Here is a 555,257-nt window from a genome sequence, read left to right as displayed (position 1 = left end):
CACTCCAGTATGCTAGTTGGTGCATTCAGTGGTCGTCCTTGGTCATCATTTAGCAAAGAAAACTAGCTTTGGGAAATGTTCCTTACCTCTAATTTTGCCTTCTAAGCCAGTTCCTATCTAAGCAGATTCTTGGTGTCAAATTAAAAGCTAAATCTATTGTGCAGGTTTTACTTGCTGGCTATAGTGGCGCTCTTATTAGCAGGTTTTGAAAGCTGGTTCAGGCCTGTGGCTTATACACAGCTACAGCACCTTAAAATCAATTGATTGCGATTTCCTACTTAGCTCCCACATGTTCCTTGCTCCTGTCTTCCTTGTGTCTTTAAGCTGATTCTGTATCTGGCACCAGCCAAGAAGATGATTTTCCTGTTGGAGCTCAACGCTGGTCAGATGACTTCAAAACGGCCTGCACTCCTATCATGTCACCCACAAGGGGCCAAAGGACTACTTCATTGTAAAACTGATGGGAAGGGGAGCATTGTCTCTCCCTATCTTCAAGAGTTATGAGGCCTCAGTCCAGGGCCTGCAATAGTATGGAGAAAAGGGCTCCCTGCGGCTGAGTGCACTAGCATTGTTCGCCCATCAGAGACTCCAAACCCCTATCTGCTCAGCCCAGTGGAATATAAGAAGAGATTCCTGTGCACCAGCCATCACAATGTTTGAGCTAAGGATGAGCTCTTCTCAGGCAGCCCCCTGATTGTATAGCAGGGTCCTAGGAACTGGCCCCTTCTTTCACAGGTGTTAATCTCCTCCCACCCAGTTAATCTGCTTTCCTAACTGAATTTCAGTGTCTGCTTCCCTGAGACCTCAGCACCTTATCCAGGTTAGAGCTGTGGGCTCCACTCTGGTCATTTTCTTAGACACACACCAGCTCCTGTCTGGCACTTTGCTGGCAAAAGCCCAACCCTGGTTGAACATAGCCTCTGCCTACTTAGTATTGACACCCAAGCAGCCGATAGCAGCTGTTGAAGAAGTCACAGTTGTACTAACTGGTTTTATCACATATAACCTCCAGTTTTTATTTTCCTTAATTTAAACTTTACTTTGAATTAATTTTAGGCTTTTAGAAAAATTGCAAAAATCATACAGAATTTTCCATTCTTTACCCAGCTTTCCCTAATGTTAACATTTTACATAACCATCATACACATATCAAAACCAAGAAATTAACATTGGTACAGTGCTATTAGCTAAAGACCTTATTTGAATTTCACCGATTTTCCCTCAAATCCAGGGATTCTTAACCTTTTGTTCCATGGACCCCTTATCAAGTCCACGCTATACTGTGTATTATTTAATAAATATATCACATGGGCACCAACACATCCCCACAAGAATTTTTTTTAAATTTCAATTAAAGTTCACAGACCCCTTGTTAAGAACCCTTGCTCTAATGTTTGTTTCTGCTCTAGGATCCTATCCAATCCATAACTAATTGCAGTTATTTCTTTGTAATAGTTACTCAGTCTTTTTTGTTTATGACCTTTGACACTTTTGAAGAATACTTGTGATTTGAAACTGTATGTACCCCAGAGAAAACATGTTCTTTACTTAATCCAGTCCAGGGGATATGAGCCAATAGGACCTTTTGATGAGGGTGCTTCAGTTAAGGTGTGACCTGGAGTCTTTCATAAACAGAATAAAATTCAGAGAGAAAGTACAGGATGCAACAAGCTGTACATCAACAGAACATGGAAGAGAAGGGAGAGACCAGGAGATGCTGCCTTGTGCCTTGCCATGTGACAAGCTAAGGACCAAGAATCACTGGCAGCCAGCCCCAGAACACCAGTCTTTAGGAAGAAAGCATCACCTTGGTGACGCCCTAATTTGGGCTTTATTTTAGCCTCAAAACCGTGAGCAAATACATTCCCATTGTTTAATCTCAGCTGTTCATGGCATTTGCTTGAACTGGAAGTCCAGAAACTAAAGCAGTACTGATTGTTTATTTTGTCTACTACCTCTCAATGAGAATTTGATGTTTTTTCATGATTGGAATAAAGCTGTGCATTTTTGTCAAAAATACCACCATAATGTTGATAGGATTTATGAGTTCCCCCTGATCACTTGGTGAAGGGATTCTACCAGGTTTCTCCCCTGTAAAATTACTATCTTTTCCTTTGTAGTTGTAAAAATCTTGGGGAAGCTACTTTGTGACGATACAGGTTTCTTCTCAAACTTCCACTAATTTCAGCATCTTGTCTGCAGCATTTATTGCTGTGGTATTTGCCTATTTTCATCTATGTTTATTAATTGGAATTCTGTGAAGATCTGAACCTTCTCCATTTATTTAACTGAATATCATGGACTCATGGATATTTGCTTTATCCGATTGGTTATAACCTAATACTATCAATATTTTGTTTCGTATTGTTCCTTTGGCCATTGGGAGCTCTTTCAAGTGGACTCCTGTGTTTCTTTGACAAACACTACCACCATCACCCCTTTTTTAAGCACTTCCCTACTTTCTGGCACAAGATGTTCCACATCATCTTGTATTTTCCCTGTCCCATTTATCCAAGGACGACTGGTTCCTTTTATTGGAGGATGGTATTTAGAAGCCAACAGCTGGTCCCTAGGTGTGCTATGCTCATTGTTAATACATTGACACTGTTTTTTGGTCCCTCTGTGGAGAGAGCTAGGAAAAATATAGGGAGTAGATGCAGGTATGCTAACTCACGCACATGCACACATCCATATTCGGTAATTAGTTATCTAAGGATGTACACCAAAAACATTACTTTTCTACTAATACTTTGGATTTCAGTTTGACACAACAGGGTTCAATTTGGCCTTTCCTCTCCTTAGTGTTAACTTCGTTCTCCTATGGTGAGAAACTTGGCTCTCATTATCTTCAGTCTTATTACTTACTTCTTTAAGTCTAGTACAACAGTAACATTTCAGCACTGCTAACAGGAAACTCCAGTTTCCCCACAACCTCACCTGCAGAATGTGTTGTCATTTTTAATTTTTGTAGGTCTAACAGGTGAGTAATAGTATCAATGTTTTGTTGTTGTTGTTTTGGTTTTTTATCTTTTATTATTTTTTAAAAAGATACATAGATCACACAAAATGCCACATTAAAAAATATAAGAGGTTCCCATATACTACACTCCCCACACCCCCAATGTTGTTTTAATTTGCCTTTTAAGAGTGAATTTGAACTATTTTCATACGTTTTGATGGCCATTTTAATCTCTATATGTAAATTATCTGTTCATTTCTTTTTCCCATTTGTCTATCAGATTTTTTGGTTCAATTTTTAGTTCTTTGTATATTAGGAATTTCTAGCCCTTTGTCATATGTTACAAATATTTTTCTCCCAGTTTTCTGTTGTCTTTTGACTTTATTTTTGTCATGCAATATTTATTATTTTTGTATAGTCATATTTATCAATCTTTTAGTGCCTATGGATATAGAAAGGCTATTCCTACACCAAGGACTAAGGTGAGAGAGGAATGCACCCATGTTTTCTTCTAGTACTAGTATGATTTCATCTTTTACATGGACCTAATTTTATATTTTTCCAAATTGCCATCTTATTGTCCCATTACCATTTCTTAAAATTCCATGTTTACCTCAGTAATTTTACATGCCACCTTTGTCACAAAGTTTCCAAATATATTTGGGTCTCATTCTGGATTTTCTACTTCTGTTCCACTCTGAGCACAGATCTTAAGCAGACTTTTTTTATCTTCTTCTTGGATTTGAAATGAAAAAATATATTTTTTAAATTAGAGAAGTTGTTGGTTCACAGAAAAATCCTACATGAAATACAAAGTTCCCATACAATACCCTATTATAAACACCTTGCGTTGGTGTGGTACATTTGTTACAATAATGAAAGAAAATTTTTATAATTGTACTATTAAATATAGTTCATCATTTACAATAGGGTTGGTGTTGTAAAGTTCTATAGTTTGTTTTTAATTTTTGTTCTAGTAAAATAAAATCCCCTTTTGACCACATGTAAATATATAAATCAATGCTCTAATTATGTTCACAATGTTATGCTACCATCCCCACCATCTATTATCAATACTACGATCAACCTAAATAGAAACTCTGTACATTTTAACCCCTAACTCCCTATTCCCTACCCCCACTGCATCCCCTGGTAACCTATATGCTAGATTCTGACTCTGGACTTCTTATGCTAATTATCTCATGTCAGTGAGATCATGCAATATTTGTCTTTTTGTGTCTGGCCTATTGGACTCAACATGATGTCTTCAAGGTCATTCCATGTTGTCACATGTATCAGAACTTCATTCCTTTTTATGGCTGAATAATATTCCATTGTATGTATATACCACATTTTGTTTATCCATTCATCATTTGATGGTCATAGGTGGCTTCTGTCTTAGGGCAGTTGTAAATAGTACCACTGTGAATATTAGTGTGCCAATAACTGTTCGAGTCCCATGCTTTTGTGTACATACTTAGAAATGGGATTGCCAGATCATATGAGAATTCTATATTTATCTTTCTGAGGAACCACCAAACTGTCTTCCAAAATGGCTGCACCATTTTACATTCTCACCAGTAATAAATGAGTGTTCCTAATTCTCCACATCCTCTCCAACACTTGTAACTTTCCATTTTTTAAAATAGTAGCCATTCTCATGGTTTTGATTTTCATTTCCCTAATAGCTAGTGATGTTGAGCATCTTTTCATGTGCTTTTTGGCAATTTGTAGGTCTTTGAAGAAATGTCTATTTAAGTCTTTCGGTCATTTTTAAAATGAGTTGTCATTATTGTTGAGTTGTAGGATTTTTTCTATATTCTGGATATTAAACCCTTATCAGATAAGTGATTTACAAATATTTTCTCCCATTCTGTAGGTTGTCTTTCTACTTTTTTAATAAAGTCCTTTGATGCCCCCAAATTTTTTATTTTGATGAGATTCCATTTATCTATGCTTATATTGCTTGTGCTTTGGATGTAAGGTCTAAAATCCAATTGCCCAACACAAGATCCAAAAGATGCTTCCCTACATTTTCTCCTAGGAGTTAGATAATTCTGATTCTTATATTTAGGTCTATAATCCATTTTGAGTTGATTTTTGTATATGGTGTGAGGTAGGGGTTCGCCTTTCATTCTTCTGCACAGACGTTCCATTTTCCCAGCACCATTTGTTGAAGAGACTTTTCTTTTCCCATTGAGTAGCCCTGGCACCCTTGTCAAAAATCATTTACCCATAGATGTGAAGATTGCTTTCTGAACATTCAGTTTGATCCTGTTTGTCTACATGTTTGTTCTTTTGCCAGTACTATGCTTATTATTATTATTATTTTTTATAATGGAATATTATTCCATTTTTTTTTTTTTAAAGATTTATTTATTTAATTCCCCCCCCCCTCCCCTGGTTGTCTGTTCTTGGTGTCTATTTGCTGCGTCTTGTTTCTTTGTCCGCTTCTGTTGTCGTCAGCGGCACGGGAAGTGTGGGCGGCGCCATTCCTGGGCAGGCTGCTCTTTCTTTTCACGCTGGGCGGCTTTCCTCACGGGCGCACTCCTTGCACGTGGGGCTCCCCCACGCGGGGGACACCCCTGCGTGGCACGGCACTCCTTGCGCGCATCAGCACTGCGCATGGCCAGCTCCACACGGGTCAAGGAGGCCCGGGGTTTGAACCGCAGACCTCCCATATGGTAGATGGACGCCCTAACCACTGGGCCAAAGTCCGTTTCCTATGCTTATTATTATTATTATGGCTTTATAATAAATTTTAAGATCAAGAAGTATGATACTCTAACTTCATTTTTCTTATTTATTTCTCTCCCCTTCCCCACCCCCAGTTGTCTGCTCTCTTTGTCCATAAGCTGTGTGTTCTTCTGTGTCCGCTTGTATTCTTGTCAGTGGCACCCAGAATCTGTGTCTCATTTTTGTAGTGTCATCTTGCTGCATCAGCTCTCCATGTGTGCAGCACCATTCCTGGCCAGGCTGCAATTTTTTTCGCACTGGGAGGCTCTCCTTACGGCGCACTCCTTGCGTGTGGGGCTCCCCTATGTGGGGGACACCCCTGCATGGCATGGCACTCCTTGCACACATCAGCACTGCACATGGGTCAGCTCATCACATGGGTCAGGAGGCCCTGGGTTTGAACCTTGGACCTCCCATGTGGTAGGCGGATGGCCTATCTGTTGGGCCAAATCTGCTTCCCTCATTTTTCTTTTTCAAGATCCGTTTGGCTATTTGGGGCGCCTTACCCTTCCATATAAACTTTACAATTAGCTTTTCCATTTTTGCAAAGAAGTCTGGTGGCATTTTGACTGGGATTGCATTGAATTTGAAAATCTATTTGGGTAGAATTGACACCTTACTAATAGTCTTCCAATCCATGAACATCGAATTTCTTGCCATTTATTTAAGTCTTCTTTGGTCTCTTTTTATGTCTTGCAGTTTTCTGTGTACAGGTCCTTTCTATCCTTGGTTAGATTTATTCCTATATACGTCACTCTTTTAGTTGCTATTGTAAATGGAATTTTTTCATAATTTATTCTTCAGGTTGTTCATTACTAGCACACAGAAATACTACTGGTATTTGGGAGATAATCTTGTGCTGTGCCACTTTGCTGAATTCGTGTATTAGTTCTAGTATCTTTGTTGTGGATTTTTCAGGATTTTCTGTATATAGGGTCATGTTATCTGCAAATAGCGTTTTACTTCTTCCTTTCCAATTGGATGCCTTTTATTTCTTTCTCTTGCCTAATTGCTCTAGCTAGAGCTTCCAGTACAATGTTTAATAACAGTGGTGACACTGGGCATCCTTGTCTTCCTTATCTAGCAGGGAAAGCTGTCAGTCTTTCACCATTGAATATGATGGTAGCTGTGGCTTTTTCATAGATGCCTTTTATCACGTTGAGGAAGTTTCCTTCTATTCCTAGTTTTTAAAGTATTTTTTATCAAGAAGTGGTTCTGGATTTTGTCAAATACCTTTTATGCATCAATTGAAATGATCGTATGTTTTTTCCTTTGTTCTGTGTTGTATTGCACTTTTAAATTTTCTCATGTTGAACCACTCTTGCATGGCTGAGTCCCACTTGATCATGATGTATAATTCATTTGATTGCAGTTGGATTTGGTTTGCTAATAGTTTAAGGATTTTTATATATAGATTAATTTTTTCATAATGAATATTGACTGTAGTTTCCTTGTATCTATATCTGCCTTTGGTATGAAGTTGATGTTGGCCTCATAAAATGAGTTAGGATCTTGTTAGTTTATTGTTCAAATCTTCTATTTCCTTATTGATATTTTGTTTAGATGTTCTATCCATTATTGAGAGTGGTGTACTGAAATCTGTTAATGTAGAACTGTCTATTTCTCCTTTCCAATCTGTCAATATTTACTTCATTTGTTTTGGGGATCTGCTTTTAGGTGCATATTTATTTATAATTATGTCCTCTTGTTGAATTGACCCGTTTATCAGTATGTATTACCCTCTTTTTTCCACCTCACAGTTTTTTACTTAAAGGTTGACTTAAAGACTATTTTATCTTATGTTCATGTAACCTGGTCTTTGGTTACTACTTGCATGGGATATTTCTTTCCCATCCTTTCACTTTCAGCCTACTCATGTCTTTGAATTTAAGGTGAGTCTTAAAAACAGCATCTAGTTGGTCATGCTTTTTTACCCATCCTGCTAATCTCTGCCTTTTGAATGGGGATTCAATCCATTTACATTTAAAGTCACTACTGATAATGCAGTACTTTCTTCTGCCATTTTGCTTTGTATGTCTTCTACCTTTTTTTGTTCCTTAATTCTTCCATTAATGCGAATTTCCATATTGTTTTGTTTTGTTTTGTTTGTATTGTATCATTTTGAGACCCCTCTCTGGTCTTTCTGAATATATTTTTCATGTATTTTTCTTCCATGGGTTAAAACTTAATACCCTAAGTCTATAACAATCCTTTTTTTGTTTTGTTTTTTTAAATTTTTGTCTTTTTTTAATGTTACATTCAAAAAATATGAGGTCCCCATATACCCCCCCTCACCCCACTCCTCCCACAACAACCACCTCCTCCAACATCATGGGACATTCATTGAATTTTTTATTTGATTCCAACTTAGTTTCTATACCCCTTCATCCCCTCCACTTTTTGTACTTGTTCCAAATTTCATCTTTGTACATTGTAGGTCCAAAACCATCAATTTATCATTTTTATGCATTTTCATTTTAGCACCTGTGTGAAACAAGAAGTGGAGTTACATAGCAAATACCAATACTAGTACTTGTAATTACCCATATGATTGCCTTTACCAGAGGTCTTTATTTTCTTTTATGCTGCTTTGATCACTTTCTAGTATCCTTTTGACTCTGAAGAACCTTACTTTAGCATTGCTTCTAGGGCAGGTCTAGTGGTGACAAATTCCATCAGCTTTTGTTTATCTGGGAAGTCTTAATCTCTCCCTCATTTTTGAAAGAAAGTCTTGCCAGATATAAAATTCTTGGTTGAAGTTGTTTTCTTTTCAACACTAAATCTTATTGGCTTCCCTTGTACATATCTCATTGCTTTTCTCTTGCAGTTCTCTTGCAGAAGTCTCTCCTTGTCCTTGGCTTTGGGTAATTTAATTATGTATCTAGGCCTGGTGGTTCTCTTTGAATTTATCCTGTTTGGGGTTCGTTGGGCTTCTTGAATATGCATATTCATGTCTTTGGTTGAATTTGAGAAGTTTTCTGCCATTATTTCTTGGAATATCCTTTCTGTCCCTTTCTCTTTTTACTCTCCTTCTGGGTCTCCCATAATGTGTATATTGGTATGCATGATGATGTCCCACCGTTTTCTTATGCTCTTTTTGTTCTTTTTTATTCTTTAATTTTCTGCTCCTCAGCCTGAATCATTTCAAGCTGTCTTATCTTCAAGTTCACTGATTCTTCTGCTACCTCCAAGCTGCTGTTGAAACTATCTAGGCAATTTTTCATTTCAATTATTATGTTCTTCAACTCCATTATTTCTTTAGAGAAAGTCCCATATTGTTCATATCCTTTAGTTCTTTTTCCATGTGTACCTTTATCTCCTTGAGCATATTGAGGATCATAATTTTGCTACCTCTGTCGGTAAGATGAAAGTCTGGTCCTATCTTTTTTCTTTGGATGGACCCTCATTTCTTATTTCTTCTTGTCTTGTCATTTTTGTTGCACACTGTACATTTTAATATTTTAAAGTGTTAATTCTGGGATTTAGTTCCTATACTGTCCCTTAATTTTGTATCCAGCTAGTAATATGACAGATTTTCTTGAATAGCCAGTAGCCAGTCAAAACAAATAAGGCAAAAAGCACTTTTCATGCTCTTTGCAAATTGGATCTGCTTTGGCTAGTGGTCTCCTTCAGAGCATTGTCCTCCTATCAAGCACATCAACCCAAAACTGATTTGGGAAGTACAGGGTTCTTTCTGTCTTATTTGAGCCTGTGTGGAGCCAAAGAAGGGGAACCTGCTTCTTCTGGGACTGTGCTTGCTACAGGCACTAGGACCCCCATTTACAGTCCACAGGAGTTTGAGGGAGTACCTGCTTTATCCTTTGGAACAGAACTCCCGCTCCTGGGTGCTCTTTCAAGTGACTTAATGCAGGTAGTCCTTTGCTCCAGGCTGTTTCAACTTAATTGTTTCTTACACAGTCCCAGCTGTCTGCAAGTGACTTCTCAGCCCTCAAGACATTCACCTGATAGATTAGCACTGATATGCACCTCGGTTGCACACAGGGGCCACTGTGCTCCCTCTGGAACAGGGTCAGGGACCCACAGTGGAACCACAAGCTGGTTCCAGCCTGCATTGTGGAGGGGTGGGGGAAGAGCTAGCAAGGGCACCAGGAGCTTCTATGGATTTTTTTTTCTATCCAGATTCATTTTCAGGGATGACATTAGAAATAAGTGACATGCCAATTACCATGATAACAGCAGTAAGGACATGTAGTACCTATTGATTTTGAAGCTGTGTTTTTCTTAATTCAGCACCTGCCCAGATATTGCAACCCTTTAACTGTTTTCTGTAGTTTTGAGGAAGGTTATTTTAAGATTCCTCTGCCGCCTTTGCCCAGAGGGATTGGAATGATGGCCCCACTCAGTGACCCCCTGCAATATGAAGTAGCTCATCACAGATCTGGTATCAGACCACACATCCTCACAGTGGAGAGGGCTAGTTCTTTATGTCCCACCCTGGCACCAGCAAGCTAAGCTGGAGCTCCATTTCCCACTGTTGCTGGCCACAAGCCTAGGGGAATGGGCATGGTAGCCCTGCAGGGAAGGTGAAACTCACTGATCTTTATTGCCGTTTACCAGCCTCTTCCTCCCACTCCTCCCCAGATGCTGCACTGTGTTTCCCTAGACACTGGAGTTTCAAAGTGATTGTATCAGATAATTCCTGCCAGTTCAAAAGCTGTTTTGGTGGAGGAACTGATTCCTGGAGCTTCCTATTCTGCCATCTTCCCACAGTCCTTAATATGTTACCTTCCATGCTTTCCAGCATAACTATTTTACATTTTCTCCTTTCTAGTCAAACCTCCAAGACCATTTCCCCTTACTCCCAGCTGATTACTTTCTCTCACAATTTTCATTGAGAAAATGAAACAATCAAATGAGAACTACACAATCTTTCCACCATGAAACCCAGAAACCTGCCTCCATTTGTACCCACATGCTCAGCTATCCCTCCAGTGGCTTTGGCAACTGTCTAAGCTCCTATCTAAGGCTGAGCCCTCTATGTTGTACATTACCTCTTTCGTTCTCAGGGTCTTCACTCCTGCAAGTGTTCCCTTTCTCTGACAATATCAATATCTCCCTCTCTTCTAGAGCATTCCCATCAGCACAAAAGCAGGTCTTTCTATCACCCATTTTAAAAACAAAAAGCAACAAAACCCTTCAGCTACTCCCTGCCCCCTTTGTCTTCAATTCTAAAGCCCATATAGAGATTGTCAAGTCTTTTCTATTTTACTTATAGTGCTGCACACATCTTATTTTCTGTGTGTTATGACCTGGAAAATATGGGGACGCACTAATCTGTGCAGATACCAAGAGCACAGGCACCAAACTCATCAGTGAAGAGAGTGGCCAGAAGATCTGTAGATGATAGAACAAGAAAGTGTAGCAGGTATTATGTTCTCATGGCATGGGCTTCAGAGGAACAAGAGGATTTAGGGAGAGAAGCTATGATTCCAATGGTAATAAGCAACAAGGATAATACCTCTTCCACTTACTGGACTATTTGTACAGGGGTTGTCCTTCCTTGCCAACTGCTTGGCCGCAATAACACACTCAACAACTAGGAGCCCAGCATTGGACACATAGGAAAAATGCAGTAATGTTTATTAAACCCAAAAGAACTGCACCTCCAAGTGCATGGAACTCAGTGAACTCATTCCCAAGGCCCCCAAGAAAATCTGCTCCTCTGACATCCTGTCCTATGAACAGTCCAGACTCACAAATTCAGAGTATACCAATAGTTTTGCTCCCTTGGAGCCTCTGAACCAATCTTGCCCCCTTATGCCACCATTTTGGCTTCTCCTACACACTGTGGTCTGTAGACTTCCCACTTTGGGCCATAATGGAACAGGGACCAGATGTATCTTCCCACATCAAACAACAGAAAAAAAGGACAAAAATACATGAGACATTAGACAACAGGTAGTACAGGACAGTGATTGCAGAGAGAAGAGAAATAAATTAGGTAAAACTGATGAGTGCCCCAGCGCCCTGCCAGACGAGTCTCCAGACCATAGCACAGCCCAGTCAATCTTGTTGAGTCAAAGAGAAAGAGTTCAAGGAGGCCAGCAGCTAGAATTTGTGGGACAGAGTACTGGGGGAAGGAGCTGAACAGAAATCCCCTCGAGTCTTCAGCTGAGCCCTGATCTGCACATGCATCTGAGGAAATCACTGAGACCAGGAAAAAAAAACAATAGAAAAAGGTAGATGGGACACTCCTCAGAACTCACTGAGGGCCAGGAATAACCCGCCTCTCACCAGCCACAGTGGAAAGAGCTCCTAATACATGAAGTATTGTGTTGAACCTTCAGCAGGACATCACCGTATGGTATCAAATTAGCCCTAGACTAGTGGCTACACTGGATCTTCCCTCACAAAGCTTCAAAAGGATCAAATTAATTCCAAGTAACTGTGTCCCAGAACAAAGCCTAAAAATATTTAAACGAATTCAACAAATTCCAGCACCCAACACCATAAAATTCACCATGTCTAGCATCCAATCAAAACTACCAGACTGAGGAGCAGATGTGGCTCAAGAAGTTGGATGCCTGCCTACCACATGGGAGGTCCTGAGTTTGGTTATTTACCATTGCCTCCAAGGAAGCACTAACACAGTGAGCTGACACCACAAGGTGACACAATGAAGAGACAAAACAAACACATGAGCAACACAACAAGCAGGAGTAGAGGTCACTCAAGCCATTGGACATCTCCCTCCCACGATTGGGTTCCCCATGCCTCCTAAAAGAAGATGAGCAGACACAGCACACAATGAACAGACACAGAGAGCAGACACAGCAGACAGTGAGTGCAAACAAAAGGGAGTAAGGGGAAAATAAATCTTAAAAAAAAAAAAAATTACCAGGCATACAAAGAAACAAAGTGCAACCTATAACCAAGAAAAAAATCAGCAAATAGAAACAGACTCAGAATGACACAAATGATAAGAATGAGCAGATAAGCTATTATAAAGTTACTCCATATGTTCAAGAGTATATGAGCACAATGATGAAAGAAATGGAAAATATTAAAGAGAGCCAAGTATAACTTGTAAATATGAAAAATACTTGTAATGAAAGATGCACTGAATAGGATTAATGGCAGACTAGACACAGCAGGAGAAAACAATAGCAACTATCAAAAGTTAAAGAGAAAATTGAATAAAAAATGAACAAAGCATCAGTGAGCTGTGGAACATCACATAACCTAATATATAGGTAATCGGAGAGGGGAAATCAGAGAAAGTTATTGAAGAAATAAGGGTTGAAAATTTTCCAAATTTGATGAAACTATATAAGCCCAGAGATCCAAGAAGCTTGAGTTCCAAACAGAAGAAATGAGAAAAACTGTACCAAGGATCCTCATAATCAAATAGCTAATTCATTCCTTCTTAAGATCTTTCCCCCAACCAAATCAGTGCTCTAGAATATTAAAGAAAGAAGAAGGAAAAGAAATAAAGAAAGGAGGGAAAGATAAAGAAAGGAAGGGAGAGAGATGGAAAGAAGAGGAAGGGGGAAAAGAAAGAGCCAGAAAGAAAGAAAGGAAAGGAAAGAGGAAAGGAGAAAAGTAGCACATGTTCTGTATTCAGAGTAGTGAACAGTGATTAAAAATAACCTAGTGTGGAAAGCAGACATGGCTCAACTGATAGTGTCTGCCTACGATATAGGAGGCCCTGGGTTTGAACCTCCTGGCCCATTGGTGAGCTGACCTATGCGCAGCACTACCATGCAAGGAGTGCTGTGCTATGCAGGGGTAGGGGAGCCCCATGTGCAAGGAGTGCGCCCCACATTGAGCCATCCCGAGAGAAAAGTACAGCCGACCCAGAAGTGGCGCCGCACACACAGAGAGCTAAGACAGCAGGATGACACAACCAAAAAAAAGACAGATTCCCGGTGCTACTGAGAATACAAGTGGACATAGAAGAGCAAATGAACACAGAGAGCAAACAACGGGTATGGAGGCAGGGGATGGGAGAGAAATAAATAAAATAAATCTTAAAAAAAAATAACCTAGTGTGATGGTAGCACGGCATTGTGAATGTAAATACCACTGAATTGTAAACTTGAAAGTGGTTAAAATTGAAACTTTTGAGTTGCATATGTGTTACCACAGTATAAAGTTTAAATCATATATATATATAAAATAAAATCCAGTGTTGGCTGAAGATCCAAGAAAGATATCCTCCAAAAAGGGAAGGATGGTGGTATCAGTCTCCCTGGGACGTGAAAAGGAAGCTTCCCATTAGCATGGTCTGCAATAGTCTCTCAGGGCAGGGAGGGGAGGGGACACAGGCTGCAGGTTGGAGCTGCACATCTCCACCCCAGGGGAAGTGGGGCCTGATGGCTGTGCCAGGAGGGCTGGCAGACAGACTGGACTCATCTTTTCTCAGTAGCTCTACTGTACCGAGATGGCCCTTGAAGCACAGGCAAAAATGGATGCTTTCCATACTCTCTCACCCCCATCACCCTGCTCGGCCTGGTGAAGACAGCTGTTGGGGACTGAATTATATTTCCACAAAAGACATGTTCAAGTCTTAATCTTCATCCCTGTGGGAGTGTACCCATTTGTAAACAGGACCTTTTGAAGACGTTACTGTTGTAAGATGTGGCCAAATTGAGTCGGGTGGGCCTCAATCCGTAGGACTGGAAGCCTTATATAAAGAGGAAATTCCACAGCAGTCAGAGAAAACCACAGGAAGAAGCCAGACATTAGAAGAAACCAGAAAAAGTAGACACAAGGAGAGATTGCCATGTGACGGAGGACTGCCCTCATCAGAACATGACACACTGAAGAAAGTGTATCCTTGCCAACATCTCGATTCTGGACTTCAAGGTTTCAAAATCATGGGACAATAAATGCTTGTTGATTAAGCAATCCATTTTGTGGTATTTGTCATAGCAGCTTTGGCAAACTAAGAGGCCAATCATCGTTCCTCTCAGGAAAGAAGCTTGGAGGAAACGTGTCCAAAGTATGAAGTACTAGAAGGGAAGAAGCTTTAGGGAGTCTCCTTTACTAACATATCAGGTTTACTTCTCACAATCAAGGAACCTGGCTTAGCATTTAAATCCAGTTCATTTTTGCACCACCAAGAAAACCAGGAGATAAATGCTGTTTCTACAGTTCTCTGTAGGGTTCAGGCAATGGATCTGACATTTCTTATCTCTACAAGTGCAGTGACCCAGATGGACCAATAGAAATTTCCTTAGTTTTTCTCTCTGCTGCCCCTTCCTGGAACTCTGCCTTAAAAGGCCAGAAGGTCCAGCCTAGGGCTAAGGCCCAAGCAGCCACCCTGTTTTGTGAGCCTGGATCATGCCCTTCAGTGTCTCTACCAAGCTAGAGTGGACCATTGGGCAAGTGGAATGAGCAGCAAGGCTTGTGGCAAAGTGGTTGAGAGTCCCAAGATTCCCAGCCTCCCCATTTACTAGCTATGCGGTCTTGGACAGCTTGGTTTTCCCTTTTGTAAAATGGGGATAATTGCAGTCCCTGCCTCATGAGCTTATTGTGAGGATAACATGCGTTACTGAACAATGTTCTTAGAGCACTGTGTGGCATCTTGTGGGCACTATGGGCTATGTTATGGTTGTTTTTGCTGTTAGCCTGCATCCCAGTCTTTTCCCGGAGAGAAATCTTCATGACTCTTTGGGTCCTTCCTACAGCCAAGTTCAGTCTCCTATCCCTGCCAGTAGTCTCTCAATTCAGTAATTTTAGGCTGTCTCTTCTGACCCCTGCCCTGCCCACTCCAACCTACTTCAGTCCAGAGCCCTTGTGCGGAGCCCTGCTGGGCCCCCTAGCCTGCACATTCCCAAGCCAGGTGCAAGGTACACCTTCCCCTCTGCGTCCCATACCCAACCGGAACCCCGGTAGAGCAGGCCGTGCTCCCTATGTTACCTGAACAAATGGATGAACTAGCCACTGCAAGAGCATGCCACTGCCTTCCCTGACACTACCTACAGGGCACTAAAGTCCTGCAACGCCACAGGGTCAGAGATCCCCAGGCTGTGTCACACACTACCAGTTATACTCTAAGACATTCAAGGAGCTTCTACCTTATCACAAGGAAACTTCCAAGGAATGATGGAAAATGGGCCAAAAGAGGGATGTGGAAGATTCTCTGTTCTTTGCTAAAAATGACACCAAAGTAACCATTATAGCTGTAGAAAATCAAACCCACAGGGAACACCAGCTCTACCCCCTGAACAGTGACTACAAGTAAACTGCAAAGCCTTTGGGGAGAAAAGCTTCACAATGATGGCCTCAGGCATAATCCTAACCTGCAACAGGGTTCCAATTCCAGTCCATCGGGAAACTAAAGTTCAACTGTGTCACTTTATACAGAATCTACTCCTCATAATTTGCTCCTTTAAAAACTGTACTCAGTTTTATTTGCTCAAAGTGTCCCCTGGGGCCTGGACCAAGTGATCCCAGGCCTCCAAACAGCCTAAGGCAGGCAGCCAAAAGGGGCTCCTGGCCCTCACTCTGATAATTCTGGACCAAGCCCCTTTGCATTGGGAAATGGTTTTAGGCAATAACACTGGAATTTTTCTACCATTTTCTTTCCTTAGGTAATTATGGACAATGTTTACCTAACTGGCCTTTCCCCATCTTGTGTCCTTTTTCTTTTTGTGTGTGTGTGGTCTCAGGACCAGGGATTGAACCTGGACCTCATATGTGGGAAGCTGGCACTCAACCACTAAGCCACATCAGCTCCCCTGAGTTGTTTAGTTTGTTTGTTTGTTTTTAGGAGGCGCCGTAACCGAACCCACTACCTCCCATGTGGGAAGTAGGGGCTCAACTGCTTGAGTCGCATCTGCTCCCCACATCTTGTGCCTTAAGTATTTCCTGAGCATAGATTTTTATGTCTATTGAAATACTGGAATTAATTTTTCCACCCAAAGTCTTCATAGTACAAACTGAAATGGAATAAGGACTGTTTGGTGGGCTCTTTCAGGACTGTGCCTATGGATGCAGAACCAACTATCACCATCACAGAAATCCAAAGCACACCCCACTAGTTCCCCACAGGCAAGCTGTACCATAGCCCCCAGATGGCATCTTCATAGCTCTTCACCTGCCTGAAATTATTGTGTTTGTTGTCTACTGTTGCCTGTCTATTGGGAAGGTAAACCCACCTGGGAGGAGATACTGCCCTGTCTTCCCCAGCAGGGCCAGACATATAGTCAGCATAGTCTACTGAATGAATGAATGGAAACTTTAGTAAAAGGGAAGAGAAGAAAACAGGTGGTAACTGTCAGCAATTAAAAATATTCTCTGCCAAAATTAATAGTCAAATATAAGATTTCTGGCTCTCCAGTCAAGGCAGAGGAAATACTGTAAACCTATTGGATGGATTCCTTAAAACTGTGTTGGGATAACCCAAAAGTAAACTAAGCAGTTAGAACTGATGAAAATGTTAAATCCCCTCTATGAAGTCTTTTCAGTGATTAAATCACGCTTCCTCAACCCGAGGCCATTCGTACAACTCAACACAGAGCAAAGGCAATCTGGGAAATACATTCTCCAGGAGTGGGGCTGTGGTGTGTATGGAGGCTGTCCAGTTACTGCACCAGGTGACCCCAAGGCCTTCGCTGGGTCCCTGCAGCTTTGTCTCCTGGTGAAATGGGGGCAGCGTTTGCCTGAAAGTGGAGATTCCTTAGGCTTCAACTTTAAGCACTATAGCTCAACCAGAAAGATTGGAGATTATCATCAATCTAACCAATCTAATTACATCTATAAAACATTAATTCCCCAAAGATACTGAAAATGGTTAAAGTATGTAGAAAATAAGGTTCATGGTATCTCTTATGTGTACCTAATCAAACCACTTTAAAACATGGTCCACAGACCAGTCTGGCTGAGTTTGTATCTTCCTCTTCCTGTCCTGCACCTGTTATGTGAACTTGGAACCCTGGGCTGCCACAGAACATAGGCGCCCGCTCTTGCTCCAGCACCATCCCACATCTTTTAATTCTGACTTATTAACCCCCAATTTAAAAAGGGGGTATCAGCTTTCCTTCACAGAAGAAATTATTTTATTCCATTTGAGAAAACTGAAGTATACAGGTATTTGTTCTTTGCCTGGTGTTTTAGTTTCCTGGGCTACTCAAGCAAATACCATGCAATGGGTCAGTGCAGACAACAGGAATTTGTTTGTTTATGGTTTTGAGGTTAAAAGAAAGCACAAATCAAGGCAGCATTAAGGTAATGCTTTCTTCCCAAAGACTGGCATTCTGGGACTAGCTGCCGGCATTTCTTGGTACTTAGCTTGTCACCTGGCAAAGCACATTGCTGTGTCTCCTGGGCTCTCCCTTCTCTTCCAGGTTTTGTTAAATTTCAGCCTCTTGCTTCCTGTGGCTTTCTTTCCCTCTGTCTGAATTTCATTCCACTTATAAAGGACTCTAGTAATAGGATTAAAACCCATCCTGACTGAATCGGACCATACTTTAAACGAAGTAACCTTATCGAAAGTTCCTCCATACAATGCGTTCGCACCCACAGGAATGGATTAGATTTAAGAACATGTTTTTCTGGAGTACATATAGCTTCAAACAACCACACCTGACAAAAGTGATTTTCCCATGTGACTCTGAGCCCTGCCTGCTGAAATGAAAGGTGAAAAAAGGAGAAACCTATGCCCCTCAGTGGCACAGCAGCACAAACATTTGTCCAGAAAAGCATTTATATGATCAAAACATTTCCCATAGCAAAGTTCCACAAGCTCATTTTATCCTGTTTATGGTTTTGACATCTATGAAGATAATTTAAGTTTGCTAATTGAATCTGGGTACGTGGATGCTTCTGTACATGAATTGAAAGAAACTGGATACCATCTCAAGCACTCTTCTGCCTTACTTCCCTCCTCTTACATGATGAGACCTTTTAAATTTATCTCCAGGCCAAATGTGTCAAGAACTGATACTGAGCAAAAGTGGATTCTTTTCTCTTGATGCATCTTTAAAGCCAATTCCTGAGATACGGTTTTGAAGAGAAAAAGTTTACTTGGTTGTGCGAGCAAAGGAGCAAGGTAGGCGCCACAGCCCCAAACTGCCTCCCTGAACTGCAGAAATTCTAATATTTTATAACTTTGGGGTGCTAATGAATAATTAGGGTGGAGTGGGACACAGGTTCCTTCATTAATAAACATTAAGGGGCTGAACAGGAATGACAGGGGTGGGCCCCAAACCCGGGGGCCTTACAAAGTTAGTCTTTATCAGAGATCAAGTAGAGGTCAGATACAAGGTTTTCCATGTGGATATTAAACAGAGGAGGGCGGAGTGGTTACCATCCCAATGCTCAGTAAGCATACATAAAGTGAGCTTAAGCCATAATCTAGATTAACATTACAAAGGTAAACATACACAAGGGTGAGGTTTAATCTAGAGTAACCATAAACAGAGGTGAGACTATTTTAGCTAGCTTCATTACTTTCAAATAACCTTTTGCTATTTTCTAATATAAAATTATCTATATGATTTTATAATCATAATTATTTGTTAACCCTCGGTTATATTACCAAGGCAAGCCTGTTCCAATAGTCCATCCAAGATGCCATAATCCAATGCCAAGGCTCAGCATATTCTGTGTTCTCCTTCCTGTGAACCTCACCAAGGTTGAGCCATGAATCACAAGGCCCACTAGCCCGTTCCCACTTCTGTGGGGCCAAAGTAGCATTCTGAGCATCAGCAGACTCTTCCCTAACCCCTTCCACTCCTGCCCACTTGCAGGGCCAAGTCTGCTGGCCCTCCCCGTTCCCTTCCCCTGTTCTCTGGCCCTGCCTACTCTCCTACCTTTGTACAGAACTTTTACAGAGGGTATCAGATCCCCACTTTACATGGTCACCTCCAGACCTTCTATGAAGTATCTTGTCTTTTCACATTATAAGCTACACTGCATGTAGTGTTATTCTAGGGCCATCCCCCAAAGGAAGATGATGCAGTTCCATTTTGCTCTGGCTCTCTAGTCATAAAAACTGGGTCAGAGAAGCAGCACCAACTGTAACCAGTTCTCTCTGCTCTGCCCTTCCAGCACACGCAGGGCGACACTGCACAGCAGACTATTCATCCTTAAAGTGAGGCAGACAGTAACATTAGAACCTCATCAAAGATATGCATTCATCCTTCTCTCCATACCTATTTTTGTGTAGATACTGGGTCAGCAAGAGGTCTTTCAAAGAAAGCTAACTTGGGTAACCCCATGAAGATCACTGTGGAAACATTCCTCACATGAAACTGGGCAATGGGCCCCATGCCTTCCGGCCAGGAACGGCTGGCCGAGCATGTTTGTGTTTCAGACTAAGAACCGTAGATGTTCGTTATTCTGGACAACTGTGTATTCTGTAAAGTTGCCTCAAACACTGAATTAGTAATACTGAGCCACTGCTCCTAGGGGAAATACAGAGTTCAGTTCCTGTGAGTCTCTGGTCACACCACCTTTGTCGACCAATCAACACAAAACCTTGTTTTATGTGTGTTTTTGTTTACAGACACCTGATTTTATATATATATATGTTTGATTCACAAACATTGGCCAATGGCACTGTAACTCAGGCCCAAACAAAGCTCCTCCAATACATGTATTTTCTCCATAAGGCACGTCACAGCCTTATTGTGCTTAGGGTCTCAGCACTACACTTGGAAGCCATTTTAAAGAGTGAAATCACCAACAGAAAGAGAAATGTGGCATTAAATAAACCACAAAAAGGACACTTGTTTACAGTAAGAGCAGAGACAAGGCACAGCATCATTTTGTTCAACCTGAGTGGGGAATTTCCGTGATAGGCAGCTCAGATTTTATGCTGCTCTGCTCATGTCCACAAATAACCACAAAAGCACAAGTATTGATTTTGGGGTTACAAATACATTTTAGCAAGTGGGTGAATTTGCAAATACAGCATCCATGAATGAGGAGCAACTGTTATCTCTGAAAGTATGAAGAACTAGTTTTCCCAACTAGTTTGGATTTGGGGCTTTTTCAGTTCTAGAAATGACACTGCCTCTGTTTTTGTCTGCTAGACTGCTGAAATACAATGTATCAAAAATGGGCTGGCTTTTACAATGGGGATTTTTATTTGCTAGCAAGCTTACAGTTCCAAGGCTGTGAAAATGTCCAAATCAAGGCATCATCAGGCGATTCTCTCTCCCTGAGGACTGCTGCTGGTGATCCTGGACTCCCGTCACATGGAAAGGCACATGGCGGTATCTGCTAGTCTCTCCCTTCTCTTCCAGGTCTTGCTGCTTTCACCTTCCTACTTCCTTGGCTTTCTCTTTCTTCCTCTATATTTCATTCTTTTATAAAGGACTCCAGTTTGAGGATTAAGACCCACCCTGGGCCATGCCTTACTAAAGTAACCTAATCAAAAGGTCCCACCTACAATAGGTCCACACTCATGGGAATGGATTAACCTGAAGAACATAATCTTCTGGGGTCCACCCAGCTTCAAAGTGTCACAGCCTCAAAAAAGGCTAATGGTTGAAGCAAATATGATGCAGGGCTTGTTATAATTTTCATTTGTTACTCTCTTAAAGAGGGTGATGATCAATACTATTCCATAGGCACCTTTGCTGTAGAGTCCCAGACCCACCACCTCTCAGAGCCAACCTCCCCTCCACAACAGATGGGCACTGCCAACAGCCAGGCAACAGAATTGTGAAGCCCCTGGAGCTCCCACCCCAAAGGTCCCTTTGTGGAGGCCATTCCTCCCCCTATAGCCACATCCAACTTGGGTATCCACACACTGCTGTTACTGTGAAAACACTCAGTCAATCCCCCATGTCCCTTTAAGAAATGGCAACCTGTCACATGTAAACGTCTCTTGCTGCATGTCTCTGGATATACGACATGGAGGGCACTGGTATTCTAGCTCATGTAGCCTTGTTCCCAGGGTCAGCAAGTTGAGAACACAAGAGACCCCTGAAAACTCTCCATAAGACAGAAATGAAAATGCAGCACCCCTAGAATATGGCCAATATCAGATGATGCCCATTAGAAGCCCAATTACTAATGTTTAGTTACCTACCTGGGGGGTCTGACTGAAATGGCTGCCTGAAGAGGTGATGGTTGGCACAGGAATCACTAATCTGGGGGCTTTCCCTGGCACTGCACTCAGTGCTATTGACATATTGGGGACAGCAGTTGTGTTCAAGCTATTAGGGGTCTCAACAGTGGCTTGTATTTTAAAATAGACCAAATAAAACACTGGCAAAGCAATAATTAGAAGCATGATAAAAACAGCATTCCACCACTGAATTCCACAGTCTGCACCATTTGCCAGTGTCTTCTGAGTAGCTGGGAGCAGTGGCTGATTGCAGGTGTCTGTGCAGTAACTTTCACTTAAGAAGACTTCTGATTGCACAGCCCTCTCAATATTCTGGTCAATCCCCTTAAAGAAATCTGCCAGTTCGCTGGATTGGACCCCAGTGCCTCCAGCTGTTCTGTCTGGCTCTGGAAGGTCCACGAAGGTCACTCTGGTCTCTGAAGATGGGTTTGGGAGGGGTTTTAGCTCTTTGTGGGTCTCTGTTAGGATCCCATGGTTTTTCACTGGAATCTTAATAGATTTTAAAGCATATATGTCTTGTTCTCTGATGAAGTTGTTCACTTTCTTGATATCTGCGACCTAGAGAAGCCATGAAAAAAAATCATGAAACATGGAAAGCTCCTTAAAACTAATATCCAAAAAGTGACTCTTAACCTTTCTGGGTGATGGGCCTACCCACACCACCCAAGAATCTGATGAAGACTTGAAAATGGCACCTACACACAAAATTAGGCTGAATAACTAATTTTGGTTCTCAGCCTAAACATGCATCTTAATATTCAAGTTTTTCTATAGATGGAAAAGTCTGAACAACTTAAGATCGGATTTGGAAAACAACTTTTTCAAGAGTGTGACTGTAACAAAATGTTTATAGACACAAACACAATCATGGTACTAAAATGAAAGGTACAGCCCGTAATACTTCCAACTTTCAAGGCAACAGTGCCTGGCCCAGAGGTCCCTCTTGCATCAGGACCCAATCTAGTAGGGGCCATGGATAAAGTTGTTTATTCAGCCACCTACACACACACGCACACACACACAACACACACATACACACTCAGAACCTAGTTTACCAGCAGTGATGTTTTTGAGAGGTGTGCTCTCACCATTTTATCACATTTTCTTTCTATAAACATTTAAAAAATAGTGACCTATAGTTAATTCCCTTTGGGAATTCCACAACACTTCTCACAATGATTAGAAATATGTAGGGAATCACAAATCAGATTGAAAGCTTTGGACTGAGCTCTTCTATTCTAATTTCAGGACCCGAGAAGGAAGGAACACACACCACTGTGAGCGTTATCAAGTAAAGTTCATTACAAGCTCTTCTTTTAATTGAGCATGCTGACCTCTGACTTCAAGATTTACGTTGGGGGGAAAGTAAGCCAAAAGGTAAATCTTCCTAGAACTCAACTTCAAAAACTTATCTAAACCATCAGAGGTGGATTCTAATGTTTGAACTCATAAGTCCACTTAAACCAGAGTGTAAATAGAGCCGTAGTCAAAGAACTGCTTTTATCATATCATTAAACTGAAGTGAGGGACATTTTATCTAAAACTAATTAATGCATGAGATGCTTGAGCTCTTTTTGTCTTTGTCCCTGATAAACTAACAGCCAATTATTTACTTCAAATAGGAAACTGATCACTTAAAGAAGGCATAATATTTTCTTCACTGATTTATTAGACAAGAATCCAAGAAGTCTATTGCATCTATCCAGGTCTTTGGAGGTTGGTTTCATTTTTCAACCCATGCCCTATAAAGAATACATTATGCCCACAAAAGCTGATCATGGGAGTCAAGAGTATAATGGGAAGTCTGCTCTGTATCATAGGAGACTGACCCGGTTATTTCCCTGGGAAAGAATACAGCACAACCACACAATGTGTTTAGTCATTTGGACTTTGTTAGATAAATGACAGGCAGACGCTTTAAGGAGGAAAAGAATTTTTTAATAAGTAGCTTATACAGCCTTAGAGAAGGCCAAAGAAATTTGTAACACAGAGTTAGCAAAATGAAATAGTTTCAATCTAGAAGAAAATGCAGGAATTCTGTAAACATTTTCCTACTTACTTTGCCATTGTTAATCACTCTGAATGCTAAAAACATAATTAAAAAAAGAAAAAGAGTTATGTAGGTAACATACAAAGACAAGATTATCAGTTCTAAAAGAGCAAAGGTAAAACTTTACCAGTCAAATAAGCTCAGAAAAATAAATGTAGCAAGAAAAAGACGCACACCAAAGAAATCTTGGATAAATGCTGCCTGGCATCTCCAGCCCCCTTAGGTCTTAAATAAAATGTGTTCAAAAGAAGAAAAATGGTTTCAGAATTTCAATTTGAAGGGGTAGAATGGGAAAACTGCCCCATTTCCCAAGCCTCCTGACTGACCCTCACTCTTCAAGACCCCAGGGTTCAGAGCTAATGGTACTTCCACCTGCTCCTCTAAGCCAGGGGTCTCCCAACCACCTGCTAGGTATAAGGAAGGGAGGGCCCCCCACCCTTCAGTGAGGTCCCCGGTGCCTCTATAAACTCCTTCACCTGAGAGACTTCTTACTTTGCAGCCGTACTGAAGCGCCAGCTTGTTGAGGCTATCCTCCTGGGCCAGCTCCCGCTGCAACAGCACCACGTCCCCAGCTCGTGCCTGGTGAGGGCTCTGGCGCTCCTTGCCCCGAGTCCGAAGAACCACATTGGGTGACTCATCTTCAGAGGAGTCCCCCGAGTCCCTGTCCCCACTGCCATCCTCGAACACGAAAACATGGCTGGTGGGAGTCCTACAGACAACAGCTGGGCCTTGGAAGGTCTTGGTTAACAATTTCTGCCTCATTTTCTTAACTAGAAACCAAACAGGAGGGTTAATTCCACCTAAAGTATGTTCCACACGAGGCATATTCATTCTTCTGTGGCAATAGTAGATGATTATTCCTTCCCCTCATTATTCTGAATACTCAACAAAATCCATCAGGACAAAAAAGTGTGCTATGCTAGCAGCAGGTATTAAAAGACAATAAAAACACCTATTTTTTTCCTAATTGCAGTTTTTGCACAGAAAAGAGGTATCCCCTATCTTCACTCCTCATTCCTCATCCATCAGTTGTGTCTCCCCAACACCCACATATGTAAGGAAACAAATTCTATTTTTGGTCTCGGAACAGTAAAAAAAAAAAAAAAAAAAAAATCATGGGAGCCTAATAGTGAGAGGTAAGTACTGTGTTCCCTGCTTCCTCGCCACTGAGAATCTTAAACTCAGAACCTCTTCACACAAAAAAAATCTTATTCGACAATATCATCCTAAGAAGGTCAAATACAAAGGACACTTGCCACGTAGCATTAGAAGACTAAAATACTCGTAGTAGAATTCAAACACATATATCTAAGAAATTCGCCCAGTTTCTCACAGGTCACTCTGCATTCATGACACCCGCATGTCTAGTGTTTATTTTCTCTGTTAGCCACAGTGTAAAAGCCACACCAACCCTTTCCCCTCTCCCCATTATTAAAATGGGATTCCAGAAATGAAATCTCAAACACGGGGATTAACAGCCTTAAAATGTACTTGACAAAGGGGCTCTTGGGAGCCGCATGGGAGCGGCCGTTCGGAGATTCCCACCCCCGACCTTCTCTCAAGGAGGCTGAGACCTGGGAGGCCCCCCACCCGGACTCGGGGAGGCTGGACCTCGGAAGCCGCACCGATCTCACTGGGTCTCAGTGACCCGAGCCCCGCCGGCCCGAAGGAGCAGCGAGTAGGCGTCCGGCTCTTCCCGGGGGCCGAGGGTCGCGAGCGCGCCCTTCTCTCGTGCGGCGGCCCGAGGTCGGGGACGGACCTTCCCGTGCGGGTCTGGGCTTGCAGGGGGCCCCGGCTGGCCCGCCTCAGTTTCTCTGAGTCCCTTCCGTGAAAGGAGGGGGCCCCCACGCACGGGCCGACAAAGAAACCCGGGCCTGCCCGCCCCTGCGCTTGGACCCGCAGGGCCCCAACCTGCCAGAGGAGCGAACTCCGAACTCTGACCTTCAACCCCACCGAGTCCAACGGCCCTCGACGGTCGCGGTCGCCGCCCCTCCACCCGGGGCAGGGTTGCCGCCAGGCCGGGGCTGGCCGGGGCACTGCACTGGGCCCGCGAGGAACTGCAGACGGACCCCTACTCCCTCACCACTGGCCCGGGTGCCCCGGCATCCAGGTTCCGCCGCGCCCGCCGCCGTCGCGCCTGCTGGTTGGCTCGGAAAATCAGCAGGCCCCCTCGAGGGGCGGGGCAGGCAAGGCAGCCAATGAAATCAGGGTGGGCGGGTACTGGACCGGGTCAAGCGACGCTGACAGGTCAGCACGGATCGGCAGGGTCCGGGGCGCGGCCTGGGGCGTGGCCAGGGGCGGGCCCGGAGGCGGGGTCCAGCGCGCTGGCCTGACCTGGGCCGGACGGGCCTGGTGGAGAGCGCGGCACGGGTAGCCCTGCCTCCAGTTTCCGCTCCAGCTCAGGCTGAACAGGCTTTGACACCTCCCTCCCATCGCAACATAAGTAAAGTTTATCAAATAGCAAGTACTGGAAATAAGAATTAATTAGTTAATTTAAAAATATATCAAGTCGTGGAAGATTTCTTAAGCTTCAAAGTGACGGATGAACTCTGACATTGAGACGCAAACGTTTAAAACATTCTACACCCAAAAAAGGAACTAAAATTAAAAAGCCAACAATAATCTGAGGGAAATGGATATGACTGAAAGTGACAAAGGATTAAAATCTTTAATCTAGAGAGACCTCATCAAATGAGTTAGACACTTATACTCCAGGCGGTAAATGGCGGAAGAATGTGAGCAAATAATCCACAAAAGAACACAAATGGTTAACGGAGAAAAACTTAAATCTCACTAGCAAGTGAATAAACACAAATGCAAACTCGATTTCCTGGCTCTCCTTCCTGCTTGAAAGAAAAGTCAAATGCCTGCTTTCCTGAGGCCTCCAAAGGCACGCCCTGCCCAGCCCATCTCCCCACTCCTTTTCGTTCGCGTTGCACTTCCTTCTGGCCTGTAAACGTCATAACCTCTCCCCTCTGACCCTTTGCATTGGCTGTGCCCTTTGCCAGGAATGTCCTCCCAGCTGTTGGCACAGTTGAATCTTCTGAACTTCAAGCCTCAAACAAAAGTCCCCTTCTTAGCGAGGCCGTCCCTGAACACCCTGTGTACATAGGAGCTCCCTCTGGGCTCTGTCAGAACGTTGTTTCTTCAGAGCATTACCCAGTTGGAATTGAATCAATTGTTTTATGGTCTGAATCCCTGTCCACAGTTAACATCTCTGAGTCTGTCTCTCTCACCAGGATACCAGGGTTCCGCACCTGGACTTAGAAGGTGCTTATTAAGCGTGGGTTGCACAAGTGAACGTTAAGTGATATGAGCCAGGAGGCACTGAATCCAAACCCTGGAATGTCTGACTCCAGAGTCCAAGCTGCCAGCCCCCAGCTGCCCAGGTGTTGTCTGGTCCAAGGCATCAGGCAGGTTTGATAATTCTGGGCGTCAGAATTTAAAAGTGTGATGAATGGTGAGAGGAGTCAGAACAGAATGTCCACACCTGCTTTAATAGAGCCACTCTTTTATCAATTATGGTTGTTTCGTTTGTTCAACTTATGTTTATGGAGTTTCTTCAGGGAGCCAGTCACTGGAGGTGGGGTCAACACTGGCAGGTCCACCTGGAGGGAAAATGGGCAAAAACAGATAAAAAAGAGACTCAGAAAAGATCATGATAGTGTAGGCTAATTCTAGGAAAGAGACAAATGTCTGTTAATAAAAATTATCCAAACTGTGTGAAGGCCAAAGGATGACCATGGGCCCTTTCCATGTCACAGTGGAGCTCTGTGTCAGGTGTGCCCAAGAATGATATGATTCTCTAAAGCAGAGGTTCTCGAAGGGCAGACTAGGAACCCTGGGGATCCTTGAGAGTCTATCTGGGAGTCTGTAAGGTCAAAACTACTTTCGTAGTAATGCTAACATTATTGGTCTTTTTCACGTCATTTTGTCTTGAATGTACAATGATTTAGCTATCATTTATTGAGTTCTTACTGTATGCTAGGCCTACATGTATGAGGTAGCTGCTGCTATAATCCCCATTATATGGATAGAAAAACTGAGTATGGGAAAAATGCTAGTTGCCTACCCAATATCAGGTCTTATTTTTTTCCTTAGAAACAGGACCTCAATATTATTTGGGGCAGCAATGTGCCAAGCTGAGACTACATTTCCCAGCCTTCCTCTCAATGGCGTGTACCCATTGCCAGTGAATAAGTTCCTGACAATGAGATGTCAGAGGAAAATGTTGGGTGGGGCTTCTGGAGAAGCTCTTAAAAAGGGGGACATCTGGAAAAGCTCTTTAAAATGTGTATACTCCTTTTACCCTTTCTCCTGCTGCCTGGAATTAAGATGTGATGATTGGAGCACCAGTAGGCATCTTGTCAACATTGAGATAGAATCCATGTGCTAAGGATGGCAAGCAGAAAGATGGAAGATGTGTGAGGCTGACATAATAAACATCCTCATTGTTTAAGCTGCTAAGATCTCTATTAGCAGCTGAACTGTCTGGGTAAAATAGTGTTCCCCCAAAATTTATGTCCACCTGGAACCAGTGAATGTGACCTTATTTGGATTAACGGGGTCTTTGAAGATGTAATCAAATTAATGTGAGTTCATACTGGATTGGGGTGGGCCCTAAATCCAATTACAGGTGTTCTTGTACGAAGAGGGTAATTTGGACCCAGAGGCACAGGGAAAGAGATAGAAGCAGAGATTGGGGTTATGCTACCATAACCCAAGAATTGCCTGCGGCCACCAGAAGCTGAAAAGAGGCAAGGAAGACTTTTTCCCTAGAGCCTCAAAGGGAGCATGGCCCTGCTGACACCCTGATTTCCGAATTCTGGCTTCCAGAACTGAGAGAATAAATTTGTTATTTTTAAGTCACCCAGTTTGTGATCATTTGTACAGCAGCCCTAGGAAACTAAGACATGAACCAATTCCTAATGTACAGACTTAGGCACAGCAAGGTAAGTTACTTGCTCAGATGTCTTTGCTAGTAAGTGTAAGAGGCAGGATATAACCACGGAGTTCAAGGGCTCGTTCAAAAGCCCATGGTCTTATGAAAGCTGAACACCATTCACTTTTACTGTCCCTGTTATCCCAGCCCGACTCAGGAGCCTCCTTAGGTGGCGAAAGTTTCCCTCAGAAGCATACCCTATTTTACTCCCCAGACGTTCAGCTAGGCTAGCTGAGACACAGCTCCAGGACTCAGGTAGGGCGGAGGCGGGTGTCAGAGCAATATGGCTCACCAGCTGAGCGGCGCCAAGGTCACTCCCACTGAGGGGAAGTCCACTGCACTGGCCCAAGAAAGTTGATGAGCAGGAACAGATGCTAAGTGGCTGACTTTTACTAGACTCTTCAACACTCCAGTGTGCAGAGAATTTTATGACCAAAATCATTAGAATTTCTTCTCATTTTCTACAGAGACATTTAAGACTCAGAGCCATGAGGAAACTTGCCCAAGGTTGCACAGCAGTTAGCGGTAGCCGTGAGGCACCATGGAAGAAGCACAGAGCTGGAGTCCAAAGCCAGCTCTGCATGTTCCTGCTGTGCTAACTGGATGGAGTCCCATTAGCTTTGGTCCCCCTCTACTGCATGGTTCCCTGTTCCAGGAATGGCCATGCATCCCTTTTGCCAGTTTATGCCCAGATAGCACAATGATCAGTAACATCTCTTCTAAGTGTCTGGGCACACCCGTGCCTCTCTCTGTGGCAGTCTGCCCACATGGCCCACACATTACATGCACTGCACATGCCCCGCCCATTCACCCCCCAGCAGACTTTACCAGTTCATCACAAGGCCAAAAAGCCAGGCCTGTACCAAGTGTCCAAGACAGCCATGACCAAGGAACCAGCATTGCCAGGGGAGGTGAAAATGATTTGCCACCACAACTTATGATATCTGGTATTTGTATACTTTTGTCTTGGGTTTTCTAGTGACTGAAGAAAATCCATTGGTTATTGGGGCTCAGTCTTCCATCCATAAAATGGGAAGAACAAAACATTCTGGCCCCCTCCTACTTATTGTAAAGTCACTGTTGGAAATGAGGCCCTTGGAGTGTGAGTGTGAAAGCTGATAGCTCCAAAGAGATTGCCGACTTCAGGAGTTGATAAGAGAGTTCATGGAAGAGGGAAACAATTTTAAGAAATATATTGCAGTACAGCAAAAAAAGCATCATTAAAAAGTTAAAGATGGCATATGACAAATTGGGTAAAAGTATCTGCCACCTTTGACACTATATGTATTACTAGCCTTAACATATAAAGGGCCATGAGATTACAATAAGTAAAAACAAATGCTCCGGTGAAAAATTGCCAAAAGATGCAAACAATTCACTAAAGATATACTAATGACCCAATAAACATAGAAAAAAAAAGTGTCAGCTTTGCAGAAAAGTAGAAACTCAAATAACTGTAAGATACTTTTCATTGCCTACAAAACTGGGAAAAGTCAAATCTAAAAGGATTATATTGAATGTAGTTCTGTGTGTTGGGAAAGGAAAACTCTTATGCCCAACTCAGGGGAGTATAAGTTGGTCATTTGCACCATAAGCTAACAAAAACTTTCAAAATGAGCATATTCTGTGATTCTGATATCTTACATTTAGGAGCTTGCCAAGGAGGTAATTATGATAAATAAAAAGATTTAGCTAAAAGATGATTCTTAAAAGTGAAAAATGAGAGGAGAAAGGTTCAGCAGTAGGGAATTAGGTTGAATTAATTTAGCTCATTTATGAAATGGAATAAAATACACTCACTTAAAACAATCTTGTAGAAGTAGTTATTGGCATGGAAAGATATTTATGAATAAAAAGTATTGCTTTAATGATCACTAGAAAATGAAGTAAGGAACACCACATGACACCCCACATTATCACCCCACAGATGTCTGCTGTGTAGTAAAGCAGAATGCTCTTAACAGTTATTCCTGAGTGATTTTTATTGCCTTATTTCTATTCATCTGTATTTTTAAACTGTCTCTACTGCACATATTTACTTGTTATAAGGAGAGAGCATACATGCTGCCAAGCAGCTTAAACAACAGGTTCTGAAGCCAGACATCCAACTTAAATTCAGTATGATTCCTTAGTACCTATAGGAAAATTCCATGACCTCCACGACCCTGTTTCTTCATCTACAAAATGGGATCTGAGGTGGACCGTGCTGCCGTCAGGATTAAATGTCAAGTACTGGGCAAGTCCCAGCAGACCGTAAACATGCAGAGAACATTTGCTATGGTTATTACTGAGTGGGAAACAGTGAAAACATGAAAGTTGTTTTTTCATGAAAACCCTAAATTTGCTACCCTAACTTAAATAGCTGGAAGTGATTTGTGGGGCCCTTTGCGGGTCCAGATCTGCTCTAACCTGGGGACAGGTTTGTCAGGTGAGTTTTAAGCCATTTGTCTGCAGCTTTCTTTGTGTTGGACTCCAAGATCTCTGGGGCCCAGGTGTGCGACGAGTAGCAAATAGGATCTGATGTAGTCACAGCCAGGTCTCCAGCTGGAGAGCTGTGGAGAGCCAGATCAAGTTGGGATGCTGCCTGTCGGACTGGGCTGAGAACCCCCAGGGCGCCCTGCCTTGCTGGAGCTCCGGGGACTCCCCACAAGGCTGCCTCCCTGGATCCTCCCACGCCTGTCTCCACCTGCCGGGTCCCGCCCAGCCTGGCGCCAGGGCCTGTTCTGTCAACGCCACCGAGATGGGAAACTCTGCTTCCTTTTTTGGTTTCCCCAAAGAACCACACCCTCAGGAACTTGGTGCGATGTGTGCAGCAGGGTGGTTTTTTGTTGTTGTTTTTTATGGACACCTCTTAAAACGTCCTCATGGTCCCCCTCAGGAGCAAAACCTCAATCCCTGCCCACCCCAGTCCCACTCCTACCCCCAATCTTCCAGTCTGCTTGGTTTTCTCCTATGCCAACATTTAAAGTCAATCTGGCTTCCCTGGAAATTATGCCCAGGTTCTCAGGACCTAATTCAATACCTCCACGGTCCTCATCTCCCTACCCCCATCCTGAGGTTCATTCATTCATGCAATTCCTTGTAGGGGAATCTACGAGAGACTCAAGTTTTCAAGGGCAGCATAACTCCATATAAAAGTCCATTTAAAAAGGGTGAGAGCTTTTTCATAAAGTCAAACATACCAGCAAGCCCAGGACTAGAGACAGAAATGAAAACATATGTTCACACGAAAGCCTGTGTGGAAATGCTTATAGACACTTTCTTCATGATTGTCCAAATCAACTGGTGAGTGGATAAACAAATTGTGGCACATTCATACAATGGAATACTACTTAGGAATAAAGAGGAACTGCTGACACATGCAATACCATGAAGAAATCTCAAAAGCATGATGCTAGGTGAGTTTGTAGCAAAAGGCTACAACCGTCAAATAAAAAACAAATCTGGACTTGGTAAGGAAAGACTTTATTGGAAAGGATTATTGCCAAGGGGGAAAGGGGCTACCTTGATCAAGGGGGGCAACTATCGCAAGAGGGAGACTGTTCTGACCCTAAGGTCTGCAGGTGTCTCAAGAATTAGACAAAAAGAGCCTTTCCTTTATAGAGACGAAAGAACCAGATATGGGGAAATGGAAGGAAAGGGTGGCATGATCCAGATAGTAGATCAGAGAAAGTTTTATGCTGGAGTGGCCTAGTTTTTGATAGGTGCCCTTCAAGTTCTCAGGTCTCAAGGAAGGAAAGAATCTTAACCACAATTGGGGAAACAAGCATTTTGTTCCATTGATCAGTGGGGACAAGCAGTTTAGTAGCTAATTATTGATGAGACAAAGAATGGGAATGTGGAGAGTCTGTGCCGGCCTTGTCAAGAGGACATCACAGAGTCTCATCTAAGTCACATGGGAAAAGTTTTTTGTTTGTTTTTGTTTGTTTGTTTCAGTCAGACTTTTCCCGAAACAAAGGGCAGGGGAATTTCTTAAAATTCACTGTTTTTGAGGCTCATGGGGCTCAGGTAAAATTTAACCTTGTCATACTGTCTGATTCCATTTATCTGACCTTCTGGAATGCGTACAACTATAGGAACAGAAATCAGATCAGTGGGTGCCAGGGACTTGGGGGGTGGGGGTGGTTGACTGCAAGTGATGGAATTGTGGTAGTGAAAAAGACTCATCCAACAGCACACTCGGAAAAGGTGAATTTTTACTGGGTGGAAATTATACCTCAGGAACCTTGAGTTAAAGAGCAGGTGGGGGGCAGGTGGAGGTGTTTAAAACAGCATTCCCAGTCAAGTATGAGTAAGGGAGACACGATGCTGACCACATGGGGGAGAGTTGCATGGACTGACAAGGCAGCGGCTCCCTACGTGTGGTGACTGAGTGCTTGAAACGTGGTCCAAATTGAGGATTATACACACAAGCCACACACCAGAATTCGAAGACTTAGTAAGGAAAAGACTGTAAAAAAATCTCAATAATTTTCACATGAATTACATGTTAAAGTGATAATAGTTAGGATATATTAGGCTACAGAAAGTATTATTAAAATGAATTTCACCCTCTTCTTTTTCTTTTCTTTCCTTCCATTCTTTCTTTCATTCTTTCTCATTCTTTCTCTTTACCTTCCTCCCTCCCTCTTTTTTCTTTCTCTTTCCCTCCCTCCCTCCCTCCTTCCCTTCCTTCCTTCTCTTTCTGTCTCTGATTATTTTTCTCTCTGTCTTTCTTTTTTTTGCAAATGTAAGTACTAGAAAATTTAAAATTACATCTAGGGGCTTGCACTATTGGACAGCACTACTCCAAGATGCCCCATTGCCTGGAGGGGCCTGAGACCCCACTGTTCAGAGCCTGGCTTTGTCTATAGGTTTCCTTGTTTTCTAATGAGCCCCTGTTCAAATGCAAATACCTGGATCATTCTCATCAGGTCCAAGCTTGGTCAGCAGGTTGACAGTTTGGCAGGGACCTGGACTGGGACACCTGGGAGGCAGGGATGATGCCAAAGAGAACCTTTTGGCACAGGGCTGGCCGGGACAGGTGTAAAGGCTCTCAGCTGAAGACTCAGGGGCCATAGGTACCAGGGGAAAGTCAAGCAGCCAGCCGCACCCAGTAATACTTCAGAGAGCAGAGCGTGTGAATATGTCACCCAGAAACAGGAGCCAGGGGCCAGAGTGGGAAGCAGCGCATAGATCCCAAATCTGGGCAGTGATGGAGAGGAGAGGCCAGAAGTAGCAAAGGTCTGTGAAGACGGGGTCCCTTACAGGTTCCAGGGGCTGCCATGCTCCTCAGGACCGCCAGGGTTTGCTGTCTGGAGAGACTGTTGGGTTAAAATTCTGTGTTATTGCAGATCAGAGCATGAAGCTGTGGGGCTGCTGGTACCTCTGGTAATGCAATGCCACTGGGACCTCCCCCCCGCTCCCCCCCCACCGCCCCAGGCTGTGGAAGCTTTGATTGCACACACAACTATATCCAGAATCCTCAGCTAGAAGGTTCTCACCTTAAAACAGGCTTCAAGAAAAGCTGAATAATTAGGGGGGGAAAAAAAAAAAAAAAGAAAAAGATAGGATGTGGAATTTTTTCAAGTCAACATTCTTTATCTAAGTTCTTTATCTAACTTTATCCAAGTTCTTTATCTATCCTTTAAACCCATCTCTATATGCCATTCCCTAGTAAGGGACCATGACATTATATTGGGCTTCAAATTTCGGGGAGTTCTGGATCACAGAGTGTTTCAACAATGGCAATGGAGGGATACTGGTATGGGATACCAATGACAGGTGATATATGGCTGACAGGGAGCTGTACAGAACATATGTCCAGGGTGCAGGGTAATGTTTGGATATACTCATAGTGGCAACAATTAAAAACCACAGCAGGGGGGGTACTGGGTTCCTGGCCAGTGGTGCTCTGTCGTGGTCCCTAGGGGAGCAGCGACAGTCTCCCAGGTACAGTGGCGGGGACCGGGAGGGAGTGAGGGTTCAACAGTGAGCCCCTGATGCTAATGACTATGCTTGTGAGCTGATAAACCTAAAATAAGAACAAGGCCTAGAGCAACATTGTGCCTGGGAATTTCCTCCTATCAGCCTTCATGTTACTCAAATGTGGCCAGTCTCGAAGCCAAACTCATCATGTAAATGCAATGCCTTCCCCCCAGCGTGGGACATGACACTCGGGGATGAGCCTCCCTGGCAACGAGGGACCACTATCAACTACCAACTGATGATGCAACTGGAAAATGACCTTATACGGAAGGTTCAATGCGGATCAGCAGAATATCCACGTCTACATAAAATACCATGACTTTAAAATGCTGTTTGACCTAAAGTAAGGGGGAAATGAAAAGGAGAAATGAGTTTATATGGCTACGAGTTTCTAAAAAAGAGTCTGGAGGCTGGCAGAAGGATTGCCCTCATGCACAACTGAGCAGAGTCAGAGAGACAGATAAAGCAGATACAACCCCCAGATATTGGTTCCTTTGAGGGCTAAAGAGACCCATGGGAGTTATGGTCATGGCCGATGGGGTTAACTACCAAGGCAGATGGCCCCTCTTTGGAAATGGTGTTTATGTGTGATGAAGCTGGACTCAGATGGGATCTCCCTTCATAAGACTTTCATGCTAATGTGCTGGAGGTGCAGTTAATGTTGGGGTTTAAGATATATTTAGGGGATTTGAATCTCTGGACTGACAATGTGATAGCCAGGTCCTGAGCCTCAACAGACTCCAGCACCTACAATCTGATCTGTTGGACTTACCACACTCAGCTAAGATGGAGTTGAAGAAGGACAACCACCACACCATGGAGCCTAGAGTGATTACAACTGAAAATGGGAGGATTGCATCCAGCATCCATGTGGAATCTGAGCCTCCTCTTGACGTAGAGGTGCAATGGACACAACCAATCCAATGTCCACATAGAAGAGGTGGTATTGGATTGGGAAAAGTGGACATGGTGGACGATGGGTATGGGGAAAGGCAGGAAGAGATGAGAGGTGGAGGCGTCTTTGGGACATGGAGCTGCCCTGGATGGTGCTTCAGAGGTAATCACCGGACATTGTAAATCCTCACAGGGCCCACTGGATGGAATGGAGGAGAGTATGGGCCATGATGTGAACCATTGTCTATGAGGTGCAGAGGTGCCCAAAGATGTACTTACCAAATCCAATGTATGTGTCATGATGATGGGAACGAGTGTTGTAGGGGGGGGGGGAGAGGGGGGGTGGGGGGGTGAGGTTGAATGGGACCTCACATATATATTTTTAATGTAATATTATTACAAGTCAATTAAAAAAAAAAAGGATAAGGCACCACAAAAAAAAAAAAAAAACAAAAAAAAATGTTACTTGGAGGACCAGCTGAAAGATAATATAGGGAATGTAGAATGGTGACTTTGGCGGTAGATGAAGATTGTGGTTACTAATATAAATACAGGAATGTTCTTCTCCCACAAAGTGTAAGAAAGTGGTGATACATGGCAAAATTATAAATAGTGTAACTTATGGAATATAGTTAACAACAATATTGTGATATTTTGGTAGCAAAAGCAAAGATGCTACTCTATTAATGCTAAAGGTAAAAAAAACAATATGAGGTTTGGTTTTGTGAGATATGGATATGATTATGTATTTTCTTTTCTCTTTTTCATTTTCTTCATTAATAAGGAGACCTTGCCTATGTCATTTAACTAATCTGCGTTCTTCTGTGTATTTTTCTGAACACTGGAGGAACAATGGAGTTTGTTGTTGGGATTAGATGAGATAAAAGTGCCTGGACAATACTTTTTCGGAGTAACACTTCCAAAAAAAAAAAAAAAAAACAGGCTTCAAGCTGATGTGTCCTCTACACCCATAGTACACACTCAATACCATATTGTAAATGCTGTGTTATACTCAGTGCTTGGAATCCAGAAGGCGCTCAACAAAAGGTTTATTTAAGTGATCCGAGTGGGTATTTGGCTCATGAATGACATAAGAGCATAGGGTTGCTGCGGAAGAGTGATTGGGGCGTCATTTTCGGTCTCAAATCATTGCGGGAACAGCGAGCCTCTCTCTCATTTCTGGCTTTACCAAGAAACCACTCGGGGTATTCAAAACGGAGGCGCTGAAGGCAGGGGTTGGTTTCACAGAGGGCAGGGAATTGGGAGAACGCAGAGGTTAGTGACTGCTGGAGGGTACCACCACCGGGGGTGGGGGCGCAGAGGGAGGAGGTGGGGCTACTGGACGCCAGAGAACTGCCCGCAGCCCGCGGAGTGGGAGTGGGAGCCCCACAGCGGAGAACAAATTCTGCGGGGCTCCCACGGGAGGCGGGAGGAAGGGAGGAGGAAAAACGCTCAGCCTTCCCCTCCTGGGGCGCTCCAGGCTGCAGGCGCTGGCGCCCCCTGTTGGCTGAACCCAGCAGGAAGCCGGCTGACCCGGGAGGTGCTCTGCAAATCAAAGCCACGCCGCGCAGGGAAGGGCGCGGGCTGAGCTCAGGGCATGCAGGCCTGGGCCCAGTACCAGTGGTCGCAGGGACTTTGAAAGGGCATCACCATCGGAGGACCTGAACAGCCTGCCCAAGACCCAGCTTTGCTGATGGAGTCTGAATTCAGCACAAATCCATCCCTGTAAGTGCGGGGAACCCCTTGCTGAGCTTTCCCAGCACAAAAATGCCTTCCCAGACTCCCAAAGGCCGCCGCTAACTCCAGAATAGAGGTGGTAGCAAGAAGGCGGTGTCTCCGCCTCGTTCCCACGTGCTGCTCGGTGAAAGGAACCTGGAAGTCTCCAAGTCAAACGAACTCCTTTCAGACTTTAGGAGACTTGCCACAGTTGTCGAGCCATCTATTTACTGGCTTCATCAAGACTTTTAGGCTAGGCAGTAAGCACCTAAATCACCCGATGGTACTCAGTTCAGATGCTCCCACACCTGTCGGGACCCAACTCTGTCTCCAGGTGTTCCTGGAACTAGCATGAGGGCCCTTTCCAACCCCTGAACTTGGCTTGGGGCCCTGGATTTACAGTCAGGGGCTATGGCCTTCTTTGAAATTGGAGATTCTCTCTCAGCCAGTCTGTGTGAAAACAATTGTTGTAATCCCTAAATCACATTCACATTTTTAATAGTGCTATTGGATATAGTTCACATATCATAAACTTCATTACTCACGGCCACCTTTTGAGCTGAACTGCATGTTGCAATAAATAATGATGGGGCTGGTCCCAGTATGCCAGGCGAATTAATAATGGGAAGAACCAAGGGAGGTGAGCAGGGAAGACTTTCAGAGCCAAAACACAACCTGTGGGTTTAAATGCATCAAGCATCATCCTATAGGGAAGAATATGGGAGGACACTGATTGATGATTTTTTGGCTGTACTCTCATTAAGGGAAACTTTGGAACACAGGCTGAAGTTTTCTAAATTTCGTTTTGATTTGATGTGTTGAGTAGACACAGCTTTTACTTGCTTTGTATGTGAAGGTCTTAGGGATATTGGGTAGCCAGTAGCTACAGTGGTTTAAAAACAAGGGTTTCCATTTGAATGCAGGGGTACAAAGAAACAAGCCCCCTTTATTTTTCCTTTTTCAGGGCTTGTGACTGACAGGAACCTCCCAATATAGTCAGCATTTTAACATCTTAAAATGAGAAATAAAGGACTCACTCCCCAAAGTCTTGAGCAATCTTAAGAACAAATATGCATGCTCATTATTATTTTCTAGCTACTCTCAGCCAAGATATTTAAAGGGTTTGGTTTTGGCTTCTCACTTTGTTGCCATTATCACCCTAGGATCAGAATCTGAGCCAAAATAGGTTATGTCTTAATGGATGCCCTGGAAGTGATCCACATTCTGTCAGGGGAAGGAGGGTGGGTCCTGACATCTCAGATTACTAATTCTTATGAAAGCAGAGGAGCAGGGAAATAGCCTTTACTCATGAAGGAAAGAGAATCTATACTAAAGAGGGAAGAAAAAGAGGAAGAGGGAGGGGAGGGAGGAAGAGATGGGGGGGGGAAGGAGGAACTAACATTCCAAGGGAAAGACCTGAAGATACTGACATCTGGGATTCCCTAATGAATGGCCTAGCCAGATCATTCTACAGCAGCAGTTCTCAACTGGGGGTGATTTTGCACCCCAGGGGACATTTGGCAATGTCTGGAAATATTTTTGGTTGTCACAGCTGTGTGGGTGTGTATCCTACTGGTATCTAGGTATGCTTCTAAGCATCCTACGTTGCATAGGACAGCCCCCCATAAAAAAAGGATTATCCAGCTCAAAATGTTAATCATGCTGAGGCTGAGAAGACTGATCTATAGTGAAGCTCAGTGTCAACAAACCCGCCATGTGCTTAAAACAAACAAGTAGCGTTTTAATCTTTTACCCTTAAACCTGAGCAGTCATTGATTAGAAGACATTTGAAGAAAGCCTGCAACATGAACAATAGTGATCAGAACACAGAAACAGAGAAAAAGAGATTTTAGTGAAACAGTATAAAAACAGAAAATGAAATGAAAAAAGAAGGGAGGGAAGGAGGGAGGAAGGGAGAAAGGGAAGAGAAGAAGAAAGAAGGAGAGGAAGAAAAGAAGAAAGAAAAGAAGAAACCAGATCCATGAAACAAGAACAGGATGCTATTAAACAGGGATATTCCAAAGATGATAAGAACTCTTGAGAATTAAAAATGTGATAGCAGAAATAATAAATACTAAGTTGGTTAGAATATAATATTGACAAAATCTTCCAGTAGGGCAAAAACCAGAGATGGAAGCTAGGAGAGAAAATGTAAGAATAGTAGAGGGCCAGTCTAGGAAGTCCAATGTCAAAATAATAGGAATTTTATAAAGAGAGGATAGAGAAAATAAAGGGAAAGAAATCATCAAAAAATATTTCAAGAGGAGTTCCTACAACTAAAAAACATGAGACTTCAGTTTGAAAGGATGAAATAGATCCATACCCAGGTACATCAGGAAGGAATTTTCAAATACTGGTGTGATAGCTTCTTGACATTATGTACCCCAGAAAAAACATGTTTTCAATCTTAATAGATTTCTGTGGGTGTGAACATATTATCTCTTATAACATTTTTGCATTTAAAGTCTACTTTGTCCAATATTAGTATAGCTGCCCCTGCTCCTTTGTGGTTATTGTTCACATGGAGTATGTTTTTCCAACCTTTCACTTTCAGCCAATTTGTATCTCTGGGTCTCAGGTGAGTCCCTTGTAGGCAGTATATGGATGGCTCATGTTTTTTTAATCCATTCTGTCCCCCTATATCTTTTGATTGGGGAGCTCAAGCCATTCACATTCAATGATATTACTGTAAACACATTACTTCCATCATTTTATTCTTTGGCTTTCATATGTCACATCTTATTTTTGTCTGTCTTTTTACTCTTTTGGTTATCCTTTCTGCTATTATTGCCTTTTATACTCTCCTCCAAGCCTCTCTCTCCTTTCTTTTTCTTTTGGGCTATGAGGCTCCCTTTAAGGTTTCCTGCAAAGGTGGATTGTTTTTTGCAAACTCTCTTAGTTTCTGTTTATTTGTGAATATTTTAAACTCACCATTTTTGTTTTGATTTTATTTCTCTCCCCTTCCCCCCCACCCCCCAGGTGTCTGCTCTCTGTGTCCATTCGCTGCATGTTCTTCTGTGACTGCTTCTATCCTTATCAGTGGCACCGGAAATCTGTGTTTCTTTTTGTTGCATCATCTTGTTGTGTCAACTTTCCATGTGTGTGGCGCCATTCTTGGGCAGGCTGCACTTTCTTTTGCACTGGGTGGCTCTCCTTACGGGGCACACTCCTTGTGCATGGGGCTCCCTTATGCAGGGGACACCCCTGTGTGGCACAGCACTCCTTGCGCGCATCAGCACTGCACATGGGCCAGCTCCACACAGGTCAAGGAGGCCTGGGGTTTGAACCACAGACCTCCCATGTGGTAGGTGGATGCCCCATCCATTGGGCCAAGTCCGCTTCCCTCACCTTCATATTTGAAGTAAAATTTTGCTGGATAAAGAATTCTCAGTCAAGAATTTTTTTCTTTTAGTATCTTGATTATATCATACTACTGTCTTCTCGCCTCCATAGTTTCTGATGAGAAATCCATACTCAGTTTTATTGGGTGTCCCTTGTATGTGATGACTTACTTCTCCCTTACTGCTCTAAGAATTTTCTCTTTATCTTTGGCATTTGACTTTCTGAGTAGTATGTGTATTGGGGTAGGTCTATTCAGATTTATTCTCATTGGGGTACTCTGCACTTCTTGGACATGTAAATTCATTTCTTTCAAGAGAGTTGGGACATTTTCAGCCATTATTTCCTTTTTGTGTCCTTCTGGAACTCCTATGGTATGTACATTGTTGTGCTTCGTGTTATCATTTCAACTCCCTGAGCCCCTGTTCAATTTTTCCCCCATACTTTTCTCTCCTTGTTCTTCTCTCTCTTCAGTTTCAGCTGTTCTGTCTTCTACATCACTTATTCTTTCTTCTGTCATTTCGAGTCTGTTGTTGTATGCCTCAAATGTGTTTTTTAAATCTCACTTATTATGTCTTTCATTCCCTTAAGCTCTGTTATATTTTATTCTGGTTTTCAAATTCTTCTTTACCTTTTTGATGTCCTTTATCCCTTTAGTTATATTGTCTTTCAACTCATTGATTTGATTTTTGAGATTTGTATGAACTTCATTGATCAGCTGTCTCAAATCCTGTGTCTCATCCGGGGCTTTGATAATATTCCTTTGCTTGGGCCATTTCTTCCAGTTTCTTAGTATGGCTTGTAATTTTCTTTGCTGATGTCTAGGTATCTGATTATGATGGTGCTTTTACTCTGATGCTCAATTTCTCTCTCTTTCGTAGGGATTCTTTGTTCAGCTTGCTTTAGGTCTTTAAGATTGTTCCTATTAGTTGCTCAAATTTGGGCTATTGACCCAATAATGGGTTGCAGATCTGCTTCCAAGGACCTTGGGGAGGAAGACTGTAAAGGCCGGAAAAAAGACTCTTATTTACTTTAATTTTTCTGACTTGCGCTTCCCTGGTCTGCCAACAGATGGCTCTCTTTGACAGCCCTCTCAGTTCAAAGCCTGGGTGGCAAGTGTTCGCTACAACACTAACAGCAACAATGTGATGGAGGAACCAGGCCTCCAGGCTATTCAGAGCCTTGCAATTCAAACTTAGAGGCTGTTTTCCAACTTTTGCTGGCGGACCCCTCCCTGTTTCCAGGTAGGAAATAATTCCACTCCCCTCTGTGTCCTTAACAACAAGTGCTGGTCAGTAAGGAGGATGATTGAAAGGGTCGGCTCTCTTTAGTCCATGCCAGCTCCCAGGAAACAATGGCATGGCCCCATCTGGTCTGACGGGCTCGTGGGACACAGCCGACCAAATTTGCTGGCCCAAAACTGAATCAGCCTTAGGCTGCATCCCTTTCTCTCCCATTTCCTGGGGAAAGTGAGTCCCTGGGGTCTACTCTGTCTGTAGCCACCAGCCAGAGGCTGGAGAATTAAAAGTTGTCTGCTTGGAGTTTGGGGGCAGAGCACTGGTGGCTGCAGCTGCAGCTTCCACTCGCAGTCTTTCCATCAGGACTCTTGTCCTGCACCCCTCTCTCTTCAGTGTGGTGTCCACCTTTCCCCTGGTGTCCTGAACCCTAGAACATGTGTTTCCCCGGGCCATTGCTGCCTGTCCTCTAGCAGTTTTTCTGGGAGAGAAGTGAGTCCTGTGTCTCTCTAATCTGCCAACTTCCCAGAAGTCCTGAACCCATTACAAATAGGATCTTGTGATGAGGTTACTTCCGTTATGGTGTGGCCCAGCTGAATCAGGATGGGTCTTAGCCCTATTCTTGGAGGCCTTTTAGAGAGGGCCACAGAGAGAAGCCATGGGGAGCAGGCAGAGGCTGGAAGTCAGTGGAACCCAGGAGGGAAAGGAGATGCTGCCGTGAGTGAAAAGCCAAGTGACGGAAAAGCCAAGGAACGCAGGAAAGGGAGGCATGATTTGGATTTCTCCAACTTCTCGCTGTAACCCGCATATGGCACACGTCCTAAGTTAGTGAACCTTGCCCACAGGCATTGTGAAATAGCAACAACTGGGACGGTGTATGACTTAGAAACAATCCTTTCATTCAGGCAGTTCTTTTCTTAAAAGTTTTCCTACTTGATCTTCACAATGACTTGGTGAGGCCTGCAGGACAGGTTTTCTTATCCCCATTTTCTGCATAAGGAGAGCAGGCAGGAGTGTCATATAAATAGAATGAGCTTCGGAATCAGGCTGAGGTTACTGGCTGCCACTAGCTTCCTGTGTGACCTTGAACAAATTGCTTGGCTTTTCTGAGCATCAGTTTTCTCATAGATAAAGTAACTTTTCCTTCATTGACTGGTTGCCAGGATGGCATGAAACAAGATATGAAACCTCATAAGCATGAAGCAAATGTGGGTTTTCCCTCTCCTGTTCTCTTCAAGTGAAAATCTTTCCCGAAAGAGTCTTATTTGAAAAATCTGTGCTTCATATCTTATTGCTTAAATGTCTTTTAAATTGTCTATAACCAAAAATTTAATAAATCCACCCCCAATTATTTTCTTCCACCCCCTCCCCCACCATGCTGTTTTTGTTATTTGTGTGTGTCCATTCACTGTATGATCTTCTTTATCTATTTCTCTTTTTGTCTTCTCTTCTTGTCTTTCTCCTCTAGGATTCACAAGGATTCAATCTTAGGGAACTCTGATGTGGAGAAAGGTTCCCTGTCAATTTCCCCATCTCTGTTCCTAGTCTCTGCTACACTTCACCTTGACACTCCCCTTCGTCTCTCTTTTGTTGTGTCATTATCTTGCTGCATGACTCACTTGCACAGGCACTCGGCTCACTGTGTGGGCACTGGCTCACCACCACGCAGGTGCTTGCATGGGCACTCAGCTCACTGCATGGGCACTGGCTCACCACATGGGCACTGGCTCACTGTGCAAGCACTTACGTAGGCACTTGGCTCGCCACACAGGCACTTGGCTCACTGCACAGGCACTCGTGAGGAACTTTGGCTCACCACTTGGGCACTCGGCTCACCGTGGGTACTGACTCACCGCACAGGCATGCTTTCTCTTCTTTTTCACCAGAAGGCCCCAAGGATCAAACCCAGGTCTTCCCACACGGTAGATAGAGCCCTTATCACTTGAGCCACATCCGCTTCCCCCCAAATTTTTATCTGTACTTATCTTGTAGTTTTACTTATAGCCACACACTGGAGCCACCAGGGTCTTAGCTCCAAGCAGTAAAAAACCCCTACTCCTCAACTTAAGCTAAAAAACAATTTAATGTAAGAAGCCCACAGAATTGCTGGGAAATTCAAGGCCAGCATCAGGGCAAAACCGTAACCAAGAACCAGCCATTCATATCTCCATTTGATGAATATTTATTGAGTACCTACTACCTACTTGTCCTCAGTGACTGTTCTAGGCCCTGGGATGAAGCTGTCATCAAAATAAGCAAAAAACTTTGCCGTTATGTGATTTAAGTTCCGGTGTAAGGGAAAGAGAGTAAAAAAAAATAGGCAAAATGTACAACATTCTAGATGGCAATAAGTGTTTCAGAACAATAAAGTAGGGAGAGAAAGAATGCACATTTCTTAGGGGGGGTGATTGCAATTTAAAATAGGGAAGTGAGAGAAGGAGTTGTGGAGATGGCATTTGAATAAAATGTCAATATATGGTTTATAAATGTGATTATGGCATAAAGGTAGTTTAAGGATGTGAATGTCAATTGAATGAAAGCTAGAGAATAATCTAGGACCGTATAACAGTGAACCTGGTAGTGGATGAGGATTGTGGTTAATAGAACAAATACAAGAATGTTCTTCTATGAACTAGAACAAACATACATTACTATTACAATGTGGTAAGAATATGGAGCTGCATGGGAAAAATACAGTTGATGTAACTTGCGGACTATAGTTAACAGCAATATTGTAATGTTCTTGCATCGATGTCAAAGAGGTCAATGCTAAGGATCAATAATAGAGAGTATGGGATGTTTTCTTTTGGACTAAGGAGAACGTTCAAAAATTTACTGAGGTGATGACTGCACAACTGTGATGAAACTGAGAGCCACTGAATGTACACTTCGGATAGACTGTATAAGGCATGGGACTGTATGACACTGAACCCTGTGGTAGAAGATGGACTGTGTGGTTAACAGTACAAATATGAGAGTGTTCTTTCATGAACTATAGCAAATGCACAACACTGATACATAGTGTTAATAATAGGGAGGTGTATGGAAAAATATACCAAGTGTATGCTAAGGACCATTTTGATGCTGTTCTTTCATACACTGTACCAAATGTTCTACAACAATGCAAGGTTTTGGTGAAGGGGTGATATATGGGAATTCTGCACATTTTGCATGATTATTTTGTAAGCTCACAACTTCTCTAATTAAAAATAATTTACTAAAAATCCTATCAGTCATGAGGCCAAGCAGTTGGCATGCTGTTGTAACCTATTCTTTAATTAATTATTCAACATTAAGGTTTAACTGTTAAGCAAAAAGAATATAGAAATGTTTTGAATAATGCCAAAAAGTCAATATATTATGTCCATGGTGATAAATGCTATGGAGGAAAATAAATCTGGCTAGGGGGATTGGGAATGTGGAGGTAGGAAGGATACTGCCATTTATAGAGAGTGGTTAGGGACCATCTTACTAGTTATGTGATAGTTGAACAAAGACCCAAGGAATCGATGGAATGGGTAAATAGATTTCTTATGGAAGAGTATCCAGGCAGAGGCAAAAAAAAGAGGCAAGGCTGTGAGGCAGGGAAGGCCTGGCCCATAGGAGGGGCAGAGGGAGTGTAGGAGAGAGGAGATGCTGAAGAGGTCAGGAAGGTGGTCAGGCTCATAGACCACGGTGAGAACTTTGGCTTTTATGGTGAGGGAGACAAAAACCATGGAGCGCAAATATGTTCCCATGCACATATACATGGGAAATTCTGTCACTCTTTCCTACAGTGGGATGTTATACACTTTTTGTTCTTGCTTTCTCTCTATGACTCAACAATACCTTATGTCAATTCCTCCCTGGGGCAAGTGGAATTAGGCATCTCCACAAGCACATGTTCTTCATCTCTATCTGCATCCCCACAGGTATTGTCAATTTGACCTCTTGAAGAAGCTATTTTTCGGTTAAGGTGTGACCCAACTGAGTTAGGGTGGATCTTAATCCATATGACTGGAAGCCTTATAAAGAGAACCCGGAAGTCAGAGAAGTGGGAGAGGAGAAAACATTGCAATGTGACTGGAGGCAGAAGGGCAAGTCAAGGAACCCCAAGTATTGCTGCAGCCAGTATTGGAATGCTCCAGATTTTCAAAGAAAGTAAGTCTTGCCTGTATCTTGATTTGGGACTTCTTTTAGCCTTAAAATCATGAGGCAATAAATTCCTCTCGTTTTACATCAACCCATTGTGTGGTAATTTGTCATAGCAGCCTGGCAAACTAAGACACTCCCTCTCATTCTTTCTACAGCCACTTAATTGTAGTGGATGCTACACAGACTCCACTTCAGAGCTGGACTCATGAATGAGTCAGAGAATGACTCAGCACACCAGGTCCCTCCTTGGGCATTTCCCTCCCTGCCTCACCCAAGGCTGGCTCTCTTCCCTGGGGCAGTCGGCGTCCAATGAGTCCCCGAGCCTCAGTTAGGGACAACACTGGGGGTTTTTCCAGCTCCAAATCTTCCTGGGAGCTGAATCCTTTGTGGCAAGAACCCAGTCCTGTCACACCCTCACTCTCCCATATGTTCCCAAGAGCCTTAGTAAACTTCCTCCATTCAAATCTGTTTCCTGTGAACCTGATCTCTATGACAGCCTGTGTCAAGAGTTGTCTAAGGAAGCAGCCCCTAGTATGGGGTTTAGCTCACCTGCCACCAGCTGCCTCTGGTGGGGGGCATGGAGCACTCATGGGCTCTTGTGTGCCCAGTAGTAGAATGGTTAACTTTCACGGGTGGGGAACTGGGATGGGATATTGCTGGAAGGAAATGTCATGGTGGGTGTAATATTTCAGAATCTGGAGAGTTGTGGAAAAAGTAATAATTACAAGAAGTCTCTGGAATCTAGTGGCTGTTGCTGAGAGGTATTAATGCATTGAAGGAAAACAGTAAAACAGGGTGGTTCATTATCCAATTTAAAGCTATTAATAAATTGAAAACCTTGACTGTCAACATAAAAAGGGACTCTCATTTCCTGCAACTGATGGGAAGGAAAAACCTGAGGATGAGGCCAAAGACTGTCACAAAGGAAGCTGAGCTCCAGAGATGGTTGGATTCTCTATCCTACTAGCTTTCACCAAGGTCATGACCTTGATTGGGAAAAGATAGCAGCCTGAGTCATGACTGGGGAGTCCTAGATTGATACCCTGAGAAATCTTGGAACCTCAGATTCACTCGTGTCTTCCAGGCCAGCAGAAGGCTAGCTCTGTCCCCTTGCTTGAAGATGAGGCAGAAGCTCCTGTCTTGAGATTCAATAAGTACCTCGTTCACGCACTAGACTAGAACCCAGTCTCAATATAACTCAGATGAGGAAGTGCTACCACAATTATTTGACTCTGGTCATCAGGAGGAGGTAGGGCTGCTGTTACATGATGGAGCAAGGAAAAAAATGCATCTGGTTCCCAAGGGCTGCACGGACATGTCTCTCGGTACTTCCACATCCAATACTGGTTAATGGACAGATGCAGTGGCCATGGCCTGGGAGGGCATTGTGACCAGGGGCTCAGAGCCCTTAGGGTTGATGGTTAAACCACTTACATCAGCAGAGTTGTTAGCTGAGCTTGAGGGGGATGGAGAATGGTTTGCAGAGAAGGGAAATGGTAGCATCTGTCGGGGCCTCTGACCAGCTGCGGCAGTGGACATTAAAGTGGTTTGGCCCATTAGCCTTTTTCTTGTGAGTTTCCCCAGGAAATGACACCAACCTGAATCTTAAAGGAGCTGTTCCCAGACAAAGAAACTGAACACATAAATCAGAAGGGCCCAAGCGGGGCCAGGGCTGGACAGTAGTGAAGTAGTGAGGGCTACGATGTCCCTCTCAGATCCAGCCATCAGCACAGAGACATCATTTTCCAGCCCCTAGGACTGTTGGCTGCCCAGGGAACTAAGCCTCGTCTCTCTCTGGAAATTGCCCTCTGCTTCACTAGAAGTTAATTCCCATCCCTGGGGGCAGTTCCACCCATGACTGGTTGATGTGGAGGTACAAAAACCCTGACCCTTGGGCTCAAATTAGGGCAGCTCTGAAAGGCCTGTCCAGCTCCAGCTCTCCATGGGCCTGGCAGAGGCCTCCCTTATAGGGGTGGTTCCCCTTAAACCTTCTGCTGGTTGATCTCAGGCTCAGCGTCTGTTCCCATGGGAATTTATCTTAAGACAATATTATTTCAAGATATGAATGAACCATAAAGCATCCAACCATTTCCCTGTCAATGACACTCACTTTGTTTTCCTATTTTGCCAATAAAAACATTGCTTCAATTAACATTCATATATAGCCTTATATACATATGGGTTCTTTTATTACTCTGAGAGTCTAGGAATGGGATTGCTGATTATAGTTTTAAACTGAGTAGATATGCTAGATTGCTTTCCAAAATGCTGTAACAATTTGCATGTATTAGAGAACCCCTTTCCTTACATCTTTGCCACGATACATATTAATACTTATTTTAATCAGTCTGATGGGTATAAAGTGGTATGCTGTTTCTCTAATTTGCATTTCCCTAACCACTAACCAATTTGAACACCTTTTTATATTGGTCATTTGGATTTGCTCCTCTGTGAATTGCTGTGTTAATTGGGTTAGGTTCAGTTGCATACAGTGGGAAATCCAAAAATAACAGAGACTTAAACTGGATAGAGGTTTATTTCTGGCTGTTGTAAAAGGATCCTGGAGATAGGCAGCACTGGATTGGTATAATAGCTTTGTAAACTCATCAGTGACCCAGACATCTTCCAGTGCTCAATTTTGCTCTCCCTAGGGAACAGCCATTGTCGTTACCCTCAAGTTCCAAGATGGCTGCTAGAGTTCCAGGTATCATGTCCTCATTCCAAACAGCAGGAGAGAGGCAGGCACAATGGAGAGCATACTCCTTCCCTTTTCTTTTGTAGTTCCTGGATTGTCTATTTGGGCAGAGCAGTTTTTGTGTTGATGCAATATCTTATATTTTCTTCTAAGATTTGAATGTGTTACTTTAAAAAATTTCAAATCTTTAATTGTTCTGGGACTTATTTTTGTATATGGTATAAAATAGTCTGTTTCTTGATAGTCTCCCAGTTGAATGGGGCCAACTGTGCCAGAACCATTTATTAAGTAGTTCATCCTTTTCCTGCTGAGTTGAAATACTATCTTTGGTGATGGTTAAATTCACAAGCACAGTGTGATCTATTTGGGGGATTTTTTTTTTTTTATAATATGAACTTTTAAAATTTTTACTTATTTGAAACTATTGAGTTTCCCATCCTTCCTCTGGGCCTCCCTCTCGGCTGGGTTTGTGACTGGTGACGGTGGAGGGAAGGCCATATGTTTGGAAGGTGCAATCTTCCGAAGTCATCCATGCTTTCCTTTCTGCATAACCTACTTCAAGTCCTCGGCCTGTGTTTTAATTTCCTTGGCTGCTCAAGCTAATACCAGGCAATGGGTCAGCTTAAACAATGGAAATACATTAGCTCACAGTCTCGAGGCTAAGGGAGAATGTAAATCAAGGCATCATCAAGGTGATGCTTTCTTCCTGAAGACTGGCATTCTGGGGCTGGCTGCCTGTGGTCCTTGGTGCTTGGTCCTTGGTTCTGCTGAATTTCAGCTTCTTGCTGCCTGTGGCTTTTTCTCTCTGTCTGAATTTCATCCCACTGGGAAAGGATTCCAGTAATATAATTAAGAAGGTCAAATCTACAATGGGTTCACACCCACAAGAATGGATTAAGTTTAAGAATATGTTTTTCTGGGGGTACATAAAGTTCCAAACGACCACAGCCTGTGTCACAGACAATCTTGCAGGGGGCTCAATGTCATATGGGGACACCTTCAACAGGCAAATCACACATTCAAGTGCTTCCTTTCAATGTATCCCATCAGCCACCCCAACTCACATGGCTCCCTACTGGGTCCCAAATATAAGGGGTAGATTTTAGGCCTTGTCCATACCCTACCCAACCCCAGAGCACTGTCTTATTCTGCAGTCATAGAAATGAAAATAATCTGCACTTCACCTGTATTAACTCTTTGACCCTTATCACAAGCCTGAGACAGGCACTCTTGTTAACTCCATCTTACAGATGAGGAAGCTGAAGAAACCCACCCAAGATCACTCAGAGGTAGAGCTGGATGTTGGGACCAAGCAATCTAACTCCAGAGTCCATGCAGGTAACATCCAGGCTGTGCTCGCCCAGTTCCCTGCCATGTGAGGGCAGGCCAGCCTGCAGTGTACCCTCCAGGGTGAAAGATAAAATGGATGGCACAAGTTGTTTATCTGGTATGTCCAACCAGGCCCAGACCTCTCATCTGAGCTTGGGTCAGGCTGCCACATGGGAAAAGAAAGGGCAGAAGGGTGGTAAGGCCCTGAAGAGATGCTGACTTGGCTTACTGAGTCTGCTAGATGGAGGAGAAATGGAAGAGAAAAACTAGGTTGACTAGTGTGGTAGGTTGACTTATGTACACCCCAAAACACAAGCTCTGGGTCTTGGTCTGAATTCTTAGGAGTAAATGAGATCTCTTGAAGAAGTGGTTTTAGTTAGGATTTGGTCCAACTAATTCAGGGTGGACCTTAATCTGATGACTGGTGTCCTTTAAAAGCAGAAGAAATTCAGGCAGAGAAACAGAAAGTCCCAGGGAGGAGTTGGAAGCCAGAGTCAGTGGGAACCCAGAAGAGAAAAGAGAGGACATGGCTGTGTGCTGGGAAAACCAAGGAACCCAAGGATTGCTGGCCAGCAGAACAGTACTGATCCCAGGAGGAAGCACGTCTTCCAGCCTCTGAAACCATGAGACAATTAATTCCCACTGTTTAACCCATCGTGTGGTATTTGTCGTAGCAGCCTGGAAACTAAGACAACTAGCTGGCTTCAAGAGCTAAACTGAGCATGGGCATGCATCCAGTGTGGTGGGAAACTGTGGCCCCTGAACATCTTGGGTTCAGAAACATCATACTAGCTTCTCTTCTGTCTTGGAGTGGGCATCACTATCCCTGAATCCTTAGGATTGGGGAATGAATGATGGACTAGAGTAAACTTACTATTATTCTACTATGGACTTACTGTTTTTTTTAGCAATGGAAGAACTTAAATCATTGATGTGGAGGCAATGGCCACTGGAAGTTCTGAGGGGAGGGAGGGGGAAAAACAGGTATAACATGGGGGCATTTTCGGTACATTGGAATTGTCCTGAATGACATTGCAATGATGGATAAAGGCCATTATATATTTTGTCATAACTTACAAAATTGTGCGGGACAGAGTATAAGCTATGTGAACTATAATCCGTGCTTAGTGACAATGCTCCAAAATGTGTTCATCAATTTTAACAAATGTACTACACTAATGAAGGATGTTGTTAATGGGGGAAAGTATGGAAGGGGTAGGGAATGGGGCATATGGGAATCCCTTATATTTTTTATGTAACATTTATGTAATCTAAAGTATTTTAAAAATAAAAATAAAGCATTAAAAAAATACCATGTGAGAAAAAGTGAATGTATTTGGTCCCAGCTCCTGTTGGTCAGATTAATTAGAGAAGCCAATTGGGTGGTTTACTTAGGGAAAAACTCACCAGATGCCAAAATGGTGGAGAAACAAAAGGTGGCTATTGCTGGGAGACAATACCCAGTGGGTCTTTCATGTTTCTGCATGTCTTATGAGCAGAGACACTGGCAGCCTTTTGCCCTGAACAAAAGGTTTGTATAGTGAACAGCCTTGGAAGATATCATGTCTCCATCTGGAGCACAAAGCAGGTTTGTTTGCCATACAGTATAATATAGAAAACATCTCTCCCTGCCCCAAGTGAAGGAATGAGGTTACCTAAGCTCAGGGTTCTTCGCTGTGACCCAAATCCACTGCCTATACAACAGTCATCTCTGGGTGGGAAGCAAGGAGAACAAACAACATGAAACTCATGCTGCCTGCTGTGCGGTGAGTAATAGAGTCCTTTTGCTCTGACCCAGGAGTTTTGTGGCTTTTCCCAGCATCCATGAAGCCGGAATAGGTAGGCTAAATTGTTAGCTTGTAAGCAAAGTAATACTGGAGACCCTTCACAGTTCTTGGCATATCCATTCTGTGCTTTCATTGCCTAGAAGAGTTTTAATTTGTTCCTAGTTAATAGCTGATAGTATTCTGTTGAATGAATTCTGCAGATGAAATGCTCCCAACTGTCTCCCTATAAAGCTTCTAAATGCCCATGGTTTATGACCATTTAAATTTCATTTGGGTGTGAATGAAGAGGCGATGATAGGGCATTCTGCAAGTTCAAGGTGGCTGGAGAGGAGCTTAATTTTAGTCTAATAACCATCAACTTCTAAGGACATTTATTTCTCTTGCACCATTGAGATCAACACGGGGCACAGCTGTGTGCCCAGCATGACTCTAAGTGATCATATATATCTTCCCATTGAACTTACACTAAGTCCTTGAGGCCAGGACCCCAAGTCTACAAGCAATTTTCCAAAACTCTTGGAGATGGCTGTGAAATTCCAAATTTGTCTGGATTTTAGAAAAGATTTTAGGAACCTTTTATTGGACAATGCTCCCAGCAGGATGCAGACAAGCATCCTGCTATTGAGCTCACTTCTATTTTTTGCAGTAAAACGTAAGAACAGTCCTACCCAGTGGGGTTAAATAAAGGATATAAGTGAGCTGGGATCAATGCAGGTTGGGCTTTCCCTCCAATTAGTTGCAATTTTTTTTTTTTTTTTACTTCATCAGAGCTTTTCTGGATTTTGGAAATGTGGAATAAGGAATTGTGGATCTGTACTATCGTCTCCCCCCCCCCCCCCCCCCCCCATTTTACAGATGAGGAAATGGAGATACAAAGAGGTGAGGTAATCTGCCCAAGGTCACACAGCTACAGTGAGAGTCAGAATTCAAAGCAGAATTCGAAGTACCTCTCAGAGTCCCAGAGACGTACCTTAACAATACTCGGCTTCTTGCAAGGGTGCAGTTGGTGACAAACCCATTCTCTGGAGGAAATACGGACTTCTGGCTCCATCTAGCTGTGGTGGGCCCTCCGTTCACTAGCCGTACATCCCTAGCTCTGGGGTGCAGACCCCCTGATTGGCTGCTGGGGATTGAATTTTGTCCCCCACCAAAGACAGGTTCAAGTCTTAGCCCACATTCCTATGGGTTGAACAGGACCTTTGAACATGCTATTATCAGTTCAGGAGTGGCCAAACTGAAATAAGGCAGGCTTTAGTCCAACATGACTATCACAGCTATGCCTATTTCTTATAAGCAAAGGAACCTGGACAAGGAAGCAGAAGCCAGAACTCAGTGGGAGGCAGAGAAGCAGACAAAGGGAGAAAAATGGCCATGTGATGGAGGAAAGTGAACCCTCCACACATTGGGAGACAGCATGGCCTGCAGAGACCCTGGTGTTGGACTGACTTGCAGCCTCCAAACCTGTGAGACAATAAATTCCTGTTGTTTAAGCCAGCACTCATGTGGTATTTGTCATAGCAGCCCTGGCAAACTAAGACAGTGGCTGAGTCCTGGGAAGCTCTGTTCTTCAGGGTAGAGCCAGGAAGCCAGAGGGTGCAGGGCTCTCAGATCCATGCCAATCAGTGCTGGAATCTACTGTGTAAATTGGTCACAGGCAACCCTTCTCCAGATGCTTTGCTCTTTGAGATGTGCCCCCAGGAACCCAGGACCCTCCCTTGGAATAGGTACCAGTGGCTGTTTTTGTGCCAGGCTTGGGCTGTGTGCTCTGCACTGAAGCCTGGCATCATTTACTTCTAAGAGGCTACTTGGACTTATAAAGACCTGAAACCGTCCCGCACCCCACAGCTCTTTTCCTTTCCAGTTCTACTGGGGAAAATGGCAGTGGAAAAGGGCGAGTTGACCCTTCAAACCTGTGCCAACTTTGGGCTCCAGCTCCTCTAACGAGACCCTGTTTCTTCCCATCTCCCTCACAGTGGCAGGATGGAGTGTGAGTCTGGGGTGTTTCTGGCCCCATTCCTCCCCTATCCCTGTGACACTTCTGCTCTCATTTGGGCCATCCTCTGAGCTCTCTACATTTTCACTCCCCAGACAGTGGAAATGATTTTTTCCAGAGAACTGGATGCCAGAGTTGACCAGGATAAGACGTGGGAACTGGGAAGAGTGTTTTTCACTCCCTGGCTGGGGTCTACTTCTCTAAGGGTAGCTGTGGGAATTAAGAGGAAAAATCCTGAGGAAACTGCTTTGGAACCCTAACCTAGTGCTGTCAAATGGAAACTTGAGGAAGCCCTGCAAGGAGGGGCACCCAGGCAGACCGCGGGCTCCCCCTTCTGGCCCCTCAACCTCATGTCTGCAGGAACGCAGCCGGTGTCTCCACTGTTTCTCACACTTTTTCTGGCCGTGGCCTCCAGTGAGAAAGACATTCCTTACTGCATCCCAGGACTCAGGGCCATTCCTACAGTTGGCAGCAGTTTTAAAAAAATAATCCTTCCCTTCATAGGGGCAGAAAGTAGATTAGAGGTTACCAGGGGACTGGGGGGAATGGGGAGTTACTGAGTTATGGGTTTTCCCATGGGGCTGATGGAAAAGTTTCAGTAATGGATGGTGGTGATAGCACGATACTGTGAATGTAATCAGTGCCACTGAATTGTGCACTTTAAAATGCTAAGAATGGGATAATTTGTTTTATATATAAGTCTCCAAGATAAGCAATTTTTAAAATAAAAATAAAATTGATCCTTACCCTTGCCACATGGGATGCTTTTCTATATTTTCTATTGGATCTTGCTTCCTTTGGTAAAATGCTGGCTGTGATCTGCTCCACTGATTTCATGCCCACAAAAGGACTGCCCATAATAGTTTAGAAAACACTGCACTTGGCTGTGAGTCCTTTGTGGATGAGCCCTCTGTCATTTGCCCTGTCTGGGCACCCAGTGAAGGCCACTGAATGGGGGAGGATGTTATCTGGGGGTGAAAAAGCAGGCTGGGGGCGGGGGCGGGTGTCATCAGGTGTTATGATTGTGAGAATTATGAAACATAGGATGTGTCACATTTGCTCTGGCTACCTGGAAGGTCAGAGAAAATTTAAAGCTTAATCCAGTGAGTAATTGAACACCGATAGTTTTAAAATTTGATTCTTCTAGTCCATGTCTAATTTTGTTAAGATGCCTATAGTGGCTTGGTGTTAGGTACCCCAGAAAAACATGTTCTTAATCCCGTTCCTGTGGATGTGAGCCCATTTATAAATGGGACCTTTTTTTTTCTTTGTGACAATGCTCTTAATCATTAGTTAAAAATATTTAACAACAATGTAAGGTATTGGTGGTAGTCCTGTATGATGTTATATATGTTTGTTTTGTAAGTTTACAACCATTACTACTTTTTTTGAATTGTACTTTTTTGAAGATACATAGAACAAAAAAATGTTACATTAAAAAATATAAGAAAATGGGACCTTTTAATGAAGTGACTTCAGTTAAGGTGTAACCCAGCTCAGTCAGGATGAGTCTTAGTTCTATGCAGGGAAAGCTTTTAGAGAAGGCCACAGAGAGAGAAGCCACGGGGAGCAGCCAAAAACTGGAAGGCAGTGCGACCCATGTGAGCATTGCCATGTGACAGAAAAGCCAAGGAACCTGAAGATTGCCAGCCAGCCAGAAGGTCCCAACCCTGGGAGGAGGTAAGACTTCTACCTCTAAGACCTTGAGCCAATACATTCCTGTTGTTCAAGCCAATTCCTTGTGAGGTGTTTAGTTTCTCAGCTGCTGAAAGAATGCCTCATATTCTTTCTGAAAGAACTGGGTATGTATAAACACACACCCACCCACCCCAATAAGCAAATAGACATATTACAGATTTGGATGCATGGTGATAGACTGGTATTTCCCAAAGTCCAGATGCACAGGTTTCTTGCAAAAAAAGGCTTCTTACCTGAAGTTCTCTATGTTAAAAAGGCAAAGTAAATCTCTATGGAACTTGACTCCAATTTTCAAGACCCCCTCCTCCCCGCCCCAGGCTCCTGCCCTGACAATTAAATTCAGAAGCAAGTTGCTTTGGCTATTTGTGTTTCTTCAAACTGTCCCCACTGTGGTGCACAGTTAAACTTGGTGTAACAAACCCCAAGGCTGATTCCCACACCCCTTGCCTGGGTAAACCATTCCTTTCGTTCCACTTTCCTAGACTAGCTGAGAAGGGATAAACCTGACAAGGTTAGAAGCAGGTCTGTGTGATGGGTCCACAGTGCGTATATTTTAAGAGGGGACATTCGGCAATATGATCCCAAGGGATATGTCACTCAGGGTGACATTTCAGGACCTAGTGACAAACTTAGTACCCTTGCCAGTTAAGCCCTGGAGGTGGCTACCTACTTAATGAAGTTTTAAACTTACCCCTAAGTGAAGATGGGTAAGAGATGAGTGGCATTGTTGGAAATGTATGCACATTAGGATACCAAATGAGCATATTTAGATGACAATCTCTAGTATTATGGCCAAATTCCATTCTTCATGGGTTGCACTTGAATGAAAACACTACTTTTGCAGAGGGAAGATACTGTTACCCTGCCTGGGTGTCACCTCCTTCTCCTGCCACCCTCGTCCAGCTGTCCACCAGGTCTCATCAATTCTGCCTGAGACTTCTCTAGAAGCCAGGCCTCTTCCCTGATGCTCAGCCTCTGTCTTGCTTTGGCCTCCCCCAGGCACCTGCTATAGCATCTCAGGTCTCCATCCTGCTGACTTTTTAGTTTTTCCATCTGGAGCTCCCTTTCCCTCTTGTCTCCTGGAGGAGTGTCTGTTTCTTCCTCAAGACCCAATTCAAATATGATATTCTCTGCAAATAACGCTGACCACTCCAAGAAGATCTAAAGTCCCTATCCTGGTCTCCCTTATATTAGAGGGGTAAGCCACAGAGCACGGGGCATGAGAGGCAACCCGGAAATGCTGCTGCCTGGTGTGGCCGCAGGCCCTCCGGGGACCAGGACACAGGCACAGCACACTCAGGAGCAACTGGTCAGACAGTGGCCTGCAGGGCACTCGGCTAAGCCATTAGCCAGCATCGCATGCCACCCCCCTACCCCTGTGCAGCTCAGGTCTTGGAAGGAAACAAAGCCTGCCACACAGCTAGCCAGATAACTAAGAGCAGGTTTTTCTTGGCATTCTCCACACCCACTTTGTCCTTTGTCCACAAAGCCCAAGTTAAAGATGTTAGGTGTCATAGAGATGACATCTGGGCTAGACCGACACTCCCTGTTGAGTGTATGGGGCAAAGGGGAAAAAGCAGGTAAGTGACTCCTCTCAGAGTTCTGTGCTATCCCTTAGTCACAGCAGCAGCCACCACACAGACGTGCAGCCATCTATTTTCATGTCAGGGCACAATAATCTTTTCCCTCCAGGTCCCAGCTTGGTGTCTAAAACAAGCACACCAAAAGTCTGTTAATTGACTGAATGACTGGAAGAAAAAAAAAGGGGGATAAGATAAGGAAAGAAGGAAAGAAGAAAGGAAAGGGAAGGAAAGAAGAAAGGAAAGGGAAGGAAAGGGAAGAAAAGGGAAGGAAAGGAAAGGGAAGGAAAGGAAAGGGAAGGGAAGGGAAGGGAAGGGAAGGGAAGGGAAGGGAAGGGAAGGGAAGGGAAGGGAAGGGAAGGGAAGGGAAGGGAAGGGAAGGGAAGGGAAGGGAAGGGAAGGGAAGGGAAGGGAAGGGAAGGGAAGGGAAGGGAAGGGAAGGGAAGGGAAGGGAAGGGAGGAAAGAAGGGAGGGAAGGAGGGGGGGAGGGAAGAAGGAAGAAAGAAGGAAAGCAAGTTTCAAAACTTCCTGTTGCCTTAGGAAACTCCCACCTGGAAAAGAAGCTTTCACACATCATCTTTCCTGTACACCAGCTGCACTTTCTACTTAATCATCTCAGATGCATTCTGCTCTGCCCTGCTCTCCAGATGGGCTGGGGCTAAGAAGCCAGCAGAGAGTCCTCAGGGAGCGCCGACCCTCCTGCTGGACATGGGTCCTTCTGTAGCAAGTTCTTCCCTGGTCCGTCCCTCCAGCTACAGTAACACCTTCCCTAACTCTGCCTGAGGCAGAGGTGGTGGAATGTATGTCCACAAACGCCACCTGCCCTGGGTCCCCTCTCTCCTGTGGAGGGGCCATCCTGGTCCCTGCCCTCACACCCCACACTCTGTGGCTACGGGAGATGCCTTGTTACCTGTATGGGAGACAAGGCCCCCCAAGCTGCCATGTTTGCTCTCTTTGCTCTGGCTCACTTTCCCCCTTTCTCTTTTTCCCCTAATGAACCTGAGCCCTCTCAGGAATCTGTTCACAGACTAACTCAGCCTATAAATGCTATGATAGCTGTTAAGAGTGCTGCCTCTTTTACCTTGAAGTCCTTCTGTCAAATTAATCCTCCTGAGAAAATGTCCAGATCCTCTTTTTCCAAATTACTCTTCTGGCAGCCTCGACATGTATCAGGTATCCTCCAACAGCCAAAGGGGTCGAATGCGGAACAGATGGAATCTTGTGGAACATTGCATGTTTCAGCAGATGCTATCACAGATGTCACGACTGCTGAAAGTTATTCTGATTTAGCAAAATTTTAATCATAAGATTCCCTGGCTTTAAGGTAGACCCATAGTATTTATCCCATGGGCACATGTGGGCAATGATACATGCATAGCTATCGTCATTTTTTTTTCTTATTTTCTTTAAATGTTACATTAAAAAAATATGAGGTCCCCATATACCCCCCACCCCCCTCACCCCACTCCTCCCACATCAACAACCTCTTCCATCATCATGGCACATTCACTGCACCTGGTGAATACATTTTGGAGCACTGCTGCACCACATGGACAGTGGTCTACATTGTAGCCTACACTCTCCCCCAGTCTACCCAGTGGGCTATGGCAGGACCCACAATGCAGATATGACCTTTCTACACATGTCTCTTCTGTTACTTTTACCAGACCTATGGTTGGCGTTGGGGTTAGTGTATACTCAGGGGACCTGAATCTCTGGAATGTCCATGTGACAGCCAGGCCCTGAGCCTCAGCAGGCTTGCAATTCCTACCCTCTGGTTTATTGGACTTACTAACCCGGCCAGCTAACAGGGAGGTGAAGAAGGTCAACCACCACACCAGGGAGCCAAGAGCACCTACAACTGCAAGCAGGAGAACTGCATCCATCATCCATGTGGAATCTAAGCCCCCTCTTGATGTAGAGGGGGACTGGACATAGAGTATGGATTTGAGTGGACTTGCTGGCATTCTGCTAGAGATGTGATTAGCAATGGAAGAAATTGTAGTATTGATGTGGAGAAAGTGGCCATGGTAGATGCTGTTGGTAGGGAGGGGGGAGAAGAGATATGATATATGGGCATTTTCAGGATTTGGGGTTGTCCTGGGTGGTACTGCAGGGACAGACGCTATTGTCATTTAATGCCCTCCGGTGGGGCTGCTTGAACAGTCTGCAAATGTGCATGATGGAAAACAATGCATCTGATACACTGAGTGTTTTAGTTTACTAAAAGCTGCTGAAAGCAATATACCAGAAATGGGTAGGCTAATGGTTCTGAGACCATGAAAGTGTCCAATCACAGTATTATAAAGTGATGCTTTCTCCCCGAAGACTGACACATGGCAGCATCTGCTGGTCTCTCCCTTCTCTTCCGGGCTTCATTGCTTCAGTTTCTGGCTTCTCTCCTGGGTTCCGTTGATTTTAGCTCTTTGCTCTCCTGACTTTCTCTTTCTGCTCCTGTGGCTTTATCTATGTTTCTGGGGGTTTCTCTCTATCAGCTTCTCTTTGTATTTTCTGGGGTATACATAGTCTCAAACTACCACATTGAAGAAGCACTTTCTGAGTAGCTATAGACACACATGATTAAGTAAAAAAAAAAATACAAGGTGCAAAACGGTGTGTAGAGTATGCTACATTTTGGGTAAGAAAGATGGGGAGGCTTAAGTCCAAATGTGCATTTCCTTGCATTTTGCTTTAAGAAGTACTGAAAGACCATGCCAAAAATTTAATAAAAGGGGTTTAACTCTTGGGGTCAAGGTGGAAAGCAGGAGTGGAATGGGGGAGGACAGGACGGGGGGCAAGATTGCCCAATGTGTATCTTTATAGAATAAGTTTTTGAACCATGTGCAGGTACAATCTATTAAAATTTAAATTTAAAATTGATGGACACATAGGTTTGCTGATGCAGTGTGGTGCTGGGATGTGTCAGGAGATGGGTGACTTTCCTGCTTCACAGCAAGCTAGTGTGAATGGTGGTGAGCAGTCAGCTGGCTTTTAATTCAGTTTCATCAAAGCAGGCACCATCCAGGCCAGGCTTGACAGAAACCATAAACCACCATGTGTGAGGCTTCAGCTATTTGAAGAGTCACAAAGGATCTTTGTCACCCACTTAGAAAAAGCAAGACACAGCATCCAAAACAGATGCCCATTGTGGTTGATTGAATCTTGCACCCCAATAAAGACATGCTCTTAATCTTAATCTGCACTTCTGTGGGTGCGAATCCATTCGTAAATTAGACCCTTTGAAGTTGCATTATCACTTAAGGTATGGACTCGCTTGTGCGTAGGATCTTCTAAGATCCTATTTAGATGAGCCAAACTGAATGGGGGAAGCAGAGGGTCTTATTCATATAACTGGAAGTCCTATTAAAAGAGGAAATATCAGATACAGAGAGAGGAGTCAGAAGTCCGGAGACAGTAGAAGAGAAGACAGAAGGAGAGAGAGATGGCCATGTGATGGAGGCAGAGATGCAAGCCAAGGAATCCCAGAGATTGGGGCAAGCCAGCACCAGAGTTCCACACACTTTGGGAAGAAAGTGTTTCGTTGCCAGAGCCTTAATTCCCAAACTGTGAGATGATAATACCCTATTCTTTCAGTCACCCAATATGTGGCATTTGTCCTACCAGCCTTAGCAAACTCAGACACCGGTCTTGACTGTTTTGAGAGGCAAAGCCTGACCTTCATCACTCACTCTGCATTAGAGCCCTTCAGTCATGTGTCAGTGTCTCCTGAGAATCTGCCAGGGGCCAGGTGCAGTGCTAAATCCAGTTATGCAATGGCCACAAGATAGATGGGGTTATCCTCTAGAAGCTCATGGTCTAAAGGAAGAGGACAGGAAATCAACCTAAACATTACAGGTTGTGGACTTTTTTAGGGGGATGGCAACAGGGTGTGAATAAAAAGGGGCTCTTTTATGGTTAGGGAGGTGAAGAGCGGCTTATCTGGGTAGATAGTGTTTGATGCTCAGACACAGAGGATGAGAAGGAGCCAGCCTGGCAAATAATCCAAGGAGGAGGCTCCCAGGCAGAGAGAACAACCAGGACAAAGGCCTTGAGAATGAACTCTGAGACCTCTCCCCATGGAGCCAACCTTCCCCAGCTTCTTCTGGGTCCTTCCCTGGCACACCCCTCTGCTTCACTTTGGAATTGTCTTCATTTATGCCCTAATTCATTACTCTTTGCCGAGCACCCTTCCCCTCTGCAAAGACATAAGAGTTGGTGACTGAAGAGGGAGGGGTCTTGGCCTGAGACCCATTTTCTCCTCTCCTGGTGACAAGGGTAGGTGGGCATGGTCTCTGTCTCCCCACAGACATGGAGAGTTGTGCCTTCTTTGGTCTAGGATATCTGGAAGGAAGCCCATGAGAGCAGTCCCTGAGAAGGGATGGGGGCAGAGCGTGTTTGGGAAGGAAGCCCTCTGCATGAAGGAATAAGACTTTGGCAGAAGGACTGAGACAGGGGTCCATAGAGGGTGGAAGTTAGATTGGGTTGCCCACTGGGGAGGGGTGAGGGTTCTATCTCTCTGGACATGCTGAAGGGAGGCTTGAAAGGGGTGGTCCTTAGCCATGTAAGAGTTGGAATAAAGCTGAATTCTGCCCCCAGAAAAGTCCCAATCCCATCTAAGGGAGACGTCAGCAGAGACCACCAGCTGACTAGCATGCTAGAAGCGGCCTGCCCCACAGGCAAGCAGCTAGCTGTAGGCCTTCTGTTTCCCATCCCCTCTGCTTGGACTCCAGAAGGTGGGAACCCAGGAGAGGGGTAAGGGCAGCTCAGAGCTAACCCTCAGCCTCCTTCCCAGCTTCCAGCAGCTAGGGTCATAGCTCTGCATGGTGTTGGGAAGGGGAGAAGAGTTTTGAATGGAGTTTGAAAGTGAAGATTTAACAAAGGGACAGGATTGTCTCATAAATCTAAGAATAAGTAATATCTGAACAGTTACAGCTCTACAACCGCATCGGCTCATCAGCCCTGCCAACCAGACCTCTTAAATTCCTGTCATACCCATTCCTTCTCTCCCATCCTCATCGACACTGCAAATGGTCCAGCATCACTCCCTGTCTCCCTTCTTGCCTCTTCCCACTCATTCCTACACATACGCTGGAATGGTCTTCCTAAAATAAAATCCAGCTGGTAGCCTCCTCCCTCTCACCCCACATTGGTTCTACACTGTCTACTGGATAAGAATCCAGACTTTTCCTTGGAATAGCCTACAAAGCTTTTCCCAAACCACCTTTCTAGCTCTGTAAACCTCCTTTTTTCTTCACAAATTCTGGGAGCAATTACACAGACCTACCCACTTTCTCTGAAAACGCTATGCCCATTCTCACCTCCTTGCCTTTTCTCATGCCATACCCCCAGCTCAGAATGTCCTTTCCCCCCTTTTCTGATGGATTCAAGACCCGGGCACATAGTTAGGCCCAGCTTAAAGGGCAACTATTTCATCAAGTTCTTCATCCACAGCCAAGTTTGCCATCAAGAAGATGATAGGCTGTCAAAGATAGGGGCTTTCTGGGCCCTTTGTCCCTCAGCTGTCTACGTAGGACCTGGCATGCATCAGGCATTCTTAAAGTTTACTGGACAGATGCTGCCTAGAAATAAAATATCCAAAGGAAGGACCCAGAAATCACAGAATGTCCCAGGACTCAGCCCCCAAGCAGCACAAACAGGGCCAATAGGAGTTAATTACTTCCAGGCAGCAAATAACCACAATTATCAACCAAGAATTCTATTTTCAACCAAATAACCTTTTAAAAATCAAGATAAAACAAAGACATTCACAGATAAAGTAAATGAGAGAATTTGTTGCTAGCAGACCTGGCAGTACTAGTTATCTTTTTCTATATTATGAATGACCACAAAAACCAGTGGCTTAAAACAATACATATTCATTATCTGACAGTTTCTGTGCATCAGGAATCTGGTCATGACTTAGCTGGGTCTTCTGCTCACTGTCTCTCAGATGCCGCAGTCAAGGAATTGAGTAGGTTGTAGTCATCTCCCAGCTTGAATGGGGAAAGATGGCCAAACTCACATGGTTGTCAGCAGAACTCAGTTTCTCATGGGTTGTTGGACTCAGGACTTGTCAGTTCCTTGCTGGCTGTTGGCTGGAGGACACTCTTAGTTCCTAGCCCCATGGGTCTTGCCATCATGTCAATTTGTTTCATTAAAGTTTGTAAACCAAGGAGGCAATAGAAAGAGACTGCTAGCAAAACTGAATTATCAATCTTTTGTGACCTAATCACAGATGTATTGGTTAGAAGCAAGTGCCTAGGTCCAGTCTTTACTCAAGGAATTACACAAAAGCATGAATACCAGGAAGTGGGGACTATGCAGGCCATATTAGAAGTTTGCCTACCACACCTGCCTACAAGAAAGGCTAAAAGAATTCCTTCAGGGACAAAGGAAAAGACACCAGATGGTAACTTGGACTGCATGGAAAAAAATGAAAAGCACCAACAAAAAAAGAAAATATGTTCCTAATCCTGGAATAGGCAAAGATTTTAAAACAGAATACAAAGGTCACTAGCCATCAAGGAAAATATTTATAAATTAGACTACATTAAAATTAAGAGCTACTTTTTTCTAAACAAAACACACTGAAAGTGAAAAGTAATTCAGAAAGTAGAAGATATTTGAAAAACATGTATCTGACAAAGAATTCCTATCTGAAATTTAAATATCCCACTAAACAATAAGAAAAAGACAAAACAATTTTGTAAATGTTTGACAGACTCGAAGAGGCACTTTACTAAATACTATATCCAAATGGCCAATAATTACAAAAATATATACTGTTCATTAGTAGACAGGGAATTACATATTAATACCACAATGAAGCACTACTATATGCCCACCAGAATGGCTAAAATTGAAAAGACAAAGAATAACATGTATTGACAACAATATGGAACAAATGAAATTTTCTTACATTTCTGGTGGTACAATAACTTTAGAAAGCCCTATGGAAATATCTTCTAAAGTTGAACATATACATACCCTATGACCAAGACTCCTTGATTTTAAAAAAATGGGGAAAATTGTCTGGCTGAATGTTGAAGGCATGTCCTAATACTCACACAGAGCCCCTCAGTATTCAAGGATATCTCTGTCCAGTCATTTCTGACCACTAAGATAACTGAGTAGAGATTTAAGTGTCCACATAGGACAAAAAATGCAGACATTACAGAATAAGTACAGAAAAGCTGCTAATCAAACAAGCAGCAACAACAATAAGCTCTGAGAAGAGGGAAGAATCTGATTTACAGAGTTGCTGCATCATATTATTTTAAGTATTTCAATAAAATATTAAGAGGCATATAAAGAAACAAGAATATATAGCCCATATACAGGGAAAATAGTAGTCCCTGAGAAGGCCCAGATTTTGGACTAAAATTTAAGACTTTAAAGCAGCTATTCAAAATATATTAAGACAGCTAAAGGACACCACGTTTAAGAACTAATAGAGGGAAGTGGACTTGGCCCAGTGGTTAGGGCGTCCATCTACCACATGGGAGGTCCGTGGTTCAAACTCTGGGTCTCCTTGACCCGTGTGGAGCTGGCCCATGCACAGTGCTGATGCATGCAAAGAGTGCTGTGCCATGCAGGGGTGTTCCCGTGTGGGGGATCCCCACGTGCAGGGAGTGCGCCCTGTAAGGAGAGTTGCCCAGCACGAAAGAAAGTGCAGCCTGCCCAGGAATGGCACCTCACACACGGAGAGCTGACACAACCAGATGATGCAACAAATAGAAACACAGATTCCCATGCCTCTGACAACAACAGAAGCAGACAAAGAAGAACATGTGGCAAATAGACACAGAGAATAGACAACTGGGGTGGGGATGGGGGGAAGGGGAGAGAAATTAAATAATAATAATAATAATAATAATAATAAAAGAACTAATAGAAAGTATGAAAATGTCACCTCACCAGATAGACACTATCAATAAAGAGAAAGTATAAAAAGGAACCAAAAATAAATTCCAGAGTTAAAAAATGTAAAAACTGAAATGAAACATTCACTCAAGGGACTCAACAGAAGATTTATCTGGCAAATGAAAAAAGTCACTGAACATTAGGATAGGTTAATTGAGATTATCCAGTCAGAGGGATAGAAAAAAAAGAATGAAGAAAAATGAACACAGCCTCAGACCTGTGGCTCACCATTAAGAATGAAAACATATACATGATGGGAAATAGAGAAAAAGAAGAGAAAGAGAAAGCAGGGAATTATATTTGAAGAAACAGTGGCTGAAAATACCCCAAATTTGATGGAAAACATTGATCTATACAAACAAGATGCTGAAAAACTCCAAGTAGTATAAACTCATATCCACACCTAGACACATTAAAATCAAACAGTCAAAAGACAAAAACAGGGAAGCAGACTTGGCTCAATGGGTAGAGGGTCTGCCTACCACATGGGAGGTCCTCTGTTCAAACCCAGGACCTCCTTGGCCTATGCACAGTGCTGATGCGTGCAAGGAGTGCTGTGCCACACAGGGGTGTCCCCCGCATAGGAGAGCTCCAAGTGCAAGGACTGTGCCCTGTAAAGAGAGCCACCCAGCATGAAATAAAGTGCAGCCCGCCCAGGAGTGGCACCACACACACGGAGAGCTGATGCAGCAAGATGATGCAACAAAAAGAGACTCAGATTTCTGTGCTGCTAACAAGAATAGAAGCAGACACAGAAGAACACACAGTGAATGGACACAGAGAGCAGACAACTGGGGGTAGGGGAAGGGGAGAGAAATAACTAAAAAAATTAATCTTTTTTTAAAAAAAAGACAAAGTGAATCTTAAAAGCAGCAAGAAAGAAGTGACTCATCACATACAAAGGATCCTCAGTATAAGATCAACAATTAATTTCTCAATAGAAACAATGGAGGCCAGAAGGTAGTGGGATTATATAATCAAAATGTTGAAAGCTAAACACTGTAAACCAAGAATTCTGTATATGACAAACTATCCTCAAAAAAAAAAGTAGTGAAATTAGCACATTACTAGATAAATGAAAATAGAGAGTATTTTTTGCTAGCACCTGTCATACAGGATATACTTCAGGCTGAAATGAAATAACACTAGACAGTAACTCAAATCCATATGAAAAAATAAAGAGCACCAAAAAAGGTAAATACAAATTCCTCCAAATGTGCGGTTAGTTCTTCAATTTTTGCTCTTTCTTCTTTTTTGATGTGTGAATTTATTGCTATAAATTTCCCTCTCAGTACTGCTTTTGCTGCATCCCATAAATTTTGGTATGTTGTGTTATCATTTTCATTAGTTTCAAGATAGTTATTAATTTCTTTTGAGATTTCCTCTTTGACCCACTGTTTTTCTAAGAGTGTGCTGTTTAATTTCCATATCTTGGTGTGAAATCTGGGCCTCTGGCCCTTGCAGATTTCCAGCTTCACTCCACTGTGGTCAGAGATATTATTTTGTACGATTCTGATCTTTCTGAATTCATTGAGCCTTTCTTTGTGGCCTAGCATGTGGTCTATCTTGGAGAATGATCCATGCACACTTGAGAAAAATGTATATCCTGCTGTATTCGGTGTAATGATCTGTATATGTTTATTAGATCCAGCTCCTCTAATATAGTATTCAAAGTTTTTGTTTCTTTATTGATTCTCTTTTGAGATGTTCTGTCCAAAGTTGTTAGTGGTGTATTAAAGTCTCCCACTATAATTGTAGAGGCATCTATTCTTTCACTTAGTTTTTCCAGTGTTTGCCTCACATATTTGGAGGCACCCTTGTTAGGAGCATAAATATTTATGATTGTTCATTCTTAACAGATTATCCCTTTCACTGATATGTAGTATCCATCTTTGTCTCTCACAACTGTTTTGCATTTAAAGTCTATTTTGTCTGATATTAATATAGATACTCCTGCCTTTTTTTTGGTTATTGTTTGCTTGTAAGATTGTTTTTCAGCCATTCACTTTCAACCTCTTTGAATTCCTGGGTCTAAGATGTGTTTCTTGTAGACAGCATATAGATGGGTCATATTTCCTTATCCAATCTTCCCATCTGAATCTCTTGGTAGGTGAGTTTAATCCATTCACATTCAGTGTTAGTACTTTCAAGGAATTGTTTATGTTAGCTATGTTTTGTTTGGACTTGTGTTTGTCATATTTTGTTTGTTTTTTCCTTCTCTTTTTGTCTTTTTTGTTGCTCTTACACTCTCCTCCAACTCTGCCTCTCCTGTTTTTTTCTTTCTTCCTGCAGAACTTCCTTTAGTATTTCTTGAAGGGCAGGGTTTTTGTTGGCATACTCTTTTAATTTCTGTTTATCTGTGAATATTTTGAACTCTCCATCATTTTTGAATGCTAGTTTAGCTGGGTAGAGTATTCTTGGTTGGAATTTTTTTTCTTTTAGTACTATCATACCACTGCCTTCTTGCCTCCATGGTTTCAGATGAGAAATCAGCACTTAATCATATGGATCCTCATTTGTATGTGATGGTTCTCTTTTCTCTTGCTGCTTTTAGAATTTTCTCTTTGTCTTGAGCATTAGATAATTTGACAAGTATATGTCTTGGGGTAGGCCTGTTGGGATTTATGCTGTTTGGGGTGCATTGTGCTTCCTGGACATGTACATCCATCTCCCTCAATAGGTTTGGGAAATTTTCAGCCATTATTTCCTCCAACGCCCCTTCTGTCCCCTTTCCCTTCTCTTCTCCTTCTGGGGTGTCTATAATACATATGTTTGTGCAGTTTGCATTGTTATTCAGGTCCCTAAGTCCTAGCTGGATTTTTTCTATCTTTTTATCGATCAGTTCTATCTGTTTGATTTCGGATGTACTATCTTCCATGTCACTAGTTCTCTCCTCTGCATCTTTTACACTGTTGCTATTTGCTGAGAGTGCATTTTTTATTTCCTGAACTGTGGTGTTCATCAGCATCATATTTGTTACCTTTTTTTGTATGTCTGCAATTTCCTCTCCAAGTGTTTTCTTCATATTGTTAATCTCTTCCTTTACTTCATTAAGTTGGTCTCTAATATATGTTTTGAGATCTTTAATTACTTGTCTGATGTTCTGCTCCCCTTCCTAGTTTTTAGTTTGTTCATTGGATTTGGCCATGTTTTCCTGATTATTGGTTTGGTTTGTAGTTTTTTGTTGCTGTCTGGTCATCATTTTATCTTGACAGGTTTAATCAGTTCCTTAGCTTCTTTGTCTAGTCTTGGGGATTAATTAGCTGTTGTGCATGCATAAGTGTGAGGTCTTCTCTTTGCCACTTTGTTCTTCTTACTCTATTTTCTTGTTGCTGGCTAAGTTCACTTTGAAGGAAAATATTAGGGCTGGGGAAAGCAAAATGAGTAAGAAAAGAAAATGTATAAAGTAGTATTGGTAATAAATGTTAACAGAGCAACAATGTGAGATCTGGGAGAATGGATATTAGACTCATGTAAGTTGTGTAGAGTTATAGCAGTAAGTAGAGTACCTATAATGAGATAGTCAACTGAATATGGGGAGGAATATAGTATGAATTAAAAAGCCAATGTTTTCATGAGAGAGGGAAAGAGAACAGAAAGACAATAATATCAAGAGTGGATAAAAGACAGAAAACAGAACAAAGGCATTAGAAATAAAAAGTCAGACAATTTGGGGGCCAAAGAAAGGGAGGTAGAATGTAAGAGAAACAGCAGATGATGGAGGATAGAAAGATGTGGGGGAAAGGGGATAGTGTAGGTGGCCAAAATCAATACACACAGAAAAGAGGAAATGGAGGTTGAGGAAACACAGCAAGTGTGAAGCGCTCCCTGCAGCACCTATTATATAAAGAAAATAAAATTTTAAAAAAGAAGAAAAAGAGAGAAAAGAAAAAAAAAGAGAAGAGAGGGTGGCAAAGAAAAGGGGGGAAACAAGCAAGAAAAAAAAAAAGAGAAAAAAACTAAATAAATGAAAAAGGACCTTGGGGAATAAAATGGGAGAAAAGACCAGGAGACAATGCAATATTAGCAATCACGCCTAAACAAAACAAAACAAAATAAAGAAAACCCAATGTTTCAAGCTAGGAATCCTCTTTGCAGTTAAATAATACACTTAGGGATCTTACCTTCCCCCTTTCTCCTTTCCTCACTTCTTTATCTCCCAGGGCAGCAGTAAAGCTGCCTGAGAGGTCAGGTAGGAGATTCAAGTAGGTCCTTGTTGAACAAACTCAACACAGAAGACTATGACTCTTTATTTCCAGGTGAGAGCACCTACACCTCACCAGAAACCCCAAATATGTTACTGGAAGCTTGGATAGCATCTCCTACAGTCCCTCCCCCTTAAGTGTGCTAGGAGAGGGCTAATTGATTTTCTGACTCCACTTTCTCCCAGACCAAGTTTCCTATCCCAGGACGTTTAGGTAAATTGGGCTTTCTCAGCAGATTAGCCTCTCCTTTCTTCCCAGACTCTCCCCAAGTCAGCTGGTACTCTGCTCCAAGTTCAAGGAGAGAGAGAGAAAAAAACAAAAAACAAAAAAACAACACAAAACGCTGAGGGCTAGGGTAATCAAGGACCTCAGACGGACCTCAGGGCACAGTGGATTCAGGGATGGGAAGTTCATGATATTGCAGACTCAGGGTGTGTGAGTCTCTGGAATGTGGCCATGAGGGTTTAGGGGAACAGACCTGGGAACCATGCATCTGGTTAACACGGGGCTTGGGAATGCCGCAGCACAACAAAACCTTCAGGGATCACAGCAGCCAGGCCGCCAGCCCTAGGGGGGAGGGATTCCACCTATAACTTCTGACCTCCATGTCAGAAAACCAAAGTTCCACATCTTGCAAGAATCTCTTCTGTCACTGTCTCACCGAATCAACATCCTGACACCTCCTGCCCTGCAAGCCCCCGAAACAGCCCACTCAGGGTTTGGGAACACCCCAGCACAACAAAGATCCCAGAGATTGCCGTGGCCAGGCCACCAGCCCTAGGGGTAGGGGCTCCACCCACGACCTCTGTCCTCCGTGTCCAAAACCCAAAATTCCACCTCTTGCAAGAATCTCCTCCATCACTGTCTCACCAAATTGACATCCAGACACCTCCTGCCCTGCAAGCCCCTGAAACAGCCCTCTCAGGGCTTGGGAGAACCCCAGCACAACAAAGCCTTCAGAAATCACTGCAGTCAGATCACCAGCCCCAGAGGGAAGGGTCCTGCCCACAACCTCCGACCTCCATGCAAGAGACCCAAAATTCTACCTCTTGCAAGAATCTCCTCTGTCACCGTCCCACCAAATTGATGTCCAGACACCTCCTGCCCTGCAAACACCTGAAACAGCCTGGTCCAGCAGGACTCTGACCCTACTCAGCTGCTTCTTTGCAGGAGATATTATGAGGTACACTCACTCAGACACCATCTTGCCCTGCCTCCTATTGATTCTTTTTTGAGATGTTCTGTCCAAAGTTGATAGTGGTGTGTTAGAGTCCCCCAGTATAATTGTAGAGGCATCTATTCCTTCACTTAGTTTTTCCAGTGTTTGCCTCATGTATTTGGGGCACCCTTGGAAAGGGGTATAAATGTTTATGATTGTTCTTTCTTCTTTAAAGATTATCCCTTTCACTAATATGTAGTGTCCATCTTTGTCTCTCACAACTGTTTTGCATTTAAAGTCTATTTTATCTGATATTAATATAGCTATCCTGCCCTTTTTTGGTTATTGTTTGCTTATAAGATTGTTTTCCAGTCATTCACTTTCAACCTCTTTGAATCCCTGGGTCTAAGATGTGTTTCTTGTAGACAGCATATAGATGGGTCATATTTCCTTATCCAATCTTCCCATCTGAGTCTCTTGGTAGGTGAAAGTTTAATCCATTCACATTCAGTGTTAGTACTTTCAAGGAATTGCTTATATTAGGCATATTTTCTTTGGATTTGTGTTTGTCATATTTTGTTTGATTTTCTTTTTCTGTTTTTGTCTTTTTAGTTGCTCTTACACTCTCCTCCATCTCTAGTTTTTTTCTTTCTTCCTGCAGAACTCCCTTTACTATTTCTTGAAGGGCAGGGTTTTTGTTGGCATACTCTCTTAGTTTCTGTTTATTTGTGAATATTTTGAACTCGCCATCATTTTTGAATGCTAGCTTAGCTGGATAGGGTATTCTTGGTTGGAATTTTTTTTCTTTTAGTACCTTGACTATGTCATACCACTGCCTTCTTGCCTCCATAGTTTCAGAAGGGAAATCAGCACTTAATCATATGGAGCCTCGTTTGTTCATGGTTCTCTTTTCTCTTGCTGCTTTTAGAATTTTCTCTTTGTCTTGAGCATTGGATAATTTGACAAGTATATGTCTTGGGGTGGGCCTGTTGGGATTTATGCTGTTTGGGGTGTACCGTGCTTCCTGGACATGTACATCCATCTCCTTCAATAGGTTTGGGAAGTTTTCAGCCATTATTTCCTCCAACACCCCTTCTGTCCCCTTTCCCTTCTATTGTCCTTCTGGGATGCCTATACTGTGTATGTGTGTGCAGTTTGCATTGTTATTCAGGTCCCTAAGTCCTAGCTGGATTTTTTCTATCTTTTTATCAATCAGTTCTACTATCTGTTTTATTTCGGATGTACTATCTTCCACGTCGTTAGTTCTCTCCTCTGCCTTGTCTAATATGCTGTTATTTGCTGAGAGTGTATTTTTGATTTCTTGAATTGTGCTGTTCATCACCATCATATACATTATCTTTTTGCATATGATTGCAATGTCTGTATTCTCTCCAAGTGTTTTCTTCATATTGTTAATCTCTTCCTTCACTTCATCAAATTGGTCGTTAATGTATGTTGTGAGAACTTCAATTACTTGTTCGATGTTCTGGTCCTCTTCCTGGTTTTTAAGTTTTTCATTGGATTGTGCCATGTTCTCCTGATTATCGGTTTGGTTTGTTGTTTTTTCTTGCTGTCTGGTCATCATTTTATCTTGACAGGTTTAATCAGTTCCTTAGCTTCTTAGTCTAGTCTTGGAATTTAATTAGTTGTTGTTTTTGCATACGTGTTATGTCTTCTCTTTGTCACTTTGTTCTCTTACTCTATTTTCCTGTTGCTGGCTAAGTTCACTTTGAAGGAAAATATTAGGGCCAAAGAAGCAAAATGAGTAAGAAAAGAAAAAGTGTGATAGTAGTATTGATAATAAATGTTAACAGAGGAGAATGGATATTAGACTCATGTAAGCTGTGTAGAGTTATAACAGTAAGTAGAGTACCTATAATGAGACAGTCAACTGAATACAGGGAGGAGTATAGTATGAATTAAAAGTCTGGTGTTTTCATGAGAGAGGGAAAGAGAAAAGAAAGACAATAGTATAAAGAGTGAATAAAAGGCAAAAAACAGAAAAAAAAGGTATTAGAAATGAAAAGCCAGACAATTTGGGGACCAAACAAAGGGAGGTGGAATGTAAGAGAAACAATAGATGATGGAGGATAGAAAGATGTAGAGGAAAGGGGATAGTGTTGGTGGCCAAAGTCAATACACACAGAAAAAGAAATGGAGGATAAGGAAACACAGCAAGTGTGAAGCGCTCCCTGCAGCACCTAATATATAAAAAATAAAATAAAATAAAAAAGAAGAGAAAGGAAGAAAAAGAGAAATAAAGGGAGGAGACAATAATGGGGGCAAAAGAAAAATAGAAAAGAAGAAAAGAAAAGAAAAAGGGCCTCAGGGGAATAAAGAGGAAGAAAAAACCAGAAGACAATGCAGCAATAACAACAACAACAAAAGCAAAAACAAAAAAACCCAAAGTTTCAAGCTAGGAATTCTCTTTGCAGTTAAATACAATGCTTAGGGAGCTGATGTTACCCCTGTCTCCCTCACTCACTTCCCTCTCTTCCAGGGCAGCAGGAAAGCTGCATGAGGGGTCCAGTAGGAGATTCAAGTGGGTCTCGGTGAACCAACTGAACACAGAAGGCAATGACTCTTTATTTCCAGTGAGAGAGCACCTACCCCTCACCAGAAACCCCAAGTATGCTATTGGAATCTTGGAAAGCATGTCCTACAGTCCCTCCCCCTTAGGTGTGCTAGGAGAGGGCTAATTGATTTTCTGACTCCACTTTCTCCCAGACCAAGTTTCCTATTCCAGGCGTTTAGCTAAATTGGGCTTTCTCAGTAGATTCACCTCTCCTTTCTTCCCAGCCTCTTCCCAAGCCAGCTGGTAAGCTCCTCCAAGGTTAAAAAAAAAAAAAAAAGCAGAGGTCTAGGGTAATCAAGGACCTCAGATGGACCTCAGGACATGGTGGATTCGGGAATGGGAATGGGAAGTCCGGGATATTGCGGACTCAAGGTATGTGAGTCTGTGGAGTGTGGGCTATGGGGGTTTAGGTGACACAGACCTGGGAACCATGCATCTGGGAAACATGGGGTTTGGGAATGCCACCATACAACCAACAGTTCTCAGGAATCCCCGTGGCCGCCAGCCCTGGGGGAAGGGTCCTGCCCACAACTTCTGACCTCCATGTCAGAAACCCAAAATTCTACCTCTTGCAAGAACCTCTTCTGTCACTGTCTCACTGAATTGACATCCAGACACCTCCTGCCCTGCAAGCCCCCAAAGCAGCCTGCTCCGTCAGGACTCTGACCCTACTCAGCTGCTTCTTTGCAGGAGGGATTATAAGGTGCACTCACTCAGACACCATCTTGCCCCGCCTCTCCCCCTGCCCCAGTGCCTCTTAAAGAAGACAGTGAGCTGGCATGATGGGCAGGTGCAGTAAGCTGATACAACAAGATGATGCAACAAGAGACACAAGAAGCAAAACATAATAAGAGACACAACAAAGCAGGGAATGGAGGTGACTCAAGTAATTAGGCACCTTCCTCCCACATCGGAGATCCCAGGTTCAGTTACTGGTGCCTCCTAAAGACACAGCACACAGCAAGAGAAAACAACAAGGGGTTGGAGATAAATAAATAAATAAATAAATAAATAAATAAATAAGTAAATAAGTAAATAAGTAAATAAAATATATATTAAGAAAAAGATATAGGCTGACAGAATGGATAAAATCATGAGTCATCCATATGCTGTCTACAAGAGATTCACCTCAGACCCAGGGTACACATCAGCTGGAGGTGAAAGGTTGGAAAAAGATATTTCACATAAACAGTAACCAAAAAAGAGCAGGGGTAGCTATACTAGTATTGGACAAAACCGACTTTAAATACAAAAAATTGTAAGAGATGAAGAAGGTCATTATATATTAATAAAAGGGACAATCCACCAGGAAAGACTAACAGCCATAAATATCTATGCACCTATCCAAGATGTCCCAAAATACATAAGGAAAACAGGCAAAACTGAGAGAAGAAACAAACATCCCTACAAAATAGTTACTCACATCAATAGATAGAACAACTAGATAGAAGATCAACAAGGAAACAGAACTTGAACAATATGATAAACAAGCTAGACCTCACAGACATATAAGGAAAATTGCACCCTAAATCAGCAGGTTATACATTCTTCTCAAGTGCTCATGAATCTTTCTCTAGGATAGACCACATGTTAGGTCACAAATCAGGTCTGAATAGACATAAAAAGATTGAAATTATACAAAGCACCTTCTCAGATCACAATGGAATGAAGCTGGAAATCAATAATAGGAAGGAAAGGGGGAAATTTGCAAACACGTGGAGCTAAACAACCCACTCCTAAAAAATCAGTGGGTCAAAGAAGAAATTGTAAGAGAAATTATTAAATATCTCAAGGCAAATTAAAATGAGAACACAACTTATCAAAACTTATGGAATATAGTGAAGGCAATGCTGAGAGGGAGATCTATAGCACTAAGTAAGTGCCTATATTAAAAAAGAAGAGAGAACTAAAATAAAAAACTTAACTGAACACCTGGAGGAGCTAGAAAAAGAATAGCAAACCAATCCTAAAGCAAGTAGAAAGAAGAAAATCAGAAAGATTAGAGCAGAACTAGATGAAATTGAAAATAAGAAAGCACTAGAAAAAATTAACATAACAAAAAGCTGGTTCTTTGAGAAGAATAATAAAATTGACAAGCCCTTACCTAGACTAACAGAGAAAAAAAGAGAGAGGATGCAAATACATAAAATAAGAAACAAGGAAGGGGATATCACCACTGATTCCACAGAAATACCTAGATGAAATGGGCAAGTTCTTAGAAATGCCCAAACAACCTACATTGATTCTACAAGAAATACAAGAACTCAACAAAGCAATTATATTTAAGGAGATTGAACCAGTCATCAAAAATGTCCAAACAAAGAAAAGTCCAGGACCAGATGGCTTCACAAGTGAATTCTACCAAGCATTTCAGAAATAATTAACAGCAATCCTGTTTAAACTCTTCCAGAAAATTGAAGGGGAGTGAAAATTACCCAATACATTTTATGAAGCCAACATCACCTTAATAACAAAGCCAGATAAAGATACAAGGAAAGAAAATTATAGACAAATATCTCTAGTGAACATAGATGCAAAAAATTCTTGCAAATTGAATGCAACATTATAATAAAAGAGTTGTACACCATGATCAAGTGTATTTTATTACTGGTATGCAAGTGTGGTTCAACACAAGAAGATAAATTATTGTAATACACCACATGAACAATTTGAATGAAATAACCCACATGATCATCTCAATTGATGCAGAAAAGACATTTGACAAAATCCAGCATTCTTTCTAGATAAAAACACTTCAAAAGATATGAATAGAAGGAAAGTTCTTCAACAAGATAAAAAGTATATATGGAAAAACCACAGCTAACATTATACTCAATGGGGAAAGGTTGAAAGCTTTCCTCTAAGACCAGAAACAAGATAAGGATGCTCAATATTACCACTGTTATTCAACACTGTGCTAGAAGTTCTTGCTAGAGCAACTAGACAAGAAAAAGTAATAAAAGGCGACCAAATTGGAAAAAAGAAGTAAAACTTCACTGTTCACAGATGACATGATCCTATATTTAGAAAATTCCAAGACATATATTTTGGAATATAATAATAAACAAGTTCAGCAAAATGGTGAGTTACAAGTTCAATGAGCAAAAATCAGTAATGCTTCTATACACTAGCAATGAGCAATCTAAGGAGGAAACCAAGAAAAAAATTCCGTTTACAATAACAACAAAAGGACTCAAATATCTAGGTATTAATTTAACCAGAGATGTAAAGGACCTGTGCTCAGAAAACTATAAAACACTGTTAAAAGAAGTCAAAGAAGACCTAAACAAATGGAAAGAAATTCCATGTTCATGGATTGGAAGGCTAAATTTCATGAAGATGCCAAGCCTACCCAAACTGATTTACAGAGCCAATGCAATCCAAATCAAAATTCCCAAAACCTACTTTACAGAAATAGAAAAGTCAATTACCAAATTTATTTGGAAGGGAACAGGGACCCAAATAGCTAAAAACATCCTAAAAAAGAAGAGCGAAGTAGGAGGACTCAAACTCCCTGATCTTGAAATGAATTACAAAGCTACAGTAGTCTAAACAGCACTGTATTGGCATAAAGATAGGCACAATGATCAATGGAATAGAATTGAGAGTTCAGAAATAGACCTCCACCTCTATAGACAACTGATTTTTGACAAGGTTACCAAACCTACTTTACTGGGACAATACAGTCTCTTCAACAAATGGTGCTCGTAGAACTGGATATCCATATCCAAAAGAATGGGAGAGTACTGCTATCTCACATCCTATACAAGAATTACCTCAAAATGGATCCAAGACCTAAATAAAATAGCCAGGACCATAAAACTCCTAGAAGATAATGTAGGAAAGCACCTTCAAGATCTCGTGGTAGGTGGGGGTTTCTTAAACCTTCCACCCAAAGCGCAAGCAATGAAAGAAAAAAATAGATAAATGGGACCTCCTTAAAGTTTAAATGCTTTCACATCTCAAAGGACTTTTTTTTTATTTTTATTTTTTGACTTTGTAATAATATTATATTAAAAATATATATGTGAGGTCCCATTCAACCCCACTCCCCCACCCCCCCTCTCCCCCCCCCAACAACACTCGTTCCCATCATCATGACACATCCATTGGATTTGGTAAGTACATCTTTGGGCGCCTCTGCACCTCATAGACAATGGTTAACATCATGGCCCATACTCTCCTCCATTCCATCCAGTGGGCCCTGTGAGGATTTACAATGTCCGGTGATTACCTCTGAAGCACCATCCAGGGCAGCTCCATGTCCCAAAGACGCCTCCACCTCTCATCTCTTCCTGCCTTTCCCCATACCCATCGTCCACCATGTCCACTTTTCCCAATCCAATGCCACCTCTTCTATGTGGACATTGGATTGGTTGTGTCCATTGCACCTCTATGTCAAGAGGAGGCTCAGATTCCACATGGATGCTGGATGCAATCCTCCCATTTTCAGTTGTAATCACTCTAGGCTCCATGGTGTGGTGGTTGTCCTTCTTCAACTCCATCTTAGCTGAGTGTGGTAAGTCCAACAGATCAGATTGTAGGTGCTGGAGTCTGTTGAGGCTCAGGACCTGGCTATCACATTGTCAGTCCAGAGATTCAAATGCCCTAAATATATCTTAAACCCCAACATTAACTGCACCTCCAGCACATTAGCATGAAAGTCTTATGAAGGGAGATCCCATCTGAGTCCAGATTCATCACACATAAACACCATTTCCAAAGAGGGGCCATCTGCCCTGGTAGTTAACCCCATCGGCCATGACCATAACTCCCATGGGTCTCTTTAGCCCTCAAAGGAACCAATATCTGGGGGTTGTATCTGCTTTATCTGTCTCTCTGACTCTGCTCAGTTGTGCATGAGGGCAATCCTTCTGCCAGCCTCCAGACTCATTTTAAGAAACTCGTAGCCATATAAACTCATTTCTCCTTTCCATTTCCCCCTTACTTTAGGTCAAACAGCATTTTAAAGTCATGGTATTTTATGTAGACATGGATATTCTGCTGATCCGCATTGAACCTTCCATATAAGGTCATTTTCCAGTTGCATCATCAGTTGGTAGTTGATAGTGGTCCCTCGTTGCCAGGAAGGCTCATCCCCGGGTGTCATGTCCCACGCTGGGGGGAAGGCATTGCATTTACATGCTGAGTTTGGCTTCGAGACTGGCCACATTTGAGTAACATGAAGGCTGATAGGAGGAAATTCCCAGGCACAATGTTGCTCTAGGCCTTGTTCTTATTTTAGGTTTATCAGCTCACAAGCATAGTCATTAGCATCAGGGGCTCACTGTTGAACCCTCACTCCCTCCCGGTCCCCGCCACTGTACTTGGGAGACTGTCGTTGCTCCCCTAGGGACCACGACAGAGCACCACTGGCCAGGAACCCAGTACCCCCCCTGCTGTGGTTTTTAATTGTTGCCACTATGAGTATATCCAAACATTACCATGCACCCTGGACATATGTTCTGTACAGCTCCCTGTCAGCCATATATCACCTGTCATTGGTATCCCATACCAGTATCCCTCCATTGCCATTGTTGAAACACTCTGTGATCCAGAACTCTCCGAAATTTGAAGCCCAATGTAATGTCATGGTCCCTTACTAGGGAATGGCATATAGCTATGGGTTTAAAGGATAGATAAAGAACTTGGATAAAGTTAGATAAAGAGCTTAGATAAAGAATGTTGACTTGAAAAAATTCCACATCCTATCTTTTTCTTCCCCCCCTCCCTAATTATTCAGCTTTTCTTCACAGGAGTCCTAGACCACAGCAATGTATATATATAATATACAGCACTCCCACACATCCACCAGACAACCTTTTCCCTTCCACAGTGATACTCTTACGCCCTATTCATATCATATTTACTTAAAGTGATGTACAGAGTCTGAGACATTAGCTTTCTAACAAGGTGACATCTGTGCTTACATTATGGTGCATACTTTAGGATACACAGTTCTTTACATTTTTAGTTATCCTATGTTTTACATTATGGTTTACATCATCAGTCTGTCATCTCCTATATGTTATGGTGTAATATTGCATGTTTTATATCCATCCTTGTGTACTCTCAAGAAACTCCTCTCTTACCCCCCATTTACTTTGGTTCCACACATTTAACGTCCATTTTCCCTTCCACCTTGGTGCCCACAGTGACAGCCAACCTCCGTTTCCTGAGGAGCCACTTCCAGAGATAGATGGAATAGTGTTCAGGGCCTAACTTGCTCAACTGCCCCAATGCCCTGGGAGCCACCCTTTCTCTCGAGGGATACAGTTCCCTCTATTTGATGGCATTAGTCCTCCCCAGGATGTGGGTCCACCCCCACTCTCACTACTTGGGTTTCTACCCCATGGTGTCACCCACTCTGGCAGAATGAGCATTAAGACATTCCCCAGGAGCCCGTCCTGCATCAGACCCTCCCCTCCGAGCATTCTAAACAGGTAACCCTCTTTATTATATTTTGATATGATTTTCTCGGCATTTTACTCTCCACCAACACCTGACCCTCTCCTGTGTTCGTATGCTACCCCTCCCTCCCCCCACTTTTGGGCAACGTTACCCATCCGTCCCTCCCCAGCCACCCTCAAACCCACAAAGCCCCAACCAAAGGCACCCCCTTGCCCCCCTTTTATCTCTTCTTTGTGTTCATACTTACCACCATCTCGTCTTAAATTCCACCCCTGCAGACATCGGCTCATATCCTTCCTCCACCCTCTGATTTCCTGTAAGCCTATCGTTCAGTCTCTTGCTATCTAGGGCAGCTTGTTTATTTCATATCATTGAGGTCATGTAGTATTTGTCCTTCAATGTCTGGGTTGCTTCACTCAACATAAGGTTCTCAAGATTCATCCATGTTATCACATGTGTTTGTAGTGTGTTTGTTCTTACAGCCGAGTAGTATTCCATTGTGTGTATATACCACATTTTATTGATCCACTCATCTGTTGATGGGCATTTGGGTTGATTCCAACTTTTGGCAATAGTGAACAATGCTGCTATGAACATTGGTGTACATATATCGGTTTGTGTCCTTGTTTTCAGTTCTGCTGGGTATATACCCAGCAGTGGTATTGCTGGGTCATATGGCAAATCTATGGCTAGTTTTTTGAGAAACCGCCATACTGTCCTCCAGAATGGTTGGATCCTTCTGCATTCCCACCAGCAGTGGATGAGTGTTCCCCTTCCTTCACATCCTCTCCAGCACTTGTATTCTTCTGTTTTTTTCATAGCTGCCAATCTTATGGGTGAAAGATGGTATCTCATTGTAGTTTTGATTTGCATTTCCCTGATAGCTAGAGATTTGGAGCATTTTTTCATGTGCTTTCTTGCCATTTGTATTTCTTCTTCAGAGAAGTGTCTGTTTAAGTCTTTTTCCCATTTTTTAAATGGGTTGTTTATCTTTTTATTTTCAAGATATAGGAGTTCTTTATATATGCAAGTTATAAGTTTCTTATCAGATATATGATTGCCAAATATTTTCTCCCACTGTGTGGGCTCCCTTTTTACTTTCTTGACAAACTCCTTTGAGGTGCAGAAGGCTTTAATTTTGAGGAAGTCCCATTTATCTATTAGTTCTTTTGCTGCTGGTGCTTTTGGTGAGATATTCATAAATCCATTTCCTATTGCAAGGTCCTGTAGATGTTTCCCTACACTGCTTTTTAAGGTTTTTATGGTCTTGGCTCTTATATTTAGGTCTTTGATCCATCTTGAGTTGATCTTTGTATAAGGTGTGAGATGGTAATCCTCTTTCATTCTTCTACATATGGCTATCCAGTTCTCCAGACACCATTTGTTGAATAGGCCACTCTCTCCCAGTTGAGAGGGTTTGGTGGCTTTATCGAATATTATGTGGTTGTATATGTGAGGTTCTATATCAGAGCTTTCAATTCGATTCCATTGGTCTATGTGTCTCTCCTTATGCCAATACCATGCTGTTTTCACCACCGTAGCTTTATAGTATGTTTTGAAGTCAGGTAGTGTGATTCCTCCAATTTTGTTTTTCTTTTTCAGTATGTCTTTGGCTATTCGGGGTCTCTTTCCTTTCCAAATAAATTTCATAGTTAGTTTTTCTAGTTCCTTAAAGAAGGCTGCGTTGATTTTTATTGGGATTGCATTGAATGTGTAGATCAGTTTTGGTAGGATAGACATCTTAATAATGTTCAGTCTTCCTATCCATGAACAAGGAATAGTGTTCCATTTATTTAGGTCTTCTTTGATTTCCTTGAACAATCTTGTATAGTTCTCGGTGTATAAGTTCTTTACCTCTTTAGTTAAATTTATTCCTAAGTATTTGATTTTTTAATTTACTATTGTGAATGGTATTTGTTTCTTGATTTCCTCCTGATCTTGCTCATTATTGGTGTACAGAAATGCTACTGATTTTTGCGCATTGATCTTATAACCTGCGACTTTACTAAACTCATTTATGAGTTCTAGAATCTTCGTTGTAGATCTCTCAGGGTTTTCTATGTATAGGATCATGTCATCTGCAAATAATGAAATTTTGACTTCTTCCTTTCCAATTTGAATGCCTTTTATTTCTGGTTCTTGCCTCAGTGCTCGAGCAAGTACTTCTAAGACAATGTTAAATAGGAGCGGAGACAGTGGGCATCCTTGTCTTGTTCCTGAGTTTAGAGGGAAGGAGTCTAGGATTTCTCCATTGTAAACAATATTGGCTTTAGGTTTTTCATATATACTCTTTATCATGTTCAGAAAATTCCCTTGTATTCCAATCTTTTGGAGTGTTTTTATCAAGAAAGGGTGCTGTATTTTGTCAAATGCTTTTTCTGCATCAATAGATATAATCATGTGATTTTTTTCCTTCAATCTGTTTATATGGTGTATTACGTTGATTGATTTTCTTATGTTGAACCATCCTTGCATACCTGGGATGAATCCCACTTGGTCGTGGTGTATAATACGTTTAATGTGTTGTTGAATACGATTAGCAAGTATTTTGTTAAGTATTTTTGCGTCTAGGTTCATTAGAGAAATTGGTCTGTAATTTTCCTTTCTTGTGATGTCTTTGTTTGGCTTTGGTACTAGGGTAATGTTGGCATCATAGAAGGAGTTGGGTAATGTTCTTTCTGTTTCGATGTTTTGGAATAGTTTCAGCAGGATTGGTGTCAGTTCTTTCCGGAATGTTTTGTAGAATTCACCTGTGAAGCCATCTGGCCCTGGGCTCTTCTTAGTTGGGAGATTTTTAATAACTGATTCTATCTCTCTGCTTGTGATTGGTTTGTTAAGATCATCAATTTCTTCTTTTGTCAATATGGGCTGCTTATGTGTTTCTAGGAATTTGTCCATTTCCTCTAGATTGTCATTTTTGTTGGAATATAGTTTTTCAAAATATCCTCTTATGATAGTCTTTATTTCTGTGGGGTCAGTGGTGATATCGCCTTTCTCATTTCTTATTTTGTGTATTTGCATCTTCTCTCTTTTTTTCTTTGTTAGTGTTGCTAAAGGTTTGTCAATTTTGTTAATCTTCTCAAAAAACCAGCTCTTGGTCTTGTTTATCTGTTCAAGTGCTTTCTTATTTTCTATTTCATTTAGTTCTGCTCTTATCTTTGTTATTTCCTTCCTTCTTCTTTCTGTTGGGTTACTTTGTTGTTGTTTTTCTAATTCCTTCAAATGTGAAGTTAGTTCTTCAATTTTTGCTCTTTCTTCTTTTTTGATATATGAATTTATGGCTATAAACTTCCCTCTCAGTACTGCTTTTGCTGCATCCCATAAATTTTGGTATGTTGTGTTATCATTATCATTTGTTTCAAGATAGTCATTGATTTCTTTTGAGATTTCCTCTTTGACCCACTGTTTTTCTAAGAGTGTGCTGTTTAATTTCCAAATCGTGGTGTGAAATCTGGGCTTCTGTCCCTTGCAAATCTCCAGCTTGACTCCACTGTGGTCAGAGATAATGTTTTTTTTTTTTTTTTTTTTTAATATTTATTTTTTTATTGACTTTGTAATAATATTACATTAAAAATATATATGTGAGGTCCCATTCAACCCCACCCCCCCCACCTCTCCCCCCCCCCCCCCCAGCAACACTCGTTCCCATCATCATGACACATCCATTGGATTTGGTAAGTACATCTTTGGGCACCTCTGCACCTCATAGTCAATGGTCCACATCATGGCCCATACTCTCCTCCATTCCATCCAGTGGGCCCTGTGAGGATTTCCAATGTCCGGTGATTGCCTCTGAAGCACCATCCAGGGCAGCTCCATGTCCCAAAGCCTCCACCTCTCATCTCTTCCTGCCTTTCCCCATACCCATCAGCCACCATGTCCACTTTTCCCAATCCAATGCCTCCTCTTCTATGTGGACATTGGATTGGTTGTGTCCATTGCACCTCTATGTCAAGAGGAGGCTCAGATTCCACATGGATGTTGGATGCAATCCTCCCACTTTCAGTTGTAATCACTCTAGGCTCCATGGTGTGGTGGTTGTCCTTAGAGATAATGTTTTGTATGATTTCAATCTTTCTGAATTCGTTCAGCCTTTCTTTGTGGCCTAGCATATGATCTATCTTGGAGAATGATCCATGTGCGCTTGAGAAAAATGTATATCCTGCTGTGTTTGGGTGTAGCGATCTATATATGTCTATTAGATTGAGCTCCTCTAATATACTATTCAGATGTTTTGTTTCTTTAGTGATTCTCTTTTGAGATGTTCTGTCCAGAGTTGATAGTGGTGTATTAAAATCCCCCACTATAATTGTAGATGTATCTATTCTTTCACTTAGTTTTTCCAGCATTTGCCTGACGTATTTAGAGGCACCCTTGTTAGGGGCACAGATATTTATGATTGTTCGATCTTCTTGACAGATTTTCCCTTTGACTAAAATGTAGTATCCTTCTTTGTCTCTCACAATTGTTTCACATTTAAAGTCTATTTTGTCTGATATTAATATAGCTACTCCTGCCTTTTTTTGGTTATTGTTAGCTTGTATGATTGTTTTCCAGCCATTCACTTTCAATCTCCATGCGTCTCTGGGTCTAAGATGTGTCTCTTGTAGACAGCATATGGATGGGTCATATTTCCTTATCCAATGTCCCAGTCTGAATCTTTTGATAGGTGAGTTTAATCCGTTGACATTCAGTGTTATTACTATCACGGAATTATTTGTGTTAGCCATATTTTGATTGGATTTGTGTTTGTCATATTTTGTTTGTATATTTTTTTGGTCTTTTTTGTTGTTGTTGTTGGTCTTATACTCTCCTCCAACTTTGCCTTTCCTGTTTTTTCCTTTCTTCCAGCAGAACTCCCTTTAGAATTTCTTGAAGGGGAGGTTTCTTGTTGGTATACTCTTTCAGTTTCTGTTTGTCTGCGAATATTTTGAACTCTCCATCATGTTTGAATGCTAGTTTAGCTGGATAGAGTATTCTTGGTTGGAAATTTTTTTCCTTTAGTACCTTGACTATATCATACCACTGTCTTCTTGCCTCCATGGTTTCAGAAGAGAAATCAGCACTTAATCTAATTGAGCTTCCCTTGTATGTGATGGTTTTCTTTTCTCTTGCTGCTTTTAGGATTTTCTCTTTGTCTTGAGCATTGGATAATTTGACAAGTATATGTCTTGGGGTGGGCCTGTTGGGGTTTATGACTTGTGGAGTGCGCTGTGCTTCTTGGATATGTACATCTGTCTCTTTCAGTAGATTTGGGAAGTTTTCAGCCATTATTTCCTGCAACACTCCTTCTGACCCCTTTCCCTTCTCTTCACCTTCTGGAATGCCTATAATACGTATGTTTGAGCGTTTTGCATTGTCATTCAGGTCCCTAAATCCTAATTGGATTTTTTCTATCTTCTTATTAACCCCTTCTACTATCTGTTTGATTTCTGATGTACTGTCTTCCACATCACTAATTCTCTGCTCTGTGTCTTCTAGTCTGCTGATATTTGCTGCAAGTGTATTTTTGATTTCTTGAACTGTGGTGTTCATTCCCATCATATCTGTTATGTTTTTGCGTATGTCTGCAATTTCCCCTCCAAGTGATGTCTTCATGTTGTTAACCTCTTTCATTACTGCATCAAATTTGTCGGTGATAAATGTTCTGAGATCTTTCATTGCTTGTGCCAAGTTTTGCTCCCCTTCATGGTTATTGGTTTGTTGATTGGATTCAGCCATGTTTTCCTGATTATTGGTTTGGTTTGTAGATTTTTGTTGCTTTCTGGTCATCTCTTTATTTTGACGAATTTAATCAGTTCCTTAGCTTCTTTGTCTGCTCTTGGAGGTTAATTAGTTGTTATTTTTGCATAGGTGTTATATCTTCTCTTTGTCACTTTTTTCTTCTTATTCTAGTTACTTGTTGTTGGTTAAGCTCACTTTAGAGGAAAGTATTAGTGTTGGGGAAAGGCAATTGTGTAAGCAAGGGAAAAGTATAAAGTAGTATTGGTGATGTATGTTAACAAAGCAAGAATATGAGATCTGGGAGGATGGAGGTTAGATTCGTGTAGATTGTATAGAGTTATAGCTGTAGGTAGAGTACCTTTTATGAAGTAGATGACTGAATATGGGAGGAATATGGTATGAACTACAAAGCTATTGTTTTCATGAGAGAGGGAAAAAGAAAAGAATGGTAATAGTTTCAAGAGTGGATAACAGACAGAAAACAGAACAAAGGTATTAGAAATTAAGAGTTAGACACTTTGTGGATCAAAGAACGGGAGGTGGGGGGTGGAATATAGGAGAGACAGTAGATGATAGTGGATATCAAGATGCAGGGGAAGGGGGATAGTGTAGGTAGCCTAAATCAGTTCACACAGAAATGAGACAGTGGAGGATGGGAAAACCCCAGCAAATGTGAGGTGTTCCCTGTAGCACCTATTGTATACTTGAATTAAAATAAAATAAGTGGAAGATGAGGGACAAGAGGGAAAGAGAAAACAGAAAAACAAAAAAACTAATTATAATAAAGAAAAAAAGAAAGACAAGAAGAAAGGAAGAAAGAAAAAGAGGATGGGCAAACGGTGGGGAACGGATAGGGGGAAGAGAGATACAGGTATATACGTGTCACAATTGCAACACTATCTAAAACAACAACTTCCCCCCGCTTTGCCCTAAAACCCCCCGTCTGTCTGCCCAAATGGGTCTGCAAGCACCTCCCTTCCCACAAACCCCCAATAGGCCGCCCAGGGCCCACGAACTCCCCAGTACTGCAGATGCTCCAAAAAAAAAACAAAAACAAAGAACAGAAACCCCTCCGCAGGCCCGGCTCCGCCTGCCGCTGCCCGCAGCGGAGGCCTGGACCGGCTCTGCCCGGCTCCTTACGCCGCCGCGGCCTGACCCGGCTCCGCCTGGCTCCGCTCGCTACAGCGGACCGGCCCGGCTCCGGCGTCCGCCGCCCGGCTCCGCACGCCACCACGGCCCGGCTCGGCTCGGCTCAGCTCGGCCCCGCCCGGCCCCGCTCGCCGCCGGCACAGCCCGGCCCGCCTCCGGCGTCCGCCGCTGTGGCCCGGCCTGGCTCAGCCCCACAGAGCGGGGCTAGATGCCTCGTCTCCGCCTACCCAAGGAGGGAATCCTCTACAGGTAGCTGGGATCTCCGTGTATATTTCACAGACGGATCCTCTCTGTTACCTTCCCTCCAAATCGATGTCCAGACACCTCCGGACCAGCAAAAATCCCGAAACAATCCGGTCCCAAAGAGTCTCCAACGCCGCCCAGCCGATTCCCTGCAGAAGACCCTAACAGGGATGTTCACTCAGCCGCCATCTTGCCCCCTCTCCCCTCAAAGGACTTTGTGAAGAGCGTGAAAAGGCAGCTGACTCAATGAGAGAAAATATTTGAAATCACATATATGATAAGGATTTAATATCCATGATATATCAAGAGATTCTACTATTCAACAATAAAAATACAAACAACCTGATTTTTAAAATGGGCAAAAAACTTGAGTAGACATTTTTACAAAGAAGGAATACAAATGGCAAAGAAAACACTTGAAAAAATGCTCAACACCATTAGCTAGTAAGGAAATGCAAATCAAAGCTACAATGAGATTATTTCACACCTATTAGTATGTTCATATTAAAATGACAGAAAACTACAAATGTTGGAGAGGATGTGGAGAGAGAGGTATACTTATTCCCTGTTGGTGGGAAAGTAGAATAGTACTGTGGAAGACTGATGGTTCCTAAGGAAGTTAAATATAGATCTACTATGGGACCTGGAAATACCACTAGTACGTATCTATACAGAAGAACTGAGAGCAGTGACATGAACAGATATCTGCACACCATTATTTGGCATTATTCACAATTGCCAAAAGATGGAGGCAACCGATGTATCCATCAACTGATGGAATATTAGGCAGCTGTAAGAAGAAATGAATCGTGAAGCATATGACAACATGAATGAACCTGGAGGACATTATGTTGAGTGAATCAAGTCAGACAGAAAAGGACAAATATTATATGATTTTGCTATATGAACTAAATATAACGAGCAAACTCATGGAGTTAATATCTAGAATATAGATCACAAGATAAGAGAATAACATTAGAGAATGGAAAGCTAAGGTTTAATCTGGGCAGAATTGGTAAAAAGTTTGTTTATAAATTTTTGGAAAAGAATAGAAATGGTGAAAACACATCACAGTGTTTGTAATCAGCAGTGCTAATAATAATAATAATATGTGTATAAATTCTTATATATGCATTATTATTATTTTTTAAAGATATATTTTTATTTATTTCTCTCCCCTTCCCCACCCCAGTTGTCTGTTCTCTGTGTTCATTCGCTGCGTGTTCTTTTGTCGGCTTCTGTTGTCCTCAGCGGCAGGGGAATCTGTGTCTCTTTCCGTTGTGTCATCTTGCTGCATCTGCTCTCAATGTGTGCGGCACCATTCTTGGGCAGGCTGCACTTTCTTTTGCCCTGGGCGGCTCTCCTTACGAGGCACACTCCTTGCGCGTGGGGCTCCCCTATGCGGGGGACACCCCTGAATGGCATGGCACTCCTTGCATGCATCAGCACTGCGCGTGGGCCAGCTCCACACGGGTCAAGGAGGCCCGGGGTTTGAACCGTGGACCTCCCATGTGGTAGATGGACGCCCTATGCATTGGACCAAGTCCGCTTCCCCATATATGCATTATTAATCATACTCATTTTTCACATGAGGGTTCACTATGATTAATAATGCATTTATAAGAAAGTTTTTTTTCTGAAACAGAACAAATGTATGTTAATATTACAAGATGTCAATATCAGGGTGATATTTGGGCAAAATACAATCAAAGCAAACTACTATGGATAGTACTGTATAGTAGTACTAATAATCCTCTATTAATGGTAAAAATGGAAACATGCTAAGTGAAAGGAACTGGACAAAAGGTCCTATATATTGCTTGACTCCAACTACACAAAATATAAATACAAATAAATTAGAGAGACAGAAAGAGTTAGTGGTTTGTATGGAAGGAGAAGGATAGAGAGATTGAGAGTTGACTACTAATGGGTAGAATTTTGTTATTTGTTTTTTGCTTATTATTATTTCTTTTTGGAGTAATGAAATGTTCTCATATTGATTGAAGTGATGAATGAACAACTCTGATTTTACTAAATGCCACTGATTGTACACTTTGGATGGATTGTGTGCTTTATGAATATGTTTCAATAAAATTGATTAAAAATTAATTGAGGAAGCAACCTAAGTGTCCCTCAAGTGATGAATTGATAAATAAAATGTAGTATACACAGATAATGTAATATCATTCAGTCATAATAAGGAATGAAGTCCTGATACATGCAACAACATGGATGAACCTTGAAGAAATCATGTTGAGTAAAACAAGCCAGTCACAAATGGAGAAATATTGCATGTTCTCACTGTTTTGAAACAATTAGAATGGGCAAACTCATAGAGTCAGAATTAAGAATAGAGGTTACTAGGGGTCAGGTGGGTATAGGGAATAGGGAATTTTGGCTTAAAATGTCCAGAGTTCCTATTTGGAATGATGGAAATATTTTGGTAATGATGGCAGTGATAGTAACACAACATTGTGAATGTAATGAACAGCAGTGAAATATATATCTGAATGTGGTTAAAAGGGGAAATGTTATGCTGCATAAAGAGTAATTTTAAAAAAAAATTCATGGACCTGCACTAGACGAACAGTGAACCTAAGGTAAACCATGAACTGCAGTTAATAGTACAATTATAAAGATGTGCTTTCAGCAATTGTAACAAATATACCACACCAATGCAAGGTATTAATAATAGGGTGGTATATGGGAATACTATATTTTATTCATAACTGTTCTAATAATAATTAGTTATGGGTTCTGTAAACCCACAACTTTGCTAATAAAAGTATATATATATACTGCTAACATTATTACATGTTTTTAGAGCTATTTTTATTATTACTATTTTTTAAAGATTTATTTATTTATTTCTCTCCCCTTCCCGCCCCCCGCCCCAGTTGTCTGTTCTCTGTGTCTATTTGCTGCGTCTTCTTTGTCTGCTTCTGTTGTCAGTGGCACAGGAATCTGTGTTTCTTTTTGTTGTGTCATCTTGTATGTCAGCTCTCTGTGTGTGCGGCGCCATTCCTGGGCAGGCTGCACTTTCTTTCGCGCTAGGCGGCTCTCCTTACGGGGCGCACTCCTTGCGCGTGGGGCTCCCCTACGTGGGGGACACCCCTGTGTGGCACGGAACTCCTTGCGTGCATCAGCACTGTGCGTGGGCCAGCTCACCACGTGGTAGGTGGACGCTTTATACATTGAGCCAAATCCACTTCCCAGCTAACATTATTTTATTTGTCTTTTTTTTGGTATCTATGTAGTCTGGCTTTTTACTGTGCGACTTTCACGACATTAACTCATTTCTTAAAATTAATAACATTAAATTTACATCAAGGCTGCTAATAGGTAAGGGAGGAAGGGGAGAGAAATAAAAAAATAAAATCTAAAAAAAAAAAAGGCTGGTAATAGTGGTTTCCCTTACTTCCCTCTGCTTTCTCCAGTAATTGGCTCTTGTGTGGGGGGCACTCAGAGCACAGACCTGGGTTTGCCTCCCAATTCCACCACTACCAGTTTAATGACTGTACAAGCCACATAAGCTCCTGATCCTCAGCTTTACATCTGTAAAAAGGAGAATATAACCCCCAAACTTCAGGGGATTTTGAGGAATACTGTGACTAAATTGTGAGCTCCTAGAGTCAATAAATATTAATTGAACATCTACTATGTGTAGGACACTGTTCCAAGTGCTAGAGATGCAACAGTGACCAAAACAGACAAAAAGTCCTTTGTGTATGTGTGTGTGTGTGTGTGTGTGTGTGTATACATGTGTGTGGGAACAAATAAATAAATAAAAGTAAAGTAAAACACACAGTATTGGTGATGGTGATAAAGGCTATGGAGGAAAAGAGGATAGAAATATTTGAGGCAGGGTTGAGCTATGTCTCCCTAGCATATGACTAGCACCAAGCACAGAGGAGAATCTCTATAAACGTTTGATAGATGAATGAAAGGGTCATAAAAACTATATTAAAGCATCTGCCAAACAACGGTAGCTTTTGCTTTTTGGTTACTACTGGTCTCCCCTTCATGCCCAATTAAAGGTGACAGGTTCAGGGGTCCTCTGGTGCTTGTAAAACTGTCTAAGGCTCAGCAATTGTCCAGATGAACATTCGGATAGAAACCCAGCTCCCTTCCTGCCCCTACCCCCACCCCGGCTAGTCTGTGGAAGAGCCTCACGAGTGGGCACCTCTTTCCTCTCGGGGGTGGGGGCGTGGGGGTGGTGGTCCCGGTCTCCCCCCCCCCCATCCCCGGCCACCTGGGTAGGGCGCACGGCTCAGACCTTCCAGTCCCAGCTCGCTCTCCCCTCCTAGGCGACGAGGGAGACTCCGGTGGGGAGTGAGCGTACACGTCCCGGTGCGCGTTCACGCGCGGGCTCACGTGGGCGCTCAGGGGCGGGCTAGGGCTCACCTAGGCGCTGGCCGGAGCGCGCCCAGGTGTGCAGTCGCCTCTGGTGGGGGGGTGGGGGGAGCGGGAGCGCGCCGAGCCCTGACCCGGACCCCAGAGCTGGGAGCGCGGGCGCCCGGCCCGCAGGGGGCACTGTGGCGTCGCCCTGGCTCTGGCTTGGCGAACCCGCTTCTCCTTCAGCTGTTGCCCAAGAATACTCCGCTGGGGGAGTGTCAGACCTTAGATTTCAACTCGCGTGTCTTTGACACTGGTGACCATGTTTTGCCCACGGTCCATGGTTCAGTTTCCCCAGAACTCAGGCTACCGTTCTACCGGAGGCCTTGGTTCTTTTCCCAGGCCTCCCTTGTGACAGAAGAAAGACAGCCCAAAGAAACCTTTTCCCTGGTTCGAGGCTTAGCCTGGGAACTGTAAAGAGATGTCACTCCGGGAGCAAGCCCCTGACCACTGGAGCCTGGTGGCCAGTGTTGAAAAGGTCTTGGTTGAACAGAAGAGGGATTTAAGGGGGCCAGCCCCAAACATCTCCCCCCACACACAACTGAAGTTCCCCACGGGATAATTCCCTCCCTCTCCCAAAGACCTCCCCATCCTTCTCCTCAGAACCTGGGAATACCTTATGTTACACGGCAAAGAGAAAATTAAGGTTGGAGATGGAATTAAGGTTGCTAATCAGCTCGGGATAAAGAGAGATACCTGGATTATCTGGGTGGGCCCAATGTAATCACTGGGGCCCTTATAATCAGAAGAGCAAGGAACCAGGGAATTGACAACTCAAAAGAGATTTGGCCCCAGGCCAGCATTACTGTTTTGAAAATGGAGAAGAGGGTCACAGACCAAGGAATGCCAGTGGTCTCTGACAGCTGGAAAATGCAAGGGAATGGATTCTCTGCCAAGGCCTCCAGAAAGGACGGCAGCCCAGCCAATGCCTTGATTTTAGCCCAGTGCAAGCCCATTTCAGACTTCTGACCTCCAGAACAGAAAGATAATAAATTTGTGCAGTTTGGAGCCACTAAGTTTGTAGTAATTTGTTGTAACAGCCAGAGGAAACTATTACAACCACCTTGTGTCCAGAGGCCTCCGCTAAAATGCCTTGGGGCAGGTAGGTGGCCTCTGAGGTCCTCAGATGTTGATGTGGTGGAGGCTGGGTGGTGAGAAAGGGACGTGGGTGAGGTTGGGCATGGTGGGGTGGGGTGGAACAGCTGTCCTTCTCCTGTGGCTGACATGCGTTTTGGTGCTGCCCAGAAACCTCCCAGTCGTTGTCTCCCCCACCTGTGTCCACCTGGGTAAGGGACCTTCGGAGATGGATGGCGGGAGCAGGTAGGCCCAGGGGCAATGTGCCGGCAAGGGCCTTGGAGGTCCTGCTCACTGGAGCTGGGAAGAGGCCTGGGAAGTGGGGGTGTGTGGGTGATGGGGGCTGGGGATAAGCAGGGCAGGGCCACGGGCAGAGAAAAGAGCCGCAGCAAGACCATGAGCCAAGACTTCCGCCGGGCCGACTGGTGGAGGCAGCACCTGCCTCAGAGGGGGGCCCGGCCGGCCCAGCCAATGGCGCAGGCTCCATGTCCCAACAGACTCGGCCACTTGCTGGCTGCGTGACTGTGGACAAGGATGCCGGAGATAAATAAGTGAAACATTCTTATGAAAATGTTTTTGATTTTTCTCTTTCTCTCCATTACTGGTTTCAGCCATATCCTGAATAAGAGCTCTAGGCAAAATCCCCCAGCCTGATTCAGTAACTTTTCAGCTACTTTGGGTTAGTTAGAAATTTCCTCATTGGCTAGACCTGATTTGCTTAATCCAGTTCTCAAACTGTGGTCCCTAGACCAGAACCAGCAGCTGGGAACGTATTAGAAAGGCAGCTCCTTGGCCCCACCAGGACCTATGTACAGCATCAGAAACTGCCTTAATGGCTGGTTCTTGCCACCTGAGTTTAGCAGGCCCTCCAGGGGATTTTGTTGTATGCTAAACATTGAGAACCACTGGTGATCCATGCATGGGAATATTATTATTATTATTTTATTAACTATATTTTTCAAATTTTTATTTCTAGAAATGGTTCTTTTTCAAATCTGCCAAGAATTTTTTCATGTATCTTGAACTTGTCTGGTTTTTTTTACTCCTTCTTTTATGTTGTTAATAATTTTAAACCAAATTATAGATGCTACTTGATTGTTCTACTATCTTTCCACTCCTGATGTCCATCAGCTTGCTGTCACCTATGCTTTGAAATTTCAGATTGTCTTAAGAGCCGGTTTTCATAGGGACTTCTTCGATGGGACTCCCAGGCACCTCAGATGAGGGTGGCTTCCTCTAGAATGCTTTTGGGTTTGCTTCTGCCAGGTGCCAGAGGATGGCAGGCCCACCCATCATATCAGGGCTTTGGCTTCAGGGTTTCTGGCCATGTGGATAGTCTACAACCTAAATTTACACCTGTGTGAATATAGACCTGGGATGACAAATTCTCAGGAGTTATTTTCCCTTTGAAGTCCAGGCTAAATCCAACTTCCCTGATGTAAGTGCCAATGGATGAATTCTTTCTAGTAGACTCTTGTAGGGCCCCTGATTTATGTGTGTGTATGGGGGTGGGGAGCAGATGCAAGACCTCCTGTCCCAGCTTGCTGGAGCATTAAAACCAGAGCCCCTGGGTTGCTTGGAGCACCAGTGCTTGGTGACGGGAGCTCAGGCACCTGCACCTCCAGTTGTGGTTCCCTTTTGTACCTTCTGGCCCATCCCTTCCGACAAGGTCAGCTGTACATTTAAAGGAATGTCTGTATACTTGGTCCTAGCAAATCTGTAGCCCAAGGCCTCCACTCCCCTCCATGGCCTTCAACTCTGGGGTCTGGACACACCTGCCGCATCCATCTTCTCCACCTTCTGGGCGCTGAGGACTCTAAGGGAGGGTCCTGTCTCTGTCTCCACCTGGCTCTGGGGACACCTGAAGATGCCTCTTTTCCAGCAAACCAACCAACTGCTTCAAAGCCCTCCAAACTCAGTTTTGCTCCTCTGGGGTGTATAGTGAGAAAACTTCTCTCCATGGTGGGAGAGACTTGCTCTTGGCCCTGGCACAGTTGGAGATTCTGGGTGTCCAACTGGGGAAGGGAAAGCTGCCTACCCCAAACCTAGGGTGCCTTGTCTTGGCTGAGGTCTAGAGAAGGGCATCCTGCTTCTGGGGGGCCTCTTGCTCCATCCCTCCCTCCTCCAGCTCTGCTCTCTCAATGCCAGTGGCAGCAGGGCGGGGGAGGCCAAGGACAGTAGGCTCAGGCCAGAGTCCTCAGTGTGTCGCTGGTGGGAGGGAGTTGAGAGATGCTGAGCCCAGCCTGAGAGTAGTGTGGTGGTCTCATGGACTGTCCACAGACCCCAGAGAAGGAAGCAGAAAAACTGTCCCAACCCCCCAATACAATAACAAATCTGTGCAGTGGCTTCTTAATCCCAGGCAAAGCTATATGACCACCAAAAACCTCTTTGCCTCTGCCGATGGCCATGACAGCTTCGTTTCCAGGAGGTTATGAGGCACCCCTTCGTGTCCCTGGACTGGTTGGCTGGGGGAGGGGGGTTTAGTTCTCCAGACCTTGGAGCAATTCCCACAAATTTGTGCACTCAAAGCTGACTGGTCTCCTCTCCCTGGAACCAGCCTTCCTCCAGCCAAGAGCTGGACCCCAAGAGGAATTCTCCGTCAGGACTCAGACGAGTCTGTTCTGAGCCAGAGAGAGCAGACTCCGGACTCGAGACGCCCTGTAAGGGAAAGTGGGAGCTGCCGTGGGGAGTGAGCCAGGCTGTGCTGGAGGTCGAGTTTAGATGCTACCTGTGGTTCTGGCTTCCAGTGCTCTGGGGCCAAGCCCTGGGGCTGCCTTTCTTTTTCTGCAATTGCTGGCCTGGCTCTCTTTTTCTCTTCTTCTTTCTCTCTCTCCCTCCTTCTTCCTTTCTGAGGAGCAAGGTCTCCCACCCTCACCCCACTGGGTCTTGAATGTTAGAGAGACTGTGGTGGATTGAATTATGTACCCCGATTTAGGCATGTTCTTAATCTTAATCCACATTCCCCTGGGTGTGAACCCCTTGTAGACAGGATCTTTCAAGAGCTGGTATTTTAAGTTAAGGTGTGATGCCCCTGAAGGAGGGTCACCTTATTCCCGATTACTGGAGTCCTTGATAAGTGGGAGAAATTCACGCAGAGTCAGAAAAGCCACGGGGAGGACCCAGAAGCTGGAAGTTGGCTGGACCCCAGAGGACAAAGGAGGGGACATGGCCATTGACGGGGCCGCCAAGGAACCCAGGGATTGCTGGCCAGTCAAACGGGCCTTCTAGCTTCCGAAACCATCAGGCAATAAATTGCCATTGGTGAAGCCAACCCCTTGTGTGGTATTTGTCACAGCAGCCTGACAAAACGGAGCTACCACTCAACCACTCACCCAAGGAAAACCCTCTCCCTTTTAGAAGTGAGGTTACTCATCTTTTCAGATGGGCAGGTCACACATGCCCACCCAATCTCGGCCTCCATCGTCACTTGGCCTACTTCCCTGTGTATCTGTCCCTGGGTCCAGATTTCCCTTTTCTTCTAAGGACACCAGTAATAATGGCTTAGGGCTCACCGATTCCAGTTTAGCCTTATCCTAATTAACGAATCCCATATGCCACAAACCTATTCCGAATCAGGTATGTCCTGACGTACTTGGGGCTAGGATTTCAACTTCTCTTTTTAGGAGGGGACAGTTCAACCCATAACCCTGCTGCTCAGGAGATGGTCTGGAGCCACACACCCCAGACCGTCCTCGGAGATGGCGGCGTCTTCTTGCTATAGTGACCTCCCTCTGAGCCCACGTCAGCCACGGAATGAGAAGGCAGAGGCTCCTGGGCACTGCTGCTGGCTGTGGGGCCAGGCACAGCCCTTCTGGGAGGCAGAGGATTGGCATGCTTAGTTGCATTCAATATCTGTATGTCTCAAGTTCTAACATTTTGTTCCCGGGCATCCATCCCAAAGATTTACACACAAGGGAAGAGAAGAGATGGTTATCAGAGCATTGTTTGGGGCAGTGGAGTGTCAGAGGCCCTGGGAAATGAACAGGTAAAAGTTGACAAGAGGCCCCCTGGTTACTGTGCAGTCACACACAGGAGAGACCCTAGCAGCATGGCTACAGCAGTAAAAATAGTGCCGAGTGAGAAAAGCAAGAATCGGGACAAAATCTATAATACGTATTATTTACAGTCATTGAAAATGCATGCACATCAAGCACTCTTTCAGGCTTCTCAAGTTCACACAGAAACAGAGGAAAAACTTCACACACGTGAAGTTTGAATATGCAGGGGTGAAAGTGGGAATGGGGAATTAAGAGGAAAAAAGAAATACATATGAATATGATAGGAGAAGGAGCTGGCACAGAGGAATCAAGATGGTGGACTAGGAGCAGAGGGAGCTGGTTAGCTCTCTGCACCAGAAGTAAAATAAACTACAAGCCTCAATAAGAAGATGTCAGCTATAAAGAAGATATTAAAGCCTAGACAAAAACATGATGGCAAGGTCAACCCCTCCCCCTGTCCCCACCCTCTCCAATAGTACCAAATATTGGCTAGATCTACAGCAGAATCCTTCCCTAATTTAGAACATCATCAGCGGCACTGAAATATATATATATATTTCTGAATGTGGTTAAAAGGGGAAGAAATGTTAGGTTGCATTTATAGTTCATAGCACAATGATAAGATTGTGCTTCCATCAATTGTAACAAATGTACCACACCAATGCAAGGTGTTAATAATAGGGTGGTATCTGAAATCCTGTATTTTATGCACAGTTGTTTTGTAAACCCACAACTTCTCTAACAACTAAAAACATTATAGCTATAATAAAAAAAAAAACATAAAAACAAGTGTGGTTGAGAATGTAGAGGAACTGGAGTCCTCATATATTGCTAGTGGGGACTTAAAATGGTGCAGCCACTATGGAAACAGTTTGGCAGTTTTTCAAAAAATGTTAAGCATAGTGTTTACCATAGGACTCACCAATTCCTCTCCTAGGTGTATGCCCAAGAAAAAATTTAAAATCTACATCCACACAAAATCTTAAGTGTTCATAGCAGCATCATTCTTAATAGCAAAAAAAAAAAAAAGAAAAAGAAAAAAGCAAACAACCCAAATGCCCATCAATTGATGAATGGATAAACAAAGTGTGGTATGGATATACAATGGAATATTATTTAGCCATCAGAAGAAATGAAGTGCTGATACATGAGACAACAAGGGTGAATCTTGAAGACATGCAAGTAAGGAATCCAGTCACAAAAGACCACGTATTAAATGAATCCATTTTTATATGAAATGTCCAAAGTAGACAAATCCATAGAGACGGAAAGTAGATTAGTAGTTATCAGGGTCAGGAGTACGGGAGAGACAGGGAGTGGGTACTAATAGGTACAGGGTTTCTTTTGGGGGTGTTGAAAATGTTCTGGAATTAGTGATGATTGATGGTTGTACAACCTTGTGAGTATACTAAAAACCACTGAATTGTGCACTTTAAATTGGTGGCTTTTATGGGGTATGAATTTCATCTCCAATTAAAGAAAATCACATATGGCTCTGGTGCAAACTTAAATTGTAAAATTCAGATTTAAGTTAAAGAAATTTATTCAAAATGATTTTCTTACTTTGCCAGGGCTGTTATAACAAACACCATGACTGGTCGACTTAAACAACAGAAATTTATTGTCTCACGGTTTTTGGAGGCTGGAAGTCCAAAATCAAGATGTTGGCAAAGTCGTGCTTTCTCCCAGAGTCTGTAGAGCTCTGCTGCAGGCTTGTTGCAGTCCTTGAGATTCCTTCGCTTGTGTCTTGGCCCTGTCACATGGCCATCTCTTTGTCCTTGGCACCTACTCCTCTCATTTCCTCTGACTTCTGGCTTCTAGTAACTAACTATGTCTGAATTTCCTCTGCCTTCTTAGGACTCCAATCATATGGAGTTAAGCCCACTCTGATTCAATTAGACCTTATCTAAATAATAGGATCTTTGAAGATCCTATTTGCAAATAAGTCCATCCCTTAACTAATAATAGTACATTCAAAGATCCTATTTACAGATGGGTTCACGCCAAAAGGAACGTGGATTAAGACTTGAATGTGTCTTTTGTGAGTGCCTTCATTCACTCCCCCAACAGGAATTGTTCTTTGCGTTAAAAAATGTGACAAAGGAAGGGAGGAGTTGGGGTGATTTGGTGGAAGTAGGAGTAATCGGGAGTACCAATTGTCTTAAAAAAAATTTTTTTTAAAGAAAAGTTATAGGTTTACAGAAAACCCATGCATAAAATACAGAGTTCCCACACACCACCCTATTAGCAACACCTTGCATTAGTGTGGTTCATTTGTTATAATTCATGAAAGGACATTTTCATAAAGAACATGGTTTATCTTTGCATGAAATTCTGAAATAGGCACATTAAAATCTCCCATTTTGATTGTTGACTTATTTCCTCTTTCTACAGCTATAGTTTTTATTTGATAGAACAAGGAGGCATGACTGCAGTACACAAAAGGTTTATTAACATCACGTCACCTTTGGGAATTGCACCTTTGATCAAGTATATAATTTCCTTCCTGTTCAATGCTTTGGACTTTAAATTTAATTTTGCCTGATATTGGTATTGTTGTTCCTGTCTGTTTTAGGCTTGTATTTACTTGTAGAATTTTTTTACTTAGTCCTTTATTTTGAACTTTCCCCCGTTGCTTTGATTTGTGTTCCTTGCTAATGACAGAGAGCTGGATTTTACTTTTTAACCCAATCTGATAAATTCTACCTTTTGGTGGAGGAAGTTGGCCGATCACATTACATATCATCATCAACCAACCTCTAGCAGTTTGATATGGTTTTGAATTCCAAAAGTAGATATTGGATTGTGTTTGTAATCTGATCTGTGCCTGGGCATGATTAAGTTATGATTAGGGCTTTGATTGGGCCACATTATTAGGGATAAAAGGCATGGCAAAGGACAGAGTTGAGGGTTTTTGATGTTGGAGTTTTAATATTGGAGTTTGATGCTGAAGCCTTAAGCTGGAGCTCTGGGAAGTAAGTTCACAGAGGAAACAGAAGTAAGCCCCAGGGAGAGAGGAACCCAGGAAGCCTGAACCCTGGCAGATGTTAGCAGCCATCTTGTTACAACATGTGAAAATGGACTTTGGTGAGGGAAGTAACTTATGCTTATGGCCTGGTATCTGTAAGCTCCCACCCCAAATACATAGCCTTTATGAAAACCAACCAATTTCTGGTATTTTGCATCAGCACCCCTTTGGCTGACTAATACACAACCTGACTTTTTTCTTTACTCTCATTGTGTTCTGTTTTTACCTTTTCTTATTTTTGCTGACATGGTCAAGTTTCTACTCATTTCCATCCCTACCTATCTATCCCATGCCCCCTTATTATTTTAGAATTTCTGTGAATTTTTATTCTTCTAGGAGTACCTTACCACCCATTCCTATCACAGAAATATATAGTTCCATATATGTTGTAGTAGTTTAAGACTTTTATGGACCCCAGAAAAGGTCATGCCCTTAGAGCTCATCCATTACTGTGGGTGTGAGCCTATTGTAGGTGGGAGCTTTTGATTAGATCACTTCAACTAAGGGTCTTTGATTACATCATTTCAGGAGGGCTTGACCCAGGGTAGGTCTTAATCCTTTTATTGGAGTCCTTTTTATAAATGGGATGAATACAGGGAGAAGTAGCTGCAGAGACAAAGAGAAACCCCCAGAAGCTGAGAGAGAAAGCCCCGGAACCTAGGAGAGAGAGAGCTACAGGAGCAGAGAGAAAGCTGGAGGAAGCCAGAAGCTGAAAGCAATGGAACCTGGAGGAGAAGGGAGAGATAGCAGATGCTGCCATTGTGATAGCAGCCAGTCTTCAGGGGGAAAAGCATCACCTGATGAAGCCTTGCTCTGGACATTTTCATGGCCTCAGAACTGTAAGTTTCTAAGTTAATAAATCCCCATTGTAAAAGCCAACACATTTCTGGGTATTGCCTTGGTAGCCTTTAGCAAACTAAAACACATGTCAAAACAAGATAATAACTATGGCCCTCAGTCTTAGTTTGCCAAAGGCTGCCAATGCAAAGCACTAGTAATGGGTTGGCTTTTCTAATGGGAAATTCATTAGGGGTAAAACTTATAGTTCCTAGTCTGCAAAAATATCCAAATCTAGGCACCATCACAGATGCTTTCTCACCTAAGTGGCAAGGTAAGATGGCAGCTGGTCTCTGCTGAGGTCCCTTTCTCCCCCTCAAGGCTTACCATCTCCAGGAACTTAGCTGTGGGTGATCAAGCATGTGACTCATTTCTTTTTTTTTTTTTAAAGATTTATTTATTTATTTCTCTCCCCTCCCACCCCACCCCGGTTGTCTATTCTCTGTGTCTATTTTGCTGCATGTTCTTTGTCTGCTTCTGTTGTTGTCAGCGGCTTGGGAATCTGTGTTTCTTTTTGTTGCGTCATCTTGTTGTGTCAGCTCTCCATGTGTGCAGTGCCACTCCTGGGCAGGCTGTACTTTCTTTCGTGCTGGGTGGCTCTCCTTACGGGGCGCACTCCTTGCTCGTGGGGCTCCCCTACACAGGGGACACCCCAGCGTGGCTCCACACTCCTTGCGCACATCAGCACTGCACATGGGCCAGCTCCACAAGGGTCAAGGAGGCCCCGGGTTTGAACCGCAGACCTCCCATGTGGTAGACGGACGCCCTAACCACTGGGCCAAGTCCGCCACCAATGGCTCATTTCTTTAGACTTGAGTTGCTCCATGGGCCCAACCTCTTGGAGGTTCATGTCACAGCTTTGGCAGCTATAGATCCTTGAGTCCTCTCTCTCATATGGCCAGGTCAAAATGGCAGAGTTCCCTTTTCTGTGTGTCTTCTCTCTCTCCTGTCTCCATTTATATAAGGCTCCAGTAAGAGGGCGGAGACCCACCATGAGTCACATTTCACTGGTGTGGTCTGCTAAAAAATGATCTGATCAAGTGATTTAATCAATCCCTTAACTGCATCTAAAGCAATCAAAGGGTCTCACACCCAAAGGAATGGATTAATTAAAAAACAATCCATTTTGGGATTCACAAAGAACTTCAAGCTCTCACATGCTCCTAAAAAGCTTTATAAGCAACCCGACAAGATGGAAACTTCCAAGGCTTTTACTTCTGAGGGAGGTGATTTCACATTGATAGTAAACAGATTGAAAACAAAGGGGACATTCCAGCTCTGCCAGGGGTAAATCTTGGGAAAACATGTTCTTCCAGGGAAACTGATATAGTGATACAACAAAACCAAATGGCCTGAACAATTTGTAACCTTAGAGCTATAGTGCAGCTGGGCTCTTTGAGTGTTTATACACAATTTTAGGACTTTTTTTTTCTATTAAAGAAAAGAAACTTTATTTTATAATTTCCTAACAAGAATTCTAAGCCTATTTCTTTTGTGATCCAAGAATTTTCATCGCTAAACCAATTAGCTTAATAGGACGAGGTGCTGCTACCATTAAAATGTTCCCAGCTATATCAAGGAACTTTAGAACATGTGAGGGATCATTTTTTTTCAGTTTCAATCTCTCTTTTCAGTCGATTTATCTCTTCACCTAACTCTGCTGCTTTCTTTTTAAATCCTTCCTTAAGTAGTTCTTCTTGGACCTATACAAGAGAAATAATATTAATTTTAGGACTTTTTGAAAGGAATAGTAAAAAAGAATAAAAATTCATGAGTCTCCTGATAAAAGCTTGAAAATATACAACTCTGTAATTAACTGTTTCTATCTCTAACTAGTGGGGTTGCAAATTACTTTAACTTTCTAAACTGTCTACATTAAGTATATATGGATTATGTCATAAAAGCAGAAAGAAACAAAAAAAAAAAGAAAGGAAAACAGAAAAAATAAAGGAAAACTGTTAGTTATGTAGTGTTGGATAACAAGTGATCTTTTGTGGGTTGCCTATAACATTTTGCTTTAGTTCTTTAAATTTTATTAAGGACACATTTTTTTCCTTAAAGTTCCTATGCATGTCAGCAGCTAATATTTAACCAATGGTTATGCACTATTTTAGTAAGAAGTTTGTTTTAATACAGTCAGATCTTGCTTTTTCACCTGGGATAAATCAGGGCTTCCATTATTCTAACAGATACCATGTGGAACCATGCTTACATATACTGGGGAATGAGCGCCCTTATATAGAAAGTGATTGCAAATTCAATGCTATTTAGCAATGACACTGTCTACCATTGTGTGAAGCCTGATCATATGCTGCTACTTGTTGCAAAAGGTCACTGTCCCTTGTAGCCCCAGAAAAGAAACCCAGACAACACCAGACAGTCTCTTGGGCAGCCAGCCTGTGCCTGCATGATTATACGCCAACTGTTTGGTGCTGTTTTACAACAAAACCAAAATTTCACAAAGCCTTACCGATCCTTATTGGGAGGGTCCCCTGACAGCCATTTCATGGGGCCCCCCAATTTCAGTATCATTTAGGGCCTTATGATTTCTCTAAAGAATCTTCCAATATCTTGCCTGGGAGTTAGGGTAAGGCTGCCAGTAAGACAAAAGAGGGGATCTGGGATCTAAAGGATAGGTCGGTCACTTACTACACATCTCTTAGCCTTAGTCTCTGCACTGTCACTTGGGGATAAGAATATTTCATACATGGGCACACAGCAACTAGTGGGATGACAACCTCCTTCCATCTACCTTGCCCCCCGATGGCTGATTGGTTGATGATGTGGCTTGTGACATAGGACCCCCAGGTGGGGCAGCAGCACCTCACAATCTGCTCCAGGTAGAGGGTGAAGAGGGGGCTCATTTATTGTACCAGGGGCCAGTCATCCTACAGAGGATTGGGAGGTAGATGGAAATGTCATTCTCTATTGCCCTAATGTTCCAAGTCCTTGTCCCAGAAGTCAGAAGAGGAGCAGGAGAAATACTTGAAATGTTTGAGGTTTCCAGTGATGAACCCTGACATCTAGAGCACGCCATCATCTAATGATGCCCTTCCATGTTCCACTTCTCACCAGCATTGAGGGGTTGGTCCCGAAAGTTTTACTTCTTAAAATTTCTCCCTGAAGGGAATGACCTTGTGGGTTTGAGGAACTCTGCCTTCTCAGCCTTGGGAGGAGCTGGTAAAGAGAAGAGTCTTTGACTACATCTGCCCTACGTAAGTGGGGAAAACTCCCTGTGTGTGCTTTGTTTTTTGTTCCAGGCAAGCCCTCAGGGATGGAGCTGCACCACTCTCCCAGGGTAAATCATACCACACACTCCATGCCTACCTACCTACCTCATTGGCAAATCATCTGGAAGGAGAGGAAAAGTTTGTGAGGAAAAGCAATGTCTTTTGGTTAGCAAGAGAAATACTAGGTCACAGCTCAGCTGGCCCTGCTGAGTCAGTTGGTCTCTGTGAAGTAGCATCTGAAATCATTTCCCAAGATGGATTACTTCTCAGGCTTGACAATCCGGACCCAGATTGTTGTGCAAACAGATGAGGATAGAGGCAGCAGTGAAGGCTTCTCCCACCCTACAGAGCCAACCTTCCAGCATATTCCATGACTCTTCTATCTGCTGGTTCCCTACGTCCCTTCACATTTCTTTGCCACCAGTCCCTTCTGCCTTCCCGTTGGTTCCTCCTCACTGTCTAATTAATCTTTTTTTTTTTTTCCCTCACGGCTTTAGGCATTCTTTGTATCCCATGGGCCTGTTAGAGTTTTACTTCCTCTCTATGCAACCACTGACCTCTGCCTCCTTCTAATGTCGCTACACCCAAGCTACCATCTCCTCTTCCCTTCATCCTGATTGAAATGTGAGGACATCTGTCTCAGTGAGGGTTCTTCAGAGAAACAGAACCAATAGGAGATTAAATATACATACAATTAAGGAGATTTATTTCAAGGAATTGGCTCACACAATTGTGGGGACTGGCAAGGCTGAAATCTGTAGGACTGGCTGACTGGAAACTCCAGCTGCAGTCCTGAGGCAGAATTTCTTCTTTTCTGGGAAACTTGAGGTTTTGTTCCTCAGGCCTTGAACTGATTGGAGAAGGACCACCCACATTTTGGAGGGTCATCTCCTTTACTTAAAGTTGACTGATTGTAGACACTAACTACCTCGACAAAATACTTTCACAGCAACACCTAGATTAGTGTTTGAATAACCTAGTTGGCACATGAAGCCGACCATTGCAGCATCTACTTCTCAAGCTATAGGAACTCTCCTCATATTCCACTTGCTGGCAAACTGACTTTCAAAAATTAACATCTTTTCCATCTTGCCTTCTGGCCGGGGCAGTAAACCCTACACTGTCTGTTCTACTCTAGCCAACTCTTTGTAATAGTTAGCAAACATTAAATAAAGCAGATATTGGGCGCCAGTAGGGATGCTGTAAAACAAAGTAGACCTAGTAATGGGTTTCCGGAAGAAGACCACCGTGGCTGGCCATTAACACTACATTATTCGGGGCCATTGCTAAAGCACCAATCAATTGTGAATGAGAGTTGTGAGCCATGTATAACTTATTTGTGGCCTGTTGTCACTGTTAATCATGTTCTGAAGTGCTGGAAAATGACTGAGCTAAAGGTTGAAGGTTTAGGGTTTCCTGAAACAAAGCTCATTTAATGACATTCATGGCCAGATGACGTATTGCGGTAACCAGTCCTTGGAATGAGTCCAATTTTGATGGTGATCTCAGGGGCTAGATAGCTGCCCAGATGCTGAGCTTTCTGGAAAACAGTGATTCGTATTCAGCATATGTCTGGGGAGAAACCATAGGCAGCACATCTTGTATTTTTCAAAGCTCCAAAAGGAGACCAAATGAGAAGGAGAGGTTTAAGATTTCTCCATAAAATCCCAAAGTTGTATTAGGCTGGGAAGAAGGGCCAGATTTCCTTGCAGTTGGGAACTTCCTCAGAGTCTCCCCAGGAGACTAGAAACTGACTTAAAGATGAGAGTCAACTTTGGAGGGACAAGACAAATAAGCTTAGAGCTGCAGAAACTTCTAAGTTGCTTTTTAATGCTTTTTGGCACAGTTGCTATTATCACCATGAACCGTAATCTGTCCACCATCTCTTTTGACCTACTTTGTGCCTACCTCTATCCTACGTGTTTTGTAGACATTGACACATGCAGTTTAATCTTTTGAGCAATTTTTCACAGTAGGGCCTATTATCCCTATTTTAAAATGAGGAAAACATGTATCATGTGTAGCTAGGAATTTGAGTGAACACACACAAATTCCAGGGTTGGGGGTCGGGGAGGGGCAAGGCTCATAATGCAACATTCTGCTGCTTCTTCACTGTCCCTGTAAATCCACTCTATAGGGCTAATTCTTCCCTTGGCCTTGGATGAAAACTTTGGTCCTCCCATGAACATTTTTGGTCTCTCCTAGGTAATAAAAACAGCTTTCCAGTCACTTTCTCAAGTCAACTTAAGTTGCAAAATACTGTCTCAATTCAGTAATAAAAATATCCAGTTTCATGTAATAATCAAAGCTCTGCACTTCATTTTTCCTTTTTTTAAATTAGAGAAATGGTAAGTTTACCAATCAATTACAAATAAAATACAGGATTCCCATACAGCCCCCCACCCTTCCCAACCAGCACCTTGCATTGGTGTGAAACATTTGTTACTATTTATGATAGTACTTTTCAAAAATAATTGTCCTTTTTTTTAAACAGTAGTTTAAGAAACAAAGATTAGTTTAGTTTTCACATAAAGGAAGAAAATAATGATTAATGTAACCTGGCAGCCTACTGCCTCAGTTTCCACTCCTGGGTTAAACAGCAACAAAGGAAACCAGCTTAAGCCAGTCCTATAGGCAATAAAAAAGATGCCCAAGAAAGAGCTAAGTCAATACCAATTCGGCACTAAATTCCATTCCTTATTTGACAAAGGGGAGCAGGTAAAAACTAAAATGGTTGGAATGTGATGGGGGAAGCAGTTAATCACAAACTTTTGCACAAGAAAGATCTTCTTGGATAGGCTGTAACTTCTGAAGTATCCAATCTATGGAGAAACAGAGGAAGGGCTTGCGAGCTAGGCTTAGGGGTATAAATTGTGTCATTTTTCTTTGTTCGGCACACCAGCCATGTTTTCTGGTTGTGTGCCCCTTCTTGCAAGATTGAGAATAAATTCTTTTCTTCTCCACAATCAGGTGAGCCTTTTTTTCTTCCAGAAGATTTCTTTCTAACCGTAGTTACCTTTGTTACAATTGGTGAAAGATCATTAAAATAGTTCTATTTACTGTCCATTAATTACACTAGGTGTATTTTTTCCACATACCACCCTATTATCGCCACCTTGTATTACTATTGCACATTTGTTGTAATTCATGAAAGCACATTCTTATACTTGTAATATTAACTGTAGTCCATTGTCTACAATAGGGTTCACTATGTTGTACAGTGCTATATTTTCTCTTTTAATTTTTATTCTAGTAACATAGAAATCCTAAAGTTTTCCCTTTTAAGCACATTCACCTACACATTTCAGTGCTGTTGATTACATTCATAATAGTGTGCTACCATCACCACCATCCATTTCCAATCCTTTACCATCAGCCAAAACAGAAAATCTGTACAAGTTAAGTATCAACTCCCCATTCTCTAACACCAATCTGTTTCCTGGTAACCTATAATCTAGATTCTAACTCCATGAACTAATTATAATTAGCCCATAATAAGAAAAAAATACAATATTTGTCCTTTTGTGTCTGGCTTATTTCACTCAATGTAATGTCCTCAAGTTTCATCCATGTTATTGCATGCATCAGGACTTCATTCCTTTTTACAGCTGAATAATATTCCATCATATGTGTATACTACATTTTGTTTATCCATTCATAGGTTGATGAACACTTGGGTTGCTTCCATCTTTTGACAGTTGTGAATAATGCTGCTATGAACATCGGTATGCAACTGTCTGAACTTCATTTAAAGTTGAGTTTACTTCTCTACCTTGGGCATGTCCCTCATCCAACATCCCTCATTCAACAATTCTCTGTTGGGGATCTTTCACCTGTAGGGCTTGACATGGGAAATATGCTATCCTTCATGTGTGGCCAATGCTCCTTCCTCAGCAACTAGGATGCTGATGGATCACCCTTGATGTGTTCCTCTCCCTTCCCCATGTGGTCCTCTTGGACAAGCCCCAAGTTCCCTCTCACTGGCTTTCTCTCATACATGGCCAGGCATTCTTTGCCTTGTCCCACTCTACAAGTTCAAGGCTGATTCTGGTGCCATTAAGGTAGCTAAGCAGTCCATTTCTCCTTTTGATTTTTCAGGTATGAGCCAGGCACCAGTCCACTGTGCTGCTTAAACCTCCAGGCATGCATTTTAAGAAGCCCCTAAGTAGCTCCTTTTCCTAAGCAGCATCAATCTTTCCCCCTTAGTAGGGCTGGGGTGAGGCTTCTGGCTCACCAACAGATGCCTCCAAAGAAATCCTTTTATCACCAGCACCCACTTCTCTTAGACCCATAAAGTAGGCAAGGGCTTTAAGAGATATGCAACTGATTTTGATACTTGGTTTCACAAACTTTGTCAGGCACTGACTTTGGAATGTCTTGGTATCAGCCCAAACTTCCATTTTAACATTTAATACATAGTAGGTAAGAAGCTAGACCCATGTCTTGAATCCAGCTCCCTCTGACTCCAAGGTTTGTGGTTTTTCTACAACTCTATTGCAAGGACCCTCTAAAATGGAAAGGTCTGTGTCTGTAAACTCATGAGGGCAGGCCAGTGTTTGCCATATTTATCACTGTCCCCCTTGTCTTCTTTTTTTTTAAAGATCTATTTATTTATTTCTCTCCCCTCCTCCTCGCCCCCCCCCACCATTGTCTGCTCTCTGTGTCCATTTGCTGTGTGTTCTTCTGTGTCCACTTGCATTCTTATCAGTGGCACCAGGAATCTGTGTCTCTTTTTGTTGTGTCATCTTGCTGCGTCAGCTCTCTGTGTGTGCAGCGCCACTCCTGGGCAGGCAGTGCTTTTTTCACACAGGATGGCTCTCCTTGCAGGGTGCACTCCTTGTACGTGGGGTTCCCCTACATAGGGAACACCCCTGTGTGGCATGGTACTCCTTGTGCACATCAGCACTGCCCATGGGCCAACTCACCACATGGGTCAGGAGGCCCTGGGTATAGAACTCTGGACCCTCCAAATGGTAGGCGGATGAACTATCAGTTGAGCCACATCCACGTCTCCCCCTTGCCTTCTAATGCACTTAGCACTGAGCCCACATTGTGTACGTGGTCGTTTCCACATGGACAGCAATTAGAGAGACTGGCACATAACAAGGGCTCAGTAAATCTTAACAATGTTAAGTGTTGTTCAGTGGAAATGAGAGGGCAAATTTCCAGCGGAAGAATGAGGGACTGGGAATCACACAAATACTGGGGCTTTCTGGAGGGGCAGAAGAGGTCTGTTCTGGGAAGGGAGCCTCCATGGCACACAGCTAGGAAATCTTGCCACCTGAACATTTCCCATGGGGTGGGTTCAGGCTCATTTCCATTGACTCCAGCTTCCTCCTCTCCCCTGCTTCCTTCCAGGCATACAGGAGCTATCTCCTTTTCCACTGAAGGGCTCTAATCCCACATGCACCCCCACAAAAGGGCTGCTCACCAGCCTAGGACAGAGCTACATTGCTGTAAGCAGGCTGCAGGCAGCCCAAGTGAGCCCATACTGGAGCGGAGCCCACTGGAGAGGAGGGACCCTGGCCTGGGCCTGGGTGTCAGGTCCCAGTTAAGTATATGGTTTGGTAGATCAGTCTTGGTCCTTGGCCAAAGCAGGAGGTAAATCAGAGAGAAGCACAGTTCAAGGTACAGAGGATCATGGCTGCTTTTACCGGGTGGACCTTTATTCCCTCTGGGTCTGGTTTGTTCCATCTAAACAAGCTGGAGTGGGGGGAGTCTGCTGGTTAATAGTTTGCACATGTTTCTTGCATGGAATGATGAGACAGGCTCCATGAAGCATATTTTGTCCTGGGGGGACAAACAGTCCAAGCTGTTTATTTTAGGAGTTTGGCTTAACAAGCTCATCCAGTTTAACCCAGACACACGCCCCTGGCTACCCTGGCATGGTCTCTACAGAAGCAACAAAGTCTAATTGCGTGTTCCTTTGTGCCTGGAGCCTGGCTATCCCACTCAGAGCAGAGGGCAAAATGCCGTTGGCCTGGCGTTCACAGGCCCGCGGGTCTGTCCATCTGCTGTCCTTGTTTGTTTGTTCCAGAATCTTTACAGAGTCCTTTGTTTGCACCAGGCCCAGTCCTGGGCCCTGGACAGGGGGGTGGGGGTGGAGTGCGCAAAACCTAAAACATAATGGTCTTTGCATCTCCAGCTTCAGCTTCTATCACTCCCACTGAGCCACATCCCTGTCCCAATAATCCTCCCCATTTCTAGTGTCTTCTCTGTGAGTCATCTGTGGACTCCACGCACAAAGCAGATTACTTCCTGCTCTTGTCACTAGGAGGTGAGGACAGGACCAGAGCTTGCAGGCCTTCAGCTTCAGGGGTCCTCGTGCCAAACAGGACTGCATCCACTCTCTTTGCAGTGTGACAGACGGACACACTTACCTAGTCAAACCCAAACAAGGCCTCATTTTGAGGTGGCTCCATTCATAAACCTGCCTGAGCACCTAGGCCCTGCAGCTGGCATTCCCTCAGGCCTCTGAGGTAAGGGCAGTTTCTTTGTGATGGTAATGCTTATTGTAGCCTTACAGATGGCTGGGGTCTAGGGTGGGGAGATAAAAGGAGGGTGGGTGGCTGAGCATGGCCATCCAGGGACAACCACCTGCTTAGACATAACCCTCTGACCCCACCTGGTCTCCCATGGAACCCACCTGTTTCCATTTGCTAGGCTGCTGAAAGCAGATAACATAACATGGGGCAGCCTTTAACAATGGGAATTTATTAGTTCACAAGCTTAAAGTCTCAAGGATGAGAAAAATGTCCAAAGCAAGGCATCATCAGGGGACACTTTCTCTCTGAAGATCGGCTGCTGGCTATCCAGGACTCCTCTGTCACATGGCAAGGCACATAGCAGTGTCTGCTGGGCTCTCCATTCTCTTATGGGTTTTGTTGCTTCCAGCTTCTTGCTTCCATGGTTTTCTCTTGCTCCCTCTCCATATTCATCTGGTTTATGAAGGACTCTGGTAAGAGGATTAAGACCCATCCTAGGCCATGGCTTAACTGAAGTAACTTCATCAAAAGGCAAAAGGCCCTACTTACAATGTAGGTTCACACCCACAGGGATGGATTCACTTTAAGAACATGATTTTCTGGGGTTCATACAGTTTCAAATCACCACCCTACTTGTCCAGACAGACAGGCCCCAGAGCATCCACCTATAGGCCCTTTCTCAAATTAGCCCGAAGATCCCTACGGCTTACCCCAATACCTCTTCACATGGGGACACATGGTCCCCTGCCTCCTCTGCCTCTCATCTCAGCTCTGGCTTCTTGTCTCTGGTGGACCTGGGGATCCTGCATGGATAAACACGATCCTCATAGCACTTTCCATTAGTGCTAGGGTGCCTTGAGGGTGTGGCATGTGGGAGACTGAAAGTGGAAGGGAGGGTTGTGGTGCCTGCAGTGCTATCCCAGTGGGGAGAGCCCTGTGCAGGGCTGTGTTGATGTGTGGCATAGAGGACAGCGGATGATGAAGAACTCTATGAAGGATTCCTTGGTAGGGCAGCATTCAAGGGCACAGGTAGGAAGCTTTGCCTTTTCCTGGAATTATTGTGCCTTGTGAAAAGATCAACTTATGCAGAGGTAAAAATAGACAGTGTGAGATTCTCTGGGTCCAGAGTAGCCACAGGGTTGAGATGGGTGAAGGAGACGGAGAGTGTCGCACCTGGAGGCTTTTGCTGAAAGCAGTGGATGTGGCAAGGCTGAGAATGATCCCTGTTTTAGCTTGCCACAGGCTACCAATGCAAAAATACCAGAAATCGGTTGGCTTTCACATTAGGAATTTATTAGGTTAAAAGCTTACAGTTCTGAGGCTGTGGAAGTGTCCAAATCAAGATATTATCAGAAGTGCTGACTCACCAAAGGTTGGCTGCTGCTGATTCTGGACTCCTACTGTGTGGCAAGACAAAATGGAGGCTGGTCTCTGCCTTCTCCTCCAGGCTCACTTTCTCCCCAAGCTCAGCTGTGAGTGATCAGGCATATGGCCCATCTTTCCTGTCTCTTCTGGGCTTTGTTGCTTCAGCTTTGCTGCTTCACTGATTCCAGCCTCTAGCCTCTCTCTCAACCTTTCGGTGTTTTTCTTTCTGTGGGTGCAGGTGATCCTGGAGTCCTCTCTCTCATGGCAGGGTAAAATGGTGGCCGTTCCTCTCCCATCTCCTCCATTTATATAGAACTCCAGTAAAGGATTAAGACCCACCCTGGGCCCTGCAATCTAATCAAAGGACCTTAACTGTAGCAATCTAATCAAAAGATCCTTTACTAATCACAATCGTTCATGATTGGTGTGGAAAAAGTGGCCATGGTGGCTGCTGGGGGTAGGGAGTGGGAGGAAGAGAGGTGATGTGGGGACATTTTCGGGGGTTGGAGTTGTCCTGGGTGGTGCTGCAGGGACAGTTACCAGACATTGTATGTCCTCCCATGGCCCACTGGGTGGGACTGTGGGAGAGTGTGGGCTATGGTGTGGACCATTGACCATGAGGTGCAGCGGTGCTCAGAGATGTATTCACCAAGAACAATGAATGTCTCATGATGATGGAGGAGGTTGTTGTTATAGGAGGAGGAGTGGGGTGAGAAGAGTGGGGGGTATATGGGGACCTCATATTTTTTGAATGTTTGAATGTTACATTAAAAAAATAAAGACAACAACAAAAAAAATGTCCTTTAACTGACTTTAACCAAAAGGCCCTACATATAATAGGTTTACACATACAGGAATGGGTTAGCTAAAGAACATAATTTTCTGGGGTCCACAAATGACTCAAACCAGCACAATCCCCAACCAGGAGCTGGCGGAGGCTGTATCCACACAGCCCAGAAGAGGAGGAACTAAGAGACAAGAGACCACCGGCTGCCTCAGGACGGAGGTTTGCTTTCTTTAGTATGCTTTAATCCTACAACATTTCAGTTAAAGATCAGCAGGAAGCTGCACCCTCTGGAGTAAGCAAGGATGAGGTGTTATTGAAGTGAAATATATCATTTAAGGATCCAATTAGGCCCACCATTCATGGCCCTCAAAGTTCTGGCTCAGATGCGCTTTGTGGGGTGTCGCTGGGGAGCTGTTGCATGGTTGTCCCCATGACATCAAGGAGGCACCATCATTGAATTGGGAAGGCCTCTGGGTCCCAGTGACAGCCATCTGCAGCAGTGACCAGCATGCGGCCTGCGGCCACTGAGACCAAGCTCTGCAACTCCCTGAGTAATGAGCTCACATGGCCATGGGAAACAGATGCCAGGCAGCCAGTCCCTGCAAGCTCTGTCCTCTCAGCTCTTTACCAGGGCAGGCTGAACGTCTGCCAGGTGTTGGTGCCATGCCAGGAATAGAACCAGGAATGCCCTGCACCTGCCTGTTAGGAGCTCACGGTTTAATGGGGAGATAGCTCCCATCGCAGAAAACTGCGGTGCTGTGTGAGCTGTGTCTGTGCAGGGTGTGTGCAGATGGCAGAGGGATGCCAAAGAAAAGGCATGAGAAATGGCCAGGCTGGCTGAGGGAGAAGCATGTGGAAAGCCTGGGATTCCAGAGAGCCTGGAGCAGCGGTCGGCAAGCCCTGTCCATAGAGAACCAATACAGCGTCCACTGGGGTGGAGAGAGCGACAGCCTAGAAAGAACTGAGAATTCAGAAAGTGACTGGGCAGAGGGGGTGGGGTCCTCTCTATGGGCTGGGGCCATACAGGGCTGATTTTCAGGTTTCTGGTTTTTGTAAAAATGAACCACGCCCCTTGTAGATGGTGGGAGATTTGGGGGAAGTATGAAGTTAAGGCCCCCAGAGCCTCTGAGAGGTAATCTAAACAAAAGCAGGTGTGGCTTCTCAGCGTGTTCAAGAGAAGACTCTGGCTCCTTCTGGCATCTGCTGCCAGATTAGGTATTATTCCTTTGGGGGACATCTGTCTTTTCTCTTTGGTTACTTCTAAGACTTTCTCCTCATCCTTGATATTCTGCAGCTTCACTAGGACGTGTGAGGTGTGGATTTATTTCCATTTGTTCTGTTCACTATTTGCAGTGCTTTGTGATCCAAGGCTCACGTGTGTCTTTGATTCTTGGACATTCTCAGCAATTCTCTCTTCAAATGTGGCTCCCCCTCTATTTCTTTTATTCTGGTCTTCTGGAGGCTCCTTTAGACAAAAGTTACACCTTTTAAACTCTCTTCCCTCTTTCAACTGCACTTTCCATTTTTAAAATTTTTATTCCTATGACTTTGTATATTGCCTTCTGGGTAAACTCTTCAATGCTACTTTTCAATTCCTTAAACCTCTAGAGATTATTTGGTGTTTTGGGTGTTTCATTTTAATGACTTTGCATTTCAATCCAAGCCTTCTACATTGGTTCTTTTTCCTATCTAGTTTCTTTTATTTCATGGTTTCCTGTTCTTTTAAAATGCATGCTACTCCTTGATTTATTTCTTCAAGCATCCTAAGTTGTCATGTAAGAGTCCAGCTCACATCTGGAAATTGTCTGTGGGCAGCCAGACATGGCCTATCTGCCATGGCCAGCCTGCGTTGTCTGAGAAGAGAAAAACACAAAGGACTCTTCAGTATGGACTGACCCGTCAGTGTGCTTGGAAAGCTCCGGCAGCGTAATGGTGAAATCGCCTTTGTGGTCACTGTGGTGTGAGGGAATGGAGTTCGTTTGCGGGTACTCATGACTGAGGCCCTCGAACCTTGAGGAATTGGCTTTGCTGAGTTAGAGCAGATCTGATTTCTCCTTGGGCAGAGGCTTGTTTATCCTGAATTCGGAGCCTACAGCCCTATTCATTTAGAGCTGACTTAAATATTTTTCCACATTTGGGCTGAGTGCCTCATTTGCCAAGAGAAGGGTACAAAAACATATTATTATTCGCTGAGGATAGGGGCCTGCGTGCTAGTCATCTTTTAGTCCTCCACCCTCCATCTACCACACTGTTCAATAAAAATTTATTGACTTACATTATAAAATGACTTTAATATATGAGTCATTATATAAATGCATTTTATACACCGTAACTTATACATTCAGATGGGTGTTGCAGCTGCCTTGGGAACTTCTGCCCTAATTGAGCCATGTGGTCATTGCTCCAAAGGACGAAGGGACCCTGTTGAAATTACTCTTAAGGATAATTCCAATCAACCCTGTAGTCAGACATGTATGTGAACATGTATGCATTGTATGTGTGTCTATGTGCATGTCGGTATATATACATACAAAATAAAACTGCCATATATTCCAAAATATACGAAAATATGATACAATTATTTTGTTACTTAAAAGAAAAATTTGGCAAAAACTATCAATATGTCAAACCAACACCATTACCATATTTGCAACACTCTTCCCTTTACTATATCCTGATTTAATAAAATGTTATTTGGCTTCCACTGAGGTTGCAAAACCTTTCAGCATTTAATAGGTCAACAATTATAGTCATATGTTGACTTTGCAATAGACTATTTTAATGATGTGTTAATACACAGCAATCTTTGGATAGGACTTCCAAAATTGCTGTTTTATAACTATCAACTGGCATGCTATAACTAACCTTAGAGGCGAGAAAACCAATTGCTGGAGATACATCATTAGCCAAGGAATTGTTGAATGCTGGATTGGCATACACAGAATTAAGCTGTGAATGAGCACCCAGAGACCTCACAAACTTCTAAGGAACTGTTTGCAAGGATCTTGGGTGAGCAGTTTGAGAGTGAATTTTTAAGGGGAACATGGTCATAGAAAAGCTCAGTGGAGACACTGTCTCTAGAGACGGTAGGGACTTAGGAATGGGGTCTCAGTAGAAGTTCCTACATCCACAAAGGGTCAAAGTCAGAAGTGGACAACCACCCTAAATTGGAGACAGTGGGAAAAAAAGTAGAAAATGGAAAATGAGGGTAGGAGAGATGGATGTACAGAAGGAGAGACTGAATAGTGACATAAGAAACAGATGGAAAAGAGGGACAGAAAGTGAGAAGGCAAGACAGAAAGCATAAAGAAGATGTGAAGAATTCTGAAGAGAGGGAGAGAGGGAAAGATGGAAAGGGGAGGAAATGGGAAGAAGCCTGTTGGAAAGTTTAGCGCCCCCACCATTTTCTCTGAGCCTCATTTAAGCCCAACTGCACGTCTGTAAGAGTAACTTATGTGCCTCATTCAGAAGCATCAGACTGTTATATAAATACCAAGTGACTGGGCCTGTTGTAAGGGAGTCCTGTTAGTGTGGATGGTTGCCTCCTGCCAGAAAGAGGTTTTGTTTTAGCTTGACTGGGTTCTGTCCACTGAGGGAACTCTTCCATTCCCTGGGTCAGTTACATTTTTCCTATACTGGGATGGATTCCCCTAGATGTGGATATTTCGTCTTTTCCAAGAGAAACTCCAGTGGACCCCTGAGAAATTCCAGGAGGAAAACCTCCTAATTTCTTGGTCATTTTTGAATGAAATTCCCCAAAATGCTGAAGCAACTCGGGATCTGAAAGGAGTTCTTTTTTCCTGAGATGGGTTTCAAAGCCAAGGGGATGACAAGTTTTTAATGCAAAGGGAGGAAATAACGAGTTTGGTCCCTGGCCAAGGAGATCCCACAGTTAGCACTATGTCTCGATCTCCTGGAAATCAGGAATCAAATTTTTCTTGGTCCCAGCCAGGCATGCAAGGCTTGTCTTGAAAACTCCATGAGCTCCATTCTAGAAATACCAGATGGTGGCGCCACATCAACCCTTAAAAAGATCTCCACCAAACCACAAGCCTTCTCTGCCCCCTAAGACTGCCACTTTCCTGTACAACACATGAAATGTAAAGGAGAGAAAACAGCCTCCAGATTCCTGTAGTAAGCACCTGGAAATATTTGTTTCTGCTCACAAAGGGTGGTTGGCAAGGGGTAGAATTTGGGAAAAACTGCAGCATAGTTTTTTCATTGACTTAAAAGCTAGTTGTCCAAATATTTGTATCATTTAAGGGCTAAGCAAAAAATAAAATAAAATAAAATCACTGAATTTAGAATGCACTTACATTTCTCAGTATAAAAATCTTCTGGCACAATCTTCAATTGATCTGAAAATCATTTATGCAATATAAACACAAAGGGTAAGCAAATTCACTGAGGTCACAGGTATGCTGGGTCTCTACCTCTATTTCTGCATTGCCTTCCCTTTGAGCCAACCTATTGTGAGCTGAACGCAGCAGCATACAATTTCTCCAAGGTATATAATCAATGGTATATGCTATAATCACATAATTGTGCATTTATCACTTCAATCATTATTAGAGCGTTTTCATTATAATAATAAACAAAAAAACAAAGAAACAAATAAGAAAATCCCTCACCCCTCAATCTTTCTATGCTTCCCCCACTGTACATAGCTGCTGTTTCTGGCTATTCTTTCCAAAGTACATAATCAATGGCTTTTATTTTTATTTTTAAAATTTCTTTGTCTTTATTTATTTTTTTAATGTTACATTAAAAAAATATGAGGTCCCCATATACCCCCCCACCTCTCTTACCCCATTCCTCCCATAACAACAACCTCCTCCATCATCATGGGACATTCATTGCACTTGGTGAATACATCTCTGAGCACTGCTGCACCACATGGTCAATGGTCCACATTATAGTTTACACTCTCCCCCAGACCGCCTAGTGGACCATGGGAGGACATACAATGTCCAGCAACTGTCCCTGCAGTACCACCCAGGACAACTCCAAGTCCTGAAAAAGCCCCCACATCACATCTCTTCTTCCCAACCCCACCCTCAGCAGCTATCATGGCCACTTTCTCCATCTCAATGCTATATTTACTTCCTTTACTAATCACAATAGCTCCAGAATAGAATATCAGTAAGTCCACTCTAATTCATACTCTATTCCTCCATTCTGTGGACCCTGGGATGGTTATGTCCACTCCACCTGTATATCGAGAGGGGTTTTAGTTTCCACGTGGATGATGGATGCAATTCTCCTGTTTGCAGTTGTAGGCACTCTTGGCTCCCTGGTGTGGTGGTTAACCTTCTTCACCTCCCTGTTAGCTGGCTGGGGTAAATCCAATAAACCAGAGGGTAGGAGCTGCAAGCCTGTTGAGGCTCAGGGCCTGGCTATCACATGGACAGTCCAGAGATTCAGGTCCCCTGAGTATACATTAAACCCCAGTGCCAACCACAGGTCCGGTAAAAGTAACAGGAGAGGCTTGTGAACAAAGATCACATATGAGTACAACTCCATCACACTCAGGAACACAAATTCCAAAGTAGGACAAACTGACATGGCACTGAAGTCCATCTGTCATGACCATAGAAACTGTGGGTCTCTGTAGCCCTCAGAAGAACCAATACCTGGGGTTGTATCTACTTGAGCTATCTCTGGGACTCTGCTGAGATGAGCGTAAGGGTGACCCCTCTGATGACCTCCGGGCTCTTTTTTGGAGACTCATAGCCATATAAATTCATTTGTCCTTTCCATTTCCCCCTGGTATTCAAGGTCAAAAAGCATTTTAACTCCTGATATTACATGCAGTCTGAGATATTCTGCTGGTCTGAGTTGACCCTTTCATTCCAGGTAGTTCTCCAGCCACATCATCAGCTGGTACTTGGTAGTAATCCCTCAGTGGCAGGGAGGCTCATCCCTGGGAGTCAAGTCCCACGCTGGGGGGAAGGCAGTAAATATAGTATGTACGTATTACACAAAAGATTTAGACCACAGTAATTCATACATACAACAAATGGTACTCCCACATATTCACATCAGACACTTTGTCCCTTCCCCAGAAACAATCTTTTTACATATTCATACTATATTTACTGCAATATTTTCTGCCTTTAATTACTCAGCATATACAAGCTGAGTTTGGCTTCGAGACTGGCCACATTTGAGCAACATGGAGGCTCTCAGGAGGTAACTCTTAGGCTCCCTGCAGCTCTAGGCCTAGTTCTTATTTCAGGCACACAGGCTCACAAGCATAGTCATTAGTATCAAGGGCCCATTGTTGGACCATTCTTCCTTATTGTTCTTAGCCATCGCCCTTGGGGGATTGTTGCTGTTCCATTAGAGAATGCGACAGAGCTCCCCCGGCCAGGAACTCAGCACTCCCCCAGCCATCATTCCCAACTGTAACCATTATGAAAATATCCAAACATTTTTATGCACCCCGCACATATACCCTGGAAAACTCCCTCCCAACTATGCACCCCTCATCAATAACACCGCACACCAGTATTCCTCCCCTGCCACCATCGAACACCTCTGTGGTCCAAAACCTCCCTGAAAATGAAGCCCAATATATTGCCAGGTTCCATTAATGGTAAAATGGAATAAAATGATGGGTTTAAAGGTTAGATGTAGAATACATACTAATTTAGAAAAATTAAAGTAAAAATAAATTAGGGTATCAAAAAATTAATGAAATAAATGAATGAAAAAAAATAAATGAAAAAGCTTTGTTTTTGATGTTTTGCCTTCCATCACTGCAATAAGTGTTGCCCTGTATGCACATTGGCAAGGCAACTTCTTCCATCTCTTCCTCAATGTCTACGTCCTTTCTTTTTTTCTTTTTTCTCTAATTATTAAGCTTGTCTTCACAAAAGTTTTAGACCACAGTAATTCATATATACAATATATGATACTCTCACATATTCAACATCAGACACTTTGTCCCTCCCCAGCAATAATCTTTTTACATATTCATACTATATTTACTGCAACTGATGTACAGATATTGAGACAATAGCTTTCAAACAAGGTTACACTTGGGTTTACATTGTGGTTTATATTTTAGACTATATATAATTTTCTAAATATTTAGTTATCTTACGTTTTACATTATGATTTACATTTTAGCCTATAGGCCCCTATACATTTTTGGTGTAATTTAACATGTCTATATCCATCCTTGCATAATCTTGTGGAACACTTCCATTGTCCCACAGTTACACTGATTCCACCTATTCAATACCTCTTTCTCCCTCCCCTCAGGGCCCACAGTGACAACCACTCTTCATTGCTTGAAGGGCCATGTTCAGAGATACTTGCAGCAATGTTGAGGGCTTGACATGCTCGACTGCCCTAGTGCATTCAGAGCCACCTTTTCTCTCGAGAGATACAATTCCCTCTATTTGAGAACATCAGTCCTCCAGAGGATGTGGGTATACCTTCACTCTCATTGTATGTGTCTCCATCGAATGATATAATGCACTATGACAAAATGAGCACTCATACACTCCCTAGGAGCTTGTCCTGTGTCAGATTCTCCCCTTTCAGCATCTTAAACAGTAACCTTCCTTATTACATTTTTAAAAAAGTTTTCTCGACATTATACTCTTAACCACATACCTGACAATCTCCTATGTTCCCCACCCTCCCCCCAATTTCTTTGCCATAGTACCATTCATAGCCCCCCGCAATCCTGCAAAGCCCCACCCAAAGGTATCCTTATGCCCCCGTTTTATCCCTTTCCTGTACAAATACTTACCTCCAGCTTATCATAGATTTCACCCAGATAGGTGTCAGCTCACAACTTTCCTCTACCCCCCAATTTCCTTTTAGCCTATCATCCAGTTTCTAGCTCTCTGAGGCAGCTCGGTTCACTTATTTCATATCAGTGAGGTCATGTAGTATTTGTCCTTCAATGCCTGGGTTGCTTCACTCAACATAAGGTTCTCAAGGTTCATCCATGTTATCACATGTGTTTGTAGTGTATTCATTCTTAAAGCTGAGAATACATTCCATTGTATGTATATACCACATTTTATTTATCCATTCATCTGTTGATGAGCATTTGGGTTGATTCCAACTTTTGGCAATAGTGAACAATGCTGCTATGAACATTGGTTTGCATATATCGGTTTCTGTCCTTGTTTTCAGCTCTACTGGGTATATACCCAGCAGTGGAATTGCTGAGACATATGGCAAATCTATAGCTAGTTTTTTGAGAAACCACGAAACTGTCCACCAGAATGACTGGATCCTTCTGCATTGCCACCAGCAGTGGATGAGTGTTCCCATTCTTCTGCATACTCTCCAGCACTTGTAGTCTTCTGTTTTTTTCATAGCTGCCCATCTTATGGGAGTAAGATGGTATCTCACTGTAGTTTTGATTTGTATTTCCCCAATAGCTAGAGATTTGGAGCATTTTTTCATGTGGCTTTTAGCCATTTGTATTTCTTCTGTGGAGAAGCGTCTGTTTAAATCTTTTACCCATTTTTTAAATGTGTTGTTTGTCTTTTTATTTTCAAGATATAGGAGTTCTTTATATATGCAGGATATAAGTCTCCTATAGATATATGGTTACCAAATATTTTCTCCCATTGTGTAGGCTCTCTTTTCACTTTTGTGACAAACTCCTTTGAGATGCAGAGGGCTTTAATTTTGAGCAAGTCCCATTTATCTATTTGTTCTTTTGCTTCTCATGCTTTGGGTGTGAAGTTCATGAAGACAAAATCCTGTAAATGGCTCCCTACATTGCTTTCCAAAGTCTTTATGGTCTTGGCTCTTATATTTAGGTCTTTGATCCATCTTGAGTTGATTTTTGTATAAGGTGTGAGTTGGTAATCCTCTTTCATTCTTTTACATATGGATATCCAGTTCTCCAGGCACCATTTGTTGAAGAGGCTATTCTCTCCCAGTTGAGAGGGTTTGGTGGCCTTATTGAATATTATATGACTGTATATATGAGGATCTATACGAGAACTCTCAATTCAGTTCCATTGGTTAGTGTGTCTATCCTTGTGCCAACACCATGTTGTTTTCACTACTGTAGCTTTGTAGTATGTTTTGAAGTCTGGAAGTGTGATTTCTCCAATTTCATTTTTCTTTATCAATATGTCTTTGGCTATTTGGGGCCTCTTTCCTGTCCAAATAAATTTCATAGCTAGTTTTTCTAGTTCATTAAAGAATTCTGTGTTGATTTTTATTGGGATTGCATTGAATGTATAGATCAGTTTTGGTAGGATAGACATCTTAATAATGTTCAGTCTTCCTATCCATGAACAGGGAATATTCTTCCATTTATTTAGGTTTTTTAAAATTTCCTTGGACAGTGTTGTGCAGTTCTCTGTGTATAAGTTTTTTACATCTTTAGTTAAATTTATTCCTAGGTATTTGATTTTTTTATTTACTATTGTAAATGGTATTTGTTTCTTGATTTCCTCCTGAGATTGCTCATTATTGGTGTAGAAATGCTACTGATTTTTACGCATTGATCTTATAACCTGTGACTGTACTGAACTCATTTATGAGTTCTAGAAGCTTTCTTGTAGACTTCTCAGGGTTTTCTATGTACAGGATCATGTCATCTGCAAATAATGAAATTTTGACTTCTTCCTTTCCAATTTGGATGCCTTTTATGTCTGGTTCTTCCCTCAATGCTTGAGCAAGTACTTCTAAGACAATGTTAAATAGAAGGGGAGAGAGTGGGCATCCTTGTCTTGTTCCTGAATTTAGAGGGAAGGATTTTAGGATTTCTCCATTGTAAACGATGTTGACTGTGGGTTTTTCATATATATTCTTTATCATGTTCAAAAAATTTCCTTGTATTCCAATCTTTTGGAGTGTTTTTATCAAGAAAGGGTGCTGTATTTTGTCAAATGCTTTTTCTGCATCTATAGATATGATCATGTGATTTTTTTCCTTCAATCTATTTATATGGTGTATTACATTAATCAATTTTCTTATGTTGAACCATACTTGCATATCAGGAATGAATCCCCTTGGTCATGGCATATAATTCGTTTAATATGTTGTTGAATACGATTAGCAAGTATTTTGTTGATGATTTTCACGTCTAAGTTCATTAGAGAGATTGGTCTCTAATTTTCCTTTCTTGTGGTGTCTTTGTTTGGCTTTGGTACTAAGGTAATGTTGGCATCACAGAATGAGTTAGGCAATATTTCTTCTATTTTGATTTTTTGGAAGAGTTTCAGCAAGATTGGTGTTAGTTCTTTCCAGAATATTTTGTAGAATTCACCTGTGAAGACAACTGGCCCAGGGCACTTCTTAGTTGGGAGGTTTTTAATGACTGATTCTATCTCTTTATTTGTGATTGTTTTGTTAAGATCATCGATTTCTTCTTTTGTCAATGTAGGCTGCTTATGTGTTTCTAGAAATTTGTACATTTCCTCTAAACTGTCTTTCTTGTTGATATACAGCTTTTCAAAGTATCCTCTTATGATAGTCTTTATTTCAGTGGGATCAGTGTTGATATCACCCTTCTCACTTCTTATTTTGTGTATTTGCATCTTCTCTTTTTTTCTTTGTTAGTGTAGCTAAGGGTTTGTCAATTTTATTGATCTTCTCAAAGAACCAGCTCTTTGTTTTGTTTATTTTTTTGAGTGCATGCCTATTTTCTATTTTGTTTAGTTCTGCTCTGACTTTGTTATTTTTTTCTTCTTTCTTTGGGGTTAGTTTGTTGTTATTTTTTCACCAATTCCTCCACTTTTTCCGTTAGTTCTTCAATTTTAGCTCTTATTTTTTGATGTAGGAATTTATGGCTATGAATTTCCCTCTCAGTACAGCTTTTGCTGCATCCCATACATTTTAATATGTTGTGTTATCATTTTCATTAGTTTCATGGTAATTATTGATTTCTGTTTAGGTTTCCTCCTTGACCCACTGTTTTTCTAAGAGTGCGTTGTTTAACTTCCATATCTTGGTTGTTAATCTGGGCCTCTGGCCCTTGCAGATTTCCAGCTTCACTCCACTGTGGTCAGAGAAATTATTTTGCATGATTTCAATCTTTCTGAATTCATTGAGACTTTCTTTGTGGCCTAGCATGTGGTCTATCTTGGAGAATGATCCATGTGCACTTGAGAAAAATGTATATCCTACTGTATTTGGGTGTAATGTTCTGTACATGTCTATTAGGTCCAGATCCTCTAATATATTGTTCAAAGTCTTTGTTTCTTTATTGATTCTTTTTTGAGATGTTCTGTCCATTGGTGATAGTGGTGTGTTAAAGTCCCCATTAAAATTGTAGAGGCATCTATTCCTTCACTTAGTTTCTCCAGTGTTTGCCTCATTTATTTTGAGGCACCCTTGTTAGGGGCACAAATGTTTATGATTGTTCTTTCTACTTGAAAGTTTATCCCTTTAACTAATATGTAGTGTCCATCTTTGTCTATCACAACAGTTTTGCATTTAAAATCTATTTTGCCTGATATTAATATAGCTATACCTGCCCTTTTTTGGTTATTGTTTGCCTGTAAGATTGTTTTCCAGCCATTCACTTTCAATCTCCTTGAATCCCTGGATCTAAGATGAGTTTTCTGTAGACAACATATAGATGGGTCATATTTCCTTATCCAATCTTCCAATCTGTGTCTCTTAACAGGTGAGTTTAATCCATTGACATTTAGTGTTATTACTTTCAAGGAATTACTTATATTAGCCATATTTTCTTTGGATTTGTGTTTGTCTTATGTTGTTTGATTTTTTTTCTCTTTTTGTAGTTTTAGTTTTTCTTGCACTCTCCTCCAACTCTTTCTCTCCTATTTTTATCTTTCCTCCTGCAGAACTCCCTTTATTATTTCTTGAAGGGCAGGTTTCTTGTTGGCATACTCTCTTAGTTTCTGTTTATCTGTGAATATTTTGAACTCTTCATTATTTTTGAATGCTAACTTTGCTGGATAGAGTATTCTTGGTTGGAAATTCTTTTCTTTTAGTACCTTGACTATGTCATACCACTGCCTTCTTGCCTTCATGGTTTCAGATGAGAGATCGGCATTTAATATTATGGAGCCTCCCTTTTATGTAATGGTTCTCTTTTCTCTTGCTGCTTTTAGTATTTTCTCTTTGTCTTGTGCATTGGACAATTTGACAAGTATATGTCCTGGGATAGGCCTGTTGGGATTTATGCTGTTTGGGGTGCCTTGTGCTTTCTGGACATGTACATCCATCTCCCTCAATAGGTTTGGGAAGTTTTCAGCCATTATTTCCTCCAACACCCTTTCTGTCCCCTTTCCCTTCTCTTCTCCTTCTGGGATGCCTATACTGTGTATGTTTGTGGATGTTGCATTGTCATTCAGGTCCCTAAGTCCCTGCTGGATTTTTTCTATCTTTTTATTGATTAATTCTACTATCTGTTTGATTTCCGATCTACTAACTTCCACATCACTAATTCTTTCCTCTTCCTCTTCAAATCTGCTGTTATTTGCTGAGAGTGTATTTCTGATTTCTTGGATTGGGCTATTGATCCTCATCATCTCTGTGATCTTTCTGTGCATGATCACAATTTCTTATGTATACTCTGTCCATGTTTTCTTAATATGCTTAATCTCTTCCTTCCCTTCATTGAATTGGTCCATGATACATGTTTTGAGAGCTTTAATTACTTGTTCAACGTTCCACTTCTCTTCCTGGTTTTTAGTTTGTTCACTGTATTGGGCCATGTTTTCCTGATTATTGGTATGGTCTGTAGTTTTTTGTTGCTGTCTGGTCATCATTTTATCTTGTTGGGTTTATTCTGTAAATTATCTTCTTCATCTAGTCTTGGGGTTTAATTAGTTGTTGTTTTTGTGTGAATGTTAAGTCTTCTCTTTGTCACTTTTTTTTCTTATTCTATTTCCTTGTATTTGGCTAAGTTCCCTTGAAGGAAAATATTAGGTCCCGAGAAAGCAAAAGGGGTAAGAAAAGAAAAACATAATAGTAGCCTTGATAGTGAATGTTAGCAGAAGAACCATGTGAGATCTAGGAGAATGGATATAGAACTCATGGAAGCTGTATATAGTTATAATGGTAAAAAAGTGGAGTATCTATAATGAGATATTAAACAGAATATGGGGAGGGATATACTATGAATTAAAAGGCCAGTGTAGTCAGAAGAGAGGGAAAACGAAAAAAGAGGACAGTAACATAAAGAGTGAATAAATGACAGAAAACAGATTAGAGGTATTAGAGATAAAAAGTCAGAAATATTGGGGGCTAAACAGAGAGAGATGGAATGTAAGAGAAACAATAAATGATGGAGGAGAGAATGATGTAAAGGAAAGGGGATAGTGTTGGTAGCCAAAATCAGTACACACAGAAAAGAGAAAACTGAGGATGAGGAAGCACAGCAAATAAGAAATGTTGCCTGCAGCAGGAAAAAAAAAAGAGATGAAAGAGAGAAGAAAAAAAAAAGCAGAGAGAGGGGAGGAAAAAGGAAAAGGGAAAAAAAGTGCAGTGAGGGGGCGGGGGGGGGGGGGGGGAATAAAGAGGAAGAAAAACAAGAAAACAGACCAACAGAAAAAAGACCAGACAAGGCCTCAGGCAAAGAATCCTCTTTGCAATTGAATAAACTGCTTAGGAGTCTGACCTTCCCCCTTTCTCCTTTCCTCAATTCCTTCTCTCCCAAGGTAGCAGGAAGGCTGAGTGAGGGTTACTATAGGAAATTAAATGGGTCCCTGATGAACCAACTCACCTGAGAAACTAATTTCTTGAGAGAGTACCCACCCCTTGCCAGGAACCCTAAATATGCTATTGGAAGCCTGTAAAGCATGTCCTACTGTCCCTCTCCCTTAGGTGTGCTACAAGGGGGCTGGTTAATTTTCTGACTCCACTTTTCCCCCCAGACCAAGTTTCCTATCCCAGGGTGTTTAGGTAAATTGGGCTCTCTCATCAGATTTGCTTCTTCTCTATTCCTAGGCTCTCCCCAAGTCAGCTAATATCTCCTCCAAACTCAATAAAAGGGGGAGACCAGAAAATTGCACCTGCACTCCTTGGCCCCTCTGCACCTCCCACCTAGACTCTCCCACTTCTGGAGTTAGTCCGCCTCCAGAGGGTAGGGCAATGCTGAATTTCCAGGAGTGCTGGGCTTGGGAAAGAGGCCCGGGAGAATGTGGACTCAGGGTATTTAGTGTGGGCCGTGGGTACACAGGCTTGGGGTTCATGCCTTTGGGGAACACGGGGCTTGGAAACTCCGCCCCACGACCGGCAGTTCTCAGTGAACGCTGGGCTCTTAGCCCTAGGTGGGGAAGGATTTACCTTCCCACGGCTTCCGAGTTCAGTGTTAGAAACCCACAGTTCTACCTTGAGCAAACACCAATTCTGCTGCAGTCTTTCCAGCTTGATGTCCAGACACCTCCTGCCCTGCATGTTCCCGAAACAGCCTGCTCCAGTAGGACTCCGTCATCACACAGCTGGTCTTTTGTAAGAGCATCAGTGGCTTTTAGTATAATCACAATGTTGAAAATCATCATCTTAAAAAATTGTAGAACAATTTCATTACTCCAAACCCCTTAGCATTCCTTCCTCAGACCTATAGAACAACTAATATTTCATCTTTATGAGTTGATTTATTATTATTTATTTATTATTATTTTTTAAAAAGCCTGCCTTCCCCAAGCCCACCTCCAGCTCCATCTTGTGGGAGACCAGGCTGGACTGTGGTATGGCTGCCTGGGAGTCAGAATGTCATACCCAGGCTATCCTCCCACTGGCTACCCACCTTTCCTTGGATATCCTCCTGCAGGTCAGGAGTCATCTTTTCCCCCACCGGGTCAATATCCCTCCTTATCCTAGTGGCTTCCCTCCAATGGGAGGAGGTGCCTATCCACCAGCACCAAGTAGTGGCTACCCAGGAGCTGGAGGCTACTTTGTGCCTGGAGGCTAACCAGCCCCTGGAGGCTATCCTGGTGCTCCACAGCTAGGAGGAGCCCCATCTATCCTGGAGTTACTCCAGGCCAAGGATTTGGAGCTGCACCAGATGGAATAGCCTTTTCTGACTATCCACAGCCACCATTACAGTCCTATGGTGGTGGCCCAGCACAGGTTCCAATACCAGGTGGCTTTCCTGGAGGGCACATACCTTCTCAGTATCCTGGAGGACAGGCTCCTTACCCTCATCAGTCTGCTGCAATGACTCAGGGCACTCAAGGAATAATCCAACCTACTGCTAACTTTGATGCCTTGAAAAATGCAGAAATTCTCTGAAAAGCAATGAAGGGTTTTGGGACAGATGAACAGGCAATTATAGATGTTGTAGCCAACTGTTCCTACGATCAAAGGCAGAAAATTAAAGCAGCTTTTAAGACCATGTATGGCAAGGATTTAATCAAAGATCTCAAATCAGAGTTAAGTGGAAATATGGAAGAACTAATCCTTGCTCTGTTTATGCCGTCTACATATTATGATGCCTGGAGTTTACGGAATGCAATGAAGGGAGCAGGAACTCAGGAACGTGTCTTGATCGAAATTTTGTGCTCAAGAACAAATCAGGTAATCCAAGAAATTGTCAGATGTTATCAATCAGAATTTGGACAAGACCTTAAAAAAGACATTAGGTCAGATACCTCAGGGCATTTTGAATGTTTACTTGTATCCATGTGCCAGGGAAATTGTGATGAGAACCAGAATGTAAACCATCAAATGGCTCAGGAGGATGTTCAGCATCTCTATCAAGCTGGTGAAGGGAGACTGGGGACAGGTGAATCTTCCTTTAATATGATTCTTGCCACAAGAAGCTTTCCTCAGCTGAAAGCTACCATGGAGGCTTATTCCAGGATGGCTAATCGAGATTCGTTCAGCAGTGTTAGCTGTGAGTTTTCCGGATACACTGAAAGTGGTTTGAAGGCTATCTTGCAGTGTGCCCTGAACTGCCCTGCCTTCTTTGCTGAGAGACTGTACTATTCCATGAAAGGTGCTGGCACAGATGACTCTACCCTGGTCAGGATTATGGTCACTCGCAGTGAGATTGATCTTGTACAAATAAAACAGATGTTCCATCAGATGTATCAGAAGACCCTGGGCACAATGATTGCAAGTGACATGAGTGGAGATTACTGCAGGCTTCTAATGGCCATTGTGGGCCAGTAGAAGGGATTGTTTTTAAATAAATGGAGCTATTCATAGTTTATTCTTCAAAGCAGTGACTGATCAGCATGCAGCAATATCAACCATCATCTAATCAAAAAAGCTTCTTACTAAGGACTGTGTCAAGGTAGTGTACGCAGTTTGCACATGCTGTTATTGCCTTAATTCTAACGTTAATTTTTTTCTCTACATGCGATCAATGTAAAGCCATATCACAATGATGTAGTAATAATGTAATGTTTGTAAAGCACAATTCTCACTGCTCTTATACTAATCAGGATGTCAAATTGAATAAAAATCACACCAATCTCTTTAATTTTGTGTGATAATATTGAATTTGAAAAAAAAGAGGCTGCTGAAAGTTTTGCCTTTTATATTCCTACTCAGTCTATGGGACAGTTATAGTTGGTATGTGCCAAAACTGTATTAATTTTTTAAAATATGCAACTAAGAGAATAATTTTCATCTTACTTTGTATAAATTGGTATTAAATACTTAAATACTTAAAGAAAGTTCATCATGAAAAAAAAAATACTTAAAAAAAAGACTGGCTATCCAGTCAGTCACAAGAGGAACCTGTCCTCTGTCCTCAGGGAACTTTCCTTACAGATGGGAAAATAAGCAATAAGTAAGTATAAAATTAACAAAATAATTATAGTTGTGACAAGTGGATAAAGGGTGGTCATGATTGGGAACTACTTCAACTAGAGTGTTCAGGGAATGTGTCTCTGGACATGCACATTTCAGCAGAGGCGTAAATGGTGTAGATAAATCAGTCATGGGAAGAATTGCAGGGGTGGGTAGAAGCATCCTAAACAGAAAAAATAACACCTGAAAAAATCCAAAGGTGGGGAAGAGGGTGGAGGGATCAGAGGACAAAAGGCAATGGTGCGGCTGATGCCTTGTATGTGGGGAGAGAAATGGGAGAGAAGGGAAGCAGGGCTTGGAATACACAGGTCATGAGAAACTGACAGCATTTTAAGGGGAAGGAGGATGTCATGATCTCATTTAAGTTCTTCCAATAATATTTGGTGAGGGTGAGGAGGATATATTGGAGGGAGCCAGAGAAGAGAGAGGGGGACATAGTCTTAGTTTGCTAGGGCTGCTATAACAAACACTGCAGACTAGTTGGCTTGAACAACAGGAACATATTTTCTCATGGTTTTGGAGGCTAGAAGTCGCAAAGCAAGATGTCAGCAGGGCCATTGTTTTAGTTTGCTATAGGCAAACTGCTAAGGCAATATACCAGAAATGGGTTGGCTTTTACAATGGGGATTTATTAATTTACAAGCTTATAGTTCTGAGGCTGTGAAAATGTCCAAATCAAGGCATCAGGTGAAGCTTTCTCCCCAAACACATGGCTGCTGGTGATCCTGGACTCCTGTCACATAGCAGGGCACAATGGCAGCATCTGCTGGTCTTTCTCTTCTCCTCTGGACTCTGGTGTTCTCAGCTTCTGGGCCCCCCTTCTGTGGCTTTCTCTCTCTTGGGTTCCATTGATTTCAGCTTCTTGTTCTCATGGCTTTCCCTCTCGGCTTCTGTGGGTTCCTCTCTGAGCTCTGCGGTCTTTTCTCTCTGTTCTGCCTCTCCATATCCATCCTGTTTAGAAAGGACTCCAGTAAGAGGACTAAGACCCCTCTGGGGCACACTTTAATGAAGTAATCTGATCAAAGGCCCTTGACTGAAGTAATTTAATCAAAAGGACCCACCTACAACAGGGTCTCACCCACCAGAATGGATTAGCTCCAAGTACATGATCTTCTGGGGTCCACCCAACTTCCAACTGTCATAGCCACGCTTCCTCTGAAGTCTGTAGCATTCTGGCGGTAGCTGGCCAGCAATCCATAACTCAATCTCTGCCTCCATCACGTGGGCCTTTCTCTCTGTCTCTCTTCCCGCCTGTCTCCTACAGACTGTGTCCAAATTTCTTCTGCTTTTAAGGACCCTAGTCATGTTGGATTAAGGGCCTACCCTTATCAAGTTTGGTCTCATCTTAACTACTAACACCTTTGAAGATCCTTGTTACAAATGAGTTCATATCTACAGGACTCAGGGTTAGGGCTTGAACATGACATTGTGGGGAACTTGATTCAATCCCTAAAAGTCAGGAAGCCATCACGGGTCCCAGGGAGAGGTCTGTGACTTGGTGCCCAGCAGAGGAAGTGGAGATAAGGAGTTGACAGATTAGAGACATATTTTGCAGGCAAACCAATGGTATTTTCTGCTGAATTTGATTGGAGATAGATGAGGAACAGAGGAAACGAGGATGATGTTGAGGTTTTGTTTTTTTAAGAAATTAATCCTTTAAAATTTTTTTTTAAAAAGATTTATTTCTTTCTCCCCACCTCCCTTGTTGTTTGCACTTGCTGTGTATGTTCATCTTCCTTGTTTTCTTTTTAGGAGGCACCTCCTTGAGCAGCCACCTCCATTCTCTGCTTTGTTGTGTCTCTCATTGTTTTTCTTCCCTGCATCTCTTGTTGTATCATCTTGTCATGTCAGCTCACTGCACCTGCCTATCACATAAGCTCACTGTCTTCTTTAGAAGGCACTGGGAACCTTTGCTCCCTGCTTTGTTTTGTCTCTCTTTATGTTCCTGCTTCTTGTGCTCTGGTTGTATCAGCTCACTGTGCCTGCCCATCACACCAGCCTGCTCTCTTCTTTAGGAGGCACCAGGATCTGAACCAGCAACGTCCCATGTGATAGGCAGGAGCCTAGTTGCCTGAGCCATATCTGTTACCTGATGTTGAGGTTTTGATGTCATTAACTGGATAGTGGGGCCATTTACTGAGAGGAGGAATCCTTAGGAAGGGAAGGATTTAAAGGAGGAAACCAGTAATTTAATTTTGTAAAAGTCTTAAGTTTGACAGAGGCAGAAAGATTAAAGTTTATCAGGGGATACAGGGAAAAAGGGGAGTTTTTACTGGGAGAGTACAGAATGTGTGCAAATAAAAATTAATAGCGAAAACAAAATCTAAGTTTGAGCCACATAGTGGCTGCCGTGGTGCACTGCACAGACCCCACTTCAAGACTGAGGTGCTCAATTCCCACCTGTCAGAAATGGTGGCTGCTGATGACTCAGAGTTGAGTATGTCCCCAGGAATTGCCCTCAGCAGAAGGGAGCTGCTGCTCAAGATTATGCCCCATTCCTCTTGGGCAGTTCACAGCCAATGCTGTACAATGACCTGTCTCTTCGCTTTAATTTGAGACAACTTTGAGGGGTCATTCCAGTTCCAAAGCTCCCCACGTGATCAGCTGAGACTCTGTTGTGACTGCATCAGAGTTCAGTATTTTGCTAAGCCCCATATCTCCCATATCCGCCATGCCCCATATCCTGCTATGCCCCATATCTTCTTATGCCCAAGATCTCCCTATGCCCAATCCTGCTTCTCTCATTCCATCAAAGGCATTGGTCCCAAGAGCACCTCCCAAGAAACTTCCTGCTCAGAGACTGGTTCCTGAGAACCCAAACTAAGCCATTTGGTGCCAGGAGTGGTCCTAGAGAGCGATCCTAAAATAGGATTTTGGAGCTGGATCACATGTCTGCTGGATATGAAGACTCCATTATGAAGGAACACCCCTGGCTACTGGACAGGATAATGGTTCACACTTTCACTAGTGGTGTGTTATCATGAACAGTTGAAAGATTTAGGGGAATAGTAATTATAAGGCAAAGGAATAAAATGGCCATTAGTGAATGTTGGTGACACATTGGAGAAAGACAGTAAAATGCTGAGGATGATTCATTGCCAATTTAAGGTAAAGTGTGAGAGTCAGGTTGCCTTTCTGGAAGCATAAAATGAGACATCTCCTACAGCTGGAGGGTGGAGAAAGTTGAAGCTCAAGCATGGGGTTAGTGATAATGATGATGGGGTTTAGTAATAATGATGATGGAAGCTGTAAAGAAGGTTGAATTTGTAGCCCCAGCAGGCCTGCTACACCAAGTCAGGGTCTCAATTAGAAGTAGTGGGAATGTGATATTGGAGTGGGACTATCTGGGCCAATATCCTCTAAAACCTTGAAAACTTCAGATTTTCCTGAACCTCCCCCACCTGCAGAAGTGATCCTTTCTTCTCTGTTAGTCTATCACCCTTTGCTTGAAGACAGTGTAAAACCTTCTGCCCTACAAGATAACACAACCCCCCTACCCCCTCAGGATCTACCCCTACTCCCTTCCTGGTCACCAGATAAATAGCTAAATCATAGTAGAACCCAGCTGGGGAAGGTATGGGCATACCCTAGAAGGCAGGGAATATGCCCTAAAAAAGCTGAAGGTCCTAGTGCACATATAGATGAAGAAGCTGGGAGAGTGTATGGGACCAGATCTGAGGGCACTAGAACAAGAACAATGGAACATAAAAGTGGATGGGGAATATTTATTGGCATGCAGCACCCTCCCATGGTACAGGATTTGATGCTCTGGCAAGGACCCTGGGATGTAAATAGCTCATGGGATTTTGGGGAAAGTGATTTGGAAATGCTATGGCAGGTGGTGGGAAAGGGATCAAAGGGCTAACAGAATGGGCCTGCTAGGGAGGACTTTCTTTGGAAAGTCTGAAAAACCCACTTTCAGACAATGTTCCTCAGGAGGACCCACTGGATATGCCACCTCCCAAAGCAACAAGGGAGTCCTGGTGAGAAGGCAGTGGTGCTGTTGAGAGATTTTGTCTGAGTGGGCCTCTGTAGGAGATGTTATTGCAGAACTGGGCTCCCTGATAGCAATACGTTAATAGGATCTCAAAATAATAGAGACCAGATGGCAGCTTCTAAACATGAGAAACAAGGTGGATGCAATTATCATGATGAGAGACAAGGTCAGAGTAGCAGCAGGGGGTCCTGACCTCCAGAAAACTATGGAGATAGTTAATAAAACTGCCTACTGGGCAAAATAGATGGACAGCCCTCAAGGGTGTTATTCAATCTATATTTTAAAAACCCAAGGATGAATGGTCTTGAGAGCAACCATCCCCTCAAAAGTCATGATACCTTGCCCAATTTCCAGGCTTGATTCAGTTATCAGACATAGAATCCACTGACTGAAGGAGAGATTGGGTCACAGGAGAATGGGTTTGAAATAATCATCCTCAATCTTTCCCCAAAGGGACCTACAACCATTTACTTGGTGGAAGGAGAAATAAACAGACAATAAGAGGCCTATTGCACATAGGATCCTTGATATTGACATTGATACACAGGGGAGGGGGCAAAGTATCACCATGGTCCCTATTTTAAAGTGAAGTGGAATAGGGTCTAAATAATAGAGTCTTGCTCCACATTTGATTCACAGCGGGTGCAGTGGGTCCCTGAATGTCCCTGCCCCTGAATATATAATTAGAATGGATGAACTTGATTGTTGGCCTGTGAGCTAAGAACTACTGAAGTGGGAAAGGCCAAGTGGAAGTTTGTGAAACTGCCTCTCTCTCCCTGGGCAAAAAAAAAAAGCTGTAACCCAGTGTCATACTTTGGGTTCTAAAGACTTCAGGGATGGCTGTCCTCATCATATGTCCATGTAACTCATCATTCCGGCCCCTACAAAATTTAGAATGATTCCTGTGAGATGACAGTGGACAGCTACCATCTTAACCAAGAATTATCCATAACTGCCATATCAATTCCCAACTGAATTGCTATGCTGATATCTTTGCTAGAGTACATTAACAGGGCTTGGTACAAGGTACATGTCCATGATTCTGGTAAATGCACTCTTTTCCATGCCAATTGTTAAGGAAGACCAGAGCAGTCCACATTCATGCATGACAGACAACAGTATCCATTTACAGTCTTCCCCAGGACTGTGGGAACTCTCCCACCTGCTGTTATAATATAGCATGAAAGGGCCTGAACCGTATTGACCCACCACAGTATATCACCAAATAAAACATTGATTCATTGTATCCATGATGTATAATCATCAGATGAGATATACAGGCAGTGGCAAGTGAATTGGAGCACTGTAGAGAGTGGGATTTGAACCCTCTGAAGATCCCAGCACCATTTTATCAGTGATGTTTTCAGGAGTCTAGTGATCTGGGAGCATGTCAGGATATTCTCTCCTAAGGAAAGGACACTTTATTGCATCTTTCTTTCCCACCATTAAGAATGAATTACAACATGTGGTTCTTGGGGTATCCCAAGGAAAATCTTCCCCAGGCAGTGAGAATGAGCCCTAGTAAAGGAACTGGCAATAATGCCTGGCTGGACTTGAACACTGATATGGACAGACTGCCGTATTCTTCCCCTTTCCATGCTATTTAAATAGGGAGTGTCTATAGCAGTTATCTTACCATTTCTGTCTAATATGTACCTGGACCTGATTTTGATAATGCCATCATGGACTTTGAGTCTGAGCCTGGTGCTGAAATGAGATGAGACTTTGGTGGTTGTGGTTGGGATGGGGATGGATGAGTACATTTTGCATGTGTAGGATGTGACTCTTCCAAAAATGTCTGCAACAATATTTCCCATCCCACCTGCTCTTCCAGAACCTCCTGAGCAAGATGTGGACTTTATGCTCCCTCCTGTTGAAATTGGGTGGGCCTGTGTGACTGTCTTGATTGTTAAGAGTATGGTAGAAATAACACTGTATAACTTCTGAGTTATCATATGAGCTGACACAGCTTCCCTGTGCTGTCTCTAGGGTGTTTGCCACTGAAACCTCACCACCATGCTGCAAGGGAGCCAAGCAGCCCCTTGGAGAGGCACCGCTAGGTATTCTGGCTGACAGTCTTACCAAGGGTCTGATGATGGCATCAGCTGCCAGACATGTGAGTGAGAAAGCCTTCCAATAATCCCAGCCCTATCTGTCCCTGGAGCCACCCCAGCTGATGTTATATGGACTACTGTTCCCACTGAACCCCCTGCCCAAATTGTAGATTTGGGACAAATCTCAAAATCCCCAAACATTCCATGGGATTGACAAAGACCTTTATCGTAACTTCCTTTGCCCAATCCTCTCCCTCCTCCCCCACAAAGGTGTTCCCATTAGTACCTCCCCATGAACTTTTGCACATAAGCCCTCATTTGCCATGGAATCCAACCTAGCATGAGGTGTCTGTCAGATACACAGGTGCAGATGTCACATGTGAGCATGGAGGTCAAGGGAGAGGTCAGGGAGAAAGATACTCACTTGGGAGCTGTCAGAATGAACATGATTTTAAAAGTCTCCGGTCTGGGTGATATCACCCAGGGAGAAAGTAGGGAAAGAGAGAGAGAGATGAAGATGAAGGACTGAGCTTTCCATCACTTGAGTGGCAGAGAAGGGGGAGCGTGCAAAATAAGGAGGATAAGAAAAATTGGGAGGAGCATGGCATTCCAGAAGCTGGGAGAAGAGGATGCCCCAAAGGAGAAGCTCGAGTAAGAAAAGGACCCTAAGGCGTCTATGGGATTTGATGCTGCGAAGGTCATGGCTGACATGGCAAGAACAGTGTTCGTGCAAATGCAGATGGTGAAAGCCAGTGGAGTGGCCTGGGGAGTAAATGAAAGGAAGTGGAGACAGTGTAGACAACAGAAGGGGATGAGGGACAGGACACAGCAAGTCAGGCAGGGCAGGTGGGCACAGTTCCAGGAACATTTGTGTCTGGAAGAAGGAAAAAAATGCTTTCACAGAGGCACTTTAGAGAGGGAGAACTCCACTGTAAAGTATTCTGACCCAACCCTTCTTAGCCCAAGGACAGGAATGTCAATCAACAAACCCACGTAGGAAGTCCCTGACCTTCCTCTTCTCGGAGTTCCTGCTGTCCTCACTATCTTTGGGTTACTGGGGTTATCTGCCCACCTGGGCCACTGGCTCCTGAGCCTGTCTTTTGTATTCTGGCAGTTCCAGAAGTGCTGGGTTCCTAATAGAAGCTCCCTCAACTCTTGTTGATGGAGAGTTTGTCAATTCCATCTACCCAACCCGAGTTGCTGAGGGTCGCCCAGGTATTGGAGCTGCTTGTAAAGAAATGTTACACATACAGGGCAGTTAAAACTGTAAATCACTGGGCAGATCAGAACACTGATGGAGAGGAGAAGGTAGTAAAGGTCCCTGGGGCAAGTGGGTGGCTGTTTCAGAGAATTAACACCAGCTACAGGTTTCCTGGCAACAAAGGGGTTGTTCCAGGGAAGTTTGTTGTCAGTTAAACACATGGTTTTCATTAAGTTCGATTTCTGTGTGCCGCTCCAATGTTACAAGGAGGCCCTCTCTAACCGGGCTGCAAGCTCTTGTGTGGGAGCTCTTTCTCCTGGATTCCAGGAGGAGATGAAACCTCCCCAGGATCGGTGACACCCCTGCTTCAGGCTAGGCCCAGATTAGGTCCAAATCGGCAGCACCTGTCCCAGGGAGGATGGTGTGGTACCCTCACAGGGTCCCTCTTACTGCTGGAAGGTTGGCAGGCCAGGACTCCTGGTCACACCTGCTGGAGGAGGGCAGCCATTTGGGCTATCAGCAGGATGGGGGGCGGGGGTCAAGGTTGGAGAGCTGAGGTTGTGGGGCGCAGGAGCCCATTCTGGCACACCCTGAGCCTGAGCTCTGGCCAAGGGGATGTCCTGCTTGCAGCAGGGTCACCACATGGAGACAGGCATCAGACACACAGACTTTGCACAGCAGTGAGACTTTCACGTCCCTGCCTGAGAATCTGCAAGCACGGAGGGATGAGCCACAGAGCTGGAGGGTTTGCTCGCTCTCTCTCGGGGAGAGGCCACCACTCGCCAGAATTGTACTTACTGGTGGCCTATGACACGGGCCACGGTTTTGGCCAGCAGACTGCATCCAAACCCCAGGCTAGCTGTCCGAGCCCTGTGAGGAGGGGAGGGCACGCCTCCCTCTGTCAGCCCAGGAGGGCTGGGTTTTGTCTTTTACTTCACAGACTGTTTTAAGATTGTTCCAGAAAAAAATTTATTAAACATATTCAACTTGCTTCCAATGAAATGAGTCATTTTTTTTTCATTAACAATGATTTCCAATGTTTGTCTTCTGTTCTTTTTTCTTTCTTGCTTTCAAAACCAGCACCAAAATGTAGAATAAAAATACTGTGGGTACAGTACATAGTGTAAGTTAACTAATGAAAATATATACATTTGACTCTGAAATGACAAAGAAAAGCAATGACATTATTGTCCTTGAGGATCTATCCCTGTATTCTGAGAACATCAAGCCAAGATCAGTTGAGAGGGTTTCTCTTGCACCAATAAACATAGCACCATAAGGTCGCGAGACTCTGGGATCAGAACACATTTGTGCAACCAAAAGGGTACAGTACTTGAGTAACAGTACAGGTTATTGTTAGCAGTACAGAAGCATCACTGTTGTAGTCCCAGAGTTTCAACATCTCCTCTACAGAGTGGAATAAGACTGTTACGATCGCTTCATTGCTGGTGGCATAAATAGAGGGTGAGCCAGTGGCTTTCAGAGCAACAACGTTAGGAAAGGTTAAGAGAGTTCAGCAAGACAAGCACTTCTGGAGCAATGGTCTTGGAAGCAATCACTGGCATTTGGGGGCCCTTGCCAAGGGGAGTCCAGCTGACACTGTCAGGGTGGCCAGGGCAGAGCCCAGAGATACCGGTGCGAGTGCTCACCTCTGCCTTGGCTCAGGGAAGTGAGGGTGCAGGTGGACGCATGTGCACCATTGCCTGGCTGGGGTGGGCCCGTCCAGCCCATGCAGAGGAGCAAGCAAGGTGGCCGTGGGCTTCCTTAGCCGACTGGCCCAGCTCTACTCCACAGCCCCGAGAGGCTGGGATCTTTCTGTCCTGCAGTGAAGAGCCGATTTGGGGCTGGGTCAAAAATGGAAACACCACTCCCCAGGACTCTGCAGGCTTTGTGGAAATGGGGGCCGGGGAAGTCAGTGGATGACCAGACCTGAGCGGCAGGGAGGGCTAGTATGTTTGCAGAGGCCCTGGGCGAATGCTGGTCCTTCAGGCAGGGCCCTTGGCATCCAGATAAAGCTTTCAGCTCTTTCCATGGGGCTCCTAAAGGATTTCTCAATAGCTTCTTGTTGCTTCAAGAGGAACTGAATACATTCCCTGACATCCTCACCAACTCTCTGCCTCTGGGGTATTAAAAATCAAAAGCAATTATATAACCCAGAGATAAGGGAGAAGGTAGTGAGGTTTCTTTTTTACTTTCTGATTTAAACTAACACTAAACATCAGAAAATAAAAAGAACAAAAGCATAAACACAGCACCAATAAATCAAGAAGCACATGGCAATGATTCCCAGGAAATAAGCCTAAGTGAGATCCTCTGCCTGAAAGAAGGGAGGAGGTGGGTTTCTCACTTAAAGTCCTCAAACATAAGCACCCATGAAACACCCACCTCTCTGGTGCCAGAACAGGACTTCTGACTCCAGCGATGCTGCAGGCTGGGACCTACCATCTGTCATGCTCTCAAAGAGGCCACCCTGGTCATCTGCCTGTGCTTTAGGAGAGAGATGAGGGAAAGACCTTCTTTGGGTCTTTCTGAGCATCATTCTTGCCCCTCCAATAACAGCAACCATGACGATGCTGGAAAAAGGGGGTCTGAGCTGTGAAGGCTTGGGGGGTGGGACACAGCTGGCCGGGGTGGGGGGGGGGGGGCTCTCCTCTTTGATCCTGGCTGAACGCCCTGGAAGATAGCTCATGGATGCCAGGATGAAGAGGTCAGGCCTTCCTCTGCAGACTCCAGGACTGAGACTTGAGTCCTTAATCAACTTCCAATAAATGGCTGAGGTCAATGGGAAGCCGTCGGGAAGTGCTGTGACATCTGTGATGTGCAAAGGTTTATGAAGTACTGGCGAGACCAGAGGCCCTGGAGGAAAGAGTGGGGAGATCCATATGCCCTGATGAGGCTGTCCGAGCTCACCTTTATGCCCTCAAGAATCCCACTTCCAAAATTAGCTTGTGTCACAGTGCTTACCTTGAAGGAAGGCGCCCTTTATGGGGGAAAGCAGAGATTAGAAAACCATGGTTTTCCCCAAACCCCAACCTATCCTGAATATTCTCCCCTGCAGGTGGTAATGAGAACTCCGTGGTGATGGTGTCCTTATTGGTTTACAAAAACTTAGACACTTGGAGACGAGCTTCCAAGACAAGGACAGGATTGAAAGAAGACCATGTTTTCAGAGAAAGGTAGAGAAGCCAAGTCCTGATGCATTGTCAAGAAGGCAGAATAAAAGGAATGTGTTCTTCAGCAGCCCAGCCTTCTCCAGAGAAGCCATGAGCAGTGGCTCGTTGACAGCTGTCCTTCCACCTGGGGGTGTCTGGCTTTCAGAATAAAGCCTTTTTAACAGGGAATGTTTCATTTATGGGATTGTCCCCCAGTGGTGCACCAAACACTGGGAATTCAAACATCAAAGGGCAGCCAATGCGGAAGCACTAAATAACGTCGTCTTCTCTCTCTTCCCCAGGGGTTTGCAAGAAGTGTTTCCCCTTCAGGAACACAGAACCTTAAAAACTAATAATTTTGTGACTCTGGCCTATTTCGTTTCTTACTGTAGAAAGCCATCCAGTGGCTGTTAATAACGTATTAAGTAAAAAGCATGGATGGCCACAATCAAGTGCACTCTCCAGTGCTATGCAGTTGGATTGGGGAGACAGCCTGTGGGTGGGCAGTGAGTGTTCTGGAAGGTCCGGGTCGCAGGACGGTGTGCTCTTGGTTGGGGGGCCGGGCTGTGGAGTGGAGGACTCGCTCAGCACTGTGCTCCAGGCCTGGCGTCTGGGCATTGTGGCCGGCAGGGGGGTGTCAGGAGCTTGGTGGCAGTGGTGGGCGCATCTTGCTGGCATAGAAGTCCCTGCAAGTCTGGCAGCAGCGCTGGTACCACCTCATGTCCTGGCAGAGGTTCTTTTCTCGAATGACCCGGCAATATACCGTCCACTGGTCTCGCGTGCATTTGTAGGTCAGAGCAGCTAAGGGGATAGAGAGAGAAAGCCGTGGGTTATGGATGGCAGGGGAATGGCATGAAACACGGCCCCCCCTGAAGGTGCGGACTGAGAGACAGCTTTGGTCTGACACTCTCTGAGCTCCCTCTCACCCACTGCTTGCACGGACTGATGGAATCAGGCCTCCCCGCCAGGGCAACCATGGACACCGCTTGCTTGTGACAGCAGCCTGGTTCACAATGTACCTGCATTTGGTGGTCTCGCTGCCTCTTCTGGGGAGAGCACACCAGCCACCCTGTTTCTGAGCTGGGGCAGAGGACACCCTTAACTACTTGAATGGCATCGATAAAAGCAGCAGGGAAGGGTCACCAAGCAAGAGGCATAAGTGTGTACAAGTGACCCGAATCTCCTCCAGTTCTGGTATCTGGAGCAAAGGCCTTGCTAGAAGTTCTGGAGGAGGCCAAGGAGGCTTGTGCTTGCCAAATTCTGTGTGTGAATCTGCAGGCTCAAAGTACCCCCATCCCCACGAACCTGCCTTTGTTTTCGTGGGGTCCTGACCTTAGGAAAAGGGGCTTTGGGTGGGAAAACATTCTCTAGGGATTTCTATTTGGAAAAGAAATGCTGTTCATCAGATCAGTATTGAAAGTCCCTCTCCTCCTTCTCAGGCCCCACCCCACCCCCCCCAGCCTGAGGCATGGACTTGAAACGGGACAAGTCTGGAATACCCAGGGCCAAAGTTGCTCACACACTCTGCTATATGTCTGTCTTCTCCGCCAGCATCAGCCCACAAGGGTCCATCCCCTGCATGTATCCCCTCAAGGCCTCAGTGAAGGGCGGACACCTCCAGAGCTTTCTTTGTCAGAAAGGAGCACTTCCTCTGGCCCCTCATTCCCAGCAACCCTAAAACATTGGAGGGACATTCTCATGTATTCCCTACTTGTGGGCAGAAGGGGTCAGTGGGATGCTCAGCCCATTGTGTCCGGGACTGCCGTTCCATCTCTGGAACCTCTTTTCTCCTCCGGAGCTCACGAGTGTGGGCCTTGAAGAAGACCAAGAAGGGACTTTCAGGTCATAAAGCTTGGCCACCCTGGAGCCTTGTGGACCACTGCGGTGGGGGTGGGGAGGCACAGACATGCTCACCGAGGCGGGGGGAGGTGATGGTGTTGACGTTGATCTTGTCGTTGCAAACCTCCTGGTGGCACTGTCTGTAGGCAGCTGGCTTCGCGAGGGCGGGGCACTCGTTGCCGTGGCGCCCGGTGACCTTGTGCATGCACTGGACAACGCGGGACTGCAGGCCCTTCCCACAGGTCGACGAGCACTGTGGGGACAGGGACAGCTTGAGCTGGAGGCCTCCCAAAAGTGCCAGCCCAGGGGTGTCATCTCTGGAAAGCTTGGGATGAGCACAGGGCAAAGCTGACCGGCCGCCTGAGCGAGTGGAGTGCGTTTAAAGAATACGGTTGAAAGATGAATTTATTTTGTCTGCCGCCCAGCCTCTCAGCTCTGCTCCAAGCAGAGAGCCGGGCTTTGGAATTCTGGAGATAATGGGCAGGATGGCCAAAGGCGCACGGGAGGGACGGAGGGCCCATTACCACAGGGGTCTCTGGGGGATCCGAGCCATGGAAGTCTTGGGCCTGCGCCAGGTCTTGGTGCGGAGGGGAGCCCAAGAGTGGCTAGAGCTCAGTGTCGCATGAACCTGGACAGTAGGGACTCAGAACTGAGTTAAAGAAAATAAAGAGGGCAACCTTTCTTGTATAACAGAACCATGGTCTCATATTTGTGGCTAGCAGTTTTTTTTTTTTTAATTGTCATAACATAAAACACACAAAATTTCCTGTTTTAGCCATTTTTTAAGTATACACTTCAGTGGTGTTAAATACATTCACGCTGTTGTGCCAGCATCACCACAATCCATACCAAACTTTTCCATCACCTCAAACAGAAACTCTGTACCTATTAAGCAGTAACTCCCTATTCTCATTCCCAACTCCCAATAGCCTGTCATCTACTCACTGTGGCTACAAATTTGCTTATTTTAGATATTTCATATAAGTGGAATCACTTTTGTGTTATGTTGTGCATGTTGATGTCTTCAAGGTTCACCCATGTTGTCACATTTATCACGATTTCATTCCTTTGTACGACTGTGTAGTATTTCATTGTTGGGACACACCACATTGTGTTCCTCCATTCATCTGTTGAGGGACACTTGGGGTGCTTCTGCCTTTTGGAGAAGGTGAATAATTTTGTGATGAATACTGGTGTACATATCTGTTTGAGCCCATTTTTAATTCTTTGGAGTGGAACATGGCTAGCAGTTCTAACTTAAGATACCAAAGCACGAATGGTGGCATCTCAAGCACCTGCCAGAGGAGGCAGGGCTCGTTAAAACCATGAATCAACACAGTTCAGTGGATGGTGCCAAACCCCCAAGTAGTGAACCTGACTTTACTACAGAGTTCTGTTCTCCCTGCGGTTCCCCTTCTCCCTCTTTTGAAGTATTTCACAAAGAGGAGCCTGCCAGGTACCCTACGCCTTGTCCTCCCCAGGTCTCTCAGCCCCTTGGGCCCTTTTCCCCTCAGCTCTCCTGGAAACTGTCTTTCCATGAAGCTCGTCTTTTCCCAGCCAGAGGCCAGCTTCCCTCGTGCACCTCCTGTGTCTGGTGTCCCCTAAACGCCCATAGGCCGTGATTGATAGGGTTCTGAGAACACTGCAGAGCATTCATAAAGAAAGGCGGGAGGCTGTGGGCCCCAGCTGGGATTCAGAAAGCAGCCCGCAGAGCACTGAGACCTGGAAGGTGGGGGCAGGAAACATGGCCTCCCTAAGGCCACAGGTGCCAAGGATACCAGGTGCCATCGAGATGCTGTGCATTGCCCCGTTTCCTCCTCTTGGGCCTGAGCACAGGCTGACCTGGTGGAAGGGCCTCCTTCAGACTGCAGGGGTCACCCAGCACAGACTCAGGGGAAGCGCATGGCGTTACCACACCTGGCATGGCCGCTCTCCAAGGGCTCGTGTGCACTAGGTGAGCATCTCTGCTTTCTGATGCTTTTTCACCGTAGAAGCCTAAAGGTGGGCAAGAAGGAATGTGCTCTGAAGAGGCAGGCCCTAATCTTTTCAAGTCATACCAGGGGAGGCAAGACCCCAAGAGGCTTCTGTGGGCTCTGGGCCTGAGATGCTCACCAGGAATTAAAAAAAAAAAAAGGGCAACAAAGAAATGTAATGGAGGCAGGACTTCACAGTGACCAATGAGGGAGGGAGGAAGCCATGACACGATTTTGAGGATCACTTTTGGAAGCCATCTGGTGGCTGGTTTTACCCAGGGCCTGTGAGGGCACAGCCACGGGGGCGGGGAGGCGGGTGGGAGAGAGATTATCCAGCATCCTCAATGCAGTGCAAAGGAAAACTGGTGCAAGTAGCATCCTCAGACTCAAAAGGGGCTGCGTCTCCATGACTGCTGCTGGAAATGACCACCCAAATGGGTGTGGTGACTCAAAAAGTGGAGCTTGCGGTGACAGAACCCACTGCAAAACTTTATAAATCACTTACAACACTGCATCCAGTTCAATTTTATAAAATGCTGGAGAAAATAATATTCCTCAATTAAAACATCTTTATAACATATAACTTTCAACAGGAATGCCTAATAGTAAGTGACATATTTTAAGTAGGTATCTGACTAGTCCACCCACACCATTAAAGGGGCTTCTGTATCTAAATTGACCCTATCATTTAAAACCCTGGTCCCTAAGGAAAATAGGGGATTGATCTATAATTCAGGTCTTAATTCTATGACCATTTGGCATGTGCATTGCTCACTTCAGAAAATGAGTGTGCAAGCTGATCTACAGGCAGCACCCCATCATCTCTTCTGTCCTTAGAGTTCAACTTGGATCACCTATCATTGGCCATTGGACCGCCTGCTGCAGGATGCACCGCTAGTCCTTGGAGACAGCAGGAAAAGCTAGCCATGTCCTTGTTCCTTTTGGGAGAGGAAGAGCATACAGGGCAGGGCAGGTGGAAACTGCACAAGCTTCCACCACTTTTGCTGTCTGGCTTCCTCTGTATTGGGTGACCATGAGGCAGCCTGGCTCTGTCCACCAGGAGCCAGCCTGAGAGACCCACTTCCATTATGGGCTCAGTCCTGCATAAGCACCAGGAAGCTTTCTGATTTCTTTTGCAGGCATTGTTGTGTATGTAATAATCAGGGCAAGTGCTCAGCCCTGTGAGCCCATTCCAGTAGGTGTAAAATTGACAAGGTCTTTGCCTGGAGAATACCAGTGACCATTGTAAAATGTGGAGTATGGGGTGACCTCAAAGACAAATCTCCTTCTGAAAGTTCTTAGCCTTGATTAATGTGATCTGGGTGAGAGGGGACCTTCTACTTTGTACCAGTTCCTCCTGTGGGCTCCTAAGAGGCCACATGCCTCCTCTGAGGCTGGCACTGGCTGCTGAGCTCAGAGCTGTCATGTTTCATCCATGGTTACAGAGTTGGGGACAGGATCCCACCTACTCTGTCCCAAGGACAGAATCCTCTTGTATGTGGCACTTTATGGGGCACCAGGAATCAAAGACTGGGATGGTTGCCTAGGTCCACCATTTGTCTATTATCTTTCCTAGCATGGGTCACTTGCTTTTTAAAATTTTTTATTTTTTATTTCTCTCCCCTTCCCCGGGCCCCAATTGTCTGCTCTCTGCGTGTTCCATTTGCTGTGTGTTCCTCTGTGTCTGCTTGCATTCTTGTCAGTAGCACTGGGAATCTGTGCCTACTTTTGTTGCATCATCTTGCTATGTCAGCTCTCCATGTGTGTGGCGCCACTCCTGGGCAGGCTATGCTTTTATTGCGCAAGGCGGCTCTCCTTATGGGGCATATTCCTTGCGCGTGGGGCTTCTCTACGTCAGGGACATCCCTGCATGGCATGGCACTCCTTGCGCGCATCAGCACTGTGTGTGGGCCAGCTCTCCATGTGGGTCAGGAGGTCCAGAGTTTGAACCCTGGAGCTCCCATGTGGTAGGTGGATGCCCTATCAGTTGAGCTAAATCCGCTTCCTGTGGGTCACTTGCTTTTAATTTTCCATTCTATTAAAAAAACTGCTCCATGTGATCAGGGAAGGCTGTTTCCATAAGGCAGGATAGCACCATGGGTGTAGGCTGGGTCACTGTGAACTTTGGAACTCACTGCCATGCCACCTTCCCAGCTGGTGGTACCCCAGACGCTGCCCCTCTGTGAAGCGTTTGGCAGATCCCAGAGAATATCATGTTCTTGGAGTTAACCCATTCTTGTAGGTGTAGGACCCTTTGATTGGACTGAGGCGTGACCCAGGGTGGATCTTGGTTCCCTTGCTGGAGTCCTTTATAAACAGAGAACTGAAAGCAGAGACACACAGAGATGAAGCAGCAGAGACAGAGAAATCCTGAAAGGCTGAAAGAAAGAGGTCCCAGAGGTTGGAATTAGCACAGCACAGAGGCACAGAAAAGGCCCTCCAAGAGGCTGGAAGGGACGAGGTCCAGAGGAGAAGGGAGAGATGAGCCATCTGCCTGATCACCCACAGCTGAGCTTGGGAAGAAAGTAAGCCTGAAGTGGAAGCCTGGAGGAAAGAACCAAACCAGAGAGCCACCATTGTGTCCTGCCATGTGGCATGAGGCCAGAATTATCCTAATGAATATTTATCCTAATGAATTCCCATTTCTGGTATATTTATTGCTCCTAGCAGCTTTTAGCAAACAAAAACACCCTCCTATGGATTTTACCCTCTAGATTAGGTTTATGATAAATTCTAGGGATGGGGGGGGGCAGTTCCCATAGCTGTGGGCTGTGAATGGGAGAGCCTTCCAGAATGTGGGGGTGCTTGTTTATCTGCCTGGGAGCTGTGTCTGAGCCCCCCACAGTGGATACTTCAATGTGTAATGTAGAAAAAAAGAAAGGTTACAAAATAGTCTCTACAGAAATCATTCCATTTTTGTTTAGTGTATGTGTAGGTGTGTACCTATATAAAAGTTTGGAAGACAGTCCACCACAAAGTGAACCTTGGAGGAACTGTGGGAAGATGGCATTGAACTAACAGGCAGAGCTCAATGCTCTCATGAAAACAATGGAGAAAAAGCCAAAAGCAATCTGGGGGACCTGATTTGGGATCAGCAGACCAGGACAGTGCTACACAACTTGCAGGAGGGTGAGGGACAGAGAGATGAAGAAGCTGAAACAAAGAAAGTGAGTTACCAAGCCCCCATGGTCCTCTCCCCCACCGCCCCCCAAGATACTATGCTGGGGTTAAAACCTTGGCTTACTGCAGCAAACAGACATCTTCCTCCCTGTCAGCTGTTTCAAGGGAAAAAGAGGTTGGAGTCGGGGTGCTTTTCTTCAGTGAATTTGGCAAGCAGAGCCTGCATTAAATATCTGCTCTGGAGATTCAACACAAGAACACAGGAAAGCCCAGACTGAAATACCTCCAGGGCAAGATGTGCTGATGAGTGCCACCTGCTGGCTGGTCTGGAAATTGTATGGACAAAAACTTGGTTTTCTCTGTATCCTACCGCTGGGAGAAAATCTGCCCCACTAGTGAGTCCCTGCCCCAATTTTGATAACTTAAGTTGGGCAATTTTAAAGACCTAGAATAAGTTGAACCAAATACCAAAGAAGAACTGTGAAAAAAACACAAAACAGGGAAACGGACTTGGCCCAGTGGTTAGGGCATCCGTCTACCACATGGGAGGTCTGTGGTTCAAACCCCAGGCCTCCTTGACCCGTGTGGAGCTGGCCCATGTGCAGTGCTGATGCGCTCAAGGAGTGCCCTGCCACACAGGGTTGTCCCCCATGTAGGAGAGCACCACGCGCAAGGAGTACGCCCATAAGGAGAGCCGCCCAGCGTGAAAGAAAGTGCAGCCTGCCCAGCAATGGCGCTGCCCACACTTCCCGTGCCGCTGACGACAACAGAAGCGGACAAAGAAACAAGACGCAGCAAACAGACACAGAGAACAGACAACCGGGGGAGGGGGGAGGGGGGAATTAAATAAATAAATAAATCTTTAAAAAAAAACCCACACAAAACAATAGGCAATAGAGAATTTGGCCATCAAAGTAAATTCACCAACATATTCCAGATGCCTAGACATCAACAAAAAGCTGCAAGCCATACTAGGAAACAGGAAGAGATGGCCCAGCCAAAAGAACTAACCAAATATCCTGAAGAGATACAGGATTTAATACAATTAATCAGTGGTAATCACACTACTCTTTTAAACCACTTTAAATAATTTAAAGAAAATATGACTAAAGAAATAAAGGATATTAAGAAGACACTGGGAGAACAAAAAGAACAATTTGAAAGTCTGCAAAGAAAAGTAACAGACCTTATGGGAATGAAAGACATCATGGATGAGATTAAAAATACATTAGAGGCACATGAGGACAGATTTAAATTGCTTGAAGATAGAACTGGTGATTTTGAAGACAGAACATCTGAACTGGAAAAGACAGGAGAAGAGAAAGAGAAGAAATTGGAAGAAATGGAATAGAATCTCAGGGAATTGAATGATAATGCAGAACACACAAACAGTTCTATTATTGGTGTTCTAGAAGAAGAGAATGGAAAAGGGGTAGAAAGAATATTTGAGGAGATAATGACTGAAAACTTCCCAACCTTTATAAAGGACATAAATATCAATATCCAAGAAGGACAATGCACCCCAAACTGAATAAATCCAAATAGATCTACTCTGAGACACCTACTATTCAGAATGACAAATATCAGAGATAGAGGATTCTGAAAGCAGCAAGAGAAAAGCAAAACATCACGTAAAAGGGAAACTCGATAAGATTAAGTGCCAACCTTTCATCAGAACACATGGAGGTGAGAAAAAATGATTTCACCATTAAGAACTAAATTTAATGAGAAAACTCATGGAGTTAACAGTTAGAATATAAGTCACCAGAAAATAGAATGTGGTTGGAGAATGGAAAGCTGAGGTTTAACCTGTGCAGAATTGGTAAAAAGTTGTTTGTGAATGTTTGGAAATGGTGAAAGCATATCATAGGACGTGTAACTAGTAGAGATAACATATGGGTATGATAGTGCTTTTTTTTTCTTTTTTGGAGTAATGAAAATACTCTATTATTGACTGATATAATATATAATGCACAATTCTGTGATTACACCAGATGCCACTGAGTGTACATTTTAGATAAATTGTATATTTATGAACAAAAAAATATAATAGGGAGGTTTGTGGGAAAATACAGCAAATGTAAGATATGGACTATCATAAGTAGTAATACTTTGATGATGCTCTTTCATAATTTGTTACAAATTTTTCAAAACAATGAAAGTTATTGGTGGTGGGATGAGGTATGTGGAAGCCCTGTATGATGTTATGCATGCTCATTTTGCAAGTTCAAAACTTTTACGATACACTTATTGTTTATGTATGTTCATGTATGAATGATATATTTTAATAAAATTTTTAAATTAAAAAAAGAAAAGAAAATGTACCTGTTATCAAATGGTTTGTGCGACTAGTTTTCCTTTTTTGACTTTTTCTATAGTGAGACAGAATTACCTATGTAAGTAAAACAAAAAAGTGGAGAATTCAGCCCATAGACCCTTTGCTGCAAACTGCCGCCTGCCCTTCTTCCACACCAGCTGCTATTTCATTCAAGTCAAAATGAGTGCCAAACCTGTCCTTGGCCTGAAATCCATGTGCTTTGGGTGGGCCAATACCACTCAGGGGCACGATCACACTCCTTGACAGGACTTTCACCAGGGAGGCCAGGTGATGTGATGGATGGTGCACTGGCCAGAAGGTTGGGCCTGGTGGTCACTTACTAGCCATGTGACCTCAGGCATATCCTTAGGTATCTCTGGCTCAATGTCCCCATTTGCAGCAGGAGGATAAGAAAACCCTTCATGTAGACTGGTTTCTACGATTTGAGACATGTATAGCAGTGTATAGTAGGGAGTCTGGAAGAAGGAAGATGCTCAATAAGGCTGCACCATTATTGTTATTATTTTAATTAACATCAGCATGAGCAAAGAAAGCTGAGCCAGGAGACTCTGGAGCTCAGGAAGGATGCTCTGTTGCCCATTCTATTTACTTAGCTCTGCCTGGTTACCATACCTGGCAAGAGGCAGGTGCAAAATTCCGCCTTCTCCTGGCTCCCAGAGGGGAGCCAGACGCCTGGAGCACAATTAGAGCCTGCTTTTCGCACTTGGATCTGCAGACAAACACGATTCCAGACAGGTCTGAAGGGGTTTGAGCAGCCTTCTCCTGTCATCTGAGCTGCAGTGTTGATGATAACACAGGTGCTCATCATGAACTTCATCTGTCAGCTCCCACCAGGCGCCTCCATCTCTAATTAAACATGCGACTGACTGCCTTAGCCTCGAGCAGGGCTGCAAAGCCATTTCTCAGGCTCTTAAAATCCAAGTAAACAGAGCTATTAAAAATGCATCTGGTCCTGTTTGAAGCATGCTTCCACTGACGGGCATTTTTTCAAGGTGCTCAGTACTTTAAAATTTAATGTGTCTCCATGAGACTCAGTTAGCTGAGACAAAAAATGGGGGCAGCAAGAAATTACCCAGAAAAGCATCTGGCCAGACAACCTGGCATAAACCTAGTGCCCTTCCTATACCACCCCAGCAAGTGCTGGCAGCTATGCTTCAGAAACAGTGCCTGGGTGGCCCCACGAGCCAGGGCTGGAGGTTGGGGCCCCCCCCGTTTCTCCCTTCAGGTTGGACCTGATCTGGGTGGGGAGGAGCTGGTTTTTTCGTTTGTTTGTTTGTTGCTTGTCTTTGTCTTTGTTTTCAGGAAGCATCGGGGACTGAACCCGGGACCTCCCTTTTGGGAAGCAGGTAGTCAACCACTTAAGCCACATCCCTTCCCCTTTATATGCTTTTGATGCAAATTACAAAGTGGTTGTGAGGAAAACCTTTCCCTCTAGGCAGATAAGAACTTCCTGCACAAAAGGGATAACCTTCTGTTCCTCAGACCCATGACAGCAAGGCACCATGAAGGTGTTACTGTTTGGCTTCTGTGGTATAATAATAATAATATTAATCATAATAGTACTAGCAGCAGGGCCCCCTGTCTGCATAGGCCCAGCTGTGTTCCCATGAATCCTCATGCTGACTTTCGGGGTACCCTTACAGTGCTGTGGCCAGGGCAATGCTTGAACACAGTAGGCACTCAATAAATAAGTGCTGAATGCATGGATGAGCTCTGCAGGGACAGGAACTGCCATTCAAAGAGGCAGAACGTGGGAAACGGACTTTGGCCCAGTGGTTAGGGCGTCCGTCTACCACATGGGAGGTCCACGGTTCAAGCCCCGGGCCTCCTTGACCCATGTGCAGCTGGCCCATGCGCAGTGCTGATGTGCGCAAGGAGTGCCGTGCTACACAGGAGTGTCCCCCGCGTAGGGGAGCCCCACGCGCAAGGAGTGCACCCATAAGGAGAGCCGCCCAGTGCGAAGGAGGGAGCAGCCTGCCGAGGAATGGCACCGCCCACACTTCCCGTGCCGCTGACGACAACAGAAGCGGACAAAGAAACAAGACGCAGCAAAAAGACACAGAAAACAGACAACCGGGGGAGGGGAGGGGAATTAAATAAATAAAAATAAATCTTTAAAAAAAAAACAAAAACAAAACAAAGAGGCAGAACGTGACGCTCAGAGCATCTTGGGTAGTTTTCCCCAAGTCACATAGCATGGGCCCCCCCGCCCTGACCTGCTCATCCTGAGAACTGCACACTTTCTTCTTGGCCATACCATCCCCTAGTAGGGAGACCCCAGCTCTCTGCCTCCCTCACCTGGGCGGACATCCTCCACTGAGGCGGTGACCTAGCTATAAAATCAGGAAGATCAATAACACTGGATGCTTTGAGAATTAGCTAAAGGAGGCCATAGAAATCTCCAGAAGATGAAAATGCTACATGGATATTCGATAAATACATGAAGTCTGGATCCTACAGAGTGGACACACTGGGGGTGAGGGTCTTGGCTAGAATGAAATAGAGGAAGGAGGAACCCTCCACTCTCTTCCTCAATGATTTCACCAGGTTATTTTCTGAGGGGCAGGTTTTGGATAGCAAACAGTGAGAGGGGGTGGGGGGAAGAACCCTTACAATAACTCCACTTTCTCTGTGTGGCTGAAAGGCTTGGCTGGTGAAAGGTCAAAAGCTCTTCAAAAGAATTTTTGACAGATTGCCCCACTCCCCATGCTTGGCATGAGCAACGAGCTCTGAAGCTGCTGAAACCTGAAAATAGCAGGGTGAAGAAATAATGAAAATTCCCACTCAGCTTGTGTGTGTGCATGTACACACACGCACACACACACACACACACACACACACACACACACACACCCTCCCCCACTTCAGCTCAGGCTTCTTTTCAAGCTAATTACTGTCTTCTTCCTTCAGGCTCGGCTGCGGGTTTCCTGCATTCCTCTGAGTGTGCAGCCTGCCAATCTGCAGATTTTGGTTGGGTCTCTGTGCCCAGGGGACCAAAAGGTTAAGGCGAACCCAGTGTCCTGAAAGGGGCTGCAACCCATCTCCCCAGTACTCTCGATTCTGGTTGTTGAGGCTGGAGCCTGTCCCCGTGGAGAAGAGTGGAGCTCCCCAACAGTTTGTTAACGTCAGCGTCCTCTCAGTGACATCTGAAAGTGACCCCTTGGGGAGAGGAGGCCCAGGTGCCCAGCAGGGCTGTGGAACTATGACCACCCAGCCCTGCTTGTCCCACACGGGCACGAGGCTGGGGCAGGTACCATTTTACGGGGCCTGGACCACATCCAAAGAATTGTTCTTTTAAGACACAAATAGTTTACAAGCCCAGATAAGAAATGGGATTCTGATGAGAGACAAGAGGGCTGTGAGCGTTTCAGGTGCTGACGGTGAAACTGATGATGAAGATGATGATAATGATGGAGATAAACTTTTGCTTCTGCTGGCCATTTCCCATGTGCAGGCATTGGGGGAAGTGTGTTCCACGGCTCTTCTCTGTTCCCCGGTCAGCCCTGTGAGGTGCGCACCTCTGGACCCACGGACAGAGGGCGACGCTGAGACAAGGTTCCACAAAGTCATGTGCCTCGGTCACAGCAGAGCCAGGAGTTGAACCTGTGCAGTCGTGACCACAGGACCCCACTCTGGGGCTACAGACACGGCACGTGGTGAAACCAAGGCCCGCTCAGGGACAGCGGCTCCTCTGATTGATCGGCCTGTTCCAGGCACTGTTAGAACCCACCGTGTGGCTGAGAGGTGGCCCAGGGAACAAGCAGTGTTCCTGCTCTTACCTCTTGCCATGCCAAGGTGGCTGGCTTGACAAGGAGTCTGGAGAGTTGGGGGGCAGCGGGGGGATGGATGAAGGAGACCCACAGATTACCGAGCTCAGCACCGATAACCCATCGTCACTTCCTATGCAGGTGCCTCCTGGAAATTTCCAGGGACTCTGTTACTCCTTAGCAAACTCATTTCTTCCAGCTGGACTGGGCCTGGGCCCTGGGCTTTTCTCTGTAGCCCTGTGGCCGGGGGGCAGGCTCTGTTCACCCACATTAAGTGTTCCACCCAAAGTTCTGCCCAGAGCAGCTCTAAATTTTGATGACTCTCCTTGCACTGCTGGCTCTCAGGAGGAATCCTGAATGGGGGCTCCGTTTTATGTTCATGCAGAGTGCTGCTTGCCTCCACCGTGTGATATCACACATCCCAGGAAAGGGTCCCAAGTGTCCCTGAAACCTCTCACACTTGCTTTTCGATGTTCAAGTTTCCTCTAATTAGGACTCAGCTTTGTATCTCATAATTAAGGTAGGACTCAAAATGCAGGATGAGGCAACAGATTTATACTAAAGTGCATGTATACAAAGCCCTATTTAGGGAAGCAGGTTTTAATGGGGGATTTGGGGCTGTAGGGAGACCAGGCAGATACTTGGTTTTAGAACAAGGATATGTCTATGATGATTAGAGCTGAGGGCATCTTAGACTCAACTCCTTTGCTTTTCACATTAGGAATGTAAGCCTTTGATATCACTATACACTTGAAGGGTAGATTGAGTCAGGGGATGGGAACCAGATTCCTAGCCCTGACATTTTCTAGTTGTGTGACTGTGGGAAAAAAGCCATGCCACCTCTCTGAACCTCAGTTTTCTCATCCATAAAAATGAGGATAGAAGTGATTGTGAGGGTCAAATGAGACGATGTGAGTGAAAGTGCTTTGTAAATTATCAGTGGATGTCAGGGGCCAGGGCCACTGATCCCTGTAACGGTAGTATTACCCTATGCCAGCACCCCCACCCATGGCTCCCCCAGGCAGGGGCTGGGTCCCACAGCACTGGCTTCATTTCTACATGGTGGGACTTAGCATAACCTCCGTAGTTGGCTATCTGTCTGTATTGAGGCTGTGTCATTATCCACTCTCAAAACCCCAGCGCCCAGAGTAGGGTCCAGCACCAAACAGGAGCTCAGGAAATGCTGGGTGAATCGCAGTGACCTGGCTACATGGTCAGACCCCATCGGAGCCAGGGCTGGCTTCGCAAGCAGTGTTGGGGAGGCGCAGCTTTCTGGAAGTCCCCCTTCTCAGGACACACTGTCTATTGCTAAGGTCGTGGAACTTGAGCCCTCACTTCCTGCCCAGAACACAGGATGATGTCCAGCAGCTACCTTGGGGAATGCATGGATGAAGCAGTTTGTGTGAACTTGACCAGAAATGGGCTTTCCTTGACTTCTGTCTGGGGCTTTGCAGCTCACAGGCCCTTCGATGCACATAGTTTCTCATCTGATCTTCATGCCTGTGGAAGGAGCTGTTATCCTCACATTCTAGAGAAGACTGAGGCTTAGAGAAATCTTGGGATGGTGACAGGTGCCCTGGGACTTTACCTTAACCCTGGTACCTATAGATCAGGCTCCTTCCCTGGGACCCCCACACACATCAGGAAGTCAATGGCAATTTTGGTCTTCTCAGTAAAAGGGAGTATTATACTTTTAACACGGACAGCCAAGGTTTTCTTTAAAAACACCATCCATTGTAATCCCTCCAGAACAATTTGTTCCTAGTTAGAAACATCCCATTATTTCCCTAGCAATGGAAGCTTCTAGTCTTGAACCTGATCAGAAATCAGGCTATTCTGAAAAGGAATGAGATTTCCCTCTCTCCCATTTTAAGCCTGGGACCCAGCATTTCATGGGTATAGATGAGGATTTGCAGGGATCTAGAAATAGTTAAACTTCTGGGAGGACAAGCAGCTGCAGGCCATTTTTCAAACACACAGGGGGGCAGGAGGGGAGTGACCCTAGCCAGGGTTTTCCTTCTGAGCTTGTGCTCCCCACCAGGGTTCAAGGGTGCTGGGGCTAGCCCTTCTCAGGCATCCTCACCCCTCCACAGGGAGGGATGAGGTCAGCACCTCCTGTTTCAGCAAGCACAGAGAGCACCTAAGGCATGCCTTTGAACTGGCACTCCCACACCTCCCTGCAAATAGGGTCGTCCTTCTCAACAGCACCTTGGGGTTAAGTGATGAGAGACTGCACGACCTGCATGACGATGTCAAGCCATCCCCCTGCTGGAAGGTATTTCTGAAGGTATACCTTCTGGGGTCCCTCAACCCTGACACAAACGTTTCCTGCATCTGCTCGGGGCAGCGTTTTCACCCTGGCAACTGGGATTTGAATAAATTCCTCTGGATATGACACTCCTCTGCCAGTGCTCAGCCTGCTCTCTGCTTTCCTTTTGGGCAACTTGCCTACCTGCTTCAGAGCCTGCCATGCGTGGAGATTTTGAGGCTGGCTACAGGAAAGCAACGAACAGTTATTGCTTTTTGGGTCCACGGGAGCCCAAGCGGCACCCCCACCAGCTCGTCAGCAAAACAGACAACTGGGACAAATGAAAGACAGAGGAAACATCCATCCAGTAGGACGCACTTAGGGGGCTAGAGGACAGGGGTGCCCACAGGGAACTGTACTCAGGAGGCAGAAAGGGGAACACAACCGACAGCTTTATAGAACTACATGGGGCGGGGGGCACTTGCCTGGTCCACCCCCATGAGTGGGAGGGAGTGGCAGTGAGGCAGACAGTGTGATGGGGTCTCCTGGCTGAGTCTCTGCATCCCCTCGCATCCCTGCAGTTCTCGACTTGCTAGAACAAGCCTGCCCTGATCCCCAGCTGCATGGCGCTACTTCTCACCAGCACTGCCTTGCCCGCTGCTGCCTGGGGTAGGGCCGTCTGGCTCATGTTCAGGCTGGGTGCTCTCCAGAAGGCTCGGCTCCCACCTACATGGGTGCTGGCAGGCCATCGGAGGCCATTCCAGTAGTTCTTTTTGCCTGGGAGCACCGATCAAGATGGCTATGGCAAAAATGGTCACCATGGCACCATCGTGCTCCTCTCTTCTGAAAACCTGGGAGGCATCATCCCCCAGGGCAGGGCTAGTGATAAGAGGAAGTCCAGAAAGGCCTGGCCTTGGTGGGGAGGAGGGAAGGCCCAGGGCCTGGGGCACACAACTCATGAGCTGCCAGAGCTGGGGCAGAGCCATGCTGAACTTTTCCTATAGTACTGACCACCAGCCTTTGGCCTGGTGCTGCTCCTAGTAGCAGGAAGTTTAAAGTATTTACAAAAATGAAAGTTGTCTACTTAATTCTCAAAGCCAGAATGGGTAGGCTGGAGGCACTGGGCCCTGGCTGGTCTGCAGGGTGAACCTGCAGCTCCAAGTCACCCTCATTGTGACTTCTGGGAGCCCTCCTTGCTCCATTTCCACCACAGTAGACCAGGTATGGAAATGGGGCTCAGGAGCTTGGACTGTTCCAAATGAGTATGGGCAAGTCTGCTAACCTCTCTGAACCTCTACCTTCTCTTCTGTAAAACAGGGATAATGACCGTGGCTGGAGAGGACTGATGAAATGAGGCAAAGGAAAGGGTCTTGTAACTTGTCAGGAGGCAACCAAGTACAGGGGCTCCCCAAGGCCCCATGTGGCCCTGGGAGGGGCGTGTGCCACCCAGGCCTGAGCCTGAGAGCTCCTCACAGTGGCTGTCTGCCTAGGAGTCCAGAGAGCAGCAGGGATACCTGTGATCACAGTGTCAACTTCCAATAGCACCAGCTGCCTTTTAGGTGTGGCCACAGGACCCTTCTAATGCCCAGGCTATCGTGATACCTGTATTCCAATCTACACCTGGACACCTAGAGTCCAAAAAATGTTATTTCGCCTAGCATATCATCAGGTCATTTCCCCTTCCGCATCTTCTGGTTAGTTAGGAAGAATGTCACCGTCAAGTCTTTAGACATAGGGCATTTACAACTGTTTTGCTCCTTAATCAGAATCTAAACTGTTGATAGCTATTATGGTTAGGCTAATTTGTCAGCTTGGCCAGGTAATGGTGCCCAGTTGTTTGGTCAAGCAAGCACTGGGCTAACTGTAACACAAGGGCATTTCATGGACTTTAATCATCAGTGAGTTGATTGCATAGATGGCTAATTACATCTACAATCAACTAAGGAGATTGCTGTCAGCAATGAGTGACATCTCATCCAATCAGTTGAAGGCCTTAAATGGGAAGTGAATTCAGCATTCAGAGAGAGAAAATACCCATCTCTACTTCAGAAAGCCAGTGTCTCCAGGGAACTCATCAAGGCCCTTATTGGAGCCCCTGGTTTGCAGCCTGCCCTGTGGAATTTGGACTTGTGCATATCCCTGGTCACGTGAGAGAATTTTATAAAATCTCATACTATTTACAGATATCTCCTATTGGTTCTATTTCCCTAAAGAACTCTGACTAATAGAACAGCGCATCTTCATTTCCCCGGGCTGTGGTTAGTGACCTTTCCCCCAGTCAGATCTGGGTGGGAGGGTCTGGACATACAGGCTGGACATACTGGTAGATGAGACATTTCTCAGAGTCATTTTATAAAAGGCTAGGCAGCTCTCCTGACAAGATAAAATTAAATCAAATCAGTGCAGGTTAGACCGAGGGGACGGCTGTCTCACAACAGTAGGAGCAGGAGGTTGGTTGGTTTTAGGCAGTGAAATGTGTTTAGTTATCACCTTGAAACATCAGAACATCTCTGAGAAACTGGCAGGACCAGTGCTAATGACTGTCATTTCAGAGAAGAAGAGACTGAAGTCCATAGAGGTTAAGATGTATTAGTAGTGAATTGGGGCCAACGCTTGGCTCTAGTTTTCAATAGTGCAGAGTGCCCATTTCTTTTGTGAAAGCCTCGAAGTGATATTTGTCCTCCAGTGTAAGATTCATCCTGGCAGTTCTGTACTAAGATTTATTAAATTTTGTGTTTGCTTTTTTGAGAAACTGGGCTGTTGTTCTTGGTTCTTCTGCTTTGGTCAGAATTTTTGATCATGGAGTAAATGGGAAGGAGGCAGTATTGATCTTCCCAAAGTTTGCATTATCCAGACACTGCATTTTAGCACAGTCGGGCAAACTGGGACCTGAGGAAACAGCCTTTTATGTACTCTATCCACTCTATGGAGGGGTACAGGTTTTGGCTGGGGACTAGCAGCATTTCTCTGGGACCACATTCAGATAAGTTTTGCTTTCCAGTGGACAAATCATTCTGCCTTCCATAAAGCAGAAGCACAAACTGAATTACTTGCCTGGGCCAGGTGGGTAAATTAACCGCCAAGTGGCCGGAAGGAGGAACTTGGCAGTCAGGGGAGGGGGCTGGCCCCGCTCAGGTCCGGGGTTATGGTGACCACATGGGGGTAGAAGTCCTTGTTGCTAAATCCTCTGATTTTCATAGAGAAGCCAAATTCCAAATTTTCAGGTGAAATTTTCCCATTGTTAAATATTAGCATCCAATTCCATCATGTTTAAAATATTGTAGAGGCCAAACAAAAACGTAAGGGCTCTCAGGTCGCTGGTTTGCAGCCCTCCAGTGAAGAGAAACCAAGAAATGCAAACGGGGAGTTCTTCAGTTGTTAAGAGCATAAGGAAACACACACACACACACACGCTCTATACGTGTTCCTTTGGAATTTTACCGTTTTTGGTGAAAGTCTGTCTAGGAAACCTATTGGGTAGTTCTCACAGGAGTCAGTTGTGTTTACTGAGTCCTAGTCGGTAGAAATCATTAAAAAATAAGTCAAAGACGCTCATACCCCACCCCCACTCCTTTCAAACACATTCCAAAATAGTTGTTTCAAGTCAAATCATTTTGGCATTTAACACTTCTTGCCTCCAGAGGGCGCTGTCTCGGCAGCTCCTCAGGAAGTCTCCCTCCTTTTCCCTGTCCCCAGGATCTCTGCAAGGTCCTGGCAATGAGTGGAAGTGGTCCCCTCTGTGCCTGCTTCCGCAAAGGTTCGCCCACCCTTCCCAGGCTCTCGTGTGGGGCCCACAGTGCCATGTCGGGGTGCACCGGGTACCCTGGCCCGGTAGGTCGCCCTTGTCCCCAGCTCCCCACCTCAGGCTTTGATGCTCCTCGAGGCGCATGAAGGCGCGGAGGCTAGAGGGTGGGGGGCGGGGACAGGGCGCTGCAGCCTGGCGGGAAGATGCTGGAATAAAGCCGTGGCGCCACCAGCAGGTGCGGAGTTTGGAAAGGAAATTGCTTTCTTGGCTACGCTGGGCCCCTGCCTCTCTGGTTCCCTGTACCGCTGTGGCCTGGTGGAAATGCTTACCTTAGACCAGTCCCCCGTTTTCCACTCGTAGCAGCCCGAGTAGTCCTCGCAGGCCGCCTCGGCTTTCGGCCTCCTGGACGCGTCACAGTTTCCTTGTGGGTTGGTGCAGGTCACGGTTCGTTTCTGCGTCCCTGTGCCGCAATCGGCAGAACACTGCAAGACAGCACTCGGCTATTTAATCCAGCCCCTTTCCGTTCAAGTCCCTCAACACCTCGGTGGTTCCTAACCGTGTGCCAGAGCTGGGGATGCAGAGATGAGGATGATGTCGTTTCCGGCCTTAGAAAGGCTGTTGTCTTCCTAGCATCTGATTCAGTCACGGGGCCACTGATGGTGGAATTGAGTCAGGGGACTCATCAGAGACAGGAGTGGGTGGAGCCTGGGGCACCCAGGAGGTCAAACTAGGGAGTGGGACTTAATGGTGGTGGCCATGGCCAGATCCCAAGGATCCCTGCAGTGGGCAAGGTCAAAGGGCAAATGTGGTGGATCCCCGAGTGCAGCAGGAAACAGGGATCAGGTGGTAGAGGTGAGGAAGCTGAAGCAACGAGCCCCCGGCTCCCCCTGACTGGCCTCCAGGTACATGCACTCTGCAAATCGGAGACCAAAGCCACAGGAGACATCCACAGCAGGCAGTCGGTAAGCCTTGGGGACAGCGTCCAGGAATGTTTACATATGGATGCCAAACACAGTTCCAGAGGAAGGTTCCCTCTGGGAGATGTGGTCTGTCACAGTGTGGGGAAGGGACCCAGTGTGTGTGTGTGGCGAATGATGTGAAAGAGATCAAGAGCCCCTTGGGGTCGAGCAGGAGGGAGTAAAAGTTAGCAGCAGGCTGTGAACACGGAGGATGCTCTGGAATGCGTTTGAGCCTGTCCTGGCATGCCCCACCCTGGCTCACGGGAGGCTGGTGACCCGGCTGGAGCAGATGCTTACCCACTGCCAAGGAAAGCCCAGGCAGAGCCGAACACAACCTATGGAAGGACATGACCGACAAGGGCTTATGGGCTGGCAAGCAAACAGAAGGGATGTGGTCTGGTGGCTCTGGGAAGCCCTTGCTCTGGTTTGCCGTGCAGGAGGCCCTTTCCAGGATGAACAAAGAACTTGTGAAGACAGTGGGTAGAAGGCTGCATTCCACCCGGCTGGACAGGCATAGGGAAGCCCAGACTGCCCAGAGGATTCTGGGTTCCACTTCCTCCTGACATCTGGGTTCCAGAACTACCAGGGGGCAAGCTCATGGGCTACAATAGCATAAAATTGAGCCTCCACATCTTTAATTTTAGTTTATTGCTGGCTCAATTAATCAAAATAATGTGAGACAACAGCAATTTTCTTGAGCTACAACCAACCCGACTTTTTAAAAGTTCCACTATGTTTACTTAAAAAAGAGCAGAAGTGACAAACATTAGTGTTTATCTTTCTGTTATAAAATGTCATCTAGGTGGCGGACTTGGCCCAATGGATAGGGCGTCCGTCTACCACATGGGAGGTCCATGGTTCAAACCCCGGGCCTCCTTGACCCGTGTGGAGTTGGCCCATATGCAGTGCTGATGCGCACAAGGAGTGCCCTGCCATGCAGGGGTGTCCCCCATGTAGGGGAGCCCCACGCGCAAGGAGTGCGCCCCATAAGGAGAGCCACCCAGCGCAAAAGAAAGTGCAGCCTGCCCAGGAATGGCACCGCACACACGGAGAGCTGATACAACAAGATGACGCAACAAAAAGAAACACAGATTCCCGTGCTGCTGACAACAACAGAAGCAGACAAAGAAGATGCAGCAAATAGACACAGAGAACAGACAACTGGGGGGGGGGGCAGGGCAGGGAAGGGGAGATAAATAAATAAATAAATAAATCTAAAAAAAAAGAAGAATCTAAAAAATATGTCATCTAGTTTTATTTTTCCTTTGAATTCAATTTAGCTGTCTGCCTAAAAGTGCTACTGGATTTTCTTTCTAGATGACTATAAAATGGCTTGTTTTAGAAGAAATGCACTGGCTTCAGAAACTGGTTATGACATAAGCTGGAGGAAGTCTGGGGTGCTACTGCACTGATCCTGGGCGAGGGGCTGGAGGTCAGCGCCCAGCAGACGGAGCACACGGGCCTCCTTGTGGGGGCTGAGAGGCCTGGGTTAGTGCCCTGAACTATGCCAGCTCCCCTCCTCTTTGTGGGAGGTTTTCCTGACCATTTCAGCAGCTTTGTCCTACCCACTTGACTTGGGGGTTTGGCCGACTCCTTTTGAACGAAGAGCCAACTCAACATTTGGCCTGAGTTCCTGCTTTGTCTACTTCTGTTCCACTTCCTTTACCCCTTTCCTTTGAATTCCAGCACTCAATTCCAGCTTATTTCTTGACTGGCTCAGCCTGCTGGGACCAGCAGCCCATCTCCAGAAATCTCTGGCCTTGGGCCAGGGCAAAACTGCAGGCTGATGCCGCCTGGATGGGATCCTTTGGCTTCCCTCAGGAGGCTCGTTCCTTATTCACCCCCAAAGAGGAAGAAGCTGGGGAGGCAGGCAGGGAGAGGGATTGATACTTCTGAATAAAAACAACCATGTCAAAAAACTCTCCCATGAGGAAAACTCACTCACTCATTTCCAGAAAAGACAGGCTAGAGGAATTTCACCACCTGGTAGCTTGGAAATACCAGCTTGGCAAGCACCTCCTGGGAATGGATTTGATTCTAAATTAAATGTTTAGAAAGAAGCATTTTGTTTAAGGCCAGGATGAATTAGAGTTTAAACTGCTAGACACATATAGATATAGATAATTCTTTAAATTGTGGTCCAATTGTCTCATATTTTCCAAATATGGTGTTATTTGATGCTTCAATGATGTTTGGGATTAGCTATTTTGGTAAGGAGGCATTTTTTCCCCCATAAGGGAGTGGAAAATTTACTGTTTTGATCAGATTAAAGCACACATTTGGTTTGAATCCAGGGCAGGCTACCCAGGCCCTCAAGCTCACCTGGGATGGGGGAGGGGACTGCATCCCTGCCCCCCTCCTCTAGCAAGTATCAAGAAAAAAGTCTCTTGATTCTTAAACTTGTGAATCCAAGTAAATATATGTTAACGAAAATCAAACAACATACTTAATAATTCCTCTCCTTTTCCTAAAATATAGAGAGTAGGTTAAAGACCTACTTTTAATGGGTACATGTCAAGATCTGTCTGAAAACCAAACTCAGTTGTACAGCAGCCAAGAGCAGCCTTTTTGTTCATTTATGTTCTTATTCAAAATAATTCCAACTGTTTGGCAATAAAAAGGAACTTTAAAATATTTTCCACACTAAAGAGTGTCTTGGATTTAGCCTTTTGAGTTCTCTGAAACACTTCTGGTGGAGGACATGGGGGAAGCTATTTTTATTTGTTTTAGAGCCAAAATATCAAAACCATTCATGTAAAGTGGGCCTTTAAGGGTGATATCACCACAGATAAAAGGATGTTTCCCTGGTCAGTCTTCCAAGTTAAAACTTAAGGCTTAACTGACCTCTTCCCATGTATTATAGCCTGAGATTTGTAGCGCTGACTTGAACACTAAAAGCTGACCCTCTGCACCAGCCTCCTGCCATATAAAAGATGGCCAAGGAGTTCAAGGAAAGCCCCTGAAACTAGCTTCTGGAATTGATGACACTACAGTTCAAATATGCCCAGAAGAAAATCAAAAGGCATATATATGCACACACATATCTACATATATATGTACATGCATACGCACATACCTATCCACCCATAAAGAGACATATATTTACATGTGAATTTTCACAGGAAATGGGGACTGTTGCCTCTCCCAAATGGTATTTTTTCCCTGTGGTGTTAGCATATTCTTTTGTGAGCAATGAGGGGGTAGCCTGTTGTCACCTCAGAGAGAATGTGAGAATACACAGGTTAGAAAGAACTTTGGGAATGGCTGTGGCAGCTCAGGGACACCACGAGCCAAAGGTACCACATGGGGTCCCCGTGGAGGCCAGAGGTAGAAAGCCCAGGCACCCACCTCTGACCACTCAGACGCCTCCCAGATGGACAGGCAGCCCTGGCCTTCGCAGCTCTGCACAGGTGCCGGCCTGGGGCCTGGGCAGTAGAGGGGCCGGGTGCTGATGTGGGTGCCGTTCTGTAGCTGGAACACGCAGGTCACCTCCCGGTGCTGGATGCCCTTCTCACAGGTTGCTGAGCAGGGGCTCCATGGCCCTGCCACCCACCTGCCCAGAGGGGAGGAGACAGTGAGGGAAGAGCTGGATGGAGAGGGCAGTTGACTCCAAGGGCCTTCTAGGTGTATCAGGGAATCAGGGGTCAGTGGTGGGAGGGAAACAGACAGACTTGGGAATTTGCAATCTATTCTGGCAATAATTCTAGAGTATCAGAGCCAAGTGAGTGACCCAAATGGTCATCTGGTCACACAACACCCCAATGGTAAATTGACATTACTTTTCCCACTTGGTCACTCCCTCCCTGCAGTGGGGTTGCACAGCCTGCTCATTGTCATGTGGCTTGATGCTTAGTCATCTGACATGCCTTGTTCCAGAGGGTGTGGGCAGAGACAATGCTTGCCATGTCCAAGCAGATGCTTGAAATATGACTATGTCATTTACTCAGATTTTGTTTCCTGCCCTCAGCTATGCGAACAGCATATCCCAATGAAGGGTATGCACCTCCAGTCTGGATTCTGGAATCAGGTAACACATGTTGCCCAGCTAAGCCTGCCAATCCAAAGCTACCTATAATCCTCATTAGTTGTGAGCAAGAAGTGCTTTTATCTTGCAAGATGCTGAGCTTGTTTGTTACTGCAACCAAAGCTAACAAGTACAACCTCTGACAAAGGATCCCCCAAGCCCAGTTTGAGTACTCTGCTTTCCAAAGAGGATAGACTCTGCTGAATGGTAACTGGAGCTCTTCTTGAGTATTGTCTGGAATTGCTCTTCTAAACCCTTGTCTCCCTGCCTCATATTCTGAGGAAACCAGTTCTGACAGTGTCTCTGTTGGCCTCAAGGTGTTGGAAGGAAGCCCAGAACTTTGGGAATCATGCTTTCTCAGGACACCAATGAAGCCTTGGGTTACCTTGTGGGGACACAAAAGGCCCCTTTTCTGCTTCAGTCCCTGATGAACCCAGATGACTCCCTCTTTCTTGTCCTTGCTCAAATACTCCTCCCTCCCAGGAGTTTGCCACTCAACAAAGCAGCTTAACATGTGGATGGAGAGCTCTCATCACCCTTCAGTTCTTCCTTATTAATCAAAATATGCCTACATTCCAAATGAAACAAATCTGATCATGCCATCCCACTCTTGAGAAATGCCTGTGAGGAGGAGGGGAGGGTCTTTCTGAAGATGAGGACCTTTGGGTGGGCAGTGGGTAGGTGCTTCTGCTCTTCTCCTGTTCCAGCTCATTTCTGTCCACTCGCATTGTTATTGAGAATCTACTATGTGCTAGGCCCCATTCTAGGTTCTGATAGTGAGGCAGGGAATAAAACAAAGTACCCTGCCCTCTGACAATAGTTAACAGTAATATTGTAATATTTTTGCAGCAATGGCAAAGAAGATACTATATCAATTCTAATGGACAACAATGGGGGGGTAGATAAAGGGGTATGGGATTTTCCCTTTTGAAGTAATGAAAACTTTCTAAAATCAACTGAGGTGATGTTAACACGACTCTGTGATGAAAATGCGAGCCACTGAGTATAAACTTTGAATGGATTGTACAAAGCATGGGACTGTAAAACACAGTGAATCCTGTGGTGGAAGATGGACTGATGTTAACACAAAATATATGAGAACATTCTCTCACGAATATAACAAATATACAGTACTAATTATTAATAATCAGGTGCACTGGGGGAATATACACCAAATGTAAGATATGGGCTATAGTTAGTAGTAATACTTTGACAATACTCGTTTACAGTTTGTTACAAATGTTTCACAACATGGCAAAGTATTGTTGGTGGGGTGATGTATAGGAGCCCTGTATGATGATATGCATGTCTGTTTTGTAAGTCCACAACTTTTACTATACACTTATTGTTTATGTATGTTCAGGTAGGGATGATATACTATAATAATTTTATTAATGGGAAAAAAAAAAAAGCAAAGCAAAAAAAGTCCCTGCCCTCTGGAGCTGACATTCTAACAGGGACACAGACAGGAGAGGCCAATGAATGAGTAAATAGGGAATATGCCGCAGGATAAAAATGTGCTTTACCCGTGCCGCTGATGACAACAGAAGCGGACAAAGAAACAAGACGCAGCAAATAGACACCAAGAACAGACAACCAGGGGAGGGGGGGAAATAAAATAAATAAATAAATCTTAAAAAAAAAAAAAATGTGCTTTAGAGAAAAGGAAAGTAGAGTAAGACAGAGCAGGGAGTAGGTGAGCCCTAGTTTATACAGGGTGGCAGGGGAGGCCTCATTGATAAGCTGATATGGGAGCAGGGCCTGGAAGGAAGGAAGCTCTGTGAATCTTGGGGAAAGGGTTCCAGGAAGAGGGCAGAAGTTTGAGGAGCAGCATGAAGGCCAGTGTGGCTGGGGGTACTGAGTGAGCAGGAAAGCGGTGGTGGGTGGGTGTAAAGGGAGTGGCACCAGAGAGAAAGGGGAGTGCACTGAGACCACGTTGGGCCTGGGGGCTCTTACTTTGAAGATGATAGGAGTCCTGGAGGGTTTAGATGGAGGTGTGATGTGCTCCTCCAGTCTTGGCAAGAGTCACCTGACTTCCAGGTAGACCAGGGAGGAGGTAAGAGGTGATGGTGGCATCAACCAGCCAGTGGGGGTGGAGGTGGTTGGATTCTAAATGCTGAGTAGGCAGAGCTAGCTCAGACCCACCCCTCTACATCCACCCTCGTCTCTTAGGCCAAGCTCAAGGAACTTCACCTGAAACAAATTTCTAGTTCCCTTGGGGTGGAGGCTCAAGGACAAGTGACATTTTGCCTTTAAGTCACTTAGACAGTAGTGATCAGCATCTGTAAGCATGTATAGCTTTTAGCTATTATTGTTATTCTTTTGATCCTTGGAAGGATTTGGTGAATTTCCCAGAGGGCAGCCTGCGAGTCTTGTTCTCATCTTAACACCTGGCAAATGCTTACTTAATGCTTATATTAGGTTGGTTTTGCATCATTGAAATTTGCTGTTTGATATTGGAATACATTCTTAAATAAATGTGGTTATGTTATACATCAATTTAGTGTGCATTTCTCGCTTTATGTTTTTTGCTAAAGACTTATTACTTGCTGTTTATTTTATGTTTATTTTAGACTATGGAAATGATGTTAGACAAAAAGCAAATTTGAGTGATTTTCTTATTTGAGTTCAAAATGGGTCCTAAAGCAGTGGAGACAACTCACAACATCAACAACACATTTGGCCCAGGAACTGCTAACAAATGTACAGTGCAGTGGTGTTTCAAGAAATTTTGCAAAGGAGATGAGATCCTTGAAGATGAGGAGCATGGTGGCAGGCCATTGGAAGTTGACAACGACCAATTGAGAGCAATCACCAAAGCTGATCTTAAACTACATGAGAAATTGCTGAAGAACTCAGCATCGACCATTCTATGGCCATTCAGCATTTGAAACAAATTGTAAAGGTGAAAAAGCTCGGTAAGTGGGTGCCTCATGAGCTGACCACAAATTTAAAAATCTTCATTTTGAAGTCTTATTCTCTGCAACAACAATGAACCCTTTCTTGATCAGATGGGGAAGTGTGATGAAAAGTGGATTTTATATGACAACCAGTGATGACCAGTTTAGCGGTTGGACCTAGAAGAGGCTCCAAAGCACTTTCCAAAGCCAAACTTGCATTAAAAAAGGTCAGGGTCACTGTTTGGTGGTCTGCTGCCAGTCTGACCCACTACAGCGTTCTGAATCCTGGCAAAACCATTACATCTGAGAAGTATGCTCAGCAAATCGATGAGATGCACCAAAACCTGTAATGCCTGCAGGCGGCATTGGTCAACAGAAAGGGCCCAACTCTTCTCCACAGCCACGCCTGACTGTACGTTGCACAAACAGCGCTTTGCGGGTTTGAGGGGGGATGGGGATGGGTGGATGGGTAATATTGCCCACAAAATTGGGGGGAGGGAGGGGCAACATACGAACATAGGAGAGTGTCAGGTGTTGGTTGAGAGTAAAATGCTGAGAAAATCGTATCAAAATATAATTAGGAGGGTTACCTGTTTAGGATGCTCGGAGGGGATGGTCTGATGCAGGACGGACTCCTGGGGAATGTCTGAATGCTCATTTTGCCAGGGTGGGTTGTACCATTGGGTAGAGAACCCAAGAAGTGAGAGTTGGGGTGGACCCACATCCTGGGGAGGACTAATGCCATCAAATAGAGAGAACTGTATCTCTCGAGAGAAAGGGTGGCTCCCAGGGCATTAGGGCAGTTGAGAAAGTCAGGCCCTGAACACTGTTGCAAGTATCTCTGGACGTGGCTCCTCAGGAAATGGAGATTGGCTGTCACTGTGTGCCCCAAGGGGAGGGGAAAATGGATGTTGAATGGATGGAACCAATGTAAATGTGGGGGCAAGAGAGGAGTTTCGTGAGAGTACACGAGGATGAATATAAAACATGTAATATTACACCAAAAACATATAGGGGATGACAGACTAATAATGTAAACCATAATGTAAAACATAGGATAACTAAAAAATTTAGAAAACTGTATATCCTAAAGTATAGACCACATTGTAAGCACAGATGTCACCTTGTTTGAAAGCTATTGTTTCGGAGTCTGTACATCAGTTTCAGTAAATATGATATGAATAAGTTAAAAGATTATCGCTGTGGAAGGGAAAAGGTTTTATGGTGGATGTGTGGGAGTACTGTATATTGTATATATGAATTACTGTGCTCTAAGACTCTTGTGAAGAGAAGCTCAATAATTAGGAAAAAAGAAAAGAAAAAGATAGGATGTAGAAATTTTTCCAGGTCAATATGTACTCTAGATCTAACCTTTGAACTCATCACTATATTCCATTTTACTAGTAAGGGAACCTGACATTATATTGGGATTCACTTTACAGGAAGTTTTGGATCACAGAGTGGCTCAACAATGGCTGTGGAGGAATACTGGTATGGGATGTTATTGACAGGCTATATATGGTTGACAGGGAGTTATACAGGGCATATGTCCAGGGTGCATGGTAATGTTTAGATATACTCATAGTGGAAACAATTAAAAACAACAGCTGGGGGGATACTGGGTTCCTGGCCGGGGGTGGGGGGCTCTGTCGTGGTCCCTAGGGGAGCAGTGGCAGTCCCCCAGGTGCAACGGTAAGAACCAGGAAGGAATGAGGGTCCAACAGTGGGCTCCTGATACTAATGACTATGCTTGTGAGCCTATACACCTGCAATAAGAACAAGGCCTAGAGCAGCATTGTGCCTGGGAGTTTCCTCCTGACAGCCTTCATGTTACTCAAATGTGGCCAGTCTCGAAGCCAAACTCAGCATGTAGATGCAGTGCATTCCCCCCAGCGTGGGACATGACACCCGGGGATGAGCCTCCCTGGCACCGAGGGATCACTACCAAATACCAGCTGAAGATGCAACTAGAAAATGACCTTGAATTAAAGGTTCAATGCGGATCAGCAGAATATCCCTGTCTACATATAATAACATGACTTTAAAATGCTGTTTGACCTAATGTAAGGGGGAAATGGAAAGGAGGAATGAGTTTATATGGCTACGAGTCTCTAAAAAAGAGTCTGGAGGTTGTCAGAAGGATTGCCCTTATGCACACCTGAGCAGAGTCTCAGAGACAGATAAAGTAGATACAACTCCAGGTATTGGTTCTTTTGAGGGATAAAGAGACCCATGGGTTCTATGGTCATGGCAGATGGGATTCACTGCCATGTCAGTTGGCCCTTCTTTGGAGCTGGTGTTTCTGTGTGATGGAACTGGACTCAGATGGGATCTCTTTTCACAAGACTTTCATGCTACTTTACTGGAATTGTAGTTGGTGTTGGGGTTTAAGATATATTTAGGGGATTTGAATCTCTGGACTGATAATATGATAGCCAGGCCCTGAGCCTCAACAGACTTCAGCTCCTACACTCTGGTTTATTGGACTTACCCCACTCAGCTAACATGGAGTTGAAGAAGGTCAACCACCACACCATGGAGCCTAGAGTGCCTACAACTGAAAGCAGGAGGATTGCATCCAGTATCCACGTGGAATCTAAGCCCCCACTTGACATAGATGTGCAATGGACACAACCAATCCAATGTCCACAGAGAAAATGTGGCATTGATGTGGGAAGGGTGGCCATGGTGGCTACTGGGTGCAGGGAATGGGAGGAAGAGATGAGATGGAGAGGCGTTTTTGGGACTTGGAGTTGTCCTGGGTGGTGCTTCATGGACAACTACGGGACATTGTAGATCCCCCCAGGGCCCACTGGATGGAATGTGGGAGAGCGTGGGCTGTGATGTGGACCATTGACTATGGGGTGCAGCGATGCCCAGAGATGTACTTACCAGGTGCAATGGATGTGTCATGATGATGGAAGAGAGTGTTGCTGTGGGGGGAGTGGGGGGTGGGGGCGGTGGGGTTGAATGGGACTTCATATTTTTTGAATGTAATATTTTTTAAAAAAATGAATAAAAAATGAATAAAAAATTAAAAAAAAGAAAAAAAATAAAAAAATAAAATAAAAAAGTTGAATGAATTGGGCTACGACGTTTTGCCTCATCGGTCATATTCACTTGACCTCTTGCCTACCAAATACCATGTCTTCAAGCATCTCAACACCTTTTTTGTAGGGAAAACGCTTCCACAACCAGCAGAATGTGCTTTGCAAGAGTTTGTCGAATCCCAAAGCATGAATTTTTTATGCTACAGGAATAAGCAAACTTACTTCTCCTGGGCAAAAATGTGTTGATTGTAATGGTTGCTATGTTAATTAGTAAAGATGTGTTTGAGCCTAGGTATAATGATTGAAAATTCATGGTCCAAAACTGCAATTCCTTTTGTACCAAACTAATAGAACAAAATTCGGCCCATTTTACTTAGTTTTGGTATTTGGAGTAATATGGATGCCTTTTTTTTTTTATATATTTGAAGAAAGTTCTTTTTGTGCCCTGCCCTTAAATTTTCTTTTCTCTTTTCTCTTGACTGAAGTACTTCTCATATGGCAGATTCTCAATTCTCACCATTGTATTTCTAATTCTCTAATAAGTCATGACTGTTCTTAAAATGAATTGCAGCCATGATCCAGGTGTGGTCTGAAAGAAGCAGGAGAACAGTGATGATTTTATGTCTCTTTACATGGATATGCTGTCTTCATTACTGATGCCCAACTATTTTTTCTTTAGGAGGCACCAGGAACCAAACCCGGGACCTCTCATGTGGGAAGCAGGCGCTCAACTGCTTGAGCCACATTGGCTCCTCTGATGCCCAATTTATTGTCACTTTTATTTTATTTTTTATTTAAATTTATTATTTTTTAAAAATTTATTGAAGTGTATCACTCATACATAAACATACAGGAATAGTAAGTGTATAGTAATAGTTGTGAACTTTTAAAACAAACATATATATAACATCACACAGGACTCTCATAACTCACCCTACCACCAATACCTTGCATTGTTGTTAAAAAGTTTTTAACTAATAAAGAGCATTGTCAAAATATTACTACTAGCCAAAGTATTTAACCCCCAACCCATCCTATTATTATTATCTTTATATCTTTATATCTTGTGACCTTACAAAGCAAATGTGCATGACATTATACAGGGGTCCCAATCATTAACCCTCCACCAACACCTTGCATTGTTGTGAGACATTTGTTACAAATTATGAAAGAATATTGTCATAATCTTACTACTAATCATAGTCCTTATCTTACATTTGGTATATTTTTCTCCAACCTACCCTATTATTTTTTAAATATATTTTTTATGACAGAAGTTGTAAACTTATAAAACAATCATGCACATACGCAGAATTCCAAAACAACACCCCTCTATCAACACACCACACTGCGATGGAACATTTGTTACAGACAAGGTAATATCATCTGATTGTTACCATATCCGAGGTGTACATTTGGCTCACATTTTCCATACTTTCCCATTATCAACACAGTACATCTTTAGCATAGATGCAAGAATTTTATATTCTTACTGCTAACCACAGTCCATAGGGCACTCCAGTTGTATTTTTTCCATGCTTCTCCACATTCCCACCACCCTGCAGTAGTGATGTACATTTGCTCTACCTCACAAAGGACACTCTTGCATCTGTACTATCAACCACAATTTTCATCCACCTCTTGGTTTACTGTGCTATTCAGTTTCTAGATTATTCTCTAGCATTCTGTCAAGTTGCCATTTGCATACCTAGACTACCATTTTCGGCCACATCTCCATTAAAAAAAATAGCTGTTAATCAATATTTCAAACTTCTACATACCTTAAACATCAAGTAGTACATCTCAGTCCTCCTATCTCCTTTAAGAATCCACCACCTACCACCAGGTCTTGAAGATACTTTCCTACAATTTCTTCTAGAAGTTTTATGGTCTTGCTTTTATCTTTATGTTTTTTATCCATTTTGAGTTAATTTTTGGAAAAGGTGTGAAATAGGGGTCCTCTTTTCTTCTTTTGGCTATGGATATCTAGTTCTTTCAGCACCATTTGTTGAATGGACTCTTCTGCCCAAGCTTTGTGGGTTTGATGGGTTAGTCAAAATTCACTTGACCATACCTGTGAGGATTTGTTTCTGAACAATCAATTTGGTTCCATTGGCCTATGAGTCTGTCTTTAGGCCAGTACCATGCTGTTTTTACCATTATAGCTAGGTAATATGATTTAAAGTCTGGAGATGAGGGTTTGCCTTTCCTTTTTATGATGCTTCTGGCTATTCGGACCCCTTACCCTTCCAAATAAATTTGATAATCATGTTTTCCTTTCTTTTTTTAAATGCTGGTATAATTTTTATCAGGACTGCATTGAATCTATATATCAATTTGAGAAGCATTGCCATCTTAATGATATTTAGTCTTCCAATCCATGAGCATAGAATGTTCTTCCAGTTATTTAGGTCTTTTTTGATTTCTTTTAACATTGAGTTGCAGTTTTCTGAATACAAGTGCTTTACATCATTGGTTAAGTTTATTCGTAGCCCTTTGAGTTTTATTTGTCATATTTTATTTTCATCACTCTTTTAGCACTGTTACTTTTATTGATAAAATCCTCATTTCTAGACTCTCTTCCAGGTCTCTCTCTCATGTCTTTTCTTTTCAGGCTCTAGCACAACCTTTAGTATTTCCTGAAAATCTGGTCTCTTGGTAAGAAATTCTCTCAGTTTCTGTTTATCTATGAATATTCTAAACTTACTCTTATTTTTGAAAGACAGTCTTGCTGGATATAAGATTATTGGCTGGAAGTTTTTCTCTTGTAGTATCTTAAATATATCAGACCACTGTCTTCTTGCCTCCATGGTTTCTAGTGAGTAATCTGCACTTAATCTTATTGGGTATCCCTTATATGTTATGCGTTGCTTTTCTCTTGCTGTTCTCAGAATTCTCTCTTTGTATTTGGCATTTGACATTCTGATGAGTATGTGTCTCAGAGTTGTTCTATTAGGATTTTTTCAGATGGGAGTACATTGTGCTTCTTGGACATGGATATCTATGTCCTTCAATAGGGTTGGGAAATGTCATACCATTTTTTCTTCAAATATTCCTTCTGCCCCTTTTCCCTTCTCTTCTCCTTCTGGGACACCCATGACATGTATGTTTGCATATCTCTGGCTGTTGTTTAGTTCCTGAGACCTTGTTCAATTTTTTCCATTCTTTTCTTCATTTGTTCTTTTGTATGTTCACTTTCAGAGGCCATTCCTTCAAGCTCACAATCCTTTCTTCCGCCTTCTCAAATATGCTATTATATGATTCCAATGTTTTTAAAATTTCATTTATTGCACCTTTCATTCCCATAAGGTCTGCTATTTTTCTATGTATGTTTCCAAATTCTTCTTTGTGCTCCTTCAGTGTCTTCTTAATATCCTTAATCTCTTTAGCCACCTCATTGAATTTATTAAGGAGACTTGTTTGAACATCTATGATAAGTTGTTCCAACTCCTTTATGTCATCTGGAGGCTTATCTTTTTCCTTTACCTGGGCCATATCTTCCTGTTTCTTAGTGGGGATTGTAATTTTTTGTTGGTGCCTTGGCATCTAATTTACTAGAGTATTTATTCTGGGTGCAGTTTTTCTCTTTAATTTAGGGCTTCCTGCCCTTTCTCCTTTGCTGGTTCTGCAGTAGGAGCCAAGGATGTTTTTGGTGCTATAAACTCTGGAGGCTCAAGCTGCTCTCATTGCCCCAGGGACTGATGAAGCTTCTCCCAACTTTTTCCTTTGGCAGGGATAGGGACAGAGTCACAGCTGTGTGGAATAATCCAAGTTGTGCAGGCCTAGATTGTAGTTGTCCAGAGAGAATGATGAAGTTTCATGTCCCTTTCTCCCCTGCCTGGGGCAGGGCTGGAGCTGCAGGTGTGGACAGCAATCTATGCAGTGCAGTTCCAAGATGCCCACAATTGCCCCGGTAGACTTCCGATTATTCAGCCTGTGCCATCCAAAGGTACTTACAGTTACCCAGATACCTGCAGAGCCCGCCAGCCTCCTCCCTGCCAGAGGCGGGGCTGAAGCCTAGGCTAGGGCTGCAGGCTGATCTGGGTGGAAGAAACTGGTACCTACTGTCACTGTGACTTTAGGTCAGCCCGGCTTCCCCTCCTGCTGGAGGCAGAGTCAAAATGGTAGCTACCGGTCTCTTTACAACTTGGGCAGATTCACACCCCGCTGTTCCCAGGGTTATATCTTAGCCAGCTGAGTATACCAATCAGTAGCTGAAATCGGTGGCCAACTGTCCCCTCCTTCTGTTTTTGGGAAATGGAGCTTCCAATTGTAGCCACAGAATAGCGCCTGGGGTGGCTTGCACTAACAAAGCAGAATAATCACTGGCCTCCGAGGCTTGGCCGGTAATTTCCCAGAGAGGCTGGTGCAAGTCCCCGCGGCTTCCTCCCTGCTGGAGGTGGCACTGGAGCTTAGGCTAGAGCTGCAATCTGACCTGGATGGAAAGCAGCCGGTCCTCACCAGCACTGGGATTTTCAGTTCACCCCACTTCCCCTCATGCCAGGCGCGGAGTTAAGATGACGGCTCCTGGTATCTTTCTGGCTTGGACAGGCTCAAACTTAAGCTGTTCTCAGGATTATACTTTAGCCCACTGAATTTACTCATCAGTAGCTGAAATTGGTGCCCAACTGTCTCTTCCTCCCCCATTTTGGGGAAGTGGAGCTTTTGATTCCAGTCGTAGAACAACTCCTGAGGTGGCTTGTGCCTCCAGAGGAGGATGGGCACCGGCCTCCGGGTATGGAGCACTCTACTTCTGAGTCTTCTCTGCAGATGGGCAGTCTCCTCTTTCTACTCCGTTAAGGAAGTGGCAGGATGCTCTTCTGGTCTCCTGGAGCCCCCAAGCAGGTGCTTCAGCTAGCTCCAGAGAGCTCTGGGTATTTACTAAATGCCTTGAAGCAGGAGCTGACTCTAGGAGCCTCACTCTGCTGTCATCTTGTTGGTTGTCCCGTCACTTTTATTTTTTAAGTTCCCAGATTACACCTCAGATTAAAGACTTTTTTCCCCTATCAGCTAACTCCTAGCCAGGTCTCCTTGGTCCTGTCCTTTTGCAAATGACTCTGAACATCAGCGTCAGGCTTTATGTTGAAACCTGTTCTGTGTTAATGCACCGATTCCCAACTGTGAAAATGGCCTGATTTGCACTCCGGTCATTCGTATCTGGACCCAAGATGCTAGACTGTCTATTTTATACTCACTGTTTGACAGGGAGGGCACCTGCGCTGTATCTGAATGTCCTTGCAGCCAATGTCATAGCATGTGACTCTCCCCCCTTCTGAGGGTGCAACCCAGAGCCCATCTTCTCATGGGGTGGGTGTGACTCTGGGTCTTGCAGAGGTCACATCCATCCACAGAGGTGGGGAAGGAGAACCCCAACATGCAATGGGGCAATCCCTGACCTTGCTGTCTGTCACCCATGTCCCCCCACTCTATCACTGACCTGGGGATCAGATCTGTGGGGGCGAAGGGTCAAGAATCGGGTTTCCATTTGACAGGTTTTGTCTGCTTAAGAGGCTTTCCCCAAAAGCTATTTCTTCATTTGAGAAATTTGGAGACCCTGAACTGGGAAGTGCACTTTCCATTTCCTTGCCTCTTCCAGCTTCTGGTGTTTGCCAGCAATCCTTGGTGTTCCTTAGCTGGTAGATGCACCACTCCATATAATGGATCCCTGCAGAGGCAGGAGGACCTGTCAGCCTTCCAGGGCTTTGTTTCCTTGGTCTCTGGTGTTTTTCCTGCACCTTTAGATGCTTTTCAAAAGTACAGCAGAATGGGAAACAGCCCACACCTCCCCACTTCCTACCAGCTAACCATTCCAGAAGAGTGCTTTGGCTCCTCTAGATTCTGCATGGAGAAGAAGACTGCATAGCCCCACGTGCATGCAGGTGTGTATTAAACCTACCTATGGCCTGCCTTGCACCCTAAGTGGGCACTCTGCTAATCTCCTGCTCATACCACCCCTAGGAACTGCCATGCTCCCTTCTCTGAGTGCTAGTCATTGTCAGATGTATGTTCTGGTACATCCAGGGACCAGGGAAAGAGCAGTTCACTTAATCCTAATAATTACCCCAACAAAGAGTGTTACCATCTCATGTTAGTTAATAAGAACACAGAAGTCCAGAGAAGCTAAGCAATTTGCTGAGATTTGAAACCAGCTCTGTCTGAGGCCCAAACTCCCTCCCGACCCTCACACCTCCTGTCTTGGTTTCCTAGGCCTGCCTTAATAAAATTCTACCCACTAGGATGACAATTTCTCTCTCTCAGTTTTGCAGGGCACATCCGGGTGTCAGCAGGCTGTGCGCTCTCTGAGACCTGTAGGGGAGACTCCTTCCCTGCCGTTCTCAGCTTCCAGTGTTTGCTGGAAATTCTTGGCATTCCTTGACTGGCAGATGTGTCACTCTAGTGCCTGCCTCCGTCTCTGTGTATGTTTATGTGTCCTCTCCTCTTCTCATAAATCACTGGATTTAGGGCCCACCCTAATCCAATATGTTCTCATCTTAACTTGATTACATCTGCAAAAATTCCCCTATTTCCAAATAAGTTCGCATTCAAGGCGCTGGGGGCTTAGACCTTCAACAGATCTTTTTGGAGATTTATTTAATCCTTTTCCACCACTTGGGACTTGGGTTCTCAAAGATGAAGCAGTAGGGGGGTGGAGCGGTTGAGAGGGGACCATGGATGAACAGGATCGAAAAGTCACCTACGGGGCAGCTCATGGCATACTCCCAGCTCCCTTGACAAACTTCCCTTTCCCCAGTCCCTTCTTCCTGCTTCCCAACTCTGTGCTGGGTTCTGGGCCTACAGACAGGAAGCAGCATGGCAGACAGATGGACCACCGACACTGAGTACAAGAGGCTCACTGCCGAGGCAGGGGAGAGAACTGGGCCGTGGGAGTGGACAGAAGGCCCTCACTACCCCCTGCAGCCAGGGAGGCAGGAGGAGGTTATGTCTGAACTGAGTCTTTATGTGCCAGCAGTGCTTGGCCAGGAATTAGCCAGGCTGCTGTGTGCTGTTTTATTCCCTGGCTATTTGTCATCCAAACCTTTGATAGTTTAAAAAAAGGGGATGGTAATGGTGGTTAGAAGCAGGTAGGAAAGAGGTGAACAATGGTTAAAGAAGTGAAGTGATTCCCAAGTCCCAGGCAGCCAAAGGTGAGACCCAAGAAAGGAGCTGGACTTCAGTATGGGTCGACGCCTGGGTATGTGAGAATGCATGTGCTCAGGCCTGAAAATATGCAAGAGAGTTCCTATGCCACACACACAGACACTTGGCAGTGCATTTTAGCTCTTTTTCAGGTGGACCTTTTGCTCCTAATCTTGACCATCACATCATGGTGTGATAGGAAGAAAATTCCAGAAAAGTCTTGAAACTTTTTTTTTTGGTGGCTGAAAGAATCATTTCACCCAACTGCGATGGCCGCAGGAGGCCCACTTCCAACACTGTAGCACTGACTAGTAGAGTAAAATTCCATTAATTCCAAATCCAGTAATTTGGGAAAGGAACTACATTTCCATAAAACAATTTACAGTACAATGACAACTTAAGCCTCATTATGTTTTTGTGTTCCCTGAAAACCTTAAGGGCAACACTGACTAGCCAAGTTTGAGTTAGCAGCTTTTCTTAAAAGCAATAAAACTGTAATTCTTTTGAAGGCCACTATTAACACTTTCCTAATCTGGGCCCACCTCTCCCTAGTTTTTCCAAAGGAGTCAGGATGGACTTGTTATTTTCTTTTCTGTCAAGCATAGCAAACTCAACTCCCCTGCATGTACTTCATGTTAAATCATTTGAATGAGATATTCTGGGCAGCTCAGCCACTACACAAGACCTTGTGTGACATCCCTATTGTCCTTGTAACACATTATGAAAACTACACATATTTATTATCTTGCAGCTGTGCAGATCAGGCCAGAAGTCTGATGTGGGTCTCACTGGGCTAAGGCCAAGGTGTCAGCTTGGCTGGTTCCTTCTGGAGGCCCTAGTGGAGAACCCGTTCCCTTGAAATCTCCACCTTCCAGAGGCCACCCACATTCCTTGGCTGGTGGCACTAACCTCTATCTTCAAAGCCAGCCAAGGCAGGGCAAATCTTTCTCACATTGCATCACTCCAACCTCTTCTGCCCCTCTCTTCCACTTTTTAAGGACCTTTGTGATTACATTAGGACTCCTACCTAGTCCAGCAAAATTTCCCAATTTTAAGGTCAGCTGATTAGCAAACTTAATTCCATCTACAACCTAAATTCCCCTTTGCCATATAATGTAATATATTCATAGCTTCCGGGGAGTATATAATGGACATTGTTAGAGATCATTATTCTGCCTACCATAGACCCCATCACATTTAGAGTTCTGAAAAATTTCAGCTTCTATTCAAAGTTCAGTTTCTATTCAAATCTTGACTTGATAGAGTTTAAGCCAGGTAAAGAGCTTGTGAGATCTGCTGAAATGTGACTTAGTTCTTGCAAGGAAACAATGACACCTTCAGTGTGATATTCTTCTGATACAGTTAGTTTATATTGAGTAGAAAGTGAATTTCAAATATAGATAATGAAATAGAGAACTGGTAAGTCATTTATTTTCAACAACTTCCCATAGTTAAGAAGTGGTATGAGATGTATGTCAACACAATCTGGTCTATCAAGTGATCTGTCCATAGGGTCAAGTGTCAACTTCATCCATTCCCACAATGAGTGAACATGAAGGATCTGGCATTGACTGAGCACCTACTCTGTGCCAGAGAATGGCAAATTCCAGGCATGGCATCAAATAGGTCACATATTAGAATCATTCACAGCATAAAATGAATAATGGAAAATAGCCTCCAAAATCTCAGAAAGCCATAGGACAAGTTAAAGAGAGAAGAGCTGTGCTGAACAGTGGTTTTTCCCCAGACACATGAATGTCAATTCCACACCAATTCCTGAACCAAGGGCTTGGCACTTGACTCAGTGTCCCTGCCTTCATGGGGCTCAGTCAAGTGTGTGGCCCATAGGGGTGAGAGAAACATATAAACAATTCCTTTACCATGTGAGCATTGTTGTGCAGTTGGGTCCTGAAGGTCAAAGTGAAGGCCAACTAAAGAAGCAGGACCCAGGGCTTGAATGGAGGGAGTCTGCTCATCAAAAGTTGTGGTGGGGTGCGGGTGTGGGATATGTGGGAACCTCTTATATTTTTTAATGTAACATTTTTGTGATGTATCTCTTTAAAAAAGACAATTTAATTTAAAAAAAATTGAAAAACAAACAAAAGCTCTAAAAAAAAAACACTCCAAAACCCAAACCAAAAAAAAGTCAAGGAGAGTGTTGGGTACAACTGCTGAGTTTAGGATGGCCTGTCCTTGGAGGGTATTTAGAGGTGGGTGAGAAGAGAGCTTATCAAGGCGAGTTCAGGAGTACTTTAGTTGCTCTGGGGGCACCTCTAGTTGTCTTGTGCATTAAGATAAGACCTGGACTTTCACCAGGGCAGTAGTGGTGGAGATGGAAAACAGGAACTGATTTAAGAGCTATTAAAGAGTTGAGTTGATGGGGATGATTTAGGTATGTGGGGTCAAGGAGAGAAAGGAGGCAAAAGTCATTCTCAGGATTCTGCTGGGTGCTAAGAACATTGGTGATACCTTTGCTGAGATGGAAAATCAAGCAGATGAGCTGGCCTGAGGCGGAATGGTGGGAGAGGCAAGGTGAGGTGACCACTGGGCTGCTGGGTGGAGGTGTCAGGAAGGTCTGGGTGTGTAGTTCTGGAGCTCAGGGGTGAGTAAAGTCTGGATTGGAGATACGGGGTTGGTAGTCATCAGCAAGAAGGTCATAGTAGAAACCAAGGGTAAGAAGGACTCACCCAGGGAGCTTGCAGAGGGTGAGGAGAAAAGAGGATGGAGATGTTTAGAAACAAGCCTATGTTGCTGACCTAGGAGAGGACTTAGTCACAGCAGCTGGGTGGATGGAAAGGGGTTGATGGTACTATGAGTTCAGGGTTGAATTGGAGAAGAAGAGAGACTTAAGTGTGGACACCCCTTGAGTGAATTTGGTTTTGTGCTTGTAGAACAAGTTCTGTAGACTCTCAATCTTGGAGTGATGCCCACCCTTGGGAAACCAGGCCTAACCTTATGGTTGAAGTAAAGAAGGTGTCTCAGAAGGGTTTGAACAATTATTCAAACTGGAGTTACCCTGACCATCTGGTAAGGGTATGCCGAGGGTTGGGAGCCTCTGTCCAGGTGGACTCTGTGGGGAAAAAAGCATGAGCAGAAGGGATAGCTGTGTGCAAAGGAAACCATCACAAGCAGTTGAGGGCAGATAACCAGTTGGAGAACCTGTAGACACAGCTGTTTAGGAGGGCCACACCTGCCCACACAGTCATCATGGGCCAAGCAGAGGAGCAGGCAGCTGTCAGAGGCCTGTGTGACATCTAGAATGACCCACAGGGGGCTGGTTGGAAGGTTGGCCCAAGACTTGGTAAGAGGAGAGTGTGTGGGAGGGCAGGCTGGGGTAGTCCTGGCCAGGGTTTGGCTGCTGTCTCTCCCTGGGACTTGGTGACAGGGGCCCAGGCTGGCTGGTCAAGTCATTTTGAAAAAGAGTTAAAGCCTTAAGGGTGGTCTTGTCCATTCCTGGCTTGGGGAAACTTGGGCCACCTGATTTGGAGAGTCAGACACGTTGAAGTCCCACTTCTCATTTATTCTCTGCCCTGAGAATGTCTGAAAGAAAAGGCTCACCTGTTCTTCCCTGTTGCTTGTCAGCACTTTGACTGATGCTGTGGTAATAACCCTCACATTTGTACAGTTCCCATGTCCTTTCCCACCTAAAATTTTGTTTTCATGCCTCCATAACTCTGAGAAGAAGGTAGTGCAAGGACTGCCAGTCTCCCTTCAGGGCTGCAAATGGACTTGCCTGGGGCCTACCATGTTACTAAGTGGTGGCCCTTCTGAGCTCCACTGTGATAGTTCGAAGCTGTATGAACCCCAGAAAATCATGTTCTAGAAGCTAGTCCATTCCTGTGAATGTAAACCTATTGTGAGTAGGGCCTTTTGATTAGATTACTTCAGTTAGGGTATGGCCTCTTACTGGAGTCCTCTATAAATGGGATGATATCAAAGAAAGAGAAAACCACAGAAACTGAGAGAGAAGGCCATGGAACCAAGAAGCTGAAAGCGACAAAACCTAGAAGAGAAGGAAGAGACCAGCAGATGCTGCCATGTGTCTTGCCATGTGACAGAGGGATCCAGGATCGCTGGCAGCTGGTTTTCAGGAAGAAGATATCTTGATGATGACATGACTTGGACATTTTCACAGCCTGAGAACTGTAAGCTTGTCAACTAATAAATTTCCATTGTTAAAAGCCAGCCCATTCCTGGTATATTGCTTCGTCAGCCTAGCAGACTAGAATACCCATCTAGGGTTGGTATGTACGTACGTACGTATGTACATATGTATGTACGTACGTATGTACATATATATGTATGTATGTATTTTTGTATTTATTTTTATGTGACCATGCTCCACTGGGGTGCCCCTGGCCAATCTCATTACAAGGGCCCGAAAGTCAGAGGGGTTCACTTATTGAAATAGGACTTTTTCACACTCTCAGAAGCCCACATTCCATGACTCAGGGGCTGGACAGGGCCAGATATGAGCCTCAGTTTCCTCATCTGTAAAATGTGGTTAGGGGATTGACCCACATGATTTCTACTGAGTGCTTAGCCCAGGGAAGTATCTGATATTTCTCTTTTAACCTAATCATCTGTTCTTTTAAAAGAAGCAGGTAGGGAAGTGGATTTGGCCCAATGGATAGAGCATCTGCCTACCACATGGTCCAAGGTTCAAACCCAGGGCCTCCTGACCCATGCGATGAGCTGGCCCATGTGCATTGCTGATGCCTGCAAGGAGTGCCGTGCCATGCAGGGGTGTCCCCCATGTACAGGAGCCCCACGCGCAAGGAGTGTGCCCTGTAAGGAGAGCCACCCAATGCGAAAAAAGTGCAGCCTGCCCAGGAATGGCACTGCACACACGGAGAGCTGACCCAGCAAGATGATGCAACAAAAAGAGACACAGATTCCTGGTGCCACTGACAAGAATATAAGCAGACACAGAACACTCAGCGAATGGACAGAGAGAGCAGACAACTGGCGGGGGGGGAGGGGGTGGGAAGTGGGGGTGAGGAAGGGGAGAGAAATTTTTAAAAAATTTAAAAATCTTAAAAAATAAAAGAGAGAGAGAAGCAGGTATTCCCCAAAGCCCTCTCGAATGGGCAGTATATATGGGCATTCTGAATCAAAACAGAAATAGAAAAACTCAAACTCGGATGAATTTTTCTAAGTTTTAAGAAAAATGGATGATTTACGTGGGATATATGAAAATAGCAAAAGGTCTCTGAGCATCTTGGCCCAAAGAATTTGCCTTCTCTGAGCTTAGATTTTCTTATCGGTAAAACAGGGGTAAGAAGAGTGCACATGGCTGGGAGAATTGGATGGTAAGTCTATGAGAGGTGAAGCCGCTGTTTCCAGGGCAGTGGAGAGACTCCTGGGAATGGAGGCCCTTTCCTTTTTCTGTGGAACAGGGCTGCTGTTCATGGGCTGTGAATGCCGACCAATGGAAAGCAAATGTTCTGCTCTGCTCCACCTGATGTCAGGGCCTTTCACAGGTGCCTGTAGTTGCACTGACTATGGGATCTGTGAGCCTGGGGTGAGATAGCACAGCAGAGACAGGACAGCTCAGAATCCATTCTCCTAATTCTCATGCTATTTCCTGCAAAATAACATGGAGGGCACCCTTTGGACAGGGTCAGACCAGCGTATCTACCAGAGACTGGGTCTGTCTCCCAGCTCTTCCAAGATTGGATCCAACAGTTCTATGATGGGAACAATCAAAACATAACTTTAACATGTGCCATTTACAGCCTGAAGATACGTTGCTGCTTTTATTGAACAGATGTCAGAAAAGAAGGATGAGGGAGAGGCAATATGACTGTGCCTTAATGCGCCAGGCTATGGTGTTCTCCTGGGGGAATGAGTATGATGCTTTATAGCTGTATGTTAAGGTCTCACTCATCATTTCTCCACTAAAACTCCAGGACTTATGAGTTCTCATATACATTTCCCCTAAAACTAATAACACACATATATTTGTTTTTTAAAGGTGGAAATGAAAATCTGCTATGCATCATGAGGACAGAACATGCCAGTATGTTAATATGAGCTTTTCTGAAAGCAGACATTCCTGCTCTAAGGACCAGCAATGTATAACTTCTATTTCTGTTTTGTAGGGTGAAAAATTAGGACTCTTGAAAGAAATGACATACAGGCATGAATCCTGACAAAAATCACTTATTTCTGCACTTGACTATATTAGTCCAGCCCTAAAAACAGAGATAGGTGATGGGCCAGGATCTGAGAACCTTCCACACCTCCCTGAAAAGGTCACAGGCCATGTGGTTAGACCTCATTTTCTGGGGAAAGAAAAACAGAGAAAGGAAGGAAGCAAAGACTTTAATACTTTTTGCTAAAATATGATTTTCAGGGGAAATGCTTCTAAAATATTTTATCTAAATAATATATGAGGAATAAAATATGGACTAGAGTGGACTTACTGGTATTCTACTATAGAACTATAGTGACTAGTAATGGAAGAAATTGTAGCACTGATGTGGAGAAAGTGGCCATGGTAGTTGCTGAGGGCAGGGAGAAGGAAGAAAAGATGTGATATGGGGGCATTTTTGGGACTTGGATTTGTCCTAAATGATATTGCATGGATAGATGCTCAACATTATATATCCTGCCATTACCAACTGAATGTACTGGGGGAGAGTGTAAACTACAATGTAAACTATTATCCATGTGGTGCAGCGTGCTCCAAAATGTATTCACCAAATGTAATGAATGTGCCACAACGATGAAAGAGGTTGTTGATGTGGGAGGAGTGGGGTGGGGTGAGGTGTGGCATATATGGGAACCTCTTATATTTTTTAATGTAACATTTTTTGTGATCTATGTATCTTCAAAAAAATACAATAAAAAAAAAATATATGAGCTAACCCTTTTTTGAGAACTTCCTATGTGTCAGGCAATATCCTAAGACTTTCATGATTTAACTAACTTGACTGTCTGTGAACTTCCCCATTACATGGAGAAAGACATCCAGGCATAGAGAGGGCAAGTAATTTACTCCAGGTCACACATTAGCAGAACCATTTTTCAGCAGATTTATCAGGATATAATTCGCTGATCATACAATTCACACCTTAAAAGTTTACAGTTCAATGATTTTTGGTTATTCAAAGAAATGTGCAGCCATCGCCACAATTTTAGAACATTTTCATCACCTCAGAAAGAAACCCAGTACCCCTGAGCTTCAGTCCTCCAAGTGACCCCTCCCTCAGCCCCAGGCAATCACTAATCTACTTCCTGTCTCTAAAGATTTGCCTATTCTGGACATTGCATGTAAAAATATTCATGTAATATACCATCTTTTGTGTCTGGCTTCTTTTACTTAGCACAATGCTTTCAAGGTTCATCCATGTTATAGCATGTATCCAGTATTTCATTCCTTTTTATTACCAAATAATGATCCATTGCATGGATATACCACATTTTATTTATTCACTCATCAACGGATGGGCATTTGAGTTATTTCCATCTTTTGGGCAATTATGAATAATGTTGCTATGATTCATTCAGGTACAAGTTCTTATGCAGACATCTGTTTTCATTTCTCCTGGGAATAAATGTAGGAATAGAAATTGCTGGATCTTATGGTAACACCCTGTTTAACCATATGAGGAACTGCTGGACTTGCATACCTGGGATTGTTTCCAAATGACCATGGTGTATGTTCCTTTTTAATACATTGCTGCTTCAATTTGCTTTAATTTGGTAAAGATTTCTGCATCTATATTCATAAGAGGTATTGGTCTATCATTTTCTTTTCTTGTGACGTCTTTGGTTTTAGGTATCAAGGTAATACTGGCCTCATAGAGTGAGTTGAAAAATAACTCCACTCCCTTCTTATTTATTTTTTTAAACCTATTTATTCATTTTTATTTTTCCCCAACCCCTTGTTGCTTTTCACTTTTGTCTGTTCATCTTCCTTGTTTCTTTAGTAGGCACCAGGAGCCGAACTCAGGATCTCTGATGTGGGAAGGAGGAGCCTAATTGCCTGAGACACCTCCACTCCCTATTTTGTTGTGTCTCTCATTCTGTTTTTCCTCCCTATGGCTCTTTTGCGTCAGCTTGCTGTGCGTGCCCATCATGTCAGCTCACTGTCTTCTTTAGGAGGCACTGGGAACCTCTGCTCCTTGCTTTGTTGTGTATCTCATTAAGTTTTTTCTTCTTGTGTCACTTCTTCTGTTGGCTTGCCGCATCTGCCCATAGAGCCAGCTCGCTATCTTCTTTAGGTGGCACTGGGTTTTGAATCAGTGACCTCTCATGTGGTAGGTGGGAGCCCAGTTGCCTGAGCCACATTTGCTTCCCCCCTTATTATTTTTTGAAAGAATCTGTGAAGAAATGGTATTAATTCTCCTTTAAATGTTTGGTGAAATTCACCAGTGATCTGGTTATTGCCTTTTTGTTGCTCATTATTGGAAGTTTTTTATTTTTTAAGATTTATTTTTTATTTATTTCTATCCCCTTCCCCCCCAGTTGTCTGTGTTCTGTGTCCATTCACTGTGTGTTCTTCTGTGACTGCTTCTATCCTTATTAGCGGCACCAGGAATCTGTGTTTCCTTTTGTTGCGTCATCTTGTTGTATCAGCTCTCCATCTGTGCAGCGCCATTCTTGGGCAGGCTGTACTTCCTTTCGTGCTGGGCAGCTCTCCTTAAGGGGTACACTCCTTGTGCATGGGGCTCCCTTATGTGGGGGACACCCCTGCGTGGCACGGCACTCCTTGTCTGCATCAGCACTGGGCATGGGCCAGCTCAACACGGGTCAAGGCGTCCTGGGGTTTGAAGTGCGGACCTCCCATGTGGTAGGCGGATACCCTATCCATAGGGCCAAGTCCTCTTCCCTGGAAGTTTTTTTAAATTACTAATTCAGTTTCTTTATTTATAATAGGCCTGTTAGGATTTTCTATTTCTTGAGTCAGTTTCAGTCATCCATGTCTTTTTAGGAGTTCGTCTATTTCATCTAATTTATTTACTTTGTTGGTATGCCAGAACCATTTTTGTATTTATAAAAAGTAGTAACAAATCCTCCAGATAAGAATAACAGGGAGAAAAGGGCTGTTTGATGGATCAAGTATGCCAAGGTCTCTGACTTGTTTGGGAGAAGGATAGTGATTCCAAATAACTTTGGGCTTTACTGAAATTATTATTGTTAAGATGTATGGGATATAATTCTGAGTAACCATCAAAAAAAGCAGAATTATGTCTCTAGCTTTCAAATCAATAAAGGGAAAAGAAGAAACAAAGATGTTTCATCACTGGTCTGCTCTGAATATTTTGTGATTCTTCCTTAACCCATGAGTTATTTAAAAGTATACTTTTGGTTTCCAAAAGCATAGAGGAGGTGGATCACCATCTTTTACTGATTTCTAATGTAATTTTCTTGTGGTCAGAAAACATGGTCTGTTTTACTATCTTGATTATCAAAAATATTATCTTTTCATAAATCTGGCTGTATCTACCAGTGGGAAAAGGGTGAATTCACTGATAAATAATGCAGAGGTAATAGGTTATCAAACGGAAAAAATAAAGGCATTGTCTCAATGTATAACATGTACAGAAAGAACTCTGACCATCCAGATATCCTTCAACTGATGAAAGAATAAACAAATTGTGGTGTATACACACAATGGAATATTATGCAGTGGTAAGAAGAAATGAAGTTATGAAACATATGGCAACATAGTTGAACCTAGAGGACCCTATGTTGAATGAAGTAAGCCAGACACAAAAGAACAAATACTGTATGATGCACTACTATAAGCTAAATATTTTGTGTAACCTCATGGAGTTAATTAGAATATAGGTCACCAGAAAATAGAGGGTGGGTATAGAATGGAAAGCTGAGGGTTAATCTTGCAGAACTGGTAAAAAAGGTTGTTTGTAAATCACTGGAGATGAATAGAAATGGTGAAAGCATATCATGGTGTTTGCAACTAGCAGAGCTATTGTTAGGGTATGACAGAGATATTGTAAGGGTATGACACTGGTTGAAAGGGAAAGTCTAAGGTCATGTACAGTACTAGGAGGAAAGCTAAAAACTGTAAGTGGGACTGTATAAGATAGTAAAACCTCATGTAAAACACAAATATGGGTAATATTGCATATATAAGATTGTTTTTGCAAAATATAAATACAAATATACTAGAGAGAAGGAAGCAGAATAGCAGCTATGTACATCAGGGGAAGCATGGAGAGATTGAGAGGCAGTGAGTGTTTTTGGTTGTTTTTTGTTTATTATTATTGTCGGGAATAACGAAGGTACTTTAAGAATGACTGAAGTGATGAATACACAATTATGTGATTACATTGAATTCCATTATTTTATACTTTGGATGGATTTATGCTTTATTAATATGTATGAATACAATTGATTTATTTAAAAAAAGAAAGAACTTACGGATGATTAAAGTCTTTTTTTTTTTTTAAGATTTATTTATTTATTTCTCTCCCCTTCCCACCCCACCCCAGTTGTCTGTTCTCTGTGTCTATTTGCTGCATCTTCTTTGTCCGCGGCACAGGAATCTGTGTTTCTTTTTGTTGTGTCATCTTGTTGTGTCAGCTCTCTGTGTGCGGCACCATTCCTGGGCGGGCTGCACTTTCTTTCGCACTGGGCAGCTCTCCTTACGGGGCACACTCCTTGCGCGTGGGGCTCCCCTAAGCGGAGGACACCCCTGTGTGGCATGGCACTCCTTGCGCGCATCAGCACTGTGCATGGGCCAGCTCCACACGGGTCAAGGAGGCCCAGGGCTTGAACTGCAGACCTCCCATGTGGTAGAAGGACACCCTCACCACTGGGCCAAGTCCATCGCCCTGATTAAAGTCTTAAATATAAAAATGCAAAATCTTAAAAGTTGGAAAGAAAATATATTTATGACTATCAGAATAAGACAGGAATTCTCAAACAAGACCAAAGAAACACAATCCCTAAATTAAGGGCTTAATTAATTTAATTAAGTTTAAAGATAAAAAGCTTCTACTCAAAGATACTACTGGGGAAAAGATAAGCCTCAAAGTGGGAGAAGATATTTGCAATCCAGGATAGAGAAAGAACTTCCACCAATCAATCAGGAAAGGACAAGCAGCCTAATAGAATAATGGGCAAAGCACAGGAGAAGAATTCATAGAAGCAAAATATGTGGGTATGCTCAGCCTCAGTATGGAGTAGGGAGTGTGAAATCAATGAGATACTGCTTTACTCCTACTACATGGACAAGACTGAGAAGACTGACCACATTTGGCAATGAATTCAGGAATGGGAGCTCTCACATGGTACTGATGGGATGGCAATGCCAGCGATCCTCTTGGGAATAAATCTCAAGATGTGAATACCTTATAGTCTAGCAATTCCATTTCTAGGCATTTTGCACATGTGCCCAAGGACCCGGGACCCGGATGCTCCCTGCAATAGACCCCAATGGGGGACAAACTCAATGGCCATCCATGGCAGAATGAATAAATTCATAAAATGCAATAATGTAAAACAAAGAAAATGGATGCACTAGAGCTACCATGCCAATATGGAGAAGTTCCCAAAGACAAGATGAGTATAAAATAAGAAAGGTCTGTCTACAACATGCACCAATGGTCTCTTCTCTTTTTGGATATAAATCTCTGTAGTTAAGGCAGGGGAAACTTAATGGAAAGCAGAATTCTGGAGAGGATATGGTGGGTACCTCTGAGAAGGGTGGAAAGTGGAATTGGGGAGGGGTCAGAAAGGAATTTCAACGTGTCTCTAATGTATTTCCTTCCTTCCTTCCTTCCTTCCTTCCTTCCTTCCTTCCTTCCTTCCTTCCTTCCTTCCTTCCTTCCTTCCTTCCTTCCTTCCTTCCTTCCTTCCTTCCTTCCTTCCTTCCTTCCTTCCTTCCTTCCTTCCTTCCTTCCTTCCTTCCTTCCTTCCTTCCTTCCTTCCTTCCTTCCTTCCTTCCTTCCTTCCTTCCTTCCTTCCTTCCTTCCTTCCTTCCTTCCTTCCTTCCTTCCTTTTTTAATGTTACATTAAAAAAATATGAGGTCCCCATATACCCCCACCCCCCTCACCCCATTCCTCCCATAACAACAAGCTCCTCCATCATCATGGGACATTCACTGCACTTGGTGAATACATTTCTGAGCACTGCTGCACCACATGGTCAATGGTCCACATTATAGTTTACACTCTCCCCCAGTCCTCCCAGTGGACCATGGGAGGACATACAATGTCCAGTAACTGCCTCTGCAGTACCACCCAGGACAACTCTAAGCCCTAAAAATGCCCCCACATCACATCTCTTCTTCCCACTTCCTACTCTCAGCAGCTACAGTGGCCATTTTCTCCACATTGGTGCTACATTTACTTCCATTACTAATCACAATAGTTCCAGAATAGAATATCAGTAAGTCTACTCTAATCCACACTCTATTCCTCCATTCTGTGGACCCTGGGAATGGTTATGTCCACTCTCTACCTCTATATCGAGAGGGTGCTTAGATTCCACTTGGATGCTGGATGCAATTCTTCTGCTTTCAGTTGTAAGCACTCTTGGCTCCCTGGTGTGGTGGTTGACCTTCTTTACCTCCCTGTTAGCTGACTGGGGTAAGTCCAATAAACCAGAGGGTAGGAGTTGCAAGCCTGTTGAGGCTCAGGGCCTGGCTATCACATGGACAGTCCAGAGATTCTAATGTATTCTTACTTAAAGGACATGAGCCCGATAGGGCAATTGTTAAATTTTGTTGAAATCGGGAGGTGTAGAGATGTGGGTTTTGATTAACCTCAGTATTTTCCTGCATATATGACATTTTGTATAAGAAAAGAACTTACACAAACAGGAGTACATGCCCATATGGACTCACTGACCTTGGCAGCAGAGTGTGGCCAAGACTGTGGTGAGCTGAGGACACGGGGCCCCATCGGTAAAGGCAGCCATGTGGCAATACCAGCGAAGTACTGCCACTGCTTTTGTGTTTGAAAGCAAAGCAGCAAAGCCAGGGTTTTATTGCGCTCTCCTGATTTTAAAATGTTGGACATGAATTCTGAACCCTTCAAATGCTCTGTGGGCCAATCATGTCTGCTGTGGAATTTGGCCTCACGGTCTCCAGCCTGGGATTTTGCACTTTACTATTCCAAGGAGGAGGCTGGGATGGTTCAGAACTGCAACCCAAATGGCCAGGGTGTGCTCTTCTCTTGTCACCAGGAAGGTTATGCTCTGCTTGCTTCCATAGTTTGCCCGCTGCTTTCTCCTTTGCTGTGACCAACCTGCCCCCCACCCCCACTACACCGAGTAGCCTGCCTTTTGGTTAGCTTAACAGGCCAGTCCTGGGACATTTTATCCTAAAAAGATTAGGTAATCAGACAAAAAGACTCTGCCAGATTAATTAATTCTGTGGCAGGGTTTTCCCAAGACACGGATCTGAATGTGCCCTTTGGAAACAAACCCCAAAGGCCTGAGCAAGGGAGCTGAAGAAAATCCCAGTGGCCTGATTTGGAACACCAGAAAGACGTCACTGTCCAGCACACCCGGCTCTTTGCGTCACAGAATTATTCAATGTAAAACGTGTGAGCAGGCCACCCTGGCATTCCAGGCCCGCGGCTGTCCCCCTTAGGATATGAAAATGCCCAGAATGTCACAAGATGCTCAGAAAATGTTCATAGGGGCGGTTCTCAAAAGCTGGAGTAAGCCGGCTTCTGTGTCTCCTGGAAGGGGTGCAGAGGGGAGGGCTAAGGGCAGGGGCCAGGCTGTAGCACTGGTGGCCTGGAACTCAGGACAGGGAAGGGGAGCTGGAGAGGGGCTGGCGCAAAGCTTCAGGAGGGAGGGGATGCACAGCTCTGCCCGCCTCCACACCCACAACGACCTGGAATTGCAAGCAGCCTCCCATTTGCTCCCTGCTCCCCTGCTGCCAAAGGTGCTCCCTGACTGCCCCAGCTGACGGGACTGTCCGCTGTGTCTTTTGAAACCCTGGTGCCTGGCAATGTGCTGCTGCATTTTTTGGGGATGGCGCTGGTGGCCATGGCTTGCAAAAGATCATGTCCATGGCAAACTTGAGAAGAAAGTTCCCATGTCGGGGCCGGATCCTGACTTGCGGTTGGCTTTTCACGATGCCTGTGTCCTTGGATGAAGATGATGCAGGGTATTTGGTGAGCAGAATGTGCCATAACAATTCCTGAACAGATGAGATGATGGCTTTGGCATGTTCGATAGTGCCACTTTCTCTTCCTCATTTTACCTGTTTCCTTCTTGATTTCCCAGAGGCTGCAGCTCCTGCCTCTCTGATAACTATTTCTTCCCCCATTCTCTAATCACAGCTGAGGCTTCCCCTTGATTCATTCTGGCACTTTTTTACTCCAGGGCTCACTTTTTCTTTTCTTTTTTTTTGCAGCTCTCACCTACTCCATGGTTTGCCCAGATATTTAGATGCTAGTGACTCTTGACTCTTCATCCTGGGAGCTCCAGGCCTATGCGATCAATTTCCCAAAGGATGGCAGGGAGTCCCACCCCCCATGGGGTTCTGTGTGTGGCTGAAGTCTGGTCATGCCAGGCAGGTTTAGGATCTGGGTTCAGCTCTGACTGCTCTGCACCCCATGTCCAGGATGTGGCCGAGTCCCACCAAGCCAGCCCTCACAAGGGCTCTCAAATCTGCCTCCCACTTGCTGACTGGTCTCCCCACATGTGGTCTCTCTTCCTTCCAAGCAGTCCTGTGTGCCTCTGCCATAGCTTTGGTCATGCTACTTCCTCACTCTGTGATATCTGGTGGCTCTCTGGTGCCTACTGTCTTTGAATGTCCTGGGTCTGGCATTTAAGGCCCAGTCTGATAATTTATTTACTCATTTGGCCCATGTGCTGCCATCATTCCACTGAGGACTGTAGATGTTTTCAGGATTTTATGCAAGCAAATTAAAAAAAAATATGCTGGACTGAGGAAAATAAGAATTGAGGTAGATCAAGGTAAGGATAATCGGCTTTACCCGCCCTGCTCTGGCTATGTGTCCCCTGGCCTGCTTGATATTCCTTGGACTGTGCTGCCAACATAGGGTCCTCTGCCTGGCTTGCCATCCCTATTTCTCTCTGGGGCCACATGCATGTACCTACCCCTTCATGAGCTCCTGCTCAGCTCCTTGACATGCCCTCTCTAACCTCTGGCACTTCCAATATTATGCAAATTGTCAGAATGACACTGTTTCCCCCAAGAATATCAATTTTGGGATCCTAACCTTGCTATGACTTAGAGATTCCTAGCGTCAGGAGGCTCAGTTCCAGTTCTGATTCACTGAGTAAGTTTTCAGTGACCTTGGCTATGAAACCTTTCTGGGTTCAGTTTTCCCATCTGTGAAATGGTGTGAGTGGTTCCTACTCCTTTGTTTCTCACACAGAGGCAATGAAGACCGATTGTAAGTGGTTAGTGTATCATTGTCTCTTAAATCCTTTCTGGACTGACTCAAGCCTTCCGCAGTCATATTACAGAGCATCCAGGATCTGCAGGCCTGTGCACACATAAACATGCTCCCCCCCCGCCCCCGTCCACCCCTCACCCCTGATTTAGCTGCACCTTTTGCAGATGCACCCACCTCTCCTCAGTAGTGGCGCTTAGGATCTCCCTCCAGCAGCATGTTCTGAGTACACCATAAACTTCGACTCTAGCACGTTGCAGAGAGACAGTGCATACCAATGTTGCTGGCTAGTAAAACAACCAGCAGTTTCCTATAAAAAGTTACAGTGGGATAAATCTACAATAAAATATCCATGCCCTTTATTTCACTTCACAGAAAACATCCCAACCAAATGGAGTCAGAGCAGATGCTGGGCAGATGTTCCTCAGGCAAGTGAATGAGAGAAAATAATTAGTTTCAATTAAGTTTTCAGTAAATTATGTAACAGAGACATTTAGCCATTCAGCTGCTGAGCCAAAGTCAGTGAACCTGGTCCAAAAATATTTAGGAACTTCGGACTGCACTCGATAATTCATGTTCTGAATAAATTGCATAGACTTTTGGCATGACCAGGAATAATGATTACCAAAACCACTTTCAATTGCAAATAATAATTTGCTAATAATTTTCATGGCTAACAGGCTGCAGAAACCATGTCCCTGAATCCTCCAAACAGAAAGGAAGGAGATTTGTTTTATTATTGCCTTTATTGAGCTGGTGGCAGGAATTTGACCTGTATGCTTTTGAGATTTTTCTTTGGCAAGCATTGTGTGAGGATGATCTATTCCACTGGACCTTGGCTGCTGCTTCTTGACTTTTCAAAACTGGTTCCTAAGCATGTGTTAGCTGAAGGTGTTTCTGTCTAATTGGCTTTAAGGATTTCCCACACAGTCTGATCACCCTGCCCTCAGCTTTCAAGAACCCCCAAAGAAATGACTCCTAATTCAACTCTTGCTGGACTGATGTTTGGGACATCTTTTCCCTTTTCCTGCAAGTACTGCATGATGTCAATTGTTGTTTAGGTGAGCAAAAGGAAAAAAATAAACAAACAAAAGCAAATTTCATTTAGAGAATTGGAGACAATGTCTCATACACTGGTAAGATTCTTGGAGCCACTTAGAGTCAAGACTTCCCCCTCCCTCCACTGCCAAAGGCCTGCCATGTTTGGATCTGGATGATTGTCATCCAAGTACATATTCCCCAGTACATTTGAAGCAAGGGCATTTTCTAGTACAGAGCCTGGGGCTTGTTAAGGACCCAACAAATCTTTTTTTTTTCCAATTTAATTGAATTCCATGGTTGTTAATGAAGAAAACTGGGCATTGAACTGGAACTTCCCCATATGATCTTTATGTTGGCCTCCAGAAGGGTCTCGGGGAAAACAAGTCTACACTTTCACACATTATAGGAATCTCTTCTACAGCCATATTATTTTTTGTTTACCCAGTAGTGAATATACGTATATATAAATATATATAATATTCATGCACATTATAGAAAATTTGGAAGGTACATTAAGTACAATGCAAGAGAACCAAATAATCCCACAAGACCCGGCTAGAGGCAACACAGCCAACATTTCCTTTCTGGGAACAGTCCTCTCCAGTACTGTCCCATAAATATATTTTCTTTAACACTGATGCCATACTATCAGCAGCTCATTTTGTATTCTGTTTTTTCACTTATGATAGTAGAAGCAATTCCTGTGTTATTAGAAGTCTTTTCTCCAGAGTGATTTTTTTAATGCTCGCATACTATTCCACCATACAGGTACAGCCATAAATTCCTTAACTAGTCCACATTTTTTGCCCATTTGTCCACATTTCAGATGATTTTTAAAAATTTTTTTTCATTTTTAAAGATTTATTTATTTATTTAATTCCCCCCCCCTCCCCTGGTTGTCTGTTCTGTGTGTCTATTTGCTGTGTCTTGTTTCTTTGTCCGCTTCTGTTGTCATCAGCTGCACGGGAAGTGTGGGCGGCGCCATTCCTGGGCAGGCTGCACTTTCTTTCGTGCTGGGCGGCTCTCCTTACCGGGCGCACTCCTTGCGCACGGGGTCATACACGGGGGACACCCCTGCGGGGCATGGCACTCCTTGCACGCCTCAGCACTGCGCATGGGCCAGCTCCACACGGGTCAAGGAGGCCCGGGGTTTGAATCGTGGATTCAAACTCTGAATTCCCTTCTGTATTCCCCTTTAGTCTTCTCTTTGCCAATACACTCAGCCCTTCAGCTGTTCTTTATAAGGCAACAGAATCCAGGTCACTCACCCTCCACCCCTTTCTCCTGCTTTGGACACACCCGGCTGGTCAATGTTTCCTTAACATGTGGCCTCAACAAACACATGTTCTGTTTGAAACCTGACTAGCCTTGAGTAAACCAACAACAGGAACAACACTAACTGGAACCTTCCATGTGCCAGATGTTATTTGCTGTTGTCTTCACTTGATTCTCAATTAGATGGGGAAACTGAGGCTCCTGGTGAAGTCACCTGTTCAGGGGCCCATGGCCAAGAAGGAGTGAAGTGGGCAACAAAAGCCCAATTCCAAGTGCTGCAAAGCATGGCAGGGTCACTGTGTCTGGGAATCTGGACATGACCTGGCCCAAATCCGGCTTCCCTGCTCCCAAGTGCTTCCCACAGGGCTGAGCTGCCTTGTTTCTCTGTTTGTCTTTCCCACCAGAAGAAAGCTCCCAAAGGCAGAGATGAGTCCTGCTAATCCTAGGTTAGTCCCAGACTTAATGCAGTGTCTGGTGCATAGTAGGTATGTGGCAAATGTCTGCTAAATGAGTAAAGAACTAGCCTAAACCTCTCAGACTGAGTTTAATGTCAGTGGAAGCTCCCTGGTTCTCCCCCACTTTTGAGTTACTGCCAAGAGCAGATGGCTGTATCTATATATTTTTATTTTCAGGTGAAGGGGTCTTTTTTTTCATTTTTACTAATTTCTAGCTTTATTGCTTTGTGATCAGAGAGTGTTGCTTGTACTATTTCTATTTTATGGAACCTACTGATGTTTTCTTTGTGACCAAATATATGATCTTTTATTCTCTGATTTATCACTTTTAAGTTTTGGTGACTATGTAGTTTACTTGAGAAAACATATATTCTTGATTATGAGGGTGCAATGTTTGATATACATCTCCATAAGATCTTTTTCATAGATGTTGTTTAGGGCTTTTATTTCATTTTTCTTGTCTTTATTTTTTTTTTAATGTTACAATAAAAAAGTATGAGGTCCCCATATACCCCCCACCTCCCTCACCCCACTCCTCCCCCCATAACAACAACCTCCTCCATCATCATGAGTCACTCATTGCACTTGGTGAATACGTCTCTGAGCACCACTGCACCTCATGGTCAATGGTCCACACCACAGCTCACACTCTTTCACAGTCCACCCAGTGGGCCATGGGAGGACATACAATGTCCGATGACCATCCCTGCAGCACCACCCAGGACAACTCCAACCCCTGAAAATACCCCACATTACATCTCTTCCTCCTACTTCCTATCCCTAGCAGCCACCATGGCCACTTTCTCCACACCAATGCCACATTATCTTTGATTACTAATCACAATAGTTAATGAATAGAATATCAGTAAGTCCACTCTAACCCATACTCTATTTGTTTAGGGCTTTTATATGATTCCTTATTTTCGCTCCACTTGATCTGTCATACACTAAGAGTGGTGTATTAATGTATCTTATTAGCAATGCTTCTATTTATATCTCCTTGTACCTCCTGTGGTTTCTCCTTTATGTAAGTGGTTGCTGTGTTATTTGGTGCATAAATATTCGTAACAGTTATAGCTTTGTTGTGAACCTCAACTTTCTGCACTGTAAATTTCCTTCTTTGCCACATTTTGATGTGAAGTCTACTTTTTCTGGAATCAGGATCACTATTGCTGCTTTCTTATTGTTTTCATTTCCCTGGTATACTTTTGTCTATCCCTTTATATTGATCCTTTTTGAATTTATGTTTAGGTATATTTCTTGCCTACAACATATAGTTGAATCTTGCTTTGTATGTCAAACTGAAAATCTTTTAAAAGGTGAGCTAAACCCATTCTAATATGTTTGGTTTCAGCTCCAGCATATTATTTTATTATAGTCACAATGCATATTTTGTTTTATTTGCTGTTTATTTCTTTGCAATTTTAAATTTAAATTTTCTTTTGTTATTTAAAAGTTTTAATTTTTGTTGTACTTAAACCAGTTTTTATTAAATAAAATTTTTATTCAAAAAACATACACAAATCATAAATATATAGCTTAATGAATTTTCACAAAGCAAGGCCTAGAACTACAACTTAGATTCAGAAATGGTACATGACCAGCATCTCAGAAACTCTTTCACACCCTCTCCTCGTTACTAACCCCCTCACGGTGATGAATTCTCTCACCACAGATTCAATTTGCCTTTTTTGAACTTTATATAAATGAAACCACATAGTATGCCCTCAAACCATTTGGTAGAGCTGTGGCTTCTTCTCATCACCCCATAGCATTTCACCGTGTGACTGACCACCATTGGTTCATTTTACTGTGGATGGGTATGTAGGTTGTTTTGAGTTTTGGTCTCTTATGAATATTATTGTTATGAACATTCTTGTACACATCTTGAATATACTATTGAGTATACTATTGAGAATATACTATTGAGAACAGAATTTCTGGGTCATGAGAATTTGCAAGTATAAATTGATTATGCCAATTTATATGCCAGCAATAAGAACTACAATTGCTCCATGTCCTTGCCAACATTTAATATTATATGTCTTTTTTTGTTTTAACCATGCTGGTGGGTGTGTAGTAGTAACACATCATGGTTTTAAGTTGTAAAGATGAAGAATATGGGAGAAGGCATTATGGGGAAGGAGAAGAGGGTAAACAAAAGTTTGGAGGTGGGGAAGAATTTACACCTTTTAAAAATGTCCCTAGTCCTGTCTTTCCTAATCTTTTACTATCCTATTTATCAGTTTTTAATGATATCTTTTGACTCCCACCCATTGTCTAAGCAACAATTAGTGTGGCTATTCTAGTTTTCTCCTTCTCTCTCTTTTTACTTTTTTTTTTTTTTTAGGAGGCACCGGGGTTTAGAAACCAGGACCTTGTACATGGGAAGCAGGCACTCAACCACTGAGCTACACCTGCTACCATCCCACTTGTTTTATTTTTTATTTTATTTTTTTAAATTTGTCTTTATTTATTTTTAAATGTTACATTAAAAAAATATGAGGTTCCCATATAGCCCCCACCCCCCTCACCCCACTCCTCCCATAACAACAACCTCCTCCAACATCATGGGACGTTCATTGCACTTGGTGAATACGTCTCTGAGCTTGCTGCACCAGTCCACATTATAGTTTACACTCTCCCCCAGTCCACCCTGTGGGCCATGGGAAGACATACAATGTCCAGTAACTGCCCCTACAGTACCACCCAGGACAACTTCAAGTCCTGAAAATGCCCCCATATCACATCTCTTCTTCTCACTCCCCACCCTCAGCAGTTACCATGGCCACTTTCTCCATCTTAATGCTACATTTACTTCCATTACTAATCACAATAGTTTCAAAATAGAATATCAGTAAGTCCACTCTAATCCATACTCTATTCCTCCATTCTGTGGACCCTGGGATGGTTATGTCTACTCTCTACCTCTATATCGAGAGGGTGCTTAGATTCCACTTGGATGATGGAGTTGTAGGCACTCTTGGCTCCCTGGTGTGGTGGTTGACCTTCTTCACCTCCCTGTTAGCTGACTGGGGTAAGTCCAATGAACCAGAGGGTAGGAGCTGCAAGTCTGTTGAGGCTCAGGGCCTGGCTATCACATGGCTAGTCCAGAGATTCAGGTCCCCTGAGTATACACTAAACCCCAGCTCCAAACACAGGTCTGGTAAAAGTGACAGGAGAGGCTTGTGAACAAAGATCACATCTGAGTCCAACTCCCTCACACTCAGGAACACAAACTCCCAAGTAGGGCCAACTGACTTGTTTTAGTTGCATTATTTTTGTTTTGTCAAAATATGTAATGTTTACATATTATTCTTTGATATTCTGTCTCCACCTCTGCTTTAGTCTTAAGTTCACAATTAAACATACTAAGATGTTCACCATTGGCCTTCTGCCAAAGTTTCCCCAGTCATCTCTTGGTTGGATGAAGGGCACCTAGGGTATAAGGGTAGGAAAACTATGGCCCAAGGGCCAAACCTAGCTTGATCCTTGTTTTGGTAAATAATGTTTTATTGGAACGTCATCAAGTCCAGTTGTTTACATATTGTCTGTGACTGCTTTTGTGCAACAATGACAGAGTTAGCAGTTTCGACAGAGACCACATGACCTGCGATGAGTTAACTATTTACTGTCTGCCTTTTACGGAAATCACTTGCTAATCTCTCCTCTAGTAGATTCCTCAATGGGTATGGTCTTATCTTGAGCTCTTACATATTTAAAGCTATTTTTCTAAACCTTGGTACTTGAAGGACAGTTTGGCTAGATATAAAATGCTTAGCTCACGTTTTCTTCCCTTATCTGCTGCTCTGTATTGAAACATCCAGACCCCTGTAACTGCCGGAAGCTGGGAATTCAAGTTCCTCTCCATTGCTAAACTTGGAATCATGAGAAGTGGAGGGGGAACCGAGGTGAGGGATTGCAGAGTGAGTGCCCTAGTTCAGAGAGAGAACCTACCACTTAACAGCCAATAGTTCCTAGGAGCTTCCTGACCCTGTGGCAGACCTGACCACGGAGCTCTGGTCAGGGAAGTCCCATGGAGTGGTGATGATCAATTGCGCAGACATTGCTGTTGACAGATGTCACTGCGGCTCCCTGGAGAAAGACTGTGGTGTCAGTCTGGTCCAGCCGTAACTCCGTAGTGATGGGTCACCCACCTGCTCATGTTCTAGGAGATTGGCTAAATACTCTGCTGACCAGACCTCCCCACTGTCAGACAGGCGTGGAGTGTTCTCATTAAACACTCCCACATTTTAGGCATTCATGCACACTTCTTTTCTAAAACGCACCCAGACCATCTGGCTAAATCATTGACTTGTCCTCTGGTTGTGCCAGCAAGATGAGGCTGCATTTCTGGGACCTACCCATTTATGTGTTTGGAAAATAGAATTCCCCCAAGCTCCCTACTTTTGGCTCTTCTCTCAAATGCTATGATTTTTTAGTGGCCATCAGCAGCGTTTCAGAGGTAACATCTGTGGCATTCTTTAGCACATTGGATAGGATTTCATCCTGGAATAGTGTTCTGGATACTTGTTAAAAATCATGATAACAGTGATCATAAAAATGACATATTTAGCATTACTAGGTGCTAGTAATTGCCAGGAACTGCCCTAAGCAATTTATTTCCATGAACTCAGATAATTCTCATGATAGTCTAACAGGGTAGGCAATCCTCGTTCTTTGATCTCAACACATACTGCTTCCTTAGAGGCCATGTTCTACCTTTTCTCTTTCTTGGGCTATCATGCTCTTTGTGCACTTTCTCCTGACTTTTCAGGTTTTAGTACCATTCTCTTTGTTGCAAAGTAGCAGTGCTGTGCCTTCTGTTCCTTGCAGCCATTCTGGGATGGCCCTTTCTAGTTTTTCTTACTTTGAAGGGTAATTTAATAAGCAACAAAGGCTGATTCTATTGACCCCTTCCAAGCATGGCTCCAGCTGTGGGCATCTTCCTACTTAACCTGAACTCTGAAAGGTGCCAACCTATTTGCTACTTGCCATTGGCCCCAGGTGCTTTTGGGTTTTCATGTCCAGCTCATCCCCTGGGGGCAGCCCCCTCCCCCACCCCGGCCCTATATATGTTCCCCTCTTGCACCTTGTTGGCTCTGTCTGCGATTGTGCAGTCAAACTTGAATCTTCCAGAATTTCTCCTGTATGCTGAGTTGTATTTATCTTCTTTAACTCTGGGATCAGAACTAGGTCCATTTTGGCCCTGATTAATTCTGTTTTCTTAGGAGAGAGGGGGTGTCTGTGTTTAACCCTGCTCAGAGTTTCCCTTTCCTGGCTGTGGCAAATTGCTAATTAAGGTGGTTAGTTCTTTCTTCCAAGGTTGTTGTCATGATCATACCAAATGATGCCTCCTTCTTGGTTTGTAAATTTTAAATTTGAGGAATGGGCTCTTTCACTGCATCCTTCATCTTTTGAGAGAAGAGCAAGCTGGGAAATGCTTTGCCTATAAACTTGGGCATCCAGCTGCTAAACCCCTTCAGCTCACCAGAGGCTTGCAGCCTCCCTGGAGAGCGCTGCCTGCATTCTCTAGTTGGCTGGGTTCTCTGGCCCCTACCTCTCCTCTTCCCTCCCTGGGCTCTGGGCCTACAGCCCTCAGGAGATCTGGTAACTCATAGTTTTTCCCTCCCAGATTAGGCCTACCCTCTTTCTTCTGGAGGAAGTTTGCTTCTGCTGTCTTGTTCATGCCAGGGGATCTGACCCACTCCACCTGGCTATAACCAACATACTTCTTGAGTTAAGATTTCCAGTAACCCAATGATGCCAGTGGTTCTCAGTAAAGTCCTGGGACCAGCATCACCAATATCATCTAAGAACATGCTAAAAATGCAAATTATCAGGTCCCAGCCTAAATCTAGTGAGCAGAAACTCTGGGAGTGGGGCCTGGCAATCTGTCCTTGGAAAAAACCCTTCAAGGATTTTGACATGGTAGCACCACTGTATAGGCTGTGAAAATAATCATGGAGGACTGAGTCTTGTTGACTGGCTTTCCGATTAAATGTACCTGACAATGGTTGGCTCTCATATCACCCTTTGTTCGTCTTGGTAATTTGCTGAGCAGGCACAGGTGAAATTTTTTCCCCTCCTCCTCTCAAGATTCAGGGCAAGGTGGATTGGGAGTATCCTCTTCCCAGGAAGCATATGAGGAGTCACAGGCAAGGAAAGCATGATTTCATCACACGCCAGGCTTCATTCATCACCTCCATGGTGCTAATTTCTGCTCTTAAGGCTGTAAGGAATTCCTCTTAGCACTAGTTTACTTCTATTTCACCAGGCCCCTTCCTTCCATGGTATTTAACTCCACATACAGGTTAGCAGACAGAAGTGCTGGCAGGATCCAGCCTTCTACATCCATCCCCATCTGACGAAACTTCATTAGTCTTACTTCCTGCCATCGCCCCAGCCCAGTTTTGTAATGAGCCACCTGGGTACAAGGCATCTGTGAAGCTTCTAGTCAGGCACGGAGCCTGTAACCCAATCTTCAGGTTCGAATGACACCAAAACCCTTTTATAATCACTTTTCCTCCCCATGTTTTACCCCCACCCTACTGATGATATTCTCTGGCACTTGGAAACAGAGGACTCAGAAACATTCAAGAGGTTAGAAAGAGACCACTGGAGATTTTTCTGCTGTTTCAATTTGCCCTGAAATACATATAAATTATACAAACTTGTTCTGACGCGAAGGGGAACATTAGCATAGACCAGGGCCTCCCCCAGTCTTTTATTACCTGGAAAATAACAGCATGGTAAATTATGTAGTTCTATACTGTATTAAAGATGTGTGTGTGTGTATGGCAGGGAGAGTGTCTTAAGAAGTGATGGATAACCCACAAAGTGCTGGGGTTCAACAGCTGGCTGGTGTTTTTCATTAATATAGTTTTGTAACTGAGCAGCACTGATGGTTTTGGCCAATGTTTGTCAAGTGCTTACTTGGAGCTAAGGGATTTATAGGCATTACTTCACCTAATCTTCTCAAGACTTCCATGAGAGAGGTTGTAATTTTCCAATTTCACGGATGGAGAGATCAGGTGACTTGAGCTGGCATGCAGCTAGCGGTGGGGCTGGGACCTGAACCGTTCTTGCCCTCTGGTCTGAGGCCAGGCTCTCAACGACCCCCACAGAGGCCCCTCTGCTCTCTTCTTGTTTAGCTGCTGAGGCTAACACACGTGTGCCTTTGTGCCTCCAAGTGGTAAGGATATAAAGCTCCTGATTTTGTTCCCAATTTAAAAACAACCCAGTTAAATAAAGGCCATGATAAAATATGACTGGATAAAGAAAATACTTAAGAGGAGGTTTCTATCGGGAGCTGTTGCTGTGAAAGAGGAACTGGAAGGGCCACTAGAAGAGGAGGGGAGGGTTAAGGTCAAGGTTAAGGTGGGCTTGGCAGGAAGCAGTTTGGATAAACATGCCAGAACCCCCAAACCAGCCTTATGACCAACCCCTTGTCCACAGACCATCTCTCCAGGCATCTACCACCAAAGCATAAATACTCATGCTCCTAGAATGAAACCTCAGTGTTCAGCAACATGATGCTGACTACAGAGACCAGGAATTCTGTGATGCCTCTGGCACTTACTTTTCACCAGGACTAATGATCCATTCATCCATTCAAATCATCCACTAATACCTCCTAAACTCTAGGCGCTTTGGGCCTTGTGAATAGAGCAGCACACATAATACTTTTCGGTGCCCACTTGAGTCATAGTAAATGCTCCATACATATTTGCTGAATGAATGGAATACTTACCAGGTCTCGGTCCTTTGGGGAAGAGAGGCAGGAAAAAGAAGGTGAGTAGCAAAGAAAGGAATACATGGAGGGAAATGGACTTTGGCCCAGTGGTTAGGGCATCCGTCTACCATATGGGAGGTCCGCGGTTCAAACCCCGGGCCTCCTTGACCCGTGTGGAGCTGGCCATGTGCAGCGCTGATGCACGCAAGGAGTGCCGTGCCACGCAAGGGTGTCCCCTGCGTGGGGGGAGCCCCACGCGCAGGGAGTGCGCCCGTGAGGAAAGCCGCCCAGCTTGAAAAGAAAGAGCAGCCTGCCGAGGAATGGCGCCGCCCACACTTCCCGTGCCGCTGACGACAACAGAAGCGGACAAAGAAACAAGACGCAGCAAAATAGACACTGAGAACAGACAACCAGGGGGAGGGGGGGGGGGGGGAATTAAATAAATAAATAAATCTTTAAAAAAAAAAATAGGAATGCATGGAATCATCACAGATGGTCACAGAAGAGGGAGAGGTATCCTGCCCATAATGTGCATCTGGTCCAGGCTAATTCACTCTTTTGGGGCCATAGAGGGTGCCATGGAGGTATCACTGTGGGTTTGATCCCCAAATGGGCTGGGCTAGCTTTGTGCCCAGAAATTCCTCAGCGTGGGCTCTAGACAGCACCTCTCACTTATCCAAGTTCCTGATCACTTGCACTCTGGGTGGGAGAGTATGAGGACTCCTCCCAGCCCCAATGAGCCCAAGATTGGCCAGTTGCAAGTCAAGAGTGCATTTGTCTGGCGAGTCACAGGATGGCACCCCACTAGCAACTCTCCCTGCCGCCCCCCATACCCCACATACATATGAGTCTTGTAGGAAGCCTCCTTCATACTTAAACCCCCTTCTGGGATGGCAAAGACCCTGAATTTTAATTTCTTTTCCAGCATGAGTCCAGATAACCCTAAAAACAAGACAGAAAATGACCAACTATAGCATTCTGAGAAACTGCTCTAGTATATGATTTCAAACCTTATAACCTCTGGCTACATTTTTCACATGCAGAGAAGGAAGCCACCACAGCTGTGCCTTAATTTCCTCAGAGGTGTCGTCCATTCTAATATCATCTGCTGCCTTTTCTTATCCTGCTCTTGAATATCTAAACAAGAACTTCTGTTTGAAGGTGCTTTGTCAGAAAAGGCCTCTTGTCCTTGCCATGGTAGAGCAGGTTGTACTGTTTTAAAAACAACAATGGTGTACAAGAGTTAAAGCAGCAAAACATTGGTTTGAGTTCCCCTTGTGACTGGTATGACCTCATTTGCAACTGGTATGACCTTGGCAAAATTAGTAAACAACTAACAGTCTCAAAATGTCATCTGTAAAACGGGGTGAATCCACCAACTTCCTGGAGTGACTGTGGGGTTTCCATGTTGAGACAGCCTGTGGCTTACATGACTTATGTTGTTCACATCCTTCTTCTTTCCTTATCCCCAAACAGATAAGAATGAATGGACCATGTACTGGGCACTCTGCTGGGCGAACTGGCAGGCATTATTTGCTGAATGAAAGAATTTATTCAAAATGTGTTCATTAAAATGTGGATAGTTAAACTTATTGGAACAACATTCCAGTAAGATGAAGATAATGCTTTGAATTGCCCTTGGTACATGCTTTTGGGTCTTTGATGTGGGCAGGACTTACTGATTTTTAATGTTTTTACAAAATGGAGCACAAACTAAAACATTTAAAACATAAATAGAATATCATAAGAAAAATGAACAGATCTACTCCCAATCGGCTTTGGATTTCCGCTACCTCCATAATATACATCTTTTCCAGTAGAAGAGAACTGAATTTTTAGATTCTATGCTTTTTAATATTGAGTTTATTTTCAAATATTCTCTTGAGAGCAAGAAGCTTCTCTGGGATTTGTGGGGCTATACGTAACCAGTCTAGGGAAGCATAAGGATAATGAACAGGATATAGCAGGCAGCTGGCAAGTTCACTGGGTCCATGGACATTTCTTCTCAGGCACCACACCTGATCAGGTTACATATTGGCATTAGCAGCTTGTGTCAGCAGAGTTTGGTGGTTAAAATAATCAGGAGAAGCCTGGGTTTGGTAACTGGTTGTACCACACCTGGTCATTGAGAGTCTGGGGAAAAAAGTCTCATGCTTTGAGAATCATACAGCTGCTTGTGTGGGAAGTTCACCAACAAGGGTGACAGTCCCATTGGGTTGCCTGTCTTAGAGGTGTGAAGAAATTTTCTGGTATAGTAGCGCTCCTGCTAACAGACTTGCTGGCTCTCATTCTAGCTGCACATCATCAGTTGAGTGGCCTTTGCTTGTTAAACTTGGTTTGATCATGAGGCCAGCATCTCTCTACATGTTCAAGGGAGAGGATATATCTCTTGAGTTTACCTGCCCAGCATCGTCTTTCTTCTGATAAGAACACCTTGGTTTTCCTTTGCATGTTTATGCCACATCCACCATAGGCTGGTCAACAGACATTGCAGGAATCTGGATTTTGAGTGCAGCGAAAATGGCAGGAATGGCTGCATTGTGCCCATCCAAAACATGTCCATTGGTCCTGCTCCCCTCTCTGAGACCTGACTTTAAACCCTTCTTCAGTTTTGGGAGCTGGCCCATGTTCTTTCTGTATACCCCTAGTTTTTGGTATGTTTTCGGATCTGGTGTCAGAAACTTGATATGCATGTTTCTTGAGTACAGCATTCTGCTATAATTGAAGGCAAGGCTTGATGTCCTTTAGAGGGTGGTGATGCCCAGGGAAACTCCTTTGCACTTCCATGCCATGGGGGAGGGTGACAGGCCACTCTCAGAGGCTCATGGAGGCAGGAGTTTCATTGTACCTTCGTCATTAGATTATCAGGTGGTCTCTTTACCTCCCAGATATACTTATCTTCTATTCACTAGGAGGAAGAGACTGGCTGAGTTTACTTTTCTAGCAGAGATGTTGGGTTTCCTTGCAGGATGGGGACCCCCCGAGTCTGTGACTGGGAGTACAAGTCTCTGGAGAAGCACCTGGCAGGGCAGGCTCCAAGATGAAAATTCTCCTGGAAAACAGCACACATGATGGCGTTCCTGTAGGCTCCAAAATGCACAGACACGGCAATGTGCCAGGGCAGGACTGCACAGCTGTGAGCCTGATGTGACCACAAATCCCTTCCTCCTCCAAAGCCGCCATGAATCTCGCTCTGGGAAACGCTGCTGCAATCAGTTGGGCCAGCTGCCAGCGGGGGCGTGTGATCGCAGGCTGCAGGTCAGCAGAGCAGCCTGGCATTCAGGGACAGGGCATGGGCATCAGCCTTAGGGGCATCATGACACCCCCACCCCAAGTGAACGGACGGCACCTGACAATGGTCATCAGCGTTGTTGAGCACTACTGCTAGGACTGGACCTGGCAGCCGTGGCCTCAGATTTCACTTGAAAATCCTTTCTTTGGCATTTTAAGCTATGCTCTAAGACCCTTTCAGGGAGAGTCCTGAGCAGCACTGGGGGCTGGGCCACGTTTGCCCTTCCCCTTCCCCACTCTGCTTCCTCAGGTGCTGGCACCTGCTAATTATCCTAATTCCTCTAGTGTTAAAGCCCCTCTCAGATAAGGACACGAGAAGAGCTGGGTCAGAGAAATCCTATGTGTCATTCCTTCCCTGACACAAAATCCCCTTAGACGCCGCCATCCTTGGAGTAGAAGAGCCAGCTTGTTAACTGCCCCAGGAACAACGCGGAGCACCACGGGAAACACCAGGAAGTGGGAATATCTGTACAAAGACGACCCTTCGGGGCACCGAGGGAGCTCAGCCTTCAGAGGGCAAAGACTCTGAACAAGGCCAGGCACCCAGGACCAGGCAATACTTCAGGTGTCAGAAATAACAAGTTTCCATGGCCATGGCCCTTATAGGCCTCCCCCGAAGGCTTGTGGATCTAGCCTGTGTGCGGTTTTCCTAGAAATGCTCAGTGGTTTCTTAGTGAGGCATAGATGCAAAATACAGCTGTAAGGGATGTGCCCAGTTTATTTAGAAAATTATTAATAATGCTGGAGTATTTCCACAGTACACACATTACTCAAGGAAGAGTTATTCTGTCTTGGTATGAAGCGGTTCTGGCCAAAGCTTTTGTCAGGTTTAAATGATCAGAATGATGTATAATGTTTGCTCATTGTTAATATCATGTTTCTGCTTTGGGGCTCAGGCAAAAAGGGCCAGAGTTGAGGAGAAATGGTGGGATGGTGATTTTTTTCAGAGTAGAATGTAACTGACTGGGGCAAACCAGTCTAAACAGTAAATGTGAGGTGCGCAGAGCCCATGGGTGAGCTGGGACCTGCCAGGAGTGGGGTGAGTCTGCAGGGTCTAAAACGACCCTGGGTGGGGGTCTGCAGAGCCCTTTCTTATCTTGCCCAGTGCTCATTGAAACTCTGTGAGGTAGGTAGGGCAGGGCATATATTAAGTGGCCAGTGTCAACTCCTTTGGGAACATGGTGACAAATGGTGTCACAACTAAAAAGAAATGAATGAGTAAATAAATAATGATATAAAAAATGGTATTGCTAGTTTCTTCATTTTATGGATGCACAAATTACTGCTTGGAGAGACAAGTGACCACTATCGACCCCCTAACAGTAAATGTGGGGGTACATTTCTAGGTTCTCAATTCTATGCCATTGGTCTATATGTTCTTCCTCATGCTATTACCACACTGTCTGATTACTCTTGCTTTATGTAAGTTTTGAAATTGGGAATTAAGAGTCCTCCAACTTCATTCTGCTTTTTGTTTGATTTGACAATTCTGGGTCCCTTGAATTTCCATATCAATTAAGTCAGCTTGTCCACTTTTGCAATAAAGGCAATTGGAATTTTGATAGAGATTTTAGTGAATTTATAGATGAATTTGGAGAGTATTGCCATCTGAACCATATTGTCTTCCAATTCATGAACATGGGATGTCTTTCCATTTATTTAGATAAATAACTTCTCCCAAAAATGTTTTGTTATTTTCAGAGCATAAGTTTTGTGCTTCTTTTGTTAATTTGTTCTTAAATAGTTTACTCTTTTTGATGTTATTATAAGTTGAACTGGTTTCTTAATTTCATTTTTGGTTTGTTCATTAATATTGTAAAGAATACAACTGATTTTGTATATTGATCTTTTATCCTGCAACCTGCTGAACAGCTGATTAGTTCTAATAGTTTTTTTGTGCATTCCTTTGGATTTTTGATTAGTTCTAATGGTTTTTTTTGTGCATTCCTTTGGATTTCCTCCATACAAGACCATATTAACTAAGAATAGAGATAATTTTACTTCTTCCTTTCCAATGTGGATGTCTTTTATTTCTTTTTTTTTTTTTTTTTCCTAATTCAGCTGGCTAAAACATCTAGTACAATGCTGACTAGATGCAACAAGAGAAGATATTCCTGATCTTAGGGGGAAAGCATTTAATAGTTCACCATTAAGTATAATGTTAATTCTGTGTTTTTCATGGATGCCCTTTATCAGATTGAGAAAGTTTTCTTCTATTCCTAGTTTGTCGAGTTTTTGTTTTTTTAAATCAGGAACCATTATTGGATTTTGTCAAATGCTTTTTTGGCATCTATTGAATTTAAAAATTTTTTTAAATTATATTGATATGGTGTATTATAGTAACTGACTTTTGGATGATAAACAAACCTTGCATTCCTGGGATAAGTTCCTCTAGTCATAGTGTATAATCCTTTTAGTATGTTGCTTGATTCAGTTTGCTATTTTGTTGAAGATTTTTTTGTATCTATATTCATAAGAGATACTGTTCTATAGAGCTCTTTCCTAGTGTCCTCTTTGTCTAGTTTTGGTACCCGGATGATACTGGCCTCTTAGAGAGACTGGGGATGTTTCCCTCATAATTTTTTGGAAGAGTTTGTGAAGAACTGGCATTGTTTCCTCTTCCATTCGTTAGTGAAGTCATATAAGCCTGTACTTTTTTTTTTGTGAGAAGTGTGTTTTTTTATTAATTCAGTCATTTTACTTGATACAAGTTTGTTCAGCTATTCTACTTCTGCTTGACTCAGTTTCACTGGTTTGCTAGGAATTTGTCCACATCATGTAAGGTATCTAATTTATTTGCATACAGTTGTTCATAGCTTTTACAATCCTTTTTATTTCTTTATGGTCAAGAGCAGTGGTTCTTTCCCCCTGATTTTAGTAACTTGGGTCTTCTTTTTTCTTCTTTGGTTAATCTCACTAAAAATTTGCCAATGTAGTTTATCTCTTCAAAGGGCCAATTTTTTGGTTTTGCTGATTTTCTCTATTGTTTTTCTATTTGTTCTCTCATTAATATCTGCTTCAATCTTTATTATTTTCTTCCTTTTGCTTGCTTTAGGCTTATTTGCTCTTCTTTTCCAGTGTCTTGATATGGAAGATTTGGTTATTGATTTGAGATCCTTCTTCTGTACAGCTATAAATTTCCCTGTAAGGACTGCTTTAGATGCACCTCATAGATTTGTGTATTTTATGCCTTCATTTTCATTCATCTGATTTTTTTCTAATTTCCCTTGCAATTTCTTCTTTAGCCTACTGGTTACTTAAAGGTGTCCTATTTAATTTCCATATACTTATGAGTTTCCCAAATTTCTTTCTGCTATTGATTTCCAATTTCATTCCATTGTATTTGGAAAACATATGTTGTATTATTTCAGTCCTTCTACATTTGCTGAGGTTTATTTAATGGTCTAGCTTATGGTCTATCTTGGAGAATGCTTCTTGTGAACTTGAGAAGAAGGCATATTCTCTGATGTTGGCGAGCGTGCTCTATAGATGTCTGTTAAGTTGAGCCTGTTAATAGTGTTCGTCAAGTCTTCTGTTTCCTTGTTGATTTTCTATATAGTTTTTCTTTCACCATTATTGAAGGTGAGACATTGAACTCTTCAACTATTGTTGTTTAATTGTTTTCTCATCATTTCTGTCAGTTTTGCTCTGTATATTTTTGGACTCTGTTGTTAGGTGTATATATGTTTATAATTCTTATACTTTTTAATGAATTGTCGGTTTTGTCATTATAAAATACCCCTTTAAAAAAAATCTCTAGAAACACTTCTTAAACTTTCAAGTCTCTTTTGTTTGATGTTAGTAGAGGCACTTCTGCTTTCTTATGATTGCAGTTTCTACTGTATATTTTCCTGACTCTTTTACTTAAAATGTATTTGTATATAAATTTACACATTTAAGGAGAAAAGAACAATCCTTCCCTAGGACAAATCTGTGGACTGTTCATTCCTGTCCGTGAGCCAGTCTTTGCAGGGCTCTGATAGAACAGGCCTTCATTAGCACTCAAGGGGAAGGGATTGTTCCGGGAGGCTGCCACTAAGGATATCCCAAACTCTTTCCTGAAACCTCATCAGGGATCCTGCAAGTCAGGAATCCTTCTATTGCTCCTGTCACTGCACATCCATTCCTTCTATGGTCTGATGTTTCTGCCAGAACCTGGAGAATACATATTTCCTCCTTGATTTCTGATGTATCACTTTGTAATTTGGGTTGTTTTTGTTCTTAAAGTGTTTCTTAGACTGCGTTTTACCATTAACTTTTCCTTCTCTGCAATTCTGAATGAAAAATCAAATGTAAATATTGAGTACTCAATGTTGTTTATATTTTATTGCTCAGAAAGGTCAGGAAGAAAGAAGGACCTCTTGATGGGGTCCAAGGTCTACATACAAAGTGTTTCCCAACAGGAGAAATCCTATCACCTATGAAAATGGTATCGTGGAATTCTCTTATCCTTTGATCAAAAGGAAAGGTTGTAACATTTAAGGGTTAAGAATGGTGGAAGGAAGAAATGAGAATTTTCTAATTCTGAGACAGTACTCTGGAAATACTTTCTCTTCCTCTATATTGAATATTTCCTAATATAGGTAAATAAGGAAAGCCTTCGAAAAGTTACCTATTTAATTTAAATGTAGGTGAGATTCTGGAATTTGGGTCATGTCAGAAAAAGTTTTGGAATTTAACTAATAAAAATTTCTCCTCAACATTCGCACACCAGATGACAAGGTATGTAGTAGACCACTGGTGCTATTCATAATTAGAAGTATTTTATTTTAGAGGCAAGCAGGAAAGAAAACCTTTAAATTTTAGATGAGTTAGAAATAGATTAAACAATGATATTGTCAGATCTTGGCTCTTGCTTCATTCTTAAAGTACATGATCTCATATACACGCACATGCACATACACTCACACATACATACAGAGACACAAAACATGCTTTCAGGAGGAATGAGGGATTCCATTCAATTTTAACATGAAATAAGGCCAGCCTGGCTAAGATAATTGAGCAAAGGATGAATTTAAAAATAAAACACATTTCTGTGCAGATGACTATTCAATTGCCAGTAAGATGTTGAATGTTCTTTTCTGGATTACCTTAATTTAACAGACAGTACGGCATGTACTGCCTGGGAAGAAGTTCAAATCATACATACTAGAGGGGAATATCTAATTACTTGGAATGGCCCTTTCTAATGGTCAATAAGCTCTGAAGGACTGCAAATATGTTAAATCTAGCACAGCATGACTATATGCTCCAGGATGAGCCGATCTCAGCTGTCAGCTCCTGCCACCATGCTCCAGGACTATCCGCTGCTGGCTCATATGGACTGGCACACAGCATTGCTCTTCGGATGATGCTTGGTCAGCAAGGTGAAGGCTTCAGGCCACAGTCACGACAGTTAGGCTGATTTGTATTTTCTGCCTTGCCTGCCAACGTCAGGGCTACGTTTCCCAATGTGTTTGTGTTGCTGAACAAGATGCTAGAGAGAGGCCATCTGCCCTGTCAGATTCCAGATTCCTTATAGTTAGGGCAGGGTTTTGGAGAAGTATCCACAGAGTTGGTGCAGGATAAGAAATAAAGAGGTGCTAATGGCATGCATTGGGAAGGCAAAGGAAACTGTTGGAAATTCCATGGAAAAAGAGGGTCAAAGAAAATTACAGGTGGGTCAGGGGAAATAAAGGGAAATGGGAGGGAAAAAGAAAAATATCTCTGTCTTTTAAAGGTCAAAGAGTAAAAATAATATAGAAAGGCTCATTTACCTTGCCAGATTCAACAGTGGGTTACATTTTGGCTTCTATAGTAAAGTTCACACTATGGGTTTTGGGTTGTTCTTCCAGGTTGAAGGCTATGTCCTCTAATTATGCTCACCCCAAAAGAAACAGCCATTTATCTCCAGACCCTAAGTATCTCCAAAATGATTTTCTGATGATTGTTGTCTCTCCCCTCCCAACTCCCACCCAAGTGCAGCATTTACTGATAGAGTCTTTTCCCCATTTTCTACCACTTGTCTTCTAGTGTCAATCTCTCCACTTTCTTCACTTAATATAGATAATCTATGTGTCCATAACATATAAATATACATATACACACATGCATATATATTTAATTAGGAATTGTAAGATTTAAAAATTTATCAACAGATCACACATTTCTTTAGCCAAACAATAAATATTCTCTGATGAGCCATGAAGCTTCATTTTTGTGTATCCACTTTAAGAAACAATACAAGATCAGATGGTTCAGGATAAACAAACAACTCACAAACAAAATGAGGTAGAGCAAGTGTCCAGGCATTTCCTTTGTAGGCTCTTAGGCCAATTCCAGGTGTTGGCTTCTTTTTTATCAATTTCATTTTCCCTTCTGCTTATAGAAAACCTTTAAATCTGCTTTGCATAATTTCACAGAGGCAGGAAGGGAATAGAAGGGGGTGTGTGGTAGAGGAGATTGGGAGGGAGGGAGAAACTTATTATTTATCAAACCACACAAGAGCAAAACCTTATCTGTCTTTTTCTCCCCTAAAAACCTGGAACAATGCCTGGTGAATGGGAAGGTTTTCAATAAATATGTCCTGAGTGAATTAATTTACTGGAGGTTTGCTATATGCCCTAGGCTGTGCTGAATACTTCTCAAATGAGAGTAACTAAACAATTAGGCAATAAAGAGTACCGCAGTACAATAATGGGTTTTGTGTAATAAGGAAATGAATTGCCTGCGTCAGTACCTTTAGTGCTTGGGCTCATGCTGAGTGTGGGAAACCAGCATCACTGTGAGCAAGGCAAGTAGAAGTAATAGCCTAAGGCAGGAGTCGGCAAAACTTTGGCTTCTGAATGCCTGTGGACTTTTTACATTTTTCAAGCATTATTTGAAAAAACAAAACAACCAAAATTATATGCATCAGAAAAGGATGTGGCCTGTAAGTCAAACTATCAACTATTTAGCCCCTCACAGATAAAATTCGCTGACCTCCTATGGAGATATTAAGAATTAGCTTCTGAAACTGCTTTTTAGTCTAAAGTATGTTTGGCATGAACTTGTGTTCAAATAGGGCGCGACTGCAGGATTGTGATCTCTCAGACCATAAGGAGTGTGTGTGCCTCCTGGAGCCTTGCACAGGATGATATCCTCTACCACAAGCACAATGCACTATCACAAGCTTAGTGCAGCTCTGTAGTGCCCGCTTATCTGCAGCACCTGTAGTCTCTCTTGAGTGTGGACAACATTTTTCTGATTCTTCTGTGTCTAGTAATTTTTTTATTATATCTTGAGGCATTGTGGATGATACAATAATCTATGAAAGTACTGTTTCAAAGAAATAAATTGTAAGCCATATAGGTAATTTAAAGTAGTCACATTAAAAGTAAAAAGAAACAGGTGACTTTAATTTTAATAATATTTTTATTTGACCTGATATATCCCAAATATACTAAGTTCAACATGTAATCAATATTAAGAATTATTAATATTTTACAATCTTTTTTTCATACTAAATTTTTAAATTTGGTGTTTATTTTATACTTACAGTACATTTAAATATGGACTGTTAGTGGCTACTGTATTGACCAGTGCCACTCTAAAGCATGGTTCCAGACAATAGATACTCAATTCTTGTTTTAGCAGGCAGCTCATTTGGCTGGGGAAAAAAAAAAAATCTCCAAATTCTGTCTCCCCTGGGTGGGCAGCAGCTGAAATTTCAGCTGGGGTCTAGCCCTCACTGGGCTGTGTGACAACTCTTATTCCTAGAGATTTGGGCAAAATTTATATGCAGAATTTGGGAGTCCCCCTCTGTGGCTCTCTCCTTTCCTGAATTTCCTTTTCTCACTTTCCCACTTCTGTGGTGAACCCTCTCCTTTGATTCCTCAACCAGTGAACTGATTGCCGATATCTGAGCTTAACAGCCCTGCAAAGATTCACCTGGGGCCTCCTTCAGTTGACAGCCATGAAACTGGGAAATTCACCCAGTGCCATTCCTGTCTTCCACTTATCCCCTCTGCTCCAGATTCTTCCTGCTCTCTAGCTTTCAATTTATTGCTTTTTATATTTTCTCCAGGGTCCCTCATTGTTCTTGATGAGAGGGTTGGTCCAATACAAGCTACTCCACCATTACAGGAAGAAGTCTTGACTGCAGAACTTCAAGGAAAAAGGTTTAAAAACTGCCGGCCAAGAGTTCTGGGCTTACTGTGAGATGAGCGGGGAGGCTGAGGGGACACTTCCCCATCGTATATGTGTAGCAATTCAATCAGAGCAGCCATGATTCAAATATTGGGATTGTGTGAATAATTCTCAAAAGTGTTCAATACTAAAAGAGTTTGAAAATGTGTTAACCATGGACCCTTTACTAAGTCCACACTGAACTGTGTATTATTTCATAAATATATCACACCCACACCAACATGTCCCCAAAAGAATATTTTTTTTGAATTTCAATTTAAGCTCACAGACCCTGTTAAGAACCCTTGGATTCATTTATCTTACTTTCTCATCATTTCACAAAGGCCAGAGTGCCAACTCCTGGTTTCAAAATAGTGATATTTCCTGCAAGCCCTTTCTTCTTTGGCCACACATATATATGTGAGAAGATGACTGATGGGTTTGTGGGGTGGTTATTCATTCCCAACATGCGCAAGAAGACTTGCCCACCTTGAGTTTCTTCCTCAGGGCCTTTGGCATTTTGTAATTTGCTAAGGACCAAATAAAATCAAAGAAACAACTTTCGCCTTCTGGCTTTCTGTCTTGTCTTCTCTCTCTCATTCATCCACATTTTATTTTAGGAGTTCGGCCAAGTAAAGGGGGTTGGTGCAAAAACCCAGTGCTTTGTGAAGCACTTGCTTCAGGCCAGTGGTGCCAGTTGAGCTTAAGCAATATCAGAAAATGCCATGTTAAAAGTCCACGCAGAACTACAAAACAAAATCCATTCACTTCAACTCAGAGTTGAAGAGGTGGCAAAGAGGTGATATTATACAACATGGTGGCCATGGTACCATGCAAAATCCCACTAAAAGTACTGGAAAAAGAGGATTGATGGATGAGCACAGGCCACCAAATTCACCTCGCCTGTCAACCCAAGAGAATTCACTTTGGTGCACAACAGTGACATGGCCATGAAAGCTCGGAGTGGGAACAGAAGTTTTGATGGATTCCAAACACTAAATGCCAAGACCCATACTCACTGGCATTAATTTCAGCCACAGAGACAGGTCAACCACAGACTTGCAACTTTTGTGCACACTCATGCATGGGTGCTCACACAATGATCATTTATCTCCTTTCCCTCCAAGACCAAGTAATTTGGGAGAGCTGATGTGTACCAGTTGTAGGAGGGTGACAATGGCTATTTCTTTTCTCAGTGAGATGTTATTAATGGTCTCTGGTGAGATGCCTTCCAACTAGGACTGTACATTTCCATTTCAGTGGTTTCAAAGTGGCATAGTCAGAAACTCAATATTTCGAGCAAGCAGAGCTCACTCAATGACAATAACAGAAATACAGCCCAGGTTGGTGCTGTGGCATTGACTGGGTGTTGCCATCTACCCAATCATGTGTGGTACTGTCCTGAATCCCACTGGACCCATGCTACAGGACAGGCCTCCTTACCGTGACTGGCAGGGGTGTGTGTTGCACCTTCGCACCTGGGGCTCTGGGCGGCTTGCTGGAGGGCAGTCACTGTCGTTCACCAAAGTCATGGTCTTGTTAACAATCCGTGTGCAAGACACGATGGTTCTGCGTTCCCCTGAAAACCAAGTCACAGGATGCTGAGGGGTGGTGCACACACGGGCCTGGAGAGGCCATTCACGCTTGCGGCAGTGTGTTCAGATGTAACTTCTGATCCGTTGGTCATTTACAGTGACTTGTGATGCTTTTTTGGTGGTTAGAGAGAAATGTGGGATGTGGAAGAAGCGTAGGGGAAGCATGGGGCATGGGAAAGATGCTAGAACAGGATCAGAAAGTGGTACTGCCCCAGATCAGCTGTGACCTTGGGCAGCTCTGAATCCATTGAGGCTGGGGCTCTGATTTGGACCTTTAACTTCCACCAAAAACAGCCGGTCTCCTCATTGGATATTTAAAATCTATGCAGATGCAGTCTCAATTACATACCAGTACTTCAGCCCTCACTAGAGGGCAGAACTACCTATTCTAGAACTCCTGCTTGCTAGGAGGCTTGTCCGAAGGACGCACCATGCCTTTGTCCTCTAGGCAGGAATTCTGGACCAACCTGAGAACTTGTCTAGCCAACCGTGGCTTATGCTTAAGCACTACTGCTCTTGAGAAGTTTCTAATCCCAGGTGGGTATAGCTACTCTCCTGGGTATCCTCTTCAGACTACCCTATAGGCTGCTGGGTCCTGACTTTGTCAGGGAAGCTGGGTGACTGGGAGTTAGGAGGGGGCCTCTGGAGCCAGGTCGTCCATCACTGACCAAGCGTATCATCTCCTCAAGCCTTCTGTGCTTGGTTTCCTCAACCAGGCTAGTTTACTTAACCTCATCCTCCATTCCCCATTTCATATCTTAGGATGTTTCATGATGCCTGAAATGAATATATATGTATATAGCTTAGAACAGGGCTTGGCAGGTGGTATATTATTGTTGTTATTATTGTTGTTGTTATTATTTGGGAAGTGTGGCAATAACAGATGAACAGGATGTCAGGTACCACTATTTGGGTCCCAGACTCCTCGCTGGGTCTGCCTCCTGGGGAGTTGGCCACATGAGGATGACTCAAAATCCTGGCATCCTGAACGATGTCATCAATCTCCTGCAGCCCCCAATGGCAGCCCTGTGTGAGGGAGGCCAGCTTAGAGCCACCGTAAGCCTGATTTCAGCTGCGACGGCAGTTCTGACAGCTGGGGTTGGGAGTTACACGTCGCTGGTGTCATAAAAGCATGTCACCAAGTGAGCGGTGATTGTGGCGGTAGAGGCTCCCCAGCAAAGGACAGTCTGTAACAACCAGTTTGGGCCATGCTTGGGGTGTAGCAAGTTGCCCCAGAGGAAAGGCCTGGCTGCAGCCTGGGGTGCGGGTCTGGGCTGGATGTGAAGGTCAGAGGGCCCTCAGGACAGGGGACTGGAGAATCTCAGGCTGGCAGGGACTCCTGAGGTTCTGTCACCCACCACGGGCTGCTTGAGGACAGCTGAGAACAGGCATCAGGAGAGGTTAGCCAGGGAGAGGACAGTGTGTTGGGGGTTCAATGGTGCTAAGGTGACGGTTCCTGCCCATTAGAAGTAAAAGGGGGAGGTCACCTAAGTGATAAACAATCCTGTACATATTGGATACGTGACAAACATCCTTCACCATAAATAGCAGCTCAAGCTTGGGGGTGGGAGGGGATGCCCCCCACTCCCCCACTCCACCCTGCCTTCCCACTTTCTGGGGCAGCATTTCAGAGTCCATACCCACCTATCCTGTGTCCCCTCTTCCATGGCCCTGCTGTGCCCTCTGTGAAGGCAACAAATGACATGGTAAAGGGGTTACTGGCTAAGAGTAAAGGGCAGCTCCTGTTACTCCCCTAACTTACACAGTCATGAGCTTCATGTCCTGTTCACAGCAGCTTTGCCAGCAGAACAGGCTCCCGGGCTCGCCCTACAGCCTGCAGGGGGTGCAAGTGTGGGTATCCCATTTTAGGGGTGGGGGGACTCAGGCTAGAGAGGGGAAGTTGTTTGCTGAGGCCTGGTGGGAAATCATGGCCCAGGAACTTGTACTCAGAATGTCTTACCCGACTTCTAGGACTTTTTCTCCCCATCTTATCATGGAGTTTGGTTACTGTGGTGAAGGCGTACGGCATCTGGGGGCAGAGAAGTCTCTGGTGCCCTGACAGCAGGCTGCAGGGGAAGGGCTGTCCTAGGCCCGCCCAGGGCTGGCCCTTCTGACCTGGGACAAGCCAGCACACTGGCCACGCCTCTACTCACAGGTGAGGGGCGAAGACCCGGGGCCACTGGCAAAGAAGCTGAGTGGGTACAACTCCCCTGTGTGGGAGTTTGCACACCTCGGGCCAAGTCTGCTAAGATTTTCAGGGGGGTGGGCTTAAGTTCCATCCTCTCCCAGATGCTGGCTGCTGAGGGCTCTGGATTTTCCTCTCCTTCCTTCAGCAAAATCCCAAAGCAAGCAGGTCTGCAGTCCCTCTCAGCATCCCTCCACCCTGAGCAGTCCCGCCCCCACTACCCCTCCAGCAGTGCCCCTCTCCCAGCAGTCTCCCTCCCCACTACCCCTCCAGTCCCCCTCCCCACTGCCCCCTCCAGCAGTGCCCCCTTTCCCAGCAGTCCTCCTCAGCAGTCCCCTCCTTGGTACCCCCAGCTCCCCTCTCCACAGCCGCTCACCTCCTCCGCACTGCACACTGCACCCTTCCCAGCTGCTGTGGGTCCAGATGAACAGCGAGTCCTGGGGCCTCTCGGGCTCACTCTGATTTTCAGCAGTGTCATTGACAGGGATGGTGTACTCGTAATGAATTCCATAGTTTTGGTCGTGGAACAACAACACCTGGATGCACAGCACAACAGAAGGCCATCTTTAAAATCAAGCAAGAGCCCACCAGGTTGCAGAATCTGCGAACCAACCTATGCTATGGCTATGTTATTTCTCTGCCAGAGGTAGCCAGCTCTTCTCTGATTTTCAAAGCAGTTTCAGTGGAAGGTCACTCCTTTATTTCCATCTCGGATTCCTCAGGGACTCAGGAGACCAGTTTAGACTGGGGGTTTGGGGAGGAGGAATGTCGTGGGATCTTATTGCATTTTACTTGGAGAGCTGCCCCAAGCAAAGAAAAGCATGCGTTCCCATGCACTCGCCCGTGAAGCGGCTTTGGAAGACAGGAAAATCACAAATTTCTTGCTTTTATCTAGCAAGGCCTCCAAGCTAGTAGGGCTGTTCTTTAACTTCACCTTTTACTGCCCTCTCACCAGTCATTGCAAAGTGGCCGTGGGTCCAGAGAGCCCCAGGAAAGGCAGGCTCAGAGGTAAAATACTAACTACCAAGGGATGAGTCCAAGGATGCCGAGCTTGTGGTCTTTGGGGAGATGCAATTTCTACTGCCAAGGGAGCAAGGACGGTGACAGTGCCTAGAAGTGGCAGAGGCTCCGGCTCAGGGCTTAAAGCCAGGGGGCAGGGTTGGGGGTCCATCATATTTTGGGGGAGCCATGCTGACAGCTTGGTGACCCTTGCATGTGAAATCCTTGCGGGCTGTGCAGAATCCTTGCGGCTGCTCTTTGGTAATACATGTGACAAAAGCTACTTTATTTCTCTAGACACTATGGTGCAAAACAAGCACTGGAGTACAAGTTTACAGAGGTCTGGCCGTGGACCATGCATCTTCAGGCTGAGCTTGGGAGCAATGTGCTCTTGAGGATGGGTGCAAGCAGCTGGCAAGTTCACTTCCAGCCAGGAAGCTGGCAGGTGCAGGGCCCACCCGAGCCAGAGAGGAAATGTCTACGATGATGGGAGCCACCTTCCCTTCCAAGCACTTCCCAGCCCTCCAAAGGCTTCAGTGGCAGGGTGGGGAGGCGGATGCTAAAAGCAGACCAAACTGTAGAAATGTCCACTTCTCCGAGAAATATACTTGCAGTAACACATTTGAAAAAGATGACTCCAGTTTAAGAAATTAAAAAATGTATGCTTTAAAAGAAATTTTATCATCTCCCTGTGAGAATGAGACTTGGTGACTCAAGAATCCATAGGCCACAATTTCATGCAATTTTCTAATCAAGTATAATTTGTGTGTGCATGTGCGTGTAATTGGTTTCAAATGCAGGTTCCCATAGTTTTGCTGATGCCCCCAGCTCCACAAGCAACCTGTGCACACCACTTTTCTATTGAGAGGCAGAGAGGTCCCTTCCCTGTCATTTTTAGGTTTAAAAACATGAAGTAACAATCCTATTTCAAGAGTGAAAATTGGTTACTATTAATTGAAGTTACACAACTTCAGTCATGGCAGTTGTGGCTGTCTCTGTGTTGTGTTTTCACAGCCAAAATTAGTCCACGTTGTGCATTTGCTCAAATAGGCTGATGACTTGCCTGGTTTATGAAAGTTTTTGTGAAAGAAGAAAAATAAACTCAACTCAGTGTTTGTTAAAAAAAGGAAACACACATACTAACAGGTGATATTTCTGTAGGAATTCTCTCTTCTCTTTTGCCTCTTTTTTGCCCCTCTGAACAATGTCTTTAAAACTAGATAGAAGGAAGTGGATTTTGCTCAATTGATAGAGCATCTGCCTCCACATGGGAGGTCCAGGGTTCAAACTCAGGGCCTCCTGACCTGCGTGGTGAGCTGGCCCAAGCACAGTGCTGATGCGCGCAAGGAGTGCCGTGCCATGCAGGGGTGTCCCCTGCATAGGGGAGCCCCATGCACCAGGAGTGCACCCCTTAAGGAGGAGCCCTGCGTGAAAAAAAAAAGTGTAGGCTGCCCAGGAGTGGCGCCGCACACACGGAGAGATGACGCAGGAAGATGAAGCAACAAAAAGACACAGATTCCCGGTGCCAACGACAAGAATATAAGCGGACACGGAAGAACACACAGTGAATGGACACAGAGAGCTGCCAACGGTGGGGGGGGGAGGGGAAAGAAATAAATTTAAAATAAATAAATAAATAAAAATAAAATAAAACTGGATAGAAAGATTTGTCCTAATGACCTTGACTGGGAAACAGTCTTATCACAGAGAAATGGCTTAGGTACAGGTTTTTGGGTCCCAGAAAACAATTTGCAAGAATGTATTTGCAGTGGACTTAGTGGACTAAGTATGGCACTGGGAGATTTCTGGACAGCTTACGTTGCTCATGGAAACTGCTCACTTTTGTCTTATTAGAAACTGCTATGGGTCAGTGCCACCAGAGGGCTGCATCTGGGATAGGGGTCGAGGTCATGAGAAGAGCCAGTCTCCTCAGGGGATTCCCTGGGGGATGGCCAGAGAATTTTCTGGGTGTCACCTAGCCTTGAGTATCTGTAGATTGTCAGAAACCACAAATTTATGGAGAAAAAGAACATTCGAGTAGAGAGTTTGGCAGGTAGCAAGGACAAACTGTGCTTCGATTACAGCCACAAAAGCTGCCACAAATACTGTTCCTTGGCACCAGGCATGGAATCAATAATGATGAGCCATCTGAGAAGTAAACTACAAGGACTCTTGGACCCTAAGGAGGAAAGAGTGGTATTTCTTTCCCAGGGGATCTTTAATACTTTTAAAGGATGAAAACAGATGCATTAAGTGGCTTGCATGGGGTCCTTGCTGAGACAACAGATAAGAAACCACCTGGGAAGTAAGTTTACACTTAGAACCTAGTTCTCCATCCTGATAGCCAATGCTTGTTGCAAGCTGAGGCTGGAAAAGGTGAGGGACGTTGGTTCAGAAATAGAGCCAACGCTTCATTTCCAAAAGGCAGTTCCCAACGTGGATCAGAAACTGTGGGGGCAGATCTGTGCATCCCACCATCTGGTATAAAAACAGGCTCTGAGTGCTGCCATCTGCTCCATGAGGCCAAGTCTCCCTGCTGCCACATGGCTAAACAGTTTCTTCTGGAGGCAGCTCCTTTTGAACCAGATGGGAGCTCTGCCATGAAAAGCAACAGTGAAGCTTCAAGAGAGAATTCTGAAGCATGCAGCGAAAGAAATTACGTCAGGAAAGATGAAGGGTGGGACTTGGTGGTAAGCAGGCTCTCATGAAAGACAAGGAGCTGAAATGTGCTCTTTCCCCCTCCCCGAGGGCCCAGGGAAGCCGGGAGGCCTCTGCGGTCCATCACCCTTGAGACAAACGAAGAAGCCCAGTATGTTACCATCAAATGCAGCGGTATTTTGGTTGGTCCCTTGGCAGAAATTTTCTCCCAGAGACCCCTTCTAACATAGCGGAAGGTCGTGCCTGCGATCTGAAACTCCCCGGGGAGCTCAATCTTCCAGTCACTGTTGATGGATCTCTTGCTGGAGTCTTTGAGAGCTAGAAAGAAAACCAAACACAGTGCAATCAGGGCTGGTGTGGGGGAAAGCGGCTTGCCTCTAAAGAGAATCCAGGGGCCCAAGTGGTGGTTCAGAGGTGTCATCTACACTGGAGAGGAGGCCGGTCTAACTTGAGGGAGGGTGAACTTCCTATGTACTGAGCACAGGAGCCTGGCTAATGAGGAGGAAATGGCTCAAAACCCATAGGAATCCTCCACGGGGCACTGCTGTGACTATGGCACCTTCTAGTGTGGGCCTCTTGTCTCAGAATCAATTCACGTTGTATGAGGGGAGGTGAAGGGACAGAGGGCCCAAATGTCCACAGCCCAATGACATTTTGCTACACTTAGAGAGATGATTTTCTGCCTGATGAATTGATTCTATTTTTTAAAAAAATAGATTAAAAATTGTTTTTAAAGATACATAGATCATACAAAATGTTACCTTAAAAAATATAAGAGTTGCAAGTCTGTTGAGGCTTAAGGCCTGGCTGTAACATGGACAGTCCAGAGATTCAGGTCTCCTCAGTATACGCCAACCCTAGTGCTAACCACAGGTCCAGTAAAAGTGACAGAAGAGGCATGTGTAGAAAGGTCACATCTGAGTCCAACTCCATCACACTCAGGAACACAAACTCCAAAGTAGGGCCAACTGACATGGCACTGAACTCCAGAGCCATCTGCCATGACCATAGAACCTGTGGGTCTCTGCAGCCCTCAGGAGAACCAGTACCTGGGCTTCTATCTACTTTGGCTGTCTCTTGGACCCTGCTGAGGCGAGCATAAGTGTGACCTCTCTGATGACCTTCTGACTCTTTTTTGGAGACTCATAGCCATATCAACTCATTTGTTCTCTCCATTTCCCCCTTTTATCCAAGGTCAAAAAGCAGTTTTTAACACCTGATATTACATGTAGGCTGAGATATTTTGCTGGTCTGAGTTGACCCTTTTATTCAAGGTCTTTTTCTAGTTACATCATCAGCTGGTGCTTGGTAGTAATCACTGGGTGCCAGGGAGGCTCATCCCCAGGAGTCATGTCCCACGCTAACAGGAGGTGAAGAAGGTCAACCACCACACCAGGGAGCCAAGAATGCCTACAACTGCAAGCAGAAAAACTGCATCCATCATCCATGTGGAATCTAAGCCCCCTCTCAATATAGAGGTGGAGTTGACATAACCATCCCAGGGTCCACAGGATGGAGGAATAGAGTATGGATTAGAGTAGATTTACTGATATTCTGCTATGGAACTATTGTGATTAGTAATGGAAGAAATTGTAGCATTGATGTAGAGAAAGTGGCCACAGTAGCTGCTGAGGGTAGGGAGAGGGAAGAAGAGATATGATGTGGGCGCATTTTCAAGACTTGGAGTTGTCCTAGGTGGCACTGCAGGGACAGATGCTGGACAATGTATGTTCTACCATGGTCCATTGGATGAACAGGAGGAGAGTGTAAACTACAATGTAAACCATTATCCATGTGGTCCAGCAGTGCTCCAAAATGTATTCGCCAAATGCAATGAATGTCCCACAATGATGAAAGAGGTTGTTGATGTGGGAGGAGTGGGGTGAGGGGGGTGGGGAGTATATGGGGACCTCTTATATTTTTTGAATGTAACATTTAAAAAAAAAAAGAAAGAAAAAAAAAATAAGAGGATCCCATATACCTCCACTCCCCACCCCCGCTCCTCCCATATCACCAAGTTCTTTCATCAGCATGGCACATTCATTGCATTCGATGAATACATTTTGGAGCAATGGTACACAGCATGGATTATAGTTTACATTGTAGTTTATACTCTCTCCCAGTCCATTCAGTGCATGTGGGATCTAACCCTCCTCTTGAGTTAGAGGCGGAATAGGCATCACCATCCCAGGGTCCTCAGGACAGAGGAATAAAATATGGATTAGAGTGGACTTATTGGTATTCTACTATAGAATTATTGTGACTCTAGCAATGGGAGAAACTGTATTATTGATGTGGACACAATGGCCATGTGAATTGCTGAGGGCAGGGAGAAGGAAGTAGCAGTGTGATATGGGGACATTTTCAGGACTTGGAGTTGTCTTGATTCTATTTTAATGTGTCCAAGTCTACAAAACATGCTTTGCTGCCCGAGCAAACACCAATTCACTTGCATTGCCTAGCTGCAGCCTTTTAAGGAAGGCAGCTTACCTCGAAGAGCTCTTGAGGAGTTAACACGCCCATGTTACTCCCGTGGACGTTCCTTCAAGAAACCACCGCCATTCTGTGAAATAGCTGTGCTTCAAAATGCAAGCAAAGGTAGGCGCTGGGGGCCCTGGTGTGGTGGGTTGACCCATCACGCTGAGCTCTGTGGGCTGTGGGTGCGTGCTCATGCCTGCGCTAGGCACAAATGGGTGTTGGGTCACCATTTTGCTGTCTGGCTGTGAGCAAACACTTGACTTTCCATACAAGCTTTGTGTCTATTTTTTTATTTGGAGTGTTCACCAGGTCACCAGGACCTTCTATAGTCTCCTCATATAGGTTGTGAATCCCTGCTGTTTTCAGGGAGAACATTATGTAGTGAAATTTGATTTTTTTTTTTTTTTTAGGAAAAGTTAACTAACTGGATATTACTCTAGCATTTAGGAGAAGGTGGCAAATAACAAGAGGTGATAGCAAGTCTTGATGTCATTTCATATGAAATGAAGCTCCCAGGGCACCCTCAGCCCATACCCTCACTCTGTATGTGTAGCTGGAGGCCTCCAATGTCCCCAAACTGCTCTAAATTACCTTAGGACGACTCTCAGTCCATAACTGATGATATCAGATTCTATCCCGTTTACTTCCTAATCTCTGCTTACTGACACCAGAAACATTTAACACAGATTTTTGAATGAGAGTTGAAAACAAAAAGGGGTTAGGTTGACAATGAATTTGTCAGCACCTGGTTGGGGTTAAGACCCAGTGGCTCCATCTTGGTCATTCCAGAGCCAGCTGTGTAGATGCAGGTGGTCCCTGGCATCCAGTCTCTGGGACACTGGGGTCCTAGGGCTTGGTCCTGCCCAGCCCGGCTCTCCTGGAAAACCCAGACGAGCTGTGTACTTGGGACTCCATGCTTATGGGAACTGCCAAGAGAAACTGAGAAGCTGCAAGGGTTACTTTCTACCAGGGGGACTTCCAAAGTGGTTTTCAAATCCAAGCTAGTTGTGTATAATGAGTGGTTGAGAATTACAGGACTCTAGAGAAAGCTCAATCACTTGGACTTGAATGTGTTTCCTTTCAACTATTTCTGCCCACTCTTGAAATTTCCTGGCTACTTCAAGCAGGTGACCATGGTGTAGGATGCCCATAATTGCTTCTCCTTTTTCCTCTCTCTCTACCACCACCTGCAAACCACCATTTAAGGAGCACTTTTTCTGGTTTAGGGCCTTCATAAGGCTTTTACCCATTAAATCTTCCAACAACCCCAAAGGTCAAGGATTATTTTCCTCATTTCACCGATGAGCAAATGGGGGCACAGAGAAGTTAAGTAACTTGCCTAAAGTCACACAACAATGAAGTCATAGAGTGGAGCCCTGAACCTAAACAGACCAAGTCTAGCACTATTACTACTCCACCAATTTCTAATTCCCAAGGTCTTTAGGTTATTGCATCAATCTAGATTTTTGTGAGAAATGTCAAAATGTGAACATGTAAGACATGTTCTCAAAGAGAACAAATTCCAGGCTCTAACTGCTAAAGGGTCTCAGATTCCACGTACCTTGATGACGATAACAAACCTCACAGCTTTCCTAAGCACCCAGTGAACTAAGCACCAGACTATCTTTGGTTATGTGAACCACTGGTGAATCCAGTTGTGAGGTGTACAGTTACGCATTGCACTCCTCTTAGATTTGGGATATTGCTTCTTGCACACATATATTTGGGTTGAGGAACCAGGGCAGGCTGGTGGGAAGCAGAAGGCAGATAAAACAGGTGCCCAGGAAAAACAAGATGGCAATGGGTATGGAGCAGCAAAATCATCCCCTCACCCATCCCCTCACCCTTCTCTGAGGGCCTCCAACGTGTGTGGCCTGCACAACCCACAAGGGTCCAGGGTTAAAGGCACAGCTTCGGCCCTCAGGGAGCTAATGGTTTAGAAGGAGGACAGACAAGAAAACACATACACATGATACAGTTTGTTAAGTTCCATTATTAGGCAAGTCTGGGGTCCGTGAGGTGGGAAGGGGAGGGGGGTGGTGAAGGCTACCTGAAAGAGGCAGCCTTTATGCTCAGCTTGGAAGAAGAGGAGTAGAAGAGGCAGTTTGCCAGTGTGGAGGCTTGTGTGTTGCTCCTGACCCTTCCTGGACATGGTTGAACTTGCCAAGATCGGTTTCCATGGCAGCATGGTTGGGAGAGGAAAGCACTGTACTGTGGGGGAGAAGTGAGTGGACGGGATGGAACATATTTTTCAGAAGTTTGGCTATGAAAAGGAAGAGAGATGGGAGAGTGGCCACTCTGTGGAGAAGGAGGAAGAGGCTTATTAAGGAGGAAGAAGCTTATTATTATTGCTGTTATTATTAGGACACAGGCATGTTGACATCTCCAGTAACTTGGAGTCAGAGAGATGAGCAAGTAAACAGTCCCTATAAAGCTCTACACTGACCACAATCATGCTTGGGCCACCTCACAGAACCACATTCCCATAGAAAGTCCAGAGGCTTGGGCGGCTGCCCTCCTCATCTCTGCCTACCCACATCCACTGTCACTCACACCCATTGACCACCACCAAGATTCACTGACCATTTCCCAAGTCCACTGTCACTGACATCCACTGGCCACCACTGACATCCTTTGACTATCTACCACATGCACTGACCATCTACCATATCCATTGACCACCACCTGCCTCCAGTGATTGACACCCTGATCCACTAACCACCACCTATTCACTGACTGTCTACCACATCCACCAGCCATCCCCCACATCCACTGACCATTTTCCATGTCCACTGACAGTCACCTACAACTGCTGACCCTCTTCCACATGCACTGACCATCACTCATATCCAATAATTGTCACCCACATCCAATGGTCATCTCCTACCTCCATGAATGTCCCCCACATCCACTGGCTGTCTCCCACATTCCATGCCCTGGACTGGCGCCTTGAGTTTAGACTTTAAGGCCCTTATCTTTTTCCCATTTCATAGTTACTGTGAACATCTAGTGTATAGCTGCCCAGCATCATTTCCCCTTCGAGTAATGGCATCCTAATTTTTCCTGTGGGGATAGGTTCTTTCTCCAGTCACATGGAGCATATAACTAATTCCACCCATAAGCCAACCCTAGACTGTGAGAGTCAACTCCAAGACTTTGGTTCACCTTGGGAAGAAGCAGCTTTCTTCTTTCTGAGATGCCAGGACTTGATGTAAGCCTAGATCTGCCAGGACATGGGAAGAGGTCCCCAGAGTAAAGTTAGCTCAGAGATAACAGTATTGCCAAGATAGAGACTGTTTCTCATGACACAATTTTAAGCCCCTGGATTCAGTAGTGCTTGACGCCAATGGTCAACAGCTGAGAACTGGGTCTGGCTTTCCCATGTGATTTTAGGCATTTTTTTCCCTAAATATTAATGATGTAAGTGGGGAAGGAAAATACTATTATAGATCCCAGGAAATCACTCCCCAGGATCCTTATCAACAGAAGCTTAGGGCCCACTTAAGTTTTTGCTATACTCTCTCCACTCCTTAAACTGCCTCCAGTCCCAGACGTGAATGCTCCCAGTGAGGAGGCTCTTTCTCGCCCTGCCTTGTTGATAGAATTCCCTGGTCCTTTCTGCATGATGCTTTAAAGTGACATACAGAATTATAAACTGAAAATGATTCCACCTCCAAGCCTAAAGTCAAACATCTGGTAGGTCAAGAGTGGGAAGGACTGGAAAAGTGCAGGAGGGCACAGCTGGAGATGATTATAACTCGTCCACAGAAACTACAGGTGGGGTCCAGGGTGGGAAATGCAGCCTGCTGGCCTCAGAGAGACAGAAGAACTAGCTAAGAGGGGTAAGATTCAGCAGCAAGGACTTCAGAAGACAGCTATAGAGCCAGCATGGGATTGGGGGCTGGCCTCCCTCAGAACCCTGGCCAGGATCTTTCTTGTCTGAAGGGGATGTGGAGAGGAGAAGACGGAGGAGAACTATCTGGAGAGGGTCTGCTGACTGGGTTGGGGGAGGCCATGGAGGAATCACTTGCAGTGGTCAAAGAAAGGGGGTTGGGAAGTTAGGAAGGCAGAACAAGGTTAGAGGCTGAGTGGGGAGGTACACGCAGGACCATAGAGACCAGTTCTGGGGAGGACAAGCCCTGATTTATAGCACTTACTGATGTTGCAGGTAGAAATACTGTCCTCCCGGCCCTCTGTAGGTTATCAACAGGACATCACTGAATGCAGAATTGGGAAGAGATGAGCACAATGGACTTTCTCAAGCTGCACAGCCACTGCTGAGCACTCTGATTTCTCAAGAAGCTGTCTTAGCCCCAGAGGTCCTGATCTGAATCTATGGAGCTGGTGCTCATACTCCCATTACTTCACGTGGGGCAGTTCTCAGGGCCCAGAAAGAACTAACTTTGTGTGCCCAAGTATTGCATGCAGGCATCTTAACAGGGCTGTGAGCTTCCAGACTTTACCACTGACACTTGGCCCACTCTCTAAGACCCTTTCCTTAGAATAGTGTGTTTATGTGTGTGCATGTTTTAGGAGGCACTGGGGATTGAACCCAGGACCTCATATATGTGAAGCAAGTGCTCAACCACCGTGCTCCACACTCTTCCGTTTATGGGTTTTGCAGTGGGAGGAAGTCACAGAGTTAAAGGGAGGAGGCCAGCAGTTCCAAAAGGCACCGGGATTTTCTGTGAGCACTATTCTCTTTGGTGTGATGGATTTCATCAGCAAGATTCAAAATGCGTGGGTTGCCAAGGTCCATGCAGAAAAAGTGAAGATCCTGCAGAATGATGGTGTCTTATGTTCCTTCAGAAGGGTGAGACTTCAGCCTCAGAGAGTCTGTTGAGGCATGATCATTTTTAACAAAGAATGAATAGGCTCAATGTGGAATCCAGTGAAAAAGCATCTTGGGGGTTCTCATTACCTCCCGAGGTTTGAGCAAGAGGTGATCATCTCCTCCTCCATTCTGCCGCACCTGTGGGGATCCCTCCAACTCCCCTGCCTTCACGTCTTCAGTGAAGCTCCATGGGGAAGGTTTGCCAGGAGCCAGTGAACATGAATGAGTCCTTTCCAATGCCCTGCATGTACGTTGTACTCTTTTTTCTTCAGGGAAGTTCCTCCCATCCCCAGTCTCCCTGTCCCCCAATGAATTAAGTTCAGGACTTCACATGTTCTTGATCCTGTTAAACCTAGGGCATCAATGAGTACATTTACACTCCCTTCATCTATAAGTATTATGAGTTTAATGGGTTTGTATTTGAAATTAGAGTTTTAGACACAGGAAGGACTCAACAGGGGCTACTAACATGATCACAAAGGCTTTGATTTTACAGGCAAATGACAGAGGTAAGAATGAAGGGAGTTTTGGGCAACTTGATCCTGTCTGAGATGCCTGAAGTTCTCATTTGCTGGGGAGATTTTTTACTTGCTGGTTCTGGGCCAGAGGTCTGATATTTTAAAGCAGTGTGGAAAATATAATAGTGCTTTCTTCTGTGCATTTTGCTTAGGAGCCATTAGAAGTCTCTCAATATATTGTCAGTGAGAAACTCTTGCATGGCCATCCAGGGAGAATGGATAAATGTGTTCCTTTGATATTATGGCTGAATGGCCTCAGAAAAATGGCCTGGAAGTTAAGACCACGTGCTTAATGCCTCTTTCCATCCTGACCCTTCTTCTTTCTTACAGATATTTACAGGCCCTCCCTGGAATTCCAGGCACTGTGGGAGAAGACTGCGAGTCATTCCAGAGAATGAGTAGGGGATGTTCCTGGTGTGTGTGGGGGCAGCTCCTTTCCAGCTGTCTGGAGGCAGCTGTGAGAGGTGTGACCTGCCGCCTGCCCTCCCCTGGATAGAGCTGTGCAGTGGAGGGGATTCTTCTGCTGGCCTCTCCTTCCTGCATTCAACAGGGAGACCTGACCCAAAGTCAACCTGCTTCTCATCCTGGCATGGAGCCAGCCCCTTTTATTTCCACTCGGAATTCTGCCAGTTCGGTTCTCAGCTATGGATACAAACTGCAAAGGCATTTCCTGTTCCAGGTGGTTTTGAGCAGAAAGCCAGCCAGCCAGCGTAGGCTGAAGGTAGATGGGAGAAATTCTTCAGGAACTACTCCCAGCAAATGTGAGAGTAATTCAAAGTTACATGCGGTTGGCGTCCAAAGCACCCAGCCCTGAGTGGAAACGAGCCCTGTTTGAACTAACTTCAGAAACATCACAAGCATGGACCACCTTCAGGCTTGCCGTAGGTCCACATGCCAGGCCCTGAAATCCAGAGATTATCAGTTTTGGATAATATAAAGGGATGAAGGCTTTCTGAGCCTCCTACGGAGGTTCAGTGCTCCTGAAGAGCTGACAGGTCATCCTGAGACATTCAGCCAACTCCTGGGGTTAGCTTCTCTGAAGTTCACATAATTCTGTAGCACCATTGGGCAGGTTTAACCAAGTGTTCTCCAATGAAAATTCTTCTCCACCAGTCAATCTTTGGCTGGCATTAGACACCTTGGAGCAATGTCTGTGGACTGAAGCAGATCAGATTTGGAATCTGGGTCAGTACTCACCAACGTTGAGGAACTTGGGCATGCTACATAACCACTTGGAGTTTCAGTCTCCTCTTCTGTGAAATGATACTCTGGAGTACATTTGGGGAGGGAGGATTTGAGATAAGCTCTCTAAACATAGCAGGACTCAATGACTGGGAGCTATTCATATTGATGTTATTGTTATTATTTGCTTGGTGGCCGTTAGGCTTCAGAGTCCAAAGAGATCATCATGAAAGGTAGTTCCTCTAGACTCCATCCACTATTGCTTGATTGGCCCGAAAATGAGTTTCAGTGAAAAGTTTGTCTTTACTAGAGGAATTACAGGATGAAGAGTGAGCTAAAGGATTACAACATCCTTTGCCATTCTTACACTGCCATAGAAAAGTGGACATGACACTCCCATTCTAGCCAGCTACCTGAGGATGGGGTTAGATGGATGAATGATTCTGGGGACTCACATAAGCCAGATTAGAAGCCAAGGGACTTATTTGCAGGGACACTTGCAACCAAAAATTTGAACATAGAATTGAGCCAGGTCTTGGAATACTGGGATTATGATTTTTTAGTAAGACAAGGAATCAAAGGCTCCCTTAGTGTCCCACAGAGGTCCAGTGCTCCTGGGAAGAGAAACATCACTCCAATGTTGGGGAGGGTCAGTGTATTAGTTGGGAAGGGCAATTTTTGTGTGTGGCCCTAGCAGGTAAGGCTTCTAATCAAATGCTGGTGAGTTGTCCCAATTTCCTATGGGTGGGTGGGGGGTTGGGAGGAAGAGGTAAGCTCTTTGATGACTTCACAGAGGCTGTCACCTGGGAGAAGGTGTCAGAAGCAGCACAAGGCCCTGTCTTACAAAGCATTTGTAAGCGTTGCTCTATTTGTAGAGTGAGGGCTGGACGAGCTAGGGAGGAGAGTGCCAGGCTGGGTGCTCACATCCCCAGGGAGGCAGAGAGGGAGGCAGTAAAGTAAGAACATTGTGGAAGGGTGGCAAGGCTGCCTGGGGCACAGACAGGGACACGGAGGGAGCTGGCAGTGCTGCAAGCACTGATGTAGGGGGTGGAGACAAGAGCTCCCCCTGCTCCTGTTTTTTCCCAAGACAGGTGTGCAAGGAGCATCTCAGCAGCTCTAAGTGTTTCCTAACTCTTAAATAATGGGACTGTGGTCTTCACTGTAAACACAACTATCAGAGATTTGTGTCTATCTTGTTAGACTATGGGTTTCTCAAGCACGAAGAGACTCGGATATGAAGGCAGGAACATGGACAGAGGAAATTTTTTAAAAATCAGTGATAAAAATGGCAACAAAGTGTTTCAAGGGTTGTTTTAGTTTGCAAAAAGCTGTTGGGAGCAATATACCAGAAATGGGTTGGCTTTTATGATGGGAATCAATTAGGTCACAAGCTTACAGTTCTGAGGCCAAGGAAGTGTCCAAATCAGAGCATCATGAGATGCTTTCTCACCAAGTTGCACTTGTGGGCTATCAGTTACATGGCAGGGCACAATGGCAGCTCGGCTGGCCTCTGCCTTCTCTTCCAGGCTTACATTCTCCCCAAACTCGGCTGTGAGTGATCAGGCACTCAGCTCATCTCTCCCCTCTCCTCTGGGCCTTGTCTCTTTCAGTCTCTTGGGGCCCTCTATCCATGCCTCTGTGCTCTGCTGATTCTGGCTTCCAGGACTTCTCTCTCAGTCCCTCGGGGTTTCTGTGCCTCTGTAGCTTTATTTCCATGTCTGAAGCTTTTATTCCTCCATTTACAAAGGACTCCAGTAAAAGGATTAAGACCCATCCTGAGTCATGCCCTACTGAATTATCTAATGAAAGGAAAGGTCCCTTAACTGAATCGAATCAAAAGGTCCTGTCTACAATAGTGTCACATGCACAGGAATGGATCTGTTCTAAGGACATGATCTTCTGGGGTCCATGCAGCTTCAAACTGCCACAAGCATAATTTCAGTTTAGGCCAAACAACTTCTTTCTTAAGTTTCCAGCCAGAGATCGTGTATAACACTTTCTTTTTTTTCCATCTGAAATAGCACCTTGCAACATAGACTGAGCGATTATAATATGAAAGAAGCTCAGGAGAGGGACATCTGTCTAGGAGATCAGCCACCTCCAATTTGAAACTTAGTCTAACACAGGGACATAGGATGAGGGTCAGAGAAAGTTCCGCCCCAGTACACTGGCTGCATGGCAGTGTTTGCTTCTTGTACCTAAATGAAGAACACTTATGGGGAAGCAGACTTGGCCCAATGGATAGGGCGTCCACCTACCACATGGGAGGTCCACTGTTCAAACCCTGGGCCTCCTTGACCCGTGTGGAGCTGGCCCATGCACAGTGCTGATGTGTGCCAGGAGTGCCCTGCCACGCAGGGGTGTCTCCTGCGTAGGGGAGCCCCATGCACAAGGAGTGCACCCTGTAAGGAGAGCCACCCAGTGTGAAAAAAAATGCAGCCTGTCCAAGAACGGCGCTGCACACATGGAGAGCTGACATAACAAGATGACGCAACAAAAAGAAACACAGATTCCCTGTGCTGCTGATAAGGACAGAAGCGGTCACAGAAGAATACACAGTGAATGGACACAGAGAACAGACAACTGGGGGGAGGGGGAGGGGAGAGAAATAAATAAAAAATAAATCTTAAAAAAAAGAACACTTATGCATTCAGCCTAGCATTCCAGCTGACCTGGTGCTAGACTACCAGGTTGGAATGTGCTGGGGCCAATGTGGAGGCTGGTAGTTGGGCTTGGGCTACTCGTAGAGGGCCTTCTTTGGCTAAGAAGGGATTTAATTGAATGATTCTTCTCAGGCTGTAAGCATGGTTCTAAGGTAATGAAGACCAGTCTGGAATAGAACCCAATTCTTGACTAGAAAGACATAACCACTTGTGCCTGGAATCAATGGAGTTGGCCAGCAGGAATTTGGGGGAGGGGGGGGGCACAGGACTTCATGAAAGTCAATTTATTCCTGGGTTTCTGTTAGATTTAGGGCTGTTGCTCTTTTTCCAGCTAAGGGGGCCTGCCCAGAGCCACTAACAGCTTACACGAGCTTCCTGCTGATGAGGCAATGGGACAAGGCTGCTCAGGCTAAGACCTCTTGCTGTTACTTTGGGGGACCACACTTCCTCAATTTTTTCAGATGGTGAAGTGAACCTTCACTTTCTGTCACCTTCCTTCCTGTCTAAATCTGGTGGTGTCCCCCGACCCCTTCACCTTGGGGGTGGCAGTGCTTCAGCCAAATATGACAAGACTGCTTGGTCCACTGAGTACTTATGGGGGGGTGGTTAATCACAATGAAGACACAGGTATAAGTGATAATGAGAGAGAGAGTAGGCTGCAGAACCAAACTACCCAGCCTAATGGTCAAAGTAAATTCTCAGAAAATAAATTGTGGGCCAAATTTTTTGTTTTACCCAGAAAACTGTGGGCAGGTTTATCCTCCACCACGCGGATCCTCCGAGCTCCAGCAGGTATGATAGCAGCTTCAATGTAACCTGTAGCAACGAGATGACACACAGGTGAACCATACCTCCACCCTCCATTAGAGGCTAACGCAGGTACCTTATGATGCCCACCATGGTGGTTTCAGAAACTACAGGCTGGTACAGCCCTGAGGAATCAAAACAGTTAACTAATGAGGAAGACTTCTCTTCTTTGCCCAAACCTCCAGGCCACCCACCTTCCAGAGAGCACTATTTGTATGGAATTCTGTGGCATCTCCCTGGAGCCCCTGGCCACATTCATCTATTGGAGGTTCCTTCGCTTTTTGCTGCATTTTGAACTTGAATATCTGAATATTCACAGAAGACAGCAGAAGCTAAGCAACTTGCCCTATGACAAAACTGCTTTGTTTTCTATGTCCACTTCCCTTTGGACGTTTCTGCAACTATCACAGTGTTTTGCCCATTTTGTTGACATTTTCCAAGTAGCAGGAGGCCCTCTGGGGTCAAGGCCTTGCTCTGTCCATTGTATGACCCCACACAGTGCCCAGAAGAGCAGGTGGTCAATGAAGAGAGGAAATGAGTGAGGCCAGGGAGGAAGCCAGCAAATGGCAGATTCTTGGTTAATTGGGCAATTTTGTTGATAAATGAACCCGATGTTATGGTGAGAGTCTAAAAAGCAGGCTGGTCAACATTTTGTTTTGGTTTTCGTCTGGGATTGAGACAAGGGAATTATGTCCTTGCAGCATCACTTTAGATGATGCTCTCAAATTAGATTTTGAATCCTATGCTTGTGGTTCCCAAATGTAATCATCAGAATCAGCAGGAGAGCTTTAAAAAAATTAGAGATTTTGGGACCCAACCTCCAAGAGATTATGGAAATATCTACTTTGACGTGTTTATTTATTCATTTTCCTACAAGAAAATAACTTAATTTTTATTATAAAACAGTACATGATTATTAATAAAACTCAAACAACATAAAAGGAAACCAAAACCAAAAGACATTTTTATTTCAACAAATTCTTTCGCTAATTCTAAAGAGTCCTATCTTTATAAAAAAATTGGTTTGCTCACTTTTGACAATCTCTTCTTTCATGTTCACCTGTTTTCTTTTTACATCAGCTTTACTGAGGTATAATTTATATACACTGAAATTCACCAGTTGTAAGTGTGCAATTTGATGAACTCTGATAGTAAGAAAACTACCCCTAAGAAAGTAACACGTTGGTGACCATGCTTTCCCACATTTCTTTATGCATATAAACAAGCATACATTGTTTTATGTGAATGAGACATTACACTTGCTTTTTAAAGATCAGTCACCTTTAAATAATTAGAATTTTGCTAGGCAATCTATGCCCAAAGTACAAAATTAAAGTGTTATAAAAGGATATAGTAGAAATTGTATTGATCATAAAAGGTATAATATATATATGAGGACCAACCTCCTTGCTAAACATACTTATTAGTTCTAATACTTTCTATATGTTGGCAGGTGTTCTATATAGCCAATTGTATCATCTGCAAATCAGACATTTTATTTTTTCCTTTCTAATCATTATGCCTTTAATTTTCTACTTGTTTTGCTATTCTGGTTGGCACTTCAAAAACCAAACTGTAGCAAAATAAGATGGTGGTCATCCTTGTCTTAATATGTTAACAGATATGCTTCCAGAGTTTTTCCAGTGGAAATGATATTTGCTATGGTGATTTGATAGACAATATTTATCAAGTTAAGGAAGTTCTCTTTTATCCTAGTTTGCTAGGAGTTTTTATCATGAAGAGGTATTGCAATTAATCAAATGCATTTTTCAATCTCTTGAGATCATCAAATTGTTTTTCTCCCAAACAATACCAAGCCTTCAGAGTAGTTTAACTGTATTCACACTCATTGAGACTTAATGGCATGGTGGTTCTAAATCTTAGTTTTGTCTTTTAAAAAGATATTATTATTTCACAAAGACTATCTCACCTAGCTTTACATATATGTTTATCTTCTTATCCCTCTCACCTTTCTTTCCAATATATTAGACCATACTTTTGGGAATTTTCTTCTTCCTTAAATCCATTAAAAGCTCTTTAATGAATCCTCTTGGTTGTTGTAAACACTGTGTGTGTTTATAAATAACTTATTTTTAAACTTTTACTTGTGAGAGATGGTTTACTTGGGCATTTGATTCTAAATTGATTGCTATTTTCCTTAAACATTTGAAAGCTATTTATCCACTGTCTTCTGGCTTCCCTTATTGATGATGAGAAGGCAGGTGGCATTTGATCCTTCTTTCTTAAGTGATCTCTCTGGCTGTGAGGTTTGATGCTCTGCAGTTTCATTAGACTGTCCTTAGGCATGGATGTCTTTGGATCGATCCTGTGTGGATTTCATTGTGCTTCCTGGATCAGATCAGTGGAGTCATGGTTTTCATCAGCTCTATAAGATTCACAGCCCTTAATCTCTTCGAATATTGCCTCCTCGCCATTCTTTCAAAGCTCTTTTTCCCGGATTCTTAATCGATGTATGTGATGTTCTTTTTTTTTTTTTTTAAAGATTTATTTTATTTATTTCTATCCCCTTCCCCCCCTGCCCCAGTTGTCTGTTCTCTGTGTCTATTTGCTGCGTGTTCTTCTTTTTGTCCGCTTCTGTTGTTGTCAGCGGCACAGGAATCTGTGTTTCTTTTTGTTGCATCATCTTGTTGTGTCAGCTTTCCTTGTGTGCGGCGCCATTCTTGGGCAGGCTGTGCTTTCTTTTGTGCTGGGCAGCTCTCCTTACGGGGCGCACTCCTTGAGCACGGGGCTCCCCTACATGGTGGGGGCACCCCTATGCCGGGGGCGCCCCTGCATTGCAGAGCACTCCTTGCACGTATCAGCATGTAGGCCAGCTCCACACGGGTCAAGGAGGCCCCAGGTTTGAACCACGGACCTCTTATGTGGTAGACGGGCGCCCTATCCACTGGGCCAAGTCTGCTTCCCTATATAATGTTCTGTTATCTCTTTGCTTCTTTCACATTTCCTGCTTTCTTTTCTCTCTCTGCTAGCTAGTTTGTCTACTGATAATTTCAACAAATCTTTTTTTATTCTCAAAGTCCTGTCTTTTAAAAAATTGCTCTGTCCACCTCTGACAATCTCTTGTTTAATGTTCATCTTTGCCTTCTTTTTACATCACCTTCATTGAGGTATAATTTCTATGCAATAAAATTCACTAGTTTTAAGTGTGCAATTTGATGCTTTGACCAGCGTCTACAGTCATGTAATCAAAGAACATTTCCATCACCTCAGAAAGGCCCCTCATGTCCCAGACAGTGCATGCTTATCTTTGTGACAGCATTCATCATTTCTTTAAACATTTTATTCACAGTTATTTTACATTCAACTTTAGGGTTCTAAAGCGATTGTCTGGTTAACTTAATAATTTCATTGTTTGATATTAATCTTTGACAATTTTACATGGGAGAATTTTTCCTCCAGATAGAATTGCTTTTGAATCCCTGAATTCCTGGAAACTAGGAATTCCATTGACCTAGGATCATGTCTGCCCTCTTGAGGGGACAGGCTGAGCTGGGAATCCTGGCTGGCCTGAGGCTCAGGGCCCTGGTGGGGGTGCTGCCAGGAGTGTCTGCCTCTACTTCACCCCTCAGATTCCCACTGAGGCAGCTCTCGGGTGGGGCATCCTTGTGGACCTACCCTACCTCTCTGGGACCAAAAATGGTTGAGAGGGTGTGCTGTGTAGCATATACAGGACAGCAGGAGGTAACTCAGTTATTTAGCTTTAATTCCAGAAGACAAACTCTCAGGTGGGTTTTTAAAGTATATTTAACTTTAAATCTTGGCCTTATCTGGAATTCATTTTGGTATAAGGGGTAAGATAGAAATTCAATATCATTTTTTCCATTGTGGCTCTCTGGGTATCCCAAAACTATTTATTGAATACTCCAGTTTTTCTTAATTAAATCCTGGACATATCTGGGTCTGTTCCTGGACCTTCTTTTCTTTTCCACTAATATCTCAGATGTTTACTGAAGTAGTACCATTTTGCTTCAAATATTGTGGCTTTATAATATGTTTTAACATCTGGTAGGAATAGACCATTTTTATCACTCTTAAGAAATTTCCTGGCTGATCTTTTTTTGTTTATTTTTCATATAATATTTAACATTGATTTCACAGTCCAAAAATCTTTTAAATTTTATTGGATATATAGATAATTTTAGGGAGAATTAATATCTTTATGATATAAAATCTTTATATATAAGAGTATTATTTAATTTTGTTCAAATTTTCTTTTGGGTTCTTTAAGGAACTCTTTAATATGGTTCTTATAAAATTTATGGTAAGTTAAGTTTGGTTGTTTCTGTTATGAATTGGATCATTTCTTCCAATTTATTTTTTAATTGTTTATTAACTTTTACAAAGAGGAGGTATTAATTTTTGTGTATTAATTTTGTACCCAATTTGTTGAATCCTCTTGAAATTTATCATAATTTTAAAGACAATTCTATTGGATTTCCCAGATATATAATAATAATATATGCCATAACAAGTAATTTTACTACTTTCAAAAATTTATTTATTTCTCTCTCCTTCCCCTGCCCCCTTCCCCCAGTTGTCTTGTTCTCTGTGTCCATTTGCTGTGTGTTCTTCTGTGACTGCTTCTATCCTTATCAGCGGCACCAGGAATCTTTTTCTTTTTGTTGTGTCTTCTTGTTGTGTCAGCTCTCTGTGTGTGTGGCGCCATTCTTGGGCAGGTTGCACTTCCTTTCGTGCTGGGCAGCTCTCTTTACGGGGTGCTCTCCTTGTGTGTGGGGCTCCCCTATGTGAGGGACACTCCTGAGTGGCAGGGCACTCGTTGTGCACATCAAGCACTGCATGGGCCAGCTCCACACGGGTCAAGGAGGCCCAGGGTTTGAAACATGGACCTCCCATGTGGTAGGCAGATGCCCTATCCATTGGGCCAAGTCTGTTTCCCAATTTTACTACTTTCAAAAGCTTATGGTCTTATTTATTTTTCTTTTCTAATTGCATTGGTATCTCCAGAAAAATGACAAATATTAGTGTGGAGAATATACATCTTTATTTTATTTCTAACAGAAATGCTTATAGTGTTTCTCTCTTGAATGTACTAGAGGTTTAGGGTTATTTATATTTACATACAGTAGACTAATATCTCATATATAATATAGTTTATATTATAAATAATATAACTACTAAGAAAGAACACGCTTACTATTACATTAAGACTATTATTAGGAATGTAGGTTGAATTTCACTTGTTTTTTTAGCATCTCAGTACATGATTATATCATATTACTTTTGATCTGTTAACATTATAAAAGTACATATTCTAATACTGAGCCATCTTCGCATCCCTGATTTGGTCACAATATATTATCATCTTAATAGGCCAATGAATTCTGTTTGCTAATATTATATATGGACCATTTGCATCACTATTCTTTAGTAAGATTAGTCTATAATTGTCTTTTTTGTGTGTGTGCTCTCTTTGTCAGATTGGGTTTTGGTATTGAGAATGTTTGGATTGGGTTTTGGTATTGAGATTGTTAACATTTCAGTCAAAAGTATGTGGAAGTTTCACTTCACTTTCTATTGTGGGTCAGTCTACATAGCCTTGAAATCATCTCTTCTGTAAGAGTGGAGTGAGACATAAGGCACAGTTTCCAAAGAAGTAGTTCCTTAAACATTTCTATGCTTCTTCTATAATAATTTAGCTGAGTTGATTTTCAATTTTTTCCTAGATTAGCAGGTAAAATTTTATTTTTAAATCACTTATCCCAACCAGGTTCCAAGTTTATTTACAGAGTTGAACAAAATAATCTGTTATGGTTCATTAATTTCTTTTGTACTTTATTTCCCTGTTCTTTATTATTTTTCTATTTGTAATTTTTCTACCTCCTTTTTGTTGATCAGATGAGTGAAGAGCAAAACTGTTTCATTGGTCATTTATTTCAACAATGAGCTTTTGAATTTTCTTATTAGTTCCATCATTCTCATGTTTTCTAATTAATTCATTATATTTTTTAAGAGACTTCTTTTTTTTTAAAGATTTATTTATTTAATTCACCCCCCCTCTCCTGGTTGTCTGTTCTCTGTGTCTATTTGCTGCCTCTTGTTTCTTTGTCCGCTTCTGTTGTCGTAAGCGGCACGGGAAGTGTGGGCGGCGCCATTCCTGTGCAGGCTGCACTTTCTTTCGCGCTGGGCGGCTCTCCTTACGGGCACACTCCTTGCACGTGGGGCTCCCCTATGGGAGGACACCCCTGGGTGGCACGGCACTCCTTGCGCGCATCAGCACTGTGCATGGGCCAGCTCCACACGGGTCAAGGAAGCCCGGGGTTTGAACAGCGGACCTCCCATGTGGTAGACGGATGCCCTAAGCACTGGGCAAAGTCCGTTTCCCTTAAGAGACTTCTTTAGTTAGGTAATGAATTTATTATCTTTCTTTATTCATCCTAGCATTTAGGGCTATAATTTTGTTTTCTCCAAGCACTGATTTTGCTGTATCAATCATATTCCAATTTTTATTTTTGATAATACTGTTTAATAGACATTGAAATTTCAGTTTCAATATCTTCTTTGACCTTAGGGTTACTTAAAAGAGACCTTTACATTTTCAAATGATAAATTTTCATTTTGTAATATTAATAGTTTTGTTGGTATTGGTTTTACTGATTATCAAAACTTTAAAAATTATTCTAATTTTTGGAATATATTAATTTTTGTAAATATTTCACTGGCTTGAAAAGTAAGGTGCAGTTGCTGTTTTCAAGGGGTAGCATTTGATTCTTGATAACTAAACCAACATCCTATATTATCCTATTTAGGCCTTCTATGTCTCTGTTTAACTTGTCCAGTTGATCTATAGGCTAAGAAATGTGATTTAGTTTTCTACTTCTAAAGACTTTCTATCTACTTCATACATCTTATGCCATTTTCGCTATATGGATTTTGAAGGGATGTTATTCTGTGAAAAACTATTCTCAAATATTAAGATGTTTGTGAGGATTACATATTTATCATTTAATGCTTTGAGTCCTGGGCTCAAAATTGTATACTGATATCAAAATCATAACCTCCATTTCCTTTTTTTTGCACTTTCTTTTCCATGTCACTCTATTTTAGATCCCTTTTATATGTAGCATAAGCTACTATTGTTCCAAATCATCCATCACCCTCCCTTAATGGGATTCTGTATACTTCCTGTTGCCATGTAACTTGTTCCTCCCTCTGTGTGAGATTCCTTCCTTGCCACATCAACTTTGGATTTGATCATACAAACTGCTGTGACCAATACACTAAAATGACAAATGCCATGTCTGAGCAGAAGCTTTAAGAGTCATTGTATGGGAAACAGACTTGGTCCAGTGGTTAGGGTGTCCGTCTACCACATGGGAGGTCTGCGGTTCAAACCCCGGGCCTCCTTGCCCTGTGTAGTGCTGGCCCACGCACAGTGCTGATGCGAGAAAAGGGTGACCCCTGCGTAGGGGAGCCCCACGCGCAAGGAGTGCGCCCCATAAGGATAGCCACACAGCACGAAAGAAAGTGCAGCCTGCCCAGGAATGGTGCTGCACACATGGAGAGCTGAAACAACAAGATGACGCAACAAAAAGAGACACAGATTCCTGTGCCGCTGACAACAACAGAAGCGGACAAAGAAACAAGACGCAGCAAATAGACACAGAGAACAGACAACTGGGGGGGTGGGGTGGGAGAGAAATAAATAAATAAATAAATCTTTTAAAAAAAGAGAAAAAGAGTCATTGTAGGGTTCATTGTGCTCCTCCTACCTTCTGCCAAGGGAACAGCAAATTCCACGTGGGTGCTGGACCTTTGGATTGGATCTCAGAATCAAAAAGCCACAGAAGAAGCAGAGCCAGAGATGACCCAGAGATGAGCAAGGAATAAACTTGTTTATGTTCATTACTACAGGATAACCTAGGAGGAGCCAATACATGGCCTATTCTAAATGTAATTCATTTTTAATAGATTTATAATTACCGATAAGATCTGTTTAGTCTTAGTTCTATAGCTTTGTTTTGTATATTTTTATTGCTTCTTTTAAAAGATTTTCCATATTATAGATCTTTTTTTTGGGGGGAGGTTCTGTATTTCATTTTGCATAGGTACCTTCCCACTAATAGCTTCTTGACCATAAAGAAATGATCATTAGAATACAAACAGAAAAAGCATTTGACAAAATCCAATACCCTTCATGTTAAAAAATTTATTAAAAACAAAACAAAACAACCTAGGATAGAAGGGAACTCCTGTAACCTTATAAGTGACATCTACAAAAACTCCACAGCTGGTATTATACTTAGTGGTGGAACACATAATGCTTTTCCATAAGATTAGGATGTCTGTTCTTGACAATTCTATTAAACAATTAATTGGAAATTCTAGCCAGATGTATTAGTCAGCCAAAGGGGTGAGGATGCAAAGTACCAGAACTCTGTTGGCTTTTATAAAAGGGTTATTTGGGGTAGAAGCTTACAGTCACAAGGACCTGAAGAACTCAAGGTACCATAAGAGGTACTTTCTCACCCAAAGTCTGTTGCCATGGGTTGAGCAAGATGACGGGTGATGTCTGCAAGGGTTCAGCCTTCCTCTTCCTCTTAAGGCTCTGTGGTCCCAGCTTCTTCCAATCTCAGCTGTAGACTGGGATACTTCTTGTATCTCTCCTGGGGTTATTTCTCTCCTGGCTCAGCTGCTCAGGGCTCTGGTTTCTGCAGTTGCAAACTGTCAGGCAAATGGCTCATTCCTCTTTCCAGGGCTGCAGGATCCCTCTAATGAGCCGTCTCTCTTCCTCTGTGTTCTCCTTCTCTGTGCATTTACTTCCTGGGGCGCCAGCATCAAAACTCCCCCTCTCTCCTCTGCCATGTCATTTTCTCTGTCCACCAAGGGGGCAGGGACTCAATGTCCTATTGATGAGGTCCAATCAAAGCCCTAATCATAATTTAATCAAGTAAAAGTGAAACCTCTGAAGTTAATACAATCTAATATGCCCAGGGGAACAGACCAGTTTACAAGCATAATCCAATATCTATTTTTGGAATTCATAAACAATACCAAACTGCTACACCTGGGCAAATAGGCAAGATAAAGAAATAAAGCTATCCAGATTGGAAAGAAAGAAGCAAATGGTTTCTATTACAGATGATATGATCTTGTATATAGAGAATCCTATGGAATCCAATAAAAATATTAGAAATAATAAAAGAGCTAAGCACAGTTGCAGGACACAAGATCAATATACAGAAAACAAATATATTTCCATATACTAGAACAATTTAAAAACATTAAGAAAACAATTCCATTTAAATAGCATCAAAAAGAATCAATACTTAGGAGTAAATTCAACAAAAGAAGTATAAAAATTATGCTCTTAAAACTACAAAATATCATCAACAGAAATTAGAAAAGATATAAATAATTGGAAAGACATCCCAGGTTCATGAATCAGACGACAATATTATTAAGAAGGTAAGACTCCCCAAATTTATCTACAGATGCAATACAATCCTTATCAAAATCCCAGCTGAATTATTTGCAGAAAATGACCAGCTGATCCTAAAATTCACATGGAATTGTAAGGGAACTAGAATAGCTAACACAATCTTGAAAGGAAGAACAAAGTTAGAAGACAACATTTCCTGATTTCAGAACCTATTACAAAGTTACAGTAATCAAGGTTGTATTGTTCTGGCATATGGATAGATATAGGAATCAATGGACTATGGAAGGTCTAAAAGTAAATCATTTATTGATTTTCAACAAGTATGACAAGACAATTAATTCAATGGGCGAAAGAACAGTCTTCTCAAGAAACAGAGGTGGAACAACTAGATATCCACATGCAAAAGAATGAAACTGGACCCCTATCTCTAACAATAAATAAAAATTAACTCAAATGGATTACAGACCTAAAGTTAAGAACTAAAAGTATAAAATCTTCAGAAGAAAATTTAGGAGTAAATCTTGGTGACCCTGGGTGAAGCAAAGCCTTCTTAGGTTTGACAACAAAACACAAGTGATGAAAGATACACTGGAGTATACAAATGAAAAACTTTATGTTTCTAAGGACACCATTAGGAAAATGAAAAAGCAACACGCATACTGGGAGAAAATGCTTGTCAGATAAGTCACTTCTATCCAGAATATATAAAGCTTACAACTCAATGGCAAATAATTCAATTAAAAAATAAACAAAGGATCTGAATATGTATTTCTTCAGAAAATGAATAAATGAATGGCCAAGAAGGACATTAGTATCATTAGTATCACTAATGGTTGTCTTTTTGCTTTTATCAAATTGATTTATAGTTGCTTTTCAAAAAAAATGTATTTGGACACCAACTCTTTACCTACTTTGTTTGTTTCAAACATTTTTTTCTCATGTGTCATTTGTTATTTCTTTTTGTTCTTTCATAACAAGGTTTTAATTGGATAGTTATATTTTTTAATTTCTAAGATCAACTTTTTGTTTTCTGGTTTTTTTTTTCTTATGGCTTACTTTCTTGTTTTATGTATATACGATTACTGCAAATTTTTCTAAGAATAGCTCCTAGATATTTGGAACTCTATCATTTGAGTTCTCTTGTTTTTCCCATGGATCATCTTTTCAGTTCATCTTGTTTTTTTTTCCATTTGTGTTGCAGGCTCTCATTCAAGAATGAGGCCTTTGTATGTGGGTCTCTGTATGTGGGTGGGGCTTGCTGTCTGTCCACCACAAATGCTTGATATGAGTTGGCAACCAAAATATCAGAACGCAGAGAGGTTTGCTGTAGGTGCTACGCCATGGTCCTGACCACCAAACATTTCCAAGTCTCTCTCTAGTTAGCATGGTAGGACTGCACTTCCCTCCCATCTGAAACTTGTGTGAATGTGTGACCACTTTGACCAGTGAGATGGGTGTAGAAAATTATGTGGAAATGACATTTGTCAATCTCACACGGGAGCTCCGAGAGCACCAGGGTGTGGTTTGCCAGGTTCCCTTTTTCCTGCCGAGGTGAACAGGTGAAGTCTCTCTCTATGATCTTAGGTCCATGCGTGTACCCCAGTGTTCACAGCCTTCTGCCAACCCATGTCAGACATGTGGCAGGAATGAGAAACAAACTTGTGCTAAGTCAATGAGGTTTGGGATTGCATTGTTTATGCTTGCTTTTTTCTTGCAGCATACCCAAGCATGTTCTGATTTATACATGTAAGGATTTCTACCTGATATCCTTGTTCTCCCTAGACACATTAAAAACATCCTTTCTTTCACTTCAAGGTCATTTTGGGAAGAGTAGAAGATGTGTACATGTGTTCAATCAGTCATTTTGGATTAAAATTTGAATGAAGCCTGTCTGTCTTGAAAACAAATGCCTTGACATTGTCATGTAAGACCCAGGCTCAGACTGTTACACATAAATGCTCTACTTGATAGTTAGGGATACTCCACAGACATAAACATAGCCCAGTTTGAAGGCAGCAGTTGCCTAATCTTTGTACCCTGATCCATCCTGATAGATCAATCCAATTGTTACAGGGTGAGGACAAGGCATTCAAGAAGTATTTGCTTTAGGAATAATGCCTTACTTAAAAAGTTAGGCCACAAAAATATCTTTTACAGCTATCAAGTTTTATTTGTTTCTCCTTAGATAAGTCTGTTCTTTCTGTGTAGCTTGAAAAAATTACTTGTTCTCTGAGGTTATTAAACACAAATTCCAGGCATACAAGACAGTAAAGTATCAAAAACAAAAACAAAAATTGCTCAGAGGCAAAGTGATTAAAACCTTTTTCAACAGAATCTAATTTAAACCACAAAAAGATCTGGGAACAGGATTGGCTTGTGGAACTCACTTATTTTCTACAAGAAGCTGCTGTTATGCAGCAAATAGACACAGAAAACAGACAACCAGGGGGGAGGGGAGGGGAGGGGAGGGGAATAAATAAATAAATAAATAAATAAATAAATAAATAAAAGAAGCTGCTGTTCAAGTGGAATCTTTCTACTTGGTGTTAGCATCACCAGGCTGCTGAATCTGAGCCAACAGACATATCTGCCCACATCCCACGGCAAGGTACATTTGCAATGAATGCATGGCCACCATATCTAGATTTAAAACTTAACTCTCACCCAAGTAGCAACTCTGAAAGGCACTGGCTTCTTTCTAGATAAGTTTCTCTAGTCTCAGTATAGAGGGAACTAACTAAAGTCCCTAAATTGAAATGCATGTCCTGTGTCTAAAGATTTCATTGACTAAGTCAATGAAATCTTTAATGTGCTGTCCTCTTTCTAATGGCCCTAAATCTGACCCAGAGCTGAAGCCCACCCTGTGGTTTAAGGGAAGAGTGACCAGAAGGAAAGAATTCTATCACCAAAGCACCTGACGTCCCTCAGACCAAAGTTCCCATGATGGAGATGCCAGACACTACCATAGTGATTGGGATGAAATATATCAAAAGGGCAGATTGACTCTAAGAATTTACAATATTAAGTCACAGTTTAGGTAAGGTAGCCAGCCTTTATCTCTGGAATCATTCCATTCTAGTCACCGCCATGAAGAAGAAGAAATCCAATCAGAAGAACTGGAATTGGTTTCATGAGGAAGCCATGGATAGAATTCAATGCCTTTGCCATTTTTTCTCGAGAACTTGCCATTTTAGGGCATAAAGACTAGTGAATGGAATTTCAAAGTTATATTGACCTTAAAACTGCCTTAAATCTTCTGAATGGTTAATATTACCTAGCCATGAGAAAATTTTCCTATGAAGTTGTGTTTGTCTGAATTTTGCAGACTTGCTTTTAGAAGATTTCAGTTGTCACAAATTTTCTCCTTGTTTTTTTCAGTAGCACTAAAGGTACCTTTTGGGAGAAAACCATTGAGCTGATAGGTCCATGACAAAATAGAAGCAAAACCCTGGATATGTGTACTGGCTCCTTTCCCCAACTTGTATAAAATGTATTTTTAAAATGCAAGTCCTTTTTGTGTAATTAACTTACAAATTAAGTTTTTATCTAAGCTTGTATTTTTTTTTTCCTTCCTTTTTACAAAAGTGACTTGTAAGAAAATTCTTATCTGTGTTTGCCTGTGGAGGTGGTTTCTGGGTCAAATGGAGTATTCTTGGGAAGCCCCTGGATGAGAAGGCAAGACTACTCTCAATCGCCCCTCAAAATGTGAGGGCCATGTAGACCAGACAGTGCAAGGTCCAGGCTTTACCTGCAGCACAAGGACCCTTCTGCACATAGGGTTATCCTGTCCAGTTATATGGAAACCTTGCTTTGGAGGAAGTGCTGACAGACCCTAAGTTCTCTGGTACATCTCTGTTTTATCTGCTCTAGCACGAGCGGAATGAAGATATGCCCTGGCACATTGGGGCATTCCCCAGGGCAGTGAAATGGCTGTGCAGCAATGCAGACCACAGAGCCTATCGTCCCCCCCCCACAGTGTAGGGAAACTTTAGCTATGCCTATTCCATTAGGAGCCTCATAATTGCCACTGGTTCATTCTGAGGTGTGACTCACGAACTAGGGTGTCTCATTACCTGAGAAGTGGTATTCTTGGCGGAAAAAAAGTGCTCCAATGTTCTAGCACCACAGTCGAGAAAACACTGCCACCCTATTTTGCTGGGTCAAAGTTCTAGGCAATTACTTGAGAAGAAATAATAGGGAAGGATTCAGGCCCACTTGACGGCTTCCAGACCTTCATACAGGTTGCTAGCTAGTAGTGATGTGTCACAGCTAACGTAAAATACTAACTACATCTATCACCTCCTCCCTGTTTTAAACACACATGAGCTCTCTCAATACTTTTTGAAATGAGAAGAGAAATGATTAAGCGAATGGTAGAAAATATCAAATCAACTTTTTTCTTCTAAAAATTAAAGACAGTGTGAAGTTGGCTGGTGGAGGCGCTCCACCTCTCATGCTCAATCTGGCATCATGGTTTCTGTTAGTTCTCTCGATTCCATGACTTATCTTTTTTAAGCTTTTAAAAAGTTCATTTTGTGTTATCATGTTTCTTTTTGGCAAGCGGTCTTAAGTGTAACTATGGAAATGATACATAGCCTTTGTGTTTATCCATGGTTTCATGCCTGATCCATTCTCATCGACTCTATTCAGGGAACGTTCAGGTGTGTAAGCAAGGTGAGACTCCACACCGAGCAGGCAATCGCAAGGACTACACGTGACACCAAGACATCTTACATGAGAAACATCTGGGAAAAACCTTTGTCATCACGTATTTGGGTACCTTCATGCAAAAATTATTTTTGACTAAGAAAAAGAAATACATTGTAGCTCGTTTAACGGATACGGTAGTTCTTCATCACAGTGTCAAGACGCATTGTTACCTGTTATTCCGTGACAGTGAATTTCCTTGTGGCACGTCTATACCCCATATCTGGGGACCTGAACACAGAACTTGCCCCTGGCAAGGATTCTAAAAGTAATTCATAATTAAATAAGTGGCACAGGGATCTATCTACATTCAGGAGAGACAGAACAAGCCACCTTCTCTTTGAAGAAATTACTGTCTCTTCTTTTCAAGAACAAAGCTCAAGTGGATTTGGAGTTCATGGGGCATCTGGTGGGTTCTCGGTGGGGTCTTCAGTCCAGGTATGTCCTGATGTCATGGGTATCGGTCACCTTGAGTCTGATCACTCAGCTTTCTAGTGCTGAGGGACAGGATGGAATACAGGTGATGGAGGTATTAAAATACCTGCTCAGTGCAAGAAGTGAAAGCACTAAACCACAACTATCAACTGGCTAAGTTCAAGTGACTCAGTGGTTTCAGCTTGATGAAAGGGCTTGACCAATTGTGAGGCCTATCTACCCAAAAAGGAACCTGCTGCGCAATTGGAGTTGATTTGTTTTATAGAGAAGCTGTCAAGGACCTCATTTACTCAAAGTTAGAAGGAGCAGCCTCAAGGCTCAAAACAACCTACTGTCAGGGTACCATTTTCCTGGCCACTGAGCTGGAATCTCTAAGGACACAGAGGGGAGAACCCCAGGCTGGGGCTGGACATGCCACCAGGGAGGCTGCTTTGGACTCTCGGCTCAGAGAGTGAGGGAAGATGACCCAGAGGGGTTCAGGCAGGGGTCGGGACTTCAGAGAACTGGGCAGAAAAAATCTGGCATGTGAGCCTTTTTTATCTTTTGGGAATGGTATTTCTCTTTGATACTCAGCCTGAAGGGCGATAAGACACCCCTCCTTTCGCCACTCTTTAGAGCTGGGCAGAGATGAAAGTTACCTTCCTATCTAAATGGATAGGATTCATGACTCCACGACATTGCACTCTGTCTGAGTGACCCACTTCTGATTTCTACCTTGTGTCTCACAGAATGTGTTTCTCCCCTTCAGACAGAAATGCCCTCCACCCATCTCTGCTGCGACTTGCCCCAAAAGGGTTGGGGTCCCCCTCCTGTGCCTGCAGGTCTGCATGAGGTGTCCCACCAGAACTCTGGGCCTCCATAGCTCCTAACTCACAATCACATGGGACTTGAGCTGTCTGTCTGCCTGGGAGCCCCCCTCTCAACTGTGACCTATGTGGTGACAGTTACCTGTACATCTATCTCCATACCTGGTGCTTATGTCGTGCCGAGTAAACGTTTCTTGGCTGCGTGGTCTTGTGGACTTGCCAGTATCTCTAATTGTGTGCATTTCAATCTGTCAGCCTATTATTGCAGGGTTGGGTTTAGTGGAAATCTGTTAGCTGTGCAGTCAGAGACTCATTTGTGCATGAACAAATGTTACATATGCATTTTCAATAAAGACGATATGAATAGATTTGAGTACATGCTCACATACCCTAACAGTGAGGATTGGACATTCTTCACACTGTAAAACGAGGATGTAACATTTGACAATCCCTCTGAATGACAGAACACTTACAGGTAGGTGGAGGTAGGTAGGTGGAGGTAAGATGATTTTGTCTTTTTCTGAAGGCTTGCTGAGCCTTTTGTGCCTCTGCCGCTGGATATACACTAAGTGGCAAGCCCAGGCGGGACATCTACCCAAGGGGGACTGCCATGGCTGTATGTCCTCTGTGGGGGACTGGCTGCCAGAGCCAGAAGCAGTGCCTCACTGGCAGGAAGTCTGCGCCCTCCACACCCACCCATCTTCCCCCAGTGCCTGGAGGGGGCCCAGCACTCGTGGAATGGAGAAAGGGAAGGCAGAGGATGAACCTGCCCAGGCCCAAACCGAAGGTCAATGGACAGGTTAGACTCTGGGACAGATGGAAATACTTTTGCCCTTGATCCGGGTTCTCCCATTAAGTGAGCTGCTCCATTGCACACAGAAGTGGTTTTCAAAGGTGTGTGATGGAGCCTTCCTTAGTGTCCCACAGAACTGCTCAGGGCATAGGGCTGGCATGGCTGGACCCCACCTACCTTCCACCAAATGGTATAACTGTAGTGCTTTCTAGTTATTGGTGCTTTCTAGTTATTGGAGCTCAGCATAGTATTCCATGTAAATAAATGGTTTTCAGGCTTATTTTTTTTTGAAGATCAATAGTAAACAGTAATCTCTTGCCAAATAAGGAGGTTTGGTCCCTAACTGCTCCTGTTGGCACAGCTGTAGTTGGTTAAATCTCGTGGGAAGCCAGGGGTTGGGGTGCAAATAGAGAAAGTGGCATAAAAAATGTCAAGACAAATTGTAGAAAGTATCAAAGTTCTAGAGCAGTGCTGGCCAATAAACACTCTGTGAGGATGGGATGTTCTCTCTACACTCCAGATATGTAGCTCTAGAGGAAAATTTCTGCTAAACTGACTTACCCCAGCCTTACCTTCTCTTGAGGTTACCCAGAGGCCATGTGGCAGACACAGGTTCTCCTATGTGCTTCACATATCACAGACTGGGCCCTGCCTTTAAAATCTTGAAACCAGCCTTTACTGGGCTTGAAATGCAATGCTTTTACACTTGCAATCACCTCTGGTTTTACTCTCATGATTTCCTGCAAAATGCTTCTGCGACAGGTTGCCCTTTCCACAGCATATCTAGAAGGAACGTTTCCTCTGGTCCAGGTCTTATGTCCATAGGGACAGGGGTAGCATGATCTGATTTCTCCTCTGCCTTATTCCACAGGCTTGTTTTGGGGAGGAATGATGGTGGTTCTGTACTCATGTTTGGTGGAACCAAACTGAAGAGCTTCTATGTAAAAACTATGGAAGTTAAAATTATTTTGTATTCGAAAAGAAAGAAAACCAGGTTATTTCTCAAAACCACATTTGGTGGGGATAACCACACTCTGGAATTGCTTTGCTAAGTTTGATTTGCTGCTGTTTGCTGACTCTGTGGTTATGATCCTCATTTACTGGGGTCTGAGAGTCCCTGAGAACCTTCAGAGCTCCCCTCCTCCCATGTCCTCAGAGGATGCTCCAGTGCCTACTTGCCTTGTGCACCTGAGGGGCAGCTGGCAGGGGATGCATGTGGCTGTCTGACTCAGACCAGGGCAGATGGGAAGTGCCTGGGGTGTGGAGAGGGTGTGGTCCAGCGCACTTTAGCTGATGTTGGGGAGTGGACACTCAGTTAGGCTTTGGGAAAAGCTCCCTCTCCTGGAGATTTGCCTGCCTCATGCTCCTCATTAAGTATTCACCCTGAAGCCTTCCCTGGACATGCCAGCTTGGTATCTTCCACCACAGGAGATCAGAAAACCATCTTTTCCTCTGACGAGCAGCCATGGCTGTGAAGATGGCTCAAGCGGAAAGATTAAGAAGGCCCGCCAAGTGAACTTTGAAAGGTCTCTCTGAGGACAATGTTGGGGTAATTTCCACACTTGGGAAACAGGAGAGAGGGTCAGTCAGCCACTTGGAAAGCAGAGTCGGCAGAGGCATATGAACACATGGCTTCATACACAGGTACATGCTGTACTTTCAGCCACACATAAAAGCTGTCATACATTTACTGACAGAAAATTTAGAAGCAAAGTGCAAGTCAAAATACTTTAGGAAGGAGTCCTGGCCACCTCCTCTGTTTGCACCCAGGAGATGGGCTAACATTTCATCAAGGACTCACTAGGAGCTCATCAGACAGGGCAGTACCTACATAGCCTCCGAGTGCAGGGACTGCTTCCTTTTACAGGTCAGCTCTCCGCTCCTGGGAATTAAAATGAAGATACCTTCCCCCCTCCCCCAAATGTCTTTCTTTGTTTTCAGAAATCATAAACCTGAGGTGCCGGGTCAACTACCCCTTATCACTGATCACTGTCATCCCTTAAATAGGAAACACAGGGGGAACACTCAGTCACTGAATTCTGGGCCAAGGACCACAGGCACCTGGCCCTTGTTGTTCGTCTGTCCATTTGTCCGGGAGGCCCACAGGCCTGTACTCACCGGTGCCTCGGGTGTGGTTGAAGTCCCCCTTCACCACCCGGCAGCTCTTTCCGTCCCCACTGCAGACCCCGCACCGGTCCTCTTTGGCTGCAGACCCGATGATGCCATCACAGCCGATTTTCTAAACAACAGAGCACTGGGTTATTCTGGGATGGAGATAGAGAGGGCTTGACAGAGGATGTCCCTGCAGGGCCAAGGTCTCCACCAGGCATAAAAGGTGCAGGGCCCAGGACCCAGGAGTCTTTCCTACAGGAGTGTTTTGATTTCTTTTAAGTCACTTAAGAGGATCCATCCAGAATGATATTCATCTTTATGCCAATGTAGTCACAAAGTGTTGGAGATTTGGACCTGAAGGGTATCAGGAATGAAAGAAAGAGAAAAAGGAGAATGAAAGAAAGAGAAAGAAAATAAGAAAAAGAAAGGAAGAATGAGAGAGGTAGGACCAAGGGGTCTGCACGTAGAGACTCATCAGACAACTTTATTGTTTACAAGGGGTTCTCTATATACCCCAGTCTACGTGACAGCAAGCAGCAACATGCAGTTAACTATTAGCATTACTAAGGCACTCTAAGGAACTCAAAAAATTTTATCTTAAGGTACAAAGTCTAAGTGTTCTATTTACTACAAAAGGTATATGCTCATCTTTTCTTTCAGTCTTTAACAGCTTCATCCTGTTTGCCAGGAACTCTTAATTACTGCATTCCTTAGGGTGCATGGAAACAGCACGTCTCTCCTTGTGAGACCACTGTGCCTCAGTTTCCAACAACGAAGTGTATAGTACTTCTGGCCCAGGGAAGTCACGTTAAAGCTGGATGTCCTAGTGTGGTCAGAGCTGCCTGGGGGCAGAGGGCCCAGGGTGGGTGGGCCACAATTTCCTACAATTCCTGATCCCTCTGGGCTCTGAGTCACTGGTAGCTTAGATGCAATAGCCACTCATCTCAGAACATACAGCAGGGATCACACTGACTTTGGGGAGCCCACAGGTGCTGGGTTTAAGCTCCCACATTGGTTAGGGAGACCTAGTCCAAGAGGGCTCTCTGCCTCTTGGACCTTTTCAAAAAAGCATCTCTAGAGCAGAAGAGAGATAGTTGCTAGCTTTGATGGGCTGGGGAGGCACAGCCCTAAGTAGGTTTACAGAGAGTGGGAAAAGGCTTCATATGCCTGTTTTTTCTTTAAAAAAAATGCACGAGAATTTTATATCTGGCAAAATAACATCTAAACTTGTATTGTGGTAGACACTGGGACTTGTTTTGAAATGGTAGCGAGATTAGGATATTATCAATTCCGAATGTTCAAGGAGCATTTATGGGGCTTGGTGCTCCAAGAGAACTAGAGGACCAAACCCAAGGAAATTCCAAACAATAAGCTTTCTAAAATCTTTCCATACTATTCTATGATCCCTGGCAGTTGCTTTTCTACATATGCTAGGAATCCTTGTTCCCCATCTTTGAGCTTTCACAGGAGGCCTATGAAAGCCCCTGGTCAGCCTCTGCTGGCTGGAGCATGCTCTGCTGACTCACTGGGGTGTGCGTAAGGGGCCAGCCCACTCCACAGCACAATTAATCAAAGACGAGCGACAGCGTGGAACTGATGGTGAGAGCATTAGGTCTTCTTGCTAAAGACAGTCCCTGTAAAACACTGAAATGAAGTTTGAAAAGTTTTAGTGCTCAGACTCACATTCTAGAAGGGGGAGGAGGAGAGAAAAGCCCATGGACAGTGCAGCCACTCTGCTCAGAAAGAACAACTATGCTTCTTAGCAACATGGAAACTGGAGTCCACCCCCTATATCCTGATGTTGCTCTGTTGGAGATCTCCAGTGACAAGCAACCTCCTGGTCACCACATCTAGTGGCTATTTCTCAATTCTCAGTCTGTTTGACCTCTCTGTAGGCTCTGTTGTTGCGTGACTATGTATATATACATTTATTCAACCCACAGTTATTGGGTGCCTGATACGTGACTGACTGGAAATAAGGGGGTCTAAGACAGAGGGACAGGCCAATGTGGAAACCTGCAGACACACCTGGGTCCATGCTGTGACAGAGGTGCGCAAAGAGGCCAAAGAAACCCAGGAAGGGAGGGGTGTCTGCAACACACGGTGCCTGATTCTCTTCCTACCCTTCTGCCTGTTCCTCCTCCTTCCTCTCACTTCCTTGATTCCCCAGAAGTGCGCAGTTCCCAAAGTGCTCCCCTACTGCTAGTCTCTGATTTTTCTTGGTAATTTCACTTTCTTTTTAGGCTTCGACAATCACTCTCCTGCAGACAAATTTTCAACCGTGATATTTGCTCCACCCTACCTGGGCTCCCGTTCCTGAATGTATGCTGGGAAACTTTGCTTGGCCTTCAAGCCAAAACAGTGAACTCAATGGACCCACTTCTCCAAAGTGGCTCTCTCCTGACCTCCTCAGTTCTGATCCCTCCCGGAGCCGACAGACAGGGCAGCCTTCCCTCCAACCTCATCTGTCTCTCCCTTCTCCTGACACACCCCGTTGGTGGCTGAGCCTGGTGGTTTTTTTTCCTCTGAAAATCTCTCAGATAGATTTTCTTCTTCATGCTCCTGACAGCTCCCCTAGCTTCGACCTTCCTAACTCAGGACATCAACTGTCATCAGGTCAGTCTTCTCCCCACTGCTGCCAGATCACCTTCCCATGAGAAGATGAGATGAGAAGGCCCCTGGCTGTGTACCCCCACAGCCCATCAAACCACATCCACACTTATGAATTTAAGACCCTCCATTATCCCATCCTCCTGACTCATCACCTCAGCTTTACCTTCTCCGCTCCAAACTGTACACCAACTCCCACCGCTTCCCACCCCCACGCCTGTCCCTGCCAGCCCCCATCACTTCAGTGATATTAATGGCTGCAATAGTCCCCTAAGTGATCTCCCAGTTTCCACCCACCGTGGTCATTGTCTCTAAATAAGATCTCTTCACTCCTTTGCTTCAGACCCTCCAGTCACTCTGAATAAAACTGGATGCTGATCAGAACCCTCACGCCCTGGGCCTCAGCTCCTGCTTCCACCTGCAGGGAGCATGCTGCTCCTAGGTCTTCCCAAAGCTGTCTCCTCAGAGAGCCCTGCCACAGCCACCCTATTTACAGTTTCCCATTGCCACAACTCCTTACTCAGTCTCTCAGTGACACTATTTTATTTTCTTCTTAACCCCTCTCAGTCCTGGAATTACTGTGCTTCTTTGATGGCATGAATGTTCTAGTTCACTGTGGTCTGTATATGGGATGAGGGCAGGCAGAAATGGGCACACTGAGTGCCCACTCACTCCAGCTTCTAGCTGTGGCATGTGCTCAATAATTATTGGAAGAATGAGTAAATAAAATTACCCCAGGAACTCTGCCTTGTCTAAACTGAACCACTTCTGCTTTTAATCGCCTTCACATCTAGTTGTTCGTTAGTTTTACTCATCTTCATAACAGCCTATAAGTACATGGAGGATTGTCTTAGAATTCTTTGCAATCATGTCCTCTCTCCCCATGCCCGTGTTAGCTGCCATGAAGTTGAATATGTAACATGTGCTCAATAAAAGCATAGAATTAACTCCCTCTTATCAAAATGGGCCCTGGGCAAGACAGGGAGTAAGAGATTTTGTTTTCCAAGAAGGGCTCCCTGCCTTCCTCTTATGAGCCCTTCACCCCTTGACAGTGACCTATTCCTGAACTTGATATGACTTAGTTTTCTCCTAATTTGAACTAGAGCTTTCTTGTACAGTTTTTGACAGTCCTTGCTTTTTTCTGGTTGGGAGAAGAGGCACTTGTTTTCTTCAGTTTAACAGCTATCTTCCAACTACTGCCTCATTCTCTCTCTCCTGAAGGAGGGAGGCTGCTGACTTCTTGTTTAACTGGATGCTTTCAGGCCAGCTGCTCAATCATCACCCTAGGATTTATTGGACTCCTGGGTTAGTTCTACCAATTCCTGCAGTGCTCATCCTCCTCTTTCTTGATTTCATCCTTGTTTTGCTAAACAACACGTAATTTCCTCAGAATGGAGGCATGGAAAATAAAATTTGACTTTTTCCATGACTCCAAACTACTTTCTTTTGCCTGCAGACTTGGTTGACAGTTGGACTGCATATAGAGTTCTATAATTATCTCAAATTTTCTCCCTGGATCAGTTTTTCTGTTTGTTTTTCTTGGTCCTTCTTGTTTGTGTTGGCTTTCAGGAAGCTGGTACTCTTCGGCTGACCACTCATATTTAAGATCGAAGAGTGGAAAGGTTAAATGAAGGAGTATGGCATTGGATGGGGAGACCTGTTGCATAGTAGGCTTCGTTTTAAGACAAGTAGGTGAGTCTGCCATCATATCTGGAATTGGGGGCCATTCTCGGTCGGATGCTACAGCAGTCTAACCCATGGCTTTGGAAAGGGCCTTCTGACTTTTTGCCTGGGTGTGATCACTAACTGCCTGGCAGGCTCTGAGGGCAGGGGTACAGTCAGCCATGGTGCATGCAGCCAGCTCCTCACGTCCACCCTCCATGCTCAAGTCCAAAGACTCTTGGATTTTGCCTGACAGACTGGCTTTCTCTCTGGTTATAGCTCTCCAGTGGTTCTAGTGCTGGCCTCCTCTGCTTTGATCCTTCAACGACACTTCATCCTCTTTTGTCTTCCAGAAAGTGGTTGAGGTCTTTCTTTGTCAAAGGGCCGCCTCGGCTCTTCAACATGACTGTGGGGTTGAGCTGTCCTTCCATTACCATCAGCTAGTGGGGTCCCCAGACAGAAGAATAATGAACACGTGGCTCAGTCAGTCCTCTGGTCTAATCGAGAAGCTGTGATGGGGGTAATCTGATAAAAAAAAAAAAAGGGTGCAGAAAATGATTCTGGAAGCTTGGATCTTGGTGTTTGCCAAGGTTTGGCATCAATAACCACACACTTGAGCTTGTCGGCCACATGTTCATGACCTGGGAAGGGGAAACCTGGAGAATGTTGTTGAAATACAGGACCAAACATACGTGCCTGGTACATTTTCCTAAATGCTCATTACCCCTTCTTTAGATAGGGGTGTCCTGAGGACAGAGGTGAGGTCTTTAATAATTCTCCTAATTGTTTCCAGTAATTCTACTTCCTAATAGACCCTTCTACACAAAACAGGAGGTCAGTTAGTCCTTGACAGTGAAAAAGGTGAAATGGGCAATATTTTTCAGAGCAGGTTACCCATTCATCCTCTAGTCATCTACTCGTTTTTTTCTTTTTAAAATATGCAACCCAACCAAAGTCTGTCATCTGTGCCAACGTGTGGGGAAATACAGATTGATTAGACATAATCCCTGCCCTGAAGAAGCTTATAGCCCTGGAAGCATTTTGGTTTGATGTTTGTCAAGCCCAGGATTCGTTTGCAGGTTATGGTCAAAGGAAGGATGACTCAAATTGGATGGCATTGGTTATGTGTGTGCATGAGCTAATAGAGCCTTAAAGAAGAGCCAAACACACTCCGATCTCAGTGTATTTGGATCTGTCCAGCGTCAAATGGGTTGGACTTGCCCATGGTGGGCCCGAGCTCTGGAGGCAAGGGATGTATATGAGAGGCTTATCAACTAGATTTCTTTGCCTCCAGGTGTCAGTAGTAGAAACCATTTATAGGCCCTTGCTGAAAAATATGCAATGCTTGTGTTTCTTCCCTCCCCCATTCCCTCTCATTTTTATGGGTGCTGTTAAGTTTAATTTCATCATGTTAAGTAACTTGTGACTCACTGAAATTAAACTGAACTCAGTCCTTATAAAAACAGAATAAAATGGTATTTCCATGTTTCATGCTATGGTTTGAATCAACCTGCTATTTGGAGCTTAGTGGAATCTACTCAAAATGCCATTTTGTTGTCTCTCCTCCATCAATTCCCTACCAATGAATCAGTGTTCTCAATATTGCCCAGAATTCCCTCTGCTTCCCCCAAATAACAAAATCTACAGCTGAAGGGAACAGAGGAAAAAGTTAGTGAGACATAGCAAACTAGCAAACTAAGGCAGTATTTCTGTATGTGTTGTTTTATGTAAAAGTGGATGATTTCTATGCTTTATCCTTTGTAATTATGTAATTACATCAGTGAATCCTCTACTCACCAGATTTCTTATTTTTTTACTACTCTTACGATTATGACTAGTATTCCCTTCTTTATCATAGTCACAAGTACCATAGGAGTGCAGACCATTCCATTTTGGTAATTAATATCACTAGGAATCAATACTGGTTTTTTTTTTTTTGGCAATTCTTTTTTTTATTTTTTAAAAATAAATTTATTTATTTCTCTCCCCTTCCCTCCACCCCCCTGTTTTTGTATTAGTTATAATGTTATTTAAGTATGCCTAAACTTGACTGTAAAAGCCACTAAATATGACTTTAATCATTTGGATTTTTTTCTTTGAGAGTGGACTGAAGAGTGGGCAAGGGTTAATCTCTGTAGGCTCTCTCTGAAGAAAGGGTACTGTTGGAAAATTGCAGATAGAATTTTTAATTTTTATCAGAAAGAAAGTCGCTTCTCAGGGTTCTTGCCTGCTGAGGTGCTTGCAGGCAGGTGCTGCTGCCACCTGCCAGAGGGAGGTGTTTCTGTTAGGACTGGTGGCCTGCCTGGAGGCGGAGATCACCAGGGGCATCAATGCAGAGGAGACCGTGCTTCCATTAACTAGCAGCCTCTTTCTCCCATCAGCAGGGGAGGCTCCCCAGGAAGCTGAGACCACAGGAGAACATCGTGAAAAGTGCCTTTCTCTGCACCTGTGCTCTGATGGTCCTGCCAGCCTCAGCATAGGGGCCACTAAGTGTACTGATGACGGCAGTGTAAGCGGTATGGTGGTAGCTTTGGTGGGGGGGGAGGCGGGCCTGGGGATGGGGTGGCATCTGGGAACAGAAAGGCATGTGTGCCAGTGTCATTCCCATCATTTGCAAGAGCAGGGTAGACTCTGGCTCGATAGTGCCCCGAAGACCCCAGACTTAGGGTTGGCTATTCAAATGCCCTCAAGAGCATCTCGTCCTTGTCCACAGACTAAAGGAATAAAGGCTGTGCCACTGTCTTAGTTTGCTAAAGGCTGCCAGCACAATACATGAGAAATGGGTGGGCTTTTATAATGGGAATTTATTAGGTTAAAACTGTACAGTTCCGAGGCTGAGAAAATGTCCCGATCAAAGCATCATTGGAGATGCTGTCTCTCCACAGGTTGGCTGCTGGTGGTCCTGGACTCCTGCCACATTGCAAGGCAAAATGATGGCCAGGCTCTACTTTCTCCTCCAGGCTCACTTTGTCCCCGAGCTCTGCTGTGGACGATCAGGCACATGGCAAGTCTCACCCTTCTCTTCCGGTCCTTGTCTTTTTAGCTTAGGGCTGAAGTGGCTTCCTCTCAGCCTGTGTTCCATTTTGATTCCAGCTTCTGGGGTCTTCTCTGTCTCTGCTGCTTCTTTCTATGAGTCTCTGCTTTTATTCCTCTATTTATAAAGGACTCCAGTAAGCAGGTTAGGACCCACCCTGGGTCCTGCAAACTCACCAAAGGCCCTGAAGCTAGCTAATCAAACATTCCCTGAGTGGAATCTAACCAAGAGGTCCCACATACAATAGGTTTACATGCACAGGAACATAATTTTCTGGGGTCCACAAAAGACTTGAACTAGCATAGTCCAGGGAAGATTCCCTAGTCGGAAAGGCTGCAGTTTAAACCAGGGTCATGGAGGGGCCCATGGTGACCTGTTAGAGCCAAAATAACATCAGTCAGTCAGAGGGACTCCTCTAGCCACTGAATTTCAGGATTCTTGGAAATACTTCTACGTGGGTGAAGGCGTTGCAGAAGATGCAGAAAAGCACTGGAAGTGGCCTGGCTGGCTCTACTCAGGAGGGTCCGTGCACTTTACTTTGGAAGTTATTACCAAAGGCCATGACACATGCTGGCCTTGTAGGATGGGCCCTACAAGAGCAATTTAAGGACATTAACCATGCACTTGGTTTGCTGGCAGTTCTACAGGGAACTGTCAGCAATTCCTCATCTTCCTAATATCGATAAGCGCTTTCCCACACCTCCTGAGGGGCTGGGCCCTGACCATCCATGCAGAGGGCGTCTTTCCTGGAAGGGCATCTTGCTAAGACTCTTGGGCACCAAGCGTTTCTCACTCGCACACATCCACATTTGATAACATCAGGAGGGGTTCTGGAGTGCATCAGGCTGTTGCCTGGAAAAATCCCAGTTTGGGACGGATTTGGGCTTTAAATCCACTAGGGTTGAAATGGTTTGCTGTAGGCACTATTCTAGACACTATCTTTGTGGCCTTGCCTATCGGCTTTTCTTTGATTCTGTCTTTCACACACTCACCCCAACTCCTACATACAGAAGGGGCACAGAGCCTTGCTGGGTGCAGGGGAGGCTTGGGGCTGATTTCTGATAAGATGATAATTAAATGAGGACAGGCAAGGTCGTTTCCCACCCATCCCCCACCCTGGAACTTGCAATTTGTGTAATGATTACCTGGAACTGAGCATGAGAGATGGCCTTGGGTGTGTCTGTGTGGCGTGTGTGTGAATTTTGGAATGTATGGAGACCCTGGAGGCATCAGTAGCTATGCAGCGCCTGGAAAGCAGTTTCTCCTTTCCAAATGAAAACTAACAGCCCTCCAGTGGCCCTGGGCAAATGGATACTTTGCTTGGTCTCCTACAGGTGCTGGTCAATGGAGCCCAAACAAGAAGTTAGACTCTGAGGAAGGACCTGGTTTTCCTTTCTGTGGCAAAGGGTTGGTGGCTACCACGTGTGGCATGCCTGACACTGATCCACCCACTCAGGGCCCTGGGAGCCACCCATCCCCCATGGCTCTCGTGGGCCCTCCTGCCATTGTCTGCAGCAATGATGGAGAGTGGGTGTCTGCAGTCACGGGGGGCAGACTGTACCAGGCCATCAGGAAACAGACCATGTCTGGCGCCACTGCAGTTGGCAGCGCCCAAGCCATACTCCTCTGGGCAGTGAAAATCTGTACCCACCCAACATCCCAAATGTTGCCACAGTCAGGAGAAGGATGCTCATCCTGATGGCAAAAAAGGGAGTGCAGTCACCTCTGTGATGGCAGGACAGAGTGCAGAGCTCAGGAAGGGCACATGCTAGGGGTAGGTCCTCAGCTCTCCCAGGTTTAAATGCAGGTGAAGTGGGAGTTTCCCTCTTCCTTCCACTCTCCCTCCATCCCTTCTTCTCTCCCTTCTTTCCTTCCCTTTCTCCCTCCTTCCCCCTGTCCATTCTTTCCCTCCTTCCCTCTTTTACTTTTTGTCCTTTAAAATAGCATTTACCATTTTCCTAGTGGCAAATGATAGTTGACGTTAGAATGGGTCTGGGGATCCACGAGTGCGGCATCCCCTGAAAGTAGGTGCATTGACCTACCTGGGCATTCCCTGCAAAGGAATCTGCTCAGGCCTACACTACCTTTTGTAACTAAACAGTGCAGCTTGTCCAAAAGCACATGTTTATATATGCCTCCAGCCTTATCTTAGTATTCTACCTGCTTTTCTCTTTGCCGCAATGTCTAAAACTACTGAAACATTTTTAAAGACGATTCCATTGCCTCTAGTCTTTGAGTCCCCTGGACTCCTGGTTGGCGTGACAGAGGGTAGGTAGGCATCCTGCTCGGTCAGGGCCGAGGGTGGTCAGGGAGCAAGCTGTGGGCTTCTTGAGAAAATCCCTGGCCCACAGGCGTCATTCCCCACCCCTAGCCCACTCTCGGGAGAGGGAAGCCTCTTCTGCAGACCCTGCCCCACCTCCCACCCCACAGGCCCTAAGGAAAGGCAGTCACCTGGCATCTGCCGTGCACGCAGAGGTCCGTCTCGTAGGGCCCACAGGGTGTGCCGTCCAGCACCCGGTCGGCCACCAGCAGCGGGGCCTCCTTCCCGAGGGGCGAGCAGTGGAGTTCGCAAGGCTTCTCTGTGGAGGGAAAGGTGAGCAGGTGTTGACGTGGGTGGGAATGTGCGGGTCGTGTGTACGTGCAGGGCACAGGTGAGACGGGCAAGCCCCAAGGGATGGGAGGTTGCAGGGCAGAACTGAAGGGTCCCAGGAGCCTGGCGCCCAGGTCCACCTATGCAAGCACATGAACCTTGCATGGGCAGCCAGTGAGAAAAGGCACTCAGACTCGGGTGGGTGATAGGGTGGATGAGGGTTCTGGGATGCTTTTCATCCTATATTTATAAGGATATGGCATTTCTTTTATCTGAAGGTCCTGAAAATATGAGGCTGGACACATTTGGCTGTGTGCTAACATCTATGTAAGTTGAATAGGTTTCAAGGTTGAGCGTTGGAGCCATGCCTGTGTGGTAGATGTGGGGAGGGAGGAAAAGGGGAATAAGACTAGGGAGTGGGGGCAGGTGTGGGGGGGAACTGGGCAGTGTCCAGGGCAGGGTGTCTGCTAAAGGTTTCTGTGATCCTCCAGTTGCTGGATAAAAGCTGCAGAGCTGTGATAACATGCATGGTGGTCCTGGGGAAAACAGGATGGGAATCCAGTACAGAAAGAGAATGCAGGAGATGGACTCTAGGACAAATCCTAAGAGCCACGTCCCCATGCCTGTGCTGTTTCCTCTCCCAGCACTCAGTCTTCTGGAAAACTCCATCACCCCAGAAACTCCTGCTCCAGAGCTCCCTTCTCTCATGCCATCTGACTTGGGATAGGACAAACATCTCCCTAACTCCTGCACTTTGCACCCTGCTCCATTAAAGCCTTCTGCCATGATCCTGTTCTGTCATTGTTCGAGCAACTCCCATATACAAGGAAATTTCTTATGAGGAGGGGTCCATTATGAACAGAGTTGGAAAGGGATGTATTTTAATTACCTTTAAATTAAAGAACTTAAGGAACTGTGAATGTTTTGAGGGGAGGAGGCCAAGGTTTCATCTTCTGTCCCTGGGCTGAGCCCAGTATTTGGCTCACAGAAGGATTCAGGAAATATTTTTGAACAAATGAATGGGTTTGTTCTTCCCTTCTGAGGAACAGATTTGTTATTCCCTAAGAAACAGGAAGCACACTTGGTCTCTCCCTTTCTCTTGGTCACCTGATATCTAATGCCATTTAGGTGATTATTTTGCAAAGGGAACCTCCAAAGAGAGAAAAACTGCGACCTCTGCCCAGCTCTTTGTCTCCTCTACAAGCTGTCATGACATTTAGGACTTCTGGACTTGGGTGAGCATGGCAGGGGTGGAGAAAAGCTTCTGAAGTTCACCTGACCTCAGAGGACCTTGGCATCTCAGCTGGAAGATCTAGTTAGAACAGATGTTTTGTCTTATCCAGTGTTGGGGATTGACTCATGTGCCCCACAAGGGCATGCTTGGGTCCCAACCCTGGTCTGTGGGTGGGAACCCATTTGCAAATAGGACCTATGAAGATGTTTTTAGCTAAGCTGTGCCCAAACTCTAGGCAGGAGGGCCTTAATCCAAAATGGATGAAGTTCTTATAAACAAAGGAAATTGGATATGGAAGTAGAAGACAGAGAAGGAGAGAGAGATTGCCATGCAATGGAGGCAGAGATGCATCTACAAGCCAAGGAACACCAAGGACTGCCGGCAAGCTACCACTGGAATGCTCTAGATTCCAAAAAAAAAAACCACCAAGTCTTCTGATGCTTTGATGCTGGACTTCTAGCTTCTAGACTGTGCACCAGTAAACTTTTGGTGACTGGGCCAACCAGGCATGGTATTTGTCAAAGCAGCCCTGGTAAAGGGAGATACCCAGCCTCACTGGGCTTTTGTGGTTGGACGACATTCGTTAAACCACATCTAGGTTCAGGAGTTGTCCGCAGGCTCCTTTCCCATGGCTCTCTGCCGGTCAGCGCTCTTAGGAGGAAATCTTGCCTTGGAAAGGAGCATGAGAAAGGAGCTACAGGGACCATGGTGCTTGACTAAGTTCTTTCAGTTAGTTGTGGGGACAAAAAATCTGCTTTTAAGAGTAGACTAGAAGTTTTTTAGCTTCCAAGTTAAGCAAACCAAGCATGTTTCAAAATTTATTCATAATAAATACAGAATGAGCAAAGACCTGGTGGTCTCATGGACACATCCACAAAAACCTAGGATGTGCAAAATCAAAAAGTTTCATGAGCCAGGCCTAACCTGAGTGGCCAGAGGGAAGGGAGTAAGCTGGAAGAAATGACCCATTTCCTGGCTGGCAGGTTGGGGTGCTGTACCCTCATCTGGATAGGGCAACTGGTAGAGGGGGCAGAGAGAAGGAGGGCTATGGGAGACCCAGGCTTTCTTGGTTATGGTTTGTAGACTACATTTTAATTACTGGGTTTTAATTATGATTTGAAAACTGTGGGTTTTTAAGCACTAAGTCAATACTGGGAGGAATGAGCTGTGAGGATTCATTCATTCACAGTGATGATAGTAAAGACGATGATGGTGGTGATTCAATCATAAGTGAGTGATGTTTCCTGAGAATATTGTGTGACAGGCAACGTGCTTAGTGGATTATATGTGTTCAGGTAGGTGCTGCTCACAGGTGAACACAGGGGCTCATGTTGCAGGCACTGCTGTCAAGTCCCTCGGCCCAGGGCTGGTTCTTCCCACCCGGCTGGTTCATGAGGCTCCTGCTAGTCTTTGGACCCCTCCCCGCCCAAAGGTATGTTGAAGTCCCACTCCCCAGCACCTCAGAATGTGAACTTATTTGGGCCTAGAGATGTTGCAGACGGAATGAGTCAAGTTTTCACGGGGTCGCTTTGGAGTAGGGTGGGCCCTTTATCTAATGCGACTGGTGTCCTTAGAAGAAGAGGGAATTTGGATGCAGACAGGGGAAGGCATCACGTGGCAACTGAGGCAGAGAATGGTGTGCACCGCTGGACTGCTGCCAGAAGCAGGGTGCAGACTCTCCCCACAGACATCAGAGGGAGCGCGGCCCTGCCGAAGCCTTGATTTCCAACTTCTAGCCTCCAGAACTGCACAATAAATGTCTACTGTTTTTAGCCACCCAGTTTGTGATATTTGTTATGGCAGCTACAGGAAACCAAGGCACCATTTATTGGGACTGGTTGTAGGTGACCTGGCTGATACCCATGTATCTCATTGTGGGGTGCTGCCCAGGCCCCCTTTCCCCCACCCCGTATTAAGTAATGCACAGTTGATGCACTGCTATCACCTTTTCAACACCAAAGACACTCTGAATTCTAGAATGTATCTGGCCCTGAAAGACTGGCTAAGGGACTTAGGTGAGAGGCGCTGTGGGGTGGCCCTGTCAGCCCACATGTGGACAAGTTGGGAGGAAACCAGTCTGTGCAGGGGCAGGAAGAAGCAAATGGCAAATGAGCTGTGGTCGACACAGGTAGAGGTCCTGAGGTCCTCAATGGCCCATCCCACATCCTTCTATGGCCAGCTTCACCCCTGCCCTTGGGTCCTGCCATTTTATAACATTCCCTTTTACATCCAACAACTCCAGCCACCTGGCCAATGTGAACTCCAAGTGTCCTAACTATCCTGTTGCCTCCCACTGAGGGGGCTCCAACCTGGATGGGTTCCTGCTCTGCCAGGGGGAGGGCACTGGGGAACACAGCGCCACGTCCAGACGTGGCCTTCGCCAGGCATCCAACACTTCAGTGGGCGGGCAGCCTGCTGGCCCGGGCAGAGAAGACTGAACTCCTGAAGGTTTCCACTTGGATGAGATTCCACAGGGAAAGCAGGAATGGGGTGGGTTTGGCAATGGGCCATCTAAATGGGTTTCTGTCAAAAGGCTTTTCCACTTAGAAGCATTTTCTAAGGAGAGTCTTTGTCTTCTGTTGGAGGTGGTAGGGATTTGTGGTCCTCAGGCCTCCCTTGGAAAATCTAGCTCTGCGAGAATTTTTTTCTTTAAATGAGAGAGAGAGAGAGAGAAAAAAAATACAGCTTCCCCTTTCTTGAACTGTGCGTCACCAGCCAAAGAATTCGGCAGCGATAGCAGTGCTATGAATAGTCCAGTTATAATAGGTTTCAGAAGAGTTCAGAGCCCAACCACAGGAATCATTTTATCAGGGCTGAGTGAAAATTGTGTCTTTTATAAACGAAGTTTTGAGAGGAACAGTTACAATCTGCCTTCTGAATTGACCACTTATTGATTTGTTTTTACCCATGTGAATCACTCCTTTAAAAGAAAATGTTGGTTTCTGTTCATATTTGCAAGAGAACTAAAACCAAATGTGCGTGAAATCATGGCACTTCCACCCCAAGAGGACTGTGAACTTGGGGTCATTCCTTCAAAGACAAACTTCTTACTGCCTGTGAGCTGTCCTTATCAAATAAGGTTGAACTTTTCAGATCAAAGGCGGTTGGCAGTCTGGCTGTAATTATTTATTACTTGGGTAGAAAGAAACAAAAAGCCAGTGGGAGAAAAGCTACATGCTCAACCCAACGAGCCTCCCCAAAGAGCTTCATCATGAGGTCCTGGATGGAGGATCTGGGGAGACAGAGGTTTCAGCCCCCGTGATGATAAGGGAACCCAGAGACTCAGTCGTCCAAACGTGGTTGGAAAGTAAAACAGAAGTTTAATCTGGGCTTGGAGAAGTCCATGGAAAAAAGAGACATTTAAATGGGATTTCTGCGTTGAATAAATGAGGCAGGAGAATTTAAAGCTGAAGCAAATGACCAAGGAAAGAATAACAACGAGTCGCTGCATGTAGTTGAGTGGAAATGAAAATGGCATGGGTCTGCTTCAGAACTGATCTCTTCTTGCTTCCGCAAAGTGGGAGAGGACACGGAAGAGGACTTGGAAATGCCTTTATCTGGTGTTCTAGGATGGCCCAAAGTTCAGAAACAAGGCCGTCTCTCTCCCTGCTGCTATGTCACTCCTGCCTGAGGGCTGAGAAGCCTGGAAGCCTCCCCTCTGCCCCTGCCCAGGCAGAAAGCGGTGACAGCGTGTGTGAGCGTCGGCCTGCAGCTGCAGGAATTCCTTTTTGGGCCGGTGGATCTTTCCCATGTGTCTGCTAGCTAGGAAATTTGCTCTTTTTATAAAGAAAAATGTCTGGGGAGCTACCTCCACTGCTAAGTGGATGGTACTATCTGCTACTATTTAGAACATGTGGCATGATTTTACGAGTCGGTTCAGAGCTGATGGCTCAGGTCATTGGGTTAAAAAGCTGTGGGTCTGAGGGCTTATCCCACTGATGCCTGCCTCGACCCTCGCGTTAAGCTGCCAAAATAATAACGGATCACAGGGAAGCCACCTCAGAACTGACACACACAATTGTCATTCTCCTATCAAACACTTAAATGGCCACCTAAAAATTCAGGCCTGGGAGCTGTCATTCATGCTAAAGTCATGCTTTCTGTCTTACCCCAGTACTGGAAGCAAGAGGAGAGCTGGTTATTCTCTGAGAGCCGTCAACTTCCCCAGAACTGGATCACTCCCTCGCCTGCCTCCGATCACCTGCATGAGCTTGGGCATTCCATGCTACCCCTCTGGGTCTCTGAGCTCACACCTGCACAGCTGTGTTTGCATATTAAATGAGATGATGTATGTAGTGCTAACTTCATGCATTTGCTGTGCTCAATAAGTGGGAGCAGACTCCTTTCCTGGAGATGAGGTATAAAAACCCCTGAACTAGGTCCTGGGGTGCCCTTCTCTACAATATATACACCTAAAAAGCCCCACCTATATATAACACAGCCCCTGAAAATGTTAGCACAGCCCAGTAAGGCAGAAATTCTTGATTTGAGAGAAAGCTCCTAGAGAGTGTGACCTGCAGTTCCCAAATTGCAAATTGTTCTCAACATCTTCCCAGACTCCTCAGTCAAGGAGTCAGAGCAAATCCAAAATAAGCGAAGGAAAAAGACACGAGAAAGCAGCAACACTGGAGAGGGACATAGCAGCCATGCAGCATGGCTGCTCTGCTTTTGCAGAGCCTTGCTCTCCTCGGAGTTTGTCCTGGGCTCCTCAGCACGTGGCGCTGGAGAGCAGGCTGTCAGCATGCCCACATTGCTGAGAAATGGGGAAACAGAAGGAGCCTGGGGTGCTTCCTGCCTTGGTGTCTGCTTTGGGGGACCCTCAGAGCTGGGTCACTCAAATCCCACCTCCTGCTCACAAAGTGGGTCTCTGGTGGAACTGATGGAAAGCTTCGCATGACCTGTGCCTATTGAGTGGTATCAAATTTGGTATCAATTTTTTTTTGCGTGCTGCCCCAGCATCCATCTTACTTTGGTGAAGTCACTTGCCTCCATGCTGACCTTTGGCTTAGTCAATAAGCAGCTTTCCAGTCCTGCAGCAGAAGCTCCCCGAGAGGCCAAACCCACATCTGTGGCTACCACCCCCGTCACCCACACACCTCACCCCAAACCCATAGCTGGGCCCAAAGGATATGCTCACCACCCTCACTGCCTTTGGACCCCCAGTCCCTTTCCTGTTTCCTGTGTGTTTGCTTTAAACTGACCAATCCTTGACTCCCATGGGAAATCTGCTAACCCCCACCCCTGGACCACTGCAGAGGCACCAGCCCACAGGTCCCCCCTGCTCTGCCTGGGTGCTCCCCACCCACTGGTTGAATCACCCCACCTAATTGCACTTCCCATCAACCCTCGTGGCCCCCCTCTCTCCCTGGGACCTGAGAGTAACAAATTATCTTTCCTCACACATGATGGCCTCAGTTTCCTATTGCATCGTACATGACCTTCACCTGCAGCCAAATTAAAAATCCAACCTAACTAAGAACAAGTGGTGCAGCAAGCACTTTGGCTGCTCTTGGCTCACTTGTTTGCTCTCTCAGATAGCGAATCCTATCTGGGCAGGATCCCTAGCTCGCTGACATCCATGCTTCTCTATGCTGCCACCTGTCACCTCCTCCAGGTGTTGCCTAAGCTTCCCACCCCAAAATGGCGGCCCTATAGCTCTGAGTCCTCCCCAGCAAGTGCCAAGGGCCAACCCTAGGATGGTAAGAGGGGAGCCCCTATGGTTTCTCGCACCTCCTGAACAGGAAAGACTGGCGCTGGGTGACAACGACACTGGGTAGGTAACTTTGCCTACAGAATGGAGGTCTTACTGCGGTTCTGACAGTAAAAGCCCACAAGGCAGGATGGGCATGCCCCCTGCTCCCCCAGCTGTTTCTCACAAGTAAGGTGGCTAGGGCTGTAGGCATGTGGGCTGACAGGGAGAGCGCTAGACGGGAGACTGCTGGGGGAGGCTCCAACCACTGTAACTGTGAACTGTGTATCTGGGTCCACAGAGCCTTCCCCTGGCTCCAGGGGTACCTCCTCCATGGGAAGCAAGATGTGCCCCACAAGCAATGGTGCTGGTGTCGGCAATCCTTATGTGGCAGCTGTCTCCGAAGCAGATTCTTCATCCCCTGACCCCATGGGATAGAGAAGCTGTAAACCCTGGTGTGAGGTGACTAAGCAACTACTGGAAATAATAAAAGGGAGAAGGGGCCTGAGCATACTGTGCTAGCAACCCCTAAGACAGCAGACGAAGATTCTAAGTTGCTTAAGACATGTCAGATTCTCCTGCAATGGACACAGGCCCTGCTCAGTGCTCCCGTGGTCTGCGGGCTGCACCTGATGATCTCTCCACTATCACCCTTAAGTGAAAACAAACGTCCCACCCCTGGAAATTCGACTGGCATATCCTAAAGAGAGAGACAGTTGCCTCTGAGTCTGGTTGAATCTTCCCTGTCACTATATGTAAGATCAAGCAGGGAACCCAAGGAGAGCCCAAATTAAAAAAGGAAGACTCCAAATTTTACTTGATGGGAGATTCCAAACCATACTTAAAGATTTTGTTCAAGGGTACAAGGAGAAAGGGGGCAGATTAGTTGCTGAGAGTCTTTAATGTAGGGTCTGGGCTGCCACATTCATTTTTTTTAAAATGAGGTATTGGCTAGTATCACTAAAGACTCTGAGCCCCTCCTGTATTGATGAAAAAGAAAAAGATGCAGACACACTTGTCCAAAGCACATGGCCACTGGCAAACCATTCATGAAGTCCTACTGCTTACTTAAAAAGATTGAGATGATGCAATGGGCATAGCATTTCTCTGAGCATCCATACAAAGGAGACCTGGAGTTCATCTCCAACCATGAGGAGGAACCCCCTTCTTAGACACCAAAGCATGGAAACTTTTCTTACAGGGAGTCTGTCCCCTCGAATTCCTGGGCCATCTTTCTCAGTGTTATCTGCAGGGCTCAACTTCTCTGGAGGCTGTGGACGGGGCAGAGCCATTGGCAGAACTGAGGGGCCTCCCACGCATCCCCATCCAAGTCTCAGATCCCGGCTTATGAGACCCAGGTGGTCCTCCTACAGGGGCCACTGCTGCCTCCTCCTGCATATCCAAGGTCAGTCCCTGCTCTCCTGACAGTTGTGACTCTGGGAATAATTCTTATTAAATAGCTACCCCGAATGTGGCACACGTGTTCTTACTTTCCCCACTCTAGGGTTTGATGCTTTAACCTTTGCTTGGAAAAAGATCAAATCCTTGGCTCCCTTGGTAGACCATGCCAAATGGGACCCCCAATGCAAGAGCCCTGCCGATCAAGGGGATGAATGCCCCCAGAGTGCCTGAAACAAGGTCCTACGGGGTCTGGCCTGAAATCCTGACTCCTTAAAAGCAAATAAAAAAAAGAAAGCAAACCAGTCATTACACCTACCACCATCCCCTATGATAGCCCTACTGGGCCTGTTCTTCCCTCTACCAAGCAAGGGCCATAATATCCACCTTCACGTACAAGTCCCACTCGTCAGAGCCCCTATTCCTAAAATCATCTAATTTTATTAAAAGATATACACAGGCATGTGGGCAACTGCTTTGCTGAAACTGACTTGGCTAACATGCTTCACTCGTGCCAATAGCTAAAGAAAAAAAAATTCCTAACTTCAGCCACCAAGACCCTAACAATGGGTCTTTCAAAAAAAGACCAAAACATTCCTGGTACCAGACAACTGACATCAAATTAAAAGGTGACTCTAAAAAGGCCTCCCAGAGGCCCACACTAACACACCATTTACAGAAATGAGCTTAGCAATAGCACCCCATTAAATACAAGGATGATCAAACTTTCTCAGATTCCTGGGCATCATCTGGCCCTGGGCAGCAGTCAGATCCCCACTGCCATCAAACACAAGCCCACTCAGGCACGAAGACATGCACAGCACCTGTAAGGCTTCTTCTTTTTCTCAGGTAACACATCCCACATCTCTCACTCCCATTACAGCCCCTATGCAAAATCACATGCACATCTTCTGCTTCTCACTGGGGAGAGCCCCTGCAAGGTGCCTTAAAATTGACACACTGGGGCAACTTCACATGCCATGCTCCTGTTCCACTGAGAATGGACTTTAGATGAGCAACCTTGGCTACCTGTGAATATGCCTCTTGGATCTTTGGACCAAGCATGGCAAGTCCTGACTACTTTTTGGGCTCTTCTGATAAGTGGAGGTACCTACAGGGCCTCAACTGGTCAGCCTGTGCACACAGGTTCCCCTAATGCCATGGGTGAGAGCTGCCTCCCAGCAGGGGCTCAGCACAGCCTTTGAAGGCTGTAAAAAGAGAAATGGCAGTACAGAAGAGGGCTAAACCTGACAAACTGGGTATTACAGGAGTATGTGACTTCTCCCTCGTTCAACCTTTTGCCCACAATCTTGACCCACTCCTCTAGCTAAGTGGGGAGTCCCTTGGGACCAACTATCTGGCATGGAAAGGGAGTCATCAACACTCCCTTTTTCACTGATGGCAACACTGCTGTATGTGGCGCAGCTTGCTGGGGGATCACAGCATATCCCTACACCTCAAACATCCCACTTACCCAACATGACTGTCTGGGATCTGCACATGTGGAAGAGCTGGAAGCAGCCCATTTAGCTCTCCAGGATGCTCTGAGCTCCTAGTTGCCCAATCTCCATATCTTCACTGACTCTCGGGTGGTGGCCAAAGGGCTGGCAGAGCAGTCAGGCCAATGGAAACAAAATAATTTTCCCTTAAAGGCCCTTGTGATGGGGGCGAAGGGTGCTCTATATTTGGAAACAGTTCACAGCCTCACCCATTTCCACAAACGCTTGACTCACCACACCGTACTATACTGCCAAGAACTACCCAAAATACATTCCTACACAGCATATCTGGTGGGTCCCCCAGCCACAAGGAAGTAGAGTTTACAGCTCCCAAACTAAGCAGTGGAACAGCCTGGGTCACCTTTAGGGAGGAAGGAAAGCTGCATCTAGTGGATGCCAGTCATGGGAAAAAAAAATAGGCTTCTTTTTGTCCCACCAGGAGTGCCCATTACCCACACGAGGCACAACATCTGGCCTGGAAAACATGACCTTCAGAAAGCCCCGAGAGAAATGCATGAAGTCATCTTGTCAGTGAGGAAGAAGCCACACCAGGTCCGGCTGACATGATGTAAGCAAGCAGCCCCAGAAGCTGTATCTCATTGCCTGGCACAATGTCAGCACTCACTCTGGCTCTGGGTTGTAGTATTTCTGCTGGCTGAACAGGTCTTACCTCACCATGCAGGCCCAGGAATATGTCAACAATATTTGGATAATCCTAAAATTGTACCCTAGGGATGGGACAGAGGTGATGGTTGGCTGTTGCTCCTCAACCACCTGCACTCAGCATGTCAATGAACATGGCCGAGAACCCAAACTATCCAACCTATATCAAATGGGTCTGCTGGCACCAATGTATAAAGGATTCTCAACCCAGGTGTAACTTAAGATTCTCATATAGCACCAATGGCCTCCTGAGTAGAATCAAATCAAACCTGCACGGTAAATTGTCCTCTACCACAGCCTGCTGGCCATACTCCTCCAAGACAAGGGATTATATTATAAACAGTGTATCCAAAGAATTAACTCCCAATTAGCTTGTTAGAATAAAAAATATTCTCCCTGCAGAGGAAGTGTGGGAGGCTAGGTGGGAATATGCAGCAAAAGTGTCTGCAAGGTACATTCTAGACCACCCCACAAAAGTCATGGAGCTCTGTGACGCCAACTATTTTACAGAAACCTGCAGAAATGTCATGACTAGAGATGCCCAATGGTATTTAAAAGCCCATAATAAAATTGCAAAATCCCCTATCTTTTATGAATTATTACCTGTGATACCTACCCCCGGTTGGCCCTTGGAGACCATGAAATAATTTGAGACATCATCCCAGCCTATTATTCACTGTTGGAGAGGATACCAACCAAGACCACCACAGAGGGTCACCCCCATGAACCAGAGCCATCTCTATGCTCAAGTCAGCTAATAAATAGAGGCACGACCTTGAAAAATGGAATAAAACTGTCAGCCCACCTCATGGTTAAAATGACACCCTGCCTAAACATGGGACCTGCTTCCTTATGCAATGCTTGATGCCATGAGTCATGGCTTCTTTGACTTCTATGACCTTGTGTCCTGTTACCCCTTCTGGTATGCTAAACATGCCATCTTCTAACATCTAGGGGCTCACATGTTTGCCCTTAGTTCCTTTGCCTAAGATCTGCCCCTCTACATGCTAAAAAGGGCTAATGAAACAACAAAGAACCACTTGAGAGGACTTCCAGGAAGATGGTGTTGGAGTGGGGCGGCAGGGCTCTACTCTCTTATAAAAACAACAGAGGAAGAGCAAAAAAGCTGTCTGAGGGAGCTGCTTTGGGGGTCTGCAGACCAAGAGAGTGCTACACACCATCCAGGAAGGAGAGAGACAGAAAGACAAAGAGGCTGAAAGGAAAACTGTGAGTTACTAGTCCTGCAGCCAGTGATGGCATGCATCCCCAACCCTCAAGGCAAATAGCCTGGGTAAAATCCATGGCCAACGATGAACAATTGAGAGGGGAGTGGACATCTTCCTCCCTGGAAGGAGGAAGGGTATGGTGGAGGGTGTAAAATGGTTTCTCCTCAGTGAGTTTGGCCAGTGGACCCCATTCTGGATCTTGGCTCTAGCCAGACCAGAATGACCAGCAAGAGGAGGTTGAAAGAGACACTTCCACGGAAAAGTTCACTGAAGAGCACTATCTGCTGGTAGGCCACGAAACTATAAGAAGTGAAAACACTGTTTGGAGTCCCTCATGTCCCAGACCCCCTTGATCTGGTCTACACCCCTGGTCTACACCCTCGTGGATCACTGGCCATGTTTTGACAGTATAATCTGGGCAATCTTATAGCTTTAGAATAAGTTGAACTAAAAATCAAAGAAGAGCTGTGAAACAAAACTATTAAACAAGAGAAAGAAATCAACTATCAGAGCAATCATCAACATAATCAGATGCCTAGACATCGGCAAAAAATTACTAGCCATACTAAGAAACAGAAAGATATGTTCCAGTCAAAGGATCAAATAAAAAATTCTGATGAGATACAAGATTTAAGACAATTAATCAATGATGTTCACACAAATATTCTAAAAGAGAGAAAAGATATTAAGATGACACTGGGTAAGCATAAAAACTATTTGAAATCCTGTAAATAAAAGTTACAGAACTTATGGGGATGAAAGATACAATGGATGAGGTTAAAAATACATTTGAAGCATATAATAGCTTTGAATTGGTTGAGTACAGAATGAGTGAGTTGGAGGACAGAGCATCTGAACTTGACAGGGAAAAAAAGTAAAGACTGGAAAAAATGGAACAACATCTCAAGGAATTGAATGACAGTGCGAAACACACAAACATATGCATGTATCCCAGAAGGAGAAGAGAATGGAAAAGGGGCAGAAAAAATATTTGAGGAAATAATGACTGAAAAGTTCCTGACCCTTATGAGAGACATAATATCAATATCCAAGAAGGACAACACACCCCAAACAGAACAAATCTAAATAGACCTATTCTGAGACAGCTGCAACTAACAATGTCAAATCAGAGATAAATAGAGGATTCTGAAAGCAGTAAGAGCAAAGTAATGCATCACATCCAAGGGAAACTTAATAAGATTATTTGCTGATCTCTCACCAGAAACCATGGAGGCAAGAAGGCCGTGGTATGATATATTTAAGGTTCTGAAAGAGAAAAATTGTCAGTCAAGAATTCTTCATTTGGCAAAATTGTCCTTCAAAAATGAGGGTGAGTTTAAAGTCTTCAGTAACAAAAACTAAAAGAGTTAGTAACCAAAACACAAGATTTACAAGAGATACTAAAGGGAGTTCTGCAGCCTAAAAGAAAAAGACAAGGGCAAGAGACTTAAAGAAGAGTATATAAATGAAGAATACTAGTAATGGTAATTAAAAGGGTAAAAAGACAGAAAAGACAGACAATAGTAGAGATGACAACAGAAAGTTAAAGGATAAAATGGGCAAAGTAAGTAACGTCTTTGCAGTAATAACATTAAACATTAATGGATTGAACTCTCCAATCAAAAGACATAGACTGACAGAATGGATAAAAAAATATGAGCCATCTATCTAAAAAATATGAGATATGCTATCTACTAGAGACTCACCTCAGACACAAGGATACAATCAGTCTGAAAGTGAAAGACTGGAAATGAACTAGATACAACAGACATTTGCAGAGCATTACAACCCAAAATAGCATGATGTACATTTCTTCTCAAATGCTCATGGATCCAATCCAGGATAGACCATATGTTGTGTCACAAGACAGGTCTCAATAAATTTTAAAAGATTGAAATTATACAAAATACTTTCTCTGATCATCATGGAATGATGCTAGAAATCAATAAGGGACAGAAAAAGGGAAATTCACAAATATATAGACATTAGACAATATATTCTTAAATAATCAGTGGCTCAAAGAAGAAATTGCAAGAGAAATCAGTAAATATCTTGAGACAATTGAAAATGAGCACACAATATATTAAAACCTATCTAATACAGCAAAGGCAGTGCTGATGGAAATTTATAGCTTTCAATGCTTACATTAAAAAAGAAGTGGTAAAATAAAAAACCTAACTGCACACCTGGAAGAACTAGAAAAAGAAAAGTAATCCAAAGCAAGCAGAAGGAAAGAAATAACAAAGATTAGAGCAGAAATAAATGAATTTGAGAAAAACAACAGCAACAGAATCAACAAAACGAAAGGCTTGTTTTTTGAAAAGATCAACAAAATTGACAAACCCTTGGCTAGAGTGACAAAGAAAAAAAGAGAGAGGATGTAAATAAATAAAATCAGAAATGAAGGGTAGGCATTATAACTGACCCCCCAGAAATAAAAGAGATCTTAAGAGTATGCTATGAACAACTGTACACCAACAAACTAGACAATGTAGACGAACAAATTTCTAGAAACAGAAAAACAACCTACACTGACCTTAGAAGAAAAAGACCTCAATAAACCAATCACAGTTAATGAGACTGAAACAGTTATCAAAATCCTACAAAAAATGAAAATTGCAGGATGAGATGGCTTCATGGGTGAAATCTACAAATCATTCAAAGAAAATCTAATAGTAATCTTGATGAAACTCTTCTAAAAAATTGCACAGGAAGGAATGGTACCAAACTCATTCTATAAGCCAACATCAGCCTAATACCAAAGACAAACAAAGATACTATTAAAAAAGAAAATTAAAAAACAGACCAATTTCTATAGTGAATATAGACGAAAAAATCCCCAACAAAACACTTGCTAACTGAATCCGGAAGCAATGAAAAGAATTATAAACCATGATCAAGTGGGTATACCCAGGGATGTAAGGGTGGTTCCACACAAGAAAATCAACTGCTGTAATACATCACATTATTAAACTTATGTAGAAAAATTACATGATCATCTTGATCGATGCAAAAAAAGGTATTTGACAAAATGTAGCATCCTTTTGTGATAATAACACTCTGAAAGACAGACTAGAAGGAAACTTCTCAACATGGTAAAGTTGAAAAAACCCACAGCTAACATTGTACTCGATGGTGAAAGACTAAAAGCTTTCCCTCTGAGATCAGGAACAAGACAAGGATGTTCACTGTCACCACTGTTATTTAATATTGTCCCGGAAGTTCTAACTGGAGCAATTAAGCAAGAAAAAGAAATAAAAGGCACCCAAAGAGGAAAGGAAGAAGTAAAACTTTTACTATTCACTGATGATATGATCCTATACCTAGTAAATCCCAAAAAATCAACAATAAATTTACAAGAACAGATGAGTTGAGCAAAGTGGCAAAATACAAGGTCAATATGCAAAAAATAAGTTGTGTTTCTATATATTACTGATGAATAATCTGAGGCAGAAGTCAGAAAAAAATTCCATTTATAAAATTAACTAAAATAATCAAGTATTTAGGAATAAACTTAACCAAGGACATAAAGGACCTGTACTCAGAAAACTATGAAACACTGCTTAAAGAAACCAAAGAAGATCTAAATAAATGGAAGGACATTCCATGTTCACAGGATGGAAGACTAAATATCATTAAGATGTCAATTCTACCTAAACTGATTTACAGATTCAATGCAATCCCAATAAAAATTCCAACAGCCTTTTTTAACAGAAATGGAGAAGTCAATTATCCAATTCATTTGCAAGGGTAAGGGCCCCCAAATTGCCAAAAATATCTTTAAAAAGAACAAAGTTGGAGGACTCCTAGTTTCTGACTTTAAGGCATATTACTTAGCTGCAGTTGGTAAAGACAGCATGGTACTTGCATAAAGATAGATATGTTGACCGATGGAATTGAATTGAGAATTCAGAAACAGACCTTCACAAATATGGTCAAGCGATTTTTGACAGGGCTATTAAACCTACCCAGCTGGGTCAGAACAGTCTATTCAACAAATGGTGCTGGAAGAACCATACGCAAAAGAAAGAAAGAGGACTCCTTTCTCACACCTTAAAAAAATCAACTCAAAATGGACCAAAGACCTAAACATAAACGCTAGAACCATAAAACTCCTAGAAGAAAATGGAGAGAAACATCTTCAATACCTTGTTTTCTTAAACCTTACACCCAAAGCATGAGCAAGGAAAGAAAAAATATAAATAGGACCTCCTCAAAATGAAACACTTTTGCACTTGAAATGACATTGTTAAGAACGTGAAAAGGCAGAGGTCATACAACTCAACAATAAAAAGATAAACACTGGGAAGCAGATGTGGCTCAAGCGATTGGGCTCCCATCTACCATGTGGGAGGTTCAGGGTTTGATTCCCAGGACCTCCTGGTGAAGGCACGCTGGCCCACATGGAGTGCTGACCCATGCGGTGTGCTGGCCCATGCAGGAGTGCTGGTCCGCAAAGGAGTGCCGGCCCGTGTGGAGAGCTGGCATGTGTGGAGAGCTGGCGCAGCAAGATGATGTAACAAAAAGAGACACAGAGGAGAGACAGTGGGAGACATGGCAGATTGGGGAGCTGAGGTGGCACAGGAGATAGAGCGCCTCTCTCCCACTCTGGAAAGTCCCAGTATCAACTCCTGGTGCTGCCTGAAGAGAGGATAGATAGACACAGGGGAATGTACAGTGGGTAGACACAGGGAACAGACAGCGAGTGCAAAAATAACAGGGGGTGGGGGGATAAAAAAAAAAGACAAGCAAGCCAATTTAAAAATGGGCAAAAGTTTTGAACAGAAATTTTTCCAAAGAAGAAATACAAATGGCCAAAAAGCACATGAAAAGACACTCAACATTACCAGCAATTAGGGAAATTCAGACCAAAACTGCAATGAGATACCATTTTACACCTTACAGAATGTGCATTATTTAAAAAAAGATAGAAAACTACAAGTGCTGGAGAGGATGTAGGTAAACAGGAATACTCCTTTACTGTTGGTGGGAATGTAAAATGGTACAGCCTCTCTGAAAGACAGTTTGGCAGTTCCTCAGGAGGCTAAATCTAGAACTGCCATATGATCTGGTAATTCCATTACTAGGAACATATTCAGAAGAACTGAAAGCAAGAATGTGAACAGACATTTGCACACCAATTGTTCATAATGGCATTATTCAGAACTGTTAAAAGATGGAAACAACTCAAATGTCCATCAACCAATGAATGTGGGTATATACATATGAAGGAAAACTATTCAGCTGTAAGAAGAAATGAAGTTGAGATGCATATGACAACATGAATGAACCTTGAGGACATTGTGTGGAGTGAATTAAGCCTGAGAGAAAAGGGCAAATATTGTATGGTCTCATCAATATGAACTAAATACAATTAGTAAATTCATAGAGTTAAAGGATAGAGTATAGGTTACTAGGAGATGGAAAGCAGGTTGAGTAGGGAGAGGGGTGTTGATGCTGAATGTTTAATAAGGGGGTTATAAATATGGAGAAATGGTTAGAGTTGATGATGGAAACACATTATAGTGAGCAAATCAACACTGCTGGTTTATAAATGTGGTTGTGACTGAAAGGGGTAGTCTAGGGAGGTTAATGTCAATTGAAACAAAGTTAGAGGACAATCTAGGGACTGTATAACATAGAGATTTCAGTGGTGGATGATGATTTTAGTTAACCGTACAAATACAAGAGTGTTCCTCTATTACAAGGTGTTAAGAATATGGAGCTACATGGAGAAAATACAACTAATGCTAAAGTATAGACTAGAGTTAACAGTAGTATTGTAATATTTTTGTAGCAAGGCAAAGAAGGTACTATTCTATGGTAAGGGTCAATAATGGGGGATATAAGGGGGTATGGGATTTTTCTTTTTGGATTAATGAAAACATTCTAAAATGGACGGACCTGACAACAGCACAATTCTGTGATAAAACTGAGAGCCAGTGAATGTACACCTTGGATGGACTGTATAAGATAGGGGACCATAAAACACAATAAACCATAGGTGAATAATGGACTATGGCTAACAGTACAAATATGAGAATATTCTCTCCTGAGCTATAACAAATACTAATACATGTTGTAAATTAGGATGGTTTGGGGAAAAACACAACAAATAAAAGCTATGGACTATGAAAAGCAGAATATTATAAAAATATTCTTTCATCATTTGTAACAAATGTGTCATGACAGTGTAAGGTGTTTGTAGTGGGGTGATGTTTGGGAACTCTTTATGGTATGCATGATTGTTTTGTTAATTTACAGCTTCTCAAATTAAAAAAAATTACAAAAAACCTCACTAGATTCCCTCACCCAGGGAGTCTTGGATAACAGCCTATCCTTAGACTACCTCCTGGCCAAAAGGTGGGTGGGAGTGGGGAGTCTCTATGCCATAAGAACCACTTCCTGCTGCATGTATAGTAATAATTCGAATTGGGCAAAATCAACTTATAAAATGATTCAAGAGTTCAAGGTGTTTTATAATATAACCAAGTTATTTTCAACAAATGCCTTAGATTCCAAAAACCCTCCAACATTTCCTCCTTGCTGTCCCCTGAAGAGTAGGGGAAATGGCTATGCAAATGCTTCCAGCTATGGGTTTTACTGTTTATTAACATTTACAAGTGATAACCAATATCCCCAAGTGCTGTGTGTGTTGGCTCGATAATGCCACACCCCTGGAGGTAAATATATCAGCCATCCAAACTGCCACAATCCTCCAAACGAATGATTCCAAAGCAAGGAGATATGGATTGCTGTAACCATCAAAGTTTTTTTGGGTGCATCCATCTCTCTTTGGTGAAGCCACTTGCTTCCACACTAACCTTGAGACTAGTCAATAAGCTGCTTGGGGCAGAATCTCCCCCAGAGCCCAAACCCCACCACCCACACACCTCACCCCAAACCCCAGCTGGGCCCAAATGGTAGCTTTGCCATCCACACCACCCTCGAACTCCCAGTCCCTTTTCCTTTCCATGCCTCTTTGTTTCAAACTTGAGTCCCGCAGGAAATCTGCTAACTCCCACCCATGGACCACAATAAAAGCACCAACCCACGGGTCCCTCTCGCTTTGCCTGTATGCTCCCCACCCGCTAGTTGAGCCATGAGAGCTGATCACGTTTCCCATTCACCCCTCTTCCCCTCTCTGGGACTTATGAGAAACAATCTCTCTTTTCTCATGCACAATGGCCTCTGTCTCCCCTTGCGTCACACCTGACCTCCACCAGGACCCAGACTTCAATCTAAATGTACTAACCCAGAACCGGTGGATTGAAGTGGGGGGTTACCCTGTACGTTTCCGCAGAGGTTTTTAAGCTCTTGGGGGAGAAGGGAGGAGGGTCAGGACATGCCAATGCCATTACCGTCCACCACCACCGCAGTCAGCAGGCCCTTCTTCCAGCTGCTCAGCCGGTCATGGGTCTGGCACTGCTGGTCCCGGAAGCTGGGCAGGCCCTTGGGGCAGGGCAGGTTCTCGCAGACTGTGTGCTCCACGCTGGCTCCTCCGCAGTGCGTGCCTCCAGGCCCCGGGCTGGGGGGAGAGCACATCCCATCTGTTAACAGTAGATGGGGCAGGCAGATGCAGGGACAGGAGGAAGTAGCGGGGAGCTCCAATTCTCCCTCTCTGGCTAGGAGAAGAAGGGGGTGGGTGGGGCGAGGCTCCCAAAGCAGTCCCTTCTGCTTTTCCAAGCCACCTTTCAGAAACCCCAGGCCCATGCTGAGGGCGTGTTTAAGGGAGCTGCCAGAAAAAATGCATCCAGGAAGTGTCAGTCAAGACCGCCTGGAAATTGGATACAATGAGTACCAGTTCAGTGTAATCTACAAATGGAGTCTTTTGTCTGATGTTAAAACTTGGCTGTAACACTGAAACTCCCAGGGGTGGGGGTGGGGGAGAGAGTTGTTTTGGTCTTCAATGAAATGAAGACCTTTAAAAGACTCCTAGGAATACTCTAGAGGTCATGAAGTTTCAGGAGGAGTAAAAAAATGGCTCATAGTTTCTTTGTAAAGAAGAGTCAGAAGTATCGTGTCCCTTATTTCAGGGCTTTAGAGTTGACCAGTTAAGTCCCAGCTCTACCACTTTTTCCCCAGGCAAACGTGAGACCACATAGAGTCGAGGCTCTGGCTGAGACTGGTTTTAGGCCCTTCTGGAGCCCCCAGCTGTGTTTACTGGCAGAGCCCAGATGGGAGGGTCATCAAAGTGGAGGGTCAGGACCTCGGGCCCCTCTGCCCAGCTTTCCCATGGGGCCCTGGGGTGGCCTCAGACCTGGACAACCTCTGACCTGTCATCTGCATGATGCCAAGATCATTGTGACAGGTTAAGATTTCTATTTTTTTGTTCTTTCCACTGCACTTTTTACTGAAGTATTTCACACAAGAGAGAAAGAGCACAAACCCTAAGCATCCAGCTCAATAAGATTTCACCAACTGAACACACCTGTTGGCAGGTTAATATTTTTGACGTGTTAAACCTGTTTTACTTTCAGTCTTTCTTTTTCTCATGCCCAGACAGTGAGGTCATCTGTGATTGTTGTCTTAGGGGAGAAAAATGACAGTGGAAGAGGGGCTTCTGCTTTTGTGTCGCTAATGTCTACACACCAGGGCAAACTTTTTCTATAAAGGGCCAGAGGGGGAATATTTTGGGTTTGCAGGCCCTACAGAAGCTGTTGCCGCTGTTCAACTGCCATGGTAACACCAGTGCAGCCACGGACAGAATGGACGAGGCTGGGTGTGGCTGTGTTCCAGTAAAACCTCGTTGACAGTACCAGGTGGTGAGCCAGATGTGGCCCGCAGGCTGTCCTTTGCCCAGTGCTGGTCTACACAGGGCCCTGGAAAGACCTTCCTGAGTAGGAAGAAAGGCTTCCCTCGCACCTCACCCATGGCAGAAGCCGATCCCCTCACCGGCGGGTGGGGGAGGCCTCGGGAGAGGAGAGACACCAGTTATAGACCCAGAGGGAGGGCCCCTTAGTCCTATGTCCAAGTTAAGTGCAGGGGAAACAGCCAAACCTCCTGAGGGCTAATGGGGTCTGAGAACAGAGGGGCCTGGTGCTCTGTTTCCTGCCTGGAGTGCCCGGGAGGCAGCTGGACCTCAGAAAAATGATTGTGTGGTTTGAATAGGTAGGTGGAACCTCAGACAACCTCACCAGGAGCCCGAGGCTGAGAAAGAGAGGTGTGCCTGGTACAATGGAGATAGATGAATGGATTCCTGAGTCGCAAAACACAGCACTGAAGGAGCAGAGAGGGGATGGCTCTGAGGAGCCAGGTGGGCCAACAGGAGGGACATCTCCATGACAACACACGGGCTCCCATGACTGGGGACCAGAGGGCGATGAGGGGAACAGTAGGTTCTCTAGGGCCAGGTGGCAAACAAGGACCAGTCCTTGTATGTAGACTATAAACCCAAGAACGGAGTTCAACCATGCAAATTAGGTAGGTTTCTAGAAAAATAAAGGAAGCTGTATTTCCATCTTGTGGTGTGGATGCGATTTGTACCTGCTGCATCACCATCATCAAGCTTCCTTTTAGCAGATTTATGTCTGGCTGGTCCACCTGCTGTGACCATCTTGTCTGCTGGATGGCAGGTAGCAGGGACAAGACTGTGATAATAAAGAGCCCCTGGCCCCAGCAGAAAGCAGGTTTGGGAGGGGCTGCCTGGAGGACACCATGTGGCTGCCCTCAGCCGGCCTCCTTCTCAAACTCTGTTTACCCTTTGTCCTCTCTTTCTCTGACTTTCTCTCATAACCAGGCTCCTTTGCAGCCCCTATCCAGTTCACTTCCACCCCCAACTCCCTGCCCACCCCTGAGGCCACCTCCTCTCTGCAGCCCATTTTTCCTATCTGGAGCTCTTCTAACCCTGTGTGCATTTCTGCTCTGATGCTTATCATCAGCCCTGTGTAATGGAGAGCTGGGTTCTTGTCTTGTGACCATTCCTCTGCCATCTCTGGCAGAGCACTTTGTACAGGACAATGATCAATAAATGGCAGTTGGAGTGAACTGAACAATACTATCAGAGCTTATCTAAAAATCACCCAAAGAGTTGATGTTTCCAGTTTTCCCTTGGGTCACCATTTGGACAGCATGGGAAAAGGAGAGAAGCAATCCACTCCAACATGTCGCCACCCAAATAATTCCAGTGTCTCTCTGAGGGCAGGGTCAGAGACCACACTCAACTGCTCCCTCTTTGTGATGGTCCCTATGGCGCAGGTCCTCTGAGGGTGACTGAGAGACCGTGACTTCAGCTAGGGCCTCCTGGGTGGACACTGGTCCCGAGACAACAGTATGTGGGCATGGGTGAGACAGAAGGAAGTTCCTCAGGAAAGGGTGGGTGAGGCTGACAGGGACACTTCCTGACAAGTTCTGTGGGAAAAGGACTTGAAGGAGGGACCGGACTTGCCTAGAACCTCTTCTAGGCTGACTGGGTGAAGCTTGAGTTGTATGGACAAGGGAACTTCAGGAGAGATGCAATGCAGAGTTTGCACACAGAAGGGAGAATCTGCCCTAAGAGAGTTGGAGAGTATAGGGCTGGGGTTCTCATTCACCCCGGAAAGTCCTTTGAGCCACGCAGAGAGCATAAGGAAAAAGACATCTAGGAAGGACAAAACAAAAGAAACAAAGTTGACATGGCTAAAATGAAGGACAATTAAAAGGACAGAATTCACGATATAAGAAAGTCCTTTTTTTGAGAGCTAAAGATAGATCTGCATTCTTTACTCCATCTTTTCTATGTGGCCACACAGAAAAGGAAAGGAATGTATCAGCAAGTTGAAATCTCATTCCAAAATGTGGGATGGTCACCTGAGGACATGAGTGAAAAGCTTCAAGGAGAGAGTTGTTTTCAAATCAATGGCAATGACAAAACCTGCACCATGGCTTCCAATAATGGCTCTCAGTCACCCTGGCTTGGTTGGATGCACACAGAGACTCACAACAGGGTCCTTACTGCATCCTTCAGAAGAGGAAATTGAAGATGCAGTGGGTTAATCCCCTGCTCAAGGGTGAGGAAGGAGTGGCAGCAAGATAGATGGAATATGACAGATGAGCTCTCCTAGGTAGAGCATCAGCCACCTGGCAGGGGCTGCTGACCTGAAAGGCAGCCTGTCCCACTGATGGGCATCCAGGATGCAATTTACATTGGTTGATGCATTCTCCAGTATCAATTGCTGGTTTTTAATTTTTACTCCTCTAGGACTTTCTAAACATGAATAAGGCGAAAAGCTCAGATAGGAAACCCAGTGACCCAGAGAAGGCATCTGAATGGTAAGTAAAGACATAAATAGATCCTCTACCTTGTTACGTAGGAGGAAAATGCAAAAGATAACGTCCACCAGATTCTTCTACACACCCACCACAGAGGCCAAAGACTGGTATCTAAGTTTACCAAGCTGCTACAACAAATCCCACACAAATGGGTTGGCTTGATGGCATGACTTCATTGGCTCATGGTTTCAGAGGCTAACATCCAAAATCAAGGCCATGCTGTCTCCTGGAATCTGTGGCATTCTGGTGCTGGCTTACTGCCATCCTTGGGGTTCCTTGACTTGCATCTCTGCCATCACCTGGCCATCTCTCTCTCTTCTTTTCTGTTCTTCAGTTTCCTCTAACTTTTGGTTGCTTGGTGTCTCCCTGTGGCTTTCTCTGACTCACTGTGTCTGAATTTCTTCAGCTGATAAAGGACGCCAGTCATAGGGATTAAGTTTAAGAGTGGATCTTTGGCGGGGGGAGGGTTGAAGGATAATTCAGTCCACCACAACCAGAAATCCCAAGCATTGGTGAGGAAGGGGCACAAGTGGAAGCTGTTCAGGGCAGCGTGAATGGCACAATCACTTGGGCAAGCTGGTGGATTCTCATCATGTCACCTGCATGTTAGGGGCTGGTGACTCCATGCCCAGCTGCATAGACATGGGTGTGTACATGAGCACCCAAAACATACCCTGGACCACGATGAACAGTGCTGAGCAGGGCACCACTTGCTACCACGTGTGCACTGAACTGTATGCTATGTTTTAACAAATACACTTAAAAATAAGGAGAAGAATAAGGCAGCAAGGCTTTGGGAGGAGAAACTAGAAGGGGGCAGGAAAGAGGAGTTCCTCCTCAAATCGGGAGGCCCTAAAGAGCCAGGACTGGCAGAGCCTCCAGCACACTGAGGGCAGAGCAGGGGAGCAGCAGTAGTTTGCTACCTTTACAGGATCATGCAGCAGCAGACCTGCCCCTTTGCCTGCACATGGATGGACACATAGAAGTGAGGTGGGTACAAGAGAGAGATGATGGCTGGGTGGCACTTGGCTCTTTTAGGTTTTTGCCTTGCACTCTTCCATGAAGATCAGTTGGAAGGCACTCAGGTCCCACTTCCAGTTCAGACCCACCTACCAGCCAGAGACCCAGGGAACCCAGGGGAGCACCTGCGTCCCAGCTTCTACCCTTTCACTGCATGACCTGAAGAGGGAGTGGGCAAAGCAATGGGATTACAGGAGCGATGCAGGGCAATGGATGTCTTTATATTCAGGCCTCCTTTGAAAGGTATACAGGGTGCACGTGTAACTGATTTTTGACGGAAGAAGATTTAGGCTTAAAAAAATCTATCCATACGATGCCAGCTGGCAGGCACATTTAAAACACACATATGGTGCTGTCTTAGTTTGCCACAGGGCTGCTGATGCAAAGCACCAGAAACGTGTTGGCTTTTATAAAGGGGATTTATTTGGGGTAAAATCTTGTGGCTCAAAGGCTGTGAAATGTCCAAATCAAGGCACCATCACAGATGCTTTCTCACCAAAGTCAGCTACTGTTGACCCTAGTGTCCTGCCACTTGGCGATCAGGCATATGGTAGGGCTCATCTCCTCGGTCTTGAGCTGCTCCTTGGGCCCAGCCCCATGGGGGCCTCCTTCTGTGTCTCTATACTCTGTGGGTTCCAGACTCCAGGACCTCTCTCAGCCTCTTAGGGCTTCACTGTTTTCCTGTAGTCCTCTTTCTCACATAGCAGTATCAAAATGGCAGCTCCCTTTCTCTCTCTGTCTGTCTCTCTTTTTGTCTCTGTTTATATCAGACCCAGAAAGAGGGTGGAGACTCAACCTGAGTCACTGACATCATCCAATCTAAAGCAATCTAATCAAGTGACCTACAGTGACTCTAATACGATCGAGGGGTGTCACGCCCACAGGAATAGATTAGTTTAAGAACATCATCTTTTTTTGGGATTCACCATATTCAAACTGTCACATTTGGTTTCACCATGGAGGCAAAATATAATTTCTGGCAAATAAATTCACTCCAGCCTGTCCTCCCCTGAGACTTTGGAAGGCTTGCTGTTTCCTCTCTGGGGCTCACATAGTGACACCATATACTGACCCCCAGTGCGTTCTCCACATTATACTCTGCTAACTTTCTCATCCTTTTCTCTTCTTGACACAGCTAGCTTTTCATACAAAAGCATCTGAGCAGTTTCTCCCCAACCTCTGCCCCAGTCCTTCCAGCGGGATACCCAGATGTATTAGTCAGTCAAAGAGGTGCTGATGCGAAGTACCAGGAATCTGTTGGCTTCTATAAAGGGTATTTATTTGAGGTAAAACTTACAGTTACAAGGCCCTAAAAAGCCGAACTCAAGGTTGCTTCCTCACCAAAGTCAGTTGCCACGTGTTGAAGCAAGATGGTCGCTGGTCTTTGCCTGGTCTCTCCTTTCTGCTGGGCTTCCAGTTTTCTGTCCCCTGGTTAGGGCTCATCTCTTGGTGCTTCCTGTATCTCACCTGCAGGTTGGTATAGGGCTTGTCTCTCAGGGCTTCCCTCTCTCTTGGACTAGGGCTTGTTTCTTTCCAGGCTTTCTCTATTAGTCTTGGCTTCCTTCTCCAGTCTTTGTAAGCTATCAGGCAAATGGCTTGTCTCTCCCTGGGGCCACAGAATAAAAAATGACAAAGTTCTCTCCTCTTCCATCTGTCCTCTTGAGTCAGTGTCCATTTATATAGACCCACCAAGGGAGTGGGGACTCAACCTGAGTCACACCTTACTGATGTGGTCAAATCAGAGCCCTAATCTTAACAAGAAATTTAATCAAGGGCCCCTCAATTGAATCCAACATAATCAAAGGTATCACACCCAGAGTCGATTAGTTTACAAACATAATCTTTCTCTTTTGGGGATTCATAAATAATCTCAAACTGCCACACCAGAATCGTAGATAAAGAGGAATTTTCTACCTTGCAGCCCTTTGGAGGGGACTCCCACTGCCCGCTACCCAAATTATGGCAGGAAATTTTGGATGAGCCTAGGTAGCTGGTTTAAAAACACGGATGGTCCCTGAGGCCTCGGTGTCAGCTGGTGAGAACTGAAGTCCCAATAGCTGTAAAGACTAAGATGAGAAAAAAAGAAAGGGAAGGTGGGAGTGGGATGGGGACTCTTGCCAATATTTTGGATCAGTGAATAAAGCAACTGCAGGATGGGGGAAAGGAGCCAGGAAAACGAAGTGTAGGGGGTAGGGAGAGGGTCACAAGCCCTGTCCAAACCTGAGATGCACATATGCAAGTGAGATTTGAACCCCACCATGAAATCTCAAAGGCAGCAAGCCTGGGGACTGAAGGGATGGGACAGGGAGAGGATATTGTTTAGGTGGGAGCTTGTCTCCTGGGAGACCTCCATCCTCTGTGTTTTGTGTAGATCATATTGGTTCCTACTGCCAAAGCAGCCCGCAACCTGATGTCTGGACTTCATAAAGATGGCCCCTGCCCTGCTCCTCTTCTGGAAGCACCCCACAAAGCCTGGGGGTGCCTACGTGAAGGGGAGACTGGAGAACTATGAGGGGAGAAAGAGCAGGTTGTTTCTGTTCAGAACAGGAAATCGAGCTGCAGTGTGATGGCAAAGAGATCTAACTTAACCACAGAGATATTATTAGGGAGCAGAAACATGCCAATGCTCTCATTCGGGGATAAACACAGCTGGTTGTGTTTTTTGAAGCTTGTTCTTGAGGATGGTCCTGAGCCCCTCTGCTGGGGGATACACCCTCACTGGGGAAGGGCAGATGCAGGCTGTCTAGGGGGATGGTGGAGGGAGCAGGCCTGGGACTGGGCCTGGCCCACATGCCCTGGCTGTTCTTTTAAGAGCTGGGCCTCCCTGAGGTCAGAGGGTACCAGGGAAGGTAACCTACCTTCCCGGCATATCCATTTATGATAATCTGTGTGTCTGGAGAGAAAATAAATATGATATTAGGTATGCATTTTGGGGCACTGAGAGAGCAGGGAGGTTGCTTTTCTAGCACAAAACAGGGAGTATCTGCTCACTGTAGGCACCGAAGGTAAGATGCTGCCAAAGCAGGCATGGCCCATGCTCAGTGGGAAGGACAAAGTGAAAACCAGAGAGCAAATACACCAAAGTAATTATATTACTACGATACCTATAACATTAAGAAGGGGTGCTGAGATGGGGCTGTATAGCGCAGTGAAGGCAGTGGTGGAAGACGGACTGTGGGTAGCAGCACAACTAGGAGAATGTTCTCTCATGAACAGAAACTAATACGTAATACTAACACGGTGTTAATAATTGGGTGTGGGGGGGAATACACCAAATGTAAGATACAGGCTATAGTTACTAACATTCTGATGATGTTCTTCCATAGTTTGTAACAAATATTTCACAACAACGCAAGGTGGTGGTGGTGGGGAGATGCAAGGGAGCCCTGTATGATGATATGCGTGTTTGCTTTATAAGTTCACAAATTTTACTCTATGCTTATTTTTTATGTGTGTTCGTGCATGAATGATATACTTCAATAACACTTTTTTAAAATAAAAAATAAATACATAAAAAATAAAATAGAAAAGAAGGGGTGCTGAGAGAGACAATTAACCAAGTGCCCCACTTTCAGGAAAAGGAGCCTCTCTGAGGAGAAGACACTTATACTGAGAACCAAAAAGGGGTAAAAGTGAGGTAGGGAGCAGGAAGAGAGCACCCCAAAGGTCCTGAGGTGGGAACGAGGCACGCGAAGAACAGAAAGGAGGCTGCCGTGGGTTGAACAGTGGCCCCCCCCAAAAGCTATAGCCACCAGAACCTGCGAATGTGATCTTATTTGGAGAAAGGGCCTGGGCAAATGTACTAAAGTTGAGACTCATGATGAGATTATCCTGAATTAAGGTGGGCCCTACATTCAATTGCAAGTATCCTCAGAAGGGAAGAGGAGGTAGGAAGATGGATACACAGGCAAAGGCCACACGGAGATGGAGGCAGAAATGGGAGTGATATGTCCACAAGCCAAGGAACACCAAGGCCTCCCAAAAAGGGGGAGAGGACGTGGGACAGAGTCTCCCCCAGAGCCTCCGGAAAGAAACAACCCTGGAGACACCTGGATTTCAGACTTGCAGACTCCAGGACTGTGAGAAAATTCCTTTCTGTTGTTGTAAGCCACCCTGTGGGTGGTCATTTGTTAGGGTACCCCTGGGAAGCTAGTGCCAAGGTCATGGTCAGCAGCGTGGGTTTCATTCCAGGTGCAGCCGAAGCAGAGAGAGAGATGCAATTGCATTTTTGCTCAAGTGGGCTGCTCTGGCTCCTGTGTGAAGGATGTATTGGAGGACAAGTGGGAAGCAGGAAGGCTGGTGCTGGGGCAGGGGGGCGGGTCTGAAAGGACACGCGGACTCTGGGGTGTAGTGCGGGTTCCACGCCTGGCCCACCACTGCCTGGCTGTGTGACCTTGGACCCACCATTCAAGCTCTCCCTGATTCAGTTTCTCTCTCTATAAAATGGTGATAAAAAGCATACCTCTCTTCTAGGGCAGCCTTAGGTGCTTTACTACATACAAACGCCTGGAAGGCCCACTGCACTCACCATTCTCATTATGATCCAACAGGGAGGAGGAAGGGAAGGGCAAGAGGATGACTCAGGGACTCAGGGGGCTTCGGACTTGAGCAAAGCAACAGGCAGTGGTGCTACTGAGAGGAGATTGTGGGGTTGGGAGGGGAGTTGGGGAAAGAAAGAAGAGTTTGGAAAGGGTTGGGTTGAAGTGTCTTGGAAAAGCCCAAGGCAGGACTGTACCCTTTGAGAGTAGGCAGAGACTTTCTCTGTTTTTGCGGGTCATTCTAGGTCCACAGCTAGCAGAGTCCTGTCAGGACTCTGTCAGGTTTACGAAGGCCGGGTGTAGGAAAGTCTTCACTGGTAAGGAGCGTGGGTGGCTGGGGGAGTGAGGAGACAGCATTTTGTCTGGGACATCTACCGTCCTGCTCCATGGGTTCTGCTGCACTAGAGAGATGAGACATGAAAACTGCTGACAACAGTCTTAGGACATGGGGTCCTCCTGGGACGCCCTGAATTCCCATACTAAGGTGTCCACTGGGCGTCACTTGATGTGGGATGGTGCCTGTTACATGCCAAAGGAGACCCCATCCCCCACCAGGGCATGCAAGCTGCAGCTGGCAGCCGGGGAGCAGCCAGGATGACTGCAGCCTTTGCAAATGGTGCTTTGCCATGAGCACAATGCTGTCACAGACGGTGCCCTCCTTGTATCCTCAAAACGGCCTTGGGAGGTAGGTGAGGTGTTGGAACACTCGTCTCTGTTCTTCTGTTGGTGTTAACAGTGAGAGAGGCAGTGTGGTGAATACAGACCATGCCCTTTACACAAAGACCATGGATGATTCCAAATTTTAGATGGAGAAGCAGGTAGTAGGTGTCAGTTGCTGAGAGTAGCATTGCTGGGTTCTGTCTGACCTTTGAAGCCAGGCTCTTCCCATTATACCATACCAGCTCTCTCTAATGGGGGAAACTGAGGCCCAGAGAAGAGATGTGGCTTCCTTGAGGTCACATGGCTGATAACCAGTGAAGCCAGGCCCAAATCTCAGTGCCATGATTCCAAACCCAAAGCTCTTCTCATGGGGCCAGAGGTGTAACTATTTTAACTTCAACATATAGCAGTGTAAAAACTAAGCTGAGTTCCTAAAAACTTAATCATACCTGCTTTTAGTTCAGATATCATTCCTAAAAGATTAAGTGCCTACTGTGTGTCATGCACTCTGCTGGGAGTGAAAGACAAAAGTTTTAATAAGACATTTTTTACAGCATTACCAACAAAAGTGACATTCCTACTATTGACTGAACTTTGAGCATTATTTCCTTTTAATCCTGAGATTCTCAGCCTTGGCTGGCCATTGAAATCACCTGGGGATGCTTAAAGCATCCCATTTCTGGGTTCCATCCCAAGTTTGTGAGTTAATGGATCTGGGGTGTAGCCAGAGCATCAGGATTTTTAAACATGAGTTCCTGGCTAGCATGTGCCAACATGACCTCATTGTGGACAGCTAGCATTTCTTTTGAGTCACGATTTACAACGTGCTCTTTTTCAAAATTGGTGGCGGAGCTGATGGCATAGAAGGCACAAAATGGATTGTTATAAGAAAGATTAAAAATGGGGAATCCCAAGGGGGAGAAAAGTCTGCCGTGAAGGAATTATTGTAAGTGAGCACAAACTCCAGCCCTGGGCTTTCTGAGGCAAATGTGCAAAGGTAAACAAGAACAGCATCAACCTGGTTGGTAAAAGTAAGCCTATGACGTAATCTATGCAAACAAGACAGCTGATTCTGTCAACTACTTCTGCAAGGACAGGTGAAGAATATTTGGATGAACACACTGGCTCAACACACAGGATTTTGGGCTGCTCCTTAGCAGTTCAGCAGCCAAGGTGAAGGCCAGCCCCTCCTTCCTGGAGGCTGATAGTCTTCCCTCTGATGATGTTGGACCAAGGAGCCTCAAGAAAGAGGCAATGAGGGCTTGCAATCCAGTTGTCTCAGGAAACCTTCCTTCCAGGCTCCAGCCAAGGAATAAAGGACCCCATTCACCACACAGCTTTCCTGCCTCCATGTTCACAGAATGTGCTCTCCTGAAGCCTGAAAAAGCCTGGTGGAGACCCCAATGGGACACGGGCACCTCTGGGTTCCATTTCATTTCCATCGCCCCCAAATTCCCAGTGGGACACAGATCGGACTCTGCATAAGGCAGCGAGGGCCACGGCCCAGAATTTTTGTTCTGGCATCATGGAAACCTCCAGCCAGGTTCCTGGGAGAATGCCCTATGGGGAGGGGGACTTACGGGGGGTTGTCGCATTTTCTCTGCCGGAAGCGGGCGCCCGTCCCACACGTCCGGCTGCACATGCTCCAGGTGCCCCACAGGCTCCAGTCCCCGTCCACGTGCTCTGGGATGGGGGTCTTGCTGACACAGTCCCCTGCTCGGCACCACTGAAACAGAACAAGGGGAGCCCGCGGGAGGCAAAGGGGGGGGGCTCAGGAGGGGCCAAGAAGTCCTGCCCAAACTAGTATTCCATGTTAAAAACACCATGCCACCAAAGGTCCGATTTTTGTCATTTACATCAAAATAGTAGCCTCTTTCAGTCGTGCAGGTTTGCTCAACTTTTATAATATTCCCTACTTACTCCATCTGAGCCTTCTAATCCTTTGGGATTTGGATTTTACCCTAAACTTCTAGATGAATGAGGGTACTTTCTAAGTTCCCAGAAACAGGATGAATTAACTTGGCTTGAGAAAAGACCCAAGCTGCTGCAGACTTTGCTCAACAGGAGTGAATCTCTCTTTGCAAGGCAGCAGGGGATGTCCTGGCTCTGTGGTTTGACCCTCAAGTTGGGTTTGTGGCTTTGGGGTGCTGCTGTAGCGTCCACGTGGATTAACACTGTTCACTCTAAGGTAAGAGCTGGCCAGTCCTTCCCGACAGAATTTTCCAGAATATGCCGCACCTACTCTGGGGCCACAAGACGTGACTTAGTGGTTCTCAACCAGGGCACGAGAGTGAAAATATTATTTCCTTTTCACCTCTTTTTCAATCTTCCAATAGAATCAAGGGAAAGGGCTCAGCCACTGCTACAGGGCCGTGGACACCTCTTTAATACTTGCCAAGCTTTCCTGCTCATGACGCTACACCTTGGAATATCTGGCTAGAATCTGACAATGCTGTCTCATGAAATTCATTTTCCAATAGCCTTTTATCTGTGGCAGACGATACTGCTTTCCCATGCAAGGTACCCCAAAATAGTTTTCCTCTGAAATAAATCCACTTATGTGACAGGAGTTAATTTAATAAAAACATTAAGTAAATAATTCTTGTACCTTACAAAAAAAAAAAGGAGTGGGGTGATGTGTTTGCTCCCTCCACGCAGGGATGGGTTCTGTTTGGGGTGATGCTTGGGGGACTCCTGAGCACAGACTGTCCTTCAGAAGGCGAGGCTCCCGTGACTGCTTACTTGAGGAGTGCCTCAAAGCCCAGGAGACACGGGGCTGCCTTCTGGGGAAGCCGCGTGAGGCAGGGGGTTACCTTGTCTGCCCCACACTCGGTGCCATCCAGGGGGGGGTCGAGCTTGGTCTTGCAGGACGAATCTCCTTCCACCAGGCACCAGAGTCCAGCACACATCAGATGCTGCAGTGACAGGGGACAAGGGGACAAGGTGGGGCATGACTGCCGAGAACCCGAGAGCATCCGACAGACAGAGGCCCCAGCCGCAGCGGCTTCCCATAGGACAGCTGGGGTCCAAAGGTGGGGCCCAATCACTGTTTCGGATTTAGCTTTGAACTCTGAGGGGAAGGGAGAGGGTCGTGGATCTGGGTGCTGAAAAAGAGAGGTGTGTCCTCCCAACTGGTTCATTTCCCTCCACAAAACCCCATGTACTGACTTCGAGGAGGGCTTGACTTGTGGGGATTCAGCTCAGGTCAAGCCTTAGCTCCTGAGGCCCATTAGTTGCCAGACCCTGGGGACAGGCTGTGAGCCACACAGTCCCTGCCTCCCTCCCAGCCATGACTGGCTGGCAGACAGCTTCTATTGAGCTGTTCTATTGAACACCATGAGGGATAAGGCTGTCCGGAACACAAAGGAAAAGAATCTAACCAACTGGGCATCAGTCAGAGGGGATTTGCTGGAAGAGGCAGCTCTGGAGCTGAGGGCAGAAGCAGTGGGAAGGGAGAGGGAGCAGCCGCTAAGCAGGCCAAGAGGTGTTGGGCTCGGGCCCCCGGTGGGGTTAACCAGATGGCCTTCTGTTCTCCCTGTGGTCACCTCATTTCTAGCTCAGGCGAGCTGTACATAGTTCTTATAGATTTCACCCAGAGAACTTCTGAACAGGCAAATGCAATTAAAATCATCCTACTCAAAGAGGAATGGGCATTTTAAAACACCAACTTCTATTTGTGTATTAGCACTAGCAGGTCTGGACATGGACAAACTGCTCAGAATGAGACGATTTATCCAAATAATTGAAGCAGATGCTGCCCGCCCCCTGCCCTGTGTGCTCGCCTGAGGGAGCTCCTGCTCACGGCACCCTCTGCAGGCCCACTTCCCAAGCCCCCCATCAGAGCCAACCACGAGGGATGGGCGCTGGCTTCCACCTCCCTCATGGGATGATTCAGAGGCAAGTTCCTCGTGCCTCTCAGAGGGTCCCAGTGGGATGGCCCCCTGGCCACAGCAGTAAGCTGCCCATCAATACACCTTTCTTGGCGAACCTCCCCTCTGTATGTCACTTCCTCGCTCCCTCAGTGCTTCCCGGGATCACTTCCCAGATAAACTAATTGCACCCAAATCCTTGCCTCATGGTCTAAAAATGGAGAACAGATGTACTTAAGGATCTGTGAAAGATGCAGTACTCCCAGGATGCCAAACCCCATCCCAGCCAGAAGGCCTGTGCTGCAGTGCGGAGACCTCACTCTCAAGGATGTGGCCAAAACGGACTGGCTGGCACCCTCCAGGGAGGGAGAAGGTCAGGCGTCCCCACAGCACAGCATGGTCTCAGTGAGGTTCGCAAACGTTGTGCCTCAATCCATTTAGATGTCTGCCTGTTCCAAGGATTCTCAAACAGCTGTACAAAATGGATGTGCAGCTCTGCAGTCCAAAGTAAAAAATGTTTTGAAGTTGATGAGGGGAAAATAAAGGAGAAACGGGAAAGGAAAGTGGAGCTGGAGGAGAAAGCAGAGCTGCAAAGAGCTATTATGAAAAGCCCAGAGCTCATTCTCAATTTTCAAGTGTGTGGAGCTGACGGGTGCCCTAAAGAAGTTGATGAGTCAAGCGGAATCCTGTGCCTTTAGGTTCAAAAAACCTCCACGCTCCCATTATTGTTCACCTCTCCATGGGATGGTAAAAAGATGTGAGCCACGAGTGCAGCACCAGCTGGTCCTATAAAGTTTATTGCACCTCATTAAATGTTTGATTCCCTGCCCTCTGACCTAAGAGTGCTTCAAAAGTGTGGTGTCAGGGTGTGGACACAAGTTCATGAGACAAGACTGACCCAGGAGGTGAATTTAGGGGGGAAGGAGAAATAGGTGCTGCATTAGGAGAGAGAGGAAGAGGGTGGCATTCACTATTTATTATACATTCTATAGACGGCACATTTTCTCATGAAACCTTTTTAATTATCAAAGAAAAGGAGAATGAGGCCAGACCAAGATTTCTTAAGCAGAACACAGAAAGCACTAACCCTAACAGAAAGCACTAATTAACTATGTATGATGTTTAAATTGAGAACTGCTGTTTATCCAAAGACACCTGGGAGAAAGAGGGGGAAGATAAAGACAGGATATTTGTCATGGATATAACCAACAAAATATTTGGATCCAGACTATTTATTTTCAAAACCTCCTACAGATCAATTAAGGAAAAGGGAGACCCAGTAGGAAAATATAGGCAAAAGACTTGAACAGACATTTGACAATAGAGGTTATCTGAATGGTCAATAAACGTATGAAAAGGTGCTCAGCTTCATCAGTTATCAGGGGACAGCATATTAAAACCACCATTTGAAACTCGACACATGAACCAGAATGGCTAGAATGAAAAAGATGGAGAACACCAAGTGCTGACAAGGATATGGTATATGGGGACTCTTCTGCGCTCATGATGAGATTTTTAAAAATGCATCATTTATTTAAGATTGTCTTATTGCTGTAGCTCCCAAATAAGTGATACAAATCAATGCAGAGGTTCTCTGCTGGATGTACACTGGAAAGCCAATTATTTGACACTGGAGTTTCAAAGAGAGGAAGAGTTTATTGCTGAGTGCAGTGCAAAGAGTATATATAAGACCTATTGGTCATAAATCTGCTTCCCTGAAATGGAGAAACTTACAGTATTTTCTAGCATTCACACAAAGGCAGGTAGGCTCAGGATGACAACGAGGTTAGAGACTGTCTAATAGCTGAACATGCACAGATTGCTTACATGCTTAGTTTACTTGGTTTGAAGTTGAGGCTATTGTGCATGTCAGGTGGGCCAACTCTGATTAGAAGTGCTCTGGTTTATTTAACAAGATTTCTCAGGAATTTGGGATGGCCCGTAGTGGGCGGACATTTTTTTTAAAATAAAATTTTATTGACACCTACCATTCATATGGGCTAATTCATTTTTAATCAACAAGGGGCTATGTGCAAGGGCACCCCACTTCAGGGCAGCAGAATAAGATGTTGAGATATCTTATAGCAGGGGGAGTAATGAGTTGTCTTCTTACATTCTAGTCATTGGGTTAAGGTCATACAGTTTCAAAACATAACATCAACTCTAAAGAAACAAGGTAGCTGGGTTGATACCTGTAACTGTTGTAATCAGAATTATAGATAGCTGTTTCTGGCTATTCCAAAGGCTAACATACATCAAGGTAACATATATAACATATATAATTCAGTAAACTATTACTGTTATTGGTATTTTCTTTTGGCTACACTGTAAGATATCAGAAGATAAGCAATTGCTTAAAATACAATTCAGTGAGTCAAAACACATCTGTCAATTTTTTGGTTACAATAAGGAAATATTAGTTTCCTGTCAAAGGAAAAAGTTTTTTACAGTAATACCCCCTTTTCCCTAATTTCTGTTAAGATGAAATGAGAAATTCTATCCTTGTTGCCTGATTTATATGTACTGGAGATGGTTGTATTTCACACAATTTATTCCCCTTGTGCATGGTGGTTGTTTTTTTTTTAAACACTGTGTAACATATATCTAATGTAAACTTCCCATTAAACCATTTTTAAGTGTGCAATTCAGTATTATTAATTATATTCACAATGTTTTATTACCATCACTATCACCATTATCAAAGCTTTTTCCTCATCCCACATAGAAATTATACCCTTTAAACAACAACTTCCCATCAGTTCCCTCCAGCCCCCAGTAACTGCTAAGCTACTTTCTTCCTCTATGAATTTGTTTATTTTAGATGTTTCATGAAAGTGGAATCATGCAATATTTGCCCTTTTGTGTCTGGCTTATTCCACACAACATTATGTCTTTAAGGTTCATCCATGTTGCAGCATATATCAGCACTTCCTCCTTTTAATTAAAATATATACTATATTTTGTTTACCTATTCATCTGCTGATGGTGTGACACCTTTGTTTTTTCTCACCTTTTGGCTATTGTGAATGATGCAGCTATGAACACTGGTGTGCATGTATCTGCTTGAGTTCCTACTGTCAATTCTTTGGGGTATATACCTAGAAATGGGATTGCTGGGTCATATTGTAGATCTATATTTAAACTCCAAGGAACTGCCAAACTGTTTTCTGCAGTGGCTGCACCACTTTACATTCCCATCAGCAACGTATGAGGGTTCTGATTTTTCCACATTGTTTTTTCCTTTAAAATTGCCATCATAGTGGGTATGAAATGGCGTATCTGGTTCAACAACCTTGGAAAACTTTTTGGTGGTATTTACTAAAACCAAAGATATGCACATTCTTTTATCCAGCAATTCCACTCCTAGGTACATACCAAAAAATGTGTGTACAGATTCACCACACATTCATAACGTTCATAGCAGCTCTGTTGTATTAGTCTCACATTGGAAACCCCAAATGCCCACCACCAGCAGGACAAAAACTATTGAATAGGAGAATAATGGGATAGTGGATGACTCCGTTTATATAAAATTCAAAAACAAATAAATCTATAATGTTAGGAGTCAGGAGAGAGTCACCTTTGGGGGGTGGTCAGGTGAGTAGAGACCGTGACAGGGCTTCTAGGGGTGTAATATTCTTTCACTTGATTTGGAGCTGGTTACATAGGGAAGTTCGGTTTAAAAACAAAGGGGAGATGTGCAGAGGAGACTCTAGAACTGTAGCCTCAGATCCAAGCTCAGCCAAAAACACTGTGTGTACCCAAGTCAAGCAATTACCCTTCCTGCAATTCATTTCGACAAAGTGGCCAAATGGGGTGGAATACACTTGTCACCATGAGGCTTTCTCAGATCGAAACATTTGCAAGTAAAGCAAATGCCTGGCGTCAATAGAACGCCCATACACTCTAAGCATTTACTGAGCCCAGGCCTCGGGCTCAGAGTTTTATTGGAATTCTCCCAGTACTCTCTCACCCATCTTGTAGGTTAGAATCTATATTCTTGCCACATTTGCCAATGAGGAAACAGAGTAAGTATTTACCCAAGTTGCAGAGCTGAAACAAGTCCTGAATCTAGAATGCATGCTCCTACCAATTGGTTCTACTGGCCCCCATTTCCCTCTTTCCACCTTCTCTGCTTCAGCCATCTCTTATAGTGGCAGTGGAATGGAATGCCTCTGTGCCCAGGTGCATGTGTTCCCTCCACATGGAATGTTCACTCTGTAAGCACTGTTGGCTGGTATAATCCTTGGTTTAAATGAAATGTCACACACTGAACATTGTGCTGCATCAGAGGCAGAGTGCAGGGAGGTGGGGAGTGCCCAGACTCCCCCAACCCTTCCTGCCCCTCAGGCAGCCACCTCTGTACTGCAGTACCTTTGTACTGCAGCCATCGGCCCAGAGCAAACAGCAAGGTCAATGGAAGCAGCTCTCTGGTTCTAGCCTTTGTTACCTTTCTAGCCACATTTAAGGTTCAGCAAAAACCATAGGAAGTGCATTTTGTCACATGGTTCCTCAAGGTGCCATGTGACAATTAAGTTAGCACCAAGCTCCCTTCACAGGAGTACTGTGGAAATTCGAAAAAGCATGGAGCTCTTCAAAAGAAAGCCACTATTGTTCATGGATGCAAGGTTTTGCCATTTTTCTTCAACTGGTGGTGTCCTTCTCAAGTGAAGGTTATTCTGATTTTCTTTTGACTTTGAGAGGCAGAGTCCTTCCTTTTCCGCCTGACCATCCCACTGAACAGCATGGTGTTTGGAGAGCAGCTGTAACTCAAAACAATACTGAAGAGAGTGGTTATGTAAAAACCCTCAAAAAATGTGTTGTTGGTAACACAAGCCAAGTGGGAGATAAAATGCTAAGAGTTGGATGAAAAAGTCACTAATCCAAAATTTCCACCAGTACTACTGCATATGAAGCCTTCCCCCAAGTTGGCATGCCAGCGCCAATCTGGAGGACTTTCTGATTCTGGGCTTGGTCACTCCTTCCCTCTTAAGGGGCACAGAAACTGCTGCCTGGCTGGGGTGGGCACTGGTGTGTGAGGGCATGGCCCATGGAATTCAGCTAGTGGGGTGTGGGATGGGAGTGGGGGACAAGAAATGAAGGATAACACGGAACTTGCAAAGAGTGGATTTTTCTCTGAGGAGGAGGTCTACTGTAAACTTCCAAACACTTCTGGAAAGTTGGGGTTGTCTGCCAAATTGGGGTAATTGCCAGAGTCCAATAGTTTTGAGGGAGGCTGCAGATGCTGGGCAGGCAGCTGAGACTCAGACAGGCAAGACAGCTTTCAACCTGGCATCCAGCTCAACATACTACTGTACAGCCCTGCCTGTCTGCACGGGTAGAGGCACAGCTCCAGGACCCGACAGCCACTCACTCTGGCCAGGTAAACCAGCATCAGAGGGTTTGGTTTCATTGAGATCCACGTTCCCAAACCTGGCTGAGCATGAGAATTGCTGGGGAACCTGTATATAAACACAGATCCCTGAAACCTGCCACCTCAGAAATTCTCTGACAGAAGATCTGGAGTGGGGCACGGTTTTCACTATTCACTGGAGATGCTGATGACCTACCAGGTTTAGAGACTACTGATATCAGAGAAAAGAATATTATTGCTCAAAGGTGAAATTTTGAAACCTCCAGCTTCCTGGATAACTTAGTCTCTCCATCTATCATGATATCCATGCATGTCTCCATGGGATTTGGGAAAGGGCAGAAAGAGGCTTTTTCAAGCCTGGGAACTGGAATTTGGCTGAGAGAGATCCTGGTCTAGAGAGCCATCCTTGGGGTTTATGGGCTCCCAAAGTATCAGGAGAAATGGCCTTGACAGCCCAGAGAAAGATACAGAAAAGAAGAAATGGACCTGACCCACGGTGACTGTTAAACAGTCTTTCCAGCTCTCCCACTGGTTCCAGGAAACGAGACAAAAGGAAAATAAAAACATCTAACATTTACTGAGTGTGTGTTACATGCTAAGTGTTTGAATTCATTTGCTATTTAATTCTCATAACAATCCTATGATGTGTAGGTAGAACATATTTTACCCATTTTTCAGAATAGAAGGCTGAGGCATGGAGATACCACATAGCATGCTCAAGAGGCAGAGGCAGGATGGGAACCGTGGGCAGCTGGACTCTAGAGGCTGCTTAATGCCCGTGCCCTCTGGACATCACCTCCACACTCCTGAGATGCCGTGAGAATCAAACAGAAAAGAGCAAAGGGGAAAACAGAACGTATAGCACTCTAAGACCTTTCACCCTTCTAGATGCTCTGAGCATGCCGAAACAGCTTACAGCTTCTGTGCTCAGACAGTTTTTAAAAAAAATAGCATCTCATGCATGTCTCAGTCCCCTGTGAATGCTGTGACAGGTAGGCACACTTAAGTGGACCAGCAAGGCTGGCGAGCGTCACTTCTGCACCAGCTCTTCCTTCTGTATGTGGCAGTCACGTGTGGACATAGGAGGAATAATGGCGTGACATGCTGCTGAGAAGCCAGTAGGGTAAGGACATATACAGGTGCTCATTACACAGCACTTTTCAATGGAGAGTCCCCAGGAACTGAGTGGTGAGGGGGACAAGACAAATAGCCCTTTCATGGTGGGAAGGGGTGGTGGCTTCATGAGGCCATATATGTGATCAGGGTGTGGCCCTCACCTCTGTCCTTCTGGTTTCTTTCTCCAGTAGCAACACCAGACCCTTTCTTCCCACTGACAAGGCTACTTTGGCCTCCTCCCCCTCTGTTTCACCTGATGGAAGAGCTGAGCTTAAAGACAGCTCTAGTCTTGCAACTGCCTTGTCTTGCAGTGACTGCTTTGTGATGGTAAAAAAAAAGATCAACTGGGCTAATTGTGTAAAGTTCATTATCCTTTCCTCACATTTATTTACCCTCAAATGTTTATAACTTTTATGTTTGGACTTTCTTGAAATGCTTTACTGAATTAAAAACATCACATTACCATTGGCTAAAAGAGGAGACAGCTGTATTTGCCAATGACTTCTGCAACAAATGCCAGCGATCGATGCCAATTTTTTCTCTGTAGTTCATATTTCCACAGACAGCTCTGAGGCTTACAATACTAGCATTCTGCAGACAGACATGAAAGATTCAATGGTGATGATGATGTGTATGTGTGTAGTAATGGGGGGGCGGGGCGGGGAAGAAGGGCTCAAAAGCCCTAAAAATGAAAATGGACTGTATCTTGATTTTTCTTAGTTTTCTGGTATACAAGTGTTTGTTTCTTTGTTTTTTTTTTTAAAGATTTATTTATTTATTTCTCTCCCCTTCCCCCCCACCCTCCGCCCCGGTTGTCTGTTTCTGTGTCTATTTGCTGCGTCGTCTTCTTTGTCTGCTTCCGTTGTCAGTGGCACAGGAATCTGTGTTTCTTTTGGTTGCATCATCTTGTTGTGTCAGCTCTCCATGTGGGCGGCGCCATTCTTAGGCAGGCTGCACTTTCTTTCATGCTGGGCGGCTCTCCTTATGGGGCGCACTCCTTGCGCGTGGGGCTCCCCTACGCGGGGGACACCCGTGTGGCACGGCACTCCTTGTGTGCATCAGCACTACACATGGGCCAGCTCCACATGGGTCAAGGAGGACCGGGGTTTGAACCCCGGACCTCCCATGTGGTAGACGGATGCCACTGGGCCAAGTCTGCTTCTCTGGTATACAAATGTTGAAGGAAGTAGCAGCCTTGTTAGTATTTGAGGGTTGGTCCCAAAAAACTGTAACAATGTTTTTTCCAAGTTATTTATTTTAAACATTTGATTGGCCTTAAAACAGCTACTGGCTATTAGTGCCAAAAGAAGAGCACACAGGAAGGCTGCATTTGGAATTACACCCTGAGAAGAGCTGTATCTCATGGCAAATCAGTGCTTGCTTCTGGGTACGAGACTCTAGCCTGAGAATCCCTAGCACCAGCCTCCCAGGCTTTTCTGTACTACAGGGCAACTGGTAGAGACTCAGAACCCCTTGGCAGCCCCTTAGTTGTAAATGCATAAAATATAATACCTAAGTGTGTGGGTTTGAAACTATGAATGTTCTTAAAGTTAATTCAACTCCTATGGCTATGGACCCACTGTAAGTAGGATCTTTTAGTGAGTAGGATCTTAACTTCAGCTGAGATGTGACCCACCTCAGTCGGGTGGATCTTGATCCTCTTACTGTGTCCTTTATAAGAGAATGAAATTCAGACAGAGAGAAAGCTGCAGAAGCTGAAAATAATGAGACCTGGAAGAGAAGGGAGAACCCAGCAGATGCCGCCATATGCTTTGCCATGTGAAAGAGAAGTTCAAGATCACCAGCAGCCAGGCTTTGGGAAGAAAGCATGGCCTGAGGATGCCTTGATTTGGATATTTTTCTCAGCTTCAAAACTGGAAATTTGTAAGTTAATAAATCCCCATTGTTAAAAGCTGATCCATTTCATGGTATCTGTATTTTGGCAGCCTAGCAAACTAGAACAATAAGATACGAAGAAAACCAATTAAACTGACATATGGTTATCCAAGTACAAAAAAAAATCCAAATTTGTGATACCATGTATATGTTTCTCATTATCAACACATGAAATAACAAGACCTGACCCTGGGTCTAATAACTGCCATGATTCTGACACAGTACAGGGTGTCAACATTTCAAGATACCTGCCATGATTGTGATTTGGCATGAAAGTATGTGTGATTTCTACTCACAGTGACAGTCATAGGTTCTGCTAAGGTGGCTGTGGCATATTGCTGACATTATAAGGGAAGGAAATACTAGTTTCAGTTGCAGGTGGGTGAAGAATAAAGGTGAATTTCTTTTTCACTCCCAGTTCACGAATCCTCTGTAATCTACCGACCGACCCCTAGGAGCTGGTCATAAACTTTAGTGCAAGCACAAAGGGGTGTAAAAGAGAAACATGATCCCCTGTGGCTGGAAGGGCTCCACCTTCTACCAGTGTCCAGACAGCGCCATTCTTTAGGCAGATAAGCTTTTCTTCCTCCTAAAAGGCAGAAGCAAGATGAAAAACTCTATCCATTGGTAGTCTTGTTGGTTGGTAGTTTTACAAAAATAGAATCTATCCAGTTTCTTTTCTTATTTTCATACTCTGGGTTCCAAAATAAAAAGTTTGACTCTCCAGCCCTGGTGTGTTTCATGTTCTATGCTTTTGTCAGTGTCCGACCTGCTATATTTTCTTTCTATTTTCTTTTCTGTAATAAACGTAGAAGTTCAGACATTTTTAAGATGAGAGACTCACACAAAACAATTGCCTCATTACTGAATAGATGCTTTTTCCAAACTATTCCTGGAGGTTTTGAACAAGAAGTCCAGCTGAGGTGCTCAAGAACAGAAGTTCTCATTGGCATTATCTCCGTTGAGAACAAGAAAAGTTTTCTCAACTCCTGTGCATCAATGTGAGTTTTAAGAAAGAGATGCCCCCAATTATTGGAGTTGTAAGTTCTTCACTATACTCATTCCTCTAAAACTCTGGGCTTTCTTTTTCACACAGTTTCACACAGTTTAGTAAATAGTACTATTTTTCCCAGCAAAGGGGGCCACTGGAGGATTTTTGTGCTCCTCCCCCTACCCCAAAGATATGTTCAAGTCCTAATCTTCAGTTCTGTAGGTGTGGGCTCATTTGTAAATGGAGTCATCAAAGATCCAAACTGAACCATGTGGGCCTTAAGCTGATTTGACTGGGGTCTGTATAAGCAGAAGAAATTTGGATACAGAGACATAAGTCACAGGAAGAGACAAAAAGAGACAGATTGCCATGTGAGAGGCAGAGATAGAGCCACCACCAAAACCCTACAGAAAGCATGGCCTGCCAGTTCTTTGATTTTATTCTTCAAGCCTCCCAAACTGTGAGACAACAGACTGCCATTGTTTAAGCCAACCAGTTCTAGGGTATTTTGTTACAGTAGACCTGGCAAACTAAGACAGGTAAGCATCAAAACTGATCACTAGGATCAAGAACCAGCAAGATGGCAGTGGAGTAAGGAGCTACTAGAATCATCTCCTGCTACAGGGCAGTTAGCAAACACCCAGAGCTCTCTGGAGCTAGCTGAAGCACCTGTTTGGGGCTCCAGGAGATCAGAAGGGCATCCTGCAAAGTCCTTGAAGAAGTGGAAGGAGGAGACTGCCCATCTGCAGAAAAGACTCATAAGTAGAGGCTCCATGCCGTGGAGGCTGGTGACCATCCTCCACTGGAAGCACAAGCCACCTCAGGAACTATTCTGCAGCTGGAATTGAAAGCTCTACTTCCCGAAAACAGGGAGGAAAAGACAGTTGGGCACCAATTTCACCTATGATGAGGAAATTCAGTGGGTTACAGTACAATCCTGAGAATAGCTAAACTTTGAGCCTGTCCAAGTCAGAAAGAGGCTGGGAGCTACCATCTTAACTCCGCACCTGGCACAAGGGGAAGCGGGGCGGACTGAAAATCCCAGTGCTGGTGGGGACCGGCTTCTTTCCATCCAGATCATATTGCAGGTCTAGCCTAGGCCCCAGTGCCACCTCCAGCAGGGAGGAAGCTGTGGGGACCTGCGCCAGCCTCTCCAGGAAATTACGGGCCAAGCTGTGGAGGCCGGTGATCATCATGTACTCTGGCGGCACGAGTCAACCCAGGAACTATTCTATGGCTGGAATTGGAAGCTCCATTTCCCAGAAACAGGGGAGGAAGAGATGGTTGGCTGCTAATTTCGGCTACTGAATTGGAGACTTGGCTGGCTGAGAGATAACCTTGGGTACAGTTGGGGTGAGAACCAGCCCAAGTCAGAAAGAGGCCAGGAGCCACCATTCTGACTCTGCCCACAGCCTGAAGGGAAGCCGGGCTGACTGAAATTCTCAATGTCAGCAGTTTTTTTCATGCATCAGACTGCAGCATGCCTAGGCTACAGCCCCGCCTCTGGCAGGGAGGAGGCTGAGGAGCCCTATACCAGCCTATATAGGCAATTGCAGGTAACTTTGGCTAACATAGACTGAAAATCAGAAGTCTACCAGGGCAACAGCGGTCATCTTGGACCCATACTGCATAGACTGCTGCCCACACTTGCAGCTCCATCCCTGCCCCAGGCAGGGGAGAAAGGGATGTGAGGCTTCATCAGTCTCTCTGGGCAACTACAGTCTAGGCCTGCATGTGGATTAGTTCACACAGCTGTGACTCTGTCCCTACCCCTGGCAAAGGAGAAAGTTGGAAGAAGCTTGATCAGTCTTCTGGGGTAATGAGGGCAGCTTGAGCCTCCACAGCTTACAGCACCAACTACATGCTTGGCTCCCACTGCACAACCAGCAAAGGAGAAAGGGCAAGAAGCCCTAAACAAAAGAGAAAACCTGCACCCAGAATAAATACTCTAGTAAGCCAAATGCAAAGACACCAACAAAAAATTACAATCCACACCAAGAAACAGGAAGCTGTGACCCAGTTAAAGCATAAGATAAGCCTCCAGATGACATAAAGGAGTTGAGACAACTAATTATAGATGTTCAAACAAATCTCCTTAATTCAATGAGATGGCTAAAGAGATTAAGGATATTAAGAAGACAGCGGATGAGCACAAAGAATTTGAAAGCATACATAGAAAAATAGCAGACCTTATGGGAATGAAAGGAGCAATCAATGAAATTTTAAAAACACTGGAGTCATATAATAGCAGATTTGAGGAGGAAGAAGAAAGGATTGGTGAGCTTGAAGAAAAGGCCTTTGAAAGTGAACATACAAAAGAACAGATGAAGAAAAGAATGGAAAAAATTGAACAAGGGCTCAGGGAACTAAATGACAGCAAAAGGCATACAAACATATGTGTCATGGGTGTCCCAGAAGGAGAAGAGAAGGGAAAAGGGGCAGAAGGAATATTTAAAGAAATAATGTTAGAAAATGTCCCAACCCTATTGAAGGACATAGATATCCCTGTCCAAGAATCACACCGTACTCCCATCCAAAAAAATCCAAATAGACCATCTCCAAGACACATACTCATCAGAATGTCAAAGGCCAAAGACAAAAAAAGAATTCTGAGAGCGGCAAGAGAAAAGCAATGCCTAACATATAAGGGATATCCAATAAAATTAAGTGCTGATTTCTCACCAGAAACCATGGAGGCAAGAAGACAGTGGTCTGATATATTTAAGATACTATAAGAGAAAACTTCCGGCCAAGAATCTTATACCCACAGCAACACTGTCTTTCAAAAATGAGGGTGAAATCAGAATATTCACAGATAAACAGAAACTGAGAGAATTTCTAAGCAAGAGACCAGAATTTTAGGAATCCTAAAGGGTGTGCTACAGCCTGAAAAGACAAGACAAGAGGGAGGGGCCTGGAAGAGAGTCTAGAAATGAAGATTATATCAATAAAACTAAAAGTGTCAAAAGAGTGGTGAAAATAAATAGGACAGATAAAACTCAAATAGTCAGGAATAAACTTAACCAATGATGTAAAGCACTTGTATTCAGAAAATTTCAACTCAATGTTAAAACAAATAAAAAAAGCCCTAAATAACTGGAAGAACATTCCATGCTCATGGATTGGAAGACTAAATGTCATTAAGATGGCAAGTCTACTCAAATTGATATACAGATTTAATGCAATCCCAATAAAAATTCCACCAGCATTAAAGAAAAAATTGAAAACATGATCATTAAATTTATTTGGAAGGGTAAGGAGTCCTGAATAGCCCAAAACATCATAAAAAGGAAAAGTGAACCTTCATCTCCAGACTTTAAATCATAATACCTACCTATAGTGGTAAAAACAGCATGGTACTAGCCTAAAGACAGATCCAATAGATCAATGGAACCAAATTTATGGTTTAGAAATGGACCCTCACAGGTATGGTCAAGTGAGTTTTGACTAGTCTGCAAACAGCTCAGGCAGAACAATCCATTCAGCAATTGGTGCTGAAAGAATTGGACATCCATAGCTGAAAGAAGGAAAGAGGACCCCTATCTCAAACTTTATCCAAAAATTAACTCAAAATGGATCAAAAAACTAAAAATAAAAGCAAGAACCATAAAACTACTAGAAGAAATTATTGGCTCAAGTGAAAAGGCCTCTGCCTACCACATGGGAGGACCCAGGTTCAACCCGTGGGGTCTCCTGGTGAAAAAGAAGAAGAGAAAGCATGTCTGTGCGGCAAGCTAGTACCTGTGTGGTGAACCAAGAGCCCACATGGTGGGCCGAGTGCCCACGTGGTGAGCTGAGTGCCCATGTGGATGTCTGCATGGCGAGCAAAGTGCCCACACCAGTGCCCCTGTGGCCAGCCAAGTCCTTGTATGGCGAGCCAAGTGCCCTTGAGGTAAGCTGAGTGTCCGTGCAAGAGCCTGCATGGTGAGTCGAGGGCCCATGTGAGTGCCTGCATGGCGAGCCAGTGCTCACACAGTGAGCTGAGTGCCCTCATGAGTGTCCATGTGGTGAGCCAAGTGCCTATATAGTGAGCCGAGTCCTCATGTGAGTGCCTGCATGGTAAGCCAGTGCCTGCATGGTAAGCCAGTGCCCACAAGGTGAGCCAGTGCCCGCGTAGCGAGCTGAGTGCCTGCGTGGTGAGCCAGTGCCTGCATGGTGAGCCAGTGCCTGTGTGGCGAGCCAGGGCCCACGCGATGAGCTGAGTGCCTGCCTGAGTGCCCATGTGGCGAGCCAAGTGCCTGTGTGGTGAGCCAAGTGCTCGTGCAGTGAGCCGAGTGCTCACATGAGTGCCCATATGGTGAGCAAGTACCCACATGGTAAGCCAGTGTCTGCGTAGCGAGCTGAGTGCCTGCATGGTAAGCCAGTGCCTGCACAAGAGAGTCACGCAGCAAGATGATGACGCAATAAAAGAGCTATAAAGGGGAGAGTAAAGGTGAAGCATAGCAGACCAGGAATGGAGGTGGCGTAATTGACACTGAACTCTCTCTACATCAGAGGTCCCCAGGACTGAATCTCAGTGAATCCTAGGAGAGAAAGATGAGAAGAGAAGACAAAAAGAAAAATAGATACAGAAGATCACACAGCAAATGGACACAGATTGCAAAAACAGCATGGGTGGGGGAGGGGGAGAAGGAGGGGGAGAAAAAGAGTCATAATGCTTATAAAGATCAATTATGACACAGGACTAAAAGACATTTTTGATTGCTTCTGGATGTCTCTGGCTATCTCAGGAGTACAGATTTTGGATGATGCTTCAATTTTGCACTACCTCCAAGAGTTCAAGAAGGAGAAATGCTGAACCTGAAGATTTACAGATATTAGTTCTCTTCTCCCAAAGATGGGAATCAATGCTAGCCAGGAAGGTAATAATGACACAGATATCAATTTACATATTTGGGTAGTGACTCTGAGACAGGTCCTGTTCTCAATACAACCAAGTATAAACTCACCCTAAGCCTGAGATTTTACCTTTGAGGACACTTAAAGCACAAAGAAAAAAAAAGAGACAGTCACTAGGAACTAGAAGTCACTAGAAGTCAGATCAGACTCACTGCACTTACTTGAACAGTTTCTTGTCCTGGGAGGAAGCTCCTGTGAAGCATTTAACAAAGTTTTACATGTTATGTTGTTGAACCAGAAGGTGAAATGTGAAACCAAGACCAGAGGGTCAATATATTACATGAAGAAGACTAAAAGGGTTACTTCTTGACTCCAAGCTTTCCACAGGTTTATCAGTGGTTGGATGAAGCCACATAATAGACCTAAGAAGTTTGTTGTTAAGATCCCAGCTGGATGAAAGCATAGCACATATTTATTAAATGCCTTCCATGTGCCAGACACTGCTCAAGGCAGGTGGGAAACACTAGCAGGCAAAAGCAAAGATTCCTCATCTTGGAGGGTTTTGATTTAGCAGAGGGAGTGTAACAGTTTGATATGGTTCATGAATTCCAAAAATAGGTATTGGATTATGTTTGTAAACTGCTCTGTACCTGGGCATGATTAAATTATGAATCGGGCTTTGATTGAGCCATGTCAGTAGGGTGTTGAGTCTCTGCCCCTTGGTGGGTTGGGGATCCACAGATAAAAGACATGGCAAGGACAGAGCTGGAGTTTTGATGTTGGAGTTTTGATTTGGAGTTTTTGATGCTGGAGTCTTGACCTGGAGCCCCAGAAAGTAAGCACACAGAAGAGCCTGGTTGTGAGGAAAGAGAAGCAAGTTTTGGGAAGAAAGGAACCCTGAACCTGGAAAGAAGCAAGTTCCAGGAAGAGAGGAACCCAGGAAGCCTGATCCCTGGTAGATGTCAGCAGCCATCTAGCTCCAACATGGGCAAAAGACTTTGGTGAGGGAAGAAACTTACACTTTATGGCCTGGTAATTGTAAGCTTCTACCCCAAATGAATACCTTTATAAAAACCAACCCATTTCTGGTATTTTGCATCAGCACTCCTTTGGCTGACTAATACAGGGAGATTTTCTAAAACAACAGTCAAATAAATAAATGAATTATATAGTATTTTAGAAGATGATAAGTGTTATGGAAGTAGGGCATTGCAGGGGGTGAGGGAGGAGGGTTAGCAGTTTGTAATTTCAAATATGGTAGTCAGGGTAGACCTCTTGAGAAGGACACATTAAAAAGAACTCAAAAGAGGAGGATAAAAAAATCAATGTAATATACCACATTAAAAGAATAAAGGAAAAACCCACATGATCATCTCAATCCGAAAAGCCATTTGATAAAATCCAGCATACCTTTATGATAAAAATTATTAGAAAACTAGGAATAGAAGGAAACTTCCTCAACATGGTAAAGGTTACATGGAACATCTGTGGCTCACATCATACTCAATGGTGCGAGACTGGCAGCTTACTCTCTAAGAACAGGAATAAGACTTGCCCACTGTCATCAATGTTATTCAACATTGAACTGGAAGTTCTAGCCAAAGAAATTAGGGAAGAAAAGGAAATAAAAGAAACAAAAGGCATTCAGCTTAGAAAAGAAGAAGTAAAACTTGCCCTATTTGTATATGATATCATCCAATATATAGAATATCCTGAAAAATCTACAACAAAGCTGCTGGAACTAAAAAATGAATTTAGCAAAAAAATCAACATGCAAAAATTAGTAGTGTTTGTATATACTAGTAATGAACTATATGAAGAGGAAAACAAGGAAGAAAATACCATATACAATAGCAACTAAAAGAACAAAATATCTAATCAAATATATTAGTCTGCCAAAAGGGTGCTGATGCATAGTACAAGAAATAGGTTGACTTTTATAAAGGGTATTTATTTGGGGTAAAAGTTTACAGTTACAAAGTCCTAAAGAGTTAAGCTCAAAGTTGCTTTCTCACCAAAGTCAGCTGCCACATTTGAATGGAGATGGTCGCTGATCTCTGCGGGGGTTTAGCATCCCCTCTGGGCTTCCTCTCTCTCGGCTGTAGATGGGCATAGGGCTTGTTTCTCAGGGCTTCCTCTCTCTCCTGGCATAGGGCTCATTTCTTTCTGGGCATTCTATGTCAGTCTCAACTCTTTTTGGTCTCGTCACGAGGTCAACTTCAAACTATCAGGTGAATGCCTCATCTCTTCCCTGGGGCCCCAGGATCAAAAATAACAGAGCTCACTCTCTTCCAATGTGTCTTCTTGAATGTTGGTTTATATCAGCCCACCAATGGGGTGGGGACTCAACCTGAGTCACGCCCTACTGATGTGGTGGAATAAAAGCCCGAATCTTAACAGGTAATTTAATCAAGGACCTCTCAACAGAATCAGTATAATCAAAGGGTATCATATCTAAAAGAATAGATTAGTTTACAAACATTCTCTTTCTCCTTTTGGGATTCACAAAAATAATCTGAAACCATCACACCAAGGTTTCAAAATTCCAAAAAGTTTCTTTGCAGAAAAGCCAATCATCAAATTTATTTGGGAGGGTAAGGTGGCCCAAATAGCCAAATCAATCTGGAAAGAGAATAAAGTTAGAAGACTTACAACTCCCAATTTTAAAATTTAACACAAAGCCACAGTAATCAAAACAATGTGGGACTGGCACAAGCACAGACATATAGACCAGTGGAACTAAACTGAGAGTTTAAAAAATCAATAAACTCACATTTATGGCCAAGTGAGTTTTGACAAAGGGGCGAAGTCCATTCAATTGCGGAAGAATATTCTCTTCAACAAATGGTGCTGGGAAAAACTGGATGTCCACATGCAATCAAATGAAGATGGACTCCGACCTCACATCATATACAAAAATCAACTCAAAATAGATAAAAGACCCAAATGAAAGAATCAGAACTATACAACTACTCACAACAAAACATAGAAAAACATCTTCAAGACCTTGTATTAGACAATGGTTTCTTTGACTTTCCACCCAAAACATGTGCAAGAAAAAAAAAAAAGAAGCTACATGTGACTTCATCAAAATTAAAAACATTTGCAAGTCAAAGGAATTTATTATGAAAGTAAAAAGACAACCTACAGAATGGGAGAAAATATTTGGAAACCACATATCTGACAAGGATTTAACATCTAGCATAAAAAGAAATTGTACAACTCAACAACAAAAAGATAACCCAATTTAAAAATGGGCAAAAGATTTGAGTAGGTATTTCTCCAAAAAATGTCCTTTCTCCAAGTGGACAAAAAGCACATGAAAAGACGTTCAACATTATTAGCCATTAGGGAAATGCAAAACAAGACTACAATAAAATCTCATTTCATACCCACTATAATGGCTACTATTAAATAAAAGGAAAATCACAAGTGTTAGAAAAAATTTGGAGAATCTATACATCCCCACATGTTACTAGGATAAAAATTTTAGTTAAAAAAACAGGACTATACAACACAAACAGGGAACCCTAATGTAAACCATGAATTAGAGTTAAGGTACAATTATAATAACATTCTTTCAACAGCTGTAACAAAGTCATGGTGTGAATGTGAGGTGTTTATAATGGGGGTAGAGGTATATTGGAACCTGTATTTTCTGCATGATTTTCCCATAAACCTATAATTTCTCTAAAAGGGAATTATTCCTGTGGATAAACTATAGAAAAAGGAAACAGCCAGCATGAAGAGGGTTGTGTCTCTGCTAGGGATCTGCCTGGTGGGTGAGGGAAGAGCAGGAAAGGCCAGTATGGCTGGAACAGAGTAAGTGAAAGAGAGTGTAGAGGGAGGTGAGGCTGGGGAGGTAAGGGGAGGGGTGCACGCCAGCACGAGCGAGAGAGGGTTACAGGGAAGAAGAAAGGTCCAATGCATCCAGATGCCTGTTTAACTTAACATCCATGGAGATCCAGAACTATACAGGCCTGGAAGGAGGAGAATGATGATAAAGCACGCCCTAGAATCCTGAAAGGTGGCATTGCATTGCTTTGGATTTGGTGGAAATGACGTGTCTCCAGGCACACGGATCTCATGCTATCTCTGCACTGTCATGGACCCTCTGAAACTTCTCCTGGCAGATGAGAGTCATCAACTCACTGGAAGGTTCAGGAAGCTGGGGCGGGCCAGCAGGATGCCTCTCAGCTGGCATGCAAGAGTACAAATGAGAGCCTCTGCAAGCCCTATGGTGGCTGATGGCAGGCACTGACACCCTGATGCAGGTGGCTGGGGATGAGCAGAGATGGGCTTGTCACATCCCCCACATGGGTGACGTCCAACCTGCCTGCTGTGGGGAGGAAGGCACAGGTCCTCTGGGATGTGATGTGGGAGGCAGCTTCCCCTTCCTGAGGTCTGGAAGGGACCCTGGCCAGCATGCTACACGGGAAGATGGGAGAGGAGGATCCAGGGCAACGTTCTGGATAAAACAGCGCAGCAGGAGGCGATGGCCTGGTTTGGAGGCATTGCCCTTTCCTGCACCCCCCACAATGGCAGGTTCTGCCCTGACTTGGACCAATTCATTCAGGAAGTACTCAGCAGCATCCTGTCTCATGGAGACTGCGCTGACCTAGTTTTGCTGGCCAAATGGCCAGAGCCCCCATTCTCAAGGCACTGCCCCTCGGTCTGCCTTGGAGCTGGCCCTGGCCTGAGCTCTGCTCTGGGAACCTGCCCTGGTCTCTGGACCTCCTTTCTGAGACTGGGTGCTGTCCTGAGTCTTTGCCCTTGGACAGCCCTCCCTGAGGCCGCCTACTTGCTGGGGGGTCTCCTGAGTCTCCCATAACCTTAGCTGGCTCTCCTACTTGTGTGCCTTTTCTGCCCTTGGTTGGAGGGATGAAGGGAGACACTGTCCCTCCCTCTGAGCCCCACTCCTCCCCACAAGCTGGAGCATGGAGCTAGGGCCACCCCTGTCTGTACACAGATGGATCCAGGCTCCATGCAAACTGCCCTGTTCCAGGTCCAGGCATGCCCCTACTGGTACCCTCTGCACTCCCCACCCCCCATTCACAGAACTGACCATGCACGTGCCTTGCAGTCTGTAACAAGGTATGAGCTCCAGAGGTGCACGGACTTGGGTTCAAATCCCAGCTCTGCCACCTACTAACTGAGGTGTTGTGAATGCTCTCTTAATCTCTAAGACTTGGTATTGGCTTCTGTGAACTGGACATAGGAATTTAGGAACTGTGAGGACAAAGTGGCTTATTCATGGCAGGACCAAATTTACAGCATTGTCAATTAGTAGAAAGTTGTCAATGGTGGAATTGTCACTGGCAGCTTACATCGACTTAAAACTTGTTACTTTTGCTCAATCTGATATTCTCCAGCATGTACATATTTAAAATCTCTTCCATATCTGTTTCAAATTGGAAATAAAGTGACACTGTAACACTTGCAAGGATGGGTTAGTTTTTTACATTTTCATTTTGTTTTTCTTCTTTTTTTTCTTTATTTCTTCTTTTTCTGGGGTTACTTTTCTTTTCCCCTAGTGTCCTAAAGTTTTAATGTTAAAACATTAATGAAGTCATTGGTGTCTCCCTCTGCAAAACTGCATGTGTGTGGGAGTGTATGTGTGCAAGCAACTGCATGTGTGGGTGTGAATATGTGTGCCTACCTCTGGGTGCACCTGTGTACATACCTGTGCAGGCATGTATAGGTGTTCATATGTATGAATGGGTGGTGCATATACACAAAGAGTCAATTCTCATTCACAGGAGTTATGTTCTAGAAAGCAGCTGTAAACTCTAAATTAGCAAATACTGAACCACTGCTCCAAGGGAAATACAGGGTTAGCTTCCTGTGAGCCTCTGGTCATAACATCTTCACCAACTAATACTTACCCTTGTTTTATATGCATTTCTATTGAAAGACATATTATTTAATATGTATTATTGATTCATTAACATGAAATCCACAGGCAGCAGATCATAACTCACGCCTAAACGAAGCCCTTCTAACACATATTTCTCTCAGTGCAGCATTTCGCGGCCTTCTTGTGCCTAGGAACACTAGTCAGCACTTCAGGGGTATGTGAGGGGCCACTTTAAACAGCTGAACCACCAAGGAAAAACACAGAATTGTGAAAAATGTGGCACTCTATACATATCCATGAAAAGGAAGCTTGTTAACAGTTCAGGAGCTGAAACAAGAAGGCAGAGGGTCACCCTTACCACCTCAGCTGGGGATGTATGTGTCAGGTGACTCAAATTTTTTGTCATTCCACGCATGGCTATGAATGACTGCAAAGGTGCTGCAAGTATTGATTTGGGGGTTTCAAACAAATTTTAGAGAGTAGGCAAATTCCAAATTCTAAACTCACAAATAGTGAGGATCAAGTCTATGTTTGTGTATAGGTGTGTGCAGACACGTGTGAGTGTGGGGGGCTTGTGCATGTGTGTGTGGTGTGTGAGTATACATGCACACATGTGTGGGTGCTAGTGTGTGTGTGTGCAGGTGTGTATGTGTGAGTGAGTGTATGTGGGTGTGAGTGTGTGTGCATATGTGTGTATGAATGTATGCCACAGGTGAGAGAGCATGGATGTGTGCATGTGCGTGCAGATGCGAGTGTGTGTGTGCAAGTGTGTACGGGCATGTGTTGGGGTTCCAAGAGTGTGTGCATGCATGAGTGTGAGTATGCATATGTATGTGCACTTGTGTGCATGAATGAGTTCTGTGTAGTACGCACATTTATGGGCATTAGTTTCTGTATGTTTGTGGGTGTGAGTATATGTGTATGTTGCATGCATGTGCGTTGTGTGTGAAAGTGTGTGTGCATGTGTGTATGCATGTGAATACCACGTGTCCTGCAACCTGCAGTAGGAGGGCCAGTCCCCCCTCTCCCTGAGCCCGCCCTGTGTGCCCCATACCTCCATGTTCCTGCAGAAGGTGGCGTTGCTCCCAAACAGGATCTGGCACTGCTCGCCGGCACTGTAGTGCATGCCTGGCAGCTTGTGCGGGAGGCGTACCGCATGGCGGCTCCTGGGGTCGGTGACCAGCAAACAGGTGCTCACTTTTGACCTGAAAAGGGGCGAGAGGCAAGTCAACCTTGAAATGGACCACTCAGCTCTGTGTTCTGATTTGTCAGTCACCGAGCATGATGCACGTCCACATTATTCATGAAAAGAAGAGCTGGGCACCAGATGCACGGCTTTCAATTTTTCCAAGCTTGTTACTCTGAAGGCAGTCAGAGCTCCCGAGCTAGGAAGGGGCCTAGGGATAAGGCCCAGGTAAGTGTACATATTTTTCTTGGGGAGTTTGAGAACTTTTTTTGATGAACATGCCTTCTGAAGTAGATTACTGTGATATTTTCTTAGAGCATGGCTTTGCACAACAGTTGCTATGAGTGAAGAAAGAGCTCGGGTCAGGGCTGTTGGGCAGTTCTCAGGGAGGGCCTCTCGGCTGGAGAGGCCCTGCTGGACTAGTTTTCTCACCTGGCCATGCCTCCCACCATCCCTGACTGCTGGGACATACTGCCCAGGGTTTCTGGCTTCTTAGCCAGGATTACAATGAGAAAAACATCCCCTGAAAGCTGAACTGGGGATTATGAGGATGTGACTCTATTCAGAGGTTACATATTAGAATGCTTGTACTTTTCAATTCCTAAAACAAGGCAGATGGGAGTAAAGAGAAAAGCCAGCAACCTGCCAAGATTCTTTTTTTTTTTTAAAGATTTATTTATTTATTTAATTCCCCACCCTCCCCCGGTTGTCTGTTCTCTGCGTCCACTTGCTGCGTCTTGTTTCTTTGTCCGCTTCTGTTGTCGTCAGTGGCACGGGAAGTGTGGGCGGTGCCATTCCTGGGCAGGCTGCACCCTCCTTCACTCTGGGCGGCTCTCCCTAGGGGGCGTGCTCCATGCATGTGGGGATCCCCTAAGCGGGGGACACCCCTGCACAGCAGGGCACTGCCCACGCGCATAAGCACTGCGCATGGGCCAGCTCCACACGGGTCTAGGAGGCCTGGGGTTTGAACCGTGGACCTCCCATGTGGTAGACGGACGCCCTAACCACTGGGCCAAGTCCGTTTCCCCCAAGATTCTTTTAAGGAAGGGACTGCACACACAAAAGCACACTCGTGCTGACACTGGTGCTCCTCTCTGGGGCATACACATCCAGCACAAACCAGAGGCAGGGCCAAAGCTGTGCACGGGAGTCTATGAAGACACCCTACCTCGTTGCACTGTCCGTTCTGGGTAAAATGAAATAGTCAAGTGACTTACACAATTTCATTAGGATTCTGTGATAACAAATACTACAAAATAGCCTGAACCAAAACTAGTGAGTTCACTTTAAGCCTTGAGTAGCATTTAAACCATGTTCCCACCCATGGGAGACAAGCATTAAGAAGGCTCTGAAAAAGAGCAGAACTAGAGTGATGCCTGTTTCACACTTCCCTGGCTGCACTGGGTCATATTGTGCCTCCCTGGGGAGCAGAGTTCCATATGGCAGGGGAGACTCACTGACTCACTTCCATTTCTGTGGCATGTGTAGATTAATATGACTAAGCAGCGAAGGTCTCAAAGTCCAGAAAAACCCAACTGCATGTCAAATCGCTAAGTCCAGCCCTGAGGACTCGACACTAAGGGACCGTGGCTAAAAACACGGTTTGACAAATGTCTGAAAGCAAATGTCAGATATTCCATGGATATCTGAGAAGAATGGAATGGCCCAGATGCCTTCCAGAAAGGAAGCTGCAACAAGAGAAACACATCTACTCCACACATGCGAGGAAGGTGAGCAATCCTCCTCCTCCCCAGCAATTTACCTCCTGTCAAGGGAATGAGCATAGTGACCAGAAACGCTCTGCTCTGCTAAGGTGGAGTCCACTTTCCATCAAAATACTACTGGGAAGTGAAATGGGTTCTTTTCAAGACCCTGTCACTGCACTGGTTTTCTAATTTCTGTTTACGATGCTGCCTGGGTACCAGCATCATGCCAAGTGCAGTGCTGGGAGGAGGCTTCCCCCATGGCAAAAAAGCCAGCACTGCCCTGCCACTCTGGCCAGCTAGGAACTGTACGTGAGATTCGTTTCTCCTCAGATTTGCAGAGACTTTTTTTCTGGTCTGTTGGGAGTACTTCCTGTGGTACTGATTCAACAAAGGATTGGAGGACTTACTTGAGGAAGTTTTCAAGGTCGTCCCGACTGCAGGAGGACCAAGAAAGGTCGCTGGGGCTCCGGCCTTTCACCCATTCTCCCGACATGATGTGTGACCTGCCAGCGCAGGATGAGTGGTCATCATCGTGGTTCATTCCCAAGCTGCTCCAGAGGAAGAGGAAGGAGGAGAAATGAACGGTTATGCGGCAGGCTTCTGACATCCAGTGCCAGATCCTAGCACCCTGGCAACCTGGGCTAACTTAAATCAAGTCTGAAATACAAAAGATGCAGGGTGAGACCTAGTTCTCACAGAGCCAATCAAGAAGTGTCATAAGTAGAGAAATTGTCAAGATACAGATTTGCTTCCTTGGTAAATGCAGATTGATTGAGCACATAATAGGTACTAAGGGCATATACTAAGTAACTGAATAATAAATGAACAAAGTATTAACTATGATACTGTAGTTCTTAAACCACAAGCTTCTGATGGTTAAACACATTAAATACAAATAAAATGAAAAAAAAATAACAAAAATTAAACTTAAAATAAAAAATCAAATAAACATTGAAACAGCTCAATGTCAATGATCTGTTTTGTTGACACTACCAGAAAACTCACTGTACTAAGGGCTAATGAGAACCACCCAAAGCTTTGAATTACAGAATGTCATGAGTTAAAGTCTTTAAACTCATGAAAAACTGCGACTTTTTTTCCTTTCCAATCACTATACCTAGGTCTACCAAGATCACACCTGTTAAGGTGTGGGTGGCTGACCACAAAGTTTAAATTGGATCTAAAAACTAGCTCATTGAACATCTTCAAATAAAACTGATGAGAGAGCTTTCAAATGAATAGATCTAAAAATTTTAACAGATTCACTGAGCTCTGTTAAATGGGCAGACGTGATAGAAATAAATGTGTTATGAGTTCAACTGTGTCCCCCAAAAGGTATGTTCAAGTATTAAACCCCAGTTCCATGAATGTGACCTTATTTGGAAATAAGGTCTTTGAAGATATGATCAGTTAAGATGAGGCCAAACTGGATTACGATGGAGTCCTAATCCAATATGACTTATGTTCTTCAGCATAGACAGATAGATGAGGGAAGAGAACAATGTGATGACAGAGATAGAACACTTCCTGGGTTGCTGACAAATCTCCAGAGGCTACAAGAGGCAAGGAAGGATTCTCCCCTACCGCTTTAAGAGGAAGCCTGGCCCTTCTAACACCTTGATTTTGGACTTCCAGCCTCCAGAACTGTGAGACAATAAATGTCTGGTGTTTTAAGCCACCCAGTTTGAGGTCCTTTGCTATAGCAGCCCTATATGAGCAGGTGTAATTATAGCAGGTGGACCAGGTTAAACCGTTCTGTTGCCAACCTTGGCAGGTGTGCTCCTTGTTCACAGCCCTGAGATCCTGGTCGGAATCAGAGGTCATGCTCTCTACTTTTCTCCACATGGACCCTGACTTGGAAGAAATGAGGCAAATTCAAAGTTGTCTTCGTATCAGTGGTAAAACATTTAGGGAACATATGCCTAAGGGGAATGAATATTTCCCTCTTTGGAGAACATGAATGGTTTCAGAAAGCCTAAGGTTCTAGCTGAGTTGAGACCTGGGGATAACTGTTCACACTCACCCAGGGGATCCCCTTGCCCAGGTTACCTGTCCCCTAAATTCTCAATCACAGAAAGGTCTTTCTCCTGGTAGAGCCCCAGGGAAAGAGGAACTTACTTGCTGCAATGTGGAGAACAAGTCAAGCAAGTCAAAGTTTGTGCATTCACCAACCAGACACAGCCTTTTTCTTATTTTCAGAAATGTTCACATCCCTTAAGGGAAACTCAAGTTTCCCTACACAAATTCTGTAAAACCTCTTTCCATACTACCAACAGTTTGACCTGGAGTGTAGGCATCTCCCAGCTCAGGCAGTGAAACCTTTACAAACCCAGACCACAATTCTCTGGAGAATCAACAAATGAATGAACTGTTCTTCTATCTGTGTGCTTTCACAAGCCACCTCCCATCCTCCCCAGGTGGGATCGCCTGAGTAGCCACCAGATGGTTTCTTTAAACAACAAGGCTGTTAGAAAAACCACGATCAGAGGAAACCTAAGCACTGGAAGAGTGAGCCTCACCATGTCTGTTCAGAGAAATGTTTCACTTGGGACCATTTCCAAGTTTTCTCTGGCGGTCAGATTGGTTATCAAATGAACAAACCTCCTTCTACCATGCCGCCAGCAGAGTCTGTGAGCCAGGGACCGCGGTATCTTAGGACACCCAAATGATGTTTATAAAAGTACTCAGAAAAGTTGAGTGTGCCGTCTACACCTACACATTCCTGCTAGGGATCTGACAGATAAGGCACATGCCATGCTAGATCAGCATTTCACTCTTTAGGACTACAGAGAGGGACTTCCCTAAGGTATGTTCGAGTCAGCAAAATCAGCCAAGAGTGGGATTCCTGTGTGAAGTGGAGAGCTTGTGTCTAATATAGAGCTTGCCTGATCTGGGTAAAAATGTTCAGATGCTAAGTAAGTCCCTCATAATTTTATACTTGGGATGAACTAGCTTTGGGCTGGGAGGCTTGCTAGTTGAGATTTCCAGAGACTACTATTTAGGTTATTTTTAGTTTAAATTAAAGACTACTTGACTGAAAAAAAACTCCATGTTATTATAGGTTTATATCCCAGGGTACCTATTATTTCTGGTAACATTATATTTGAGCAAAATATGTAGAGTTAAGTACATGAAGTAATTTTCACTGTAAATGGTGGAGGGATTAAAGAAACAGATGGGCCTGGGGTCGCTTATGATCCAGATGTATTTGACACAGGAGTAATTTAACAGCCTTGAGTTGATTTTATCTTAAAACAAATAGCAAGCTGCTTCTGTATTTGCTTCTGTAAATCTAATACATTCCATGCATGGGTTTCTGAGAGATCCCTACTCTGCTTCAATCCATCCCAACTTCATTCTAATTCCTGGAAGCCAAGGGAGATGGTTAAAGTGTTGCAGAGTTGGAGCATTTGCCATTCTGGAAGCTTCTGCTTTCCTTGGCTCTCAGAAGTTTCGGAACTTTGGTGTCAGATATATATGTCAGATCCAGCATCCCTTGCGTGGGCTTGTGAAATTAATGTTTGGGGTGGAATGAAGAATGCAGGGAAATAACTTCCATGAAGGTAGCCTCTTTGTTGGATGGAGGAGTGGGGGACTGGCCCAAGACCTACTTTTGGTAATGCTGGGAGCCCACTGCCTGTCAATCCTTGCCAAATTGATGCTGTGGTAATAGGGATGGCTCATGGCAATTTCTAGCTAATGGTGGACAGGTTTGGATTCATTATTTTTTTGTGAGGGACAAGCATATCCCCTTCAGTCTTCTGCTACTCAGAAACTTTGTGAGCAAAGGCTAAAAGTCACTCAGAGGAAGCAAGCTGCACCAGCTTATAACAGTTTGAAGTAGGTGAACTGTCATGAGCACCAACAAACCCACTGATGGAGAACAAGACAAAGAGGCCAACATGTGATAAAAGTTTCTCTCACCTCAACAGCTTTCAGGGATTTGGTAGCAAAGCAAGGATAGTAGTAGATCTGGGGCAGCCCCAACTTCAGCTGTCATGTCAATGCAGAGTTATGTCAATAAGGATGACCCTAAGACACCATGAAACTCTGAACCACTACTAACTGGTCAGCAGTGATTGATACAGTGTGGATGTTTAATGCATTTTATGAAAATGGATGATGCACACACAGCACATTCTCTCTCTCAGAGAACAAGAGTACCGAATGACAAAAACATGCAAGGACTTGAATCTGTATCTATGTCAGATGTATGGGTCAGGTCCAGTGTCTCCTCCTCCCCTCAAGTATCCTTGCCTTTGTGTGTGTATGTGTAAAATTCACATTAAATGGGCTTTTAACTTTTAGTTTGCCAAAATGTCAACTCAATGTGTTGAGAGAGAGAGAGCAAAAGAAAAAGAGAGGCACTGGCAATAGCAGCCCCTGTTCTAGTTGTGAGTGGGGGGTTAGGTGTGGGCCTGGGCACACCCTGACCTTGGAATGTGTGCCATAAAACTGCTATTTTCACTTCTTTTTGCAGGCTCAGCACTGGTGGGCCTCTTATGGTGGGCCGAGCTCACGCTGAGGGTTTTCCTGGTTTACCAGCATGGATTTCTTAAACAACACAGTTATGAGCTGGGCAGGCGTGATATTTGAAGTTTAAATTTTATTTGATGCCTGTCCTGGTTTCAGTCTTCTGTGTACCCCAGAAAATCCTGTTCTTAAGCTAAGCCATTCCTGTGCCTGTGACCCTATTATATGTGGGACCTTTTGATTAGATTTAGTTAAGGGACCCTCTGATGAAAACACTTTTGATTAGATCACTTCATTAAGGGCCTTTGTTTAGATTGCAGGACCCAGGGTGGGTCCTAATCTTTTTACTAGAGTCCTATATAAATGGAGGAGTGGGCAGAGAAAGAGAGCTGCCATTTTACCCTGCCATGTGAAAGAGTACTCTAGGATCATCTGCAGCCACAGAGAGACAGAGAAACCCTGAGAGACTGAGAGGGAGGCTGAAGGCTGGAGTCAGCAGAGCCACCAAAGGTGAAGCAATGAGGAGAAGGGAGAGACCAGCCATATGCCTGATTACCCACAGCTGAGCTCAGGAAGAAAATGAGCCTGGAGGAGAAGGCAGAGTCTGGCCGTCATTTTGCCTTGCCACATGGCAGGAGTCCAGCTCATTAGCAGCAGACCTTTTGTGAGATAACATCTCTGGTGATTCCTTAATTTGGACATTTTCACAGCCTTGGAATAGTAAGCTTCTGCCCTAATAAATTTCCATTATAAAAGCCAACCCATTTTTGATATTTTGAATTGGCAGGCTTTGGCAAACTAAAATAATGCCCAAAGAAATGACTGTTGTTTCATACAATGATAGTGACTGTGTCTGACTCAGAGGACAGAAATTAGGTGTCTGATGTGTCACCTTTAAGCAATTTTCAAATGTGAATTTAACTATAGTGTTTTCCGTTTTCACCCTCATTTTAGAATGTCTGTACAAGATGCCATCCCATTCGGCTGTTACCATTTTCCTTTTCACTTATATTACCACTTGTACCTTTACAGCACCCCAATGGAACAAAGGAAAGGAGCAGCCATCATTTCCCTCATCCTTGAGTACCTTTGGGGGCTGTAAAAATGGAGTCATTTGCTTAAGGTCACCCTACTGGGTAGTCGCCTCCCTCCTGGTCCAGACTTCTTTTTCTGAAAACATCTTTCCTAGGTCAAGGCAATCACGTGAGGTAACAATTTCCTCACTGCTGAGCCTCTCCCCTTTCAGAACTTTCCACCCTCCTCCCACTCTCCTCAGACACACACACACACACACACACACACACACACACGGAAGCCTTCTCCAAGCTCCAGCCAGCCGCCAAATCTCTGATAGCTTTGAAGAAAATATATCAACAGCCAGAGGTTGATATGAAATTCCCCTTCTGTCTTAGTTTTCCAGGACTGCCATGGCAAAGTACCACACACTGGTTGGCTTAAACCAACAGGAATTTATTCTCTGAGTTCTGGAGTCTAAAAGTCTGAAATTGAGGGGTTGGCAGGGCTACACATCTTCTCACACAATCAGGGAAGAATCTTTCCTTGCCTCTGTCCCAGCTTCTGGTGTTGGTTGGTGTTCCTTGGCTTGGAGGTATATTACTTCAACCTCTGTCCCCGCTTACATGTGGCCTTCTCAGGTGCCTCTTCTCTTTTTAGAAAGACACCAGTAGTGGATTTTGGGCCCACTTTAATTGCAGTATGGCTTCATCTTAACTTGATTATGTCGTTGAGTGTCCTATTTCCAAATAAGTTTACATTCACATTTACCAGGGGCTCTGGACTTCAAAATCTATCTTTTTGGAGGGACACAATTCAACCCATAGCACCTTCACATCTAGAAGCAAAGTGCTATCATTGAAAGAGCCCTGGTTTTGGAGCCAGACAAACCTGGATGAAAATTCTAACTCAGGATCTGGAGAAAGTAACATTTAACCTCTGAGCCTCAGTTTCCTCACTCTGACTAAACAGGGATAAGAACACCTAATGTCATTCACTCACTCACTCATTCATTCATTCATTCAACAACTTTGTGTTGAATGCCTCCTATGAGCCAGACACTGTTCTAGGGGCTAGGAAGAAACAAGGCTCTGCTTCCTTGGAGTTGGCATTCTAAGGAATGGAGGTGAAGAGCACCTGGGAAAACATATCAAGGCATCTGGCAAGTAATGATGATAGAGCAGAGACTGCCCCAGTTTCAAGCAAACATGTGTGCTGAGTGAATGGTGCTGCAGCCCCAGAGCTGCAAACTCAGATGGTCTTGGAAGGCTGCACAATTAAACAAAGGACATGGGAAGGCATAATATAATGGGGAAGGTGGCCTGGGAAGGAACTGCAGAGTTTCTGCCCCACTTAAATTTTTTTTAATGCCTTTTTCTTTTATTTTTTTCAGGATGAGTTAAGTGAACAGAACACACCTGTTCCAGCCAATGTGGTTTACGGACAGCAAGTGTGAGACCCCTAGAGCAGAGGCTTTGTGGAAGCCTCAGAGGCCCTTGAGCACAGCTGCTCTTGGTGGGTGGTCATCCAAGGATACACCCTCAGGCTGCCAGGGGAAGAAAATCAGGGACTACCACTGGTCAATGCTCTGCATGGTCTCACAAGGAGGGGATGAGGACGGCAGCCCCGGTCAGAGCATCCTGTTTGTTTTGGTCTCCCAGCAGCTGGCCCAGGTTTGAATGCAGCAGGGCTCACTCTGGCAGGGTGCCCTGTGCATCCAGCAGTCCAGAGTCAGCAAAGGCAGGAGGGATGAGGTCTAGAGGGCTGGAGCTCTCATCGTCTCAGGGGAAAAACTGCTTCCTGCCCTGACTGCCCACTGGCTCGCCAGGCCCTGCATGACTGGCCTTGCTCTCACTTGACAAAGATGATGCTTATCACAGTGACCTGGTCTCATCCTTCGGCTCCCAGAACAGGGCTGGGTGCATGGAGGGACTTGTAAACGGCTTAAAACGGAAGTGGCAGCGATCTAGGACTTGAACAAACCTACCAGTCCCAGGGACAGAGGCAACAATGGTGGGCATCCTTCCGACGCCCCACTAGCACCCAAGATAGGATGGTCCCCAGTGTGAACACATGGGGCTGCAGACACCCAATGAGTGGCACCAAATCCATCACTGCTTAGCGCATTTGACAAACTCACCCAGAGCCAGGCCATGTAAGCACCTGTCTTGCTGCTTCAACACATTTGGAACTAAATGATGTCTGAAAAAATTTTACGCATGAAATCCATGCAGCTATCTTGATGCCTGACCTGGGAAAACATTCTGTAGAAATGTGTGTGTGGGGGGGTCTGAAGGTAATTCCAGTTAGAAATACCAAAGATGTCACAAATTGGCCTCTTTTCATGGAGGGAATAGAGATAGAGCTTCCCCGCTCCCCAAGCTGCTACTGCGAAGAACACAATACTGGTTCAGATGAAACAGCTGTAGGGTGTTTTTATAAATCCTACTCCAGGGAAGTGGACTTGGCTCAACGGATAGAGCATCCGCCTACCACATGGGAGGTCTGCAGTTCAGGCCCTGGGCCTCCTTGACCCGTGTGGAGCTGGCCCATGCGCAGTGCTGATGCACGTAAAGGAGTGCCATGCCGCACAGGGGTGCCCCCGGCGTAGGGGAGCTCCACGTGCAAGGAATGTGCCCCGTAAGGAGAGGCACCCCGCATGAAAGAAAGTCCAGCCTGCCCAGGGGTGGCGCCGCACACACGGGGAGCTGATGCAGCAAGATAACGCAACAAAAAAGAGACACAGATTCCCGGGCCGCTGACAAGAAAAGAAGTGGACACAGAAGAACACACAGCGAATGGACAGAGAGGAGACAACTGGGGGGGGGGGCGGGGAGAAATAAAAAAAAAAAAAATCCTACTCCAGGGGTTTGTATGTAGGTCTCTGACAGGCAAAGGAGAGTGAGTGGAAGTTATGAGCTCTTTCCTTCTTTGCTTTGGTCTTTTTTATTTCCAGAATTATTCTGGTATTTTGAGAACTTTACTCTTCCATATGATTTTGGTTTGTCAAGTTCCATAAAAAGTCCTTTTAGTTTGGGATTACACTGAATGACTTGATTAATTTGATGAGAAATGACATTTTTAAAATTCTGAGTATTGACACCCTGGAAAATAGGATGCATCGTAAAGGCCTTATGTTTCTTTGTAGCAACATTCCTGGATATGCCATATGTTTGGTTGATGTTGTGGATGGGGTCACTTTTTCTTTTTCTGTAACTGATGAAGTGTACGGGAAAACCATGGATTATTGTGTGTTGGTCTTGTAACAACACATGATGAAAAATTACTTGTTCCAATAGTTTGTCAGATGATTCTCTTATGATCTCCAAATAATGACAGCTTTGTCTCCTCCCAGTCACTATTTATACCTTTCTTTTTCTAGATTTATGAAATCGGGCAGGACTTCTAAAACCATAAAGCCTATGACATAGGTCCCTCTATCCTAATCCCAAATATCAGTAATGCTACTAATATTTGAACATTGAATATATGTGCTCTAGATTTCTGTTAGGTAAATTTGATCAGTTTAAGGGCACTTTCTTCTAAATAATCATTTGCGAAGTCATCCCCTGCTGCCACCTCAGGCTAAACACTAAAGATAGTCTGACCTAGTGGACAAAGTGATGGTCCAAGGATAAAAGTGGCCATGGTTGAGGTGAAAGATCTGCCACTAATTAGTGTAAGGATCACAGGCAAGGTACCTAACCTACAGAGGCCTGTTTTCCTAGCTGGAAAGGGTGGGGCTTGAATTAGATGACTATTTAAAGGTTTTCCAGTACATGACAAATTCAAGACAAATTCACAATTCTTGATCTAGTGGGCTGAGCACAATTTAAGTGGTAGTAGCCCTTTATCTGTTCAATAAGAATGCCTTATTTACCAGCCTTTCCCCAGGGCCCAGGTACACAGTGAGTGGCTCATACAGCCCTTGCCTGCAGGAAGCCCACCAGCAGGTGGTGATCACATACAAGCAAGCAGGTCGTTATAATATAATCTAGGCAAACATTGTCCAGTGAAGGTTTCTGTGATGAACACAATGTCTCCATCTTATACTGTCTGACATTGCAGCCATTGGCCATATGTGGCTATTGAGTGCTTGAAATGAACTAATGTGATTGCAGAACTGGAGTTCCCATTTTACTAACCATTAATAGAAATTCCAATAGCCACATGTGGTTAGTTGCCACCAAACTGGATCACACAAGTTTAGGCAATAATGTGATTGAATGGACTTGAGCCATTGTGGATCACATCATTTTGGCATAAGGGTAAAGCTGTGCTCTCGGATTACTTACAGACATGTAGAGAAGTCAACCTGAGGGCACAACTGGAGAATAGTTAGTGCTCTGGCATGGGTGCTGGAAGCTGAAAGTGGTGGGTGTTTACAGAAGGGAGACTTTACCTGTTCTCTCATATTGACTCTTTGTATGATCTTCACTTATACACAATTTGCCCTCCAAAACTGTTGTGCTGATGGCACCATCTGTAAAAAACCCTCTGAACCCCAGGGCCATGGTGAGGTCCATTAGAAGTCAAGGATCTGAAGATTGAAAATAGCTTTATGGAGCATATGAGAGAATTAAAGAATAGCAGCCTAAATTTTGACTTGCATTGAGAATGAACACTATGGCTAAAGAGTGAATGCAGTAGAGCCTCATTTGACATGAGCAATATGTTCCAAGACCCTTCGCAAAAGTTGAAAATTGCGTATAATAGCAAACCCCATTATGTAATAAGCATTTCTTATACAAATGTACCTATCATACTTTTTTTTAAATAAATAAGACAAATAAATACTCTAGTAAGAGTAAGTGAACAAAATTAATCAGAAATAATTTTTTAAAATTTTAATTCTCTCTCTCTCCATTCATACATACACTGTACTTGCTGTCCATTGGACATCTTCTTGAAATAATGCCACAAAGAAATGACTGGATGACTGTAGTATGTAGGCATTGTGTAACAGCGATAGGCTATTGTCAGAGGATCATCAGTTTCAGACCACCCAGGCTGAGAGAAGAACTTCTCTGATGCAGAAATGACTTCTTACAAGTGAGACTCTGGATGTCACAAAACAATGTAAGGACTCACACCAAAGCTTGTCAGAAGGAGAATGAATGAGATTGGGTGAGATGCTGAAAGACTTTATGCCATTTGGGAAAACAGCCCAGATTTAGCACATAATTAAATTAAAAAAATTTTTTAAACTTTATTTTGTATATTCAATAATTGAAAATATAAATAATTGAAAACTAAAAAGAAAACAGTTTTGAATAAAAACATACATTTTTCAATTAAATGTACTGGATACACATAACATTTTATTTTTGACTCATACAATGTTACATAATAAATTTGGTTCATAACAGTATTTGGCCTTTTGTTTCTGGCTTGCTTCACTCAACATAATGTCCTCCGGGTTCATCCATGCTGTCATATGCTTTATGACTTCATTTATTTTACAGCTGCATAATATTCCATCATGTAAATACACCACAGTTTGATTATTCATTCATCATTTGATGGACACCTGGGTTGTTTCGAAGTTTTGGCAATCGTGAATAATGCTGCTATAAACATCTATGTGCAGATGTCTGTTTGTGTCACTGCTCTCAGTTCTTCTGGGTATATACCCAGTAATGGTATTGTTGGGTCACATGGCAAGTCTACATTCAACTTCCTTAAGAACTGCCAAATAGTCCTCCACAGTGGCTGTATCATTCTGCATTTCCACCAAAAGTGAATAAATGTTCATATCTCTCCATATCCTTTCCACCACTTGTAGTTCTCTCTTTTTAATAGTGGCCATTCTGATAGGTGTGAAATGGTATCTCATTGTAGTTTTGATTTGCATTTCCCTAATCATTAGTAGTATTAAGCATTTCTTCATGCATTTTTTTTGCCATGCGTTTTTTTGCCATTTGTATTTCTTCTTTGGACAAATGCCTGTTCAAGTCTTTTGCCAATTTTTTAATTGGGTCATGTAGTCTCTAACTAAAAATGTAGACTCCTGAAATGCCTTCCCATGGATGCCATTTATGTGCAATTAAATCTTGGGATATTCTCAGCTTCAAAAGTATTTAGACAAAGAACAAAGATAATGTGCTTTTACTAGCTGAAAATGGGAATGATGAGATTTAATCAGGCAACGTGAGGGAGATAATTCTAATGTTAAAAAGTTCTGTGATAATCTCCTTGGATATTTAAAGGAAGATAATATATTGAAGAAATATTTTTACTTCAGAAGAAGACTTCATGATCAAAATAAGCTCTTGTGAAAACAACCACAGTTACAATAAAGGCAACTGTGCCCCAAAGAGCCTTCATTGTATGCCATGTGCTAGGATTCAGAAGAAACGCTGATGTTCAGAATGATGTGGAACTCATGTAGACACCATCAACTCCAAACATCAGCAGCTCCAACGAGGCAGAGCTCTGTCAAAGTGGCCCTATCCCAAGCTGCGTGTTGACCAGCTGGGACTCATTTTCTCTTCAAATATGCCATGGACCTTTGTGTGGCCTCACCGCAATTGTTGGAGGTGGGCATGGGGGCATGGGGAGGGTCCAAGGATGATGGGTGATGCAGCAGGAGTGGATCTGAGCTTGTGACATCATACTGTCCTCTGGCCTGCCAAGAGAGCCCTGAGGATGAGAGAGGTAACCAACTCTAAGTTTTGGATCCAGAGTGATTCTACCTGCAGACCATGTGCCCAAGAGTGTGAAGGAAGCATAGCAGAGCTGAAGAGTACAAAGTGTTTCTCTTTGGAGAATTGTGCTTCCAAGGTTCTGCCAAGGAAAGACATAGTGCAGTGCTGTCAGTATTATGTGACTGTGTGTGGGAAACTGGGAGATATGGTGAAAGGGGAGAAGAATATGCTTTCTGCTACCCAGAATCAAACCATGGGTGAAAAGCCAAACATAACTTAATTCTGGGCATTTCATGCTCTGAATCTTTAAACTGGGCTCAGCATGGCTATCCTTAATGGACCAGCCCCTGGAGAAATGAGTGTGCCCCTGATACCCAAAGGAGAGTGTCTTAGTTTCTAGGTTTCTATGATGAACACAATGGGTTGGCTTAAACAATGTGAATTTATTCTCTTTTGGTTTTGGAGGCTGGAAGACTTGCTTCCTCCAGGGGTCGATAGTTTTCTGACTGGTTGGCAATCCTTGGGTCCTTGGCTCTCCCATCATATGACAATGTCCTCTCCTTTCTCTTCTGGGTTCCACTGACTCCTGGCTTCCTGCTCTTCCCCATGGCTTTCTCTTCACAGGCCTCCTGTACCAGGATTAAGACCCATCCTGATTCAGTTGAGCCACACCTTAACTAAAAATAGCATCTTCACAAGGTCCAACTTATACCCACAGATATGGGATTAAATTGAAGGTTTTTTTTTTTCCCCTGGTGTACACAATTCAACATACTACAGAGAGCAAAGGATGGGGGCATGGAAACCGCCTCAAGGTCGGTAGGCTGGCAAGGGGCCCTCAGGATACAGGGAACTGCATCTGTCCATGGCTTGAGGTCAAAACCAGCAGGAAAATCCTGCTTGGGGCAGCACAGGAGAGCCAGTTGGCATGAGAGGGGCTCAGAGTCTGGTCTCAGGTTCAGGCCTAGTCAGGAGCCTTGGGCACTGGGATGTTCCAGTGAGAAGGCATGGATTGGTGAGAGGGGCCCACAGACCCTGGGCATGACTCTCGGGAGAATAAGTGCTGGGGAGGGTCCCAGCACATTCCCTGGCCCGGCTTGGAGGTCCAGCACCTATGCTCTTTGGGGAGCCAGCCCAAGGGATACTTGGGGCTCCTCAGACATACAAGAGGGGAATTCAGAGTTGGATCCCTTCTTCTTGGACACCTCCAAATTGTCATACCTGAAGGACACATCTGAGACAGCAATGGTATCCGTTTCTACCCTCCAATCCTTCACATCTACTCCAAGACTTGGAGGTCAAGGGTGAGAAAGGGAGAATGACTACTCAGGACCAGCAGCTGGTGGATGGGCACACCCGTGTGGTTTGGGAATGATGGCAGAGGCTCAGGGGTGGGAAACTCTGAGGTTCTCTGTGATATTTACCCACCACCCCCTTCTTTTATTAAAAAATTTTTTTTGTTACCTTAAACTTTTGTACATTAAAAAATATTGCCACGAGATTGCAGTTTAGGATGTTAGAATCGTTTGCCAAGAGCCATGGTGTGTGAGATTTTGGGGCTCCTGTAGCTCCTTGGTCTGAGCCCACATGGCAGCAGAAGCCACCATCTGAGCATATCCTAGGGACAGAGGGTCTTGGGTTCTGGTCTGAAACCAAATCTGCCCTGCCAGGCAGGGGCTTCTTAGCCTAATCCAGCCACCCTGGGAAGGGAGGTGGAACAGTGTCGAGAAGCCTGAGAAGGGACATCAAACTGAGATCAATCCAAGTTCCTTTGAGGGCTCCCAGTTTATATTTGGTTTCAGTAAACCTCACTGTCAGTCCCTGAGAGACCATATTTTAGAATTTACTTAGAATAAATGCTCTAAGTTAATTGCTTTTATATCCAGCTTTTTTTTTTTTCCCTCCATGGAAACAAAAAGACAGTATTTTCCCCTCTTTTTTAATCATTGCTATCCCTTAATCAGACAAGATTATTTTCAGTTCCATCTGGACTGAACAACTTTGGTTTCTCGGAAGTGTAGACTTATTGGCAAACAATGGCGACTGCTCCCTTTCTCAGGGAGGGTCTTTTCCAGTCAATCAGAGAATGCCTGGTTTTCAGCACCCATGCATTTATTGGGTAGCTAAAATATGTATGTGGCAGAAATTCAAACGCTACAAAGGGGTACACAATGAAAACTGAGTCATCCCTCTTCGCAGCAGTTTCCTAGGCCCTTGCTGCTCTCCCCAGTGGGGAGTCTGTTATCAATTTTTCCAGGGGCAAACTTTTTCCTGGGCACTAGAAGCCAGCTCCCAGCATTTCCATCCCTTTCAAAGCCTGTGCTGAGGAGTGGATTAGGTGACCTGCAGGAGCCTCACAGCTTCCCAGAGTTCAAAGACCCCTCAAGGACATCAAAGGGCACTGGGATGTTATAGGCAGTAGAAATTCTAAGGACAGCCTACTTCCTGTTCTTAATAACCCTTTACCCCTTTCCTTTTCTTAAAAGAAAAAAACAACACCCACACCTGGTGAGGCTTTATGGTATAATTATTTGGATTTTGTCTTTTCCACCTTGTTGGGGGGAATGGGCTGGGGGGTAGGGCAGCAGGGGCATGTGCTTCTTCATCAGACCACACAAGCCCCCAAAGTGAGGAGTCAGGGCTGTGAAGTGCATGCCACGGATTGGGGAGGCCTGAGAACGATGTCTCTCGAGGGATCCCAGCCTGGGCCCTGCAGCAGGGACCTGAACGAAATCCACAGCAGCCCCGTGCCCCGGTGCCTTTGCTCGTGCCCTTTGCCCCAACCTGGACGCCCCTTTCCCCCGTGCCCCACCTGGTGAAATCCTGCCAGCTCAGGCACTGCGGCCCCCTGAAGCACCCCCTCATCCTCTTCAGCTGAAAGAGACTCCTTCTGCACTGCTGAAACACCCTGCCCCTCCCTCCTTCAGGGCAAGCTTTATGAGGGCTGGACTTGGCATTTTTCTTTATGTCCTCAGTCCAGAATCCCCCTGCAGCCCGGCAGAAGGTGCACATAAATGTCTGTTAGGTCGATTGAACAAATGCACTGAACACAAGAAAAGCAGAGGCTGTATCTAAGAATTTCCCTTAAATAGTTTAACCCCCTCCACCCTCCCCCACCCCCCCGGAATTCCAGTCCCTTGCCTGTTATCTTGATGACACAATGTCCCTGCGAGCATCACCCCCGCACAGAATTCATGTAAGGTCTTTGTCTTAGGTTCCTGTGGCTACCATAACAAACGGAGTGGCTTAACACCACAGAAATTTATTGTCTCTCAGTTCTGGAGACACGAAGCCCAAAATTGAGGTGTCGGCTAGGCCATGCTCCCTCTGAAGCCTGTGGGGGCGTGGAATCCTTCCGTGCCTCTTCCAGCCACTTTGGGCACACACTGGCTTCCAGATGCAGCACTGCCATCTCTGCCTTGTCTTCCATGGCCTTCTCCCTGTGTGTATCTGTCCTCTTATAAATACACAGTCATATTGGGTTAACCAGTATGACCTCATCTTAACTAATTCTATTGGCAATGATCTTATTTCTAACTAAAGTCATAGCCACAGGTAGCTGGGGTTAGGAAAACAATTCAACCCCTAATATTGTTTCTCCTGAGTATAGACTAAATCTGAACCAAGCAGCCAGACCTTCCCTGAGGAACAAGGGATACTCCACTGTCCATTGACTGCTGTAAGGCAGTTTGAGTCCTGTCTGATGAAACTCAAAACTAGGAAGACAGGCCAGAATTTTCAAGGCAAATTCTGGAAACTTAAGACCAAGAGAGCCCCAGCTAAATCTCTATAACCACTGGTTCCAAAACGTGGCTGCACATCGGAATCTCCTGAGGAGTTCTGAAAAATACGGAGGGCTGGCTCCCACTACCAGAGTCTGATTTCATGGGTATGAAGGAAGCATGACTCGGGCACTTGGAATTTTAAAAGCTCCCAGGTGGCTCTAATGTGCATGGAAGTTAGAGAACTCCTGCTACCGTGCAGACCTATGGTTCTCAAATTTTAGCACACATCAGAATCCAGCCTACCCTCCTAGGGCTTGTTAAACAGAGTGCTGGGCCCCACCCCAGAGTTTCTAACTCAGTAGGTAAAAGGAGGGCACGCAGGGTGAGGGCTGAGAATGTGCATTTCTACTACGTTACAGAGGATGCTGATGATGCTATCTAGGGACCACACCCCACTGGTGAAGATTCTGAAATTGTAAGCAAGCACACCACCTTGGCTATCAGCCCTGCCTGCATGTGAGAGTCACCTGGAAATTTTAACTGTCCTCTTCCACTTTTAAAAATTTTTAAAGAAGCCATAAGTTTACAAAAAATCATACAGAAATACAGAGTTCCCATGTATATCATCTCCCTCCTCCCCCCACAATTTTCCTTATTATTACCACTTTGCCTAAGTGTAGGCTTTGTTAAACTTGATGAAACAATGATATTATAATTATACTAATAACAATAGTTCATCATATTTATTAGGGCTTACTGTTTGTGTTACAGAGTTTTTAAAGAATTTTAATTCTAGTAACACATATACAACTCGTATCCCCCCAACCATGTTCATATATGAAATTCAGTGGTGTAAACGAAATTCACAATGTTGTGCTACCATCACCGCCATCCACTACTGTAACTTTGCCATCACTCCAAAAAGAAACTCTATATCATTTAAGCATTAACTCCCCATTCCCTACCCCACTCTGACCCCTAAGAATCTGTATTCTAGTTTCAGACACTATATATTTGCTTATTCAAGGTATTTCTTATCAGTGAGCTCATACAATATTTGTCCTTTTGTGTTTGGCTATGTCAAATGACAGGATGACTTCAGGGTTCATCCATGAAGTTGCATATATCAGAACTTCATTCACTTTTATGGGTAAATAATATCCCATTACATACATATAGCACACTTTGTTTACCCATTCATCTGTTGGTAGACACATGAGTTGCTTCTGTCTTTTGGCAACTGAGAATAATGCTTTTATGAACATCGGTGTGCAAATATTTTTTGAGTCCCTGCTTTCAATTCTTTGGGGTAAATACTTAGATGTGGGATTGCTGCTAATTCTATACATAACTTTCTGAGGAATTGCTGAACTGTTTCCCATGGTGGCTGCACCATTTTACATTTCCACGGACAATGAATGAATGTTCTTATTTCTCTACATCCCTTGTTATTAACACTTGTTAATAACAATAACAATAACACTTGCTATTTTCAATTTTTTAAAATAGTAGCCATTCTATTGGGTGTAAAATGGTATCTCATTGTAGTTTTGATGTACATTTCCCTAATGGCTAAGGATGGTGAGCATCTTTTCATGTGCTTATTGGCAATTTGTATATCTTGTTTGGAGAAACGTCTATTTAAGTCTTTTGCCCATTATTAAATTGGGTTGTCTCTTTGTTGTTGAGTTGTTGGATTTCTTAATATATTCTGGATAATAAACCCTTACTGAATATATGGTCTCAAAATATTTTCTCTCATTCCATGGACTGTCTTTTTTTTTTTCATAATAAAGTCTTTTGGCACACAGAAGTTTTTAATTTTGATGAAGTCCCATTTTTCTATTTTTTCTTTTGTTGCTCATGCTTTTGGTGTAAAGTCTAGGAAACCATTCCCTAATACAAAATCCTGAAGATGCTTCCCTATGTTTTCTTCCAGTTATTTTATAGTTTATATTTTGTTTTTGATCTATTTTAATTATTGTATATGGTATGAGGTAGGGGTCCATCCTCATTCTTCTGCATTTCAATATCTAGTTTTCCCAGTACCACTGTTGAAGAGACTATTCATTCTTCATTGAGAGGACTTGGTACCTTTATCAAAAATCAGTTGGACGCATATGTGAAGGTTTCTGATTTCTCAATTTGATTCCATTGGTCTCTATGTCTGTGTTTGTGCCAGTAACATGCTATTTTGATTACTGTAGCTTTGTAATAAATTTTAAAATTGAGAAGTCTGAGTCCTCCAACTTCATTCTTTTTTTTTCAAGATGTATTTGGTTATTTGCAGCCCATTAAATTTGACAATTTGCCTTTTCCATTTCTGCAAAGAAAGCTGTTGGAATGTCTATTGATTTTGCATTTTATTTGTAAATTCCTTCCAGTTCATGAACACAGAATATACTTCTAATTATTTAGGTCTTTTTATTTCTGTTAGCAGTGTTTTATAGTTTTCTTTGTACAAGACATTTGCATCTCAATTAAATTTATTTCTAGATATTTGATTCTGTTAGTTGTTGTATTAGTCAGGGTTCTCCATGGAAATAGACCCAATAGGAGATATCTGTAAACAGTATGAGATTTTATAAAATTGTCTCATCTGACTATGGGGATGCACAAGTCGAAATTCCATAGGCAGGCTGCAAGCCAGACACCTATGGAGGTCCTTGATTAGTACCCCAGGAGATGCTGGCTCTTTGAAGTAAAGATGGAAATTCTCTTCCTGCATGCTGAAATCACTTCTTTTAAGGCCTTCAACTGGTTGGATAAGATGTTACTCACTGCTTATGGCAATCACCACAGTTGACTGAAGAAGTAATCAGCCATATATGCAATCAACTCACTGATGATTAAAGTCCATAAAATGCCCTTGTATCACATTAGCCCAGGGCTTATTTGGGCACCATCTCTGGCCAAGTTGACACTTTAGCCTAACCATCACAGTTCTTATTATAAATGGAATTTTCTCTTGATTTCCCTTTCAGATTGTTCATTACTACTGTATAGAAATACCACAGATTTTGAATGTTGATCTAGTATCTTGCTACTTTGCTGATTTCTTTTAGTAGCTCTCATAACTTGCTGTGGATTTTTCAGGATTTCCTACATATAGGATCATGCCATCTGTGAATATGGAAAGATTTACTTCTTCCTTTCTAATCTGGATGCCTTTTATTTCTTTTTCTTGCCTAAATGCTCTGGATAGACTTCCAGTATAATGGTGACAGTGGGTATCTTTGTCTTGATCTTAGAGAGAAAGCTTTCAGCCTTCACAATTGAAAATGAACGAGTTGTGGGTTTTTCATATATACCCTTTTCTATGTGTTTTTATGAAGAGGGGGCGCTTGACTTTGTCAAATAACTTTACTGTCAAATGCGATAATCATATGTTTTTTTCCCTATATTCTAATAATGTTATATATTACTTAAATTGATTTTCTTATATTGAAGCTCCCTTGCATACCTGAGATAAATCCCACCGGATCATTGCTTATAATTCTTTTATATGCTGTTGGATTCCGTTAATAGCATTTTGTTGAGGACGTTTGTATCTGTATTCATAAGGGATAATGGATGGTAATTTCTTTTCTTGTGTTATCTTGCTTTGGTATTAGGGTGATGTCCTCATGGAATGTCCTCATGGAATGAGTTAGGAAGTGTCCCCTCCTTTTCAATTTTTTGGATGTGTTTGAGCAGATTTGGTGTTAATTCTTCTTGGAATGTTTGGTGAAATTCACAGTGAAACCATTTGGTCCTGGGGTTTTCTTTGTTGAGAGGTGTTTGGTTACTGATTCAATCCCTTTACTTGTTATTGGGCTGTTGAGATCTTCTGTTTATTCTTGAGCCACTGCAGGTAATTTGTGTATTTTTAGGAATGTGTCTATTTCATCCGGGTTTGTAATATGGTGGTATACAGTTTTTCATAGTATAGTCTTATAATTCTTGTTATTTCTGTGTAGTTATTACTAATGCCCCCTTTCATTTCTGGTTTTTGTTGCTTGTATCCTCTCTATTTTATTCTTTGTCAGTCAAGCTAAAAGTTTGTTAATTTCATTAACTTTTTCAAAAAACCAAATTTAGTTTTATTGTTCTATTTTTAAAATTTTACTCTTTTAAAAAAACTTTCAAATGTAGTTACAAAAATAATACAAACTCCATAAAAACTACAATGTATCCCCCAAATACCCAGAACCACCAATCTTAACATTTTGTCACATTTGCTTTATCCTTTTATCCACCTATCAATCTATCAATTCATCTATCAATCCATTTTCTAAAGTCTTGCATGTAGTGCTCCTTGACCACTTAAAACTGACAAGTACATTTCTAAGAATGAGAATATTTACTTATGTGTTCACCTTCAGTGCAGTTATCAAGCTCAAGAGATTTAATATTGATATAAAATTTACAGTCTATATTCCAATTTTTCCTATGTTCCAGTAATGTCCTTTTAAGACTTCTGTCCTCCCTTGTTATATCCCATCCAGGACTGTGTATTGCATTTAAATGTCACTGTCTCTTTAGGTGCTCTTTCTTTTTTTAATTGTGGGAAGAGATACAACACAAAGTTTCCCATCTTAACCACTCCCAAGCATACCATTTGGTGGGATTAATTTACAAAATTGTGGTACCCTTACTACTTTTCATTACTAGACTTCCTCATCTCCTGACACCCATGTTGCATTTACTCCCCACTTACCCTACCCCTCATCCCTCACCCTTTACCCCTGGCAACCTATACTGTACTTTATGTCTGTATGAGCTTACATATTATCCTACATTTTCTTTGTAGCTTAAATCTACATCCTAAATTGGGACTTAAATCTAACATCCTAAATTGATAACAAACTCATTTGCCTTGATACGAACTACACTTTAACAGTACACACAAACTATGTTCTTATTAACCTCCATTTCTTTACCTTTATATATGTCTAGTCACAAATTACATGTATATAAATTATGAGTCCAAAACCACAGAATTCATATTACATTTTATGCATTTGCCTTTCAGATCCTCTAGGAAATAAAAAGTGGAGTTACAAACCAAAAATAGTATTTACATTTATATGTACCCCTGTTGATACCCTGTTGATAATCTTATTTCTTCATACAGCTTTGATCTATTCTTTTATTCTCTATTTCATTGAACTCTGTTCTAACCTTTATTATTTCCTTCCCTCTGATGACTTTGGCTTTAGTTTCCTTTTTCCAGATCCTCAAGGTGTGAGGTTAGGTCTCTGATGAGGACTTTCTTCTTTTTTAATGTAAGCATTTATACTCTAAATTTCCCTCTCAGCACTGTCTTTGATACATGCCTTCAGTGTTGGTTTGTGTATTTGTTTTCATTCATCTCAAGATATTTTCTAATTTCCTTTGTGATTTCAACTATGACCCATTTGCTGTTTTGAATATGTTAATTTCCACATATTTGTGATTTTTCCACTTCTCCCTCTGTTAATGATTCAGTTTCATTCCATGGTGGTTAGAGAAGATACATTGTATGATTTCAATATTTTTCATTTTATTTGAGACTTGTTTGGGGAGCTGACATATAGCCCATCTGGAGTCAGACCCTTGTGCACTGAAGAAGAATGTGTATTTTGCTGTTGTTAAATGAAGTATTCTATTAATATATATGTCTGTTAGGTCTAGTTGGTTTATAGTATCTTTCAAGTCTTCTATTTACTTATTGCCCTTCTGTCCAGATGTTCTATCCACTACTGAAAGTGGTGTATTCAAGTCTCCTACTATTAATGTAGAACTGTCTATTTCTCTCTTCAAATCTGTCAATATTTGCTTTATATATTTTGGGGCTTTGTAATTAGGTACGTAACTATTTATAACTTATGTCTTCTTGTTGAATTGAACCCTTTATCAGTATATAGGGACCTTCTTTTTCCTTAATAAGAATTTTTTATGTTTTTTTGTTTGATTGTTTTTTTCTTTATTTTGAGGTGCTGGGGTTTGAACCTGGGACTGCTTATGTGGGAAGTCAGCACTTAACCACTGAGCCATATCGGCTCCCCTCAGTTGGTTTTAAAATTTGTTTTGTTTATTTTGTTTCTTTTTAGGAGGCACCGGTACCTCCCATGTGGGAAGCAGGCACTCAACCGCCTGAGCCACATCCACTCCTCCATAATAGTTTTTTACTTAAAGTCTACTTTATCAAATATTAGTATAGCAATCCCAGTTCTTAAATTGGTAGGTTTTCTGCCATTATTTCTTTGAATATTCTTTCTCTTTCTTTCTCCTTCTAGGACTGCCATAATGTGTACATTGGTATATCTGAAGGTGCTGCACAAGTCCCTTAGGCTCTGTTCACCTTTTTTTTTTTTCATTCTTTTTCTTTCTGCTCCTTAGCCCAAATCATTTCAATTGTCTTATCTTCAAGCTCACTGGTTCTTTCTTCTGCCAGTTCCAAGCTGCTGTTAAAACTCTCTAGGGAATTTTTCATTTTAGTTATTGTGGTCTTCAACTCCAGTCTTTTTTGGTTCCTTTTTAAATCTGCATCTTTTTATTGAGATTTTCATATTGTTCATTCATTATTTTCTTGATTTCCACTAGCTTTTGCTCCTTTTTTTCCTTTATCTCCTTAAACATACTGAAGATAATTTTTAAAATTGTTTTTCCTGTATGGTCTTCTTCATTGATGGTTAAGAAATTTTATATTGTTCTTTTGGATGGGCCATCATTGCCTGTTTGTTTGCCTCATAACCTTTTTTTGCACACTGTATATTTTAATATTTTAATATGCTAAATCTAGGATTTAGTTCCTGAGTTGTCTGTTCTTTAAGTTTGTATCCAGCTAATAATATGAAAGAAATTTTCTTCAGTTAGGAGATAACAAAAGCAAATAAACCAATGCAAAAATACATTTCACAGTCTTTGCAAATTGGCTCTGTATTCGCTGATGCTCTCCTTCAGAATTTGGCTCTTCTATCAAGATCAGCCTGAGATGAAAGTGAAGTGCAGGGTCCGTTCCATCTTTTCTGAGCCTGAATCTTGACCTGGGTTTATGCTCACTTGTAGCCTTAGGGATCCCTTCATTTAAGTAAATTGAATGTCCCCTCTATTTCCTAAGAAATAGACTATTCCCCACCTCTGGCTGTTGTATTTTATGTCTTAAAGTCAGTAAGCCTTTGCCCTAGGCCACTTTGATTTAATTGTTTCTTACACTGCTTTAGCTGCCTGCAAGTTGCTTCTACCTAAAGGGCAAGTGAGCCAGAGATGAGTTTCCTAGTTCACTCTTTCAGGCTGACACCTGATAGTTTGGCACTGACATACAAGCACATCAATATGCTCTTCAGGGTTATTCTGTTCCCTCTGGAACAGGACCAGGGACCCACAATGGGAGCACAGGCTGGAACCACACCATCCTGGGGAGGAAAAGGGGGGGTGGGGGACGGGATGGACCAGTAAGGGTACCATGAGCTTCTCTTACCATTTTAAAGCTTCCTTTTCTTGTTACTGGTCCAGTTACTGCAACCCTATAGCTGTTTTTTGGAGTTTTGAGGAAGGTGGCTCTGCCAGTTTTTCCTAGTTGGTCAAAAATTTTATGGGGAGGAGAGAATGGCACCCTGGAGTGTCTTATGTCACCATCTTGGCCAATTGGAATCATTTGGGAAACTTTTAACATACCAATACCAGGGGCCCACCTCAGAAGAAGTACATCAGGACCTGGTTGGTGGGGGTAAGAGAGCACCTATCTTTTACTGATGTTTCTCCCAGGGAGTCCAGTGAACAGCATGACTAAGAACCTCACCTCTAGACCCAGGATATGCACCAGATAGGGCTGGGGGACAGAGCCTCTTCCTATTCTGAGCTGAGAACCACCTTCAAGTGTTTTCACACACAAACCCAGGCCTTCCTTCTTGATGAGCTCTGAGCAAGCCCCTCTCTTGCAATGTGTCAGAGTTCACAGAGTCAAGAGAGCTCTCATGAATGCCTGTAGTGTTCTTCCCTTTGGCCCACAAATTCTAGGGAGAGGTCCAAACTAGATAACAAACAGCAAGAGTTCCTGCTGCCAAGGTTTTAGCAAGGAAACCGAAAACCTAGAGCAATCACTTCTTGCTTAAAGTTCTAATCCTGACTGCTCTTTATTTTTGCCTCAATTTCTGAGTTTCTTCTACATACTCTCACCTGTTAGGGAATATTCTAAAGAACAGATGAATTTTAAGAACAGGATCATGTTATGGCTAAATTACTAAATACTAGCTTGTGTGACTCTCTGTGGAGTGTCCTGGATAGTGTATAGACTTATTGTTTTACTAATACACCAAGGATTTGATTTTGAAATTCCACACAATTGAGGCTTTGGGGCTTTGTGACTGCTCTCTCTCTCTCTCTCTCTCGCTTTTCTTAAGCAATACTTTTTATCTTAAAAAAAAAAAAACTTCACTTGCCCTAGTATAAATTATAACTTCTTGAAGTAATCACTACTGCTTAACTGACATTCAATTTACAGGATAAAAATATACTCTTTTGGTCTCCTTAGTGATTGTGTATACAACTTGTCCTCAGATTCTTTCTGAATTTTGGCTAAAAGCAAATATTGTGTGAAGAGGATGGAATGTGGTTTCAAGCAATGCCAAAAGAAAGTATTGCATAAGTGATAACTGCTATTTTTACTAGTGGCAACTTTGTAGTTGATAATGGGTTATTAAAACAGGGAAGGCTGTCCTCACATAGAATCCCATCTGAGATGGAAAAGGCTTAGGTGCTCCAGATAAAAAGCCTCCCAGTGTTTGCAAGAGGTGATTTCAGCAGGTTTCCTATTTCCCTGAATGTGCAGCCTGAGGCAGAAAGCACCAGGGTATAAAAGCTTCTGTGTTCAGCCATCCCCGTAGCCAGATCTGCTGCAGTGGCTGCAGACTCACTCTCCAGTTCCAACACATGACACCCAGCGCAGGCGGGACTAGATTTAACTTTTGGACTGAAAAAGCAATTGGAATGAGCCAGGGTACAATGCGTCTGCCTTCCTAGTTTCTTTTTAAAAATAATTTTGATATTGTCCTTTATTTAAATGTCTGCTCCCAACTTGTGTTTACAGAAGAGATTAGTGTCACAATTGGCAAATCTATTGGAGCAGAGACTTAACTGGTCTCAAACATGCATAGCCAATCCCTCTTCATCCTTGGCCACCTACCCAAGGCCAAAAAGCCTGCCTTCCAGTCCAGGTAGGATGTCACCATGATGTCACTGAGTCAAAAGCAGCAGAGGGTTCATGAATTTACATATATCAGAGGTTTGGTTTTCATTTTTTTCCATTTGAGACTGTAGTGTCTTGAATTGTGTCTCTCAAAAAGATATGTTCAAGTCCTAATTCCTGGAACCTGTCAATGCAACCTTATTTGGAAATAGGGTGTTTAAATATGTAATTAATTTAAGGATCTTGGGATGAGATCATTTCGGATGATCTGAGTGGACCTTAAATCCAGTGATGGTGTCCTTAGAAAGAGATCTGAGACACAGAGGGGAGAGGTCATATTAGGATAGGAGAAGAGATTGAAGTGTGCTGCCACAAGCCAAGGGAACCTGGAGCAGCCAGAAGCTGGAAGAAGCTTCTATCCTAGAGCCACTGGATGGGACAGTCATGCTGAGGCCGCAGTTTTGGACTTGTGCCCTCTGGAATGGGAGAGAGTAAGTCTCCAAGTTTTGGTAATTTGTTGCAGCAGCCACAGGAAATGAATACAGAACTCATCAAGAGAATCCTTATTCTTTAGGAAAATGAAGCAACACTTCAAAGTCTATTGCGTGAAAGAAGAAAGAGGCACAGAGAGAGACTGATGATAGGAAATTGGAGGCAATGTGTGTCCCTGTGGGGATGGAGTCTCTAGACCTTGAGGGCCAGTTCTACCCTTTGGTCACATTTTGTCACTTGATTCTTGGTCTTATGAACCCATCAGCTCACAATCTCCTCATCACCTCATGCTTCCTCTAGCTCTGTGGACCACATCACTGTGTATGGGGATGGCAACACAGCTAGTTGGTTGCTTTGCAAGGTGTCATTCACTTTCTCTCTCTCCATCCTCCTCCATCCTCCTGCCCCAAGACAGATTCATTCTTTTATATATCACAGGCTTGTAAACATTTATTTTTAGTAGTCAAGGATTTTATTTTTAGAAATTCTGAAATAGATGAACCCAGCAGCCCAAGAAGGGACACATCACAGAAACAACTAGGAGGAAGTCAGCTGAAGGCAGTGGACAAAGTGGCAGACTTGACCTACCACTCTAAGCATTTCCTGCACCAAGGTTGTGCTGTCCTCCAAACAAGAAAACATGACTGACTCCTTGATGATGGCCTGCCCTGTGACTTGCCTTCCAGTCCCTACTCCCAGGGCAAGGGGCCAAAATCAGACCAGCCCACAATGTACAGGCCCTCTCTGCTTCCATGTTGTAACTTCTCACTGAGTAAACACAGTGTCATAAGCGCAAGCTTTTCCTGCAAGGAGTCCCAGGTACCCAGTGCCCTTGTCATTGCCAGCCCCCATCCTCTGCTCCATGTGCCCTGGTTCCAGATGGCTGGACCCATAACCTAGCAGCACAGGGGGTGGGTGCCATCACCGTAATGATGATAATGATGGCAAGGATGAGGAAGTTGATAACAATGACAACTACTCACACTAATGAGCACAGCTGTGAAAACCTGGCTGCAAGCTAAAATCACCTAGGGAGTTTAAAAACAGCAGATATCTCAACCCCACCTGTAGAAATCCCAATTTAATTGGTAAGAGGTGTGGCCTGAGCATCTGGATTTTGTAAAGATCCACTAGACATCATCTTTTGTTTCATTTTTAATTTTGAAATAGATACACAGGAAATTAAAGGGAAATGTATAGAGAAGTCCTTTGCATCCTTCGCCCAGTTTGCCTCAATGTGAACACCTACCACTGAACTTCAACATAATACCAGAACCAAGAATTGTCACTGAGCTTATTCAGATTTCACATTATATGTGCACTCATGTGTGTGTGTGTGTGTCTATGCAATTTTTGTCAGACATGTAGTTTTGTGTAATCACCACCACAGTCAGCTCAATCACCACAAGACTACCCCTTCATGGCCACTTCCATTTTCTTCCTCCCCATCCCTTAAATCTGGGCAACCACAAATCTGTTCTTGATCTCTATAATTATATTATTACATGAATATTGTATAAATGGAATCATGCAGCAGGTATCCTTTTGAGATCAGCTTTGTTCACTCAATATAATTTCCTTGGGGATCACTGTTTTTAGTTTCTTAGCTGCTAAAACAAGTACCATTCAAAGGTGGGCTTAACAATAGCAATTTATTGGCTCAGGTTTCAGAGTCTAGAATGCTTGCTCCCTCCTGCAGTGGGTATCTTCTGGCTGGCTGGTTCTCTTTGGGGTTCCTTAGCTTTTTGGTCACATGGCAATGCACATGGCACCATCTTCTCCTTTCTCTTCTCTGTTCCATTGACTTCCAGCTTCTGGCTGTGCCCGATGGCTTCTTCCTTCATGTCTAATTTCCTTTGCTTATAAGGACTTCAGCCATATTGGATAATTTAGTTTGGGCACAACTTAGCTAATAATATCTCCAAAGGTCCTATTTACAAATGAGTTCACGCTCACAGGACCAGGGCTTGGGGCCTGAAATGTGTTTTTTGTGGGGGCAAGATTCAATCTCCAACATTCATCTAACCTGTTGCACGTACACATAGCTCATTCTTATTTTTACCGAGTAGCATTTTATGATATTACTATCCCACAATTTAACAGTTCAGCCACTGAAAGACATTTGGGTGATTTCTAATTATGGGCTATTATGATGTGTGAACATTCATTTTCAAGTTTCTGGGAGAAAATAAGTTGACATTCCTCAGAGATAAATGCCTAAGAGTCCAATTGAGGACCTTCCCAACTATTTTCTAGAGTTGCTGTACAATTTTCCCACCAGCAAAGTATGAGTGATCCAGTTCCTCTGCATCCTCTCCAGTATTTGATGGTATCACCATTTTTATTTAACCATTTTGATAGGTATAGAGTGGTATCTCACTATGGTTCTAACTTGCATTTAGCTGATGGCTAATCGTTCATGTGCTTATTTACCATCTAAATATCCTCATCTGTGAAAGGTCTTTTCCTGTCTTTCGCCCATTTTATAATGACTATTTAAAATTTTACTGTTGCCTTTGAGAGTTCTTTATATATTCTAGACACAAGTCTGCTATTGGATATGTGATTTGCAAATAGTTTCTCTCAATCTACAATTGTCTTTTCATACCTATAACAGTCTTTCACAGAGAAAAAGTATTTAATTCTTGATGAGGCCTAATTTATCAATTTGTCCTTTAATGGATCACAGTTTTAGTGTCAACTTGAATAACTCTTTGCCTAGTCCTGGGTATCAAAGATTTTTTTCTGGAAGTGCCATAGCTTTAAATTTTACATTTAAATCCATAATCCATTTTGAGTTCATTTTTGTATAAGGCGTGAGATTTAGGTAGAGGTTCACTTTGCTTTTGCCTATGATTTCCAATTGTTCTAGCAATATTTATTGAAAATCTATACTTCCTCCATTTAATTATTTTTATAACTTCATAAAAAATTATTTGGGTATATTTGTGTGGAAGTATTTTTGGGTTTTCTCTTCTACTCCAGTTGATCTGGGTATCTAGTCCTTGGTAGTATCACATGGTCTTGATTACTGTAGCTATGTAGTAAGCCTTAATATCAGGAGAGTGAATCTTCTCCCTTTTTTTCCTTTTCAAAATTGCTTTGAATATTTTAGGACCCCTCCTATAAATTTTAGAATAAGCTTGTTTATATTTACAAAAACTGGGATAGGAACTTAAACCCACATATAAATTTAGGGAGAAGTGATGTTTTTACTACATTAATGCTTCCAGTTCATGAACATGGTATGTCTTTCCAAGTCTTTAGGTCTTGATTTCTTTTATCAGAATTCTGTGATTTTCATCATACAGATTCTACATATGTTTTTGTTCCTTCAATTCAATGTTCTTCATACTCTAAGAATCTCCACTTTAACATCCAGGCAAGAGGGCCCAGCTCTGTGCAAATGCCCCAGTGAGGAAATCAACACAGTCTTTCCCATTACTAAAGAGTTTTAATTCTTGAACTTTCTTCCGCCTATTGAGTTTAAATCTCTTTCCCCGTAGCTTGAGCACATTGGTTCAGCTTTGCCATCTGGGGAAATGCAGAAACCCCTTGAGCCCTGGAGTTGTACTCCCAAATGCTCATGATCCCCTGCACACCTCCAAAACATAATTGCATTCAGTTCTTCCAGTTCTTTCCTTCATCTTCCCCCTTTCTTTACACATAGACATGCTCTTCACTCCTGAAGTTCCCCTTAAAACAGACTACCCAATACTGAACACAGACCCCAGGCACCTACTTAATTTCTGAAGGACAGAGCTGAACTACTACTGCCTTCTTTATTTTTGGAGACAAGGCTCATGGTAATTCAGCCTAAGAATGGGCTGGCTTTGTAGACATGAAGTTAACTATAATCTCATACATTCAAGATGGTAGATCAATTTTATTTCTTGTGTCAATTCTAATCTATTGGGAGTGGCTGCCTGCAGAGTTAGGAATGTTTATGAGCTGGGACTCAGATAATTAGTACTGTAAATAGAGTCCAATTAGGAAGTAGAGACAGACATGTTTGCTGGTGGTAAGTGAAATCCTTTTAAGCATGCTGCGCTTAAGGCATGTTTCCACCATCATGAATGCTCCATCTGGTTGACCTGTGGCTTACCCACAGAAAATGCCATCTATAAAGCTGTAGGAATGTGGCTAGTACAAAGACTTCAACATTGATGAAAGGCTTGAAGCCTGGCCCTGTCATTTACTAGTGGCATGTCCTTGGGCCTCATTTTCCTCTCTAAAGAATGCAAATAATAATCATAAAAGTATCATAGGATTAGGGTGAAAATTAAATACATTCACATATTGCTGCAATTTGTCACTTTTCTAGGTGGTCAAGAACTTCATGTTCTCTGAATGTTTGCATTCTGCCTTCCCATATCTGGGATGAACATGCTACCCATGTCTTCATCCAGGTCCCAATTAAAATGCTAAATCCAACAACTATTTCAGTGAGCCCCATGGCAGAAGCAGGTGTCTCTTGCAGGTCTCTTTATTAATAAGTATGCTTTGAGTAAGGTAGTCCAACAGATACAAATCCATTTAACTTCAGCAGTCTGGTCCATAGTGCTCCATATTTTCCATTAGGAGTGTAAAGAGGTTTGCCGAAACCTTGGTGAAATATATATTCCCCTCTCTGCACAATTCTTCCTGGGTAACTAGCTATTAATGCATCCTGGAAGACTTCTAGGATTGTCCATTATTTCTGAGTGCTCACAAATTATGTTTGATGAGCCTTTCTGTAGTCTTTCATAAAAAAAGTATTAATATTGTAAGCCTAAAAATATTGTCCTTTATCTCATTTCCCTATATGTTCATCTTTTTTTAAAAAAAGATTTATGTTTATTTCTTTCTCCTTCCCCGCCCCCCCTCCCCCCAGTTGTCTGCTCTCTCTGTCCATTCGCTGTGTGTTCTTCTGTGTCTGCCTTTATTCCTGTTAGCGGCACCCAGAATTTGTGTCTCATTTTGTTGCGTCATCTTGCTGCATCAGTTCTCTCTGTGTGCGGCGCCATTCCTGGGCAGGCTGCACTTTTTCGCCCTGGGTGGCTCTCCTTATGGGGCGCACTCCTTGTACGTGAGGCTCCCCTACGAGGGGGACACCTCTGTGTGGCACGGCACTCCTTGCGTGCATCAGCACTGCGTGTGGGCCAGCTCATCACACATGTCAGGGGACCCTAGGTTTGAACCTTGGACCTCCCATGTGGTAGGCAGATGCCCTATCCATTGGCCAAATCCACTTCCCTATGTTCAGTCTTTAGCACTCCTTCATTGCTCCTACACAATCATCAACAGGGGTTTGGCACCTCTGATTGCAAACAAGTTCTTTCAGTCTGGATGAATCATGTGAAGGCACTGGTTGATTTCTAATCTCCTCCATTATCTGGTTGGAAACCTTGGGGTATATGGAAACTGGGTGAGATTCATTGGGGAAGTGAAGGTCATGATAAGTATGACCACAGTAACAAAGGCAAGGTTCTATAAAGTCCTGTGATTTAACTTACCAAAGGCAGGGTCTGCAAAGATCTGGCTATTTAAATCATAATGTGCCCTAGATATTCATAAGGGGTATCTTTAGAACCCTTTGCAAATCCTCAAATTTGTAACTGTGATTGCTTCTGGGGACTCCTTAACTTTCCATTTTGGTAGTCAGCCCTCACGGCTTGCACTTTGCAGGAGTTGCTGTTTGTCGAACAAGAAGCATTGAAGAAAAATGCCAAGTGTTTACCAGGCTTCACTCCCAACATGTGTGCCAACCTCCCAGGACATGTGAGTCAATACATGTTGCAGCAAAAAGTGACCAGGGCCTAGACTTTAGGACTCAATCTAAATCTCTAGATTCCAAGAGTTTCTGCATAACATTTGCAGGGTTACACTGATCTTCTAGACCATTGGTAATATTATGCCAAATGTGGAAAGAGAAAATAATGCCTTTCACATCTGATCCCAAAGACAACACAATAGGCTGCTTGACAATTCCATATCTTCACCAACATGGCAGTTTTGGGATTGAATCTTCATATATGGTCATTGACAGCATGGATGGGAGGAAGCCACCCTCTAGGCAAATCACGTCAATCACTTGTCAGCTTCTGCCTTCAAACTGAAAGAACAGGATGGGGGATCAGAAAGGGACAACACAGGAAAGTTGGCATTTCAAAGCCATAGATGAAAGACTTGTAGTCCATCCTTTAGGCATGTCAAAGGCCACTGTTTGGGGGCTTTTAGGAAGTGTCTGACATTTTTGTTCAGTATTTCAGACAATCTTGCCACTCCCTTCTGTCTTCTAGATGGAAATTCCCCAAGTCACTGGCAACTCAAATTCTGGTTGATCAGTGTGTTCCTGAATACACAAGTTTGTCAATACTCAAGAGTTTGGCATTCTACAGTTGAGTTAAAAATTAATCCAAATTTTAGGAAGTATCAAATTAAATGTTGAGATTGGAGTGAGGTCTTTCAGACAGGTGGGATTGGTGGTGCCTATACTACCCACGTGGTCTCTGAGCTACAGATGAAGCAATGGAAACCTAGCATCAAACTCTGGAAGCCAGTTGAAGGCCCAGGCCCCCAGAACTTGCATGTCCTATAAGACCAGGAAACAAAGCATGAGTGAAAACAACAGACCAGAGGAGAGATTCCAAACAAGAACAAGAAAGCTATTCTAAAAAGTCCCTCACAGAAAAAAAAAAAAATGAAAAGATTAAAAAACTAAATCAAACAGAATGTTTTTCTCTTCCACTCCACTAAGTTGCATATCTGTACTGCAGCATATAGCTAAGAGCTAGCACTGCACAGAAATGAGCTACATAGAAATTCCCCACTTTGATGTGTTTTATTCAGTTCTTCTCACATTATATGCACATAAATTACCTCAGATGGGCCTGAATTCCTGAATTACTAACAGATTCCCAGGTGATGCTGCTGCTGCTGATCCTGTGACCACATTTTGGATGATAAGGCATTGGTCTAAGTTTAATCTACCCCCTGTGCTGTACCACATGCAGGACATCCTCACTCTTTTTTGCCAGATTGTGAACTGGGTGAGTTATAAAGGATTTTTAGGTAATAATTGTAAAGTCAGAAAGGCAGGTCAGGTGTGGCAGGAGGGGGACTTCTGGGAGCTGGTTTTGCTGAATAAACCCAGTGGTATGTTGTGACAGTTAATTGGTTGCCTTGAAAAAAAAGCAAGCGAGCAAGCAAACTTCTTCCTGATGCTGTTGCTTGAGTTTCTAACAGTCCTGGGTGATTATAGACCACATACTACAAAGAAGAGCAGGCTCATCATCAATCCCATGTGCTCCCCCACTGAAGAGCCACCAACTCAGCAAAGTATAGACTCATATAGCTGCCTTTTTCCAAGTAAGCACCTGCTACTGTCTGAAAGAAATCATGTAGCTTATATACTGAAGGGGTTATTCACATAGCTCTTCTGGTCAGACACCATTTGAGAGGCCATCCCCAGTTCCTCATATGGGCCCCTGGGAACTACAGTGTTCTGTTCCAACATCAGGAAAAAGCTCTAGACTCCATGGCTCTCCCAGACCTCTCTAACCCTCTTGCTGGTCCTCCAGGCAAGTGATAGTGCACTCTGTGCTCATGAATAGATAAGAGTGAGGCCCATCCTAAAAGGGGTTTCTGACTGGGCTGGTGGCAGGGCCCCAGGATCTCCAAGAAGAATGTGCCAGTGTCCTGGGGTTTTGAGTTTGGAATCTTCCATCCACAGTGTACTCAGTCCTCAGATGGAATCCTCCATCTGCAGTGGTCAGGGCATAATCTAGGGTTTCAGGCATGAAGCCAAACACATGGGAAAACAGGGTAACATATCAGTAGAGAATTTTGTGTCAAATATCAACAGTCCCTACAAAACCCTAGCAGTATAAGTAGAAGGCACCTTTCTGAGTAAAGGGAAAGGAATGTAGTTATCAGGCAGGCCAGTCAGCGAGGGCTCCACCAGGGCTTGGACCTTGCTCTCTGGGGAAAGTACACTGAGCCGGTGGCCTGGTGCCATGGGCTGAGACTCTGCTTGAGCCATTCAGGACCATGGGAAGTGAGGTGATGCGCTCAGTCACCTGGGCCTCCCTCTCACATCTCTGCAGTGAGGTTCGGCTGACTTTGGACCTTGCTTCCATCACTGAGAACCATGAGAAACACCACTTAGGTGAAGCTGCCAGGAGCCCTGGAAATCTAATGAGAAAATTGGTTGGATCTCATGTAATTCCTGGAAGCATCTGCAATGCAAGAAAATTCTGAGGAGACTTCAGAAAAAGGTTCTTTGGTCAAATCCAACTTCCCTCCCGTCCCCCCTGATTTTCAGTTGTGCAATCCACCCAGTAATTAGATATAAAGGATTCCTATGGCAGAGACAGGCACCAGCCCAGCCTTTGTAACCCTCCTTATTACAGTAACAAAACTCTGGGGGTGGAGGCGGCCTTGGGTACAGCTGGATTTTCCATCTTGGTGATAAGGCTCAGCCAACAGCTGCTTGTCTTCACTGCTCACAATACAGGTGGGACTCACATCCGCCTGCCTACTGAGCAGCTTTTAGTGGTGTTCCCTGTGTTTGCATTCCTCTCCCTCAGGCTGCGGGTCAGGCTGGTCTGCTCAGGTTTGGGATGACTGTGGTCAACCCCTTTTAAGGACAGAGGAGGCTCTGGGTTTTCCAGGTAACAGGAAGAAGCATTCTCTCTACCCATAAAACTGCATGGTGCTAAGACCCTAGGGGAAACAACTGTAACTTTCCTGCTGCCCCACCCCCCACTGTGAATGCCAGATGATGAAAAATCTGTTTTACTTATGGCAGAGAAGCAATTTAAACAGGGCCAAGATTCACAGTGTTGCTTGCTGCTCTGACTGTGGCACCTCCAATTCCAAAGTCACCAGTTGGTGAAATTCTGTGTTCACTTGTATAGGAGAAGGGGAGGAGGAGGAAGGGGGGAAGCAACCCTGCAAAGAAGGACAGGCTAAGAGCAGAGCTGAGTGGGGCTGAGACAAGCCACAGAGGGCAAGGTTGCCTGGTGGCCACCTTTACAGAGTCTCCAGAGGTGGTGACCAGGAAATGAGGAATGTGGCTGGTATATTACTGTGAAAATTCCTGCAATTCTCGGGCAGCAAAATTTAAAAAAGAAGAGAAAAAGAAACAAGGCCTGAATGCTTCATACAACTGTGGTATTTGGATGAGACAGGCGTGCCCAATGGCTGCTCCCAAACCGACTTTGATCCAGGGACCAAACTTGCAGGAAGACTTACTTAGGAATCACTCCAGATACCTCTGTGGGAAACCTGAGAACCTTTGAACATGGCTTGCACCACCAATTATTCTTTAGTTCTGGAAGGGAGGCTGGCTGGAGGCAGTGGTTGCTGAGTGGGCACTGAGAGGGCTGGGACCCAGTGAGAGGCCCAAGACCCAGCAGGGGACTTCCCCACACCTCCTGAAGGACATGTCCCCTCCCCTCTTCTGTCCTGAAAGAGGGCGGCCTGTGTCTGAACACAACCACCCTTAACCAACTAGAACAAAAGCCTGCCCCTTAGGACAGTTAGGACATTTCCAGAAGTTCTCTCTCTGGAAGCGCCCTCCTTCCAAGGCTAGCCCATCTGATGTCTGTGTCATGCCTACCCAGAGGAGCACCCAAGCAAAATAACTGCCCATGGCCCTCCGCTGGCCCCTACCCGCCTATTCAGAGTTGTCCTGGGCTTCCTCTGTGCCTTCTCAGGCTTCTCAGTCTTAACACCCATCACAGACAGACATTTCCACACTTTGCACATCTGGTAAGGGCTTTCTTTACTTCCCATCCTGGGATTGAGACAATTCCTTTCGGTTTGAATCCTGTTGGCTCCAGTGATGAGCTCACAACCCCGGAATGGCTTTCCTCTCTTCTCTCCCTCTGCTCCCCGCCCTCTCCCCAGACACTTCCAAGCTCACTGCCCGTCATCTGTGCTGAGGAATCTAATGCTACTCATGGCCGGCAGCTGCACAAAAGGCAAGTGTGTCCCCAGGGAGAAGGGGACATCGCAGAACGCCACTGTCTGAGCTCACATTTACACAATGTCACCTTCTGACTGTAGGCACTCAGTAACTGGATTCATTGGGCAGGGAGGAGGCATATTTATCAGAGGAGAGCAAGCCTGTGGCACCTGTACCCGTCTTCATAGGACTGAACAGGGGAATAAAGTTCCTGGCTCTGCTCCCACTGCAATACTCCTCCCACGATGTCAGCCAGGCAGTGCTTCTGGTGGGGAGGGGGCACAGCTCGGGGGCCATGGGGCATTGGTGAGGGTTTGAGAATCCTGATGTACTTCGCACCAGCTGTGACAAAGTCCATTTACATATAATTTTTCACCTGTCTGCAGGCATGGACGTATCTGCTTACACAACTCCTTCGCGGTGCATTTATATCACTTGTCTCAGTTTGTCAAAGGCTGCTTATGCAAAAATACCAGAAATGGGTTGGCTTAATTTATAAAGGGGATTTTTCTGAGGTGAAAGCTTACATGCTGAGGCTTTGGAAATGTCTAAATCAAGGCAGGAGCAGAGATGCATCCTGCCATGTGGCGACGCAAGAGGGTAGGTCTTCGGGTCTCACTCTACTTTCTCCTGGAGCTCAGCTGTGGCTGATCAGGCACCTCTCCCAGGGCCTCCTCACCTTGAACCTCTTGGGGCTTCTCTTTCTGCAGCTATAGACAACCCTGGAGTCCTCTCTCTCACAGGCAAGGCCAAAATGGCAGAGCTCCCTTTTCTGGATGTCTTTCTAAATTGTACTCTCAGCTTATATAAGACCCAGCAAGAGGACAGAGATCTATCTTTGGTCATACCTCACTGATGTAGTCCAGTCAAAACCCTGAGCAATCTAATCAAGTGATCTAGTCAAAGGTCCCTTAACAGAATTTTTTTTTGAAGATTTCTTTTATTTATTTCTCTCCCCGCCCCCCCCCCCCCATTGTTGGCTCTCTTGTGTCCATTTGCTGTGTGTTCTTCTTTGTCCACTTGCATTATCAGCAGCACTGGGAATATGTGTTTCTTTTTGTTGTGTCATCTTGCTGCATCAGCTCTCTGTGTGTGCGGCGCCACTCCTGGGCAGGCAGCACTTTTTTCATGTGGGGTGGCTCTCCTTGCAGGGTACATTCCTTGTGTATGGGGATTCCTTACGGGGGGGGGGGGACTCCCCTATGTGGCACAGCATTCCTTGCATGCTGCAGCACTGTGCGTGGGCCAGCTCTCCACATGGGCCAGGAGGCCCTGGATTCAAACCCTGGACCTCCTATATAGTAGGCGGACACTCTATCAGTTGAGCCACATCTGCTTCCCAGCCCTTAACAGAATCTAATGCAATCATAGGGCTCCACAGCCACAGGAATGGATTGGTTCAAGAACAATCTTTTCAGAGACTCAGAAAATTCCAACTGTCATTTCATGACTAAACCATATGCCTTGCTCTTCCCTGTGATCTCACAGGTGAAACTCCTGTAGGCCTTGCCCATCCCTCTACCGCTCCTCACCAGGCCCATCTCCAGGCTCCTGCCTGCACATTTTTCCCACTGTCCTATCCCAGGTCCCTTGGCACTTTGTCCTGCAACCTCATTGATGTGGATGGTAATGTTCATGATGGCCTGGCCCTCACCTGATCCACCAGCCTTGAGCACGATCAGTTGATGCTACATGAGTAAAGCGACAAAGAGCAAGAAATTCAGGGTAACTGAGAGAAAGGGAATAAGCAGCAGTCAGTAGAGCAGGAGGAGGATTCAAAGCCACTGGGGCTCAAGGCTGAAGGTGGCCCAGAAGGACAGGGTGTTGGAGCAAGAGCTGGAAGGAGGTATGATGCTTGAAAGAGCAATGCAAAACCCCTGAGATGTCACATCAGCAGTGATTCTCCATGCTGGCTGCACACAGAGAAATCTCCTGGAGAGCTTCCTGAGCCTTCATTTCCCCAGAGCCTGTGATCTAACTGATCTGGGGTGAGGCCCGGCCATTTGATTGTCCCAAAGGCCTCAAGGTATTCTCCAGGGCAGCTCTGCTCGGATGTCATCAATGCTCAGTTCCCAAATTTTCTGGAAGCCACGGGCTGAGCCCACCAACCAAAAGAAAGGTGATTCTAGAATGGAAAGAGAGTTGTTCTGTGACCTGAGGAAGAGCATGTGGCAGCCTGGAGAAACCTCAAGAGCAGCAGGTCAAGAGGATGTCCTCCAGGAACCCAGTAACAAGAGGCTGAATAAGGGGTGTGGCTTCTGTTCCTGTCTGGAGGATCTTTCACCCAGGCTGAAGAAGTCACCAGGTTTGGACTGACTCCCCAAGCAGGCATTTCTTTCCACCCTGAACCAGATCTAGTTTGGCTAAGAGAAACTCCTAAATTCGAAACAAGCAGAGATTTATTTCTGCAAAGGCAAGCTTTTTGTTTCTCTTTATAAAGATTATACCCAAGCAGATGCCCATTCCTCTTCCCCCACCCCACCTAGAAGGCTCTGTCTGTAAACACTTCCTAGGGACATGTCATCATCCCTGACTAAGAAGCATGCTGCAAGTGTGGGGTTCTGGCTTTCCCAGGCCCTAAGTGCTCTGGAGATTTGGTTCTGTGACCTCTCAGCCAACTATGTCAGAAGGGCTCCTGCCAATCTTTATCTCCCCAGGTCTAACCAGGTCCTACCAGACTCGACTTCCCTCAAAATGAAAAGCTAGCTAGCTTTCCTAGAGCCATTTACTTTCTCTCTTTTACACTATTGCTTCCAAATCATGGCAGACAAGATACTCTGTAATTACAATAGAGCTATTACACCTCTTCAGCTTATTTAGTATTTTACTTAGAGTCCCTACCATGCCCGCCTTGACTTTGTTTTTGCTACTTGGGTATCGCTTGATTTTGTTTTTGCTGCTCCTCACAGGCAGCCAGCACAGATGTGAGCTCCTAAACCCTCATCAGGGAACAGTCCTTTCCGTGACTAATCAGGGTTGAGCCTCCAAAGCGTGGGCTTTGTCTGATATGAAACAAACGCTTGCTTCAAGCTTTCCCTCTTTCTCTTTCAAACCAAATATTAGTAAACATCATGGACACTAATGTCCAACACAAGGCGCCCTGTCCTTGTTTCTTGAGGGAAAAAACCTGGAGAGCGTCTGCCCAGCTGGACTGTTTCTCTCAAGGAATCACCCCATCTCATCGGTTCAGTCATAACAAATGACAGCGGGTAACCACGACTCTCAAAAAACCCAAGTGGGCTTAGCAGCAATCTCCTCAATGCATAGGAACTGTAGCCTTCTAATTGTGGAAATTTCGATGGAAAAGGCAACAAAAAGACACAGGCTAAAAGATCCCCGTTTGAAGGTGGGTTTCTCAGGCTATCACTGCTAGACAGGTGGTAAAGCCGCCTTGCCCAAACTTATGCTGCCAGCACTTTGTTTACTAGGTGAACTAAAACGTAACACACACGGCTGTCTACCAGGCAGGTTCTCATGGAAAAGAAGGCAACGAAGGTCATGGATGCTCATGAAAGCGAGCAGAGCTTTTGTCCCCATGACCACTGCTCAGAGACAACTCACCCTCTAGGCAGCAGCACAGAACAGCCCTTCCCAGATTCTCAGCACAGCTTCTCCTGAGAACTGCACACCGTCCATTTCCTGTCTAAAGCCAGGGTCAGGGGTCTTCTCCAGCCTGCTCCTTTATCAAGGTAGGCTATCAGCAAGCTATCTGATCTCTGGAACAGGAGTTTCCTATGGAAAAATTCTCTCCTGATAATGCACTGGCTTTCTTCTACCTGCTAGCAGCAGCTATACCCTGGCATTTATTTCCCTTTTTGCCTTAGCTGCCATCAAACTCAAGGCACCCTGATATACTGATATATTACCTATCTCTTATAATCTGGACCCTTATTTTAATGGTCCTATTGCATGGGCATATACTATCATGTAAGTGATCCCAAATCATTTTAGGGAGACTAGAAATTTTTTAGAAGATTAATACTAGTTTCTTATAAAGTACAAGCTAAATAACACCTACCTCTTCGGACCGATTGAATAGCATAATGTATCTACAGCATTTAACACAGTATCTGGTACATAGTAGATGCTCAATAAATGAACAATCTGATTTAACTAAAAAATCTTTCATAAATTATTCATTCAAGTCCAAAGTAGCATTACTGACATCAGCATAGCAAGAATTTTTCCTTTTATTTATAATTTAGAACTGGACTGAGACCAGTTTACACTACCAAATACATTATTTTTAAAACTATGGTATTGAAATATGACCACATATACAAAGAGACACTAGAAATAGGAGTGGGAGGCAAGTACAATTCTGGACTCAGATGAGTTACTTGCTGAAAATGAGCCTTAAATTTAGCTTTGTGTTTTATGATGTTCCAAGCAGAAAGAAAATCATGTTGACTTCTGTGAGTCTCTTTGTTTGATAAATGGAATGTAATGCTCCTACGGAAAGCAGATGGTAAGTCACTTCTTCTCTGGAGCTTAGGGTAACCAATCATGCTGAACCATAAGAGGTATATTCAGTAAGAAATAGAGGAGCCAAAATATGTCTGCTGGTGTACAAAGTCACAGCCACCTTGCAGAGAAGACATTTCACTTTAGCAATATTAAATGGTAAGGACTAGTGGGTGAGCCTGGAGTACCTTTCTGGGGTTATTTTTAAAATTAAAAAAATTTTTCACCAAGAAATTCTGTTGGAGAGCATGGACCCACTGAAATTACCACCCTGTAATTTACGGAGTATGGTGTTAAATTGCTCCATTTCATTACAGTCTTCAGATTTGTGAAGTGGGTCTGCTGAGAGTGCAGGTGGGTCTTGGCCTTTTCCAGCACTCTACACAGCCTCCCTGCCTGCTCCAAGCCCTCCCCTCCCCAACCCCAGCAAAGCAGAAGGGTCCACACAGCAGGAAGATATGGCTTCATCCTTAGGGGCTCTGCTTTCCAACAATTTTGAATCAGAGACAATGCACATCCTTGGGAAAATCGAAACCACCCAACCAGGAGGGCAAAACCCTAACAGGATTTATTGGCTTTGATTAACAAAAGGTATTTGATTTTGGAGATATTGTTCACTAACAAGCTACAAAGAGTCCTCCAAGAAATTCTAAACAAATTCTAGCTTCGGCGACAAAAATATGACTGAATCTAACCATTCTTCAAAGAATGGTTTTGAATTCTTTGAAGAATGAATTCTTTGAAGAATGGTTAGATCCAGAGTTTGAGCCAACACAGTCAAACAGATCATGGGGGAGATAATCTGTCCTTTTGTGTTCTGAATCTCCAAGGAGAAAAAACTGATGAGCCCACATGAGTGTGTGCAAAGAGCACTTGGGCAAGTGTGGTGCTGAATATTGTGGAATGCTGGAATGCATATAAATGGAGCTCAATCAAACTTAAAGAAATTTACTACTCAAAGGGCCATAGCGACCTGGACTTTGGTGAATGCGCTGATGGTTCTGCATTGTCACCATCAGGTAGTTAGTTCCTGTGAACTAGGAAGGGTCAATGGGTCATATTAGTGGGAAGATCCATCGGTGACTTTTTACCAAAGTCATTTGACGTAACGCTTTTTTTTTTCCTTCAGCAACCACTCTTAGGCATAAGATTTTAATAATTCAGAGATAGTAATACAAATTTGACACCACTTAATTAAAAATTTTTTTCTCAAAGTGCTGGGCAAAATAGGGTTGTCACCAATAATTTAAAAGTATTTTCAAGATGAAATAACTGTGTCATTAGGGACAACTGCTCATCTTCTGGATCTCGGCCCTGGGTATATAACAGGCAATTTCTGCCTTAATCTGGGGAAATACATACAATGTTATTTCTACTCTCTTTACTCACATAATGATATCCAACAGATACAGAAAAGCCAACTACTAAACCCCTCTTCAGGAAAGGAAGAAATTAAAAAGGAACCAGATAAACCAAATCAAACAAAGCAAAGCCTCAGACATGTTTTATACTCCTTCTTACACGTTTGACTTTACTCTTGCAGAAACTAGAGTAAAAGTTAAGGTCCCAGGCCTCTTTTACAATAGTTTTTATTTGGTAAGAAATAGATTTCCATTTAATCATGCTCTCTTCAATCCAATATAAAATTTTCCACTGTTTTTGCATGCTCTGGCCTCCTCAATTTCTATTCTTTTTCATTGTTGTTGCTCAGTGCTCAGGCAATCACATCACAAAAATTTTCTTTGGAAAATATTTCCAGAGAAACATAAAAAATACACCCACCCAGGAAAAAAGAGGAGACCCTAAGGCCCCAGTTTTAGAGTCAGCTGCTCTCTGCACCCTCATAGCCCCAAGACTACCTACAGGTGATCCAAACCGGGAGATACCACTATTCAAACAACCTCTTAAACAATCTGTTTCCTCATCTTAAAAACGAGGCAACCGCAAACCTTTCTAAGGTATCTTTGGGCTCTAAGGTCCTGTAGGTCTTTTATCCCTAAGGGAAGAATGTCCAGGTGCAAAGGCAGTAGCTTTTAAAACCAAGACACTGAAATTCTACATTCAGCAAGTTGAACTTTGTGAGAAACTGGCTGAAAAGAAAATGGAACATCAGCAGTCTATGATAAATCCCATTATTTAAATGTGTATACTTAGAGCTAACTAAAGGTCAGTCTGGTCCAGGAGAGGAAATACAAGGAAATAAGATACTGAGAAAAATCTTTTCCCTTTACTCTACTGGCTTTCAGAATAGATGTGAACATCAAATTAATATTTCAACTCCCAGAGCCAGTTGCTCAGTAATCTCTTGGGGTCCCTGGCTTACTGGCCTACACCCTCATTGTGGAAGAAGCAAGCCCTAGCACAGCACCGTTTTAGAATGGAAAGACTTTGAGTCCAAAACATGGATTCAGAAAGGAATTGCAAGAGGCAGAACAATAGAGTTTGACACTTACTTGTGGCCCAGCTCATGAGCGATTGTGAAAGCCAAATTGAGACCATTGTCTTCGGCCAGCACACATTTCCTCTTGGCGCTGCACACACCTCCTAAGTAAGCGATTCCTGCAGCAGAGACACAAAACACAGCCTCTTCAGGATGTGGAAGACCCTGTCCTCGCACAGCAAGTCTGCGGGTCGTCCCATAACGTATGACCGAGGGAGGGCAAACTGGGACGATGCTGATCTCAGGGCAGAACCTGTGATTCCCACAGCTCCTATGGGGTCTGTTTGTTGGGTGCACTGTCCTCATCTAATGAGAGTAATCATCACAAACTTCTGTCAGGTGTTTCATATGCATCGGGCACTGTGTTGAGTAGTTGGCACATATTAACTAATTTAATCCTCATTACCCATTGAGGTCTGCTGAATAATATATTCCCTTCTAGGGAGGTTAATGTTAATTGAAAGACAACTAGGGGATAATATAGGGACTGTATAATACAGTGATTTTGGTGGTAGGAGAGGATTGTGGTTAATAACACAAATACAAGAATGTTCCTCTACTACAAGGTATTAAGATTATGGTGATAGGTGGGAAAAATACAACTAATGTAACTTACAGACTATTCTTACAAGTAAGATTGTAATATTTTTACAGCAAAGGCAAAGAAGGTACTATAGCAATGCTAAGGATCAAAAACACATGCGATTTAGTTTTATGAGATGTGAATATGATCGAGCATTTTTTTCTTCGTTTATTTCACTAACAAGGAGAACTTGGCCATGTGATTTAACCAATCTGTGCTCATTTATTCATCTTTCAGAACACTGGAGAAACAACTGAGTTTGTTTTTAGGATTTTTTAAAGTAATGATTTCATAATTTGTTAAGCTGCCTTTTGCCTGGTATTTTATTTTTTGAAGTTGAAATAAAGTTAAAAAATACATACATACACATATATATGTATATACATATATACATACACATATACAATATACCCCCAAAGTATGTAGCTCCTAGTCCCTGGAACCTGTTAATGTTACCTTATATGGCAAAATGGACTTTGCATATGTGATTAAATTAAGGAATTTGCGATGAGGAGACTGTGTAATCCCAAGTGTCCTGGTAAGAGGGAGGCAGAGGGAGACTCAGAATATAGAAAAAGAGGGCAAGGTGACAGTGAAGCAAAATGCCATGCCCCTGGCTTTGAAGAAGAAGGAAAGGGTCTCAAGCCAGGGAAGACAGCTCTAGAATCTGGAAAAGGCAAGGAAAAGGATTCTTCCCTAGAACCTCATGAGGGAGTGCAGCCCGGCCGGGTTTTCAGCTCCGTGAAACCATTTTGAACTTCTGGCCTCTAGAAATGAAAGAGAATACATTTTTTTTCTTTTCTTTTTTTTTGTCGTTTTAAGCAACGAAATTTGTGGTGACTTGCACAGCAGACATAGGAAACAAATACACCCATGACGGAGACTGCAGACGGAAACTGAGCCTCAGACAGGAAAAGCAATTTTCCCACGGTCACACGGCTTGGCACCCTAGGCTGGGAGCCTCAGCCAAGTCAGTCCAGGTTTCAGGGTCCAGGGCTGAGCTGAGGGCAAGCGGGCTGCTGAGGAGGGAGAATTTAAGGAGGCACTCCCTCTCAGGTGCCAACCCTGTCCCTGCGTGACCCCCAGGGGGAGTGCCTCCTTAAATTTGGCACACAGCCCTGGCTCCAGGAAGGGTAGGAGCCAGGTCCCTGGCAGAGGCTCACAGAGGGCAAGCCACGCAGGGCTGTGCACAATGTCCAGAAAAATGGCTCAGAAAAATGTTTCAGGGGCTTGCAGAGAGTGAGACCAGGACCCAGAAGCAGGAAACGCTGGAAGACCGAGGGTCTTGAAGTCATGGGAGAGGATAAGCCTGGCAGATCCACCTGACTCGCCTCTGCCCACACTTGACTAAGCCTAAGAACTTTACCCTAAGAAGGAAAGTCAGACCAGGACAGAGGGGAGTGCACTGCCGGGGAGTCGGGTGACAGGACATGTGCTCCAGGGGTGAAGCCTGCAGGGCGGGGGTCCGGCGGGCCAGCCTCTGGAGGATGGGTGGGAGATCTCCAGGGGTGAAGAGCTATTCCACACAGAGGGATGCGTGTGAAAGACATGGGGCGGGCATGAGGAACAGGAGCAGTCAGCTGTGCCAGGGTGGGGAGGGGGCGCCAGGCCCCGGCTCTAATGCTCGAGGCTTAAACCTTAGGGGCTCCCCACTGCCCCTGGAGTTCTCCACATTTCCACTTAGCTTCTGCTATCCCTGGCCTGGGGACTGACAACCCTTGTGAGCCCAGGTACTGCCAGGTCCCCATCCCAAGGCATCACTATCTATCCAGTGACCAGAGCGTGCTGTAACCGGGGGTCCAGCATGCATGAGTGATAGCTGGAGGCTCCCATTGCCCCATCCCATCACAGGAGGAGTCTCACCACTCTGAGAGCCAGCCCTGGATAAACCCTTAGGAAATGAACGAGTGAGCTGGGTGCTGGTGGGTCCCATGTCTGAAAAAGGTTCAGAGCTCCCATGTCACCATGGGAGGCCCTGGGTCTGAGTAGCTCCATGGGGGCTATTCAAGGTATGGGCTGCCCAGCAGCACCTAGCGACAGGGTGGACAGAAGCTAAGCCCAGGCTGGACACTATTTGCCCAACCCCATGCCTTGGCATGGGCTGTGGGTACCCCAAGAGGGGGCATGTTGTTCTCCACTCACAGGACTCTCCCACTATCCAGATGCAAACTACCCCATCTGACTTAGACGCACAGTTGTCTTATAGGCTGACAGTGGCCCTAGCAGGCAAAGGAGTCAGGGAGGAAAGCAGCAAGCAGAGGGCAGAGAAGAAGGGGATCACAGGAATTCTTTAATTAAAATTAGCACACCTCCAACTCCGAAGGAGCTAAACCATTGACCTCTTTGCTTACATCAAATTCAAACTGTTAAGGAAATTGGTCAACCCCAGGATATTCCTTCCTTCCTTTCTGATCCCCTCTACATGCTGCAAGATGAGCTCCCGAGCTCTGGTGGGAGATTCATTCCTGGAGCTCAGAGTTGTTGGGTTCTCGGCTCACACTTAGCATGCTAAGCCTGAGCATGACAGTGCGTGTCTGTTTTCATTTGGAAACATGAGTGGCCAAGGTTGAAGAATTAAAAAAAAAAAAAAGGAAAAATCTTAAGTGTTATTTGGTCTCAAAATGCTTTTTTGCACATGAACCTTATAATCCAGCAATGCAGACTATTGGAAGGAGAAAAATACCAAGAAGGGATGCGATCTGGCTTTCCAGTGCTTTCAAGGTCATTAATCTGGTTTTGTTTAAAAATGCCTTGTGGGTTGCTGTGAAAAGTCCACCAATGACTAGGTGGAATGCTTCTACATAGCTCTGCTGGTATGCGCAAGCAGCACACGCACACACAGCAGTGCCTCCCCGCCCAGGCGGAAGACTCTGGGTCAATGAATCAATTAGAAACAATCAGATGGACACACCCTGGAGAAGTTGCCTGGTGGGAGGGTGGAGGGAGAGCGAAAGCCCAAGGCCAGATGTGCTGAGCTTGCTGTCCCACAGACGCCTGGCCTCTGCTGCTGACCCAGCAGACCTGAGTGTTGCACAAATGCTTCCCCTGGCCCCAGCTGCACTCCACACGCCAACCCAGGGCAGCCCTGAGCGTCCCCTCTAATGAAGTAACACACAGTGCCTGAGGAAATAGGGAAGCAAAGAGCCTTTTGATAACAGTGCTTTTTAATTTTTCCAGGGCATGGGTGATTTTTTTTAAAACTTGTAAACAAAGGATCCAGTTTTATTTACAAGAAAGGCCCTCACACAAAGGTGGATTAAGGTCTGGTGCTTTGAATGATGTTTGCCAGTCACGAGCAGCCTGCTTGTAAAACGGAGCAAGGGAAAATGAGTAAAAGGAAAAGCCTCCTGAACACCAAGCAGGAGAGTCGTGCAGGTTTATGGGTGATGGTGTGGTCGTGCTTAGGATGCCCATAACCAAGTCTAGAGGAAAAAAATCCCAGGTAGTTGTAAAAATAAGAGCTGTGGGGAACAAGCAGTAATAAAGCATCAAGCTTCCGAGGAAAACAAAGCCTGCCACTATGCAACGTTTCATGTGGAAGAAACGGAGTCTAAAGAGAAGGGCAGCCCTGAGTTACCCTCACAGGTCCCCTCATGCTGCAGAAGGCACCCACCTGGAAAAACTCACCAAATCCCCACCTCCAGCTCTTGTCAAGAAACAAGGAAAGGCCAGTTCTTTCTGCATTGACTTCTTTTGTTGTTGCTGTTGTTAAAAATTAAATTTTTAAACCCATGTCTGATGAACTTTGGTACTGAAGCTGTGAGACCAGATGGACTCCTTTTCATAAACTGGGATTCCTTACACAGAGAGCAAGGATTTCTTAGTCCCTACAGTGGTTCTTTCAATGGTTTTATTCTTTCATGATTCAAAATTCTCTAAAAAAGAATTCATCGAATTTATTTTTTAAAAATTTAAAACTGTGCATTGGGAAGCAGATGAGGCTCAAGTTATTGGGCTCTTGCATACCACACGGGAGGTCCCTGGTTTGGTTCCCTGGGCCTCCTAAAGAAGATGGTGGGCTGGCCTGATGGGCAGGTGTGGCAAGATGACACAATAAGATGATGCAACAAGAGGCATGAAGAAAAACATAATGAGAAACACAACAAAAAAGGGAGCAGAGGTTCCCGGTGCCTCCTAAAGAAGATGAGCAAGACAGCGAGCTGACGCAATGGGCAGGTGCAGCAAGCTGAAGTAACAAGATGACACAACTAGAGACACAAGGGGAGGAACATAATGAGAGACACAACAAAAGCAGGAAACAGAGGTGGCTCAAGCGATTAGGTAACTCCCTCCCATATCAGTAGGTCCCAGTTTCAGTTCCTGGTACCTCCTAAAGAAACAAGGAAGACAACAGACACAGCAAGTGCAAACAGTAAGGAGGTGGGGAGAAATAAATAAAAATTTAAAAAAAAAACAACAACAAAAAACGTGACTTCCCCATGTCTGCATAGCTCCTTGGAACCAAGGGGTAGCAGGGAGTTAGAGCAGGCCTTTATATGGGGCCTTTCCCTGTTCCCTGGGGCAAGCATTGTGCTAAACTTGGCCCTCTCTTATTAGGCAGGGATTACTAGCCCAACTTTACAGGTGAGAAAGCAGAGGCTCAGTAACCAGTTGCATGGTTTATCAGTGCCCAAGCTAGGATACAAACGCAGGGCTCTCTGCCAAAATTCATATTCCTCAGAGCAAACCCTGGGTCATCCTCAGCAAAGCTTTGGTAATAGACAACAAGAATAATCTTTGAGGATTTAGAAGCATTTCATAAATCTTAATGTGTTTATCTGGAGATGTGGGTGGGATAGAATGAAGGCTTCCCATGTTTAATTCCAAATGTTTTTAAGCCTGAAGATAAAAAGTGGAACACACATGAAAATATTAGTAGTAGTTAATTCTAGAAACTGGTGAAACAATGACCACTTATAAAATTTTTGTCCTTTCCCCTCTCTTCTGGCTAACAATAAAAAAAACTAAAAGTGCATTTTTCTATTTTAGAGAGTTATTGATTGTGCTTCATTTATCCAAACTGATGTACAGCAGAGGCAGAGACCAAAAATATTAAAAATATTTTTAATATTTTCAATATGGTACATTCACACCTCCTTAGGAGCTCTGTAAACGCATAATCAAGTGTGTGTTTGTATGCAAACGGGGGCTTACTCCCCTCTGCCACACTCCTGGCCCCGATCAGAAGAGCAAAACACATTTAAAAACATCTGAAATGCTAAGAGTTGAAATGAAGGGCTGTAGAGTTTTCCTGACACCTGGAAAAGTAGTTTTCATTCACCAGAGTTGCCTGGCCTGTTACCAGTCATGTCCACTCAGTGGGGTCACTTTCTCTTTTCCTATTATGCTGTTTTGCTTGATTGGAACACACGTTTGTAAAGGTTTAATGATTTTATTTTTTCTGTAGAAAACTTCATGGCGTAAGCATATAATTCTTAAATACGGGGTTGACCAGATGATCCTCTCTAGATGTAAGGCATAAACAACACACAACTGTATAAACTCTGGTTTATCCAGAAAATTGTCATGTAATTTTCATGACATTGTAAGTAGGACCTTTCTATAACTTCAGTTAACATCTGACCCATTTCATTCAGGATGAGTCTTAATCCTCTTACTAGAATCCTTTACAAATGGAATGAATACAGAGACAGAGAGAAAGCCATGGAAGCAAGAAACTGAAAGCTACAAAACCCAGAGCAGAAGAGAGAGACCAGCAGATGCCACCATGTGCCTTGCCATGTGACAGAGAAGCCAAGGATCACCAACAGCTGGTCTTCAGGAAGAAAGCTGATGATGCATTGAATTGGACATTTTCACAGCCTCAAAACTGTAATCAAATAAATCCCCATTGCTTAAGCTGAACCACTTCGTGGTGTTTGCTTGGAACAACCAAGGAAACTAAAACAAGGGCTGAAGCAAGAAAGCACAGCTTCGAAAACAGTGGGTGAAGCTCACTGTACCCTTCCTGAAAGCCCTCCAGCCAGCCTGAGCTCCCAATGTGGGTCCCTGTCCCTGTTCTGGAGGGAAGAGAGTAACCCCTATGAGCATATTGGGGTGCCTGTAGGTCAGTGACAGTCTACCCATTAGCAGCCTGAAAGACTCTGGCTCTTTCTCATGACCCTTGTCTTGCAGGCAGCAGCAGCTTGCAGACAGCTAAGGAGTCTGAGAAACAATTAGACCAAGGTGTCCTGGGGCAAAGGACTACCTACATTTCATCAAACAATGGAACACCTAGGAGGGGAGAAAGTCTATTTCATAGAGAGCAGAGGGGACATTAGAATTCCTATAAAGGGGGAATTTCTAAGGCCTTGAGAAAGCAGAAGCCCAGGATAAGAAGCCGACTCCACGCAGGATGAGAAAAGTGGGAGAGGACTTTAATATCCAGTACTTTAATATCTGGCTCTAAGAGCCAAAATATATAAAGAAATCCCAAAACTCAGCAGCAAAAAGACAAACAAAACAAAACAAGAATAACAGTTTAAAAATGAGCAAAAGACTTACATAGACATTTCTCCAAAGATGATCTATGAATGGCCAAAAATCACATGAAAAGATGCACATCATTAGCCAGTAGGGAAATGCAAATCAAAACAACAATGAGATACCATTTCACACTCACTATGACGGTTAATATTAAATAAATGGAAAATAACACATGTTGGAGAGGATATGGACAGAAAAGAACATGTGTTCATCGCTGGTAGGAACACAAAATGTTGCAGCTGCTCTGAAAGACAGTTTTGGCACTTCCTCAGAAAGTTGAGTACAGAATTACCATATGACCCGGCAGCCCATTTCTAGGTATATACCCAAATTATTGAAAGCAGGGACTTGAATAGATATTTGCATACCAGTGTTCAAAGCGGTATTATTCACAATTGCTAAAAGATGGAAGCGGCCCAAGTACCCAAACAGATGAATGGATGATCAGAATGTGGAATGTCCATACAAAGGAATATTATTCAGTTGTACAAAAGATACCAGCTTGATTGAAATAAGCCAGACACAGACAAATATTGCATGATCTTACTGAAATGAGATAATTAGAATAAGCAGATTCACTGAGTCAGAAACTAGAATATAGGTTACCAGGGCCAGAGTGGGGCTAGGGAATGGGGAGTTGATGCTTAATTGGTACAGAATTTTTGTTTGGGGTGATGGGAAAGTTTTGGTAATGGATGCTGGTGATGGTAGCACAACACTGTGACTATAATTAACAGCAGTAAATTATATATTTGCATGTGATTAAAAGGGGACATTTTAAGTTATACATATGTTACTAGAACACAAATTTTTAAGAAATAAAAACAGAACTGTACATCACGAATAGTGAAGCCTAATGTAAACTACTGCCTAGAGTTAATAGTAAAATTATAATAATATTCTTCCATCAATGGAAACAAAGGTAATCACACTTATATAAGGTGTTAATAATGGGGGGTATAAGGGAACTCTATTTTCTGCATTTTGTTTCTGTAAACCTACAACTTCTCTAATTAAAAAAAAAAGTATTTTAAAATAAGGAAAAAAATGCCCAGACCAATGTATTTGCCAACTCAGACACCTCCCTCCCCCCACTGCCCCATAACAGGAGAATGGCCGGGGTGGGGGCAGGAAGTGAAGTGGGAAGCAACCTTCATTTCACCTGCCAAGTAAAGAAATGGATGTGCCAGTGATTTTCTGGAGGGTCTTTCCCAATCCCCACCACTACCACCAATTGGAAGCCACCCCAGCAGCTTCAGTGTCAAATGCTCATTCAGTGTGCCAGGTTATGTGCTCAAATGTCACCTGAGCAGTAGCTTTGCAATAGCATGTTTTTGCTGATGGGTCACAGTCATGAGGAACCACATGTGGTCGGCCTCACTCTCCAAGGACAGGACTACAAATAGAACCACAGCATGGAACAAATGTGCCCTTGGGGACAGTCAGGCCAGGAACATGGCTCTGGGGTTCCCACACACCACTCGGGTCCTGGGCTTTGCTTTGGTCCATCTGGTAAGAGATGTAGTTTCCAAGCCGAGAATCATGCAGCAAGCCCCAAAGAGCAGAAGCAGTAGCTCGTACAGAACAACATTTTGATAAATTAAATGAAAATGAAGGAGTACGTTCCCATGGGTTTTGCACTTTAGAAGGAAACGAGGTTAGTGCAATACTTGCTGCATTCTGTTGGAGACCAGTACATGTTTGGAGAGAGGGAGAGAAGAGAAATAAATAACTGTTAATATTCAACAGCCCACAATCAACAGGGCGAAATGCACAGAGCTGTGGAGCAGATTCCCACCCCCTGAGCAAGATGGCACTTATTGGAGGGTCAGCCGCATGGGAGGGGACTCCAGGAAGAAGGCTTAGCGTTCTTCCAGTGACCCAAGCACCTCTCCTTGGCAGTGACTGCTGAGGTGCAGAGGACTTCGGGAGCTGGCATGGATGCCCTCCAGAAATGGCCACACAGATTAAGGTCACAGCAGGAGGGAGGCCTGCACAGAGATCCTTGCAAGTCTCTAATTTTGACGAAAACTCATCAAGTGTTTCCTGAATGCCTGTGTGTGACAGGAACCATGTCAGGCGTGACGTTCCAAGTGGAGCGGGAGTAGTGTAGGCTTAGAGGAAACAGCCTGGAAAGGACCACCTCAGCAATGAGACAGAGGCAGGTACAATGGTGAGCAGAGGTCCTCCAAGTCCAGCCCCAGGGGCGGGAGGGCATGCAGGTCTCTAAAAGACAGCTTCCCCAAGGCCCAACTCTAGACCAGGTACCTTAGTTGCCAGTTGCTATGAAGATGCCACACAATGGGGGTAGTTTAACAACAGGAATTTATTGGCTCATGACTTCAGAAGCTAGAAGGCTTGCTTCCTTCTGGGGTCAGTAGCCTTCTGGACTGGTTGGCAATCCCTGGGTTCCTTGGCTTTCCCACCACATAGGCATGTCTTCTCCTTTCTTTTGTGGGTTCTGATGACTTCTGGCTTCCCACTTCTCCCCATGGCTTTCTCTCCCTAAGGACCCTAGTAATAGTGTTAAGACCCATCCTGATTCAGCTGGGCCACACTTTACCAAAAATAACATCTTCAACAGGTCCTGTTGACAAAGGGTTCACACTCACAGGAATGAATTAAGATTAAGAACATGTTTTTCTAGGGTACATAATTCAACCTACAACATCAGACCTTTAGCGAGAGCGGACAAATGGAAACTGGAGATGAAGCTCTACATGGATCCACCCCCTGCCCCCATACACTCCTCTGGCACCCTCAGCTCCTCCCTCTAAGTTACCTGGCATGGCAGAAGGCCTCCTTCACCCTCCCCATTTCTCCTACCCCTTTACTCAGCAAACATTCCTGAGTACCCTGGGCCATGGTAATGCATTCCCCTCACTGGCGATGTTCACGGGCAGCTGGGGTGAATGCAGTACATACTGGGAATCTCAGAGTTCATGAACTCCAAGCATCAGAGAGGGCCACAGGGGAGCATATGTGGCTCAAGGGATTGAGCACCTGCCTCCCACATGGGAGGTCCTGGGTTCAGTTCCTGGTGCCTCCTAAAGAAGACAAGCAGACAATGAGTGGACACAACAAGCAGAGACAACAAGCATACACAATGAACAGAGACACAGCGAGCAGACAATGAGCAGAGAGATGAGGGAGCCATCTCAGGGGATGGAGAGAAGAGGCCCATCATATTGTCTCCTAGCATTGCCCATTCAGGAAGCATGACCAGACTCACAAGTTTGCTTGCTGTGTGGACCTCTGTCACTGCAACCTCATCTCTGTGTGTACATGCACATGTGTGTGCCAGGGCAGGCAGCATAGGACAATCTTCCTATGAACTGGTATATGGTATGAGGTTGAGGTCCCACTCGTATAGCGAAGGATCCTAATTAATTTTCTTTTCTTAGCTGGAAGAGTCATCTTCTTCTTGGTGAGTCGCTTCACCACACAGGGGCCTTGTACCTCTCCATGCAACATAATTAATTTTTAAAGCTTTAACACATTCCCATTCTCTACTTAATTATTTCTCTCCGTTTACTTTGGCCAATTATTTTTTTATTTATTTAAAAAAATTTTTTTGTATAGCTATGTATTTTTTTATCTTTTTTTAAAAAAGATCCATAGATCACACAAAATGTTACATTAAAAAATATGAGGTTCCCATATACCCCCATACCCCACCCCTGCCTCACTCCTCCCACATCAACAACCTCTTTTATCAGTGAGGCACATTCATCGCATTTGGTGAATACATTTTGAAACATTTTGGAGCACTACTACACAGCATGGATTATAGTTTACAATGTAGTTTACACTCTCTCCCAGTCCATTCAGTAGGTTATGGAAGGATATATAATGTCCAGCATCTGTCCCTGTAATATCATTCAGGACAACTCCAAGTCCAGAAAATGTCCCTATATCACACCTCTTCTTCCCTCTCCCTGACCTCAGGAACTCCCATGGCCACTGTCTCCACATCAATGATACAGTTTCTTCCATTGCTAGAGTCACAATAATCCTATAGTAGAATACTAGTAAATCCACTCTAATCCATATTTTATTCCTCCATCATGAGGACCTAGGGATGGTGATGTCCACTTCACCTCTAAATGCACTCCATCTCAATGGAGAGGAGGCTTATTTTTTTTAAATGAACTTTGCTAGTTCAACTTGGACATCTTTGACTCCACTATCTTCTATCATGGTAATGTTTCCACTTTGCTGGTGGCTTAGAATGCCCTCCCCCCCATGGCAAGTTGAAATATGGATCCCAACAAATACATGATCTTAATATGAATCCCCACCCCTGTGGGTGTGAACCCACTGTAAACAGGACCTCTTGAAGGTGTTATTTTTACTTAAGGTGTGGCCTAATGAAGGAGGGTAGGTCTTAATCCAGATGGAGGCCTCCAAAGAGAAGTCAGACATCACAGAAGCCAGAAAGGAGAGAATATTGCCATGTGGCGGGAGGCAGAATCAAAGGCCAAGGAATCCCAAGGACAGCCAGCAGTCAGACTCAGAAGAGCCACCTGGAAAGAAGAGCACCTTCCCAGCCGAGCATCTCCAAGGCTGGTGCTCTGCTCAGGTGTGAACCCTGAGTCATAACCTCTCAACGTGGCTTGAATTAAATGTCTTAGGGCTACCTCAGGCAAGGACACAAGAGGAGATGCTAGATTGCATTGGTAGCCAGGGCTGGGAAGAGGACAAAAGTTCTGGGGGCTTGTAAGAGCCTGCATGTATCTTCATCATACCCAGGTTGTTTGCTGGTACAGATAAATATGCCCCACAAACCCTCTGCTCACCACCAGAGTGAGCTGCCCACCATTGCAACTGCATCACACACTGGCGGACCAGGCTCTCTGTTCACAATGTGCTTCACTAACCAGGGATAGACCTGGTAGGTTGTGTAAGTATTAGGCTGAGCTCACGACAAAAATGCTTGGTGGAGGAGGATGAAAATTACAGTCTCATGGGACTCTGGCAGTCAGAGTGTCGAGACTGTGTACTGAAAATAATAAAACACCACAAACATTTGGAGACACAGGGGTGACGTTCCTCAGCCACTCTGCAGCAGGATGCTGGGTGAGTTTGAGATAGTGATCTCCACTGAGGGAAGACGAAAGTACCAGAAGAGTGGGAAGATGTGCCAAAATTAGATCTGCTTCAGTCACAGCATTGGGCATTTCTGTTTGCAGTAAACTCTTTGGAAATGCCCAGTCCCTAGGAAATGTTCCAGAAAGACTCAGAAACAGCCCTTGAGAGAAGAGCAGTTTCAAAGATCCTTATATTCCTCTACAAGTAACATATTGCTACATCCAAAGAATTGGAGGCTGAAATTGTCTCTTCAAATCACTAGAGAATCCAAAAGGATGCTGAGGAGGAGATGGGCACTTGGGAGTGATGCTTCCTGGGCAGCAAACCCAGAACCCGCATTCCGGATCTCTGTGGGAGCTGGGAGCCTCACCCAGCTTGTAAACCTGGAAAAGTTTCTGTTACCCAGAAGGAGCATTGCTGCTGGTTCTACTCAGCGAGTCTCAATAAAAGCAGAGCAGAAACAGGCACTCCAGGTGCATGGGGCCAAACTGAGTCAAGAAACATGAACACTGCTTGCTTTTTTCACAGTGACTGATTAGAAAATCACAAACTCAAAAATCCAGAAGACAGAGGAAGTTATTCCTACAAAGATGAGGAGTGTGCTTACTTTTTGTGGGGAGGGAACGGGTTGTGAATGGGACAGGTTTTGGGGATGGAATCATGTCTCCGCACAAAGTCATGTTCAGGTCCTAACGACCGGGTCCGGTGGCTGTGAACCCATTTGTAAGCAGGATCTTCAAAGATCCTATTAAGCTGAGACCAAATATTGAGGGTGGGCCTTAGTGCAATAGGGCTGGCATCCTTATAAGCAGAGGAGACAGAAGGGGAGAAATGTCATGTGACAGATACAGAGCTTGAGTTACACATTGCCCGCAAATCACCATCAGAAGGCAAATGCTTTAGAGGAAGCTTGGCCCTGCTGACACCTTGATTTTGGACTTCTAGCCTCCAAAACGAAGGCTTTCAATTCCTGTTGTTTCAGTCAAGCAGTCGGTGGTACTTGCTATAGCAGCCCTGGCAAACCAGAACCACAGGCCACCGGGAGGGGTATCTGAACGGCGGATGAACTTTACTTCTTGACCTGGAGGGGGACTACAGGGACACTCATCTTACAATTCACTATATTTTAAAGGTCAGATTGTAGTTACTCTGGAGGGAGGAGAGGCTAGAAGGCGCAGGAGGGGTTCTTCCCAGGAGCTGGCATTGTTTTCTTGATCTGGGTTCTGGTGGCACAAGCAAGTGAGATTTGTGTATCTTGATAATGCAGTACACTTACATATATTCATCTATATGTAAATTATACTTCAATTAAATTTTTAAAAAGAAAAATACATATGTAAGTGAAAGAGACGCAGCATATGGACCTGGTTAAACACCCTGAGAATGATCGAGAGAGCTGGACCATTTGGATGGTAACAGCATGTCTTCAGGGCATTCAAAGTTCTCACGTTGAGGAAGAAGTAGTGGTGTTAATTAATAGTCAATGTATACTTTTACCTGTATTACCAGACTTTACTTATAGTACCTGTACTTCTTGGACACTGTGAGCTGCTTCCATAATTCATCACACCTATGTTGCAAGGCCCCTTGCAATGTTACATTCTTGAGACTTGCCTGAGATAACCTTGAAGTACAGCCTCCCTCCCTCCCATGCTAACAGGTGTATTTCTACAGGGTTAGTAAAATACAAGGCCGTGAACAGAAATATTTGCCAAGTTAGCAAAGAAAAGTGTTCTTGGGATAACTTAGAAACTGTATTTTTGCTACCTGCTTGGCCCAGCAAAGCCATTCTCTTGTGCACGATAGGTCAAAGCTCAGGCAAAGGTAAAGAGCAGACCTTTCCAACTAGTTCTTTGACCTGGTGGGACCTCTGAGGACCTGGTCCTTGGGCTGTGCCTGAAAGGGGCAAAGCCAGGCCCCAGAGCAGCTTGGGGTTCGAGCTCCCAAGAGCCAGTCTGTAAATATACCCAACAACAGGGCACAGAAGCAGTGTATCATTTGATGTTTACTGAGTATTGTGTGCTATAAAGTCAAGAGCTCCTAACAAGCCATCCTGACTGATGACGGCTAGGAGGGGCCTGGTGGGGAGCTCTGCTGCTGCAGACAGGATGCACAATGATACTTCATTTTATCTGGAAACAAAATCAAAGACAAAACAAGTTGTAGAGGCGGCACTGTGGAGGCAGATGGGCACCAACCTTACCAAAAGAAAAACTGGCTGCTCTGTGGCCTGATTGGCTTCGGGCAAGGAAGATTCCGAGGTACGAGGAATTGTCTGCAGCTCCATAGAAAGTGGATGGTATAAATTCCAAGGCCCTGCCTCTGGGGCGAAGTCATTTTTTTGCTCTACACCAGTAGATACGTTGGGATTTAGGAGCATTCCAGAATTCTGGAAACAGTCTAAATGTTAGTGTCTCTATTTCCAGGGCCAGAGGCCAAGAGGAAACAAATGCCCTTCACCTTTTAAGAGATGTCATACATTTTCATGTCATCTCAGGGCTAATGGCGGTTGCCAAACTACTCTGTCTCCAGGGCTGGGGTATCACTGGAGCTGAACAGTGGGACTGCACCAAGGCTGTCCACAAACTCAGCTTCCATCAAACTTGACTCACCTTGAGCCCTACTGCACACTGAACCATCCCAAAGGGCCCTACCCTTGGAATTCAAATGCTTGCTGCCCTCGTCAGTTTCTCACGCTCTGCTCTCCCGCCACATCTCAGCAATCATCAGGTACTGGCTGCCATTCCCTGCCAATCCTTGGGATTAGTTCCTCTTTCTCTCTTTGGTTCCAAGGCCTTATGCCTGGATTATTGTAAAATTTCCTCAGGAATAATTTTGTCTCTCTCCACTCTTCAGAAAGTCCTGAGTCAAGAGCCCTTTCCTCCTTCAGTTCTCGCCTGGCAGGACATAGTGCCCCTTCCCCCAGGCACCAGAGCCCATCCACAATACCTGTGCAACAGCATAAGGCACATCTTCATTGCAAGCCAATTATTCGCACAAATTTTATGTCTGTAGAGATGTGGAACTCCTCTGGGCCAGCATCCATATCAATTTAACCTACACAGCCCCATGGAGGTTAAACAAAACTTTAATCAGTTCTGTGCATGATGACTGAACACCAGCACTGTCAAGTTTACCTTCACAAACCACCACCCTCTGCTGCTTAAAAAGTGGATGAGAACACAGAGGAATACATGATGATGATTGTGTTGAAGAACACCAAGAATTTATTAAACACTGACTACGTACATGTCAGCCCCTATGCTAAAGGCGTGCATGTACACCTCATGCAATATATACGTAACTATAAAGCTATTCAATCACGTACCCTGGAAAAAGCATGCTCTTAACCTTAATCCCCTTCTGTGAGTTTGAGTCCACTGTAAATAGGACCTTGTAAGATGTTGTTTTTAGTTAAGGTGTGGCCCAATTGAATCAGGAAGGGTCTTAATTTGATTTGAGGACCAGAGTCCTTTATAAACAGAATAAATTCAGACATAGAGCAAGGAAGCTTTGGGAGCAGAAGCCAGAAGTCAGCAGGAACCCAGAAGAGAAAGAGGAGGATATCGCCATGGGACAGGAAAGCAACAAGCCCCAAGGAGTGCCAGCCAGCCAGAATGCTACTGACCCCAAGAGGAAACCAGCCTTCCAGCCCCTGAAACCATGAGCCAATAAATTCCTGTTGTTAAGCCAACTCATATCGTATTTGTTTTAGCAGCCTAGAAAGGGAGGCACTACCCAATGAGGTATATACTATTATCCCCGAGATCCCAATGAAGAAGTTAAGACCCTGCATGGTCAGGCACCCTCACCCAGGGTCAAACAGCAAGTGAGTGACGGAGCTAGAATTCAGTTTCAAGTCATACAAACCAGAGGCCTCGTCTTTGACCCTTATATCAGAGGCTGCAATCTGTTGCCCACAAGAAGGATTTGACCTGCGTAAATGTTTTGTTTGGCCCATTTAGTATTTATATAAAAATTTAAATTAGTCCCAAACAATTAAACATTAGGAGAATACACACAGAATCCAAATTTCCTGACTCTCCTTAAAAATATCAGAAAATCAGAAAATGAGGGAGTATTCAATAAATGGTGCTGGAACTATAGGTTATATACACAAAACTGAATAAATTCAATGCCTCACCTCATACCACAAGCAAAATCAAACTCTAAATGGACTCAGGACACAAAGGTGAAAAACAAAACTAAATCTGCCAGAAAAAAATATAGTGGGATATCTTTATGACCTTAGAGTAGGAAAGAATTTTTAAAAATAATACCTGAAAAGGAGAAAACTACATGGACAGAATTGAAATAGCTAGCTAAATGAACACTGCACACTGAAAGCTTCTACGTGATAAAACACATCAAAAAGTTACAGACAATGAACAGACATGGAGGAGACATTTTCAACTCATGACCGAAGATTTATTATGACTGTATATAAACACTCTCCAATCAATAAATAAAAAATTTTTAAAAACCCAACCCAATAGAAAAACAAGCAAAGGATTTGACAGGCAATTCACAAAAGAGAAAACCTGAACAGCCAATAAACATTTGAAAAGATAAGTCAGCCTCACCTGTAGATAGAGGAATGCAAAATAAAATCACAAGATATCAATTCACACCCAGAATGCTAAACAAAACTTAATTCTGACAACATTTGTCAAGGCTATTGGAATTAAAGACACTCAGTCTCATGGCTCACGAGAGTATATATCACTTGGTATAGGCGATTTTGGAGAACAATCTGACCTGTCTAGAAAAGCTGAAAGATGTGTTGGAGCTGAGAAGTGGCCATGTCCTGGGCCATCGGCCTTATTTGCACATCCCACCCAGCAGCCCCTGAAAATGCACATGTGCAAACACATGTGTACACATCTGCACCTGCACATATGCACACACATGTGTTACATGGACATGCATATGCACACACATGCTCACACTCATGGACACATACATCCACCATCCTAGGAAGGGATGCTATTATCATTCCATCATGAGGAAACTAAGGCACCAAGAGCATATCTTTCCCATGTTTGTGCTGCAACCAAGTAGGAGAACCTGTTGTGTCCTGGGAGTCTGGCTGCAAACCATCCCTCCTAACCACCATGAAGATAAAGAAAAGGTTGTCTCCAGGGAATGTGAGTCAAGCATAGGAGACAGGCCAGTCAAGTCTATACATAATGTAGTCGAGGTACTATGCGAAAAGCCTGCCAATTTATTTTTTTTTTTTTTTTTTTTTTAATTTTTTTATTTTTTATTGACTTTGTAATAATATTACATTAAAAATATATATGTGAGGTCCCATTCAACCCCACCCCCCCACCCCCCCTCGCCCCCCCCCCCCCCCCCAACAACACTCGTTCCCATCATCATGACACATCCATTGGATTTGGTAAGTACATCTTTGGGCACCTCTGCACCTCATATACATTGGTTCACATCATGGCCCATACTCTCCTCTATTCCATCATGTAGGCCCTGTGAGGATTTACAATGTCCGGTGATTACCTCTGAAGCACCATCCAGGGCAGCTCCATGTCCCGAAGACGCCTCCACCTCTCATCTCTTCCTGCCTTTCCCCATACCCTTTGTCCATTATGTCCACTTTTCCCAATCCAATGCCACCTCTTCTATGTGGACACTGGATTGGTTGTGTCCATTGCACCTTTATGTCAAGAGGAGGCTCAGATTCCACCTGGATGCTGGATGCAATCCTCCCATTTTCAGTTGTAATCACTCTAGGCTCCATGGTGTGATGGTTGTCCTTCACCTCCATCTTAGCTGAGTGTGGTAAGTCCAATAAATCAGATTGTAGGTGCTGGAGTCTGTTGAGGCTCAGGATCTGGCTATCACATTGTCAGTCCAGAGATTCAAATCCCCTAAATATATCTTAAACCCCAACATTAACTGCACCTCCAGCACATTAGCATGAAAGTCTTATGAAGGGAGATCCCATCTGAGTCCAGATTCATCACACATAAACACCATTTCCAAAGAGGGGCCATCTGCCCTGGTAGTTAACCCCATCGGCCATGACCATAACTCCCATGGGTCTCTTTAGCCCTCAAAGGAACCAATATCTGGGGGTTGTATCTGCTTTATCTGTCTCTCTGACTCTGCTCAGTTGTGCATGAGGGCAAACCTTCTGCCAGCCTCCAGACTCTTTTTTAGAAACTCGTAGCCATATAAACTCATTTCTCCTTTCCATTTCCCCCTTACTTTAGGTCAAACAGCATTTTAAAGTCATGGTATTTTATGTAGACATGGATATTCTGCTGATCCGCATTGAACCTTCCGTATAAGGTCATTTTCCAGTTGCATCATCAGTTGGTAGTTGATAGTGGTCCCTCGTTGCCAGGGAGGCTCATCCCCGGGTGTCATGTCCCACGCTGGGGGGAAGGCATTGCATTTACATGCTGAGTTTGGCTTCGAGACTAAGCCTGCCAATTTATGTTCCAAGTCCAGGGAGGTTTTTGTTAAAACATAAATGAGAAAGGCTCTAATACAGATGATCTTAACCTTTGAAATTGCAAAAGTTGGTACATATGTGTAGATGTTTTGCAAGAAGGTTTATAGCTTGCATGAAATTTCCAAAGAGGTCTATAACTTCAAAAACAAACAAACAAATAAAACAAAACAAAACACTAAACACAGGAATCTCAGAATATAATCAAGGGCATTCCCTAGGAGAAAATTCCCCTCAAAAACCCAAGTCAGACCAATGATCCTTCAGCTTCTAGAGATTACCTAAGCATTCCTCTGAAGGTGATAACATAAAGTTTTCTATAATATGCTTTTCTTTGTCAGATTACAACTGACTCGTGGAATAAGGAGTAAGGCTCTAACTTTCATTATTCACCAACAATATTACTTTTTTTCCCCTTTATTTTCTTTTAAATGTTATATTAAAAAAATATGAGGTCCCCATATACCCCCACCCACCCATCCCACCCCTCCCACATCCACAATCTCTTCCATCATTACGGCACATCCACTGTACCTGGCGAATAACATTCTGGTGCACCACTGCACCACGTGGACAGTGGTCCACATTGTAGTCCACACTCTCCTCCAGTCCACCCAGTTTAAAAGAACAGCCAAGGTAATGTAAAGGCAGAAACATGAGTTTGATTACTTAGGCACATACACTTTATTGAGAATGTGTCTTGAATTAAGCATTCAGCTTGAATTGGACACTTTAGTTGTAAAAAGAACATAAAAATTAAAGAAAAGTACTAGCAAGTGACATGCACGTATATGCAGACATTCATATTTGTGTTTTACAAATCTATAACCCTGAATGTCATAAATATAAACTTGATAAAGAAACTACTCTCTTTTGTCCTGACAAGGTCATCTGCTTACCTGGGCTGCATCTAACTACAGGACATTGATCAGCATCCTGGTGTTTTTACTAGGATGTGTGAACTAAATGTATATGGAAATGGACTTCACACAGAGAGTATACAAAGACCTTTGTAACAAATTGTCTTTGTTTTCTCAAATCAGTATTTCTAAGAAAATGGATATGTATTGGGTTAGTAGAGTAAAAATATGATGTAAAAATCATTTATTTTGTTCTTCACTTGAAGGATATTGAAAAATTGCCATTATTTTTCAGAAAATTGGTAATAACATCCATTCTGTGAGTTTCAACTCTAGGGCCAAAGGAGAATGAATTCCCATCCATGGCACACTCACTCAGAATATTCCACACACACTGCCCACTGGCATGGCAACAGAGCAGAGCTCTGTTTTCCATAAATCATTTTCAATCTTGCTCTAATATAAACAACCAAACAAAGTAAACCTGGGGACTTCCATAAGACAGAGATAGAATCCCTCTAAAACAGGTTCCTTCCTCTAAGTTCGATATTCTGAGAAGAGAATTGCACACACATACTTTTGGTCATTTTGTAACCATACCGCTGACCTGGCAACCCTTTCCCAACTCCCTTCAGACAACCAGTACTGAAAACCTGGAATATTCTGGGTTCATCTGTTTAGCCTGCCACCCAACAAGATGCTGAAATAGTTTCTTGCTTGCACCGGTATAATATCCTTTTGGAATTAGAATTAATCATTTGAATTCCAAGTATGCCTAACTTATATTGTGGATTTCTTCTGAGATAGGTCTAGGTTGTCACTATGGGAACAATGATACCCAGAAGTGGGGGTTCACTGTGACATTGTCCCATGACAACATTTTACTGCCCTACACTATCTAAGGGGATAGAACAGCCCCATTCCATTCCATTCTGTTGTCCTGTTTACTTTTTGCACCTCAGTTTATCATGAAATAAATAGTAATTGCAACCCTCTTGATATAGGTAGGATATTTCATTCAAAAATATACTAACTCCAAGATGTGGACAGCTATTTCTTGATTCCTGCTTTGTGCTGGCAGGCTCTGGCCACAGCCAGAGACAATTCTCATGAACATGTCTGGAATACAGCAGCCATAAATAATCGGAAGAACTGACTAATGTGAGCATTGAATCACAAGTTGATGAAGCAAATTTCTCAAAGCAAAGCAAGATGCTGGTTTGCAGAATCTGCTGCTCACAACATGAGGTGATGATTTTCTTGGGCTAATTTTCTATATTTCCTGTCTGGCTTTCATCCAGAACATTGTCCAAATGGATCCAGGCCCAAATATCTGGCATTTCTTGTATAATTCCAGCCTGTGACTGTCATCCTGACAGAACAGTGGGAACCCTCACTCGTAGCCTTGATTTCAGGTATTAATGTCTTTCCTCTTTCATAATCTGGGCTTCTCTACTGTAGACAACTCCACATGAAGTCTTCAGAGCCAAAAGAGGACGCAAAGGCCCCTAGAATACCTCACTGGTCAACACAGTCCTAGTTGACTAGCTGTCTCTCCAGTTGATGGCCAGGGGAATCTTGTGCTAGAATGTGACAGTTTGAAGTTCTTTTGTGAATCCCAGAAAAGATTATGTTTTTGGGCTAATCCTTTCCTGTGGGTGTGAAACCTTTTGATTGCATTAGAGTCTGTTAAGGGACCTTGATTACATCACTTGATTATATCGCTTTTGATTGGACTATGTCAGTGAGGCATGACACAGGTTGGGTCTCTGCCCTCTTCCTGGGTCTTATATATACTGAGAGAACACACAGAGAGACTCAGAAAAAGGAGCTCTGCCATTTTGACCCAGCCATGTAAGAGAGAGGACTCCAAATTCACTACAACTGCAGAAAGACAGAGAAGCCCTGAGAGGAGGTCTTGTCTTAAGAAGACCCAGGGAGAGATGCCTGATCACCCATAGCTGAGCTTGAGGAGAAAGTAGAGAGAGACTGGCAGATCCTCCCTCTTGTCTCACCACATAGCAGCATTCAAGGATCTCCTAGCAGCTGACCTTCAGTGAGAAAGTATTTGGACATTTTCGCAGCCTCAGAACTGTAAGCATTTGCACTAATAAAATTCCCCTTAGAAAAGCTTTGTATATTGCTTTGGCAGCCTTTGGCAAATTAAGATGGGCATTTCACAATGACCAAAGGAGCAGAGGGTCAAAAATCCTTCCTTGGTTCTTCCCCAGATGTAAGGATGGCCCACAAAGCCTCGGGGCTGCTCTACAATTGAAGGCAAATGGGCTCCCCCAACACAGACCCCTGAGGGAAGCTTCAAGACAGTTCCATTCTTCTACTTGAAGAGACAGATGTAAAAGTCATGCTTGCTGGCAGAATGGCCAGGAACCCTCTTCCACTAAGGGTTGATCTCAAAGTCAGAGTTGTTAATTGATGATTTAAGGCGTTGCCTGAAACTTTCCAAGAGAAGCAGGATTGTGCCTATATAAGCAGAACTGACTTGGTTGCACCTGTTTACAACTAATCCTTGGTTTGCCTGGTCTTTCTTGGGAAGGTAAACCATAGGGCATTAGAGCAGATTTCTCTTGGGGCCGGCATAATCTGAGGGTTGTTAAGGAAGGCAGCCTCTTGACTTAGATCTGTGTGTGAATCCTACCCTGTCCCTTACCACCTGGGTGAATATGCCCATTATTTAATCCCTTTAAGTCTTTTCTCCCATTTGTAAAATGAGAATGACAATACCTAACTCATGTGGTTTGTTATGGGTTTAATTTTGTCACCCCCAAAAGAAACATGTTCTAGCCCTAATCCCTGGTCCTGTGGTTGTGCGCTCATTTGTCAACCATATCTTTGAAGATGTTATTAGTTAAGATGAGGCAAAACTGGATGAGAGAGGGCCCCTAATCCAATATGACTAGTATACGCTAGAAAATTTGGACTGCGTGAGTAACAGAGATGGGGACGGCCATGTGACAGAGATAGAGATAGAGTTATGGCTGGCTGACAAGCCACCACCAGAATTCAATAGACTTCAGAGAAAGCACAGTGCTGCTGGAATCTTGATTTTGGACTTCAAGTCTCCAAAATCATGACACAATAAATTCCTGTTGTTTAAACCAGCTAGTTGGAGGTATTTCCTACTTGACAAACTAAGACAGATTTTAAGGATTCAATGAAATAATGCAGGTAAAGTCTTCTTCACCTAGTAAACACCAAGCAAATATTAACTATCACTGCTATTTTTTTGGACAAGTCCAAATTTTGTAAAAAGTATTGAGAAATAAAGAATTTACCAAGCAACAACTCTATGCCAGAAACATAGAACACTTTCATAATTGTTGGCAGTTTTAGTTGCCAGTGTGAATTTGTTCCAAGTCTCTAAATGCATCTATCTACATGACTTTTGGAAAGCTGGAGGCAGATACTCCCCTCCTTGCCCAAGCTGGAGGCTCGGAAAGCACCATCTTAGGTACTATCAGAGGCCAAATTCTTGCTATATGCACTGGGGACAAGGTTGCTGCCAGCTTGGCAGAGCCATCACATGCCCACTAGATGCCAGCAAATTCTGGAAAACTAAAAATTCATTAAATGTTTGGAATTACACTACACTTCCTCACCCTTGGTCTGGTCTCCCTCACCTGACCAATTTCAACCTGGATTTTGGACTGACTCCCTTTCAAGAGAGGCTTGAGGAAATACGCTCTGCTGATACTGTTACCTGACCCAGCACTGCTGGCCGTCTGAGAAGCTGCCAGAACACTCCAACCGTACCTCGGGAGCCCAGATCTGCTTGGTCCTGATATTCCAGGCATGCCTAATACCTCCCCCTGGACATCAGGGGGAAGGAGGACCCTTTACAAAATGTTCTCAGATTTAGAAACAAGTGGATTCATATTAAAATGAATAAAGAGATTTTAGTATGATTGAATTTATATCACACATCAAATGCACTCCCTGGAAATGTCATGTTTTTCTTCTTTGTTTCTTTCCCCAAGATCATGTTGTCTTCCTGCTCTGGGCTTCCTCTGGTTTCTTTTTTACTAAACACTATTTATTTGATCAAACACATTCTAAAATATATATATATGTAATTATTTTCCTAAGGCAAAAAACACTATTTTCAAGAGGAAGAGCTGATATTAAATTTGTAACTAGACAATCAGGACTTGTCCTGGGGATGGATATTATGTTTCAGAAACATCCTTCTGAAAAAAGGAAAAAAAGAATGTCTCATATTCCATTGGAAAAAATATGTGCCTGAATTCTTCCACCAAAACGTCATCCAGGCCAGGAAAAGTCAATGGATCAAATAAAAGTCTTTTCAATAAATGGTGCTGGGACAACTGGGTATCCAGGTAAAAAAAATGAATTTGAACTCCTAGTTTGTAACCATGCCAAAAATAACACAAAGTAGATCATAGATCTAGTTTTAAGAGCTAAAACTATAAAACTATTTGAAGAAAATCAGAGTAAATCTTTGATTAGGTAATAATTTCTAAAATATATATCAAAACATGAATGACAGAGATTGATAAGTTGGACTTGAACAAAATTTAAAACTTCTATGCTTCAAGAGACACTGTGGTATATCAAATCTTGTCCCCCACAAAGACATGTTCTAGTTCTAACCCCCCAGTACTGTGAATGTGGACTCATTTGTAAGAAGGATCTTTGAAGATCCCCTATTTAGATGAGGCCAAAATGAATCCGGGTGTGCCTGAGGAAGTTTGGACACAGCAGTAGACACTAGAGGAGACAGAAGGAGACAAATCTCACGTGACAGAGACAGAAATGGAGCCACCACCAGAATGCTACATATTTCAGAGAAAGCATGACCTGCCACTGCCTTGACTTTTTTACTTCTAAGCCTCCAAAATTGTTTAAACAATAAATTTCCATTGTTAAAACCAACCAATGTATGGTATTTGGTATAGCAGTCCTGGAAAACCAAGACACCATCAAGAAAATGAAAATTCAACCCACATGCTGGGAGAAAAATATTGGCCGATCATTTATCTGATAGGGACTTGTATCTAGAATATATAATGAATACTTACAACTCAATAATAATAATAAACTAATTTTTCAAAGGGTAAAAGATCTGAACAAACATTTCTCCAAAGGAGACATATAAATGGCCAATAGACATAGGAAAAGATGCTCAATGTCATTAACCATCAGGTAAATGCAAATCAAAACCACAATGAGATGTATTCCACACCTACTAGGATGGAGAGAATTAAAAAGTCAGGGAGTGTTGCTGAGGATGTGGAGAAAGTGGAATCCTCATACACTGCTGGTAGGAATGGAAAATGGTACAGCTGCTTTGGAAAAGAGCCTGGTAGTTTGTAAACAATTTAAACATAGCATAACCCCATAACCCAGCCATTCCACTCCTAGGTGGACTCCTCTTAACCAAGAGAAATGAAAACACAGATCCACACTGAAACTTGTACTTGAATGTTCACAGCAGCATTATTCATAATAGCTCCAAAGTAGAAACAAGCCAAATATCCATCAATGGATGAATGGATCTGAAAAATGTGGTACCTCCACATGATGAAATATTATTCAGAAATAAAAAGGAATGAAGTTCTGAGATAGGCAACAACATGGATGGACCTTGAAAATATCATTCCAGGTGAAAAGCTAGTTGCAAAGTGACAAATATGGTAGGGTTCCATTTATATAAAATATCCAGCATAAGCAAACCTATCAACACATTTTTTTTACTTGGCATAATGTTTTCAAAGTTTATCCAAAGTAGCCTGTCTCAGCATGTCATTCCTCTTTACTGCTGAATATTATTCCATTGTATGTATGTACCATATTTTGTTGATCCATTCATCCATTGATGGATATTTGGGCTTCCACTTTTGGGCTATTGTGAATACTGCTCCTATGAACATCCATGTACAAGTTTTTTGATAGATGTAGGTTTCCAGTTCTCTTGGGCAGATACCTAGTGATGGAATTGCTGGGTCATATGGTAACTTTTTGAGGAACTGAGTAGACCCTTCCTGATTTATAATACCTGATTTATAATTTAATATAATATAATGGGCAAATGCTTATGTTTTCCTTAACACGGTGGCCTACAAAATGCCTACAAATCTTCTCAAATAAAGTAACCTAAAAGACTTCTTGACATATACAAAGACCGGTCACAAAGTGTTTTCTGCCACTGAAACTGTATCAACAAACTCTAATCTGTGTTTTACAACAGTGGTGTAAGCCTGTCTTATGGCCTGAAGACTTTTGAATCCTGAATAAAGTGTGCATATGTATTTTTTTAAAGGAGAAAAAATATTTAGCTGCAGCAGTCAACAGCACATATAACTAGCCACATAAGGTGATAATCTGTAAGTATTTGTGCAAACTATATGAGAATAAAACCATGCTGAAAGGTCAGCCATTGTAAAAGGCTTTTTTCTTTCTTATTGTTCTTTTGGGGGAAGGGAGGCTTTCCCTGAGAAAATACAAATGCCAATATACTTACACATCTCCTTTCAATATAACATATATGTTTTCACTTGTTCTAAAACCAATCACGTACTGGGCCATGACTTTTGTTAAAAACTCTGTACGCATTTAACTCCCCCGCATCATTCCCATGGGCTCATAAGTCCTTCAGAAGGTTTGTTTCTAAAAAAGAGGGAATAACAAGCACCTCTATGTAGGTTTGCAGGTGGTCTGAGAGCAGGCATGATACTATCCAGAACTCCATCTAATTTCAAGGACTTCGAGGTGACAGCTTCTATTAACAGAGCCTGAAATAAGGCCCCACCACTGACTTCCCTCCAGTGGGGATTGAGCTGGGGTCTGGACCCCCCTATGAGAACTCCTTAGCCCTTAAGCTGGCCTTTCTGCAAAGGCAGGTTGGGGTCCCTAAGACCTGCACGCGGGCCCTGTCTGGGAGCCCCAGAGAGGCTCTTAGTCCCACCACACAGGGGCTGGGCCAAGAGCCTTCCACATCGCGGGCCCCAGTCTTCCCTGTGGGTCTACCTTGTGGGTCTGTGTGTGGGTTTGCGTGCTCCTCCAAGCCACCTTCTTTTTTTTTTCCTAAAGATTTATTTATTTATTTCTCTCCCTTTCCCCCCACCCCCAACCCTGGTTGTTCTCTGTGTCTATTTGCTGCGTCTTCTTTGTCCACTTCTGTTGTCAGCGGCACGGGAATCTGTGTTTCTTTTTGTTGCATCATCTTGTTGTGTCAGTTCTCCGTGTGTGTGGCACCATTCCTGGGCAAGCTACACTTTCTTTCGTGCTGGGCGGCTCTCCTTACAGGGCGCACTCCTGGTGCGTGGGGGGGACACCCCTGTGTGGCAGGGCACTCCTTGTGCACACTCCTTGCGCGCATCAGCACTGCGCATGGGTCAGCTCCACACGGGGTCAAGGAGGCCCGGGGTTTGAATCGCGGACCTCCCATGTGGTAGACAGACACCCTAACCACTGGGCCAAGTCCGCCACCCCAAGCCACCTTCTAAACTCAAGTAAGCCTTAGCACAGAGAGTGCTGGGATGGTGGTGTCACCGCACCACTGCAATTAGCCTGACAATCAGCGCTGCAACCATGTCCTTGAAACTACTGCAGACTCACCCACCCAGAACAAGGCTAGCGTGGTATAAACACCCAAATAGGTCCCAGAAAGGAAAGGGAGGGTCAGGTTATCCCTGGGGAGGTGTCATTTGGGGCAGACAGTTGTCTGCCTTAAGCCTGGGCATCCAGCTTTGGAAAGCTCTGAATACCAGGCTGGCGGATAGGCCAAACTCTCCTCCCCGCTCCTGTGGATCAAAGGGACCATGGCATGTTTGAACAAAGAGATGTGATAAGAACAAGCGTGGTTTTGTTCTGTCGGATCTTCTGAAATACCCTGGCAGCGTGCTGCAGGGGGAGGCATCTGACAGGCCTCAGCACAGAGTGGGGGGTTGCTGGGCCTGGGTGATGGTGCCGCAGCAGCTTCCAACCCCCCTGCTTTGAGCACATGGGCTGGGGCCATCCCCTCCGGCCTGCCTCAGGCAGCTGACCCAGAGAGCAGTACTCTCTACAAGATAGTGCCACCCTCAGCCCCTGGGGGAGGGTGTGGAAATATTGGGGAAGGAGGTTGTCATAGTCACAGCAACTTGGGGGGGGTCACTACAGGGCAGAGGCCAGGGATGCCACATGCTGCAGTGCAAGAGACCATGGTGCACAACGAGAAACCATCCTGCCCAGGATGGCTGCTCTTGTATTCACCAAATGCAATGAATGTCTCTTTTTTTTTTTTTTTAAAGATTTATTTTTATTTATTTAATTCCCCTTCCCTCCCCCAGTTGTCTGTTTTCTGTGTCTTTTTGCTGCGTCTTGTTTCTTTGTCCGCTTCTGTTGTCATCAGCGGCGCCATTCCTCGGCAGGCTGCTCCCTCCTTTGCGCTGGGCGGCTCTCCTTATGGGTGCACTCCTTGCACGTGGGGCTCCCCTATGCAGGGGACACCCCTGTGTAGCAGGGCACTCCTTGCGCGCATCAGCACTGCGCATGGGCCAGCTCCACACGGGTCAAGAAGGCCCGGGGCTTGAACCGCGGACCTCCCATGTGGTAGACAGACGCCCTAACCACTGGGCCAAAGTCCGTTTCCCTGAATGTCTCATGATGATGGAGGAGACTCTTGTTATGGGGGGAGGAGTGGGGGGAGGAGGGTGGGGGGTATATGGGGACCTCATAATTTTTTAATGTAATATTAAAAAAATAAAGACAAAAAACAAACAAACAGCTCTTTGCAGGCAAGAGCCATAAAATGCCAGTGGGACCAGGTAGCAGGATATGGGGAGAGGCAGGTTCAGTTTATTTCATACCAGCCTCTTGAATTGTGTTCTCTGGACACAGATGTTTGTTGTTGGCATTTCAATCACAAAGGGGTGGTCTCCAATTCCACAGAGAAATATATTCTTTTATACATATTTTTCCCTTGAACCATGTTGTCCTCTATCTTTCATTTTCCCCTTGTTGATAAGGACATGGTTTCTCCTTCTCATCTGCTCCACAAGGAAAGCAACTGCTCCTATGTGAGCATGACTGTTATTTGCTAGTTAGTTTCAGAGGAGGGATAATGAGGGAATGGTGGGGACTGTGGCAAACTCAAAACTGTCTAAAGGATGGCAGGTACTGATTGCTCAGCTCCAGTGTACTGTTACCACACAGGAATGTGGGCCTGCAGTTGCTGCAAAGAATCTTGCCAGAGAAGCCAGAGTCAGATATTTAGGAGAAAGCATTTGATTAAAAAAAAAAAAAGGTTAGAAAACTAATTTTAAAAATTAAACAAAGCATCATAAAAAGTGCATGCAGCCATTGGGTAACTAGTTTGCTCCTTCTGCAGAGGGGAGATTACCGCACTGCCAAGCACTGTTCACCTACCCTGGCCCTGAGCTCCTCATATGGAGCCAGCAGCTAGACCCTGCCTTCCCATAAAGTCAGGAGCAGTACACAGAAGATAGGCACCCAGCCTGAAAGAGGAGCCACATGGGAATCACAGTAAGTCCTGTTTGGAGGAGACCCGTGCATGCAGAGAGGTCTACACTGACCATGGCCTTTGGGTTTTATAATGTGGTTTGTGGAAAAGACACATCAAATGCAAGGGGTGAGTGTGAGGAGCACAGAAGGGCAGGGAGCATGGTCACCCAGGAGGAGCTGCCACCAGGGGGGAGCTTCTCACAGGGGGCGAGTTTCTTTTCTGCAGCCATTTGTGATTGTGTGCAACAGATGTTTTCAAGGGTAAAGGGATTGTGTGAGACACAGACAATGTGATGACCTCATGAATCACTGAGTCATCATAAATTTTGAGAGGGGGAAAAAACTCAAAAGGCATTTGATTAGAGAGAGAAAACGCTTGCCATTGTGAAGAAGCAGAAACTTCTCCTTTCGTACAAAGGCCTTGTTCTTTACCCACAGTGCAGAGGCCAGGAGAGGGCCCATTTTTCCTGGCATCCCAGCTGCCCTGCCTTAACCTTCTCCTATGTTCGCATTTCCACAGCAGCCATTCTGGGGACACAGAAGCACTCATTGTCCAGCACTGACTGCACAAGATCAGGATGAGGCCCCGTTCAGCTTCAGAGAGAGCGATGGTGCAATCCTAGGGCCCTGTCAAATTCTACTCTCTGTCCAGGACAGACCACTCCCAGGTTTTGGTGGGTAGAAGCCACAAAAGAGGCTGTAAAACCAGGCAGGCAACTTCAAGACTGCAAACTTAATCACCAATCCACCTGGATCCAGGCGCAGCCAGAGTTCCTGAGTCTCCAGGCCTGGTGTGGAGCTACGAGGCTACCTGGGTCACTGCCTTGCAGGAACCAAGTCTTCCTTCCTTCAGGGAATATCTACCACCAACTTCACAGCCACAGCAAACACGTCCTTGGTAACCTAAATTCCACAGAGAGAGACATTTTCTTCCCTTTTTGGCAAAACGTGCAGCTACTCTTGGAGCATTGTTGGAAATGCATTTAACTAACTTAGCAAAACTCTTCAGAAGGCAGGAGCAAAGATTTACACAAAGACTTTAAAACAATAATTTTTTTCATGGTTGGGAAGAAACATGCAAAATCATTTCTCTATCATGCAGGGTGATGCATAAGGTTTCATTAACAAATCAAGGTCAGAGCCTGGCTCCTGTGAGGGTCTAAGAAGGAACAGAGGGACCTTGGCTATAGCTCTGGGCTCTAGGAGCTATCGAACCCCAGCTGCAGCCAGACACATGGACATAAACAGCAGGGCTTATCCTGGGCCTGGGGCGGCTCCAGGGCACAAAGTGGGGTCAGTCCAATGGGGAAGGTTCAATGACTGTGGAAGACAAGGGTCCTTGGAGCACCCAGGGGAGGCTGACGGCATGGGTTACATCTCCAGCAACAAGCAGGAGTTAGCTTGGAAGTCAGGCCCAAACCCAAAAGCCATGTAACATGTAAACATGTGTAACTTTGATGGACCATATTTCTAGTCTGATAGGTTGCCAAAATGTAATATACCAGAAATGGGTTGGCTTTTACAATGGGGATTTATTAGCTTATAAGCTGATAGTTATGAGGCTGTGAAAATGTCCAAATCAGGTGATACCTTCTTCCTGAATACTAACTGCCAGAGATCCTGGACTCCTCTGTCACATGGCAAAGCACATGACAGTGTCTGCTGGTCTTTCCCTTCTCTTCCAGGTTTCGTTGCTTCCAGTTTCTTGCTTCTGGGGCTTTCTCCATCTTTGTCTGAGTTTCATTCTTTGATAAAGGGCTCGAGTAAGAGGATTGAGACCCATCCTAAATGAGGTGGGTGTCATCTTAATTTAAGATCCTACTCTCCAAAAGATCCTACTTACAATGGGTCCACAGCCACAGGAATGGATTAACTTTAAAGCATACTTCTCTGGAGTCCATACAGCTTCAAACCATCACACTATACTACTTTTAGAAGCACAAATCTGAACATTCACAGCTAGACTATCAAGTAAAGATAAAAACTTTTAGTGAAACTGAACTCCTGGTATAAAAGGAAAGGAAAGATGAGATACTCGGTGGAAATGTGATTCTGAGGAAAACCTGTAACATTTCTGTGTTTGTGAATCTGGGGTAGGACATGGCTAGAGAGTAAAAGATAAACCCTGAAGGTAGGTAAAAGGAGGCTGATAAAGGCTCTAAAGGAGAATCTAAGCAGAAATTTTCCCCTAAGAATGTGCAGCAACATGATTACCTTTAAAAAAACAAATGGTAAGGTAAACACATTGTTTGGTTTGACCTAACAGAATCTGATACAGAGTTGGTGCCAAGAAACAGGAGGCTGAACCATATGTAATTGCCTATATTCAACTGCTCTGATCTCTAAAAATGACAATTTCATTTCAATATTAACCTAATGTTTGTGATTTTATGCAACTAAGTGACAGATGTGTGAGGTCGATCATTTTGAAGGAGAGTCAAATGAACACACTGGGCAGCCTGATCTGAAAAGAGGGACATGTCTCTTTCTGATCTTCCCTTCACCCTCCTCCCGCCCCCCAACCTCATCCCTCTGCTTTCTCAGCCAGACCTCTTCTTGAAGATGTAGATACATATATCATCTTATTCCTTGACACCTCCATCTGGATTTCTCATGGGTCCAAAATTGAACCTCAGCCTCAGTCTCGGCTCCAAGTCAAGTCTGTTTCACCTTGCCCCAAGTGATTCTTGGAACTGTGCTAGGTGCTGGCTGGTGAACAAAACTGATATTCTTTGGTCATTCCCATCCACCACCATCCACCCTGCTGCTCACTAGCCTCTCTACCCCTCCCCAGTCACCTCCAGTTTCTTACCAGGTCCTGTCCATTTGGAGAGCTCAAATCTATCTATTTTTCTTTATCTCCTCCTATAAATTAGGATGCATTTTGCTGCAAGTAAAGGCAATGGTTGCATATAACTGATGTCTAGAGGTGGGATGTTTCAAATTGGTCATGTCTTATCTCTGGATCTCTGGATCAGCATAGTTATAACTGTTGGGCTTTTCCCTTGTGATCTCAAGGTGGCTGCAGCAGCTCTAGCCACTGTACTCACACAGCAGATTCCAAGGGAGGACAACGTTTCTCTGAAGACTCTGCTGGGAGATGAAAAATGGGGTTACACGGCTGCAAGGAGGCTGGCAGAGTGATTATGCAGTAAAAGGAAATAGATCACGATGACTCATTTATCACCTGAGGTGGGACCACATGCAAGCAAGGTAAGAAGGGAAGCACAGCAGTTAGGTAAGAAATGGTGGTACCTTCTACACTGCCATCATCTTAGGACAACTAGTGTCCCATCGTAAGCAGTCTCTTGGGTCTCTTTGCTTCTACTCTTGACCCTCACCCCCATCCCAGACAACCATGCCTCCTTTAAAAAGTAAATCAGGGCGGCAGACTTGGATCAGTGGTTAGGACATCCTATCACATGGGAGGTCCACGGTTCAAACCCCAGGCCTCCTTGACCCGTGTGGAGCTGGCCCATGTGCAGTGCTGATGCGCGCAAGGAGTGCCCTGCCATGCAGGGGTGTCCCCGCGTAGTGGAGCCCCACGCACAAGGAGTGCACCCTGTAAGGAGAGCCGCCCAGTGCGAAAGAAAGTGCAGCCTGCCCAGGAATGGTGCCGCACACACAGAGAGCTGACACAGCAAGATGATGCAACAAAAAGAAACACAGATTCCCGTGCCACTGACAACAACAGAAGTGGACAAAGAAGACGCAGCAAATAGACACAGAGAACAGACAACCAGGGTGGGGGGGAAGGGGAGAGAAATAAATAAATAAATAAATCTTAAAAAAAAAAGTAAATCAGGTCACATCATCCTGCCCCATAGCCTTCTCACAGTGATCCATGTACCCAGATGACACCCACAATCCTAAAGAGTCTTTAAGGCCTGTGTCACACGGCCCTGCCTCCCTCTCCGCACGGCCTCCATTTTGTTCCTCAAATGCATCGAGCTTTTTCTTTCCTTGGGGCCTTCAGAAGGGGTCCTCTCCTGCCATGGGATGTTTTTTCCCAGAGACTTTACATGGCTGACTCCTCACAGTGCAAATTCAACTCTAATGAGGCCTCAGAAAAGTTCCTGTTACTACTCATTCTAGCATCCTGTCCTTTGCCTTTGAGGGACTTACCACAGTTTATAACCTACATCTACTTGCATGATTATTCCTCCCATGTCTCTTTCCACAATTACACTGTAAGCATGCCAAAGGTAGAAGCCTCATCTCTTTTTCACACCACTATCACCCTGGCACAGCACTCAAATCCTGACATGCAGCAGGTGCTGATGAACTCCCCCGAGTTCACTCATTGACTCATTAGTGAATAAATGGACTGGCTCAGGGGAAAGAGGAAGGCTCAAAGGCAAGGATGAGGACACATGTCTCCAGGTCAGAGACTTGGGGGAACTGCTAAACAAAGGCAGCTGAATATGTATAACATTGAATGCCCCACTCGGTGTGTTCTTGCAAAAACCTCATTCGCCACTCTTTATGATCCCATGCCTGGGAGGGACTTCAGCTGGAGAGACACTCTGCTCACAGAAGCTATAGGTGACCTAACTGCCTGGGGACTCTTGGGGAAGAGCTGGACCGGCTCACTTGGCCCCAATGGCTCTCCTGCCTGCCAGCCAGCCTGCAAGAAGATGGGGTACCCTGCGGGGGGTCACCACGCACGGCACTGATAGCTTCTGGGAGGGAAATCTCAGTACAGCCCTGTGACAGCAGGACAAGTAGGATCACTCTTAGGTAAAATTTCAGGGAGCAAAATGAGTAATTCTTGGGGGAAATGTTCAGCACCATTCAGACTTTTTCTAATCAGCTTTGTCAGTCGTAAAGCATGCAGTGGCCACCGTGGGTCCCAAGCTTGAGGGGGGAAGACGGCTTTCAGGTCTGACCCCTAAAGCCCCAACATCATAGCTCAGCATTTGCTCTACAGACAGTGAGGAGCCAGTGGAGTTTGAAGTTCTGTGCAGCCCAACAGCTTGAGAACAGGGGCATGAAAGGATGCCGCAGCAGAGTAAAATACTCTCCTTCCTAGGCATCTCTCCCCACCTATTCCCATCATTGACTGAAGAGATGTGGGTTGGCCAAGTTTCCCAGGCTCACCATTTCATATTCTTCCCTGAAACATGAGTCTCATTGATGACTTGTGAATCCCTACCACCCTCACGAACCCCTGACACGAATCACTGATGACTTGCAAACCCCTAATGCCCTTGCAAATGCCCACCATCCTCTCGGTGATGCTCTCCATCAGTGGGCAAGTACTCTAATCTAAATGGCTGTTGCTCTGTGAGGTGCAGCAAGCTGGCCCATAACGAGACATTGACTTTGTGCATGCTGGGAAGCTCTTTAGGTTGACCCTGCTAAGTGGACCAGATCCCTGCTTTCCTGGCCTGCCTTCAAAGAGTCTATCCATGGTGACTACAGAGAACCACCTGATATTCCTGAGGAGAGTGCCCAAAGGCAACCTGCATTGTTAAAGCTGCTTCCCTGCCCAGCTCTAGATGCTGCACAAAGTGAAACAACCCATGCAGAGATATGGGACTATGCCACCATCCCTCAGTGGAATGAGAATGAGGTGGACCTGCCAGCAGACACACCACTGGGCTCCAACCAGCTCCTGCCTCCCACTACCCATCCCATGCTGATGTTTGGGAAGCTTTTGACCAAGCCTGTTTGGGTGCAATCAAAGTAAGGCCTTCAAGGATAACCAGAAGATATTAACTGAGGGACACGCTCTGGGTCCACTGAGGAGAAGCCAGCATGAGCACACTGCCAAGACAACTGGGCCATTTGAATTGTACCAAGCCCATCAGTCACATTTTAGATGAGAATGTTATCCCAGCCACAAAGCAAGAGCGCCTGAAAGATGAAGAGTCTAACTCTCCAGAGGCATCTTAATATTTCTCTTGGGCCTGGCTGCTGGATTAGGATAGAAGAGACTGAGAATTAGAGCTTCTTTTGGGTTTAACCACTCAGCAAAAGTTTAGAAAGGATTGAATTTTTAATGAAGAGTGTTATTGTTTCAATGAGCCTATCTCATGGGTAAAAACAACACTTGGGAGAAAGATAATTACCCAGAAACGTTAAAACCCACACACACAGGCAGACACACACATCTTGGCAGGAGCTGCACACTCCATTGTTTACAGCCAAGGTCTCTAGACACAGGTGTTTGGAGTCCGCCTGGGGGCTCAAATAAGAGGCTATTATCCTGTCTCCCAGCAGCCAGAGGACAAGAATAGTCAGTGGGGAGGAGGCAGATGAATCTGTAAAAGCAAGGTAAGAACTGGAAGGCAGCCACCCTTTCCTCCAGGCGCTGAGAATTTTGTTGGCATCAAAAGGGATTGGGAAGTTGGAAACCCTTCCGTTGGAGAGCCCGCACATCCTAAGGGAACAAATGATCCAAACATGGTCTTTAAAATAAAGACTTCCATCGGGGGAATTGAAGTCCTTTGGATGTAAGTGATTGGCGGGCCTCATTATTTCCAGGCACTGTGTTTTGTTATGGGCCATGTGCTTTAAATTCGGAACCCCTGCCATTTTATCAAAGACAATTAAAATCCCAAAGGCACAACTACCTATCATCAGATAATCCAATGGGAAGTTTAATTGAGGCTTCAGCGTAATGTCTTTTGGCAATGACCCCTACATGTAACTCTCTGGCTAATTTTCATTTCGTTCAAGACACTTCCCAGTTTGCCTAAGCGTGTTTCACAAGCTGCCCCTGGAAGTCCATGGACTATAATCACCTTATTACAGCAATGACCACCACCTCTCGCTCACTGCTCTGTCACGGACAAGGAAGAGACAATCCTGGCTAGTTGCTGATGTGTGACCCTGCTTCCTTCCACTAGCCATCTGTAACCAGACCAAGTTTTTCTAAGTGTTACCCCACTGATCTCTTACGTGGGATGGGAAGGCTTTCTCCAGAGCTGATGTTAGACTCTGTAATTTCTTGGTTTGTCTATGGCTGGTCAGCTGCTGGGTTTTTCTGAACTCACTAAAGCTTGTCAAAAAAGGGTCTGCTATGGTCTGTTGTTTCCTTCGGAGCTTGCAGTGTATATTTTCTGGTCTTCGATTCTTCCATAATTGTATTCTGTAAACTTCCAGTGATCCTGGGGAGAGCTGAACGATCTGGAGTAACTCCTCATCATTTTTCTTCTTTTGAGCCCTAATTTGGGCTCAACATGGAGACAGAACAAATCCTTGGCATCGTTCTCCTTTCTTAGTATCCACACCTAATTCCTGAACCTTCACTTTACATATGAATTATGCTTCTTCTGCACTTGCAGAATCTTAGAGTTAAACTCATTTTTCCTCAGTTGAAGCCATGAAGGTGGTTACTCTCTGAATAAGATGGGTGGGAAAATCATGCTAGAAACAGTTCCAGATTTCATTACAAATACCCTTAACTTTCAACAAACAGAGCCAACTCAACAGGGCCTCCACAGTGCTGGGAGTGGACTAAGGTATTGGGCTGCCTGCAGGTGGAGCTCGGGGTGGAGGGGGGTGGGGAGGCTGTCTTCCCCGCTGTGGTGCCATTTTCCTCCTAGCATACCTTTCCCACCAGGTAGAGGTGATATTTCAGCCCTGCGCATGGGACCCATCCATGGAGGGGGAAGATGGGGGTTGGGCAAGAATGAGAAATAGTGCCCGCTATGGAAACAGACACTCTGGTATTCCCAGGCCAACCTCACATCAGGCCGAAAGGTTATATGCTCTCTAGGAAGCCTGCTTTCATCAAAAACATGCTGGTGGGCCTAGAAGCTAAATCAGTGGTACCTTTCCCCACCTGTTCTGGGAAATGGTCTCACCTCTGAGGGCTCCTTCAGCTGCTGTGCAACAAGACAAGCTGCCCAGTGCCTCTGAGCCCCCTTCCCAGCCCAGGGACTGGCGCAGTATAGAGAGCATGTAGGACACGCACTTGGGGTTTTAACTCAATTGAGCCTCATGACAATTCTATGACATAGACACTATGTCACTTTAATATCTAAGCTGGAAGCACAGCATACCCATTAAATTGTCTGTGGTGACACAGAGAGAAACAGGGAACACATCAGGGTCACCCCAGCGGGAGTCACCACTCAATCTCCAAGGTCCACTGAATGGCCTCATCTGGTTTTCTAAAAGGAGATTATCTGAGTATTCAATAAACATTGGTTAAACCTGAACTTCCTTTAGTTATTACATAGGTAAAATGGTGCCAAAAAGTACAGGTTAACTTGTTGGAAAATTATATAGATCACCATTTTTTAAGATGGTAAACTAGAGTCATAAATGGAACTGAAAATCCCTGAGCAGTGTGATCTGAGTCCTCACACAAGCACCATTATGGGGTTGACTGGCAGATGAATTTGTTTGATAAATACATTCATTCATTCATTTACCTATTCATTCTTTTGTACAATAAAAATATACCAAGCATTATTTTGTGCTACTGCTGGGAACAGAAGTGAACATGAAGACAAAAACCATGTTCATGGAGTTTGCATTCTCATCACAGAGGCAGACAATAAACAGTTCAACAGGTCAAGGCATGATAACCAAGATGCCAGCCCCAGAAGTGGCAGGTGTGAGGATCGAGGTGGGCTTGCTGAGAGGGAAACGAGCAGGCTGAGGAGCCAGTTCAGGTGAGCAAGGCTGGTGCAGGTAAACGGGGCTGATGCAGGTGAGCGGGACAGTTGCAGGTGAGCGGGGCTAGTGCAGGTGCAGGTGGGAAACAGAACAAGCACCAGGTCAGCAAGGGAACCATAGGCCACATCTTCTGGGGCCCTGAAGGTCACACTCTCTCTGGATAGTATCTTCAGGGATCAGGAAGCCACTGGAGGATTTTGAGCAAGGAACTCACATGATCTTTGTCTGAAAAGAAACCCTCTGGCTGCCAGGCAAGAACAAGCGGTAGAGGACACAGCAGAGGCAAGGAGACCTGTTAAGAGTTACTGCAGCATCCGGGCGGGGGTAGCAGAGGCCTGGACCATGAGGTAAGGCAGACTGCTTAGAAGAGGTCTGATTAGGGGTCTATTTTGAAGGTAGAATGACAGGAAATTGCTGGTGGATTAGAAATGCCATCTATATGTTAGGTACCTTCTGAAACAAAGCCTATACACCAGCCAGCCAACTACCAGAAACAGCTAATAAAAATCACAGCCACCATTCTCCAGGTGCCAAATGTTTTTCATTCCATCACTTATCTTCCTCCTGCCAGGTGCATAGCCATGGTAGCCCAAGGCCCGGACCCAAACGCAGCCAGTCTGCCTCTCGGGGTCATGCAGTTGGCTCAGCAACCTGTCCCCTTGGCGCCATCAACCCTGCAGTCTCAACTTCCCCCGACTTTTGGTGGGCAATGCTGGGTGTGAGGAAAATGACTATTTGGTCCAACTCAGTGACGGTCTCACTTGGCTCCTTTTCCAAGATGAAAGCCTCCTGGGCTTTCCGCTTTATCTCAAAACTTATGTTTATCTTGGCAAGTAGAGCTCGTGGCAAAGGAAGTGCTGCAGCCGGCTTGCAAGAGGGGGCCCCAGGGACTCCCCGGCGGCTCCTCTAGCCTTCCTGTAGCGGGCTGCCTTGCTGGGAACCCTTCTGTGAGCCCAGGTGGGGCGAGCGGCCATCCTGGCTCCTCCTGAGGCATCCCGGGAGAGCCCGTGCACAGCTGCTGTGTCCTGTTTGATTGGGCAACCACGGGAGACAGGAAACAATAGAAAAGAGCTGGTATATTATGAAGCCAAACAAGAGAAAAGCAGTGGGAGCTTGAGGGAGGGAGCATGGTGTTGAATTGGCTTCTCAAAAAATTAAAATAAAAGAAAAATAAAGGAGTACTCATTTTCCTGGATGAAAACCCTGGAATGCCAAGGGAAGAGGGAAAGGAGCCTCAGAGCCCATGTCTGAGAATCCAGGCAGCACCGCCTGGCATGACAGGACAAGAGAACCTGGCCACACCTCCTGCCCTTGGCAACTCAAGGGGAAGGGGCAGCCCAAACAGCCCCACAGTGAGCCAGGATGCAGAAGATTCTGGGAAGGGGCGGAGGTAGGGGCGAGGTATGGAAGGGAGGACTATGATTCAGTGAGAGCCTCTCCTGTCAGCAGTGAAGTGGTCAGGGTGATTCCATCTAGCAGGACAGCTACACACAGCATCTGCTCTGGGGAGGCAGAGGGTAGAGCTGGTAGCAGGGAAGGAGTTCACAGTCCTGCTCTCCCCTCCCCCTTCCAGAACTCAACCTTACTGGGCATGCCAGTGAAGATGCCCTTGGCACCTCCCCACCTCGTGCTCACCCTCCAACCCGGAGCAGGTGGTTCTCCAGTTTCTCTGATACTGTCAAAGCAGGGATCAGCAAGGCTGGGATCAGTGCTTCTCAAACCTGACTGTACTTCCCAGTCCCCTGGAGGGCTTGTTAGGACACAGCGAGCACACGCACGCCCCCACCCTGCTCCATCACCAGAGGCTGATGGCAGGGTCCAAGCAGGACTTTGCATTTCCAACACCTTTCCGGGTGATGCTGAGGATGCTGGGCCAGGACCTGGATTGGAGGACCACAGAATCAGAGCATCTCTTTTCCCAAACAGTACCACAAAGGACTTCCACAAAGGACACCTACCTGTCACACAAAGGGCACTGAAAAGACAACACAGCCCACATGGACTGAGCATTTATTGTACATCCTAAGCCCTTTACCTGCAGTTCCTCAGTGCCTTCTCACAACCTCCACCTGAATTATCATCCTCCTCATTTTACAGGTTAAGAAATTGAGACAAGAGGATATATTAACTGCCCTGGGTGCCACAGTTAGCATGAGAACTGGGATTTGAAGCACGCAGGGTGACCCTGAAGCCGTGCTCAAAATCGCTAGCTACCCATATAGAGAGCAGTAATAGTATGATGACGTTCTTTCACCAACTGTAACAAACATGCCACTACAATGTAGGGTGCTGATGGTAGGGCCATATATAGGAATTCTGTATTGTAAACTCACAAGTTCTCAAATTAAAAAATATTAAATGATTGGGGGAAAAAACCAAACCAACCCACTACCCCCTCCTGTCTGCTCTTAACCACAATGCCAAGTTCATGGAAAATCTGACGAGGTGGCTGAACAGTGGGAGACAGTCTGATGCCTTGGATGACAGTCAATACCCTAATTATCACAAGCCTCTAACTCAGATCCTCAGTCAACAATGTCAGACTCAACTACCAGCTCTGACACAGATCAGCTGTCAGAGCACTACAGCTCAAGACCAAGAAAGCATAGGAAGTAACTCAGAAAATCACATCATCAGGGTTTTTTTTTTAAACAAAAAAATGTAAATGTTAACATGTTTACATGGGTAATAATGGAATGACAATAAATATTGAAAGAACTACTTTATATTCATGACACATTTTTATCAACAAACTGTAATATTATGAGTTGAATTATATCTCCCCAAAAGACAGGTTTAAGTCCTAACCCCTGGTCCTGTGAATGTGACCTTATTAGAAACAGCGTCTTTGGTGACGTTTTTAATTAGATAAGGGCAAACTGGATTAAGGCAGTCTTTACCATAATATGCCAGACTCTGTCCATGCTATGGTCTAATCATAACTCAGCCCCTTTCCTAACCATGACTTGGCCCTTTCCTAACCATGACTTGGCCCTTTCCTAACCATGACTCAGCCCTTTCCTGTGCACTGGGCCCTTCCTATCCCCTACAGCATGCCAGGAATTTCTGACCCAAGCCATCTATGCCAGTAATTCTAAAAACTGCTTGAATTCAAGCCCCAAATTATAGCCAGCACCCAGCACCCCCACCCTGATATGGTCGCTGTTGGACTGAGTAGCCAGAAATATGAACTAGTCGAGGGCAGCCTGGCCTGACCTCTCTCCCCTTCCCAAAGCACTCTATTTCTCAAGCTGCATATCTGCAGAAATTGTACAAAACTCATAGACAATTTTCAACTTCATGAGGGAGTGTTTAGGGTTCTTCAACTGAGCCATCTCATAAAGGCCAGTGTGGTTTGGTGAACTGCCTGAAATATGAAAAGTTATGGAGCAGCTTTCGTCCCAGGATCACAATTCTCACTCTAGGAGGGTCACCCCACTTCCTGACTTGGTGAATAATTCCAGGCACCAAAATGGCTTTGGTCTGACTGCCCCATGCTCTTTTATACCATTAGTCTGACAAAAGAACCATCATGGGGAAAATGAACTCTTGGCTCAATTCTAAAGTGATGCTTTCACTGCCAGATGCAGACAAGGACTGACTGTGATTCAGAAATATCAGCGTTAACTTACAGAAGTCTCGCGAGCCCAGTCTCACCTTGGAGTCTCATCCAAAGCAGCACAACCTACCAACCAAAAGAGAAAGTTTCAAAGGCATCCTAATCTCTACATACATCTCTTGAAGAACATTAGAAAGGTTTAAGTCAAATCTCCAGCAACACTTCTTTAAAAATCCACTCACCCCTCTTTATCCTCTCTCTTGCTCCCAGAGTCTGTTCCCAGCCTGTATAGTTCTCCTCCTTCCTCCTTCCCTGCACTGACCCCCATGTCATGCCTGGGCCCTGCAGCCTCTTGTATCCACCTGGTACCCTGTTTCCCATTGGAAGGAAGGAAGCATGAGGACCCCTTTCTCTGGGAATTGTCTTCTATTCTCATACTGACCCCTTTGCTTGGAAGAACTCTTGAACAAGCACTAGTGACTAAAATTCACAACTTTGTTCCTTCACATTAACCCTGAGTAGTAGTATCCCCATTTTATAGGTAAGAAAATAGAGACAGAGAACTGAAGGGACTCACAAAGGGATGGTAGTGAAGAATGATATAATGCAGGTCTAACTGCAGAGCAACATCCCCTCTTTGTATGGGAGGTCTCCTGAGAATGGGCTCAGTGTTCACTGTGATGTTGATAAGCCCTCATGGATGGTGAAAAAGGACCATGAGGTCCACTGTCAAGAAACATTTGTGGGAGGTAGGGGACTGATATCATCAACATAGTGATATAAGATATCCCTTGAAAAACTTCCCTAGAGTTCAGCAACTAACAGGACAAATCCTATTTGCTTAAAACTCTGAAGGATGTTAGAATAGAGAACACTACAAAGGCTGAATTAAAGAAAAAGACCAGGTAGGAAATTTCCATCTGGACCTGCAGGTCTACTTCCCTCCCCCATACTCAGTCCCACACAGCTTGGAAGTTGCTCATAGATAGTGGCCCAGGTCCCTCCCACCAGGGAAACAGACTATAGAGCCACTCACAGCAGGGAGTTAGAAATCCATGCATATCCAGTAACAGGGATCCAAGTCCACAGAGACCCAGGGCAGAACACAAGCCTTTGAGGAGGGCTGCATACAAAAGGCCCCCCATGTGGGGAGAAGAAAGAGAGAGACCATGGTAGAAAGACTGGCACATGCACAATCCAGTTTCTGTTGGCTGGACCACCTAAATGCAAAACAGACTATTCTGGAGTGAATCACTTTTCCGAATTGACCCTGTTTGGCTCCCTGGGGGCAGGATACCTTAATTAACAGAGGCAGAAAAGGCTCACAGAGAAAAAAATGAGGGTTATAATGAACTGCTGTAAGACAGGAGGGTCCTAGAACTGAAAAGTGCATGGTAAACAGCACTGTGTAAGGGAGAGAAACAAATCTCAAGAGCTGGAGAGAAAACTGTGCACACACACACACAAACAACTAAAACAAAACAGATCAAGATTCCCAGAGAAGAAACAGAGGAAAGGAAGCCTTCTCCTGGAGGTGAAACAATTGCACAAAAGGGCAATCTTAAACATTTTACTGCATTTCCAGGGCAAGAGTCTGATGAAGAAGAGCTGAGAAAATCTAATTAAACACAGACTGTTATGAAGGTCTAGAATAAGTTGGACAAACCATCAAAGAAGAGCCTTAACACAAAGCCAATCAACAATAAAACCCTAGACAAAAGGTAGAAATGGACCTTCAGAATTAACTCATCAAGATAATCAGATGCTTGGACAGCAATAAAAGAATTACAAGCCATAATAAGGAACAGGAAGATATGCCTCAGTCAAGGGAACAAATTAAAACTTCAGAGAAGATACATAATTTAGGGCAATTAATCAAAGAAGTTCAAGTAAATTTCCTAAATCAATTCAAGGAGATAAGGAATATATGGCTAAAGAGATAAGGAAGAATTAGAAATTATAAGAAGAAACATAACAGAAGTTATGGGCATGAAATAGCAGAGATTAAATTTATGTTTTTTAATGTAATATTTTATGTGGTCTATTAACTTTTAAAAAAAGGTAATTAAAAATTAAATTAAAGAATACACTGAAGGGTACAACAGCAGATTTGAACAGGTGAAAAAAAGAACCAACGAACCAGAAGACAGGAAAATTGAAGTAATACAGTCAGAAAAACAGAAAAGAAGAGAAAAAATTGAGCAGTATCTCAGGGATTTGAGTGACAGCACGAAGCACAAAAACATATGTGTTCATGGGTGTACCATAGTGAAAAGAGAAAGGAAAAGGAACAGAAAGACTGTTTGAGGAAATAATGGCCAAACATTTCCCAACTCTTACGAAAGACATAAAGATACATGTCGAAAAAGCACAACATATTGCAAACAGAATAAATCCTAACAGACCTCTCCAAGACATACTAATCATAATCTTTCAAATTCCAAAGATAAAGATAGAATTCTGAAAGAAGCAAAAAAAAAAAAAAAAGTGATTCATCACACACAAGGGGTCCTCCATAAAACTAAGTACAGATTTCTCATCAGAAACCATGAAGTGAGAAGGCAGTGGTATGATATATTTAAGGTACTGAAAGAGAAAAACTTCAAGTCAAAAATATTTTGTCTGGCAAAACTGCCCTTCAAAAATGAGGGAGAGTTTAAAATATTCACAGATAAACAGAAACTTAGAGAGTTTGTCAACAAATGACCTGCCCTTCTGCAGGGTGAAAGATAAGGTAAGAAAGAGTGGCTTGAAGTAGTATGAAGAAATGAAGACTATCAGAAAGGGTAACTAAAAGGGTAAATGCAAAATCCAGTAGTACTGCATCCTCAATATACAACTCTACTCTTTGATTCCTATAAAATAAGAATACAGTTGAATAAGAAAAGGGCATATGCCTGGTACTGGACATGCAAAATATAAAGTGGTAAAATGAGACAAAGACAGCATAAAAAGGGGAAATATTGGAATACAGGAGCAGAGAACATGTATGCTATTGAATTTTAAGTTGGTATCTTTTCATATTAGTAGATTAATAGATGTAGGCTGTGTAATATAAACCCCAGAGTAACCATAAAGAAGGAATTTTTTAAATATGCAGAGGGAGTGGAAGTGGCTCAAGCAATTAGGCTCCTCCCTCTGGTCAGTTCCCAGTGCCTCCTAAAAAAGAAAAAAAAGAACAGGTAGAGAGTGCAAAAAATGGGGGGGGGGGGAAGAAATAAATGAATCTTTAAAAAAAAAAGAAACAGAAGTAAGGACTAGTTAGACACCATCAAAAGACATCAACTATACAGAAAAGGAGACTGTAATAAAGGAGATGAGAGTCAAAAAAAAAAAATGACATATGAAAACCAAAGCACAAAATAGCTGTAGTAAGTACTGCCTTTATAGTAATAACACTGAATGTTAATGGCTTAAACTCCCCAATCAAAAGACACAGACTGGAAGAATGGATAAAAAAGCAAGATCCAATTACATGTTGTTTATAAGAGACTCACCTTAGACCCAAAGATATAAATAGGTTGAAAGTGAAAATCTGGAAAATATTCCATGCAAATAGTAACCACATAAGAACTGGTGTAGCTATATTAATATCAGATGAAATAGACTTAAAAACAAAAGCTGTTATAAGAGACAAAGAAGGATGCTATATATTAATACAAGGGAAAATCCACCAAGAAGAAATAACAATCATAAATATTTATGCACTTAATTAAATTGCTCCAAAATACATAAGCCCAACACTGGCAAAATTGAAGGGAAAAATAGATAGATGCCTCTACAATAATAGTGGGGGACTTCAATTCACAAGTCTCATCAATAGATAGAACATCTAGACAGATCAACAATAAGGAAACAGAGAACTTGAATAATATGGCAAGTGAACAATATCTATAGACATATATAGAATACTATACCCTCAAACAACAGGACACATGGATCATTGTCCAGGACAGACCACTTAATGGGTTACAAAATAAATTTTAAAAGGTTCAAATTATACAAAGCATCTTCTCTGACCATAACGGAATGAAGATAGAAATCAACAATAGGCAGAGACTGGAAAATCCACAAATACATGGAAGACAAATAATACATTCTTAATCAATGAGTCAAAGAAGAACTTACAAGGAAAATCAGTAAATATCTTGAGACGAATGAAAATGAGGACACAACATATCAAGATGTATGGGATATAGCAAAGTGCTGAGAGGGAAATTATTAGCCCTAAACTCTTACATTAAAAAAGAATAAAAAGCTAAAATCAAAGACCTAACTGCACACATGGAGAAAATAGAAAAAGAATAGTATATGAATCCCACAGCAAGCAGAAGGAGAGCAATAACAAAGAGTAGAGCAGAAATAAATGAAATGGTAAATAAAAAACCAATAGAGAACATTAACAAAACCAAAAAATTGGGTATTTGAAAGATACTTAAAATTGACAAACTCTTAGCTAGACTGACCAAGAATTAAAAAAGGGAAGATGCAAATATAATCAGAAATGAGAGAAGGGCATTACTACTGACCCCCAAAGAAATAAAAGATCAAAAGGGGATACTATGAACAACTATATGACAACTTAGATGAAATGGACAATTTCCTAGAAATATACAAGCAACCTACACTGACTCTAAAAGAAATACAAGATCTCAACAAACCAAACTCATGTAAAGAGACTGAATCAATCATCAAAAACCTTCCACTAGGACCAGATGGCTTCACAGGTGAATTCTACCAATCATTCCAAGAAGAATTAATACCAATCCTGCTGAAACTCTTCCCAAAAAATTGAAGAGGAGGGAACCCTTACCTAACTCATTCTATGAGGCCAACATCACCCTAATAGCAAAACCAGATAAAGATATTATGAAAAAAGACCAATTTCTCTTATGAATATAGATGCAAAAATCCTCAATAAAATACTTGCCAATCGAATTCAATAGCACATGAAAAGACTTATACACCATGATCAAATGGGTTTTATTCCCAGTATGTAAGAGTGGTTTGACATAAAAAAATCAATTAAGACAATGCACCACATTAACAAAATGGAGTGAAAACCACAATTATCTTGACTGATGCAGTAAAGGCATATGACAAAATCCAGCACTCCCTCTTGATAAAAAGAAAAAAAAACTTAGAAAAATAGGCATAGAAGGAAACTTCCTCAACATGATAAAGAGCATATATGAAAAACCCACAGCAAATATCATTGTCAATGGTGAAAGACTGAAAGCTTTCCCTCTAAGATCTGGGGGGGAAAAGGATACCCACTGTCACCACTGTTCATAAAACATTGTGCTGGAAGTTCTAACCAAAGCAGTTAGCCAAGAAAAAGAGCACCCAACTTAGAAAGAAAGAAGTAAAACTCTCACTATTTGCACATGACATGATCCAACTTTCTCTATATAGAAAGGCCCCAGGGAAGCAGATTTGGCCCAACAGATAGGACATCCCCCTACCACATGGAAGGTCCAACAAACCCAGGACCTCCTGACCTGTGTGATGAGCTGACCCACACGCAGTGCTGATGCACACAAGGAATGCCCTGCCACATAGAGGTGTCCCCCTGCATAGGGGAGCCCTATGTGCAAGGAGTGCACCCCGTAAGGAGAGCGGCCCAGTGCAAAAATAACTACAGCCTGGCCTGTAATGGTACCACACACACATGGAGAGCTGATGCAGCAAGATGACACAACAAAAAGAGACACAGATTCCCACAGAAGAACACACAGTGAATGGACACAGAGATCAGACAATGCGGGGGGGGGGGGGGGGGGTGGTTGAGAAACAAATAAAAAATTAAAAAAAAATTAAAAAAAAAAAGAAAGCCCCCAAACTATAACAACGCTATTAGAGCTAATAAATGAATATGTTGTGCTTCTTGGATATGTATATTTATGTCTTTCATAAGAGGTGATGTTTAATTTATCCAGAATTTTTATAGGTTGATTGTGAAGGTTTAGAAATGGATGATGGTGATGGTAGCACATTGTGAGGGTAATTAACAGAACTGAATTATATAGGTGAATGTGGTTAAAAGGGGAAACTTTAGGTCTTATATGTTACTAGAATAAAAATTAAAAGATAAAATATGGGACTGTATAACACAGTGATCCCTACTGTATTAACTATAGCTAATAGTATCAGCATAAGCATGTTTTTTCATGAATTATAGCAACTGTACAATACTAATATAAGGTGTTAATAATAAGGTGGTATATGGGGGAAAAACACCTAATATAAACCACAGATGATGGTTAATAGTACTATTTTAATAATCTTTCATCAACTATACAAAAGGTAACTACTATAAAAATATAATACCATTATTAAAAATTACTATCATCAATTGTAACAAATATTCCACACCAATGCAAAGTGTTGTTGGTGGGGTAACTTATGGGAATCTGTTCTGTAAACCCACAACTTATCCAATAAATTTTTTTTTAAGATTTATTTTTATTTATTTCTCCCCTTTTCCCCGCCCCCCCCCCCAGTTGTCTGCTGTCTGTTTCCATTCGCTGTGTGTTCTTCTGTGTCCACTTGTATTCTTGTCAGCGGCACCAGGAATCTGTGTCTCTTTTTGTTGTGTCATCTTGCTGTGTCAGCTTCCTGTGTGTGCAGGACCACTCCTGGGCAGGCTGTACTTTTTTCGCACTGGGTAGCTCTCCTTATGGGGCACACTCCTTGCATGTGGGGCTCCCCTACATGGGGGACACCCCTGCATGGCATGGCACTCCTTGCATGCATCAGCACTGCGTGTGTGCCAAATCATCACATGGGTCAGGAGGCCCTGGGTTTGAACCCTGGATGTCCCATGTGGTAGGTGGACGCTCTATCCATTGAGCCAAATCCGCTTCCCCCAATTTTTTTTTTAATAATTTTTTTGTGGGAGCACTTCTCCAACTCCCAGCTGAGATGTCTTAGGCTCATGGACCTCCAGGGCCCAGGCATTTGTTCTCATTGCACCCAATGCACATGGTACCTGGTCCCTCACCCCAAGCCAGTCCCTCAGCTCCTTCAGATGGTCTTCAGAAACCAGTCTCCAACATTTAGACACAACTTACCTGGCATTTTTGAGAAAACACTTTCTCCTTAAAGGGAAACATGCCGAAGAAACTCATTTACAGAAGTAGATACACTTTGGCTTTCCCAGCAACTTCTCAGTTGAGAAGTCAAAAGCTGAATTTGTGAGAAGCAAACTCATAAAGTATATAGAATGCTACTTTCCTAACTCTCTTAAATGAGTGGTCAGTTTTTCAATAATACAACGATGCAGGCAGCAGTTGTCAAAACAACATGCACCCTGGCGACTAGACATAGGCACATTTGATTCCTTGAATTGAAACCTTTCCTAAAACCTCTCAGAGATCATTTCAAAACACTTCACAAAGATAAATACCAATATAACTTCTGGAAAACAGATGAATTTGCTGAAGACCTCTCACTTGGGACAACTAATATGTAACTACATTTTAATTAGCCTTCCCCTTTTCTATAACCTTCTCAAAATAGACACAAAAGACACTGGGTGGGTAAGCCTGAAACTAGAGAAGCGTCCACTGTGCCAAATACAAACGAGACGGAACAAGGTAAAGAGATGGGCTTCAGACAGACATGTTAGACTTTATTTTATTGAAGGTCTATTATCTACTTATTTATTTAAGGTTATTTACTTATTTATAAAATACCACTTTTATCTCAAACATTACTTTCCAGCCTCATCTACTTTATTCAGCAAATAAAAAACTATTGATACTTCCACAATTCAAAACCACCCTCACAGAATGAAGACTCCCCAGTACAGCAAAAATCCCAAAGGACTGCTCACCTCTGAAGGGAATTCCAAAGAGGGTTATACACACATCTCTAGCAATGGCCTCATGACTGGAATAAGCAAATGGTGTTCCAGGGTCACAAATGTGAAGGGCATAAAGTACAGGTGGATGGATAAATGTTGTTATGTATGCTTTTATATCCAAAAGGTGGCACTACCTGCTGACCTGAGCCCTTAATTGTGACAACATCATCTATTTCCAACCTCTCTTCCTCCTTAACACATTCAATTAATAAAAATCAAGTAGATCTGGCACATGACACATCAGCCCACTCTCCCCACCTCTCGCCGGTTCCTCAGAATATTCTAGTTTCATGGTCTCAGGGAGGTCTGGCCTGAAACAGACTTCAGAGATTGAGGCTTCATTCCCAAACACCTACATTCTGGTCAGAGAAAATCCTATCCCCATGACCCACGTCTTCCACTGACAAGCACACCCTTGCATTCTCCCTCTTAGATTGGCTTGCTGCTTGCATATAAATGGCCGCCTCTAGGAAGTTCCCTATCAGTGCACTGGTGCTGCCGAGAGGTAGGGACAGTAAGACACAGGCCCTTCCAGCTGAAGTCAGGGAGGGCTGTGGCACCCTCGGCCCCTGAGATCAGGAAAGGTCTTGGAGCCCCTCAGCTGCATCTCCGTGGCCTCGGCTGAAACACCTCACGAGGCTATGAAACAGCGCTGCTTTGCTTTGGGCAGGATTATCACTTCTGTTTACAAGGGAAGGAAAAGGGAAACTTTTCCATTCATTAAAAATTATTATGAGACCAGGCCAGGAAAAAAAAACAACCCGGCTTGAGTTAGGCTTTCAAAATAATCACTAGCTCAGCATCCAGCAAGACAAACACCACCCCCCGCCCCCACATACACACACACACTTGCTATAATTCTAACACCTGTTTTTGGTCATCCAGGTTATGGAGAGAAGGGTACTCAGGCAGCCACCCAAAGAGAGGCCCAGAGTCAATGGCGGGAGCAGGCAATGCCAAGGGCCAGCCCAGGCTTCCACAGGGCTCACCTCACCTCCAAGTCCCTCACCTTTTCTCACCTGGAACAGCCTCTACACCAGGATTGAGGCTGGAAAGAATCACTCTGGGTGAAGCAACCCAGTAGAGGAAAAGCACACAGCCCACAAAGGCAAGGCCTGAACTGTGCACCTGGGGACCACTCAGTGAGGGGGCAGCTGCTTGTTAGGGACAGAAGCCTGTTTTTCCAGGTCATTTTGCCTTAAGAGTTGCTTTTTCCCTTTGTGTGTGTCCTCTGCTGAGGTGACCAGTAGAGTCCCTGATGTGTCATCCCCACAGGTCTCCCCCTTTCCCAAGTGACCAGAGAAGCCACTGGCCAAGTGGCAGGGGGGGAGGGGGGGGGCGGTCAGCAACATCTCTGACCTCTAGTCATAAGACACCAGTAGGACACACCACCAATTATGACAACCGAAGACATGTCCAGACACTGCCAAATGTCCCTTGGGGAAAGAAATTGTCCCTATTTGAGAACTACTGTCCTACAGTAATAGGAAGCCAGTGCCCAGTGTGGATGGCTCTAGAAGGAATGGAATTCAGACAAGTAGTACCCAGACATATAGTAAGTGCTGCAGAGACAGTTATCAGACATTGTATGTCCTCCCATGACCCACTGGGTGGACTGTGGGAGAGTGTGGACTATGATGTGGACCATTGACCATGAGGTGCAGTGGTGCTCAGAGATGTACTCACCAAGTGCAATGAATATCTCATAATGATGGAGGAGGTTGTTGTTATGGGGGGAGGTGGGGGGGGGTGTGGAGGGTATATGGGGACCTCATATTTTTTTAATGTAACATTAAAAAAATAAAGACAAAAATAAATAATAAATAAATAAATAAATAATGAGTGAATGAATTAATGAGCCACCAGGATCCCCTTTCATGTGTTCCTTTTGGATGTCATCCAGAAGAGCCCTGGGCTGATAACTTAGTTTTCAGGTGACCAAGTGAGAGGAAACAATAGTACCACATGGCATTTATATAGTGCTCTATGCAAGTTGTATGATCATGTGGCTATGACTATAGGCAGGTCATTAAGCTCAACGGACAAAGTATAAAAAAGGAATTAAGGGAAGCAGATGTGGCTCAAGCAATTGGGCTCCTATCTACCATATAGGATGTCCAGGGTTTAAAACCCAGGGCCTCCTGGTGAAGGCAAGCTGGCCCGTGTGGCTAGCTGGCCCACACAGAGTGCTGGCCTGTGCAGAGCACTGCCCCATGCAGGAGTGCTGCCCCACGCAGGAGTGCTGCCCCATGCAGGAATGCTGCCCCGTGCAAGAGTGCTGGCCCATGCGGAGAGCTGGCCCAGCAAGATGATGTGACAAAAAGAGACATGGAGAAGAGACAATAAGGGACACAGCAAACCAGGGAGCTGAGGTGACGGAAGAGAATAATCACCTTTCTCCCACTCCAGAAGGTCCCAGGATCAGTTCCCAGAACCTCCTAATGAGAATACAAGCAGACACAGAAAAACACACAGCGAGTGGACACAGAGAGCAGACAATGTAAAACCCTCCATTGATGAAGTTTAGGGGAAAGAATCACTTGATTGTGTAACAGATCATTGCAGGGTTGTTGGACAGAATTAAACGAGATAATTCATGTAAAACATACAGCACAAGGGGTCAAGGCACACACTCCTTTGTTCGGTGCAACTGACAAGAGGGATCTTAACAGAATGTCCTCCCAGCTCCTGCCACTAAGCTTTACTCGGCAAAATGGAGCAGGGTAATTGGGGCATACACTGTTTTTGTTATAAGCATGTGTGGAATGCCAGACACTGTGCCAGGGGCTGACACATCAGCTATCAAACTCATCGTTCGCAAGCAACCTGGTTAGATGATGGAGACCCAGGCAAGTGTGACTTGCCAAAGATTACACAGGTCATCTTTGTGTACTCATGAACTCAAAAGACTCAGTCAGCATGCAGGGCCATCACACTGAAGCTTGGGAAGATCACAGGTTTGGGGAAAATGCTTTGTGTATTCTGTGTCCTGTAGTTTCATATAGACATAGGTCATCAGATCAGGAGATGTCTTCTGAAAATACTGGGCAGGATCTCCAGTTGAAAAAAATTTAAAAACACAACCATTCATCCATTCAGCCTGGCAAGGCCTCTCCACTGCAGGGCTCAGGACCAGTTTAGAATCACATCCCGAGAAGCCCTACCTCTGCCTAAGCCAGCCAGTGCCCTGTCAAGCTCAGAGACCATAACCTGAGGATTACCTGGGTTTTTGGGTTTCAGTGTTCACTAACAGGTGGGGAAGTGGTGGACATCGGTTGTTCTGGACAGCAGAGCATCCATCCTTGTCCCTGCCTGAAGCACACTGATCCCCTTGGAGGACCACCCCTCTCTGCCCCATTCTATTTACTCTTTGTGGGAGGTTCTTCCCTCCCTGTGGAAGCCCAAAGGGCCAGCACCTCCTTGCCCCAGTGCAGACTCTGTGACTTAGGGAAGCCAATGGGACTCTGAGCTGTTGACAGATGGCTATGGGGGCAGATGGAGGACATTCTCCATGGCTGCCATGGCATGTGGGCCAGCCAGGCTCTGCCACTGACCCTGGGAGGTGTCTCCTAGTTGCTGGGTGTGTTCCGAGCCTGCTCCTCCAGCTTCCTAGGGAGCCAGACTTCAGACAAATGCCCCTGTGGTCGGTTTTCTGCAATCAGGAATCCAGACTGATAAAATGGGCTAACACAGATCTGGAATGTAGATGGCCAGCATAGAGGTCAACTCTTTTTCACGGAACCCCAGAATTCCAATAAGCACTCCTAGGGGTTCTTTAGGCGTGTCCATCAAATTAACTTTGAAATGTATTTTAAGTTATTTTTAAAACAGTACTTAAAGCAATATACTTGGTGAGTTGTTTCATTTCTCGATGTAATTCGTCAGTTAATATTCTTCCTTTTTGCAAACTTACTTTAAAAGCAAAGTTTTTATTATTTTCACTTATTTAAGTCTATTACCAAATGTTTTAGTTTTGATATACCCTTTGTATTTTCACTCAGCTGGTCCATGAACCTGATCCATAACATCTGTAGAAATGGCTTTTTAAAATTAACTGTGTAAATGCCCTTGCCGAGATTAAGCAATAAAACAAGTGTTGTTTGCACTGTCACTGCATCAAAGTTTTAAAAGAAAAACCTTTTTTAAAAAGCACTATCAAAATATAGGTTGATTTTAAGGGAATATTGGCAGGGAGGGTGTATGAGAAAACCCTCTAGGGTGCTGATATTCTACATTGAAACTGGATAGTGGTTTTAAGAGTATAGAGAAATAAAAATCCACCAAGCTGTACACATAACATGTGTGCTCTTTACTATAAGTCAGTTACACTCTGATTAAAGCAAGAGAGCCAAAGCAAAACACTGTTATATATCAAATTCTAAAGCACTGGCGACACCCCACTCCCCTGCTTTCTCAGTTATCCCCCAGAGCCAGATTTTCTCATTTGTAGCAGAACTCAGGATACAGCCCCATTCCCCTGCTACAGTCAGACCCTGAGATTTCAAGGCAGCTGTTCAAAATCTCTTAGCATTGGCAACTACCTATCTATGAGATTCAGGCTATTTTTCCATTCTGTGCAATCCAAACAAAGCACAAAAATAAACCGGATATGGCAATGATAAAAATTACAGTGATGGAATATAGATAAGTGGTTTCCAGGGGTCAGGGAAGGGTAGGGAAGAAAGATGGGTGTTTCCATAAAAGAGTAGCACAAGGTATTTCCTTTGAGGTGGTGGAAGAGTTCTGTATCTTGGTGGTGATGGTGATTACATGAATCTATACATGTGAACCACATGTAAAGACCCACCCCCTAAAAGTGCAGGCAAAACCTGGTGAGAGCTGAGCACCATCTCAAGTCTCGCTAACTGAATTGTGTCCATTTTCTACTTTTGATGATGCACTTTTAGTCATGTAAGATGTCACCACTGGGGGAAGCTGAGTGATAGGGACAAGAGATGTTTCTATACTATTTCTGCATTTTTTAATGATCTTATAATTATTTCAAAATAAAGAAGTTAAAGAAAATACAGAAATAAATTGGATGTTGAGACTGCAGCAAGAATGTCACAACCCCAGTTTTCAAATAATGGTGATCACTGAATTACCGACTGACCTAATAAAATGTACACATTCAAATTATGACACACTAAAATAAGTGTATTCCAATAAATACCATCTTTTTTTAAAAAGGAATTTGGTTTCTCTGTAAAAGTTGAAAATCATTGAGGCATTGGAAAGAACATGCAAAGGGGAAGCAGGAGATGGGGGCTAGTTCAGCTATGAGCTAACTGGCAGGTCACCAAAGGATGATTACACCCAGTCCCGGCCATTAAAAGACTTCCAGTCTGGTTTAGGAAATGAGACAAACACAACTGGGAGGTGTCATAAGAATATAAGATGCCCTGTGGCAGCACAGGGCTGAGTGTGAAGCAAGTAGTATAGTAAGATAGCTCCAGAGAGGGTAATATGCTTGATTAGAATTAGCCTCCTGCTCTTCAACAAGGGCCTAAAGTACAGGACATAATTGCAGTTAACGGCAGATATCACACTATCTATTCAAAAGAAAAGAAAAGCCAACTACAAATCATAGGAAAGAAAACCACGTGATTAGATCCATGTGGTTCAACAACACTGGTGTCCCTACATCTGTGTTCATTCGTTACTTCATTCATTCAATCAGTCAACAAGGACCAAGCCTCCCATATCCCACTGCCAAGCACTGAAGGACATACAAATTAAAGGCCAGAACTTGGCTCTGTGTAGTTAAGGGTCTTCTAGGGATGATGTATAGGCCACTATAAAGATGGATCAATGCTTCCATGGGGTGAGCATTAGGGGCAGGAAAAGCAAGTAGCAGAGGCCCACTAAGAAAGGTGGTAACCGCCAAGTTGACTTGCAAACAGAGAGAAAGAGTTGTTACTTCTAAGGCAGGCAGGTGCCTTGGCAGCTCTGCCGAGGAGCAGAGGTCAATACAGACACAGCTTCTACAGCACCAACCGGACTTGGACTTATGCCTACTGTCCCTCCACTGACCCACATTTGACTTTGCATTGGTCTGGTAATTCCACTAGGAGTCCAGCCCCCGAGAGCAAAGCACAGTGGCTGGTTGGTTTTTGATTCCTAGTTCTCAGGTTTGTTTAGAGGACTGGTAAAGTAGAAGACAGACAAAAATCATCTTGTAAACTCTAAAATATGACGTAAATGTTATCATCATCCCACTAAGGTTTTGAAGGGTCTTATATGTCACCTAGTCCAAAGTGATCATTTTGTAGATCAAGAAACAGATTTACCCAAGGCCATCCAGCTTGTAAAAGGCAGAGTCAGAGTGAAGCCCGGGGTTCCCACTGCTAGAACTCCATGGGTAGGACAGGTTTTTAACATTTAAATTCCACAATGTACATTTATTTTCAACCCCAAACATTTTCTTTTCAAATTTTCTAAGATTTTAAGCACAATTTAATCCAGAAAAAAAAGTAAAAGTTTGTGCTCTCACAGACAAAGTTGGAAACTCTCCTGGTGTTTGCTCTATTAATCAAGCACTTGATTCCTATGCTCAAAGAATGGTTTCAGTTTGAAATCTGTGAGAAGGCAAGAGCAAGCCAGATGTGAGTAAGGATAGGACAGAACAGAAAACGGCAAGTGATGGGGAGCATGGGGGATAAGTAGAGGGCAGAAGAGGGAGGGAAGGGGAGAAAGGAAGCTATGGTTTCCTCAGCATTACATCTCAGTGTCCATACTATGTGAGTATAAACCCATTAGCTTGGTGGTCCTCGTTGGTGGGCAAGACCAGTCCTACAACTATGTCATCATGTTTCCCCTCTTAGGATGTTTGTAAAAGGTAATCTGCTTGTGTGAGAATAAGGACACTATATCTCATGAAAACTGTGACATTCAATCTACTTTCCTTCCCACCTTGGTGAACAAGATGCTCAGAGCCAAATGTGTCCTCAACTGCAGGTGGCTCAGGGCATATGTTTAGATGCCTTCTGCTATAACCAGTGTCAAAATTTTCCAGGAAAAAAAAAGGAGATAAAATGAAGTCTAAGAATCAAGTTCCAATAAAAGAGGCAGCAGAAAATGCAGAGTTTTTTGTGAAGAGGTCCTGCAGAACAATGTCTTATGAAAAGTCTCCAGATTCTCACAAGGTTTTCTGGCCCCATATATGATTATTCTAATTCTAAACTTACCAACAGTGTCACAGGGTTCATCTTTGTGGACGCAGAAATCGGTCCTAAAAATTTAAAAAAAAGAAAAGACATCAAAGTTAGATTCATGCAGGGCTCCCCCAAGAATTCTAGAAGAATGCACTGCCTACTAATCTTGATTCAGCATCCTGCCATAGTAAAGTTATTGCTTTAGTTGTCACAGGTTATAGTGAAGAATAACAACCACCAGTGTTTGCCAGGAATAACCCATCATGACATATCCAACTGGCAAGCCCAGTTACCTCACAGAAGACCCTCTGTTGATTGCTGAACTATGAGCTACTTAACTCTCACTTGCTAGGACTCCTCCAACCAGCTGAAAAGTTTTTTTGGAGACAGATGTTGGTCAGGCCCTCCTGTCTGAGATAGTTATCAATCAATACCATCTAACCACAGTGGCTTCCCCATGCCATGCCACTTGGCAAGCAACTGGTTCTAGGTGCAATCATGACCATGTATCACTTAGATGAGGAGACAACAAAGAAGTCATTTTTAAAGACTGTATTCTTGACCACTCGCTCCCAGATTTCCCCAGGTGTGTGGCTATGGATGAGTGAGAGTAAAGATGCCCTGGACTTGGTTCCATCAAGTGAGAAGGGGCTCGCCCTGGCCTCTGTCCTGTCGTGTGAAATGAGGCTTCAGGACCCTTTTCCAAAACCAGCTCATTCCTGCGATTCCTCCCATTAGGTTGCACAGTCAGGAGCCAATTACAGAGTGCTGGTGGGGGTAGTATCCTGCCTAGGGGCTGGATGAGGGGAGCAAACATGGGGGTGGGCTGTCAGAATACACCTGCTCACCTGCAGTGCTTGGACCACACTCAAGCCCAGGTGTGGATTTAAATGGTGTTTTAAAGCCACCTCTCCTCATTTTACTTTTTCAGACTTTTTGGGAAGGAAGGTATGGACAGCCATAGATAAGGCTGGCAACAAGCAAAGTTGTGAAGGGAAGTGGCAGATCCTGGTTTGGGCCACTCTGAGACTTTCTTGGTGGAGTATGTACCCCTCCCGCAAGTCCCACCACCCACTCAGATATTCAGTGTCTCAATTCATACCTTCTGTATACCAAATCTAGTTTCCAGAACTGCTGACCTACCATCCACCTGAGAGGGCAGTGGGTGACTCCTAATGTGTTTTTTTAGTCCCCCTGCTTTTCCTCTCCCTTTCCTTTCTTCCCTCTCCCCTCCCCCTTCTTCCTCCACCCCAACTCTCAATACCTTCATTGTATTTGCCTCCAAAGTGTAAAGTGAATAGAAGCAAGCATGTTCTCAAACCTGGCTTTGCTTCAGGCTCACCTCTAACAGTTGTGAAAAATAGAAATAAAAAAGATTCCTCAGCCCATTCAGACTCACAGATCCCAGATCTACAGATGTAACAATTTCTGCTTGGGACTCTGATGTATGGAAGCCCAGATCCAGATCTACTGCTATGGTAGATTGAGTCATGTGCCCCAACAAAAGGCATATTCTTAAACTGAAACCATGTCCCTGTGGGTGAGAACCCGTTTATAAATAGGACCTTTTGCAGATTTTATTTTTTAGCTAAGATGTGGCCCAACTGAACCAGAAAGGGTCTTAATCTGTACGAATGGAGTCCTTAATGAGCAGAAGAAATTCAGACATGGTCAGTCAGAGAAAGCCATGGGGAAAAGCCCGAAGCTGGAAGTCAGCAGAACTGGAAGAGCAGACACATGGAGAGAGAGAGTGCCAGGTGACAGGAGGCAGAGATGCAAACGAGGGTCCCCAAGGACTGTGAAAGCCAGCACGGAATGCCACAGACTTCAGGAGAGGAGGGAACAGCCTTGCAGATGCCTCTGTTAACTTGTAACCTCAAAAACACTAAGACCAAAGCAGTAAGTAAATAAATTTTTAAAAAGCGTACTGTTTAATCCAACCATTGTGTGGTGTCTGTCACAGCAGCCCTGGTAAACGAAGCTGCCTCAAGTTGAAGGAGTCCCACCAGGGTATTGGACTCCCTTCAGGCCCCCAAGGAGTGGGCAGGCAGGTGGGCGGCCTGACAGGAGTGACTTGAATTTTCTCATTTTTTCCAACAAGTGTATATATTTTGGGTGATCAATGGAAAAACTCTTTTCTTAAGAAAGAAGAAAAGAACACCTTCAAGTCCCCCAAAAGGAATGCCCCTGGCAACGGAGAGGGAATAACCCTAAAGGGTTGAAAAAGGAAGCACAGAGCCTTGATTTTTCTGTCAGACTCCCTTTTAGAACACTAATTAACAGGCAGTGGAGGTGGTGGGGAGGAAGCACTGGCAGAGAAGAAGCCAAAGTCAGGGACATAAACACCCTTACTGACTTGATAACTTTCTAACCCCCACTGAACATTCCTTATCTGAAACGCTTCCCGTTTCGAACATCTGTCTCCTTTTCTTCTTCTTTCCCGCCCTCTCCCCCTCATAGAGCCAATTCTCCACATAGAGCCAATTCTCATTATTCATGGTAGTTATCTAGAAAATACTGAATTAGCTAATACTGAACCACTATTTCCTGGGGGGGGAGGGTTAGGCTGCTAGAAGCCTCTGATCACATTTTCTTCAACCGATCAGTATGTGATCTTGTCTCATCACCTTCTCAAATAAGATATCTTATTTGATATATAACTGATTAGGTAACACTGAGCCCATGGACAACAGCACTGGAACTCAGAAGCTTCTCCAATATGTGAAATTCCTCTGTAAGGCACCACAGCCTCCTTATGCCCAGGAACAGCACTGCAGCGCTACACCTGGGGGCTACTTTAAACAGCAAAATCACAAAGAAAGAGCAGAAAAAGACACACACACAAAAACTTGGCATTAAATATACTGTGAAAGGGACACTTGTTTATAGTCTGGGAGCTGAAACCAGAAGGCAGAGTGCCACTTGTTCAACCTCAGCTGGGAATGTGCATCAGGTGACAAACTTTTCACAGCTCTGGGCATGTCTTCAGCAAATGACCTTGAAACACCATGAGTACTGATTTGGGGAATACAAATAAATTTTAGCAAGTAGAATCCACAGACAATGAGGATCAACTCTACATGCATGCACACACACACACACTAATACAAAGGCAAGCCTGGCCCAAGGCTTGTTCCAGCCTTGTTCCAGGGTCTCCTTTGAGTCTATGGAAGGCTCAGCACGGCCACCTCAGAATTGCTATCATTCTGGGCACCATCTTTAAGAACACCTGCCTGGGGGCCTGACAGGGCCATCCTACCTCTCCCATCTTATGGCCTCCCTGAAGAGAAAGGGGTGGTCTCAAATAATAGGCCTTGCCACAGCACCCAGTGCTTCCCCTGAAGGGAAGGGGAGATCTGAGGTCTGCTCATGGAGAGTGTAGCAGTTTGATATTATTGATAAATTCCAAAAAGAAATACTGGATTATGTTTGTAATCTGATCTGCACCTGGGCATGACTGAGTTACAATTAGGGCATTTAGTCCCCACCTCTTGGTGGGTGGGGACTCACAGATAAAAGGCATGGCAAAGAACTAAGTTGGGGCTTTTAATGTTGGAGTTTTAATCTTGGAGTTTGATGCTGAAGACTTAAGCTAGAGCCCCGGCAAGTAAGCTCACAGAGGAAACAGAAGCCAGCCCCAGGAAAAGAAGATCCTTGACCCCAAAGAAAAGCAAGCCCCAAGAACGTAGGAACCTAGGAAGCCTGAAACTTCACAAACCTCGGCAGCCATCTGGTCCAAATAGACTTTGGTGAGGGAAGTAACTTATGCTTTATGGCCTGATATCTGTAAGCTCCTACCCCAAATAAATACCCTTAAAAAAACCAACCAATTTCTGGTATTTTGCATCAACACCCCTTTGACTGACTAATACAGAGGGTGAAGGGGCCAGCCAAAACTGGAATCATCTCTCTCCTTCCTACCCACAGTGGTGTCTCAGAATAGGTAAAATAAGCCACCTGCAGAGGCAACTTTACCACCAGTAGCCCCCTGCCCCATGTTGTTCTCCTGCTTATAAGGGACAACCCACTTTTCACAACACCTCACTGCAAACTCAGGCCAGACCCAGAAAGCAGGGACTGTGGGTTCATCTGGGGATTGAAGGGAGATAAATGGAAGACCAGAACCAGCTATCCTGTCTCAGTCCATTCAGGGTCCAGTGTTCATTCCTCAAAGAGAAGGGAAGCTCACATAGGACCTGAAGGCACACATGTCATGGTATGTCCTGAATGTGCTTCAAGGGTATGTATGTACCGGTGCATGGGACCCCACACTCTGAGAGGCCCCATGCTATAATACTCTACTGTTGCCACCTTGAAATTCTGAAAGATTTTTGAACATGGGGCCCTGCATTTTCACTTTGTGCTGGGCCTTGCAAATTACGTAACTGGTCCTGTGTATAACCTACTGCCTAGAACTTGGCTGGGAATGAATATATACTGGCTCCTTTATGAACACTGATTCCTGACATCTCCAGAGTGCTTTCAATTTGCCCAGCAAGTGCGATGTTGGCCGCACCTCTCGCAGATGTTGGAAAACATGGTAAAGCACAACACCAGTTTCCACGGAGACCCACTAAGCTCTCATCATGAGAAGGCTTGGTAAGTGGCCCCTGAACTCAGAAGGTAGAAGGGAAGGCCATTTCTGGGGATCTGGGTGGAGTTACACCAGGAGGGAAAGGTGGGGGAGCAGAACTGGGGAATGGTCCTACCACAGCTTGGGCCTCGGGTTTGCCCTGGGTGGTACCCCGGCATCCCAGCTTGGTGGGGACCGCACCGTTTCCTGGGTTTCTGGGGCTGAGCGCCACAGTTAAAAGCCTCAGAGGGTGCTGAGGTCCACCTGGAGCCCCCCATCTGCTGCGTGAGCGCCCGGACCCCTTCCTCTCAGGAGCCGCTACTAGCTACACATACAGCCACAGCTGCCGAAAACGCAGCTTCTGCTGTTTCCTGGCTCAGCGGCTTCTGCTGGACACGAAGTTCATGCTCACATCTTCTGCGGCCATCTGCCGGCTTGGTGGGCGTCCAGGAGAACACAGCTAAATCTCACTGGGAATAAAAGAAAAGAGAAGTCCTCGCCCGCCCTGTCCAGCCCCAGGCTCGGGACCCAGGGGATAGTTTTTTAAATGCTGCCTGGCCCGAGCAGCCTCCAATTAGACACTCAGCTCGGATTACTCTGGGAAGAAAAGATTGCTTCTTGAGAGCGGTGGCCTCCTAGCACTGAATTTCCTCATGAAAACATCAAGCCCATTGTCCTCCTAACCTAAGGAATCGTGGCTTTCAGCCTGTAATTATTAAACAATGTTTCTGGGCCAACTCGGCTTCCTACCCCAGCTCCAATGCATTCCCCCACCCTGTCCTTGTGAAAGGTCTTCAATTTAAGATCTGGCAACAACCTAGAGGAGGAACTGTGCCCCCATCCTTCATTCTGGCTGCCCCCTACTCCCCTAGAAGCAGCAGAGAGGATGCTGACTGCTCGGCTCACTCAGGAAATATCAGCAAGAAATAGAGAAGAACATGCCTGCTCCTGGGCCGTCGCGGGAGGCCCGTTCACAGGCTTTCTCAAAGCCAGGCTGCCTGCTGCTGACGTGCTTTACCCTGGCCCTGCCTGAGGATACCCTCCTCCCAAGCCGCACTCAGAAACGTGTGGCTGCTGCAATAAAGTAATACACCTCGGTGGCTTCATGCAACAGAAACGCATTCCCTCCCAGTTCAGGAAGCTAGAAGTCCAAAACCAAGGTGCTGGCAGGGTTGGTTCCTTCTGGAGCCTCCCTCGTTGCCTCTCTGCTCGCTTCTCCCTGGTTTGTTGCCATGTCTCTGGGTCTCTGTATCCAAATCTCCCTCTTCAGTCCCTTATAAAGACACCAGTCACTGGATTTCAGTCCCACCCTCATGCAGCATGGCCTCATGTTAATCTGCAAAAACCCTATTTCCAAAGAAGGTCTCATTTACAGGTATTGGGAGTTAGGACTTGACCATATCTTTTGGGGAACATAATTCAACTCTCTATAATGCCCAGGCAAATCAGGACACCCTCCCCCAAACTGCCTTAGTTAGAAAGTTTTTGCACAAAATATTTCCAGTGTGATGAGTAAGCAGTTATGAGGAAGAAAAAGAAAAGGAAAAGGAAAGCTACCCTGCAGCATCTGAAGGGGTACTTGCATCTGCTGAGGGATTTTTTTTAAGTGTTAATCTAGAAGATTTGGCAACACTAATTGGGCCAACATATATTGCTTCAGTAAAAAAGCACCATTCATTTCTAAACCAAGGCCACTTTCGGCACTTTCTCCAGACAATGGAAGGAAACAGCAGGAAAGGGGGGGGGTGGAACTAAAAAACTAAAAAACCCAATATAGGCAAAATGTCAAAAGGATAGTGATAAAATCTGGTAGGGCCAACTGGAGGTCCTCATGCTAAGATCCATGTTGCAAAGTCAAAATCTAAATCAGTTTCTAGTCCCTGTAAATGCCTGGCTCGCCCAGAAAACAGAATTAAATCAGCCAATCAGGGATCGTCAACTCCCTATTCTTCTGGCTGGCTCACTTCCTGATTGATAAGCCACTGCCCACACAAACTGTATCAGGAAACATAGTCTGCATTAACCAGTGAAGACTTCCTCCCAAGGCACTCCCTTGTTCTGTCTATAAAAGCCCCGTTGCTCTCTTTGTTCAGCGGAATTCCTCTACCTTGTGGTGACTGGAATCTCCCCAATTCATGAATTGATTCAATAAAGCTCTCTGAGATCTAAACCAATTTTGCTCAAGTTTTAATTTTAACATTATGAATGTTTTCTAACTAAACAGCAGAATGATGCATCCTAAATAAAAACTCCCTTCCAAGTAGTGACCTTGGAAGTTGGGTGTGTACTTCAGAGATAATGTTATTTAGCGTCCCTCCCCAGGAAAGACCTTTAGACCTAATTTAAGTATCATTTGGGAAATAAGTCCCCTTCATTTGCAGTCACATAGAGACATGATGCCCAGCCACTGCTTGCTTCCCAACAAAATCCCCAGCAAATGGCGGTAACATTTACCCCAAAATCACCACCCTCCGGTGCCCTACAGAAAGGCCATTTTGGAGTGCTCTGAACAGTGGTGGGATCTGGGCAGTGAGCATGTGGGGCCACTGCTGTTGGAAAGGGCGGGCCCGGAGGGCAAGCTCAGGACAAAAGCAAGAACCCAGCACGTCCGTCCCTTGGTCCTTGGTGCTTTGTCAGTGCACCAGCTGTACTGCAGACCACCAGGATTCTTGACTAGGCTTTTCTACAATGTCCCATTATACATTTAATCACATCTTGTAGAAGCAGCAAATATTCTCTTATGACTGTGATCAGTATGGTCCACAGTACATATTCACCCTTTAGGGTTGGCAGTTGATGGATCATCTACAGGAATGACTAGGTGTCTACTTGGTGGCAAGTGCAGGCTCTGTATCGTTAAGAGGAGAAGGTTAGGGAGCTGTGTTGCCTTGTGCCTGGGGCTGGGGTCACAGAACATTCCCAGCTGGCTTTGGGATGTCATTGGACCTGGGGACCTATGGCACATGGCCCGAGAGATGCAATCTCTCAAAACCAAAGTCTTAGACCAGATTTAACTCTTCTTGGAGGGACAGGGTGGTCTTCAAGCTAAAGATAAAGTCTTCTCTTGCAAACCCTTACCTCAAAATTTACAGAGGAAAAAAACAAACAAAATTTAAGTTTCCATAAATTAAAAAAAGATCCTAAAATTCAGAGATGATCTATTCTTAGCAACTCTAAGAAAAATTTGGTATTTTTAACTGAATGGATTAAATTACTTAGAAAAACATTTGCCTGTTTTCTAAAGGGAGATTCTGATGTGAACAGATAACACGTTTTATTTATACTCTTGAAGTGAAGTAACCAAAGAAAATCAGTTTTTCTCATAGAGGTTTGAGACATATGAAAAATGTGAAATAGCCACATCTGCATTCCAATGCCTGCTGCAGAGGCAGCCTTGGGTTTCTGTTGTCCAGTGCCAGGCTCCCTGGTTTCCCACTCAATCTAGAAGAGTTAAGCCCAGTTTGGAAGCCTCTAACGATTAGCTCCTGGCTTCAAAGACAGCCTCCATGGGAATTCCACAGGCATCCCACCCGCTTTTATTGTCCCCAGAGTCCCCACTGGATGGTCAATCCAGTGAGAGTGCAAGACACACACACATCCGCTTGGGACTTCCTCCCACAGGAAACTTGTAGCACTTCATTCTGCCCCTAATATTGTGCTTCAGTCAGACTGGAAGCAGCTTCACACACAGGTTGGCTCTTTCCCAACGGGCATTTTATTTATTCACAGAAAGACAAGTAGATGGATTTTTTTGGAGATTGTAAGACTCTGGGTTACCTAAGATTTCGGAATTTTTATAATATTATTAACAATAATGGTATAATAATGACTCATATTTACTGTGTCCTTGCTTTGGGCCAGGCAGTGTGAAAAGCTCATTTATTCCTCACCCCTTACAATTTGGTACTATTATTAACCCCTATTTTACTGATGAAGAAATTAAGGCTCAGGTCTGATATCCAAGCCTGAATTCTTAAGCAATATGCCTCCCTCCCTTTCCAAATAGAAACTTCCCTTCCTTTTCTCAAGTCAGCTGTAGACTGGGTAAAGCTTTACCTGGTCACGAACACAGCTGCATCTACAGGGGGCGTGTCGTCCTTTCCACCCGGAACCTGATTGTTGCCGAGGTATCTCGCTCTTCCGTATTCCTCATTCTGCCAGTGGCAGAAGCTCTCCAGGGACTGCTCCCCATGGTGCCTAATGGACAACTTGGCCTAAAATAAATCAGGGGCAGTTAGAGAAGTGAATGTCCAGGGGAAGCCAGAGCTTACGTCTAGGCCATAGAAAGTAAAGTTGAGACAGCTGCCCTTGGAGGTAGCCTCTAATGGCATGGTGCCCCCAATAGTAACCTCGTACTGCAGCAGATACCCAGAGCAAAACCACCAGGGACCTTGTTTTATAAGTTCCAAAGAAGACTCCATTATGAAAGGAAAACATTCATCCTTTCTGCAAACATAATACTGACCGAAATCAAGCATCATTCCCTCCAGCTCATCATTATTGCTTGATTCTGCAGGTATCATTGTTACATGGGAACACGCTCAATCGAAGACCAGAGAACAGTGCGACAGCAAGCCCAAATGTGGGGTGAAGCTCAGGCAGAACTCCAGAAGGGTCACCGTGGTTCCGAATCCCTCACTTGCAGCCTCTGAGTCTAGCTGCGGGTGCTGTTCTGGAATGCATGCAACCTCATCTCCAGAGGTCCCTGTGAGGCTCTGAGCAGACCAAGCAACAACCATGGTGCCAACAATGGTACCTGCCCCCTCTTCCTCCAGCATCTGCAAAGCCTGGAAGAACCAGACAGAAAACCCCAGGAAGCACCCCCCTGCCAACCCACAGCACACACAGCAACCAGGGAGTTTCCAGAAGAGCTACACTGTCTGTGTGCCGAATGTGCCCTAAGGACTTACAGGACGCTGTCGTAGTAGAACAAGCTTGGTGACTTGGATGTTAACTCTAATCCCCAGGCTCTGGTGCTGAAACATATTGAATACCTATCGAGAGAGAAGAAAGAAATAAAGATAGAAATATAAATTTTCTAAAAATGCAATGGCATCTTGGGGCGGGGGAGGGGAGCCTGGAAAAAGAAAAGGATATTTGGTAAAAACTAAGGAAATCCAAATAAGCTATGGGATGTAGTTAATAATGAGGTATCACTCTTGTTTCATTAGGTGTGACAAGGATATCATATTATTGTAAGATGTTAATAATAGGGGAAACTGTGTCCATGGGGGGGTGGTATAGAGGAACCCTCTGTACTATCTGCTCAATTTTTCTGTAAATATAAAACCATTAAAAACATGTAATTATATAAATAATTTATTATTAATAGATTCTATTAATAAATACAAAATCTACAAATCAAATTCTATTAATAAGAAAACCATAAAAATGCAGTTTGTCCTCTTCCAGTCCAAAACAATCTACAGAAGAATTATACCATATTAAAATTTCAAAATCCATAAATAAAGCTTTATTGGAACACACAAGAATATCTATCTATATATTTATATCCCAGACTTTATTACAAAGTCATTCAAAGACCAAAAAAAGATAACTGAATTCCCCAAAAGAAATATGTACATGATAGAAAACTCTGGAATCACATAAACACACACATATACACACGCACACAACTATGCTAGATATCAGTTGGCTTTAAAAGATGTATAGGAGAAGAGTTTTTTTTTTTTAAATGGGATGTTAGATGATTCTGGCAGAAAGCTCAAAATGTCCATTCTGAGCTTTTTTGCAGGTTGAAGGGGAAATCTATGATGGTGCCCCTGGACACCTGCTGAGGGCCAGCCTCTGTCCTGGACACATCACCTGCCTTGCCCCTAATGCTCACCACCACCTGACAAGACCATCTCCACCACCCTGGGAAACAAGCTCAGCTGAACAAGGCAAGAGCAAACAGTGACACAGACTCAAGCCCAGGTATGTTCAGCCAAAAAGACCATATTTTTTTCAGTATTCCCTAAATCCTGCATTCTAACCAAAGTCTGTCACTGAGAGAAAGAGTAACAGCAAAGGATATATCATTCTCAATTTTGTACTTCTTATTGGCCATTAGCAGGACATAATTATAAGGACCTCGACATCAAGAAACCAAAGGAAACTGTTTCAAGGTGAAGAGATACAGGAGTCCTCAAATAAGGAAGGGGAATGGAAAATGATGTAGATGGAATAAGGCCTGTTAGATTTGAAGATAGCATCTCATTATCACTCAGGGCCCCCCAAAGACCCTTTGCGGGGACAGAGGTGGTCATGTGAAACCAAAGGAAGAGGGAAGAGGATGCCTTGATTATTTCATTTGTGTTTGTTGTTGTTGTTGTTATAGATATAACTAGAACAGGAAATTTTCCAGTAAGTGCATCCAACATTTGTCTATGTGGTGCTGTGTTCACACCATCAGTACATCAGCAGGAAATCATAAAGGAACAACCAACCACAGTGGGAAACCCATTCAGGGTCCATTCAGGCAAAGAGAGGCCAGTGGGTGACGCAGTGCCTACCACACAAACACCAGCAGCCAAGCACACGCAAGTGCTGACCACCTGTGGGACAAAGCGATTACCTGCGTCTGGGCCAAGACCATATGTGTTGGAAACAATTAAAGTTAAATAAAACCTATCTTTATGCAATTTAATATTCTCTCCCATGAAGACAAATAGAACACATTTTGCTGTTCTGTTCCTGCATCCTTTTTTTTTTCTTTCAATGTTGCCTTTTCCCAAGCACAAAATCATAGGCTTTTTGTTTTGTTTTGTTTTGAACACTGGACCATCCACAGGCCAGCTGTGAGATCATGTCGTAATTACCTATCCCCAAATCTGGGTGAAGGAGGGGAAAGCACATAACTTTGTCCTTGTTTCTATATTTCAAGAAACACCCAAAGGATGTCATTCAACCTTCTTCAGAAATAGTCACTCTTAGGACTGGGTCCAAACTTGAAAACCTCAGTTCTAAACATGAAAATGAGGACAGGTAAAAACACGAGGCTATGAGAGAGTGAATTCAAGTTGCACAGAATTCCTGGCATCATCTGGGCACCCAGCACCTGTGACACTGACGCCAGCCAAACACCAAAGGCAGAAATTATATTGTCATATCAAGGAAATAACCTGGTAAAGTGGCTCCAGTGATATTTTGGCATGGCCCTTGAAGAAAGAGGAAGGAACCAGCATGAAGCAAAGACAGTTTCAGGAGAACAAAACTACAGAGGAAGAAACTCCCTTCTTAGAACTCCTCTCTCACCTTCATCTTGAGAGGTGATGACAGCTCAGAACTAGGTATGGAGTCCCTACTCCTGTATCCCAAGGCTCAGCCATTTCCCTGGGAGCACAAGTACATGCACACAAAGATGGTGCAAGATGGCAGGGAGGGGAGAGAAGCTTCACACTGTAAGCTTTATGCTCCAAATAATGTTCTCTTCAAGCTTGTAGGATGCCTCTCCCCTTGGGTAACCAGAGGCTCCTGTCCAGGACAGCAGGTATGAGGAACTGCCCATGGGCTAAGGCATGCTGTCCCCCCACCAACAACATGATACAGCAGGGCAGCATCACAGCATCTCACACTGAGCCAGCCTAAAATAGACCCCAGCCTCCAAACATGTCTCAGTGGGCTGCAGAAACATGGAGTAATGTTTCTCCATGGAAATTCATGCTCAGGAAAAAACTTGGTGCCATGGGACAGGATGTTAAGAGAGACACCTGGCAGGGCAAAGAAAGCATGGCCAATGGAAAGTTTTGCCTTTGGTGTCCAGAGACAACCGTGTCCCAGGAGAACTTCTGGAGCCCTGGCTACATTTGTCGCATTCCCTTGGCAGCATGGGGGCCAAGCCAGTGGGACTGGACAGGCTGCCAGCAACAGGCTACAGGTCCCCTGGCTGAGGCGCATGGGGAGCACAGTCAGGGCAGGGCAAATGGGGGCCAGGGATGGCAAGGGGACCCCCAGGGGAGAGTGGGGGAGAGGGGGCGACCCCCAGGGAAGCTCCGCAGGGACAGGGACAGACAAGGACCTGCATTAGCCACTCATGTTGTGCCCACAGGGGCCCCTCAGACAAATGGACAGGAGAGGCTACATTCTCTAGCACAGGGCCTCTTAGCATGGGGGCCCAGACCTTGGAGTCAACTTCACCCGGGCATTCCTTGAGAATGCCAGTTCCCTGCTGCACACAGCCTGCTCATCAGAAACCCGGGAGGGGAGGCCTGCCCATTGGATTTCGCCAAGCCCTCTGGGGGCCTTGGATGGCCGCTGGACTGAGAACTCCTGCTCTAATATAATGCCAGCAAGAGGCTTGTTGTCTGTTGCACATGGCAATGGCAATTGAGTAAAATTTATGTCATTTTTCTTCCTAGCAGCACTTGCCTGGAAAGTTTCGGCCTTTTCATTGCATTCCATGGTTGTTAAGGAAGCTAGAAACAACCAAAGCTCTGTAGAGGAGCCCGGCTTTCCCTTCTGGCTGCCCAGACCCAGGATTTCTGGTGTCAGCACCACCTGTTTCCATCTGCAATTTGTTCTTTAAAAACCTTCCTCCAGTGTCACCACCCTCCACCCCTACCTCCTGCCAAATAAAAAAGCATTTTATCATGTAGGTCAACAGGCAGCACAGCAGATGGGGAGAAGTGAGGAAAGCCAAGACCAGCACTCCACCCTATGGCTCCATACCAGAGAGACTCGGTGTGAGCATGAGCAGGTGCTCAGTCTCCTGGGCAAATGGCGCTGGGGGACCATTGGCTAGGTAAGAGTCAGGCTGGGCAAGGCAGGGAGTCTGTCAGCATGCAAATTGGTGTGTCACTTGTCTCGGTTTGCTGGGTCTGGTATAGCAAGCTGCCATAGGCTAGTTGGCTAAACAGCAGAAACTTACTGCTTCATGGTACTGGAGACTAGAAGTCCAAAATCCAAGTGCTGGCAGGGCCATCCTCCCCCTTAAAAGAGACAATGCATTCCATGCCTCTCCCTGGCTTCTGGTGGGTGGCCAGCCATCCACGGCGTTCCTGGACTTGTGACATAACTCAGTGTCTGCCTCTGTCATGTGGTCATCACTCTGTCTCTTTCTGTGACCAAATTTCCTCTTCTTATAAGGACACTGGTCATATTAGATTAAGGCCTGCCCTAATCTAGTTTGGCCTCGTCTTAATTCAAAGACCTTATTTCCAAATGGGGACACATTCATGGGACTGGGAGTTAGGACTTGACATGTGCTTTGGGTGGTCACAGTTCAACCCATAGCATCACCTTTCTGCTTAACCTCCTCCAGCAGCTTCCCATGGCTTCTAGAACAAAGCCCCCTCTCCACACCCTGGGGCTCAGTGCCCTGCAGGCCTGCCTTGCCCACCTCCCACACCCCCAGCCGCTCTCCCTTACCCACCAAGAGCTGCCCACTTGCTGAGCCTCATAAATGCCAACTGCTCAGCATCCTACGTCTAAGTGGATGGCCTCTTCTCGCAGAGGTGTCCCTGACCCCATTACCAGCCGTCATGTTGTACTTTGCACAGCGGTTATTACTCTCTGGTTTTCCTTCTGATAGATCTGCACATGGGTATTGTCTGTTGCTCCCACTCCACAAGCTCCAGGAAGATGAGACCTGTCACAGTCCCCTTGTAGCCACCGTCCCTAGAACAACACCTAGTATACACTGGGTGTCCAATATATACAAATGGAATCGATGAGTAAATTTCCCTTACAATCAATTTTATAATTTCTCAGAGGTTGCCTTTGTCATTTTAAAAAATTATTATTAAATTAGTTTTGTTTTTGTTTTTGTACTTGCTTTGTTAAACAGCATCTACTACTCTTCCCTTTGGGAAAATTATCCCACTAAGTGAGCTTGGAGAAAGGCAGGGCCCTTGCCCCCACTGCCAAAATCAAAGGAGGTAGAGACTCACTCTGCCCACTGCAGAGGTGGACACATTCCCTACACTCCCAGCTGCGACTTTGATTCTTGATGCATGGTCCATGGGCAGTGGAGAGATGATTCCAGGATGGGACATAGTGTCAGCATCCAGGCACTGAACTTCAGCCTCCAACAGTGTGTGCCCACCAGCCACTCCCCACTCCCCGCTCCTGGCCTGACCTTGCACTCTCCTGCTGCCTGTTCTTTTTTCCACCTATCCCCAGATTCTGAGCTGGGTGACTCAGTCTTCCTTTTGATTGTGGGCAGCTCCTATATTCCTCTAAAAATAGGAGTCCTTTTCTGGTAAGGTCAGTCCAGACCCAGTTTCTGGTGCATGTGATCCAAAGCCCTGGCAGATACAGGTGCCAGCTCACTGCTCTATGGTTTACACATCTTTCTTCCATGTTTGAACACAGGGCTCTGCTGCGTGGCTGAGTTGCTTGGTGCCTCTTCCATGCTTCACAAGGCCTCAAAAATGACCAAGGTGGCTCTGCTCACATAACAGCCGCATATTCTGTGACCTTGGAGTATAACTCTCCAGGGCTCAGACAGAAAGTTGTTGGGAGCAGTCAGATACCCTCTCAGTACAGTTCTGTCAGTCATGCTTGCTTTATCCTTTTTATCTTGATGCCATCTTCCTTCAAAAACAAACCATGAGCTGGGGGCGGGGGGAGGCTGAAGAGGACTGCCCAGGGCACAGTGAGCTGAAGGGACCTCTGTGGCATGATGGGCTTAGGGGAGCAATATGTCATGGTGGGGTAAGAGGGACCGCCAAGGCATGGTGGGCTGAGGGAATTGCCATAGCACGGTGGAATGAGAGGACTGCCATGGCACAGTGGCTGCCCTAGGTCTGCATGGGCTGGACAAAGACATTATTACATTTATTGAGAAATACTTTCTACCAGCGTTTATTACACCATAGCTATGTGATACACTTGTAATTCCAAAGGTTTTTCAGAGGCAATTTAATCAAGGAATTAAAGGAGTACAGCCACAACCTCCAAACTAAATCCTTTGCAAAAGACATTGGTGTATGGTGTGAACCACTCATTCCCATATTCATGGATGCCAAAATACGACTGATCGGCTCTTGCATATGCTCCAGGTCCTGGGTAAATAATGGGGAAGGTGTAGACACAGTCCTGCCTTCAGGAGCTCACAGACAGTGGAAGGACAGATAAATCAGGATGATTTTTAAGAACAAAGTAAATATGGAATTACCAATTGAGATAAAGACTATAAATGGAGACAGACAGACTCCAACATGCTGACATACTCCTGAGGGGGTCCAGGGAGTCCCTCAGTCCAGGGTTGAGGCCATATCCTACCACGCTCTCTGACTCGGCAAACCTGGCGCCAACTCCCAAAGGCTTCCGCTCTCTGTAGAATGGAGGTGATGTAACCACAAGGCTGTGGGGAGGAAGCGACAGGGACTCATCTGCTACCTGGCACTGGCTGGTACTTAACAAATGTCTGCTTCTTTCTTTATTCTCAAAAACATGCTGTCAGCCATGAGGGTGAATCTTGAAGACATGATGTTGAGTGAAATAAGCCAGACTCAAAGGGACAAGCACTGTATGATTCCACTTATATGAAATAGCTGGAATAAGGAAATTCATAGAGACAGAAAATGGGGCACAAGTTATCAGGGAATGGGAGCGGGGGTCTTGGGGAATTATTGCTTAATGGGTGCAGTTTCTGTTTTCGGGTGATGGAGCAGTTTTGAAAATAGATGATGGTGACAGCAACACAACATTGTGAAAGTAATTGATGCCACTGAACTGAACACTTTAAAAAGGTTAAGATAGCACAATTTTAATATATATTTTTACCACAATAAATAAATACAAGTAAAATAAATAAAACAAAAACATGTCTTTGGGCCACTGGTGGACGCTGATGTAATACATGGCAACCACTAGAAGCTATGGAGACAGTGAACAAACACCAGCACCCAGTCGTCCCACCACTTAAGACATGTGGCCGGCACAAGACCCTGGCTGGCCCTGAGGACACAAACCTGCCCAGGCTGCCTCTCAGGATACCGGGCAGCATGCACTGCTTGGTTGGGCATCTGCCCACAGGGGCCACGATCCAAGCAGGAGGGCACGGCGGGGAGAGGCACCCTCCATGGGCACCCAGTGCTATTTCCCACGGCCTGGAGAGAGAGATTGGAAGGAAGCTGGTAACCAACCTTGGCAGACTTCCTTCCAAATCTGTGCGGGTTAAGTAGATGGAACCGCTTCAGATCGTGCAGCCCCCACAGCAAATCCTCTCTAGAGGGAGGTGTTAAAGGCTCCCTGCCTTCATGTTCCCACTTGCTACTCCCAGAGGGCCTTGTCTAATGACAGGCTGCTAGTCCCAGGCACAATCCTTTCCCTTCTTTCTGACTTAAAGGTTATCTCACTTACTAACAGAAATCCCTTCACTAAAACAGCCACAGGAAAGAGGGATATGATGGATGAAGGTGGGGGACGGGGCAGGGGAGTAGGTCTTGTTTCAGACAGGGAGTAATATTCTTTCCCCCCACCCAGAAGGATTCACATAATTGTTGGTTCAAATATTTTGAAATTTGCTGAACAGTGCCCCATGACTAGAGCAATGGGAAAGGGTTTCTAGTCATTAGACACAGGATATTCTGCTCTCATTTGCTTTCTGACCCCGATCAGATTGGCAAAAAATGGACAAGTATAGATACCTGGAGGGCTATATTTTACTACTCTGTGACCTTGACCATGATGAGATTACCATTATTATGAAGGCCCAAGCAGGAAATATCTACAACCAAATGTAATTAATATGTCCCCAGATTTGCCCTCAGCAGCAGGATACTAGGCAGCACAGGCAGCTGAAGAGGAGCACAGGGTGACTAATCACCTTGAGGATCTGAACTGTTCAATCCTTATCCTTCAGTCCTTGCAGTCCATGGGAGGCAGGGGAGGGGTATCCAGGCACCAGCCCCACTCTCTCCCTTGTGATAAAATAACAGTCCCTGCCCAGATGATAAATTACAAAAGCAAGTGTCAGAATAGAAGCTTTGTCTTATTACCCTTTCATTTCTTGTAATGAATGTTTATTCCTTGGCACTTGTGCCCTGGACAATTAAAAAAATAAATGAAGGGGAGTTCTCTGCAGATGAAAGTGTGCGGTGTGCAGACAGCTCTCACCAGCCTTCCTCTGGGGTCTCCACTGGGCAGACCCCACAATGCCAGCATCAACCACCAACTAGGGAGGCAAATGAAGAGCAAAGAAATGTGCCATGCACCCATTCAGGTCAACAGATACTCAGAGTTTAATAACCTTAAGAGGGCTGTCACTGTGCGCTCAGAGACTGTATCCTGCAAAGAGATCACCAGTCAATGGCTATCCAGGCCTGGGACTCGATTCCACTCCACAGAGGAGCCAGTCATGTGAGGAAGTCAGTTGAGGTCCCATCAGTAACTCATCCTGAAGAATCTACTCTCAGAAAGCTGCTGAAAGAGCCTCAACTTCAAAGCACAGCACATCTGAAGGAGTGTGAATAAGAGAGACTGAATTTACTGCAAATAGGTATGTTGTATTCACTTCCCAGTTGCTGAAACAAACACCATCCAAAGGGTTGGCTCAGATCATGGGAATTTATTAGCTCACAATTCTGAGGCTAGGAGGAAGCCAAAATCGAGATGTCAGCAAGGTGACACTTTCTCCCAGAAGACTGTGGCATTCTGGACCCAGCTGCTGGTGATCCTCAACCCTTGGCTTTTCTGTCACATGGCAATGCTCAGGGGAGCATCTTCTTCTTTCTCTTCCAGTTCTGTTGATGTCTAGCTTCTGGAATCTCTCGGGCTTCTCTCTTTGTGGCATCTTTATAAAGCCTCCAGTGATGAGATTAAGAACCATCTTGATTCAATGGGGCCACACCTTAATGGAATTAACCTCATCCTTGTCCTATTTACAATGGGTTCACACCCATAGGAGTGATTAAGTACATGTTTTTCTGGGGTACATAGCTCCAAGTCACTATGTTATGTGTTCCTGTTATGAGCTGGTGAATTGAGTCCCTCAAAAACATATGTTGAAGGTCTAAGCCCCAGTTTTGTGAATATGGCCTTATTTGGAAATAGGACCTTTGAAGATGTGATTAGTGAAGATGAGGCTAAATTGGAGTAAGGCAGCCCTAATATGTCCTTAGAAGAAGAGGAGAATTTGAACACAGACACAGACAGACATGGGAAGACAGTCATGCACAGAGATGACAGAGCTGCAGCTTTAAGTCAAGGAATACCAAGGATGGCCAACAAACACCAGAAGCTAGAGGAGGCAAGGAAGGGTTTTTCCCTACAGGTTTCCAAAATCACAGGGCCCTGATGACATCTTGATTTTGTACTTCTAGCCTCTGGAATAGTGACAGAATAAATGTCTGTTGTATTAAACCATTTAGTTTATGAGAATTTGTTGCAGCAACCACAAGTAACTAGGAGAGTCCCTAAAGCAAGCATTGAAAAGTCTATCTAACAAAGCAGATGACATGTTACCAGTCTTGTCGTTACTGCAAGCAGGGCACTGGGAGCTTACTGCATGCATTAAGTCCAGGACTGGATTTATGGAAATCTATTTTCCTGTGGCTGGTTAAGGGGAAGGCTTGGCCTGATGGTGCCTTCCTCTTTGACAATGGCAATGTCACTGAACCTCTCTGCAGATGGACCTCCTTGGCTTCTCCTGCTCCTGGGAGCACTCTGGGAAATGGGTTGTGGGATCCCATCCCTACCACAAGGGACAAAAACAGGGCTGGGGCCCTTTGTCCAGGCTATCATGTCCACTATAGCATTCCAGCTCCCATGGTGCCAGGTATGCAGTGACCAGAGCTATGATTCCAGCAGGAATGGAACATCCAGGGTTCATCTAGGTTACTGTGCCTGGCCCCACCCAGGGCCCCACCCCAATCAGCTCTAAGAATCCCAGAGGTGCCCCTCTGCAGCAGGATGTCCAAACAGAAGCACAGTCACCTACCAACCTCATTCAGCTTCCCATGCCAGCAGCTCACCCAGCTGGCAGCCTCAAGGCAACCACTTGGACCCACAACCTGGGGACTCTCACCCTCAGCCATCCTCCCACTTGCTGACCCCCAAGTCACTCTGCATCCAGATCTCAAGGCTTCATGCCACAGTCAACTTCTTTTGGGTCCATAGCCCATACTTCACAGCTCATCAACCTGGGCAAACAAGGGTATCTCTGCTAGGTCAGGCTGGGTTTTAAACCTGGCCCAGACTTTGAGATCTTGGCTGACACCAGTTCCAGAGCCCTGCAGATCCTGGGCATAGGGAAGAAGCATGGATCCCAGAGCCTGAGGCAGATCCCAGGGACTGAGACATGCCATCCCCTGTACCCCACAACTCAGAGCCTGGAGGAGGTGCCCTCCTACCCATGCTACCCATCCCCTCCTGAACCTCAGTTTCTCAACCATCCTCTTCAGGCGCAGGATCTTCAACCGTCCCTCTCCACTTACTTTCCTTCCACAAGTGATACCACCATTTGCTTATCACCATGTCACATGAATCCTTTATTCATCTAGTAATAGCACTGTCTTCTGGGGAAAGGACCATGTCTGTTCTACACTTGAAGCCCCAACACCTAAAAAAATGCCAACAGGTCTTTCAAAATGTCTGTTAGAAAAATGGATGGATGGGTGGAGTTGGGATGCATGATAAGGTCCTCCCATGTCTGAATTCTGAGGACTATAAAGCCCCTACCTCCAATCATGTAAATGAAGTTCCCCACCATTCCTGCTCAGCAAGCAGATGTAAATAAGGGCTTCCCAGCTCCTTCCTTGTGCCCCTCAACTCACAAAACTCCCTCCTTCCTGCAGGCCATAGAACGTACCTCATACCCCATTTTAAATTATGGCTTGATTTTGCTGCCTTCCATTACATTGTTTACTTCTTGAAACAAAGATTGGATTCACTCAATTCCGAGCCCCCTTGAGTAGGTCTTGCACATAGCAGGGTCTTAAAAAGTCTTTTGGAACAAACCATAAGGCAAACCCACCCCCTTCTGGATTTGGGGCCCACCATGCCCCCCTACCCTTGGCCATGCCCAGGGATCACAAGGCTGTATGCTCCCACCCATTCCCAACCCAGCATCTTCCCTAATTCAGAAGATGAAGAGGACTCAGCATCTGATTCCAGAACACTCGCCCAGGAGCAATATAGAATCTACCCTGCCTAAGGACCATGGACTGTGGACTTACCATGTTCATGACCGTGAGGATGAACCTCTGGGCTGCCTCAGCCCCGTGGTACTGGACCATGTCGGCGTCGGCCACCACCAGGGTCTCCACTGTGTACTCATTGGTGAGCTGGATGGCATTTCTCCGCTCCCGCCAGTCCCTCCAGGACCTGTCCCTCTTTGGTTTCTTCTTTTCTAGAAAATGATGTAGACATTTGTGCAGTCTTTGGCTTAGGCATTTTCAAAACCATACAGTGACCAGGCCTTCCACTGATCTCCTCCAGAGAGCCTAGCCCGCACTAGCCAGTAGATGGACACAGAGTCTCCCTGCTCCACCCTCATGCGGGTGAGTTATAGCCAGTCACGGGGCCCGGGCTTATGGCAGGGCTCTAGGGAACCAGGTTCATGATGGCGGGGCTCACAGGGTGGGGCTCTAGGGGACAGGGCTCTTGGGAACTCGGCTCAGGGGACTGGACTCTCAGGGGCTGAATCCAGAGCCTGTGTGGGAGGACCGACCGACCAGGGGAGCTCCCACATATCTACCAGCTCAGCTGAGAAGGTAAATGGGACTGAATACCACAGAATAGGGTCCCTGTCCCTTCAGAGGAACAGAAAGGCAACACAAAGGCTGTGGAGGAAAGGGAGCTTAGAGCCAGCAGGGAAGGGTCTGAAGCTCTTCAGGTCAATGGCACAGAAGGAGCAAATACTTTCTGAAAGGGCTATGCCCACTGCTGGTCACCTGGAACAAGGCAGCCAGAGGCTGGGGGATATGGGACGTCCCCCTGGGAGGGGGCGTTCCACCAGCTCCTGGGGGAGTCATGGTGGCTGAAAGGCTTAAAAACAGTATTTCAAGAAAAATCAAAATAAAAAATATCATATGGTCCACACATTCAGGCTAAGATGTGTGGTTACACAATGGGGACAATTTTAAGTAAATGAGGAAGCCATCCTCTGTTGATTCTGTAGAGAACTGTTTCCCTATAAGATCTTACCTTGACATATAGCTATTTTTATTTGTTAATAGGTTGTTTATGAACTTTCAAAGTTAACAGAGTTCTGTCTGGAATTGCACAGACTTGGTATGTAGAAACAGCTCTGATCGGCACTAAAGGTTGATAGGAGTAACCTGGACTTTTCAGAATTCAAATGAGAATAGAAAGGGAGTCCTTTAATTTGATGGTTATTATTTCTACTTTCAGAACAATGCCTCTCTGCTACAATTTACATGCAGTAAGCACAGCCTACATCAGCACAGTCTTCTTAAAGTGACTCAAGCATCCTATCACCAAAAATATATACGATGAAATAATCTCAAATATGGATCATAATTAACAAACAAGAATATTTTGCACAATGTAACTGATGACAGTGAAAAACAGAAAAACAAAATATCCAACAACAGAGAAAGCCAGCAATGATAAAAAGGTATGCAGCTGTGAAAATCATGTTTGTGAATGACTAGAGAAAAGAGATATAAATCTGTATCATTAGATCCCAATTTTGCAGATTTTGCATGCAAGTATCTACAAACCCCTCAAAATAGAGATAAATAGATAGTGACAGTGATCAGGATAGAGATCAAAATTGAGAGTGAAAAAAAAAAAAAGGAGAGAGACTGCTAAATGACCTGGAAGAATTTAATTAATGGTAGGTGATGTGTGATTTTTCTTTTCTTTTTTCTTTTCTGTATTTTCCAAATTTATTCAAGTATGAGTTTATTTAAAGTCATATCAATTGAGAAAACCATAGAAGCTGCTTTTAAACTCTAAACAATAAAGCAGAAGGCTTCTTGGCCTCAACTGTGGAAGAGAGGAAGGGAAAGGTCTATTCTAAGACAAAATGCAGGTCTCAGATGGCACTGGGGAGAATAAAAATGCCCCTTATTTGAGATCGGTCTACTGGCCTATGCCCATTCACCAACCAGGTTATCTCTAAACTCAAGGAAGGCAGAGAACGGGGAATAGGAAAATTCAGGTCTGTAGGTACTTGGCAGGTGCTTGCAGCTAGAATCAGACAAATGTGTCCAACACGGAATGTATGAAGAATGGCCTTATTTTCATTTTAAATAGTGGAGGTGAAAGGTCACCCAAGCAGGAGCTTTGTTGTAAGCTGAAACCACCCACATTATCCTGGGCAGAGGAGCTACGATCCAAAGGATGATCATGCACTAAAGTCCGTCATTTATAACTCATTTCTTGAAGTTATAAACGTGTGTTCTTATCTTCAGATTTCCCCTCATGTTGGCTGATGAGTACTTGTTTCCACACCTTGTCGTCTTTTTCAGGTTCTTGTGTGTAAAGAGCTGCGGTTTTAGTATAGCCTAAAGGACAACTACCAATACTTCCTTGGGGGACAGGGAGCTGGAACATGTAAGAACTGAGCACTCTCAAAAAGAAGCCCGTCTTCCAGACCAGAAGAGCAGGCTCATTTCAGACACTTAACTAAATAACAGGCAAAATACAAGAGTCAGGTGCTCTATGGTTTTTAAAAGGTTTTCATTACAACTATAATTTGTTCCACTTCATACTCTGTAAGGTAACCAGACATTATTCACCATCCCCAGCCCCTAGCCCAGCACTGGGTGGGAAATACTCATTGGATGGACCAATGGATGGATGGATGGATGGATGGATGGATGGATGGATGGATGGGAGGATGGGAGGATGGATGAGTAGATGGATGCATGGATGATTAGGAAGATGGAAGGATGGGTGGGTAGATGGGTGGATGGTATCCCTATTTTCCAGATAACAAAACTGAAGTCAAGCCTTGGGCAGTGGAGAATTTAGCCCTACAACTCAGGGCTTCTGCCCTTCACCTTTGGTGCTCACCATCCACCCTGCTTCTGTTGGAGGAAAATGTTTGCAAAAGCTGCTCCTTGTGGCCATGGAATTTAAGACATGAGGTTGCAAAGGGCCACAGAAAACTCAGCAGGAAAGATTCTGCCTTGAGCATAAGTGAACTTGACTGAGCAGCTTCAGGTTTCAGTGCCTGATCAGGAAAATAATACATTGCTCTTGGGGTAGCCTTCAGTCTACAGCATTCCTTCCACTCAGATGTTCTCTAGCTGGGTGGTTCAAGGACCTTCTGTATCTTTAACATTACCATCTGCCCAGATCCCTGGGGTACACCATGCTCCTGCCTTCACTTCCCTTTGAGGAGCATCACCAATCCCAGCTGTCATGCTAGGACCATGCCAGGCTGGCTGATGGCATTCAAGATAGATATTGTTGTCCTGTGCTGCCCCTGTCTTCAAGGGGAGAGGACCCAAGCTTTGGTTCCAAGCCTCTGTTGCCAGATATTTTTTGGGATCTCAGAGTTTTCTAGATTTGTCAAGGCAGTAGGTGTACAGGCTGTGTATTGCATGCTTCTTACAGAACTCCAAATCAAATGCATTAATATTTCTGCAGTGCAAGTGATAAAGCAGGCAAAGAAAGATGCTGAATAGCTGCCTGTTGGTTCAAAAGTCCTTAGTTTTCAGACCTTCCTGGATTTTAGAACTGTAGAAAAGAGATTGTGGAGGTCTCTGTATCCACTGCACAGCTGCAGGCACATCCCCCCTCATCTGTGGGTAGCCAGGCTATGGCTTCCATTAGGAGCCAGCCTGTGTAGGACAGCATGTGGCTCCTTTAATTACTGCCAGGAGCATTCAGGGACTTCAGCAGAGCAGCCAGGTCACAAGGTGGCGCTCTCTGGAGCCTGGTAGTGACAGGCCTGTGTGTGTCTGGCCTTCGTGCCCTCTAGATATTCCAGCCAGTGCAAAATGCATCCCTCACGTGATCCTTTGAGGGTGGGCAGGTGAATGTTTCAGAGGAGAAGCTATGAACTGCAAATCCATTCATGTAAAACAAGCAAGTCAAGGGTGAAATCTATAAACACTGACTGTTCCCTCAACCTCCACTGAAACAGCAACCAGCTCCAACAGATGGAGGACTGTGTGGGAAACACCAGGACACAGAGCAAGACAAGGCTCTAAGTACCCTCATAGTCTACTCACTTTATAAAAGATTTGCAGATTGCAGTAACATTAGACAGAAAGAGAAATGAAAAACCAAAAAGATAAAATGTAAATATACCAACTATATGGGTCAACAGGCAGCTTTGATGACAAAAACCATAATGAATAGTAATCCAACAAGGACAGCACACTTCCTAAGTATTGTCTGCAGGGCTAAACCCTCTACATGCTCACCTAATTGAACCTCAAAGCAGCCCTAGGAGTCATGGACTAGTGTTACCCTCCATGTTTCAGAGCACCAAACTGAGGCACCAAGAGATTGCTCAAATAACTTGCCTGAGGGCACTAACTTAGTTATTGAGATTCTGGCTCAGGCAGTCCAACTAACATCTATTCAGCTTTCGAATTTGATTCTGAATTTCCTAAAATCAAGGGAGCAAAAAGGGTAAACATGCTAGATTATTGTCAGCTTTATAGCTCCCTTCTAACAGAAGGAAAGATACCATTCCTTGGGGGGCAGTAGAGGAAGGGTAGGGAGGATGGTATTTTCCTAGCACCAAATTCTAAAATAAAAATACCAAGTAAGACTTTATATAGGGGTTGCTGATATGACAGGCAACGTTTCAACAATGTTTCACGGCAAATGAGACCACAAGTTTGTTTTGTTATATCTTACAGAACCTTCAATAACACAGAAGGGTCTAAAATTTAAATACTCATCAAAGGTAAATCTGGAAAAATTTTCACCCATGTGTTCCAAGTTGTGGTCCCTTGGTTCCAGAAGAATAGGTGAGAGCCCAGCAGCCAACATAAGAGGTAGAGGGCGAGGTGGGGGAAACAATTTCCAAACAGGAAGGATGCGTTAGGAGGAAGAGGTGGGATTAAAGGTGGTGATGTGGGCTTCCTGAATTAAAGCAGGGTGGCTGGCTTGCAGTGGCACAGCCCAAGAGCATCCCACCCCCCCCAGGCAGCCCACCAAGGCGCAGAGTCTATGGCTCCCTGGGTTCTGGCTGGCTGGGCTGTAACATGAACAAGTAGATAGAGAGATTGCCTTTTCAGTACCAGCTGCATCAAAAGCTAATTCAGACTGACAAACCTAGAAAACAGAAGTAACCCTGGGAATGGCAAAAGCTGTCAGGCAAGACTAAGCATGACACTGGGGCGCTGGGGACCACCCAGGGTGGCCCACTGCTGGTGGGGTTTCTGGAAACCCAAACTCCAGGGGCCTTGGAGCACTTCCTGGTCCCTCGCTCCCCACTGCTTCTCCTCTGAGTGGCACTGATACTACCTTCCACTTTGTAGTCTTCTTCACTAGACTGTAAACTTAGGGACTCAAAACGGTAATCTTTGAATCCACAGAGCACTTAGCACTGCCCAGTGCATAGGAAGGATTCCAAGTAAATATTTAATTGAATGAATTTTTTTAAACTCTCTGAAATTCCTAACTAATAATAAGATTAAGGTTTAGGAACTTAAAGGTCCTGGAATTGAAATCTCACAAGTCACTTCCTCCACCTATGAGAGAGCAGAGCCTCGCCAGAAGGAGCCTGGCTTTGACATCTGGCAGAGCTGGTTAGAATCTGTCCATGGACTTCTAGCGTGACCTTGAGTGAATTTCCTCATCTATGAAACAAGCTGATAATGATTCTGACTTCTTAGGGTCGATGGAGGGATTAACTAAGAGGATGCATCTAACAACACAGGGCCAGACATATAACATACCCAATCACGCTGCTATTCTTATATTTCAGTCATCATTACTTTTTTATTATTGCTGTTTTCTATTATGGTCCAAATACCAATTTCAAAACTTTGCATGTCCCCAGGAAAAAAAAAAAAAAAAAAAGACCAAAGTTGGATGTTTTTATGCATTCCACAGGGTTTGAGTTGTCATATTATCCAACTGCCCAGAGCCTCCCGTCTAGACACTCACCAACTGACTTGTTTTGCCTCTAATATTTCCTACTGGGCAGGGGACATGAAGGAATTTCTCTCCTCAGGTCACCCTCAATCAACCAAACATAAATTGAAAATAACATAAAAATAACAGTATAAGGAGGGGTGGGATAGACTGTACCTCTTGCTCAACATCCCAAGGCAACATCCAACATCCCAGAGGAGGAAACATTTTAATTATCGGAATCATGATAGAACACAAAACATGACTGTACATGAAAGCAGCTACTTAAACATTAGTGACATTTCACATAAGGCAGAAGAATGAAGATCAACTGTTTTTTTATCAAGATGGAAATCAGACATAAAAATGGATTATTAACCCATCTCCTTGGGGGAGAGACTGGCTGGTGCCACAACCAGGCTTTCTGGGTGCCAACTCCCCACCCCACCACTGACACCACCCACCCTTCTTCATGCCACAAGCATGAAAAAGAATAAACTGCGTGGTTTGTCCTGCATAGCCAACAGCTCCATTTGTCTTTTTTCAGTGTAGAATTTTATAAAATAAGAAGCCACAGGGTTTAGGGGAAATACCTTCAGGCTGAAAGTTAGAAGCCCTGGACATTGACCCAAGCTTGGTTTGGGAACCCTTGAAGAGGCCATTTACCAGAAAGTTCTCCATTTCCTTATGTGTCCACTATTTTCCTATTGCCTCCCAGCTCCAAATCTGCCTTCTGCTCTGCAATAGTAGGGCTGGGAGTCTGCAAACTCTTATTTCCCAGACTCCCTTGCCACGACACCTGGCTTCAATTGAGCACTGCCAATAGGGGGCGTTATAAGGAGCCAAGAAAGCAAGAGGAAAGGAGCCAGGGCTATTTTCAGCTTCAGCAGCACTGGACAACTGTGGCTCTGGACTCCAGCCCTTTGGGTACTCCCAGCCTCCCTTTTCCACCTGAGAGGTATGCTACTTTGGACACCAGCTTGACTTCAATCCCCTAGGGGGACTGGGATCCCTTCCCAAGTCTAAGAACCAGCCCTGCAGTTGGCTCCTCTTATCTCAGCTTCTTTTCTTGTTCATTCAGACTTTGAACATTTAAGCACCCAATGCCCTGCATTCACTCCCTCTGTTAGAAATAGCTACTAGGGTGGTTTGAGTTTCCCTGACAAGACTCTAACTGATATAGACTAAAATTAGAGTGTTGGTCTTTAAGCTACTTCCTATAAATGAATTTTCTATAAGTGAACTTTAAAAAAAAAAAACTCTATATGAAAAGTCAAGCTTCAAGGCTTCCTCCCAGTTCTGGAATGAAGGATTTATTTTTTTCACTGAGGGAATATACATATATTAGACATGCATTTCCATACTTCAGAGCCCTGCCACAGACAGGATGGCTGAGCTATATTCTGAGGTACCATTTCACAAAAACAATCGAGAGGGTATCCTATGGTGGAAATGCAAGCATCACAGCGTGCTATAGCTATCTCAACAACCTGAAGACAGTGGCTTTGACAGTTTCAGAGTCTATGTGGGGAAAGGACTAGAGGAAGAAATCAGAATCAACCAGCGAGCCAGCAGCTGATTTCAAAGCTTGCAAGCACATCTGCTTACAAACACTGGGCTTTCCAATAAAATTGTCCAATCTGAAAAAAAATTCTTGCCAACTTTTTAAAAAAAAATCAAAGTAAACTGTTTATAGAGAAACCAACTTTGTGGCTGGAAACGATGGTTCCACCTGGGCAGAAGAGCTCTAGGTGAACTTTTCAGCAGCTGCATAAATCCAGCATCCTTGAAAAATAATGGTCTTCTTTTTTTTTTTCTTTCTTTCTTTTTTTCAAAAACGAAAAAAAATAAGGCTTGCTCTCCAAGTATGAATTCTTTAAATAACTTCCCCCAAAGCCAAGTCATTTTTATAAAAAGCATCTTTCTCATGTAAATTCCTTGCAAAGGAAGGTGGAAAATGTGGTGTTTTTGTGGTTAAGCTCCTCCATGAAGAACTGATCATCCTTGGAGTCTGGAATCAGGTAGGATCCAGACTTGTGGCCTGGCACTCCTCAGGGCCAGGGTTAGGAAAGTAGGGTTTGCTCCCAGAACTTTCCACCTACCACCAGACCCTCACAGGTACCAAGCAGCCAGGCCCCACTGCCTATAGGTGAGGTCCAAAGATATTTATACAGTCAATAAATATTTATTGAGAACCTACTGTGTGCTAAGCACTGCCACAATGTCGGTGACCATCTAGAAGGAATTGATATTAGACAAAAAAGCACAAGAATAAATGAAAAATTATAAATGTGTCAACTGCCAATAAGACAGGATTCACAACAATATGGGAGGATGCCAGGAAAGGGGGCCCATTTAGATTAGGGGCTCAAGAAAGGCCTCCCAGAAAAAGTGGCACATGGGTAGGATGGGAAGGATAGCATTAATCAATGGGGGTTGGGAGAGGGGACTGGGGTCAGTCCAGACATTGGGGACTGCAAGTGCACAGGCCCTGTGATAGCAGGACACAGAGCCAAGAGCAAAGAGCGTGGCCTGCAAGGAGGCTCGAGCAACAGGCTGTGGTGTGAAGGGTTTTCTTCTTTATTCTAGGAGCAGTGGGAAGCCTATTATGGACTTGTGTTTCAAATCTATCACTCTGGTTATTGTGAGCTGAAGAGATTCCAGGGGTTAAGAGTTGAAGCAGGGCCACAGGTGGGAAGCCTATTACAGATTAGGTTAAGAGAGGATGTGTCTCAGTTTGCCAGGGTTGCTATAACAAATACCACAGAGTAGCTGGCTCAAACAACAGGAATTTATCATCTCCCAGTTTTGGAAGCTAGAAGCCCAACAATCCCTAACTCAGTCTCTGCCTCCATCACATGAGATCTGTTTCCTCCTCTGGCTTCTACAAATATGTCCAAATTTCCTTTGTTTATAAGGACTCCACTCATATTAGATTAAGGCCTTGATGTAGTATGGTCTCATCTTAATAGGATCTTCAAAGATTCTATTTACAATTGTGTTCACATCCACAGGAATGAGTATTTGGGACTGAGCAAAGCTGTGGAACATGATTCAGCACACAACAGAAGAGAGCTAGACAAGAGAGACAACTGTGAAGTCGGAACAAAGCATGGGGAATCAAGAAGTCTTTAGGAGATAACCCTAACAATCCTGGGAATATCTGGGTGAGTAAAGAAGAGGGGCCATCAAGATTAAAAAACTCCAGGTCTGTGACTCATTTACCTGGATGAATGGGATTCCATTCCCTCTACCAGGGACTGCTGGAACAGAACCAGGTTTGAAGAAAAGTGGTGTAAGGTTTTGATCCGGTTAGATTGCAGGTACTTTGGAAGTATCTAAGTGGAGACATCAAGGTGGGTGTCAGGTGTGCTCAAGAGCAAAGGTAATTTCAGAGACAGGCATTGAAGCAAGGCTAGCTGATGCTAAGGCGATGAGGGAGGAAGAAGAGGAGGAGTCCCAGACGGGGACCACAAAATCACATGGCTGACTGTATGGTTTATTAATACATTTTGATAAAATTGATTTTAAAAATCACATGGCTGGAAGGAAGAGATGGAACCCACACCAGAGAAAGAGAGAGTGGTCAGGGATGTAGAAAAAGAGCTGAATAAGACTCACAGGGAGAGGGGGAAATAAAAGCTCAAGGAAGGGGCTTCTCAACCCCACCCACAGAGGAGCAAGCATTGGGGATCTTAGTGAGTGCTCCACTGAGGGCTGAGAGCAGCTCAAACCAGACTGGAAAGGGTGAAAGATTATTTTGGGCGATGAGGATATGATGCGTGCAATCTTTGGAGAAGTCTGGTGAGAAGAGAGACAGAGATGCAGCTAGAAGTGAATTAAGAGCCCAAGATTCACTTGGGATGGGAAAAAAACTTGAGCAAGAGATGAAACAACCCAGGCAGTCTGGGGAACTGCCATCTTTGTTTGCTGTCTACTGCTGTCCCCTTCCAGGCACAATGGCAATGGTAGCACCTGAGATTTCCAACCAGGAAGAACAGGCTTCTGATGTACTCAACCTCACACCACTTGAGAAAAGACCCCAGTCATTCAACGAGTGCTAGTCGAAGCCCCACTCCGTGGCTGGTACGGTGCTGGGTGCTCTCTTCAAGAGTGGGAGACCAGCATGTAAAATCATAGCAGTCTATAAATGCTCCATGCATGAAAGAACACAGTGGAGTGAATACACAAAAAGGAAAAGGCACAGTACTCCTGGGGAAAGCTGGCTTCAGGTAGGTGGTGGGAGGAGGAAGACAAACATATTCTTTATATCGGGAAAGGACAAGTAGTCCAACCACAAAAAAAAAAAAAAAAAAAAAAGGGAACACAGGATACAAGTTAGCATTATCTAGGAAGGGATGTTGAGTCTCTTCCTATCAGAATGTGCATTGTCTCGTTAATTCAACATCAATCTAAAACCTCTTTGCTCCAGTCTCTAATAAATGTTTACTTGGAAAAGATATCCATCTTCTTTCCTGCTTTAAAAAACATGGCATGGGCAAGTCACCTTTGCAAGCCTGGATGTTGGAGTGTGAGTACATTTGTACGGTCAGGACAGCATGACAATACACAGAAAGTAAAATCACTTCAGAGGTCCATCAAGATGCATGCAGCAAATTCAAAAAGCCAAGTATGAATGCTTAGAATGATCAGGTGCTTTGCACATAACTTTTCAGTTAAGTCTGTTGCTGAAAGATGACACTAGCCTACCAGGAGTCTGACAGTTTTATCTTCTAAATTGGTGCTGAGAGAGAGAGAGAGAGCGGGAAAAAAAAAAAAAAAAAAAAGAACATTCCCCAAACACACAGCTTGGGGGAAGAAATTAATTAACATGTTCAAGTTTCAACCAGGGCAAGACAGGACAAAAAAAAGGCTGACAAGAAATCCTCATGGCCTCTGCACCTGGAATCCCCCTCTCTGCTGGAATACCGGGTATTGTTTCTTTTGACAGATGGTCTTTCACCTTTGTCAAGGAAGTACAAGGAACTTCAGGCCACTCAGAAATTCCTTCACCTTTGTGAGCCAGTGGGGCTGTGTTATGGACTAGTAGTGACTCTAACACTTCTATTTCATTTCTTTAATGCAGAAACTAAAATAAAGTGGAGGGCTTCATCCTTCTCCCCTCCCCTTGTTCCCCCCATAGCATCAGCACACCCAAAAGTGGCCTGCTGTACATCTGCCCATGCTTCTGGAATTTGGAAGATGGGGGTTGCCCTTTTCACCTCAGTATCTCCTGCACAGAGGAGGGCACCCGGTAAATAGTAGATATTGAGGCATTGTTTTTTAATAGATCAGTGAATGAAAAATTGACAAAAAGAATTGAACAGAGAACCAGCAAGATGGTGGCAAGTAAGGAGCTCCTAGAGCCAGCTCCTGCCACAGGGCAGTTAGCAAACATCCAGAGCTCTCTGGAACTAGCTGAAGCACCTGTTTGGGGGTTCCAGGAGACCAGAAGAGCATCCTGCAACATCCTTGAAGGAATGGAAGAAGGAGGCTACCCATCTGCAGAGAAGATTCATAAGTAGAGCGTTCCACGCTGCAGAGGTCGATGCCCACCCTCCACTGGAGGCACAAGCTGCCTTGGGAGCTGTTCTGTGGCTGGAATTGAAAGCTCCACTTCCCCAAAAGGGGGGAGGAAGAGATGGTTGGGCATCAATTTCAGCTACTGATGAGTAAATTCAGCGGGCTACAATATAATCCTGAGAACACCTAAAATTTGAGCCTGTCCAAGTCAGAAAGAGGCCAGTAGCCACCATTTTGACTCCACCCCCAGCCTGAGGGGAAGCCTCACTGACTGAAACTCGCAGTGTCAGAAGGAACCAGTTTCTTTTACGCAGATCAGGCTGCAGCCCTAGCCTAGGCTTCAGCCCCACCTCTGGCAGGGAGGAAGCTGAGGAGTCCTGCACCAGCCTATACAAGTAACTGAAGGTAACTTTGGCTGGCATAGACTGAAAATCAGAAGTCTACCAGGGCAACTGTGGTCATCTTGGACTCACACTGTATAGATTGCTGCCCACACCTGCAGCTCCATTCCTGCCCCAGGCAGGGGAGAGAGGGATATGAAGCTTTATCAGTCTCTCTGGGCAACTACTGTCTAGGCCTGCACTTGGATCATTCCACACAGCTGTGACTCTGTCCCTACCCCTGGCAAAGGAGAAAGTTGGAAGATGCTTCATTGGTCTCTGGTGCAATGAGGGTAGCTTGAGCCGCCACAGCATACAGCACCAACTACCTGCTTGGCTCCTACTGCACAACCAGCAAGGGAGAAAGGATAGGAAGCTCTAAACTAAAGAAAAAAGCTGCACCCAGAAAAAATACTCTAGTGAGCCAGATGCGAAGACACCAACAAAAAATTACAATCCACACCAAGCTGTGGCCCAGTTAAAGCAATAAGATAAGACTCCAGATAACATAAAGGAGTCAAGACAACTAATCATAGATGTTCAAACAAATCTCCTTAATAAATTCAATGAGATGGCTAAAGAGATTGATATTAAGAAGACATTGGGTAAGCACAAAGAAGAATTTTAAAGCATGCATAGAAAAATAGCAGATCTTATGGGAATGAAAGGTGCAATAAAAGAAAATTTAAAAACAGATGTGAAGAGGCAGAAGAATGGACTGGTTAGTTTGAAGAAATGACCTCTGAAAGTGAACAGACAAAAGAACAGATGAAGAAAAGAATGGAAAAAATTGAACAAGGGCTCAGGGAACTAAATGACAGCAAAAGGCATGCAAACATACATGTCGTGGGTGTCCCAGAAGGAGAAGGGAAAAGGGACAGAAGGAATATTTGAAGAAATAATGGTAAAAAATTTCCCAACCCTATTGAAAGACATAGATATCCCTGTCCAAGAAGCACAATGTACTCCCATCTGAAAAAATCCAAAAAGACCAACTCCGAGACACATACTCATCAGAATGTCAAATACCAAAGACAAAGAAAGAATTCTGAGAGCAGCAGGAGAAAAGCAATGCATAACATATAATGGATGTCGAATAAGATAATCAGAAACCATGGAGGTAAGAAGACAGTGGTCTGATATATTTAAGATCTACAAGACAAAAACTCTCAGCCAAGAATCTTATATCCAGCAAGACTGTCTTTCAAAAATGAGGGCAAGATTAGAATATTCATAGATAAACAGAAACAGAATTTCTAAGCAAGAGACCAGATTTTCAGGAAATACTAAAGGGTGTGCTAGAGCCTGAAAAGAAAACCCGAGACAGAGGCCTGGAAGAGAGTCTAGAAATGAAGATTATATCAATAAAAGTAACTAAAAGTGCCAAAAGAGTAGTGAAAATAAAATATGACAGATAAAACTCAAATAGTCAGGAATAAACTTAACCAATGATGTAAAGCACTTATATTCAGAAAACTGCAACTCAATGTTAAAAGAAATCAAAAGAGGCCTAAATAACTGGAAGAACATTCCATGATCATGGAATGGAAGACTAAATATCATTAAGATGTCAATTCTACTCAAATTGATATACAGATTCAATGCAATTCTGATAAAAACTCGACCAGCATTAAAGAAAAATTGAAAACACGATCATCAATTTATTTGGAAGGGTAAGGGGTCCTGAATAGCCAGAAACATCATAAAAAGAAAAGCAAACCCTTATCTCCAGACTTTAAATCATCTTATCTAGCTATAGTGGTAAAAAACAGTGTGGTACTGGCCTAAAGACAGACACAATAGACCAATGGAACAAAATTTATGGTTCAGAAACAGACCCTCAAAGGTATGGTCAAGTGATTTTTGACTAGCCTGTCAAACTCACACAGCTCAGGCAGAACAATCCATTCAACAAATGCTGCTGAAAGAATTGGATATCCATAGCCAAAAGAAGGAAAAAGGACCCCTATTTCACACCTTATCCAAAAATTATCTCAAAATGGATCAAAAACCTAAAGATAAAAGCAAGAACCATAAAACTTCTAGAAGAAATTGTAGGAAAATATCTTCAAGACCTGGTGGTAGAAGGTGGATTTTTAAAGGAGATAAGAGGAGGACTGAGTGGACTACTGAGGTTTGATGTATGTAGAAATTTTAATTAGCTTTATTGTAAAAGTGTGGAAATGTATAGAGTGGACGGTAATACACAGTGAGTAAGAGCTAGTTTATAAATGGGGATATGGCTGAAAATGGTAGTCTAGGGATGTAAATTTCAATTGACAGAATGCTAGAGAATAATCTAGGAACTGGATAGCAAGTAAACCAAGAGGTGGATGAGAATTGTGGTTGATGGTACAGATGCAAGAGTGTCCTTTGTTAGCTAGAGTAAATGTATATCACTACTGCAGGGTGTTGGGAATGTGGAGAAGTATGGGAAAAATACAGCTGGAGTGACCTATGGACTGTGGTTAGTAGTAATATAATATTCTTGCATCTATGCAAAAGATGTTGATACTGAGGCAATATGGAAAATGTGAGCCAAATGTACAGTATGGACATGGTAACAATCAGATGATTTTTTTTATCTGTAGCAAATGACATACCACATTATGGTGTGTTGATGGAGGGGTGTTGTTTGGGAATTTTGCACATGTACATGGTTGTTTTGTAAATTTACAACTTCTGTCATAAAAAATATATTTAAAATAACCATAATGGGTGGGTTGGGGGAAAAACACATCAAATGTAAGATAAGGACTATGATTAGTAGTAAGGTTTTGACAATATTCTTTCATAATTTGTAACAAAGGTCTCATGACAATGCAAGATGTTGGTGAAACGTTGATGTATGGGACCCTGTATGATGTTATGTATGTTTGCTTTGTAAGTTCACAACTTTTACTATACACTTAATTACTTATGTATGTTCATATATAAATGATATAAAGATAATAATAATAGGATTGGTTAGGGGAAAATACTTTGTTTAGTAGTACTATTTTGACAATGCTCTTTAATCATTAGTTAAAAAGGTTTAACAACAATGCAAGTTATTGGTGGTAAGGTGAGTTATGAGAGTCCCAAACAAATGATGTTATCTATGTTTGTTTTGTAAGTTCACAACTATTATTATACACTTATTGTTTATATATGTATATGTATGAGTGATATACTTCAATAATTTTTTTTAAAAAGCAAAAAAATAGTAATATAAAGCAGTATAACAACATTAAAGAATATTTGGAAAATGAAAAAATAGAATTGCCATGTCTGTGGAAAGTTTTATATTTTGTTACAAATTCAGTTTCATATCAGATGCAAATTTTAAAATGACAATTTGTAAAATATTGCTCTCTTTGATTACTAAGACATTTTAACACATACTTATTTTTTTATTTATATGACTTCTTTAGAAATTTCTTTTGTTTATGGCATTTGTCCATTTATATATTTAGAATGATCAAAAATCTGCTTATTCTTAAAAAAGATAGTTTTTGGTTAAGATATTAATTGGAACTATTTTTCTCCAGATATTTACTTCCAATTACAATGACTTTTAGACTGAAAAGTCTGAACTATCTATGTGGCTAAGATATTTCATTATCTTTATATATTTTGAGTTTAATGTGTAGAATCAATCCTCATTTGACTTATAACTAGTATGTAATTCTATTTTAGTCCAGTTATCACAAATACTAAAATTTATAATATTTTAATAAATCTAGAATCCTCTTTGCTCTTGGTGTAAATTGTGGAATTCATTAAAATTTCATATATAAAAAAAAAAAAAGAAGAATCGAACAACCCTTCTGTCCCCCTTTTGGAGGCTTAGGAAAAAACACATACCCTCAGCATTTAGGGCCCTTGGATGTCAGTGGTTCTTTCAAAAGTGTCAAACACCCACAATAGTTGCAGAGCAATCATAGGACTTTCTCCTCCAAACTCCTCTTGAGTTTCACAAAAGCCCCAGATTTCCTCTAATATGAATAGGAAAGTTCAACTAACTAACCGACAGGCCTAGAGGTGGGAAAACAAGGCACAGTGTTTCTCTTTGGGCGTGGTCCCAGCTCCCAGACCACGATTCTTTCCCCAAAAAACCAACACCTTTCCCTAATGCCAAGGAAACTCCAGGATAAAAGGAGTACCTTCAATGGGCAGACTCTGATCTAATGGGGTTCTAGAACCTTCCTAAGCCCCCACTTTGGTACCATGAGGAGGAGGAGAGCCCCTTAGTGGCCAGGTCAGCCCTTTCTTGAAGGCCCTCCACATGCAATGTAGCCTTGGGCTCCATGAGGGGTAAGCAAACCAACCAAGCAGTGGGAGGGGTAGAAACCCATGTTAGGCCAAGTCACACATTTCCACTAGGCTCCCTTGCTCCAAATAGCTTCCTTGCGTTGGCCTGTGGCTACCTCTAAAATTGAAGTGGGAGACCACCGCCTAAGCACATTGACCTTCGTGAGTTCAAGCACTTCACCTCTTTCCCACACCCTGGCCTCTGAACTTGCTGAAGTTCCTCCTGGAAATCTCTTTTCCCCAACAGGTAACTGACTAACTTGTACTCACACTTTCAGATATCAACTCAAATGTTCCTTCCTCCAAGAGGCTTTCTCTGGACCCTGTAATCTAAATCACCACAGCACACTTTTCTTTTGCTTTGAGCACTTTTTTACTATTTGTCATTATTTGTTTTATTATTAATATTGGTCTCTTCTACTATTGTAAGAAGCTCAATGAGAGCAGAACTGTATTAGTTTAATTTACCACTCTATAAACTAGGGCCTAGCACAGTTGTTATTCCTAATACTGTCTTTCACATTTTTTTATTTATTAGCGAAGTTGTGAGTTTACAAAAAAAAATCATGCATAAGATACAGGATTCCCATATACAACCCCACTGCCAACACCTTGCAGTGAAGCAGGATGTTTGTTACCATTCACTGATACTTTAAAAACACATAAATGAAAGAGCAAATGACTTTTGCTTTACTTATGGTAAATATTTTTCCAATTTTATCACCTTTTAATTTTGTTTGATATTTAAACCTTTACCCATGCTTTTATATTAACCTTTCAGTGTCATTTCTGAGTCTTTATCTTTTAATAGAGGAATGAAATGCTTTTGTATTTATTACTTAAAAATGTTTGAACTTCTGTCACATTTTTAGCTCCTTTTCTTTCTGTATTTTCCTATATGAGCTATATTTCATTTAGTTTATCATCTCTAGTAATTGAACAGGCAATTCTACTAGTAAGAGATCTTTGCCATCTCAATAAATATTCTTTAATTTACAGCTTTTTGATTATCAAGTATCAAGAATAAAGTAGAATTTTGGCTTTCCCTTTTTTCCTAAGAAGAATGTAACATCCTTTTTTCCTACCATATCCCTTTCCACTACACTGATTTGTAAATATTTCTGAAATCTAAAGTACATATTATTATGATCAAAGTACTATATGTTAGGAAGTGGATATGGCTCAAGCGATTAGGCTCCCGCCTACCACATGGGAGGTCCCTGGTTTGGTTCTGGGTGCCTCCTATAGAAGACAGCAAGCTGGCATGACAGGCAGGGGCAGTGGGAAATCTGTGGAGACAGAAACTAGATTAGTGATTGTCAGGAGCAGGGGAAGGATATGGAGGTAGGTGGGAATGGGCAGTGACTACTAATGGATATGGGGTTTCTTTTTGGAATTATGAAAATGTTCTAAAATTGTTTATGGTGATGGTTGCACAACCCTGTGAATATATAGTTTCAATTTCTCCACATTCTCAGCAACATTGTTATTGTCCATCTATTTTATTTTAGCCATCCTAATGAGTGGAAGTAGCATCTCATTGTGTTTTTCATTCCCATTTTCCTAATGGCTAATGATACTATCTTTTCTTTCATAAACCTTTTCTGGGGAAATGTCTATGCTAATACTTGGTTCCTTTGTAAAAAATAAAAATAAGACATAAATGAGCAAATTTTCTTTTATTTCTAACTCCATTTAAAACCTTATACTATCTGACCAACTTTGGCACATTTTAATTGACTTGAAGTGTTAACTATGGTTATCTTTATTATATTATATTAAAACTCAGAAATTTTATTATAGTTTGTATTGCTTATAACTGAGTTGGCTTTTTGTTGTTAGTGAGTTGTAGGGGTTCTTCATAAATTCTATATATACATATTTTAAGAGAAATATGATTTGCAAAAATTTACTCCTGTCCTATGGGCTTTTTTTCTCAGCGGTGCCCCTTTAAAGCACAAAGTTTTTAATTTTGATGATTTCCAATTTATCTGTATTTCTTTGATTGCTTCTGCTTTTGGTGACACATCTAAGAAGTCACTGCCTAATCCAAGGTCACAAAAATTTAACACCTATGTTTTCTTCTAAGAATTGTATAGTTTTAAGCTTTTAATTTGGATCTTGACTGTCCCTTACTTGTGAAATTACTGCATTCCATGTGTGATTGTATTTGAATCAATTAGGTGTAATTCTATGTCAAATCAGTTTCAAACATAACACCAAATCTGTATATCATGACTTCCCTATTCCTGATCTCTTAATTTTGCTTCGCTCCAGATCAACTGCAATAATTCCCTAAAGAAATCCTTTTTGGAAGGACAAGTGGGGTATATATTTTCTACTATCAAACATATATAAGACCTCATTCCAGTTAACTTCCAACATAAATACAACTTTTAAGAGTAAAATTCCTAGAGCACAAGGAATTTCTCACTGAAACCCTGTAGTCCTTGCTCCATTGTCTACTGGGATTTAATATCATACACATGTCTGCCAGATTTTTATTTCTCTTGGTTAACTTTTGTTTGCTTGAATACTAGTATATATTTTTTCTTTACTCTTATAATTCACAAATTTTTCTAGAAGAAATCCAACTGTGAGTCTATGTATTTTAATTCTGACCAGAACACAGTAAGTCTTTTATCCTGAAAAGAGATTTTCTTAACCCTTCTGGAAAGTCTTCATTCATTATAAATCTTTGATCAATACTCCTGTTCTAACTTAGGGGGAGGAATTCCTTCTCCAGAGATTCTTCAATTGGATTTCCATTCTGTGTAATCCATTTCTATCATGTTCTTTGTCACCATTCTCTTTTTTCTTTTCCTTTGCCTCCTGCGAAAGTTTCTCACATTTATTCTCTATATCATCAATTAAAGGATAAAATTTATTTTAGCATATCTGCCCTGTACTGCTTCCTTCGTGGATTTTAATTCAAATGCAGTAAATTGAAGCTTGATATGATTTTATTATTTCATCCAGCTCCCTTTTATTTCAAGCATGCTGTTTTTACATCTCAACCTGTATTCCTTATGGCATTTTGCTTCTTAGAAGGGCAACATTCTTGGGCCCCATTTAAAGGATGCCAGTTATATAACACTTATTCTGGTCCCAGAAATAAATAATTTTCAAAGATATGTTTTCTTTGCCTATCTTGGATGGTTCCTTTCCTTTGGGTATAGTAGTATGTGTTGTCTCCAAGTTAGTTTTCTCTACTTATTCAAAATCCAGTAGTATAAGATCTAGCTAACTAGTGCCAAGACCTTGGGTAAGGGGTCTTCCTTGATCCCATGGGTCAATATCCTATCTCAGATCTGCAGCTAGAGGGCAGGTTGACATACATAATATCTAGTAAACATTCATCTTGTCAGCCCTGAAGGCAGTAGTGAGGTTTTATACTTCTCCCAGGGACTGGATGCTGTTACATTCTGAACTAAGAGAATACTTAAATCTGGATCCACTTGTCTCCTTATGTCCACAGGGTAATGCTAGATGCAATGTGTCAGCTATATGTTTCCTGCCACTGGGCTTTACTGGAATTAATGTAGAATGGCTATAAATAAGAGTTAATGTCACATCAAGACAGACAGCTGGCCAGTTTCCCAAGTACCAGAAATCCCCTGAATCTCAGAACCAAGGACAGGCAAGTAGAAGCGGGAAAATACTTATTCTTCTCCTCTTTCAGATAAGCAGGTTTTGACCATTCTGATAAAGCCACTGAGGGCTCTTATCAGTCCAAAGCCCATTGTCCCCTCCAGTTGGTGGAAAGTCCTCATGGATTTTGATAGGAGAGTGTGCATTTTCTTTATACTTTCTAAATGTGTTTTTGTCTTTTCCTATTTTTAAATGTGCTTTAGTGGTACATCACATGAAGCATCAAAGACCACCAGCTTGGTACTGTAGGGACAGATGCTGGACATTGTATGTCCTGCCATGGCCCACTGGATGGACTGGGGGAGAGTGTAAACTACAATGTAAACCATTGTCCATGTGGTACAGCAGTGCTCCAAAATGTATTCACCAAATGCAATGGATGTCCCACAATGATGAGGGAGGTTGTTGATGTGGGAGGAGTGGGGGGTGGGGGGGTATACGGGGACCTCATATTTTTTTAATGTAACATTTCAAAAAATAAAATAAAGAGAGGGGAAAAAAAAAAAAAAGAACCACCAGCTGGTTGCCATGTGAAATCTAGGGCCGTGCTGTGGGTAATTTGCAATGTTCTCCATGTCTTAGTAATCCACAGATTAACAAGAGAGCATTTCCATGGCATCCTAATCTGAGCAGCTCATCAGAGATGACATATCAATCTGCTGCCTTTGTGTGGTTTCCCATTACCAAACTCATTCAGACTATCCTGAGCTCTGGGGTGTAGCCTTTACAATAGGCTCAAGGAGTCGTAAGCCCAAAGGCCTCAGCATTCAGTTCCTGGGAAGCAACACTCCTACATGGCAATACCAGGTAGTGAACTGAGATATAGCCAGAGGAGCTACAAGTGCTCTCTTAACTCTTTTTACTACATCCTATCCAATCCTTTAGAGACAGTCCTTTCCACCCACTTTTACTGAACACCCCTCATATCTGCTCTGATCCTAATATACCCAAGTCAAACATTCTGTGCAGAAGATTGGCTCACTCCAAGCAGTCCCTGAGCCATCCTACAGCAAGAAGAGTACCTCTCTCCATTAGGAACATGGTCAGTTTCTTTTTGGATGTGATTCTAGTCACTTGCCTCCTTGGAAACCACTTCTGCCCCAGCAATTTTCTGCTGCAGAGGCCTATAAAAGGAGACCACCAAAACACATCAGCCCAGCAAGCAATCTTCCACTGGCAAATTCCACCAGCACAGAATTCCAACCACTTGCAGTAGTGCTCCTGACTTTGTGGTGAAACCACTGCCTCACCAAGCAGCTAGCTGCATGCAATCAGCTCTGGATCACTCTTCAGACTGCCTAAGAGTTCCCAGCAGGAGCCTCAAACAGGAAATCAGTAACCACATGAGACTAGCCCTGGTAGCCCTGAACCACTGCAAGTCAACCCAGTCCCTTCCCAGGTGCTGCCTGAGAGAGGACTTAAGTCAGGTTGGAGAAATCCAAAGGACAACTGCTGTTGTCATTACCAAACTACTTACTAGTCTTGCAGAACAGCACCAATGAGTTTTTCTGTGTATTTTTTCCTGGCATGTCCCCTTTGAGAGACAGAGAGCTATTCTGGTCCTCAAAAATAAAGCCCCACACCCAAACTGAAAGCCAACAGTAGGCCTCTCTTGCCCTGAGAAGTCTTCATGTAATCTTAAGTCACAGACTGTCCTTCAAAAATTCTCTTCAATGCTGCCCAAAATGAGGCATGACCCTCATGACTAAATGTCTGCAGGCAAGGAAGCTAATCTCCGTTTTCAAACACTTTTCATTCCTGCCATAACCCTGAAAAGCTAGTTTTATGACAACTCTCCTCTGTCAGTCCATGAGCTACTAGAAAGAGTACCTGGATTATACTTCCAGGATGGCAGTGTGAGGTTAGCACTGGTAAAAAAAAAAACTATTTTAAAAAGAACAACCACTCAAAGTCTCTGGAAATTCTTCAAGGGCATACAGAACATGGAGAAACATTTACTCAAGAAAATCTACTAAAACTAGTGGGAACAATGAGAGTCTGTGGCCCTTGAGCCACAATTTCCTCCCTTCTATGCCCAGCTTAGCTTGACAGAAACTCCATTCCAGGGGAATATGGCCAAGAGACCAGGACAACCTCTTCCCTCCACTTTCAATCAAGGGATATGGTATCTTAAAGGGATGGGCAAGGTTCTGGCATCTCTCATCCCCTCCAACTTCAAACTGAAGAGCTTAAATTCCTGGGGAATACATACAAGAAATCAGGGATCCCTTCCTCCACTCAATCCCAACTTACAGGACACAGTCTCTACACCAAACAAAGCAGACCAAGAATACTAGGGTCCCTACCCAGTGAAAAAATTAATGGCTCAGAACAGAGGGAGAGGCAGTCAATAAGAAGAGAATGCTCCAAAGCTCTTCCCAATAACTAACTTTATTTGAAAAATAATATGGAAAAGTTCAAATCAAAGGGAACACTCAAAATTAATGGAGATTTTAGTGGTGAGCAAAAAGAGGAGGCTGGCAGCTCCTCTTAAGAACAAAAAGGTAAAGCATAGGTCAGCTAGTTTCCTAGAGAGAATCAGGGGGAAAGACATCTAAGACGAGTTCTTCTGGAATCAGAACAAACTCTAAAAGTTTCACACTGAACAAAAAATTGACTTCTTTAAAATAGTCTAGCCAGGTCACTAAAAAAAATAAAAAAACAATAACAAAAACAAGCCCTGGAGAAGGGAGAGGAGAATAAATATCTAGTGCTCATACAGTATATTACCTAAACTGCCGACTTAACAAAAAATTACAAGATTCAGAAAGAAATAAGACATTGTGATCCATACCCAGTACAAGAGACAAGTAACAGTAACAGCCTGTGAGAGGGACCAGAAGTCAGATTTAACAGGGAAATATTTCAAAGTAGTCAGTTAAGAAATGTTCAGGAAACTAAAGGACATTTGCTTATAAAAGTAAAAAAAGCTACAATGACAAAGTCTCATCACGTAGAGAATATCAATCAAAGAGATAGAAATTATAAAAGGGAACCACATGGAAATTTTGGAGTTGAAAAGTACAACCACCAAAATGAAAATTTTACTAGAGGGGCTCAGTATAAGATTTGAACTGACAAAAAGGAATCAGCACACTTAAGGGTATATTGATAATGATTATGCAATGGAAGAACAGAGAGAAGAAATATGACCAGAGTCTTAGAGAAACATGGGACACAATTAGGCATAGCAATGTACATGTAATGGGGCCATCAGGAGAGGAAAGAGAGAAAGAAGCAGAAAAAAAAAATATTTGAAGAAATAATGGCTGAAACCTCCCAAATTTGATGGCAAACAATAATCTACACATTCAGGAAACTTCATGCACTCCAATAAGATAAACACAAAGAGATCCACATCCACACATGTCATAATAAACATGCCAAAAGACAAAGGGAAAATCTTGAAAGGTGCATGAGAAGAATGACTCATCACATAAAAAAGAACCCAAAGATCTCATCTCTCATCAGAAACAACGGAGGCCAGAGGCAATGAGATGACATATTCAAAGTACTGAACAAAAACTATCAACCAAGAATCTTAACTTCAGCAAAATTATCTTTTGAAAATTAAGGCAAAACAAAAACATTCACAGATAAACAAAAACTTGAGAGAAGCTGTTGCTATCAGACCCACCTTACAAGAAATACTAAAGGAAGTTCTTCAGACTGAAAACAAATGACTCCAGATGGGAATCTGAATCCATAGATAAAAAGCAAAAAGCACAAGTAAAAGGTGAGTATGTCATTATAAGAGACAGCATAGATGTATATTTCTTCTCTTAAAATTTAACTATAAAAAACACAAAGGAAACGGGTGGGATCAAAATTGTCTTGGGAAGGGAAATGGATGTGGTTCAACCAACTGGGCTCCTGTCTACCATACAGGAGGTCCAGGGTTCAATGCCCAGGGCCTCTTGGTGATGGCAAGCTGGCCCACACAGAGTGCTGGCCCACGCTGGAATGCTGCCCAGTGCAGGAAAGCCGCCCTGCACAGCAGGGCCGGCCAATGCCGAGAGCTGGTGCAGCAAGATGACGCAACGAGAGACATAGGAGAGAAAATAAGAAGACAGCAGAACAGGGAGATGAGGTGGCTCAAGAGAGTAATCACCTCTCTCCCACTCGAGAAGGTCCCAGGATCAGTTCCTGTAGCCACCTAATGAGAATACAAGCAAATACAGAAGAACACACAGCAAATGGACACAGAAAGCAGACAATGGAGGTAAAAGGGGGAAGAAATAAATTAAATAAATCTTTGGAAAAAAAAAGTTGTCTTGGGTAAGGAAATGGCACCCGATGGGGTCATATAAATAAATGGAACGAATCAGAAATAATAAAGAAGCAGCTTACTATAACCAACTCTGTGAATATACATGTGCTCTCCTTTCTTTTCTCAGCTTCTCTAATAGAGAGAAAATTATATTGTTGGCTTGGTAATATATATAGACAATATATATTATAAATGCCATATATAAATGTCAGCACAAAAAGGAAAAGGAAGCACAACTTTTCTAAATCTCACTAGAAAATAAACCTGAAGTCAGTTCAGATAAATTAAAATGTATGGGATATGCTCTAAAGTAACCTCTAAGAAATTAACAAAAAATATAGTTAAAAATCATTAAAAGAATTAAAATGTTACACTAGAAAATATTCACTTCATGCAAAAGAAAGCAGTGAAAGATAAATAGAGGAACAAAAATACAAAGATATATATATAAAACAAAAAGTAAAATGGCAAATATAAATCCAACTATATCAATTACAATATTAAATGTGAATGAATAAAGCAATCCAATCAAAAGGCAATGATGACAATTAGGAGAAAATATGATTTTAAAAAAACCAAAGATCCAACAAATACTGTCTATATTAGACATACTTTATAGTTAAAGATACTAATAGCTTGAAAGTAAAAAAGATGAAAACATATATATCATGCAAACAACAACCAGATAAAATTTGGCATGGCTATAGTGCAATCCCTATGAAAAACCCAGCTGGTTTCCTTGCAGAAATTGACCAGCTGAATCTAAAATTCATTTGGAAATTCAAGGGAACTAGAATATCCAAAAAATCTTGAAAAAGAAGAACAAAGTAGAAGGACTCACATTCTCAATTTTATGGGTCCCTCCTGCTGTGAATGCAGACTACAGAGCTCTCACAGCAGCAAGTTAGAACCCTATACACACCAGGGACAGGGACCTAAGTCCTTAGGAAACAGCATGGAACACAAGTGGATGAGGAGTACCACATGCAAAAGTGTCCCTAGGGAAAAAAGACTGCAGCAGAATGGTTAGCAAGAGGTGTACACACTTTATCCAGTCTCACAAACAGACCTTTCTAGATTGACCTTATATGGCTCTCTAGGTCAGGATACAATAATGGGGAAGAAACCTCCTCATGGGAAAAAGAGGTGGGAAGATTGAACTGCTGTAAAACTACATAGGTCCCAGAACTAATGAATGTGATGAAAAGAGAACACTGAGGAAGAAAGAGAATTTAAACAAATCTTAGCTGCTGGGGAGAAAATTCTGCACAAAAACAAACAGAAGACATCAAGATTCCATGAGAAAGAAGAGAAGAAAGGGAGCTTTCTCCTGGAGGCCAAACAATTGCACTCAAAAGGACAATCTTAAAAACTATACTGTATATGAAGGCAAGATCATGAGCAGAAGAGCTAAGAAAATCTGGACAATGGGCTACTCTAAATGTCCAGAACAAGTTTGGACCAAGCATCAAAATAGAGCCTTAGAACAAAGTCAAATCAACATTAAAACCAAGAGGGACAGGGAGAAACTGAAACTCAAAGTTAACTCATCAAAACAACCAAATTCCATGGTTAGAGTTGGAAGCTCCATTTGCCCCCCAAAACACAGGACAGGAAGATAGTGTGGCACCGACTTCAGCTACTGATTAGTGGATTTGGCGGGCTGAAGGAGAATCCTAGGAACAACCAAACTTTGAGCCTGTCCAGGTCAGAAGGAAGCTGGTGGCCAGCATTTTGACTCAGCACCGGGCATGAGGGGAAGCAGGTCTGACTGAAAATCACAGTACTGGTAAAAACCAGCTTCTTTCCACCCAGGTTGGACTGCAGGTCTAGCCTAAACCCCAGTCCCTCCTACAGAGAGAGGAAGGAGGGGAGACCTGCGCCACCTCTCTGGGAAGCTGCAAGCCACACTGCAGAGGCTGGTGTCTATCCTACTCTAGTGGTGCAAGCCACCTCAGAAGCTATTCCATGGGCAGAGACAGAAGCTCCATTTCCCATAAACGATGGAGGAAGAGACAGTTGTCCACTGACCTCAGCTACTCATTAGTGGACATGGCTGGCTAAAGTATAATCCTAGAGACAGCTAAGGTCTGAGTGTGTCCAAGTGGGAAAGAGTCTGGTAGTCGCCATTTTGACTCTGCACCCAGCATAAGGGTGGGCCTGGCTGACTGAAATCCAGTGAAGTTAGGGACAGGCTTCTTTCCACCAAGATCTGACTATAGCCCTAGCTTAGCCTACAGCCCCACCTCCAGCAGAGAGGTAGCTGGCAGGACCTGCACCAGGCTCTCCAGGCAACTACAAGTACTCTCTGCTGGCACAGGCTGAATAGTCAGACATCTCGGGCTGCATTTCCACACCCCAAGAGAAGAGGAGAGGCGTTGGGTATCCTTGACCTCTCTGGGCAAGCAATGGCAGTTTTCAGCACACACGAACAGGCTTGTTGAGTACCTTTGAGCCCATCTCCACCTCTGTCTCCCCACAGGATAGGAGGGGGCTGGTGGTCCCTCAACCTCTCAGGGCAACTTCAGGCAGTTTTGGCCTACACAAGCCTGATCATTGGGTACCTGTGGCTGCACCTCCATCCCCAATATGACAAGAGATGGGCTGTGTTTGCCCAGCCTCTCTAGGTAACTGCAGGTGCTTTTGGCCCACACAGCCTGGACTGGTGGTTACTTGTGGACCCAACCCCACCCCCCAATAGGAAAGAAGGGGGTTGGTGTTTCAACAGCCTTTGTGGGCAATGACAGACCTTCAGCCTGCATGGAACTGGACTATTGGATGCCTAAGAATCCACCCCAGCCCCCCATAGGATAGGAGGGGTCTGCTGTCTCCACAGCCTCTCTGGACAATGGTGGGTACTTTCAGCCAACAGGGACTAACTGTTGGGTGCCTGTGGATCCAACTCCATTCCTTAATAGGATGGTAGGGGCCTGGTGTTTCCTCAACCTCTCCAGGCAATGGGAACTGTTGAAAACCCACAGAACCATCCCCACCACCCAAAAGGATAGGAGGGGGCTGGTGCTTCCTCAGTCTCTCCAGGCAACAGCAGGTACTTTCAGCCGACAGGGACTGAACTATTGAGCATTGGTGGTTCCATTCCCACCCTCTAAAGGGCAGAAGGGACAGTACTCCATCAGGCTCTCAGGGAAACTGCAGGCATACTTGGCCATAGGGATTAGATTGTTGGGCACTCCAGAGAGCCCAATCCCACCCTCAGCAGGGAGAGAGTCAGGTGCTACATCAATTTACATGAGCAACTGTGGTCATTTTGGACCCACACAGCATAGATTGCTGACCACAACTATAGCTCCATCCCTGCCTAAGGTAGGGGAGGAAGGGGTGTGAAGCCTCATCGGTGTCTCCAGGTGACCACAGACAGTCTTGTTGTGCCCAACTTGGATTATTATACATGGCTGCAGCTCTGTACCTATCCCTAATAGAGAAGAAAGGTGGGAGAAGCTTCATTGATTCCTGGGGCAACATGAGTAGCTTCAGCCTCCACAGCTTACAGCACCAACTACATCCTTGGCTCCTACTACACAACCAGCAAGGAAGAAAAGACAAGAAATCCCTAAACTAAAGGGAAAAACTGCACCCAGAATAAATACATCTAGCAAGCCAGATGTGGAAACACCAACAAAAAATTACAGTCCATACCAAGAAAGAGGAAGAGATGGCCCAGTTAAAGGAACAAGATAAGACTACAGATGACATAAAGGAGTTGAGACAAATAATCTTAGATGTTCAAACAAATCTCCTTAATAAATTCAATAAGATGGCTAAAGAGTTTAAGGATATTAATAAGACACTGAATGAGCACAAAGAAGAATTTGAAAGCATACATAGAAAAACAGCAGAACTTATGGGAATGAAAGGTGCAATAAATGAAATTAAAAATAAAATACACTGGAGGCTTATAACAGCAGATTTGAGGAAGCAGAAGAAAGGGCTGTCAAGCTCAAAGACATGGCCTCTGAAAGTGAACACACAAAAGAACAGATGAAAAAAAGAATGGAAAAAATTGAAGAGGGTCTCAGGGAACTAAATGGTAGCAAGAGACATGCAAACATACGTGTCAGGGGTGTCCCAGAAGAAGAGAAGGGAAAAGGGGCAGAAGGAAAATTTGAAGAAATAATGGAGAAATTCCCAACCCTATTGAAGGACATAGATATCCATGTCCAAGAAGTACAACATACTCCCATCTGAATAAATCCAAATAGACCAACTCTGAGACACATACTAATCAAAATGTCAAATGCCAAAGACAAAGAGAGAATTCTGAAAGCAGCAAGAGAAAAGCAATCCATAACATATAAGGGATACCCAATAAGATTAAGTACCAATTTCTCATCAGAAACCATGGAGGCGAGAAAGCAGTGGTATGATGTATTTAAGATACTGCAGGAGAAAAACTGCCAGCCAAGAATTTTATACCCAGCAAGATTATCTTTTTAAAATGAGGGTGAGATTAGAATATTCACGGATAAACAGAAACTGAGAGAGTTTATAACAAAAAGAGCAGCTTTGCAGGAAATACAAAAGGGAGTGTTACAGCCTGAAAAGAAAAGACAGGAGAGGCCTGGGAGAGAATCTAGAAATGAAAACTGTATCAGTAACAGTAACTAAAAATGTTAAAATTGAAAAGACACATGAAATGCAAAGATCAAAATGGATGAAATAAGAACTGCCTTTATAGTAATAACATTGAATGTTAATGGATTAAATTCCCCAATCAAAAGAGACAGACTGGAAGAATGGATAAGACAATATAAGCCATCTATATGTTGTCCGCAAGACACCTTAGACCCAAGGATACCATTAAATTGAAAGTGAAAGGTTGAAAATGATATTCCATGTATGCAGTAACAACAACAACAACAAAAACTGGGGCAGCTACATTTATATCAGATGATATAGACTTTAAAAGCAAAACCATTATTAGAGACAAGGAAGGACATTAAATATTAATAAAAGGATGATTCACCTGGAAGAAATAACAATCATAAATATATATGCACCTAACCAGGATGCCCCAAGATACATGAGGCAAACATTGGCAAAACTGAAGGAAGAAATAGATACCTCTACAATAATAGTTGAAGACTTCACTACACCATTCTCAGCATTGGATAAAATATCTGAGCAGCAGATCAATAAAGAAACAGAGAGCTTGAATAATATGATAAATGGACTAAACCTAATAGACATATACAGAACACTGCACCCCAAAATAGTAGGATATACATTATTTTCAAGTGCTCATGGACCTTTCTCCATAGGCAAAGATCATATGTGACCCAACCATATGTTGGGTCACAAAACAAATCTCAAAAAATTCAACAAAATTGAAATTATACAAAGCACTTTCTCTGATCATAATGGAATAAAGTTGGAAATCAACAAGTGGCAAAAAAAAAAAAAAAAGGAAAATTCACATACATATGGAGATTAAACAACACACTCTTAAATAATCAGTGAATTAAAGAAGAAATTTCAAGAGAAATCAATAAATATCTCAAGACGAATGACAATGAGAATACAACATATATCAGAACCTATGGGATGCTGTGAAGGCAGTGTTGAGAGCAAAATTTATGGCCCTCAATGCTTACATTAAAAAAGAAGAAAGAGCTAAAATCAATGACTAACTACACAGCTGGAGGAACTAGAAAAAGAATAGCAAATGAATCCCAAAGCAAGTAGAAGGAATGAAATAACAAAGATCAGAGCAGAAATAAATGAAATTGAGAACAAAAAAAAATAGAGAAAATTAACAAAACCAAAAGTTGGTTCTTCAAGAAGAGTCACAAAATTGACAAACCCTTAGCTAGACTAACTAGGGAAAAAAGAGAGAAGATGCAAATAAATGAAATAAAAAATGAAAAGGGGAACATTACTACTGACCCCACAGAAATAAGGGAGATCATAAGAGGATACTAGGAACAACTTTATGTTACAAAACTAGACAGTGTAGATGAAATGGAAAGACTCTTAGGAATGTACAAACTACCTACACTGATGCTAGGAGAAATAAAAGACCTCAACAAATCAATCACAAGTAAAGAGATTGAAACAGTCATCAAATAGCTCCCCAAAATGAAAAGCCCAGGACCAGACAGTTTCACACATGAGTTCTACCAAGCATTCAAAGAAGATTTAATACCAATCTTACTCAAGTTCTTTAAAAAAATTCAACAAGAAGAAATGCTACTCATTCTATGAAGCCAATATCACCCTAATACCAAAGCCAGATAAAGATATTACCAAAAAATAAGATAACTACAGATCCATTTTGCTAAAGAATACAAATGCAAAAATCCTCAATAAAATACTTGCTAATAGAGTCCAACAACACATTAAAAGAATTATGCATCACGATCAAGTGGGTTTTATACCAGGAATGCAAGGCTGGTTCAACACAAGAAAATCAATGAGCATAATACACCACATTAATAAATCAAAGAAGAAAAATCACATGACTTTATCAATTGATGCAGACAAGGCATTTGACAAAATAAAGCATCCTTTCTTGAAAAAAATACTACAAAAAATAGGAATTGAAGGAAACTTTCTCAACATGATAAAGGCCATATATGAAAAACCCACAGTTAACACTGTACTCAAAGGTGAAAGAATGAAAGCTTTCCTGTTGAGATCAGGGACAAGACAAGGATGCCCATTGTCACCACTGTTGTTCAATATAGTGCTAGAGGTTCTAGCTAGAGCAATCAGGCAAGAAAAAGAAATAAAAGGCACCAAAAGCAGAAAGGAAGAATTAAAACTTTCACTATTCACAGATGATATGATTGTATATCTAGAAAGTACTGAAAAATCTACAACAAAGTTGCTAGAGCTAATAAATGATTTCAGTAGAGTGTCAGGATGCAAGATCAATATGCAAAAATCAGTGGTATTTCTATACACTAATAATGTGCAATCTGAGAAGGAAGTCAGGGAAAAAATTCCATTTATGATAGCAACTAAAATAATCAAATATTTAAGAATAAACTTAACCAAGGATGCAAAGCACTTGTATTCAGAAAACCATAATGCATTGCTAAAAGAAATTAAAAAAGACCTAAATAATTGGAAAAACTTCTATGCCCACGGATTAGAAGACTAAATATCACTAAGACATCAATTCTACCCAAAATGATTTACATAGTCAATGCAATCACAATAAAAATTCCACCAGCATTTGTTTAAAAAGACTTTATTTTATTTTAATTCTTCCCCCCACTTGTCACTTGCTTGCTGTTTGCTCTCTGTGTCCATTCACTGCACATTCTTCTGTGTCTACTTGGCTCCCTGTGTCATCTTGCTGTGCCAACTCTCTGCAGGCACAAGCTGTCAGCTCTCCATGGGCATGGGGCATAAGCTCTCCATGGGTGCAGGCCAGCTAGCCTTCTTAAGGAGGCCCTGAGAAGCAACCCCAGGGCCTCTCATATGGTAGACAGGAGCCCAATCAGTTGAGCCACATTCACTTCCCCCACCAGCATTTTTTAAGCAATGGAAAACACAATTATCAAATTTATCTGGAAGGGTAAGAGACCCTGAATAGCCAGAAACATCTTAAAAAGGAAAAGTGAAGTTGGATGACTTCCACTTCCCGACTTTAAATCATGTTACCTAGCTACAGTGCTAAAAACAACAAGGTATTGGCATAAAGATAGATACATAGACCAATGGAACCGAAGTAATAGTTCAGAAACAGACCCTCACATCTATGGCCAAGTGACTTTTGACAAGCCTGTCGAGCCCACCCAGTAGGGGCAGAAGAGTTTATTTAACAAATGGTGTTAGGAGAACTGGATATCCATAGCCAAAAGAAAGAAAAAAGATCCCTATCTCACACCTATACAAAAATTAACTCAAAATGGATCAAAGACCTAAATATAAAAGGAAGCACAATAAAGCTTCTAGAAGAAAATGTAGGGAAACATCTTCAAGACTTGGTGGTAGGTAGTGGTTTCTGAAACCTTATACCAAAAGCACAAGCAATGAAAGAAAAAACGGATAAATGAGACCTCCTCAAAAGTAAACATTTCTGTGATTCAAAGGACTTCATCAAGAAGGTGAAAAGGCAGCCCAGTTGATGGGAGAAAATATTTGGAAACCACTTACCCATTAAGGATTTGATTTCCATTCTATATAAAGAGATCATACAACTCAACAATAAAAGAGCAAGCAATCCAATTTAAAAATGAGCAAAAGATTTAAATAGACATTTCTCCAAAGAGGAAATACAAATGGCCAAAAAGCACATGAAAAAATGTTCCATATCACTATTAGGAAAATGTAAATTAAAACAAAAATGAGATATCATCTAACACCACATAGAATGGCCACTATTTTTTAAAAAAAAACAGACAACAATAAGGTGCTGTAGAGAATGTACAGAAATAGGAACACTCCTTCACTGTTGATGGGAGTGTAAAATGGTGCAGCCTCTGTGGAAGAGAGTTTGGCAGTTCCTCAGGAAGCTAAATATAGAACTGCCATATGATCCAACAATTCCTCTACTAGGAATATATCCAGAAGAACTAAAAACTATGACATGAACAGACATCTAAAAACACCGATGTTCACAGCAGCGTTGTTCACAATTGCGAAAAAATGGAAACAACCCAAGTGTCCATCCACCAAGGAATGGATAAATAAAATGTGGTATATACATATTATGGAATACTATGCTGCAGTAAGAAGAAATGAAATTGGGACACATGTGATAACATGGATGAATCTTGAAGACATTATATTAAGCTCAGTAAGCCAGACACAAAAGGACAAATACTGCATGGTCTCATTAATATGAACTATATATGAATAATAAACACATGGAATTATAACCTAGAGTATAGGTTATTAAGAGAGAAGAGGAGGGTTAAGAAAAACTACTGATGCTTAATGCATGTAGAAGTTTCAATTAACTTGACTGTGAAAGTATGGAAATGGATAGAGTTGATGGAAACACAATATAGTGAGTAGCAACTGGTTTATAAATGGGATTGTGGCTGGAAAAGGTAGTCTGGGGAAGTAAATGTCAATAGAAAGAAAGCTAGAGTATAATCTAGGGTCTGAATAACACAGTGAATCCAGAGGTGGATGAGAACTGTGGTTAACAGTACAAATGCAAGAGAGCCCTTCTGTGAGGTACAGCAGATTTACATCACTATTGAACAGTGATGGGAATATGGAGAAGCATGGGAAAACTACAACTGGTATGACTATAGACTGTGGTTAACAGAAATACTATAATATTCTTGCATCAACGCCAAAGCTGTACTGTGTTGATAATGGAGGTATATGGAAAAAGTGTGCCAAATGTATGTTATGGACCATGATTGGTTGTAATAGTCTAATGATATCTCATAATCAGTAACAAATGTTCCACCATGGTGTGGTATTGTATGGTAAATCTACACATCTGTATGATTATTTTGCAAGTTCACAACATCTGTAACAAAAAAATATTTTTTTAAAAATAGGGTGGGTTGGGGGAAAGTGCACCAAATATAAGATAAGGAATATAGTTGGTAGTAATATTTTGATGATGCTCTTACATAGTTTGTAACAAATGTTTCACAACAACACAAAGTGTCAGTGGAGGAGTGATATATGAGACCCTGTGTGACGTTATGTATGTTTATTTTGTAAGTTCACAATCTTTACTATACACTTATTGTTTGTGCATGTTCATGTATGAATGATATACTTCAATAAAAAATATTTTTTTCAAAACTTTAAGGATAAGCATAACAGAAATTAAGCTGATTAAAGGCACAATAACAGAGGTTAAAAATACACTAGAAGCATATAATAGCAGGCTTGAACAGTCAGAAGAAAGAATCAGCAAGCTGGAAGACAAGACAAGTCAAAATCATACAGTCAGAAAAACAGACAGAGAAAAGTATAGAAAAAATTGAGCAGTGTCTCAGGGACTTGAGTGACAGCATGAAGTGTACAAACATATACATCATGTGTGTCCCAAAAGGAGAAGAAAACATGGGCAGAAAGAACAGTTGAGGAAATAATGGCTGAAAATTTCCCAACTCTTAGGAAAGATATAAATATACATGTCCAAAAAGTGCAATTTATTCCAAACAGAATAAATCGTAATAGACCTTCTCTAAGATATATACTAATCGTAATTTCAAATGTTAAAGATAAGGACAGAATTCTGAAGCAGCAAGAGAAAAGCTATTCATCACATAGAAGCGATCCTCAATAAGACCATGTGCCAGTTTCTCATCAGAAACTATGGAAGTGAGAAGGGAGCAGTATGATATATTTAAGGTACCAAAAGAGAAAAAATGACAGCCAAAAATTCTTTGTCTGGCAAAACTATCCTTCAAAAATGAAGGGGAGTTTAAAATAGTCACAGATAAGATAAACAGAGAGTTTGCCAACAAAAGACCTACCCCCCAAAAATAACTAAAGGGAGTTCTGCCAGTTGAAAGAAAAAGACAAAAGAGAGTAGTGGAGTAGTGTGAAGAAGTGAAGATTTTCAGTAAAGGTAACTAAAATAATAAATTCAAAGCTAATAGTACCACAGCCTCAATATATAGCTCTACTCTAATTTCCATAGCAGTCAGAATACAATTAACAGGAGAAAGTCATATTTCCTGATAATGATCACACAAAATATAAAACATAGGGTGATTCAAAAACAATATAAAAGAGGAGAAACAGATGGATATGGGGACATAAAATGTGTATGCTATTGAAGTTAAGTTGGTAACTTTTCAAATTAGTTGGTTATGCACATAGGTTGTAAAATATAAGCCCTAGGATAACTATAAAGGAAGTATTTTAAAAAACACATAGAAACAGAAATGAGAAAGTGATTAGTCAGACACATCATAAAAGATAACTATACAGAAAAGGAGGTTTCAATAGAGGAAAAGAGAGACCAAATAAGACACGACAGATAAATATCAAAGGACAAGATGACTCAAGTAAGTACTAATGATACAGTAATGACATTGAATGTTAATAGATTAAACTCCCCAATCAAAACACACAATTTGGCAGAATGGATAAAAAAACATGACCCAACTATATTTTGTTTACAAGTGACTCACTCTAGACCCAAAGACATAAAAAGGTTGAAAGTAAAAGATGGAAAAAGATAATCCATACAAATTGTAACAAAAAGAGAGCTGGGGTAGCTAGACTAATAACAGACAAAATAGACTTTAAGTCAAAAGTTGAAATAAGAGGCAAAGAAGGACACTATATATTAATAAAGGGGTCAATCCACCAAGAAGAAATAACAATCATAAATATTTATGCAGCTAACCATGGTGCCCCAAAATACATGAGAAAAACATTGGTGAAACTGAAGGGAGAAATAAACGCCTCTACAATAATAGTGGAAGACTTCAACTCAGAAGTCTCATCAATAGATAGAACGTCTAGACAGAAGAACAATAAGGAAAAAGAGAACTTGAATAATATAGTAAATGAAAAATACCTAACAGACATGTATAGAACACTGCACCCCAAAACAGCAGGATATACATTCTTCTCAAGGTCATTCTCCAAGATAGATCACATGATGGGTCACAAAGCAAGCCTCAATAAATTTTAAAAGATTGTAATTTAGAAATGGAAATCAATAACAGGCAGAAAACTGGAAAACCTCAACAAATATAGAGAGTACACTCTTAAACAATCAACAGTCAAAGAAGAAATTACAAGGGAGATCAGTAAATACCTTGAGGCAAGCAAATGAAAATGAAGACACACATATACAAACTTAGGGGATACAGCAAAGGCAGTGCTGAGAGGGAAATTTATAACCTTAAATGTTTACATTGAAAAAGAGGAAAGAACTAAAATCAAATATCTACCTGCATACTTGGAGAAATTAGAAAAAGAAGAGCAAATTAAACCCAAAGCAAGCCAAAGGAAAAAAATAATAAAGATTAGAGCAGAAAAAAAGTGAAATAGAGAATAAAAAACAATACAGAGCATTAACAAAGCAAAAAAAATGTTTTTATGAAAAGATCAATGAATTGACAAACCTTAAGCTAGGCTGGACAAAGAAAGCGAGAGAAAATGCAAATAAATAAAATCAGAAATAAAAGGGGGGCATTACTACTAACCTCATAGAAATTAAAAGGATAAGTGGATACTATAAATAGCTGTAAGCAAACAAATTAGACAACTTAGATGAAACAGACAAATTCCCAGAAACACAAAAACAACCTACACTGACTCTAGAAGAAATACAATACTTCAACAGACTAATTACATGTACAAAGATTAAATCAGTCGTCAAAAAATCTCAACAAAAAAAGCCCAGGACCACATGGTTTCATAGGTGAATTTTACCAATCTTCCCAAGAATTAATACTAATCCTGCTGAAACTCTTCCAAAAAATGAAGAGGAGGGAACACTACCTAATTCATTCTATGAGACCAACATTACCCTAACACCAAAGCCTGATGAAAACCCTACAAGAAAAAAATATTACAGACCAGTTTCTCTTAAGAATACAGATATAAAAATCCTCAACAAAATACTAGCAAATTAAATCTAACAGCACATTAAAAGATTTATATATCTTGATCTAGCAGGACTTATTCCAGGTATGCAAGCATGGTAGAACATAAGAAAATCAGTTAATGTAATACACCACATTAACAAAAAGAAGGGGAAAAAAACACATGATCATCTCAATTGACACAGAAAAGTCACGTGACAAAATCCAGCATCCACTCTTTTTTCTTTTTTTTTTAATTGGAGAAGTTGTGAATTTACAAAACAGTCATGCATAACATACAGGATTCCCATATACCACCCAACCACCAACACCTTGCATTGTTGTGGACATTTGTTAGAATTGATAAAAGAACAAAAATTACTACTAACTATAGTCCATAGCTTGCATTAGGTGTTTCTTCTCATAAACCACCCTATTATTAATACCACATATTACTATATAATATTTATCATAGAGTTCATGAAAGAATATTCTCATATTTGTACCATTAACCACTGTCCATCATCTACCACAGGGCTCACTGTATTGTACAGTCCCTGCCTTGTACAATCCATCCAAAGTGTACACACAGTGGCTCTCAGTTTTATCGCAGAGGTGTGCTTTCATCACCTCAGTCAATCTTAGAACGTTTTAATTACTCCAAAAAGAAAAATCCCATATCCCCTTTTAGCCCCCATTTTTGACTGTTAGCATTAATCTTGCACCTTCAATGCCATTGATACAAAAATATTACAATGTTACTGTTAACTATATTCCATAAGTTACATTAGTTGTATTTTCTCTGATGAGTTTTGACAAGGCACCAGAGGTACGTGAGGAAGCTTGATTTAGTGGGGTTAACTGTGGACTCAAACCGTGCAAATGGTGAATCTCTCTGAACCTTCTTTTTTGTGTGTAAAACAGCAGTGGTGCCCTCTTCAGTCAATGAGCATTGCCATCCTCTCCAAGCTATTTGGCTGTCCTCAACCCTGCCAATGTCTCTATTGCAACCAGTCACCTGGTCAGTGGAATACCAGCTCTGGTCACAGGGTCATCCCTGGACATCCATTCTTGACAAAACGCTTAGAAAAATAGGAATAAAAGGAAAAAGCTACATCTACAAGCTATCATCTACAACATGATAAAGGGCATATATAAAAAACCCACTGCTAATATCATACAGAAAATTAAAATCTAAAAGCTTTCCCTCTAAGATTCGGAATAAGACAAGGATGTCCATTGTCACCACTGTTATTCCACTGTACAGGAAGTTCTAGCCAGAAAAAAACTAAGATTATAAAACTCACATAGGGAAGCATCTTCAGGGTCTTTTGTTAGGCAGTGGTTCTTGGACTTTACACCCAAAGCACAAGCAACAAAGAAAAATAAATAAATGGGATCTTATCAAAATTAAAAAACATTGAGGATCAAAGGACTTTATCGTGAGAGTGAAAAGACAACCTACTCAATGGTAGAAAATATTTGGAAGCTACAGATCTGATAAGGGTTTAATTTCAGAATATATAAAGAAATACTACAACTCAACACTAAAAAGACAAACAACCCAATTTAAAAATGGGCACAAAACTTGAATAGACATTTCTTCTAAGATGATATACAAATGGCTAAAAAGAACATGAAAAGATGCTCCATATAATTAGCTACAGTGGAAAAACAAATTAAAAGCACAGTGAGATACTATTTCATACCCGCTAGAATGGCTACTCTTAAAAAGACAGAAAGTTACAAGTGTTGGAGAGGATGCAGAGAAACAGGAATACTCACTCATTGCTGGTGGGAATGTTAGATGGTGCAGCTGCTATGGAAGACAGTTTGGCAGTTACTCAGAAAGCTAAGTATAGAATTACCATATGACCTGGCAATCTCACTACTAGATGCATACTCAAAAGAACTGAAAGCAGGGATTTGAGCAGAGATTTGCACACTGATATTCCTAGTGGCATTATTCACAATTGTCAAAAGATGGAAGCAATCTATGTGTCCATCAATTAATAAATGGATAAAGGAAATGTGGTATAGACACATACAATGGAATATTATTCACCTGGAAAAAGGAATGAAGTTAAGGTTCATGCAACAACGAGTGAACCTTGAAAACATGATGTTGAATGACATAAACAAGACACAAAAGGACATATATTATATGATCTCACTGATAGGAAATAATTAGAAATAAAAGCAAACTCATAGATTCAGAATCTAGAATATAGTTTACCAGGGCCTTTTGTGGGAGGGTCTTGCCCTATTTCTCAAAAAAATTTCAACACCAAACAAATCATACCAAAAAGAAATATTATACAGGCAATTATTATAAAATGGACTTTAGACCATACTCACAATTCACCCTACACCAAAGAATTCATACTGGAGAGAGACCCTACAAATGTAGTAGTTGTAGAAAAGCCTTTAATAGTCACTCAAATCTCAATAAACATCAGAGAGTTTATACTGGAGAGAAGTCCTATTCATGTAATGTATGTAAAAAGATATTTACCTAGCTCTCAGATCTTACTTGTCATCAACAAATCCATAGGGAAAAAAATCTTATACATGAAATGATTGTAAAAAGACCTTTGTCTGCTTCTCAGATCTAGCTCAACACCAAAGAACTCATACTGGAGAAAAATCTTTCCAATGTAATAACTGTGAAAAAACCTTTAAATATCAACCAAGCCTTATTAAACATCTGAAGAGAGGCCCTTTACATGTAATGAATATGAGAAGACCTTTTGTAGTAAAACCTCAGACCTTAGAGGACATCAAAATATTTATACTGGAGAGAAACTCTATGAATGCAGTGGATGTGAAAATGTTTTAACAACAACTCCAATCTTAATAGACACAAAAGAATTCATACTGGAGACAAACCCTTTGTAAGTAACCAGTGTGGGCAAGCTTTTAGTCAATGTTCAAAACTTTCTCGACATCAGAGAACTCACAATAAAGAGAAACCCTAAAAATATGGAAAATGTAGAATGGCATTTAGAAACCACATGCCCTGTGCCATAAATCAGACATTTAAACCAAAGAGATTAATGTGGAAAGATTTTCAGTCAAAGCTCAATTCTTCTACATGAGAATTCATACTGTATAGAATATGTTAGAAACAAATATGTTGAAGAAAGTAAGAGATACGATTAGAAATGTACTTTAAAAAAAGGGAGGAGGGAGTTAATGTTAAAATTGTGCAGAATTTCTATTGGGGTTGTTAATCTTGGTATAATGGCTTGTGATGATGGTAGAACAACATTGTGAATGTAATTAACAGCACTGAATTATATATGTGAATGTGGTTACAAAGGGAAATTTTAGTTCATATATGTTACTAGAATAAAAAATAAAAGAAACAGAGGATTGAACAACACAATGAACCCTATTGTAAGTGATGGACTATAGTTAATAGAAGTTATAAAAACATTATTTCATGAATTATAACAAATGTACTTCACTAATGCAAGGTGTTAATATTAATAATAGGATGGTATATGGGAACTTGTGTTTAATATATTTCATGCATGATATTTCTGTAAATCTAGAGCTTCTCTAACAAAAAAAATTAATAAAAAAAGAAAGTGGAAAGACACCTCACAAAAGAAAATTTTTGCAAATCATATATCTTTCAAGAGACTTGTGTCTAAAATATGAAAATTAGTCTTACAACTCAATAAAAAGACAACTAATTACAAACAGGCAAAGGATCAGAACAGACAGTTCTCCTAAGAAAACCAAAATGAGATAACACAGTAAGATGCCACTTTAATACCCACCAAAGTGACTATGATAAAGAGAGAGACAATACAAGTATTGATTATAATGTGGAGATATATTGGAACATTTTAAACTGCCAGTGGGAATGTAAAATGATTTAGCACTTCAGAAAACAATTTGGCAGTTCCTCAAAAGTTAAAACATACAATTACCTTATAGCTCAGCAATTCTACTCCTAGGTATACACCCAAAGAAATGAAAGCATTTGTTCATGCAAAAATGCATTCATAGCAGTATTATTCATAATAATAAATCCATCAATAAATTAATGGATAAATAAAATGTGATATATCCACACATTGAAATATTTTTCAGCAATAAAGGGGAATGAAGTACTGATACACGCTACAGCATGTGTGAATCTTGAAAACATTATGCTAAGTGAAAGAAGCTGGTCACAAAGGATCACAAATTATATAACTGCATCATATGAAAAGTCAAGAAGAGGTGAATCCACAGAGACAAAATGTCAATTGTTACTTGCCTAGGGCTGGTATGGGTTGGGAGGAAATGGGGAGTGACTGCTAACAGGCTAGGCACGGCGTTTCTTTTTGAAGTGATGAAAATGTTTCAAAATTAATTTTAGTGAAGGCTGCACAATATACTAAAAGCCACTGAATTACACACTTAAATGACTGAATTATACGGTACATGAATTATATCACAACAAAGTTATTTTTTTTTAAAAAAGTAGCTACCCTCCAAAATAGAAGAAAAAAAATATTGTGTGTGAACAGAGAGAAAATATTTGCAAAACATCTATCTGAAAAATGTATGCAGAATAAGAATCCCATAATCCCCACAAGAAAAAAATTTAAATGGGCAAAATGTTTGAAAAGACATTTAACCAAAGAATAAATACGGATGTTAAAAAGCACATGAAAAGACGTTCAACCTTATTAGTTACTAGGGAAATGAAAATGAAAATCCTTAGATACCACAACAAACTGATTAGAAAGACTGACCATCCCAAGTGTTAACAAGGATGCTGAGTAACTAGAACTCTTTCACCACGCCTGGTGGGACTGTAACATGGTACAACCATTTTGGAAATAGTTTGGTAGTTTCTTAAAAAGTTCAATACAACACTTATTTTCTAACCATTCTGCAACTACATATTTATCCAAGAATTAAAAAAAAAAATTTAAAGCATGTCAAGGGAGTGGATGAGGCTCAAGCAATTGACTGCCAGCTTCCCACATGGGAGGTCCTAGGTTCAGTTACCAGCGCCTCCTAAAAAGGAGCAACATGCAAATAAACAAAACAAACAACTCAGGGCAGCTGATGTAGCTCAGGGGTTCAGTGTGAGCTTTCCACATGAGGTCTCAGTACCTGACACACACACACACAAACATGTCTACACAAAGACTTGTACATAAATGGTCATAGTTTTATCTGGCATAGCCAAAAACTGAAAGGGCCCCAAACATTGATCAACAGGCAAATGGATAAACAAACTGGATTATCCATATGATGGACTATTATTCAACAATAAAAAGAAACGAACTATTGATCCACACAATATGGATGAAGCTCAAAATAATTAAGATGAGCAACAGAAGCCAGGCAAATAAGAATATATATTCCATAGGTACATTTAAATAAAACTCTAAAGACCACAACTACTCTATAATGACAGAAAGCAGATCAGCATTTCTGGAGGAGGAGGCACACAGGGAGGTAGAGAAGGAGGGCTGACCAAGGGAAAGGAGCAAACATTTGAGGGTGATGGATATGTTCATTATCTTGGTTGTGATATTACTTTCTTTGGTGGAGTCCTACATCAAAACTTATACATCTAGGTTGGGGCAAGATGGCATCTGAGTAAGTACACCATCATCATCTCTCTTACAAAAGACCAGCTGTGTGGTGAAGATGTGTTTTGGGAACCTGCAGGGCGGGAGGTGTCTGCACATCGATCTGGCAAGATTGCAGCAGAATTGGTGTTTGCTGAAGGTAGAACTGCGGGTTTCTAACACTGAACTCAGAAGCCATGGGAAGGTAAATCCCTTCCCCCTAGGGCTAACAAACCCAGCATTCACTGAGAACTGCCAATCTTGGGGCAGAGTTTCCAAGCCCTGTGTTTGCCCAATGCATGAACCCCAAGCCTGTGTCCCCTGAACACCCGCGGCCCACTTTTCACAGACCTACATACTCCAAGTCTGCATTCTCCCGGGCCTCTGTTTCCTGAGCCCAGCACTCCCGCAAATCTGGCATTGCCCTACCCCTCTGGTCGCGGACTAACTCCGGGAGTGGAAGAGTTTACGTGGGAGGTGCAGAGGGGCCAAGGAGTGCAGGTTCTATTTTCTGGTTCCCCCCTTTTATTGAGTTTGGAGGAGCATATCAACTGACTTGAGGAGAGCCTAGGAAGAGAGAGGAGGCAAATCTGGTGAGAGAGCCCAATTTACCTAAACACCCTGGGAAAGGAAAATTGGTCTGGGAGAAGGTAGAGTTAGAAAATTAACTAGCCCCTCATAGCACACCTAGGGGAGAGGGACAGTAGGACATGCTTTACAGGTTTCCAATAGCATATTTAGGGTTCCTGGCAAGGGCTGGGTGCTCTCTCAAGAAATTAAGAGTCATTATTTTCTCAAGTGAGTTGGTTCACCAGGGACCCATTTGAATTTCCTATGGGAGCCCTGGGAAAGAGGGAAGTAAATGATGCCTTGGGAGAGAGGGAAGTAAAGAAGGAAGAAAGGGTGAAGGTCAGACTCCTAAGCAGTTTATTCAGTTGCAAAGAGGATTCATTGCCTGAGGCCTTGTCTGGTCTTTTTTGTTGGTTTGTTTCCTTGGTTTTTCTTCCTCATTACCCCCCCCCCCAATTACCTTTTTTTTTTCTCTTTTCTCCCTGGGAGAGTATACAGAAGAAATCGTGATCATGCACGGAAAGATCACAGAGATGATGGGGATCAATAGCAAATCCAAGAAATCAGAAATACACTCTCAGCAAATAACAGCAGATTTGAAAATGCAGAGGAAAAAATTAGTGATGTAGAAGACAGTACATCTGAAATCAAACAGATAGTAGAATTAATCGATAAAAAGACAGAAAAAAATCCAGCAGAAACTTAGGGACATGAATGACAATGCAAAAATGCACAAACATACACAGTATAGGCATCTCAGAAGGAGAAGAGAAGGGAAGGGGGACAGAAGGGGTCTTGGAGAAAATAATGGCTGAAAACTTCCCAAACCTATTGAGGGAGATGGATGTACATGTCCAGAAAGCAAAATGCACCCCAAACAGCATAAATCCCAACAGGCCTAGCCCAGAACATATACTTGTCAAATTGTCCAATGCACAAGACAAAGAGAAAAGCAGCAAGAGAAAAGAGAACCATTACATAAAAGGGAGGGTCCATAAGATTAAATGCTGATCTCTCATCTGAAACCATGGAGGCAAGAAGGCAGTGGTAAGACATAGTCAAGGTACTAAAAGAAAAGAATTTCCAACCAATAATACTCTATCCAGCAAAGCTAGCATTCAAAAATGATGGAGAGTTCAAAATATTCACAGATAAACAGAAACTAAGAGAGTATGCCAAAAAGAAACCTGCCCTTCAAGAAATAATAAAGGAAGTTCTGAAGGAGGAAAGAAAAAAACAGGAGACACAGAGTTGGAGGAGAGTGTAAGAACAAATTAAAACTACAAAAAGGGGGGGGGGGGAATCAAACAACATAAGACAAACACAAATCCAAAGAAAATATGGCTAATATAAGTAATTCCTTGAAAGTAATAACACTAAATGTCAATGGATTAAACTCACCTGTTAAGAGAAAGAGCTTGGAAGACTGGATAAGGAAATATGACCCATCTATATGTTGTCTACAGGAAACTCATCTTAGCCCCAGGGATTCAAGGAGATTGAATGTGAATGGCTGGAAAACAATCTTACAGGCAAACAATAACCAAAAAAGGGCAGGTGTAGCTATATTAATAACAGACAAAATAGACTTTAAATGCAAAACTGTTGTGAGAGACAAAGATGGTCACTACGTATTAGTGAAAGGGATAATCTATCAAGAAGAAAGAAAAATCATAAACATTTATGCTCCTAACAAGAATGCCTCCAAATACGTGAGGCAAACACTGGAAAAACAAAGTGAAAGAACAGATGCCTCTACAATTATAGTGGGAGACTTTAATACACCACTAACAACTTTGGACAGAATATCTCATAAGAGAATCAATAAAGAAACAAAGACTTTGAACAATATATTAGAAGATCTGGACCTAATAGACATGTACAGAACATTATACCCAAATACAGCAGGATATACATTTTTCTCAAGTGTACATGGATCATTCTCCAAGATAGACCACATGCTAGGCCACAAAGAAAGTCTCAATGAATTCAGAAAGATCTAAATCATACAAAATAATTTCTCTGACCACAGTGGAGTGAAGCCATAAATCTGCAAGGGCCAGAGGCCCAGATTTGGCACCAAGATATGGAAGTTAAAAAACGTACTCTTAGAAAAACAGTGGGTCAAGGAGGAAATCTCAACAGAAATCAATAACTACCTTGAAACTAATGAAAATGATAACACAACATATCAAAACTTAGGGATGCAGCAAAAGCTGTACCGAGAGTGAAATTTATAGCCATAAATTCATACATCAAAAAAGAAGAGCTAAAATTGAAGAACTAACTGAACAATTGGAGGAATTAGTAAATAAAACAACAAACTAACTCCAAAGAAAGAAATAACAAAGATCAGACAGCACTAAATGAAAAAGAAAATAGGAAATCATTAGAAAAAATAAACATAACAAAGAGCTGGTTCTTTGAGAAAATCAACAAAGTTGACAAACCCTTAGCTACATTAACAAAGAAAAAAAGAGAGAAGATGCAAATACACAAAATAAGAAGTGAGAAGGGTGATATCAACACTGATCCCACTGAAATAAAGACTATCATAAGAGGATATTGTGAAAAGCTGTAGTTCAACAAGAAAGACAATTTAGAGGAAATGGACAAATTCCTAGAAACACATAAACAGCCTACATTGACAGAAGAAGAAATCGATGATTTCAACAAACCAATCACAAGTAAAGAGATAGAATTAGTCACTAAAAACCTCCCAACTAAGAAGAGTCCTGGGTCAGATAGATTCACAGATGAATTCTCCCAAACATTCCAGAAAGAAATAACACCAGTTTTGCTTAAACTCTTCCAAAAATTGAAATAGAAGGAACTTTGCCTAACTCATTCTATGGTGCCAACATTACTCTAGTACCAAAGCCAAACAAAGACACCACAAGAAAGGAAAATTACAGACCAATCTCTCTAATGAAACTGGATGCAAAAATCCTCAACAAAATACTTGCTAATCATATTCAACAATACATTAAACAAATTATACACCATGACCAAGTGGGCTTCATTCCTGGTATGCAAGGATGGTTCAACATAAGAAAATCAATTAATGTAATACACCACATAAACAGATTGAAGGAAAAAAATCACATGATCCTATCTAGAGATGCAGAAAAAGCATTTGACAAAATACAGCACCCTTTCTTGATAAAAAAAGATAGGAATAAGGAAATTTTCTGAACATGATATAGGGTATCTATGAAAAACCCACAGCTAACATCATTTATAATGGTGAAATCCTAAAATCTTTCCTTCAAAGATCAGGAGCAAGACAAGCATGCCCACTATCACCCCTTCTTTTTAACACTGTGTTAGAAGTACTTGCTCGAGCACTGAGGCAAGACCCAGATATAAAAGGAATCCAAAAAGGAAGGAAAAAGTCAAAATTTCACTATTTGCAGGTGACATGATCCTATACATAGAAAGCCCTGAGAAGTCTACAAGAAAGCTTCTAGAACTTATAAATGAGTTCAGTAAAGTCTCAGGGTATAAGATCAATGCACAAAAATCAGTAGCATTTCTGTACACCAATGATGAGCAATCTGAGGAGGAAATCAAGAAACAAAAACCCTTTACAACAGTAAATTAAAAAAATCAAATACTAGAAATAAATATTTAACCAAAGATGTAAAAGACTTACACTCAGAAAACTACACAAAACTGTTCAAGGAAATCAAAGAAGACCTAAACAAATGGAAGAATATTCCCTGTTCATGGATAGGAAGACTAAACATTATTAAGATGTCTATCCTACCAAAACTGATCTACAGATTCAATGCAATCCCAATAAAAAACAACACAGCATTTTTTAATGAACTAGAAAAACTAACTATGAAACTTATTTGGAAAGGAAAGAGGCCCTGAACAGCCAAAGAAATATTGAAAAAGAAAAATGAAACTGGAGGAATCACACTAACAGACTTTAAAACATACTACAAAGCTACAGTAGTGAAAATGGCATGGTATTGGCACAAGGATAGACACATTGACCAATGGAACCGAATTGAGAGTTTTGATATAGATCCTCATATATACAGTCATCTGATATTCGACAAAGCCACCAAGCCCACTCAACTGGGAGAGAATGGCCTCTTCAACAAATGGTGTCTAGAGAATTGGATATCAATATGCAAAAGAAGAAAAGAAGATTACCATCTCACACCTTATACAAAAATCAACTCAAGATGGATCAGAGACCTAAATGTAAGAGCCAAGACCATAAAGACCTTGGAAAACAATGTAGGGAAGCATCTACAGGATCTTGTAATAGGAATTGGCTTCACGAACTTCACACCTAAAGCACGAGCAGCAAAAGAACAAATAGATAAATGGGACTTCCATAAAATTAAAGCCTTTTGCACCCAACGGAGTTTGTCATGAAAGTGAAAAGAGAGCCTACACAACGGGAGAAAATATTTGTAACCATATATCTGATAGGAGACTTATATCCTGCATATATAAAGAACTCCTATATAGGAGGGAAAAAAAAGACAACCCATTTAAAAAATGGGAAAAAGATTTGAACAGATGCTTCTCCAAAGAAGAAATACAAATGGCTAAAAAGCACATGAAAAAATGCTCAAAACCACTAGCTATTAGGGAAATGCAAATCAAAACTACAATGAGATACCATCTTACTTCCATAAGACTGGCAGCTATCAAAAAAACAGAAGACTACAAGTGCTGGAGAGGATGTGGAGGAATGGGAACACTCGTCCACTGCTGGTGGGAATGCAGAAGGATCCAGCCATTCTGGAGGACTGTTTGGCAGTTTCTCAAAAAGTTAACTATAGATTTGCCATATGACCCAGCAATTCCACTGCTGGGTATATACCCAGAAGATCTGAAAATAAGGACACAAACCAATACATGTACACCAATGTTCATAGCAGCATTATACACTATTGCCAAAAGTTGGAATCAACCCAAATGCCCATCAATGGATGAACAGATAAGTAAAATGTCATATATACATACAGTGGAATACTACTCAGCTATAAGAAGTAATACAGTACAAACACATGATAACATGGATGAATCCTGAGGAACTTATGTTGAGTCAAGCAAGCCAGGCAATGAATGACAAATACTACATGACCTCTCTGATATGAAACAAGCAAACCAATCTGTCTCAGAGAGCTAAAGGCTGGAAGATATGCTTAAAGGAATCTGGGGGGGAGAGGAAGGTTGCAAGCTGATGCCTACAAGGGTGAAGTCTATGACAAGCTGGAGATAAGTATTTGTACAGGGAAGGGATAAGTGGAGGCATAGGGATATCTTTGGGTGGGGCTTTGTGGGCTTGAGGGGGGCTAGGGTTGGGAGGATGGGTCATATGACCCAAGGAATTGGGGGGAACCATTGAATATGGGAGAATGTCAGGTATATATTTGAAACTATACTGTTGAGAAAACTCTTGAGAAAATATAATAAGGAAGGATCACGTGTTTAAGGTGCTTGGGGGGCAGACGGCATCTAGTACAGGGGCAAGCTTCTAGGGAGTATGTGAGTGATCATTTTGTCATAGTGTGTTATATCATTGGGTGGAGAACCATACAATGAGTGTGAAGGTGTACCCACATGCTGGGGAGACCTGATGTTCCCAAAGAGAGGGAATTGTGTCTCTCGAGAGGATCGCTGGCTCCCAATTAGTTAGGGCAGTCTAGTATGTCAAGCCCTCAGCATTGTTGCAGTGTCTGTAAATCTAGTTCCTCAAGTAGAGATGATTGAGTGTCACAGTGTGTCCTGGGGGGAAGGGGAGAGAGGTAAAACATGGGTAGAAGCAGGCAACTGGGGGGCAATGGAAGTGATCCGCAAGATCACGCAATGATGGACATGCCAACTTACATCTAAAGTGTATAAAAGTCTATAAACTAAAATGTAAAATATAATGTAAAACATAAAGAAACTAATAATTTAGAAATTTGTACAGTCTAAAATATAAACAATAATGCAAACCAAAATGGAACCATGCTTGATAGCTATGTTTCAAAATTTGCACATCAGCAGCAAATATAACATGAACATGTAAACAGATCATTGCTGGGAAAAGGGGGAAAGGGTTTGATGCTGGATATCTGGGAGTCCCCTATATTATGTATGTGAATTACTGTGATCTAAAATTTTTTGAAGACAAAATTAAAAATTAGAAGAAAAAAAAAGAAAGGATGTAGACACTGAGGAAGAAATGAAAGTCCCTTGCGACCATACATACAGGGCAATGCCTATCAGAGTAATGAAAGGCAAAATGTTAGAAACAAAGCTTTATAATATTTTTCATTTTATTAATACATCAATTTATTTTTACTTTATTTTAGTATTTCTAAATTACTATGTATTATTCTATTTCTAAACTTTAAACCCATTACTGTATTTCAATTTCCTATTAATTTAATTTGGCAATATATTAGGATTCATTGTTGAAGAAGTTTTGGACCACAGAGAGGTTCAACTATGGCCAGTGAGGAACTCTGGTGTGGGGTGTTATTGATGGGGGGGGCACATGGGTGGGGGGAATTCTCCAGGGCATTTTTATAGGGAACATAAATATGTTAGGATATATGTTGGGTATTTTTATAGTAGTTACAATTACAAAAGTCAACTGAGGGAGTGCTGAGTTCCCACCCAGGGGAGCTCTGTCACATTCCGCAATGGAACAACAATAATCCCCCAAGTCCAATGGCAAAGATCAACAAGGAAGGATGGTCCAAAAATGAGCCCTTGATACTGATGACTATGCTTAGGAGCCTGTGTGCCTGAAATAAGAACTAGGCCTAGAGCTGTAGGGAGCCTAAGAGTTACCTCCTGAGAGCCTCCATGTTGCTCAAATATGGCCACTCTCTAAGTCAAACTCAGTATGTAAATGCATTACCTTCCCCCCCAACATGGGACATAACTTCTGGGGATGAGCCTCCCTAGTGCCGAGGGATTACTACCAATCACTAACTGGAGAAGCAACTAGAAAGAGACCTCAAATAAAAGGGTCAACTCAGATCAGCAGAATATCTCAGCCTACATGTTGGATCAAGTGTTAAAAACTGCTCTCTGACCTTGAATAAAAGGAGGAAATGGCAGAGATAAATGAGTTGATATGGCTAAGAATCTTCCAAAGAGTCAGGATGTCATCAGAGGGGATGTGCTTATGCACACCTCAGCAGGACCCCAGAAAAAGTCTAAGTAGATACAATCCTAGGTACTGGTTCTCCTGAAAGCTACAGAGATCCACAGGGTACATAGTCATGGAAGATGGATTTGGAGCTCTGTGCCATGTCAGAGGACCCTACTTTGGAATTTGTGCTCCTGAGTGTGATGGAGCTAGACTCAGATGTGACTTTTCAACACATGCCTCTTCTGTCACTTTTACTGAACCTATAGTTGGCGCTAGGGATGGTCGATACTCAGGAGACTTGAATCTCTGGACTGCCCATGTGCCAGCTGGGCCCTGAGCCTCAGCAGAGTGGCGACTCCTACTCTCTGTCATTGGTCTTACCCAGGTCAGCTAACAGAGAGGTGAAGATAGTCAACCACCACACCAGGGAATCAAGAGTGCCTACAACTGTAAGCAGAGGAATTGCATCTATCAGCCATGTGGAATCTAAGCCCCCTCTTGATCTAGAGGTGGAGGGGACATCGCCATCCCAGGGTCCACAGAATGGAGGAATAAAATATGTACTAAAGTGGACTTACTGATATTCTACTACAAAACTATTGTGACGAGTAATAGAAGAAATTTTAGCATCGAGTTGGAGAAAATGGCCACAGGAGTTGCTAAGGGCAGGGAGAGGGTAGAAGAGATGTGGGGGCATTTTTGGGATTTTGAGTTGTCCTTAATGATATTGTAGGGTCAGATGCTGGACTTTATATATCGTGCCATAACCCACTGAATGTACTGGGGGAGAGTGCAAACTACAGAGTAAACTATTATCTGTGTATTGCAGTAGTGCCCCAAAATGTGTTCATCAAGTGCGATGAGTGTGCCACAATGATGAGGGAGATTGTTGGGGTGGGAGGAGTGGGGTGAGGCGATGGGGGGTATACAGGAACCTCTCATATTTTTTAGTGTAACATTTCTTTTGTGATGTATATATCTGTAAAAAAATACAACTTACAAAAATGATGTAGTGGGGGGTGGGGAGTGGGTTATATGGGAACCTCTTATGTTTTTTGTTTTTTAATGTAACGTTCCTTGTGATCTATTAACTTTAATTCTTAAAAAAAATTTTTAAAAACTTATACATCAACCTGTACACTTTAAATGTCCAGTTTACTGTCTGTTCATTTGACCTCCATAAAGCCATAATTTGATGGAGTGATGGTTGGATGGACGGATGGATTGATCATCCTTGGCAAGACTACACCACACTCCTGATGCAGAGACCTGCTTTGGAACTACCACCAACAGTTGCTGGGCCCCAGTTTAGGGGGTCAGGGTTGAAGGGAAGACTACCCAATTTGTTCTCTCCTTCCTTTGGAAGGGCTTGTGCAGGCACCATGTGGAAAGGCAGGTCCAAGAGCAAGAGGGTCAGCAATGAGATGCTGCTGTCTCTGGTCACCCTGGAGTGGGTTCTTCCTCATTAGCAGTGTCACCTACCTGCTGTTATACAGGCTTGTGGTGCTCTCAATAGGTCCCACAAATCCTTTGACATTGAGAGGAGGGAGAGTCTATCACCATTACCCTTGAATGTGGATGAGCTTGAGATGGCTTCAGTCAATACGATATAACAGAAGTGGGGCTGGGTCACAAACTGCAAGGCAGTTGCTGCCTGGTTTTCTGGAACCCAAGTCCTGTGTTGTCAGGTAAGGAGGATGACAACTCTTGAGATTGCCATGCTGTAAGGAAGCCAAGCTCCATACAAAGGCCACACACAAGCAGCTCTTAGTTCAGATCCTCAAGTCACCCATCTCTGGTGCCAAACTTGGGAGTAAGGAGGTTTCAGGTCACTACAGCCCTGACCCTTCAGGTGAGGCTGAGCCACCATGGAGTAGTTGATACAAGGGTACAGCCAGTCATTTATTGGTTTCTCCCATGCTGAGCTAGACAGAAACTTTTGTGCCCTGCTCAGGCTTCCAAAGTCCAAGACAGGGAAAAGCACCTATTGTATTATCACGGCTAACCTAGACTTGTACACTGGGGATCCTGTGAGAACAGAGGCCCAGAGAATTGCCATTGGAGTGACCCTTGGAGTACCTACCTTGACCATGACTTCATCACTCGACTGTCCTCGAAGAATGGGAAAAGTGGCTAGGAGAGGTCAGTGTTAGAGACCAAGAGGCACTTTTCAAGCACCCCCAGATAAAGGCTGACCCAAGAGAAAGACCAAGGTTGGCAACACTATCTACACCACCTCCAAGGATATGTGTTCTTTTGCCCCAGCCTGATAATAGAACCTCTCTTTTCCTTTTGGGACCATGCAAAACCAATGGGGCTGTCTACCACACAACTCTAGCCTCCAGCTGCCATATGGACTCAACAGGGCACTCCAGTCCTTGGACAGAGTGACAGGCCCTGGGATGGGCACATGGTCCACTTATGAAAGTGAATGTGACTGATTTCAGAGGCATCAAGATCCATGCAAACTGCAGCCACCAGGGGCCATCTCTGCTGCCATGAGGGAAGGCCTGCCTGAGAATTAAGCCAACAGAAAAGAAAACAGAGGCAAGAGAAGATAAGGGAAAGCAACAAAGTCTAAGCAGCATTGCTGAAAATGCTGGATCCAGCAGGACTGAAGCTGATGTGACCTGATGGACTTCTCCCATGAGTATACAGATTACTTTTTTTTTTAACTTAGCTTGAAAAGGAGGGAGTTTCCACTGACACGGGAACCCCTCTTGCCTCTGGTCCCTAAATGTGCCTTCATGTTTACTCAGCTGTTCTGGGAATCATACAGCTTTACAGCTGAGCATTTAGGGAAGGATAAAATGGGATAACGATGCACTAGGCCTGGCCCTGTGCCAGATATACGTCAGAAGTCCTTCGAGTGGCCCTGGATGTCAGATTTCTGACACCATCTGGAACAGCCCCACAGAGCCCTCTGCAAACACAGCTGTCTCCCGGCTATGGATGAATCCCGGCACCCAGCCATGCATACCTGGCACACCCACAACTGGGAAACCATCTTGCTCATATAAAAGAGGGTCCCACTAGGAGAATTCAGTCATCACCAATCTGATATAGATGAACAATTACAGTTTCTCTCATGAAAAATGCAAAATCAACCAACAAGTGCTTGCTAAAGAGTTGGTACATAGACTGCTAAAAACTTTTCCCCATTCCACAAGGATCCACTCCAGATTTCTTTTTTAATGATAAGCTTTACTACTTAATTTAAAATTTGACTTATTTTACCAAAATCCCACATTTTAAACAACTTTTCAGTGATTTCTAATGCCTAAAACATTACGCCCTCTGGATCATAACAATTTCTATGATTTTTTCCCCATATACACAAGCTCCTTTTCCAATCTATTTTGAATAATAACTGTGAATTTATCTACATCTCCAGCAAAATCTTAATCTCCCATTTCTCTAGGAAAAGGAAAAAAAATGATTATATAAAACAATTCACACACATACCCCACCAAATGTTTTGTAGTAGAGTCTTGTCAGAAGGTTCATAGAAAATATTTTCTTTTATCTGGCAGCCAGAAATGATGTTCAGTTGTCTGGAACATGGGCTGCTAGAGGCCACTTTTTACAGACAACTGATGGAAAAAAAGCAAACGAGGGCAGTTATAAATCTCAGAATCCCCAAAGACAAAGCAGGCAAAAGAGCATCACTGCTCACACGTGGGCAGACACCTCGGGTGTCCTGAAGAAAATGCCCACCTTGTTAATACCAGGGAGAATAAAATGAGAGTAATATTTGTAATAAAACTTTTAAAAAATGGCTTCCTTTTTTAAAATTTTGCTATTGCTAAAAGCTTTCCTTTTTTTGCGTACTTATTGGTATACCAGAAGTCAAAGTAACTACTCTTTAATATACTTGAAACTGGTACATCTTCAAGAAATCTGAACCATCACCATTTAGGAGAAAGAGGCGGGGAAAGTCATAGGAAAGGCAAGCAGAATCCCGGGGCTTAGCTCTCCAACACTTCCCTGGCTTACTTTCTCTACTGGACACTCTAACATGGAATCTCCAGGGACGTCTGACCCAATGGTGGGAAAGGCTGTCCCTGGGGTGACGGAGCAGGTGCTCTCACCTGGATACAGGTCAGGCACTTGCTCTAGGCCTCATCAGGTGAGTTAAGGGAGCAGCACTGGGTTCGGGTCCATCAGTGCCTCTTAAGGGCCAGTGATTATCTGGCCCTTAATACAAACAGGGCATTTTGCTGAGAAGTGTGGTGATTTTCCCAACACATAGGTTCCAAAGAATAGCATTCATGCTCCCCATTTTCCACCATGCCTGGAATCTGCATTTCAGCAGAGCTTCTCTCCTGCCCTGTTCCCTCCGACATACCACCACGGACCATGCCCGGGGTCAGCCCCAGGACCGAGCCTCCCCGACAGTCTCAGAGGAGGCAGAGGCATATTGTGCCCAAGGGGACATGGTTCCTGTACACTCTGAGCCAGGCCTCAAGCTCAGGCCTGCCTGATCCCAGGAACTATCTTCACACAAACCCACCTAAAGTCCAGAGTGTCCAAAGCCCAGCTCAAAACTCACTCCCTGCCGGCCCCCCTCCCCCCGAGTAAGCATCCCCAAGCCTCAGTCCCACCTCTTTCCTTCCCTGGCCTCTCAGAGCCCCCAGCCCCTCCCAGCCTGGCTCGGGGTCAGGGTGCCCAAGTGTCTGTATGATTCGGCACATTCCTGGGAGCTCTTTCTCCATGTCCTGGCCCTGCCCCCACAGCCCTAGTCTCCAGTGAGGGCTTGACACCTATGTGATAGAGCAAACACAGCAAGGAGAGGAAATGGTACTTGGAGCATCTTCAGACAGATTGCCCGATGGACTTTCCAAATGCTTTACGGAATAGTGTGTCAGCTGAAATTGGAGGAGAGAATAACTGGGTGATTCCTCGGGGTCCTCAATCAGCATGAAAAAATTGCACTTTTCTTATGGCACTTGCTGGGACCCAAAGATTCTTGCAGGGGAAGAGTCCCAGGGAGGGGAAATGAGGCGGGGAAAGGGCAGGTGACCTGCTGTCAAGGGGAACTGCAGAGGCTCATGTCACTGCAATAGGCAAGATGTTCATGGCCAGCTGGGGAACATTTATTTATACCAAATAAAGAGGTTTTTCAAACTCAGAGGCACGCCAACAAGGCCCCTGGCAGAAATGAACTGAGGGCCTTAGCCTCAATGGTTTTCTTATGACTTGGTACCAACAAAATGATTAGCTCTTTCACAGAAAGGAAATCAACAGTCCAAATGCAGCTCAGATGAGAGACCAGAAGGGAGTGCAGGACAAAATGCGAACCCTGAACCCTCCCCTCTGCCAATTGTTAGCTCTACTCCATGAAAAAGTGTCTCAGTGTCACAGTCGGAATCAGAGGAGGTGGAAGGAAATAATGACTCCCCCTAAAAGCGGAGTCAAAAAACCAAAAGCCAGGTTTGGCAGTGATGGGGAATAGTCCAGTTTTCCTGGAGAAAAGCTGCACTTCTTTAAATACTGACATAAAGAATGGCTCGCTACATCTGTGGGGCCCAGAAGGCCAACCAGGGACCACCCCCCACCAAAGGACCAGTGGGACACCAGGAGGACCCCAGCGTATAAGCTGGCTCCATATCCTGGTTGCTTCCTTTGAACTGGAGAGAAGCTCCTTTCCCTTGCCTAGCTTCCCTGAGCCTGGGGGTGGCACGGCCCTCCCCGACGACTGACTTGAGCCAGACCTAGCTGCCATTCCTACCTGGGGGCTGGCTCTGGGTTCCATACTCACCACCCCCAAGAGGTGACCACCAGAGAAGCCTGACATTTTCTGCTCAACTGGGCAGGACCATGCTGAGCTTTTCCCTGCGGTTCACTGTCCAGCTCTGTCTAAACCCAGTGACAAGAAGTGTGATCTATGACTTGCTAATGGATTGAGAAAGGCTCCAGCACCTTCGGCCTAAAGAAGGCAGTGTGTGTGCAACCGCGTGCCAGTTCCAGCCGGCGAATTCCCGGTCTGGTCGTGTACAAGCAACGGCCCGTGGCTTTGAAAGGAGGCTGCGCAGAGCGAACCTACTGCCTTCCCGACTGGAATGCACCCAACCCCACTGGGCAGAGGTCCTGAAGAGACTGTGTGCTGGACTTTTGCATGAGAAATTAGGGTACTGAGGAGGCTGCTACTAGACCTTTCTGCAGAAGGAAAACAAGAAAAATGCAACCCTAAAGACATTTCTGGAAAAGACGGAAGAGTGGCCTGAAAGCAGGGCGTCTGCTCTCCCTCCTCTTCCCACTGGCCCCGTTCCTCCTGCTGGGAGGGAAGCCGGCTGGGCTCTCTCTCACACATTCTCCCTGGCTGATTCAAAAATCAGACGCTTCTGCAGGAGTTGGCAGGGGCTGCAGCTCTCCACCCCCTCGGCTCCCGAGAACACCGAGTCAGCACCTCTGCCATGTGCGCGCTAGGCCTCCATGGCCCATGCCCTCTGGGAGCCAGTACTCCCTCCCCCACCCTCAGCTGCAGGTCCAGCTGCCAGGAGCTTCCCTGAGTCACCTGGACAGCTCCGGCCAGGGTGCACTTTAAATAATAAACTATGCATTCTTGGTCTGTCTGCTGCGCGAGGCAGATTTTCCTAGTTAAGCAGGAGACCTTCTCGGCTTTGAGTTCCTGAAGCGGGGCGGGTGTGGGTTGCATAAGAGTACAGGAAGAACTGAGAAGAGAAGGCTTTGCTCCTCATCCAATTACTCTGTTTGGTGGAGCTGCATGTGGGAAAGAGGTTTCAGACACACACGGGCATGCAAAAATTTTGATAGAGCCTTTTCTGTGTTTGTGTGTGTTCTGTCTCAGTGTTCGATTTTTAAACTGTCATTCTCAATCACCTAATGAGAATATTCAAGAGAGGTCAAATAGGCCAGCCTGAGAGTGATACTTCTGTGTTCTCGCAGAGAACATGTTCAATAGATAAGCAAAAAGGGGAAATAAAATTATTGGACATTGACAATGAGCTCAGTGCTTAGATCTGGGACAGAAACTAGAAAATATATTTATAGGGTGTGGTGGCCTGACTAATGGCCTCCCAAGACGTATGCATCCTGACTCCCAAAATCTGCGAATGTGTTACCTTGCATGCAAAAAAGGGACTTTGCAGACATGATTAAGTGAAGGATTGTGAGATGGGGAGAAGGTTGTGGAATATCCAGGTAGACCCAAAGTCATCACAAAGGGAGGCAGAGGGGAATTTGACTACAGAACAGAATGGTCAGAGTGAGTAGCGTGAGAAAGACTCGACCAGTTATTCCTGGCTTTGAAGATGGAGGAAGGGGCCATAGCCAAGGAATGCTGGCAGTCTCTGGACGCTGGAAAAGGCAAGGAAACATTCTTCCCTAGTGCTTCCAGAAGGAATGAAGTCTTGCTGACACCTTGATTTTAGCCAAGTGAAACTGATTTTGGATTTCTGATCTCCAGAACTGTAACATAATAAATACGTGTTGTTTTAAGCCACTATGTTTGTGGTCATTTGTTACAGCAACCACAGCATGGGTCTTGCCTTCCACCCAGAGTGATTTGGACACAGCTAAGACAACAGCAGAGAGCAACAAATATGAGACTCAGAATATAGTCAAAATACCTTAGGATTCCAGAAAACTAACTGAGGCAAATCATGGTGGACTTTCTGGAGAGGGTGACATCCGAACTGGGCCTCTAAAAACAAGATGTATTTCCAAGAGCAGCAAAGAAATAAATAAATACAACAGGTCATTCCAGATATCAGACACCTCCATAAGCTGAAGTGTAACTTTAATATACCAAGGGCCTTGAGACTTAGGAATCTGCCATCTAGTTTGAACCACATTAAGTATTATGTAATTATATATATATTATGTAATTAATAAGTAATTAATATTAATACATTAAGTAAGGGGGGACCTTGATTCACATAAATTTGAAAACCTAGATGAAAATTGCTAGGAAAATCCAGGTGACTAAAATTGCCTCTACTAGCAAAACAAAACTTAAATAGACCAAATTTTATAGAAACAACAGAAATAATTATGAAGGAACTACATCCATGAAAAAAGCACCTGGCTGAGATGACTCCCCAGGGAATTCTACCAAACCTTCACAGCCCAGACAGCCTCAAAGATTCATAAATTGTTCCAGAGCACTGAAAATGAAGGAAAGCTTCCACACTTTTAAAAAAAATTAAGCTAGTAATACATCAATACCTAAACTGACCATGATGATATACACAAGAAAGAAAATTATAGAGCAGTGTCCCATATGAATATTGATGCAAAAAGTCTAAATAAAATATTAGTAAATAAAATACAGCATCACTTTATAGAACTAATATACCACAGCTAAGTAGGTGATAAGGCAGAAGTTCAAGGTTGGTACAATATTAGGAAATCCATTCACATAACATACCAATTAATGTATCTAAGGAGAAAAATCATATGGAGGTCTACACAATGCTGAAAAAAGTCTTTGACAAAATTCATTACCCATTTCTGAGCTTAAAAAAGTACAATCACACTGGCTAAATCTGAGACAACTTGTTGATCAAAATAAATATAGTAATGAGTATCCATGAAGTAAAATAAGCATCTATAAAACCACACTGATATAAACAAATATATAGGAAATGTATGAGAATACCAACTAAAAATGAGAAGGAAATGATGGAGTCAGAAAAGCACCATTCTGAAACTATTACAGTCCTAACTGAATCAGCTGAGAATTATCAGCATGTGCTAAAACTAGTGAGTGGAAGTTTGATGAAAAATAGGATATTTATATAGTATAAAAGTATGCCCACAAATTATTTATTAATCACATGTGGGAAGACAATAACCTCACAGTGGCATAACCTAGAAACACAGCCTTAACCCAGTAATGAAAGTTAACCTCTCTAATAATAGGATAAATAGCATGCACCTGCAGCAGTTTGATATGGTTCATGAATTCTGAAAATAAATATTGGATTATGTTTGTAAACTGGTCTGTACTTGGGTGTGATTAAATATTGATTAGGGCTTTGATTGGGTCACATCAGTAGGGTGTTCAGTCCCTGCCCCGTGGTGGGTGGGGACTCACAGATAAGACATGGCAAAGGACAGAGTTGGAGTTTTGATGCTGGAGTCTTGAGCTGGAGCCCCAGGAAGTAAGCACACAGAGGAGCTTGATCGTGAGGAAAGAGAGAAGGCCCCAGAAAGAGAAATAAGCCATTCACCTGATAGTCTACCATTGACCTTGTGGAGAGAGGTAAAGCCTAGAAAGCTTCCTAGTTTATAGCTGACCTTATGGAGAAACCAGAGGAGCTGAGCTCACAGAGAAATGAACCCTGGGAAGAGAGGAACCCAGGAAGCCTGAACCCTGGCAGATGTTGGCAGCCATTTTGCTCCAACACATGGCAAAAAACTTTGGTGAGGGGAGTAACTTATGCTCTATGGCCTGGTAACTGTAAACTTCTACCCCAAATAAATACCCTTTATAAAACCCAACTGATTTCTGGTATTTTGCGTCAGTACCCCTTTGGCTGACTAATACAACATGTCTTGACAAGGTGTACTAAGAAGACATCACAGGAGGTAAGGATAGTCAACCACCACAGCAGGTAACCAAGAGCGTCTACAACTGCAAGCAGGAGAATGCCATCCATCAGCCATATGGGATCTAAGCTTCCTCTTGATTTAGAGGTAAAGTGGACATCACCATCCCAGGGTCCACAGGATGGAGGAATAAAATATGGATTAGAGTGGACTTACTGGTCTTCTACTATAGAACAATTGTGACTCTAGCAATGGAAGAAATTGTATCATTGATGTGGAGACAGTTGTCACAGGAGTTGCTGAGGGCAGTAAGAGGGAAGAAGAGGTGTGATATGGGGGCATTTTGGGGATTTGGAGTTGTCCTGAATGATATTGCAGAGACAGATGCAGGACATTATATATCCTGTCATAACCCACTGAATGGACTAGGAGAGAGTGTAAACTACAATGTAAATTATAATCCATGCGGTGTAGCAGTGCTCCAAAATGTATTCACCAAATGCAATGAATGTGCCATAATGATGGAAGGGGCTATTGATGTGGGAGGAGTGGGGGGGCGGGTAGTGAGGTATATGGGAGCCTCATATTTTTTAGTGTAACATTTTGGGTGGTCTATGTCTCTTTAAAAAAAAAAATTACCAACAACAAAAAAGAAGACATCACTTCTGTGTTATTCCTGCCTAAAATGCATAACCTGTATCTAATCACAAAGAAACCTCAAATAAAACTGAATCTAGAGACCTTCTAGGAAATAACTAGTCTGTTTTCTTCAAAAATATGAAGACCAAAGATAAAGAAATTATCTCAGATTGAAGGAGACTAAGGTGATATGGCAACCAAAGGCAATGTATGATCCTAGGTTGGATTCTGGACCAGTTTTAAAAAAACACTATAAGACACTGCAACTTTGGCAAAATTTAAACTTAAACTATAGATAACAGGAGTGTATCGGTGTTACATATTCTAATTCTGATAAATGTACTATGGTTAATAAGAGAAAATCCTTGTTCTCAAGAAATATAAACTAACATACCTAAAGGAATATCACACCTATGAATTAATCTGAAGAGGTACAGAAAAAAAGTGTCTAAGTGAAGAGAGGGAGGGAGGGCTGAGGAGGTTGGGAAGAGAGAACAAACAAAAAGCAAACAGGGCAAAATGTTAACAACTGATGGATTTAGGTAATGGATATGCAAGAGTTCTTTGCAATATATAAAAATAAGAGCTCACAAAAAGCATAGGGAATGCAAATAAAGGGGACAAGGATAAGTGAAAAATAGTTATGCTTGAATCTGAGTGACTGGAAAATCTGGGTGAGGACACTGGGCATCGATTTGAGGGGGGCAGGCATCTTCAGCCAAGGGTTTGATTCAGAAACACTGAGTTATCTCATACAGGCTACATTTCCAGTGGGAGATGTTGAAGCTGGAGCAGAGGGAAGATGTGGGAGGAGAGACAGAGATTGGGAAGACATCCAATGAGAGGTGACTGCTCAAGGGTGGAACTGGTAAGGATTCCACAGCAGCGAGGAAAAGACTGTAACTGCACCCTGGAAACTGTCCACATTTGGAGGCAGGGGAGGAAGAGAAGCAGAACCATCCCAGGAGGAAGCATTTTATAAACTGAGATCAGATATGTGCACAAGGAGTGAGGAATGACGGCTGTCATAGGCCACTCTGAGTGCCAAGAAAATAAGGCAGAGAAACAAAAACCCAACAGGCTCGGTTCAAATAGCACAGCCAGGGTTGAGTCCTAATGCTACAGCCTCAGTGAGCCCACTGTCCTAGGTCAAAGAAAATCAGAGAACTGCAAAAAAAAAAAAAAAAATGCTAGGAATGCGGCACTGGAGGTGAAAAGGTGGGCGAGGCAGTGTGGAAAGCAAAACTTCTACCCTGCGTACCAGGTACCAACTTCAGGAGCCATGAACCACTCCCGAACAGCACCGTGCTGTGTTTCAACACCACTCATTCAATGGCAAAAGCACAACGGTCAATCTGGTGATTTCTTGTCCCCACTTTCCTTTCTGACCCACCCCAGCCAGCAAACACCACAAATTCCTTCCAGTCCATACTCCCCCTGGGTTGGCACAAGGATGAAGAGGTGTTTGGGGGACCAGGTACTTTCTTCCCTGGAGTACACCTGAACAAGACCAGTACTCAGCTTTCAATCCCAGTGTTAGCAGTCACTCACCAGAATATTGGCTCCAGGAGGTCATTCTTCCTGTGGATATTTAGTCTTTTGTTCACTGCAGTGTCCTCAGTGCCTAGAACAGGCCAAGCACATAGCTGCCCTAAGAGGCAGATGATATTATAAAGTTGTAGATGATGAAACTGTAGCTTGGAAAGGCTCAGTCCCTTATTACTTGCCTGAGATTACACAGCTCCTTAAGCATTTGTTTCTCGAGAGTAAAAGGGAAGAGATGACCAGTGACCTAGGATATCTAGTCCTACAGAAAGGGTCCCATTATGTGGCCCATTTCTAATTTCTTCTAAATTCGTTTTTTATCCTTTAGGCATTTGTGAGAGTTCTCTTTAACAGGCCCATCAATGCAACTAGAAGGGAAAACACCTCCCATCTGGAGTACTCCTCAGCAATAAGCCCTGAAAACAAGGCAAGGCAGAGAGAATCATTCCCATTTCACAAATGAGAAAACAGAAGCACAGAGGTTTAGGGATTCCTCAGGGGTCCCACCCAAGAGAGACAGAGCAGGGGCCTCACCTGGTCCTTCTTTCTTTTTCTCGTGGAATAATAATTCATATGATGTTGGTGCCTGCCTAAGCAAATAAATACTAAAAATATTAGCATAGAGGAACTCGAAGTAGCTACTGAATTCCACTTTTACATTCTGCTTCCAATGAAGACACAGACGGACATGGAAGACCATGGTAATCACTGTAACAAGATGGCAGGTTTGAAAACACTGCAAAATCATGGTTTCTGTTCATGTTTGTTTGTTTTGTTGTTGTTGTTGTCTGCCCTCTGGATGGCAAAGGAACTGAATTCCAGCCTTTCCAAAGTGAGGGAAGACCAGCAGCCACCTTTCTACCTGGGGTACAGGTGGGATGAGGAGCTAATGAGCATCTGAAAGAGGCTCTTGTTGAAGTAAAAACAACCAGCCAAATTCCTTACAACCACATGGGCTGGAATATCTGCTCAGACTTGGATTGGTTTTGTCCCAAGTCTATTCCAACAGACTTTTACCAAGTATGTGCTGACTTGCAGGAAGGTAGGACAGGGATGGAAAGCTGGGAGCTTTTCTGGAGGGACAGATCTGATCCTGCCCTCCAGTCATTTGAAACCAAGAGTGAACTGAAAGTACCTGGAGTTGTAATCCAAGCCAACGTGGCTCAAATCTGGATAAAAAAGATGAGTTTATCACCTCCTTCTAGCTGGGAAAGGGCATGTCTTTGTGTGTTAAGTGGCATCTACTTATAATTCCACCATTCTTTCAGGCATGAGATCCAGTTTACAATTTAAAAAATATGAAATATGTAAAGAAGCAGGAAACATGACCAATAATTACATGAGGTAACAGTCAATAGAAGTAGGCCAACACATGAATTAGATGTTGGACATAGAAGACAAGGACTTTAAAGTAACTATTAAACAGTTTGGCGGCTTCTCAAAAAACTAGCTATAGATTTGCCATATGACCCAGCAATTCCACTGCTGGGTATATATACAGTAGAACTGAAAACAAGGACACAAACCGATATATGTACACCAATGTTCATAGCAGCATTGTTCACTATCGCCAAAAGTTGGAATCTACCCAAATGCCCATCAACAGATGAGTGGATAAAATGTGGTATACTTACATACAATGGAATACTACTCAGCTTTAAGAACAAATACACTACAAACACATGTGATAACATGGATGAATCTTGAGAACTTTATGTGAGTGAAGCAACCCAGGCACTGAAGGACAAAACTACATGATCTCAATGATATGAAATAAGTAAACCAAGCTGCCTCAGAGAACTAGAGACTGGATGATAGGTTTAAAGGAATTTGGGGGGCAGAGGAAGGTTGAGACCTGACACCTACCTGGGTGAAATCTGTTATAACTGGAGGTAAGTATTTGTACAGGGAAGGGATAAAATGGGGACATAGGGATACCTTTGGATGGGGCTTTGTGGGTTTGAGGGAGGCTAGGGATGGGAGGATGGGTAATATGTCCCAAGAAATTGGGAGGAAGGTGGGGGAACATATGGACATAGGAAATTGTCAGGTATGTGGTAGAGAGTATAATGTTGAAAAAACTTTTACAAAAATATAATAAGGAAGGTTACCTGTTTAAGATGCTTAAAGAGGAGAATCTGACATAGGACAGGCTTCTAGGGAGTGTATGAGTGCTCATTTTGTCATAGTGGGTTATATCATTGGATGGAGATCCATACAATGAGAGTGAAGGTATACCCACATCCTCGGGAGGAGTGATGTTCTCAAATAGAGGGAATTGTATCTCTTGAGAGAAATGGTAGCTCCCAATGCATTAGGGCAATTGAGCATTTCAAGCCCTCACATTGCTGCAAGTATAAGTATCTCTGAACATGGCCCTTCAAGCAATGAAGACTTATTGATAATGTGGACCCTGGGGGGAGGAGGAAAGAGGTATTGAATAGAGGGAATCAGTGTAACTGTGGGTCAATGGAAGTGTTCCACAAGATTATGCAAGGATGGATACAGGACACCAAAAATGTATAGGGACCTATAGACTAAAAAGTAAAGCATAATGTAAAACATAACTAAAAATTTAGAAAATTGTATAGTCTAAAATATAAACCATAATGTAAACCCAAGTGTAACCTTGTTTGAAAGCTATTGTCTCAATATCTGTACATCAGTTGCAGTAAATATAGTATGAACATGTAAAAAGTTTATTGCTGGGGAAGGGACAAAGTTTCTTATGTTGGATAGGTAGGAATACCGTATATTGTATGTATGATCTAAAACTTCTGTGAAGACAAGCTTAATAAATAGAAAAAAAGAAAAAAGATAAAGAAAGGACGTAGACACTGAGGAAGAGATGGAAGAAGTTGCCTTGCCAATGTGCATACAGGGCAACACTTATTGCAGTGATGGAAGGCAAAACATCAAAAACAAAGCTTTTTCATTTTTTAATCTTTTGATACCCCAATTTATTTTTACTTTAATTTTTCTAAATTAGTATCTATTCTATATCTAACCTTTAAACCCATCACTATATTCCATTTTACTATTAATGGATCAAAGAAGTTTTGGATCACAAAGTGGTTCAACAATGGCAGGGGAGGAATACTGGTGTGGGATGTTATTGACAGGGGACACATGGTTGAGAAGGAGTTCTCCAGGGCATATATACAGGGTACATAAAAATGTTTGGATATTTTCATAGTGGTTACAGTTAAAAACGACAATTGAGGGAGTGCTGAGTTCCTAGCCAGGGAAGCTCAATCACATTCCCTAATGGAACAACAACAATCCCCCAAGTGCAATGGTAAAACCAAAAAAAAAGGATGGTCCAACAATGAGTCCTTGATACTAATGACTATGCTCGTGAGCCTGTGCACCTGAAGTAAGAATTAGGCCTAGAGCTGCAGGGTACCTAAGAGTTACCTCCTGAGAGCCTCTGTGTTGCTCAAATGTGGCCAGTCTCGAAGTCAAACTCAGCATGTAAATGCATTGCCTTTCCCCCAGCATGGGATATGACTCCCAAGGATGAGCCTCCCTGGCACCAATGGATTACTACCAAATACCAGCTGATGATGTAACTAGAAAATGACCTTGAATAAAAGGGTCAACTCAGACCAGAAGAATATCTCAGCCTACATGTAATATCAGGAATTAAAAATGCTTTTTGACCTTGAATAAAAGGGAGAAATGGAAAGGACAAATGAGTTTATATGGCTATGAGTCTCCAAAAAAGAGCTGGAAGGTCATTAGAGGGGTCACCCTTACGCATACCTCAGTAGAGTCCCAGAGATAGATAAAGTAGATACAACCCCAGGTATTGGTTCTTCTGAGGGCTACAGAGACCCACAGGTTCTATGGTCATGGTAGATGGACTTCAGTGCCATGTCAGTTGACCGTACTTTGGAGTTTGTGTTCCTGAGTGTGATGGGATTGGACTCAGATGTGATTTTTGTTCACAAGCCTCTCCTGTTACTTTTACTGGACCTGTGGTTGCTGCTGGGGTTTAATGTATACAGAGGGGACCTGAATCTCTGGACTGTCCATGTGATACCCAGGCCCTGAGCCTCAACAGACTTGCAACTCCTATGCCCTGGTTTATTGGACTTACCCCAGTCAGCTAACATGGAGATGAAGAGGGTCAACCACCACACCACGGAGCCAAAAGTGCCTACAACTGAAAGCAGGAGAATTGCATCCATCATCCATGTGGAACCTAAGCCCCCTCTTGCTATAGATGCGGGTTGGACACAACCATTCCAGAGTCCACAGGATGGAGGAATAGAGTATGGATTAGAGTGGATTTAATGATATTCTATTCATGAACTATTGTGATTAGTAATCAAAGAAAATGTAGCATTGATGTGGAGAAAGTGGCCATGATAGCTGCTGAGGGTAGGGAGTGGGAAGAAGAGATGTGATGTAGGGGCATTTTCAGGGCTTGGGGTTGTCCTGGGTCATACTGCAGGGACAGTTACTAGACATTGTATGTCCTCCCATGGCCCACTGGGAGGACTGGGGGAGAGTGTAAACTATAATGTGGACCATTGACCATGTGGTGCAGCAGTGCTCAGAGATGTACTCACCAAGTGCAATCAATGTCCTATGATGTTGGAGGAGGTTGTTGCTATAGGAGGAGTGGGGTGAAGGAGGTGGGGGATATATCGGGACCTCATATTTTTTCAATGTAATATTAAAAATAAATAAATAAAGACAAAAAATAACTATTAAAAATATGTTAAAGAATTTAGAGGGAAATATGCAGAAAATGAGTAAACAAATATGGAATTTCCGTAGATAAATCAAAGCTCTATAACAGAATAAAGGAATGCTAGAGCTGAAAAATATAATATGTGGAATGAAGAATTCATTAGACAGAATTAACAAATGACTAAATACAGCAAAAGAAAGGATTAGTGAACTAAAAGGCAGGTCAATAAAAACTATTTAAACTGTATTACAGAAAACAAAAATAATAAACAACAACAACAACAAAAACAGAGCTGCTGGTCCCTCTAGGAACCATATCAAGGTAAGATGCATGTAACTTGGGGTCCCAGAAACAGAGAAGACAACAAAGGGGCAGGAGAAATATTTGATGAGATGATTATTTTCATAAAATAACAGAATTTTCCACATTTGATGAATGACCTCAAGCCTCAAAACAAAGCAGCTCAGTGAACCCTAAGTGAAATATGTGCAAAGAAAATCAATCCTAGGAAATCAATATTCAAAATATAGAAAACCAAAGATAAAGAAAAAATCTTTAAAAGTAGTTGGGGGATACAGAGAGACATTCAGGGGAACAACAATAAAAATGATAAACTTGTGCAGTTTATGATGTTTCTCTAATTCAAAAATATTTTTAAATTGGCAAATCAAATTCAGCAATAGATAAAAAGAATAATACATCATAGTTAAGCAGGGTTTATCATAGGAATGAAAAGTTGGTTCGACATTTGAAAACCAATGTAATTTACCACATTATCAGAATAAAGGAGAAAAATCATATCATCTGAAGAGATACAGAAAAAGCACTTGACAAAATTTAATACTCATTCATGACTAAAACTCTCAGGAGAAAAAAAAAGGACTAGAAGGAAATGTCCTTAATCTAATAAAGAAAATCTTCAAAAATTCTACATGTAACACCACACTTAGTGGTGACAGATTAAAATTTCCCTCTAAGGTCATGAGCAAAATAAGGATGTTTGCTTTCATCATTTCTATTCAACACTGTATTCAATGTCCCAACCAATTCAGTAATGCAAGGAAAAAAAGAAGGCACGAAAATATTGATAAGGAAGAAGTAAAACTGCAGAGGACATAATTACATGTAATGATCCAAAGGTATCTATGAATGATTGCATTGCTAGAACTACTAAATGAATGTAGCAAGGTTTTGAGATACAAGGTCAGTTTATAAAATCTGCTGTATATCTATACATTATCAGCAAACAATTGGAAAGTGAATATACTGAAAATGCCATATTCCTAAAAAAAATTACAGTTAGATTGTAAGACTCTTCCTCCGCCACACACACACATTGAAAACTATAAAATATAGCCAAGAAAAATTTTTGTTTTGTTTAGGTCTCTTAAAGTTTTTAGTTCTATGATACATCTCAAATTAATTTTTGCTTATGGACTTTTTCCCCACATGTATAATCAGTTCCTTTAGTACTAGATAGTATTGAATAGTTTAAACCTTAAATTTATCAAAAAACACCATTAAGAAAGGGAAAAGATAAAGAAGAGGTGGGAGAAAATGTTTTCAATAATATATCTGATAAAGGACTCATATCCAGAATATATAAAGTACTCCTCCTATAAATCAGTAATAAAAAGGCAATCCTATTTTTAAAAGGGCAAAAGTTTTAAACAGGCAGTTGAAAAGAAAGGTTTTCACATGCCCAATGAGCATGTAAAAAGGTGCTCAACATAATTGGTCGTCAGAGGTATACAAATTAAAATCACAGTGAGATACCACCACACTGACCAAAATGGCTAAAATTTTAAAAATTGACAACACCAAGAGCAACCCTCATATGATTGATGATAAAAATGTAAAATGATACAACCACTTTGAAAAACTATTTTGGCAGTTTCTAATAAAGCTAAATATATACTTATCCTATAACCCAACAATTTCACTCATAATATCCACAGAAATGAGTGCATAGGTCCAGAAAAGAAATGTATTAAGAATGTGCAGTTCACTTGTATTCATAAGAGCCAAAAAAAAAAAAAGGAAACAATTTAATGGTTCATCAACAAGACAGTAGATAAATAAATTGTGGGATATTCCATGGATTGCTGCCACAGTAATAATAAAGAACTATTGGCACATGACAAACAACACATAACTTGAACAAATCTCGCAGGCATTATCCTGAGCAAAAGCAACCAGACACAGAAGAGGACATACCATATGATCACATTTAAATAAAGTTCAAGAACAGGCGAAATTCACCCAGGCTAATAGCAGTCAGAAAAATAATTACCTCTGGTGATAGCAGAGAGGGTTGCTGACTGCACAGGAGCATAAGGAAACTGCCTAAGGTGATGAATACCATCTACATCTTAGTTTGAGTGGTGGGTACAGATACGTACATAAAGTGAAAATTCAGTGACCTGTATACACGATTTTTCTATTATACTGTATATAAATTATACTTCAATAAATTTGCTTTTATATGATTATTTTAGGTTAGAATCTTATTTGACAAATTTAGGGATGCCTTGGTGTTTTGTTGCTGGTGTTGACTGTTTTCATTTTAAGCCTGCAAAGCACAGAAAACAGTCACGGTCCGACTCTTACAAATAGCTACATGACATTGAACAATGGTGGGCACAACCTTTAAAATGAAATTTCCATCTGAAAGGTAAGTCAGATATCTCCACATTAGGCAACTATGTTTGATGTTGTGGCTATCTCCCCATGTAGCTGCCCTGTCATGTTTGTGGGACTGACTCTACCCCCAAACTCCAGAGCTAGGCATGGAATGCCCCAAATCAAAGTCATCCATCTGTCTTAACAGTGACTGGTTCAGGCAACCCAGACCCGGGCTAAGTTGCACATGCCAATCTACATGACACCCTCTTGGTTCATGGAAAACTTAGGATATACTGGGAATTTTGGTAAATGGACATTATCTTTTATTCTGGTATGATTTGAAAACATGGTAGCCCTTGTCACCATGAGAGAAGCCAGCTAAAGACAAAGCTGTCATATAGGAAAAGGCCTTCAGAGAGGCAGAGTCCAAACTCTGACCATGCTTCACCCATGGCCCAATCTACTGCTAAACTCTTGAATTATATGCCTTTACTATTTTAACCAGTTTAATTTCTATTTCCAACCAAATGAATCTTATGATATGAAGCACAGATTCCAGTGAATAATATAAGACAGAGTATATACCCTTATATAATTGGACATGAAGGTACAGCATAAATTAGCAATACAGAAATTCTGGTTACAGCACCCTCTAAATACTCAATAAAATTAACTTTATAATGCTATAAATATATCAGCCAATACTATAAAAATAACTGTGGTGATGTTTTTAAACCATGAAAATGAAAATGTAAACTGTAAAGTGGACATCAATATCTTCACAGACATCACCACTCTATTCATGCTCTAATGAATCTGCCACTATACAGAATGTTCATAGGACTTCTATTTTGAAAGTGCCTGGTGGCAAATTCATCTTACTCTTTTACCATCTACCTCTACCATCCACATTTTACATCTACTTTGGTGGAGGAGACAGACATGCAAACCATTACCAAAGAGAAGGCATGGTCTGCCAATGCCTTGATTTTAAACTTCTAGCTTCCAAGCTATGGAGCAATAAGTTCCTGTTTTTCAAGCCAACCAGTTTGTGGTATTTTGTTGTAGCAGCCCTGGCAAACTAAGATACATTTTTATTTCTTTCATTAAGCCTCTATTAGTGCTGTTTCTTTTTTTTTTTTTTTTCCTGTTAAAATAAAAATTGTAGTAAAAAAAAAAAAAAAGCAAAAAATTGTTACGAAGGACCATGAAAACGCTAGTGGGAAGATTCCATCTACACATAGAAATTAAAATAAGCATAAGAGAAAGCCAACATTCTTCACGTCAGAATAACCACTTGAAAATTGAGGAACATTTCAAAATATCCAAAGTACCACTTTAGTTGCTGAGAATAGCCAAAAAAGTTTCAAAAACTCCTGCTCCTACCAAAAAAAAAGACTTGCAGACTCTACATTTTCATGCCAAGTTCCAACCTGGAGTGAAATTTTATGAATTGGTTTATAAGGTCCTGAAAAGAAACAGCTAGAAGGAAAATAGGATCAGCCTATCCCTTCCATGGAAGCCCCAAAGACTACAAGAAATGCAGCCTCAGTAGTAGCCAAGGGGAAAAAATACTGTCCTCCCAGTGGTCCTGCCCACAGACAAAGAACTCTAGAGAATGGTGGCTTGCCTTGGTGCAACATTCAGATAAAGGGAATGCTCCATGGAGGGCAGAAGATAGCCAGTCTTCTTCACCTGCATGAGCCAGCTGGGCTAATCCCAGGCCACAGCCAAGGGTACTAAGGTAGCGCAAGGTCAAGAAGAGGATGTAAGAACCCCTACGGCCACCATGTTCAACCATAAGGAACGTGTTCCTATGAGAAGCCTTGGATTAACCTGATTATTCTTTCTACATAATTCAAGAATATCCTTTACCTGGTGTTCCAGTAAGTTAATTTTTCTTATTTCTAAACTCCCAATCTTCAAAAGTTAATCTAAACCAGATATGACCTAATTGACTGCTTATTAGCTAAGCCTATTAAAAGGCCCCTTGTCTTTTTCAATGCAGCAAGAATTTCTAGGGAGCATTTCATGCAAAGCAAGAAAGGGAAAAGAAATGAAACATACATCTCTCTTCTGTATCTGTGTTCCCAGAAGAGTCTGGGTCTGGTATTACCTTGAACATACATATCCTGAACAGGAGAACAAGGTGGTACAAAGTTTGGGTACAGATAATGGGAGCTTATTTTTTAAGCAAATTCAGAAATTTCTCTCTGTGCCTTGCACTGCTTCTCTTATTTTAACGTGGTTTCCATCACATCCACCCCACCCTGGTTTTATTTTATTTCCTTCATTAAAAGCTAAATAGCATATCACAGGGTGGCTTAAAATTAGCCTTGGGAACAAAATATACAAGCCCAAGCAAAATTTATCCTTTTTGCCAATACAGCCATGCTACCACTCCCCTAAAGAGGATGGGAGCTGTTCACTAGACAAACATTCCATCATCTCAACCACACACACAATGGGGTCTCTCATCACCAGCAAGCAGCTGATGAGAGCCGGCTTGTGTGGAGAGAAAAGTGAAAATAAAACACATTTGCCATCGGGTTCCACTGTGTGCGCCTGCTTGATGGCTCCCACTGAGGAAAGCCGCTTCCAGGGGCACACAGGTGCTATCGCTCTTGTTTAACAGTCCTCAGCACAGTGCTTCTTCATGCTTGCCGAGCATGAGAACCACCTGGGGGATATTTTAAATAGCCAGATGCCTGAGGTGCCCCCTAGACTAATTAAACCACATCTCTTTGGGGTGGACCAGGCATTGGCATTTGTTCAAACTCCCCAGGTGAGTCCAATGCACAGTCAGGCTTCAGACTCCTGCTTGTGAGTAACCCCTTTGCCTCTGAACCAATATGTTCAGGTCTGCCACCAGAAACGTGAAAAGATGCAGACTTTACTAATAGTTATTCACCAAGACAGAAATAGATGAGGTCAGGTGGCTCACATTGAAAATAACATGCTTTTAGGAGGCAAGCTTTCAAAATTTTACCCTTAAATCATTGAAGATGACTACAGTTGGAAAGCAGTTGTGGCTCAATCAATTGGGCTCCGTCTACCATAAGGCAGGCTCACCCACACACTGCAGAGAGCTGATGCAGCAAGAAAAGGGAGGCAAGCAGACCCAGAAGAATGCGCAGCAAATGGACACAGAGAGCAGACAACAAAAACAAGCCACAAGAGGGGGGTAAATAAATAAATAAATAAATAATAAGGATAAAACAATAACTACAGTTGGAATTTAATATAGTCTTTATCAGTAGTTTACTTACTTTCCTAACTTGTTAATAGTTTTCATCATGAATTGATGTTGAAATTTGTCACATGCTTTTTTCCCTTTATTGACATAATCATATGATCTTTTTAACATTTTAATCTAAGCAGATGGTAAATTGATTAATTTTGTAATGAGTAACCACCCTTACTACCTGAAATAAAATCGACTTGAACATAAAAAATAATAACATGCTGACATCATGTCCACACAAGGAACCAACCGTCAGACATACCAAAATCTCTATTAAAGGGTATTTTTTAATTCCTAGTAATTTTATGCCCAGGTCTTTCCCCACTTTCATAAGAGTGCAGAATGGAACAAAGAAGAGTCAGAGCCTATGGTGCAATTTCTCTCTATTGAGAGCCCTCCTGGGGGTTCAGAGTTGGCCCTTCTTCAGCAAAATCCCCTGTAGAGGCTCCTGCTGGATGCCAGCTAGGCTAGGGAGAGGTCTACATGCAAGAACTAAGCTGTGAGACTTGTTTATAAATAGCAAAGTTATTCTAGAGTCATGAACCCAATTTATTTTCAAGGTCACTGGAATACTGAAACCAGAAACACTATACATATATATTTTTAATATACAAAGTCATGTCTTCAAACTAAACGCACCACTCCCAAAGGTCAGCGATGAGGTCCCTGCCTTGAGGAGTGTGATACCACATGCCATGGGCTGCTGGTTATCTCTCCTCATCAGACACTCTCACTGACAGGGTACACAGCACCATGAGATGTTTTTAAACACCTAACAGATAATCTACAGGTTGCTCAAATTGAAACACAGTGATAAAGAAGCTACAGAACAGAAGAGCCCTGGACTCACCCCCAAGCTGCATATTATTAGAATCATCTTTGTTTTTATAAACTTTATTTCAATGTCAAAAAATAAAACAGACAAAAGGCAGCTTAACTTTGTAAAAATACTTGAGGAAGCATTACTTTTAAAAATCTTGTCCAGAAAAAAAGAAGAAAAACTCCTGTCCAGGTGTATTTATCTACTTAATCCTAAAAACACTAAATTGTTTCTCCAGTGTTCTGAAAGATGAGTAAATGAGCACATACTGGTTAAATGACATGAACACAGTCTCCTTGTTAATGAAGAAAATGAAGAAATGCTTTATCACACTCACATCTCATAAAACGAAATCCCATTCTTTTCTTTTGACCTTCAGCATTGATATTGTATCCTTGCCACAAAAATGTTACAATATTACTATTACCTATAGTCTAAAAGTTACATTAGTTGTAGTTATCCCATCTATCATTGTGTTCTCTTTTTTTGTTAAGATTTGTTTTTTATTTGTTTCTCTCTCCTTTCCCTACCCCCCATTGTCTGCTGTGTCCATTTGCTGTGTGTTCTTCTGTGTCCACGTGCATTCTCGGCAGCACTGGAAATCTGTGTCTCTTTTTATTGCATCATTTTGCTGCATCAGCCCTCCGTGTGTGCCACGCCACTCCTGGGTGGGCTGTGCTTTTGTCACGCAGGGTGGCTCTCCTTGCGGGGCACACTCCTTGCATGGGGCTCCCCTATTCAGAGGACACCCCTACGTGGCATGGCATTCCTTGTGCGTGGCAGCACTGCACGTGGGCCAGCTCACTACATGGGCCAGAAGGCCCTGGGTATTGAACCCTGGACCTCCTATATGGTAGGCAGATGCTCTATTTGTTGAGCCACATCCGCTTCCCTTTCACTACGTTCTTAACACCTTGTGGTAGAGGAACATTTTTGTATTTGTATTATTAACCATAATTCTCATCTACCACTGAAATCACTATATTATACAATCCCTAGATTATCCTCCAGCTGTCTTTCAATTAACATTAACCTACTTAGATTACTCCCAAAAAGGGGATAGAACCACCTTTAAAAATACTGATGCCCAACACCCCAGTTCAATCAGACCAGGATTCCTGGGGTCAGGGCATGGTATCTTAGAGCAAGAGTTCTCAGTTTGGCATACATCAAAATCACCTGGAGGGTTGGTGAAGCTACAGCTTAGTGGGCCCACCCCCAGAGTTTCTGATTCAGCACATCTGGGGTGGACCCCAAGATTGTGCCTTTCTAACAGTTTCCCAGGTGAGGCACATGTCTAGGGCCACAGTTTAGAACCAATGGTTTATAAGTCCCCCAGGATTCCAATAAGTGCCAACAAGGCAGGAGGTCAGGAGAAGGAATTCCTATCCCAGCTCTGTTCCCAACCTGGAATCTGATAACAAATAAGCCATCAAGGTTCTTGTAGCCTCAGCTTGCTCCTGATATATAAAACTGAGTCACTGCATGAATGAGATACTGGGTTCCTTTCCAAAAATGGTGATTTTTTACCCATGAAATGATGGCACTAGTATACAAAGAAAGGAAAAACAAGTGGCCTTAAGAGCAATAAAACGTCTTTCCAAATACAGGGAAAGGTGGATTCCTATAGTCCCGGTGCCAGGACCTCAGTGTACTTCGGGCGACCAAGGATGCCTATGCATTTCTCAGACTCACCAGTTAGAACTCTGCAGAGCTGCCCAGCTGTCCGGGCCCCAGTCATGGGGCTGGATGGCAAGGCCCATTTGCGCCTGATCAGATGTTCATGTGCGCCGAACGGGTGCCGGGAATTGTTGAGGGGCTGGATCAGCACTTGCTCCTGGCCAAGCTGGATGAGACCAACCTGACCAGAAAAGAGAGAAGGGAGGTCAGTCATCCTCATTCCTGCACACCATGGCCCCAGAGGTCTACGGCCAGTGACAGCGCCACTCTCCCAGGGTCTGGTTTTCCTTGTCTGGGGTTTTTCCCTGGCAAATTGCTCTGTTTACACTGAGCCCAAGGGTGAGCTTTGCCATGACTCAGAAAAACACTCCACTGAGCAGCTGTGTTGGAGAGGGGACACTGGGGTGTGCGCTGGGGGAATGGGGGAAGAGGGCTCAGAATAACGTGCAGATGATCCAATTTCCACATGGGCTTTCAGAGAAGATGCATTACATAATAACTAAAAAAAAAATTATACCTTTAAAACAAATTTTTAAATCATCCCCCCAAAAATCCAATTGAGAAGACAACCTCAACACTGTTGGGAATGGCAATTATATCCTGAAGGGAAAAACATATCTTATCCCCAGGGAGGGATATTTAGAATTAAATATAGAGGATATAAAATCAGTCAGACTTTACTATTAATATATCAGTGATAGGGAATTTATATTGGTTTTTTGTACACTGCTTAAGAGAGTCTGGCAGGGTATCTGATGCATTTGATATAATTTAAAGTGTCTAAGTGATTCCGATTTAGGATTTTAAATTAAAATCTTAAAGGTTTATACGCAGTATTAGAACATTTAGGGGTGGCAGACTTGGCCCAGTGGTTAGGGCATCCGTCTACCACATGGGAGGTCCACGGTTCAAACCCCGGGCCTCCTTGACCCGTGTGGAGCTGGCCCATGCACAGTGCTGATGTGCACAAGGAGTGCCCTGCCACACAGGGGTGTCCCCCGTGCAGGGGAGCCCCGCGTGCAAGGAGTGCGCCCTGTAAGGAGAGCCACCCATCACGAAAGGAAGTGCAGCCTGCCCAGGAATGGTGCTGCACACACAGAGAGCTGACACAGCAAGATGATGCAACAAAGAGAGACACAGATTCCTGTGCTGCTGACAACAGAAGCCGACAAAGAAGACGCAGCAAAATAGACACAGAGAACAGACAACCCGGGGGGAGGGGGAAGGGAGGGAAATAAATATTTATTTTAAAAATCCCATTAAAAAAAAAAAAAGAACATTTAGGAGAAATTAAGACTTACCATGTTCATAAAACTAAGTCATTAGATTTGTAAAAATTAAGTACTTGCAGGTTTTTTTTTCAATCAACCAAAGACCTTAAAAATGGAATTGAGTATGTTAAATGTCTAAATATGGTTTTAAATGTTTAAAAGTTATTAATAACAATTTGTATGTGGGGTCAAATATTATTCAAAGTCCCCCTTTAAAAGTGATGGCAAAAAATTCCTGGACTTTTAAATAGAATATGATGTGTAAATTGAATGAAAAACTTATGGAAAAACTAGGGTTTGTAGTTTATCACTTTAATAAAGTTTTAACTCTAAACACATATTTAGGATGCAGAGACTTGAAATTTCCCTCACTTGGAATCAGCGCTGATAGCATTAAAACAATTTGCCTTCCTAATTCTCTGGGGGATACCTCCTGCTAGCTCCCCTCTTTAAGTGGAGTCAGCAAATCAAGATAAAACTTCCACAGGAACCCTGGCTCAGAGAAGCCCTGGCTTTTGTATAGTTGCCCCTGCAGTTAGCAGCCCCTCCCAGGCAGCGCTCCAAGTGCCCTCTGCTAGCCCACATTCAATATACTAGGTGGATGTGTCTCAGGCTGTCACAGACATCCTTTCTCCTTTGTCTTCTGTCATTAATTTTCAAGAGCTGTGACAGAAGAACCCAGTGGTTCTCAAACTCTAGTATGCCTCAAAATCATCTGGAAGTCTTGAATGGGACCCAAGAATTTGTATTTCTACCAAGTTCCCCTATGATTCTTACACTGCTGGTCCAGGGAATACAATTTGGGAACCACTGCAGTAAACCAAAGCAGCAGTTTCTCGAGGCTCCAGGACAGAGTCCACTCAAGCCAAGTGATGCAGTGCCCTTATGAATTCTCAAAGATAGATAAATACCAAGCCTTTTAGTTAGTAAACCACAAAAACTAAATAAGATCTCTGATGACTTTTGAGTGCCCAAGATATAGGGTGAGACCATACTTACTACTCTCGGCAGATTTCAAGGTTTCCATTTCATTAGAACCTTTGCCAACAATTGGGAGATTGTACTGCCCAAATAAATCTGTCCTCAAGTGGCACTGTACAAACTGCAGGAAAGTACAGCTTTCTTTCCTTTCCTTTGAACTAAAAACGTGTACTTGCTCACTAAGATACTGCAGGGAGATTGAAGAGCTGGAGGTGGGGTCACGGTGGTGGGCACACAGAGCTCCAGTACAGCAGAACGCAAAGAAAACCTAAAGTTAGAAGGTCTCAAGAGCCATCCGTGGCAAGAGCCATGGTCAAAATGAAGTTGGGGAGTGATGGCCAGGGCATGTGCTCAAGCTGCACAGGGAAGGAACACTGTGCTCCCTGGAGGGCAAAGGGGCTGATTCTTCCAGAAAGCTCTGGCTGTGGAGGGTCAAAGGCACCCTGGGGTTGAGTGCTTTTCAAGTCAGTTATCATTCATTCAGACTAGCATCTGCACTCAACAGTGATGGAAACAGCCAAGTCAGCCCACACATGATATAAATTTTTTAATATAGAGGCACTTTCACCTGGGTGAGAAATCCTTTACAAATTACATTTGAAAAAAAATTGTATGTGTGTGTGGTTGTAAATGTAAGCATAATCTAGCTCCTTGGGGGAGGTTGTTCTTTTCCAGAAGAATCCAGAAGCTGGTTTCCAGGCACTCAGGGAAGAAAATGGCAACACTGGTGAGAGACAGATGCGTGGATTCAGGGGTTGTATTCTACGGAGCATACACTTGCTTTCTTGTGGCCTGTCCTTCAAGCAGTGATGTGGCCATGAAGGAGGGGCTGGGCAAAGTCCCCACCCTTGGGAGCAGGACAGGAAGGGAACCTCCCCGCCCACACCCTGCCATCAGTTTCACAACTCTAGTTATCATTCTGCTCCCCACCTAGCTCCTGTCATCACATCACCAGTAATAAAATGTTCTGTTGAAAAAGTGTCACTTCTGTCTCCCCCACACCCCACCACCACCTGGAAAAACCTCAGGGCCCAACAAACATGTGTCAGCCCTTCCTTATGTTTCCATGACCTCCTCTCTCTGGATTTAATTCCCCTTCCCTGTGGACCCACTGTAGTCTACACCCCAGCCCACTACCCACCACCCTATTTGTCATGACCTAATAAATGGTTTGTTCCTCTGAGGCAGGATCTTAGTTGTCTGCCTTCATTTTCCAGTGTCTGCCTCATAAATAGGTACTCAAGACATGTGAATGGAATGAAACAGAAAGGAATGGGAAAGAATGGAATGGAATGGAATGGAATGGAATGGAATGGAATGGAATGGAATGGAATGGAATGGAATGGAATGGAATGGAATGGAATGGAATGGGATAGGATGGGAATGTGATAGGATGGTATAGGAAGGGGATGGGAATGGAAAGGAATGAAAAGGATATGGAAATGGAATGGAAGGGAACAGGAAGGGATGGGAATGGAATGGGACTTTCTGTCACCCCCATACCCAGTGGTTCTCATCTGTGGCTACACAGTGGATTTGGAGAGATTTGAAAATTCCTGATGCCTGGTCCCCAGTCCAGGCCAAGTGAATGAGAATCTTGGAGCATGCAAACTGGGTGCTGGTTTTTTTTTTTTTTTTTTTATGCTAACCAGGAGATTTCAACATGCAGCCAGGGTGGAGGAGACCAGCGCCCTAACTTTAAAGAGTGCCAGATACTCTGACCACCCTACTTGCCGTATTTGCAGTGTCTGCTGTATCCTGGATTTGGAGCACCTGCATGAACCAGGCCTCCACTGACTGCCACAGCCCCCAGCCCACTACTGCCCATGCCCTCACAGCTGAGCATGGATTTGTGTTTTCCCTCCACTCACCACGGATGCTCTCCCAAGGTCTCTCCTGTCTCACCGCAGACAGTGAAATACCACAGATGATGTAAAGATTCCATCGGATGAAAGAAAAAAAAAATGCCTACAGGCTGCCACTGTCAGGGTTACAACAATCCTCAACAAAACACTGCTCTAAAGATATCTAATATCTGGTATCCCACCGAAGAAGTTTACATTCAATAAACTATATCAGGTATAACCTGACATTTGAACAGTTCTGAGTGGTTACCTGCTAATTTTCTTTGTTCTGGGAACCTGGTTTGAAGGGTTTCTGTACTCCTTGAAGAGTATAAATCAGGGACTGTTAGCCTGCCCCCTCCACAAAGCAGGACTGCCTCTTCATTGCGGCATGCAAAGTGTGTGAAGGACAAGATTCAACACCTCACATTAGCACAACTTCTGGGCATAACCAGGAAACTCTTTTAAAAGAATGCAAAGAAAGTCTTTCTGTACATTCTCTGGAACTCAGGAGCACTCCCCTGCTGAGGAGATGGAACCACATGACTGCTGCCCTGGAACTCATCATTGTCCTACAGAAGACCCCACTGGGATTTCAGCACCATGAGAGGCCCAAGAACATCCTGAGCCTTTTCTTCGGGAATCTGCAGTCCTGGGTTCAGTGGGATGTGTCTTAGAGGTCCTCTTCTCTGTGTAGATCCAATAGTGTTGGGTAGTTCGAGGGGATGGAGTACCTGGGGTTGTGAATTTGCTTCTGTGTAGGACAGTCTACTTCCAAGAAAGATAAACAATCCTGGACTGAAGCCTTCTCTTTGCAGCTGTCTCTGATTTCCTGGGGGCTGAAGCAGAGCTGGCAGTGGGTGGAGGGGGGCCCTCTCACCTGCTGCCTGGGAGGAGTGTGCCCCTCCTGGCATGGGCATGAGGGGCTCCCAACCTCCATGTCTGAGCCCCAGCTACCTTTCTGGCAACTCCCTTCAAAGACCAGCTACAGCTGCCACTGAGAATTTTAAATGCCTGAAGACAAACTCCTGGTCTTCCTTCCAAAGTCCACTTCACCCCTCTTTTAGCCTGGGATCACTGCAGGCTTCTCTTTCTTTCTGATCCTTAGATGGAGTGAGTCACAAAGAATGGTCAACTCTTCCTTCAACATCATTCTCACTTCCACAATCCAAGGCTTCCGCCTTGCCACGTCATGCCACACCTCTAAGTGTTGGCCTCCCCCAGTCCTCCCACCCCTGCCAGCCCACCTCACACTAATGTCACCAGGTTCCTCCCCAATCAACAGCCAGCAATACCTCGGGGTCAATGTTTATCAAAGTATGGGCCCAGGTCCAGCAGCACCTGCTACACCTGGGAGCTTGTTAGATATTCACAATTCTCAGGCCCCATCCCAGACCCACTGAAACTCCATGGCTGGGGGCCCAGCCATCTGCTCAATGAGTCCTGCAGGGACTCAGATGCTCACTCACATTGAAAACCACTGCTCTGGGGTAAATTCCTAACACCACCCCTGTCCCATAGCCAATTTGTGGGTTCCTTATCTTGGGAAGGGCCTGCCCTGGGTGGCTTTGCCTGTCCCCTTCTCCTCCCATCATCCTTCTCCCTGAAGCCCCCACCCTACTCAGCTTACTGGACCTTCTCCTACATATCCCCCGTCAACCACCCTCCAGGTTCCAGTGCCCCTTCCTTCCCATGCGGCTCTGGACTGCCTTCCAATACAGAGCTTGCATTGTCATTCTTTTTGAGGCTTGCCAGGAGTCTACCAGGGTATTCTACACATGGCAGGTGTGTGATAATGATCTGTTCATTCAGTGAACACTGCTGACTGACTGGATGATTTATAACTGGAAAAGCCTGGGAACAGCCTATGGGGCAAGACAGGAAACATATTTTTAATGCCTTAGTATGTCCAGTGCTACATTAAATGATTTCACAGGCTTCACCTTATTTCACTCTAGCCACAGCCATGCAAGGGTAGGGTAGTGCTGTCAACCCTTCATATGGCTGCAGAGGGGACAGATCCAATGTGTTAAGTAACTCATTCAAGGTAAGAGGATCCCATCACTTGCCCCACATGACCTTCCAGTTTCATTTCCTAAAGAATGAAGGCATGACCGTGACCAGGATGTGCAGAATCAGGCAGAGGGAAACGTGGACACATGACTCTGCAAAAACATTTCCCATTGCACAAGTCCAAGGTCAGGCAGCTGCAGCCTTCCAGGGTGGAGTAAATAAGTTCCAAGGATGCTATCAGTCTAAGATGACTTCTTGGGCACATTATCCCATCTTGAACACTTCTTTTTTTTTTTTAATGTTGCCAACCAAATAAAAGTTCAAAGTGGGGAATTCTGTTTGTATAACCAAGGGATGGTCTTTGGCAGCCTCACGCCCATGAGCCATGGTGTGGAAAGAATCCGCACTCTGGCATCCTAAGAGATTTCAGCAGGGCTGCTTGCAAAGCAAGGTCCGAGCAAGAACAAACAGGAAACACAAAACAGGACAAAGTGCAGGTGAATGAGAAGCCACCAACAGGGTCTGTGAATGGCCCTCCAGAGGGGGAGAGGGAGGCTTTAGACATCTCTGATCTGAGCTCCTTCCTTTAATTCTTCCACACCTCTAAACATGGGTCTTCACTCTTCTTACTTTCCTGTCAGACTAAAACACAAAGGAGCTTCCCCTTAACATCCACTCAATGGTTGCTTTAAGCAGAGCTTTAATTCTTTAGTTATATTAGTTGGGGACTCACTTAAGATTGATGTGATAGAGACCCTCAGACCTCTATTAATATAATGATGTACATAATAAAATAGTTTGGTCTAGTTGTTCCCTTCCAAATGGTCTCCACACTACATAGTACTAGTCACGGCTAAATCCTGCCAGCTGTAGTTGACCCAGTCGATATTGCATTAAAGAGATGGGCAATTTTATAATCAACAGGGCATACTGATTATTCTCTTTGCTAAAGGGACAAACAGTGTAATGGTTAAGTTCATGGGTTAATTTAGCTAGGTTATGGTATCCAGTCATTTGCCCAAGTCAGCACTCGCCTCTTGTTACTGGGAGGGTATTTCACGGATTTAAATCATCCATGAGTTGACTGCATCTATGACTGATGACATCTACAATCAACTGAGGAGACTGCCTTCAGCAATGAGAGACATCTCATCCAATTAATTAAAGGTCTTAAAGGGATTTTAGCAGGCAGAAAGAAGAATTTCCACCTCTGCTTCAGCTAGCCAGCTTTTCTTGGGGAATTCATCAAAACCTTCATTGGAGTTCCCAGCTTTCAGCCTGCCCTACAGAATTTGGGCTTGAATAGCTGTATCTACGCTGTCAGTTCTGTTTCTCCATTGAACCTTGTCTAACACAAGCAGCAGTACCCTAAACCTGCCTCTTCCTTATGGGAGCTGTGAAATGCTGGCTGCCCCTTGAAAACTGGCTTCCCCAGTTCTTCTAACCATTGGCTGGCTGAGCTCAGCCTCCATCTACTCTTATCTGGAAGCAGCTTCAATTTCTTCCCCTATAAAACAGAGGTGAGCATTCTCTCAAAGGCTCCACAGTGGACTATGGGAAAGAGCTGGACAGAATTACAACCAAAGAAGTACCACAAATGATGTGCCACCAAAATGGCCACCTGCTCTGCCACTGGGCTGCTTAGCCACAGCAAGGTAGACTGAGCCATCAGGTCAAGCCCAGTAACTAACCTGGAAGAGAGAGACACAAAGTAAAGGTCCTGCAGGTGTGACTGGGACTCCAAAGGAGGCATGTTGGGAGGATGCCTGGCCTTCTCTCTGTCCTTCTGGGGTGTCCTGGAAGATAAGCATGGCTGCCTCATGCTCCACAGTTCCTGGGTGTCCACCTCTCTTGGCAGACCAAGGTCCCAGCCAAGAAGAGATGGAGAGAGTGCAGTGCATGGACTTCCCAGCACTTGTCGACATCCATCTAAGGAGGAACAGTCACTGCTCAGCAGACCAAACCCAACAGCAAGGGCCTCTGGACTTCTCCCATCTTTGTTCACTTCTCTTCATGTGGGGAGATGGAAAAATTGCAGAGAAGCAAGGTGGAGAGAGCCTTTTCAGAAGTGGACACTCATTCTCTTCCTTCAAGTACCATCTCCATTGCCCACTCTACCTGAAGAAATTTATCTTGATTCTAATCCTGCTTTCTACGGTCTGGTCCTAGCAGTAGATGCAAACTTAAAGAAATTCATGGGAGTAGGGGAGGTTGACTGGTGCTCCCCCAAATAGACATATCTACATCCAAATCCCCATGACCTGTGAGAGTGACCTTATTTGGGAAAAGGGTCTCTGCAGATGTAATTAAGTCAAGGATCTCAAGATGAGAGCATCCTAGATTATATGAGTGGGCCCTAAATCCAGTGACAAGTATCTTTGTGAGAGGCGACAGTGAAGAGACATAGGAGGAGGCTAAGTGATGCAGCCACAAGCCAAGGAATACCTGGAGCTACCAGAAGCTGGAAGGAACAAGAGAGGATTCTCCCCTAAAACCTTCTGAGGGTGTGCAGCCCTGCTGACACTTTGATTTCAGACTGCTGGTCTCCAGAACTGTGAGACAACCAATGTTTGTTGTTTTAAGCCACCAAGTTTGGGGCAATTATTAAGGCAGCCATAGGAAACTAAAACAGATGGAAATACCATCCTTGCATTCAGAAAGTTTATCGCGTTGAAATTATGTAGGTATAGAAACACTTCCCCAAAACCTACACTATGACTAAAGACAACCAGAAATGTAAATGAAGGGAAGACACAAACAGAAAACAAATCATACTTGAGACTATGGTTTTCGAAGAATCACGTAGTATAGCTTGCACGGCTTTCCAAATAAGACAAAGAGAAAAGTGTTACAAGGCCTGCTGTCAAAGGGAGGGGGAGCAGAACGAAACACACAATTTACTCTTCATGCCCTCTAAGCAATTAAGTAATGGTCTATTTTACTAGTGCATCTCCTTTAATCATATACCAAACATATTTGGAGGCAAACAACACTAATTCCATTCAATAGGGAAGAGAGGCTGTGTTTTTCCTGATCCTGAGCTTAGCACTCTCCACTAAGCCTTTTTGGAGTTATTACATACAGCGGGATTTACTCTCAATTAAAATCATATTCAACAGTCAGAAAATCCAATGGGAACACAGCCAAGTCCATTTGCTTGTGTATCATCTATGTCTGCTTTTGCACTAAAATGGCAGCGCTGAGTAGTTGCAACAGAGACCATGTGGCCTACAAAGTCAAAAATACATACTATCTGGTCCTTTACAGGACAAGTTTGCTGATCTTGCTCTACATGATTCTTTGGATACAAGGAGGCTTTGAAATGCCCCATCCGCGGCTACCAGATATCATCTATTTGGCATCTCTTCTCTCCCTCGCCTTTTAGCTGAGCCTATTCTGAAAGACACACACAACTCCACATGCTCACTTCACAGTGCTTTCCCTACAGCCAACAGGGACTAGGACAAAATCACCTCCCATCAGAACTATCTCAAACACAGTTGAGTACTGAAATCAAAGACGCTATGCAATGCAATCTCGGATAGTTTAAGTTGCTATTGTTTTCTTTTATTTATGCTGCCCAGGACCACCTGGCAACCAAGTCCCAATTTTCCCATGGACTCTTCCCTCCTGTCTTCAGTCCTCAACTTAAGTGTAATTAGGGAGAAGCAGTCAATGTCCAGCTTCGCACAAATGGGGTGACCAAGGCAGACTGAACACCACAACTGTCTGGGAAAGCAGGGATTTAAAAATCGAAGTCTTAGAGGTCCCCCAGCCACTTGCACAGACTGAACTCAGCATCTTGGCTGGGGTCCTTTAGCTAAAGCACAGCGCCCTCACCTGGTGCCTTCCAGAAAATTCAGGGGACTTAGGTGAACCCTCTCCTCTCAAACTTCATCTGTGAGCAGGTGAGAACTCAATCCCAATGAGAACTTTAAATCTGTGTTATCCAGATTGCCTCTTTCAGCTCCTTCACAAATAGGAAACTCCTCGCTGGAAACTTACACCAAGAAGTATAAACTCCAACCTCTACAGAAAGTTACTAAACCACAGCAAATGGGATTCAGATGTTTCCCAGTACAGTGCAGTGATGTGACCTAGACTTTAAACACTTTGGCAAAAAACAAAACAAAACAAAAAAAACAGGAAAAATGATGTGGTCCTGACAGTCCCTCCCAGAACATGATACAGGCTTGACCTAAGTCCTTCCTCGCTCCTACTTCCACTTCCTCCGTCTGGACCCAGCCCAGATTCTCTGCCACTGCTATACTCCAGCCTCCAGCCAGGCCCCACCAGTAATTACTTCTTGTGTCTTCTATCTAGATAAAGACTTGGACCCCCAGGCTCTGAGACCTTCGTGGCAGCTTCTCTGTGACTATGGGGCAGGGACTGAAGAATTATTCTCCATGGTGGAACTTGACACGGGGCTGGGGGAGCTCTTTCTTGTGCCAGGAAGGACAGACATCAGACTGCTGGGTCCCTGGAGGCTGGTTCTGATGAAAGATAGGGAAACAACCCACGGGTTTCACACTGTGATCTCTAGCAGGCTTTGCTGGGGGCAGCCTATCTGCCAGGCATGTGTGCTTCTCACTCAGAATGGAGAAGCCAAGAAGCATGTGGCTGGGCACCAGGGTGGCGCAGTGATCAGAAGCGCACAAGCAGTGCAGAGGCCCAAAGAAATGGCCATGCCAACCCCAAATGTACCAAGTCCCACTGCCCCTCAGAGCACCTGTCACAGGTGCCCCAAATGAAACAGCAGGAATAGGTGAGGGGGGAAGTTTCCAGGGGGAGGGACAGGGCCTCCCTTGGCCTGCAGGCTGCCAAAGGTGTAAGGAAACAAGGAAGGATGCCAATGCTCCTTACTCGTATTGGTTCTTAGGGTTCCACTAAGAAGAGTGGGTTAGCTCCCGGACCATCAGTGAGAACTTCCAAACTTCCTTTGCCGATACAGAAGACTCAAAAGAGGAAGTTGAGTGTACACCGCAACCGCATTCCACAGCCTAAAAATAGGCGGTATATACACATACAGGTGTCCTCCGTGTGCACAAACACCTGCACATGGAAACACTGCTCTCTCTGAGACACCTGGGGCAGGGGGCCTCTCAGTCCAGGGGCCCAAGGGGTCCGAGACCCCTGGGCAGGCTGCAGCATCTGCACCTGTGCAACCCCAGCACCCGGAGACTGCAGAATTAGTACAAGGGCGCGGGGCATTCAGGCGATTCCTCTTTGCTTCCCCTTTGCTTCCCCTCGGGAAGTGGGGTAAGGGAGCCGGGCGGCGGGAGAGCCTTCCTGGAGGATGCACTCCTGCCGAGGCTCGCCCCCACGACCCTAGCCCTCGGTGGGGGTTACCCAGGGCGCCGCCGCGCACAGACCCAGAGGAGAGGGGGCGCACGCAGTACCAGGCCGCCGGCGGCGCCGCAGGCGCTGAGCGAGGCGAGGGACCCTGGGTGGCCGAGGACGCGGCCCGAGTAGAAGCACAGCTCCGCGGGGCGTCGGCGGCGTTCGGTCGCCCCCGCTGCATCCTCGTCCACCTCCTCCACCTCGAAGCCGCGGGACAAGAAGCGCAGGTCGCGGCGCAGCTGCAGGTACAGGTCGCGCCCGAAGGCCGGCAGGTGCAGCAGCAGGGCGCGCTCGCCGGGCCGGGGCCGCAGGGTGGCGGGGGGCGCGCGGGGTGGTCGCCGCCGCCGCCGGAGCCCCGGGACGCCTGGCGGTGGCGGCAGGTGCACTTCGTCCGGGCGCACCCGCCGCGGGAGCACCACCTCCACGTCGGCCGCCGCGTCGACGCCAGCTGCGGGGAAAGAGGACACGCGTCAGAGCAGCGGGGCCGGCCGCTGCCCGGCCGCCCGCCCTCCCGTCGCGCCCAAGGCCCTGCGCGGCCCGGAGGGCGCTTCCTCCGCGCGCCTCCGCCCCGGGCCCCGCGCCCACCGGTTTAGGGCTCCGCGCGGCCGCCACTCCAAGCGTCAGGGGAGGAGAGCCGGCGGCAGACAGCGCGCCCGCCCGGGAGCCGCCCGCAGCCTCTGCCCGCCGGAGCCAGGCTGCGCAGAAGGCCGGGGCTGCGAGCTCGCCGCGGGGAGCGCAGAGGAAGGGGGCCCGGGAGAGGCAGGGCGCGGCGGCAGGAAAGCGCTACCTGCGCCCGGGTCTAGTCCCCACAACAGCAGCAGCAGCAGCGGCAGCACGAGCGGAGGCAGCAGGGCGCCGTCCCACATGGTCCCGGGGTGAGGGAGCGGGCCGGGGAGCAACGCGCGGGGTGGCGGCGCCGGCGGACTCGCAGCCCTCCGGCCTTCGGAAAAAGTAATCAGCGCTGCGGACAAACCCAACGTGGAACACCCGGCGCCCCGCCTTCCCGCGGAAGCCGGGCAGGGACTGGGCGATCCCTCGCCCCTGCCCCGCCTCCCCCTTCCATATTGGCTAAGATGTGTCCAAACCCGGGTGCGTAGTTAGGTTGTAAGCACTTGCTTACACGTGGTTTCTGGGCAGTGGAGGGCAGGGGACACCAGGGGGCGCGTCGCCGCTGACAGGAGTCCCGCGACCCTGGAGAGAGCCGGGCTGGTGTTCTAGGCTCTTGAGTCGCTTACCCTCATTTTGAAAATCCTCTTTGGCTCTGAGGCCCAACTTCCCGGGAAGACAGGCCGGAGATCACCCCGGCCAACCCGTATTACCCCCAAAAAGCATATTCCCTCTGCAGCTAAAATTAAAAAAATAGTTTGGGTCGTTTGTGGCTTGGGAGGACTCCCGGACCGGCCACTTTGGGACACACCTGAGTTTGCACCTCAGGGATAAGTCCGTGGTGTTTCCCAAAATGTGTCACCTCCAGTCCTCTTTATCCCCCGGAAGCCAGTGGACTAGGCCTGAGCACACCCTCCTACAGATTGAGGAAGTGGGAGAGAAAGAGCTGAAGGTGTTTGCCTGAATTGACCCAGAGAGTTTCCATCAAAGCCAAGGCTAGAACGTGTTATCCTGATTTCCAGCCCCGACCTGCTCACTGGACGCAATTTAGACGGGGTGGGAACCTGGGGCACAGAGTGGTAAAGTCTGGACTTGGACTTGAACCCAAGTCCTCCAGCATTAGTTATTTATTTTGTTATTTCTTCTCCCCCTAGGATACCATCAAAAACAAAATGAACTGAAGCAAAGCCAATCTCAGGTCTTCCTTTATTTATTTATTTGGTTCATATTTCTGCTACAGACCTATTTCCCTTCTCTCAAAGTCCTTATTGGACTCTTGGCTTGGGGCCTCAGAAGGAGAGAAGAGAGGAGGTTAATAGCTGTCTGATTTCCATGCTTTAATTAACCCTGAGATTGAACTGTGTTGTTGATTCTCAGTAATGCCCACCACTCTCTCTACCAAAGCCTGCTGCTCTCCTAGCAGTATGCTTGGTATGAATCTTTTCAGTTCTTTTGACACCTCTCCTCCCCAGAGGCTTGCCACTGCTGGGGTAGGGGGGCTGCTTCCTGTAGTTTAGTGCCTGCACCCCTAGGACCATCAGCATGCATGCTGCCCATAACTAGCTCAGAGCTAGGTCAGGAATTTGTGTCTCCCACTTGACTGTGTCCCAGTCAGCAGCCTCAGCCCAGCGAAAGCTCAGCAGTATTTTCTGGTGGCCCAGGAAATCATGGTGAGCTTCTTCGTACAGCTTTGTAGCAAGAAGAGCCGCCTCAAAGCTAGTCACTCAAAGCCACAGAATAGCAGCCACATCACTTCACAAGAATAGTTACTTCTGCCTTGGGAATTGGCCTGAAGTAGCAGTCATCAGCTTATCAGATGATGCCCAAATGCATTATCTGTAGGAATCACAGGGTCTGGATATTAGAACATGGACATCTTGGTGGACAACCCTTCAGTCAGCCACAGGTGCCAAGACAATTCAGTGAGGGTGAAATAGTCTTTTCAACAAATGGTGTTGGGACAAGTGGATATCTACATGAAAAAGGATTATGTTGGACTCCTATATTACACCATACACAAAAGTTAACTCTGATAGGATAAAAAACCTAAATGGAAGAGCTTGAACTATAAAACTCTTTTTAAAAAATTAGTGAAATTTCAAGATTTTCAGTTAGGCAATTGTTTCTAATATACAACACCAAAAACACAAGCAACAAAATAAAACATATAATTTGGACTACGTCAAAATTTAAAACTTTTATCCTGCAAATGAAACCATCAAGAAAATGAAAATGTTCCCACAGAATGGGAGAAAATTTTGCAAATCATATATCTCTTAAGGGACTGGTATCCAGAGTATATGGAAAACTCTTACATCTCCATATTAAAAAGCAAACTGGTGGTGCTTCATGGACAATTATGGGACATTGTAGATCCCCCCAGGGCCCACTGGATGGAACGTGGGAGAGTGTGGGCTATGATGTGGACCATTAACTATGAGGTGCAGCGATGCCCAGAGATGTACTTACCAAATGCAATGGATGTGTCATGATGATGGGAGAGAGTGTTGCTGTGGGGGGTGGGGGTGGTGGGGTTGAATGGGACTTCATATTTTTTTAATGTAATATTTTTTAAAAAATGAATAAAAAAAAAGCAAACTGTCCAATTAAAAATGGGTCATATATTTGAATACATATTTCTCCAAAGAAAGTATATAAATGGCAATATACACCTGAAAAGATGCTCAACATCATTAGCCATCAGGAAAATGCAAATCAAAATAATAATGAAAGATGGCATCAGACTAAGCAGGCTGGGTTTGATTCTCTCACAAAACAAAGGAGGAAGAGCCAAAAGCTGTCTGAGGCACCTGCATTAGGGGTCAGCAGACAAGGACAGTACTGCACAACTCCCAGGAGGGTGAGGGACAGAGAGATGAAAAGACCAAAACAACAAACATAAGTTACTAAGCCCCCAATGGCAGCCAGGAAGGACTCTCCCTCTCCACCCCCAAGATACTAAACTGGGGTAAAATCCCTGATGCACTACAGCTAACTGAGAGGGGAACAGATATCTCCCTCCCAGTCACTGTTTCAAGGGAAAAGGGAGGGAGAGTTGGGGGGCTTTTCTTCAGTAAATTGAGCCAGCAGAACCTGCTTTAAATCTCAGCTCTGGAGAGACCAAAATACAGGAAAATGGGGCTTAAACACCTCTGTGGAAAGGGTGAGATGACCAGTGCAATCTGTTAGCCAGTAGGGAAAATGCATAGACAAAAACTGTTTTTGGTTCTCTCTGTATTCTAACCCCTGGGAGAAAATCTGTGTCCCATTAGTGAGTACCTGGCCTGATTTTTATAACTTTAGCTGGGAAATTTTAAAGACTTAGAATATTTGAACCAAATTTCAAAGAAGAACTGTGGGGAAAAAAAAACAGGCAAGAGAGAGGATTTGGGCTTCACAGTAAAGTCGCCAATATATTCAAATGCCTAGACATCACTAAAAAATTACAAGCCATTATAGGAAACATGAAGACATGGCCCAGCCAAAGGAACAAATCAGATATCCTGAAGAGAGATACAGGATTGAAGACAATCAGCGATAATCATACAACTATCCTAAACTAATTCAAAGAATTTAAAGAAAATATGAATAAAAGATAAAAGATATTAAGACACTGGGTGAACATAAAGAACAATTTGAAAGTCTGCAAAGTAACCAACCTTATGGGAATGAAAAGCATGAGGGATGAGATTAAAAATACTTAGAGGCACATAAGAGCAGATATGAATTGCTCAAAGACAGAATTGTTGATTTCAAAGACAGAACATCTGAACTGGAAAAGAAAGGAGAACAGAAAGAGAATTTAAAAAATGGAACGGAGTCTCAGGGAATTGAATGCCGATGTGAAACACACAAACATTCACATTATCAGTGTTCCAGGAGAAGAGGATGGAAAAGGGGCAGAAAGAATATTTGAAAAAATAATGACTAAAAATGTCCCAACCCTTATGAAAGACATAAATATTAATATCCAAGAAGGACAATGTACCCCAAACAAAATAAATCTGAATAGACCTACTCCAAGATATCTGCTATTCAGAATGACAAATATGAGAGCTAAAGAGAAGATTCTGAAAGCAGCCAAAGAAAAGAAATCATCACATACAAGGGAAATTTGATAAGATTAAGTACTAACCTCTCATCAGAAACCATGGAGGTGAGAAGAAAGGAGTATGATGTATATAAGGTACTGAAAGAGAAAAACTATAGCCAGGAGTTCTATATCCAGCAAAACTGTACTTCAAAAATGAGGGTGAGTTCAAAGTCTTCATAGATGGACAAAAATTGATAAAATATGTTACCAAAAGACCTGAATTATAAGAGATATTAAAGGGAGTGCTACAGTCTGAAATGAAAAAACAAGAGCAAGTGATCTGGAAAAGAGTATAGAAATGAAGATTATTAGGAAGGGTAAATTAAAGGGTAAAAAGACAGACAATAGCATGATATGACAACAGAGAGCCAAGGACAAAATGGATGAAGTAAATAATGCCTTTAGGGTAATAAAATTGAATGTTAATGATTTGAATTCCACAATCAAAAGACATAGACTGAGAGAATGGATACCACCACAGACATAAGGACACAACCAGGTTAAAAGTGAAAGGTTGGAAAAAAATATTCCATGCAATTACCAACCAAAATAGAGCTGGGGTAGTGATACTAAAATTGGACAAAACAGATTTCAAATGCAAAATGTTATAAGAGATGAAGAAGGTCACTATATATTAATAAAATGGCAATTTACCAAGAAGAAATAACTATCATAAATATTTATGTACCTAACCTGAATGCCCCAAGATACATGAAGTACACATAAGCAACTAAAGGGAGAAATAGATGTCTCTGCAATAATAGTTGGAGATTTCAATATACCTGAATTCCAAAAAGAAATATTGGATTATGCTTGTAAACTGGTCTTTTCCTCTGGGCATATTGTATTGGATTCAGAGGTTTTACTTTTACTTGATTAAACAATACTTAAGGCTTTGATTGGGCCTTGTCAGTATGATGTTGAGTCCGTGCCCCCTTGGTGGGTGGAGACTCACAAAGAAACAACACTGCAGAGAAGAGAGTTGGAGTTTTGATTCTGGAGCCCGGGAAGTAAATACACAGAGAAGCAGATATGTGAGGAAGGAGAGAAGTCTCCATTAAACACAAAGGCCTCAGGGAGAGATACAGACCCATTCACTTGACAGTCTACAGCTGGCCTTGTGGAGAAAACAGAGCAGCTGAGCCTGGAGAGAAATGAGCCCCAGGAAGAGAAGAATCCAGGAAGCCTGATCCCTGGCAGATGTCAGCAGCCATCTTGCTCCAACTTGTGGCAATAGACTTTGGTGAGGGAACAACTTACACTTTATGGCCTGGCAATTGTAAACCTCTACCCCAAATAATTTCCTTTATAAAAAACAACTGATTTCTGGTATTTTGCATCAGCACCCCTTTGGCTGGCTAACAAACAACACTTTCAGTATTGGGTAGAACATCTGGACAGAGGATAAATAAAGAAACAAAGAACTAGAATAATATGATAAATGAATAGAGCTAACAGACATCTATAGAGCATTGCATCCCCAAACAGCAGAATATACATTCTTTTCAAGTGCACATGGAACCTTCTCCAAGATAGACCATATGTTGTGTGACAAGTCTCAATAAATTTAAAAAAGACTGAAGTTTTAGAAAACACTTTCTCTGATTAAAATGGAATGAAGCTGGAAATCTGTAATGGATAGGAAAAGGAAAATCATATATATATGGAGATTAAATAACATAATCAGTCAGTCAAAGAATTCATTGCAAGAGAATTCAGAAAATATCTTGAGATGAATGAAAATGAGAACAAAACATATCAAAACTTATGGGACACCACAAAGGCAGTGCGGAGAGGGAAACTTATAGCCTTCAATGCTTACATTAAAAAAGAAGAAAGAGCTAAAATTGAAGATCTAATTGTACACTGGAGGAACTAGAAAAAAGAATAAACTAATCCCAAGCCAAACTGAAGGAAAGAGATGGTAAAATCAGAATAGAAATAAATGAAATCAAGAACAACAGAAAAAATCATCAAAACTGAAAGTTGGTTCTTTGAGAAGATCAACAAAATCAACAAACCTTTAGCTAAACCGACAAAGAAAAAAAGTGAGGAGACACAAATAAAATCAGAAATAAGAAAGATCATAAGAAGATACTATGAACAACTGTATGTCAAAAAACTAGACAATATCGAGGAGATGGACAGACTCCTAGAAACACACAAACCCCCTACACTGACTCTAGAAGAAATAGAAAAACTTCAACGAACCAATCACAAGTGAAGAGATTGAAACAGTCATAATAACCTCCCAAAGATGAAAAGCCTGGGACCAGATTGTTTCACAGGTGAATTCTACCAGTCATCCAAAGACAATCTTATACCAGTCTTCCTCAGTTCTTCCAAAAAACTGAAAGGAAAGAATGCTACAAAACTCATTCTATGAAGCCAACATCACATTAATCCCAAAACTAGATAAAGATACACACACAAAAAGAAAATTACAGACCAATATCTCTAATGAATATAGATGCAAAAATGCTCAACAAAATACTTGCAAATAGAACACAAAAGCACATTAAAAAACTATACACCACAATCAGATGGGTTTTATCCCAAGTATGGCAGATTGGTTCAACAAAAGAAAACCATGTAGTGTAATAAAACACATTGATAAATTGAAGAAGAAAAACCACATGATCCTTTCAATTATGCAGAAAAGGCATTTAACAAAATACAGTGCCCTTCCTTGATTAAAAAAAAAAACACTCCAAAAGATAAGAAGCTTTCTCAATATGATAAAGTGCATATATGAAAAACTTACAGCTAACATTGTACTCAATGGTGAAAAATTGAAAGCTTTCCCACTGAGATCAGGAACAAGACAAGGATGCCCTCTGTCACCACTGTTATTCAATATTGTGCTAGAGATTGTAGTTGAGCAATTAGGCTAGATAAAGAAATAAAAGGCACCCAAACAGGAAAGGAAGAAGTAAAACTTTCACTATTCACTAATGATATAATCCTGTAACTAGAATCTCCTGAAAAATCCACAACAGAGCTCTAGAACTAGTAGACGAGTTCAGCAAAGTGGTGGGATACAAGATAAATCTACAAAAATCAATAGTGTTTCTAAACACTATTGATGTGCAATCTGAGGAGGAAAATCAGGAAAAAAATTCCATTTATAATAGCAACTAAAACAATAAAATATTTAGGAATAAACTTAACCAAGGACATAAAGGACTTGTATTTAGAAAACTAGTAGCCATTGCTAAAAGAAACAGAAGATTTAAATAAATGGAAGGACATTCCATGCTCATGGATTGGAAGACTAAATATCATTTAAGGTGTCAATTCTACATAAATTGATTTACTGATCCAAAGCAATCTCTGTAAAAATCCCATAGCCTTTTTGACAGAAGTGGAAAAACCATTATCAAATTTATTTGGAAGAGTAAGGGGTCCTGAATAGCCAAAAAGGTCTTTATAAAAGAATGAATTTGGAGGACTCTCACTTCCAGACTTTAAAGAATATTACTTAGCTACAGTAGTAAAAAAATAAGAAGAACATGATACTGGCATAAAGAGAGACACATTGACCAATGGAACTGAATTGAGAATTCAGAAATAGACTCTCACATCTACAGTAAAGTGTTGTTTTTTTTTGTTTTTTTGGTTTTTTTTTTGAGGTACCAGGGGCCAGGGATTGAACCAGGACATCAGATGCAGGAAGCCAGCGCTCAACCATTAGGCCACATCGGGTTCCCTGAGTTGGTTTTATTATTTGTTTTGCTTGTTGTATTATTGTTTTTTTCAGGATGCACCAGGAAACCAAAACCAGGACCTCCCATGTGGGAGGTGGGATTTCAACTGCTTGAACCACATCCACTCCCTCAAGTGATTTTTGACAAGGTGATCAAGCATTCCTAACTGGGCCATTCAACAAATGGTGCAGGGAGAACTGGATATCCATATCCAAAAGAAAGATGACCCTATCTCACACCATATACAAAAATTAACTCAAAATGGATCAAGGTTGTCAAGCAACAACTGTAAAACTCCAAAAAGAAAATGTAGGAAAACATCTTCAAGACCTTGTGCTATGAGAAAATAAATAAAAGTTACCTCCTTAAAATTAAACACGTTTACACCTCAAAAGACTTTGTCAAAAGGGGAAAAAGGCAGCAGACTCAAAGGCAGAAAACATTTGGAAATCACAAATCTGACAAGGGTTTAATATCCATGATATACAAAATGATCATATAATTCAACAATAAAAAGACAGAATATCCAGTTTAAAAATGGGCAAAAGACTTGAAAAGAAAGTTTTCCAGAGAAGAAACACTAATAGTGAAGAAACACATGAAAAAAAGTTCAACATCACTAGGAACTAGGGAAATGCCAATCAAACTACAATGAATATCATTTCACACCTATTAGACTAGTCACTATTAAAAAGTCAGAAAAACGTAAATGTTAGGATGTGGAGAGATAGGAATGCTTATCCATTGTAGGTGGGAATGTAGAAAGGTACAGCCACTGTGGAGGCCTGTTTGGCAGTTCCAAAGAAGTTGAATAAAGACTTGCCATGTGACCTGTTTATACCATTACTGGGTATATACCCAGGAGAACTGAGAGCAGAGAAACAAATAGACATCTGCACACTGATGCTCATAGCAACATTATTCATGATTGCTAAAAGTTAGAAACAACCCATCACCTGATGAATGGTTAAACAGATTGTGGTATATACACACAATGGACTATTATGCAGCACTAAGAAGAAACGGCATTGTGAAGCATATGACAACATGGATGAACCTGGAGGACATTATGTTGAATGAAGCAAGCCAGACACAAATGGACAAACACTGTATGATTGCGCTGTTATGAGCTAAATATATTGTGTGAACTCATGGAGTTAATAATTAGAATATAGGCCACCAGAAAATTGAAGGAGGATAGAGAATGAGTAGCTGCATGTTAAACTGTGCAGAATTGGTAAAAAGTTTGTCTGTAAATCTTTAGAAATGAATAGAAATGGTGAAAGCATATCATGGTGTTTGTAACTAGTATTACTATTGCATGTGTATGACATTGGTTGAAAGGGAAAGTCTATGGTCACATGTATTACTAAGAGGAAAGCTAAAAACTGTTAACATGGGACTGTATAAGATAAAACCTCATGCAAAACAAAAATATGGGTTATACTGCATATATTAAATCGTTTTTATAAAATATACGTATAAATATAGTAGAGAGAAAGAAAAAGAATATCATCTATGTATGGCAGGGGAAGCATAGAGAGATTGAGAGGTGATGAATTTTGTTTATTTATTATTATTGGAATAATAAAAGTGCTCTAATAATGACTGAAGTGATGAATGCACAAATATGTGATTACACTGAACAGCACTGATTGTACACTTTGGGTGGATTTATGCTTTATTAATATTTATCAGAAAAATTTTTTAAAAATGCACAAAAAATTTTTTAAAAAATGCACAGGAGATACCACTTTACTCACAAGAATGATTATAATGAAAAAGACAGACAATGAAAATCACTATGGCATCCTCCCAGGGATGGTATGGAGTTGGCAAACACCCCAAATTCCATCTTAAAACAGTGGAACTTGGTCAGGTCATCCTTGCATTTTGCCAAACTCTTCTCATTGAACTTGAGAGGGAAGTTTCATTAAGAAATGGCTTGGATCCAGAATCATGTCTTGGGAGTGTCACTTCTTCCATCTTGTTCAGGGATATGGTGCAGTCATAAACGAGGAGTGCCTGGGTATTCTAGTCTGCTAGGCTGCTGAAACAATATACCAGAAAGGGGCTGACTTTTACAATGGGGATTTATTAGTTTACAAGCTTACAGTTTCAAGTCTGAGAAAAACATCCAAATCAATGTATCACGAGATGATGCTTTCTCCCTGAAGATCGGCTGCTGGCATCCTGGACTTCTAACATGGCAGGGCACATGGTAGCATCTGCTGGTCTCTCTTCTGGATTTTGTTGCTTCATCTTCTCGCTTCATGGTTTTCTCTCTCTGAATTACATTTACATTCTCTTATAAAGGACTCCAGGAAGAGGATTAAGACCCACCCTGGGCCATACCCAACTGAAGTGACCTCATCTAAGGACCCTGTTTTCAATAGGTTTACACCCACAGGACTAGATTAGCATTAAGAACATGATTTTCTGGGGTCATACACCTTCAAAACATCACACTGGACTCACTGAGATGAATACAGGAAAAGCTCTCCTAGGGCCTGGCAAATGCATACAACGAGTTATCACAGCACAGTTTCTAACTGTGATTAATCTTGTTAAATCCTTCTTTCATAGATTCAAACATGCATGCTTTCTTCATTTTAATATCTCTGATATCGGGAAGAGTCTTAAAGTCAGTGGCATGTTACAATCTCTGTTGCCACGTTGCAGTTCTGTGTTTTGTCTGTTTGTGCAAAATGGTAGTTATTCCTGGTGACATGACTAGACAAATGCAACCCTTTGAGGCTTCAGCCAAGAGACCATTTAGGGATCTTTGATTCCATTCATGCCTTGTTTATTTTCCTGAAACCTTTTTGTTGCCATCTTTTGTAAACTTCAGGAAGTCCCAGGATCAGAGTCCCAGGTGTCAGTGACTTAGGAGAGTTGCACAGTCTTTTAAGGTATACTACATCATCAACACTTTTCTTAAAGCACAACTCAAGTTTATTCATTTGTTCTTGCAATATAAAACTTAAACACTATACTAATTATCAGATGTACATGAACTGAAACAATATGAGAAACTCAATTGTGTCAAAAGTATTACACTGTGGAAAAAATATACTCAAATATATAAAAATGCACAAAGCACTAGTCTTCCATTTCTTCTTAGAGAGAGATGACTTGTTTCACCATTTACAAAACAGAATTAGGACAATTTAAATAGTAAAAAATTTCCATTGAAAACACTGCAATTGTTTATGTGAGGGCACTATCACCAGCTTCTTCTACACACAATTGAGTATACAATATTGCATGAAAGAAAATAGTATCTCAGTTGAAGTTTTAATTGTAATTTTAAAAAATTCCAATAAACATATATAGATTTAAAATCCATCAGCAATTCTTTTGATGCCACAGATATTGTTTATGGAAAGCACTGATCCTGAGTTGTAGAGTAATCCAGAAGAGATGGATACTGAATATGAAACATATATGATATATAACACAGCCCATTTGTTTTGCTTGTAATAAGTATAAATGCATTCAGTAATGATAAAAAAAAACTTCATAGTGATAAAAAAAAAAGCTGTCAGTGATTTCTTATCAAAGTGGCACATAAATTAGTATGTCTTACTTTCAGTGATTTCCTAGGCTCAATGAAATATCATGGATGCAATTAGATATTTGGAGACAATATACCTATAATAACCCAAATGGATTACTGCCTATTCTCAATAGTAGAGAGGAATTCAGAAAGAAATAAGGAATAGTTACAGAAGGTGCTTTGTGAAGATACTTAAATTCTCACTAGCCCTCTAATTTGTTCTAACTTATTTTAGACTTCAGAAGTTTTGCTGATACTGTGAAGAATCTCTGTACACCCTTCACCTAGGTACCCCAAATGTTAGCACTGCACTACTTTTGCATTATTTTTTGCTCTCTTTTCATTTTATTTTGCAACTGCATGCTATTCCATTGTGTGAAGTATCATCGTTTATTCGACCATTCTCTTTGACTATTTGTTTCCAAAATTTTGCATTTATAAATAGTGTTGCAATGAAAAATCTCTACCTATGTGTTTTTAAGTTGTTGAAGTTTTATCTTTAATTCTAGAAGTGGGACGACTAGGTCAAAAAGTAAACAGAGTTGATCCTCATTATTCGCAGATTCTGTGTTTGTGAATTTTATTTGTAACCCCAAAAATCAATCCTCAGTGTGCTTTAACAGTCATTCATGACATCTGTTGTGCAGCAAAAAGCTAGAGTGGCCCAACACACTTCCTCAGCTGACTCCCATATTGTAAACAAGTGTCCTTTTCTCTATATATTTAGTGCCACAGTTTTCCCATTTTGGTGCTTTTCTTAGGTGATTTCACTGTTTAAATGGCCCTGTGTGTAGTGCTGAAGTGCTGTCTAGTGTACATAAGCACAAGAAGGCTGTGATGTACCTTTCAGGGAAAATACCTGAGATAGAGAAGCTTTTTATCAGGCCTGAGTTATAGTGCTGTTGGTTGTGAATTCAATGCTAATGTATCAACAACATATATTACATAAAGTGTCTTTAAACAGAAACACACATAAAACAAGGTTATGTATTGACTGGTTTTTTAAAATGTTGTGACCAGAGGCTCACAGGAACCTAACCCTACCTTTCCCCTGGGAGTAGTGGTTCAGTATTCACTAATCCAGTGTTTACAGTGACTTTATAGAACATATGTACTAAAGATAATGAGAATCAACTGTGTGTAATTTTGGTAGATATTGCCAAATTCTTCTCCATGAGGGCTGCACTATGTTGCAATCCTAGCAATAAAACAAAAGAGTTTGTGGTTTCCTCCAGCCTCACCAAAAGATTTGTTTTTGTTTTGCCTATTTGAAGGGTGAGAAATGCATCTCAGGGTTGTTTTTTAAGTTGCATATCTCTAATTATGAATTTAGTTTGAATATCTTTTTATATGTTGAGTCATTTTTAATAACTTTTATTATAAATTTTTTGTTCAAGTCATTTGTTCATTTTTTAAACCAAGATTTTGTTCATCAGCCCTATGTCTACAACATATGTTTCAGTTTATCTGTTGTATTTTGACTTTGTTTATAGGTTTTCTTGTGGTGAGCTGGCAAAAGTTTTCACTTAAAATTTTTTATGTTGTTAAACTTATCAATCTTTTCTTTTATTGCACCTGAATGTTTCATTCTAGTCCTTGTATGGTTTCATTTTTTTTTCACATACAGATCACTGATCCATTTGGAGTTCATTTTTGTGTGTGGTGTGAGGTATGGATCTAATTTTAGATTTTTTCCCCAGATGGTTAACAGTGGTCTCAGCATCACTTATTAAAGTACCCATCTTTGCCCAATTAATGTGAGACACATCATTACATTTACTAAATTTCCAAATATACTTGATTCTATTTACGACCTTTCCATTTTATTCCACTGATCTAATTTTCTATTCATGCACTAGTGCCAAACTGTTTTCATTATAGAGCCTTCATGGTATATTTTAATTTCTGGTAATGCTAGTCTGTCCTTGTAGCTCTCCTTTTTCAGTGTTTTTATTTTTTTCCTGGCTATTCTTAAATGTTTATTTTTCAATATTAACTTTAGTATCAATTCTTCAGTTTTCTTAGAAAAACTTATTTGTATTTTTATGTGATTGCATTAAATTTATAAGTTAACTTGGAAAGAACTGACATCTTTATGATGTTGAGTCATCTTATCCAAGAACAAGGGCTGTCTTTCCATTTGTTCAAGTCTATTTTTGGATCTTTCTGGAGTTTCAAAAAAATGTTTTCCTTATGTAGGTTTTATGTATGTCTCATTAAATTTCTTCCTGACTATTTTATCTTTTTTTGTCAAGATACAGAAGTACAATTTCTTTAAAGGATGATATTGGGGAGGGGGTGGCAGTTGGAAAGTGTTGTTGATGGGGAAAGGATTATGTGTCTTGCAATTTTTCGGTTCTCTTGTCTTTCAGAATGCTAAAGTTTCTCCTTTGCTTCTTTCCCCATCACCATCTAATCTAAAAAAGGAAACTCTTCCTTGTTTTTATCTTCTTCTTTCTGGGAGTGATGCCTTTCCAAGGCAGCCATCTCATATTTTACACATTTATATTTCCCTTCCTTGTTTTAAGTATTCTAATCTACCAGACTCAAACTCTTTTTCAAACTCTCTTTCACACTTCAGGTGACTATTCTCTTTCTAGAAGTGATTTTAGATCAATCTTAGGCCTGCTGCTAGCTCCCTTCTCCATTGTGCATTTCCTTTCGATCCTTTTCTGGATTGTTCCTGGTTTTCTCAAAGACTTCTGGTGAGTAGATCATTGCTTGCTGGAACATGGTGTTGATTTTACTACTTACAGAACCCTTGAAGTTTGGGCATTTTTTGTCTTTTAGATTTGCAGGTGTGGATTTGTGAAGTTTTATTTGTTCTTCATGTTTTTGTTTTTGTTTTATTTGAGAGGATATATTTGGAGAATTGAATTAATAGTGCCTATTACCATGGCTATCCAATTCTTTTGTTTTGAAAGAGGAAGAATCTGAGACTTAGAAATAGAGTTGTTGGTAAAAAATGACCCTGTTTAAAATGGCAAGAGCTGGATTTGGAAATGAGAAAGGACTTAGTGCAGGACACTTGCTGTTTTATTTCATTATATTTGTACCACCAAAAACACCCCTCTCACAATTTGGCTTTGTACAAGACTCTCAGCCTAAGTGAGTTCAGGTTGAAGAAAATTCTGCTATAAGAAATTCAGCTGAAGGGAAGATCTGGACAATCTGCAAGCAGACTTCACTCTACACAAACTTTGCTTGCAGGCTTCCCTTGAAATGCCAGATTCCCTTGCATTGAAAGCACAAGTGAGTGCAGCAATGATTCAATATGCATGCAAATTTTCCAGAAATGAACCTGTAGAAGTTTGATATTATTTATGAGTTCCAAAAAGAAATATAGATTATGTTTATAACTGGTCAGTTCCTGTGGTGTGATAACACTGGTTGTATTAGATTCAGCTGAGCTGTATGATTACAATATGTTAAGATTAGGGCTCCGATCCAACCACATCATTAGAGTGCAACTCATCTTCAAGTCCCAACCCCCCTTGGGGATAAAACAGATGCTCACATGGAAGTAAATACTACAGAGAAAGAGAACACAGAAGCAGATAAGCAGGAAGAGAGAGTGCTCCATAGTTATGTCCCAGGAAGAGAGATGAGCCTGATAGTCTACAGCTGACCTTGTGGAGAGACCAGAGCAGCTGAGACTGGAAATAAATATGCCTCAGGGAGAAAGACAAGCCTTATGACTGCCTCCAGCTGAGAAAGAAAGAAGCTGGGTCCACAGAGCCTTAAGAGAACAAAGGAAGCCTGAACGCTTGCAGACGTTGCCTGCCATCTTATGTCAACACGTGGCAACAGACTCTGGGTGAGAAATACCTCTTATGACACCTTGAGTTGGACTCTTTAGGGCCTTGGTACTGTAAGCTTCTACCCTAAATAAATATCCTTTATAAAAGCCAATAGAGTTCTGATACTTTGCATCAGTACCCCTTTGGCTGCCTAATACTGAGCCAATGCATCAACCTAAGTATACAAATGTTCTCCTGATCCCCTCCTTTTTCTTTCCACCAGTTATAACTCTCATTTTTCTAAAAACGAACACCAAAGGACTATGCCACCACCATGAGATTGGCTTGGTCATTGCGGCACAATATTTGAATCAATTATAATGAAATAATAAGTAGTGTTATAGTCAAGTAATGTCCTTTTTCACAGCAGAATGAGCATAGGCTTGACTTCTGTATTAATGGTAGTTTGAACACCTGTGTCTAATTTTACTCCCTCTCACAAAGCTCCCTAAAGCTATAGTAATGGAAAATTTTTAAAAGACATAAACCAACAAGGGTGGGGAGAGGACAGGAGACAATAGCATCAACATGTTGGAAGCTGGAAAGCAGATGGACAAATAAAAACTGACATAGTAGAACAAGAAAACTGAACCCAAGGCTCACAGTAGGAAAAGCGAAGAGCCAAACTGAATTTTACTGCATTTTTTTTTAAGGTACCAGGGCTGGGGATTGAACCCAGGACCTTGTATATGGGAAGTTCGTGCTCAACCACTGAACCACATGACCTCCCCTGAGTTGTTCTCTCATTTGTTTGCTTGTTGTTTGTTTTTTGTTTGTTTTTAGGAGGCACAAGAACCCAAACCCAGGACGACCCATGTGGGAGGCAGGCACCCAGTCACTTGAACCATATCCACTTCCCTGCATCATCTTTAAATGGCACCAAAAATGGGAGAATCAGATACCTCTGGAGCTGAGAGTGAAGGAAGGATCTAAACTAAGGATCACTTAGATAAATGCTGATGAAAGAAATTACATCTCAAGCTCCCTCTTCCCATTTCAAGCTGCTGTGCAACAACTGCCCCCACCCCTAGAGAAGCTCTCATGGTTCTTCTCTGGAGAGGGTGGAACAGAAGATCTCTGCACAAGGACTGCCAGCATAATTGTGGGGGCACCATACTAAAAATAGGGGTTAAGTGAACATATGCATATTAAATGATGGATGTGGAAGCAAACCCTCTCCCTCTCCCTGAATGTGACCAAATTCTTACACTCCAGACAGGAGACTAGAGAACTCTTCTTTCGGGAATCTAATCAACCCAAGTGGGCCATTGGGGCGGGCCCTGGAGGAGCGCATGGGGCTGGGGGCCCGGGGCCCGGGGAGTACCAGGCTCCAGGGCACTGACCATGGTCCAGGGCCACAGAGCTGGGGAGGCTCCTCAGCCCGAGTGGGACCTGTTTGGGTGGGGACAGGTCTGCTCAGCTCCTGTTAAGGGAGGAAACCGCTCCTCCAGTGGCGCTGAAGGAAAGGGAGGGGCAAAAGCCAAACAGCACTGGCGCAGGTCCCAGCCTCTGAGTTCGGGGCTTTGATAAGAGCTTGTGTTCCATCCTGGCCCTTGAGGCCTTGTAAAACTGTTCAAAAAGTGCAGTTTCCCATTACACACCGGCGGTCCTCCCTCATCTCATCCTCTCCATAGAGGGCCCACAAAATCAGATAAAGCGGAACATTAAAGAGAGAAACAAAGGATTAATTTTTCCCCCCTGCTTTTGGCAACAACTTCCTCCCTGGTCTCCAGGGGATGCAATTTGATAACCATGGAATTTAACCCTTAGATAGCCCAGGCATTGTCTGGTCCCAGGCCAAATGTGGGTTGGGGGCTGGGACTGGGGGATATGCAGAGCTGAAGGGTGTGTAATTTCTACAAGTCCAGTTATCTTTCAACTTGATTTTCCTTCTTGCTCTCTCCCTTATCCTTCCTTCTCTTCTCTCTCTCAGTATTCTCCAGAGAAACACATTTTAGAATGAATTAATTAACTATTAATCAATTAAGGGGATTAAGGATTGTGGGAGCTAGAAACTTTGAAGTGTATAGTACAAGCTCGCAGGCTAGAACTTCAGGTAAAGATGATGTTGAACTCTTTAAGCAGAAAGAAAGCAGATCCCTGGAACCATCCATTCTTGCTCTTAAGAAGTCCAGCTGACTGGATGAGGCCCACCCACTTTAGGGAGAGTAATCTCATTTTCTTAAAATCAACTGATCATAGATGCTATTTCTATCTATGAATTGCCTCCCTAGCAACAAGTAGGCCAGTGCTTGACCAAACAGCTGGACTCTGTAATCTAGCGAAGTTGACACATTAAATTAACTAGCACAAATAATAAAAAAAAAATTAAAAAATATTAAATTAAGTATCATACCCTCCCTTAATTTTTATTCATGTCCTCTCTGCTTTTCCTCTTCCTCTTTCCCTCTGTCTGTCCCTCCCTCCCTCCCTTCCCCCCTTCCTTTCTACCCCTCCCCACCTTCATTTCTTCCTTAACTTTCTTTCACTTTCCCTTCCTCCTTTCTCTTGCATCCCCACCCCCAAGATTGGGGTTGGATGATGTGAGTTAATCATACTCCATACTGAATCATTTTAGGGTCCTGCAAAGCCCCTTTTATTCTCTTTCATTATTTGCCTCTTAATCCTGTATCTTCCTCTCCCTGAGCCAGGAGCCCAATCTAAGCATTTAATGTATGTACTTCTAGGCCACCTTCCACCCTTAAAATATAGTGTTGTTTTGAGTTTTGCTTTGTTTTTTTGTTTTTTTAATCCTCCCCCCCTTGTGGCTTTTTTGCATGCTGTCTGCTCTCTGTGTCCATTCGCTGTGCGTTCTTCTGTGTCTGTATTTATTTTTATTTCCTCTCCCCCCTTGCGGCTTGCTTGCTGTCTGCTCTCTGTGTCCATTTGCTGTGCGCTCCTCCGTGTTTTTGCCTGTCTCCCTTTTTTTGTTGTGTCACCTTGCTGACTCAGCGCTCTGCGGTGTTTGCAGGCTGGGCGGCTCTCTGCACTGAGCGGGCGAGCCTGCCTTCACAAGGACGCCCCGGGATGCGAACCCAGGGCCTCCCATACAGTAGACAGGAGCCCAACTGATTGAGCCACAGCTGCTTCCCTGTTTTGAGTTTTAATTACATAAAAGTACTACACAAAAGTATTGTGCAAAAAAATTTAATCTTGCCATTTACATTTTAAATGTGAGGTTTTTGAAATAACTTTATTAAGGTATAGGTGAAATACAATAAATCAGACATATTTAAAGTGTTTAATTTGATGTTTTGACACATAAAGCCTTGAAACCATCACCACTATCAAATATAGTGAACATATATTCACGACCCTCAAAAGTTTCCTTTGTATCCTTTTGTAATTCTTTCCCCCAAGTACTTCCCTGCACCTACTCCCTATCCAGGCAACCACTGATCTGTTGTACAGACTAGTTTGAATCTGTTACAATTTTACATAAATGGAAGCATACATTATATGTTTTTTGTGTGTACATGGTGTGTGTGTGATTTTTTTTCCCTCGGAATAATTATTTTTGAGATTCTTTTACATTGTTGTGTGTATCTATGGTTCCTTCTTATTTTTTTCCTCTTTATTAGAGAAGTTGTGGGTTTTCAGGGCAATTGTGCATAAAATATAGGATTCCCATATACCACCCTATTATTAACACCTTGTCTTGGTGTGGATCATTGGTGATGATTGCATATTTTTATATATTGTATTATTAACTATAGTCCATATTTTAATTTAGGGTTCACTGTTACATGGATTTAAAAAAAATTTTTATTGTTGCCACATATATAACCAAATATTTCCCTATTTTAATCACATTTAGGTATATATTTCAGTGCTCTTAATTACATTCACAATACTGTGCTACCATCACCACCGTCTATAACCAAAGCATTTCCATTGTTCCAAATAGGAACCAGCCTTGCACATTTTAAGCTTTAACTTTCCATTCCCTATCCCCACCCCGTCCCCTGATAACCTATATTCTAGATTCTGACTCTATGAGTTTGCTTATTCTGTTTCAAATCAGTGAGATCATACAATATATCATTCTTTCGTGTCTGGCTTATATCACTCAATATGACGTCTTCAAGTTTCATTCATGTTGTCGCAGATATCAGGCCTCTTTCTGCAGCTGAATTACATTCCATTGTATGTATATACTTCATATTGTTTATCCATTCATTGGTTGAAGGACAATGGGATTACTTCCCTCTTTTGGCAATTGTGAATAATGTTGCTGTGAACATAGGCATGAAGATAGTTCAATTCCCTGTCAATAGTTCATTCTTTATAACTTAGTAGGATTACATTTTATATTGTATATGGCATTGTATGGTATATTCTACCATTTGTTTATTCATTTATCTGTTGATGGACTGATGGACATTTGTGTTGTTTCCATATTGGGGCTATTACAAACAAGGCTGTTGTGAACAAAAAATTACAAATCTTTATATGGACATATGCTTTCATATCTAAGAGTGGAAAAGCTGGGTAGGTTTATGCTTAACTTGTGAAACAGCTAACATGATTACTAAAGTGGTTTTACTATCTTACATTCTCATCAATAGTGTCTGAGAGTTTAGACATACTCACCAACACTCGATACAAGTGATTTTTTAAAAAATTAATCATCTTACGTATATAATGGTATTTCATTCTGTATTTTACTTTGTATTTCTGTAAAGACTAATGATATTGAGCATCTTTTCAAATCTTATTTTCTATCTGTATATCATCTTTGGTAATAGGTCTATTCAAATCTTTTGCCCATTTGTAAAATGGAGTTTGTTTTCTCACAACTGAGATTTTAGAGTTCTTTATGTATTTTGGATTTAAGTACTTTGTCAGATATATACCCTGCAAATATATTCTCTCAGATTGTGGCTTGTTTTTTCATTCCCTTAACAGTGTGTGGTTTTTTGTTTTTTTTTAAGAGCAAAAGGTTTTAATTTTGATGTCCAATTTAACAATTTGTTCTTTTATGGATCATTCTTTTGGTATTACATTTAAGAAATCTTTGCTTAAGCTAAAGTCATGAAGATTTTCTCCTGTGTTTTCTTCCGGATGTTTTATAGTTTTAGGTTCTACAATTAGGTCTATGATCCATTTTGAGTTAATTTTATATATAGTGTGGTGTATACAGGTTCAATTTTTTTTTTTTTTTTGCATATGGATGTCCAATGTTTCCAGCACCAATTGTTGAAAAGACTATATTTTCTCCACTAGATTGGCTTTGCACCTTTTAAAAAAAATCAGTTGTCCACATGTATGGATCTATTCCTGGACTCTCTGGTCTATCTGTTTTGTATAAGTTTAGGCAAATACCTCACTTTCTTTTTTTTTTTTAATTTATTTCTCTCCCCTTCCCAGTTGTCTGCTCAGTGTGTGTTCTTCTGTGTCCGCTTGTATTCTTGTCAGTGGCACCCAGAAACTCTGTCTCATTTTGTTGTATCATCTTGCTGCATCAGCTCTCTCTGTGTATGGCACCATTCCTGGGCAGGCTGCACTTTTTTCACACTGGCCGGTTCTCCTTATGGGGTATACTCCTTGTGCATGGGGCTCCCCTATGCCAGGGACACCCCTGCATCACACAGCACTCCTTGTATGCATCAATACTGCGTATGAGCCGGCTCATCACACAGGTCAGGAGGCCTTGGATTTGAACCTTAGACCTCCCATGTAGCAGGTGGACGCCCGATCCATTGGGCCACATCCACTTCCCTTCACTTTCTTGATTACTGTAGATTTATAATAAACCTTGAAATCAGATAGTGTTCGCTTGCCAAATTGTTTTTCTTTTTTTCAGAGTTATTTTCTAGGACCTTTGCACTTCCTTATGAAACTTAGAATTAACTTGTCATTTTGTTTAAAAATCCTTCTGGAATTTTGTTTGGAAATGTGTTTAATGTTTATACCACTTTGGGAAGAATTGACATCTTAGCAATATTGAGTCTAATGGACATTGAATTATTTAGGTCTTTAATTTCACTCTGCAACATTTTGTAATTTTTAGTGCACAGGTTTTTCACATCTCTTGTCAGACTTATCCCTAAGTATTTCACATTTTTATGCTATGGTAAATGGTACTGTTTTTAATTTCAATTTCTGACTGCTCATTGCTAGTATACAGAAATATGATTGATATTTATGTATTGATCTTGTGTCCTGCAACCTTGCTGAACTTACTGGTTTTAGTAACTTTTTGGTAAATTCCATAGGATTATCTACAAAGATGATCTTATTACCTGTGAGTAAAGGCAATTTTACTTCTTCCTTTCCAATTAAGGCTCCATTGATTGAATGATTGATTGATTGCCCATTTGCATCAATTACAATCTCTAGTGCAATGTTGAAAAGAAATCATGAGAGACATCCTTATCTTTCTCCTGATTTTAGGGGAAAAGCACTCAGTCTTTCCCCATTAGGTATAATTTTAGCTGTAGGTTTTTCATAGGTGTACTTCATCAGGTTGAGGACAATCCCTTCTCTTGCTAGTTTGTTTTTCTCATTTATCTTCATGGCAGATGGGCAGTCTCCTCCTTCCTTTCTTCCAAGGATGTTGCAGGATGCTCTCCTGCTCTCCTGGTCCCCTGAAACCAGTGCTTTAGATAGCTTTGGGTGATAACTAACCGCACTGTAGGATGAGCAGACTCTTGGAGCCCTTTACTCTGCTCCCATCTTGCCCCTTTCCCCTATAATTATTTTAATGTCTATAATTTTCTTTTCTCATAGTTTGTTTATATGGTTTTGGTACTAGGGTGAGATTGGCTTCATAGAATGAGTTTGTTAGCATTTCTTCATGTTCAATTTTTTGGAAAAACTTGAGCAAGATTGGTATTAGACTGTCTTTGAAAATTTGTAGAATTCACCTGTGAAGCCATCTGGTCCTGAGCTTTTCTTCTTTGGGAGGTTTTTGATGACTGCTTCAATGTCTTTCCTTGTGATTGGTTTGTTGAGGTCTTCTATTTTTTCTAGGGTTTGTGTGTTTCAAGGAAATTGTCCATGCTGAGAGTCTCCAACTTTTAATGTAGAGATATCTATTTCTTCCTTCAAGTTTGCCAGTGCGTGCCTCATGTATCTTGGGGCACCCAGGTTAGGTGCATAAATATTAATTATAGTTATTTCTTCTTGGTGAATTGTCTCTTTTATTAATATATAATGACCTTCATCTCTTATAACAGTTTTGCATTAAAAATTTATTTTGTTTAATATTAGTTTTGCTGCTCCAGATCTTTTTTAATTACTATTTGTGTGCAATAACTTTTTCCAATTTTTTTCACTTTCAACCTGGTTGTGTCCTTACTTCTGAGATGAGTCTCCTATAGATAGCATATAGATAGTTCATATTTATTTTTATCCATTCTGTCAGTCTATGTCTTTTGAGTGGGGAATTGAATCTTTTAACATTCAATATTACTACTATAAAGGCATTACTTTCATCATCCATTTTCTCCTTTGGTGTTCCTTTGTCATATCTTAATATTGTCTTTTTATCCTTAAAATTTCTGTTACTAATAATCTTCATTTCTACACTTTTCTCCATGTCTCTCACCCTTGTTATTTCCTTCCAGGTTGTAGCACTCCCTTTAGTATCTTTTGTAAATCTGATCTTTTGGTAATATACTCTCAGTTTTTGTTTGTCTTAATACCCTTTTTCTCTTTAGTCACATTTTCCTTCAACTCCTTGAATTGATTTAGGAAATTTGTGTGATTATTACTGATTAGTTGCCTTAAATCCCGTGTCTTATCAGGATTTTTGGTTTGTTTCTTGTCTGGGCTATATCTACTTATTTCTCAGTTTGACTTGTAAGTGTTTGCTGATGTCGAGGCCTCTGAATATGTTGGTAAATTCACTCTGACAGTCAATTTCTTTTCTTGCCTAGTGGTTTGTTTCACAGTTCTTCTTTGATTTTTGCTTCAATTTTATTATAAGCATATAACATCGCCCAGCTTAAATTATCAAAATTGGGCCAGGGCCTTGCCACTGGGGTGCAGACCAGATCCAGGAAAATGGAACAAGAGTCACCTAAAAGTGATTTTTCTCCTTGCAGTTTCCTGGCCAGCAGGTGGCACTCGTCGGTGAATCTTTCTACCGAGGTATGTCTTTCAACCTCTGCTTGCCCATGATTCTGGTCTCTGAGGGCCAAAATTCAAAGTGGGCTCTGCTGGCCAAACTCACTGAAGAGAAACCACCCTCTCTGCCCTCCACCACACCCTCTCTCTTCCCAGGGAGAGAAGATGTCTGTTCCCTTCCCAGTTGGCTGCAGTGAGCCATGGGTTTTATCTGGTTGCTTGCATTGAGGGTGGAGGGTGTGTGCTGTTTCTGGCCACTAGTGACTCATAGTTTTCATTTTGGCTTCTTCATCTCTCTGTCCCTCACCCTCCTGGGGGTGAGGAGCACTCTCCTGGTCTGAAGAGCCCCAAAGCAGGTCTTTCAGACAGCTTTTTGCCCTTCCTTGATTGTTGTGGAAGAGTTGGGCCCTGTTGAGCTATTCCAATGCCATCTTCCTGGGAGTACAAAAACTCAGTGGAGTTTTAGTTCAGGTCCATCTCACAGTGTGTCCAACAGTTCCCTGAACCCATCCTTTGCTTATTTTCCTAGTTTCAGAATGCATAATTGGACTAGATATACTTAGCAATTGACAGAATCCCCACATTGGTTTCCTGACCTGTGGAATGAGGGTCTTTATGGTAGGAAAGATCAAGTAGAAGCCACTAGAACTGCCTTTACCACCAAAATGCTAAACCAAAAGCAATTCCACCTTCCTGGAGGGTGTACAGAGATTATGTCAACATTAGGATCTTGAAGAATGCAAGAGTGGTGATTCCCACCACATTCCCATTCAACTCTTTTTGGACTGTGCCAAAAGAGATGGATCTTGGAGAATGTGCATTATTGTAAACTTAACCAGGTCATCACCCAAATTATAGCTGCTACCCCAGATGTGGTTTCATTGCTTCAACAAAACAAATCCCCTGGTTCCCATGGTTCCTGGTACATAGCTACAGGTCTGATAAATACTTTCTTCTCAATCCTGTATTGAGTTTGTTTTTTTTAAAGAACAAAGCAGGTATATTTCTATTGGACTACCTGATACAGAGAGTAGTGTGGTATGGATGGAGAGTATGACAAATAATACAAATATAGTTTATTTGAAATAAAAATGCTTATACAGCTCAACCGGTCACTTGGAAATATCCTTGCTTGATGCATTACTGAGCAAAAACAAAGCTGAAGCACAATCACCCTTTTTTTTTACAAGTATTTGAAAATAGGAAGACACTACTCGGTTTTTAAAAAAAACTGGAAGGATAAGTTGTGTATCGGTCCCTCCTACAACTAAAAAAAAAAAAAGGAGTGAGAGAGAGAAAAAAAAAAAGAGGCATAGCACCTACAGGGATTCTTTGTATTTTGGGAGCAACATATTCCTCATTTGGATGTGTTACTTCAGCTCATTTACTGGGTCACCTCAAAAGCTGATAATTTTGAAATAAAGCTCTGCAGCAGGTCCATGCTGCCATGCAAGTTGCTCTGCCACTTAAATCACTTGATTCAGCAGAATCAATTGTGCTTGGAATGTCAGGAGCAAATAAAGATGCTGTTTTAAGCCTTTGGCAACTTCTTATCAGTGATTCATAGCAAGTCCCTTAAGATTTTGGAGTAAAGCCCTGCCATCCTCTGCAGATAACTACTCCTCTTCTTTTGCAAAGAGTTTTTGATCTGCTAGTGGGCTTTAGTAGAGACTAGACACTTAGCCATGGCCTGAGTCACCATAGGACCTAAGTTGCCCATCATGAGAGAACTGGGTATTCTCTGACTCCTCAAGCCATAAAGTTGGGCATGCACAGCAGCACTCCATCATCAAATGGAAGTAGCGTATATAAATTGTACTCAGGTAGGCCCTGATGTAAGTTATATGAAGAAGATGCCCAATACCCAGAGCTCCCACCTTGCTACATTACCTTCTCCTCACCCACCTCTACTCCATTATGGGGAGCTTCTTATAAGTTGGCTGAGGAAGAGAAACTCCAGCCTGGTTTACAGATGATTCTGTATTATTTGCAGGTACCACCAGAAAGTGGACAGCTGCAAAACAACAGCTCCTTTCTGAGACATCCCTGAAGGACAACGGTGAAGGGAAATCCTTCACAGAATCCAAAACTGAGGATGAGAGGAGAGAAAAACATTGCCCTCGACTATGCAGAAAGTTAGAGACAGATTCAGGCTGACAACCCCAGCTGCCACCTGATCTATGCAAAAGGCAAACTGGACTTCCTTTTTTCTTCCCAGTTTTCCATCTTCATGAGCATGTTGCTTACTTCTCCAGGGCTCCCAGGGAAACTGGCTTATAACAACAGCTGACTGAATGGGTTACGGTGAGGCATTTGGCTCTCGCCTGCCTCCGATGCCCTCACTGATGTTAACCGGGTCCCTCATCAAAAACCACAAAGAAGGAAGGAAGCAGAATGGGCCCATCCAATACACACTTGTGATCCACAAGAAAATAATGTATCTTTGCTGCCATTACCTTTTTAATCCATAATGTGGGACGTTTTACCTTATGGGACGTTTGTGAGAAATGACCACTGTTTTAAGAAGTTATAACTCTTAAAGAAATAGCTTATTAATTGTGTCATCTTGAGCATGCCATTAGCTCACTTTTCCCATTTACTAAGGAGAGATAATTTCTCCCTAACAGGGTTATCATAAGGATTAAGTAGAATATTTGTGTAGATTATTTTATCCAAGCCCAAACTAGTTGTAAAAACAAAGGCAGTATGTATAAGTACACTAAAGGTGGGACCACACTGAGATTTTTTTTTGATTTATTAATTTTTCCAAAATATTACATTTAATAGTTAGAGCAAGCAAATGATACAGAATTTCCTGAGGTATGAAACTTGGTCCCTACTCTCTCCAGCAGAAGCAGTCCTTTCTTAAAGTTTTTAAAAATTTTTAATAATTAAACTTTATTTTTAGAGCAGATCTGGGTTTATAGAAAAATGGCATAGAAAGTACAGAGTTCCCATATTACCCCCCCCACACACACACACACTGACTCTTTCTCTCTCTCTCTCTCTCTCACACACACACACATTTGTTACAATTGATGAACCAATACTGATATGTTTTTAGTTACTAAAGTCCATAGTTTACATTAGGATTCATTCTTTGTTGTATACATTTCTATGGATTTTGGCAAATGTACACTGTCACATAGCCACCAAGACTGTATCAAACAGAATTAATTTTTTTCACCTCCATTTTAGAGTTAGGTAACTGAGGTTCAGAGAGATCCCCTGACTTGGTCAAAGTTATATAGCTCAGGCAGGATCCAAACTCAAATCTGTGCAGCTTCAGGCTGCTGCTTCTTATCTAAGCAGCCAGAGCACGAGCCAGCAGAGGGTTTTCTTTCAATTATCAATGTAGAAATTTGGAATGACTCAGAAGCAACCCTTTTAAATACTTATTTTTAGTTCTTTTGGTTATTTCCATCATATTATTAAGAGGAATATGCTTCTATCAATCTTTCTTCATATGCTAACATTGATATATCAATTGATTTAGTGTTATGATGGATGAAAATTTAGCTCACTTTATCACAATATAAGAGATACTTTTATTGGTTACCTTTGTAAATTCAGGGTATATGTATGCCTTTATTTCTTGTTTTTTCAAAATATATCTTTTGATTCCCCACTTTGTGAGTTGAGAATACTTACCCTCTGTATTTCATCTCCCTTTCACCTTCCCTCAGCCCTCTTGTGTTATCCTTTTACTTTTTCATTGTCAAGGGTGATAATTTTTACAGTTGTTTTTGCCACCAGAATGATTTATTCTGGCTTTTCTTTCTGGTTGATGCTGAATATTGAAAACCATCTCGTGGTGTTTACATTATGACGACCCTATAAACGTTGTTCTCTGCAGAACTAAACATGCATTAAGATGACATTTCCTTTCTTGTACAATGTTTTGTTTTTCTTAGAGTTTCTGATTATCTTCTGGGCACTGGGCCTCTCAGTTCCTCCCTGATGGTGCCAAACATGTGGAGGCACAAGTCCAAGCACCCACACTGATGGCTTCCCAGGGAAGCCAGGCAGTCTCTTCCCCCGGCCTGGTCCAAGGCTTGGGGGAGGGGCCATGCTCAGGGATCAACCAGCTGCCTGAGGCTTTTGCTGGTGTACTCGCCCTGCTCACTGTGAAGCTGGCTTCTGGGTGCATCTAATTCCTGATGCCCACCTCCTGCCTGCCACCATCAAATGAATGTTTCCATTGTAATCTTTATCTTGGAATTGATTTTATCATGTGTTGTGAAATTGTATTTGTTACCTATTGTTACCCCTAAACTTAGTAGCTTAGAATAGTAATAATAACTTATTTTCTTTCATCTTTTTGTGGGTTAGGAACTCAGACATGGTACAGTGAATCACTTGAAGGCAAGGGGGTAAAATCATCTGAAAACTTGGTCAAAGCTGGAGGGTCTATTTGTAAGGTGGCTTTTCACATGGCTTGTTAATTGGTCCTGGCAAGTTGATTTTCTTTCCATGAGGACCTCTCCACACATGAGGAGGACTACTTGAGTGTTCTTGCAACATGGTATGGTTTCCCCCAAAGTGAATGATGGGGCGGGGGGCAGGGGGTATGTCAGGCTGAAGCCATCTTATAATCTAGCCTCAAAGTCACAAAGCATTACACCTATTACATACTATTCATTAGAAAAGAGTGGGTAAACCTGGCACACTTTCTAGGCATGGGAATTAGGCTCTACCTGTTGAAGGGATACATTTCATAATTAGTAGATATATTTCTAAATGACTACAGAAGCTACCTTAGGTTTTGTCCAAGTTCACAAATAGGCAGCTGTCCAATACCACAGATACAATACTCCATCATTCCTGTGCCAGCTTGAGCCACTGCCCTTTGCATTTACTGAATTCAAATATAAACTTGGGCCTATTCTCTTCTCTTTCAGCCTGTAATTGCATAAGTGACAACCTAGTTTATCAGACAAGATGATATCTTTGAGCACAGGAAGAACTCAGAAAGAGCTTTGGGATCCTGACGGGCAGTGCTAAAAGAGGAGGAAATGCCTCAAGAAGGGAGAAGTGTGTTGGGGAAGGAGCATTTCTCAGTTGTCCATGGTGGGGTGGGAGAGGGGAGCAAGGCTGGGAAGAAGCTCATTCAGAATTATGGGGACTGTGAGTGCTGCCTCACTGCTATCAGATGTGGAGGAGTCTTTCCAGCAGTGGGGACACTGGAAGGCCAAGTGCACTCAACCCCCAGGCAGGCTGAGACCTCAGTGGCACAGCATTTAAAGGAGTAGTGAACTTTGGCTGGTTCTGCATATCACTGATACCCGTGAAGGCCTGACTGGGGGAGCAGGAATGGTGGCAGCAAGAATTCGTGAGCAGTGATGATTCCTAGAGCCAGGCAGGCATGGTCCCTGGGACTAGGGCATCCATTCACACTGGAACTCAGGGAGGAGAACACAGAGCCCACAGGGAGGGGTTGGCAAGATTTATTTAGTAGCTGAATTTAATCAGTAGTTGAATTTCAGTCCAAGATTCAGGCTCAGCAGGGAAAGGGCAGAAAATAATCAGTAAAAGAAGCCTTTGGAGCAGAGAGGGAGCTGGCGCCTGTATTTCACACTTTTCTGGCTTCCTAAGACTGGGTTGATTGCAGCGCCCCCTTCTGGAGGGAACGTGGCATCTCTGTGGCTGCTGTGGAGGCTGGAGTGGCCTCAGGAACCAAGTGAACCTAGACTCAAAGATGAGGTTGCCATGGATGGAATCATCCTCCTTTACCCTTACTTCTTACCCTATCTCCAGGGTAATTCCTAGTGGTCTTTTTTTTTTTTTTTAAAGATTTATTTATTTTTAATTCCCCCCCTCCCCCGGTTGTCTGTTCTCTGTGTCTATTTGCTGCATCTTGTTTCTTTGTCCGCTTCTGTTGTCATCAGCGGCACGGGAAGTGTGGGCAGTGCCATTCCTGGGCAGGCTGCACTTTCTTTCGCACTGGGCGGTTCTCCTTATGGGCGCACTCCTTGCGCGTGGGGCTCCCCTACGTGGGGGACACCCCTGCGTGGCAGGGCACTCCTTGCATGCATCAGCACTGCACATGGGCCAGCTCCACACGGGTCAAGGAGGCCTGGGGTTTGAACCACGGACCTCCCATGTGGTAGACGGACGCCCTAACCACTGGGCCAAGTCCGTTTCCCTGTCTTGTTTTAAATCTCCCAGTCTATACAGTGGGATTAAGCTCTGCTCTTCTACAAAATTAAGCAAAGGCATTTTGCTTAATGAAATGAAGTGAAATCATATCAAATAGTAGTTACTTCTTTATATGTGTCTTCTCCCACTAAACAGGGTAGATTCATTTCTAAATCCCCAGCACCTGGAACAGTGGTTCACTCAGCAGAAACTTTCACGGTGAACAGTAAAGAACAGGGAGCAATTTATATGTTATTGTCTCCCTGTTCACTAGCATAGTACCTGGCACATAGAAAGTAAGTGCTCACTAAAAGATGTTGAATGAGAAGATGGAGATGACGCTGGATGTATATAGAATGCTTAATAAGGTCAAATGTAAATATGTGATAATGGTTGGACTTGATAACACATTATAATGAATGTAACAAACACTTAATTTATGGATGTGATTGTGGCTGAAATGAGTTATATAGGAGATTATTGTTAGTTGAAAGGACTGCTGGAGGATAATATACGGAATGTCTAACAATGATTTTGGCATTAGATGAGGATTGTGGAAAATAATATAAATACAGGAATGTTCTTCTATTACAAGGTGTTAAGAACGTGGTGAAAACCCTCTCAATTGGGAGAGAGTGGCCTATTCAACAAATGGTGTCTGGAGAACTGGATAGCCATATGTAGAAGAATGAAAGAGGATTACCATCTCACACCTTATACAAAGATCAACTCAAGATGGATCAAAGACCTAAATATAAGAGCCAAGACCATAAAAACCTTAGAAAGCAGTGTAGGGAAACATCTACAGGACCTTGTAATAGGAAATGGATTTATGAATATCTCACCAAAAGCACGAGCAGCAAAAGAACTAATAGATAAATGGGACTTCCTCAAAATTAAAGCCTTCTGCACCTCAAAGGAGTTTGTCAAGAAAGTAAAAAGGGAGCCCACACAGTGGGAGAAAATATTTGGCAATCATATATCTGATAAGAAACTTATAACTTGCATATATAAAGAACTCCTATATCTTGAAAATAAAAAGATAAACAACCCATTTAAAAAATGGGAAAAAGACTTAAACAGACACTTCTCCGAAGAAGAAATACAAATGGCAAGAAAGCACATGAAAAAATGTTCCAAATCTCTAGCTATCAGGGAAATGCAAATCAAAACTACAATGAGATACCATCTTACACCCATAAGATTGGCAGCTATGAAAAAAACAGAAGAATACAAGTGCTGGAGAGGATGTGAAGGAAGGGGAACACTCATCCACTGCTGGTGGGAATGCAGAAGGATCCAACCATTCTGGAGGACAGTATGGCGGTTTCTCAAAAAACTAGCCATAGATTTGCCATATGACCCAGCAATACCACTGCTGGGTATATACCCAGCAGAACTGAAAACAAGGACACAAACCGATATATGTACACCAGTGTTCATAGCAGCATTGTTCACTATTGCCAAAAGTTGGAATCAACCCAAATGCCCATCAACAGATGAGTGGATCAATAAAATGTGGTATATACACACAATGGAATACTACTCGGCTGTAAGAACAAACACACTACAAACACATGTGATAACATGGATGAATCTTGAGAACCTTATGTTGAGTGAAGCAACCCAGACATTGAAGGACAAATACTACATGACCTCAATGATATGAAATAAACAAGCTGCCCTAGATAGCAAGAGACTGAACGATAGGCTTACAGGAAATCGGAGGGTGGAGGAAGGATATGAGCCGATGTCTGCAGGGGTGGAATTTAAGATGAGATGGTGGTAAGTATGAACACAAAGAAGAGATAAAAGGGGGGCAAGGGGTTGCCTTTGGTTGGGGCTTTGCGGGTTTGAGGGTGGCTGGGGAGGGACGGATGGGTAACGTTGCCCAAAAGTGGGGGGAGGGAGGGGTAGCATACGAACACAGGAGAGGGTCAGGAGTTGGTGGAGAGTAAAATGCCGAGAAAATCATATCAAAATATAATAAAGAGGGTTACCTGTTTAGAATGCTCGGAGGGGAGGGTCTGATGCAGGACGGGCTCCTGGGGAATGTCTAAATGCTCATTCTGCCAGAGTGGGTGACACCATGGGGTAGAATCCCAAGTAGTGAGAGTGGGGGTGGACCCACATCCTGGGGAGGACTAATGCCATCAAATAGAGGGAACTGTATCCCTCGAGAGAAAGGGTGGCTCCCAGGGCATTGGGGCAGTTGAGCAAGTTAGGCCCTGAACACTATTCCATCTATCTCTGGAAGTGGCTCCTCAGGAAACGGAGGTTGGCTGTCACTGTGGGCACCAAGGTGGAAGGGAAAATGGACGTTAAATGTGTGGAACCAAAGTAAATGGGGGGTAAGAGAGGAGTTTCTTGAGAGTACACAAGGATGGATATAAAACATGTAATATTACACCATAACATATAGGAGATGACAGACTGATAATGTAAACCATAATGTAAAACATAGGATAACTAAAAATGTAAAGAACTGTGTATCCTAAAGTATGCACCATAATGTAAGCACAGATGTTACCTTGTTAGAAAGCTAATGTCTCAGACTCTGTACATCACTTTAAGTAAATATGATATGAATAGGGCGTAAGAGTATCACTGTGGAAGGGAAAAGGTTTTCTGGTGGATGTGTGGGAGTGCTGTATATTATATATATGCATTGCTGTGGTCTAGGACTCCTGTGAAGAAAAGCTGAATAATTAGGGGGGAAAAAAAAAAAAGATAGGATGTGGAATTTTTTCAAGTCAACATTCTTTATCTAAGTT

General features: G+C 43.4%; 2 protein-coding genes and 1 pseudogene across 5 annotated transcripts; 1 reads left to right on the top strand and 2 right to left on the bottom strand.

The window, feature by feature from the left end:
- Positions 1–16,303: 16,303 nt before the first annotated feature.
- On the bottom strand, positions 16,304–25,961 carry LYSMD4 (LysM domain containing 4). 4 transcript variants are annotated; one of them, XM_071214336.1, is made up of 4 exons: positions 25,735–25,961; positions 24,270–24,563; positions 23,803–23,828; positions 16,304–22,301 (listed from the first exon to the last, which is right to left on the bottom strand). In XM_071214336.1, the coding sequence occupies exons 2-4, from the start codon at positions 24,553–24,555 to the stop codon at positions 21,693–21,695; spliced, it is 921 nt and encodes a 306-aa protein (XP_071070437.1). In that variant the 5' UTR covers positions 24,556–24,563; positions 25,735–25,961; the 3' UTR covers positions 16,304–21,692. The 4 variants fall into 4 exon arrangements, with proteins under 4 accessions (XP_071070437.1, XP_012382057.1, XP_012382056.1 ...); XM_012526603.3 differs by lacking the exon at positions 23,803–23,828 and having other exon boundaries at positions 24,286–24,563; positions 25,877–25,944; XM_012526602.4 differs by lacking the exon at positions 23,803–23,828 and having other exon boundaries at positions 24,286–24,563; positions 25,735–25,880.
- Positions 25,962–126,366: 100,405 nt separating this feature from the next.
- Positions 126,367–127,886, top strand: LOC101413647 (annexin A7 pseudogene; annotated as a pseudogene).
- Positions 127,887–136,611: 8,725 nt separating this feature from the next.
- On the bottom strand, positions 136,612–523,454 carry ADAMTS17 (ADAM metallopeptidase with thrombospondin type 1 motif 17). The gene is made up of 23 exons (XM_058294624.2): positions 523,295–523,454; positions 522,567–522,955; positions 511,074–511,239; positions 436,569–436,741; positions 425,355–425,438; positions 424,501–424,658; positions 415,905–415,948; positions 359,693–359,798; positions 317,729–317,869; positions 315,484–315,634; positions 293,301–293,402; positions 292,068–292,213; positions 280,381–280,547; positions 261,172–261,299; positions 251,421–251,541; positions 233,069–233,149; positions 220,819–220,976; positions 217,378–217,537; positions 214,665–214,800; positions 162,157–162,361; positions 158,179–158,331; positions 140,734–140,911; positions 136,612–139,620 (listed from the first exon to the last, which is right to left on the bottom strand). The coding sequence occupies exons 1-23, from the start codon at positions 523,371–523,373 to the stop codon at positions 139,457–139,459; spliced, it is 3,390 nt and encodes a 1,129-aa protein (XP_058150607.1). The 5' UTR covers positions 523,374–523,454; the 3' UTR covers positions 136,612–139,456.
- Between the last annotated feature and the right edge of the window lie 31,803 nt (positions 523,455–555,257).

This window comes from Dasypus novemcinctus, chromosome 3 (genome assembly GCF_030445035.2).
Source record: "Dasypus novemcinctus isolate mDasNov1 chromosome 3, mDasNov1.1.hap2, whole genome shotgun sequence".
Lineage (NCBI taxonomy): Eukaryota > Metazoa > Chordata > Mammalia > Cingulata > Dasypodidae > Dasypus > Dasypus novemcinctus.
Note: the sequence above shows the minus strand (reverse complement) of the source record. Positions and strands in the feature narration are given on the sequence as shown.

What these genes read in the sequence shown, in the direction of transcription:
- LYSMD4 (XM_058294634.2), bottom strand. Translation starts at nt 24,624, where the DNA reads ATGAATATGCCTCGTGTGGAACATACTTTAGGTGGAATTAACCCTCCT. An exon ending in CGCTTCAGTACGGCTGCAAA is followed by an intron (nt 22,302 to 24,285) that starts GTAAGAAGTCTC and finishes TGGCTTCTCTAG; the next exon opens with GTCGCAGATATCAAGAAAGT.
- ADAMTS17 (XM_058294624.2), bottom strand. Translation starts at nt 523,373, where the DNA reads ATGTGGGACGGCGCCCTGCTGCCTCCGCTCGTGCTGCCGCTGCTGCTG. An exon ending in CAACCACACCCGAGGCACCG is followed by an intron (nt 233,150 to 251,420) that starts GTGAGTACAGGC and finishes TCGTTGCTACAG; the next exon opens with GTTACATTGAAGCTGCTATC. An exon ending in AGGCGTCTGAGTGGTCAGAG is followed by an intron (nt 158,332 to 162,156) that starts GTGGGTGCCTGG and finishes GCTGTCTTGCAG; the next exon opens with TGTTCTGCCGATTGCGGCAC.